Source organism: Pristis pectinata, chromosome 7 (assembly GCF_009764475.1).
Source record: "Pristis pectinata isolate sPriPec2 chromosome 7, sPriPec2.1.pri, whole genome shotgun sequence".
Taxonomy (NCBI): domain Eukaryota; kingdom Metazoa; phylum Chordata; class Chondrichthyes; order Rhinopristiformes; family Pristidae; genus Pristis; species Pristis pectinata.
The window spans coordinates 77054082-77504163 of NC_067411.1; the positions used below are offsets into that span (position 1 = coordinate 77054082).

Below are 450082 nucleotides of genomic sequence, written 5' to 3' on the forward strand. Positions count from 1 at the left end.
GTGCAGAAAGTCACTATTCCCATTAGCAACCAGATGCTAAAATAGACATCAGAAGGTACTTAAATGCACTTTTATTATCTGTATTTTAGCTACATGACACTCAGATATACTTATATCAATCATTTTAAGTTAGTCAAGTATGTATATTTACTTTGTACAAAATCAAAAAGCCTATAATTTTTAAATGTTAACATCTAACCAACCAAACATTGTTAGGACTTTTTATTATTGTGAAGTGTTTCATTGGTTAATAATTAATTCAAATGTACTTTGAAAAATTATTTCATACTTGATAATGCTGCTGTTTTAATCTGAAATTAAACACAAATTTGGTTCTTATGTTTCATATCATACTGTTTTCTTGCTAGAAAGACTAGGATTAATGTTGCCATAATATTGTATATCAGCTATGAGTCATGCCCATGAAATGAATTTATTTATTTACTTAATATTCATTTGTGGTGTTGCAACTGCCAAAACAGTAAAAAATTTTGCTTTCTGTTCAGTTTATCCAGTAGTGTTACTGTGGGGCAAAAAAAAAGTTAACATTCCATTCCAGAACTTCAGGGGGGTAAAACATTTCTAAAAGTAAGCATATTTTTCCACGGTTACATCAGACAACATACTAAAACCAAGGATCCAATGTGCAGCTTTGAATTTTGTAACTTGAGCACTGAATCAGAATGTATACTTAGCAAGAACAAACTGAAAACTTTCAGGTCACTAACTTGAAGCAAGATTATTTACTTGCTGCTGGTTAGTAAATAAGTTTTAGGCAGCCCATTTATAACCTCTGGTTAGGTTATAGCAAGAATTTACAGTAGATTGTGATGTGTTTTACTTTTGGACTTATGCAGAGAATATTTTTTTGAATTATCATCAAATTTGGGCCTTCCATGCTATGGTAAAGGTTATAAGGAAAGCCTATTCTTAAGTTTTTTTTTCTGCTGACATCCTCTCCTGAGGAATTAACTGTTCCTATAAGAGAAGTTGCATTTGGTGATGTTTTGGGATCATATAAAAATCCTTAAATAATTCATTATGCTTGTGTCAGGATCAGCTCCTGCAATAACTTTGCCTGCATGTCAGAGGTGCAATTATCTGAACTTTGCTGCTGGTCAATAATGTGGTGAATAAAAAATAAATTCTTCTGAGGCTTGATATTCAAACCTGAGAAAGTAAGTTAATGCTGCTGGGTACAATAAAAAGACCTGATACAATCAAAACTGAACACTCTGCTTGAACCTTGACTCCTGATGATCCTTGTTAACTTACGAAAACTTGGCTTTTACTTGTAAGTGGCAGTGCAGGTTCCCCATAGTGCCAGATGTTTTTCTCCATGAGCAGATAAATTACTGTGCAATTTACTTGCCATTGTACATAGTCTGTGAGTTCCCAGTCATTCCTATCCAAGGACAAATTGAGGTTCCAGTTCTCTTCCTGCAATGATCTTTAACCCAATGGAATATATGGTACGGTATGAATTAACAAACCAAAAAAAAAAGTGAATCAAGTTTTACTTTTCTTGGGAAATGTGATTGAATACATAAATAACAACTGAGCAGGCCTGCCAATATCTAAAGAGAAACAACATTTCAAGTTCTCTGCAAAGATACTGCCTCAGCAACAGTATATTTCCAATATTTTTGTGTTTTTAATCTCACTTCAACTATTTGCAATCTTTGCTTTTAATTTGCAGAATTTAGAATTTCTCCTAAATACAAGCAACAGCAAGAGCATGTCCTTTACATGCTATTCAGGTAAGAGACATGAATTTATAGTTGCAGAGTTCCTTTTCTACATTGCATTGTACTGACCATTTCTCTTTATTAATAGATTATAAAGTAGCTTCTGTTTCTTTCAGGCAAACAGATTTTGCATGCAATTAACAAACTGTTCTGCATGTTTAGATCAGTCAAGTAACACTGCAACCAAATCACTGAGACACAGCTACACACACTTGTTCGGAGTGTTCAAGGAATTTTTTTTTTATTGAAATACACTCAAGGCAGTATTTAGGCTACAAAGAAAAGCATTCCCAAAGAATGGGGTGGGTTGAATATTTTGGCCTGGGTTCTCCAACTCATTCATTGTCAAAATCCACAGAAAACCAGGAAAGATCATGTGAAAGCATTTACACTTCTGTGCCTGGGCATTATATGCTTATAAGTAAGTTATTTGGATGCAGTGAAGCTTGTAATTCTGAGGAAAAACTGTCCCTTACAGTTAAAGTTTTAATAGTTTAATGTCTACAACATTACTGCTTTGTCCAATATTCAGTCAGCTTTGCATTACTGGTGAGAAACGCTATGAATAATGCAGACTACAGTGCAGTACACTTACAATGTACATTAGTAAATTTCATTATTTCCTGTTGCTCAAAGGCACCCATGGTGCAGTATAATGTTTAAAAAAAAACACCAATTAATACAAGAGGCCGCTCTGAAACATAATAAATCATGACTGAATTCTCTAACTTAGCCATTGTTTAATAGAAACAGTTGTTGGAAGAATACATGTCTATTGAGCTGTCATAATGCAAATGATATACATTAATTTCTACACCTGCATTAATTTTAATACACTTAATGGGAGAGTGAATTTGAGGAGTTTGATTTTTTTTCTGCAGCAGATTGCACAGGACGAAGAAAAATATCAACTAGTCTTCTTTGTGGTTACAGAATTTGCAAAGGAAGACTTTGCTAATTGAGACTTAAGTTCTCAGGATCCAACAATTTTTAAGCTGGGAGAGTAGATTTTACATTATTTTGTTCCTACATCTAACTCTCTGGCCCTAAGGCCTCATTGCATGATTTTGAACTTGCAGGTGCATGGAAGTAGCTGCTACAAAAGACATTTTCACTTTTCCCTATTTCTTAGTAAGAAGCACAAGCAGGGACTCGTATCCCACCATTGAGGTTTGGTGCCCGTATAGCAACATCCTCCGAACTTCTCTATGGAAGTTACAAATATACCAACTTTGCCACTTACTTCATTAGTAATTATTCAAAACCTTGTGTGGATTGATTTCATCTAAATCCATGAATGGCTATCTACTTTTAAAGAGACAATCAGGTTGAGGGTGACAAAGCCAGCATTTATTCCTCATTGCCTTTGAAATTCAATCAAGTTGACCAAACAGTTGTGGTTCTGAAGTTCCATTTAGGCCAAATTAATTAAGAACAACATATTGCCCTACCCTAAAAGACCTTGGGAAATTAGATGTGTTTTTATAATATGCTGGTTTCATGGGCAATATGATGATAGCTTCTTTCTCAACTAAATGAATTTAAATTCCCCATGTGTTATGTTGGAATTTGAAACTCATGATTATGACAATTAGATCACACCACTGTATAGCATGAACCTGTCCTCCCAGTCTACAAACACTTTGCAAACTGAACAATACAATCTATAGGAATTAAAATTTAAGCTTTAATGTAAATACAATGTTATTATCAAAATAGCCACTTCACTGCACATGCCAGTCAATATTAAAAAGGATGCATGATAATGCTGGTACCATATTTCTGTTTGGGTAGGCTTAACTTACTGATGATCAAGACATGACAACATGTAAAACTTGTAACTCTGATTTCAAGCAAAATGGAAAACAATTCTTGAAAAAAGTGTGAAATTCTTGAAAGGGTACAATTGTGCAGTTATAAATGTTACTGATACTAGTAACCTATACTTCATCATTTTACTGCTGTTGGGTTTATTTTGTGAAAAAAAATACTGCCTTGGGACAACAGAAAAAGCACAAAAAAAATCTTATTAGCAACATTTTTCCCCAAACAAGAGAGTGCATCTACAAAATGAAAATTGTAGAAAATTGCATATTCTATTATTTAATAAGACAATTTAAAACCAGTTAAGCATGATTATGCTTTAAAAACAAAACTTGAATAAATGAGTAAGTGTGATTTGCAAAGGTATCTAAGATCAAATTCAAATAAAAGTGCTATTTTCTTATATACATTTCTGGATGGATTTAACATTGAAAAGATGGAGATAGACAAATTGGAGCACATGAGGCATTCTGGAATTAATACAAAAGATTTTCTGGAAAACAACAGTTGACAAAATCTTTCAAAGTATTGATTTTTTTCAATGCATTAGGGATTCTATTATACTGAGTAGATTAAGCATAGAAAGAAAGTGTTTGTCCAGATCAGCTGGATTTTTCACTATCAAGTTGGTTTTGATTGCAGTTAAAACTTAAGTGCAATACAGCCTTTAAGAGTATTTACTAAGGAGTATGATTAAGTATTTACAAGAATACATCAGGTAATTGTGTGCCAATCTATGATGCATGATCTGTATATAGATCTACTAAAAGGCAATGGAAATCAGAGGGCATTGTGATTTAATTGATAAATAATTAAGTTGTTTTACTAATTCTTCCCAGCTTTGCAAAAAAAAATATTCTTGAAATTTACTTGTTTACTGTTTCAAAATATGGTAATGCATATTTTCCTTACAAGCAAGTTCAGTTTAATTTTTAAAGTAGGTGTCAAATATCTGGATTCCTCTAGTTACTTTGTAATATGAAATTGAGTCACTGAATATAGCCCAACTATGACGAAAATGTTGGCACATTTGTTATAAAGTGACACTCTATCAGTAAAGGCTTTATTAGCCATGGCAAATACAGTCGGTGCCTGCAAGTTATTTAGTTGAAAATGCTTCAATTCTCTTTGGAAGAATCCAAAATAATTTATGCTTTAGCATCCAGAACTGATGAATATTAACTAAATAAAAAAATTACAATAGTAGTTATCATACAGTTGAAGGTTTTAAATTCCCATTAGAATTTGCTGAACAACAATGGAGGGACTAAAATATACATGATTACAAATCCCCATATTGCTGTTTACAAGGTTCTGTTCAATTAGTAAATAAAATTCTAGATAATACACAATTGTTATGAAATTTGCAACACTTATTCATGTCTTTGGATGCTGATCATGCGGTCCATTTTCTCTCACTTCTTGCAGTTTTTCCAGAATCCACTGAGGGGGATAAAGAATGTTAAGTTTTTGATATAAAAATTAGATATTTATTTCAATTAATGTGAGTTTGTGGTTTTAATTATGTTAGAAGGAGTAACAGAATAACCATTTCTGAATAGTCAAATAGGTTGAAGGATGCTTTTGTAATTGGAAGCCAGTGATCAGTGGTGTAGTGCAGAGATCAGTGCTGGGACCCTTGTTGTTTATGATCTATATTAATGACTTGATTAGTATATTTGCAGATGACATGAAAGTTGGTGGTAACACAAGAGACTGCAGATGTGGAATCTGAAGCAACAAACTGTCTGCTGGAGGTAAAGGAGGGGATACAAAGGAGAGGCGGAGCGGTGAGTGAGTCTGAAGTGATTGGTGGACTGAGGAGAGGTGAAGGTGGATTCCAACACATAGCCTTTGTATTCCTGCTTATCAGCTGTCTCCATCTCGCTCCATAAGTCTCTCCTTTTTTCTCTCTGCCTCCATCCATCATCTACCTGCCCGTTTCCCAACTCCAACCACCCCCTTTTCTACCTACCTCAACCTGCTTGTCATCCTTCACCACTCCCCTTTATACTGGCCATCTCACCTCTCCACTCCCAGTCTCGATGCAGGGTTTTGATCTAAATTCAACAACTCTTTCCCACACCCACTGCAAGCACTGGTGCTGCTCAACTTGCTGAGTTCCTCCAGCAGATTGTTGAAAGTTAGTGGTGGTGTGGATAGCAAGGAAGGTTACAGCACAATATAAATCAGATGGAAAGTTGGTGGCATGTTGTCAGATGGAATTTAATCCTGACAAGTGTGAGGTGATGTAATATGGGAAGTCATAACAGGAGGACTTATCTGGTAAATGGTAGGGTGCTAAAGAAAGTTGATGAATAGAGGGACCCTGGGGATTGAGTCCATTGTTCCCTGAAAGTGGCAACACATGTCAGGGCATAGATTATAAAAGTTGGGATGTTGTGACTTTACAAAACACTGGTTAGACCACACTTAGAGAGCATTGTGTGTAGTTCTAGTCAGTATACTATAGGAAAGATGTGTTTGCACTGGAAGGAGTAAAGAAGAGATGTTGCCTGGATTGCAAGACATTAGTTATGGGGAGAGATAGGCTTAGGTTGTTTTCCCTGGAGCTAAAGGGTGACCTGTTAAAGGAATATAAAATTTTAAGAGGCACAGATAGAATAGATGGTTAGAATTTTTTTCCCCATGGTAGGATCATGGAAAAAAAAAGGAGGCACATTAAGGTGAAAGGAAGGAATTTAAAATGGGGATTTGATTTTTGTTTTTACACACACAAAGTGGTAGATATCTGGAACTCTCTCCAGAGGAGGTGGAGACAGAGACATTTAGACAGGCACAATGTAGAAGGAAATGGAGCTAATGCAGGAAATCTCACCATGAAAACTCACCATGAAAAAGGTATCTTCAATTATGTTTAAATCCCTCTGATCTTTGCATTCCTCCAAGTCTGGTCACTTGAGCATCCCTAATTTCTTTTGTCTCACCTATGGCCCATTTTGAACTTGTTTATTTAGAGAGTAAAACTCCAATAATCTGCTATCCGACCATTCAGAAATCCTCTGGCTCACCAGATAATGTTTGCTGTGCGCCCCAGTTGATCTGCCCACTTAGTAGGGCTTCAGTTCCCACACTCTCTTTGGTTGGCTGTGCTCCTTTGAAACTTACCTGGTTCTGCTGTTTCCTGTGCTCCATTGAAACTTACTAGTTAACAATACAACAACTTTTAAAAAAGTCAGTTTGCATTGTATTTGAGTTAAGACCTGCAATCCTGCCCTCTGGTCTGACAAATGTTGCATCTGTTCACATTACTCGTTCAACAAAGACACCCACCCACACCCTCCTTAACTTCAGTCTCAACAGCTCAAGGTCTGACTGTAGGTAGGATCTTAGAATCTAATCAAACATAATACAAATGAAGGCAGGCAAGTCACCTGGGAAAAGGTGGGAAGGGAGGGGCATGCAGGTCAAAACGAGGGCAAATCTGAATCTAATAATTAATGAACTTATAAATCACCTAATACAATTCACCCCTGGAAGTTTCAATGGGTCTTGCTGACAATACAGTTTAAAAAAAAAAGCAATACCTTTGCATCAGCTTCAGATCTGAAATTTACAATTTTTCCATATTCTTTTGCATGAAAGACAGACTTGACCCGTTCCTTTAAGAAAATAGGGAAGATGTTAGACTGAAATAAATAACCCAAACAAAGCAATGTTTGTTGCCTGTAAAATATGACCTGCATAACTTAAAAACTGTATTTATATACCTCCTTTAATGTATTAAAACATCACAAGGTGTCACGAGTCTAAGAAAGAACCAATAGCTGGAATCAAAGAGGGAGCAGCACTTTCAAAGAGATAGCGAGGCACTGAGATTTAGGAAGTGAATTCCAGAATACGAGGCCAATACAATTTGCAGAATTTTGCAACTACAAGAGCTTACATAGATGGTGAGGGAAGAGGCCATAGACGGCTGGGAATCTAAAATTGCAGTGTTACTGGTTAGTGAGCAGAGGCTATGGGTAGCAGAGTTTTGGATGAATATAAATTACTGCAGAGTAGGAAATGGAAGGCAAGCAAAGTATTGGAATAGTCAAGTCTGGAAGCAAAATTATTGTAGATAATGTGTGTTTAAGCATGATACAGATTAGAAAGTTGAGAAGGCCAAGGATGATCCTTCAGGATAAGATGCATGGTAGCAGGATAAGAAGCCATTGCAGGGTATTCTTTGGTTATAGTTAAATAGGTAAGGATAAGATGAAGTTCATATACTGGCCTAGGAAGGAGAGGCTTTGCAATAATATGCTATACTCAGCTATTTGCAAGCTTTAAGCAGCTCAACGAGAAATAAGATAATACATCACACTGTCATAACCGTGGCAATGTGGCTTTAGTTAGGGTAATTTCAGCAGTACAGCAGGGGTAGTAACCTAATTGGAAAGATGCAAACTGAGAAAGAACAGCACAGATTTGCAAGGTGATAAATTGAAGGATTGGAGAGGGGAGGGGTAGTAGTTTGCTTAAAAAAAAAGGGCAACAAGGACTAGAACAGCAGCACCTGATCTGTAGTGAAGAGTGCACAGCAGCAAAGAGAAGGACACCATTAACCATCTCAGTTCAACTAGATTAGAAGACAGGCAATAAGGGATGAGATTAGAGGGAGATGGGGACAAAAATACTTGAAGATACAGATTCAGTCAGTGAGTTTGGAGAAGAGGGAAATCGTGCAAAGGCCTGAAACTTGGTGATAAAGCAGTTGGATGAGAGAGTGGGGAAAAAGGAGAGGATGGTAGTGTAGCATACAAAATGAGCTTTATCTTTGCACATCAGATGATTCTGGAATAGCAAATAGATTTGAATGTAGATAGCAGAGTACAAGTGCTGCTGGGTGTGATGTGGCTGAATAAAGCAACTGTTAGACAGATCCACGTTTCTCAGCTTAAAGTAGCAAAGACTGGGTTTACCAAGATGAATAAGCACCGAGTGCAATGAGGTGTTTACCAGGGACAAGTGTATTAACATTTGATATAGTAGTGTTAATAGACAACTTGGTAGCTACAGCCATATTGAAGAAGTTGTAAGCCATTTGAGGAAGAGTTTATGCAAGCTACAGTAGGAATAATATTCTAATACTTAGTGATTAATTTAAATGAATACGCCCTTTTCAACTGCACTATCGCTGCCATTAGTTCTGAGTTAAAACATACTAAGAGCTATGATCTAGAGCTGGATAAAATATCTAAAGTAAGCAAGGCAAGGCTCCTGTATGAGAGTGACAGTCAAAGATGGGTTTGAATGAATTGTTGCAACTTCCTGACAACATCTGTATACATATACATGAAATCAACATGATAAAATGCAGTCTTTTATAATACTCCAAGCAAAATCAAGTATTCTCTTACTTTGGCTTCAATGCGCAACCTCCTTCCATCAACGATGAAAGGCTCCTTGGTGAATTCTTCAAAGCTGTACTGCCATTCACAAGTCAACTGGCCGAATGTTCCTTGTGTTACAAAAAAAACACCACTGGAAAAAATAAATTTTGATGGAATCAGATTAACAAAAGGCACACAAAAACATTAATGGTAAATAGCATTCAGTACACTTTATAAACATGAACTGGCAGCATGTAATTTATAATAACTGAATTGATCTCATTGGGCAAATGTATTAATGAATATCCAGGCTGGCTCATGCTTTAGCTTTCCACTATAAGTAGACTCAATTTGGCCTATAATTAGGAAATAGCCAGGAAAAATAGGAATAAAAACCCCACAAATTTTGTGCATCTCCAGTGTCTTGCTCAGAGTACCCAGATTAATAAGCAAAATTATGTATTTGGCAATGTGACAAATGGGAATCTTATGCATTTAAAGTGCAGCATGAAACAGTGTGGGATAGTTAGGTCAAAAATCCATACAATTTTGAAATCTGCCGTCTTAGGATGTGTTCCATGGTAAAACGGTTATAATTTTAACTTTTTCTATTCACCTACTTTCATTGATTTCGGTGTCACTGATCACTCTTATGGGACCTTATTCCCTGTGCACCAGAGTATACTTTTCTCTGAATAAAATCGTCAAGATACAGGAAGTGAATAACAATCATCCTCCATTTCCAAAGATCACATGCAACCCAATGCTTAATGATCTCAACTTCAACAGCTGGAAGAGTAATAATCTCTCTCAAGGTGGTCTGAACGATAAGCAAGTTTATTTAAACAGCATGTTCCTTGGAACTACAATTTGCTTTAGAATCTTAATACAAGAAAGATGCATTGCTTGATCCATAATAAAAGCTTTCCTATATTGAATCACTGACTTGGTTTACTGTCATTTATTTCTACATAACTAAAAGAAGAAATCCAGTATACACAAAATACAACCTCAAATTCTAAATTTCCATTTTGTTCAGAATATCTAATGTGAAGATCATTGGAACAGAATTTTGGAAACTACAATGCACAGTTGCTACTACATACCTACATTTGGTACAAGCCAAAGACAAACTTCTTTTACTTAGCCGTACAAGCTGGAAATAGTATCTGCATTTCCACTACTGTTGCCAATTTCAGCCTAATGCAATTATACTGTTCAAGTGTCTGTCTGTACCTAAATTTCCATGATGATCAAGTTGAATGTAGCAAGACCAAAGCAGCAAGAGATCAACTAATGGTTCAACTTTCATTATGTACATTACAAAATACATGGAAAAGATTTTTCCCCTCTTTGTGACATACAGTCAATCTTAAATCTCTCAAGAAATAACTTGAAATTATGTAGCACTTTCAATATAATAAATCTTCCCAAGGTGCTAATCAAAACAGAAATAATTATCAAATAAAATTTTACACAGAGTAAATATGGCAAATCAGAGAGAATAATGAAGCAAGAGAGGTAATTCCACACCCCAAGGCCTGGTGTGCAAATGTGAAGGAAAGAAAAGTGGGGTTGCACAATGGCCAGAAATGGAGGATTGTGAAGGGACGTAAAAGTTAGCAATGGCAAAAGACCAAGGCTAAGGAAAAGAGAGCAATTCAGTTGAAGGAAAATGTGGTCAGAAACTTCGTGAGGTTAAACAGAAAATTTAGCCTACAAACACTGAACACTTGTGTAAACCAGCATTGCCTTGAAACCTTCCTGCAGAGAGTAAGCTGGCTCTGGGGCACAAGTTTACACTTCCACATCATGATTTACAGTTTGGTGCTTTCTGTAGATGGCATGTGCTGCCCAATAAAAGTGGTGCAACAAGCTGACTCAGTAGCCAACATAAGGAATTCTCATGGATAGACAATATGGAAATAAAAAGGACTTCTTTCTTATCATCTTTTAAACTATTTTACAGAAATTAAAACAAACATAAGGCTGTGTATATGGGGTTAAGAGCTTTTTTTGTGCTCTGACAGCAGAGGGCCAGACTGGAGGGCTTCAAATGTGGAGTGCAGGAGTAATGATTGAAGGCAGTACACAAGGACTTGAAAAGAGGGAACCTGCAAGACAGGGAGGAACAAAACTTTTTTTTTTGAAGCCAGAAATTGATGATGGCCTATTTGAAGGGGACAGGGAGATTGTCTTAAGAGAGGGACCAATTTAACAGTACCAGTCAACATGGGAGCTATAGTGGATTTTGATTGGTCAGCTTTTTGGTACGAATAAGGTGGAGTAGGAAGCTGGGTCTCAGGTAGAGGATATTGGGGGGGGGGGGTTGTTGGCAGTGGGTGAGGAGAGAAACTAGGGAAATATCTGAGTTCAGGGCTTGAATCCTGTAGAAAAGTTAAAACCATGGGCTAGGAGAAGAGAAAGCAGCAAAGCCATTTTGAATGGATGATCGGATCAAAATCTAATCCAGGCGGAGATACAAGGACGTAAGAAAGTAAAGGTTCTGATGGAACTGGGGGTGGAGCTGAAGGTGTGAATGACCAGAGCAGAAGCTGCAGAAATGCTCTGGTATATTATGGCTTCCAACTGGACAGCTGATAATTTGAGAAGGCGTCATAATTAGCCTGGAGTGAGTATTTCCAGCAGCAGGCATAAAAGGGTGACATTAGGAGAGAGGAGAGGGATGCAAATAAATTAACAGACATGGCCCACGGCTGACAAAATAGAAGTGGAAAATCCAGGCGAGATACGAGGTTGATTTGGGACCAGTGAGCTCAGAAACTACCTTGGTTGAGAAGCCTTATGTTGGAGACATTGAGGGAGGAGACCAATGAAAATATCTCAAGAATGAGGACCTTGGTGATGCATTAAGGAATGAGGATTTTTATTTACAAAGGGGTGAGAGGAATGGAATAAGTTGAGAATTCTCAGAGAGTCAGAGTCATACAGCATGGATACAGGCCTTTCGGCCAATGAGTCCATGCTGACCACGGCACCCACACATCGAATCCCAATTTCCTGTGTTCGGCCCATATCCCTCTAAGCCCCGTCCCTCCACGTACCTATCCAAGTGCTTCTTAAATGATACTATTGTACCTGCCTGAACCAGTTCCTCTGCCAGCTAATTCCATAGATGCTCACCACCCTCTGCATGAAAAAGTTGCCCCTCAGGTCACTTTTAAATCTTTCCCCTCTCATCTTAAATCTATGCCCCCTAGTTTTGGACTCGCCTACCCTGGGGAAAAGACTTGCTACCATCCAGATGTGGGGAATATACTAAAAAAAAATAAGGGGAGAAGCTAAGGTGCAATATGTTAAATGTGTCAAAAATTTACTGGTCTGGGAGGGGCAACTGTTGCGAACTTTAAAGGAAAGGTGTCACCATCAGCCAAGTATCCATCAAATATGTGATATCAATGCAATCCTCCAGGGAATGGAAATTCTGGAGAGAGATGCTATGATCACACAAACAGCTAACGTGAAAACCAAATCATCAGGACCATTGCTGGAAAACTCACAATTCAAGATTTTACACTTAGCCACAAAAGTAAATATTATGAAAATAATACTTATGGTGGATAAGAACAAAAGCTTGGTTAAATTATGAAGTCTTAAGATGGGTCTTAAAAAGTGAGAGAAATAGAGGCATAGAAATTATGCAGCTTGGAGTTAAGATATCTGGAGCCTTGCCAATGATGGAGGTGAAAAAAAGGGAAATTCATGAGGCCAGAAATTGAGCAGTGCAGAAATCCTGGAGGATTGTATGGAGACTGGAAGAGGCAAGCAAGAAGAGATTTTAAAATGTTAAGAATTTAAAGAACATTAAAAAGCTCAATGGGAGCCAGTAACGATCAAATGAGCAGAGGGGTAATGAGTGAATGGGACTTGGTGTGTGTTAGGATGAAGGCAGCAGAGTATTGGAAGACTGAAATTATGCAGCATAGAAAATGGAAAACCAGTCAAAGTGGTATTGGAATAGTCTATAAAAACTTTGTTATCCAAGATTGATTTAGTAGCTTAATTCTGTTGTATCACTGCAGATGAAATGCCTTCTACATTGCATCTTCTTGTTATGAAATTCATGAGCATAGGCTACACTAAGTTATATTCTTACCTTAATTCCTGCCACACAACTGTCCTATGCTTACAAGTTATCACTCCTCGTCCCACAAACTATGGCTGAGATAAGAAATCTATTTCCAATCAGCAGTATTTTGGGATACTAGGGTATATTTCAGTTTATATTAGTGTAGTTTTCTCACATTAAATATGAACACCTACTTAGAGCACCCAACAGTACCAGACAAATACAAAGCAATTAAAATTATCACCTTAGCTGAATTCTGAAAACTCATTACATAATAAAAATTGAAATTACAGTTATGAATCTCTGCCTTAGACATTTAGAAATACAAACGGCTTGTGAAGATAGGAAACATGATCAATTACTACTGAACACAAGAGAAACAGAAATAGACTATTTAGATCCTCTTATCTGCTCTACCATTTGATAAAATCATAGCTAATTTTTAACCTCACACTACTTTCTTGTACTAAACACATATCTCTCAATTCCCTCAATATCTAAGAATTTATTGATGACTCCCTTGAATATTCTCAGTTTCTGAGCCAACTGAGCCCAGTTGAGCAGATAATTCCAACGATTCAAGACCATCTGGGTGCAGAAATATCTTTATTATCTCAGTCCTGAATGGCTGACCCCTTATTTTGGCACTATAACCCCTGGGTCAAGACATTTGAGCCAGAGAAAGCATCAACTCTAAGTTCACGAAAGAATTTAAGTTCCAATGAGAACACCTTTCATTTTGAGAGAGCATATGCCCAATGTGTTTAGCCTCCTGTTAAGAATCATCCCACAAATCAATTTGGTGAACCTTTGTTGAAGACCCTCTATAATACAAGGTCGACCAAATCTTTGCCCAATATTCCAGGTACATTCTCACTGAGGCTCTATAACTGTATTTGTTTTTTGCTCACCAGACTGCACACAGAGTTGCCATTAGTATGCGGGGGGGCCTTTCAAAACTGCCTAAAACATGCATTTTGGCAAGGGATGAAAAAAATTGCTTTGAATTTATCTATAGAAACAATTCAGACATCTTTTGGTTTAGCATTAATTATATTCAAAGTTCGGCAGATTAGTCAAATAGAGATGCATGTTGAGAGCATATTTTGTAACTGACTGTGAATTCCTGTTAGTCTAATGCAATTATGAGATGCTTACATGACTAATTCTCATTCTCAAGAAAAATGTATGCCATGTGAAATAGCAAGTCTTAGTGTGATATATCCACATGTAGTCAAGATTAGGAACATTTTATAAACTACTAAGGGATGCCCAAAAATGGAAAGGAGAAAACAGTTGATAGAAGTAAACTGGCAAGAAAAATAAAAGCATTAAAAGCAAGGCAGGAAAAGAACAGCTGAGGTGAATGTTGGTCCTTTAAAGGATGAGAATGGAGAATTCATGAGGAAATAAGGAAATGGCAGTCTTGTATCTGTCTTCATTCTAGAATACACAAAAGGCATCCAAATAATAGAACTCACCAGGCAAAAGGGAGGGTGGATCAAAACGATGATTATTGGAGGAAAATGACTAATAGAACAAAAGATTGACAAGTATGGTCTATGTCCCAAGATTTTGAAAGAAGATCCAGAGATAATGGATGTATTGCTTGCTAGCCACCAAAATAATCTAGATTCTGAAAAAGATCCCAGTAGATAGGAACACTAAATACTCAAGAAAAGGAGGAGAAAGAACACAGAGAACCATATGGCCAATTAGTCTAATATCTGCCTTTGGGAAAATACTGCAGATCATTACTAAGGAAATAATGGCATGACATTCAGAAAATCATCATATAATTTAAGGGAATAAACCTGGCATGTTTGGCAATTCGTTATTTGAGGAAGTAACTAGCAGGTGGAAAAAGGGGAACCAGTAAACGTAGTGTATTTAGGTTTCCAAAAGGTGCCACAAAGGGTTACTGCACAAGAGGCCTTGACGTGGGAATAATAGATTGGCATGGATAGACAACTGACTAACTAACAGAAAACAGAGTTGGGATAAATTGATAATTTTCAGAGTTTTGCAGGGGTCAGTGCTGGGACCTTAATTACTTTCAATCTATATTAATAATTTAGATGAAGGGACTGAGTATTCTAAGCAAATTTTCTAATGATACAAAGATAGGTGTGAAGGCAACGGGATGGAATATAACGTGGGAAAGCCAGGTATGCAAGTACAGCAAATACTTAGGGAGACCAAATGGAAAAGCTGTCTAGCTATAATTGTCTAGTTCCTTGGTCAAACATACCTAGAATACTACATATGCTTTTGTTCTAAGTATGCCTCGAGGCAATTCAAGGAAATTTCACTTGATTGATTCCTGAACTGAAGAGGTCACCTTACAAGGCACAGTTGAACTTATGCTTATTGGAGTGGATGGGTAGTGATCTTATTGAAATACAAGATTTGAGGAAGTTTTATAGGATAGCCACTGAGAGGATGATTAACTTATGGGAAAATCTAGAACAAGGGGACATAGTTTCAAAAAGAGGCACCATTTAAGATAGAAAAGAATTTCTCTTAAAAGGCTATGAATCTTTGACTGTAATTCAGTTGTTGATCATTGAATAGATTTATGAGTGAGACAGATAAATTTTTGGAGTATTGTGGTATTCAAGAGTTGTAGGCATCAGGCAAGAAAGGTCATATCAGCCATGATTTTATTGATTGCAGAGCAAGATCAAGGGATATCATTCTGTTTTGTAAGATAATCTCCTTCTTCTTGTTGGGCAGTCCTTTGGGATCAAGGATGACTTGTTTTCACACTTGTGGGTTCTGAGATGGTCAATGAGACCAGTGTGGGAACTGCAAACTCTTCCACAGGTGGGATAGGAAATCCCTGAAGGGAAGTGAGCTTTTCTGCTTCAACAATCAATTTTAAGTTGGGCTAGTGCAGTAGAAATTTTTATTTTGATATTGCAAGTATTATTGCACAGTTCATAATTATTGCACATATACCATTTGTATCAAACAGGAGTTATTTATTTGATAAATGTTAAATACATGTGCCTTACTGATTTATAGCCATCGTCAGTTCAACGGTGTGTACATTCTTCTGCAGTATGTTGCAGATGATTGACTACTGTAAAGTGGAATGCAATGCCAAGGGATCTCTGTTCAATTCCTGCATCTTACAATGTTTACATAAATTTGGACAGATAAAAGGCGATCTTTGTTTTGGATGAGAGAGGCAGTCCACTTATGGGACAGGTCATTTAGTTTGATACTAAATAGCATTCCCATCTCATATAACAATCTAAGAATATGAACTCTCTCTTGCACCACTTGCACGTTGATAGTCAATGTGGGAAATGTGTGTTTTCTCTTTTTTCAGCAGTTTGAATATGTACCAGAAGGTTTTTAAGTTAAAGTGCTAAATGTGGGTTAAAAACTAACCACAGTTTTCAAAGCAGATTTTCCAAACTCTTCTAATGCTTAAAATCTTACCTTTTTGTGATCATAAACAAGTCAGAGTCATTTATCATTTTATGGGAAAAGTACTTCAATTTGGCAAATCTCCCATTTTCAATTTTCTAGGGGAAAAAAAAAACAGGTGGTAAAATAAACGGCAGTCTTTTCATTTTGGATGCATCACAAAATAATGGAAATATGAGTGCAGTAAAGGATTAACTATATAAACTTGCTAATACAGCAACAGTTAACAATTAATTTGTTCCACAAGAAAAGAGTTGTATATTTTTTTTTAAATCAACAGTTACCAACAATAATGATCATTGTACTAATAACCAGACAGAAAAGACTGAAGCCTTGGTTGACAATCCTTGCAATCCTTCATTAAATCTCAGACAAGCTCCTGGAGGGACCACTTTTTGGTTTAAAAAATTCCAAGTCCAGGGAGAAATTGACAGTAAATAATTATCTCAATTACAAAAAGCCCAGTCATACCCTTGCTATAGGCCAAGAACAGAGTTACATTTTTAAATAAAGTGGGGGAGGGACTAAGGCATACAAGTTTAAGAAATAAAAGTTTACAAGGAAGATAATGATCATAATATTTGGATGTCAGTGGCAAGGCCAACTTATAATGCACCCCCCCCAATTTTCTTTCAGAAGGTGATGATGTCTTCTTGAACAACTAAAGACCTTGTGGAGGATGTACTCCCACAGTACTGTTAGATGGGGAGTTCCAGGAGCTTAACCCAGCAATATTAACACATTTTTTCAAAGATGCTGTGAGATTTAACAGAATCACATAAGATTTAGGTCGCTGGAGCCATTCATGCTGCTCAAAAAGAGCAATCCAAACTAATCGCACCTTTCAGCACTTGAACCACAGCTCAGTTGATTGTGGTAACTCAAATAATCTCCAGACACTTCTTAAATCATGGTGAGACTTTCCACCTCTGCCTCCATTCCAGTCCACAATTTCCAGACCCCGATCACTGTCTAGGTTTTATATACATTTGCCTCATCTTCTGTTACTTTAAAACTAGCGCCCTTGTTTTTGGCCCCTTGGCTAAGGGAAATAGTTCCTTCCTATTTATATAGATCCTTCCTGCACCTGAATTAAGCTCCAAGGTCCCTCTGTTCCTTGACACTTATCATTATCCCACTATTTATTATATATTCTCTTATCTTGTAGCATCCTGAATGCTTCACTGGATTAAATTCTATTTGGCACTTTATTGCTTAAAATCAAAAACTGTCTTCTTTCCTGTCAACCACTGGACTTGAAGGGGTACTTTCAGAAATTGTTCCCATGCACCTCTTCCCTTACCTGATGGTAGGAGTTGTAGGCTTGTTGAAGAAACTTGGTGACTTGCTGGACAGCTATGGTATGCCTGTTGTGATGGGACTAAATGGTGGTTGGGAGCTAATCAAGAGCACTGCTTTCTCCTGGATATTATTGAGCTGTTTGAGTATGATGGTGGAGTTGTGTCAAGAAGAGGGAACAGCAGGAATATAGCATTTGGCCCCTTGAGCTTGCTCTACCATTCATAAGATAGTGGTTGACCTTTAATGTCCGCACCACATTTCTGTACTAACCCCATAAGCCCACGATTTTCTCGTTATCGAAAAATCTATTGTTCATCCAGGCAAGCGAAGAGTCTTTCACGCACTCCTAGACTTGTGGCTTTTGGGTTGTGGAAAGGTATTGAAAAGGCAAAGGCCTACCCAGTCTAGGTGACCCTGCAAGGTCTTCCTCTCATATAACTGGAGGTGGGCTAAATTGGGAGAAATGTCTCATAGTTTAGTCAAGCAAAGCCTAACTCATGGAATTATATTTTTCTGCTCACGTCCCAGACTCTAAGTTTATACCTGATGAAATTTTTTTCTAACCAGAGGACAGATGTACCAGGGATGGTAACATAGTGGCAGACATTAAAGGAATTATGGCCCTAGGAGTCCTTAAATTTTGACACTGGACCCCATGAGGTCTCATGGAATTAGATTACATACAAGGAAGGAAAACATATTTGATTAACATCTATAGCCCTTCCTTGCCCACTGAACACTATATGGAAGAAACAATAAGAAATAAGGGCATGGAATATACAAGAGGCTTGGTAGTACCAGCATTAGTTGAATTGGTCCAATCAAGAAAGATATCTCTTAGTAGACATTCAGCAGCTGGTGAGAGAACCAACACAAGAGGCAAACCAACTTGATCTTATCCTCTCCAGTCCAACCACTGTAGATACGTTTGCTAATAACATCATTAGTAGAGCAAAGGCATCCTCCACTGTATCAATTAGGATAGGTTCAGAACAAATCTAAGAGATTGAAACTCAATATTCATGAGGAATTGCGGGCTATTAGCATCTCAATTCCAGCTGCTGTCTATAAGGAGCTTGTACGTTCTCCCTGTGACCGCATGGGTTTCCTCTGGATGCTCTGGTTTCCTCCCACATTCCAAAGACGTACGCGTTAGGAAGTTGTGGGCATGCTATGTTGGCGCCGGAAAGGTGATTAAATTTGCGGGCTGCCCCCAGCACATTCTACACAAAGATGCATTTCACTGTTTCGATGTACATGTGACTAATAAAGAAATCTTATGCTGACGGTTTGATAAAGAAGCAAAAAGCACATAGTCGGTATAGAGCACTGAAAATGGGAGAGGCCCCTCTGACATGTAGGGAGGGCAGGGGGTTGTTTAAAGAAAGAAGTCACAAAGGGAAAGAGCAGCCAAGTAGGACTCTGGAAAATCCCAAGGCATTTTAGAAGTGTATTGAGAGCAAGAGGACAACCAAGGAAAGAGTGGGGCCCGTCCAGAATTGGAAGTTTCATTTAGAACAGTGAATTTCTAGAGCCAGTTAAAATTAAAGGAGTATTAGATGTCTTAGCAGATATACAGGTGAACAAATCCCCAAGAGTCTGATGAAATGTATCGTGGGCTTCTACAGGCAGCAAGGGAGAAGATTGCTGGGGTCCTGATGGAGATATTTAAATCTTGGCTGGTCAAGTTGAGGTGCCAGATGATTGGAAAACAGCAAATATGGTATCTTTATTCATGAAGGTCAGCAGGGATAAACAGGGCAATTATAGGGAGTTTGTCTAATGTCAGTGTGGCGAAATAATTGGAAAAAATCTGAAGGGTAGGATTAATGTACACTTGGAAAAGCAGAGATTCATCAGGGATAGTCAGCATAGATTTGTTGATGGGTGATCCTGTCTAACTAATTAAATTGAGTTTATTTTGAAGAGGTAACTAAATATATTGATGAGGGCACTGCGGTTGATGTGGTCTACATGGACTCCAATGAGGTCTTTGACAAAGTTCCACATAGAACGCTAGCTCAAAAGGTTAGAGCCAATGGGATCCAAGGCAATTTGGCAAATTGGATCCAACAACTGACTTGGTAATAGGAGATAGAGGGTAATGGTGGAGGGTTGCTTTTGTGACTGGAAACCTATGATCAGTGGTGTACCACAGAAATCAGTGCAGGGACCCTTGCTGTTGTTATTTATATTGACGATTTAGATGTGAATGCAGGAGGTATGATTAATAAGTTTGCAGATGACATGAAAATTGGTGTTGTTGATAGTGAGGATATTCTAAGGCTCAGAATGATATTGATCACTTGGAAAGCTGGGCAGGGCAATGGCAGATAGAATTTAATCCCAATGTGCATGATGTGATGTTTTTGTGAGGTCTAATAAGGGTAAGATAAATACCATTAATGATAAGGCTCTAGAGAGCATTGAGGAACAAAGTGACCTTGGTGTACAAGTCCAAAGATCCCTGAAAGTGGTGATATGGGTAGATAGATTGGTGAAAAAGGCATACAGAATGCTTGCTTTCATTAGCTAGGGCACAAAGTAAATGAGCAGGGAGGTTGTGATACAATCTTTAAAGGTATTTGTTAGGCCACAGCTGGAATATTGTGCACAGTTCTGGTTACCAGAGTAATGGGAAGGATGTGACTACATTGGAGAAGGTTCAGAGGAGATTCACCAGGATATTGCCTGGGAATATCGGCCTCCTCAGCTCCGAGATTTGTTTTCCTTGGAGCCGAGGGGAAACCCAAGAGAGGTATACAAAATTTTGCTTTAGCCAGAGCTAAGTAATGCAACCAGTGAATCAAGTCAAAGTAGTCCTTCCACATCCAATTATAAATGGTGACAAACAATTGAATAAGCTCCAGGAGAAGGTGGCTCCATCGTCAGCTTCAGCCTCAATGAAGTCAGAAGCTAACAAGTGAGTGCAGAAGACAAATCTCAATAGATTATAACTATTTTCAGTCAGCTTTTTTCAGCTCAGCCTTCTCCTGAGCTCTCCATCCTCATGAGATAAGATATCTTTATTAGTCACATGTACATCGAAACACACAGTGAACTGCATCTTTTGCGAAGAGTGTTCTGGGGGCAGCCCGCAAGTGTCGCCATGCTTCCAGTGCCAACATAGCACGCCCACAACTTCCTAACCCGTACGTCTTTGGAATGTGGGACGAAACCAGAGCACCTGGAGGAAACACATGCAGACACGGGGAGAACATACAAACTCCTTACAGACAGCAGTGGGAATTGAACCCGGGTTGCTGGCGCTGTATTAGATTCATGGTCCTGGACAAACCATGCCTTTAGCCAAGTGTTACAGTACCACTACAATGTTACATTGGCCTGGCAAAGTAAAAACAAAACACGTAGGAATGCCATATCCAGAAAAAGGAGAAAACAAATCAGTTAACCGTGTCTACTTTCAATCTAAGGAAAGTGTCAGGACTGTACTTCTATTGTAGCACTTACTCCCTAACAAAATGCTTACTGATGCAGAGTTTGGTTTTCACTTGGAAGATCTGGCTCTGGAACTCATTACGGCTTTGCTTCAAATATAGACAAAAGAGTGGAATTCCAGAAGTCAGATGGAATTCCCTGACCTCCAAGCAGCATTTAATGGTGTGGTCTCAAGGAAATCTAGTTTAAAATAAAAGGCAGTTAAGGGGAAATTCTCTATTGGCTGGTGTTATAACTATTACAAAGGAAGATGGTTACAGTTGTTGGACTGCTAAATCACTCACCTACATCCTTGACATCACCACTGACCATAAACTTAACTGGATCAGCCACATAAATACTGCCATGTAATTCATGTTCCAAAAGTCCAAGAATAATAGGTTTACCTCATTTAAATATTTAAAGAAATAAATGCAAGCAGCACAAGTATAAATCCATGATAGATAATCAGCTCATTCAAATACGAGGCTCAGAGCTAGCAGAACAGAAATTGACTATTATTGTTCAACAGTTAGTTTTGTTTGGACAATGAAATGAAATGCTTTATTTTGATGAGATTTTCCATCTGTGAGAAAAGGAAAATGCTAACAAAGTTTAGTTAGCCAGTTAAAACTTTTTAAATTGTTTTAAACTATCGCTATCTGAAGTGATATCTGCTTCTTCACATACATGTGAATATATTCAGATATTCTTCTGTGTCATAACAACTCTATGATTCAGTCACTGGAATACCTGGCATGAAGAACGTACACCTAGTTCTGTCAGACAGATGCTAAATTTATTGTGATTATTTTAATACTGATGCATATTTAATTAAGATATTATATGTGAAGTACATTGACTTGAAATTGATTCTGTTTTAGCTAAACTAATTGCTCAAGATTTGAGGAAAGCAAATGTAGATGATGAGTGATCTTATGAGTTCTTTAAGGAACTGCAAAGGCAATCTCAATCAAAACATTGAAAAAAGCAGACACGTGAAATAAGCATTGAGAATGTGTACATACATCAGTTAAGCTACTTAGAAAAAATGGCAGAAAAAAAATTAGTAGGGACAAAGAAATGCATCTGAAGAGAAAAATAAAATCACACAAGAATTTAACCTTTTGAAGCAATAACCTGGATTCTGTGACAATAAAGTATCCTTTTTGATTGTGCATGGCTGGATATCCCAAGAGCTGATTTCTAATAAGCTAGGTTGAACTAGAAATGGGAAAGAAGGTCCTATAATCAATGTCAAATATTATATTTTACACACTATTTTCTATATTTCTTCATCTGAACTATTTCTAAGCATGATTCCCTTTAGTCCTTCTGTTTAAAGTAAATCTCAGTTTATTCAATGAGGATAACAGTATCTATTTTATATACAGTGGTAGAATTCAGAACTAAAATTACAACTGGTAATTTAACTCTATATGATGTTTCATTAACCTGTGTTGTCTAATTACACATTGATGTTTGGGATAATCCCAATGCAACCAGCAACATATTTTCTATAACTATTATATATAGAATCTTGAGATGAAGTGCCTATTAACAGAATGGATTTGAGTCAGGCACCAGTGATGGTTTTACAATTGGGGATGAAACCATTAGTTCTGTCCTCTCTTGGATGTTTGTTCTGATGATGTCTCCAAAGATAGCAAATTTCAGTTGGGACAATGGGAGCTTGTACTAAAATTATTCAGTTAAATTCTACATAAAGGTTATTCTTATTTCAAAAGGACATCTGTTTTGAAATTAATGGCAATCGACCTGTAGTTATTGCTGTTTTCGGGTAATAGCCAGGTCTTTGTGCCCAGTTTTTTCTCCAAGAACTTGGAATTTCCAAGTAAAATGACAGGTGTACCACTTAATTGTAAGCATATTAAAAGTGTCATTCTTGACTGAGTGGTAGTATTTTGTCTCACAACGTTATTAGTTCAAGTCTCACCCAAAAGATACAGTGGCATGCAAAAGTTTGGGCACCCCGGTCAAAATTTCTGTTACTGTTAATAGTTAAGTGAATAGAAGATGAACTGATCTCCAAAAGTCATAAAGTTAAAGATGAAACATTATTTTCAACATTTTAAGCAAGATTTTTGTTATTAGAGTGGAAAAAACGAAAGGAGCACCATGCAAAAATTTGGACACCCCAAGAGATTTGAGCTCTCAGATAACTTTTACCAAGGTCTCAGCCCTTCATTAGCTTGTTAGGGCTATGGCTTGTCCACAGTTATTGTTAGGAAAGGTCAGGTGATGCAAATTTCAAAGCTTTATAAATACCCTGACTCCTCAAACCTTGTCCCAACAATCAGCAGCCATGGGTTCCTCTAAGCAGCTGCCTAGCACTCTGAAAATTAAAATAAATGATGCCCACAAAGCAGGAGAAGGCTATAAGAAGATAGCAAAGCGTTTTCAGGTAGCCGTTTCCTCAGTTCGTAATGTAATTAAGAAAAGGCAGTTAACAGGAACGGTGGAGGTCAAGTTGAGGTCTGGAAGGCGAGAAAACTTTCTGAGAGAACTGCTCGTAGGATTGCTAGAAAGGCAAATCAAAACCCCCGTTTGATTGCAAAAGACCTTCAGGAAGATTTAGCAGACTCTGGAGTGGTGGTGCACTGTTCTACTGTGCAGCAACACCTGCACAAATATGACCTTCATGGAAGAGTCACCAGAAGAAAATCTTTCCTGCATCCTCACCACAAAATTCAGCATCAGAAGTTTGCAAAAGGGACATCTAAACAAGCCTGATGCATTTTGGAAACAAGTCCTGTGGACCGATGAAGTTAAAATAGAACATTTTGGCCGCAATGAACAAAAGTATGTTTGGAGAAAAAAGGGTTCAGAATTTCATGAAAAGAACACCTCTCCAACTGTTAAGCACAGGGGTGGATCGATCATGCTTTGGGCTTGAGTTGCAGCCAGTGGCACGGGGAACATTTCACTGGTGGAGGGAAGAATGAATTCAATTAAATACCAGCAAATTCTGGAAGCAAACATCACACCATCTGTAAAAAAGCTGAAGCTGAAAAGAGGATGGCTTCTACAACAGGATAATGATCCTAAACACATCTATGGTTTTATGTTCTATGGTTCACACCTCAAAATCCACAATGGACTTCTTCAAGAGGCACAATCTGAAGGTTTTGCCATGGCCCTCACAGTCCCCTGACCTAAACATTATTGAAGATCTGTGGATAGACCTCAAAAGAGCAGTGCATGCAAGACAGCCCAAGAATCTCACAGAACTAGAAGCCTTTTGCAAGGAATAATGGGCGAAAATCCCCCAAACAAGAATTGAAAGACTCTTAGCTGGCTACAGAAAGCGTTTATGAGCTGTGATACTTGCCAAAGGGGGTGTTACAAAGTACTGACCATGCAGGGTGCCCAAACTTTTGCTTTGGGACCTCTTTTTTTTGTTATTTTGAAACTGTAAAAGATGGAAATAAAAAAGTAATCTTGCTTAAAATATTAAAGAAATGTGTCATCTTTAACTTTATGCCTTTTGGAAATCAGGTCATCTTTTACTCGCTTAGCTATTCACAGTAACAGAAATTTTGACCAGTGTTGCCCAAACTTTGGCATGCCACTGTACATGCACATCATCAGTGCTGACATTTCATAACATTGCTGAAATGAAGTTTCAATAATGTAATCTTTGTGAAGACATATTAAAATGAGTTCTCAGTTGTTCCCTTATATATATATAATAATTGATAAATAAAATTGGCCTGACCAACATTTATACTTCAGCAATCATGTTACTCTAAAACAAATTATCTGGCATCACATTGTCCTACAAATCTGTAATTTCCTCCAAACTTGTTACCCCTGGGTATTTTTGCTTGCCTGAGCAACTCCAGTTTTAGTTGCTTCATCAAAGACAGCTGTGCCATTAGTTGTCATATTTTTAAGAACTGGAATTCATTCATTGAATATGTTCAACTCTCCATCTCCTTTGCCTCCTTTAAGGTATTTAAAATTAAAACTTTAACTAAGATCTAAATCACCTGCCATAATTTATTCTTTGCGGTGTGGTGTCAAGTTTTATTTGTCAAGATTTCTGTGAAGCTTTGATATGTTAAAGAGGCTATATAAAATGCAAGTTGTTATTATAGTTTGAATTTTAGAGTTTCAGAATACATCACATAAATGAATGGCTTTTTATATCCAAACTCTTGGATTAGATTACAAGAGAAAAAATCCCAAGTCTAATTCTAAATGGTCTATTGCTTCTTTGTTTTGCCTGGTTAGATGAATTGATGTTCTAGAGCTTTGGAACATTATTTCTTGATTTTAGTTTGTGCATTTTACATTGGTTTAGTTAATCCCCCAAATGAGTAGTAATTAAGATTTTTCTTTTTTTCTTTTAAGACCTCTGGTCCATACCTCCATTTGTCAAGATTACTTTTCTGACATCCAGTGTTGAGTGAAAAGAAGTTTACTCCAACTACATTTTGGGAATCATTTTTTGGGTCTCCAGCTCAAGCTCTGCTTCCTAGTAACTGAGCCTCACTTTCTTTGTGTAATTTGTCTGAAATTGAACCATATTTTAAAACCTTGGCATATTAGAGATGAAGTTTGAATCATATAGCTGCCTCATCTCTATGATCCCATTTCTTTCCACCTCTGCTAGACTCCACCCCATCTCAGCATGCTGCTACTGAAACCCTCATTTTTGCATTCATTAACTCTTTTGCGGACTATTCCACCATACTTCTGGTTGCCCTTCCTTTTTCTATCATCAAACCTGTCACCAAAAACACAGCTCACCAGCTGTGACTTTCACCAAGTCCCACTCATCCATCACCCCTGTAATTGCTGAGTGACTCTGACTCCCCATTAAACCTGGCTCATCACTCAGCACTTTTCAGACCTTTAAACTTCTGGGATATCTGCGCTCCTCCAATTCTTTCCTACTGGCCATCTCAAAATTTAATTCTGAGCCATTGACATGTACCATGATCCCAAGCCCGGCAAATCTTTCCCAAGTATCTGTGCTTCTCTTTCCACTTCTAAGATGTACTTTAAAAACTCTCTCTTTGACCAAGATTTTTATGTCAATAATCTGGCTTGTTCTTACCAAATTCAATCTGATTACCCCAGCAATGAAACCCAAAGTGATGCTCTGCTTCGAGCAGCCAAATTATTCCACCATTTTGCCTTGTTAAACTACCTTCTTCCCATGTGAAACTTCACTGATTCTACTTTAAAATCTCATCTACTACTTGGACCTCTATCCATATTATCCACTGTAGCATGCTTTTTGCTTTCTGTAATAGTGACGTGAGAAAGTGAAGATTAGCTGTTTATGGGGAAATTAAACAGACTGACCAAAATTTGCCCCGTTTTGACTGGAAGGAATTATCCAACAAGCCCAGGTCACTACTTACTCTGTACAGGCAACACATTTTTGTGCAAGCTAAACACATTATAATTTTAATCTAATTTTAATAGAGTGGCTGGTGCAAATCCTCACATCCAAGGAAAACATGTCCTGGCTCCCCTCATGCTTTTAAATGTGAAGAAATTATTATATGTATATTTTGTATATTCATATAGCATGGTACTTCATAAAATCATTTGCTGAAAGACCGTCATTAATACATTAATACTTTAAGAACACAGTAATAGCAAGCATAGGACATCAGATTATTTGAGGTCTGCCCTGACAAATTAGCAAGATCATGGCCAACTTTCTGTTTCAATAAAAAAATTTCCTGCATGATCCCCATATCCCTCAGTGACTAGAAATCTATCACTCTTTGTTTTGGGTGAACTCAATGACTGAGATGCCAAAAATTTACTACCTACTGCGTGAAGAAATTTCTTATCATCTCAGGCCAACTCCTTATTCTGAGACTATTTGTTCTTGACTCATCTGCTTGGAAAAACTGGAGACCGCAGATGCTGGAATACAGAGCAACACAAAAACTGCTGGAGGAATTCAGCAGGTCAGGCAGCATCTATGGAGGAAAATGGACAGTCGACGTTTTGGGTTGAGACGCTTCATCTGGAATCCAGATGCAGCCTGACCCACTGAGTTCCTCCAGTGCTTTTTGTGCTGCTTGGGGAACATTTTCAATGCATTCCCCCCATCAAGCCATGTAAGAATTAAGTTTTAATGAGATTGCTCATTTGAAATTCTGGAGAATACAGGCCTAGTCTACTGTATCACTCTCTGTTTAGCAAACCTGCCATCCCAGAAAGCAGTCTGGTGGATCTTCACTGCACTAACTCTACAGTATGTACATCCTTTTTGGGCAAGGAGTTCAAAATTATACACAATTGTCCGGGTTGAGTCTCATCAATGCCCAATATAATTATAGTACGACATCTTTACTGTAGTACTTACTTCCTCTCAAACTAAAGGCCAGCATACCATCTGCTTTCCCAGTTGTTTGCTGCACCTGCATATAGGCTTTCACTGACATTTATAAAGATACTAGATCCTTTGAACAGCAATAAGGCCCATTCTCTCACCATTTAAATAATATTCTGCTTTTCTGGTTCTGATTCACATTTATCCACATTATATTGCATCTACCATGTTTCTGCCCATTCAATCAGCATGTCCATGTTCCCTTGAACTCTGTTTACATCCTCCTCCCTGCTCACAATGCCATCTAGCTTTGCATCATTAGTAAATTTGGAAATATGAGATTTGGTCCTTTCTGCAAATTGTTGAAAAAGGTGGCAAATAGCCGGGGCCCACACAACAATCTCTGCAATACCCCACTAGTCACGGCCTGCCAACCTGAGAAAGATCTGTTTATTCCTATTTTCCTTTTTCTCTGATAATCAATTTTCACCCCATGTCAATATATCATCCCAGCTCCTTGCGCTCTAATTGTTAATGACCTCTTGTGTGAAGCATTATTGAAAGCCTTTGAAAAATTCAAATACACTATATCCATTGGCTCCCACTTACATACCCTACCAATCACATCCTCAAAGCCTTTCATAAATGCATGTAGAACTCTGCTCAATCTTATTTTTCTTTTCAAGATGTTCTGTTGTTACATCCTTCATTGTAGATTCTAGCATCTTCCCTACAACTGTTATTGGCCATTTTCTCTCTCCCTCCTTTCTTATATAGCAGGATTATATTTACTATCCTCCAGACAACAGGAATAATTTCAGAATCTGCAGAATTTTGGAATCAGAGCTTTACCATTGTCTAAACTCTGGGATGTAGATCATTGGGTCATTGGAATTTATCTACTTTTGGTCTCACCAACTTGTCCCATACTTTTTTTTAAACGAATACTTATTTCCTTCACTTCCCCATTCTTTTAGACCCCTGGTTCTATGGTATTTCTGGCAGATATTTTCTGCTTTCTTCTGTGAAAACAGGCACAAAATATTTGTCCAGTTCCTCTGCCCTTTCTCTATACCTCATGATAAATTCTCCTGTCTGTCTGTAAGGGACCTATATATGGCCTTGCTCATCTTTTTCATTTTACATGCCAACAGGAAGTTCCTAGAATCTATTTTTATGTTTCCTGCCAGTTCACCCTCATATTCTATCTTATTATCTTTATCAATGTTCTGGTCCACTTTTACCAACTCTTAAAATGGCCCCATTCCTCAGGCCTACTATTATTTCTAACAACTTGACTAGCATGTTCCTTAGAATTAGCAATATCTTTAATTTCTTTTGTCAGCCATGGATGGAACACTTTTCCTGATGTTTTTGTGCCTTAAAGAAATGTACTTTTTTGGCAAATTATGTACTATTTCTTTAAATTTTAATGTTTAAGCTATTTTCCTTGCAAGTGGATTTACTACCATAAGTGCTATTTGGCAAAGTCCATGACTGATTTTAACTTGGTCAGGCGCTCAATCCCAATTTTCCTTGCATAAAATATGTGTAAGGCATGAAAATGATCATATATGCAATTTTATACCACAACAACTCAATATACCAATAGCAATGGCCTTGAATACTGGGATACACCATAAACTATCTGCATTAAAGTGCCCAACCCTAAATGGGCAACTGCCAGAAAACTAGTTGTGAGACTCCCTAAGGATAAGTTCAAGGTAAATTCCTGTTTTACCTTCTTTGGAGCAATTCCATCCAACCCTTAAACACCAGTCCATCCCTTCCATTTCCATCAAGTACCTGTTCCAATGATCTATTCTCTGGTACTCCCAAATTTTTTCCCTGATTCTTTGAACTCCTTCCCAACATTTTCCTTAGCCCCCTTTCTGTTCTCTTCCTTGAAATTTTTGATCCTCTTCCTAGCACCTTCTTCCATCACCCAAACATCTCTCTATTCAATGTCCAACAGCCACATCTACCAATCCCCCATACCCACCCACCCCAACCCCATGATAAAATTCCACAAATAGCTGACTCCTCCGATTATTTTCCCCATTTAGCTGTTTGCAACCTCTCTCCACAATTTCTGCCATGGTGAGAAAACATGTAGGCCTTTGTACCTGATTGTATTGTAAGGTTATTTTACAATGCATTATGCAATGGCTGTTCAATGCACCCTTACAGCTTAGCAAGAAACTATTTTGCTCCTGTCCTGTATAGTGCCTTTTAAAAGAGTAGAAATCTACAACTGATTAAAAATGAAATCTAGCCTCATTTCTTTTACCGTATTTTTATTTTCTTCCTTTGATTTTCCTTTCCCGAAAATGGTGACTCAGGTTGGAGATGGATCCACCAGCTGCTGTATCCTTCTCTCCTTGTTCATTGTTAGCAGACTGTTTACATGGAAGTAATCCCAGTTCAATCTGATCTAGTCACATCTGGTGTCTACTTACATACTTCTGGCAAAAATCTTTGGATGGAAAGCTTAAGTGGGTACAGTGGCCAATTTTCTTTTTTCTAGCCTTGGATTGCAATGGATATACTGAAAATAGGGAAAAATGATTACTGAAAATTACATTTGGAATTTTGTGTGGTCATACCTGAGTGCATCTAGAAGAACAGAACTCACTTTAAAAGAATATCCAAGACTAGTATAGTTTGCCAATTTGAACAAAACTGATGAAAAATCAGAACAAACAGGAAAAAAAGTCTGTACTTAATCAATTCAGTATTGAAGAACTTGGCACATTCAAGTCTTGGATGAGGATGGGTTTGTTCCTTTAAATATTTTAATGGTGTTATTCAAAATCTATACTGTTTGTAATGCAAAATATTTTGTTTTATTGTTTTCAACATTAGCTGATTAGAAAGGTAACCACCCCTCAATTTTTCCACTTGTGTACTAAACTCTTGCACATATTATTGCAGTAAATGCTACAACTTTTACAGAAGTGATGTCTCGTTTGATTTTTACTAAACATTAAAGATTTTTTTTAGTAATACATATATTTTAGGATACCTGAATTTTTGTCAGTGTCATGGTGCAACCTGATTTTTTGGCACAAAGAAAAACTTTTTTTTGAAAAATACGTGCTAACAAACCAGTTGAATTTGACTCAAGTGGGGAATTTTGCCCAAATGTCAAAAAAAAAACTTCCCACTTCCTGGTGACACAGAATTTTATAATAGTAAAGATGAGGAGAATCTGAATGCACAACAGTTGCGAAAGCACAACAGGCAAAATAAGTCCTGTTTCTGGTTTTCATATGAATTTCCTTATTGCACCTCCCTCTCCAATTTCCATTGTACAATCAATCTATCTCCCACTCATTCCTTAAAACTGTAAAACACCTGGCTGTCAAGTTGATTTTTTTATTTTAAAAACAAAGTGCTTCACAAGATCACAAGACAAAGCAGAAGTAGGCCATTCGGCCCATCGAGTCTGCTCCATGAGCTAAACTAATTCCTATCTAGCCCCAATTTCCGGCCTTATCCCCATATCCCTTGATACCTTGACTAATTAGATACCTATCAATCTCCTCCTTAAATGCCCCCAATGATTGGGCCTCCACAGCTGTACGTGGCAAAGAATTCCATAATTTCACTGCCCTGTGGCTAAAGAAATTTCTCCTCATTTCTGTTTTAAACCGGTACCCTCTAATTCTAAGATTGTGCCCTCTAGTCCTGGACTCACCCACCAGGGGAAACAGCTTAACCACATCTACTCTGTCCAGTCCTTTCAACATTGTAAATGTTTCTATGAGGTCCCTTCTCATTCTTCTGTACTCCAATGAATACAGTCCAAGAGCCAACAAACGCTCATCCCTTTCATTTAGGGAATCATCCTCTTAAATCTTTTCTGAACCCTCTCCAACATCAGTGCATCCTTCCTACAATACGGGGCCCAAAACTGCGCACAGTACTCCAAATGAGGCCTCACCAGTGCCCCATAGAGCCTCATCAACACTTCCTTACTTTTATACTTTATACCTCTCGAAATGAATGCTAACATAGCATTCGCGTTCTTTACCGCCGATCTGACCTGGTGGTTAACCTTTAGGGTATCCTGCACGAGTACCCCCAAGTCCCTCTGTATTTCTGTACTTTGAATTTTCTCCCCATCTCGATAATAATCTGCCCATTTATTTCTTTTTCCAAAGTGTACAACAGCACATTTCTCAACATTGAATCTCATCTGCTGTTTCTTTGTCCATTCTCCTAAACTATCTAAGTCTTTCTGCAACCTTCCTATTTCTTCAATACTCTCTACTTCTCCACCTATCTTGGTGTCCTCTGCAAACTTAGCCACAAAACCATTTATCCATAATCCAAATCATTAACGTACAAAGTAAAAAGAAGCGGCCCAAGCACCGACCCCTGTGGAACACCACTAGTAACCGGTAGCCAACTAGAACAGGATCCCTTTATTCCCACCCTTTGCTTTCTGCCTACCAGCCAATGCTCCACCCATTCTACTATCCTACCTGTAATTCCATGAGCTCTCATCTTATTAATCAACCCCTTGTGCGGCACCTTGTCGAAAGCCTTTTGAAAGTCTAAATACACAACATCCACAGCTTCTCCCTTATCCACCCTACCTGAGCTTTCCTCAAAAAACTCCAGTAGGTTGGTCAGGCAGGATCTTCCCTTCACGAAACCATGCTGGCTTGGGCCTATCTTGCCTTGCACCTCTAGGTATTCCATAACCTTATCCTTGAGGATCAATTCCAATAACTTTCCCACCACCGATGTTAGACTTATAGGTCTGTAATTTCCTTTATGCTGTCTCCCACCCTTCTTATACAGCGGAACTACATCTGCGACCCTCCAGTCCTCCGGAACCATGCCGGAGTCTATTGATTCCTGGAAAATTATCACCAATGCCTCCGCAATCTCTGAAGCCACCTCCTTCAGAATCCGGGGGTGCACCTCATCCGGTCCAGGAGACTTATCTGTCTTTAGTCCATTTAGCTTCCTGAGCACCTTCTCTCTTGTAACCTTATCTGAATTCAATTCTATCCCCGAGACCCCTGACTATCCGGTATATTGCTGATGTCCTCCACAGTGAAGACTGATGCAAAATACTCATTTAGTTCCTCTGCCATCTCTTCATTATCCATTATAATCTCTCCTACACTGTTTTCAATTGATCCTATATCAACCAGTGTCCCTCTTTTACTCTTCATATATTTAAAAAAAAACTCTTGGTATCTGTTTGAATGTTATCTGCCAACTTCCTTTCATAATTCATCTTTTCTTTCCTAATGGCCTTCTTAGTTTCTTTAAGTTTTTAAAAAGTTTCCCAGTCTTCTGTTTTCCCACTAATTTTTGCTTCCTTGTATGCCCTCCCTTTTGCTTTTATTTTAGCATTGTTCCAAAATTATTTTGCAATTTATTGCCTATTTTGTTATATTAAATTTGACAATAATCCTTAATCTTGGTAACTCCTAAACAAAATTTCAAGACAAGCGTGTCCATAATAAAGCAGAAATTATCAAGGTTAACCACCACAGATTCTACTCAGGCTTGAATGGAATACGAAATAGTGCTCTTCAATATCATGCAAGATGGAAGGCTGAGTGAATTCAATTCGTCCAGATTTCTCAGGCAACTTCAGGAGCAAGGTTCACTTACATGACCCAGAAAGGATGCTTCCACAGAGTATTTGGAAGTTGCACATAGCATATAGATGCGGTTTTTGGGATATGTCCTGCTGTCACAAAGGCCTAGGTTGAGATGACCAAGGACCACGATCCCATGGAGGAAATGTTTCAATAACTTGACTAGACTAGATTAGGAAATGCTTGTACACAACTCACTCTGTTTATCTTCTGTAACATATATTCTTCAATTCCATCCTCCGCCCTCACCTGCCCTCCATCATTCATCTTTCTTCATTTCATATCATTTTCTTCACCAGTTAAGTATACATTACATCATCAGGTTATTGTCTTGCTCCCTTTCAATGCTACTGATAATACCATCCCATTTTATATCTTCTAAGCTATTCAGCAAGGCAGGTTCAGTGCTCATCTTCCAAAAGCAAAACACTGCAAATGCTGCAAAACTCCAGTAAGACCAAACAAAATACTCAGCATTAATAGAGACAGAAAAACAAAGAACATTTTAGATCTTTCATGAGAGGTGGTTTTGATGAAAGGCCGTCATTTGAAGCATTAATTCTTCCCTTCTCCACAAATGCTGCCTGACCAGAGTATTTCCAGTATTTTCTGTTCAGTTCAACGTCAGGTTCATTGGGCTAGAATTTTGTACTAAAAGGACAACAGTGCAAATTATTGCCACCATTTCCCCAGAACATGTGACAACAGATGTGGGACTTTTGCTCATGAGTGCAGAAATGCACAAGCCCTGAACATGGTACGTGCTGCTTATTGGAAATTCTCCAATTGCACTTCAATGCTGGACCTCAAAGTCCTACCATGGAGGGTACAGTTACAGTTGCATAAAGACCCCAGCACTTACACTGGGAAATCTGCTCAAAGAAATGGAGATAGAATGGACCTGCCACATGGCAGTTCTCCTACACGGATTCCAATGATGAACAGCTACAAGGAATTGGCCGTTAGTACTTTGAGTTTTTAAAAAAATGTTTGTTTTAAAGTGAGGGTTTTATTCAGTATCTTTTTTTTAATATTTTACTTAAAATAGTTTCAATTTTTATGCTTGATTAGTTTTTTTTTAAAACAGCTTGTAATGTTTAAAAACTAAGCGTCAGAAATATTCAAATATTCACTGTGCGTTGACAGTGAACAACCAGCCAAGCCAACCCCTTCTGGCTCAAAGATTCTCTTCCACCACCCCCAGCAGTTTCAGGTGGGGCTTGCTCTGGCAAACCCTCCATCACCACCACCATTCCCAACCCAGGAGACCAGATTCAAGAGTAGGATGTCCTGGTGCAGTACAGAATCTTGTCACAATGATTGACATGTGATTTTTGCAGTGAGAAGTTGCCGTGAGATTAGGCGAAATTCTGTGCCAAGATCTTGAATCTCAGGACAACCATGCACCATGCATCCTAGAATTCTCTTCCCACTGAGCATGTGCTACCATATTCTCTTCTTTTCTTCATCAGGAGAGGTTTTCCCTCTGTTTCTCATCTTCTTTGATGACTGACAAGAATGCGGCACGTTACAGGGCATAATTATTCTTGTTGCTTTGGCTCAGGAATATTTTTGGGAGCTTCTGGTTCCTATCAAGAAACCTAAAACTTGACTACCACAATGGTCTTTCTGTGAGTAGGCTTGGGGTGGCTGATACTTACCTGTTCTATTATAGAAGAGTGGAGCTTCAAAGAGATGTCAGCCATGGTTTATGCAGGTGTTCCTTTTGCCCAAGCAGTTGTCCTCAAATGCTGGTGCCACCTGTAAACACTGGAGCCAGGGTGAGAGATGAAGACGTCATGGCAGCTTCCAAAGTACCAGGCATATCTTTGCAAAACCTCTTGTAGTTGCATACAATGTGGACAATGCACTTTATCATACTGCCCTTGTCAGTTGGAAACTTGATATATTGCCTGACTCAGGCATATTAACTTTTTCATTTCATTCATTTTTGGGTAGAGGCAACAGCTATCAAGGCTGGTATTTATTGCCTATCCCCAAATGCTACTGGGGAAAAGGGTGCTGGGCCACCTCCTTGAACCACTGCAGCCTGTGTGGCAAAAGTGTGGTTGGGAAGAGTTCCAGTACTTAGTCCAAGCAGTGATGAAAGAACAATGATGCATTTTCAAGCAATTACGTTATTTGGATCTTGCAGGTGGTACAATTGTCATGAGTCTTCTATCTTGCCCTCCGTGGCGGAAAAGGTTGTGGATTTGGAAGGTGCTGCCAAAGCAGCTTTGATACGTCATTACAGTGTATTTTGTAGATAGTAAACACTGCAACCACAGTGCAGTGCTGGAGGGAGAGAATCCTTAGAGTGAAAAACTGGGCGTCAAGTGAACTACTTTGACCTTCGTAGTGTCCAATGGAATTGCACCCACCTAGACAAGTAGAAAATATTCCCCCAAACTCCTACCTTCGACGTTGATTGCTTTATAGCATCAAGGAGATCAGACTGCAGGACACCAAGTATCTAATCTGTTCTTGTAACCACAGTATTTAGGGGCTACTTTAATTGTTTTTAGTCAATGGTCTGGGATCTAAATTCAAGGAGACTATACAGATCTGTCACAACCCAAAACAATACTCCTCAGATAGGCTAAGGAAGCCTCTTGTCTGCAGAAAATTAGGTAGGCAAGGCCTTCTGCAAGTATTCACCTACAGTACATTCCTTATGCCCCCCTTGCATCTTCCTCATTATTATGCCTTTATTGCTGCTACTCCTCTTTGATCCATACTCACTTTCACTGGCTTATTTGGAACAGTTTGCCAACCTGAAAGGGAAAAACCTAAAAGATTACAGAATGGAGTGGAATAGCATCTGGGAATATTGGAGTTTAATTCTATGACCTCTTTATGTTCAGCATTGTAATCCCTTTGTGTATATGCCAACTCGCATGAAATGGTGCTTCAAAAATTTTAAATCACATTGTTACCCTAACTACTAAGATCCCAATTTACATGTACTCTTGAGCTTGTTTGCAACAAGGATTTACCAGCTATGTCATAGAGTGATACAGCACAGAAACAGGCCCTTCTGCCCAACTCGTCCACACCGACCAACTCCACTGAGAATGTTGTGGCTTGTTTTGGGAATGGGAATAGGGGAAGAAGGAAGCAGGAAATTGGCTCTCTCAGTAATTCAGCCGCTCTTTTAGTTACTTTCCTGCAGGGTGGGAAGGGGCTTGCACTGACATCAATGGTAACTCCACAAAAACTGATTCAAATAATCACAAATATGTTAAATATGGAAACAGTAAACTACTAATATGATGCTAAATCTTGGCAATCTATCCTAACATATCCCAATCTATCCCCAGATTAAGATCACTGAACAGCTATTCAATATTTAACATAATGAATGGTTTTCAGATATTTCAGTTCCCTTCAGCATTCTTGCAGCTAGTGCTTTGAGGTGCAGCAGTGAGCCAGTTCTACATGAAACATTTTTCTTAATATCTCATCTTTGTGTGACAAAGCAGAGATGGCCAGGTGGCATTCTCCCCAAATGAAGGGACTTAATGGTTAAGACTGATTATATCCCATCTGAGATTCAAACACACTTTCACTAGAGACTGTCGAACAAGGAATCAAAAAAACTTGATCAACCTTCCACTAAATGTTTCCAGTGAAGAGCACATTCACAACTTGCACTTGCATGTCATCTTCAATGCCTCACAGTACTACGAGATGACAAAACTTAAAACTGAGGAGATGTATTGCGATTGTGGATACATTTTAAAGAGAGGCTTATAAAAGAGCAAGGTGGCAAAATGTAAAGTTTATGTCCTGATGGCACAAGACACGGCTGTTAATGGCTAGTTAAAGGGAGCATGAGATACACAAGGGACCAGAGTTAGAAGAATGTAGAGTTTAAAGGTTGGAAAGCTGTTGGAGATGACACATAAAGCAGTTGTTAGTATGGAAAGAGTTGATTACAAAGATGGGACTTATAAAATTGGGTGAAATTGGAGTCAGTGAGCACTGAGTGAAAGTTGAATGGTGCGCCAGAGACCAAGACCAAATCTAGATCTCATAACATTATTCCAAATTGTGTTCAAATTGAAAATCAAACTTTTTAGAACTATTATCAGTCAGCTACTCATTGTGTTGAACCACTGGGGAAATACTGTTTGATTAAAATGGGTATGCAATTTTGTTACAAATTATTTCATAGAAATTTCTTGGTATTCTTTGAAAAATCTCAAAAAAATTTTTGCAATAGCTGGAAAACTTGCTGGCATTACAACTGCATTCACTTGACCAGATGCATGAGGGAAAAAAAATTTTGTTCCCCTGATTTCAATGCCCAGCCAGCACCAAGTGTCCAAAGGGACATAGGTAGGCTCAGTGAATGAACAAAGATCTGTCAAATGGAGTGTAAAGTCGGAAAATGTCAAATTGCTCACTTTGGCAAAAAGAAAGCATATTATCCAAATGGTGAGAAGTTGCAGAGTTCTGAAATGCCAAAGGATTTGCATGTCCTGCTAATTTGCAAAAGGCTGGTGTATGCAAATACAGCAAATGAAGTGAACAGGATGTTATTGTTTAATCCTCAAGGAAATGAATAACAAACCAGGGAGGTTGTGCTTCAGTTACGTAGGGCATTGGTGAGACTACATCTACTGTGTACATTATTGGTCTCCCTATTTAAGAAAGGGCATTAATGTAGAAACAGTTCAGAGGTGGTTCACTAGCTGAAATAGAGCGATTGTCTTATGAGGAAATGTTGGACAGGCTGGAGTTTTTAAAAAGAGTGAAAGGGGACTTGATTGAAATAGAAAATCTTGAGAAGTCCTGACAGGCTGGATGTGGAAAGGGAATTTCCTCTTAGTGGAAAATCTAGAGCTCAAGGTCACTTTTACAAACCAAGGGTTGCCCATTTAAAAAAGAAATGAGGGAATATTTTTTCTCTCAGAAGGCCATGTATCTTTGAAATTGTCTTCTCAAAGGGCAGTGGAAGCAGTCTTTGAAATAATTTAATTTAGAAGTAAAGTTCCTGAAAAGCAAAGGGGTGATAGGTTACTGCGGGTTGATGGGAATGTACAGTTCAGGTTATAATCAGCACAGCCATGATCTTATTAAATGGTAGAAGAGGAGGAGCCAGCTAATCTGCACACCTTCTCCTGTTTCTGAAGTTCATATGTAAATCACCCTTTTGCTGGCTTCAGTACACATCCACTGGATCCAACTTCACGAGCATCAAGCAGTTGATTGAAGCCATGCCTGCAGATCTTCAAGAGAGATGTTTTGTAGCTCCCTCCAGTGTGAAAATCATTTCATGGATTTGGGAAGCTTTCTGGAATCATGGAAAATTGTAAACAAGAATGGGAACCATATTTTTGGACATTGCTATGGAAGCCTTGTTTAATGGGATGGCCATGTTTGCAACCCATAGACCCTCCTGGCAAACAATAAAGCAACAGTGGGAGAAGGTTGTAAGAATGGTTAACATCAGGAGTGAGGATTCTAGAAGATGAATACAGTACTATAATAAGTTTAATGACTTTACAAACATGGTCAAGGTCTGGATAACCAAACAACCCAACTTCAACCATCTGCACCTCTCATTTCGTACATTCATTCACATAATACTCCTTTGTTACTTAACTAATAATAATTTTCATCATTCACAACTCCAAAATAACATACACCTTCTCATACTTAACACTAATCTCTATTTCAGGTACTGCTAATTACTCAACCACATTGGGCACATCATGCAGATGGTTTACAAGACTGTCACCAATTCATTGTCCACTCTGGCAAAAGTTAGCACTCAACAAGTGCTAGAAGAGCAAGGTTCCATTGGTTCACTACCCATGACACAATATTGGCTATCATTGGAGATGCTATCATAGAGTCCTTGCTCAGTAGTGGCAGGAAGATTGCTGAAAATATCTGTACGTTCATACCTCATCCTTATTCCCATATCCCTCATGTACAATCTTTTGATTTACAAGCAACTGTGCATGTAAGGACACACCCTCTAAAATGCTTTTTCTTCTTACCATGACCTTACCCTCGTGCCAGTCTTCTTTGAGATAATCACAAACACTTGGTTATTTGGTGGCAGTAACTGCACAAGACAGTGATGGTGGCAGCAACTGCACAAGACAGTGATGGTGGCAGCATCCTGTTATTTCTGGGATAAACCTGTGCAAAACATCAAGGAGCACTGAGAATGCCACCTTTAGCATTGCATGTGGCTTTGCATCAGACCTGAAACCTATAATTTCCAACTATATTTTAGCACTTGCAGAACTGATTTTCATACAGCAGCAGATGGTCAATGTCTCACCACTACAGCTAAAATTGAAGCTATGCTATAACTAAGTGGAATGGAATGGAAGGTTAGCTATCATCTTTCACCATTGGTCTGGATAATGGCATTGAAAGGGTCTGTGAGTGTGCCATCTTCATCTAACAATGTGTTCCAACAGGTTACAAAGATTCAATACTGGAGAAGTGGCAATGTTTCTGAAGAATAAATGAACTGTCCTCTTTCAAGATGATAACACCTAAGAACTGACCTTGCCACTTCATCAGTGCTCCTCTGTTGTTCGTTAGGCATTTGTCATGAATTGCCAACAGTTTAATCTAAGACAATACAGTCCAAAGGTGGTCCATCTAAGTCCAGAACTATTCTGAGATCATCATGAAAGGCCTCCTCACTGCAAGTCAATAACTATGGAGACCATGACCTAGAAGCAGGGGAACAGACAAAAGCTCAGAAGATGGATATTAATGGTATGCATGAGCATGTTTTGTTAATGTTTTGAGTGTTTTTTTTTTAAAATGTATTTGGCAAATCAAGTATGATTTAGACTTCTAAAGTGGGTTCTCATATTCTGATTTCTTTCAAGAAGGCACTTTCAAGAAAGTAAGATGGGAACTGCAGTGAATGGAAACAAAAAAAAAATCAGGAATGATGTCTATTGAAATTGCAATCATTTTAGACCTCTTCATCGATCAGCCAAAAGGGGCCACTGCAACTGTTTCCTCCCTTCTCTTACTACAGTGACTGAGACTGCGATGAGAGACCAAGAGTGCAGACAAGGCACCTTCAGAATGGTACAGGCAGTAATGCACCATACAAAGATACCAATGGTCTACTATGTTACAGCTAGCAGTATCTCTCTCATTGTAGATGTGTTCTTCTGTGCATAGACACTGTCATGGTTACAGGTGCCAAATGAATAGACCTTTCTCATGTAGGTGTGGTACAAATTGAGATAACATTGCTGAAGTGTGCAGCACCCACCTAGTGTCCAGAAGTAAAGAAATTCAATCACCTTAATCACTAGCAAAGCAGTCTGTTTGACTGTAGCTGTAATTGCAGTTGCAACATATGGTGGATCTTGGGCAGCATCTGAGCATCCACATACACTGCTTCTTAAGTGCACCTGGATTTGCTCCTATGAATACCTATCATGGATCTTTGCGAAGTCATTCCTTCCCATCATCCAAGTGGCAGGTTATCCTGCTTTGTGGGCTCTTTCATTATTGCCCCTGTCATGTTGGAAGGCTCAGAGGCAGAGTTAAGAATATATCCTTTCCACATCAGATGAGGATGTATGGCTGAAGTTAATAAATAAGGATAGAATCCAAAATTAGCCACAGTATTCTACGAAGACTTTAGAAAAGCTGAGAACTCCTGCAAATAATAATCAAACTTCTGGGCAGCCACTATATCTTTGACCAATCAAACATACATCGAAGAGGATCTATTTAAATGTACAGGTAGGTAAGGTTTGTTCCTCTGTTGAAGTCAAGTTTCTCTGCTGAAGTCCAGTTTCCTTGTGTGCTTAACACAGAGCCCAATTTAATAGTAAGCGTCAAATCAGTGCTGCTCATATACTGACCTGATCTGCAAATGCTTTGAAAGTGAGATGTTTGCACAACAACTCAGATCAATTTGCTAGAGGTTCTGAAACATAAAAAATGCAGTTGCAATTCTTGTAGTATATTGGGAACAAATCAGTACCACAAGCACTGAAACAATGGGTGCCACAGAGCCCAATTACACAATTAACATTAGACTTCCATTAACATATTAACACGACGTAGGAGTCACAATGGACACTATTTATTGCTGGATACTACACTACTTAGTTTATTATTAGTGCCATGGGCTGTGATGCATCAGCTTCAGTAACCAATCCTATAGTCCAAAGGATCATGTGAAATTTTCCTTTGCTGACTTCCAAACCAAAAAATTTACATAGGTTACGAACTGCCCATTAACACCGTCCCTGGGTGAACCCAAAAGTACTTGTGCTTATAGACATTTTATAAGATTTTATTCACAATTCTTTGTCTCACATCTTTTTGATCAAACTTGAGAAATTCATGACACACCTCAATATTATGAAACTCTGTGCAATTGTTCACACAGCAAACCTGCACATGTAAGATTCTGGCCTGGTATTTTCCAAAATCGTGTACACCACATCGGAATCCACAATGGATGTTAAGTACAGAATCCCTCGATAGCTGTAAAGAAATTACCCTAATAGAAGACAATTAATTAAGAAAACCTTCTGATCTCTCAGCTGCAGCCCAGGGAGGGGGCACTGTCTAAGGAAATTAACTGCAAAATCCTGAGTAACCGCCATTATTCTGACAGAGAATAGCCTCAAAAACCTGAGATTACAAGGAAATGAAGGCAGCAAATATCTTAAGGCGGATAAAGGTTGATTTGAAAGTGAAGCCACAGTCAATTTTATTAAACTTTGAATTCCACCATAGATCTAGAGAAGGCCTATTCAAGTTATCAACAAAGAATATTAATTACACAATAAACCACAACTTTCTTGGATGGATCAATAACGTAAAACAAGCCTTCCAGGTGTTGATATCCCTATCTTCCAAAGGAAGCAAACTCTACTCAATCTTTAAGGAGAAAATTGTCGGAAACGTATGCCACATTCTTGAAGGGTGGGAACATCTAAATCAAAACATCCTAGGACACCGAAATACCTTTGTGCCTCAGATTATATTTTGCAGATAGAATCTATATATTGGTAAAAGGGACAAGATAACAATCATGCCTTTAGTTGGTTTTAGTTTAGTTGTAGCACAATAAGTAGTGCAAGCTATCTACCCATGATTTCCCATGTGGCATAGAGCTGGTCAGGATTGCAGATGGGCAGGGGATGAGATTTTAGAAGGGAAAGTTCAGCTGGTCATAAAATCTGGAACAGGAAGGCTGCCTTGGCACAAACCAGCTTTGATATTCAATGACTAGTGGTCTAAGTCATGAGTGCAGTGTATCACCTGCATTCTATACTGCAAATGTAGGATACCTCACTTACATTTAGCTCTGCAAGCCAAGACCAATGCTGCAACCAACTTGTACTAAACTGAACATGACAGTGCAGCAGTTTCATTAGCATCTGGACAGTACAGACACCTACTGTACGTTAGACTATTGTTTATTGATTACAGCTCCACCTTCAATACTATAATTCCAAGCAAAAACATCTCCAAACTCCTGGACCAAGGACTCAACACCTCCACTTGCAACTGGGTCCTTGGCTTCCTAACAGTCCGTAGTCAGTAACAACAAGTAGCAACACCTCCACACAATTATCCTCAATACTAGTGTCCCACAAGGCTGCATCCTCAGCTGCCAACTCTACTCCCTATACACTCACAACTGCGTGGCCAGATTCTGCTCTAACTCTATCTATAAGTTTGCAGATAACACCACCGTAGTAGACTGAATCTCAAATACGTCAGAGTAGAGGAAGTAGATATAGAACCTAGGGGCATGGTGTCATGATAACAACCTTTCCGTCAATGTCAGCTAAACAAAAGAGCTGGTCATTGACTTCAGGAAGGAGGGCGGTGCACACACTCCTGTTTACATCAATGGCGCCGAGGTCAAGAGGGTTGAGAGCTTCAAGTTCCGAGGAGTGAACATCATCAATAGCCTGTCCTGGTCCAACCATGTAGATGCCATGGCCAAGAAAGCGCACTAGCACCTCTACTTCCTCAGGAGGCTAAAGAAATTTGGTATGTCCCCTCAACTCTCGCCAATTTTTAATCGATGCACCATGGAAAGCATCCCATCCAGATGCATCACGGCTTGGTACAGCAACTGATCTGTCCAAGACAACAAAAACTGCAGAGAAATGTGGACACAGCTTGCAGACCATGGGAACCAGCTTCCCCTCCATGGACTCTGTCTATACTTCTCATTGCTTCGGTAAAGAAGGCAACATAATGAAAGACCCCATGCACACTGGATATTCTCTCTTTTCCCCTCTCCCATCGGGCAGAAGATACAAAAGCCTGAAAGCACATACCACCCGACTCAAAGACAGCTTTTATCCCACTGTTATAAGACTATTGAATGGTCCCCTAATACGATAAAATGGATTCTTGACCTCACAATCTACCTCATTATGGCCTTGCCTTATTGTCTAACTGCACTTTCTCTGTAACTGTAACACTTTATTCCGCATACTGTTATTGCTTTCCCTTGTACTACCTCAATGCACAGATATGATGAAATGATCTGCATGGATGGCATGCAAAACAAAGCTTTTCAATGTACCTCAGTACATAACAATAATAATAAATTAATTTAATAAACCAAGTGTAGACCATTGCACAGGCAGCTCTGTAAAAATGATACACCTACAGAGAATGCATCACTACCCTGCCTTAAGGATTCTCTGCTTTAAGTAACCAAAAAGTGATAACTGACTTTATGAAGGATGGTGGGTGAGGGGTGGGGGTGGGAGCTAGTGATGACTACATCCCTATTATGATGGCCATCATAATGATGAACTCATCTCATTTCTAGAACTCTATTGCATTATTGTCTACATTAGCTTTCTGAGAAAGTCTCATAACTGGTTCAGGTCCAAACCTTTGAAGGTGCAGGAAAGGTTAACAAAGATGTTTATTAATTAGTATTGACCCTTTGAGTGGTAGCAAGAAGTTGCCCCTAAAATAAAGGGCAGGAAGAAACTCCAGTAACTCATGAAACAAGCTAACAAATTTTGGGTATGTGAGCTGTTAAAGTTCCTTGCCAATGATCAACCTAAAGCACATGGGTCTGATCCTGGAACTCCCTAACTAATAACATTGTAGAAGTATTTTTAAACATACTGACTGCATTACTGCAAGGTGGCTGATTACAAATTTTCTTGAGCCAGTTAGTGATAGACAATATATGATAATTATCACCAAAATGGCAATAAAATGATCATCCCAAATAAACGTATAATTGAGTCCAGGATGAAGGCCATTTGACATATATAGGGAAAAAGTAGGCAGTGTGCATTACACCCACATTATGATCAAAGTTAATAAAAGCAAATATTATTGCCACCTGGGATGCTATAGCAGGGAGCATTAATTGCAAATATTTTGTTGGTACAAGTGGATTACATATTTCATTTCCAGAAGTAATCTTGACCACAAAAATTCAATTTTCAAGTTTTGTTTTGAAATTGAATCTGCCTTTTTATTTGTATTTTTCCATAAAAATAAACTTAAAGTCGTTCTCAAACATCTAAAGCAAGCATCAATCGATTGAAGTGATATATAATGCATTGCCATTCATTCTTACTTCAGTCATGCTTCACCCGTGAGTTAGAACCATAGAACAATACAGCAGAATACAGGCCCTTCGGCCCACCATGTTGTGTCAACCTTCAAACCACTCCTAAGACTACCCAACCCCTTCCTCCCACATATCCCTCTACCTTAAGTTCCTCCATATGCTTATCTAACAATCTCTTGTACTTGACCAACAATATCAGCCTCCACCACCACCCCAGGCAGCGCATTCCATGCACTAACCACTCTCTGGGTGGAAAAACCTCCCTCTGACATCTCCCCTGAACTCCTCCCCTCCCTCCCCCCCCACATTACCTTAAAGCCATGCCCTCTTGTATTGAGCATTGGTGCCCTGGGAAAGAGGCACTGGCTGTCTACTCTATCTATTTCTCTTAATATTTTGTATACCTCTATCATGTCTCCCCTCATCCTCCTTCTCTCCAATGAGTAAAGCCTTAGCTCCTTTAGTCTCTCCTCATAATCCATACTCTCTAATCCAGACAGCATCCTGGTAAATCTCCTCTGCACCCTTTCCAACGCCTCCACATCCTTCCTATAATGAGGCAACCAGAACTGGACACAGTACTCTAAGTGTGGTCTAACCAGAGTTTTGAAAAGCTGCATCATTACTTTGCGGCTCTTAAACTCAATCCCACTATTTATGAAAGCTAACATCCCATAAGCTTTCCTAACTAGCCTATCCACCTGTGTGGCAACTTTCAGTGATTGTGGATATGAACCCCCAGGTCCCTTTGCTCCTCTACGCTGCCCAGAATCCTGCCTTTTACCTGTATTCCGCCTTGGAGTTTGTCCTTCTAAAGAGTACCACCTCACACTTCTCCGGATTGAACTCCATCTGCCACTTGTCAGCCCAGCTCTGCATCCTATCAATATCCCTCTAAAAGCTTCGACAGCCCTCCACACTATGCACAACACCACCGATCTTTGTGTCATCTGCAAACTTGCTAACCCACCCTTACATCCCCTCATCTAAGTCATTAATAAATATCACAAAAAGTAGAGGTCCCAGAACCAATCCTTGTGGGACACCACTAGTCACAACCCTCCAATCCGAATGCACTCCCTCCACCACAACCCTCTGCTTTCTACAGGCAAGCCAATTTTGAATCCACACAGCCAAGCCTCCCTGAATCCCTTGGCCTCTGACCTTCTGAAGAAGCCTACCATGCGGAACCTTGTCAAACGTTGGTACAACTACAGACTTAGGGTGAGGCATGAAGGACAATGCAAATGGTTTTGTTAAAATCACTATAAACAAAATATTTTATGATAATGCTTCAACAAAGAAAATAAAAGCCTTTATCAGATTTGAATTTACAAAATATATTAACTTTTACCAGAAATATCTTAAAGTGAATTCATTATATGCAAGGTGCATTCAGGTCAATGAAATTGTTATGTTTACAACAAAAGCATTCCTGAATAATAAGATCTGCAAACATTAACAAGGTAAATGAGCAGGTTTAAAACTGGAAGAATTTCTCCATCCGTTATAATGCCATGCCATTTAACATTTACCTGTACTAACTGAGATATAAAGCCTAATAGATCAGCACCTAGGATAGTGCAACTCTCCTGTCCAGCATTGAACTACCTCATCCTTGCAGTACTCCAAACTCAATTTGCATGCTCATACCTTAGAGGAGCTTGATTTTTCAATTTACTGAGTAATCCAAGATGACAATTTAAAAAATAATTACATCTATTGTCTGGAGAAAGTTGTCTTTTAATACAACTATAGACTTTGTTGTACTAAACAAAATATCATTCATAAATTAATTACTCATTATCTATCACTAATTATAGTATTAGCATCTTAATGAAGATATTTACATAAATTATATATATTACCACCTCCCTTATAATTTAATAATTGGCCTGATCATATCAGCAAAATCACTTAAAATTACATTTGCATTTCATTATAGGTAGAGGTTGGAAGACCCTTTGTAATACAGTATGTATTCCAGTGGCAACTTTATAATGCCATTAATTTACTTAGGAACTTGATGGATAAAAACAACCTCATTAACTAAAAGTTTAATCACTGAACTTTTAAAAATCCATCAGCAGTGATTTCTGCTAGTTTGAATGCAATGAAATTGTTTCAATTAACTTTTTAATCTAATGCCTACAAATAACATCTGTCAAGGTGTTTACTATTAAATTACAAAATATTTCCTCATGTTTATTTGAAACTAATGAAAAGGTTTAGAAGGATATAGGCCAAAGCAGGCAAATGGAAGGGAGCTTGGATGGGTATCTTTATCGGTATGGATGAATTGGGCCAAGGGGCCTGTTTCCGTGCTGTATTACTCAATGACTGAAATGTAGTTCAGAACACAACTGAAGATACTCACATGCCTCAGCTGAAACAAGATATACAAGAACTGCAGACAACATTATCAATACATATACTGTTGATTAGCTTTTCATAAGATGAAAGGCAGTTTTGTGAAAATGTGATCTCTACTGCATATTACAAGAATCTATGACAAATTGATAACCCTAATATTCATTTTCCAAATGTGTGAACTGAATCAGTAAACACAAAATGAGATTTTATATTTAACTAAAAAAATACTTCAATCAAATTGTATCATCGTGGTTTTAAACATTATAAAACAGCCCAAAGCAAATAAAAGAATGTCAATAATTGTCATTTGAAATAATAAGATTTCAATAATCCAAGTCTGAGAATCAATTCAAATGCATTTATTTAATGAAACAACTGAAATGATAATAAATTGGTACTAATAAAGTCTTGTTTATTAGGTTAATGCCCAGGAGAAATTTTGAGAGATTGAATTTTAAGAAAAAGCCAAAACACCTTTTTGAATTTCAGAGCTAGGAGTCATGTATCTTCAAAATTGTTCACAATTGTTTGCTTAAAGTAATTGTTTTAATTCTCAATATAGAAATGTAGACTGGTACAGCACAGGAAGTAGTTATTTGTCTCACTTAATTTGCTCCAGTTCTTTTAAAGACCAATCCAGATACAGCAGTTCCCTCATTCCACATATATTACAATTTTTCGCCCTTACATACTTAACTAATTTTCCTTTGAATTCCATATTGAAATTGCACCTACCATTCTATCAAGTAGTGCTTTATAAAATATAACTACCCATTCATGATGCTTTTGCTAAATATCTAAAATCAGTGCTCTCTGCTCATTTAGTCATAGGAAAGAGAACTGTTTACTTGAACAAACCCCTTTAACACTCAAAAAAAAATTAGCCTTCAGTTTTTTTCAACTCAAACCAGTCCAAATTTTATAGACTTTCTAAGTAACTAATGCCTCATCCTGAGAACCATCTGAGGAACATCTGGATAACAAAGTCTCCTGTCAGACTCCTGTTTAATCGCTACAGCTCCGCCTTCCATACCATAATTCCAAGCAAACTCATCTCCAAACTCCTAGACCTAGGACTCAGCATCACCTTTTGCAACTGGATCCTTGACTTACTGACTAACAGACCACAAACAGTAAAGATAGGCAGCAACACCTTCACCATGATTATCCTCAGCACCGGTGCCCCACAAGGCTGTTTCCTCAGCCCCTTACTTTACTCCCTATACACTCATGACTGTGTGGCCAGATTCTACTCTAACCCCATCTACAAGTTCCTGGATGACTGTAGTGGGCTGGTTCTCAAATAACAAGGCAAAGGAGATAGAGAGCCTGGTTTCAAGACAACTTTTCCCTCAATGTCAGCAAAACAAAAGAACTGGTCATTGACTTCAGGAAGTGGGGTGGAGCACATGCTCCTGTATGTATCAAGGGTACAGAGGTGGAGATGATTGAGAGCTTCAAGTTCCAGGGTGTAAAGATCACCAATAGCCTGTCCTGGGTCAACCACACGGACACTATGGCTTTGAAAACACACCAATGCCTCTACTTCTTCAGAAGGCTAAGGAAATTTGGCGTGTCCCATTGACCCTCAACCATTTTTATAGATGTACCATAGAAAGCATCCTTTCCAGATGCACCGCAGGTTGGTATGGCACCTGCTCTGCCCAAGACTGCAAAAACTGCAGAGGGTTGTGGACAGCTCAGTCCATCACGAAAACCAACCTCCCCTTCATGGACTCTGTCTACACTTCCCGCTGCCTTGGAAAAGCAGCCAACATAATCAAAGACTCCTCCCACCCCAGACACACTCTCTTCTTCCCCTTTCCATTGGGCAGAAGATACAAAAAGCTTGAAAATATGCACCACCATGCTCAAGGACAGCTTCTATCCCACTGTTATAAGAATATTGAACAGACCTCTTGACCTCAATCTACCTTGTCATGGCCCTTGCACCTTATTGTCTACCTGCACTGCACTTTCTCTGTAATTGTAACACTATATTCTATTATTGCTTTTCCTTTTTTAAACTATCTCAATATACCTATGTTTTGAAATGATTTGTTTGGATGGCATGCAAAACAGTTTTTCCACTGTATCTTGGTACATGTGAATAATAAACCAATTACCAATAATCTCACATCCTGATTAGTGTCGGTCCCAAACTTCCATCCTCTCAACATAAAACATCTTTGCTGTCACCATAGATACTGATCTCGCTGTTCACCAAAACCATTTACATTGGCAAAGAATTTTTGGAGAAACATCAGCACTTAGTGTAACTGCTAACATTTCTCCATGTAAGCATGCACATCAGAATATCCTCCAGAATTCCAAAAGTTTGCCACTGCTTTTCTGAATGCACACATGGAAGCCAAATTGGTAGCAGCTCTCCATCACTTATGGTGGGGAATTCACACGAATATTATGCACCGAGATGAAGTATTCACTTGAAACAATGTACAGCATTGAAGCAAAGCAGCTATTGTGCCTGTGTTGGCTCAATCTTCCTTTTTCTCGTTTACTTTGGATTTTTCTTCTTTTTGGGTATATATTGAAAACTCTTGAAAATTACTCATGTATTCTTATACCACACAGGGAATTCCAGAATTAAAACTAAAATAATATAAATGTTAATAATAGTCACGTCCTGGATAAATCATCTTTAAACACAACAAATCTCCCAAGTCATGTTATTACAAAATTTCATTTCTACTACCTACTGTGATTAATAGTATAATACATACATAATAACATATTAACTATTAAATACCATATTGAAAACTAACTTGCTTAAAATGTCAGTGAAGAAACAAGTTAATAATATTTTAAAAATGTGGCTTTGATAATTGGGAAAGTACCAGAGTTCGTTATTGAATTTCCCCCTTAAAAAAAACCTTTGGACAATTTTTCTAATTTTTTTTTCATAGAATGAGAATACAATGTTTTAATCAATGGACTGGGATATCGTCTTCAGCCACTGCAGTGCTGTTAATGACTCCCATCTGTTCTTTTCACCCCATACAAGTCTATTTCTGTAGCTCCTGGGTGAGCTAAACTTATTGCAATAGAATCAGGCAGCACAAATTCGCTCGACAACTACCTCGGAGCTCATGGGTCATTGGAAAAAGCACTTATCCCAGGGATTATTACTCAAGACTAGTTTCATGCCAATCTGAAGTTGCAGTTCATTTTATCACTGCACACCTCGCATAATAATTCTTGGTTAGAATGATGAAATAGTCAAAATTTAAAACATGCCATGTTTACATTAAGCTAATGAATTTGTAATTAAGTGCTAGAACTTTGGAGTAGGAAAAAATGTTACAGGTTCATAACTCCTTATAGCCTAAGTAGAAACTATAAAGCCATTTTTGTACATTTTATTTTATTAAATGTAGTACTATTGTGAATTAAAAAGCAACAAGACTGGAGTTAAACAGGGAAAATTGAAACAGTGTGATGAGTGACATGAATAGAACTATAGAAATTGGACAAAGCTTTTATTACAACAACTTCACAATTGTACAGTTACCTGAAATTCTTATTTCATAAATACAAACTACAACACTTAATAAATTAAAAACAGTAATAGAAGACAGGAGCATTAGCCAAATTAAAGCTGCAAACGTGGAAGTAAACAAACACTACGAGAACAAAATAATGTCCTACACTAAGAATATTTTCTGCAATATTCTCTTCTCAGCCTTCTTTGAATTGTGTAACTTGCATGCATTTTAGTTGAAAATGTTCTAGAACACAGGTACGCTGTCCGTTTCTCTGTCTATCCCTATGTATTTTCCAGTTTGCACTTTTTCAACTAAAAACAAAACCATAAAAGAGTAAAAATACTAACAGGACCACAAATGGTTATGGCTGTAGACAACTGGACTGTTATGAATGCATGCATTGATGGTATACAGCAATTTAATCAGATTAATCATCAGTATGGTCATTGTCAACCTATTCCATTCTTTGCACGCCTTTCCTTTCTGCAAGCATGGTAAAGAGGGAAAGAAGTAAAATAACTAGTTAGTTTTTCTGCAGTTTTCTGTGCCTTTTTTGGATAAATACATGAAGACAAAGCATGTAGCCACCAATATACTAGTTACACAGAGCACATATTTTATAAAACATCAACTTATCCTGAAACATACAAGCATGTCTTGCATAGTGTATGTAAATGGAATTTAGAAATTCAAGGTGGTTTTATTTTCAGTATTAAAAATACCCTTACACAGTAAATATAGACAAATAATTACAATTAATTACCTGAAGGATCTGCATGCCAACCGCTTCTCTCAGCCTGTATGGTCGAATTACTCCATCTTCATGAATAAATCGAGGTGGTCGAAGGCTCTCAACTTCCTCTGTTGATTCTGTTGCTCTATCATATTGAAAAAGTATGCAAGTTAAAAATTTGTAAAATACAATTTTGTAGCTTGAACTAGAATAACCAGCAACATTTTTACGTCTATCTGATACTTCTAAGTCAATAGTGTTAAGATGAATATTACCTACATGTAAACACCAAGGGCACTAACCAAAATAAATCCTAAAAATTGAATTGCACCTAAATAGGAACGGAACACTAATTTGCATTTCACAGTTAACACATGCCTATTCATGCTAGGGCATTCTGGACATGAGATTCGGTCATGATCCCAAAGAAAATATCAGCACATTTCGCAGTTCCTAATGCTGCTATAATGGTCATCTCCAAAGTTCCAACTGGTATCCTTGCAATACTGCACATCTGCCAGTCCATTCCTGAAGTAATTATATCAGTGCTCCAGCTTTTAAAAGGCTTTCAGTAAGCCACAGCACAGCTGGAAGTCACAAGGGAAAAAAAGCTATACCTATTGTAAATCTGAAATTAAACCAGAAAGTGCTGAAAAAACTCAGCAGACCACGCAACATCTGAGAAAAGTGAGTTAATGTTTCAGGTCGATGAATCCTTCTTTAGATTTTCAAGTTCCAGTCAAGTGGGAGTGGAATATCTGTGGCAGGATAGAAAACAAGACACTGAATGAGACAAATAGTGATGGTATTGGCTAAGGGAGGGTGGTGAAGGCTTGTTAATTGCAGCTAATATGTCTAAAGATTTAAACTGACAGATGAATGAGGATAAGTGAGGAAGAAAAACAAGCTAGAACCGAGAAATACCAAACACTACAGTTGCTGGAAATGTGAAATAAAGTGAATGCTTCTGACACCCCCAAAGGACACTTCTGTCATCAGGAAGGACCACTGGAGAGTGTGAGTTGATTGTCTGCATTGATATGGGTCTGGTGGCTTTGGCTGCAACTGAATATTCCATCACAGTAGGTACACAACCCATTTGTGCTCTGCCATTGGCACTGTAGATCTTAAAACTGCATCTTTGCTCAGGATTTTGGCAATTCTCCCATGTGTTTCCCCACAGCCAGTTCCCCCCTCTCCCTAATGTACAGAAACTTCAACCACCAGCCACCCCTTCAAGGACTAGAGTTGCTTATAGTCATCCATCATACCCAGTTGCAGCCCATTCAGCTTCCCATTTACCTGGCTGCAGCTACATTGCTCGACACTGCATAGTAGTTGTAGGCCAAGCAAACCAAATTGGAAGAACCTCAAAAGAGAAAACACTTTGTTATTAGGTACCGTCAATGTTTTTGTGACAGAAGTTTCTATTTTCAATATCAGACTGATGCTATTGTTCATTAAAAAATATTGTTTTAAAGCATTCCAGTTTCCAAAAGAGGTGCAAATGATTTATTTAGGGAAATTTCCAAAAGATAGAACCAATGTGTGCTGCAGATGGCTTCACCAGTTTTCTTTATTAGTCATCTATATTCTGTATGCACTTTAAAGTAGACAAATTGGGAAGGTAACCCTTTGTTTCAAAATGACTAAATTCCTAAAGACTTTGGAACTTTTCCAAAGTAAGTGGGGGGGGGGGGGGGGGATGGGGGCATCTGGCAGTTATGTGAAAAGTGATCAGTTTCAGTACTCAAATTATGTGGTTTTGAGCATTTATTGAATTTTCTCCTATGCTGCATTCTTTTATGGCAGATTTCCTTGTAGCTCTCAGAGGAGCTACATTCTACATGGCCCTGTATCTAAAAAGTCAACAACAAGAAAAACAAATCAGCCAAAAGTGAAGGTATTTGCAGATGATTCAGTGCCAAATTTAACCACTTTGGAATAACTATCAATAAAACAAACCGATTGCCAACTTGGTGTTAAAATATTGTAAGGAATGAATGACTGAGGAGCAGATAGATGAATCACTTACATGCATTTCAAAAAAAATACACATACTTAAATGAAGTTAGAAACCCTACGATCTTTAACTGTAAATTGATGTAAACGTCAATTAGTAATCCAGATTTAAATATACTAAACCATCCCTGGGTGGGTTTAAGTTTGTCAGTAGTTGTAGTTGACACAATCTAAAATAAGGTTGCTCTTGACTGGTATCCAATCTCCCACCCTCAGCATTCACTCTCTAAATCAAACAATGCAAACTGTATCCATGGTAAATCTATCTACAAAACACACTGCAGCAATTTGCCAAGGTTTCTCTGACAGCACTTCCTAACAAACTTTACATCCAAAGAGGACAGGTAAAACAGATATATTCAAATGTCAACACTTGCATGTTATCATCATAACATGAGCTAGACTTGGAAACTCTACATATCCTCATCGGATTTGGATCTAAATACTAGAAATTCCTATTCAACTGCAGTATGGAACTAGCTTCATTACAAGGACTGCAGTGGTTCAAGATGGCAACTCATCACCTAACTCTCACGGCCATTTGAAGATGGGGAAGAACTATCATAAGAAATTAGTTAAGGTACATTATCACTACGTTGTGAAGTTCTGCATATTCCATTGTAGAAAGGATGTAGCAATAATGGCAGAAACATTCACTAAATTTGTAAGACAGATGAGTGTATATGGATATTGTCAAAAATTAGGGAAAACTAAAGCAGTTTTCATTAGAACACAAGAGATTGTGGAAAATGAGAAGTATTTTAAAAGAATAAACAATGAGTAAGCACTTCAACTTGTGGCTGAATTAGTAATGGGGGAGAAAGGGTGGTGTATAAACATCAGATCTAGGCAAGAAATGAAAAGAAGAAATGGCTTCATTTGATGCTAAACTTGCAATGATTTTATTAAACCAGCAGATTACAAGTCATAAAAAGTCACTTTAGTCAGATCACACCTCAACTCACTAGGAAAGATGCCATTATTTCAGATACCTGTAAAAAAAAACTTATGTTTAGCACAAGAAAATAAAAAAGTAGATGCTGGAACTCTGAAATAAAACAGAAAATATTGGAAACAATCAGATCATGCAGCATCTGCAGAAACAGAAACAGATTAATTCTTCAGGTTGAAGATCCTTTGTTCATCCAACCTGCATTATGGTAGCCCCCTCACCACAGGAACTGCTGCTGTTCAATAAGGTAGTTTGCTGTCACTTACTCAATTAGTAGGCATTAAATGTTGATCATGCCAGTGATACATGCATACCATAAGAAGATTAATAAAGAAAATAAAGTTTAACTTGGAAAATTCTCCCCATATACCATTACCATCCAGTTGATTCAATATGATTTTTATCACCCATTCAATTCAATCAGGCTGTCCACAACTTTAGTATCTTGCGTCTAACACATCCCGGATGACAGAGGTACCCAGAGGTACAACAACTGTACCATGCTGTGGTCTGAATGGATATTGGGTTGTCCAGATGTGGTGGTATAAACTTGTAAAACATTTCAGTAGATAGACTGTAAACTACTTCAGTGAGGGAAAGCCAAATGATAATTGCCCTGTTGTTTTACTTTACAGGAAATAACAGTAATAACAGTAAACGTGAAATTCAGTTCCATCCAGTTTTCTTTTTGATCTCTTTGAGAAGTGAGAGAACATAAATAAAACACATCCATTCTCAAATAGAGATCAAAAATACAAAAATTTCACTGTTGTTTTAGATACGTAGAAAATTCAAAGGTGTCCTTTAAAGCAGAGCAATATACTCGATAAGTTCCGAACATACTTTACCTTTTTATCCCTTGAAAAGTGCTGCTGGCCAGGTCTATAATGCCTCCAGCTGGTCTTGCCACTGCTCCAATCAGGCCTTTGCCAATTCCTTTAAAAAAACCAGCTGCACCTTCCTTCTGTGCACCTACAAAATAACATTTACAATTTCATTTTACTATAACTATCAATATTTTAAATTGAAGTTACCACAATACTCTTTTTATTACCTTTGATTGGCTTTGTCACTATTCCAGTGATTCCACTCACAAAACCCTAATAAGATAAAATAAAATTACTGTCAGCCCTTTCTGAACATATTTCTCATTGTGAATATTACAGCATTATACTAAAGTATGGATGAAAGTCAATAACTTTGAACTATTGCTATGCAAAGTAACAAACAGCCAAGAGAAACCATAAAAGAATTGTAAGAATATGTGAGGTCCAGTGAAGTGCTCACATTGCTAGAGTAATGATTCAGAGGTATGGAATAATAGTAATAATAATTCAATGAACACAGTTTAAATCCAACCACTGAAAATCTGAAGCCCATTTTCAAACTCTTGATCTAAAAAAAAAATCACCTGGCAACGGTAAAACAAATGATGAAACTGTCACTCTGCTGTACAAACTCAACTGACTATTTAAGCCACCTTATTCTACCATCCACTGCGATTGACTCTTAACTTCCCTGCTAAAGTGGCCTAACAACCCATTTAGTTGTATAAAACTTCCAAAAAGAACAGGATTAAACCTAGATGTACAACTCAACTGTGATCTGGACACCCGAGTTAGGGTGCAACCAAGGTATGCCCTTCATAGTCTGACTGACTTTGTCTAATATTTATGAATTATTGTCAAGGCCAGGATAATTGTCTTCTGGACTAGTTTAGTACATACGCAGAATCATACCTCTTGACCAACATCACAGTAGCAGGATAAAACCAGCACCCAAGGTGCACTGTAGATCAAGTCAAATTGTGGGGTTCAAGATATTGCATTTCATGGGTTGGAAAGGTGGCAAAGCAACCCTGGGAGTCAGATAGTGAATCAGTGGTTCATTTTGTTTACCAGCTGAAGAAATGGATTAAACAATTTTAATCAATTGATGATTAGTTAACTTACAATTGAGACCACTAGTAAAATAAAGATTAGAACAATAAATTTAACAGAGGTACAGAGAATTGATGGAACTGTACACAGTACAAGTTAGGTGAGAGCTAGCATAATGTGTATAGTTCTGATTATCAGAGAAAGAATCATGATATTTAGAGGTAATTTATGAGGACATTACCAGAGAATCATATGTACGAGGCTGACTGAACAGGGATTATTTTCTTTGGAACAAAAGACTGAGGGGATGTTTAACAAATTATGAGGAAACAAGAACAACCCATTTCTCTTGGTGGAGAGATTGATAACTAGAGGCCATAGATTTAAGTTACTTGGTAGAAGAATTAAAGAGGAAAACGACATCCAGAGATGAGCAGGAATCAGGAATTTACTGCCTCAAAGGGTTGAGGAGAACAAATCTTCATCACATTTCAAACAAACTTAGTAAATTCTTCATTTGGTGGTAAAGATATGGTAAAGATGGGAGGAGAAAGCTGCAAGGGAACGCCAACATTAATTGAAGGAATAAAACAAATGAAGTGCTACGAGGGGGCATGAGAAACTACTTATCTACTTCCTAAATGAAAGGAAATTAGAACTGATGGAAGAGTACAGTTATTTAGGGGACCAATGAAAAACAAGTTAATGGATCAGAACAATAATAATGAAGCTAATGGAGCGTTGCCCCTTTATTTCAAGAGGGCTGAAATACAAATAAATGGAACTTATGGTATAGTTTTACATACCTCTGGTCAGAATTCATTGAGAGCATTCTGTTCAATTCTGCACATTGCACTTGAGGGGGGCTTATTATGGCATATTAGTCATTGTAGAATTAGTTCTCCAGAATAATAACAGGACAAAAAACATTAAATGATGAGGACATGGTGCATTGATAAAATGTGCATTTTCTTAAGTGGGAAAGTTATATAACCAAGCTAAGTGGGGAGGTAATATAACTGAGAGTATAAAATGGTTAATGATTTTAAAAGGTAGAGAGAGAAACAATTTTCTTGATAGGCAAGTCTGGAACAAGGTGGACATACACAACCTTAAAATTATAGCTTACTGGTTGAGGAGTGGTATCAGAAGCAATTATTTACAAAAACCCAAGAGGAAATCTGCAAAGTTGAGCCTCAAAAAATGATTGATAAGGAAATTGAAAGACTTTATTGTAGCATCAGATATTTAAAGTTACCAAGAAATTAATGGAGGAAAGCTATAGATCAATCATGATCTAACTGGAAGGCATAACATACTAGGGGACTGAATTACCTTTTCATATAGAAAGGTGTAATTTGGTTCTTTGCAGACATTGTACATTTATCAGAAGAATACATCCACACCAAGGGTTAAATTACAAGGACAGATTGCACAAACTGGTCTTGTATTCCCTAGAATCTGAAGCATTTAGCAATGATTTGATTACAATTTGAAATATTCAAAGGAACTGATCAGGTAAATTGAGGGAAACTATCCCTGCTGATTCAGGACATAACTAATAGTCATTGGCAGGCATTATACCTGAAGACCAATACACCAAAAGTGCAAAAGATGCTTAAAATAATTGTATTACATCTGAAATTAAAGTATTAAGGGATATGGGGCAAGGCAGAGCTTTACTTTATGGACTTGCACAATGAGTTTGAGGGAATAAACAGCCTGTTCCCCAGCTTAGGTACCCACTTCCATCAGACACTGTTAGAAAAATTAAGTAAGCAAATCCTACCGATACCAAGCCTTTTCCTCCACGTGTAATTCCTTCTTTAATTCCACTTGGCTGCTTATTCATGGCCTCTCTACGTCTTTGCTGGTATTCTTCATCCATTGTTATAGCAGCTACTCCTTTTGCCATTGCACCAGTTATCCTAGATGCAGCACCTGCAATACCACCTGCAGGGAGAATTTAGAATTAGTATAATAAAGTTCTTCAATATCTTTGAATTTTCTCTACTTGGACAAATCTTGCACATTGATTATTTCCATTGAACTGGAATACAAGAAATCAAGTGTTTCCAAATTGAGGTTCAAAAGTTCTAAACCTCAAGAGCAATAAACTGATCACTAACTCAGCAAATAATAAAAAAAACATACGTTATGATCACACTTTTTTTTTTAGAAAGACAGTTTACTTTTTGATACAGTGGTGGGGAAAATTGTGTTTTAAATTTATTCACTCATGAAAAGTGGATGCTATTGGGAATGCTGACCTTTATTATCCACTTTTTCCAATGAAATGGACTGCATTCAGTGCCTTTGACACTAGAGAAACCAAATGCAAACTGGGTGATTGCTTAGTGAAGGAACTGTGTTCAGTCTGAAGGAATGACCCCAAGCTTCCTGTTGACTGCCACTTTAATACTCCATTCCCACTCTGACCTTTTTGTCTGTGGCCTCCTGCACTGTTACAACAATGCCCAATGCAAGCTTGAGGACCAGCACCTCAACATCGTTCTAGGCACGTTGCAGCCTTCCAGAATAAATATCAAATATTCCATTTTATGTAACTCATTCTTTCTTTGTTTATCAGAACTAGCTATTTCTGATAAATCACTTTGGTTCAGTTTTCCCAACTCTATTTGTATAGTTTAGACTTCTAGGCACGTCTCATAGTCTCGCCTTTAACAACACATTACAGAGACAAAGCAGCTTAATATGCTTGTAACTGTACTCATTAACCCGTTTAGACTCACCCTATCAGGGATATTACCTTTGTTTTTTCGATTGCTCCCGCATCTTCTCTACTATTGGAAACTAATGTGTTTTTCCCTCTCAGTTCTGACCAAGAGTCCCAGACCTGAAATGTTAACTGTTTCTCTTCCCATAGATGCTGCCCTATTTGCTGAATGTTTGCAGCATTTTCCATTTTTATGCCATGGAGAAATTTGAACTTGTGTCCCTGGATTAATGATTCAGAACTCTGATTGCTACTCCACGAATTTAACCACTATGCTCCCATAACACTAATAAATGGCAACAACATCTTAAACACATGGATATCAAGATTCAGCACAGAATGCCGGATCTGGCCTTGCTTTCAGCAATCTTTCCAGGTGTTCAATAACTATGACTTCACAAAACATACTGGACTATTAGTGTACAGAGTAATGGTAACCTTAATTCTCTTGCACATGTGCAAGACCTGGGTTATCTACAGAAAGCTCTGAAAAAATCCAAAACACTGTGCCACATTCTTCAGAAGTTCCTCAACATAAACCATGAGATCTTTGCACCACAGTTACTGTCCTTACAGAGGCCAATATCTTACTTGTTGAGGGCTGGATTACCCAACATTAATTGGAGGTACAGTTGTCACTGTGTACACCTGATTCTACCTACCAAAACAACTGACATACAGTCAACTCATCAATGCAGAAATGGAACAAGGAGACCAAAAGGAACATTTCAAAGACACTTTCATGACAAAATCCATGAGGTGTGCATTGAAATCAAATATTAGGAGAAATAGCTCTTCTTTCCCCTGGTCACTGAACAGTTTCATTGTGATGGTGGACAAGCCTTGCCTCCCAATACCACCTGTAATATCAGTCAAAATATTTGGGATCAGACATTGCAATCACCCATAAAAGATAACTGTAAGAGGGATCATCTTCGAACCTGAGGCATCACCACTGCTAACAAGTTCATATGTCTAAAATCTGACTGTACAATAGCATGATGCGAAAATGTAGCAATGATATCCCACTGTGAATTGGAACAGATATTGACATGTTTTACATGCAGAAAATGTGGGCCCTTGACTTGTAATAGCGATATTAAAAATAAAGAAATTCATTGGCATCAATTTATACAATGGAAGAAGAGGTCGATTTACTGGAGATTCTAATTAAATAATATTGGATTAGGGACACAAAATAATGAATCTTCAGGATCAGATAGGTTCCATCTCATGATTTTGAAAGGAAGTAACTAAGAACATTGCATATGCCAAATTCTCTTGGTTTCAGAATCATTCCTTTAGATAGGAAAATTGCACATTTAAGAGAGAGGAACTTTGGACCTCAAAGTATCAGAGCACTTTCTAACTAGTGAAAAGCAAGTAGAGATCCAAAAGAGATCTACAGATTAAAATAACATAGACAGTCACACAAAGTAATCAAAAAGGCTAGTGGGATGCTGAAATAAAAGATAAATTGAATGCTGAGGTTTTTTTAAGCTACAGAGTCAAAGTTATGCTACTACCATAAAAGGACATTTTCAATTTTTTTCCCCAAATTCTATGGCAGGATTTGAACACAATCCAATTAGGAATCTGGAGAATTCTGGATTACAGTCCCCTACCATTTCTAACTGCTACAATTCTGTCAATACAATCATTCAACTTAAATTGCAGCTTGAGTAAGCAAAAGATGATTTAAATGAATGAAAGAAATCAAGAAGTGATAGGAGCATCAAGGAATATGGAACAAAGGCAAATTAGGTCAAAGCTCACACATGGGCTAATTGATCCACCCAAGTTTCTAACTCCAGAAATTGCTCAAATATTTCTGAAGAATCATGAAAACATCTGGTAAGACAGAACCAGATTACTGCTACTACTGACACAAAAATGACACCAGCAATTACAATAATATCCATTAGCAAAGTACTTTTAACTTTGAATAATTTCTCAATATGCTTATGGTATTTTTTTTAAATGAAGTTTACACACTGATCAAGAATTGAACATGCATAGGATAATCTATACCACCTTTCATATAATACCTTTCTAACATTGAATATTAAAAATGCAATCCCATTAAGTGGCTTACAGGCAATCAAGAGTCAACTATGTTGGTGTGGGGCTGGAGTCACATAAAGATCAGACCAAGTAAGGATAATCTTATGATGTAAACATTTTGCAAGACTAGAAGGAAATCTTTATCAAGGGAACCACTTTGAGAAACTAGTCAATTTACATATACATACCAACAGCACCTCCTACTAATGCCTTTACACCCAAGGCCATTCCTTCCATGAATTCTTCAGGGCCTTGAATTGCTCCCTATGGAAAAAGGAATAGGGATGATTTAAAAGCTCCAACTTAATAGCCTAGATTATGTACTATGAGTCACAGTAAGACCTCAGTGTCATAGTCGAACTTATACAGGACAGAGACAAGTTCTTCAGCCCAATTCATCCATGCTGGCCAAGTTGCCTATCTGAGCTAGTCCCAGTTGCTTGTGTTTGTCCCATTCCCTCTAAACTTTTCCTATCCATGAACCTGTCCAAATGTCTTTTGAACATTGTACTTGTATCAGTCAGGCACCTGGTTTCACATACCCACCCCCCTGTGAGATAAAAATTGTCACTCTTTCCCTTCTCACCTTAAATCTATATCATCTGGTTTTAGACTCTCCTACTCCAAGGGAGAGGACTGTAGCCATTCACCTTATCTATGCCCCTCATGATTTTATATACCTCTATAAGGTCACCCCTCAGCTTCCTACACTCTAGGGAAAAAAGCCCCAGCCTATCCAGTCTCTCCTTATGACTCAAGCCCTCTAGTTCCAGTAACATCCTAGTGTATCACTTCTGCACCCTTTCCAGCTTAATGACCTCCTTCCTATAGCTAGATGACCAGAACTGCACACAACATTCTAAGTGTGGTCTCACCAATGCACAGTTGTAACAGGACATCCCAACTCTTGTACTCAATGTCGTGTCTACTGGTGTTACCACTTTCAGGAAACTATGTACTTTTACCCCTAGGTCTCTCTGTTCTACAGCAATCTCCAGGGCCCTGCCATTTACTGTACAAGTCCTGCCCTGGTTTAACTTCCCAAAATACAACACCTCAGACTGTCAGAGTTAAATTCCATCTGCCATTCTTTGGCCCACTTTCCCACTTGATCCTGGTTGTAACCTTCTTCACTGTCCACTATACTACTGAGTTTGGTGTTATTCGCAGACTTACTAACCATGCCAACTACATTCTCATCCAAATCATTAATATAGATGACGAACAAAAGTGGACACAGCACTGAGGCGCACTGCTGGTCACAGGCCTGCAATCTGAGAAACAACCCTCCACAACCACCACCTGACTCCTTCCATCAAGCCAATTTTGTATCCAATTAGCTAGCTCACACTGGATCCCACGTGATCTAACCTTACGGGCTAGCTGTTCCTGGTTATTTGTGAGTAAACCAAACTGCAACTGCACTAACAAACAAACTACCATCTGCACACGTGCAGATAAACACTGATATTAGGAAGCTACAGTGAAGTTGACCTGTTTCTTCACAGCTTCATGGAAAGAATCAACATTAGAAGGATGAGACATTGCATGTATTGCATGTGCACTTGAGAAAATGAGGGCTGGGGAGGTGAGAGGGACACATTCAGATATAATCAAAGTTTAAACTGCACATTAAATCTTATGACCAAAGAACTTAGCTGAAAATTACTTTTAGTACCATGGGGTCTCATTTCTTCATATATTAATTACTGTTAGACATATTAGTCTGTGTGTCAATCTCACATAACTTGGGCTGTAGATAGGGCTTTAAACTGCAAAACTAGGGCTGTACACCAAATAGTAGAGGTTGGAAAAGCATGGATAAAGTAAAAGGGAAGGAGTGTGCAGGAGTGGTAACGGAAGTCTCCAGAATAAAGAATAAGACAGAAAGTTTAGAAAGGGATACAAATTTAACTTCAGGCAACATGGAGACAAATTTGAGAAGAAGGGTGGTGAATACAGGATTGAAGGTGTTACATTTGAATGCATGCAGTATACAAAGTAGATGAGCTCATAGCACAGTTAGAAGTTGGCAGATATGACGTTGCAGGCATCACAGAGTCATGGTTGAAAGAAGATCACAGCTGGGAGCTAAACATCCAAGGATACACACCCTATTGATGAGACAGGCAGATGGGTTGGGGTGGCTCTGTTGGTAAAAAATGAAATTAAATTCTTAGCAAAAAGTGACATAGGATCAGAAGATTTAGAATCTTTGTGGGTAGAGTTAAGAAACAGTAAGGGTAAAAAGCCCCATATGGGAATTATATACAGACCTCCAAATAGTAGCCAGGACGTGAGGTACAAATTACAACGGGAGACAGAAAAGGCATGTAAAAAGGGCAATGTTACAGTAGTTATGGGGGATTTCAATATGTAGGTAGATTGGGAAAATCAGGTTGGTACTGGATCCCAAGAGAAGGAATTTGTAGAATGCCTAAGAGATGGCTTTTTAGTGCAGCTTGTGGTCGAGCCCACTAGGGGAAAGGCAATTCTGGATTTGCTGTTGTGCAATGATTAGGGAGCTTAAGGTAAAGGAACTCTTGGAAGGCAGTGATTATAATATGATAGAATTCACCCTGCAGCTTGAGAGGGAGAAGCCAAAATTGGATGTATCAGTATTACACTTGAGTAAAGGTAACTATAGAGGCATAAGAGAGGAGCTGGCCAAAGTTGATTGGAAGGGGACCCTAGCAGGGATGACGGTAAAGCAGCAATGGCAGGAGTTTCTGGAAGTAATTCGGAAGATGCAGGATCAGTTCATCCCAAAAAAGCAGCAGCATTCTAAAAGGGAGGATGAGGCAACCATGGCTGACAAAGGAAGTCAAAGATAGTATAAACGCAAAAGAGAGGGCATTCAATATTGCAAAAGTTAGTGGGAAGTTTTTAAAAACAAACAGAAGGCAACTAAAAAAGCGGTTTGAGAGAATGGACAAAGAAGTGGCAGATGGAATACAGTGTAGGGAAGTGTATGGTCATGCACTTTGGTGGAAGGAATAAAGGGCATAGACTATTTTCTAAATGGGGAGAGAATTCAGAAATTGAAGGTGCAAAGGGACTTGGAAGTCCTCTTACAGGATTCCCTAAAGGTTAACTTGCAGGTAGAGTCGTTAGTAAGGAAGGCAAATGCAATGTTAGCATTTATTTCAAGAGGACTGGAATATAAAAGCAAGGATGTAATGCTGAGGCTTTATAAGGCATTGGTCAAACCACATTTGGAGCATTGTGAGCAGTTTTGGGCCCCATATCTAAGGAATGATGTGCACCTCAGTTGTGAAAGACAACCCAGTCTTTAAACCAGGTCCCCTCATTCACGATTCTCCCATTAGTGAAAGCATCTCGACCTCATCTGCCCTGTCCTATCCCTGTGGATTTTTTATACATTTTAATAAGATCATCCCACATTCTTCTAAACTCAAAAGAATATAGATCTAATTTCTTTAGCTCCTCATGATACGACAGCCCTCTCATCCCAGGAATTAGCAAAATGAATCTCTTTGGACTGCTTCTTACCCCAGTATATCTTTCCTTAAATAAAAGAACCAAAAAATGTGTAGTATTCCAGATGTGGCCTATTGTAAAAATACCTTCCTATTTCTAAATTCCAAACATCTTGCGATAAAGGCTGATGTACCATTTACCTTCTTAACATTTACTGCACCCATCTAATTTTTCATGAATTGTGGACAAGAATACACAAATTCCTTTGTACTTTGCTCATCTGCAATCTTGCTACTTTTAGACAATAATGCTTCAGATGCTTTTACTCAAGTCCATGACCTCACACATTCCCACGTTAAACTCCATTTGCTAACTGTACCAGTGTGGTATTGCTCTGACTCTGTGACTCTTTTGCTAATTCACTCAACCTATCCATATCCAGTTGCAGAGTTCTAATTTCCTCATCACAACATGTCCTCCCACCTGTTTTTATGCTATTGGAATGCCTTGCACTCTGCCTCCTCCTCAAGTCATTGAATGAAATTGTGAATAATTGAGGGCCAAGAATTGATTTTGGTGGGGCACTCCACTAGTTACATCCTTTCAGCCTAAAAAAACTTGTTTATTCAACTCTGTCTTCCATGCCATAACCAATCATTTTGGATGTTTGTGTTATGCAAAACCATTAAATCGCCTTGACAGCTTTGACAGTAAGGTTAAGGCAGGGCTCAACCACCTCTCAAACTAGCTCTGGGGAGCAGCCTGTCAGTTTTGATTAGCGAAACTCTACCATGTACCTTATCGATCAGTTGGCAGTTAGTTCCCCAAAGGAAGACTGTGCTTGGAGTTCTGCTCTAAGGAGCAACAGCTCCATGGGCATAATCAGCAGCTTGGCAGTCAGTGGAAGATCCAAGCATTGAACAAGTGAATGAGAAATATTTTTCAGCACAAAACAGCCCAGTCACTGCTGCCTCACTGTTCACCTTAAACTTCATTCCTGTCCAATATCAAAGCACCATCATCAAATGGATGGTAGCAACTAATCAAATCCTCAACTGGAAATACAAGGCATATGTCACTTGGGTATGTTAACTTTCAAGATGGACTCCAAGTCAGAACAAATCCTCACTTGGAAATTTATTTTCCCCTCTCCTGTGTGTTGAAGCTGTACTTTGCTGTCCCTCACTACAAGCATTGCAACGAGCCAGGAAAGTAGCTTTTAACCACCTACAACAGCATACAGGCATGATCCAGAAATGAAGACATGCCAACGATGTTTTTACTTGTGGGTGTGGCAGAGAACAATTGTCTCCATAGAGACAACTGCCACGTTATCATTCCTTTGTCATTAATCATCTCAGTACTTCCATCAACTTTTGACCAAAACTGTTTCAAAAATTGTCTGATAGCCAATAACACTCGTTATAGCTTTGACAGCTTCCAATTTGTCAAATAAAATTAATGCATAAAATTTTCAACAAAGCTTTTTCCCCAAAAATTAGAATTGGGTCAAAAGAAGAACAGCTAACACATTACAAAAGTATGCAAGGACTACTGCTAGAACATTGGATCATCTTGCAGCAAAGTGAATGTCACTAAAAAGTTAGCAGCCCACTGTTAAATAACTCAGTAACATTTCAGATATTAACACTAGCAGTCATTACTAATAAAGTTAATTTGAGAGCAACATAATTTGCAAATTTTTTTTGTTTGCATTTAAATTTCCTGCCTAAGAGTACATTAATTACACAATTTGAAGAATACATGTTAAATAGTTGAATAGTTTGAAAAATGCAATCTGACCTGATAAGGTTCATAGAAAAATGCTCCTACACCTTCTGATAAATCTCTGATTAACCCAAAAGGATTGCCCAAGACATCGAGTCCAAGAACAAGGACATATAGTTGTTTAATTGCCTGGAGGGAGGAAAGAGAATAATTTAAAGACTTCATTTCAGTGGAGGAAAGGAGCTTGTTTAGTAATAGTACAATGGGTTATTCAAAACAAATATTGAAAATTACATATCAAATATAGAACACACCTGCTTAGAATAATGTCGGATGACCTCCCACTGAAGCTGTTGTGTAGTGTAAAACTGATGGCTGATTTCAAAAAATGCAAGCCTGCAAAGAGCACCATAATTTAATACAAGGGTACAGATTCTGTGCGTCTTTCATCAAAGAACATTTTAATTAAATACATTAAAATGTATTTAAATTAAATACATTAAAATAATCAAATATATTTAATTTGTCAGTCATCATTTTTTCAGTGCTACTTTCTTATAAAAGTTAGGTAACACAAATGCATGGAGAGTTGAAACTTGAGAACTTTTCCCAATTTCTTCAGGCTTTGTATATTAAATACCCTTGAAGATTTTAAATCCCAGGATACTTGGCCTTAAATAGCTAAAGCTACTAAGAAAAAAAAATCAAACATACTTTACTGTGTACCACTTAGAGGCCTGGCTGATGACCCTGCAGTGATGGAAGATAATAACATTGTGCCTGATAATTATATCTATCAGCTCAAATCCTGGCATTTAATGGGCAGACAAGTATAATTTAGAGGCAGGATTTGCCAGTAATGAATCACCAGGCATGATAAGACTGCAGTTTGTAATTATAGCTTACCATATCAAATAAAAATAAAGTATTTTTCAGGGGTCTTAATGAGATCAGTTTGTGAATACCTGAAGCTTTAGAAGATTATACTTGAGAAGGTTGCAAAACATCATACCTTGTGGAGGAGGTTAATTACAGTCAACAGCTTTCAGGGTTTTGCCATATGTAACATCACTTGTGCATACTCAAGAAGCTGCTTTCAGTTTTACTGTGTGAAGGGGAACACTGACCTCTTCACCATCAATACAATTGCAAAATCTAAGACACTGCAAGAGATTACTCTACAAAGGAAAACTCACTACGATAAATAGAGAAAGTGTGCTTGCTGAAAATCATATTGAATGCCTGCTTATGTTACAATAGGACAATCAAGGGTATTTTTGTCAAAACCAAATACTGAAATGTCACCAGGTCAGGTTTCGATTCACGATGAAACAAGACTTCTCAGTGGTTAGATTTTTCCCCAATGAGAGGAAAGAGACAAAGGTCCAGCAAAGACTAATTCAACTTGCTCTGTACTTTCTTGATGGCCTGCTTCCATCTTCCTGCTGTGCTGCAACCAGGCACAAGAAAATAACTTTCATTGTGGAGTCTGTCTATAATTAGGTTTAATTCCAAAACATTCTTTATGTTATTTAGTGGTGGACCTGACAGCTGTGTCCAAAAACTCAAGTTAGTGTACAGTAGTCCACCTTTCAAACCTGCTCCTCCATTCAAGAAGATCTTGGTTGATTCAGTGCCTCAAATTTGCTTTTGTGCCTGGTCCCAAATTCCTTTGATTCTTGTAGTGTCTGAAAATCTATCCGTAACAATTTTAAATATATTCAATGAATATCCAAAGACTTCCAAGAAAAAGAGTTCTAAAATCTTACAACTTTGAGGCAAACAAATTTCTTGTCCGTTCAAAATGGCCATCATTTTATCCTGAGACTATCCTTTATTCTGGATTGCCCAGCTAAAACAAAATATGAACAAGGCTTAAGTGCCCCAGATTTCAACTCCTCTTCTGTGCAAAGGATGATTTAAAAATAGAGAAAATAGAGCATGAGAATAAGCTTGCAAAACACAGTAAAGACAGTAGCAAGGGAACTAGGGAATTAAGTGGAACTAAAGAAATGGCAGAGAATTAAGAAATATTTTGTATCTGCTTTCATGCAAGAAGACACCAATATTGAAAACCCTTCACACGACACTTCCCCATGCAACATAGGAGATATAACATCTGGTCTTTTACTTCCTTCTTTCCTAGCATCCAGGGAGCTAAACATCCTCTCCTGGTGAAGGGGCAATTGTTTGTACTACTTAAAATTTGGAGTACTTCATTTGGTGTTCACAGTGGAGACACTTTCACAGAGAAAAGTAAACATCAATTCAGCAAGTGCTTGCAGAATACCTCTTCATTTCATAAGCTTCTAATGGCTGAAGTTTAATTTTCCATCCAACTCTCACTCCTTTGTCTTTGTTCTCCTACTCTGTTCTAAAAAAGCTCAATGCAAGCCTGAGAAATAGCATGCCATCTTCCTACTAAGCACATTACGGTCCACAGGACACAATGATTATTGGAACAATTTATCATAATTGACCATTAATGTTCTGTATCTCACATTTCTAGCAGTTTTCTCTTTGATGGTATTTCAGTTTTAATGGGTCTGCTGCTTACATTTTTTCCACACGTACTCTATCAACAATTTCAGCCAATGACCTACCATTTGTGTTAGTTGTTCACCATCACATCACAGACCTTCCCTTTTGTTCTCTGTCTTTCCCCCCTTTCTCTGCACTTAAAATCTTGCTTAATTTTTAATCTTTTCCCTGGTTTGGTGAAGGGTCTTCAACCTGAAACATTATCTCAGTTTCTTTCTCCACAGATGCTGCCTGACCGGCTGACTATTTCCAGCATTTCCTGTTTTGGCTTTCCAGTTCAGAAATAAGGGAATTTTGTACTGTTGAATATAGTAAATAAAGGTTTCATTTGACTTTTTAATGTTTCAGATGGGTGATTCTGAAAATATCTCAGACACTTTGTCACTATTAATAGCACAAAAAATATGCTGTTCCTCTGACTGATATTTCTGGATTGTTGTTTGATACCATATGGCTATTATGTTTACCTGAATATCATTTATATAACTTCACATCGTACATGCATAATGCATACCCATTTTGGATGCATCATGGTGTTTTATAAATGCATGCCTTTCTCCTATTAATGAAATATGTATTGAAAAAAATATTTGCATACTGCATGCACATGGAAAAACGTATGAAGGCATCTAATACTATAAATTAGAATAAACTTGGAGAAAGTATTCCATGAATTTTTGTTTCACAATAAATAAATTAGCAAGAATAATAGATATCTGTACAAGCTGCAGAACAACTAATTCTCATTAACATATAATGCACAAATAGAATATTTAATATAATTTAAACTTATTTATTTTAGGCAAAGTGCAAATATGGAGAAAGGCAGAAACGTAAAATATGCTAAACCATGAGAATCACGCACCAATATAGAGACAGTGGAAAAGACAATGAAATGTAGCTAAGATAGTTATAATTGTGGAAGGTGCAACACAGAAAACTCAAAAGCAGGGTAAACTCAACAATTCGGTAATTGAACACACGCATTCATGGGTAGACTTAAGGATGCAAAATAGTACAAGAATGAGATATTTTTCTTCTTAAAAAGTTAGACTACTCCCAACACAATCAAGTTATCAACAAAAGTTACAAATCTGATCAACTTGAATGAGATTTTGTAAAGAAAACAGGTTGTATTCATTGCTTTGTCATTTAATATAAATCACTCGACTTGAGTGTTTTAAACACATTTGAATTACGATGATGAATGACCTTGGACAACTGTTCAACAGTTTTATATTAAATGACAAAGCAATGAATACAACTTGTTTATTCTCTATGGCCCAATGAACCATTAGCCATCAACAAAACCATGGAAAATCTGCTATGCTCAACCACAACAAATAAACTTAAAACATAAGGTAAATATGAATTTAAGAACATATCAAGCCACTTCCATAAAAAAAATTTAAATTTAATAACAGTAGCAAATTTGCACCCACAACAAATCTAAACACAACAGTTTAATTAATCTTTTACAAAGCTTTTTGGTAGTTAGCTGCAGAGAGATCAGGGCCCAAAATTCTCCATCCTTTATTTAATAGTGCTACTGACCTTTCATATCCACATTAACAGGTGGTGGGCTTCAGTATTATCTTTATTTTTAAAGACTGCACCTCTAGCTTTGAGGTGTCCCTTAGATATACACTAAAACACCAACCTGGATTAGTTGCTTAAGCATTAAAGGTTGCAGCTTGATTTCATAACCAAATGAATTAGCGAAGATTTCTCAAAGACCAAAGTTAAAACAATTTTTTGCTTTCATAAAGCAATCCTCAGAAGGTATGCTGCTATTGAATTAATTAAACTTTTTTATTTAAAAGTAAAAGAAATAATACACATACTTGAAGACAACATCTTGTACATCAGTGAGAGTTGCTCCAATGCTTTTTAACAAAAGATTCAGAGACTGCATTGTGACCAATTCAGTTTCTTGCTGTTTATTACTTTCTTCGCCTCCAGAACTGATAGAAAAACTCAGATGTAGCTACAAAAACAGATTAGATCAATCCAGTGATAATCAAAGTTACTTTTGGACAACAGAGTAATAAAAAAATACTGAAAATATCAGGCACATAGCAGCTGAGGCAAGAGAAACAGAGTTAATGTGTTGAATTATGCTGATAGCTACACAGTGGTTCCATAGGTGACTGTTAGCTTGCTGCAGCGTACATGACTGTGTTGTGGACTTCAGTGCCTGTGCACTGTAGCATGGAACTACAGAATATGCTGGAGCTCAGATACAGCTACATCATATGGATACCTTTCATATCTGTTCTCTCAGCTTAGTGTCTACCATGGACCCATTCATCTGAATGGGTTGGCTAACTATTAAAAAGGTAAGTTTCACTATGTTTCTCTGCACATTAGTTTTCAATTCATTAACAATAGTTTAATGTGATTTTTTAAAAACCTCATTTTTTTAAAATATCAATTTCAACTGTTCTTAAATGTTTACTCATCATCAGGACATTTTAAAAAAAAAGTTGAACCAATCACTGGGCATGGCTCTGGATACTTTATCTACAGGGCTTTCGACACTCATGACCGATTATGCTTGCAGGACGGTCCATAGAATTGAAGCCTCAAGGAGACTGGCAGCTACATGGTTGCAATGGTTGGTGCAGCAATGGCTTGAGCAGATGTTAAGTATGGGCAACAGGTCAGACTGAGATCAGTCAACAAGTTTCTGTTATAACGTTAATACATAGGATAAGTTATTAAAATAAGTCTTTACAGTAAATGATAACCAACTTTAGATGACCTACAGATAGTTAAATTAATAATGCAATGACATTGGGATCAATTCATGTTGTATAATCTTGTGTGCCTAACTGATACCCAGCACCAAGAAATCCGGGCTCCAATAAACAAAATTCCAATATTTTTCCATTATTTTGCTGGGTAGAGGCCCCTTTAGTCTGCCACAGAAATTTTAATGTCAATACAGATGGAAATTCAGGCAGAGAAATGGCAGATGGAGTTTAATCTGGACAAGTGCAGGTGAAGTGTTTTAGGTCAAAATGCAAGAAGAAAGTATACAATATAGGTAGGACCCTTAGGAGCACTGATCTACAGAGAGATCTTGGGTGTGCAAGTCCATAGCACCCTGAAAGTGGCCGAACACAAGTGCATAGGGTGGTAAAGAAGGCATATGACATGCCTGCCTTCATCCGTCAGGACATTAAGTATAAAAGCTGTGAAGTCATATTGCAGCTGTGTCTACTTAGGCCACATTTGGAGTATTGTCTGTAGTTCTGGTTGCCACACTACAGGAAGGATGTGGAGGCTTTGGAGAGGGTGCAGAAGGGGTTCACCAGATGTTGCCTGGATTGGAATGTATTTGCTATAAGGAGAGAAAGGACAAACTTGGATTGTTTTACTGGAGTGCAGGAGGCTGAGGGCAATCTGATAGAAGTATATAAAATTATGAGAGGCATAGATAGGGTAAATAGTCCTTTCGCCCATCGTAGAATTGTCAAATACTATAGGGCATTGGTTTAATGTGAGAGGGTGAAAGTTAAAGTAGATGTGCGAGGCAAGTTTTTTTTTTAAAAACAGAAGTAGTAATCACTTGAGTACATGCTGTCAGAGAGGTGATAGAAGCAGAAACATATACATAGCAACAGTTACACGTGAACAGGCAGGAAGTAGAGGGATATGGTACCATATACAGGCAGGAATGGGATTAATTAGATTGGCATGATAGGTTGGTGTAGACATAGTGCACCAAATGGCTTGTTCAGGTACTGTTCTATATTCCTATAGTGACTTGATGGGTTTGATCTGAAACCTTTTCTACAAAGATTCTTCCCAGATATGGAATAAATGATGTGCCCAAGGTCAACTATGTAACTATAATCTTAACATAACCTAGGAGATGCAATTTTACTGTTATCTGCATGTACAAAAAAACACTAGCATAATATAGCAATTGTAAACATGTAGCAAATGGATCAATAAAACTTCAGAATCAGGTTTATTATCACGACTTGTGTATAATTTAGTAACTGTAAACACTTCTTGGTGTTCCATGTACTATACTAAATTAGTTTACATGAAAAGTCTTAAATAAGTCCAGTGTTAGTATTGCTCTGCAAAAAATTGTTCAGCAAAATGTAAATGAAAGATAGTTTCAGACCAAACATTGTATTACGGTAAAAATATAAAATTAAAATGATCAAATAATATATATTAATTTTCTAGTAAGCAGTTAAAACATACTTACTTTGATAGGAGAAATATGGAAATTATTCATAACAGACTGATAGGTGAAGTGTCAGTGGCAGATTCAGTCAACAGCTCTGTTTGAATGTACTCGAGGTCTTTTTTGAATAGCTCCAGCTTAATAAAACACAATTCAAACAAGTCTCAATTCTGAACACACAAATTAAAATTGAACTATTTTATCAGTTGGCTAATTCCAAAATCTCTGAATAATGTAGCAGTTTTTCTTTCTTCTATATTCCAATAGGATATTTAAATTTTCAGGATTTGACAGCCCATTATTTCAAATGCATTCGGTGGCAATACCAACAATCCACAGTTGGCAGATGACAGTCCTATTGGACTCAAAATTGTAAAATTTCGAAAAACTAACTCCTTGGGTGGCAATCAAGATGCAGGGGCCCAGTAATTCTCAGGGGATTGGTTGCTGAAATCTTTTATAGAAAGCTGCATATCACCATTTTAATTTCTACCTTCTGCTACCCCGAATATTCACTGGCCTCAGAAAATTCAGCAAGTCAGAGATCAGAAGGACAAAAAGGAGGAATAATGCAAGCAGAGTAATTCTAGCAGTTTACAGAGTGCAAGCATCCAAAGAGCAGTGTATTTACAGTTTAGCCCATATTTTCCAGTGAACCCAGTGAGTTTAAACAGAGCATGGAAAAACGGGTCTTTTTTTGGAATGCTACAATTTAATCTGTCTCCAGCACTACCACTGGCAGTGCATTCCATGAAATAAATTCCCAATCCACTTTTGGCTCCTTTGTTACTTTGCCAGTCACCTTTATTCTGTGTTCCATAGTCTGTGACGTATCTTCAAATAGGAACAGTTTCTTGTAATCCACTCAGCATAAAATCTATGACTTTATTTCTATAAGACCCCCTTGTAGCCTTCGCAATTCCAAGGAGAACAACCTCTGCCTCTGCAGTCTATTCACATAACTGAAGTCCTCATCTCTGGAATCATTTTCTTCTGCATCCCCTATAAAGGCTTTACATCCTACCTAAAGAGTGGTACTCAGAACTGGACACAATACTTGAGCTGTAGCTGGACTGATGGTTTATAAAAGGATTAAATAAATATGAAATACAAACCTAGTATTAGAAACAATGACCATAAAGCTACAATTTTGTCAGAACAACTCTTAAGGCTTCCTCAAGAATAGAAATCAGCTATCTTTCTCTAATCTGGACTAAATGTGGCTCTAGAGCCACAGCAATATGACTGACTCTTAACCGCCCTCTGACAAGGCCTAAAAAGTAACACTCAGGGCCTTGACAACTAGGGATGGGCAATAAATGTTAGCTAGCCAGCTATACCCACATCATGAAAAATGAAAATAAGGACTTGAGTGTATCAACAGACAGATCAATGAAACCAGCAGTGTAATATGCCACAGCATTAAGGGAAACTTGTTTGGAAGTATGGCTATAGGAATAGATCTTAAATACTAAAAGATAACAATAATCTTGAACAAAATTATGGTTGGATTATGACACTTAAATCTCATTATTATTTGTACCAAGAATACCCAGGCGTTGGAGTTAGTGCAAAGGGCAATCAAACTGACTTATGCAATCTAAGCAATGAAGAAAAGTTACAGAATCTGAAATTGTTTGTTAAAGAGGGATCTTCAGTTAGTGCATTCGCTATTCTAATAAATTAGGCTAATATGCCAGGTTTTCCACATTCTAACCAAAGTACAAAAGTTTAAACAACAGACTGTTTAGATTCCAAGAAGAGAGTGGGGAATATGGGGAACAGATGTCATAGAAAGTCGATAAAGCCAAATAGTGCTGGAAAACATAAGGAACATTAATTTTGAGGACAGTCAGATGGACTGAGGCCTGCCCACCTCACTCTTTTAAACATGCAACCACAAATTCATTCTCCATTAATCTGTAGGAATATGGGATAAGTAAAAAGGACACGAAAGTGAATATTACTCATTCCATTTGTTTTATTCTTAGTTTGGAGGTTATATATGGTGTTTTACCTTTTGATCAGCAAGAACAGTATCTGTTGATTGGGTGAAGAGTTCCATCAAGGCATAAAGAAAACCAAGATCCAACTTTAGATCCATTTCTTGAATTAAGACCATAAAATACCTGTTGCAAATATGTAATTGAGAAAAATGAATTCAGATTAATTGCCAGTTAAAATCATTGCAGCCATTGTAATAATTATTAAAAAATACTTCAATCAAACATTGGGTATATATAACGGCAAAAGGTAAAAATAAATGATTGAAAGATATGACCCATTTTATACTTCTGTCTGGCACTCCAGTCAGTGAACTCTTTTTCTATTTCCCTCAATAGCTTTTTTCAATTACTGAAAACATTTACTTATTGTGTTATAATGCAAGTCCCTCTCATTTCCTGTCTCCCCTCCTCATATGTTTTTTTCCCCAGAGGGGAAATCTGGTATTAGGGATAAAAGGATTTTATCCTGGTGCTGAGAGGAAAATTAAAAAGATCAAATGGCAATCTACTTGTGAATGCAAGACCTATCCAGATTGTTTTAGTTGATAATGGAACCAAATTAAAAGGCGAAAGGTTCAAATCTTGACCCATGACTTGAATATGTAATTTAGGATGACAAGGGAAATCAGCTGAAATGAGCACAGAACTATCATTTAGAAACAATTTTATGCTGAGGCTCCGCTCATCTGCGATAATGTAAGAAAATGTGAGACATGAACAGTTTTTCTTCAAACAGATCACCATTTTCAGCCCAAGGAGCCTTATTACAACGTAATAAACCAGCAGTAGCTTGAAAACAATTTAGAGATTGTGAAATGAACAAAGATTCTTTAAGTATGTGATAATGTGCAATACAGAGGAAAAATTATCTTTGTAAAAATTAGGGACTGTTACTTCAGTGAGTAGCATCTAAGTTTCAGCAACAATAAAGGAAAGGAGTAAACATAATATTTTTGGGGACAAAAAAAAATCACATGGAGGATAAACATACAAGTCACCACCTGAATTCTATCAGTCACATAACATAGCTATTTCGTCAAATGCTGCCTTGATCTCAAAGGCAGACACATTTCCTTCACCTCATGAATTTGCTCTGTGGACCATGAAAAACTCCATTGCCCTGTTTGATATACACAATGAAAATTGTTTTCTACATTTTTTTTTCCCATTTTATTTAAGATTAAAGGACATATCAGTGTTATTCTTTATATTAAATTTGAAGGGCATGTAAAATAACCACACTAATTTTGAATAAAAAACTTATGAAAATGAATTTTGAAAATATTTCTCTCTGAAAGCACAAGGAAATTCTGTGTTCATGATACACTATTTTAAGTCACTTTATTTTCTTTGTTTTAAACACTCAGCAGGTCAGCTTCCATGGAGAGAGAAACACAAGTTAGTATTTCAGGTCAACGAAATTTCATCACATCGTCGACCTGAAACGCTAATTGTCTCCTCACACCAATTGCCTGACCTGCTGAGTATTTCCAGCATTGTTTCTGTTTCAGATTTCCAGCAAACACAGTTTTTTTGTTTGCTTTTCAATTATTTACTTTAATTCATTGTTTCTATGTACAATTTGCTCAAAGTAAATAGTGACCAGCTTGTTTCACTTAATTCAACCCTGTCTCCTTTAGGCACAAGACAGAATATTCTGCTAAAGGTGAATTCAGCAGCCAGTTCATGTTTTTTTATACTCTGGGATATATAATACTAAAATGTACATGTTTCTACTTTTCATTTTGTTGGAACAAAGTCTTAACTGATTTATTTAAATTATGTGTGCAAAAAGAATTGAGCTCGGTACAAAGGATAAAACTGCCAATAGTTTGCTCGACAATTTCTTTTTTTAAATACCATAAAATAGTCAAGAAGATTTATTTCATGTTTCTAACTCACCTGAAACGAGATATTTCAGACTGCCCTGCAGATCTTGTGATGATACTAACATCAGCAAAAGGTTTTGGTGCTATTAAGGAAAAACAAAATTACAGACCATAGAAGCACATAATTAAAGAAAAAATTAGTTTTCAATTTGAAATCTCAAATGTCCAAATATTTTGATCTAAAGTGGACATTTCATTCTTTCATAACCTTTAGGAAGGAGATAAAAAGAAATGCTGTAAATCTTAAATTCATCAATGCAGAAGTACATTTGGACTTGAAGGTGAAGGATTCTCAGATTGGGTCTGCAAGAAATCTAAAATTGCAGTTAAAAAGTAAAATTAAACCTAAACTTTTCCCAAAACGTTTCCTTTGCAACAGTTGTTGGCAGAATCTCAGATGGTGATGAGGAGGCATACAGGAGTGAGATAGATTGGCTGGTTGAGTAGTGTCGCAACAACAACCTCGCACTCAATGTCAGCAAGACCAAGGAATTGATTGTGGACTTCAGGAAGGGGAAGTCAGGAGAACACAAACCAGTCTTCATTGAGGGGACAGTGGTGGAAAGGGTGAACAGCTTCAAGTTCCTGGGCGTCAACATCTCAGAGGATCTATCCTGGGCTCAATACGTTGACGTAATCACGAAGGTGGCACACCAGTGTCTCTGCTTTATTAGGAGTTTGAGGAGATTCGGTACATCACCAAAGACTTGCAAATTTCTACAGATGTATGGTGGAGAGCATTCTGACTGATGGCATCACTGCCTGGTATGGAGGCTCCAATGTGCAGGATTGAAAGAAGCTGCAGAGGGTTGTAGACTCAGCCAGCTCCATTATGGGCACAACCCTCCCCACCATCGAGGACATCTTCAAAGAGGCAGTGTCTCAAGAAGGCAGCATCCATCATTAAGGACCCTCACCACCTGGGACATGAACTCTTCATATTACTACCATTGGGGAGGAGGTACAGGAACCTGAAGACCCACACTCAATGTTTCAGGAACAGCTTCTTCCCCTCCGCCATCAGATTTCTGAACTATCCATGAACACTACCTTGTTATTTCCTTCTGCACTATTTATTTTTGTAACTTATAGTAATTTTTATGTCTTGCACTGTACTGCTGCCACAAAACAACAAATTTCATGACATATGTCAGTGATAATAAACCCAATTCTGATAAATTCAATTGCACTTCCCAGCACATTGTTGGACTCTTAAAAGGCAGGTCCTGGATACCGTTCATTCACTGGCTGCCCAACACTCCAATCTTATCCCCATCCCCCAGAGGCCTTGATCCTCTGACCACCCACTTACCCAAGGCCTCCAAAAGAGGCATCCATTTCCAAGATCAAACCCTTGTTGCACTCTTAATTCATCCGCAACTTGATCCCTCTCCCCTCCCCCACCCAGTATTTCAATCACACCTCTCCCCCCCCCCCCCCCCCCCAATACACTTCTTTCCCAATCAAGGGGCAAATCCATCAGTTTCTCTGCATTCACCCCAGTCACAGCACTGGACACTGATACCCATCCCCCCACCACTCCCAACCCTGGCCATAGCACTAGCCTAAGCTTCATGCCTCAGATGAAACTGAAGTTTGCATTGAGGTTAATGGCAGAAATTACCTTTGCCCCTGCCGATTCCAATGCCAGTCTAGCTCAAACTATGACTGTACTTGAATTTCCAAGGCAAGTTCCTATAACTTTGGCTTACATTATATGATAATCCATTTTAAACTGCAAGAATCTTAATCATTTAACAGAATTATAAATTGCAATCAATTATCAAAATTAATCTTCCCAAACAAATATCACATTTAAACAGTGTCTTCATTACCAACCAACCTGAATCCATGGTGATGGACTTGGGAGGAGTAGTAGGATAAAATGGAAAAGGAAAGATGGCTCCAGAAAGCTGGTTTTGAATCTGAAATTTAAATAAAATCATTAAACCACAATTTGGAAAATAAGTATTTTATCCAAAAAATATTGCATTCACGATGAAACTCAGTTTTACGATGAAAATCTCTTCCACCATCCCAAACTTGCCAAATTAAATTTCCAAGATAAAACACTATGTTTGGTTATTGTATCTTATGGCAATCAAAAGGTAATTGCCAGTAAAGGAGAAGAGACAAAATCAACAATTAGAAGAGACTGGAGGTAGATGGTGGAATCCTCAACCTCAGCTTACTCACCCTTTCGAGCAAGAAGCGTTGAAGAGCTTGGAGGAGAAAAAGGCTGGATTTGTTACAGTGAATCATACCACAAGACCTTCATTTGGTCATCTTTGGTGATGGGCCATGCAAGTTCCAGTTTAATAAAGCTTGAAGTATATTACTTCCAGGTGTATCACAGAAATACTAACATGAAAAATAATTCAGAAACAACAGCAGCTGAAAGTACCCTTTATTTCCCCAAGTGCCATGACAAAGATCCAGCATAAAAAAGTTGCATTGTGAAGACACAGTGTATGAGAAGAAGCTTGCAGTGGTGACACAAACAAATAAAGATTTTTTAATCAGAATGAGTGTCTGAGATTCTGCGATTCACAGGCCCAGCATTGGAAAAGAACAAACTGGTTATGCAGGTGCTAGGTAAAGTTGCTGGACAATCTATGGCTTATGTGAAGTTTTCTTCTCTTCCCCAATTGGGGATAATTTGCTTGCACTCCAGTTCTGTGACGACCGGTTAGACTAACAGGGGATCTGTAGACTCTGCTACAGATGGATGGGAAGTGATGTGCTCCTTTCACCATTTTCGTTGAGCTTCGTATGAAGAGTCCCAGGGTTCTCAGACCATCTTAAATGCTCCTTCATTTGATCAGTCCTTTGACAAGACCATACCTGGAATACTCCACAGATTGTTTTGATCTCTTTATTTTGAGGGACATATTTGCATTGGAAGTTTAGAAAAGCTTCACTTAATTGATTCCTGGATGAAGGGGTTGCCTTGGGAAGAACAATCGGAGGCCTATAGTCACTGGAGCTCTGCCCTCAAGAATAGTGGAGGTGGAATCACCAAATATACCCAAGGCTGGAGTAGATACATTTTTGGACTACAGGGAAACAAGGATTATGGGGATTGGGCAAGAAAATCGAGTGGAGGCCCAGTTCAGTTCAGGTGTGAACCTGCTGAAAGCAGAGCAGACTTCAAAAGGCTCCCATAGCCTACTGTTGCTCTATTTCCTATGTCGAGGTCTCCATAGTTAGTCAATGCAATACTATTGTAACATTCAAACACCAATTCAGCAGTGAGGGAATTACTTAGTTCATATTTTTGGTACCAATAATTAATAAAACGTTACCCAACTTTGCAAGTACTTAAGGAGACCCAATGCACAAACTTATTTTATACAATATTTACAGTTTTCTTAAAGCATTGATTCATCAAGAAATGGCAAAAATCCTTATTTTTCCATTAAAACTAAATAAATGACATCTGTTAATTTTTTTTAAAAAAATTGCTATCAAACTGGATCAGCAAATTTGCGGATGACACCAAGGTTGAGGGCGAAGTGGACAGCGAGGAAGGCTATCAAAGCTTGCAAAGTGATCTGGACCAGCTGGGAAAATGGGTTGAAAAATGGCAGATGGAATTTAATGCAGACAAGTGTGAGATGATGCATTTTGGAATGACAAACCAGGGTAAGACTTGTACAGTGAATGGTAGAACACTGAGGTGTGCAGTAGAACAAAGGGACCTGGGGATACAGATCCATAATTCCTTGAAAGTGGCATCACAGGTAGACAGGGTCATAAAGAGAGCTTTTGGCACTCAGGGCATTGAGTACAGGAGTTGGGATGTTATGTTGAAGTTGCACAAGATGTTGGTGAGGCCAAATTTGGAATAGTGTATGCAGTTCTGGTCACCTAAATATAGGAAAGATATCAATAAGCTTGAAAAAATGCAGAGAAAATTTACACAGTTGTTGCTGGGACTTGACAACCCAAGTTAGAGGGAAAGATTGAACAAGTGAGGACTTTATTCCCTGGAGCACAGGAGAATGGAGCACAGGAGTCTTATAGAAGTATACAAAATTATGAGGGGTATAGATAGGGTGAATGCATGCAGTCTTTCTCCCCTCAGGTTGGGTGAGACTAGAGCTAGAGGTCATAGGTTTAGGGTGAAAGTTGGAATACAAGGGGAATCTGAGGGGAAACTACTTCACTCCGAGGGTGTGAGTGTGGAATGAGCTGTGGAAGTGGTTGATATGGGTTCAATTGTAACATTTAAGAGAAGTTTGGATAGGTGCATGGATGAGAGAGGTATGGTTGGCTATGTTCTGGGTGCAGGTAGATGGGACTAGGCAGAAAACCAGGCTGGCATGGACTAGATGGGCCAAAGGGCCTGTTTCTGTGCTGTGGTGCTCTATGACTTTAAAATAAGAAGTTTGTTCTCAGTAGGTGTTAAGTATATAGCAATAGGGAGAGGTGCAATTTCCCCCCCCCCCCCAAACTTTGTAGTAATAGAGACTCCCCTAATCCAAGGCCTTAGCATTTCACTTTTCTTCAAAATGACTATTCCTACTGTCTCTCCACCGCTTACACATTCCGTTACCCCTAACCCTGTCTACCTTCTTGCAGCAAGTTTCCATGTTTCCAGCATTTTGTTACTTAGTCCATGCCTATGCTCGACATCCTAGTATTTATCTAGAACCAGCACATTTTTTCTTCCAGTTCCATCTCAAAATCCAGTATTATCAGAAATAAGTGAAGCAACAAAAGTAAACAACCATTTCTGATACAACTCTAATTAAACAAATCCGTACAATAATGATTTGAAATATAAATATCACATCTCTCTCTCAAATACTGATTGATTTTTTAAAATATTTTCAGCATTACCAAATCTATTTTGGATCATCTGCATGTGCATTTACATTGTTTAATTCAATCTTTTTCTAAATGTGCTGATCATTATTACTGAACCTGGTGGCATTTACAACCAATTCAGACTGCATCATTTCTAATAACAACTGTGCTGTATGCTACCAGCATGCAACCTACCTGGATCTTGAAAATCTGGATTCTGAGAGACCTTTGATGAGCTGAGATGGTGTATTCTATTTTTATAGCTGGCTGATAATTTCTCCTTATTGGCACTTCAGAAGGTTGTACAAGTTTCATGTCTACGCCACTGGGAGTTAGAAGAGCCTTTTTGTGACATAAAAGATATAATGAACTTTCTTCCCCTCAAAAAGAAATCATATCTGCATTGTCATTTGCAATTTCTTTTAGCCACCATGGGTAAGTAAATCAAAAAGGGAAATCTGCTATCCTCTCCTGGGGTACTTCACATATCTGAAATCTCAGTTCAATGCTAGCTGGCGTGGGCAGCAAAAGCTGAACCTACCAGTGACAAATATATCCTGGGAATGAATTTAAAAAGTCTATGTATAGCTCTCTACCTTTAGGGCACCCCTCCACTTCGATATGAAAAAAAAAACCAGGCATATTCTGAAATATTTTGCCACAGAGCCACTATATAACATATTGATAAAGAATAACTATATTGTAAGTGATTCATTTCAATGAACTCAAAAGTTTGGTGTGGGTGAGTGGTAAACCAGAGATGCCCAAACCAGGAAAGTTCTCCACTAGTAAGAATGCATCTCTTTTTTTTGGTAACATTACATAATAAAATACTAATTTTCCATTCCCCACTATTCTCTACTGAGTCAAGACAGGAACCACCAGGTTATGTATCACTCTGCACATTTGTACACATATGGGAAGAGCTGGTTTCACAGGTTCTGCCGGCTATAATATTAAATTTATGCTTGGGCTAATCAATAGAAAAGGCATTTATGAAGCTGGGGCAATTTGTCTGAAATCAGTAAATGTTTCATATTCCAGGTTAGGGTAAATATAATTATCAATATACCTTAATATCACAGGGAAGATCAGCAATGTAGCTTTCATGAGGTGAAGTCTCCATGTAGTCTTTATAAACTTTCTCCAACTGAGCTGTTTGCTTTCTACTCATTGGTTTCCAGCGCAATTTGACCTTAGGTTTACTTTCCCAAATAATATCAGAGCTGAGGTAGAAACAGTAACAAATAAGTAAGGTCCATTAAATTAATACCACAGAAGTGGCTTCATGTTTTATACTTGCCCTCATTTTTAAATAGCTGCTGTATTTAACACAAAGATTACTGTAATATTTTCAACCTGTTTAGAAATGACCTCTGATAAAAACAAAGTAAATGCAGTTTTAGAAACTTTGTGAAATCTGATGGTTAGGCTCAGTAACAAATTGTATTTGACAATATTTTGGCAAAAACATTCACCTTGTTATACCAATGTAGATCACTTCCTGTTTTGCTGAATTATTAACCAATGAAATTCCTAAGTTCTGTAGGGATAGGATGATTTCCTGTTCCGCTATTTCAGCTTTCTCACTTTCTCGAGCCAATCTAAATGTTCTCTCATCATCCGTGAACAGAATGATTCTCTGCAGACCCTCGAAGAAGGATGCTACGTAAAAAGCCCCTTTATCACTTGCAAATTCATTGAATTCATCCTGAAAGTAAAAGGGAAGACCCAAGTATTTTATTTCCTTTGCAAACAGGAAAAATATATAGGTTATTATTATAATAATGAAGACACTTCAATGGGCTAAACTAAGTGCAGAGATAGCAAATGAGGGGAAGGCAAACATGCACTGAAAACAATAAATTGGTAAAAACAGGGAAGATCAACTAAAATATTAAAAATTAAACAGTAAATTTAAATAACGAAGATATGTAGAAACAAGGTGAAAGCCTGACACCCTAAACTTCTCAGCCTGGGTTATTCCGGGTGGCAGCAGTGGCTAATGTGTACCACATGATCACTGATGCAATTTTCAAGTCACTGATGGTCTCTAGTCAAGGAAAAAAGTACTGTGTCTCTTTTTTTGATTAGAAACTGGCAGACTTTACAGGTACATGAATGAGGACTATAAGTTTCCTGAAGCTTTAGAAAGTGAAAGGCAGGACTCGTGTAATGTGAACCCAAGGCCTTTGCAATTCATGTTGAGATAACACTTACAAACATTTACCCGTTCTGCAACAATATGAAATTGCTCATGGTTAATCTGGTTTCTGGGAAGTTTGTATGGTTTTTTTTCCTCAGATAGTCTATACGTCTACATAATCTCAACTGTTGCACAGAATGGAGTGCTGTATCTTAAGGTACAGAAGTATTCACTCCCTCCAGAGCTCCACAACTCTCTCGAGATTCAGTTAAAGAGAAGCAAAAGATTTGTTAAAAATTGTTACGTTAAAGCCAGTGATCCCATTCAAATGAAGGGGCTGCGCTAGGCACACCAGCTCTGACTGTCGTAAAGCAGAGAGGCCAGATATAAAGTGAAGCCAGCTCCTCAGCTCAGCTACTTAAGGAATATCCAGACTCCAAATGCAGCGACAAACTGCAAGATTGACTGTACATGCATCTGCTCTGCAGAGACTTCCTGACTTCTGCACTACAATATACAGTACGCAACTCCCTAAGATACTGACATATGCTCTGCAGCTAGTGGCACTCTTTATAGACCTTGCAACTAGATATTCACGTTTGGACCTGTTTTAAGATTTTATTATCTCAACCTTTAAATAGGACAGGTACACAATGCATGATGATAAGAGAATGAAAATGGAACTGAAGTGAGGAGACATAAATGAAATTTTTATGTAAAAGTATTATACATTCTTACCTTTACTGTGTTTAGCTCTCCATCTATATCCTCACATTGACAACCCCACTTCAGCAGCCTTGACCCTGTTGGCTCTTCCCAGGTATAATAAGATGCTTTACCTGGCTCCAATTCATACATCTTTCCAGTTGAATTGCTGGTAACAAATTATGAATTTGTAATGTAATGAACTAAGTTTGAGGCACAGCTTCATATTACATTTAAGTTATCATAGAGAAGCTTTATCACCAAGTAAATACATTTTAACTATGAGACTATGCAGCCAATAATTAAAAAATAGAATATTGCTGACTTTATTAAAAATTCATGCAATTCTTTCAAATGCAATTCCAGAAACATAGAAAACCTACAGCACAATTCAGGCCCCTTGGCCCAAAAAGCTGTGCCAAACATGTCTCTACCTTAGAAGTTACTAGGCTTACCCATAGCCCTCTTTTTCTCAACCCCACATACCTATTCAAAAGTCTCTTAAAAGACCTTATCGTATCCGCCTCCACCACCGTTGCCGGCGGCCCATTCTGTGCACTCACCAAACTTAGCCCTGACATCTCCTCTATACCTACTCCCCAGCACCTTAAACCTACGTCCTCTTGTGGCAACCATTTCAGCCCTGGGAAGAAGCCTCTGACTATCTATCCGATCAGTGCCTCTCATCATCTTATACACCTCTATCAGGTCCCCCCTCATCCTCCGTCGCTCCAAGGAGAAAAGGCCGAGTTCCCTCAACCTGCTTTCATAAGGCATGCTCTGCAATCCAGGCAGCATCCTTGTAAATCTCCTCTGCACCCTTTCTATGGCTTCCACATCCTTCCTGTAGTGAGGTGACCAGAACTGAGCACAGTATTCCAAAGTGGGGTCTGACCAGGGTCCTGTATAGCTGCAACAATACCTCTCGGCTCCTAAATTCAATTCCACGATTGATGAAGGACAATACACCATATGCCTTCTTAACCACAGAGTCAACCTGTGCAGCTGCTTTGAGTGTCCTATGGACTCGGATCCCAAGATCCCTCTGATCCTCCACACTGCCAAGAGTCCTACCATTAATACTATACTCTGCCATCATATTTCACCTACCAAAATGAACCTCTTCACACTTATCTGGGTTGAACTCCATCTGCCACTTCTCAGCCCAGCTTTGTATCCTATCTATGTTCCGCTGTAAACTCTGACAGCCCTCCATACTATCCACAACACCTCAAACCTTTTTGTCATCTGCAAACTTACTAACCCATCCCTCCACTTCCTCATCCAGGTCGTTGATAAAAATCACAAAGAGTAAGGGTCCCAGAACAGATCCCTGAGGTACACCGCTGGTCACCAACCTCCATGCAGAATATGACCCTTCAACAACCACCCTTTGCCTTCTGTGGGTCAGCCAGTTCTGAATCCACAATGCAAGGTCTCCTTGGATCCCATGCTTCCCTACTTCTTTCTTTCTAATTCTTTCTAAATATCAATGATATTCAATAAAAATGACTGCCACTCAAATTCTCAATATACATAAAAAGGTACCTCTGATGATATTCAATTGTGCTTGTGCCTGTGTGGTTAATAATGAGGAATGGAGCAGCCCCTTCATGGTAATCCTTAAAAGTAACCAAGGTAGAATGTTCTGCTAAGTGTACTTCCACAATGATGCCTCCAAACTGTAACATATAGAAATCAATCAGAAACAATAATAACGTTGTGATACATTTTAAATTCATTTAAATGCACAATTCAAAACAAATCCATTATCTGAATACACCGAGTATTGAAATGGAGATCTGGATCTTACATCTAGATTTTATTTGATTAGGAGGATAGCTGTTAATGAAACACATCAAACAACCTACACTAACAATATTTGAATCAAAAGATCAGTTTTTAATAGTCTTCTAAAGATGAGTAAACAACTGGGAAACAGGTCTGTATAGCAGCTGTTTCTCTGGCGACTGTGAATATAAATAGCAGAATTAGGCCAATTTTGCCCATTGAATCTGCCCTGTCATTCAACAAGATTGTGGCTGATCTACCATCTCAAACACCAATTTCCTGCCCTGTCCCAATATCACTGGATTTTTAAAAAAAATATCCGTAACATCAGTGTCCAGTAAGACCCATGGAGGTGGTTTGTGCGTTTATATAAACGACGAATGGTGCAATAACGCTGTGCTGGTATTGAAGCACTGTTCGCCACCAGTGGAGTTTGCCATAGTTAAATGCCAGCCATACTATCTGCCGAGGGAGTTCACATCCATTGTTATTATGGCTGTGTACATCCCCCCAGGTGCTAATGCCAGGGAAGTACTGTGTGAACTTTACGGTGCGATAAGTGAACTTTACGGAGCCATAAGCGAACTTCAAATGGCTCACCCCGACGGCTGTTTCATTGTCGCTGGGGATCTTAACCATGCTAACTTAAAAATTGGTGCTTCCAAATTTTTTCCAACATGTTAACTTTGCAACCCGGGGAGAGAATACATTGGATCTGATATTCACAAATATCAAGAATGTATACAGACCTGTCCCCCGCCCCCACCTTAGCTACTCAGACCACATCTCTGTTATGCTGATCCTGACATACAAACCACTGGTTAGACGCTACAAACTGTTTCAGAAGCAGATAAGAATGTGGCTTGTGAATGTAACGTCAGCCTTACAGGACTGCTTTGAAAACACAGACTGGAGTACGTTTAGAGAAGCAGTCACCTATGATCATGCCATCAATTTGGAGGAGTATGCAGCTATGGTGACTGGCTACGTCAACAAGTGCATTGACGATGTCACTATCATCAAAACCATCACCACACGCGCCAACCAGAAGCCATGGCTGACAGCAGAGATACATGAACTGTTGAAAACCCGAGACGCGGCCTTCAGGTCAGGTGATGTGGCAGCCCTCAGGACAGCAATGGCCAACCTGCCCCGCAGCATCAGGGAAGCAAAGAGGAGTTATGCCCAGAAGATCCAGGGCTACTTCTCTGATACCAAGGACACATCTGTGGCAGGGCATCCAGGCTATCACAGACTACAAGCCCCCACCTGGCACTTGCGACAATGGCGCCCTCCTCCCAGATGCGCTGAACGACTTTTATGCTCGGTTTGATGCACTTAACAACGAACCTGCGAGCAAGACGCCTCCACCGCTCAATGACCAGGTACTTTGTCTGTCCTCAGCTAGTGTGAGAAAGATATTATCCAGGGTTGACCTTCGGAAATCAGCGGGACCTGATAACATACCTGGCTGTGTGCTCAGGGACTGCGCAGACCAGCTGGCAGATGTATTCACCAACATCTTTAACGTCTCTTTGAGCCGAGCAGTTGTCCCCTTATGTTTCAAATCTACCACCACCATACCAGTGCCTAAAAAGACGCCTGTAACCTGTCTAAATGACTACCGCCCCGTGGCACTGACACCAATCATGAAGTGCTTCAAGAGGTTAGTCTTGCAACACATCAAATCCATTCTCCCTCCCTCACTAGACCCCCTTTAGTTTGCATACCGCCCCAATCGGTCAACCGAAGGTGCAGTGTCCTTTGCCCTCCACCTGGCCTTGTCTCACCTAGATCAAAAGGACACTTATGTTAGGATGCTCTTCATAGACTTCAGCTCTGCCATTAACACTATCATCCCACAGAACCTCATAAGGAAGCTACACCTACTGGGCCTTAGCACCTCCACCTGCAACTGGATTCTGGACTTCCTCTCTAAAAGGCCACAGTCAGATTGCATTGGAAATACCATCTCAAACATCACCAGGCTGAGCACTGGAGCCCCCCAGGACTGCATGCTCAGTCCACTGCTGTTCACGCTGCTGACTCATGACTGTTCTGCCAACTCAAGCTCCAACCATATCATCAAGTTTGCTGGTGATACGACAGTGGCAGGCCTCATCAGCAGGAACGATGAAACAGCTTACAGAGAGGTGACGGCGAGGCTGGTGGATTGGTGCTCAGTCAACAATCTATCCTTGAACGTGGACAAAACAAGGGAGATGATTGTGGATTTTAGAAAGGCCCAGGCTGACCACTCACCCCTGTGCATCAATGGCATCATTATACAGAGAGTCAGCTGTTATAAGTTCTTGGGAATACACATAGCAGATGACCTGCCTTGGTCAACCAACATCTCCTCTCTCGCCAAGGGGGGACAGCAGCATCTCCATTTTTTTTTTTACAGCAGCTGAAGAGAGCAAACCTGCCGTCCCCCACCCCCACCGCATTCTACAGGGGTACCATTGAGAGTGTCCTGACCAGCTGCATCTCTGCCTGGTACAGTAATTGTAACATCTCTGACCGTAACTCTTTGCAGAGAATTGCGAGTAAAGCTGGAAAGACCATTGGACAACCTCTTCCCTCCATCCTGGATATCTACAACACACAATGCACACTCAAGGTCTGCAGAATCATAGATGACCCTTCTCATCCCTCCCACGACCTACATATCCCACTGCTGTCTGGCAAGCGGTACCGGAGCATCCAGGCCAGAACTACTAGACTGTACAACAGTTTTTTCCCCCAGGCTGTCAGGCTCCTGAATACCCTGGAGACAGTTTCAGACAAATGCCACAGCAAAAGCCCTGGTTTGCACAAATGCATATAAGAACCTTGGCTGCTGCTGAACATGTTTATACAATTAGTGTAATATACTGAGTTCCGTATTTTCTTTGTCTAACTCGGTTTTGCACTAACTCTGCACTAAATTATATTCTGTATATACCGTTTTTTGCACTATTTGTACTTGCACAAATTTTTTTGTTTGCATTTATTGTATGTCTTCTGTTTTATGTATGTCCTCTGTTGTGAGAGTCTGGGGGAAACGACATTTCATTCCTCCATGTGTTTTTATAGCATATGGGTGAATGACAATAAAGTAACTTGAACTTGAATGCAATCAGTGACTGAATCACCGCAGCTCTCCAGGGATTTCCAAAAGATTCACCACTGTCAGTGAAGAAATTACTCATTTCAATACTACCATGGCCTACTCCTTCTTTGAAGTTTAAGACTCCCCAGTTCCACATGGCTTTGCCAGGTGAAATATCCTCTCTGTACCTGTACTATCAATCCCTCTAACAATTTTGTACGTTTCAATGAGCTTACCTCTCATTCTTTGAAAGTCTCCAGAATGGAGGGTTCTCATCATATAACAGACCCCATCCTGGGACCAGTTTCACACTGCAGGAGCAAGAGGGATTTAAAACAGCAAGTCTCATTGTTGGTGAGTTTCACTTTGCAGGAGCAAGGGAGGGGGCAGGATTTAAAAGAGCAAGCCTCATTGATTAGCTAATTGGGCAGCAGCTGCCAGTAAAAGGAAGGTAAGCTCAAGTGGAACAGCCTTTGTTGGAGTGGCCCAGTGTAAGAGTGGGACTTTGACTCGAGAGGCTTCAGAGAGGACCAGGTAAGACCCTTAAACCTTTCCTCTTTAAATTACTCAGATGGACTAATTGCTCAGTAGGCTTGTAGTTGAGACTAAATGAGGTTACTGACAACATAGTAATTAAATAAAAAGACACCAAATTACAACTAATTAAATAAAATAGGGATACAGGATCAGGTGATGTGTTGTAGATGCATGGTGTGGGAGCTGGTGGACCCATTATGGTTCCTGGTGACCACATCTGCAGCAAGTGTTGGTTGCTCAAGAAACTTGGGTTCAAAGTTGATGACCTGGAATCTGAGCTTCAAACACTGACACATCAGGGAGGGGAGAGTTACCTGGATGCTGTGCTTCATGGGGCAGTCACACCCATTTGATTAACTGCTTCAAATTCAGTCTGTAGTCAGGGACAAGAGGGTGTGACTGCGAGTGAGGCAGGTAGGGGGATCCAAGAGATAGTGCCACAGGAGCCTCAGCCCTTGAGCTTGTCCAACAGGTCTGACAGTCTTGCTCCCTCTGCAGGCGAGAGTGGGGGCTGTAAGAAGGATGAGCAACCAAACCATGGCACTGTGGTTCAGGGAGCCATTCAAAAGGTGGAAAGAGAAGAGAAATGTAGTAGTAATTGGGGATAGTATAGTCAGGGGAATAGACAATTCCCTGTCACAAGGATCGAGAATCCCAAAGGCTGTGTTGCTTGCCCTGTGCCCAGGATTGGGAGATCTCATCTGACCTGCAGAGGGAGGGGAAAAACCCAGTTGTTGGGGTCCATGTGGGTACCAATGATGTAGGTAGAACCAGGAAAGAGGTTTGCTGAGGGAATATGAACAACTAAGGACCAAATTAAAAAGCAGAACAAAAAAGGTAATCATCTCTGGATTGCTACCTGAGCCATGTGAAAATTGGCGTATGGTCAATAAGAGAGTTAAATGCATAGCTCAAAGATTGGTGTGGGAGAAGCGGGTTTGAATTGGTGGGACACTGGCACCAGCATTGGGGAAGGAGGGAGCTATTCCAATGGGGTAGGCTCCACCTGAACCATGCTGGGACCAGGATACTGACAAATTGCATAACTAGGGCTGTGGATAGGGGATTCAACAGATTGGAAAAGTATGGATAAGTAAAAGGGTAGGAGAGTGCAGGAGAGATTATGCAAGTCTCCAGAATAAAAAAAATGAGAGAGTTTAGAAAGGGTTAAGAATCTAACTTCCAGCAACATGGAGACAAATTTGAGAAGAAAGGTGATGAATATAGGACTGAAGGTGTTACATTTGAATGCATGCAGTATATGAAACAAGGTAGATGAGCTTATAGCACAGTGAGACATTGGCAGGTATGACGTTGTGGGCATCATAGAGTCGTGGCTGAAAGAAGATCATAGCTGGACCTAAATATCCAAGGATGTACATCCTATTGAAAAGACAGGCAGGTGAGCAGAGGGGTGGGGTGGCTCTACTTGTAAAAAAAAATGAAATCAAATCCTCAGTGAGAAGTGACATGGGATCAGAAGATGCAGAATCCTTGTGGGTAGAGTAAAGAAATGGCAAGGGTAAAAAGATCCTAGTGGGAGTTATATACAGGCCTCCTAATAGTAGCCAGGGTACAAGTTACAACAGGAGATAGAAAAGGCATGCAAGAGAGACAATGTGACAGCGGTCATGTGGGACTTCAATTTCCAGGGAGACTGGGGAAAACCAGGTTGGTGCTGGATCTTAAGAGAAGGAATTTGTAGAAAGCCTACGAGATGGCTTTTTAGAGCAGCCTATGGTTGAACCCACTAAGGGAAAGGCAGTTCTGGATTTGGTGTTATGCAATGAACCAGATTTGATTAGGGAGCTTGAGGTAAAAGAACCCTTAGGCAGTTATCATAATATGATAGAATTTATCCTGCAGTTTGAGAGGGAGAAGCCAAAATCAGATGTATTGGTATTACAGTTGAGTAAAGGTAATTATAGAGGCACGAGAGAGCAGCTGGCCAAAGTTGATTGGAAGGGGACCCTGGCAGGGATGATGGTAGAGCAGCAATGGCAGGAGTTCCTGGGAGTAATGTGGAAGACGCAGGATCATTTCATGCCAAAGCAGCAGCAGCATTCTAAAGGGAAGATGAGGCAACTGTGGCTGACAAGGGAAGTTGAAGACAGCAGAAAAGCAAAAGAGAGGGCATACAATATTGCAAAAACCAGTGGGTAGCTGGAGGATAGGGAAGCTTTTAAAATCCAACAGCAGGCAACTAAAAAAGCAACAAGGGGATATAAGATGAAATATGAAGTTAGTTAAAAATATAAGAGGATACTAAAAGTGTTTTCAGATATAAAAAGTAAGAGACGCAAGAGTGGACAATGGACCGCTGGCAAATGATGCAGTAGAAGTAGTAACGGGGAACAAAGAAAAGGCAGACAAACTGACTAAATACTTTGCATCAGTCTTCACAATGGAAGACACCAGCAATATGCCAGGATTTCAAGAGAGTCGGGTGGGGGGGGGGGGGTGGGGGGGGGCAGAAGTGAGTGTAGTCACTATTACTAAGGTGGTGGTGCTTGGGAAGCTGAAAGGTTTGAAAGTGGATATGTCTCCTGGACCAGATAGACTACGCTGCAGGATTTTGAAAGAGGTAGCTGAAGAGATTGTGGAGGCATTAGACGTGATATTTCAAGAATCACTCGAGTCAGAAATGGTCCCACAGGACTGGAAAATCACAAATGTCACTCCACTCTTTAAGAAGGGAGGGAGGTAAAAGATAGAAAATTATAGGCAGGTTAGCCTGACTTCAGTAGTTAGTAAGATTTTGGCATTCATTATTAAGGATGAAGTTTTGGGTACTTGGGAGCACATGATAAAATAGGTCGACATTAGCATGGTTTCCTTTAGGGGAGATCTTGCCTAACAAATCTGTTGTAATTCTTTGAGGAAGTGATAAGCAGGACAGAAAACAGTGGATGTTATTTACTCGGATATTCAGAAGGCCTTTGACAAAGTGCCGCACACGAGGCTGCTAAACAAGACAGGAGACCATGGTATTACAGGAAAGGTACTAATATGGATAGAAGATTGGCTGACTGGCAGAAGGCAAAGAGTGGGAAATAAAGGGGGCCTTTTCTGGGTGGCTGCCGGTGATTAGTGGTGTTCCTCAGGGGTCAGTGTTGGGTCTGCTACTTTTTTCATTCTATGTCAATGATCGGTATGACAGAATTGATGGCTTTGTGGCCAAGTTTGTGGGTGATATAAAGTTAGCTGGAGGGGCAGATATTGTTGAGGAAGCAGGGAGTCTGCAGGAGGACTTGGACAGGTGGGGAGAATGGGCAAGGAAGTGGCAGATGGAATGCAGCATAGGGAAGTGTATCGTCATGCACTTTGGTAGAAGGAATAAAGGCAGACTATTTTCTAAATGGGGAGTGAATTCAGAAATCAGAGGTGCATAGGGACTTGGAAGTCCTAGTGCACGATTCCCTAAAGGTTAACTTGCAGGTTGAGTTGGTAGTAAAGGAAGGCAAATACAATGTTAGCATTCATTTCCAGAAGACTAGAATATAACAGCAAGGATGTAATGTTGAGGCTTTGTAAGGCATCGGTCAGAGCACATTTGGAGTATTGTGAGCAGTTCTGGGCCCCACATCTAAGGAAGGATCTGCTGGCATTGGAGAGGGTCCAGAGGTGGTTTACAAGAATGATCCTGGGATGAAAGGGCTAACATACGAGGAGTGTTTGATGGCTCTGACCCTATACTCGCTGGAGTTTAGAAGGATGAGGGGGATCTCATTAAAACCTACCGAATATTGAAAGGGTTGGATAGAGTGGATGTGGAGAGGGTGTTTCCAGTAGTGGGAGAGTCTAGGACCAGAGGACACAGCCTCAGAACAGAAGGAAGTCCCTGTAGAACAGAGATGAGGAGAAATTTCTTTGACCAGAGGGTGGTGAATCTGTGGAATTCATTGCCATAAACTGTTGTGGAAGCCAAGTCATTGGGAACATTTAAAGTGGAGGTTGATAGGTTCTTGATTAGTAAGGGCATCAAAGGTTACAGAGAGAAGGCAGGAGGATGGGGTTGAGAGGGAATAATAAATCAGCCATGATCGAATGGTGGAGCAGAGTCGATGGGCTGTATGGCTTAATTCTGCTCCTTTGTCTTATGGTCAGTCAGATGAATCTCCACAGCACTCGCTCTATAGCAATTATATCCTTTGTTATGCAAGGGGAACAAAAATGTACACAATACGCCATGCGTGGTCTCTTCAAGGCCCTTTATAATTATAGTAAGATATCTTTGCTCTTACATTCAAATCAATAAATGTACTATGACATGAACTATTAAGGTTTCAAATACTACAGACTAGATGCTCAAGTCTAGATGTGCAATACTTAAAACATTAACAAAATACAAATAATTACTGGCTTTTAATCAAACTGATGCAAGTGTTTTAATCCTCTAGAAATGCAAATGTTTTTTGATGTTCTTCACAGAGTTAAGTTTGATGCTGCTAGCATTTGAAAAAAAAAGAAACATGGGCACCACCTGTCAACAAAGAAAGCAACCTTCCTGAACCTAGGGACACTTGTTCCTCCTGACCCAAACTTAAACATGTATCTGATCCCTAATCAGATTCAGATGAGTCACCAAGCTTCTTACTAGCAGCCCAGCACCCACTCACCCCACTGACACCCCCCCTCCTTACTTACCAACTTCTCCCGATCTGCAAATCTAACGTTACCTTCTCTCCTGTCTTCATCTCCTAAATCTCAATTTCAATCAAGATTCTAGATGTAGGCTCACTGCCAATCCCTGATCCAGAAGCTCTTCTTGATTTCCACTGGAAAATTACTGCATCCTCTGACTAATGGCTTCCCTATGCTTTTCCAAGATCTTTGAAATTAGTTCTAAGTTACAATGTCTGGACAGCACTAGATCTCACCATTCACAATGTGATGTAAACTTCACCCTCTAAGCCTAAAAATGGTCAGTCATTGGGTGAGAGGTGTCACCAAGGTTAGGAAGTACCAGATATGAACCTGTTGTTCAAGTTCACTCCAAACTATTTCCAGAACTAGAGCAATTAAACTTGATTTTGATTTTTTCCACTTCTTTTTTCCTCATTGCAATCTCCATACAACCACCATAACCACTTCCTATCATCTATCAGGCGAAATGAACTTCTTGTGGTGGATGAGAATGTATATTGCTAATGTTGTTTTGCAAAAGGCGTTGAATAGGTTTCTGCACAAGAACCTGACAGCAAAAATGTGAATTTATTAATTGAAGGTGAATTTAAGACATGCATTGATAAAAGGTTAGGAGTCAGGAGAACAAGTGGGTTTAAGAGGAAGTGTACGCTTCATCCCTTCCCTACCCGCTCTGCAACTTAAAACTATTTTGTTTCCTCTCTTTGCTAGTTCTGATGCAGGGTCTTCAAGCTATCATGTTGACTGTGTCTTTCTGCACATGCTGCCTGACCTGCCGAGTGTTTCCAGTATTTTCTGTTTTATTTCAGATTTCCAGCATCTGCAGTATTTTGCTACTGAATTAAGATTCATTGGTTTTAGGGAATGCTATTACCCTCAACTACAAATGGTATGCAGGATAAGATGAGCATATGCAATTGACAGCAGTGGCTCTGTTGGTACAAGACAGAAGTGGTGGAGAAAAGGTTGAAGTCACTTCAACAGCATTCAAGAGACTATCGTAGTATGATCCCTCTGTGTAGTTTTCCACTGCATCTAGTCCTAAAATTGCAAAGGAAGAGAAGTAAACAATGAAGGAAAAATCCTATAGCCAAGAACATGGCAATGCAATATAAAATGTGGAAAATGTAAAGTTATTAATTTTGGTGTACAAAACAGAATTGCAGCGCATTTTTCTTTTAATGGTGCAATGCTGGGGATTGTTTATGTTTAAATGATCCTGTGTGCCTTATAGATGTCACTAAAAGCTAATGTGGTGGTGCTGCAAGTGATAAGGAAAGCAAAGAGTGTTCATCTTTGTTATGGGAAGATTTGAGTACGTGAATAAAGATGTCTTACTGCAATTATGAAGGGCTTTGGTTTGCTGTCTGAGGAGAGATTGAGTAGATAAAGCCTGTATTTTCCATAATTTAGAAGAATGATCTTATTGAAACTTAAGGAATTCTTAAGATGGCTCAACAGTTTGGATGAAGAGTTTGCTCTAGCTGAGTCGTAGAGAACCAGGAATCAATCTCAGAATAAAGTGTAGGCTGTTTAGAACTGAGATGAAGAGAAATTTCACCATACAGGGTGGTGAATTTTGGAACTCACTACCCCAGAGGGCTGTGGAGGTTCAGTTATTGAGTTGATTCAAAACAGAGGTTAATGCATTTATGGATGTTAAGGAAATAAAGAAATATGGGAACTGAAATAAAATGTGGAGATAGATCATCTATGATCTTGATGAGGCAGCAGGCTCAAAGGGCAAATGGCCAAATATTCTTAAGTTCTTTTTAGAAAGAAGTCAAATAAAATCATGGACAATCAAGAAACAGTATGGAAAAAAACAGGTGTTATTAATATTGCAAAGACAATACACATGGGCAAAATGTTAATGCATCACTTGACTAACTTTGGGCAATACTAAAGGAATTTGTTGGCATAACCAGTATTAATTCAAGGAAACCAGAATGAGATGATTAATTATGTTTTTAACGAACAACATTACTACTAAACAGACTTTTATTTACACAGGTAATAATTAATATTTTGTAACACTTTACTTATTATCCAGAGGAAGTAAAAGGCAATTTTCTTGTTTGTTGAAGTAAAAACTTTTGTTGTTGTGTACTGCATCCTTCAATTCGAACTACTAGTTTTTCAGAACCCCTGCAGGCCAGAATGGGATGCACTAATTGAAACAAAGCAAAAGGGATACAAATGTTTCAAATGTTGATACATAGGTAAAATGTTTATGCTTCCTCATCTCCCCTTTTCACTAGGCTATACTTTCCATACAATCAATGGGACTACTTTCTTTGCATAATTTGAACTATTGATGCAACTAAATTAACATGGAAGAATTAAATCTATTAAAGTAAATGCTATTTAATAAACGAAAACTGGAAAAACAAATATAAAAGAGCTACATGATCCTCTGTCAACATTAACATGGCAGAATTGTCACCTGAAAATATTTGTGATAAGATTAGTCCAAACATAAAAAAAACAGCAAGGTAAGCTCTCCTTAATGAATTATCATATTTTGTAAAATTGTTCAATCAAAACACAACTATAGATAAGAAGCCTATTTCTCCAACATAGTTCATTCATCCAATCCCTTATTACAAATTTCAACTGTACCAAAAAGCAGCATATAATAGTTTTTTTTTTCCCCAATGCATTAAATTGTTTTAATACGCAGTACACAATATAGACATATATCAGAGCCTGGGAAAAGGAAATTTGCCAAACTAAGTTTGTTTTATCTCCATGAAGTACCCTAATTTTCCACTTTAGTTTGCTCATGTCCTGCAAAAGTCATCTTTTCCAAGCAACTAATTGCCCTCTAAATATTCACAACATTGATTTAACAAGAGCCAAGTTACCTGGTTTGAATCAATACTTTGCCACTTTGCCTCACACTCTTCAGTCACTTCTATTTGTACCTTGTTCGATTGATGAGCATGTGAAATGGTGTGAAGGTAACAATTCTTGTTAGGTTAAAGCTGCTGGTATCTATTCTCACTCCAACCTAGAAAAAAATCCTTCTGATTAAAATTAATTTGCTCATGATTACAAAAGGATAAACAAAATTGATTTACGGCAGAGGTTGCTGACAAGTTTACTTCCTTATGATTTCTTGCTTCCATGTAGTCCCACTTTCCAATCGATCAGGAAATGCTCATTTCACAATTCTAGAATTAGGGCAACGGATGTCACTGCAGCTTTCCTCAAGTGCAGTTCCAAACTGACAAAAAGCTAGATTTCAAGTTTTGAAGTTTAAATTTGCAGAAGGTTAGGTTCCTGTGGACAAGTGACTTTTCCTTTGACTCTGCAAAGCCTTCCACCATCTACAGACAGCAGTCAGGAGTGTGATAGAATACTCTCTACTTACACGGAGTCCTTCCATCACTAGCAGATTTTAGCTATAGTTCGTACAAGCTACGAAATACACTGCACAGCACCTCCCTAATTGGCACCGAACAGGATGAAGTCTGCAGGCACACAGAAACACTATTGCTTGCTGTTTCCTTTTCAACATCATATCTTCTGCCTTGGAAAAACAACCTCAATCCTGGAACTCTTTACCCCAGTAGTACCATGGAAGTACCTTCAGCAGAGGACTGCAGTAATTTAATGCAACAACTCATTGCATTATGGGAATAAGACCTCAACCTATGAAAGAGATTCCTAATTTGATTCTCATGCAATTTAAATAATGCTAATTAACAGCCCAGGGGGAAAATTTCCTTCTTGACCAAATAATTTTCCCAAACTGCATGCCTTTGCTGTCGTTTACCCAAAGGCCTAAAACTTACTGCAGAAAAATGAAATGTTGAAAATATTCGGCAGATCAGGTGGTATTATGCAGGGAGAAACAGAGTTAATATTTCAGTGACCAAAGTTCTAAAGAAAGATCACACTGATCTGAAATTTTAACTTAATTTCACTCTCTGCAGACATCATCTGACCCACTGTGCATTTCCATGATTTTTAGGTTTCATCCTGAAAACTTAATTTCAGTTTCAATCTGAAACATTAAATCATACATCATCTTAAAAACAACTGGTGAAACTAGGCACAGAAGCCCCAAGAGAGAATGGAATTTTGCATTTAAATAATGGATTAATATGGTCGATCCAGACGTATGAACACATATAAAACAGTCACAGGTCAGAGCTTTAAGTGGATTCTCTTACCTGATACTCCTTTTTTGGTCCTTTGCATTTAACAGAGCCATGACTGCCCACAGTGTCCAGAGAAAATGAATCTGACAATTGGCTGTCAGTTATTTTAAGTTGAACCTGTTATTAAAGTATATTATTAAACAGATACAACTTTGTTGTCCTTTATTTAGCTATAGTGTAACCAACACTAATTGATTTTGTTAAAAGCATCCGTCACATTTCCCTACAACAATGAACTAACTGCCAAATTACTTCATAAATGCACATGGGGGTACCATACAAATGCAAGTTCTTTCCAACAAGGCGATAAAATAAGGCAACATTTTGTATATATTTGTGAGCTTTAACAATAGGTAACCTTACTCTTAAAAAATTTGAAATCTTAATATCCATGTACTAGATGAATAATTTAAAACTAAGTTATAAAATATAATCCAAATAGGAGAAAACAAACCTTCATGAAGTTATGCAAGTATGATACACAAGGTTTGCAAAGTTTATAGGGGTAAAACCAAGTCAAGAAAATGGCTAATGAAAAAAAAATTCTTCACGTCTACATCCGGATTGCTAGAAATGCCAGGAATTTGATGATTTAACAGTTAATTGGAGTTTAATTATTTTTATGATGTTAAATGCCAAACATAAAATGAGATTTCTGCACGCCTAGTTGGGCCATTTCATTCCAAATTGCTGTTCAATGACAGATTTGAAGTAGTTATTAAGCATATGGTATTTCACTTTGTAAAATTAATTAACCATTATAATTCAATGCTTTACTGAAGTATTGTTGAAATACTTCATAACTAATCACTTATTCTGTAAGTAGGCTGCAGGAGATGAATGTTCCCTATGGAATGGCAGGTGTCTGGAGCTCAGTGGGTGAAAGGGCAGTGGAGGCAGAACCTCTCTCCACCATTAAAGCACTGCAGGAGTTGGAGCCATCAAGGTAACGAACTAAATGGAATTGGCCTGAATCCCATTGTTGGCTGCCATAGATGGGCAGGCCGAATGGTCTCCTGCAGCATCTACGTATCTATGATTTTGTGGCGACTCACCGTTTAGTCGGGCGAACCGGCTTGGCAGTCGGGTCACACGGCGTCGGAGCGACGAGGCCCAAGATGGCGGCGGGCCTCGTCTTTCCCGAGCAACGAGGAGAACCCGCGTGCGGGAAAGTCTTGATGACATAGTACTTACGTCATTGCCGGTTGCTTTGGGCGGGAACAGTCTCCCTTAAAGGGCCCACGCAAGGCGGGAAAATAAACCACTACTTGTTCGACAATCCTCCGACTAGCGTCTTGTTTTATTTTGCGGTAGCAACCGCTACAATTTTATCATTCTTTAATTCATTGGACATCGAGACTATTACCTTTGGAATTTCTAACCTAATTTGACTAAGATATCCTCAATACCAGAGGTTAAATATCCAAATTCTTCAGGCACTCTTTCTAGGCATGCATAAAAGACACAGGAGATGGCAGCAATTTCTACCAAATGGTTGAGTTATTACTTGCTCTGAAGGTATTACAGGATTGAAAATTTCTACAACGTTACCCCATGAACAGCAAGGAATGGGCTACTCATTTGCAGGCAGGAAACCCAGAAATGCAGTAGGTTGGCTGTGACTTTTTAAATAAATCACTTCATTATCATTTTACTTCCTGGATACCCATCTAATTAGCTCTACTGGATAGGAATACACCCTTCATCACATAACCTCAATTCTGATATTCAAATAAACTCTCCAATCTGAAAAGTTCAAGGAGTTTGGTGCTGCAATAAATTGCCACAAACAGTTAATACAACCAAAGGAATTCTCACACTTCATTATCCTCTCCCAATGTGCTATCAGGGAGTGCAAGGACCTCGTGGAGTAACTGTTCCCTCATCATGTGATCAAGTCATCAGTTGAGACAGAAGGAATGGGTGGAGAACGTCAGTATCAGCAGTATGGTGCTGTGCCTCTCGATCCAAATAATTGATTAACATTTAACAATAAACAATGCAACTCTACTGAAGGGACTGGATGAAATGGAAATTCAGAGGGTGGGAGCCAGCTTTCTGACAAGGATGCACTTTTGTCACAGTTAGTCTCCCACGTCTGTGCTCCTCCAACTTAAAATTCCTCTGATAACATGCATTATCTATGTAGGATGTCATTTTACTATTTTTAATCATAATTATGGAAGTAAAGACAAATCAGAATTAAACCTTCCTGAGATGAAGCAGAAGGGGCAGCCTACCTTGTTCTTTTGGAAAAAGCATTTGGATCCAAAAGAAAACAGCAAAGGCTTTTTGTAGTCCAAAGGATGTTTACGGTGAACATCATCAGCTTTATACTGAAGCAGCCGCCCAGTTTTATTTATCATCCAATATGGGCTATACAATGTCAACAAAGTGTGTCCAACATTGTTTGCCACAAGGATTGCGATGTCCATTTCACTCTCTTCATCATCAATGTGTGTTTTAAATTTGATTAATTCAATGTCAGTTTGGTTGCTTTTGATGCTATATTCTCCTGTCCAATTATGGTCCAAATAATCAATAGTGAGGATCAATTTAGACTTGTCTAATACAGCATCATGAAGTTGGGCAGAATTTCCTTCATCGAGCTTCAAGGTTCGTTCTACACTTTCCTGCAATAAAGCAGATTTTTTTTTGTAAAAATAATCCTTAATTTTATTTACCACATTTCTATTAAATTTACACGACATGTATGTTCAAATAAGGAAAAACAATGAAAAAAGACAAAAAAAATTATTCTGAAATGGTGCCAGGATCATAATGGATTATACCAGAAGAATTAAAATACTATTTCTTAAAAACACCTCGATCTAAGTTTGAAAATAAAGTCTTTGTATTCCAGCGAGAAAGATCAATTTGTATTGATATTAGATTAAATCATTCTTCTTCCATTATCATACAAGCAATTAAATATGACTTCTTTTTTTTAAAAAAGAATGACTCAAGAGACTGCAGATGCTGGAATCTGGAGCAAAAAAAACAAACTGCTGGAGGAACTCAGCAGGTCAAGTAGCACCTGTGGAGGAAAATGGACAGCTGACATTTCGGATTGAGACTCTTCATCTGGTCCATGCTGCTTGACCTGCTGAATTTCTCCAGCAGACGGTTTTTTTTTGCTTTTTTATTTTCAAAAAAACCTGATTTTGCATGATTTTTTTCAGTGTCTTTCCTTATTCTTTTTTAAGGCAGCTTTTGGCTTCACAGCTCTTAAGCAAAATTATTAGACCAACATTCTGAACTGTTCCAAAAATAATATTAATCCAAAATTAATAAATATGATGTGCGGGAACACAACTATATGTAACTGATCAGGTGAGCACTGAAATGCAGAAAAAAATAATAATTGTTGTCAGATCGATGCAACCCACAAACCAGTATGATTTGGTTTTACCAATCCTAATTGCTCAAAGTTCAAAAGTTTTTCTTTAAATGTTTGCTGTTATAGATTACTTCTCAAAAATTATATGTTGGTTACATGGGAATAGCTACCTATATGTAAGAAATATTAAGGTTATTAATTTGTCAGTTAAATAGATAAATGAAGCACACATTATAAAGATGATACAAAATTTACTCACTTTAGACAGGTGACAGTAGTGTTTTTTTCAATTCACTTTTGAGACTGACGATCACTGGCCAGACCAGTACATATTGCTCAAACCTAACTGTCCTTGAGAAAGTGGTGAACCGACACAAAACATTGACTGTTTCACTTTCCACAGATGCTGCCTGATCTGCTGAGCTCTTCTAGATTTTGTTTTTGCACTTTAAATTTATGTGCCTTGAGTTATGGGTACCGCAGTCAAAATCAAGAGGTAGTTGTGATGTGGCAAGTGCGAGCCAATAACCATTGGGACCTAAGTACATTTTTGTTTTATTAAAGAGAGTTGACTATTTGAGCAGCATAGTTGCCAAATAACTTAAGGATACATCTTCATGGGACTCTTCGATGGAGCATCCACGAGACACACAGGGGCACAATTAATTTCACTTTCCTTTAAATATTAGGAAACCATTGGCCTATTAACTTTCAGATAGCATTAGCAAGCAATGAAATAAAGCTAGTACAATAAAGTTACCACCATTAGTGTCAATCCAATTTTAAGTACATTCATTTTAAATCAATGCTTTAAACAAAGTAAATTAAAGCCAGAAATGACACTGGTTAAAGAATTTTAACATAAAATTAACAACTTCTAAATTGCAACTTACTTTGCAACATAAAATTTTACCCGGAATTGATTAGAGTCATAGAGCAATATAGCATGGATGCAGGCCCTTCGGCCCAATGAGTCAATACCAAACATGTTGTCCACCTAGCTAGTCCCAATTTCCTGCATTCAGCCCATGTCCCTCCAGGCCCCCCCCCCCAATATACTTATCCAAGAGCTTCTTAAATTATACTATTATTCCTGCGTCAACCACTTCTTCTGGCAGCTAGTTCCATATACTCACCACCCTCTGCCGTGAAAAATTGCCCCTCAGGTCCCTTTTAAATATTTCCCCTCTCACCCTAAATCTATGCCCCCTAGTTTTGGACTCCCCTAACCCTGGGAAAGAGACTGTTACCATCCACCTTATTCTATGCCTCTCATAATTGTTAAACACTGCTAATAAGGTCGCCCCTCATTCTCCTACATTCCAAGGAATAAAGACCTAGCCTGGCCAACCCTCTCCTACAACTCAGCCCTCTAGTCCTGGCAATATCCTCAAATCTTTTCTGCACTCTTTCCAGTTTAACCACATCTTTTCTATAACGGGGTGACCAAAACTATACACAGTACTCCAACTGCACTTCACCAACAACTTGTCAACTGCAACAATGTCCCAACTCCTATACTCAATGCCCTGACAAAGGCCAGCGTGTTAAACACCTTTTTCACCAGCTTGTCTACCTGCAACTACTCCGCTTTCAACAAACCTATGCACTTGTACTCTTAGGTCCCTCTGTTCCATTACACTCCCTAGTACCCTACCATTCATAGTACAAGTCCTACGTTGGTTTGACTTTCCAAAATGCATCACCTCACACTTAACTGTATTGAAATCCATTTGCCATGCCTCGGTCCACTTCCCTAACTGATCAAGATTCCCCTATAACCTACGATAACCTTCTTCACTATCAACACCACCTCCTAATTTTGTGTCATCTGCAAACTTGCTGATCAAACCCTGTGCATTTCATTTAAATCATTTATATAAATAACGAGTAACAAAGGTCCCAATACCGACCCCTGCGGCACACCACTAGTCACCGGTCTCCATTCCGAGAAACAACCTTCAACCACCACCCCCTGCTTCCTATCTCTGAGCCAATTTTGAATCCACCTGACTAGCTCTCCCTGGATTCCATGGGACCTAACCTTCCAGACCAGCCTGCCATGTGAGATCTTGTCGAAGGCCTTGCTGAAGTCCAAACAGACAACATCTACTGCCCTACCCTCATCTACCCTTTTGAGTTCTTTGAAGAGGTAAACAAAGATTTGTCAAACACGACTTCCTATGCACAAAGCTATGCTGACTCTTCCTAATCGGACAGTATACCCAAATGGTGGTAGGTCCTGTCCCTCAGAATTCCCTCCAGTAACTTCCCCACCACTGATATCAGGCTAACCAGCCTGTAGTTCCCCGACTTGTCTTTATTACTCTTGTTAAATAACGGAACAACATTAACCACCTTCCAGTCTTCAGGAACTTCACCAGTGGCTAACGATGAAGCAAATATCTCCACAATTGCCTCCATAATTTCTTCTCTAGCCTCCCATAAATTCCGAGGATGTACTTGGTCAGGCCCTGGGGATTTATCCACCTTAATGCGCCATAAGGCTGCAAATACCTCCTCTCTGGTAAAGTGAATGTTCTTCAAAACATCTCCACTTGTTTCCCTTATCTCTTGAGGAACCATGATTTTTTCCACTATGGAGAAATAACTGTTAACAGTCCCACCGAACTCCTGTGGCTTGAGGCATAGGCAGCCCAGCTGATCCCCGAGGGGACCTACCCTCTCCCAAGCCACCTTTTTACTCTTAATCTATAGAATCTCTTGGGATTTTCCTTAACCTCACCTGCCAGATCCATCTCATACGCTCTTTTTACCCTCCTGACTTCCCTCTTAAGTGTATTCTTAATCTTTTTATAGTCATTAAGGGATTCACTAGTCTCTGACCTCCTAAACCCAATGTATGCTTCCTTCTTAAGGTTCCCTAAACTTGCCAGGTTTATCCTTCACCCTAACAGGAACATACTGCCCCTGGACTCTTGATATCACATTCTTAAAAGCCTCCCACTTACCATTTGTTCCTTTCCCTTCAAACAGTCTCTCCCAGACCTCTGCTAGAGCCTGTCTAATTCCCTCAAAATTAGCCCTGCTCCAGTTTAGAACCCTAACCTGTGAACTTGTCCTATACTTCTCCATCACTATCTTAAAACTAATAGAATTATGGTCGCTAGAGCCAAAGTGCTCCCTGACTGCCACCTCAGTTACTTGCCCTGCCTCACTCCCCATGAGGAGGTCCAGTATTGCACCATCCCAAGTCCTTCCATATATCGACTCAGGAAACTTTCCTGGACATATTTCAGGCCCTTAACACTGTGGCCCAGTCAATACTGGGGAAATTAAAATCTCCCATTAATACAGCCCTGTTATTCTTACAACTGTGAGCAATTTTTCTGCACACCTGCTTCTCAAGGTCCTGCTGATTATTGGCGGGGGGTCTATAATACAACCCCACGAGAGTGACTCTCTCTTTGTTCCTAAGTTCTAACTATATGGCCTCACTGGACAATCCTCCAAGAATAACATCTCTAAGCACAGCTGTTACATCCTCCGTTATTAAAAAGGCAACACCCCCTCCTCGCTTACCTGTACCTCTGTCATGCCTGTAGCATCTGTATCCTGGAACATTGAGTTGTCAGTCCTGCCCTTCTCTCAGCCACGTTTCTGTTCTGGCTATAACATTCCAGTCCCCAGAGCCAATCCATGCTCCGAGTTCATCCGCCTTACCTGTTAATCTTCGTGCATTGAAATAAATGCAGTTTAAGTGAGTATTTCTTTCCCTCCCCTTACTGTGCCCCTGCTATCCTGATTACTAAATTTGCTCTCGCTGGCTACTGCTTTATCCAATGAGTTTCTCCTGCTCAGAGGCCCACCCTCCTGCCCATCTAGTTTAAACAGAGAAAATGACAAAATTGTTAGCTTTACTAAATAATTACATTGAGATCAATGCACAACAAGAAAAGTCTGACAATTTCAAGAATAATAACTAAATATGGAGACAGGTTAAAAAAAAGTGAGATGTGAGCATCAAAGACAAGAACCTGCAAATTTATACTTGACCATAAACCTAACAAATTCTTAAATAAAATGTTGAAATAAAGGGACATTACACCCAGTTTCCTTCCTGTGATGTGAGGATCTTTACAGATGCGCAGCAAAAAAAAATTTGACCACGATCACAGGTAAATAGATAAAACATTCAAGTAAATTTACCTCTGTTAAGCATACACCAACTGTACAAGGCAAAAGGTTTTGAAGAATTGCAATAGGCCACAAATGGAGCACATAAGCATTCTTATTTTCATCAGGATTGTCAGATGTCAGTGTGTCATGCACTGCAACTATATTGATCATCATCGAGTCCTGCTCATTGGCCCCAGGAAAATGGCATTTGCGATGAAATACAACTTTGCTGTTTGTATTTACATGACCAAAAGTGATTGTCTCACAGGGAGCATACGGTTCCTTGTCCTTCATTATCAATTGTAAACGGAGATCTGATCTAAAAACAAAAATAAACAGAAATTGTATTTTAAAATAATTCAATATTTATGCTTTATCAGACAATTAGCAAATGTAGTCAGACATCAATTCTGCCTCAAAACTAAAAGGCAAATACAATTTGCACGTATGATGTTTTTAAACATACAATAATATTCCAAGGCACTTGACAGCAGAAATATATAAAAGCCACCAAGCCAAAACAGTAGACTCCAAGGCAACAAACAAGATGCTGGAGGAACTCAGGTCAGTCAGCACCTGTGGAGGGAATTAATAGTCAACGTTTTGGGTTGAGACCCTTTACTTGGACACTTAGTAAGGCAACCAAAAGCAGTTTTAAACAAACGGTAGTTTCATTCACCAGCAGAATCCTTGAACAGCAAAAGCTATTGGACTTTTGAGTCAGTGTTGTAATGCTGAAAATGCTTGCCTTACTGATAAGATTTTCTGCCTGGAGGTTGGTGACTAGTGGTGTTCTGCGGGGATCTGTTCTGGGACCCCTGCTCTTTGGGATTTTTATAAATGACTTGGATGAGAAAATGGCAGGATGGGTTAGTAAGTTTGCAGATGACACGAAGGTTGGAGTTGTTGTGGAACGTATAGAAGGTTGTCGTAGGTTAAAACGAGATACAGACAGGATGCAGAGTCGGGCAGAGAAGTGGCAGATGGAGTTCAATCCGGTAAAGTGTGAAGTGATACACTTTGGAAGAACAAACCTAAGGCAGAGTACAAGGTTAATGGCAGGATTCTTAGCAGTGTGGAGGAACAGAGTGATCTTGGGGTTCAAGTCCATAGATTCCTCAAAGTTGCCATGCAAGCTGATAAGGTGGTTAAGAAGGTATATGATGTGCTGGTCTTCATTAGTCAAGGGATTGAGTTCAAGAGCTGTGAGGTAATGTTGCAGCTCTATAAAACTCTAGTTAGACCATAGAGTATTGTGTTCAGTTCTGCTCACCTCATTATAAGGAGGATGTGGAAGCTTTAGAGAGGGTGATGAGGAGATTTAGCAGGATGCTGCCTGGATTAGAGAACATGTCTCATGAGGAAAGGCTGAGCAAGCTAGGGCTTTTCTCTTTGGAGCAACACAGAATGAGAGGTGCCTTGATAGAGGTGTATAAGATTATGTGGGGCATAGATAGAATGGACAGCCAGCACCTTTTCCCCAGGGCAGCAATGGCCAATACCAGAGGACATCAGTTTAAGTCAGAGGAGGAAAGTTTAGGGGAGGAATCAGAGGTAGTTTTTTTTTAAATACAGAGTGGTGGGTGCCTGGAATGCACTGCCGAGGGTGGTGGTAGAGGCTGATACAATAGGGACATTTAAGGGCTGTGTGGGCGGGAAAGGTTAGATTGATCAGTGAGTAGGTGTTTACTTAGGCTGGCACAACATCGTGGGCCAAAGCGTCCATACTGTTCCATGTTAAATACAAAAGATCCCACGGCACTATTTTGAAGAAAAGGTGAGCTATCCCTTAAGGGATAACTACACTGCTGCAATAGTGATTATATTTCAAAAATACACAATGTAAAGTGCTCTAGGAAAGACAGTATATAAATTCCTCTTATGAAAGACAGTAGATAAACAATTTTTTCTTTGTTTAAAAAAATTAAACCACAGCAAACAAGGTGCCCATCATGCCCAGGTGGCATTCAAAGGGCTGTACAACCACTCAAACACTTTGGAAGTGCTGTCAGCTACGTTAGGTAGAAAATGCAATAACCAACATGCATGCACTAAGCTGCCAGGCATGGTCAGATGATAATTACTAGACTAACTTCTTTTAATGATCTTGATTCAATGCTAAGTTTTGGCCATGACACTCAGGACAACCCTCCTGCTCTTTGTCAAACTGGCACCATGGAACCTTTACATCCATTTTAGGGGGCTAGCTGTTACAGCAACTCTTGTTTGCAGAGGCAGGTTAGTCTTCCTTAACTTAAGTAACTTTCTCTTACTTTCACATGATCTATCTCAGACTTTCCCTTTCACTCAACTTTTCTACTTTCATCTTAATATTCACTGCAAGCCCACAACTCCAGCTGCTATTTTGACTTCACCTCCTCTCACTCTGCTCCCTGGAAAAGCTCCATCCCATTCTCCAATTTCTTTGGCACTGTCATATCTGTTCTGATGTTGACATCCTTCCACATCAGATGCACTCCTTTTCCTTAACCATGGTTTCACCTCCACTGTAGTTGACTCGGCTCTCAACAATGTTGGTTCCTTTTCCTGCACTCTGGCTCTCACCACCTCTCCTTCCATTCAGGGCAAAGATAGGGTTCCCCTTCTGATCATTTCCCATTCCACCAGAATCAAAGTATCCTCCATAATTTCCACCACCTTCAACAGACACATCTTCCCCTCCCCTACAGCATTCTGAAGGGGACTATTTCCTCTGCAGTTCCCTGGCTCATTCTTCCATCTTCAATACCCACTCCCCTTCTCATGGTACCTTTCTATGCAAACACAGGAGACGAAACATCCTTACTTCAACATTAACTCTGTTTCTCTCACCACAGATACTGATCTACAGAACACTTCCAATATTTTTGGTTCATATACCATCTCTAAGCACACTTCTGAATTATGTCAGTTTTTAGTCACATTCCAGTGCAGGACTTGCGCAGTAAAATCTTTATTTATAAAGGTATCCTTACTTGCAGTTATAACTTCAGCAATCTGTTACACAATACTCTGGTAGCTTCTATTTAGCTGTACTGCCTTTTGAATACTTCAAACATCCTTTCATTGGATTTGAGTCTGGCACTAAAATTGGTTGCTGATAACTTGGAGCCGCAAACAGACTACACAGGCCAGAATGGAGATACTAAATGAGGAGGGGCATTAAGCGCTAATGCTTGTAAACCATATCCACAATTTATGCAGGGACCTATGTTCCTAATTTGACCTCAGTGAGGAGTAACGCTTCAGGAAACTAAGGTTTATTAAATCAGTCATCACCAAGAGTTAGGGGCAGTACAGCAGGTAGAACTGTTGCTTCACAGCTTTAGCACCCCAGGTTCCTAATCTTTTTCTCAGCATCTGCAAGATACATCAATAAAGGTGATGACATACCTTCCATATTCAGTGCAGTTCTAAAACAAAAACATTGAAGCAGGTTGATTTTATCCAGACCACTTGAATGACATTCTAAAAATCTAAACTTTCATTACATTTATCACAAATGCACTGTTGTTGCAGTGTGTACCATCTCCAAAGTGCACAGAATCTCCTAAATCTACAAACTCTACCACCTGGAGGGATAAGGCAAATCTGCAGTTGGCAACACCTGCAAGATTCCATTCAAACAGCATGCCACCCAATTTCACAAGCATTACATCAGCTGAAGGTGACTCACCACACACTAAAGAGCCAGTAGGCATGAGTATTAAAAACTAGTCTCGTCAATGCCACCCACATTCCACGTGAATTAATTAAAAAGTACAAATTAAAAATCGCAAACAGTAACTTACTATGTATTAATTACTAGCCCAATTTTCTATATTACCAGTGACTGCATTTAAAAAGTATTTCACTGACTTTAAGTTGCGTTAGCATACAAAAGGCATTAAAAGAGCTTTATAAATCTAAGTTCCTTCCTATTTGGGCAAAACATTCTAGTTATGACTTTAGCATTGGAAAATCATTTAAGTATTAGTTATATAAAAAATCATGCAGGCTGGTGGTTGGTTCTAAATAAACTACATACATCATAATTTGAAAACAGCATTGGTATATCCCAAATCAGTACCTGTAACATATCCTCCATTTAGAGATACTGAATTACAAGTAATTTCAAAGCACCTGATACAGCTAGCACATTTCTGAATTGTGATACTGTTACTCATGTATAGTACGTTAAGCCAACAGGCAGATATGATTATGAAGATGCACAAAAAAGTTAACTTGAGCAAAAAGGTGGAAGTGAAGTCCGACAGTAGAGACAGGAGAAGTTAAAACTGGGAATAATGTAGCATGAGCACTAAACAAATATTTTATATCCATGTTCACAGTAGAAGACAAAAGGTTAGGGAACCAAGCATCTATGGAAAGTGTGGAACTTAGAGAAGGAAGTTATAAAATTAAGGGGACCAAAAGCTGGTGAATACTCTGGATCTTACAGATGTACCTACCTGAGTGTTTTCAGAAGAGGTTCCTGCATAGAAAATAGATCCCAAAGTACTGATTTTTTTTAAAATTTCCAGAGATTCTGAAACAGTCCCAGTAGGCTGGAAGTTAGAAAATGTAAGACCACTGCTCAAGAATACAGCAGGAAAACAAACAGGAAATTGTAGACCAATTAATGTGTTGTCAATTATCAGGAAAATGCTGGAATGCAGTATAAAAAGGTATGACGAGAGATATGATTAAGCAGAGTCAACTAGGTTTTGTCAAAGGGAGATCATATATAGCAAATCTAAACTTAAGAGGATGCAACCACATGGATAGATAAAGGGAATCAGTGATTCATATAGACTTCCAAAAGGTATTCGAAAGGTACCTTTACAAAAAATAGGTTGTAACGTGAAATAAGGGCCCATGCAGTTATTTTCTTACTCCTTATGATCAAGGATTAACTTGCTTCCACTCCAGTTTGTGGATTCTGAGCTGACTGATGAGACCAATGTGGAAATTGCAAACTCTTTCATAAATAAGGCTTTATGTACACGATGGGGTGGGCAGTTTGTAAGGTGGTGCATTCCTTCCATACTTGAGCACAGCCTTGAGATTGGTAATATTAATCTTGAATGCTCCTTCTCCACATTGAGCAGTCATGAGTCAGAAATTCAAAGGAGTTAATGGGGGTGTTAACTTCCTTCAAGGAGGTCTTGAGCACATCCTTGAATCTATTCCTCTGTCCACCTGACAATCTTTTCCAATGACAGAGAGGCACATAAAGGCAAAGATCAGACTACAGGGAAATTAGTGAAGGCATGGGACTGATGTGAATGCTCTGAGAAGTACAAAGACTCAAATGGCCAAATCACCTCCTTTTATATCTGAAGAAAATATGAGAAAAAGAGGAAAAAATCCACAACATGACCTTGGAATACAAATCTCTATTGATAAGAGACTTCAGAAAGTTCTTAAGAAATTCAGTTTACAAAACACAAGATGTCCTGTGGGAGAGTTTTATGATAGTAATTGGGATGCAAATTGACACATGTTAGGGCAAACTTGTAGAAGAACAAAGAATATCTAGCTTTTCTAGGATGCATTCAATCATGTTGACTGTCAGCCATCCAAAAGTAAAGAAAAGGCACTGTGATGGCTATCACATTATTAGACGAAATTGACTATTGTGGGATATGCAGAATGACTGTCAAAAATTACAAAGAAACACAACAGAAGAATATGGGAACATCATGGGAAAAATATTCCAGTGCTTGGAAGTCAAGCATTCCGACCTGAGCACATCACAATACGTGCTGTGAATTCTTGGTGTTTTGTATTCAAAGAGGCATCACTGCAGTGTCTCTTTAGGGCAGTGTTCTCTGTCCGATCATGTTCAGTTGCTTTATCATTAACCTTCCTTCCAAAGGTCAGAAATGGGGATGTTCACAAATGAATGTATAATTTTCAATTCCATTTGCAACTCCTCAGTTAATTGAGCAACTTACAGTAAGACCTAATAACACATGTGCCACAGAAGAGCCTGCAATGACCATCTTCAAAAAGAGACCATCTAACCTGTTAGCCATGACATTGAATGGCATTACCATCACTGAGTTCCTTACCATTGACATGCATTCACTAAAATCTCAGCTGGATCAATCTCGTAAATACCAGGCCATGAATGGATGTGAGCTTAGTTTCCTGTTGTGAATGATTCATCACTTGACACCACAAAGGTTTTCTACCATCTGGTTGGAAGTGTGGTGGAACATCCTCTTGCTGTCTGGATGAGTGGCATCCCAGCAACTTACAAAAAGCTTGACACCATCCAGGAAAAAGCAACCCACTTTATTGATACCCTGTACACCACCATAAATGTTCATTTCCTGCACTACTATTGTTGGGGTTTAAGTCCTAGAACTTACAACACAACAGTATTATGGCAGTATCTTCACCAGGATTGCCACAGCTCCTAAATTCAGTTCACCACCAGCTTAATAAGGGCAATTATGGATAATTAACATCACTGACTCCCAGCTGCCCAAAAATGAATAAATTGAAAAGGTTAATCATGTAAATAAATTAAGACAAGAACTATATTGGCCTTTATTACAAGGTTCTGCCTTATGTTGAGAGATGGAGTAGGATTAGCCTACATTTTCTAGAGTTTAAGAATGAGAGGTGATCTTATTGAAATACGTATGGTTCTAAAAAGGACTGAAGGAATGAATGCTAAAGAGACAGTTTCCTATGAATAGAAGACTTAAAACTAGTGGGAATTTACCTCAGAATAAAGGGTATGCTATTTAGGACCAAGAGGAAGATGTTTCTTCACCCAGTGTATTGTGATTTTTTTTGGAAATTTCGACTTAAGATCTTTGGATATGTGGTGGATGAGGATACTCACGGTTGTGATCAATTTGATTTTTATTCAATAAAGGAATCAAGGGTCGTGGAAATAAGGAAGGAAAGAAAATGAAGCAGAGGGTCAGTCTTGAGCTACTTGAATAGCAGAGCAGGGTTGAATCACTGTATGGTCTACTTCTAATTCATCTGCTTTTATCCTGGGCTTCGAATTTGACAAAGAAATCTTCTGTTTTAAAACTTCCATCTGTGTATTCAAATCTATCTATTTGCCTTCTCCTGCTTGTGCTTTCTAGAATGACAGTTCTTCAAAACCCTTGGACTCCTCCAGCTCTGGTCTTTTTTATATCCCCTATTTTCACCACTCCAGCAGTGGCATCCGTGCCTGCAACTGTTAAGGTCTGAGACTCTGGAAAGCCTGAAACCTTTCTGCATCTCCATGTCTCTTTTTCTGTCTCACATTCTCTCTTCCTGGCAGTATCAAAATTCTACGTACAGGTCCTCCCCAGGTTAGGGCACAGTTCCATTCCTGTGAACTGTTCATAAACCGGATAGTTTGCAAATTGGAAATGCAGTCGTGAACTGAGTCCCCAGGCAGCAGAAGATGCCTGCAGCTCCACAGCAGCCGGCAAATCCATCCTGCCGGTCTCTCAAGCCCTCATTCGTATGTACAGGCTGTATACAAGTCAGGCATTCATAACCTGAAGAGGACCTATAATGTTATTCATTGAGAAATAATGGGTAAAATCCAATTTACTATAGTCAGAGAAAACTAAAAATGAATTCCACTGCATTATACTACTTAAACTGTAACGAACAATATATTACAAATTGTTCTGTTCTGTGAAGAACCTTGAATTACTTTATAAATTAAACCGACAATGCTAGGGATTGCCTCTGATTTTGCAATTCCATTATGGTTCATCTTAACATGCTTAATATTTGTTAACTTTTTTTTGCTTCTCAAGGAATCTTATGGAAATGCTTATTGCTGGAAGATAAACTTACACCTTCTGAAACTGAGATTGGCTCACCCGGGCTCAAAGGAGAACCTTACTTGAAACATTCATAGAGTACTACAGCACAGAAACAGGCCCTTTGACCTATCTAGTCCATACTGCTTGATTTCTGCCTAGTCCCATATACCTGCACCCAGACCATATCCCTCCAAACCCCTTCCATCCATGTACCTATCCAAACCTCTCTTAAATGTTACAATTGAACCCACATCTGCCACTTCCTCTGGCAGCTCATTCGACACTCCAATGACTCTGAGGGAAGAACTTCCCCTCAGATTCCCCTTATATATTTCACCTTTCACCCTAAACCTATGTCCTCTAGTTCTAGTCTCACCCAATCTTGGGGGAAAAGCCTGCATGCATTCACCCTATCTATACCTCTCAATTTTGTATCTCTATAAGATCTCCCCTCATTCTCCTCTGCTGAAGGAAATAAAGTCAACTGTTCCCAATAACTCAGGTCCTCAAGTCCTGGCAGCATCCTTGTAAATTTTCTCTGCACTCTTTCAAGCTTATTAATATCTTTCCCTGTAGGTAGGTGACCAGAACTGCACACAATACTCTAAATTCAGCCTCACCGACATCTTGTACAACTTTAACATAACATCCCAACTCCTGTACTCAATGCCCTGATTTATGAAGGCCAAAGTGCCAAAAGCTCTCTTTATGACCCTATCTACCTGTGATGCCACTTTCAAGGACTATGAATCTATATTCCCAGGTCCCTTTGTTCTACTGCACACCTCAGAGCCCTACCATTCACTGTGTAAGTCTTACCCTGGTTTGTCCTCCCAAAGTGCAATACCTCACACTTGTCCGCATTAAATTCCATCTGCCAATTTCAGCCCATTTTCCCATCTGGTTAAGATCACGCTGCAAGCTTTGATAGCCTTCCTCGCTGTCGACTATGCCCCCAATCTTGATGTCATCTGCAAATTTGCTAATCCAGTTTACCACATTATCATCTCAATCATTAATATAGATGATAAACATCCCTGCAGCACATCACTAGAAACAGGCCTCCAGTCAGAGAGACAAGCATCTACCACCACTCTCTGGCTTCTCCCGCTAAGCCAATGTTGAATCCAATTGACTACTTCTTCATTTCTTGCATAAAAACAGGAAGTGGTGTAAATGCACAGCACTTTCATTAGCATCAGAAAAGAAAAGGAGACAGATTACAGTTTTGGTCAACTGCCCTTCATTTCAACAAAAAAGAATCAAAGAAACCCGAGAACTATAGACCAGTGAGCCTAATATTAGTAGAGTCTATTATAAAAGTATGTGATAACAGGACACAAAATTATCAACAGGATTAGGCAAAGTCAACACAGACTTATTAAAGGGAAATAGTGTTTGACAAATGAAATGGATTTCTTTCTCAGGATTTAACTGGTAGAATAGATAACAGCTAACTAATGGATGTTGTATGGTTGGATTTTTAGAAAGTCTTTGATGAAGTCCCAAATAGGATGATAGTATGCAAAATTACAGCACATGGGATTGGGGTGATAAATCTGGCTGGTTGACAGACTGAAAACAAAATAGGAATAAATCAGTGATGACTATTGGGTTACTGCATTGATTGGCCTTCATCTGTTTATAACATACATTATTGATTTGGATGAGCAAAACAGATTCAGATCTTTATTAGTCACAAGTACATCGAGAAACACAGTGAAATGCATCTTTTGCATAGAGTGTTCTGGGGCTAGCCTGCAAGAGCCGCCATGCTTCCAGCACCAACATAGCATGCCCATAATTTCCTAACCCATAAGTCTTTGGAATGTGGGATGAAACTGGAGCACCAGGAGGAAACCCACGCAGTCATGGGGAGAACATACAAACTCCTTACAGACAGTGGCTGGAATTGAACCCGGGTCGCTGGCACTGTAATAGCATTACACTAACCGCTACACTACCAAATGTCTTATTTGTTAGTCTGCTGACAACACAAACTTGGATGGGACTACAAGTTATGAGGAGGATGCAAAGAGGCTAAAAGGCAATTTAGAAAAGTGGGCAAATGTATGGCAAGCATTGTATAACATGGATAACAGTGAAGGTATCCACTTCAATAAGCAAAATAGCAAGGTAGGGTGTTATTTATATGGCAATAGATTGGGAAATGTTGATATACAAAGAATCCTGGGAGTCCTTATACACCAGTCACTTAAAGCAATCCTGCAGTTAGGATGGAAAATAGTGTTATACAAGAGCAGGGATGTCTCGATAAAATTACACAAGGCTTTGACATGTCATCTATACTGTAACAATACAAAGCAAATTGTTCCATGCAAAATTAAGATACTTAGGACAATATTATTTAACTCAAATACCTGTAAGAAAGCAGAGGCACATTAAAATCTTCATTTGGCTGAATTGTACCCAGCATTTTCAAATCTGATTCCACATCTTCAAAGACATTGAAAGGCAACGAAAAGTGATTTTTTATCTGCAAGTAACAAGGTTAATTTAAGTGAATTCCATGAGGGACAATATTATATATTCAAAACAAACTCCAATGTTTGCATTATCTATTTTCACTTTTGGTAGTTGATATACAGAAAGATATGGAGAGATTAAAAAAAAAATGACTTTCCTATTTGAAATTCCTTGTATTAGACTACCTTTTGATACCCCAGAGTATAATAAAAGGAGCAGGATTCATGTGACTGCATTACAATTCAAAACATTGGTGCAGGGCTTCCACCATGGTCTGCAAAGGAATAATTTAAAGGCTGCCAGATGCTGAATAGGAATTGCAATCTATATTTGATACTGCAAATATATACAAGAATAATAATTCCATTATCCATTAAACCCTATTACACCCAAGCAGAACATGAACCACCTAGCGTGAAAAATGAAACCATTGGAAATACCTCAGATGATCCAAACATCAGTTCTATGAAAGGATTTGATTCAAAATAGATGAGTTATTACAGCTTTGTTGATGGTTTACATGACTCATGCATTCATAATATTCCTACTCCACAATTTTTAAAAAATAAACAATGGTTTATCTGGTGAGCATACTGTAGTGTGGTTAGGCACATTTCCATTTTTAGATCACAGTATCTGGAAAATACATAGCTGCCCAAAGCAGGAAAATTGAAAAAGTAATCTGTTAATAAAGGTTAGCATATTTAAGTGACAATATTAAGTGCAGTGGCTGAAATGAATTGTATACCTGAACAGGAGAACGAATTGTTATTCTCTTGCTTCCTTGCACAGCATCAATCTGACATACAATGGCTCGCTCAACAATTGATTCCTCATGTGTAATGGTGTACAGACGGCGACCTAACTTAATTAGTGGAATTTTGTCAGCTGCAGTGTGGCCCTGAGGAGCTGCATGAAATTTAAGGACAATGTCTTATTGATCAAGAATGATATTTCAAAGTGACATACATTACTAAGTCCCCAAATGAATACATTGAATTCTATAGACGATTCAGAGATTTAAAAACATTGTGCTCATAGAAACAATTGACACATTTATTTGCCTTCACGATAAATAATTAGACATTTGCTTCTATTTTAATCAAAACTAAAATGGAATTTTCTTTTCTTTGTTTGTGGTCAGGATTTGAACACCCTTGGCAAGGACAACACTTACTACCTTTCCATTTTTTGTTACTGAGCATGTGTGTTAGCTTATGGCAAATTGCCTTTCTGAACTGTTCCTTCAGGTGCTTATAGGATATCAGTTCCAGCATTTTCAACTCAGTGACAAAGAATTACTGACATGGTGTCAACTTTTTTTTTACCCTAAAACACTGGGGCAGCTCTCACCCAGGCAAGAGCATATTAATCCACCACTCCTGATTTGTCTTTGGAGTCAGGTGGTGATTCACTTTCCAATGACTATCCACCTTTGACCTGCTCTTGAAGCTACAGTAGTATAGGGGCTGATCCAGTGATTTCAGGATAGTATGGTATGTGATTAGGCAATGGTGATGCTACTGAATGCCAAGAGGAGGCAGTTAAGATGCTCTTGATAGAGATGGTTATTGGTTGGCAATGTGGCAGAAATGTTACTTGCCACTTAACTCTGAGCATTGTTCAGACCATGCCTCATGTGGGCACAAGCTGTCACCATGAGGAACTGAGAGTGGAACTGAGTACTCCTACTTAGACAGTCCCTTGGGGCTGATGATGACATGCTTCCATTCTGGTTTGGAGGGCTCTGAAGACTCGAGAATTAACTGTTAACAAAGTTCACGCTTTGACTGCTAATAAGGTCAATGTAGGAACTGTAGTCTCTTCCAGAGATGGGGCAGGACAGGGGACACAGGTGGGTAACTTGTGAGGTGGTGCCTATATATTTATATAGGGCTCCTATGTCCCAATACATAGCCTGGAGGTACACAATATCATCACAAACGCCCCTCCTTTGTTTTGAGCAGTCATGGGCCTGTGGTTACCATGAATTGGTAAGAAAATTACACTTGAAGGAAGAATTGAGCACATACTTCAATCTTTCTTTGTCTGTCATGGGAAGAGATTACTAGGCAGAGTCATAAGGCATAAAAGCATGCTTTCTGCCAATCATGTGCATGCCAACCAGAGTACCCATCTATACTAATTCCATTTTCCAGCATTTACCTGTGGCTTTCTATGCCTTGGCAATTTCAAGTGCTCATCTAGATATTTCAATGCTTTGGGAGACTGCCTCGACCATCTCTCAAGTAATTCATTTCAGATTTTAACCGCTCTCTGGGTGGAAAGAATTCTTCGGCGTCATTTGGAATGCCTTCCAAAAAAATCTTCCCTACTCAATATGCATCCCATGACAGCCTGATATACATGTCATGAGGCCCTTGTGATTTATCCAACTTTAATCCTGCTAAGACATAACACTTACTCCTTTTCAATGATAACTTGTTTAGAATTTCACCACCTGCATTCCCAAATTTTCCAACAATGAGGTCCTTCTCTTTAGTGGAAATTGATTAAACTATTCATTTAAGCTCATAATAGGATTGTCAGTTTCAGGAATCTGGTGAGGAGCATGCAAATGACATGGTCTGCCCAACAGTCTACAGAACTTGTGTAGGGCCTCAATGAGGGACATGTTGATTTCGCTTCTCTTTCCAGCGCATTTGGAGGATTTTGCAAAGACAGTATTGGCGTTAATTAATTCATTACCTTGTGGAAAGGTCCAGATCTCAGAATTCTAGAGTGGGGGTGGGGATGGGGGCAGGGATCACCACTGCCTGGTAGACATGACTTTTGTCCAGGACTTGTATCTGATCTTCAAATAGCCTTTTCCACAGTTCACTAAAGGCTGTGCTGGCACATTGAAAGCAGCAGTGAACTTCATCAGTGAACTTCATCAGTGTCTGCCTTTGCTGAGAACTGGCTCCGGAGACATGGAAAGTGGTTCTTATTTTCCAGGGTCTTGTTAGAGGTCAATGTAGTTGGTGGACAGGTTGTCAAGGATCTTGGTCTTGCACATGTTGAGTACAAGGCCATCCCCTTGCATCCTTTGGTGAATGAATCATCAGCATCTTGGAGCTTAGCTTCTGATAGTGCACAAGTGCAAGTTTCATTTGCACAGTACAACTCAATCTTTGAGGTCTGGATGAACTTGGTTCTAGAATGGATTCACCAAAAGGTTGAACAGTTTCCCATTAGTTTTGAAGACTAGTTCTGTTCACATGAGAAGTTTGTTAGAATTGAGAAGTGACGAGAAAAACTGACAAAAGTATTGGGGTAATGACACAGATCTGACAAAGGGTCTCTGGCATTAAATGTTAACTCAGTTTCTCTTCCCACAGTTGCTGCCTGACCTGCTGAGTGTTTCCAGCATCTTCTGTTTGTATTTCAGATTTCAAGCAGTTTTTATTTTACTTTGAGAATGACAAGGAAACTGAGGAGCTAATCAACCACAAGGATTGAAATGAGAGCTCCAGATTTATTCAAAAGTTCTGTAGGCAACTGAAGGCAGTGAAAACGAAGAATGGGGGTGAACTCATCAGGACAGAGAAACAAGCAACATCCACAGGAAGAATAATTTGAAAATTGCTTCAACTGTAACTCCGATCTTTGTCTCACAGCAATATATACAGGCCTGTCAACCCTGACAGACAAGTCATGGAGAAGGTCCTATCCCAGCTCAAAAAAATAACAAGACCTCAGAAGAAAGGTGACTTGCCCACTAAAATGTTAAAACTTGGTGGTAAAGAAGTTCAGTCACAAATTTACTACCTCTGGGAAAAGGAAGATCTATCAGAGGACAGAGAAGCCATAATCATGACCATTTTCAATAAAGGAGACAAATCTGACTGTGGTAACTGAGAGATGTCTCACTACTGTCTCTCACTGGGAAAGTCAGCACCAAGGTCCTCAACTGTACCTTGAATCACTGTATAGATTCCATGAAGATTTTGGGGTCAAGAACATCACATAGAGGAACTTTTGCAGTAATATTTCTGCAATGGAGCTGGACAGATTGAAAAGCAATGCTGAACACATCATGGAAGTGGTGAACTAATCCAAGGTGCTCTGTTTTCTCAACCAAATGCATTTTAGAGACATGCCAAACAGTTTGATATGCTTGAAGACAAGATAATAAACCAACATTTATTCCTTTAATAGTTCTCTTCCAGAAAAAGGAATATACTTACTCAGTGAAATATAAAACAATTTGCTGCTTGCATTAGTCAGGTTTGATAGAAGCTCCTGTTCATTTGTTGTCCGTTGGTAATCCATATCAAGAACTTCTCCATTTTTAAGTTCATAACTGTTTTTTAGCCTTGTTTTATTGATGACAACAAATGAATCACTAGGATAAATTGTAACATCAAGTCCAAGGGAATTCTTTATTGCAAAAGGTGCTTGGTCTTTCTGAAAAACGTCACTTGTTTTACCAGCAGCTTCAGCAAATGCCTAGAAAGTAAAACACGCAATATAAGTCACCATTCATCCAATCAAATTCTTAAAAATATGACAATTATATCTAAAAACCTCTAATTTATTGTCTTGCATACATTACTGAAGAATACAGCTATCCAGTTAATTTACAGTAATTTTTTTGGAGAGAGGAACAGCGTTAACTCAAATGCTTTGCCAAGGCGGATAGGTTGCCTACTTCGTAAGGTCTTTTTTTTATTCGACCAAGGACTATTAACCACAAACATCTGATTACATTAGTTGGCAAATATAACAAAGGGGGAGAGAATGGCCACTGATGCCTAAATTTAAATTGCTCCACTTTAAACAAGTACACTGTCCACTGCCAAGGCCCTAATGTCTGGAACACCCTCTCAAAACATCATAACTTTTCATCTCTTTCCTTCAAAAAGCTGCTTAGAAGTTTGCTCTTTGACAAAGCTTTTGCTTATCTACTCCAATCTTCCCTTACTTGGTTCAACTGTGTCTTTGAAAATACTCCTGCGAGAGAATTGTAAATTAAAATCAAAAATCTGCAAATGCTAGGAATATGAAATAAAAATTGACAGATGATGGAAACACCTAGTAGATAAGGAAGCATTTGTGGAAAGAGAAACAGAGCTATTGTTTAGGTTGAAGATTGTGTTACTAAACTGAAACAGCTTAGGATGTTTTTGTGACACAAAATGGGAGTTGCACAGTGGTTGTGCAATTTATTAAAAGTGATTCTGCTCTGTGCTTTCACTAGGAGATCAAGATTAATCTTCGGAATCAATTCCATTTGGTCTGAACTTCCAAGTGTGTTCATAAATGTGGTTATTAACCACAATTAAAACATCAGCACTTCATAGAACAATAATTAACAGTAAAAGTCATTTTCATCAACAATACTGATGCTACCTCTGCTGAAAACTACAAATATACAAAAGCAAAATACTGGAAACCTGAAATAACAACAGAATACTATGGAAATACACTGTGGGTCAAACAGCATTTTGGAAAAAAGGGTTAATGGACGAAAGCGTGTCAATTTTCAGGCTGTGAATCTGTAGAGAACTGCCAGTGGCTGCCATATACAATTCTGTACATCAGCACATTCTGGATTTTCACCTCTGTACACTGCAATGGCATTGGACTTCCCACTCCCCATACTGTCCTAGCTGTAGTTCCTCATTGTACTGAGCTGAAAGGTCAGGCACACTTCGTAACTGGACTATACCTAGTTCAGCAAATTCATTTGAATGGGGCTGAAGAGCTTCCTTTAAGTATAGTTAAGCCTCCTTTGAAGTTTTTTTTGTAATGAATGTGTGAGGGAAAAGCAAATTTTTTTTAAAAAGTCTTTCATACTTTAAAAAAATTATTTAATTCTTGCCATCAGCGACAAATCCAGATGCAGCAGTGGCACATCCAAGACATTGGGTTGGTATGGCATGGGAGTCCCACAGAAGGCAAATATGAGATTAGTCCTGATCAGTTTGAGCCAGCCCATTGCTTCACAACTTTGACCCTTCATCAGGATTGGGGAAAATTAGAGATAAAAAGTTTCAAGTTGTTGAGAAAGGAAAAGCAGCAGAGAGAACAAAAAGGAAGGTCAGTGACAAAGTAGAGGGTAGAAGCAATTAAATAACATATGTGGTGGTGCCAGTTGAAAGTGGGTAGCACAGGCTAATGAATAATGCATGTATGGAATTGGTGTAAATTGGAAATGCACGAAATGTGAAATTACCAGAATAGGGGGAAAAGAAAGCTGAATTCTGGGAAAGAGATAAAAGACTGGAATCTGAAACTGTGGGTCCTAAAGGTTGTAATGTGTGTTTGGTTTTCCCCAATATATGAGAGACCACATTGTAACCACCAACTTCAGGTCATGACTACTTCTTTGGCAGTCTTTAGGTTCTGAATTTATTATAAATCTCAATTTAACATTAATAAATTCCTTAAGTCTGCCATTAGTAAGTAAAACACACCTTGTTTTAAAATTTAAACTTAAAAACGCCAACTTTAATTCTTCAGAGCTACTGGGAACAATGCATTATAGAATTAGAATAATGTCTCAAATTCCATCACTGAGTGGTTCTTTCCACCAATATCAAGTTGAGAGAGCCATCTCCAGATTATCAAAAGATCAGACTCAAGTACAGTTACAGAATCCTATCAATAAAACAGTATCTTAAACAAGTTCATCATTATGCCTGTGTCATGGGCCAATGAGATGCGTGAGCCATGGCAGTACACAATTGAGAGGTTGTGAACTTGGCAGTCCTGAACTCCAGACTTAAAGTTGAATGATACAGAACCTTCTACATGCGAGCTGTGACCATTCAAACATAATGCTGCTTTAGCTGATGTATCAGTGCGTCCTGTTACATGTAACTGAGGCAAACAAGAGGAAAGAATGTACTCTTCATAAAGGATTCCAATGTCTGCTAACAGAAGTGATTCAATAGTACCCTAAAGTCTTTCTGAAGGACAATAGCCAGACTTGGCTTGCATCAGCCATTGAGGAAACTAATGGGGTATGACACAAACGTGTCAAGAAAGGTCTGAATATCTACCTCACATGATACTTTGAGCATTGCTTGCTGAGGTATATTGCATCACAGAACAAGGAGCTTCCATGCAGTGCTGCCTTAAACATTAAGCATGCTATCATTTCTAGTTTCCAATTGTATCATAACACCTGTAACTTTATAGACATATTTTTTCCCCCCAAAGGAACCCATTTATTATTCCCCTGGAAGATGGGGCAGGGTGGAGAAGAGCAGGGAGGAAAATTGTGAATGTAATTTTTTTTTTTGCAGACGTTCAGGTAAGATTACATCCATGAAGAAATAAATAAAGTTAGCTTTTCAGGTCAAAAAGCAAAAAAAAAGTGGAAATCTAAAAAAAGCAGACAATGCTAGATCCTCAGCAAGTTAGACTGCATCTGTGAAGGAAGGAATTGTTTAATGTTTCAGGTTGATTACCTTTTAACAGAACAAGGAAAAATTAGAAATCAAACACGTTTTAAGTTGCAGAGATACAAGGAAGGGGCAAAAAACAAAAGAATGCATTGTGATAAGCTAGAAACCAACTAACAACTGACAAATGACAGCGGATAGAAGATGGTGAATGTTTGTTAATGACAGGTTGTGTGTCTGCAGGAAATGCAAACTAAGGGACATACAGTAAATGAGAATAGAAGAGACAAATAAAAATACTAGAACCATGATACACAAAACACTGCAATTGTTGGTAATCTGAAATAAGACAATGCTGGAAATACTCAGCAAGTCATGAATGTTTTCTATCTACAAGGCACAAACATTGAGTTTGATGGGATATTTAATGTAGGTTGAACAAAACAGGGGTTTTGGTGCCATCCAGGAAGAAAATCAGCCACCTTGATTAGAGCACCATCCATTTTCATAAACATTTGGTTTCTCCATCTCTCAAACATTGTGGCTACAAAGTGTACTATCTACAAAATACACTGCAAATAGTTACTTGTTAAGGTTACCCTAACAACACCTCACAAACCTGCAAATTCTGCCACCAAAAACAAGGGTTTCAAATGCATGGGATCACTCAACTACCTGCTTATTTTCCAAATTACACATCACATAGACTTGGAAATACATGAGAATTCCTTCAGGACTTCAGGGTCTACTTCCTGGAACTTCCTCCATCATTGTTGTAGTACCTTTAGCAGAAAGAATGCAACATCTCAAGGTGGCACCTCACCACCACCTTCATGAGGTGGGGCAGGGGGACAATAAATATTGGAGTCAACGATGCCTGATCCCAAAAAATAGATAGTTTAAAAAAACGTGTGAATTACTAGAAGCTACTATCTGCCTAAAGAGCACTCAAATGCAATGAAGTTCAGTTACAGTACCCATTAATAGATTATAATCTTAACTCCAAAAAAAACAAATTGCTCACAGATACCAGTTAAAAATTTTCAGAAACACCATGCATCAAAATATTCTTGGCATGTTGGCCTCCAAACAAGAATTAAATGCTTCATGATATAATCCTAGAAACTTGATGGGATTGTAATTAGTATGCTATCTCTGCCACAATTTCTGGGATTATTTTGATGCTAACGTTGGGTCTGGACTCAGTTCCAGCATTTCAATTCTGAGCCCTTAAAGAAGTCAATCACCTAAATATATTCCCTTAAAAGAATATTAAACTTTCTGTAAAGTTAATTTCATAAAACAGTGCATCAACCAATGTGTCAGTGAAATACTACTGGAAAACCTACAAGCTTTTAAAAACTGATATCTTACCATAGCTAAATTATTGAGCATGGTTAAACCACATTTTGACATGGTAATATTGAGTTGGTCTTTTGAAGAGACATGAATAACTGTTTTAAATGCAGGAGTATGGAGATTTTCCTCTTCATTTTCTGCATTATTCCTTGCTTTGATAGCCTTCTTCTTTATCTGGTGAGAAATATGCCAGTCATTTATTAGTACAGATAAATATTTAGGGTATTTTGTAGATGAGATTCATGTTGAAGTGTTCAAGTTGATGAAAGGATTAATGGGAGAAAGGGCTTTCACTAAGCAGTTGCTCCAAATGTTGTAGATTCATCCAACTGAAATACTAAAATACCATAGAACAATACAGCACAATACAGGCCCTTCAGCCCACCATGTTGTGCCGACCTTTAAACCACGCCTAAGGCTAACTAAACCCTTCCTCCCACATATCCCCCCATTTTAAATTCCTCCATAAGCTTATCTAACAATCTCTTGAACTTGACCAACGTATCAACCTCCACAACCACCCCAGGCAGCGCATTCCATGCACCAACCACTCTCTGGGTGAAAAACCTCCCTCCGACATCTCCCTTGAACTTCCCACCCATTACTTTAAAGCCATGCCCTCTTGTATTGAGCATTGGTGCCCTGGGAAAGAGGCGCTGGCTGTCTACTCTATTCATTCCTCTTAATATTTTGTATACCTCTATCATGTCTCCTCTCATCCTCCTCCTCTCCAATGAATAAAGCCCTAGCTCCCTTAGTCTCTCCTCATAATGCATACTCTCTAATCCAGGCAGCATCCTGGTAAATCTCCTCTGCACCCTTTCCAACTCTTACACATCCTTCCTATAATGAGGCGACCAGAATTGGACACAGTACTCCAAGTGTGGTCTAACCAGAGTTTTGAAGAGCTGCATCATTACCTCGTGGCTCTTAAACTCGATCCCACGACTTATGGAAGCTAACATCCCATAAGCTACCCTATCCACCTGAGAGGCAATTTTCAGTGATCTGTGGATATGAACCCCCAGATCCCGCTGCTCCTCCACACTCCCCAGAATCCTACCATTAACCTTGTACTCCGCCTTGGAATACTAGCTCACATTTAGTCAAAACTCTCTGAACCAGTTTCAAAACAGCTGAGGTTTCTTTAGTGTTATCACCTTTGTCTTCCTCAATATTGATCCATGCCCAATTTTCACAAAAGTTACTCAGAAGTTTCAAAATCCACCCTTTCCTAGCATTTTCTCTACCCCATTACACTGACTTCCATGTCCAAATCCATCCTAGCCTCAAAACTCCCAAATACCTGGTTTCTCAGATTCCACAAATACTTACAAATACACAAAAATAAAATTTGCAAGGTCATGCCAAAAGAGCAGGACTAATTCATTACTTGTTCTTACTTGTTCAGAAAGCAGAATACCAGAATGAACTGCCAAATGGCTGGTGTGTGTATTGTGTGTGCATGCATGTGCTTTTCAATGATTTGTCCCTATCCCTAAACTTGTAGCTTCTTTTGGATTTGATCCTGGCAAGTATTTATCCTAACTTTATTAACTTAGTACTGTGGGATCTTTTGTATTCAGCCAAATGAGCCTCTGATCACGGCCTGGCATTTACCTCTTGAAAGACTGCACCTTACTTTAGTATTAGAATGTTAACTAGGAGTAATACTGACATATCTGCACCAAGACATGAATATAATCAAAGTGAGTGAGTGAAGTATCATCAAATCACAGTAAACAGGATGACTGTAGTACAGTGGTTATGACTGGCTCACTGGTTATCAGATGAGTAATTCAGGTGCCTTTGCTAACAATCTAGAGAAGCAAGTTCAAATCCCATTGTGGAATTTAAATGTGTGGATTTTGGAAAAATAATTAATAATTACTAATGCAATCTTACTAATAATAGCTGCAAAAACAATAAGATTATTGCAAAAATCATCTAGTTCATTAATGTCCTTTAGGCATCCTTACCCGGTAGGGCCTATGTGTGGCTCTTAAGTACTCTCTGTCATACAATTACACTGTAAAACCCCAATAATAAGGCATGCTTGGGACATCTGTGATGCAGTACTGTCAGATTTTCCTAGACAATGGATGTTATTCTATTAATACTCCAATACATTTAATTCCTTTCTTTATAACGTTATAGTGAACCCAGCGAGGTAGAAGGGAGTGTGGGAAACAGGGCCCCAGAAATGTGGAAAGGAGTGTGGGAATCAAGGGTTCCAGTGATGATGTATGATCTAATAGCTATTAAGATAATATGATTGCAGACAACTTGGATGGTGCTCAACATTCCACATTGTACAAGTGTTACAGAATAGGCCAAAAGGGAGGCAGGGTAATGCTTTTCATCAAGGAAGGTACTTTTGGCCGTTATTTCTTCTATAATGAGATCTCATTAATAAGAAAGGCAAAAGAATACTTATAACTCAAGTTCAAAACAGGCTATAAAATAAATGCTATAAGATGACAGGAAAGGGGTTAGTAGAAAAAATGTGGTGAAATAATGTCAGGTGACCAACTATCTTGGCTTTAATATTAGATTAACAAAGCAATTTTCAGTGTTATATTACAAACATTAAAACATCACAGAAATTTAAGTGAACACAAACATGAGTAGGATGAGCACTGCTGTTAGTGACCATTTTGGTTGTGATCCCCACCCCCTCCACCAATGCAAATTTCAGGTGTTACTAAAGGGGAGTTAAAATTTCCCAAAATGTAAAATGTGCCATCCTCGACCAAAGTTGGGTCTGTGGGAGGGTGGCTGATGGAACGAGTATCAGATGCTGGAGGGCCATGATTGGGGCAAGGTTGTCAAGAACTGGCCAGAATGGTATGGTCATCAAGAAGAATCAGGGCTAATGTTCAGCCAAGTAGCTGGGAGAATGGGAGGGAGGAGGGCTGTGATGAAGATTGAGGACCTGGGATATCAATGGGTCAGGAGCATTACATGGCTGGAAAGTATTCTGGGGAATTGACACAGAGTGTTGAGGAAAAAAAAATCAGATTTATGAGCTGGGTGGTTGGGGGCCTTGGGTGGAGAAGTCCCGAGGTTCAAAGTACAGTGGTCTGTGAATAAAACATTGTGCTCTGAAAGGAGCATTGCAATGAGAATGATGTTACTCTGTACACAAAGGCACAAATTTTGTCAGTTCCACAAGGGTGATGGGACTTATTCTGGGTGGGATTCCGTGATTAGTGCTGTTCCACTAGGATCTGTATCGTGACCTCTACTATTTGTGATATATACACAAGTGACCTGGATGAAAATGTGGATGGGTGGGTTAGTAAGTTCACGGATCATAAGATTGGTCGTGTTTTGAATAATGTAGAAAATTGCCAAAGGATACAGTAGAATATAGATCAGTTGCAGATATGGGCGGAGAAATGGCAGATTGAGTTTAATCTAGCCAAATGTGAGACGGGAGATCAAATATAAAGGGACAGTACACTGTTAGTGGCAGGACCCTTACGGTTTTGATGTACAAAGGGATCTTGGAGTCCAAGTCCATTGCTCCCTGAAAGTGGCTACACAGGTTGATAGGGTGATAGAGATGGAGTATGGCATGCTTGCCCTTATTAGCTGAGGCATTGAGTTAAACAGTCAGGAAGTTGCATTGCAGCTTTATAAAACTCTGGTTAGGCCGCATCTGGATTATTGTATTCAATTCTAGTCGCCTCATTTTAGGGAGGATGTGGAGGCTTTGGAGAGGATGCAAAAGAGGTTACTAGGATGCTGCCTGGATTAGAGGGCATGTACTATAAAGGAGAGGTTGGACAAACTTGGGTTCTTTCTCTGGAGTAGCTGAGGGGAGACTGGATAGAAGTTTATAAGATTGTGAGAGGCATTGACAGAGTAGACAGTCGGTATCTTTTTCCTTCAGGGTCAAAATGTCTAATACTAGAGGGCATTCAATTAAGGTGAAAGGTGGAAAGTTCGAAGCAGATGTGCAGGGCAAATTTTTTTTAAATAAAGAGTGGTGGGTGCCTGGAATGTGCTGCCAGGGGTGGTAGTGGAGGTAAGTATGATAGAGGCATTTAAGAGGCTCTTAAATATGCACATGAATGTACAGAGAATGGAGGGATATGAACATTGTGTAGGCAGAAGGGATTAGTTTAGTCAGGCATTTAATTACTACTTTAATTAGTTCGGCACAACATCATGGGCTGAGGGGCCTGTTCCTAATCTGTATTGTTCTATGTTGACGCCTGCATGGAAGTGTCCATTTGAATTTCTGGGTTGATTTGTAACAATGTTAGCATGTTTGCTTCCGGGGAGAGAAAACCTCAGTTGCATATTGTGGAAACACAAAATATTGTTATGCAATTAAATTGAGTTTCAAACCCAACCACGTTAACATGTCAGAATGTTAACTTCTCTTTCTCAGCCTAACTTGGGATGGTAGAATAAAGGTTAAATTAGTGGACTAGCAATCAATGTATTAATCTGGAAACACGTGCTTGAATCCCACCCTGGCGGCTGGGGGATTTTAAAACACAAATAATTAATTAAATCCCGACCTACTTGCTTTTTTAAAAAAAAAGCTATTCTCAGTAGCAGTAACTATGAAACTACCAGATTGGTGTACAACTTCTAGTTCACTTCAGGAAAGGAAGTCTGCCATCTTTACATGGTCTAATCTTCACACAACTCTTGACCAGCTAAGTGATTCACTCTTAAATTCAAGGACAATTAAGGATGCATAATTAATGATAGCATTGCCCTTATCCTAACCAGTGAACAATTTAAAATATCTTGATTAAGGCATTTTGAACAAACTGCACTTCTTATCATTAAATGCATTCTTGATTTATTTTGTTTCTGTAACTATCTGAATCAATATATTCTAGACACATGATTATATTGAACAAACATACCTTGATCCCAAGCTCCCAAGGTCTAAATTCATCACTGTTTTCTATCTCTAATGGTTCAAGTAGTGGTTCCCATACAGCAAGTACTTCATTGTAGTAATGCACCTAGTGAATAAAATATAGTCTCATTATCTTTAATACATTTTACAACTCCATTACAGTTTTACTTAGACATTTATTATTCTGTTCTGCTGGCAAAACAGGAGAATAATAGTCTTGCAAATCTATCCATCTCTAGAAATGGTCCTCGATGGCCCAAACTGCAGTTCAATGTTTGAGCTGATCAGAGTCCACGGGTGGCAAAAAAAATCTATAAGCACATCATGAAAAGGTAGGAAAACAGAACCCATAATTCCACTGATCAATACTCTACAAATTCATTAAGATTAAACAAGTAATTCTTCATGGGTCTTTTAATCAAAAGTGCCAAATGGATGATCCTTATGTCCTGATTGTGATTCAGTCAGTTTTGTTCACCCACATGACATTAAGATGGAGTGAAATGGGCACAATAAACGATGAAGCCACATCTTAATTGAAGACGCAGCCACCAGAATTAAGCTCTCTAGCTGGTTGTTCCACCACATCTACTAAAGTGGCATTAAAAACATGCATATAAACTCTAAGGAGTAAGCCATTTGGACCCATGAGCCTGCTCCAACTTTAAATTAGTTCATGTCTACCTGTTATGATCTTTCATCCCCCCAGTGTACCAGAGATATATCTACATCTCCCCAAAAACACTGCTTCCACCACCATTGATAAAGTATTCCAAAGGCTCATGATGCTCAGGGAAAAAAAAAGTTAAATCCCATTTATCTTAAAAGGCCAACCCCTTATTTTTGAACAATGACCACTAGTTGAAGTTTCTGCCACACTTAACATCCTCACCACACCACAACCACCAAGATCAGTCAGGATCTTTTATGATTCAGTCATGCTCTCACTCTAAGCTACACAGGATACAAACCTAGCCTGTTCAAGCTTTCCTCAGAAGATAACATGCTAATTTTAAACATTAGTCTAGAAAACCTCTGAACTGCTTCCAATGCATATACATAAAGATGACTAGTGTTACGGACTCAGTGAAAGTCCCTTTAAGATAGAGAGTGTGTGTATGTGTGTGTGGGGCATGCTTACATCAATAGAAGATAAAGGACGTAATGACGTTGTTGAAGAAGTCAGAAGAAGAAGAAGGAGAGAGAGAGAAGGGAGAGAGACACCAGCCTGCTTGTTTTCTCTATCGATGGATGAGAAACAATAACTGTGTTTGCCACTGAAATCCATGTATGGAAGTTGGAAGTAATCCAGTGGAGTTCACTTTGTTGCTGACCTGTAGAAGGAAACAGGTATTTGTGTGTGGACGACCACGGTTCGGATGCTTTTCGGGGTGAGGAAGTCACTACCGAGTAAACACTGAAGTGTCGTTTGGGTTCCATCGTGGAACATTTGGATTTCGTATGTACTCTCTCTCTATGTTTTTCTACATCTACATCTTATCTTCAGACAACGGTGGTTGTTGAAGAAGCCCTTGCTCATGTTTCACCTTATGGCTTGCGGAACTGAACTTTAAGAACCATTCAGGAACTGGGAGTTTTGGACTTTGTCACACACGCACACGAAGAGTTTAGTTTTGGGGTTAACGTTCGAGGTTTAACATTTTTGAATTCTAACATACTAACATTTTTACTTTTATTTTACGTATTATCATAAGTAGTGATTAATAAAATAGTTTTTAACACTGAATCATGCTCAGTGTGTTTCTTTTGTTGCTGGTTCGTGACAAAATTGGGGGCTCGTCCGGGATCGTTCCCAAGGTTAACAAGATTCCGTCCGGGATAGTTCCCAAGGTTAACGAGTGTCGTCTGGGATTGTACCCCAGATTGACAAGATTTGTTCGGGATTCAATCCAAAGATTTTTGAGGGAGGTCTGATAAATTCTTTTTAATTGGCTTGTGTGTGTGGAAACCAGCAGCAATGGATATTAAGGCATTTTTGGAGTCACCAAGCCAAAAGGGATTGGAGGTGGCGAAAAAGGATGATTTGATAAAGATTGCTACAAGGCTAAACCTTACAGAAGTAAAGCAGTCTATGAGGAAGGCAGATATTCAGAGACTGATAGCTGGCCATTATGTGGAAAAGAAGGTGTTTGAGAAGGAAGTGTTAAAACAGTTTCCTGGCAGTGAAATAGCAATTTCTGAGGCACAGGTGCAGCTGGCAAAGTTAGAGGCTGAACGAGAACAAAATAAATTAGAAGCTGAACGAGAACAAAAGAGATTAGAGGCCGAACGAGAGCAAACCCAGTTAAAGATAGAGGCCTAGCGAGAGAAATTAGAGGCCGAACAAAAGATAACTCAGATGAAGATAGAGGCTGATCTAGCAATGAAGCAGATGGAATTGAAGAGGATGGAGCTGGATAGTGAGGAGAAGGAGAAACAGAGGCAGCATGAGTTACAAATGAAGCGTAGGAGTTCGGAATCTGATTCTGATGATGGTTTTTCAGCCAGTAGGGAGGTTCGATTAGTCCCTCCGTTTGAAGAAGATCAGGTTGATCAGTATTTCCAACATTTTGAAAAGGTTGCTGTGAGTTCAAACTAACCAAGGAAAGGATGGGCTCTTATGGTACAGAGTGTGATTAAAGGTAAAGCTAAAAAAGCTTATTCTGCTTTGTCTGCTGAGGATGCAGCTGATTATACCAAGGTAAAACAAGCTATTTTGAAGGCCTATGAATTGGTCCCTGAGGCTTACAGACAAAAATTCAGAGACTTGAGGAAATCTGCAGATCAGACTTATATGGAATTTGTCAATGGAAAGAGAATATGTTTTGAACGATGGTACATGGCTAAAAATGTAGATGGGGATTTTGATAAATTGACAGAATTGATACTAGTGGAAGACTTTAAAAGATGTGTTCCAGCTGAATTAACAACATATTTAAATGAAAAGGCAGTGGAAACTTTACAAGAAACTGCTAGGTTGGCAGATGATTATGCTTTAACCCATAAATCCAAATGGGGACAACCTAAAACCTTTCAAAAGAGTTACAAGGACAATCCAGGTAAACCAGAGATTAAATTGGGAGGTAATCAAAAAGGAAAAGATGAAAAGAAGCCAGGGCTGGAGAAACCTGTTGAGCGTACTTGTTATTACTGTAGGAATCCTGGCCACGTGATATCTAATTGTGCCCTTTTGAAGAAAAAGAAGGAAGCTGGGCCCAATGCTTGCTTTCAGGCAATTAAAAATCAAAAAGGTTTAGGAGATGCTGTTAAAGGTCAGTCCTTGCAAGAGGGAAAAGCGGAAAAGTTGGAGGAGGTGAGAAAAGAATTCCGTTCTTATGTATCAGAGGGTTTTGTTTCACTGACTGATGAGTCACCCCAGGTGCCAGTGAAAATTCTTAGAGATACTGGGGCTAGTCAATCTCTCTTGCTGGACAGTGTTTTAAATTTTGGTGAAGAAAGTGACACCGGTGAAGTAAATCTAGTACGAGGCGTTACAGGTGAGACCATGTCTGTCCCTTTTCACAGGGTGATTTTAAAGTCAAAGTTCGTAGAAGGACCAGTCGAGATAGGGATAAGACCTAGTTTGCCAGTGGAAGGAGTTTCTTTGTTATTGGGAAATGACCTTGCAGATGGAGAAAGTGATCCTGTGGTATGGTTAACAACCAAACCAAGGATTGATGAGTCTGAGAATGATCCAGATGTTTACCCATCATGTGCGGTGACTCGAGCTAGAGCTAGAGAATTAGCCAAGACAGACAGTCCGGTGCAGTCTGATGTAGTTCCTTGTTACAGTCCTAAACAGGAAGAAAATTATGATGCCTTATCTGAGACTTTTCTGTCTTCACTGGAGGATCAACATCCTTATAGTGAGCCTGAATTTAAAGATTTGTCTTTGTCAAGGAAGGATTTTATGGTGGAACAGACAAAGGACCCTGAATTGACAGAATTGAAAGAAAAAGCACTCTCATGTGAGGAGATTGAAAAGGTGCCAACTGGATACTATGTCAAAAATGGAGTGTTAAGGAGGAAATGGAGACCTCCCCATGTCCAAAAAAATTTAAAACTCGGTTGGAAAGAGTCTGCCAGCTAGCGAGAGAGAATTTGAAAACAAGCCAGATAAGAATGAAGACATATTTTGATAGACGTGCTCGGCCTAGGACATTTGCAGTGGGGCAAAAGGTGTTGGTATTTTTCCCTAGCCAAAATAATCCCTTGCAAGCTCGTTTTTCTGGACCCTATGTTATTGAATCTCGAGTGACTGATCTAACATATATAATCAAAACACCAGATAGACGCAAGAAAACACAACTCTGTCATGTAAACATGCTAAAACCTTATTATGAGAGGGATTCAGTTGTGGCCTTGGTGGATGGTGTAAAGGTTGTTTCTAGAATGCCTGATGTTGATGTTGAGGAAGGCCAATTTAGACCAAATATTGTTCCATCGAAACTAAAAAACCAAAATATCATGGAGAACCTTGAAACGAAGTTGGACCATTTACAAGTTTCACAAAAACAACAGATGAGAGAATTAATTTTAAAATTTAAAAATCTGTTCCCAGATGTTCCAAACAGAACATCGATAATTACCCATGATGTTGATGTTGGGGATGCAAAACCAATCAAACAACACCCATATCGAATGAATGTGGAAAAAAGTAAACTTGTTGATCAGGAAATAAAGTACATGTTGGAAAATGATATTATTAGACATTCTACTTCAAATTGGAGTTCGCCCTGTGTTATTGTACCTAAACCTGATGGAACTGTTAGATTTTGCACAGATTACAGGAAAGTGAATGCTGTAACTAAGTCAGATGCTTAACCTATTCCTAGGGTGGATGATTGCATAGATAGAGTGGGAAAGGCAAAATTTCTTACAAAGATTGACCTATTAAAAGGGTACTGGTGTGTCCCATTAACAGATAGAGGAAGGGAGATTTCAACCTTTGTAACCCCTTCTGGATTGTATGAATACAATGTTTTGCCATTTGGAATGAAAAATGCTCCGGCAACGTTTCAAAGAATGATTAATTCAGTGATTCATGGGTTAAAACATACAGATGCCTACATTGACGACTTAGTGACTGGGAATGATACTTGGGAAGATCACATCTCTGCGTTAGAAAGGTTGTTTGAAAGACTTTCCAAGGCTAACCTTACAGTTAACTTGGCTAAAAGTGAATTTGGCCATGCCACTGTGACGTATCTTGGTTATGTTGTAGGTCAAGGCAAGCAAGCTCCTGTTCAGGCAAAAGTTCAAGCAATATCTGAGTTCCCTATTCCCACAGGTACGAGGACTGTTAGAAGATTTTTGGGAATGGTTGGATATTATCGAAAATTTTGTAAAAAATTTTGCTGATATTGCTCTTCCCCTAACTAATCTTCTGAAGAGGGGAGTAAAGTTTGTTTGGACAGATTCTTGTCAAGAAGCATTTAAGAAGCTGAAAGCCATTTTATGCTACCATCCTGTGCTCAGAACACCTGACTTTGAAAAGCCATTTTTATTAGCAGTAGATGCCAGTGATGAAGCTGCAGGAGCTGTGTTGTTGCAGAAGGGTGACCTTGATGATATTGACCATCCTTGTAGCTTACTTTTCAAAGAAATTTAATGAGCATCAAAAGAATTATTCCACCATAGAGAAAGAATTACTGTCGCTTGTTTTAGCCTTGCAACATTTCAGTGTATATGTTTGCACCGCTCAGAAACCATTGACTGTGTATACAGATCATAACCCATTGGTGTTTCTGAGCCGAGTCAAAAACAAGAACAGAAGGCTGTTAAACTGGAGTTTAATTTTGCAAGAGTTTGATCTTATGATAACTCACATTAAAGGCAAAGATAATGTGATTGCTGATTGTCTTTCTCGATGTTAAATGGGAAACATGTATCTGTACTAATCTGATATTCTGTAGTTGTGTAGCATGATAATTATTAACATTACTAACTATGTGCGGTTAAAATTTTTCTTGGGAAAATTTTTTTTTTAGGTGGGAGGTGTTACGGACTCAGTGAAAGTCCCTTTAAGATAGAGAGTGTGTGTATGTGTGTGTGGGGCATGCTTACGTCAATAGAAGATAAAGGACGTAATGACGTTGTTGAAGAAGTCAGAAGAAGAAGAAGGAGAGAGAGAGAAGGGAGAGAGACACCAGCCTGCTTGTTTTCTCTATCGATGGATGAGAAACAATAACTGTGTTTGCCACTGAAATCCATGTATGGAAGTTGGAAGTAATCCGGTGGAGTTCACTTTGTTGCTGACCTGTAGAAGGAAACAGGTATTTGTGTGTGGACGACCACGGTTCGGATGCTTTTCGGGGTGAGGAAGTCACTACCGAGTAAACACTGAAGTGTCGTTTGGGTTCCATCGTGGAACATTTGGATTTCGTATGTACTCTCTCTCTATGTTTTTCTACATCTACATCTTATCTTCAGACAACGGTGGTTGTTGAAGAAGCCCTTGCTCATGTTTCACCTTATGGCTTGCGGAACTGAACTTTAAGAACCATTCAGGAACTGGGAGTTTTGGACTTTGTCACACACGCACACGAAGAGTTTAGTTTTGGGGTTAACGTTCGAGGTTTAACATTTTTGAATTCTAACATACTAACATTTTTACTTTTATTTTACGTATTATCATAAGTAGTGATTAATAAAATAGTTTTTAACACTGAATCATGCTCAGTGTGTTTCTTTTGTTGCTGGTTCGTGACACTAGTACTGTACACAGTACTTCAGATGTGGTCTAAATGAATTATAGCTCTCTGCCCCCTCCAACCCCCATTACCAAACATATACGAAATAAATTTTTGCTACAACGATGGGTTTAACTTAATGATTTGTTGCTTAATGAAGGTTTTGCTCACTACAGCAAAATGTTGGGAATGCATTTGGAGATAGTCTTTTAAAGACTGGTCCATAAAACACATCAACATTTAAGTCTTTTCAAATTGGGCTAATGGAAAGGAATCTGTTTAAAAATCAAGCTATTTAAAATGAAAAAGAAATGACCTCCTGTGCTCTTCCCTCTGACAATAATGGCCATTTCATGAATGACTTGTGTCTCAGCTTGTATGTTGCAGCTGGTCAAAACAAGTGTGGTTTGCTTTTGATTTACTACATCCTTACAGGGAGGAGTTGGAGTAGCTTCTTTCATCACAGGCAGTTGGTCTCCCCCAGAAAGGGTTTTATGTACTGCCTACCATAAGAATTTTTGCATAACAGTGCGTTCTTGAGGAAACTAACCATATAGTTAACTAAAGAAGAGCTGTACATGCAACCACATAACCTCTGCTTTTGTAATCAATTCTCCTCACAATAAATGATAAGATTCTGATATCTTTCCTAGTAATTTGCTAATCTTGCATATTGGCCTTTTATGAATCAGAAGTCTGTTTTCTGTCACCATTTAGATAATAAGCTCTGTTTCTATCTTTCTTTCCAAAATGAACAATTTCTCATTTTTCCACATTATAGTCCAAGGTACCCTCCTTAGCCGATCTATATTTCTTCATGGCCTCCTGATGTCCTCTTCACACTTTCCATCCTAGTTTATGTCATCAGCAAATTTGGCAATCATATGATATCACTGTCTTCATCCAAGTCATTTATATAAATCCAAAATCATGCAGAGGAATGCCTTATCCATTAGAGACATGGCTACCTGCTCTGTATCCCAAAATAATAAAACCAGCAATCAATAATGGCATTAACCAGCTCCTATTCAACAATAAGCTATTCATCAGCATAACATCAAAACTAATAGTGGTGCAGCTTGTAAACTGTTGCCTCACAGCTCCAGTGGCCCAGGCTCAATCCTGGCCTATAGGGATGTGCAGATTTTACACATTTTCTCTGTGACTGTGTGCATTTCTGCCAGGTAATCCTGCTTCTCTAACATCCCAAAGATGTGCAGATTGGGAACTTTGGTAGTAAGTTGCCCCTTGTGTATGTAGGTGTGAGGCAGAATATGCAGGGGGCGGGGGTGGGAGAGAAAAGTGTTGAGAAGAATGTGGGAGAAGTGGGATTAATGCAAGTGGGTACTTGATGGCCGGCGTGGACTTGGTAGGCCATAGGCCAAAGGATTTGTTTCGATGCTCTATGACTCGATGTTTACTTTTGGCTCCATACTTGAAAGTCTCCCTCAAGTTACTGATGCAAGAGCTGGAGACTGCAGGAGAGGTTTGGGCACCCATCCTGGCATTCCATCGTAGAGTAATTAAAGCAAGATATCTCCAGTCACTAGACTCCAATCCAAAATCCTTATAAATGATGTTATTGAAGGTTGGTTCATGGACTCAGCTACCATGGTACTGAGACTTGTGTACTATTTACAGCAACTTAACCACAACCATAACCGGTCAAAAGCCACAATAGATTTCTGACTATCACAACTCTAAGTCACACCACATAATGGACTTGCACAGATTTCTACTTCATGATTATTGCAAAAATCCTGCAATCCCTAACTAAGCATCACGGGACAACCATTACCACAAGGATTACAGAGATTAATTTTCTTGATAGAGGTGGGGATTAGTAATAAACGTGGCTTTGCTTGTGGTGTTCATTCTCACCCCTCTCCCGATCAACAATTTCTTTTGGAAAAATTGTGAAAGTTACATTGACACAATGTTACTGCAAAGATGGATTTTTCTTCATTGAATAAAAGGCACCTCCACACACACTTAAAGTGTGATCCATTTTAAGTTGTGAGGAAATGAGAGTAAAGAAAATGCCACTACAGTTATTTGAACATTGCACCCATGCATAGTTCTGATTCCTGTATTCATTCTAGTCTGAAAATGTACAAAATTAATTTGCAAATCTAAGCCCTGCAAGGTCTGCAGTGACAGATTGTGTTTGGGGGATGCATTCCATCTGAATGAAAATATCCTGGGAAAGTACATAATTCATCTATCCATATACATTCAAGGAATTCTATCACAGTAAAACATGTGGATTTAGGATGGTGTATGATCAAAATGCCAAATACACTGCATCAAGAAAGATATATATGGCACAGCAATACATGATTTTAAACCAAGAACCATAAAATGAATGACACGAAATGTAGCTAACCTACTTAATTAAGAGTAGTTCAACTTCAAATCATTTCAGTTTTCTGTCAGAAATTGCATTACTTGATGTGCAATGGGAATCAATGCATCAATCAACTAATGAAAACAAAAACCCCTGTTGTAATGATTGATAACCTCAAAAGTCATTTGTACTAAAATGGCAATATATGGATAACCTGGTCCAAAGTGTTTGGGTGTCTCTTGTTGAAGATTTTGTCACAATAACTTAAATACTTAAATCGGTGAAAACAGCACATTTGGTTTGTGTCAAGTTAAAATCTACCATGGAAAGTCTTTTCCCTGCTTGAAGCACTCAGAACAAATGTGCTGCATCAGACATGGGAGGGTCTCAAATACAGACCCAAAATCTTTCTAGATAGATCAACACAAGAATAGGCCAGAGGAATCAGAATCACACCCAGTGCAATGATGAACCATTAATGGGAGAGGCCCAGGGGCAGCAGACCCATATTATCTTGCTCCAGTAAAACAAGAACTTTATGATGTAACAACCAATCTGTTAATGTGCAGGTTTGTTGCTCAAGACTCATCCATTTCTGTCATCACTTCTCCACCACTGCAATGCTGTTAATTGTTAACAGATGAAACCATCCTAATCATAGAGCCCTATAGTTATACAGCATGGGAACAGGCCCCTGGGGTGCCTATCTGAGCGAGTTCCATTTCCACATGCTTGGCCCATAACCCCTCTAAAATCTTTCCTATCCATGTACCTGTGCAAATGTCTTTTAAATCTTGTATATATTCCTTCCTCTAGCAGCTCTTTTCATATACCCACCACAATGCATGTGGGAAAAACTTACCCCTCAGGTCCCCTTCAAATCTTTCCCCTCTCACCTTAAACCTATGCCCTCTATTTTCAGACTCGCCTACCTGGAAAAAGACTAACCATCCACCTTATGCCCCTCATGATTTTGTAAACCTCAAGAAGGTCACTCCTTACTCTCCTTCACTTCAGGGAAAACAGTCCCAGCTTATCAAGTCTCTCCTCATAACTCAAGACATCCAGTCCCAACAACGTACTTGTGAATATTTTCTGCACCCTCTCTGGTTTAATCACATCTTTAAATCTAGCATGGCAACTAAAACTGCATACAATACTCCAAGTGCAGTCTCACCGATGTCTTGCACAGCTATAACACAATGTTCCAGCTCTTGAACTCAATGCCCCAATCCATGAAGGCAAGCATGCCACACATCTTCTTCACCACCCTGTCAACCTGCGTCATCTCTTTCATGGAACTATGTACTTGTATCCAGTGGTCTCTGTTCTACAACACTCCCCAGGGCCCTGTCATTCACTGTGTATGCCCTACACTGGTTTAACTTCCTAGTTAAATTCCATCTTCCATTCCTTGGCCCACTCTCCCAATTGATCGAGATCCTATTGTAACCGTAGGCAATCTTAATGTCCACCACATCACCAATTTTGGTGTCATTTCCAAACTTATTAATCATGCCACACATATTCGCATCCAAATCGTGAATAAATATGACACACACTGATCACTGCAGCACACCACTGGTACCAGGCCTCCAATCTGAAAAGCAACCTTCCATTACCACCCTCTGACTCCTTCCACCATCAATATTGTATCCAGTTGGCTCGCTCATCCTGGATCCCATGTGATTTAACCTTCCACGCTAGCCTACCATGCAAAACCTTGTCCAAGGCCTTGCTAAAGTTCAAGCAGACAACATTTATCACCCTGCCCGCATCAATCCATGGATTTAAACAAGGCGGGCTCAAGTGCTCCAATTCTACGCTGACTAGAATCACCACCCGGTTGACAAAAGGAACTTCTTTTGAGATGCATGCACAAGTGAATTTACCCTTAAGTTTCTAATCAGTAATACTGTTCCTCTTGCATCTGTTTCCATTTTGTTGAAATTGATCTTTTTCTAATAGACTATTTTTCACCTAGAAATGGTCTATATACTTTCACTTGACTATTCTAAAGCCTTATGACATTGTTTCCTCGACGTTTCCCCACTGATGCTTGCTCCATTTTGCCTGGCTCATTTTTGGGTCAGAAACATACTGATCAAGAAATTTCACCTGAACTGACTTCAGATACTCTTCTTTGCTTTTGTTATTGCTATTCCTATTTATATTTGATTAATTGAAGTTCCTTATCGACACTACTCTTTCCTTTAGTTGGCAAGTCTGTAGAATAATCAGTGGTGCAATTATTTCTTTACTGTTTCTCAATTCTCAACTAATAGATTCTGTCAAATGTTCCAAGATGTACTCTCTCCCTCCAGCACTGCAATATTCTATCAAGCAATACTGCCATTCCACCTTCTTTCCTCCCTTCCCCCTTTCCTGAACACCTTGTATCCAGCAATATTTAGAACCTATTCCTGCCGTTTATGTCATGACGTTATAATCCCATACTGGTGAACTGTAGATGCAGTTAACAATGTTATTTAACATTCTTCCTGTACATCTGTACATACACACTTTAAACCTACCTTAGATCATTTTATGCTTTCTCATCTACTTCTTGTCTATTTTGTTTCATTGCTATCTGCAGGGGTACTGCTATCATACTTCCATATTATGTGCAATTTCACTACTAAAATCACTCTGCTACTGTTGAAGTGATTTGAAATGTCACCAGGGTATCAAAGATGATTTACAACATACACACACACCATAACTGTATACATTACATATAAAGAATCTTTCGTGTTGTTTGGATATTTTTAAGAACTTTAACAATTACCTATTTTCTAAGTGGAAGTGTCAGCCACAAGTGTTAATGTAAGTAAAAGTAGTTGATCAGTGACTAACCTTTATTTTGATACTTGAAGTAAATGTGGACTTCAGATCAACCCTGTTCCTCTTTGAAGAGCATAATTGGATCTTTTCAGCCCTCTTTAATGTGTCATGGAGCAATAGTTTAAATTATTTATCTGCAAGACTACACTCCCAACAATGCAATATTTCCTTACTCTTTTCCAATAACTCCAAGACTAGCAATGCAGCATCTCTTAAATTAACACCATACACAAAACACAGATCTCCTCACCTTCACATAGATTTAAACCCTATTTAAGCCTGTAAAAATTATGAACCATCGCAACATCATAAAATCCAAACTAAATTAATACATTCAAGAACAACAGATGCTTTATTATGTAGTAGATTTTCAAAACAACTTTCCTACCTCTAAATTAAGATGACACTTAAGGTTAATGAGTGTGCTCCAGTTTTCCACATCTCCTTTAAAAGTTGACTTTGCCAAGAGCATTGGAACAGTTCTGTGTCCTACACCCGCTTCCAGAGTCAGGCAAACATATTCAATTGTCATTCTTAGGCTCTCCCCTGTTGTATCCAATTGTTTTTTTGGGCCATCCTTATTTTCATTATTACTTTCATGTTCCAAAAAACAGAGTCTTAAATTTTTCACATCCTTCTTAATCCACAAGTCAGGTGGAATTTCACTGCCCTTTTCTTGTGGATTATCAGCAGCTGGAGGCAAGGCAGACGTAATTGTAATCACCGTGTTAATAATAACAGGTGACACCTAGGAAATGAGCATGCATAAAACATCTCATCTTGTTGAACAATGCATTTTGAAATTAATGACACACTGACAAAACATCATTTCCTTACTTTCAGCATCAGCGATTTCATGGCCAACTCCACGTCAATGGGACCAGAAGCAGGTTGTACACTTCGGAAGAACAAATTGCAAGGTTGGAGGACCTAAGTATTTTAATTGGAAATATAATTATCCAGGCCAGACTGGGCTTTAGTAAATACAGCGATTCCAGAAAACTACATTTAGATTGAACCATGCTATAGTAAAATGCAACTAAAGTGGCTCTGCATATTCTAAAACAGGATTTATGAACAATTTTCAAAGTAGACCTGAAAAGTTGCACAACACAGGCTAATAGCAAATTTAATGTTATGAAAACAAATTTAAATTTCCATATACCGTGGTAACTTGATTTTTTCTTTTTTCTTTTAGAAATGGGCAAACCACTACTTTTAGATCTTTAACAGCTGCAGTAATCTTCTGACTTTCTGAATCATTATTAATATCAGCCTCACACTGAGCTGTCACCACTAGTGATGGGGCGTCTGCTCTTGTCAAATCTGCTACAAAGATTATCTCTGGATTCTGAACATGAACAATGAATTCCATTTTTGATGTAGTTTGTGATGACACTGAAAGATAAAAACGAGAATGTGAGTGCCTACACTTTTACAAACTTAAAGAAATGCAAGTATCCTTATGTTTTCCAAACCTTTTTCTTTAGTCTGTGTTACTGTTGGTTTGTTCATCTGGACTGCAGAGACTTGATTATTTGCTTGCACAAAGAAGTCAACCACTGTGAGCAGAAATTCCATACTTGCACAAACATAGATATCACGTACAATTGCATCTAGAAACATGCCATCTCTTCCATGTTTGTAACTGAAATCGATCATTGCATTCTTCTCATTTGTTAGTTTCATTTCCACCATTCTGGGGAGAGTGGGGGGGGGGGGTGCAGAAGAATCACAATTAGTATGCACTTATAAGAAATAATGATATTACAAAGGAAATGTATACCTGCAGATAATACCCATGTGCATTTTCTTCCCTGAGCCAGATTGGTGCCTGACGTCAAGCCTGTTTTCTATTTTTAAGAGTTTGAAATCTAAGCTGTGGAATAATATCAATTATGCAAGAATTTCTATTTTCTTAATCTTTGCTCCTGTAGAAGAGTCAAATCATATGTTCTCAAATGCACAAAGGTCTGTAGTTATAAATCTAAGCAGCTACAATGCAGGTAAGCTTACAACTACTGGGCCACTAGGAATACCGTTTGGCAGATTTATCTTGCTAAATGGGAACAACTTCCCACAACAGCCCTGTTCTTGCTGACACCAAAGGAGTCATTCAGCCTCTTATTCAAACAAAAGCTTCTGAAGTCCTGTCCCCAGTTGGTGGTTATTGGATTGTTGCTCAAGGAGGCAGATTATTTGAGGATAAAAATAAAATCCAATACCAGACCGAAGTATCCAGTGGTCTAGACTTCCAATCCCCAATTTCATATGACGTTCCGGCACTGGCAAAAGGTAATAACAAACTAATTTCTAGCAATTCAGTTGCCACACAAAAAGGCAGCGACAAGGAGACAAGCATGCGACAAAGGTAGGAGGAGGAGGAGGAGGACAAGGAGGACGAGGTCCTTAATCTCACGTTACCAGTGAGCTTCAGAGGGGAGCCAATGATAACCCAGAGTTCCACACTACCATTCCTCATAAGAATGGAAAGTCAAATGGCAATCTTCAACTAGACCCTATGGGGAAACATTATGCCAAGCAAAACAAGTGCATCAATGCCAGGTGACCTCCTGGGTGTTGAAATCTAGACTTTAAAATCAATGTGCTGATTAACACATGTTCAAAGTGATAATTAATCTTGTCCTCAACAAGACTTACCAGTAGGTTCCCCACCACTGACATTAGATTTATCTACCTTAGATTCCACGATTTATTCTCTCTCGTTTCTGAGCAACAATGTAACATCTGTAGTACCTCAAACCTCTGATATCACTCCATTGTCCATGATGACAAAAAAAAGTCAGTCAGAGTTTATTATTTCCATTCTAGATGCCCTCAATATTGTATGATGTTTCTTAGCAGGACTGCCCTCTTCATGTTACTACCATCGAAGAGGAGGTACAGGAGCCTGAAGACCCACACTCAACGTTTCAGGAACAGTTTCTTTCCCTCCACATCAGATTTCTGAACAGGTCTATGAACACTACCTCACCTCATTAATCCTCTTTTGCACTTTTTATTTATTTTTGTAACTAATAGTAATTTTTGTCTTGCACTGTACTGCTGCTGCAAAACAACAAATTTCGTGACATATTTCAGTGATAACAAACCTGATTCTGATGCAAGATTCTCTCTCATAAAGTCAAATGTTCAGTTCATTCCATTCCTCTATCTGGCCCAATCCCCCATATTTTGTTTTACTTTTCATCATCCCCACCATGCATGTCTGTGCAAGAAATCTTGTGTTTCCCAGATAACCTTGCTTCCTCAGCTATTTTCCCTTCCTCCAATCCACCTTTGCCAGACCTCTCCTCAGTCATTGAAACCTAATCTCTTCCAATCAGGTTATTTTCACCATAGATTTTTCAACATTTTATAATATCTCCTTAAACTTAATTATATCACAAACACTTAAGAACATATTCTCGTATTAAATTATATTCTATTTGGCATACTTCATTCCCACGAACAAGATCCTCTGGGGTAGACATATTAACTTCCCAATGGATGTTTTCAAGAACGCTTCATTTTTCATGCTTTTGAAGTTATTTGAGTCTTTGAAGTTCTCGATTATTTGCTTTCACACTTCTCCAATATCTGCTACTTAATCTTCTACGTGTTAATTGGAGTTTATGGAAAAAATTCATTTTCTTCAAAGTTAAACAACGTGGTTAGACTTTGAACCATTGCATCAAGTGTAAAGGTAGTAGGAAACCTTGGCTTCATGGACAAAGGGAAAGAATAAGCAGCAGAGATGGATTCAATTTTAGTGGCAGAAGTTCATTGGTTATGTGTTTTCGTAGAGGATGAGGGGGGCAAGAGAAATCTGCGTAGCAGGGAAAATAAGTCTGGGTTATCTATATTCTCCAGGATATCCTGGAGTAATGTGCAATTTGCACAAAGGTCACCCATATCTGGCAATGCATGGCTAAATCATTTAGGCAAAATCATCAATTAAACAGCTGGTGACAATAACCTGGTAATATAGATGACTTTCAAAGAGATAAAATATGGTTTATATAAGAACTGGAGTAACTAAATTAAAAGAACAAAATTCTGTTGATAGCCTATTATCCAATTAGCTCACAGTAATGACAAGGCCAATACTATTGAAATGAAAGTGAAATACAAATTAGGTGTACTCAACATAAAGTGTCCTGACTGAACCATACTTCATCATGTGGCAGAAACTGACCATAAGATATCATTGAGCAAGCTATAAATGTGTGCAGATGCAACTATTTTTCTACAATGTAGATATACAAATTACTAGTTATTCTTCCTAAGAAAGCCAATCAACAAAATAGAAATTTTAAAAAAATCACTGGCTTTCTGCATTAATCTCTGTTCATCTCAAACTCAACATTTTGCCCAAAAGAAAATAAAAAAATAAATGTCAAGTCACTATGCCCTTCACCCATACTCTCCAGAAACAGATGATTAAATTTATTGAAACATGCTTCAAATTGACACATGAATGAGTGAAGTTTTTCCTTGCATTCTCCAGGCACTTACACCAGGTCTTGAGTTTCCTAACCCTCTGTACTGAAAGGAGGCCAGAAATCTTTGATAGTTGAACAACAGTACAGCCAGGAGGAACATAAATGTAAAGTAACAATTATAATATTGCTTTGATAAATTATTTGAGATGCAATAAACAAATGATTTAGTACATATAAATAATAAAAGCACCTTGATGTGGCTTTCTCTATTGCCATTCGTTTGTCATCCAGCATACAGTTATTAAGTTTCACATCAACTTTCATGGAGCCATCAGATAACATCTTGACAGAAGTGGAAAATGTGTGTAATTTGAACTCTGCTAGTTTGTCCTGCTCAGATCTCTGCTCTTTTGCAAAATTCATCTGGTTTAATAGAGGAAAAAGTATTAGATTTACTTCATCATTTATTTCAGATAGTTTAAGAGATTTTTCCCCCCCAAAAGTTGGGCATGTTTGAATCTCATTGCCTGAAGAAATACAGTCATAGTAATAAATAGCATTTATTTTGTTTAAATTAAAATTAATGGCCCAAATGATGTTGAAATACATATCAGTCATGTCAATTCAAAATTTTAAACTTTAGTTTTTGGCTGGATTTATTTTCCTGTCTGTAAAATGTCAGAACATTTATCACACATTACAAGCTGAAGTGGACAACATAAGAGGCAAAAGTGGGAGTCAGGATGATGTGTCTGACAGCTGGAAGCTCAAAATCACTGTTACAGATGGAACTGAAGTGTTTACAAAGTGGTCGCACAATCTGTTCAATTTCACCAATGTTGAGACAACCACATTGTGGGCACTGAATAGAGTTCACTAAATGGAAAGGAGTACAAAGGAGGGCTTCACTCAAAAGGGTTTAGGTCCCTGTATGATAGGAAGGAAAGAAAAGGGGTAATAGAGCATGTGCTGCATTTGCTGTCGTTGCATGGGGCAAACACCGCAAAGGGAGTGGATGTTGATGGAGATGGAAAAGTAAACATCGGAATCGACAATAACCGGTTTCCACTCTGGTTTGGAGGTTCCTAAGATGGCTTTTGAGACCAAAGTGGCAACTGCAGATTCTTTCACAGATGGTGGCTATCAGGGTGTGCAGGTGGATAGTTTGAGAGCTGATCTGCTCCTTACACTGGGCACTTAAAGCATAGCCTTAGTACAACCACAAAAGCTCCTTCTTCACTCTCTGAGCTGTCATAGGCCAGAAACTCCCAGCAACCAAAGGGAATATTGCACTTCAAGGTGGCTTTGAGCATATCCTTGAATCTTTTCTTCTGTCCACCTGCTAATCTGTTCTGAGCTATGTTACAGGAAGTGAGTGTCTGTTTCAGAAGTCTGCTACCAGGCATGCAAAAGATGTGGCCTGCCTTATGTAAGAGTAACTAGGACAAAAACAGAAAATGCTGGAAATAGAAATATAGAATACTACAGCACAGGAACAGGTCTTTTGGCCCACAACGTCATGTGCCAATCCAACTAATCCTATCTGCCCACTCATGGTTAATATCCATCCATTCCCTGCCTGATCACGTGCCTATCTGAATGCATCTTAAATACTGCTACTATATCTGCTTCCATTACTTACCCTGGCAGTACATTCCAGACACCAAACACTAAGTAAAAAAAAGAACTTGCCTTGTAAATATCCTTAAAACTTTCCCCTTCTCACCTTAAAGCTATGCCCTCTAGTATTTGACATTTCTACCCTGAGAAAGACTATCAACCGTATCTATGCCTCTCATAAATTTATATACTTCTATCATGTCATTCCTCAGACTCTGATGCACCAGAGAAAATAAGCCCAGTTTGTCTAACCTCTCCTTATAGCTAATACTCTCTAATCCAAGCAACATCCTGGTGAACTTCTTATGCACCCTCTCCAAATCGCCACATCCTTCCTATAAAATGGGGGCCACACAATACTAATCAAAGTATTATGTAACTTCCTTACTTTTGTACACAACACCCTGACTGATGAAGGCAAGTATGCCGTATGCCTTCTTAACCACCCATCTACTTATATCGTCACTTTCAGGAAGACTCTTTTCATCAATGGTCCTAAAGGGTTCTGCCATTTACTGTATAATACTTGGGTCAGGCCACATCTGTGGGAAGAGAAACAGTTAACGTTCCAGGTTAGAGACCCCTCCTCAGAACTGAAAAGACAAGATGGAGGAGGGGAATGTCTCTGTGTAAAACTGGGTTGACCTTGGAGATGCGCTGTAAACAAGGCTATCTGATCAGTGAATGGGAGCAGTTAGAGGGCAGGAACATAGACAAAAGAACAAGTGTGTGGGGCCTCGATGCTGGCCTGAGAGAGGAGACATACAACGATTCACTTATCCTTCCAGTGAATTGGGAGGATCCTGGAGGCAGCATTGATGGTATTTTTACTGTGCCTTGAGATAACTGCTGCAGGTAGTCCAGGATGTAGTAGCATATAGGCCAGGGATCACTGCTGGCTGGTAGAAAGAATTGTGTGTGCCACTTGAGGCTTTGATCTTAAAATACTCTTTTCCTCAAATCAACCAAAGGCTGTGGTGGCAAATTTCATCATCAATTTCTGCCACTGCCTACAAGTGGCTCCTAAGATATGGGAAGAGGACCACATTTTCCAGGATCTTGCCATGAACCTTTATTGTCAGAGGGCAGTGTGGTGCAGCAGGGCCAGGTTGTTAGTGGCCTTTTGCATCGATGATGGCTTGGAGCTCAGCCTCCAAGTGTGTGCAAAAGTATCACCTGCATACTGCAGTTTAACCAAGTTTTGGGTAACCTCAGCTTTGGAATGTAACCACTGTAGGACGAACAGCTTCTCATTAGTTCTGAACATTAGCTTCAATCTTGTTGGAGATGGAATTTTGAGGCAAGAAAGATTGAGAGAAAAGTTGAGATGATGCTGCTGCCTTGAATGACACTGGTCATCACTGAGAATGGTTCTGCTATAGACCAGTTGGTTAATATCATGGCCAGCACGTCATGGAAGAGCAAGAATAAACTGGAGACAAATTTTTGTGGATAGCTAAATTTGTGATGGGTGTTCCATGGTGCCTCCTGAATGATGCAGTCGAAGGCTTTAATGAGGTCAAGAAAGGCCATATCTTGTGGCAGGTACTGCTCCCTGCAATTTACAGGGAGTTGTCACAGAGTGATGATCATGACTGACATGCTTCAAGCTGGAAGGATCACAATGTGATCTGGGAAGCTGTTCTTCACCACTGGGAGTGAAACCACAGTTAAGGAAAAAGGAAGAGACCTTGAAAGAGCTGGTGTGGACAGTATCATCATCAGAACAGATATGAAAGAGCTGGAGAAATGGGGAGAATGAAGTGGGCTCCAAGCACAAAGCTGGTGGGAGAAGGTGTAGTCAAGATAATTGTGAGAGTCTGTGAGCTTGTGAAGACCATCAGTTGAAAAGTGATTTTGAGATGGAGGTAGAGACTTGAGAAAAGCGATGTGTCAAAATGGACCACGCAAAATTGAGAGCAGGGGAAAATGTTAGGAAAGGTGATGAAAATTGCATGTTTTCCCTCCAGAGTAGAAGCAGCACCAATTGTCTTTAATGTTCCAGAAAAAAAAAGGCAAGGAAGACCAGAGTAGGACTGAAGCTTGAGCTTGGCTTCCTTGCAGCACTGAAGAGAGGGCAAATTTGATAAACATATACATGATATTGACCATTTTAAATGTTGCAAATAGAGGGAAACTGGATTAAAGGCAGAGTTGCAGGTTTAAAATTTGAAGCAAAAAGATACTTGTGGGATGCAAGGATTTTTTTTCTTATGCACGAAGGGTAATTGTGATCTGGAACTTGCCATCTGCAAGGGTGTGGAATCACAATCTGGACTCAGATAAGGCATTTAAGGAAAAACCATTTGCAAGGCTATGGGGAAAGGTAGGAGATTAAGACTGACAAAGAGCCTGCAGAGATTTTGTGGGCCAAAAAAGCTTCCTTCAGTGCTGTAACAATAATTGGGTAAAAACCAAGAGCAAGAAGAAGAGCAGCTTTTCAAACTTGCTTTGCCATTTAATAAGGTCATGGTTGACCTGCTCCCTAGCCTCTAGTCAACTTCTCAGTGCAATCCTCATAACCCTCAATTTCCCTTGGTCCAAGAGACTCAGCTTTGAAAGTGTTTGGTAACTCAGCTTGCACAGCTCCCTGGGGTACAGAAATCAAAAAGATTCACAACCCTCAAATTTGTTTACATTACACTTAGATTACAAAAAGCCAAGGCCAATGCAGACTCCTGATTCATCCCACTCTTAACTTGCCAATTTGAAAATGACTTATTTGTTCCTCCACTATTAACTAATTCTTAGCCACAGTAATCTTAACATTGAACTTTTGAGTCCCAATCCTGTGTAGTAATCTTTCTCACCTGTTTGTCTTTTGGAAATCCCAATATCCACTACCTCGCTTTTATTAGATTTGTTACATTCTCAAAAAAATTGTCGAGCATGATTTCCCTTTCCTTTGCTGACTTTAAAAAATATATATATTGCCACACCACTATTCTCCTATAACTTTTTAAAAATTATTCTTCCTGGTCATCTGGTTGTCAATTGTATTAAATTCCAATTCTCCATTTTTCAACCCTAGTCTCTATTGCCACTTCCTTATAATCCAATCTATCAATTTGTATCTATGGATCAACAAGGTTTTAGAAACTGAGATAGCTCTGTGGAGATATAAACAAAGTTAAAATTTAAGACATGCCCTTTCATCAAAAGGACCCCAAATGTTAATTCTTCACAGATGCTACCTGACTTGCTGAGAATTTCCAACATTCTGGATTTCCTATTAAACTTCTACTAAGGAGATCGGTCTGAGCTTGGTTCAGATTTAACCCATTCACCTTGAACAGGTTCTTCCTGTGCTAGAACTAATTACAGATCCAGAAATCTGAAACATTCTGCATCATTTCTCTAAAACCGCAATAACTTCTATCCTTTTATTCCTACACTCAACAGGGTATGGGGATAGAAATAATTCAGGCCACTTTCAGTTATAATCCTAGCTCCTAAAACACCCAAATTATTTTTAAAAACAATGATCTGGAATTTGATGCCGATAAGGATGGTGGAAGCACGGCTTTCAAAGGGAATTAGGTCGGTTTTGATTTTTCAGAACTACAGTTAAAAAACATGAGAATAGTAGTGAACAAGTTTCTCAGGGAATTAGCATGGATTTGAAAAGACCTAATGACTCTTTCTGTGCTGTAACAATTTTTACTGCACAACTTTACCTTATGCTATTCGTTCTCACTTCCGACTTCCCGAAACCTCAAAATGCACCACATTCTCTCAAGTGTAATTTAATCTGACATCAGGGAGGCAAAATCATGACAGCATTGGACATAAATGCCCAACTATCCCCAGCTACTGAATTCCACCTGACTAATGTGTTTCAATCCTTAGCTATATATCACCTACTAATTTTTCCAACCTACCCCCACAGTCATTTAGCACATATGGTTGCATGCATGTTCCGGACAGTTCCCTAATCTCAATGTACTGAAAACTAGTCCATGTGTGACACTCCTCGAAGACTCTAGCATTGCTTGGCTCTTGTTTGCTGCCTGATGGCCATTTACTTACTACCCACCTTTAATTTCTATAGCTATGAGCACTGCTATCTCATGCATTAAAGTGAAGTACGAGTAAATGAAAGTGCTTACTGCACACAATGCTAAGCAAGACACATGAAGTTGATTGGTTCCACATACCAAAGGAACTGTAAGCAATGGACCTCAAATTGCACTTCATTTTCCAAAGGAAAAATAGTCCCATTATATCTATACAATTGCATATATTTAACATTCCCTTGGATTTTAAGTCCTTTGCACCTCCTTCCCCTTACACCTTACTATCCTGTGCATCGCTGATATACAAAACTGTAGGAGGGCCTATTCTGTGAAATGCGTGGACTGAGGAGAAATAAAGGGAATGGAAATTTCACGGAGCAGGGCCAAACAGAAATTCATGGAAGGCAGGGGAAGGAAACCAGTGGGTTAGAGAGATGAATCAGGTGTCCTCAAAATCATTGTGGTTAAGAACAACATAGATGATTGGCCATGCTAGGATGGGTCAAAAATTGTGGGGCATGAAAAGCATTGAAAGAGGATAGGAACTACATAAGAGAGTGCGGAGTGGTTTCTTTTAAGAGATAACAAGTTATCTCCAGGAACAGCAACATAATCAGAAACATTCTTTCCTGCTGGACTTGTTAGCAGCAATCCAGATAAAGTCCTTTAATACCTTATGCTAATTACGTGATCCTTATTTAAAATGTGCTTCTGCATTTAAGATCCACACCATTTGTAAACCATGTATTTGTGGCAGAAAAATCAGTCAACATCAAATCATTTTGTACAGTGCCCAACGTTATGGTAGATGCACAGCAGCTTCCATGAATGTGTGCAAAATATGCATGGGAGGACATCTGTGCACAAGACATCTGTTTAGTGATTGAGTCCAGATGTAAATCCTTATTTTTACCTGCAGTGCAATAAAAGTGCACCGCAGGTAAAAACCAGGATTTACATCTGGATCTAGATTTTACTTTTAATATATTCATTTTTCCCCCCAAGAGCAGGTCATCACTGGCAAGACTAACATTTATTGCTTATCCCCAATTGCCCTTGATGTGGTAGTGAACTGCTATCTTGAGCTGCCGTAATCCTTCTGCTGCAGGGCTGTCATCCATGATCTCCACTCCCACAAATCTTATCTCAGCAAACTAAGACAGGCCAATCTTACTTGCTCTGGTGCTGGTGTTGAATGAGGTGTTGAACAGCTTAATGGAGTAATGTGGGTATTCCAGAATAGTCCCACCTATAATAATGTTGAGGGGTGTGAAGCCAGAAGATATTAAGTCACTTTAAGGAAAAATATATCCAGAAACTTTTTCCTGCTGGACTCTCCAGCACAAGCCCAGGCAGGGGCAAGCACTTTAAGACTTGTTTCTCATTTATTCAATCCTTATTAAAAATGTACTCCTGCATTCAAGGTCCACATGATGTGTAAACCAGGCATCCTTGATAGAAACAGAGACACAAGAAATTCTGCAGATGCTGGAATCTGGAGCAATACACAAAAAGTGTTGGAGGAACTCAGCAGGTCAGGAAGTACCTATGGAGGGAAATAAACAGTCAACGTTTTGGGCAGAGACCCTTCATCGGGACTGGAAAGGAAGAGAGCAGAAGCCAGGGGGAGGAGCACATGAAGACAGATGATAGGTGAGCCCAGGTGAGATGGGGGGAGAGATGTAATAAGCTGAGAGATGATAGGTAGAAGAAGCGAAGGAGGAGGAATCTGGTAGGTGAGGGCAGTGGACCATGGAATAAAGGGTGGAGGAAGGGAGGAGAGGAGATGGGCACGTCATCAAGGCAGGGGAAGGGAGCCACAGGAATAAGGGAAGGCAAAAGGAGTTTTGGGGGGGGGGGGGCTGGTGAGGGGAAGATGTACCTGATGGTAGAATCCCGTTGGAGGTGGTGGAAGTTGTGGAGAATGAGGTGTTGGATGTGGAGCCTCGTGGGGTGGTAGTTGAGGACAAGGGAAACCCTGTCCCTGTTATGTCGGTGGAGGGAGGTGGTGAGATGTGCGGGAGGTGGAGGAGATGACAGTAAGAGCAGCATTGATGGTGATGGAAGGGAAACCCCGGTTACTGAAAAAGGGCAACATCCTCGATAGAAATCTTTGATAGCTGGCAAGCTGCACCCCTAGCTTTTCCAGTTGTCAAAGGTGTCAAGGCTTCTCCATGTTTCTGATATCAAAAAAAGAACTTAAAATTTTTTATTTAAAACTTGCTGAAGTTAATTTATACTATCAACTCAAAGCACTAAATAATTAAACACATCAAAAAGGCCACACATTAAAGAAAACTGAACTTAGCTTATTTTTTTCTGCAGCCCTGCAATCCCTCTAAGGGTGTTGAAGCTTAACACCAGCTACACCAAAAAAATCTGAATAGTTGGCACTTACCTGCAAAATTCAGCACTGTGCGACGTTAAAGAATGTCCAGCACCAGATGCTGAAGGTTTAATTGTTACACAGTGATCACAACAAATGAAATCTATAACAACACAACTCCCAAGTAACTATTTAACAGGAGACGTAAAACAGTCACTTTGCAACTGATAAAATAATTCAAAAACTAATCTTTATATTGCCTCTAAAAATGATGTATTTTGTTTTAGTTCCAGGACGATGATAGCACCTATACCGAGTTTCCTTATTTGTCAAGGCTGTTCATTTATTGTCATACCATTAAGGAGATACAAAATGAAAATATTAATTTTCATAAATATTCTGCAACCCAATTGGAAACACAAGTTCTAGTCTCATGGTAACTGTATTTAAACTCATCCATTTCAGACTTTATTGGAATTACATTGTCACTGAATTTAGCTTCAAACATTGGCTTACTATAAATGTAACTATTTTCAAGAATAAAATATTAAACTGGAAATTAAAACGTGATTTTTTAAAATCAGATTTTTACTATGTTATTGACCTTTTCAGGTACCCTCCGTGATTTACAAATCTACTTTTCACTAATGAATGGTGAAATATATATATTACATATACTGAACTGAAATACCCTTAATGCATTTTGCTCAACAAGATGTCTTCCACAACTGCAACCATTTTGTAAATTCAGTAATACCTGTACTGATTAAAAAATGTTTTCTGCAGACGTTACATTTCCAAGAAAAAAAATTGCAGTACCGGGTTTACGGGTTGACTGTAGAGCATTAAAGACAGCTCATCCAAATTAAAATCCAACTTCAGTGTTGTCTTAAGTTTTACAGGTTTGTGTGTTTCTACAACAGCAGCAGTTATGACAGTTCTTCCTAAAAGAAAAATAATTGTGGCATCAGAAATTTTTTTGGATTTCCATGACAGTCTGAGAGCTCTAATTAGATAAAAGGTGATGGCAGGGCTCACAAGAGAAAGCAGAGGTGCTTAGCAATTATGGCTAAATATTGCAAATTCATCAGCCTTGTCTGCAGTATATATTTGCTGAGCCTTGCCATCTTTGAGGACAGTGATATTCTTAGAGCAGTCTCCTCTCAAGTTATTTAAGTGTCCTTCACACTTAGCCACCACATGTGGCAGGATTCTAGAGCTCAGATCTCAACTATTGGCTGTGAGAGTAATTAGCTCTATTGGCTACATGCTGTTTCAGCTGATCAGAATTCATATAATCCAACATTTTCACATTTGCCCTATTGGTTAAAAAACATCTGGTTCTTTACACTGAAAAGGAAGGAAGGGTCCAACTGACAACAATCCAAATGGAAAACTTGGTTATAGTTTATAGCCATGGTGTAGGTCATTTTGATAATCTAACAACTAAGAGCATTGCTCTTTGAAAGAGTCCCAAAAACACACAGATAAACATAACAGAAAATAATGTAAAAATGTAAGAGATCCATCAGCAAGGGTTAGTCATAAGTAATGATCTGTAAATGTTATTCAGTCACCGATTAATTAGGGATATCCTTTGCATTGGTTATGGTTTGGAATCGGAGGAACATGACTTTTTTTTTAAAAAGGTTGATCCATTTTAGTACATTATTTGCAATTTAACTGAGTGAAATCATGTCTTTTTATCTCAAGCAGGTTGTTTAATCCAATAGGAACTTGGTCTATCAGCACACAAGCTCATGGTAGGGGGAAAGTTCAAGGAGAAAACATTAAAATCTCATGGGACAAAGATCACATGGAATAAAGACAAGTGTGGCGATTCATTAAAAAAAACTTTACAGACTTTTCTATTACAGATGCTAAATTATTAATTATGCCTGGTGTTTGGTAAACACCTGTAGAAAATGACAGCAATTCTATCCATGGGTTCCAATCAAGGTTTGATCAATTATTTCAGCAGCAACACAATAATAAATAACAAACCTGCAGAATTTTGTGAAGGACTTGCTTTCTCATTGCCTGAATAATCCCTCTTTATATCATCTTGTACAGCCACAGAGTCAGAGTCAACTGAATTATCACCCAAATTTTCATTGAGAGTTTTCAGTATAATTATCAGATCATCTTGGCTGAGTACAACCTATGAAAATATAAAATATATTTATTGTTTGAAATTTGTCAATATACGATGTTATTTATAAAGGGCAAATAAGCTAAAAATATTGGTAAAACACATTCCTTCCACGCAAAGACAATCCTCATACCTCGTTTACTTTCAGAATATAATTAGTAGAGTGATATTTTGTTTTAAAACATATTACCAATTTTCATTGAGAACATAAAATGTGCATCTCATTCAATGGTAGGCCAAATATATTTGATATGTTGAGATATTTATGAAGTACAACAAATGCTGTAAAATGATAGCTTTCTTTAAATGATTATTCTTTTAAAAATAAAATCATTGAAAAGGCTGCACCATGCTCCATTCTCCAAAAATAAAGCTACATGGAAAACATTAGTGATGCTACTTAGAAACAAATTACAGAAGGGCATGAAAGGAAAGAGGAACAAAGAAAATATTTAACTATGCATTAGATAATTAAGTAAATAATTTAAATTTGAAATGTATTCATATTTTGAGACAGTTGGTGACTTGTGTTACATTATGAAATCTAACTAAAATTTTGAAAATGAATCTACTTACATGCAGAGGTTTCAGGGTTCCAAGAATTTTAATATCTGGAATTTCATGGTACCAAATTGCAGCCAAGTTGCGTTCAACAACAACTTCCAGATTAACAGGCTGAAGCAATAAAATTTCAGAGAGAAAAGTCCCATCCACAAATATTGACCTGATAAATTTGGCATGTTCAGAAAGAGAAACCAATCTGCTCTTAAAATTATGTAACAGAATACATGTACAATAGTTCTACTTCAATGGGTAATTTAAACAACTTGATGTACTTCACCCACAATGGTTAAACATTAGTTTGATTTGGTTTTGTAGCTAATAAGAAAAATGTGGTTATCATCATCAAGATTATTTTGGGCTTATATAGTCAAAATATTGGTTATTAAAAAGCACAACTAACAACAAATATAATTATAATAGAGAAAGCTAAAATATGAATACCATGCAGTTATCTTTACATTTCCTGCACATTAAGACTTTCCATGACAGAGGAATTAACCCACTTGATCACAACTTCAATCAAGGCAAGCCACAGCAACATTACCTGCTCCTAAAGAATGTTGTTTCAATTAAAATTGTGCTATTCAGGGACAAAGGCATAAGTAACTTTCCACACAAAGGTTGGAAGGGGCAGTAGTTAGTGCAGAATGGGGGTTTAGAAATGTGGAATTATTTTCTGCCAGTGGGCCATGGATGCTACAACAACTAGAGACTTCAATGCAATCCTAATCATCTTAAGGTAGCATCTAAGGTACAGTGAGGCTCACCTTCAAACTTATGACACTCAACCTAAAATTGCTTTCAACATTTTCTACAAAATTGAAGCATGTCTTTTCCAAAATCTTGCCAATTACAAGTTGCAGAAAAAAACCAGAAAGATAAAATTTAAGTTCCATATTTCTTAGTCACAAGCACAAATATTTGTTTAAACCTAAAATTGGGTTGTGTTCTTTTATTTTACAGCACATACTGCCAAGGTTGCAGAATCAATAAATGTAATCACAATATCTATGTAGGTGTTAAACTACCAGGTGTCATGCTGCATCTCATGGGTAGCTCTTTTGATTAAGTCTCAGAAGTTCTGGGTTCAAGTTCCACTCCAGATACTGGAGCACAGAATTATGATAACTTTTCATTTGTGAAGACTGTTATTGGAATTCTTCAACATGCTCAAACATGTTGAACCAACTGGTTTAACTGAGGCAGTGATATTCAATTATATGTGAAGTTCAAGGTTTAATGTGCAGTTGATTAGGCCTTAAAATTTTAAACCTACACAAAGGCTTTTCTGCAGCAATCTTCGCCATTGCAGAGTGGAGATCACAGAGGAAATGTGAACAAGTGAGAGTCTAAGAGCAAGAGTGTACCAAATAAAATGTCACAGTAGAAGTTTCTATAATTATTTACAAAAAACATGGTTGAACTGAGCATTGGCCCTATAGAAAAAACATAGAACGTGCAGCAGTACAGCACAGGAACAGGCCCTTCGCCCACTATGTCGGCATTAGCCATGATGCCAATCTAACCCCATCTACCTGCATGTGGTCAGTGTCCCTCTATTGAGAGTCTGAAGAATTAATGATGGAAAATAAGGAGATGGAAGACAAGTTAAACAGGCATTTTCCATCCGTCTTCACTATAAAGGATATAAATAACACAAATAGCTGGAAATCCAGAACTGGAAAAGGGATGAAAATCAGGAAAACAATTATCACCAAGCAGTACTAAGCAAATTGTTGGAACTGCGAGCTGACAAGTCCCTAGATCCTGATGAACTTCATTCTCTGGTCTCAGAAGTGGCTAGTGAGATACCTGATGCATTGGTTTTAATTTTCCAAAATTGCCTGATTTGGGGAAGATTTTATTGGATAGGACAAATTTAGCTCCTTTATTCAAAAAAGGGGGAAAAAAAAGTGAAAACTACAGGCCAGTTAGCTTAACAGCTCTTGTAGAGAAAATGTTACAACCCATGACAACAGATGTTATAACATCACACCTCAAAAATTATAGATAAATCAGGCAAAGTCAGCTGGTTTCGTGGAACAAAAATCATGTTTATCTTACTGAAATTCTTTGAAGTAGTAACATGTGCTGTGAAGAAAAGAGAACCTGGGGGGTGTACAATATTTAGAAGGTACTTGACAAGGTGCCACATCAAAGATCATTGTGGAAAATAAAAGATCAGTTTCAAGGTAACATATTGACATTGATCAGCTTACACAACAATAGGCAGAAACACATCTTTCCAAGCAGGAAGAAAGAGCGGTACACCACAGTGATTGGTGATGGGGCCTCAACATTATACAATTTATAGAAATGGCTTGGATGAAAGTACTGAAGGTATGATTGCTAAATTTGATGATAGATAGGAAAGAAAGTTGGAAAGAGGATCAAAGGAGGCTATAAAAAGGGATATAGATAGGTTAAGTGAGTGGGCAAAAATCTAGCAAATATAACATATAAAAATGTAAAATTGCCCAGTTTGGCAGAAGAATAGAAGGTGTATTATCTTACTGGTGAGAGAGTTAGAGGTCTGTGATGCAGAAGAGTCTGGGTATCCTGGTGTATGATTCACAAAAGCAGGTGCAATAAATGAGAAACCTAACAGAATGCTTCTGCTCATTGCAATACAAAAGTAGGGAGGTTATATAGGGATTGGAGAGACCATATCTTGAGAACTAGTCTCCTTATACAAGGAAGGGTGTAAAATGGATTGAAAATAATCCACAGCAGGTTTATTAGACTGATGCTTGGAATGGGCAGGGTGTGTTGTGACAAAGGATTGAACAGGCTAGACTTGCATCTGGCAGAGTTTAGAAGAGTGGGAGGGGACAGGATTGAAACATAAAATGGGGTCTTGACAATATTGCAAGATTCTAATATTGCAACAGTGATGATAATTCAAAAATGTTTCATTGGTTGTAAACAATTGTCTCTCTCAAAGCAATGTAAACACAAATGCAATTTCCTTTTTACTTTAATCTTGAATTAATTGTAATGTTGTGAATTGATTTTTTGGATATTGAAGTACATTTCAGTAAGACAACGAAAGTTATCATAATGCTGTACATCTGGAAACAGATTTATCAATTTCAGCACATTTTCCACATATAAAAATTCTGGACCTCCATTTAGAAAGAAATACTAATGAATGATTGCTTATTTGATGCAGAAGAGAACTTACAAGTTTTGGAACAAAAGGAGAAATGACAAATGAGAAATTATGATCTGGAATTATGAGAGGGAGGTAGTGAATGCATGCTATATCTTTTTATATTGTTTATGAATATTCTATACCTGTACAATTTCAGCTCACGTAGCCAGATTTTCATGGAATCAATAACCGGTGGCACATTATTGTAATCTTTTTGTTTAATCATTGAGAAATTGTTCTGTATAATGATAACACCAAAATCTGCAACAACAACATTTTCAGAAGTAGGAGATTGAGGAACAACAACTACAGGTGCATTGATTTGAATATCCAGCGACATTCTGGTGCTCCGTTCTGCAAGATCCTTCACTCCAGAAGCTGCTTGGGCAGTTGCCTCAGTCACAGCTTCTCTGGCAGTTTGGAAAGTATTTATGAAAGCCTTTTCAAATAAAAATACAATATATTGTTACCAGCAGAAACAACATGCAAGGTATGAAAAAAGAACACAAATACAAATAGTGCACACTTGCAATGAAAACAAGACTTGGTTCAAAGCTATGAAAAATGTTGTACAACAGGAGTTCTATATAGCTTTTAATTAACACAGAATTTCCTTACCAATAATGAAGATACAAATTTTTTCACAAAGATGACTTGAATACAGCCAACAGTCAATCTAATAGAACTATCAACAACATTCAGATCAGTATAGGCAGCACCTTCTGTAGCATCCACATAAGTTGTCATTTTAAAGCTGAAAACCTCTTTTCCAGTAAGGGATACAACCTTAAAATAGAAAAAAATTGAATTAAAAGTAAATGCTTTTTAAAAAATATTTGCAGCATTAAGCAGAGGGCGAGTGTCAAAATAGCCAAAATAGTTAAGACCCCAAATATTGCACATCCTATTTTTTTAAAAACATCTGATCCAATGGTCAAAATGGATGAACTCATACATTTTAACATAGCTCCCAGATATTTCAATAACACAGAGTGAATTAGTGTACTTTAAAACAGAACATTAAGAAATACCTCCTTGTAGGCTGCATCTTCTTCAGCATCCAAAACTACAATATTCTTCAGTTTTGTGGTTACTTCAGTAGATGTCTTCCTCAAAACCACCACAGCATCAAGACCTAACCAAATGTATTTAACATTTTGTAAGATTCAGTAAACATTATAAATTATCGTTAGCACAATAGTCACACTCACTAACATCAGGGAATGTGAGAAGAATAAAATGGATTAGGGTAAGATTCTTGTAATGAGGCTTGATGGTTGGCATGGACTTGGTAGGCTGAAGGTCCCGTTTCCCTGCTGTATCTTTCTGACAGAATGGGAAACAGGCAGATTATAAATACTTCACAGGGGGAGTTAAAGAGGAAATGAGAGTATTAAAAAACCATGGCAGCAAACACAAAAGGGAATCCAATAACGTTCTACAGGACTGTGAAGGGGAAGTCATTCACTGAGGCTAAGGGCATGTCTGAGGTACTAAATGAGTACTTTTCCATCAGTCTTCACCAGAAAAAGATGTTCTCAGCAAAGGTAAATATAACCCAAGGAAAAAAAGGTGTAGTCCATTCAGCCCCTCGAGCCTGCTCCACCACCAAATACAATCATGACTGACAATTTATCTCAATATTGTACTTCCTCTCCTCATCCAGTCTGTTCAACTCAGTCAGACCTGTGCAAGTTTCAATTACAGCACCCCTCATTCTTCTAAATTCTAGTGGTTCAAATCTTGTAGCTTTTCCCCTCCTTTTTTTTCTACCATGTGCATTACCTCAGGAAAAGCATGTTTGGGCATGCTTAATTAAACCCATGAATAGCAATGACACACAGCACAAAACTGACAAATTGGCAGGCAAAGGTGAATTTTAAATTAGTAATTTGTTTTGTAGATGGAACCAGAAGTAATACTCATCTCTTCCAATGTCAAATTACTGAAATTTCACAACAAAAATCATTGACCTGAAACGTTAATTGTCTCTCTCTCTCCGCAGATGTTATCAGAGCTGCTGAGTATTTTTAGCATTTTCTGTTTTATGGCTTAATACAAAGATGGCCATAAAATGGATGAAAAACAGTCAAAATAGTTAAGAACCAAGGAAAGCACCAAACTTATGAAAATTCAGTTCAATTGATGCAATTACTATACACAAGATGCAAGAACATTTAAGCAGGGGAAATTCAGTTTTTAACATGACATATTGAATCCATGGAAGTGCAGAACAGGAAACTTAAAGATTTTGTGATAGCAATTTATAAAAAAAAGAAAAAAATTACAATAAACTACCAGAAAAAAGAGATCTCAGTGTATCTGAAAATCTAGTCACAATTCAAAAAAATCTTCGCAAGCAAAAAGGAATCTTATCTATGAAAGCACAAGGCAGAGTACAGATGCTGGAAATCCAGAGCAACACAAAGTACTGGAGGAACTCAGCGGGTCAGGCAGCATCTATGGAGGGAAATGGACAATCGACATATCGGGCCAAGACCCTTCCTCAGTACAGGAAAGAAAGAGGGGAGGCAGCCAGTATAAAAGAGTGAGGTGGGAGGAAGGGATGTAGCAAGAGCTGGCAGGTGATAGGTGAATCCAGGTGAAGGGGGGAAGATAGGCAGGTGGAGGAGTGGGAATGATGTAAGCTGGGAAGTGATAGGTGGAAGAGACGAAGGGATGAAGAAGATGGAATCTAATAGGAGAGGACAGTGGACCATGGAATAAAAGGAACCGGAGGGAGGAAACGTGTGGGTGATGGGCAGATCGAGAGGCCAGGGGGGGCAAAGGGGAGTGGTTACTAGAAGCCAGAAAAGTCTCCTTGGTTGTAGACTACCAAGGCAGAAAATGAGGTGCTGTTCCTCTGATCTGTGTCTAGCCTCAAACTTGGCAGTAGAGGCAGCCATGGACAGATAAGACAAGATATCTTTATTAGTCACATGTACATCAAAACACAGTGAAATGCATCTTTTGCGTAGTGTTCTGGGGGCAGTCCACAAGTGTCGCCGCACTTCCAGCGCCAACCACAACCTCCTAACCCATACGTCTTTGGAATGTGGGAGGAAACTGGAGCACCCAGAGGAAACCCCCGCAGACACGGGGAGAACGTACAAACTCCTTACAGGCAGCGGTCAGAATTAAACCCGGGTCACTGGCACTGTAATAGTGTTACGCTAACCACTACACCACCATGCCAGACTTGTCAGTGCAGGAATGGGAAGTAGAATTAAAATGGCTGGCCACCGGCAGATCCTGGCTGTTACAGTGGATGGAGCGAAGATGCTACACAAGACGCTACAGAGAGTGGTGGACTCAGCCAGTTGAATTACTTCCCACCATTAAGAACGCCTGCAAGAGACAATGTCACAGGAAAGCGACATCCATCATTAAGGATCCCCACCATCCAGGCCATGCCTTTTTCTCATTGCTGCCATTAGGCAGGAGATACAAGATCCTGAAGACCCACACCTCAAGGATCAACAATAGATTCTTCCCCAGTGCCATCAGGTTCTTAAACCAACCTGAAAAATCATAATACTACCTTGGACAATATTTCCTTTTTCTCTCCCTCATCTTGCACTAATATCATTATGTTTATTTTGTTGTGCAAGTTATGTACAAGTTTGTTAATTTATGTTTGTCATGTGTATAATGTACTGTGCTGCAAAAAGCTAATTTTCATGACATTTATACCCTGGATATGACAATTAACTAGAACTTGAATTAGTGAATAACTTGCTCTCAGAATAAGGCATTAAAAAAGGCAATTTGAATGCATGAATGCCACAATTCAAAAGTAGACAGCAAACTAATAGAAGAAAACATTGACATTTGTCAGAGAAAGCTGGTTTAAAGCACATTTTGAAGCACTTTAGATCGCTTTATTTAAACCCTTGACCTTTGCTATATCTAATCTGGAAATCTCTGCACCTGATGAATGGAAACAGCAGAAAAATCATTAATTTCCCTCTGTGGCCGTCTTTGTTCTCACATTTCATTCACCCTCATTAAAGTCCCCTAAAAAAAAACTCAAATTTTTAAAATATTCTTCTCAGCTTGCTGCTGGATATCAATATCCAAAACCTACAAGTGAATCTTAAATTAGATTTCTAAACCACTAAATATGGTAAATAAAGTTGCAACATAAAATATTATGGACTTTGCATTGATCCTCTGAGAAAATCTGATTTACATCATGCAGTTTTAAAAATGTCTGTATTTATCATAAAAATGTTATCATAGTTACTTACCTTCAATGCTTACTTCTGCAATTCTTTTGTTTTGATCACTGATGAAAATTTTCAGAAGTGCCAATTCTGCATAACTATGAATGTTGATCAGATCATCCATACTCGATTTTTTAGAAGCTGCAAGGAAGCAGAAGAACATGACCAGCTGAATATGATATAAGTAAATAAAAGCTATTCAAAGCAAAAAATAAAAGACATAACCTAACGACAACTTGGGTACACTGACACAATATATGGAGAATGAGATTAGCAGATTGACAGATGAAGATACAGGCTGAAGGACAACTGTCGTGATCTGTAATCTCACATGGAGGGTGGAATGTCATGAGGAGGTACATCTGTCAAAGTTGGGAGATGAGATCTTGGGAGACACAACATAATTTTTACACACGTACGTCTTCAGTGTGTGGATGTGGCTTCTCGGAACATATAATTTTGGAAACGCAACCAAAGCAAAGGATAGCAAAAGAATATTCTTTTCTCTTTAAGATGCTTTCTGGAGTAGGCAGTTAGTGAGAATAAAATACACACAACATAATCATTCAAAATGAGCCAAATTATAATGCAATCACAAGTACTTTCCATTTTTCCTCATGCTCTTGGATTAAATTATAGCAAGGCACATTTTTAGCTGACAACTCATTTATGGCTGTTAGCTGGTAAACAAACAAATTTATAACTGTCAATATCTCAATACCACTTATCTTTATTATGAATGCTCTCATTGGCTCGAAAGGTCCCAGACTAACTTTGGACAAGCCTTATCTCCAACCTTCATTTGTCCCCATGTCAATGGATCACAAATTCATTGAAAATTGTTTTCAAGCTTCCGGCTTGAACCTAGTTTTATCAGGTTTCCACATCTGTTGCACCAATGCAGTGCAACAACACCTCCTTCACATGGTTAACTACCGTATCCTCCACCAACAGTTCACTTCCTTTGATAGCTTAATAGGATTGGTTTTACTTGTCTCAACTACAGCCTTAACTCCCTGAAAAGCATCAATTCCATCCTAGCATCTTCTGAGTTCCCAAGGATCAGTTCTTGGAAGTATAGCTTTCTTGCTGTTTTTGTGTTTTATTTTACCCTTATGTTCTCTATTATAAATATCACCTCCATACCACTGTCCACATCAGTCCATCCACTATTGAAATGTTCACTACTTTCTCATATCCAAATTTGACGATTTCAATGTTGGTGGCTAGTCTGTCATCCTCCACCCTCAAATTGTTAGCTCATCTAAAAACTGCCACTTTCCTATACTGCAACAACTCCTGCGTATATATTCACTCTAAATACACAACTGCTCCCATTCTTGTTGGCCAGCAGTTAAATGAGCCAAACTATAATGCTGGTCAATAAGACAAGATGTGCCTTGCTATAATTTAATCAAAGAGCACGAGGAAAATTGGAAGTTACTTGTAATTGCATTATAGCTTGGTTCCCTCATATCCTCTCTAAATTTCTTCTCCCTTACCCTAAAGCCCTCTAGTTTTATGAGGGACACCACCTTCATCCAGAGTGGAGATAAGTACCTGGAATGCGTGGCCTGATATAGTGCTTGCAGCTGGGTTGCTAACAGCATTTAAGTGTCCAGATGAGCACTTGAATCACTCTGGCATAGAGGGTTATGGACCAAGTGCCAGATGAAGGGATTAATACAGAAGGGTGCACTCTGGTCTGAACGAATTCGGCCGAATGGTCTGTTTCCATGCTGTATGATTCTCTGTGATATTATCTTACAACCAGCTAGCAGTTACTTGTTTCCAATATTTAAAAGTAACCCCAATAGCCTCTTGAAAATGTGGATATATTTCAGCCTAGAAATTGTCATTATAGGTATGCTATGTAATCAATGCACTGACAATCCTTTTGGTTGTGGATCACGTGCTGCAAACTTCATGAGTGCCACTGAATTATGTTAAGAATTGTTTGATGTGGGACATCCTTTAGAAGTTATAGAGCTGGCACATAGTATTACAAAGATCTAGTCTTCAAATTATTCATGTGCAATTACTGCAGTAATCAAGCAGGAACTGCCACGCGCAAAGATCAGAGGCTACCAGCTCACAGCAGGAGAGAGGTGTTTTGGAAATTAACATGACAATCTATTCTATTGACTGTTGTACAAAGATACTTTCTTAAATAATATAGCATACATCAATACTTGAGGGCACCTGAAACCAGCCATCAGGTGTGGGGCACCTGAGTTTTGTACCATTGTAAATCACAAAAAGGAAACAATGGATCAATGTGTATGTTAATCAGACTACATTGAAACACCCAGAATGAGATCAGGGAAGCGGTTCACACTTGCTATCCTGTCACTTAACACATAGTCATTAACGTATTTTGTGCTGTCAATCAATATTTCAGGTGTCTATGTGTATCAGAGAACTATTCCCAAATACAGTGGTAAAAGAAGTCTATTTTGGGTACCTGGATTCCCAAAGGTGTTTGGATATTCAGAGGTGTCTTGTCAGTTGAGATGTGCTCCCAGTGTAAACATGTCATTCTTTGGAACAACATGTCTATGCCCAAAAATATTGAAGTAAACTATATAACTGAAGCTCTAATTACCTGCTGTGTCTACCTGGAGCATAAAACCTCAATGTACTTTGAGTTCAGAGATTTTTATGAGAGATTCTTTCAACAGATTTCTTCCTGAATGTCTGCTTATGCTGAAGCAAAACCTATTACATCTACATCTGTTTCCCGTGTGGCTCATTCAAAGTCACAACATTTACTTTTGAAAATTTGCCAATCGGAACAGAGGTCATATGCCTTACAACAAATTTGCGAACCTGTCTCATGGTGGGAGGTGCCTGGCTGAATTTTCATTTGGTTGTTATCATATTACATTTGGTACAAACTACATTTTCAATTGCATAACATTGAAAATAAACAAGGCATGCTATCCAATTTCCAGACTTGTATCTGCAGCAATACTCTAATATACTGTCCTCTCTTCAAAGGATGAGATTGTTCAAGCAAGACATACTTTTTTTTTGAGTTTATATCAAATATAGCATATTATATATTTTGTGTACAAATTAAGTTCAGCCAAACTGCCTACGTGAATGTTGACTTGCATAGTCCCTGAATGGAAATTAGATGGCACCTTCCTGAACGTCAACTGTCAACTCTAATTTCAGATTGAGGATGATGGTAAAAGTTTCAATCAGCAGTGGATGAACAGCACTCACCATTCATTTATGCTTACTGCTGCAGTGCCTTATTGAGAGATTTTGTGCAGCAAAGTCTATGCAACACAGCACCCTCTGCTGGGGATCTAGAGTGCTACAGATTTCATTTGATTGCATACTAGCTCTATGATTTAATGCATTCAGGAGCATCCAATGCAACTTAGAAATGACTGCAAAAAGAGCCGACTTCGAAGAGAAGCTATTGTAGATTACTTTTGGGTATTTTGGTCAAATGTTTGGAATTCAGAAGTGGGATGCACCATGAAAAATCTGATTATAACATTCTCCAGTTTATACAAGTTAGTTGCAAGGCAGTGTTACTAAAGTGAAGAGAAGCAACCACTTCGCCACAACATTACAGAAACAGTGCACCTAGAAACCAGGATACCCTTGTACTAAACTCCATAATGTCATAGCGCTACTAAAGAAACAAAAATGCCTTTACTGCTAAAAGAATTGGTGGTATTAAGACACATGGACAATGAAATATCAAGTAGAATCATTCATCAAGTCCAAGATAACTTATTGAGACCAATTACTGCAGCTCCAATATTTTATTAAACAAAAGAAAGACTTTTCTAATGCTTCACTACTTCCGATCACAAGCTGAAAACATTAATAGACACAATCAGGAGCGAACTGGACTTGCTCGTTATGTCAATTCTAGTTGAACCTATTGTCATTCAATCTGAAATATACAAAATAATTGCGAGCTACTGGCACACTTGATAATGCAACCCAAGTGCAAACAGTTTCAAACAGAAAGTGGAATTTGAAACAAAAATACAGGTACTTTCTTCAGCAAAAAGTGAAAAACAGGGATAAGTTTTTCTTACATGATTTTTTCTTTGCAAAGACCTCTTTCTTCTCCTCAATGGCAGGGACTTGTTCATCTAAACTGGCCTTGCTTTCAGAATGTGGGATAAGACTCTTCAGGAAATGAATGGAATTCAGCAGAGTTTCAGTGTGTAAATGGACATCCAGAGAAGAAATGTTTGCCTAAAATAAAACATAATAACAAAGGACAATTCTGAGATTAAATTCTCAAAGTCCGATCCACTATGTAGAGAGAAAAAAGCGGTAACTTTAAAACATGAACCATCCATGAGCAAACTCAATTTAGACAATATTCATTGATTCAGTTCTAACACAACTGATCTTATTTATGCCTCTTAACAATAAATTTACACAGCCATTTCCTTCTCAACTGCCTGTATATCAAAGTTTGTATTTCTGCATTCCACTAAATATTGGAAAAATATAAAATACATCATATTGCTAAGCAGATACTCCATTTCATATCATCACTAAAATAAATTACTCAAATTGCCATCTGTGCATGGGGAAACTATTTCACCATAAAATATGGTATAGAAAAGTTAATCCAAGATGCACCCTTTACGGGAGCAGAGATCAAATGTAGGCTTCAGAAGAAGCTCTTCAATAACTAGCCAAATGAAGTCGGATTCATGTTTTAGTCATTCTCTCCCTTTCGCATGCCAACTTGGAGCAACCATTATATATCCAGCTTAGCACTTTCCAAATATTGATTGGCACCTACTTAGTGCCAAAGGTTTAGATGGGGCGGAGTTTGTTAAGTGTGTCCAGGACAGATTCCTGACACAGTATGTTGACAGGCTGACTAGAGGGAATGCCATATTAGATCTAGTTTTAGGTAATGAACCGGGACAGATAACAGATCTATCAGTGGGTGAGCATTTGGGGACAGTGACCATTGCTCCATAACCTTTAGAACTGTCATGGACAGGGATAGGAGCAAAGAGGGCGGGAAGATATTTAATTGGGGAAAGGCGAATTATGAGGCTATAAGGCGAGAACTTGGGACTGTAAATTGGGATGACATTTTTGAAGGGAAATGTACTATGGAGATGTGGCAGACAAGGAATGGCAGGGTGAAGGAACCGTGGGTGACAAGAGAGGTGGAACAACTAGTTAGGAAGAAGGCGGCAGCATAAGGTGTAAGCAGCAAGGATCAGACAGGACTCATGAGGAATATAGAGTAGCAAGGAGGGAACTTAAGAAGGGGCTGAGGAGAGCAAGAAGGGGACATGAAAAGGCTTTGACGAGTAGGGTTAAGGAGAATCCCAAGGCTTTTTACTTGTACGTGAAGAGCAGAAGCATGGCTAGAGTAAAGGTGGGTCCGATTAAAGACAAAGGTGGGAAGATGTGCCTGGAAGCTGTGGAAGTGGGTGAGGTTCTCAATGAATACTTCTCTTCAGTATTCACCAAGGAGAGGAGTCTTAAGGACACTGAGGACAGTGTTGCTAAGGGTAATGTTCTAGAGCATGTAGACATCAAGAGAGAGGATGTGTTGGAGCTGTTAGAAAATATTAGGACAGATAAGTCCCCGGGGCCTGATGGAATATTCCCCAGGCTGCTTCGAGAGGCGAGGGAGGAGATTGCTGAACTGTTGGCTAGGACCTTTTGAGTCCTCGTTGTCCACGGGGATGGTAGCAGAGATTTGGAGGGTGGCGAATGTTGTCCCCTTATTCAGAAAAGGTAGTATGGGCAGTCCATGGAATTACAGACCAGTAAGCCTTACGTCTGTGGTGGGTAAGCTCTTAGAAAGGATTCTAAGAGATAGGATCTATGAGCATTTAGAGAATCATGGACTAATTAGGGACAGCCAGCATGGCTTTGTGAAGGGAAGATCTTGCCTCTCAAGCCTGATAGGGTTCTTTGAGGAGGTGACCAGGAAGATTGATGAGGGTTGTGCAGTGGATGTGGTCTACATGGATTTTAGTAAGGCATTTGATAAGGTTCCGCATGGTAGGCTTCTTCAGAAGGTCAGAGGCCAAGGGATCCAGGCAGGCTTGCCTGTAGAAAGCAGAGAGTTGTGGTGGAGGTAGTGCATCTGGATTGGAGGGCTGCGACTAGTGGTGTCCCACAGGGATCGGTGCTGGGACCTCTACTTTTTGTGATATTTATTAATGACTTAGATGAGGGGGTGGAAGGGTGGGTTAGCAAGTTTGCAGATGACACAAAGATCAGTGGTGTTGTGGATAGTGTGGAGGGCTGTCGAAGCTTTTAGAGGGATATTGATAGGATGCAGAGCTGGGCTGACAAGTGGCAGATGGAGTTCAATCCGGAGAAGTGTGAGGTGGTACACTTTGGAAGGACAAATTCCAAGGCGGAATATAAGGTAAAAGGCAGGATTCTGGGGAGTGTAGAGGAGCAGAAGGATCTGGGGGTTCATATCTACAGATCACTGAAAGTCGCCACACAGCTAGATAGGGTAGTTAAGAAAGCTTATGGGATGTTAGTTTTCATAAGTCATGGGATCGAGTTTAAGAGCCGCAAAGTAATGATGCAGCTTTACAAAACTCTGGTTAGGCCACACTTGGAGTACTGTGTCCAGTTCTGGTCGCCTCATTATAGGAAGGATGTGGAGGTGTTGGAGAGGGGGCAGAGGAAATTTACCAGGATGCTGCCTGGATTATGAGGAGAGACTAAAGGAGCTAGGGCTTTACTCATTGGACAGGAGGAGGATGAGAGGAGACATGATAGAGGTATACAAAATATTAAGAGGAATAGATAGAGTGGACAGCCAGCGCCTCTTTCGCAGGGCACCAATGCTCAAAACAAGAGGACATGGCTTTAAGGTAATGGGTGGGAAGTTCAAGGGAGATGTCAAAGGAAGGTTTTTCACCCAGAGAGTGGTTGGTGCATGGAATGCGCTGCCTGGGGTGGTGGTGGAGGCTGATACATTGGTCAAGTTCAAGAGATTGTTAGATAAGCATATGGAGGAATTTAAGACAGGGATATGTGGGAGGAAGGGGTTAGGTAGTCTCAGGTGTGGTTTGAAGGGCGGCACAACATGGTGGGCTGAAGGGCCTGTATTCTTCTATGGTTCTATGGTTTAGTTCACCAGCCTAATGTTCCTAGAGCAGGAGCATCTCTATAATTTCACTGTCAAATCTTTTGAGGGCTGAGTGTAGCTATATGGTCTATAGTTTGATTAGAATTGTCAGTAACATTTTGCAGACCTCCTAGTATCATGTAGCTGTAGCAACCATGCCCCATACACCCCCAATTTGGACCCCTCTATATTTTATGCTACAGATCAAAACCACAACTTCAATTTACAAATTTATTTCTTGCTGTAACAAATAGCCTACCATTCTCTGCCCAGAGGAATACAATGTACCAAAATATCCAAAATGCATTCTGCACAGGTTAATGGCTGAATACTTATCATTCTTACCACTTGTGTCGCATGAATATTATTTGCAACTCATCATGTGATCTTTGTCTTGTTGCAAGAAAGCATGTACTGGTTCATTAACAGAACATTGACATTTTGACTCAGACTTTTCACTGAAACCCCCAAGATAGTTTGTCTCACTGACTGCACCACCAGAAAAAGCCTGCCTTCACTTCTTTCCTAGCTTCTCATTCTCCTCTGCTGCTGGCAAGGGCAGTGCAAATGGTCACCAGGCTATGAAGGATGAACATGCAACCATGTAGAAAAAAAACCTCATTAGGATGTATATTTAATTTGAAAATGTAATCCAAATTCTAACACCAGCAATCCCTAGGGATGAGAGAATCCCATCTCCTCATGTATTGCAGTTTTTTCCCCTCAATGAGCTCCTCCAAATCAAATTACCAAACAGACCTGCAAGTGGCTGAGGATCCATTTTTGAGGATATGGGGGAAGGGGGCATAGGGAGGAAACTCCCTGTAATTCTGCAGCACACTATACATACATCATATTTTACATGCACCGTAAACATACCTTAATTCATCTCACACATGCCAACCAGAGACAATAACATTAAAAACATGTACATTAAACTAGTGATTAATACACAACCTACAATATTCAAAAACAAAAGTTCTAGTCCATTTTGTCATCCAAGGTCTTGGCTTGTAGCAGGAATGACCATAATATTTACCAATGGAGAGAAAAGATGTAGAGGTGGCATCCTCACCTTCCAGCATGTTTCATGACAGTTCTTACTCTCTACATGGTTTTTCTGTCCATTCAAAAATCCTTGCTACCTCTTAAAGTAGTTACCAATTTTTTTTAAAAACTAGAATGAAAACTATTTCCAGACACCATTAGCACTAACGCAAAAACAAGCTGCACAAAAGCTGTTTTGTGCATTTCGTTCTTTAGCTGTCTCAAAAATAAGTAATCATACAGTCCCAGAACCAGTAGAACCCTGCAAGATTCAATACATTTCAGAATACAAAACTGATACACGAGAGAGAGATATTATTCAAAGCACTTGGAGTATTGCATGCAGTTCTGGTTGCCCCATTACAGAAAGGATATGGAGGCTTTGGAGAGGGTGAAGAAGAGGTTTAACAGGATGCTGCCTGGATTAGAGGGTATTAGCTACAAGGAAAGGTTGGACAAACTTGGATTGTTTTCTCTACAACGGAGGCTGAAGGGAGACCTGATGGAAGTTTATAAAATTATGAGAGGTATAGATATGATAGACAGGCAGAATTTTTTCCCAGGATAGAAATGTTGAATACTAGTGGGCATAGATATGTAGTAAGAGGGGGAAGTTTAAAGGCGATGTGCAGGGAAATTTTTTTTTTATTTATAAACACAGAGTGGTAGGTACCTAGAACGCACCTCTAGGGGTGGTAGTGGAACAAAATAAGATAGTGGCGTTTAAGAGGCTCTTTGATAGGCCCATGAATATGTATGGACTGGAGGGATATGGATCACGTGCAGGCAGAAAGAATCAGTTTAATTTGGCATCATGCTCAGCACAGACATTGTGGGGCCTGTTCCTGTGCTGTACTGTTCTATGTTGTATGTTCAAATCTAATATGGTCCATCCAAAGATGAAGAAGTTACTAAAAAGAACAGACAACACAAGAAATGTCTTTCAAAGTCTTGATGCAAAAATCAAATGGCAATCATCTCTACTCTCCAAGGTAACTTCCCAGGTTTTTAAGTTGGCAGCTCAAAGCAATTAACGCTCCAAAAGCACTCCATCTGTTCCAGGTAACAGTGATCATGGACATTCAATGGTTCCGTGGAAAGTTTACCTTGATGAGTTGCTCCGTATTGTTGTAGCTGGTTGCGAACTCTGGTCCATTTCGGTCAGCCTGAAAAATCCATGTTAATCATTTTTATTTATATTTGAAGTGCCACAATACAACTCCAAGACATGAATTAGATATGATAAAGGAATGGGTTTCACACATTGTTAATGCAGAAAGAAGCTATCATTGACATCTTCTTAAAATGCAAACCAGAGATCAAGTTCTTAAAAATCTGTTAATGCCATGTTAGTTTAATAAATGGGGCAGAACTTGTCAGAGTGAACCACCCACATCACCACTGAACTGTGCCACATACTTGGCTTTTGCAGATCTGCCAGTATCGCCTTGACAATGTAATTACAACCCTAAATGGCATGGAGAATGGGGAGGGAAGGAAGGGGGGGGGGGGGGGGGAGAAAGGGTTAGAACACAAGAAAATAGGAGTAACAATAAGCGATTTGGCCCTCATTCATTATCATGGCTGATCTGTCTGCCCCAGGCTTCAACTCCTCTTCTGTGCTGATTGCTCATAACTCTCAATTCCCTTATCTTTCAAACTCCATAAATATTTCCAATGATCTGGCCTCCACAACTCTCAAGGGTGGAGAATTTGAGAAACTCAATGACATCAGCAAGAAGAAACACCTACACACCTGTTTTAAATCATCACCCTCTCATCTTGTAATTTTGCCCCCTTGATCAAGACTCGGCCATGAGTAGAGTCATCTCAACATCCATCCTGTCATATCCCCTTCGATTCTTAGGTTTCAATTAAGTCATCTTTTATTTTTCGAAATTCGAAAGAATACAAATCCAACTGTATTAGCCACTTGTGAAAGGACAACCCTCTCATCCCAGGAATTAGTCAAGTGAATCCCTTTTAGTCTGCCTCCATTCTGAGTAAGTCCTTCCCTAAAGGAGGGGACCAAAACTGTGTAGATTACTCAAATTACGGCCTCGCTTGCAACAAAGAGGTGGGGTTATGGTTAACGGGCAAGTAGGAAGGAACATGAGCACTTGAGTTTTGCACAAGCAGTTTCACAGAAAGTCAGGTTCTAAAACCCAGGCAGGGCACTGTTAGAACAGCTGAATTTGGAGAAGACAAAAGCACTAAGGCTTAGTAGCAGGTGGGCTGACAATAATATGGAGCTGTGTGCCATCATAAACATACTTCATCTTTATGGCAGACATCATAAGAGTCAAAAGCTCAGTGTGACAAAATGAAATGTTGAACTGTCTTCCACTGTAGTCACTATTGAGGAGACCACAAAATAAGTTGCTAATTCACTGTCACTTTATTGCATCACCCCATATCTGTTTGTGCAGCTACTGTTGTGGTCATATGCACTCCATTGTCCTTTGTCACTTCTCCCCCCCCCCCCCCACCCCCTTGTTTAAAAATTCAATTACTACAGAAACTTCATTTCAAATTGCAACTATGAATTTTTCCACTTTTTTCCCCCCAGATATCACGAACTATCATAACTAACAATCTAGTGATACCTTAAGTCTCAGTTGGTTTGATTATTGGTTGCAATTTGAAATGAGATGTCTCCATTAACAGAACTTCAATATCTTAAGTTTCTGTGGAACATGAAAAAGAAAAAAATGAGACTGGGAATATTTGAGGGTACAGCACACAAACAACGGGCTCAACAAGTCCGGGCCAGTGCTTATGCTCCATATAAGCATTCCCCCACCAGTTAATCCATCAATATATCCTACTATTCATAAGCTTATCTAACTTTTCCTTAAATGCATCTATTCTGTTGTGTCAACTACTCTTTGGGATAATAGAGTCAGAGTCATAGAGGGACATCGTATGGAAACTGCCCTTCGGCCCGCCAAGTCCACGGTGACATCAACCACCTATTTATCGCTAAACCTACAATAGTCCATTTTTATTTTCTCAACATTCTCATCAACTCCTCCCAGATTCAGCCACTCACCTACATACCAAGGACAATTTAAAATGGCTAATTAACCTACCAACCTGCATGTCTTTGGGGCATGGGAGGAAACCGGAGCACCCAGAAAAACTCATGCATTCACAGTGAGAACATGTAAAGTCAGACACAATATTATACGTCAGATTGAACCTGGATCTCTGGCATTGTGTGGTAGCGGCTCTACTAGCTGCACCACTGTGCTACACCAAATACATTTTATATGTTTCACCTTCCACTCTTTTGGTAAATGCAATTTCCCTGAATTCCCCACCGGGTTTATTAGTTTAACAATCTTCATGACCTCTAGTTTTAGATTTCATACAGGTGGAAACATTTTCTCTGCATCTACCCTATCAAGCCATTCTCACTGTCAGTACCAGTGTGGGGGGAAAAAAGGGTTCAATTCATAGGGTAGCTTACTGTCAGAGGAAGAGCTCCGATTTTTTGAGAGCCATGTTTCAGGGCTCCTCAATACACACCAAAAGAGCTGAAGGTCTTAGCAGCATGCTCCGCAATATATTTAATTTAAATTAGTTGCATTTTGCCATATCTCCATCTCCAAGCTTACAAGGAAACAGAGGAGATCTAATCACCTTGATGGGAAAAGACAGAAAATGTCTACTTCTCATTGTAGTGTGGTCAAAAGTAAGAGCACAAATTTAAAGTAATTGGGAGGATAAGAGGCGAGCTGTTTTCATTAAGTGGTGGGGTCTGAAACTCACTACTACCTGAAAGACTGAAGGAATAATAAAAGCTCAATACATTTGGGAATTACCTGGATGATAATTTGAAGTGGGTTTAATCTGAATTATTATTTCTGGCTACCGTGAAGAAGATGGGCTAAATGGTCTCCTTCTCTGAATTGTAGAAAGAATCCTCAGAAATTTACACAAGAGTCTGGTAAAGGACCAGGTCTACTGGCTTCCTGAGTAATCGCACTGCTCTACATAAGAGTAGTGCAGGAATGCAGAGGGTACTTCACTCCTATTCTCTCTTCTGGACTTTGCACTTAAGGTATTGAACCCCAGAATCTCTAATGTCCCTAAAAAGGTGGAGAACCAGGTCTGTGGCTGTGAATCGCACTGAAAAGCTCAGAAAGCTAGTCAGTTGCTTCGTCTGCTTGAAAAACACCGATGCTGGAGGAACTCAGCAGGCCAGGCAACATCCGTGGAGAAAAGCAGGCAGTCGACGTTTTGGGTCAGGACTGAAGATAGGAAAAGGGGAAGCCCAATATCTTGGACAGGAAAGCAGAGCATTGATAGGTGGACAAAAGAAGGAAGGAGGGATGGGCACAGGGAGGTGATAGATACATGCAGGTAAGAGATAGTGATAGGCAGGTGTGGGGAAGGGGAGAGCAGATCCACCGGGGGATGGGTCAAAGGTAAGAAGAGAGAAGGAAAAAAAGGGGCTAGGAAAGGGAAGAAGAGAAGTAGCGTGGTGGGAGGGTGGAGGATTTGCGGGGATTACGTAAAGTGGGAGAATTCAATATTCATGCCGTTAGGCTGCAAGGTTCCAAGACGGAAAATGAGGTGCTGTTCCTCCAGCTTGCGTTTGGAATGCTCCTGGCAGTGGAGGCCGATGACTGTCAATCATATCAGTGATAGCATGGGAGGGGGGGGAGTTGAAGTGACTGGCAATGGGGAGATGCAGGTCGCAGTTATGGACAGAGCTCAGGTGTTCTGTGAAACGGGTCACCTAGTGTGCGTTTGGTCTCACCAATGTAGAGCAGGCCACACTTGGAGCACTGAATGCAGATGATATTAAGGGAGGTGCCTGGATGGAGGTGGTATAGGGGCAGGTGTTGCACCTATGGCGGGGGCAGTGGAAAGTTCCTGGGGTGGAAGCGAGACGGGGGGGGGGGGGGGGGGGGGGGGGGGGGGGGGGGGGGGGGGGGGGGGGGGGGGGGGGGGGGGTGTGGCGACTAGATGACTGTTTCGCAGAACACCTGCGCTCTGTCCGTAACTGCGACCTGCATACAGTCCTCAGCCTCCTCCACTGCCAGGAGGATTCCAAGTGCAAACTGGAGGAACAGCACCTCATTTTCCATCTTGGAACCTTGCAGCCTAACAGCATGAACACTGAATTCTCCCATTTTAGGTAATCCCTCCCCACCACCGTGCTTCTTCTATTCTTCCCTTTCCTAGTCCCTTTTTTTCCCCCCTCCCTCTTCTTACCTTTTATCCATCCCCTGGTGGAGCTGCTCTCCCCTCCCCTGCACCTGCCTATCACTATGTCTTACCTACATCTACCTATCACCTCCCTGTGCCCAATCCACCTCCCCTCTTTGTCCACTGATCACTGCTCTGCTTCTCCCTCCTAAATATTGGGCTTCCCCTTTTCAATCCTGAAGAAGGGTCCTCACCCAAAACGTTGACTGCTTTTCTCCATGGATGCTGCCTGGCCTGCTGAGTTCCTCCACTGTTTTTCATCCAGATCCCAGCATTTGCAGTGCTTTGTTTCTCTGCTTTGTCTGCTTGATGGTCTTGATATAACACACAAAGATGCATACGGGATAGAGTTGGACAATTCCAAACTCACCAACAGTGCACAAACAGCCTTGTGTATTAACAGACTGTCACTATTCCTGACATGTATGGACTTGCAACATTTCCATTTGTCCATTATTTCTGCATTGAGAGATCTCTCTTTAGCACTTAGCTGTCTGGACTATCCAGTCCCCCTGCCGTCATCTGATAAAACAACTACAAGCATCTCTCTCTCAACTACACTAAACATTGAACATTTTTGCTTTTAACTGGCAAGTCTAAGGCCAACTGATATTCTGCCCTGCTGACCTTCTGTTGTCTTCAGTTTTCTGAAATTAGCTACAATATGTTCCATTCTAGGTATCAAAGATAAAATTCAAACAAACTGAGGAGAGAAAATGTGGCCTCAGACATTAGAATAGCCTCTTTCACCCATTGAACCATACCTTCACCCCCACTACCTCACAAGTAAAGATCCCTGGTATTGGACAACTGCGTCAATGTTTACAAACAGTAAGCAAGGGTGTAAGATTCATGATTTGCTTTGCTTTTCAAACCTTCCAATATGGGCAGAAAGCTTTCCCATACTGTGTATTGCTTACAAAGTGAGCATAGAATTATAGAACATAGAAACAGGACATTTGGCACAACTTGTCCAAACCGACAGTGAGCACTATTCTTTATTATTGCCCAGCAGTTGGTCCATAGCCCTCCATGCCCAAGTGATTCAAGTGCCCACCTAAACACTTACAGCCAGAAATCCAGCTTCAGCCACAATATCAGGTAGTGCATTGGTTTGGCGATAGATGGAGGGTGATGATAGAAGGTTGTTTGTTTTGACTGAATGCCTGTGACTTGTGGTGTCCCACAACGATCAGTGTTGGGACCCTTGTACTTTGTAATATACATGAATAATTTGGGTCTGGATGTGGGAGGCAAGATTGCGATGTTTGTGGATGACACAAAGAGTAGAGGAGTTATTGATAGTGTGGAGGGTAGCCTGAAGCTGAAGAAAGATATCAATGTGTTTGTGAAATGGGCTACAAAATGGCAGAGGAAGTTTAATCCAGTCAAATGTGAGGTGATGCATTTTGGGAGCACTTATGAGGCTAGGACATACACCATGAATGGTAGGGTCTTGAGGAGTATCAAGGAACAGCAGGATCTTGGAATACAAGTCCCTAGATCCTTAAAGGTGGCAACACAGGTAGATAATGTGATTAGGAAGTCCTATGGGATAATAGCCTTCATTAGTCCGTGCACGGGATACAGAAGTAGGGAGGTTATGCTCCAACTTCATAAAACCTTGGTCAGACCTCAACTGGAGTACTCAGTGCAATTCTGGTCACCAGCCAAGCCAATTTTGGATCAAGTTTGCTAACTTATTATGGATCCTGTGGGCCCAAACCTTTTGAATCAGTCTCCCACGAAGGACCTTGTCAAAGGCCTTAGTAAAGTCCATGTAAATCACATCTGCTGCCCTGCCCTCATTAATATACTTCATTACTTCTTCAAAAGAATTCAACCTAATTGTTCAGGCAGGATCTTCTCTTGACAAAGACATGTTGGCTGTCTCTGATTAGTCCCTGCTCTTTCCAAGTGATCATTAATCCTCCTCCTTGAGGGGGTGGGGCGGGGTGGGCGAGGTGGAGAGAGGAACCACTTTTGCTGTACTCCAGACATCTGGTATCTCACTTGCATCCAGTGAAGATTTAAAAATCTCAGCCAGAGCCCCAGCAAATTTCTTCCTTTGCCTCTTGTAGCAGTCTATGATAAATCCCATCTGGATTTATCAAAGGGGATCTCTTGACCGTTAAGCTCACCAAGACATTGAGTACTTCCTCTTTATTAATGGAGACTTTCACCTATTCCTTCACGGAATTATCCAACTACAAAGTCTGTTTCTTTTATAAATACCACTGAAAAGTATTTAGGACATCACTTGTACCTCTGGCTCCATGCATAGATTGCCTGTTGTCCCTAATGAGCTCTACTTCTTCCCTGTTTACTCTTTTACCCTTAATATATTTATAGAACACCTTCAGATTTACCTTAATCCTGTCTGCCAGTGATTTCTTGTGACCCCCTCTTAGCCTTCCTAATTTCCTTTCTAAGTGCCTTCCTTACCTCTCCAACCCATGTCAGGCCTCGTCCATCATTAGTTCCCTATACCTGTCAGACGCTTCCTTTATTCACTTTATCCAACTCTCAATATCCCTGTCCACCATGCAACCTTCCCCCTTTATTTCCCTTCTCTAGTGTATCTCCCTCTCAAGTTATCTAGATGAGAGTAGTAACTCTTTCACATGTGAAATCAGGGACTAGCTATGGATTATCACAGGAGGTTAATATTCCAGTCAAGAAGAGTAGGCCAGACTATGTGAAAGAAAATTTTATGTACAATGATTTATTTTGTTGAATGTTTAAAATAGGTAACAATTGGCAAATCTTCTGGGCCGTAAGTCACATTGTGCACACGTTAGTCATCTTTTGGGCACTCCAACAACAGGAAACTGCAACTGTTTGCTCCAGACTTTTCCTGCTGAAATATATTTGGAGAAACACCTGAAATTGTGGTAAAAGGTTGTGCATCACTGGGAAATAAATTAGGTATAATGAAAAAGAAAAACTATGTGAAAAAGTTAAGAACATGGATTTATGTTACAATCCATAACCAGAAAAAGAGCATATGTCTAAATTATTCCATACCTTAATATATTCTATTGTAAGGAGATCATCTTCATTGTTATCCAGTGTGGTGATAATATAAATGGGTTTATTGTCAGCATCTAAAAGACATTTTAAAAATCAGGTAATTATGGACCACCGATACATTTTCTGCAAATCAATTAGATTTCACCAGCAATTACAAACAAGTTTTCCCAAGCTATATCTTTTGTCCTTCACTGGTATGTTTTTAAAAACCTGATATATTTGCTCCATTTGTATGGCTCCAAATTTGCCTCCCCTTTAAACAAAGAAAACTCAGGACATGCTTTCCCCACCTTGATGCTTAAGCTTTTGTAAGCTTCAACCCATGCTCTCACTCACATTAAAACTTGCTAATCCATTTTCATCAAGTTCTACTGCTTCCTAATGACCCAGCAATTAGAATGCATTTCCAGTACAGCCATTTTAGGCTGTCCCTCAGGATTAAGGATAACTTGCTCGGCACTCCAGTTCAGTGAGTCCCGAGTTGACTGATGAGAACAGTGCAAGAACCCTGGCGGGAGTTGTTTAATGTGATGGGTGGGTGGGTAGGTAGGTGAGATGGTGCACCCCTTCCCCCATTGTGTTTCCAATGCATGGATCCATGTTCTTATAACTATTCTGAATACTCCTCTTCCACCCGAGCAGTCAAGGATTCCCATAAGTCAGTAGAAAAGTTGCATATTTTCCCGCCCAGAGGCTTTGAGGGCATTCTTGAAATGTTTTCCTGTCTGGCTGCTATTCTCTACCCATGACAGAGGTCAGAATAGTGAGTTTTCTGAGTCTTGTGTCAGGATGCAAACAGTGTGGCCAATGCTGAATTTGGATCCCTCATCATTCCAACAAATGTGGAGGATTTTTATAGAGACAGCACTTGTGGTATCTTTCCAATGCCTTGAGAAGACTGTTATATGTAGTCCAGGTCTCTGAAGATCGGTAGAGAAATTGCTGTAGCCCAGTAGATTGAGTTTTATATCAAATCTAAGGCATTGATTTTCAGATACCCTTCTTCTCAATCAATATCTCAGTTCGTACTTCACTTTAACGTAGGGATCCTTTGATCCCTCAGATTGTAACAGATCCTGCACTCCTTTAGTTTTGAAATTCTCATTGCACCTTCAATATTTTCATCTCCTTGCTTAGTTGCTACAACTTGCAATCTATATTTTCAAAGTCCTTCTCCCTAACTGAGCAGTTTCTCTTTCATGACCAGATCATTTTAAAACATTTCATGATCAATTAAATAATTTAAGTAATGTCACCACTCTAATACAAGTAAACGCAGCCTAATGTTTGCACCAAGTACCACGATGTACCACAATGAATAAAGGATGGGCTACAAATTCATTCTCACCCAAATACAAACTCCCCACCAATGATCAGGTAACATGCATCCATTCATGACAGTGCATCTGGAATGTTGCATTCTATGTAACCCTAGTGAAATTGCATATGCACATATTTAGCATTCAATGCTTGTTTCCCTTGTTAATGCATGGTTAACAATGCCATACACCTGCAACTCCACTTATGCACCCGATGATATTTGGGTCCTGACAATTGTTGTTTCTAAATGGCTACAACATATACATTGCCTAGCCCTGGTGGAGCCAAGGGTGTAATGAGCAAGGTACGCATGTAGTTTATAAATTGGGCATGTTAACTTCCTCATGGCAATGAATAAGCATGACAGCCTTCTTCTGGGCATTCCTCTTAATAACTTCATACTCTGTCTTTATCCAGCAGCATTCTCCACCTACAACCCCCCATAATCAGGATAATTGAGTGGACAACACCTTCTCACTGAAATACACAACGAAGCATCAGCTTTGAAGCTGGCGCTGAGAAGTTTGAATAGCCTAAATTAAAAGAATGCAATTCATATGCTAAGAAATCTGGCACTATTGAACTACAGTTAGACCAGAGAGGCAGAAAAGTTAGTGTGACATGTCCCACAGGGTAAATTGGTAAATTGCTTTACTATTGTCACATGTACCAAGGTACAGTGAAAAACTGTTTTGCATGCCATCCATACAGATCATTTCATTGAGGTGGTACAAGGGAAAGGAGTAACAGAATGCAGAATAAAGTGTTACAGTTGCAGTGAAAGTACAGAGCAGGCAGACAATAAAGTGCAAGGTCATAACGAGGTAGATTGAGGTCAAGAGTCCATCCTATCATATTGGGGACCGTTCAATAGTCTTATAACAGTGGGATAGGAGCTGGCCTTGAGCCTCATTGTACGCACTTTCAGGCTTTTGAATCAAAGGTGATAATAAAAACATCACAGAAGCAGCTGCAAATATACATTGAAAAGCTTGGCACATTTTCTGGCCTGACAGACACCCTGTAAGACATGTTATGGAGCATGAGAGAGTCCATCCATAATCCTTTGCAGGATTTTTTGCAAAGCCCAGAACCTATTCTTCCTAGTTGGGAAGGAGGCCATATCTCAGTGCCTTTAGCTTCCAGCACTCCCAGGACCAGCAATTGAAACATCAGCTTTCTACTTCAATTGATGGCAATCTACACACCTTGGAGGAGTCTCATTCCTCCCAATCAGAACTCTACCTGCTGCCTCCAAAGAGCAAACTGCAGATCTCAAAAAGCAGAGTGATACCGATTAGAGGTACACTTTTGCCAACAAGAAGCAGATTGTCACCACCAGAGTGTTGATCATCTGTTCGTGCTAACAGCTGTCTCTTCTTAGCCATGTGAGAAGGCACTCCAACTTCATGCCTCACGAGAAGCTAACATCTTCAAGAAGCGGTGTCAAGGCAGCATCCATCACTAAGGACCCTCAACATCTGGGAAATGCCCTCTTCTCATTACTACCATCAGGGAGGAGGTACAGGAGCCTGAAGACCCACATTCAACGATTTAGGAACAGCTTCTTCCCCTCCACCATTAGATTTCTGAATGGTCCATGAACACTACATCTTTATTCCTTTCTTTTCACACTATTTATTTTGTAATTTATAGTAATTTCATGTCTTTGCACTGTACTGCTGCTGCAAAACAACAAATTTCACAACATATAGTCAGTGGTAATAAACCTGATTTTGATTCTGGAGAAGGTGGATAGGGTAGTGAAGAAGGCATTCAGTATGCTTGCTTTCATAGCTCAAGGCACTGAGTCAAAGAATTGGGATGTGATATTGCAGCTGTACAACACTTGGAGTAGTGTGTACTGTTCTGACATGACAGGAATGATGTGGTAACATTAGAAAGAGTGCAGAAGAGATTCACCAGGATGTTGCATGGAGAGATTGGATAGGCTCGGTTTATTCTCACTGGAACACTGGAGGTTGAAGGGTGACCTTTTAGAGGTTTATAAAACTGTGAAGGGCATAGATAGGATAGATGGATAGATTCTTTTTCCTATAAGTGGGGGAGTTCATAATTAGAGGACATAGGTTTAAGATGAGAGGGGAGAATTTAAAGGAGATCTGAGAGGGAGAAGCTTTTTTTTGTTTTTACACAAGAGTGGTGGTTTTTTTTTTGAAACAAGCTACCAGAGGTGGTGGTAGAGGCAGATACAATTACAGTGTTTAAAAGGCATTTGGACTGGTACTTGGATAGGAAAGGAGTTGAAGGACCCATGTCTAATGCAGTCAAATGGGACTAATATAGATAGGCATCACAATCAGCATGGATGAGATGGGCTGAAAGGCCATTTCTGTGCCATACAAGTCCATGACTTTGCTTAAAGTGCTATACTTTGTCAAGATGCAAGAATCATTCCTGTGTTTTGTTCCTCTGACAATATCCTTGCGGTACCCCTACAGCCAGATATCCACACTGCTTCTCCTGAATCCAAGGTGGTACAGAGTCTAAGGACTGCTTGTGGACATCCATCACTGCCATTTGTCAAAACAATGACTGGAAAGAAGTTGCTTTCATGGAAGCGGCACTGTGTGGTACTAACTAGCCAAGAGTGTAAAGCAGCTGCTAAAAGGAAACAAGAATGAACAATATGAACAATTTATATTATTGTTAAATTTAAAATCACTGGTCAAAATGTATGCAAATTAAATTTGTTTCCAGCATTTTGTTCTTTCCCAGCTACTTCAACAGAATGCAGAGAAGGGATGATGAGAAGTCAGAGCACTGCATGGTGCAATGGACACTTTAAGGGTCAGCATTATCCTTTAATACACATAGGTTCCCAAGAATCACCACATAATTAAGCTGACTGTTCTGTGTATTTTCTGCAACTGCAGAAAGACCTTTGGAATTATCCTTCCACAATGAGATGGATCTGGTGCAGGTTAAAGGGGAGTTTCTAAATGTGATTAACGTACCCCAGAGTAGTACATTTTAAAAGTGTCAGGACATTTGTATTGTCAGCTCACTTCGTAGTAATTGTTCCAACTGTCATTGAAGTTAGCTTTGTACCCTTCTGAGGAATCTTGTATTACAATGTTTTCACTAGGAACAGAATTGTTGTCAACTCACATTTGATCAATAATGCCATGGTGATGAAGGCATCTTGACAATAATTTTCTCAGTAAATAATTCAAATTATCAATGCAATTTAAATGGGTAGAGCAAGCTACTGCCTTGCCCATATTCTAAGGAAACATTTCTACTGCCTTCTCAGTAAACGTTTCAACCCAGTCATACAAGGTCACTGCAAGTACTGAAGTGCCACCACTAGTCATACAAGCAACACATGCACATTGACATTTGAAATGAAATTTCACATTGCAAATTCCAAATTTAGATTTTGTCATTGTCTTCAAATTGACAACATGAACATCGATTTCTCTAACTTCCGGTAACCACTCTCCTCTGTTCTTTCCGCCCCCACCCCCACTTTGTTTTCCCCTACCTCTCCGGCCTCAACACCCCTTCTCCTTCCCCTCCCATCTTCTCGATCTGCCCATCACCTACACATTCCTCCCTCCAGTTCCCCTTTTCACTTCCGCCCCTTTATTCCATGGTCCACTGTACTCCTATCAGATTCCATCTTCTTCAGCCCTTTGTCACTTCCACGTATCACCTCCCAGCTTTTTGCATCATTCCCATTCCCTCCCTCACCTGGATCCACCTATCACCCGCCAAGCTCTTGCTCCACCCCTTCCCCTCCCACCTTTTTATACTGGCTATCTCCCCTTTCCAGTCCTGATGAAGGGTCTTGACCTGAAACACTGACTGTCCATTTCCCTCCATAGATGCTGCCTGACCCACTGAGTTCCTCCAGTATTTTGTGTTGCTACCTAATCTTCTAATCATTTTACACAATGAACAGTGTTTAAATTATCAAGTGTGGAATCTACTTCTTTTTCCTGTCCCTGCCATTTGAGAAAAATAAGATCAGTTAGGCAGACAAGTTGGATCTACTATTGCAAAGCAATATGGAAGTCCAGAATTTAAGAGAATAAGGATTTATAAAGTTAAACTTAAAAGCACAAGGTTCAACTGAAAAAAGATAAAATAGAACTGAAGTAATGTGAGAAGAAGCACTTTTGTAGAGTGGACTAGACAGATCAGGATAACACTGACACTAAGTTTCTCTGTAACTGTAACACTTTATTCTGCATTCTGTTATTGTTTTACCTCAATAAACTGTGATAATGAAATGACTTGTATGGATGGTGTGCAAGACTAGTTTTTCCACTGTACCTCGGCACATGCGACAATAAACCAATTTACATTAGCAGGACAAGGTGCATAAACTTGGCTTGTATTCCCTTGAATTTAGAAGCTGTGATCTAACAGAAGGTGCATAAAAAGGTAGAGATGGTGTAAAGTCTCCACACAAAGTATTTCCTGTGGTGAAGGAATATAGAACAAGAGATCATAACCTCAAAATCAAGGGGAGCGAACCAATAAACACTTACACAAAGCATAGTAGAAAATTTGTAACTCACTCTACTTTATGTCTGTTCCTTTGGTCTACATCATTTGGCTAATGATCATCTTTTGACTGGACTTGGGACTGGCACAATGAATAGAAGTTCTTATTCACTAACAACAGTACACAAAGACACTAGCATGGATACGTGAAGCGAGTATTTAAGAAAATAACAGTACCAAGGAGAAGTGAAAGAAGAGGAAGACTGAAGAGATGTAATGGAGGAATGGAAGGTATGTATGATCAGAGCCAGTAGAGGGCTGTGATCCACAACCCCAGTCTTGTTTTCATAGAAAAAGGAAAGGAAGAAACAGTAGCAATACTGTACATTTTTGCATACTGAATCAACCGAGACCAAGAGTCACAGTTGTGTTTTGGATAAGATTAAACTAATCCAGGAGCAAAGCTGGGTAAACTGAGATACAGATCAGCCAGGACTTATGAATGGTCCTCACCCATTTCTACTTACAGTTGCCTTAAATTTTGCCAAGACTTGTTAACTATGAAGCACAATGTTCGTGCTTATCACATTGTTAGGATCATTCATTTTGCCTTGTGAACTTTTGAAAACAGAATTTCCCCCTATTGAATGCAACTTTAATGCTATTAAAAAATTTGAGGGCCATTTTCACATAGTGTCATTACAGTATGTTAGATTTTTAAAATGTTGTTGCTGATTACACTAGCCTAACTTGGAGAAGTAACATCTGAGTGCACACAGTTCATTGCTTTTCTTTTCTACTTTACCTAAATGGTAACACTGTTTCTCTTGCCACAGCTGCAGCCTAACCTGCTGATTTCTTCTAGCAATTTGCTTAATTAAGATATGGCAGCATCTGTAGTTTTTTTTTATTAACAATGCTGTTCACATCCTCTTGAAAGTAAAACATCCTGATGAACTGTTAATGAGTTCATCACAAGAACACTTCTTTACCAGTGAGTCAAACTACACCTGATGATAATTTTACTTTGCAATCTTCAGAGCTACAAAGTCTGGAAGGATTTCCTAGTCTCCTTGGAGAGAGTAGATCACATATACATAACACTTCTTATCTTCATAACAAAGTTTTGTCACAAGGTGTTGGAGGAAGATATTAATGGCAATTTTTTCCTCAGGTTTCTGGTTCTCTCAATTTGTCAATTACAATCCTCATAAGATGACTAGGACAGAGGATCTGGATTTTCAGAGGCTCAATACTAGAGAAGGTATGTTTCATATTAAAATTTGCCTCTGGAGCTTTCACTGACATCTGTGCAGAAGCTTTGTTCATGTATCATACATTGAGTAACTTAACTCACTCTAATTTGGAAGATCAGCAATGGAATATTTCTTTGTTTCTCCAAAGGCAGTGCAATCTGGAAAATAGTTACTCCGATTGCATAATTAGCATATTATGGCCCAAAGTTGCAGGTTTGATGATCCTACTTCTTCAAAAGACAGTCCTTGAGATCAAACTACTTTAATTGCTAGAAACTCAGAGAGAACATTTGCAATTTGATTACTGATTATGTCATAATGTAGATTCACCAACTTGAACAGGTAAAAAAAAACTCAGATTCCGATCATATGTATATATCCTTGTTCTACCACAGTATATATTAACTGATAAACAAGTTTTGATGTATTCCAATTGATGATTCATGGATCCTTCAACAGACTTGCCGACTTAGCACAAGCCTGTTAATAATTCACACATATGTTAAGCTTTTAAAATGGAATAAAAACTGAGTCAGCAAGTGAAAGTGTTCCTATTCATAAACTACACAATCATTTATCGATAGAGAGAACTTCAAATGCATAAATACAACTTTAATCTTGGAAAATTGAAAAGGTCTTTCTTCTTACCTGTTTGTTCTGGACATTTTAAGCTGACTTCTTTTAGATATGTATGCGAAGTCATATCGTATGTTCTCAATTTCAGCTCTGTACCAAGTCCTAATATTTCCAACTCCAATACAAGATTTTCAGTACCTTCTACATGACGAAAAATTCCAAGTAGCATCTATGATAAATTAAATCAAAAATTTTCAAATAATCTAAATAATTTCTTTTGAATTTAAAAATCAAGTGATTAATCCCACTATACTACCTCCTTTTTCAAGTTGTATTGCATTTTTACTTCATAGCATTCTGCAGCTATTCAATTATTAAGATATTGATACAATAAACATCAAAGAGAAAACAAGAGGTGGTGGATGTTTGCTCCCCTCAGTTTCCTGAGCAGGGAAGCCAATCGCTTGCTTAATAAATGACTAGGTACTACTTACAAGACATTTACTATTCCTAAATGTATTAAGACATGAAGGGAGTTGCTTTACCTCTATAATGACAGTGGCTTTGATACAAGGCTTTTCAAAATTTAACAGTTTTGGCAATGGAGGAAAAATAACTTTTAGCTCAGTCGTGGATTGTAACTGACAAATACTGGTACAGCCTGGAGAGGGTAAAAGTTATTGACCAGGGAAACATACTCATGACTGAAATGTGGCCATCGTCACCAGGCTTAATCTGACAAACTTGTATAGAAGATAACATACTAATGTGCAACCACAAAACAACTATAGAAGAGTGTTTAAAAATCAGCATTTCTTAAAAAAATCTGGAATATAGATTCAGTAGCATTTTAAAGATATACACTTTAGAGTGGCATAAATACCACTGTGGAGGAGTGAGGGATACTGGCATGGTTACCCACTTTCATTTGTACCATAGGATTTAGTGATTTAAAAGCCATATAAAATCCAATTTTAGTCATGAAAGGTTTTGTCCCACAGCCTGATCTGCCATTCAAAGATTGCTGCTGATGTGAGTAAGTCTTCATTTATTCAGATTTTCATTAAAATGTTTTCAGAAAAAACTTGTATTTATACAGTTCCTTTGAAATATTAAAATATTCCAAGGATTTTCACAGAGAATCAAGGAAAATTTGACAAATGCCAAAGAAGAAGATATTATGGGAGCTTATTCTAATTGTGTGTTCAAATAAATAGGTAATAAAATTCTGATTTAGAAACAATTCAACAATTTCTTATACAAGTCGCTGGAACATACTTTCATCTTCCCAAGTTTATCCTCAGTAGATATCAATCACAGTAAATATCTTTTTTGACTGTACCCTTTTCTATTACAAAAAAATTCTGTTTACAAGTAAAAAAGTATTATGTCAATATAAAGTAACAGTTTAAAAAAAAGATTTTGGGGACAAATAGTATTCACAACTAACAATATTCTCTCACTATCTCTTTTGTTCTTTATACATACACTCTTGTCCTTTCTACAAGAAAGTTGGCTGAGCAGGTAAAGAAAATAAGTTTAACAATGAAATGATGAGAACCTTTGGACAAGGCAGAAAAGGAACTAAAACTACCTTTGTTATTTCAAACTCCATTTGGAATTCAGTCATATTTTTCATAGATTCTTGCTTTTTCAACTGTTTCTGGCGTAATGATTCTGATCTTTTCAATGAATTCTCTCTTGGTAAGTCTATTGGTATATTATCCATTGGAGAGCTTAGAGCATCATAGAATTCATCATCGGAATCTGTGAAAGGTAAATATGGTTAAGCATATGGGGAATTTTCATGTACACCATTACATATATGAATGCACATTACTTTCCTTTAAAGTTTCTTGAATTAATTCTGAGTCAAAGAAAGACCATCCTTATCACTTAATTTCATCAGTTTAAGATGTCCCTGCCCACCCTCATATCCCCTTCCATACATGCATTCTGTTTTTTGAAGCATGTACTACCTAAATACCATCTTATTATTTACCCTCGTAAGTAGCTACAACTTACAATATTCGGATACGATTAATTCCAAACACTAAGTAATGCTGCAATTTGTCAATAATATCAAATCACACAGCCACATAGTAAGAAAATATCTGTAATAATTAACAGGGTTAATTTTGACTTTGGTAGACAGGTCACAGCAGATGATACTGTATTACTTATTTTGACAAAAATGATAGGTTGTAATGTCGAATGCAAGGGAATAAAAATCATTAGATTGGGGGATAGTTCGAGAATATTTTGACATTAAAACAAAGCATGTTTATGGTATTGCCACAGGCTTCCTACATGAATAAATCATCTGTTTCTTAACACGAATTTGATTTTAAGGTATTTCACTCTGAATTATGTAGAATTTTTGGAAAACTAACCAAAAATAATCAAAGATAATTGTGGGTGGATATGAAAAAAAGACCAACTTGCAATCAATAATCTGAAACCAGAACTAAAAACTAACGCAGTGCTTGCTTGACAGTGGAAAGAGTAGTTTGGGTTTTCAGTAGAAGAGTTTCCCACCCCTCAATAAATACCATATAGAATTCCATCTGCCACAAAACTCTGGTGTTGTCACATGAAGAACTCTAAAGGCATGGAATGGCCCTCAAAATTCAGTCAACTCCACAGCTTTGTTAAATTTTGGGCAACTACTTGAGAGTTTCTGATCAGGTCAGCTGCAATCAAGTGAAATGGCACATGTGCAAATATGTGATTATTACAGCAAGCCAAAAATAATGGCATAAGTTTGATTGACCAGTGGGCTCATTACCATTGCCCAAATATTAAGATCAAAGAAATTATACAGAAACCACCAAAAAAGCATGGAGAAATTAGGTAAATATGCAGGACAATGAAAGATGCAGTTTAATTCACGGAAGAATTAATATGTGTTTTGGACACAAGAACTGCAGTTGGAATACAATTCATAGCTGGAAGAGGGAAAACTGAAACAAAGGATTAACCCATCATCAAATAGCAGCAACATCTATTTTTAGTTAAATTTACAGAGGTGTGAGGACCTATCAAGGATTGAAGATACAGGGCTTACAAGTTCAAGGAACAATGTACTCCACAGTAAGGCACTGGATAACGCATCAAGTGAGATATTGTAGCTCTATACAAGAATGCATCTAGAGATAAACGGACCAGTGCCAGAGCAGTTTGTATAGTAAGGAAGTTCCAAGGTGTCCTCCAAGGATGCCTCCAAAAATAATTAGGGGTCTGATTAGAACAGCCACAGAGTTACTGGTAATGAGGTCTGATCATGAAACCAGAGTAAGGGGGTCTTAGCATGAGCTGATGTCATACGTAACTGACCATACATTCATCTGCACCCATTTGGTTCAGCCCTGATAACTGAGCGTATTCACATTGGGTGAAGATTCTGTACCTCATTTCCAAATGTGTGTAAGAATGCCATGTATTGTACAATCGAAGAGAGTGTGTGGATTGCGCCTTGCAAGGTGAATGGGCCCTGCAATGCAAAATTGATTGAATTTAAAATGCTCTGTCTGACCCGAGAACAGATGAGTGCAGATGATTCTTTGCTTCGCAACAGAAGCATGGAGTAGGTCAGAAGAGAAGCACAGGATGAAGATGAACAAATAATGGGCAAAATGAACTTGGTCCATTAACCAAATGAATGGCATAAGTAATCAAAAGATATTCAAGTTATAGAATGTAATTCATAATGCTGCAATTAAATAAGATACATTATGCTTCGTGCAGAATACTGGGTACTGTGTTTAAAGTACCCATCTAAGTAAGGTTATGCTGAAGTGTGAGGGTTCATTAGTAAGCTAACTATAACCAAATCTGTTTTGGACAGGTAGGAGAGAATTATAAAGTGTACCATAATCCTTATAGACGAGGATATAACTGGGCAATCTTATTGGAGTGCCCAAAGTGAAGTAACCGACCTTGAGAGTGCAAGTAAATTTAGTACAGATTTCACCATGCCTTGAAGGTCAGAATACGGAATGCACCATGCTAGAAGATTATAGGCATTGAAGTAATTGAGATGAAAAAAGATACTAGGAAATAAGGATGTTTAAAGGCTTTAAGGATACAGCCAGTTTGATATCCACTTATGCAGTAAAATAATTATTTCCCCACACACCCCCCCCTTCCCCCCAACCAAGTATTGTAGCAAATCTCACCTGTCATACTGAGAACAGAAGAGTAGAGATCCTTATGCAGTGCTCTTTTTTGCACAGATTGTGGTGTCATATCAGGCGATAGTTTCTGTGTTTAAATGGATTATATGCAGAGAAAATTAACCAGGCATGAATTATATTCATTAAAATGCCAGGCAAATCTTGGGGAAAAAAACTGCTCCTGTGGATATTAATTTCTTTTCCCCCAGATCATTCACCAAAGAATGTTATTTTACAATTACTATGAATAACATACAAAAACTCGTAACAGAATACCACGTTTCATGAACAAACTGTATTTTCTTCATTAAAGGTCACCACTAGTTTTCAGCAATTCACAGAACTTCAACTCCGTCTACAATAATTTAAGCCTACCTGTCTGGATTTTGAAGTTGTCTGTGGCGGTAGCGAACGACTTTCTGGTGTAGGAATGCTATCAATCAACCCTAAAACTCCTCTAAGTTTTTGGTCTGAGATGCGAACAGAAAGTAACGCAAGCCCACCATAAACTTTAAATCTGTTTGAAGAAAAGAAACAATGCATTAGCACTATGTAGAGCGTGTAAAGCAATTCTGGGAAAAACAGTTTAAAAATGACTTTAGTTTTATGTTTCAAAAATCTTGCTGAGTTTTCTATCTGAAAGATCAAAAGTCATTTATATAGTTTAGCTTTGGCTGAAAGTAGTTAAAAATAAAAGATAAGGTTACCATAGAATTCTAAAAATTAAGTTAAAAATTGTGTAAAACTTTGGTTAGGCTGCATTTGGAGTATTGTGTGCAGTTCTGGTCAATTAACATAATGGCAACTGAGGAATACACAAATGAAATGAGAACACAACCAGAACCAAAGAACATTCTGCAAGATTGTTTCTCTATTTTCTATGGCAGACTGTTTCTTGCACCACTAAGTCAGAATGTTGTAGCTTTCAGTCCTCAAGCTCAAATTTCTTGGCTGATACTCCAGTACACGAGAGATAATACATTTAATTCATCCTGCTTCTGTTTTCTAAATCTACGTACAATATTGATGGAGTGCTACACTCCCATCAGTGTAGTCATGTAGGACCCATCTTTTCTCCAAGTTTCCTTGGCACTACTTCAAAGCAGAGCATGAGAATTGTCCCACTCTCCAATACTGGTCCTTCAATTAACATTACAGAAAAGGGTTCTGGTCATTGTCACACAATTATCTTTGGGACACTTGGACCAAATTGGATGCAGTGTTCCCTATAATTCAGTGACTTTAATTAAAAATACTTCATCCCACTATCAAGTGCTTTGGATTTTCATGAAAAGGGATATGCTATATAAATGCAAGTTTTTTTTCCCCTTCAATAGTTTCAAACTAGATGTACACAAAACAAAAAGAAAAAAAAATCCAGTTCTGCAAAACACAATCTCAAATTTAAAATTACAGCATCCAATTCTGTAAGTGTACAAATAAGAAAAAAAAATGCATATTTTAGATTTGTAATTATCATACAATCCAGCAGTGGTATTTCCAAGCAACTCAATTACATCAACTTGTATTTATTAAGCACCTATACTGGTGAAGTATTGCCATGAGAAACTACACAAAGCTATTAACAAAAGCTATAATGACCCAAGTAGCAAGCTTTAAGGAGAGTCTTAAAAGGTGATGAGGTAGAGATGCAAAGAATTCCAGAAATTAGAGCCTGGTTAGGTGAAGGCATAACTGCCAACAGTGCAGCAAATAAAATTAGGGATACATGGGAAGCAGAATAGGGTGGACAGAGACCTCAAAGTTACAAAATAAAGATGAGCAAAGTCAAGGAGAGATCTGAAAGCAAAGATCAGATTTTAAATAGGCTTCCTAGAACAACAGCATTTTAGGTCAGTAAGCACAAGAACAGTAGATAAATGCATATTAAGATAGGGACAGAGTTTTGGACAAGTTCACCACTCAGCAGGTCAGGCAGCATCTGTGGAAAGAAAAAGGGAACTTTTCAGATGCATGACCTTTTGTCAAGACTGGGAAACAGAGAAAACAAGGTTGTTTTCAGTAGCAAAGGTGGGGGTGGATTGGTTGAACAAAGGGAATAGCTCTGAGAGGATATGACATGATCTCATGTAGCAACTGGGAGCCCATTGTGCTTCTTTGTCTGTGTGGTGTGTGTTTCTGTGGGACATGCCTGGCAGGCCACACACCACACTAAAAGAAAGAGTAAAAACTGAACCAAAATGATGACACCAAAAATGGCTAGTTTAGGTTTAGACAGAAAGACAGTTACCTAACTCAACATCGAGTCTTCAGTGTACTTAGAAGATGAGATATTGTTCCTCAAGGGATATTGGGCCTTCTAACAGTGCAGGAGGCCATAGACAGATAGGTCAGAGTGGGAGTGGAATGGGGAATTAAAGTGGCAGGTAACAGGAAGCTCAGGGTCACCCCTGTGGACTGAACAAAGATGCACCACAAAGCAATCACTCAATCTGCTTTTGTTTACTCCAACGTAGAAGAAACCGCAATGTGAACAGCAAATGCAATTGCAAGTGCAAATTAATTGCTGCTTCACCTGAAAAGACTGTTTGGGTCCCTGTATGGTGGCATGGGAGGAGGTGAAAGTAGTGTTGCATCTCTCAGGATTGCTTGGGCAAGTGCCATAAGACATCTGTTGTTCATCTTTCACCCATAAAAGAGAAAAGACATACGTACTTTGGCATTCTTGCATCAGAGACCACCATTGCTCTACAAAATTCAAGTTTTAAATCCATGGGCTGCAAGATGTGCTGAGAGGATTGTTTTGTTTTGCGAGCAGCTTTCCAGTCCTCTTCTAAATCAAAACAACACATTTCATAAGTTCATTCTTTCACCTCAATAATTGTTGGATAAATTCCTTTTCCTTGCCAGTGAAATTCCAAATTTATCAAACTTGATAATAACCAGTTTAAAATTAACAAAAGACTATTGCAGCTAATTATCAAAAACTCAATATACGTAACAATTTCAGAAATAATTCCACTTGTTACAAAAATAATTATCAGGTAATCATTTTGCAGCCTTTATACATTTAAGCAAATACATACTTGGCTCAGCATAGAGTAGTTGAACACTACTCAGCCGTACATCAAAACAGTCATAGGCTCTGGCCATGATATCCTCCAAGGTGCTTTCCCCAGCCGTGATTTGTGGCAGATTTGCACGACTTTTACTGATCATCTTAGAAAGACAAAAATTATGAATGTGACATTTTTAAATAAGACCAAGAATTATCCTATCTGGATTTAAGGAAAAACAAATAATAAAAAGCATTCAGCTAAGTTCAGTGAAAGTGCTTTAATATGTAAATGATATGAAATAAAACCACAACTTTTATTGGCTCAGAATTTACAGTTGAAGCTGATGCAACACTGCTCACCTCTGACCTTGAGTCTCCCCAAAACTATCTAACCATTTCAGTGGCAAGAGCTTACACTTATCCAACTCTATCTGTTACTTCAAATGGGTATCTGCCTTCAGCAAATGCAAGTTCATTAAACTGGCTGAACAGTCGGTCATGAAATAGAATACTCAGAAATAGAGAATGAGAGACTGAAAAGCACAAATTTTACTTTACGTTTTAAACATTAAGAAGAGTGCTGAATAAAGACTAAATATCTAAATATGATTACGGCAGAAACTGAAATATCATGAATATTAAAAATAAAATCCCTTGGCCTAAGAAATATAACACACTTAAAAACAAATGTCAAAGAGATACTATGATAGTTTGTGCAAGGCCCCAGATTCTGACAGAACAACAAGAGGTAAGTCTCTAGAATGATATCCTTAAAATAGTAAGAGAATTCCCAGAATCTGACTTCAGGTTACTCAGTCATAAAGCATGGCCTAATAGAAAAAAATTAATATTAAAAATTTGAAAAAATTGAAAAATATTGGAAATATACAGCAAGGCCATCGTCAGCTATAAAACAAAAAGATAATACTTTAAGGGGATAATTCTAGGCCCACTTCTATCACCTTCACAACTTACAACAAAGCAGCTTGCACGAAATGGTGCAACACCAGCACGACATGATATGATCGTTTAGATAGGCAGGGTACTGTTCATACACATAGTATTTAAGCAAGGATCACTTCCAGGTCACTAAGGGAACTGCTCAATACACTAAGAGTTCATCTCTTTCAAGTGCTAGAAACCCTAACCAAACAAATGACTTATCACATAGTTACCACAATAAGGGAATACAGTGTTTTCTGTCAGCCAGCAGAGACTTCAACAACTAGAATAATCCCACTGATGTGTAATAGCAATGGAATGTATCATGTGTAATAGCAATGGAAAAATTGCATCATGACTTTGCACACTTCTGCAAATATAATTTTAACAATTGAATCAAAATCCAAGTCATGAATAGTTAAATCAGTCTCCTCTGAAAATCCATATATACTACAGGGTAGAAATTTATCAATTGCCATATTGTCTTGTAATGGTTGTAAAACAGACAATACAGCCATTACTGAAGCAAACATTTTAATGCAAACAATTGGAGACACATTTGTACACATAACCGGAGCATTCCTTTAAACAGCCAAACTGGTTACCTAATGCAAAGAAAATTACACATTCAAGTCATTTCATTTTTAAACCAGCATGTCATCAATTTGCAATCAAACCAAATTAGTCCATTGAAATGGAATCCACAGACAGTGAGTAGCTTCTTTTTGAGCAAAGGCTCCCCTGCTGTTCCCTGGCAATGCTTAGCATCCAAGGAGAATCGAAAAACAGCCAAAGCTTCTGCCATTCCTCTTCCCACCACAACTCCCCACCAACTATTGCTAAATTCCTCAATCATCTAAGGGAAATAACGAAAGTCTGATGAATTAATCACCCTTTGATCAAATGACTATTTTTTAAAACCCAGCACCAACCCTCATGATGACAAACTTAATTCTCTATACATGGATTTTCTTTTGATATCTTTCTAATCTTGCACTGAGAAAATTATCATAAACAACTATTGTAGAGCCACTGCCTCACAATGTCAGAAATCCAGGTTTTCCCTGTGACTGTGTGGATTTCCTCTGGGTGCTCTGGTTTCTTCCCACATCCTAAAGATGTGCAGGTTGGTAGATTAAACGGCCACTGTAAATTGCCCTTAACGTGTGGGTGAGTGATAGAATCTGGAAAAGTTTATGAGAATGTGGGGAGGACAAATCGGATTAGTGAAGGATTGATGCAAATGGGTGGCTGAGAGGCAGCATGGACTGCATGGGCTGAAGGGCCCATTTTCGTGCTGGATCTTTCTGTGACTTTAACATTATGATTGCACTTATTTCCCCATCTTTCCAATTATTCCTGAAAATATTAAAATGTTAAGGGAAAGGAATTTTAACTCAGTGACATTGATAAAATGTTTCCACTTTTACAAACTTACCCTTAAATTACCAAGATCAAGAACTAGTAAACTGGCAGATTTATCAAGAAAACCATTCTGTGGAACAATAATATAAGAAGCCATGAAGTTTATTTTCAAGTCCAGGACCTTCTGTGTCTCAATAATGTACATCAAACCTATAAACAACAGAAAATGAAGAGACCAGAGAAAATATTAAGTAATTATGAATTCTTGACTGAGAAGCTCATTCTAGCAAGTACCATACCCTAAACCCAAGAATTTTTATCCAGACAGAACGGTGAATATACTATTCTCCTGCGGTGTGAAATTTCTTGTTACATTGACTGTGCAACACTCAATCGCGTTGGTTTAAACTTAGCCCACTTACTCCAACCATAGCTGCCCAAAATTATCAGGCAACGAAACCAGCAAAGAAAGATTTGATTACTGCTAGGATGTGGATTATCTTTCAGGCAAGTACATCAGATTTGGAAAATAGGAGGCGCACAGACCAGAAACAGCATGATTCAGGCTGGGGATAGGAAGAGAGGAGAGAGTGGAGACTTAAAGTCAAGTTGGTCATAACCAGGGTAAACAAATGAGACCAGGCAAGGGAAATAAGAAGGGAATCTCGGAAGCAGCAGAGCTTTTCTTTTTCGTAAAAGGGGCTATAATGAGCTCCATGTTCAGTTAAATAAATTTCAAAAGCTTAATTTTTTAGTAACACTGGTCTCCTATGCATAATTAAATTTTATCATATATGGACTTCAACAGGCATTGGGCTCCTTATTTGCCTCTGCAAAGTGCTTGATACAAAGCAAAATAACAGGGAACACACCTTCCGTGTTGCTTCCTACTTCCATAAGGGCGCTTGGTAGACCAATTAAACCCCCCAAAAATGTCATGACTGAATTCATAACCCAATGAGTTTACGTTCATAAGATCTCCAACTGTTTGAAACAATAATAATTCACATATCATATAATATGTGGATGCCTATTTCATCTGCATCTTTGCCCTTCTGAATGTTACTCTCTTTAATTACTATATTTCTAGCTTCATGCCATCTGCAGTCTCTAAAATGTTGATACGCATACCAAAGTCCAGGTCAGAACACAGAACAATAGCTCCCCTCCTCCTACTTTTTGTTTCCCCAATTTTTATGCAATACTCCAAATTCTGTATTTTTTTTGTGATTACAAGCACTTTCTTCTTGCACACCAAAACTACTTCAATCAAGTTTCCTCAGCAAAATGTAAGCCAGATGAAAAAAATTATTGACACTTACCCGTCGCAGTTTTATCACGGAATTCCTCAAGCTTCATCAAAGTAGCTGACGTTAGCTCCTCCAGCTGCACATCACTGGGTGGTCGAAAAAAATCCACCAAACTGTTCACAGTTCTCTGTTGGAATGAATATATTAACTACAGTTATCCAAACACTTTTCTATTGAATTTAGAAGTAACGATAACATACCTGCTAGAATTGCAACAAGTATCTAATATAAACAAAAATCGCTGGAAACCTTCAACAAGTCAGGCAGCATCTGTGGAAAGAAAAACAAAGCTAACATTTAAAGTCAAAGACCTTTCGTTAACTCCATTTCTCTTTCCACAGATGCTGCCCAACTTGCTGAATGTTTCCAGCATTTCCCGTTTAATTTCAGATTTCCAGCATGGCTTTGATCAAATAATTACTCCAGGGAGTCAACACAGACACCATAAGCCAATAGACTCCTATTTCATTCCGTGTTTCCACTCCAGGATCACTTCTTTTCCCTAAACTAATCAGAAACTAAATGGTTTGCACAATTTACATAAATATTTTAAAATTATACTGTTCACTTTACTCACTGCATCATATACAATTTCGAGAGGACGTGACTCCACCCTCAGGCGCTGATCAGCTCTTTCATCCAATGGATTTGTTTCAAACATGATCTGGAGCAGAATATCTTCATTTTCAGTCATAACATTTCTTGAAGAAAGTAGTAATGGTCTGCGCATTTCCCGAGGCAGTCCTGTCACTTCGAGTGTACTTATTATTGCTTCAAATCTACAAAATCAAAGTGGCTCACAATGATAATATAACACAACTCTCACATTCACTGTCACCTCACAGTGCAACCTGTAACCATTAAAGCAACAGGAAACATTACAGCATTCACTTAATCTACAACTGTAATAATGTCAGTAACGAATAACTTCCTTATGTTTGTTAAGGGAGAATCTGCAAGATAGTTGCAAATGAAATGCACATTTATTTAGTTTTTGGACAGTAATATTAATTGGAAAAAAATACCAATCAGAACTTCAAAAGTTTCTTCGAGAGCAAGAGTTTCAGACAAACAATGCTGCAATGATTCTGATCAAAGTGACCAATGACATCCTGTATGATGTGACACAGGTAATCCACACTTCCTCAGTCTGTAAGCTCTATCACAAATGACTACATATCCCTCTTTAATAGCTTTCTACCATGAGAACACAGATAGTACCATAGATTAGAACTGAACTAAGTGACTATCTCATTGAGGCAAGATAAGCAATATTTATAGTTTCACTGGAATGTGGTGAACCCCAAATATCAATTCTACTATTTCTATTTATTATGCTTGGCAAAATTTCTTAAAATGACACAGCATTAGTTTCCACGTCTGTGAACAACATTTGACCCTTCCAACGTCTCCAAATTGTTGGACTGCTTGTCTACTTGTGTCATCACTTTCAGGAAACTATGTACTTGTACCCCTAGATCTACAACACTCTCCAGGGCTCCACCATTTATTGTGCAAGTCCTGCCCTGGTTTAACTTCCCAAAATGCAATAGCTTGCACTTGCCCAAGTTAAATTCCATCTGGCATTCCTTGGCCCATTTTCACCAGTTGATCTAGATCCAGTTGTAATGTTAGATAACCTTTTTCACTGTCCACTCTACCACTCATTTTGGTGTTATCTGCAAACTTACTAACCATGCCCACTACATTCTCATCCAGATCATTAATATAAATGACAAACAGTGGACCCAGCACTGATCCCTGCAGCACATCACTTGTCACAGGTCTCCAATCAGAAAAACTCTCCATGACCACCCTCTGCCTCCTACCACCAAGCCAATGACACGTGCAAGAGGCAGTGCCATTGCCGTTGTTGATGTAGCACAGAAAGAGTTGGGGAGTGGTGCCAGAGTAGGTTTGGAACAAGGACTGTTCCATGCAGCCATGAAAAGACAGGCTTAGCAAGGACCCATGACTACACTTTTGATTTGTAGAAAGTGAGAGGAATCAAAAGAGAAGTTGTACAGGACTGTTCTGTGGAACACCTGCACTCTGTTCACAACTTCTGGTTGCATATCACTTCAACTCCCCTTCCCATTACTTCACTGTCCTTGGCCTTTCCACTGCCAAGCTGAGGCCAAATGCAGACTAGAACAACACCTCATCTTCCACCTGGGTAGTCTACAATCCAATGACATGAACATTGAATTTTCCAACTTCAGGTAACCCACGCTCCTTGTGCTCCTTCCTCTCTCTTGATCCAACCAGGTCTCCCCCCACAACCCCCCCCCCCCCCAACCTGGTTCCATCTGCCTATCTCACACACATAGTTAACCTACTGGGTCTCCTATCCTCTCCCCCAGCTGGTTTCATCTACCCATCAACCCACACCCTCCTTATCTGGTACCACATGAGATTTCCTCCCTACTTATCAGATTCCTCTTGGGTCTTTACTTATCACTTTCCAGCCTCCATCTCCAGCCCCCTCCTCCCTGGCTCCATCTGCCCCTTCTTTACTTGTTCTTTTTATCTGTCTCTACCCATCATCCACCAGCTGCTGTCTCAAAACCACTCCCTCATCTGTGCGTCATCTTCTCCCCCTCCCCTCAACATGGTTCCACCCATCACCTGCCTCATCCCCTTATACTGGCCATTTCCCCTCTACAAACAGAGTCCTGATTGTCTTGACCAAAAGCATCGATTATTTCTTTCCCTCCGCAAATGCTGTGCAACAAATGCCGTTCCTCCAAGTTTGTTTTTTGATACAAAGCCATGTGGTTGAATTCTATTAAAATATTATGTAGAATCTAATGTTAAGCTTTTGTAACAGATGTGATAACCTACCCAGAATCTGAATGAAATGTTGCACGACAACATATTTAATATGTGAGCCATGAAAGCAGGATCTATCAAGAGGTTACTTTTGCATGGCTAAGATAGAAGCTATTGTCCTAAACAGTATATTATTCCACATTTTTTGTTTCAATTGTAGAGGAAAAAGCATGGAACTGTAACATTAACTGTTTGTCTCCATTACACTGCCTGAATTTAACTCCAGCACTTTTTTGCTTCCATTCAAATATTGAAACAACTTCAAATGAAAGGAAGTTATAAAAGTTGCAAAACTTACTTTATTGCTTGTGCTCCTGGCCTCTGGGTTACCTTTGTACTTAAGTCAATCACAGAAAATTTCATGATCTCTGGCTTGTCCTGCTCTTCTTTGATGGAAATGGACATACTCACTAGCTTCACAGAAAGTTTCACTGCTTCATACTGTGCAATTAATAAAAATCAGGAAAAAAGTTACTTACTGTACAACATAATTTCCAATTTCCAAACATTTAATTATAATAATGTATTTCATGGCACCTTTAGCTACAAGGCATATCACCACATTACAAAATGTTCAAATGGGCAAGGTTTTGAGGAGGATCCTAAAAGGGGTAGAGGAGGTTCATGAGGAATTCCAGAGCTTCAGGGCCAAGGGAGTGGTGGAAAATTAAAATTAAGGACAACAAAAGGCCAGAACATGTTATGCATAGATCTCGGAAGGTTGTGAGAATAGAGGAACTCAGAGACAAATGCTAGGCTTATGGATGGATTTGAAAACAAAGCTGAGAATGTTAAAAGTATGTTGCTAGACTCAGAACCAATATAATTCATAAGCGTGAGAATGATGGGTGAATTGGACAGTATAGAATAGGATAAGGGCAGCAGAGTATTATTCTATAAACAGCAAGGTGTATGTTGCCTTCTGCTGGGTTCAAGCTTACCATTCACAGTCATCTTCAAACGTGGAAAATATCTGCAACTCTCCCATATTTTCTTATGGCCTAAGAGGAGACCATTCAGCCCTTAGAGTCTCGGCCAGATCTCAGACCATCAATCCAATTCCCCAACTTATTTCCCCGCAAGCTATTCTCTCCCACATGCCTATCAACGTCCACCCTGATTCTTCTCTCACCCACCTAGGAGTAATTTGCAGTAGCCAATTAATCTACCAAGCAGCACATCTTTGGGATGCAAGGAAACCAGAGCACCTAAGGGGCACATGCAAACTCCATGGTGACAAAGAGGTCAGAATCAAATCAAAGTTGGTGGAGCTGCACAGTAGCATCACTACCAGTTGTGCCAAAGTGCCACCTAAAAAGGTAATTGGACATACTTGGCCTAATTTGCAAGGTTATGGAGTAAAGAATGAAATGTGAGAATAAACTGGACAGCTCTTCTTTAAAGCCAATACATCCAAGACAAGCTAACTGGCATCCCCTTCTGCTGTATAATCTGTCTCAAGAGGCCAAATGGATCCTTTTATTGGAGCTACAAAATGCCCGAATGTGAAGTGATTTCAAGAATCTCAAACTTTTGCACTGCTACCAAGATATTGTCCAGAAGATCACTATGTCTATTAGTCAATGCATCCCAAGCTCTTCAAAGAGTTTGCAATGGAGATAGCACCGTTAATTATTTTCCAAAAATTTCTTAGATTCTCAAACAGTTCCCACAGATTGGAAAAACGCACATGTAACCTCACAATTTAAGACAGGAAGGAAAATAACAAAATACAGACCATTTTAGCCTGATATCATTTGTAGGGAAAATACCACAATCTAAAAGGGCACTTAGAATAATAAGATTGGGCAGTCAATATGGATTTATGAGAAGGAAACCATATTTGACAAATCTATTAGAGTTTTCTAAAGTTGTAACTGGCAGCACAGATAAGGGGAACCTAGTGGATTGGTATATTTCTTCTTCAACAAGGAGCATATTTGTTCATCCATAAAAAGAGCACATGAAATGAAGCTGAGGATAATACAATGCTGTGGACTGAGAATTGATCAACGCAGAATAAATACTTTGGGAGGCTGCGAAGATGTTTGCAATCTATTTCAATAGGTTCAATGAGGGGATCAAGGGCAATATATTCAGGTTTCCTCATAATGGGCATTTACTATCGAAGGCAAGTTGAAGCAAAGATTATGGTGATTTAGCTTTGCCTCCATGACCAGGGGTGGGAGGAAAAGGAGCCATCCTTCACCAAGGAGATTAGAAAGGCAGGAGGAGGAGGATCTGTTCTCTCATATAGCAATCTCTTTGGCCACCGAGCCTCAGAATCTTACCTTCCAGATACACTGTTTCTTGGCTAGATTGAAGAGTTATTATACAAGTTAAAGTATTGCTACATTTGACTAACTGGCCCTCCTGAGCAGCCTCCTCCTTCTTCTCTAATCTTTGTGAAAGATGACTCCTGGTCATAGAGGCCAAGTCAAGCATTGCTTCATCACCCATGTCTTTGAGGAAAAAATATAGAAGACTTTACCTTAGTAGACCCAAAAAAATCCATTCCACGTCACTGTAGCTCTCAATTGACCCAAATGATTTATTCTCCAAGTGAATCTCTAATGAACTATTAATAATCCCATTCAAAAAGATAGGTGTGAGCTTTCTCCTGCTGCTGAGGCACAGTGCAGAATCACACCAGCATGGACTAGCTTGATAGGACATGTCAAATGTTCATTATACCACAACTAATATCACCCCACATATATGCCTGAAGCTAGGTGATTGGAAGATTCAATGCAATCTATTTGCTGTTTAGAAAACACATCAATTGCGACCAGCTGCACTTAAGTACAAATGTAGAACATCAACAAATTTCTAGGCTGAGATGTTTTTATTAAAATACAAAAACTTAGATTGTAGTTAGGCAAATGTACTTCTTTTGTGTGATGTCCCAAAAATCATATTCAATCCCAGCACCGAAGTTACATGTTGTGGCAACTCACCGTTTAGTCGGGCGAACCGGCTCGGCAGTCGGGTCGCGCGGCGTCGGAGCGACAAGGCCCAAGATGGCGGCGGGCCTCGTCTTTCCGAGCGACGGGGAGAACCCGCGTGCAGGGAAGTCTTGATGACGTAGGACTTACGTCATTGCTGGTTTCAGTGGGCGGGAACAGTCTCCCTTAAAGGGCCCGTGCAAGGCGGGAAAATAAACCACTTCTGTTTGACAATCCTCCGACTAGCGTCTTGTTTTATTTCGCGGTAGCAACCGCTACATTGGTGACCCCGACGGTCCAAACGGATTTTGGACCCGCGCAATGGCCGACAGCACAGCAGCCAACGCAGTGGCCCTCAAGCTGCCCACCTTTTGGTCACTTCAGCCCGGTGTCTGGTTTGACCAGGCCGAAGCACAATTCCACCTTCGGCAGATCACCTCCGACTCCACGAAGTACTACCATGTGGTTAGCTCTCTGGACCAAGAGACAGCTGCCCAGGTTGGAGACTTCATCCACTCGCCTCCGGAGGAAGATAAGTACCCAGCTTTCAAAGACCTTTTGATTCGGACCTTCGGCCTCTCCCGTCGTGAGCGTGCCGCCCGCCTGCTTCATCTGGACGGCCTGGGGGACAGATCCCCATCCACCCTAATGAATGAGATGCTGGCATTGGCCGAGGGACACAAGCTATGCCTGATGTTCGAACAGGCCTTCCTCGAACAGCTCCCCGATGACATCCACCTGTTGTTAGCTGACGCCGACTTCAGCAACCCCCGTGAGGTGGCTGCCCGGGTAGATGTCCTGTGGAGGGACAAGCGCGAGAGCGGCTCGTCCATCAGTCAAATCACCAGGCCGCGAGCCCAACGCCCACCTCGCCCGGCCCCAGCAACAGAGCAACCACACCCCAGGAACGCAGACGACGACACGGGTGACCAGCTGTGCTTCTACCATCAGAGGTGGGGTGCGGAGGCCCGTTGATGCCACCCACCCTGCAAGTTTCAGGGAAACGCCAGGGCCAGCCGCCGCTGATGGCTACAGCGGCTGGCCGCCGACAGAGCCTCCTCTTCGTTCAGGACAAGAAATCTGGACAGCATTTCCTCATTGATACTGGAGCGGAGGTCAATATTTTGCCCCCGACCGGCCGCGACACTCGTAACAGGCCACCCGGTCCTCTACTCAATGCCGCCAACGGTACAACGATACGGTCTTTTGGCACCCATACACTTCAATTACAATTTGGCGGCAGCCGTTTTACCTGGACCTTTACCCTTACCACGGTCGCCCGACCACTCCTAGGAGCTGATTTCTTTTGGGCCCACAACCTGTTAGTTGACCTGCGAGGGAAGCGGTTAGTCCACTCTAGCACCTTCCAGACCTATCCCCTGGGAGAAATCAGCACACCAGCCCCGCGCCTGGACTCCATTTCCCTTCCTGGCGATGATTTCGCCAAGCTCCTAGCCGAATTCCCATCAATTTTGGCACCTTCGTTTACGAATTCTAGGCCCAAACACAGGGTACGACACCACATCATTACTACAGGGCCACCCCTTCAGACCCGAGCACGACGATTACCTCCAGACAAGCTCCGCCTGGCAAAGGAAGAGTTCCGTCACATGGAGGAGCTGGGGATTGTTCGCAGGTCAGACAGCCCCTGGGCCTCCCCCCTGCACATGGTCCCCAAAGCCACCGGAGGGTGGAGGCCCTGCGGCGACTACCGCAGGCTGAATGACGCTACCACCCCAGACCGCTATCCCATCCCTCACATCCAGGACTTCGCAGCGAACTTACACGGGGCCCGCATCTTTTCCAAAGTGGACCTCGTTCGGGGATACCACCAAATCCCGGTCCATCCGGATGACGTCCCCAAGACTGCGATTATCACTCCATTCGGCCTGTTCGAATTCCTTCGGATGCCGTTCGGCCTTAAGAACGCCGCGCAGACCTTCCAGCGGCTGATGGATGCGGTAGGCCGAGACCTGGACTTCGTGTTCATTTACTTAGACAACATACTGATTGCCAGCCATAACCGCCAGGAACACCTTTCCCACCTCCGCCAGCTGTATTCCCGCCTCCGCGATTTCGGCCTCACGATCAACCCGACCAAGTGCCAATTCGGACTTGACTCTATCGATTTCCTCGGCCACAAAATCACCAGCGACGGGGCAACACCCCTACCCGCCAAGGTGGACGCTATCCGCCATTTTGCCTGCCCCGACACAGTCAAAGGCCTACAGGAATTCCTTGGGATGGTCAACTTTTACCATCGATTCATCCCTGCAGCAGCCCGTATCATGCACCCTCTGTTCTCGCTGCTGGCTGGTAAGGGCAAGGACATCACCTGGACTGACGAGGCTGCGGCTGCTTTCGTTAAGGCCAAAGACGCCCTGGCAGACGCCACGATGCTTGTACACCCCAGGACTGACGTCCCGACTGCCCTCACAGTAGATGCGTCCAACACCGCGGTGGGTGGGGTACTGGAACAGCTACTCGAAGGCCGCTGGCAACCCTTGGCATTTTTCAGCAAGCACCTTAGACCGCCCGAACTGAAGTACAGTGCTTTTGATCAGGAACTTCTAGCGCTGTATCTGGCGGTCCGGCATTTCCGATACTTTCTAGAAGGCAGGCCTTTCACCGCTTTCACCGATCATAAGCCTCTGTCCTTTGCCTTCTCCAAAGTCTCCGATCCCTGGTCAGCTCGTCAGCAGAGACATTTATCCTACATTTCCGAATTCACAACTGACATCCAACATGTCTCCAGAAAGGATAATGTCGTTGCTGATGCACTTTCCAGACCAACCATCCACAACCTATCCTTGGGTGTCGACTACACGGCCCTAGCTGACGCACAGCAAGCCGACGACGAACTGCCCAGCTACAGAACCGCAGTCTCGGGTCTGCAGCTCCGAGATTTCTTGGTTGGTCCAGGTCAGCGGACCCTACTTTGCGACGTTGCGACTGGTCAGCCCCGCCCTATAGTCCCTGCAGCCTGGCGGAGACACGTTTTTGACTCGGTACATGGGTTGACGCACCCGTCCATCAGATCTACTGTCCGACTGGTCGCCAGCAAGTTTGTCTGGCATGGCCTGCGCAAACAGGTCAGTGAGTGGGCCAGGACTTGTCCACACTGCCAGACGTCAAAAATCCAGCGACACACCAAGGTCCCACCACAGCAGTTCGAGCCTACCCGTAGGAGGTTCGACCACATACACGTCGACCTCGTGGGCCCTCTGCCGGTTTCAAGAGGAGCCCGGTACCTCCTTACCATCGTGGACCGGTTCACGAGGTGGCCTGAGGCAACCCCCCTCACTGACATCACAACTGATTCCTGCGCCCGGGCGCTGCTCACAACTTGGGTCTCACGTTTTGGTGTTCCGGCCCACATCACTTCAGACAGAGGCACCCAATTCACTTCCAGTTTCTGGGCTGCATTAGCGAACCTGCTAGGGACGCAGCTGCACACCACCACGGCCTACCATCCTCAATCAAACTGGTTGGTGGAACGTTTTCACCGCCATCTGAAATCAGCCTTGATGGCCCGCCTGAAGGGTCCTAACTGGGTTGACGAGCTGCCTTGGGTCCTGCTTGGCATACGCACTGCCCCCAAAGAAGACCTCCGCACTTCGTCAGCTGAGCTTGTGTACGGGGCGCCCATAGTTGTCCCCGGGGATTTCATACCTGCCCTTCGGGACCAAGGGGAACAACCCCCAGCAGTCCTACAAAGACTGCGCGAGAAGCTTGGCGACTTGGCCCCGATTCCCACCTCACGGCACGGTCAAGCCCCATCCTGCCAGCCCAAGGAACTACGGGACTGTAAGTTTGTTTTCGTTCACAGGGGCACACCTCGGGCGCCATTGCAACGACAATATGAGGGACCGTTCCGAGTCGTACGGAATAACGGATCCACCTTTATTTTGGACATTGGAGGCAGGGAACAGGTTTTCACGGTGGACCGCCTCAAACCGGCCCATTTGGATCTGCAACAACCTGTCGAGGTTGCAACGCCGCGACGCAGAGGCCGGCCCCGAGCGGCAGCTGGCACAGCCCACTGACCTTGGGGACTGTATCGCCGGTTCTGGGGGGGGTTGTGTGGCGACTCACCGTTTAGTCGGGTGAACCGGCTCGGCAGTCGGGTTGCGCAGCGTCGGAGCGACGAGGCCCAAGATGGCGGCGGGCCTCGTCTTTCCGAACGACGGGGAGAACCCGCGCATGGGAAAGTCTTGATGACGTAGGACTTATGTCATTGCCGGTTGTTTTGGGCGGGAACAGTCTCCCTTAAAGGGCCCGCGCAAGGCGGGAAAATAAACCACTTCTGTTCGACAATCCTCCGACTAGCGTCTTGTTTTATTTCGCGGTAGCAACCGCTACAATGTCATCATTTTCTCCATCATTGCATTAGCGGAATAGTCAAAGTTAAAGCAAACAAAAGGAGTTTTGTTTTACACCTTCTTTAAATAACCTTGTGAGAAAAGAGCAGGATATATTATAGGAAAATGTACAATTATCAAGTAAAAGGCCAATTGTGTTTTACGAAAGGTTCCTAAATCTGCAGTGATTGGGTAATTTCAGTATTATTTCTTTAAGTACCCCTTAGTTTCAGGAACTTTAGGAACTTGAATTCCTAACTATTATACATACTCTTTTTGGCATCGTAGGATCCACTGCAGCTTCGCTGTATCCAATTGCTGTATAGAGTTTAGACTTCTCTTCAGGTGTCATCAATAAATCAATTCCTGAGAATAAACATTTGAAAGAGTTATAAACACTGCATCATGTTATAAAATTGCTATTTCAGTAAAACAGGAATAAAGACTACACAATTTGACAGTTCTACTCTTCAATATATCAGTTCCATTCATGTCCTGAGGATTTCTGTGCATGCTTGCAGAAAAGGCCCGGATAACACTCAGATGTGGGCTGAGAAGTGACAAATAACACCAAAGAACAAGGTAATATCAATCTCTATAAACAAATTCCAGACACCTACCTTTGCCATTCAATGGTATCTTTTATATTACAGCTGCATTAGTGAAAATCTGCACTCCAGAAATAGGTGTCCCACATACCAAGCTGATCCATAGTACAATTAAAATGCTATGTAAAATTGCACTGGTGTATTATCTACACAAAAAGAGCAGGGCAAATTCAATTTGGTGAATTAACACCCAGTCTATTCTCAAAGTCACAAAAGGTAGTATCAAGTGTTATCAAGCAGAACTTATTCTCCAATAACCTGATCATCAGTGACCAGTTTATTGAGTTTCACCAGAACTACCTTGGTCCAGACCTCATCACACACTTGATCCAAACATTACCAAAAAGCTAAATTCCAGAGGTGAGAGTGACTGGCCTTGATGTCAAGGCAGCATTTGACAGGATGACATTTAGGAACCCTGGTAAAACTGAAATTAATGGGCATCAAGTGAAAACACTCCGATGGCTGGAGACATTTCACACAGATGATGGCTTTTATCATTGTTGGTTAATCATCCCAGCCCCAAGACATAATTGAAGAAGTGTCCTTGGCCCAACCATCTTCAACTACTTCAATAATTTTGCTTTGTTCACGGGGTCACAAATGAATATGTTCACTGATAATTGCACAATGCTGAATTCCATTTGCACCTCCTCAGCAAATGAAGCAACCTATGTTTGCAATTCAGAAAGGCAACATTCAGATGCATGGTTAAGATGCACGGTTAAGATGCACGAGGTCCACAGTAACTTGGTAGTTTGTGTTCAGAATTAGCTTGCCCATAGAAGACAGAGGGTAGTGGTGGAAAGGTATTATTCTGGCTGGAGGTCTGTGACCAGTGGTGTTCTGCAGGGATCAGTGCTGGGCCTCTATTGTTTGTGATATATATATATATATAAAAATGACTTGGATGAAAATGTAGATGGGTGGGTTAGTAAGTTGGCACAAAAATTTGTGGAGTTGTGTATGGTGTAGAGGGCTGTCCTAGAATACAGCAGAATATAGATCAGTTACAGATGTGGATGGAGAAATGGCAGATGGAGTTCAAAGTGTGAGGTGTTGCATTTTGGGAGGTCAATAGCAAGAACAAAATATACAGTTAATGGAAGGACCCTTAATGTACAGAGGGATCTTGGGGCCCAAGTCCATAGCCCCCTGAAATTTGTGGAGTTGTGTATGGTGTAGAGGGCTGTCCTAGAATACAGCAGAATATAGATCAGTTACAGATGTGGATGGAGAAATGGCAGATGGAGTTCAAAGTGTGAGGTGTTGCATTTTGGGAGGTCAATAGCAAGAACAAAATATACAGTTAATGGAAGGACCCTTAATGTACAGAGGGATCTTGGGGCCCAAGTCCATAGCCCCCTGAAAGTGGCCACACAAGTAGATCGGCTGGTAAAGGCAGCATATGGCACACTTGCCTTCATTGGTCAGGGCACTGAGTACAAGAGCCAGGAAGTAATGTTGAAGTCATATGAAACTTTGGTTAGGCTACACTTAAGAGTATTGTGTACAATTCTTACTGCCCCATTACAGGAAGGATGTGGAGGCTTTGGAAAGGGTGCAGAAGAGGTTTACCAGGATGCTGCCTGGATTAGAGGGTATGAGCTATAAGGAGATGTTAGAAAAACTTGGGATGTTTTCCTTGAAGCGTCAGAGACTGAGGGGAGACCTGATAGAAATTTTATAAAATGATGACAGGCATAGATAGGGAAGACTGTCAGAATCTCTTTCCCAGGATAGAAAAGTCAATTACTGGAGGATATGCATTTAAGGTGATGGGGAGAAGTTTAAAGGAGAGGTGCAGGGCAAGTTTTTTTTAAAACAGCGTAGTAGGTTCTTGTAACAGGCTACCAAGGGTAGTGGTGGAAGCAGATACAATAGTGGCATTTAAGAGGCTATTAGACACACAAATATGCACGGAATGGAGGGATATAGATCACGTATAGGTAGAAGAGACTTAGTTTACTTCGGCATTGTGTTCCACACAGGCATTGTGGGCCTAAGGGCCTGTTATGCTGTACTGTTCTATGTTCTATTCAGGAATAGGCTTGTAAGTGGCAAGTAAAATTTGCACCATAGAAGTGCCAGCAATGACCATCTCCATCAAGATAGTCTAACCACCTCCCCTCGACATTTAATTGAATTACAATCACCAAGTCCACCACCAATATCCTGGGGGTTATCATTGATCAGAAACTCAAATGGACTAATGAAACAAATACCATGGCTACAACATTAAGTCAATGGCTGGGTTTCTGCAAGAACAACTTGCCTAACATCAAAAGCTTTTTCACCATCTTTAATCATGAGCCTGATGTAATACTCTTCCCTTGAATAGGTACAGCTCCAACAATACTCAAAACCTCAACACCATTCAGAACAAAGCAGACCAGTTGAATGGCACCATCAAATTACCATAAACATGCTTTCTTTACACTACCAGCACACAATGGCTACATTGTGTAACATCTACAAAATTCAATGCAATTACTCACCTAAGCCATTCAGACATCACCTCCCAAGCCTATGAAACCTAACTACCAAGAACATGAGCAGCAGGCACAAGGGAATACCAATGCCTGCAAAGTCCCCTCCAAGTGGCACACTATTTATTTGAAATTATTTTGCAGGTCCTTCATCATCACTGGATCTAAATTTTGTATTACCTACCCAACAGCACGAGTACCTTCATCATATTTCAAAAGTAGTTTCTCCATGTTGGAAGATGACTCAACATGAGGGGACTAGACTGGCTCTTCTGCAGCCATAGAAACCATAGAAAAACTACAGCACAGAAAACAGGCCATTCGGCCCTTCTAGTCTGTGCCGAAACATTATTCAGCTAGTCTCATTTACCTGCCCCCAGCCCATACCCTTCCAGACCTCTCTTGTCCATGTATCTATCCAACTTACTCTTAAAAGCTAAGAGCGAGCCCACATTTACCACATCAGATGGCAGCCCATTCCACACTCCCATAGACACAAATCCAGAGTATTGTGCTGCCTCGCCAGTGCCAGGGGCAAGGTATCACAGAACAATTGTAGGGTGTTCTGATGTAATGGGGGCTGGATAAATAGCCAAAGGTCATGCTTCATATTTGTATTAATAACATACAGTAGGTTAAAAAAGAGAGGATGACATCCTACAGACACAAGACTGCAGATGCTGGAATCTGGAGCAACAAACTATCTGCTGGAGGAACTCAGCAGATTGAGGTCTGTCTCTCTGTGTCTAGGAAAGAGGAGTAACTGTCAATATTTCAGGTCAAAACTCATCCTGCAAATTGAATTTAGGGAGCTAGGCAGGAGATTAAGGAGCAAAAACTGTAAGACTGTAAACTCTATGATGCTAGTGCATATGGAAAAAGAGGATAAGTGACTTATGAAAAAGAGGATAAGTGTGGCTTAAAGGGATGGTGAAGGAAAGAAGAAGGAGAAGGAGGTGGAGAAGGCATAGATACAGGTCGTATACAGAAAGAAAACTAAATCAGTCCAGAAATTGATGTGATAAAGCACAAGGAAGGAAGGAACGCAAGACTAAATTGCACCTACTTTAATGCAGATTCTGAATAGTAAGGCATCTGATTTTTGATCAGCATGTGGGATTATGATATTGTGCTATCACAGAAACATGGCTGAAAGGAGAGCAGGAATAGCAATTCATCTTTCTCAGTACAGAATCTCCAGTCATGACAGCGGGAATGTAAAAGAGGTGGTAGCATAGCAATACTGATGAAAGCGTCCACCACTACAGTAATAAGGAGAATATCCTTGAAAGCTTTTAAATGAGGCCACCTGCATAGAGCTTAAAAAGCCAAAAGATTTGCTGTTGGAATACTGTGCGTCTCCAACTAGGCAGGAGATAGAGCAAATAATGCAGACAAATCACAATGAGAGACAAAAGTAACAGGATTATATTGGTATAAACTAACTGGGAATGCCTTTGAGTGAAAAGACTTAGCAGAATTGAAATTTTTGAAGTGCATCCAAGAGAGCATTTTGAACCACTATTACAGAAGGGCAGTACTGAACCTAATCTTAAAGAATATGGTGGGCATGTTATTGAGGTGGCAGCATTTTGGAGATAGCACTCAAGTGTTATGGGAGTTGTGGAAAAGAATTTCAGGACCATCCTTATTAAAGTCCTGCATTAAGGGAAGGCAGATTACAATATCCTAAAACAGGACCTGGCAAAAATAGATTGGGAGCAGCTTCTTTCAGACAAATCTATACCAAAGAAGTGGGAATCATCTCAAAGTGAAAAATTTTGAAGGCCAATGTGTTCCTGTAAGGGTGAAAATTAAGGACAACAAGTACAAAGAACAGAGGGTTGGATAAAAGAAGCACATGTCAGGTAGAGAGAAATGAAAACAGCTAGGCCCTTCGGGATTATTGAAAGTGTGTTTTTGGAAGGGGAGGGGTGGGGACAAAGAAATTAGGGGGACAAAGAAATTAGGGGGACAAGTCACCATTTACAAAAAAAAAAGTTGGCGATATTAGATGTCTTGGTGGCTTAATGTTGGATTATTCTCCAGTGTGATGAGATCTTCCCAGGCTGCCATGGAAGGTAAGGGAACAATATGCTGGAGGTCAGACAGATTTTTAAATCTTCACTGGCCACAGGTGAGGTGCCAGATAACTGAAGGACAGCAAATGAGATGCCTTAATTTATGGATAATCCAGGTAATTACAGGCATGCTAATCTAATGTTAATGCTAGGGATTTTCTTTCCAAAAACTTTCAAGGGACGAGATTAACGTACACTTGGAAACGTAGGGATTAATCAAAGATAGGCATGGTGCTGTTATGGGGGAATCCCGCCTGACCAATTTGAATGACTTTTTGTTTGAAGAAGTAATAAAATTCATTGCAAAAGGCAGTAGAGTTGATGTAGTTGACATGAACTTTACTAAAGCCTTTAAATAAGGTCCCTCATGGGTGACCGATCCAGAAGATTAGAGTTCATGGAATCCAAGTAAAGTTGGATCCAAATTGGCTTAGTAATAGGAGACAGAGGGCAATGATGGAGGGTTACTTTTATGATTAGAAACCTCTGACCAGTGTTGTACCACAGGGATCAGTGCTAGGACTCTGTTTGTTATATATAATAATGATTTTGATGTGAATGTAGGAGGTATGATTAGTAAGTCTGCAGATGACACAAAAATCAGTGAGTTTGTTGATAGGAAGATAGTCTGGGTTACAGAAATGCTTCTGATCAGTTGGTAAAATGAGCAGATGGAATTTAATCCTGACGAGTCAGAGGTGATGCACTTTGGAAGGACTAATAAGGATGGGACATGCACAATGAATGGTTGGGCCCAAGGGAGTATTGAGGGACAAAGGGATCAGTGTACCTGTCCAAGGATCCCTGACATGGCAATACGGGAAGATGAGGTGAAGGTGGCATACAGGATACTTGCCTTCATTAGCCAGGGCCTAGAGCTGGGAGGTTACGATGCAACATTATAACACACTGGTTATGCCACAGCTGAAATACTGTGACCAATTCTGGTTGCCACACAATGGAAAGGATGTGATTGTATTGGAGAGGGTGCAGAGGAGATACACCAGGGTAATGCCTGGGATACAGCATTTCAGTTATGAGACAACACTGAATAAATTGGGTTTGTTTTCCTTGGAGTGGAGAAGGATGAAGGAGGGACTTGGATAAGTGCAAAATTATGAGAGCTACAGACAGGATAGATTCCAAGAAATGTTTCCCCTTAGCAGGGGTGTTCAAAATCAGAAGGCCCAGGTAAGGGGTTTAGAGGGAATCAGAGAAACTTTTTCATCTAGACAGTGGTTGGAATCTGGAATACTGCCTAAAGTGGTGGAGAGAGCAGGTAATCTCACAATATTCAAGTATCTAAATCACTTGGATCATCAAGATACGGAAGACTATGGACCAGATGTTGGTAAATGGGATTACGCGGGTGGGTACCTGAGAGTTGGCATGGACATGGGTGGACCAATAGGCCAGTTTATGTGCTGTATGACTATGACTGCAGTGGTTCGAGGCAGCAGATTATCACCATTTTCTTGTGGGTGATTAGGAATGAATAATCAAAGCTGGCCATACCAGCAATAATGCCCAGAACCCAAAAAAATGACCAACTTTTTGTTTTAATGGGATTATCACCAATATCCAGGAAGTTCACCATTAATCAGAAAACCAAAAATCAGACACAAAGCTGGTAATCTGAAATAAGAACAGGAGATGCTGAAATACTTAGGAGATCAGACAGGATTTGTGGAAGGAGTAACATACTTAATGTTTTAGGTTGAAAACCCTTCAGAATTGGGAAGAGATAAAAATTCTTTAGTTTTAAGTTTTAGAAGTGTGGGGAGCGATGGACAGCACAACAGGAAAGAGGGTTTATGGAGGCAGTTAGATGGTGATTATGCTTTTTTATCTGTACTAATGGGAAAAAAAACTGAGCCAGTATCACAGATGGATGATTTATAGCAGAAATGGTCTGTTCTGATCCAGAGAGAGGAGGCAGGCTACCAACATTTTCTGTTCTTGTGCCACTAATCAGAAAGTCAGCTGGTCCAGTGGTTATATGGGCCCGTCAGAGGGTGGGTATCCTACATCGTGAATCATCTGCCTATATCCAAAGTCTTTCTACCACTACAAGACAAGTCCACAGCATGATGAAATATGCTTTATTTGCCTTCATGAGTGCAGTCCTAAAAAAGTCATGGAGCAACTGAATGATTGATATCCACTCTACAAGTAGCACAGTGGCTTCAGGTTGTTATATCTATCAAATGCACAGCATTCACCCACCTCAGCTACTCAAACAGTACCTCTGAAACCCATAACCTCTGCCACCAAGGACAAGGGCAGCAGGCATATAGGAAGACCACCAGCTGTAGGTTTCTCTGAAGGTTACATACCCAATAGCATTAGCAGACTACCTTGAGAAAGGACTTCAGCAGTTCGAGCTGACTTACTACCATTTTCTGAAGTACAAGACTACTGCCTTTGCAAGTGATAATCCACATCCAGAAATTCAATAATGCTCACAGAAATTAAAGTTCTGTAGGTGTACATTATACATGAAGTAAACCACAGTGCAAACAATTTTAAAATCAAGCAAGCAAAAATACAAATTTAATTGCTGACAATGGGGGCTATTTCAATAGCCTTGCTAATTATCCTGATCTAGGATTAAACTATCATTGGGCCCATGGAATTCAGTTTTCTAAAGACATATTAGCACAATGTGATACCTTTGACACTTTCCAGGGTATTTGACCTGGACACAGGCAGTATAGCATGGGTGGATATTATTTACTTGACCCCAAACTGAAGCTTTGACAACCATTAACAGCAGGCTGTTTGATTATAGTATTGAATGGATAGACTTTCCCTCCAGTCCCTCAGCTTTAGAAATGTCGTGGTTTGCTTAAGAGCAACCTATTCATTTTAACTTAGTTGTGTGCTATAATAACTTATGTGCTATGATAATTTGATAATTATTTTATAAAAATTATTTCAAAACAGCAAGGTATTGCTGGGTGGGGCAATGGGCTGTGTTCTGGAGCTTGGTTTATTCTCACAACCCATGTTGTCTTGCAGATGGGCCACAAAGTGGAGGCTTCCAGCATGGCCCTTTCCATGTGTAGCACCAGAATCAAGGGTAGGCATAGGTTTAGCACAGGAGCTTACTAATAGGTAGCAGGTCAATTTAAACATAATTTAACCTAATAAGAACTCCAATTGTGTGGCATTGCTCGTGAAGCTGAATTCAACTATGAAAAAGCCATCAGTCTGGCATTCCTCAACAGACTGCAACATTATTGTTCAAGATTAATTAAGAGCTAACTGTACTTGTGATACATCATCACGTCAGCAGATCAGAGTTTTAACTGCCTTTGTAAGCTACATGTTTCAGAAGTCTTCTTCACCCTCATCATGCTCAACATTTCCACATGCTTAATGGGTTTTCTCAGTGATGCAAGACAAGGCAAGCAGAAGCATTTCCTTTCCATCCCTATTCACAGATGAGTATGTATGGCATGATCAACAACAATTTTGTTTTTTTTTAAATATATAACTTATCATACACTCCAGTCCCAAGAAAGGTTTAAAATGTTTATGTTCTTCTCGCAATTTTGGAAGGATGTTCAATTTTCTTAAGCATATCACCTTCACAGTGAACATTATTAAGCTATAAAAAAAAGACAAAGATGTCCAAAGATGTTCTAGGGTCCAGGAGGCAAATAGATGGGTGACTGTGAGGGGAGAGAAAGAGAAAGGGAACAGGTAGACAGAGCAGAGGACCCCAGAGGCTGTTCCACTCAAAAACAGGTATTCCACTATGGTTGCTGTTGAGGGGGATGACCTGCAGGGATCAAGCGGCAGTTGCCAGGTCTCTGGCACTGGGACTGGTCCTGCTGCTCAGAAGGGAAGGGAGGAGAAGAGGAGGGCAATAATGATAGGGGACTCGATAGTCAGGGGAACAGACAGGAGGTTCTGTGGACGTGAGTGAGAATCCCAGATGGTATGTTGCCTCCCAGGTGCCAGGGTCCAGGATGTCTCTGATCAGGTCCACAGCATTCTTGTGCGGGAGGGAAAGCAGCCAGAAGTCATGGTACATGTTGGTACCAATGACATAGGTAGAAAGAGGGATGAGGTCCTGAAAAGTGAGTTTAGGGAGCTAGGCAGAAGGCTGAAGAACAGGACCTCAAAAAGGTAGCAATCTCAGGATTGCTGCCACGTGATAGTGAAGGTAAGAATAAAAGGAGATGGCAGATGAATGCGCGGCTGAGGAGTTGGTGAGGGGGCAAGGTCTTAGATTTTTTGGATCATTGGGATCTCTTCTGGGGAAGGTGGGACCTGTACAGATTGGATTACACCTGAACTTGAGGGGGACCAATATCCTTGCAGGCAGGTTTGCTAGTGTGGTTCGGCAGGGTTTAAACTAGTTTTCAAGGGGGATGGGAACCAGAGGGATAGGTCAGTGGAAGAAGTCCATGGAGTAAAGCCAGATCTAACATATAGAGAGGCTTTGAGGAAGGAGGAGCAGAGTATAAGGTATAAAAGTAGTAAGGTGGATGGGCTAAATTACATTTACTTAAATACAAGAAGCATCAGGAATAAGGGTGATGAACTGAGAGCTTGGATAAATACATGGAACTATGATATTGTGGTTCCTGCAGAGACTTGGCTGTCACCAGGGCAGGAATGGACACTAAATATTCCCAGATTTCAGTGTTTTAAGGGATGGGGGGGGGGGGGGGGAGGAGGGGTGGTGTTACTGGTCAGGGATACTATTACAGTTGCAGAAAGGGTGGATAATGTAGCAGGATCCTCTCTAGAGTCAGTATGGGTGGAAGTTAGGAACAAGAAATGAGCAGTTAACTCTACTGGGAGTATTCTTATAGGCCCCCTGGTAGCAGCAAGGATACTGAGGAGCAGCTCAGGAGGCAGATTTTGGAAAGGTGCAAAAATAACAGGGTTGTTATCATGGGAGACTTCAACTTCCCAAATATTGATTGGCACCTGCTTAGTACCAAAAGTTTAGACGGGGCAGAGTTTGTTAAATGTGTCCAGGACGGATTCCTGTCACAGTATGTTGACAGGCCAACTAGAGGGAATGCCATATTAGATCTAGTATTAGGTAACGAACCTGGTCAGGTGACAGATCTCTCAGTGGGGGAGCATTTGGGGGACAGCGACCACCACTCCCTAACCTTTAGCATTGTCATGGACAAGGATAGGAGCAGAGAGGACAGGAAAATATTTAATCGGGGAAGAGCAAATTATCAGGCTATAATGCTAGAACTTGCGAGTGTGAATTGGGATGACATTTTTGAAGGGAAATGTACTATGGAGATGTGGTTGTTGTTCAGGGATCTCTTGCAGGATGTTAGGGATAAATTTGTCCTGGTGAGACAAAGAAAGAAAGAATGGCAGGGTGAAGGAACCATGGTTGACAAGAGAGGTGGAACATCTAGTTAGGAGGAAGAAGGCAGCATACATAAGGTTTAGGCAGCAAGGATCAGATAGGTCTCTTGAGGAATATAGGGTAGCAAGAAAGGAACTTAAGAAGGGGCTGAGGAGAGCAAAAAGGTGACATGAAAAAGCCTTGGCGAGTAGGGTTAAGGAAAACCCCAAGGCATTTTTCACTTATGTGAAGAGCAGATGTGACAGGAGTAAATGTAGGACCGATTAGGGATAAAGATGGGAAGATGTGCCTGGAAGGTGTGGAAGTGGGTGAGGTCCTCAATGAATACTTCTCTTCAGTCTTCACCAAGGAGAAGGGCCTTGATGACGCTGAGGACAGTGTTGGTAAGGTTAATGTTCTAGAGCATGTTGATATCAAGAGAGGATGTGTTGGAGCTGTTAGAAAATATTAGGACAAATAAGTCCCCGGGGCCTGATGGAATATTCCCCAGGCTGCTCCACGAGGTGAGGGAGGAGATTGCTGAGCCTTTGGCTAGGATCTTTGAGTCCTCGTTGTCCACGGGAATGGTACCGGAGGATTGGAGGGTGGCAAATGTTGTCCCCTTATTCAAAAAAGGTAGTACGAATAGTCCAGGGAATTACAGACCAGTGAGCCTTACGTCTGTGGTGGGCAAGCTGTTGGAAAGGATCTTAGAGATAGGAGCTATGGGCATTTAGAGAATCATGGTCTGATCAGAGACAGCCAGCATGGCTTTGTGAAGGGCAGATCATGCCTCACAAGCCTGATAGTGTTCTTTGAGGAGGTGACCAGACAGATTTGTGAGGGTAATGCAGTAGATGTGGTCTACATGGATTTTAGTAAAGCATTTGATAAGGTTCCACGTGGTAGGCTTCTTCAGACAGTCAGAAGGCATGGGATCCAGGGAGGCTTGGCTGTGTGGATTCAGAATTGGCTTGCCTGTAGAAAGCAGAGGATTGTGGTGGAGGGACTGCATTCAGATTGGAGGGCTGTGACCCACAAGGATCAGTTCTGGGACCTCTGCTTTTCGTGATTTTTGTTAATGACTTGGATGAAGGGGTAGAAGGGTGGGTTGGCAAGTTTACAGATGACACAAAGGTTGGTAGTGTTGTGGATGGTGTAGAGGATTGTCAAAGATTGCAGAGGGACATTGACAGGATGCAGAGCTGGGCTGAGAAGTGGCAGATGGAGTTCAATCCGGAGAAGTGCGAGGTGGTACACTTTGGAAGGACAAACTCCAAGGCAGAGTAGAAAGTTAATGGCAGGATTGTTGGTAGTGTGGAGGAGCAGAGGGATCTGGGGGTCCATATCCACAGATCCCTGAAAGTGGCCTCACAGGTGGATAGGGTAGTTAAGAAAGCTTATGGGGTGTTAGCTTTCATAAGTCGACGGATCAAGTTTCAGGGCCGCAAGGTAATGATGCAGCTCTATAAAACTCTGGTTAGACCACACTTGGAGTACTGTGTCCAGTTCTGGTCGCCTCATTATAGGAAGGATGTGGAAGCGTTGGAAAGGGTGCAGAGGAAATTTACCAGGATGCTGCCTGGTTAAGAGAGTATGCATTATGAGGAGAGACTAAGGGAGCTAGGGATTTACTCTTTGGAGAGAAGGAGGATGAGAGGAGACATGATAGAGGTGTGCAAAATATTAAGAGTGGACAGCCAGCACCTCTTTCCCAGGGCTCCAATGCTCAACACAAGAGGGCATGGCTTTGAAGTAATGGATGGGAAGTTCAAGGGAGATATCAGAGGAAGGTTTTTTTTTTACCCAGAGAGTGGTTGGTGCATGGAATGCGCTGCCTGGGGCGGTGGTGGAGGCAGGTACATTGGTCAAATTCAAGAGATTACCAGATAAGCATATGGCGGAATCTAAAATAGAGGGATACGTGGGAGGAAGGGGTTAGACAGTCTTAGGCAAGGTTTAAAGGTCGGCACAACACTGTGGGCCGAAGGGCCTGTAATGTGCTGTACTGTTCTATGATTCTATGTTCTATGTATTTAAAGAAACAAAATCATATCAAAGAGAATGACAAAAAACAAACTATTATGGATGCTGTAATTCAAAAATAAAAAATTCCAGAAATAATTGCAGGTAAGATAACATCTGCTAAGTTAGAAATAAGTAATATTTAAGGATGATGAACCTTTAGCAGAACTGGGAGTTTTTAACTTTATGAACAAGTAAGGAAATAAGCAGAAAAGGTCAGGGAAGAGGAAGAACAAAGGTTTGATGAAATAAATCGAGAAACCAAGATGCTATCCTTGAAAATCTAAAAAACTGCAATACTGGAAATCTAAAGAAAAACAGAAAACGTTGGACGAAGGTCTCCGACGATGAAACTGCATTATGAACTCTGAATACAGCAGATCAAATTGAATGATGTACAAGTAAATTGCTGTTTCACCTGGCAAGATCATTAATATGTGCAAGGAGAGGAAATGTTAGGACCATAATTCTATCACCTACAGTTGCATTAAAAAAATGAACAGGCGTTATTTGTGGCACAAGAAAGGACTGGATCATCCCTTCAAAATACTGAAATGGAGAGCAGCTGGTAGGTTTGTTCTTTACTCAAGGTGGCATAGGATATGAAAAGTAGTAGGATACAAGGCGAGGTTAAGGGAGGCTTTATATTTTGGGAGGAAGGAGGAGAGAATGAGCAGAAACACAAGAAAAAGGACACACGATCTTGGGCACCATTAACCACTGAGATGGAGAATCAACCACTAACTTCATAGGCAAAGATGCAATAGACAAAATAATCAAAGAGGATACTCATATTAAAAGAACATTCATATCAGAAGTATATGCCTTACACCCCACCCAACACTTTTCATGCCCTTCACCCACTGCTCCCAGGCTTTCTTGCCTCACCTCTTAGCTCAGACTTCTACAGAGTTCAACATCTCACAAAACCAACAAATCCATTTACCATCAGCATTTTTATATATCACATTTAAATTAAGAATGCTTTGAACAAGGAAAATTAAAATTTTGTACCAGATTTTGAATCACGTGGTTTCTCTTCTTTGCCTCCTGCCCAGCTCCAAGCCCAAGCAAACCATCCTCCAGAGTTATCTTCCTCAACCTTTGCACCAGGTCTGTAAATCTTATACCCTGCTTTCATTGCCTAGAAAATTTAATAACTTTTATTTAAAATTGCTGTACACAAAGCAGCAAGTTTTACACTTATCGATACTGCTTTGCTGATCAACTATGCAAAGCAGATTTAATAATATTTTTTAAAAAGTGAAACAATTACATTTCTATATTTAAATGTATAATTTATTAAATTACTTTTCTCTTATCAAAAAGAGAACCATTTTTCATATTGGAGATCAATTTAGATCTCAAATACCTCCACTTCTGCCTGTTGTCTTGCGAGTGTAATATTGAACAAATCAAGCTCCCTTTCAAGTTCCTGTAAGGAAAAATATTGCAGCAGTTCAGGATATTAACATTAGGTTTTTCATGATAAACACAACAATCTACAGACTTCTTATAGCTTAGGGGCACAAAAAAAAAAGCTGCTGGAGGAACTCAGCAGGTCAGGCAGCATCTGTAGAGGGAAATGGACAGTTGGCGTTTTGGGTCTTGTGTCTCCATATCTTGTGGCTTATTTACTGATGGCTTCAAAAGTAATTATGATAAAAAAAAATCCCAATTCCTCTAACACATTCAACAGTCGCAAATCAGGACATGGTGTAAATATGCTGGGTCCCGGCAAGAAACATACCCGAACTCTATCCAAAACAGTACTAGAAGAGTATATGTACTTACACCAATTATCATTTGCAAGAATGATGAAAATAGATTCAATAAGAACTTCAGGAAGCTAATAAATAAATGGAAGGGGGAAAACAAAAAAACCATGGGTTAAGGGTAGTCCTCAAAAAGCCAGCACAGGTACAATGTGCCAAATGGCTTTCAGTGTTCTCACATTCTATATACAATCAAGCATCAAAGCCAATGTTCCTAGAAGTGCATGTGTATAAGGACATTAATTCAGAAGTGCACTGGGCTCAAATGCAATACTATATTCAAACAACCTGTTATAATAGTTGTCAAAGCTTCACTTTTGGGTCAAATAAATAATATCACAGCATAATTAATGTGGGCATAGATGGGTTTATCTGAACACTTACAATGGGTGCTCAGACTGTATATTTCCTGATCCACAGATTTCAGTTGGAAAACAAAAGAGAATCATGTTTGTGTTGATTTACTGTAATGTGCCATATCCAAATTCAACCTAATAAACTTATTTTCTAAGAATATTAAATATCAACAGTCACACAACCTCAAGTGTGCTGATAAGTTCTTCATCTGGTTTCTTGGATGTAATTCTTGATTTATAGAGCTTTCTGTAGTTTTTGATTTTTTGCCTGTGCATTTGAATGTGCTTCCATGACCACCCTTCAAGTCGAGGCTTTATGTTCTCTTTCAATATGCTATTTATAGCATATGCCCACCTAAGAAAGACAAAAGCAATACAAGAATAAACATTTTAAAAAAATAAAAGGAAGCTGGCATCTCTTCTGTACCACCATGTTAAATTTCAGATTATATCTCAAAAAATTACACCATAACAAAGATATTCCAAGACAACTAAACAGCATTGATAATACTAATATTTTATGTACGTTGTCTCTCGAGCAAAGATATTTGCCGAGAATTTAGACTGCCAAGCAAATATTTTTGTGCATTGAGAGACACAATTTCTTTTAATAAGGAATTTTAAAATGAAAATCAGTAACTTGGAACATAATTGCAAAGTCAACAATTGTCATTTTGGTTCCCTGCTGTACGAAGGACCCCAATGTGTGGAGTTATATCCAATAGTGTATAACAAACTTATGGATACCACTTATAGGATCTGCCTCCAGAAGAAACAAGCTTGCACAGCAGCTTGTGACAGCTTTAATACAATTTAGAGATGAGCTCCCAGGAGCAGGATTCAAAGCCAGTAATGGGAACATCAGTTTTAATGGCTCCTTCAAGCCCCAACCCTGCCATCCAAATCCCCAGGGTCACAATCCCAACCCACCAAATTCAACCCTCATCCAAACAGACATTAATCTCCCCCTCCACCACATTTGATCTGCTGCCCATTGATTACTCAAGCAGACAACCCGAACTATCAAACTCCCAGCCAGTACTGCAGGCCATCCACTCCTTTTCTTTTCTCTTCTGCCACCAATACCAATCACCCATTTTCCCACCATCACTGATCAGCAGCAATTGACAATTAAACTAAAGCAGCCCATAATCCTCCAGTTCTCCCCATGCCAGCTGCTGGTCCCAGAGCACCAGATTTCCTTGAATGATCTATATGGCACAGCATACAAATGGAAGGCCTTCAACTAACATCGCACCCCACCCCAACCTAACCTAATGCCCTCTCACCACCTTACCCCAACCAGCAAGAAAAGATAGTTTTATTGGTGCCATATGCTAAGGCCTTGGGCATCACTAACATTTCAGAAGGCAAGCCCATGGTAGAAAAGATTGCTGACAATACTGTGCAGCAACCCTTCAATGTGTCTCTGCAGGCATCAAAAAAAAACTTTAGGCAATTAAAACATGGAATTTTATGGATTCATTCTTATTTCCAGTGCTTTGAGAGGCAGGAGTATAAGTGGGCATCCGGGTATAGTTGTAAACTTGCTTTGCACTATGTTTTTTTAACCATTAAAATTCTGTGCTGGAAACAAATTTACAAATGCCCATCCTTCTATTCAACTTGTCTGTAATTCTTTTAAGCCAGTATTTAAAAATCCATAGGAATAAGCTAAGGTGGGTGGTGGAGGGAAGGAAAATGAGAATACACACAGGGACATGTCAAATCTGGAAAATGCAAAAACATAGGACCATGCCAATAGAGACAATAAAACTGAATTTATGTTATAGATCAATAAACAGTTCTGCTAAACTGTCTAGAGAAAAAGTGAATGATTTGAAGTTGAATTTGATATAGGGTCTAGCTGGCTTCCACTTGTCCAAATGGAAGACGAGATACTGTTCCTCAAACTTACATTAGACTTTTCTTTGGAGCAGTGCTGTGGCCATAGATTGTTACGTTAAAACACAAGCGGGTAGAAGATTGAATGTGAGGTAAATGGAAGCACAGGGTTGCCCCTTTGGACTGAATGAAGGTGTTCAGCACAGCAGTCTGCATTTGTTTTTTCCAATGTAGAGGGGACCACTTTGTGAGCACTGAATGCAGTATACTAGACTGGAAGAAATGCAAGAGAAACACTGCTTCACCTGGGAGGTCTGCTTGGGTCAATGGATGATGAAAGTAGAGAAAAGGACAGATGTTACATGTCCTGTGATTACACAGTAAAGTGCTGTGAAAAGGGGGAGCAGTTGGAGATGGAGACAAGGAGTCATGAAGGGAATGATCCTTTGGAATACTGAAAGGGTATCGTTAGGGAAGTTGTGTCTGATTGACATCTTAGTGGTTAGTCATTAGTGATTCATTCAGAATCATGACAGCAAAAAAGCAAATAATACACATGACAATTAGACCTTCATGGACCACTTTGTCAGAGGTAAATGGTGTTATTTTGCCATTGAGCTCAAAATTCAGATCAATGTGGTTAATCCTCAATACAAGGGCAGAATTTTTAGTCTTTACGCTAAATTTAATTCCTTGCATTTAATGAGCAATATCCAATTTTCAAATATTATTTTACTTCTCATTCTATTTTTACATTTAATTTAGTAAAGACATCAAAATGCAAACCTAAAGATCACCCATAATTAGCAGTTAAGGTGACCATCCAGTTAACAATTAGTATGATTATCTGCAGTTATTTCTTGCAGACTTTAGTCATTATCAAACAGAGCAATGCATTTAACAGAAAAATGCTCTCTCCAAAAATATTTTTTTTAAATTACCTAGCTCCCAAAAAATGAATAAAAATGTTTACCATGCGCTGGGATTATTGAGACAAGGGACATTTGGTTTGTATTTTCTGTACGGTAGGTTTCGTGTCATCATATCAATAGATCCAAGCAGCTCCATGATGCTAAGATACTGTTCAAATATTAAAAAATAAAATTTTTAATGAAAATACCATACATATTCAGCTAAACAGTGATTGTTGTACAATTGTACTCCATCCAATATTTTAACAGTGGTGGCAATCCATTTGAAAGCATTTAAAACAGCAAGCTATAGATAAATTCTTCCTACCTATGACTTTCACCAATATAATTTCTAGTTAAGCTAAGATTTTTTTCATCCTTTATTTTTGTTACTCAGTACTTACTCATTGTTCATCTTAAAAGGATATTCCAATACTAAAGACAGACCCATGCATTTATGGAGAGGAAGGAGCTTGCTCATAGTCATCAACAAAATTATACAAAATTCAAGACACAGGAGGCCATTTAGCACATTGTCTGTGCCTGTTGAAAAAGCCAAATTTTCCAGCTGTAGACCTGTAGTCCCGCAAAATCACAAGCAGTCTGTTCCAATATGTCTGAGGGAAAAATGATATTCTCATTTCACCTCTAATTCTTAAACCAAGAACAAAAGAAACTGAACCTGGAGAATGCAATACAGCCCCTAACATCTGCTCTGTCATTCAAAATCATGGATGATCTTTTCCCACAGCACCACTCTCCTCTTCTAACCCCATATCCATCGATTCCCCCATATTCAGCCTTGAATAATAATGACCACCTGATCCTCCACAGCCACCTTGGGTAGATGTATCCAAAGATTCGTAACCCTCTGGTGAAGAAATTTCTTCTGCTGTGTCCGTTTTAAAGATGTGACTACTGGCTCTGGATGGCCTATCCAGTGGAAGTATTAGTACTGTATCCACCCTCTCAACTCGTTAAAATGTCGTATGTTTCACTGAGATCACTCTCATTCTTCCAAATTCAAGGACCAAATGAAGATCAAAACATGGACAAAAATTTGAAAACATGTCATAGAGTCATACAGCATGCAAACAGGCCCTTGAGCTCAACTAGTCCACGCCAACCAAGGTGACTTCTTGAGCCGATCTCATTTGCCTGCATTTGGTCCACATCCCTCTAAACTTTTCCTATCCATGAACCTTCCCAAATGTCTTTTAGATGTTGCAAACGTACCTGCTTCTATCATTTCCTCAGGCAGCTCGTTCTAAATACCCACCACCCCGTGTGAAAAACCTGCCCCTCAGGTCCCCTTTAAATCATTCCCCTCTCACCTTAAACCTATGCCCTCTAGTTTTAGATTCTTTTTCCTGTGGTAGGAGAAAGTGGCCACCCACCTCATTTCTGACTCTCATGATTTAAACCTCCATAGCCCTCAGCCGCCTCCACTCCAGGGAAAACAGTTGCAAAAGGCCAAACTACACAACTATACACAGACTTTACAACATTCACAGCACATTATGTATAGGAGCTTAACTGCCCTTAACTGTCAATTTTTTTTTTAACCTGTAAGTGAAATTGCTTTTGTTCCACCCACTGTTCTCCCACCAACTTCTCTAATACCTACCAACTCATTTTCTCTTTTAGTTCTGATGAAGGCCTCAGACACAAAACACTGTTTCCCTATCCACAGATGCTGTCTGACCTGCTAAATTTATCCAGCATTTTCTGCTTTTATTAGTTTAGTTCCAGTCTGCTTAACTCACTACCCAATTATCTTAAATCTTTGCCCACTGAATTTTGACCTCTCTGCTGAGGGAAATCACCTCCTAATGACTGCATCAATATTCTTCAATTTTGCTCCAATAAGAGAAGGCACTAGTGTGATCACATTGAGGATACTGTACACATCTTGTCTTCATGTGGACGGTTATAACTGCGATAGATGGAATGCAATGAAATTTTACCAGGTTGTTTCTTGGGATGACAAGTTTGTTATAAAGAGATTGCCTACTCCTGCTTCTATTTCTTATGTTGTGTTTTGTATAACTCTTAAGTCTCTGTTCGGCTCCAATGATCAAAAAGAAAAGTCGCTGGCTTATACAAACTTTCCTCATTGCCAACATTCTCCATTCCAGCCAATGTATCCCCAAATTTCCTCTGTACTCTCTCCAGTTGTAACCACATGGTGTTGTGATGTGGTGACCAGAATAGCACATAATACTCAGGTTTACCCAAAAAATGTTTGCTTTATTAAAGTAAAATGTACATTAAAATTTTAACTCTATATTTTTCCAAAATTTTCACACCTTTTTAAATGAAATGTTAACAACAGAACTGGAGCCAGTTATCTTTTTGGTTTTCAGCCAAATTCTGTAACTGACCAGAGTTCAAAAGGTACATGCAGATTTCACCAATTTTCTGAATCTTGCAAGCCAAAAAATGTGTACAGGAATCAAGATAGCCACATAAAAGAAAACAAATTCTGCAACTGGTAATCAGCATCTCGTACCTGAGGTCTCTTGAGTTCAATGGTTATATCTTGAAGATTTACTTCCAAGTTTACCTTTGGTGTCACAAAGTCAACTTCTGCTCGGGGATTCATTTCAAGTCTGGCTTTTGCAGATATTGGCTGAAAAACTAAGATATTAAAAAAGGTAGAGCTCATAAATCACAGAAAATTTGTCTGTCAAATTAAATTATCCTAAAGCAAGATAAACTGATGTCAACAGGAGACAGAATAGATTATGGCTACTGTAACCTGGAGCACAAAAACAAACTGCTGTTACGAACACAGCAGGTCAGGCTGCATCCGTGGAGGCAGAGGGATGGTCAACATTTCGGGTCAACCCAAAACAGCGACCATCCCTCTACTGCCCAACCCAATAAGTTAATGTCAGTTTGTTTACACAAGAGTCTCCCACATTCTCTAAAGGATATAGATCAGTTATAGATATAGGTGAAGAAATGGCAGATGGAGTTTAATTCTGCCAAGTGTGAGGTGGTGTGCTTCAGGCGTCAAACGTAAGGGGAAAGTATACAGTTAATGGCAGGACCTTTAATAGCATTGAGGAGCAGAGGGATCTTGGGATCCAAGCCCAGAGCTCCCCGAATAGGGCATGCTTGCATTCATTGGTCAAGACACTGAGTATAAGAGTCAGGAAAGTCATGCTGCAGCTGTATAAAACTTTGATTAGGCTGCAGTTGTAGTATGCTTGCAGTTCTGGTTGCCCCATTAATGGAAGGATGCTGAGGCTTTGGAAAAGGTGCAGGATGCTGCCTGGATTAGAGGGTACTAGCTGTAAGGAGAGGTTGTACACACTTGGATTGTTTTCTCTGAAGCATCAGAGGCTGAGGGGAGATCTGATTGAAGTTTATAAAATTATGAGAGGCATAGATAGGGTAGAGTCAAAATCTTTTTCCCAGTGTAGAAATTTCAAATATTAGAGGGCACAGCTTTAAGGTGAGAGGGGACAGGGTGCAGCTTTAAAGCAAGAGTGGGAAAGTTTAAAGGAGATGTGCGGGGAACTTTTTTTAAATATATCAATATATATAACAGAGTGGTAGGTGCCTGGAATTTGCTGCCAGGGGTGACGGTAAAAGCGGATTTAGATGGGACATTCTTTTAAATTCCCTGAATCTAACAAACTATTTAATCTGGTCGATTCTCTACATCACGCATTTCATCCCATTCATTACCTATTTCCCACTCACAGGTCCTTCACATTCAAGTGCAGAAAAAAAAGTACCTGGCCTTTTAACTTTTGCCTTCTTACCTTCCAGGAGACAGATACAGGTCCTGTTACTGGCCACCAGTAACTAATAGCAGGAGAACAGGATCTCTTTGGAACCTATATACAAATTACATACAGCTGCTTTGGATATTAAATACATAACTATTTCAAATGTGTGCAACTTACTGAACTGATATTCCCCTGGAATGAAGTTACTTGTTGAAACTCCACCCTTCAAGAGTTCCTGAAAAGTAATTTAAAAATTACAGTTCTGAACAAAGATAGTTGTTGGATGCTACTGTCATCAGAAGAAAATAATATTATTTATAAGCCTGAGCTAAGTAAATTGGACCCTTCTTTCAGAAAAATACAGGATCATAAGTGCTAAATAATATTTTCACTGGTTTAATTGGTCTGAATTGGGGATAAAACAAGTAACATGGACCCAGACTTTTTTTTAAAAATCACTGGTCTGACCATCCTCTCGCCCATGTAGCTTACCAAAATAAATTGATAGCCGATTTAGAAATATGCTCTTTGTTTTGCCTCCTTTTTCTTTCTGCAGAACGTAACAATTCAAATTTCTCAGCACTACATTTCACCTGCAACCTACCTACACATTCAATTAGACTGTCTTTTAGTCCCTTGACATCATTTACTATCCTCACTATACCTCAAGGTTTTCAGTCATCTGTAAATTTGGAAGTTGTGTCCTCCAAAACCAAACTCAAGTCATGAATATAGATCAACAAAAGCAGTGATCCTAATACTGACCCTGGGAAAGTACTGTTATGCTTTCCTCCAGTTTGAGAAACCAACTTCCAACAAGATTGTTTTGTTACTTAGCAGTTTTTCTATCCATGCTGATATAGCTCCTTTCATTCTATGAACTTCTTCATAATGATAAGCTTATTATAGGGCACTTTCAGAATTTAAGAAATAGGAGTATAAGTCAGTCACCTGACTTTTTGAACCTGCTCCACAATTCATCAAGATCATGGCTGATCTCCTTCCATAGTGCCATTTACCTACACCACCCCTCAATTCCCTTAATATTCAAAAATCTATTAATCTCATTGATCTGAATGAATTCCATGACGGAGTCTCTACAGCCCTCCTGGATGGAGAATTACAAGGGTTCACTCCCGAGTGGAGCAATTTCTCATCGCATCCTAAACTGCCTACTCCTTATTCTCAAGCTGTACCATCGTCATAGACCCATCAGTCAGGGGAACCATCATCCCTGCACCCAGCCTAACAAACTATTTGAATAATTTTGTAAATTTCCATCAGATTTCCTTGCAACCTTCTGAACTCAAAAGAATACAGGCCTAATCAACTCAATCTTTCCTCAAGCAGCAAACCAACTGCTTCTAGAACAAGTCTAGTAAATTTTTGCTTCACTCTCTCCAAGGCAAGTAAATCTTTTCTTAAATAAAGGGACCAAACCTATACATAATATCCAGGTACAGTCTTACCAAGGACCTAGACAAGTCCAATAAGATTTGGTCGCTCCTGTAATCAAACCTCTTCATGCAATTTGTCTTGAGTGACTTGTGTGCAAGCACAGGCAAGTCAATTTGAACATCAACACAACCCTATCCCTCAGTTCATACCACAACAACTACTCTTCCCTCATCAACACTTACTTCAGCAAAAAACTTAAATTAGCTAAATGCACTTTGCTTTTAAGAAATCCATACTAGCTTTCTCCAATTAATCCAAACTTTTCCAAACAGCTGCTAATTTTGACCTGATCATTTCTAGCACTTTCTCCACCACCAGTCTATAGTTACTACATTTATCCCTACATGCATTTTTGAACAAGCATCTAACATTTGCACCTTTCTAGTCCTCAGGCACCAATCCTGAATCTATAGATTCAGGACTTCTGCAATTTCCTTCCTTTGTTTCACTTCCCTCAGGAACTGGATATGGATTGGAATCTCAATTATATTTTCCTTTCTTGAGACTCCAGAATGTAGTCTTCTTTGGTAAAAACTGACGTGAACTCACGGTGCTTCATCCATGCTCATCTACATCAGGTTTGTTAACAATTTCTGTGTGACTATTTTTTGGTGTGTAATTGGAAACTGAAGGGGAAAGCAGTGGTCTCTCTGGGTTAGCAAAATAGAATAAAGGTCAATGATGGCATGGTTTTAAAATAAAAACTGGCCCGAAGACAGGAAGTAATCATAGTAAATGGTTCTTTTTATGAAGGAAGATTAGTAGACAGTGGTATACTCCAGCAGTCAATGCCAGTACCACTGCTTTTGTTGATATTTAAAAAAAACAGATATAAAATCATTGAGCTACGTTTCAATATTTACAAATGCCAGCAATCTTGAAGGGGTAAGTAGCCAGAATAGTAATAAATGGCAAAAGGACATAGACTGATTGAGCTAAAGTGACAAAATAACTATGTAGCAAAATTGTGAAGTGATATACTGGCAGAAAGAATGAACAGAGATAGAGGCTAAATTTCACAGTTCTGAAAGATGACCAAGAACAAGGAGGCCAAGGTGTATGTGCATATTTTTTTGAAGTGGCAAGGCTTGTTGAGCAATCAATTACTAAAGTATATGAATTCCTGGACTTCATAATTAGAGGAAAACTGTACAAAAGCAGGGAGGTTATGTGGAACCTTTATATAACACTCGAGTTAAGACAGAGGTATTACATTCAGTTCTACTCATCTAATTTTACGAAGGATGTGAAGATCATGCAAACATTTACTAGAATGGGATTCTCCTTGGAGCAAAGGAGGTTAAAGGAATTGACGGGTGTACAAGATCAGGATAGAAATAGATAATCTGTGACATAATGTTATCTGCTAATTGTAACTCAAGGACCAAGCCACACAGATTCAAAGTACTCAGTGAGGCAAGGAGTGCGAGGGTGCATGCAGAGTAGCTATGATCCAAAACTCAGTGATAGTCAACTAAGGCTTTTAGCAGGCAACTGAATAAGCACAAGGGAAGGTAATTTGTAGGATTGCAGGGGAAATGCAAGGGAAGGGGACTGAACCAATTGCTCCACAAGAAGGCTATATGAGCTCAATGGCAAAAATAACAGCTTCTTGTGGTGTAAGGATTCTATAATATTAAGTATATTAGTAAGATTAAGATTCTATAATATCTGTAATAAGAAGTGCTTGAGAAATGTTAAAATACTGGAAACAATTATTCTGCATATTCAAAATATATTCATCCGTTTTGGCCAGAAAAGACTGATTTCCATATATATTTAAATGTGCCCAGTTTTATTCAAATGTTGAGGACAAAGACGCAGTTAAATCTTAATAGAACTGTGACAAGCATGTCAAACTTCGGCTTAATGCCAAGTTTACTCTCCAGATTAAGGAGAGTTAAAGATTGGATAAATGTGCTTAAAATTGTAAATAATTTTGATAGAATAAACAAGAAACTGTTCCCAGCTTCAGAAAGGCAATAACCAGAAGAGACACATTCAGGGTGACTATCAAAATAATCGGGAGTATAATAAGCATTTTCTTTAAAAAAAATCATGTTACGACCTGATATGGACTTTCTAAAGAGGTGACAGCAGAGATTTTATAACCATTTTTCAGAAGGAAATTAAACAAATCCCTGAAGGGAAGCTAACTGAATGGGGTCCATATCAAAGTGCCAGCTCAGGCAAAGTGAGCCAAGTGGGCTTCTCCTGTCCTTCATTATTCTATATCAGAAAAGGTATGTACGTCAATATGTTCTGTACCACGAACAATCATATTGGGAGGGGAGCAGGAACATGAGAGAGAGCCAGTTCAAGACAGAAAGCAAGCCTCAGAAGAACAAGGAATTAATATAATTGATTTAATAAATATTCTAAGTCAGCTTACCAAGGCCTCAGTCTGACTGGTATAAGAATACATTTTGGTGTTGACATTCCAATATGCACAGAGGTAGTCTAATCGGACAAGCTGGAAATAGAAAGAAAAACATGCAATTACTTAAAAACACACATGAAAATACAATTACTTGTTACAAATCAACTACTCTTACCTTATTAAAGACGTGCTCACATTGATCATGTAAACATGGATTCCATTTTTCATCTGTTGTCTGTTATGTAAAATTAAAATAATGTTTAGAACAGAAAACACTAAATTAATAAATGCCCTAACTTCTATTTCATATTTATTCAGAAACACAGATCTAGTTGTTCAGAAGGGACTAAAGCAATTTTATAGTATTTTCAAAATTTGGTACAAGACACTAAACTAAATCATTTCTGCTAGTAACTACAGTAAAATAACATTACAAATTTAATAGTTTAGCTTTGTGTTCGTTAATGACTATTTATTCTTTGGGGTGTGTGAACCATAAGGGAGCATGCTTAGCTGTGCTGCTGACATTTTATTAAATTTTGCCTTTCACAGACTCCTTCAGACACTTTATAAAATACCAATGGAGGAAATTGCAAGGAAACCAAGCCAAGGAAACCAATTTTATGCGACTGTAACCATATTTAAGGCAATATTACATGCTCTCTTTTATTATTATCGTTGAAGAATTGTGCCCGGCACAAGAAGAAATCATGCTGGTTCATTGGGGGGTGGAAAGAAGGTTTTAAATTGAACCAATATTTACCTTCCTGCTTTTTCTCATAATCCCAAGTCATGACAAAATTAAATGGAAAAACTTGACCAAAGGTAAAAATGATGAAATTCCATTTTACATATAATTAATAAAGTGTAGCGACTCACTGTCCGAGCAAGCGAACCGGCTCGGCAGTCAGGTCGCGGGTCGTCGAAGTGGCGAGGCCCAAGATGGCATTGGGTCTTCGTCTTCCCCGAGTGACAGGGAGAACCCGCACGCGGGAAAGGTTTGATGATGTAGCGTATACGTCATTTCTGTTTTCGGTGGGCAGGAACAGTCTTTCTTAAAAGGCCCGTGCAAGGTGGGAAAATAAACCAGTTCTTGCTCGGAAACCCATCGACTAGTGTCTTGTTTTCACATCGTGGTAGCAGCCGCCACATTGGTGACCCTGACAGTCCAAACTGATTTTGGACCTGCACAATGGATGACAGCGCAGCAGCCAATGCAGTGGCATTCAAGCTGCCCACCTTTTGGACGCTTCATCCCAGCGTCTGGTTCGACCAGGCCGAAGCACAATTCTACCTTCGGCAGACCACCTCCAACGCCACAAAGTACTACCATGTGGTCAGCTCTCAGGACCAGGAGACAGCCGCCCAGGTCGGAGACTTCATCCAGTCTCCTCCAGAGGAGGATAAGTACCCAGCTTTCAAAGACCTTCTGATTCAGACCTTCAGCCTCTCCCGTCGCGAGCACGCCGCCCGCCTGCTTCATCTCGACGGCCTGGGGGACAGATCCCCATCCGCCCTAATGAATGAGATGCTGGCATTGGCTGAGGGACACAAGCCCTGCCTAATGTTCGAACAGGCCTTCCTCGAACAACTACCCAATGACGTTCACCTGCTGTTGGCCGACGCCGATTTCAGCAACCCACGTGAGGTAGCTGCCTGGGCAGATGTCCTGTGGAAGGTCAAACGCGAGAACGGTTCGTCCATCGGCCAAATCGCCAGGCCGCGAACCCAACGCCTGCCTAAACCAGTCCCAGCAACCGAGCGACCACACCCCAAAAACACAGAGGACGACACTGACAACCAGCTGTGTTTCTACCATCAGAGGTGGGGCGCGGAAGCCCGTCGATGCCGCCCACCCTGGAAGGTTTCAGGGAAACGCCAGGGCCAGCCACCACTGACGGCTACAACGGCTGGCCGCCGACACAGCCTCCTATTCGTTTGGGACAAGCAGTCCTGGCGGCGTTTCCTCGTCAATACTGGAGCAGAGGTCAGTATTTTGCCCCTGACCGGCCGCGACACTCATAACAGGCAACAAGGTCCTGTACTCAGTGCCGCAAACGGCACAACGATATGGACTTCCGGTACCCATACACTTCAGTGACAACCATTTTACCTGGACCTTTACCCTTGCCACCATTGCCCGACCACTCCTAGGAGCCGATTTCCTTTGGGCCCACAACCTGTTAGTCGACCTGCGAGGGAAGTGGCTAGTCCACTCCAGAACTTTCCAAACCTACCCCCTGGGAGAAGCCAGCCTACCAGCCCCGCGCCTGGACTCTGTTTCCTTGTCTGGCAATGAGTTCACCAAGCTTCTAGCCGAGTTCCCATCAGTTTTGGCACCTCAGTTCTCAAATTCTATGCCCAAACACGGGGTGCGGCACCACATCATTACCACAGGGCCACCCCTTCATGCCTGAGCACGACGACTACCTCCAGACAAGCTCTGCCTGGCAAAGGAAGAGTTCCGTCACATGGAGGAGCTGGGGATCGTTCGCAAGTCAGACAGCCCCGGGCCTCCCCCCTACACATGGTCCCCAAAGCCATCGGCGGGTGGAGGCCCTGTGGTGACTACTGCAGGCTGAATGACACCACCACCCCGGACCGCTACCCCATCCCTCACATCCAGGACTTCGCAGCAAACCTATGTGGGGCCCACATCTTCTCCAAGGTGGACCTCGTTCGGGGATACCACCAAATCCCGGTCCACCCTGATGACGTCCCCAAAACTGCGATTATCACCCCATTCGGCCTGTTCGAATTCCTTCGAATGCCATTCGGCCTTAAGAACGCCGCGCAGACTTTCCACCGGCTGATGGACGCGGTAGGCGGAGACCTGGACTTAGTGTTCATTTACTTAGATGACATACTAATCGCCAGCCATGACCGCCAAGAATACCTTTCCCACCTCCACCAACTGTATTCCTGTCTCCGTGATTTCGGCCTCACGATCAACCTGGCCAAGTGCCAATTTGGACTTGACTCTATCGATTTCCTCAGCCACAAAATCACCAGCGACGGAGCAACACCCCTACCCGCCAAGGTAGACGCTATCCACCATTTTGCCCGTCCCAACACGGTCAAAGGCCTGCAAGAATTCCTGGGGATGGTCAACTTTTACCATCGGTTCATCCCTGCAGCAGCCCGCATCATGCGCCCTTTGTTCTCGCTGATGGCTGGTAAGGGCAAGGACATCGCCTGGAACAACGAGGCTGCGGCTGCCTTCATTAAGGCCAAGGACGCCCTGGCAGACGCCACAATACTTGTACACCCTAGGACAAACGTCCTAACCGCCCTCACGGTGGATGCATCCAACACCGCGGTTGGAGGAGTACTGGAACAACTAATCGAAGGCCGTTGGCAACCCTTGGCATTTTTCAGCAGGCACCTTAGACCACCCAAACTGAAATACAGCGCTTTTGATCGGGAACTTCTAGCGCTGTACCTGGCAGTCCGGCATTTCCGGTACTTTTTAAGAAGGCAGGCCTTTCACCGCTTTCACTGACCATAAGCCTTTGTCCTTCTCCAAAGTCTCCGATCCCTGGTCAGCTCGTCAGCAGAGACATTTGTGCTACATTTCCCAATTCACAACGGATATCCAACATGTCTCCGGAAAGGACAATGTCGTTGCTGACGCACTTTCCAGACTGACCATCCACAGCCTGTCCCTGGGTGTCAACTACATGGTCCTGGCTGACACACAGCAAGCCGATGACGAGCTGCCCAGCTACAGAACCACAATCTCGGGCCTGCAGCTCCAAGATTTCTTAGTCGGTCCAGGTCAGCAGACCCTCCTTTGCGACATCGCAACAGGTCAGCCTGGCGGAAACGCGTTTTCGACTCGATACATGGGTTGGCGCACCTGTCCATCAGATCAACTGTCCGACTAGTCGTCAGCAAGTTTGTCTGGCATGGCCTGCGCAAACAGGTCAGTGAGTAGGCCAGGACTTGTCTGCACTGCCAGACATCAAAAATCCAACGACACACCAAGGTCCCGCCACAGCAGTTTGAGCCTACCCGTAGAAGGTTCGACCACATCCACGTCGACCTCATTGGTCCTCTGCCAGTTTCAAGAGGAGCCCGGTACCTCCTTACCATCGTGGACCGGTTCACGAGGTGGCCAGAGGCAACCCCTCTATCTGACATCACGACTGATTCCTGCACCCGGGCGCTGCTCACAGCTTGGATCTCACGTTTTGGTGTTCCGGCCCACATCACTTCAGACAGGGGCACCCAGTTTACCTCCAGCCTCTGGTCTACATTAGCGAACATGCTGGGGACACCACCACGGCCTACCACCCTCAATCAAACAGGTTAGTGGAACGTTTCCACTGTCATCTAAAATCAGCCTTGATGGCCCGCCTGAAGGGTCCTAACTGGGTCGACGAACTGCCTTGGGTCCTGCTCAGCACATGCACTGCCCCCAAGAAAGACATCCACGCTTCGTCAGCTGAACTCGTGTACGGGGCGCCCCTGGTCGTCCTAGGGGATTTCATACCCGCCCTTCAGGGCCAAGAGGAACAACCCACGGCAGTCCTGCAAAGACTGCGCGAGAGGCTCGGCAACTTGGCACCGATTCCCACTTCGCGGCATGGTCAAGCCCCATCCTGTGAGTCCAAGGAACTACGAGATTGTAAGTTCATTTTTGTTCGCAGGGGCACACCTCGGGCACTGTTGCAACGACCATACGAGGGGCCGTTCCGGGTCATCAGGAATAATGGGTCCACCTTTATTTTGGACACTGGGGGCAAGGAAGAGGTCTTCACGACAGACCGCCTCAAACCGGCCCACTTAGATCTACAACAACCAGTCAAGGTTCCAGCACTGCGACACAGAGGCCGACTTCCTAAGCAACGGCTAACACAGCCCACGGACCTTGGGGACCGTATTGCCGGTTCTTGGGGGGGGGGGGGGGTTGTGTAGCGACTCACCATCCGAGCAAGCAAACCGGCTCGGCGGTCAGGTCGCATGTCGTCGGAGCAGCAAGGCCCAAGATGGCGTTGGGCCTTCGTCTTCCCCAAGCGATAGGGAGAACCCGCGCGCAGGGAAGGTTTGATGACGTAGTGTATATGTCATTTCCGTTTTCGGTGGGCGGGAACAGTCTTCCTTAAAAGGCCCGCGCAAGGCGGGAAAATAAACCAGTTCTTGCTTGGAAACCCATCAACTAGTGTCTTGTTTTCACATCACGGTAGCAGCCGCTACAAAAGGATTATTTTTAATCTCACCTTTTTTTTTTAAGAAAAATGGTGAAAAGAGACAGGATATGCTTTGGGGAATTGATTTTCTGCTCAACGAAAATTGACCTTTACCAAGTCTTCATTTTGTAAAGTTTAATTCCTTTAACCACTGTACTTGAGCATTTTGAATGGCTTGCTACAATATTTGTAATGGATAGAAATAAAATTGAGATGAGATCAAGCTGATTTTAATAAAATTTTAGATGTTTATTAACAATCTAAAATACTTACTACTTCCTAGCAAAGAATTTGTTCAAAAATTCTGTATATTACAAAAATGTAGGACATTGCATTGATTAAAAGGTAATTCAAACGGCTGCATATTTCTACATGTTGGTTCAGTATCTTTGTACAAACATTTTCAAATATTACAAGTTCAAATATTGAAAGTATATTTGTTCAGAAGTAAACTAATATTCCAATTCTTCCAAGAACATTAAAAACTACTTAAAATGATTATTGAGTTAATTATTCTACCCAATATTTTAGTTAAATCAGAATCAATTTCATTAAGATCAGTTGAATGACAAGGTAAAGACAGATGGCTTTAATACAGTGCAACTAAATTCAAAAGATACATCTAAAAATAATTGCAAGTTAATTCCCAAGAGAATTCAGGAGAATTATTTGACCTACTAAGCAGCAAGAATGTGAAAGTGTGACCATAAGTGGTTCCTGAGGCAAAAAGTATTGATGCATTTGAGAAGCTAGATACCCTTGCTTATGTCAGACAGATGAAAAGGGAGAGGAAAGCATAAAACATGCAGTTAATTATTAGCTTGGCAGTGAATCAAGACTCCTGATAGCTACCCTTCACAAGCTTTTGCAATGAAACAAAACAAAAAACAATTGTTAGGACTATATTTGCTTTCATTATCTTTTCAACAGGGAAAACAAAAGAAAAAAAAATCACAGCTCGGCAAGTAGATTCTTTGCTGGGGTTTTGAGATGTTCAAAAAGGCAATCAAACAAATCAGCTGTACAGGGGCTATGCAAGATCAAGAAACAGATTTCAGAATGAAATTAGGAATATAGATTCAAAAACCTACAAGTTCTCCTGTAATGGGTGCAGCTGATAAGAAGGGATGTTTCAAAGACTAAAGTCAAAGAAGGAAAGACCGTGCAAGTCAAGAAAGTTGGAGGCATGACTTCAGGAGCATTACAGGAAATCAGTATACAGCAATAATAAAAATCAAGGTCAAGCAGGTCAGGTTTAGCCTGAGAGTTCAAAATGATTACTAGAGCATGCAAGTCAAGTGACTGATTCGGCATAGGTTAATTACCAGCTAATGAAGACATGGGTTTGGCAATAGTGAAGGTCAGGTTAGGCAGGTGATGTTACAAAAGTGCAAATAGAGATGGGCTTTGCAACAGATAGTACATGGTATTGGAAGCTCATTTCTGGAGTAACCAGCAGAATGATGTCTTAAAGCAGAGGAGTGAGAAGAAGCATACACACATGAAAGTGAGGACAAGGCAGCATAGGCAAGAATCAGTCATCATGCACTAGCATTCACAAGCTCAGGATATCACAAGGTTCTGCATCCAATGTAGCATTTCTGCGCCCAATTTAGCACTTCTGAAATGTATACAACTGAAATTCAAAATTTTAAAAATCAACATTACCTCAAGACTTAAATTCTGAAGTGAAATTCCAAATGACAATGGAAAATTGTGATTTGTGATCTGCAAATATAAATAGAATTACAAGCATATTAAGTAGGAAAAGGATACTCAAAACTGGATTCAAGTTGATGACTATTATTAAAATGACAAGGAAAAAAAAGTGCCACTTATAATGAAACCAAGTGTTTTGAAGTTTTTTTTTTAAAAAGGCTGATTTATAAACTACTTGCAATGCCTCTTCTTAGATACAGCCAGACACTTTGACAGAGAAGGCCAGACTGAAGTACTGGCAGCATTTCTAGACAAAAATATCCCCAAATTTGAGATTTTTGAACGACTGTGGAGATTCCAAACATGCCAGTTGCATTTTACCAGTGATTCACCAACTGAACAAAGACGACGGGAGTCTAGCATGAGTCAGCAGCAAAGGAGCACAAATTTATGGCAAACAAATAACAAGAAAATCTGCAGAAAGGTGTAAGCTAAACTATAAAACAGAAGATTCTGGAAATACTCAGCAAGTCAGGCATCTGTGGGAGGAGAAACAATTAACGTTTCAGGTCAAGTCTCCCCCCTAGTTTTGACAAAGGGTCTTCTATCTGAAATGTTAACTCTGTTTCTCTTCCCACTGATGTGGTCTGACCTAGTGAGCACTTCCAGTATTTTCTGTTTTTATTATGGCAGGAAAGTATGCCTGCTGGACATGTGCCAGATTAGATAAGGCAAAGGAAAAGAAAATCCATTTATTTGAATGGAGAAAATGGCTGCAAGGAATCTATTGTACATAATGATTTTTTATTAATTAGTAACAGCTTGAAAATTTGGTTTTCAGAGCCATTTGGATGTATTAAAAATGCCTGACAGGCTCAAGAGGTAGCTAAGTTGTAAGCAACTGTCAAGATTTTTTTTCTGATCATAGTTAATTTTGAAAAGTCCCAAAAAAAAGGCAGAATCTGGAAATCTAAAATGAAAACAGAACAGTTCCGATTAAGCATCTTTAACTGAAATTTTAATTGGTTCTATTCGCACAGTTACAGCATGACTAACTGAGTATTTCCTGCATTTATTCATTTTACCATAGGTTGGTTTGTCTGTTCAGTACTTAATAAGATTACATCGACCATGGCCTTCCCATCACACAAGGTCTTGCCAGTTTGGATTGGCCAGCTTCAAAGTGCAAGTTGACACCAATTAATCCTGAAAAGCAATATCCTTTGTTTCCAAAGATACACTAATTTTAATATTGAAACAATGTGCTCCTGCTATAGTCTTGGCAACAAATAGACCTTTTTTAGACAGGGTCTTAAGAAAAATCTTCTGATCTTAAAAGCATAAAATTCAAATTAAACAAAAATACTCACGTCATCTTCATAACGGATATGGATGTTGGTAATTTTCACCTGCAAATTCTTAATAACCTGAGTAATTAACTTTTCTATGAATGTGTCTTGCTTTTCTTCTTTAGGATTTTCTGTTAAAGAAGTTCAACATTAGTGACAGTAGATAGCATAACACTATTTCGCTTTTGCATCAGGTGCACATTAAAACTATCTCAACTTTCTGCAGGTGTGCTGGGGGGGGGAAGGAAACTCAATCATGCATGTGAAAATTGTAAGAAATGAAAATAATTTCAAATATAAAGCAAGGATCATTATTCATGACAAGTACATATTTAGAAAATCAGTATTTGAAGTAAACTACTTTAGTCTCTGATTAAAATCTAAAAAGCCAAGAGCTATAATATCTAGAAACAATTAGAGTTTTAACATATGCTGTACTTCTTAACCATCACATTTTTTTCTTACTCTCTATAGATAACAGACATTGGAATATATATTATTCTACAGAAAAAATATTACTTTATCAAAGTTTTACATTAACTATCAAAACATTACAGCATCCGTGAAATGTCACAGACTTTTACACTTTTAAAACCAGATTTCCAAAACTGATATTGGTGAGTTCCGGTCCTCATTGTAAAAGAAATAAGAATTCTGCAGAATGAATCATTGACACATAGTAAGAGAATTGATCTCAGCTAGGTCGACACAAGAAATAAATTAGTCACAAAGTGTTTTCCACCAATTGCTTCCTTCGTGGTGTTGGGTGGTTAAAAACAATATCACCAAATCAATATGATTTGTGTCATTTTATCCAACAGAAAAAAAGCTTGCATCCTCAGGCATACTGTTTAAAGCACTGGAGTAAAAAGCCAATTTAACTAGTAAAAATAATCAAGAATGCAAATTATGAACATCTAAAACAATAAACAAGTTAAAGCAAATTAATTACGGTGGACACTCAATTTTAAACAGTTGGGAAATGAGTCATCATTTAATGCAAGGCAGTTCAATTCTAAAATGATTTTCCTTCCTCTTTGTCTCCCAAAGATTTTGTACATGAACACTATGAATCCAAGAATTACACAAGTGAAGATGAATGGACGATGGATAGATGAATGATGCACCACAATTCCCTTTACCTTTGTCAGCAACCTTTTGCTTAGCTTCCTCAATTCTTTGCAATTCCCTCTGTTTGACTTCCTGAAGCTGTAATTCTTCTTTTTCGGCATCATATTCAATACCTATGAGAGACATTTTAAAAATGTGACTTACAAATACAAGGAAACAATTTATCAGACCAACTACCACACAAAGCTTGAATTCTACAGTATATACAAAAACACAAATTCATTAAATTTTACTTCAGTTGAAAAAGTGCATGATTTTCATACATTTTGACTTGTGATAACAATAGACAACAGATTTCATTTGAACTATTACAATGGTTGCTTACTGGCACATGGAACAACCAACAAATAGACTCCATCTAATGTAGCATCTACTGCTTGTGTGTACAGGTTCTTCCATGGTATCTTCAGTTCAAGTTTACCTAAGAAAACAAAACATTCAAAATACATTGAGGTGCATTCAATGTGATGAAATATTGACTTATTTTTGGACATACCATCTGACATATCATGAATTCTTAACAACCACTCTGCACTCAAAAACATTTGCTAATAACAGAATCGATGGACTAGTAGTAGGAAATTTCTATTGAGTAACTGACCAAGAATCCCATATAAATATGTTTACTGTGTTTTATTTGGAGATGGATTTATTGAATGAAATTTAGATATACAACTCACATCTTCTATAATTTTAAATAATTATAGTTATTGCTTGTCTTCTGCTCTGTCACATTTATAAATCTTAAAACACTTGATACCTATATTCAAGAAATGCAAGAAATTTGCAAGTATATGCAAGAAATTAAGTACTTGAACACAGGGACAAATGAAAGATATATCCACACACATTGTTAGAGTCATACAGCACAGAAACAGGCCCTCAGTTTTCAGAAAGCATTGGTTTACCCTGGCTTTAAAAATTATCAGTTGCATAGTACAATGTAATCTAGCATGAATAGAAAATCAAATACAAAACAGTAAAGTGAAAGTAAACAAGAACTATGTGAATTGAAGAATTAGAAGTGCAATACCTCACTGATGCATGCTGGTCCACTTTGCTTTCAGTATTTAAAATTGGACATGGCATAGGAGCAAATTCTGAGATTTAGTTTCAACACAAAATCACAGGCACTGGAAAACAGCAAAGACCCAGGCAGATATACATGCTAGCAAAGAGAAAAAGGCTGGTAGATGCAATTTACATTAGAATGGTGCAATGCAATTTGGCATGAAAAACAAGAAATAGGCTTATCCGCAACAGAACAAGGAACAGAATGCTATGGACCAGGTGCCGGTGAATGGGATTAGCACAGATGGGCACTTGAAGGTCAGCATGGATAGGGTGGACTGAAGGGCCTGTGTCTGTGCTGTATGACTCTAACAATGAGTGTGAATACATTTTTCATTTGTCCTCTATGTTCAAGTGCTTAATTTCTTGTATATACATAAATGCAGATATAAAGTCTTTTAAACTCTATAAACGGGACAGAGAAGACAACGAATTTCCTCAGTCAATATATGGAGCGCGATACTGGATTTTCTCTTAGGGAATGAGACAGGTGACAAAAGTGAGTGTAGGGGAACACTTTGGATCTAGTGATTATAATTCCATTAGCTTCAAGATAACTATAGAGAAGGATAGGACTGTAAATTGGAGTAAGGCCAATATTGATGGCATCAGAAGGGATCTGGCAAGCATGGATTGGTATAGAGAAACAAAGGACTGCAGATGCTGGAATCTAGATGAAAAACACTGATGCTGGAGGAACTCAGCAGGCCAGGCAACATCCGTGGAGAAAAGCAGGCAGTCAATGTTTCAGGTCAGGACCTTTCTTCAGGACTGAAGATAGGAAAAGGGGAAGCCCAATATACAGGAGGGCAAAGCAGAGCAATGATAGGTGGACAAAAGAGGGGAAGCAGGCTGGGCACAAGGTGGTGATAGGTAGATGGAGGTAAGAGACAGTGATAGGCAGGTGCAGGGGAGGAGGGGAGAGCAGATCCACCGGGGGATGGGTCAAAGGGTTTTTGTTCTCTCCTTACCTTTCACCCATCCCCCAGTGGATCTGCTCTCCCCTCCTCCCCCTATCACTGCAATGGCCAGTAGCAGTGACCACCTATCACTGCTCTGCTTCTCCCTCCTATACATTGGGCTTCCCCTTTTCCCATCCACAGCTCCGAAGAAAGATCCTGACCCAAAATGTTAACTGCCTGCTTTTCTTCACGGATGCTGCCTGGCCTGCTGAGTTCTTCCAGCATCATAGTGTTTTGCATCTAGACTTTGTTTCTCTGGTATTACTGCTCCACTGTGAAGTCTCTTCAAGGATGCCCACTTTGAAGAAGTTTCCTTCCTCTCTTTGATGGGAGCTTCTTGAGTCCCTCTCTCACTGCTCCACCTCAGTGATCTCCTCTGTTCTCTGGTTCCTTGACGATGTGCTCACTCAGACTCTGGTCCATAGCCATGTGACCTTCCTCACTCTGTGTCTATGCCGCCATCTTGTTCCACATGGATTCCAGGTCCATTTCCAGGCCTGCCAGTTCGGCTCCAGTGTGGATCTCTGGTACATTCACTCTGTCAATTGTTGCACTCTCTGGTTCTCCCTCTGCTCTACGCTGACACCTTCTGGCTCTCTCTTTTTCTCTTTCACAGCTCCGGGACTCGCTCTCCAAGATGTGCCTGGGGCTGTTATTTTTCGTTGTTCTCCGCCGTATCCACGGTCTCAATAGACGATTCTTCACCTTCCTCACCGCCATCTAAGATCGCAAGATCACCTGCCTCGAGATTCCCGCTGCCGCACGGTCCTCTGGCCCCCACTTGTCCAGAGTTGGAGATTCCTGCCATTGCCTGGTTCTCCAGCCCCCGCCCGCCCAGAGCCAGAGCTTCCTGCTGCCACACGGTTCTCCGGCCTCCCGTCCCCTGCCCACCCGGTTACCCCTGCCCTACATCACACTCTGCTCCTCCCACCCACTTCCTCACCAGGGCCTCCCTCTCTCCAGGCTTCGCCTTCCATTGCCTCTGCTGTTTCTTCCCCCATCTACTTCGAATTCTGCATTCCACCTTGCACCTCTTCCAGCCCCCCTTATCCCTCCCCCTACTCTGACCTCTCCTCCTGCTACCCCTCTTGTTCCGTCCCCTACATCCACCTCCTCTCCTACATGGCACTCTTCACCCTTTTACCACTCCCAACCCCTCTCACCCCAGCCCCCACACCCCCACCCTTCCTCTTCTAGCCCCAACTCTAATCCCTGCTGAGTCTTTACCATCTCCTCTGACCTCCCCCTGAGGCGGAGCGGTCTGTTCTCAGCAAAGGCCTCACCTTCGTATCTCTACATCCCCACCTCAATGAATTCCGAGCCCGGCACGATGCCAAACTCTTTTGCCGCCACCTCCACGCCTTCTTCGGTAAGGAGTCCTCTCCCCCTTCTGATGACCTGTTCTCCCAACCACCCCCCCCCCGCCCCACCCCCTTCTTCCACCTGGACTCCCCCACCGGGCCTGTTACTTTCCCTGGACCTATTCATAGCTGACTGTTGGTGCAACATCAACAGTCTTGACTTTTCTGCCCCCCTCACCTACTCAAACCTTGCCCCTTCTGAATGCTCTGCTCTCCACTCCCTCCGCAGCAACCCTGACATCGTCATCAAACCACCCGACAAAGGTGCTACTGTTGTAGTCTGGCGTACTGAGCTCTACCTTGCAGAGGCCAGACGTCAACTCTCAGACACTTCCTCCTACCTACCCCGAACCATGACCCCACTGAGGACTACCAGGACATTATCTCCCGCATCATCACTGACTTCATCACCTCAATAGATCTCCCCTCCACGGCTACCAACATGATAGTCCCACAACCTAGGACTGCCCACTTCTATCTCCTCCCCAAAGTCCACAAGGAGGACTGTCCCGGCAGACCTATTGTCTCCGCACGCTTTTGCCCCACGGAACTCGTATCCTCGTACCTGGACACTATCCTGTTCCCCTGGTCCAATCCCTTCCCACCTACATCCGTGACACATCACATGTTCTCCAACTCTTCCATAGTTTAAGTTCTCTGGCACACACAACCTCATCGTCACCATGGATGTCCAGTCCCTATATACCTCCAGAACCAGTCCCCTTCCACTAACACTCTCCTCTGCCTGGCTGAACTTGTCCTCGCCCTAGACAACATCACTTTCAATTCCTCTCACTTTCTACAGACCAAGGATGTAGCTATGGTCACCCACATGGGCCCCAGCTATGCCTTCCTCTTTGTTGGCTACGTTGAACAGTCTCTGTTCCAAGCCTACTCCAGCCCCATTCAACTCTTTCTCCGCTATATCGATGACTGCATTGGTGCCACCTCTTGTACCCACGACGAACTTGACAGTTTCATAAATTTCGTCACAAATTTTCATCCTGCTCTCCAATTCACTTGGACTATCTCTGACACCTCTCTCTCCTTCCTCAATCTTTCCATCCCCATCTCAGGAGATTCCTCATCCACCGACATCTTCTACAAACCTACTGACATCCACAGCTACCTCGATTACAGCTCCTCCCACCCTGTCTCTTGCAAGGATGCTATCCCTTTTTCTCAATTTCTCCGCCTCCGCCACATCTGCTCCATGACAAGGCTTTCCACTCCAGGACATCTGAGATGTCCAATTTCTTTTCTAACCAGGGCTTCCCTCCGACTGTGATCGAGAGAGCTCGCACCCGTATCTCCGCCACCTCCGCTCTCACCCCTACCCCTCCCAGACCCAACAGGGATAGGGTCCCCCTTGTCCTCGCATTTCATCCCACCAGCCTACATACCCAACACATCATTCTCCACCACTTCTGCCATCTCCAACAGGACCCCACTACCAAGCATAGCTTCCCCTCCCTACCCCTTTCTGCCTTTTGCAGGGACCACTCTCTCCACGACTCCTCAGTTCACTCCTAGTCGCTCACCCATTCCACTCCCACCCCCAGTACTTTCCACTGCCCCTGCCAATAGGTGCAACACCTGCCCCTACACCACCTCCATCCAGGGACCCAAACAATCCTTTCAGGTGAGAGAGAGATTCACCTGCACCTCCCTTAATATCATCTACTGCATTCAGTGCTCCAAGTGTGGCTTCCTCTCTATTGGTGAGACCAAATGCAGGCTAGGTGACAGTTTCACAGAACACCTGCACTCTGTCTGCAACTGCAATCTGCATCTCCCCGGTGCCAGTCACTTCAACTCCCCCTCCCACACTATCAATGATATGTCAGTCCTCAGCCTCCTCCACTGCCAGGAGAATTCCAAGTGCAAACTGGAGGAACAGGACCTCGTTTTTCGTCTTGGAACCTTGCAGCCTAACGGCATGAATATTGAATTCTCCCACTTTAGGTAATCCCCACACCACCACCCCCCCACCAAACTTCCACACCATGCTTCTTCCCTTTCTTGGCCTCTGCTTTTCCTCCCTTTTCTTCTTTCCCTTCTCTTCCTGCCTTTGACCCATCCCTCGGTGGGTCTGCCCTCCCCTCCTCCCTCACACCTGCCTATCACTATCTCTTACCCCCAACTACCTATCACCACCTTGTGCCTACCCCAACTCCCCTCTTTTGTCCACCTATCACTGCTCTGCTTTTCCCTCTTATATATTGGGCTTCTGCTTTCCCTATCCTCAGTCCTGAAGAAGGGTCCTAACCCAAAACGTTGACTGCCTACTTTTCTCCACAGATGCTGTGGATCTGTATTGCTCCAGCATCATCATTTAGCTGAAACAGGGATTAGCTGTTTTCTGGCAAAGAGATGCTTGGTAAGTGGGAGGCTTTCAAAAGTGAAATATTGAGAGTACAGGATATGTATGTTCCTGTTAGAATAAAAGGCAAGGCTAACAGGTTTAGGGAACCCTGGTTATCGAGGAAAATTGAGGCCCTAGTAAAGAAAAAGGAGGTGCATATCAGGGATAGGCAGTTAGGATCAAATCTGGCGCTTGAGTATAAGAAATGCAAGAGAACACTTAAGAGAAATCAGGAGGGCAACAAGAGAACACGAGGTTGCTCTGGCAGACAGGGTGAAAGAGAATCCCAAGGGTTTCTATGGCTATATTAAGAACAAGAGGGACAAAACTGGTCCTCTTGAAAATCAGCGTGGTCATCTATGTGTGGAGCCGAAAGATATGGGGGAGATCTTAAATGAATTTTTTGCATCCGTATTTACTCTAGAGACAGACACAGAGACTATAGAACTGAGGCAAAAGAGTAGTGAAGTCATGGACCATATCCAGATTACGGAAGAGGTGGTGCTGGCTGTCTTGAGGCGAATGAAGGTGGATAAATCCCCAGGGCCAGACAAGATGTCCCTTCAGACCTTGTGGAAGGCTAGTGCAGAAATTGCAGAGGCACTGGCATAGATATTTAAAACTTCCTTAGCCATGGGTGAGGTGCTGGAGGACAGCTAATGTTGTTCTGTCGTTCAAGAAAGGCTTTAAGAATAAGCTAGGAAATTATAGGCCAGTGAGCCTGATATCAGTCGTGGGCTGCAAGGAAGACTATCGAAGCTTGCAGCATGATCTTGACCAGCTTGGAAAATGGGCTGAAAAATGGCAGAAGGAATTTAATGCAGACAAGTGTGAGGTGTTGCATTTTGGGAGGACAAACCAGGGTAAGACTTATACAGTGAATGGTAGGGCTCCGAGGTATGCAGTCAAACAAAGGGACTTGGGAATACAGATCCACATTCCCTGAAAGTGGCATCACAGGTAGATAAAGTCATAAAGAGAGCTTTTGGCACATTGGCCTTCGTAAATCAGGGTATTAGGTGCAGGAGTTGGGATGTTATGTTGAAGTTGTACAAGACATTGAAGCTGAATTTGGAGAATTGTCTGCAGTTCTGGTCACCTACCTACAGGAATGATATCAATAAGCTTGAAAGAGTGCAGAGAAAATTTACAAGGACGTTGCTGGGACTTGAGGACCTGAGTTATAGGGAAAGGTTGAATAGGTTAGGACTTTATTCTCTGGAGCACAGGAGATCTTATAGAGGTATACAAAATTATGAAGGGTATAGATAGGGTGAATGCATGCAGACTTTTCCCCCTCAAGTTGGATGAGACTCGAACTTGAGGACATAGGTTTAGCGTGAAAGGAGAAATATACAAGGGGAATCTGAGGGGGAACTTCTTTACTCAGAGGGTGGTGCGAGTGTGGAACGAGCTGCCAGCGGAAGTGGTAGATGCGGGTTCAATTGTAACAGTTAAGAGATGTTTGGATAAGTACATGGATGGGAGGGGTTTGGAGGGATATGGTCCGGGTGCAGGCAGATAGGACAAGGCAGAAGATCAGGTTGGCATGGACTAGATGGGCCAAAGGACCTCCCCCCCCCCAAGGGCAACATCTATCATCAAAGATCCCCACCATCCATGCCATCTTTTTGCAGTTACCATCAGGCAGGAGGTATAGAAGCACGAAGTCACACACCACCAGGTTCAAGAACAGCAACTTCCCTTCAATCATTCATTTCTTGAAACAACCTGCACAACCCAAATCCAGTATACGACTGTATCCAGTATATAACTCCCTCTAGTAGAGCAACACTATGATCACTTTGACCACCTTGTACTACAATGGACTTTGTTCTAATTGTGTTCTTCCTTGTAAAAATTGTGTACAATGTTTAATTTATGTTCTTCTATGCTGTGTGCCTGTGATGCTGCTACAAGTAGGTTTTTCATTGCACAAGTGTATACATGTACTTGTGCATATGACAATAAACTCAACTTTGACAATTAACAGACATAATTATGTAAAATTATAGAAGATGCGAGTTGTGTTGTGGTTCAGCATAATGTCTGCAACATTAGGTAGCTTGCTCTTGAAAACCATGTTAAAGGCAGACAGTACCAAAATCATAGATGTCACCAGGGTTCCCACACATCTGCTCTCACCATCTTCCCGAGCAGAACATAGTACTCACCTTAAACCCACCAGCCCCTGCATTCAATGCATTATCCTTCGCAATTTCGACCAACTCTAACTTGATCCTGCCACCAGTTACATCTTCCCTTCTCTTCTCCTTTCTTCATGACTCCTTTCCTGTCCTCACCCAGCACTCCCCATCCCCCAGCATCATTTCATGCAACTGGAGTTGCTACATCTTCACTTCTTCCCTTGCTAACATCCAGGGACTCAAGCAATCATTCCAGGTGAAGCAGTGATTCACTTGCACTTCTTCCAAAATAGTCTACTGCATTTGGTTTTCCAAACATGGCTTCCTCTACACTGGAGAAATTTGTGATCACTTCATGGAACACCTGTGCTCAATCTGTAGGGATGATCCTGAGCTTCCTGTTGCATTCCACTTTAATTCTCAATCCCACTCCCTTTCCAACCTGTGTCTGCAGCCTCTTCTACTGCAGTAGTGAGGCCCAACATAAACTACAAGAATATCTTGTCTTCCACCGAGGCACGTAGCAAACTTCTATAATGAATGCCAAATTCCTCAAATTCAGGTTAACTGCTCTCCCATCACCTCCCATTATCATGCTCATGGCCTTTCCTCACCCTGTTTTCTTTAAATACCTTGGTAATGACCAGTACTCATTCATCTCATCTCCATATGATCTTGTGTCTTACACTTCACTCCTCCTCCCAGCTCTGCTATGAAAACTGTAAACTCTCCACTCTTCCACCAGCTCTGAGGAAGAGTTGCAGACTCAAAACTTTAACTGGTTTCTCTTTCCACAATTGCTTCTTGACTCACTGAGTTCTTCCAGCATTTGTTTTCTTTTTGCTCCTTTTGGATTATTTCTAAATCACCTCTTCCTGAACTGCTTCCTGGTTACAACACAAAAGGCACTAGAGGAACTCAGTGGGTCAGGCAGCATCTCTAAGGGAAATGGACAGTTGACAACTTGGGTCGAGATCCTTCATCTGGACTGGAAAGAAAGGGGAAATAGCCAGGTGGAGGGAAAGAATAAAGCATGAGCTAGTAGGTGATAGGTGGATGAGGGCGGGAATGATGTTCAGATGAGGGGGTGACATTAGGATGACCACTTGACTCATTGTTCATGCTATACATTGAAAGTGAAAGTGGCTGAAGCATCTTTTATTGTGGTCATGAAGAACTGAGAAGCAGATTGAGAGAGGCAGAGGTTGGCAGAGGATAAACTACAAGCAAGCAAGAATATTTAATTGACAAAACAATGTGGCACCTATTAGGCATATGATCAAATACATTCATCTAATAGGTTGGTACCCACTGGCATTATAAATGGAAATACAACCTTGGATGAATGAATCAAAAGATTACTTACTAATATGCCCAGCTTTAACTTGGAATGGAACTTGCAGCTCGCACTGGGGGGAAAAAAAGTTTTTTGAAACATTGCAATTAAACAACTGAACAGCAACACATTAATCATGAAAATACTGAGGTCAAGTTAATATTATTTTTCTTATAAATTAAATTTTAGTGATAGTGACATTAACCAAGCAAACTTATTCTCCATTTATGAATGTAAGTTCTTATACGATATTTAATCATATGCTTAACCTCTGAACAAGTCTAAACAATCAGCCAGTCTTAAATAGCAACTCTAAGTACACCCTGCCTATTAATATGAATACCACAAAAAGACCCAAGTTGGTGTTTGACTGATGGAAATTCTGCTCATGTAAATACATTATTAAATAATGACGCAAACATTCAGGTGACAGCATCTGTAGAGAATGAAATGCATGAGCTCTCTATGGGAACATTAAATAATCTGAATGGACTCTAATAAAACATGATTACTGTAGCGGTTGCTACCGCGGAATAAAACAAGACGCTAGTCGGAGGATTGCCGAACAAGAACTGGTTTATTTTCCCACCTTGCGCGGGCCCTTTAAGGGAGACTGTTCCCGCCCAATAAAACCGGCAATGACGTAAGTATTACGTCATCAAGACTTTCCCGCGCGCGGGTTCTCCCCGTCGCTCGGAAAGACAAGGCCCGCCGCCATCTTGGGCCTTGTCGCTCCAACGCCGCGCGACCCGACTAAACGGTGCGTCGCCACATTACAATCATTTTGCAAATGCTTAACCTTTTTATATGACAACATTTTCTAGCAATGAGAGTCTTAATATTTACTTAAGCTTAACCAGCACAACTGAATTTCACTGGTTTGCTGACTAAGATTTTAAAATAGTTAATTCTTAAGATCCATGCTAGTAGAGAGATGCTATGCATTTGGATGGGGGAATGGAGATGGTGACTAGGGCATGCAGAGGACCATCAAGAGCTCCCAGCAGGAGAGGATAGAGGTTGAAATGCTAATACCCAGCAGTGATGGAGGAGGACGAGGTGGAGCATAAAAACAATAACCTCATAAGATGCCTCAAGACTTATAGCTTTTACCTTTATACATCTTAACCTCACCTAGCTACAGCATCACTCTCCAAATTCTACAGCATGTGTCACAGACAGGAGTTTCAGGGAATCAGGGAGCTGGTCACACAAAGGTTCAGACAGATGGATCCGTGACTGCCAGGAGAGGGATGGGGTGGGGTGGGGGTGGGGGGGTGGGAAAAGAGGGGGGCCAGTAGCCTCTCAGGGGAAAACAACAGCAGTAGCCAGATTAGTGGCACCACGACTGGCTCTGTTGTACAGCAGGGTAGGACAATGTCTAGGTGGGCAATTGTGATAGGGGATTCTTTAGTCAGTGGCACAGACAGGCATGTCTGCGGCCACAAGCAACACTCCAGAAAGGAGTGTTGCCTCCCTGGTGCCAGGATCAAGTATGTCTCAGAGCAGGCACAGAACATTCTAAAAGGGGATGGTGAGCAGCCAGAGGTCACGGTGCATATCAGTACTAACGATATAGGCATGAAGAGAGAGGACCACCTGCAATGAGAATTTAGGGAGTTAGGTGGAAAGTTAGAAAACAGGAACTCTTGGGTGTTAATCTCAGGATTACTCCCCAAGCCTCATGCTAGCAAGGCAAGAAATCGAAAGATAGTACAGTTGAATGCGTGGCTATGGAGCTGGTGCAGGCAAGAGGGTTTCAGGATCATTGAGCTCTCTTCCAAGAAAGATAGGTTGCACCCAAACTGGAGGGGCACCAATACCAACAATAGCTTCGAGGCTCGCTAGCGTCACTCAGGAGGGTTTAAACTGGTGGCGGAATGGGAACCAGAACAGCAGCTCAGTATGTGGAGAGATTGAGGGGAAGGTAGGCGTTAGGCTAAGTACATCTGATAGAAAGGATAGGCAGGGCCAGGTTAATGAGCATAGTGGGGCTGATGGGCTGAAGTGTGTTTATTTCAATGCAATGAGTATAACGGGTAAGGCAGATGAACTTAGTTCCATGCAATAATCCACTATCTATGATGGTGTGCCCACTACAGACACTTGACTGGGGGGGGGGGGGCAGGGCTGGCTGCTCAACATGTTTCAGAATGATAGAGAGGGATATAAAAGAGGTGGAGGAGTTGAGGAGTTGCATTACTATTCAGTTGCACTTAGAGAGGACATACTAAAAGGGCTCATCCACTGAGGCGGTATGGGTAGAGATCAGAAAAAGAATGGTGCTATCACCGTCAAGGTGTTATACTGTATGCCTCCCAATAGCCAGCAGGAGATAGGGAAACAGACAGGTAGGCAGAATATAGAAAAATGTAAAATCAACTGGATTGTGGTAGTGGATGACTTTAATTTCCCCAATATTGACTGGGACTTGCTTCATGCAAAAGGCTTAGATGGGATAGAATTTGTTAGGTACATCCAACAGGGTTTCTTGAAACAGCATATAAATAGTCCAACCAGGGAAGGGGCTATACAAGACCTTGTAATGTGAAATTAGCCTAGCCAGATGATTCTGTTTCAGTGGGAGAGCATTTTGGGAACAGTAATCACATCTCCTTGGTGGGAATCATTTGAAGACCAGCTGATCAGAATTTAGAACTGACCTGTTCCAGTGAGGATGGCAACCTTAGATGACAAAAGGTTTTGTAAATTTAGTCAAAAAAAAAGGAAGCATATGAAAGGTTCAAGAAACTGAAATCAGGGCCCTTAAGGAATCTAAAGAAAGCAGGAAAAGAATAAACAGGGAATCAGGAGGGCCAAATGGGGCCATGAAATGTCCTTAGCAAGTAGGATTAAGAAAAATCACAAGGCATTTTATACATACATTAAAAACAAAAGGGTGGTTAGGGAGAGGGTAAAACCACTCAACAAAAAAAGAGGGAATTTATGCCCAGAAACAGTGTAACTGGGTAAAGTACTAAATGAGTACTTTGCATCAGTATTCTATCCCAGATTATTGAGAGAGGTTACAGGCAATTGTTCCAGAGGACTGGAGAATAACGAATGTTGTTCCTTTATTTAAGAAGGGCAATAGGGACTTTCCAGCAAATTACAGGCCGGTGAGCCTTGTATCACTACCAGGAAAATATCAGAGAGGATTTTTAGGGATAGGATTTACTCGCATTTGCGAAAGCATGGGCTTATTCAGAATACTCAGCGTGGATTTGTGTCTCTCAAACTTAATTGAGTTTTTTTGAGGAGATAATGAAGATGACTGATGAGAGTAGAAGAGTGTATATTATCTACATGGACTTTAGTAAAGCATTTGACAAGGTAGGTTGTTCTAGAAGATTAAGACACATGGGATCCACGGTAGATTGGGTTCAAAATTGGCTTGGCCACAGAAGGGTAGTGGTAGAGGAATGTTTCTGTGACGGGAGATCAGTGACCAGTTGTGTTCTGCAGGGATCAGAACTGGGACCTCTGTTCTTTGTTATACACATGAAGAAAAATGCAGATGAGCTGATTAATAAGTTTACAGATAACATAAAAATTGGGAGTTTTGGATTGGATAGTGAAGAAGGTTGTCAAATGATACAGCAGGATATCGATCAGCTACAGATATGGGTGGAGAAATGGCAGATGGAGTTTAATTCATACAAGTGTGATGCGTTGCACTATGGGAGGTCAAATGGAAGAGGAAGGTATACAGTAAATGGCAGGACCCTTAGGAGCATTGATGTACAGGAGGGATTTTGGAGTGCAAGTCCATAGCTCCCTGAAAGTGAAAACAGAAGTGGATAGGGTGGTAAAGGTGGTGTACAGCATGCTTGCTTTCATTAGTTGGAGCATTAAGTTTTAAAGTTGGAAAATCATGTTGTAGCTGCATAAAACTTTGGTTAGACCACCTATGGAGTATTGTGTACATTGTGCATGCTACATTACAGGAAGGATGTAGTGACTTTGGGGAGGGTGCAGAAGTCCACCAGGATGTTGCCTGGATTAGAGAGTATTAACTATAAAGAAAGGTGGACAAACTTCGATTGTTTTCTTTGGACCAGAGGAGGCAGAGCAGAGACCTGATAAAAGTTCATAAAATGAGAGGCATAGGTCAGGTATATAGTCAGTCTTTTTCCCAGGGTGGAAATGTCAAATACTAGAGGGCATGGCTTCAAGGTGAGAATTGGAAAGTTCAAAAAGGAGATGCATGCGCAAGGCAAGTTTTTTTTGAAAACTCTTTGTTTTTATATATATATATATATAAAAACACACACACACACACACAGTGTTAGGTGCCTGGAACACATTGCCAGGGAGGGGTGTTGGAAGCAGATATGATATTAATGTTTAAGAGGTAAATGAACATGCAGGGATATGGATCATGCACAAGCAGATCTAATGTTTATTTAGAGTAACATAAAATGCATTTGCAAAAAGATTACACCTTTGTTCTTTTTATTCCATTGTGGCATGGCCAAAATGATAACTGCTGCATTCTTGCCACCTTTGCACAATCTGGCATATAGGTGACTCCAGGCCACCAATACAGTTAACACTTAAATGCAGCCTCACTTTAGGACAAAACAAAAGCCTACATTGCCAACAATGTCCATATCCCAGAGTAAATGTATAAAGAAAGTTACAAAGTAACATCCCCGAAGGACACACTCTCCAGTCACTGAGATGTTTCCTTTCAACAAATGATTGCTTGGGAAAGATTTTTGAAGATACTTAAGCAGCAAGATCTTGTGCCATCTCCTCACAACCTACCATATTTTCCACTCTATGATCACTGTCAAGCTAGGGGATCAACCTCGGTTCAATAAGTGCCATCCAAATGGCAGAAATGGCTCCAGGCATATTTATAAATGAGGATCCAACCTGGCAAAGCTGCAACATAAGATTACTAAATAGCAAAATCAACATAAAATAGACAGGACTAAGGGATCTTGTAATCCTCCAAAACTACCGATTCTGGAGCAGTGCAAGGAATTAAGTAGTAATGTAATACCCTTATTCAAAAAAGGTGGGTGGCAAAAAGCAGATAACTGTGGGCTGGTTAAGCTATTATTCATTATTTCAATAATGAATTATGGAATTTTTCCAATAATAGCATAAAATTTGTAAAGTATCAATCTGATCAAGCAGAGAAAAATTGGCTTTATGAAGGAGACATTGTATCTGACAAATCTCAGCCAGAGTAGAACTGGTAGATGTAATATTTGAACTTTCAAAAGGTGCTCAATAAGGTACCATCCAAAAAGTAACAATGCACGTGAAGATCTCATGATGTTAGAGGTAATGTAATGTATTAGCATGGACAGAGGACTGGCTAATCAGCAAGCAGCACTGAGTAGGAATAAAAGGCACCAAGTTCAAGTTGGTAACACATGAATCAATGCTGGAACTACAGCTATTTACTACACAGATTAGTGACTTGAAGAATGGAAGGAAATGCCAGATTTGCAGACGATACAGATGCAGGTGGAAAGCCAAGCTGAGAAAGGTACAAACAATTTATAGGCAGACATTGATAGGTTACATGAGTGAGCAAAACATTGGCCAATGAAGCATAATGTGGGAAAAAATGAAGTTCACTTTGGAAGAAAGAATGATAAAACCAATTATTATTTAAATGGCGGAAGACTACAGGAAGCTGAAGTGCCAGAGAGATTTGGGGGCCCCTCAAACATGAAACATAGAAAGCCAACATACAGGTGCAGCAGGCAATTACAGAAGCTAATGGAATGCTGGCTATTACTTCAAGGAGGCTAGAGAATAAAAGTAGGGAAGCCTTACTACAACTGTACAAGTCACATCTAGAGTACTGAACAGTTCAGCACTCTAGATGTAAAGAAAGATCATTGCAGGGAGTTCAAAGAACGATTACAAGTACAATCCTTGGTATGGATTGTCCGAAGAGTAAAGGTTGAACAGGTTACAAGTGCACTCAGTTTTTCTTTTTAGAACAATGGAGAGGTGATCCTATTGAAATATACAAGATTTCTAGGACAGGAATGCCTGTCCTCATAGGAGAGTCTAGGATCAGAGAGCAGTCTCAGAACAAGGGAGAATGAGATGAGGAAGGTGGCGGAAGAGTTGCAAATCTTTAGAATTCCTTGGCCCAAAAGGCATCCTTGAATATTTTCAAAGCTGGGGTACAGATTTTTTTATTAAAAATCAGTAAAGCAATTGAATGTTATGTGGAGAGGGTGGAAAAATTGAATTCAAAGGAAGTTGCATGATCTTATTGAATGGTGAAGCAGGCTCAAGGGGCCAAATGACAAAGTCCTGTTCCTATTTCTCATGGTCTTGATAACCTCACAAACAGCTCAGAATAAAGCTCCGCAGTACTATTACATCTAGTTGTGAATGATGGTGGACAATTAAACAGCAAAGGGAAGAGGTTGCTCCAAAAAAATCCTCAACAATGGCTGGACCCAGCACTTCATTGCTGAAGGCAAGGCATTCACCCAGAAGTGGCGAGCAGATGATGCATCCCTGCTTCCTCCCACAATCATACAAGCTCAACTTCCGCCAATTCCATGTGATAGCAAGAAACACCAAGAGCACTGGATACAGCAAAGGCCATGAAATCAGAAAGCATCCCAACTGTGGTACTGAAGAATGATGTTCTAGCATACCTCTAGCCAAGAAAGTTCAGAATGGTTTCAACACTACAACTTACTGAACAATGAGGAAAATTGTCCAGTTGTGCCCCAGTCACAAAACACAGGACAAATTCAATCTGGTTAATTACTCTTCATTCCACTCTCAATCACAAGGAAAGAGACGAAAGGTGTCATTGACTGGGCTATCAAGTGGCAGCTGCTCACTAATGCCCAGTTTGCATTTTTCCAGGATCACCCTGCTCTAGACTTCACTAAAGCCTTGGTCCATGTGTGAACCAAACAGCTAAATTCCAGAAGTGACTGTCCCCAACAGCAAGGCAACATTTGACCAAGAGTGATATCGAAGAGTTCTGGTAAAACTGAAGTCAAAGGACATGATGAGCAAAACACTCCCATGGATAAAATCATATCTTACATAAAGGATTGTGGCTGTTATTACTGGTCATGAATTATCCCAACCTTAGAGCATTATTGCAGGAGTTCCTCAGGCAAGCGTCCTGGACCCAACAACCTTCACCTTCCTGCCATCATGAGGTCAGAAGTGGAAATGTTCACTGATGATTGCACAATATTCTATTCCACTCAAATCCTCAATGAACTTGCATGCATCATGAACCCACATCAACTTCATCACCATCAACATAATGGAGACCATCACTGATCAGAAACTTAACTGGATCAGCCATTAGAGAGGGTGCATGGAAGTTCCACCAAGAATTTGCCTGGGATGGAGCATTTCAGCTAAGACCATAGTATAGTTTGGGTGCTTGTTTCTTGGAACAGAGAAGTCCAAGAATGGACCCGAGTATAAAATAATGAGCAGGATGAGTGCAGTTCTAACAACATTCAAGAATCTCAACACCATACAGAATAAAAGGAGCCCACTTCACTGATACACCTTCCAGCACCCAAAACCTTGATTCCCTTCAACATCAGTGCAGTGTGGCTGAAAAATGTACTGCAGTTATCTGCCTAGATCACTGTGACAACAATGCTAAATTGGTGACATCTGCAAAGGAAGACAAGGTGCATGGGAACATCACCACCTGCAGGTTATCTTCCAAGTCACACATATTCTGACTTGGAAATATATCACCATTCCTCAATCAATACTGGATCTAAATGATGAAACTTCCTCCCAACAACACCATGGGCTTACCCTCACTAGAAACTGTTGAAGGTGGCTGCTCAGTACCACCTTCGCATGGGAAATAAAGGGTTGTCAGTAAAGGATGGCCTTCCCGATGAAACCCAGATATCAAAAAATGAATCAAGTTTTTAAAAAAAAAAGAATAGGTCAATTTTATCATTTAAGAAGTTATGTACAGTAGCAATTCCTAGCCAGTGTGGAGGGGAAAACTCTGAAACTGCTCATCTCAATATCTCATGCCCTAATGGAGAAGAGTCAAGTGTTAGTTCCAGTTGCATGGTCCCTTAAAAATAAGCACTATGCAATACAATTTCTAAACACATTTCAGCTGCTCAACTATTAAGTCAAACTGGGAAAAATATACATAATCCCTTTTCTAAGATCTGTTTAAGGAACAAAAATAAATCACTGAGGGTACTTGATGGCAAGTCAGCCTCAGAACAATGCAAAGTCTTCAGGAAGAGATAATGAGAATTCAGACCAAATTCAGATCTGGACAGTAAAGACACCTGCGTTAGACTATTTTTTCATTGACTATGGCTCCACCTTCAATACTATAATTCCAAGCACACTTATCACCAAACTCCAAGACCTGGGACTCAACACCTCCCTCTGCAACTGGATCCTTGACTTTTTGACCAACAGACTGCAATCAGTGAGGATAGGCAGCAACACCTCCAGCACGATTATTCTTAACGCTGGTGGCCCACAAGGCTGAGTCCTCAGCCCTCTACTCTACTCCCTATATATTCATGACTGCATGGCCAGATTCTGCTCTAACTCCAGCTACAAGTTTGCAGATGATACCACCATAGTAGGCCGCATCTCAAATAACGATGAGTCGGAGTACAGGAAGGAGATAGAAAGCCTAGTGACATGACGTCACGACAACAACCTTTCCCTCAATGTCAGCAAAGTAAAAGAGCCGGTCATTGACTTCAGGAAAGGGGGCAGTGTACATGCTCCTGTCTATATCAATGATGCTGAGGTCGAGAGGGTTAAGAGGCTTCAAGTTCCTTGAAGTGAACATCACCAATAGCCTGTCCTGGTCCAACCACATAGACACCATGGCCAAGAAAGCTCACCAGCGCCGCTATCTTCCTCAGGAAACTAAAGAAATTTGGCATGTCCCCTTTGACACTCACCAAGCTTTATCAATGCACCATTGAAAGCATCCTATCTGGATGCATCATGGCTTGGTATGGCAACTGCTCTGCCTGGGTCCACAAGAAACTGCAGAGTCGTGTACACAGCCCAGCACATCATGGGAACCAGCCTCCCCTCCATGGAAGCAGCCAGCATAATCAAAGACCCCACCCAAGTCATTCACTCTTCTCCCCTCTCCCATCAGGCAGAAGATACAGGAGCCTGAAGGCACATACCGCCAGGCTCAAGGACAACTTCTACCCCACGGTGATAAGACTATTGAACGGTTCCCTTATACGATGAGACGGACTCTTGACCTCACAATCTACCTTGTTACGACCTTGCACCTTGTCTACCTGCAATGCACTTCCCTGTAGTGGTGACACTTTACTCTGTATTCTGTTATTGTTTTTACCCTGTACTACCTCAATGCACTCTGTAATGAATTGATCTGTACGAACCGTATGCAAGGCAAGTTTTTCACTGTACCTCAGTACAAGTGACAATAATAAACCAATACCAAACAGGCTCCCAGAAAGTGTACGTGGGGGAAGGAGATGTCTTTAACAAACCCAAATCAATGCTCATTAACTAGGGAGCAAAAAAGAGCAGGAAGAGGGAGGGAAAAAAAAACAAAGCATATATTCTAACAAGAGCTCAACACTGCAGAGAGCCCAGAAGTATCGAGGAGTGAAATTAAAAAGGAAATTAGGAAAGGAAGAGTGTGCATGAAAAGAAACACAGGTAAAGTTAATACAAAACCCAAAATGCATAAAGGGAAGGAGGATTACAGAAAGAAAATGTAGGACCTATTGGTAACAAAATGGAACCCCAAGAGTGGAGCCAGGATACATGATTACTCATCCAAATATTTGAGATCATCTTTAAAGAGGATGACACCAATACTGTCATTAAGCAGTAGGTGAGCAAAATACTGGATAGGATAAACAGAGGAGGGATAACACAACTAGAACCATATAAAATTGCATCCCGGGTTCTGAAATGAGAAGAAATAGCGAAGGCTTTGGCCATTGCTATTCTAATGGAGTCTTTAGAACCAGAGGTCACAGTCTCAGAATAAATGGGCCATTCATGACTCAAGGTGGAAAGGAATTTCTTTATCCAGTAGATAGCAAGTCTTTGAAATTTTCTATCCCAAAAGGCCAAAGAAGTCTCAGTTCCAGAGTACCTCTAGGAGGCAGCACACTAACACAGCTGGTAGAGCTGCTCCCTCACAGCATTAGTGACCCAGGTTCAATCCTGACCTTGGGTCTTGTCTGTGAAGTTTGCACGTTGTCCCTGGTTCCTCCAGGTACTCAGGTTTCCTCCCATATCCCAGGTTAATTGGCCACTATAAATTGCCCCAAGTGCAAGTTGTAAAACTTCAAGAGTTCGTGCTAGTTGATGGGAACGTGGGTGAGAGGAAGTAGTGCAATTAATGTAGGATGGGTGGTTAATGGTTGGCACAGATTCAGTGGGACAAAGGACTTATTTCTGTGCTGTGTTTGTTCTCTCTCTCTCTACACACACATATATATATATATACACACACACACATACACAAATATATATTGTATATATTATATATATTGTGTGTGTGTATATATGTATATAATATGACTTAAACAGAAATGTAGATGGGTTGGTTAGTGAGCTTGCAGATGACAAAAATTGGAGGAGTTGCGGACAGTAAAGAAAGTCAAAGGACACAGCAGAATATAGATCAGTTAGAGATATGGATGGAGAAATGGCAGAGCTCAATGAGGTTTTGCACTTTGGGAGGTCAAATGCAAGGGGAAAGTAATGGCAGAACCCTTAGCAGCATTAATGTAAAGAGGGGTCTTGGGGCCCAAGTCCATACCTCCCTGAAAGTGGCAACTCAAGTAGAATAAGGTGGCATATGGCATGCTTGCCTTCATCACCAGGGGCATAGAGTATAAGAGTTAGGAAGCCATCCATACTTCAGGCAATTTACAGTAGTCTATTAACCTACCAGCACTTCTGGGATACCGGAGGAAAGATCATCTAGGGGAACACACACAGTCTCAGGAAGAATATGCAAACTCCACACATATAACGCTCTGGGTTAGAATAGAAGCTGGGTCACTGGAGTTCTGTGGCAGCAGCACTGAGTGCTGTGTCATTGTGTCACCCACAACTTACTGGAGTCAATTCGAAATGCAACAATTTCCTATTGTTCCAAAACTGATACTAATGAATTTTGAGGCATCCACACACTGCATCATTCAACAAACACAGCCATTGAAAATTAATTACACTAACCATTCATCATAAGTTTGTGGTCAATCTAAATAATAAAACAAGGCAAATCAAACAGTTGACCAATACATGTGAGAGATAGTTAACTTCAAGTCCAAGGACATTTTTACACTGTTTATGATTGGCGAGGTCTTATTTGACATATCTGGGAACAAATATCAGAAGGATATTCTTGTGCTGCTTGGCTGAAGGATGACATCTTGAGTAAAAATAGGATGGATGTATGCTCTTCAATTTTCACTACTACATTTGAAAAAAATCAGAAGAATATAGGCACACCTTTCACACAAAAGTGCAAGTTCCTACAAAATAGGAATATACTGATTGTGTGCGGAAGAAAAAGACCTAGCAGTACAAATGGCCTTGTTCTGTATTTGTAGCTCCACATCTGACCATGAGCCATAACCAGGAAAAGATAAGACCAATCACAGCCAATATTTCTGGCAGACAACAGAACACACAACCAAGTTCGTTTTCCTATACTAACCACCCTCTAATCATGCAGATTAAATTTGGAGTCTTACATTTTTACTTTCAATACAATAAATAGTTACTTATTACACAGATTAATATTTAAAGGGCAACTTACGAATGCATTTTCTTTTACTTCCAGATTATTGAGTACCACGTCACCTACAAAAAAAAGCCAACTTTCAATACAACCAAAACATTTCATGTTAAGTGCAAAGTAAATTGACATAAAAAGAAAAATAAATTAATTCATAAGTTATATCTCAATACATGGCATTTGCAACAATCACAAAAGATGGTTCCATAGCAAGGAAATCCTTTAGCATAGTGCAATGCATTATCATGGAATATCATTTTTCACTACAATATGTGATGACTTGCACAGAGAGGCCACTGAGCACACACAGCAACAACAACATACAATGCTAATTTTTTAATGTCATTTGCATAAAGTTTTAACACATGCTTATTGAACAGTGTGGACCTTTCAGTGAAGGGGGTCTGAACCATGTATCTGCATGTGGCAGATGTGGCATGTACAATGTAGGTACCTGCAAATGGCCTATTGTACCTTGCACAGGGCTTTGTCCATGGCACAATACCTTAGCCTGGGATCCTTAGATAAGACTAGTGCAGCAGCCTTACACGCATTACTAATTCCATCTCATTAAATTTAAACTCAAGTTGATAGCAAATCCTATACAATTAGTTTCTAATTGGGCTATGCACAGTAAGGAACATGTATTGTTTTATAGGGACAAGAGCATAAACACAAATTCAAAACAAACATTGGTTATGCAAGAGATCCCTAGATATAGCATTCAAAGAAAAACAGCTTATGGACTTGCAATTCCTGTACAAAGCACAAAAGAACAAAGGTGGCTGAACAGCATGACTCTCATCTCCAAAATCTACTAATTTTGGTCATTTCAAAGAAGTGACAGCATTTGGCCATCTTTAGGATAGGAACTCCTTCACTGAGCAGCTTCAAGACGACAAATGAAGCCATTTAGTCAGGATGCTCTGAATAAGCTAGGGCTAGCTATCAAGCACCCATTTACACCAATCCTTTACTAATCATATTTTTACTTTCCCCTTATTCCCATCAGCTCTCTGTAGGTTCTTCCATTTATCTACAGACGAGGGGCAACTTATAGTGGTTAATTAACCTACCAGCCTGCACACTTCTGGAACATGGCAGGAAACCAGAGCATCCAGAAGAAACCCACGCACTTACAGCATTAAAGTGCAAAGATCACACGGACTGCTCTGGAGGTCAGGATTCAACCCAGGTCAGTGAACCTGTGAGGCAGCAGCTCTACTGGTTGTACCACAGAGCTCCAGTCAGAAATAGTTATTGGTGTTTAGTGTCTGGTAGCATTGTTTTCACTCTTCCATTGAAGAGATTGAGTGACATTTGTCTCCTTTATAAAATGTGTTGCATACATTGCCAATGAAAACTTCCTCCTTACAAGTTCTCATTTGTTCCTCTATAAAAATTAGAATCTGTCTTGGGTTTTCTACTATGAGTAATTCTATCATTAATTTTCAAAAATACTTCCTTAGTTGGTAATAACTACCTGAATCTCATAACTTGACGTTTCAGTTCCAATCTCATAACAGTTTCAGTTTCAACTGAATCCAATACTCACTGCAACGTGACCACTCATTGTCCCCTTTAATTCTCAGAGGAAAATTGTGCCTTTCATACAGTACATTCGTCTTTGGATGGGAAATAAAGCAATATCTCCTTTAGTATTTAGCATGTTCACCTTTGTAAAGAAGAATTCCTGCAATGTGAAATAAAACATTCTTCTGTTCCCTGGTGACTACTTAGTTCAGTATAACTAACTCTAATCCACCCTTCAGTCAATTATCTGTGGTGATAGAGGCAAGGGAGGGAATGGGGAGGGTGCTTGCTGGTGAAGAGGAGTGTCCTCTTTTATATTAACATGGGAGCTTATGCCATTTCAACAAAATGACCCACTTTCCACAAGTTAAATCGTTGCCTCGCCTCAAACTGGACACATTAACATTTCTCAAGGGAAAGTGAATATTAAAACCATTCTTTAAAAAAAAAGTTACTTCAAAGCAAACTAAAAAAAATACAGAATTCAGATTTTCACCTTGTTTTCTTTAAAGTTTTTTTGTCAGTACAATGTTATTTAGAAAAAGGTTTACAATGCTGGTTTATAGTAGGACAAACAAAAAACATAATCAACGTCGACATACAGTGGCATGCAAAAGTTTGGGCATCCTGGTCAAAATTTCTGTTACTGTGAATAGTTAAGCGAGTAAAAGATGACCTGATTTCCAAGAGGCATAAAGTTAAAGATTACACATTTTTTTAATATTTTAAGCGAGATTACTTTTTTTATTTCCATCTTTTACAGTTTCAAAATAACAAAAAAGGAAAAGGGCCCAAAGCAAAAGTTTGGGCACCCTGCATGGTCAGTACTTAGTAACACCCCCTTTGGCAAGTATCACTGCTTGTAAATGCTTTCTGTAGCCAGCCAAGAGTCTTTCAATTCTTGTTTGAGGGATTTTCACCCATTCTTCCTTGCAAAAGGCTCCTAGTTCTGTGAGATTCTTGGGCCATCTTGCATGCACTGCTCTTTTGAGGCTATCCATGGATTTTCGATGATGTTTAGGTCGGGGGACTGCGAGGGCCATGGCAAAACCTTCAGCTTGTGCCTCTTGAGGTAGTCCATTGTGGACTTTGAGGTGTGTTTAGGATCGTTATCCTGTTGTAAAAGCCATCCTCTTTTCATCTTCAGCTTTTTTTTATTACAGACAGCGTGATGTTTGCTTCCAGAATTTGCTGGTATTTAATTGAATTCATTCTTCCCTCCACCAGTGAAATGTTCCCTGTGCCACTGGCTGCAATACAAGCCCAAAGCATGATCGATCCACCCACGTGCTTAACAGTTGGAGAGGTGTTCTTTTCATGAAATTCTGCACCCTTTTTTCTCCAAACATACCTTTGCTCGTTGCAGCCAAAGAGTTCTATTTTTAACTTCATCAGTCCACAGGACTTGTTTCCAAAATGCAACAGACTTGTTAGATGTTCCTTTGCAAACTTCTGACACTGAATTTTGTGGTGAGGACGCAGGAAAGGTTTTCTTCTGATGACTCTTCCACGAAGGTCATATTTGTGCAGGTGTCGCTGCACAGTAGAACAGTGCACCACCACTCCGGAGTCTGCTAAATCTTCCTGAAGGTCTTTTGCAGTCAAATGGGGGTTTTGATTTGCCCTTCTAGCAATCCTACGAGCAGTTCTCTAGGAAAGTTTTCTTGTCTTCCAGACCTCAACTTGACCTCGACCGTTCCTGTTAACTGCCATTTCTTAATTACATTACGAACTGAGGAAACGGCTACCTGAAAACACTTTGCTATCTTCTTATAGCCTTCTCCTGCTTTGTGGGCATCATTTATTTTAATTTTCAGAGTGCTAGGCAGCTGCTTAGAGGAGCCCATGGCTGCTGATTGTTGGGACAAGGTTTGAGGAGTCAGGGTATCTATAAAGCTTTGAAATTTACATCACCTGGCCTTTCCTAATGACAACTGTAAACAAGCCATAGCCCTAACAAGCTAATGAAGGTCTGAGACCTTGGTAAAAGTTATCTGAGAGCTCAAATCTCTTGGGGTGCCCAAACTTTTGCATAGTGCTCCTTTCGTTTTTTCCACTCTAAAATTGTACAAAACAAAAATAATATACTAATCTTGCTTAAAATGTTGAAAAGAATGTTTCATCTTCAACTTAATAACTTTTGGAGATCAGTTCATCTCCTACTCACTTCACTATTCACAGTAACAGAAATTTTGACCGGGGAGCCCAAACTTTTGCATGCCATTGTATGTGGCATACAATAAGGCAAACAGCTGACAAAATTTTTTGCTGGATGAGCACAGATCATTCAATGCCTAATAAGGTCAACACCACCCAGCCCATTTGATCAGTGCCTCATTAAATCAGCAGGAACATCATTTAATAGTTTGAACATTATCCAAATATCATTTAGTTTGAAAATTTACTATATGCACATATCTTGATTATTTAAGCTCACCTAACACTCCAATCACAGTTCATCATAATTTATTCCTCCGCTATGAGAAATCAGTCTTGTGCTTGCTTACTTACGACAGATTCCTACCTGTAAATGTTCCAATTTTAAAATTCTTATCTTGCCGTTCTGTAAACTTCAATACCTTTCAAACTTCAGTTCTTATATGGATGCACATTGAAGAAATATTTCTTCACTCAACCATGGCAGTTGAGCACACAGACATTCTTCAAAACCAATATTTTTTTTTAAAAACTCATTTGCCCTATAACTCCATGGCTCAATGTCAAATTTTGTTTGATATCACTCATGTAAAGCAACTTGAGGCATTTTATAATAGCAAGAATTGTTGAGCAACTAGTTTTTGCTGCATCTTGCATTAGATGAGAAACATGAAAATTTCACAATACAGAAAATTCTAGAAATATCAGCAAGTCCGACAGCATCTGGGAAGGCAGAGTTAATGTTACAGGTCGATGACTTTTCATCAGAATTAGGAAAAAAGTTGGAAAACAAGTACAAGCGACCTCTGTAATGATTATTCAGGTTACTGAAATTCAACCTTACAGAATTCACATATCACCACCCAAATATTTGAAATATGGAATAAAATTCGCTCACGGAATTGTGTGGAAAGCAAAAGTGAATAAATCACAGAATTTTTCAACTCAAATTAATGCATGCATGGGTGATACGGCTTTACGTTACAGAAAACAACAATATGGCCCATTTTTAAGGAATGCAACCACCCAAGCCCATAACATGGGAATTGTCTATTTGTTTTAAGTTGTAGAGGAAGAGGAGGAATGCAGAGATCACAGAAAATGTCTGTGCTAGGGTGGAGACCAAGAGAGACTGAATCAGAATCAGCTTTACTGTCACTGACATATGTTGGGAAATTTGTTGTTTTGCAGCAGTAGTACAGTGCAAGACAAAGATATAAAAATTACTATATTACAAAAATAAATAGTGCTAAAGAGGAATAATGAGGTAGTGTTCATGGACCATTCAGAAACCTGATGGCGTAGGGGAAGAAGCTGTTACTAAAACATTAAGTGTGGGTCTTAAGGCTCCTGTAGCTCCTCCACGATGGTAGTAAGAGGGCATGTCCCATGTGGTGAGGGTCCTTAATGATGGATGCTGCCTTCTTGAGGCACCACCTCTTAAAAATGTCCTCGATGGCGGGAAGGATTGTGCCCATGATGGAGTTGGCTGAATCTACAACACTTTGCAGCCTCTTTTGATACCAGGCCAGCAGTGATGTAACCAGTCAGAATAGTCTCCGCCATACATCTGTAGAAATTTGCAAGTCTTTGATGACATACCAAATCTACTCAAACTCTGAATAAAGTAGATCTGCTGGCGTGCCTTCTTTGTGATTGCATCAATGTGTTGGGTCCAAGATAGATCTTCTGAGATGTTGGCACCCAGGAACCTGAAGCTACTCACCCTTTCCACCGCTGACCTCGCTGACGTTGAGTGCGAAGTTGTTGTTGCGACACCACTCAACCAGCCAATTTATCTCACTCCTGTACACCTCTTCATCACCATCTGAGATTCTGCCAACAACAGTGGTGTCATCGGCAAATTTGTAGATGCGCTTGAGCTGTGCCCAGCCACATCATCATGAGTGTAGAGAGTAGAGCAATGGGCTAAGCATGCATGCTTGAGGTGCACCTATGTTGATTGTCAACAAGAGGAGATGTTACTACTGATCCGCACTGACTGTAGTCTCCCGATAAGAAAGTTGAGGATCCAGTTGCAGAGGGAGGTAGAGATGCCCAGGTTTTGAAGCTTGTTGATTAGTACTGAGGGAATAGTGGTGTTGAACACTGAGCTGTAATTGATAAACAGCAGCCCAATGTATGTTTTGCTGTTTTCCAGGTGCTCCAAAGCTGAGTGGAGAGCCTGTGAGATTGCACCCGTTGTAGACCTGTTGTGCCAGTAGGCAAACTGCAGCAAGTCCAGGTCCTTGCTCAGGCAGGAATTAATTCTAGCCATGACCAACCTCTCACAGCACTTCAAAGTAGATGTGAGTGCTACCAGGCGAAAGTCGTTGAGGCAGCTCACCCTGCTCTTCTTGGGCACCAGTACGATTGATGCCCTTTTGAAAGCAAGTGGGAACCTCTGACTGCAGAAATGAGAGGTTGAAGATGTCCTTAAAAACTCCAGCCAGTTGGTCGGCACAGATTTTCAGCATGTTGCGAGGGTTCACCCTCTTGAAGGATGTTCCGACGTCGGCCTCAGACAGATCACGGGGTCGCCTGATGTGGGGATTCGCACAAGTGTAGTGTTATTCTCCCTTTCAAAGTGTGCATAAAAGGCATCGAGCTCATCAGGGAGTGAGGCATCACTGCCATTTATGCTGTTTGGTTTTGTCCTATGGGAAATAATGGCATGCAAATCCTGCCACAGCTGTCGTGCATTTGATTGTCTCTCTAACTTCACACGCAATTGCCTTTTTCGCTCTCACGATGGCCTTCCGTAGGTCGCACCTGGACTTCTTGTAAGGGTTCTGGATTGCCAGTTTTGAACATCACAGATTTAGCCCTCAGCAGACTGTGAATCTCCTGGTTCATCTTGGGCTTCTGGGTTGGGAAAACTCAGTATGTTCTCGACGTCACATACTCATCCACGCAGGTCTTGAAGTCGGTGACGGCTGTGGCATTTTCAATCAGATCCGATGATGAACCTCCGACTATGGTCCGATCCACTGATTCAAAGCAGTCCTGTAAACGCTCCTCCACCTCCCTTGACCATACCTTCGCGATCCTCACCACAGGTGCTGCATCCTCAGTCTCTGCCTATATGATGGGAAATAGGTGATTGGACTTGCCAAAATGTAGGCGCGGGATGGCATGGTAAGTGTTGTTAATAGTAGTGTAGCAGTGATCAAGTGTGCTGGCTCCTCTGGTTCCGCAGGTGATATGTTGGTGGTAGTTTGTCAGAGACCTCTTCAAGTTGGCCTGGCTGAAGTCCCCCTTGACGATCGGGAAGGCATCAGGGTGCGCTGTCTTGTGACTCTTTATCACGGTGCTCAGCTCCTCCAGTGCCAGCTTGACATTTGCCAGGGGTGGAATGTACATCACTACAAGGGTGACGGCAGAGAACTCCCTCAGCAGATAAAACAGATGACACTTGACCACCAGATGTTCCAGACTCTTATGCCAGTGGTAGTGGTACCAGCTGAGAGAGGGCAGTAAAGACTTGTTAACTGCAAGTGATGTGTCTAGAGATGCAAATTCAAGGAGACAAATGAGAACTGATGAAAAAACAATTCTGAAACAGAAAAAAATGTAGCAATTGCTGGAAATCCAAAATAAAAGATAATGCTGGAAGTACCCATCTGGAAAGAATAAAACTGAGTTAATGTTACAGGTTGATCGCCCTTTATCAGGCCTCCAGTTCAGACACAAACTGGAAGAGTAGGTTATCTGAAATTGTTGAATTAAATAGTCCCGAGTGCTGTAATGTGTTTAGCAGCAAGTTCAGATGTTGCTCCTGGAGCTTATGCTGTTATCACAAAGCCCAATGTAACAAGCCAAAGCCATAAATCAGAGTGGGAGCAAGATGGAGAAGTAACAGGCAACCAGAAGTTTCGAGTCATCCATGTGGATTGAACAAAGCAATCACTCATTGTGTTTAATGTTTCCAATGTAGAAGAGATCACTTTTTGAGTGGAAGCACAAGTGATTCCTACTTGGAATGAGTGTTTGGATCCCTAGATGGTAGATAGGGAAAAGAGAAAAGTGCAGGTGCTGCATCTCCTGTTGGTAGAGATGGAAGAGTGAAGTCAAGAGTCCATCCAGAATGTGTCTGGTGTTAGAATCTTGAAGGTAATAGAGGATGATCCATTTTGAATGTGGAAGCTGATAGGATGGAAGGCATCACCATCTGTGTAGAGAGGAGGTGAGAGCAGAAACAGAACAAACAGCTTTGTCAATTATGATGAAAGGGAAGCTAATGTTAAGAGAAAAGGAAGACATCCAGCAAGCATTGGTGTGGAAAGTGCCTTTAATCAGAACAGATACTGAAGAGCCAAAGAAACAGGGAGAATGGAATGGAAACAGAGAAGAGTTGTAACCCAAATAGTTCTGTAGCCTGTGGGCTTGTAATAAATATTGGTTGCTAACCTATCCACAAGACAGAGATAGTGGTCAAGAAAGAGAGTCAAATGGACTGGCGGAATGTGAGAGCAAAGTGGAAATGGGTAGGTAGCGATGAAATTTGAGTTCTGCATGAAGGCATGAAGCTGTACCAATGCAGTCATTAACGGACAGAAAAAAGGGATAAAGGGAGAAGCTGAAGTTGAAACAAGGACTGCTCCACGTATTCTACAAAGAAAGAAATATCTTCTGTTCTAGGGAGGGGTCCTGACCCAGGGCGCTGACCACCTGCTTTTCTCCACAGATGCTGCCTGGCCTGCTGAGTTCCTCCAGCATCATTGTGTTTTTCATCTAAATTCCAGCATCTGTAGACCTTTGTTTCTCTTAGATAGGCATATGAATGTGCCGAGAATGGAGGAATATGGACATTGTGGAGGTAGAAGGAATTAGTTCAGTTAAGCATTTAATTACTAGTTTAATTAGTTCGACACAACATCGTGGGCCGAAGGGCCTATTCCTGTGCTGCACTGTTCTATATTGGACCTGGTGAATTCCCATCAGTACACCTTTGATTCAGAGAAAGTCAGTGAAGCTAAAGGAGAAGTTTCTCAATGTTAGAATGAGTTCAGCTCAGCCAAGAAGGGATGATGGTGAAAATTTCATCTGTTTTGTTGGCATTGTCTTTCACGACTGTTACTATGTTTTTCTTCCTAGGTGCTGGTACATTACTGAAGTTCCACAGGCTGAACCCAAATCCAATCAAATGTCTAGTTCACTTCAGTATTGAGTGTGGTATTTCAACTACACCCAATACTGTACATACAATTCATCCAATCTAAAGATGAGCTGACCTTCCACACTCTTTGCCAATTTTGAGTACTTCAAATCTGCTGCCCCCCCACCAATCCTTTCAGTTAATGATGACATTTTTATATTCACAGGGATGGACATCGGTGACATGAATAATATCTATTGCCCACACTTAACAGCCCTTTAAAAAGTTGGTGATCAGCTGCTTTCTGAAAAACACCAGTCCTTGTGGTTAAGGAACTATAGGGCAGTAAGAACAAGAATTTTATTGTGAAAGGAAAATGCATTTCATGTTGGGATGGTGTAGGTATTGAAGGTGGCAGTCAAAGTACCAGTTGCCCGTAACCTTCAGGGCGGCAAAGTTGCATCTTGCTGTCAAAGAATGCTGAACTACCACAATACACATAATTAGAGATAATACACACAAGCCACCGCAAGTTGGTACAGAAGGAGTGGAAAGTTAAGTCTGTGGCTATGGCACCAATCAAACAAGCTACTTTATGCACGATGGCATCAAGTTTCCTCAGCATTGTTGGAACTGCACTCATCCAACAACAGAATTCTCCCAACTTGTGATTTGTAAATGACAGAAATACTTTGAGTCAGGAGAAAAGTACTCCACAAAAATCACAGAATTGTTTCAAAATGGATGGAGGTCATTTAGCCCATTGAATCAATACCAGCTTTTTTCAGGACTGATCCAAATAGTCCCACTCCCACAAAGCCCTGCAAAGTCCTTTTTTAAAAATAAATACTTATTCAGCTGCTTTGAATACAATTGAATCTATTTCCACTACCCTCCAGTCCCAGCGCACCATGTAATCATTTCACTAAATCTCTTCTGCATCCTCTCCAAAGTCTTCATCTTTTCTAAAGTGTGTCACTTACATCTGGTCATGATAATCCTGCTGTAGTTGAACCAACATTTTATAGAGGTTCATAGTGACTTCCTTGTTCTTGCATTCTGTGCCTCAGTTGACAAAGTCCAGAATCCTGTATGCATCATGAACTACTTTCTCAACCTGCTCTGCTGCTTTCAACAAACTGAGGGCATGCATCCCATAGCCTGTGCACTCCACGGTACATTTTTCTTCAGATTTCTCAGCACTGCATTTCATCTGCCACTTACTTGCCCATTCCATTAGCCTATGTCTATCACCCTTAAATCAATGCCTAATCTCCTCAGATTCGCAACCTGGAAATGGTGGCCTGCACGCCCATATCATTAATATACAGATAACTGCAACAACGCTAGTACAATCTGGAGGAATTGCACTTTCTAATCCCTTCCAATTCGAAAAAAAACTCACTACTGTTCTGTTTCCTGCTTTTTAGCCGATTTTCTATCCTCTAATGCGTCTTTAACTTCATAGCCTCCAATCTTGATAACAAACCTATAATGTGGTACTTGATCAAATGCCTTTTGGAAGTCCACATCCACTACCAACTGCAATTTTCCCATCAGATCAGATTCAGCAGATCAGTCTCTGTGGAAAGAGAACGTATACCAGAGCTGGGGAAAAGTGATTACAAGGATAATTTATAATTACAGAGAAGGATAAATAGGACAAAGGATCTAGGATGTCTCCCCAGCAATACAGGCTCTTTTAATGGAAAAATAAAAACCAAGCTAATATCATAGATGATTTCAGCAGAAATGGCCATGCCTGATAACAAAGCAAGTTATCCAAAGTTGGAGAATTTGATAAGAAGTTTGTAAGTTTGCAAGATGCCAACACAAAAAATGAGATTTAGTTCTTCAAGCTTGTGTTGAACCTCATTGTGGTAGTGCAGGAGGCCACAGATGGCTAGGTCAGAGTGGGGTAGAATGGAGAACTGAAGTGGCATGTAACAAGCAGTTCAGAGTTGCTCATGCAGACTGCACACAGATGTTCTGCAAAATGATCACTGAATCAGTGTTTGCTTTCTCCACTGTGGAGTGGGCCACACTGTGAATACCAAATGCAGTACACTAGATTTGAAGAAGTGCAAGTGAATTGCTGCTTCACCTGGAAAGACCGTTCAGGTACCTGGATGTTGGAAAGGGAAGAGATGAAAGGGCAAGTATTGCATCTCCAGTGGTTGCGTGGGAAAGGCCATAAGATGAGCAGGTAGTGGGGATGGAAGGGTAGACTAGGGATTCGCGAAGAGGTTCGTAATTGTGTGGGAGATAATAGCCTGATGTTTAGTGGTGAGGTCATGGTCAAGAGGAAGCTATGATGACATGTCTTTGGCCTGAGATCAGATCACCAGAGAAAAATATCACCACCCTTGTCAATCAAAATTCTACCCTTCCCAAGATCACATCATGTTCAAACTATCCAGGTGTTTCCCAAGCCACTGTTCTCTTCATATCGTGAAATGCACACTTTATGCGGTGCCCACAGTTCTACTCTATTCTCTGCTACATTTAGTGCTAAAACAGGCAACTTATTCTTCCTTTCCGACAAAGATCAAAAATGTCAACAATATTCCAACCTCAATTTTTCTACCCCTTCACTCTTCTCTGACCCCATCTCTCCTCCCTGTTCCACCCCCTGCTATGCGTTCACAATCCCTTCTGATCTTCCCCTCTCATCCTGAACAATCCTCAGCCCTTCCCTCACCCACACTAATCTTCCCCCTTTTGAACTTGCAGCACTCTGTTCATTAACTAATCCTGCTATTCTCATCCAACCTGCCATCAAGGGCAGTGCTGTTATAGTCCAGTGAACTAACCAATATTTTTGGTGAGGCCAAACATATCCTCAGACCTCCCTTTTACACCATGACCACACCACTGAACATCAGACCATTGTCTCCTATAGAGTCATGGACTTCATTTCCTTAGGAGAAATTCCCTCCAAAACTTCCAAACTTGTAGGATCCCAGCCCTTGCACAGCCTGCTTCTACCTTCTGCCCAAAAACCACAAGCAAGGCTGTCCAGACAAACCTACCATTTCAGCCTATTCTTACCCCAAACTTATTTCTTTCTACTTTGATTACAGCTTTCTCCCCAGTTCATTCCCTTCCCACTTATATTTCAGATGCCATCCACTGCTTCAAAAGTTTCCAATTTCCTGGTCCCAACCAATTCATTTTTACTGTGGACATGCAATTTTTCCAGACATTCATCCCACATCAGCAAGTCTGAGGGCCCTCAGTTTCTTCTCTGATCAGAGGCCCAACCAATCTCCTCCACCAACACATTCATTCACCTAGCTGAACCTTGTTCTCACATCGAACAACTTCTGCTTCAACTCTATTCACTTTCTCCAGATCAAAAAGATGCAGCTATAGAAACACACATGGGTCCAAGCTACACCTGTCTTTTTGTGGGAAGCATCAAAGTCTTTATTTCAGACCTGCTCAGGGATACCTCCCTCAATTCTTTTTCCAGAACACTGATGACTGCATTGGTGCAATTTCCAACACTCATAGAGAACTTGAAAATTTTGTGACTTTTACTACCAATTTCCACCTTGCTCTTACCTTCACATGGTCCATTTCTGACTCTTCCCTTTCTGGATCTCAGGGGATGGTTGACCACATACATTCATTACAAGCCGACAAGCTCCTAGAGTTACCTTGTTTATACTTCCTCCTATGCTACATCTTGTATGGATTCCATTCTGTTTTCCCAGTTCGCCCATCTCTGATGGAGGAGCTCTGATAATGAAACTTCTTGCACAAGTATGACTGAACAGTTTTCCATCTTCCAGAACCATGGCTTCCCCTCTACCACTGAATCTCATCTACTTTCTGCATCTCTACCCTCACTTCCTCTCCTCTTGCAGTTCCTCTGGTCTTCACTGACCCCACCAGCCTCTGCATTCAACAGATCATTCTTAACCAGCTTCAATAAGATTTCAACACTTGACACATCTTCCTCTCCCTTCCAGCCTTTCAAAAGGACTGCTCCCTCATGACTTGCTGGTCTGCTATTCTGTCTCCATCAACCACTCCCAGAATTATGGCATTTTCCCAAACCACAGGAGATGCAACAACTATACTTTCACCTCTTCCCTTTCCACCATCCAGGTACACAAATAGTCTTGAGGTGAAACAACCATTCACTCATATTTCTTCCAATCTTGCATACTGCAATGAATGTTCACAATGTGGTCTCCTCAACATCGGAGAAACCAAAAGCAGATTGCACGATCACTTTTCAGAGTACCTGCATTCAATCCGCAAGAGCGACTCCAAATTTTCTGTTGCTTACCACTTTAATTCTCCATTCCACTGACCTATAAAATCCAGCACTGCCTCAAGACCCAAAGTAAGCTTGAAGAACACCACCTTTTATTCCAAATGGACACACTGCAGCCTTCTGGACTCAAATATCAAATTCAACAATTCTGGGTAATTTGCTTCTCTTTGTATCAGAACTAGCCACTTCTACTGAAGTCATCCATCTGTGATTTGGATCAGTTTTTCCACACTCCGTTAGCACAGCCTGACCTGCTGGGCACATCCAATAGACCTGCTATTAGCAAAAGATAACACAAAGGATAATCATGCTCTAATTTCACCATTAGCTCATTTAACAATCTCACATCATCACAAATATTCTGTTTGTCCCATCTATGCCTCCCATACCCTTCTTTTTCCCAGTTCTGACAAAGGATCTTCAACATGAAACGTTAACCATTTCTCTTTTCACACACGATGCCTGACCTGCTGAGTGTTTCCAGCATTCTATCCCTGTTTCTAGGACTTTCCAGAAAAGGTCAATTTTTTTTTTTGAACAAGGATATGACAACATTTGCAATTTTCCTGTCCTCAAACATCACCCTTATCAATAGCTGTTTCAAAGATTATGGGCAGGGCTTTTGCAAATTCCTCCCATACTTCCCTCAGCAACCAAGGATAAATCTCCTTTGGACTAGGTGATTTGTCCACAAAGCACAACCAGCCTTTATAGTTACTTAATTTTTTGCTCATCCAGGATTTCAATCTGCCTTTACTGAAACTCCAGCAGCAGCTTACATAATTCTTTGCCAAGAAAAGTACTCAATGAACAGTTCAAACTATGCCCATCTCCAATCCTAGATTTCGCTTTCTGTTTTTGCCCACCCTCTTACATTCTTCCCACTTCAGAATGAGGTTTATTGTCACTGACACGTCATGAAATTTGTTGTCTTGCGACAGCAGTACAGTGCAAGACATAAAATTATTATAAGTTGCAAAAATAAATAAATAGTGCAAAAATGGAATAATGAGCTAGTGTTCATGGACCATTTAGAAATCTGCAGGTGGAGGGGAAAAGCTGTTCCTGAAACGTTGAGTGTGGGTCTTCAGGCTCCTGTACCTCCTCCCTGATGGTAGTAACGTGAAGAGGGCATATTCCAGATGGTAAGGGTCCTTAATGATGGATGTTGCCATCTTGATGCACCGCCTCTTGAAGATGTCCTGATGGCGGGGAAGGTTATGCCCATGATGGAGCTGGCCTAGTCTACAACCTTCTGTAGCCTCTTTCAATCTTGCACATTAGAGCCTCCATACTAGGCAGTGATGCAACCATTCAGAATGCTCTCCACCGTACATCTGTAGAAATTTGCAAGAGTCTTTGGTGACATACCAAATCTACTCATACTCCTAATGAAGTAGAGCCGCTGGTGTGCCTTCTTTTTGATTGCGTCAATGTGTTGGGTCCAAGATAGACCCTCTGAGATGTTGATGCCCAGGAACTTGAAGCTGTTCACCCTTTCCACTGCTGACCCCTCAATGAAGACTGGTGGGCGTTCTCTTGACTTCCCTTCCTGAAGACCACAATCAATTCCTTGGTCTTGCTGACATTGAGTGCGAGGTAGACTTTCACACATGTATAGAAAATTTTGCAGTCCCTTTTACTTTCCTTGCCAGTCTTTTCTCATGACCTCTCATTTTTTAACTTCCCATTTAACATCCTGTAATTAGCCTGTTTCAACAACAACCTGGCATGTAATATTTCCTCTTTTCATGTGCTCTATCTCACTATCATTTGGTATTTAAATTACCCAAGACTACATGATACAAGAGGATGAGTTGCACCTAAACTGAAGGGAAACCAATATCCTTGCAGAGAGGTTTGCTAGTGCTCCAAGATATTGATCAATATACAAGATGGGTGGAGTATTCTTGCATAATACAAGGATCCCTCAAGGTGACATACAGACAGATAAAGTGGTGAAGGAGGCATATGGTTTACTTGCCTTCATTAGCCAAGGCAAAGAATACAAGAGCAGGAGGTTCACTGTCTACAATTTATGAAAATCATAAGACAAGTAGTATACAACTTTAAAATATAATATGTATTTGAGTTTATTGCAGCACGTTCCTGCAATTCTCGATGTCCAAATCCGGACTTCAAAACAGTAATGGAGTAATCAAATAGAATACTGAAATATACAGCCAGGAGAGCAGACTGCAAGCCTGCTTAAGCAGAAACATTTCATCACTAATTGCTCAATTCCCCAACTTAGCTCCTTCCACCTGCAGCTCCTTATACATCAGAGGTGGACACTAACCACTTTCATCTTCCCAAAAGCTGTTCTTGTTACGAACTACAACATCAACTGCATCCCACAGGACTTAACATCTACATTAGACTTGCTTAATAGGTAAATGAAAGTGAAAATGAAAGTAAATATTTTAGAAGCAATTGGATATTGTGATAGTGTTTTGATTGGTTTTTGTAGATGAATAAATGTTAATAAAAGTTAATGGTTTTATATTATTTTACACATTTGTTGATCAAAATATTAATCACTAAATTACAAAGGAATTTCACATCTATTTGGATTTATTACCATGCAGCAACCAGATAGCACATCTATAGGATCAACATTAAAGTTGTCAACAACCACATCAAGTGAAAGAGATAACAAAAAAGAAAACAACTTCTATTTATATATCAGACCTACAATCTCAGTACATGCCAAAGCAACGTGCAATTAATCATAGGAAAATAATAAATTTTCAGATGTTAAGGGAATCAAGGATTATGGATTTAGTGAAGGGAAGCAGCACGTAGGTAAAAGGTCAGCAGTAATTGAGGGCTTGGATAAGTATGGGGGACTCTGATATCGTGGCTATTACTGAGACGTGGCTGACGTCAGGAGAGGAGTGGATATTGAATATTCCTGGTTTTCGGTGTTTTAAGAGGGATAGGGAAGGGGGGAGAAGAGGTGGAGGGGTGGCAATACTGGTCAGGGACACTGTTACGGCTGTGGAAAAGATGGATGTTGTAGAAGGATCATCTCTAGAGTCCGTATGGGTGGAGTTAAGGAACAAGAAAGGAGCAGTTACTCTACTAGGAGTATTCTATAGGCCCCCCGGTAGCAGTAGAGATATAGAGGAGCAGATTGGCAGGCAGTATTTGGAGAGAAGCAGAAATAACAGGGTTGTTATAATGGGAGACTTCAACTTCCCAAATATAGACTGGAACCTGCTTAGTGCCAAAGGTTTAGATGGGACAGAATTTGTTAAATGTGTCCAGGAGGGATTCCTGACGCAGTATGTTGACGGGCCGACTAGAGGGAATGCCATGTTAGATCTAGTTTTAGGAAATGAACCGGGACAGGTGAAGGATCTATTGGTGGGTGAGCATTTGGGGGACAGTGACCATTGCTCCATAACCTTTAAAATTGTCATGGACAGGGACAGGTGCAGAGAGGACAAGAGGTTTTTCAATTGGGGAAGGGCTAACTACGAGGCTATAAGGAGAGAACTTGGGAGTGTAAATTGGGATGTCCTTTTTGAAGGAAAATGTACCATGGGGATGTGGTCGATATTCAGGGATCTTATGCAGGATGTTAAGGATAAATATGTCCCGGTGAGGCAGAGAAGGAATGGCAGGGTGAAGGAACCGTGGGTGACGAGAGAGGTGGAACGACTTGTTAGGGAGAAGAAGGTAACATACGTGAGGTATAAGCAGCAAGGTTCAGACAGGGCCCGTGAGGAATATAGGGTAGCGAGGAAGGAACTTAAGAAAGGGCTGAGGAGAGCTAGAAGGGGACATGAAAAGGCTTTGGCTAGTAGGGTTAAGGAAAATCCCAAGGCCTTTTTCAAGTACGTGAAGGGTAGGAGGATGGCTAGGGTGAAGGTAGGTCCGATTAAGGACAAAGGTGGGAGAATTTGCCTGGAGGCGGCAGAAGTGGGAGAAGTTCTCAATGAGTACTTCTCTTCGGTATTCACCAGGGAGAGGGGTCTTGATGATGCGGAAGGGAGTGCTGGTAGGGGTAATGTTCTCGAGGTTGTTGATATCAAGAGAGAGGATGTGTTGAAGTTGTTAAATAATATTAAGACAGATAAATCTCCGGGGCCTGACGGGATTTTCCCCAGGCTGCTTCGAGAGGCTAGGGAGGAGATTGCTGAACCGCTGGTAAGGATCTTTGAGTCCTCGTTGTCTACGGGGGTGGTGCCAGAGGATTGGAGGGTTGCGAATGTGGTCACCTTGTTCAAAAAAGGTAATAGGGATAGGCCAGGGAATTATAGACCGGTGAGTCTCACGTCTGTGGTGGGTAAGCTGTTAGAAAGGATTCTAAGGGATAGGATTTATGAACACCTTGAGAATCATGGACTGATTAGGGACAGCCAGCATGGCTTTGTGAAGGGAAGATCTTGCCTCACAAGCCTGATAGGGTTCTTTGAGGAGGTGACCAGGAAGATTGATGAGGGCAGTGTGGTGGATGTGGTTTACATGGATTTTAGTAAGGCGTTTGATAAGGTTCCTCATGGTAGGCTTCTTCAGAAGGTCAGAGGCCGAGGGATCCAAGGAAGCTTGGCTGTGTGGATTAGGAATTGGCTTGCATGTAGAAAGCAGAGGGTTGTGATGGAGGGAGTGCCCTCAGATTGGAAGGCAGTGACTAGTGGTGTCCCGCAGGGATCGGTTCTGGGACCTCTACTTTTTGTGATATTTATAGATGACTTAGATGAGGGGGTGGAGGGCTGGGTTAGTAAGTTTGCGGACGACACTAAGATAGGCGGTGTTGTGGATAGTGTGGAGGGCTGTCGGAGCTTACAGAGGGATATTGATAGGATGCAGAGCTGGGCTGACAAGTGGCAGATGGAATTCAATCCGGAGAAGTGTGAGGTGGTACACTTTGGAAGGACAAACTCCAGGGCAGAGTACAGGGTAAATGGCAAGGTACTTGGCAGTGTGGAGGAGCAGAGGGATCTGGGGGTTCATATTCACAGTTCGTTGAAAGTTGCCTCACAGGTGGAAAGAGCAGTTAAGAAGGCCAATGGGATGTTGGCTTTCATAAGTCGTGGGATTGAGTTTAAGAGCCGCGAGGTTATGATGCAGCTTTACAAAACTCTAGTTAGGCCACATTTAGAGTACTGTGTTCAGTTCTGGTCGCCTTATTATAGGAAGGATGTGGAGGTGTTGGAGGGGGTGCAGAGGAGATTTACCAGGATGCTGCCTGGATTGGAGAGTATTGAATATGAGGAGAGGCTTAAGGTGCTAGGGCTTTATTCACTGGAAAGGAGGAGGATGAGAGGAGACATGATAGAGGTATATAAAATGTTGAGAGGAATAGATAGAGTAGACAGTCAGCGCCTCCTTCCCAGGGCACCAATGCTCAAGACGAGAGGTCATGGCTTTAAGGTTATGGGTGGGAGGTTCAGGGGAGATGTCAGAGGGAGGTCTTTCACCCAGAGTGTGGTTGGTGCATGGAATGCACTGCCTAGGGTGGTGGTGGAGGCAGATACATTGAACAGGTTCAAGAGCTTGTTGGATAGGCATATGGAGGAACGTGAGATAGAGGGATATGCGGGAGGAAGGGGTTAGGTAGTGTGAGGGTGGTCTGATGGACGGCACGACACGGTGGCCGAAGGGCCTGTTTTGTGCTGTATGGTTCTATGGTTCTAATTTTATTGAATGGTGAAGCAAGCACAATTTCCTGAATGGCTTATTCCAGTTCATTTTCTTATATTCTAAGTAATTTTGTTGTGCCATTATTGATATAAGATAGGAATGGATGCAATCTTCATGACTCAAAGCAAAATATACCATAAACCGGAATCATTCAGAACTCCACTGTTCATCTCTCTAGGCATACAAGGGTCCATTTACTCACCACCCTTGCACTTGCTGATCTACACTGACACCCAGTCAAGTAAAAATGAATTTTCAAATTCTCATCCTCCTTTTCAATTCTTTTCGTACCCACATCCCCCAACATCTGCAATATCCTTCTGTCTTCCAATGTTCAGATACCCACATCTCCAACCTGGATTCTATCCCCGAATGCAAATGATACTTCAGTGTTTAAGAGCTGAAATTCTGGAATTCCCTCCCTAAAACTCTATCATACCACCTCATTTCTGATCAAACTTCTGACCATTATTACCTTCTGCAACTTGGCCAAATTTTGTTTGATAATATTCCTGTGAAACGTAATGCTATGGGCCATTTTGCTATACGAAACACAAGATAAAATTCTCTTGCTTCCCTCCACTCCATACAAGAGTTTTGCACAATGTGCAATGTTACCTGGACAGATTTGACTTCTTTGCACTTACTAGCCACCTGGATGCCCGAGCCATTCATTCTTGAAAATAAAAACAAACCAATGCCCCATCACAGGGCTCAGGCAAACCATATATGGTTTAATGTGACCTCGAACAATAATCTTATACTATGCCAGGTATGCTTAAGTTCTACATATACAATTGCTTGGCAACAGCTTGTGAGGGCCATTATCTTGAGGTCTGGAACAAGCAATTAAAGATAGTGATGCTGTAAATGTTAAATTAATTGATCAATACTGAATTAATCTATAACCTAAATTATATGCAATTCTTTGTCAGCTAATGTTTTCCTCATATACCACAAGCCCCAATAACAAGACTATCTTGACCCAAGTCAGTTTTCATTTAAATTCAGTTTTGAAATGTAACTGTATGGTAGAGCACTTATGATAGTTAGTGCACTTGCAATCTCCTCTCATACTAGCTTATAAATTGATTACCATTTATATAGATTACAACTCCCAGTTATTTTGTCACAATATTTAATTTCTGACTAAACCCTCCAATGTACACACTCGGGGCTGGGCTACAGTATTTTAAACAAAAGTCCATAAGCATATACTTAACAGTAGTAAACATTTTATGTTGGCACATGAGGGAATTATTATAAATGAGAAATCCTTGGCTTTACCAGACATAAAACATCGAAAATCGGTGACGGGGTACATCCTGATTTAAATAAAATTCAGTTATGATTGCCACTCCATTCAGAAGATATGCAAAACTTAATTTTCTAATTACCTCCAGTTATCTGAAACAGGATCACTACAAGGCCAATCCACGAAATAATGACAATAACACGTTATTATACACAAAATAAAGCACAACTTAAGGCACCGGAAAAGCTGAAAAAAAATGAGATGTTAAACTACATGAAACCTGGACGAAGTCTGATCATTGGATAAACCAATCTTTCACAATTCACCATATTTCAACTTCCTAGCTTTTTTGTAATAAAATGCTTATGCATACTTGTCTTTTTAAAATTATTTTCCATCTCGAACTTAATTCCACGTTCGCCTTTTAAGGAATCAAGTACATAACCACGTACGTTTAAATTGACAACTCGTACCCATCTGGGAGGCACAATCAAAGGGAATGTAGATATCATGAAGGGCTGCTACATAATGTACGGGCCACACATTATAACACATTTTGCTAGGTATTAGACCTGTATCTAATTTAATAAAGGAAACTAGTACAAAATATTTAACTTCAATCAAATGTAGTACCTAGAAGTGAAAACAATCTAAATAAAACGCTGTGCGGTATTAGAATATCATTTGCACAAACAGCTGCACGCAGACTTGCAAAAAAAAATTAAATATTGTAATGCTGTTTACAGAAAAGAAGTTGGCATTTCTCGGAATTGGCTACTCATAACCCAATTATTTAGAGGAAACAAAATTGCTTGGGTTGGTGCAATTTACTGCAGGATTCTGGTGGGTCACTCCCACCTCAGGGAGCCCGGATCCATATCACTTATCAGCTGTTCACGCAGGTGAACTCCCAGACCATTCCCACTGACAAACACAATACGTCAAAACAAAAATGAACTTTACCTCCCCAGATTCCTAACTGCAACTGCGAGGAGTCCAAGTTCACAACGTAATCTCCCAGGAAACGATTCAAAACCTCGACCACTAAAGACTCGAACACCATCTTCGCCCGATCACCATCCCAGGCCCTTGCTCGAGCCGCCGCCTCTCCTCAACGCGGGCGCGAGCGACGCGCAGAACCAAACTTAATTATTCAAAAAAAAACGACCACCCACCGAGCCAGAACGAGTTTGTGCTGCGTCACCTCCGCGCTCATCACGCCAGCCGCAGAAGTCGGCCGATTAGTGGGTTTGGAAGAGGGAGAGGGGAGGGGCGGGGCTGTGCGTGCGCGTTCGTGACTGACGCAGCACTGGGCCACTGCCCTTTGGCTCGCTCGTACCCGCGCAGGCGTGGGAATGTCTGAGAGGCCGATAGTCGGGAGTTGGAGGTCCACGCTTGTTAGACAAGGTATCTTCGTCGAGGAGAGGCGTGTTTCTAAAACATTAATTATGGCAGTTCATCATCACTGAGAAGAGTTATCTTAATGAGAATACTTTCTAACGACACAGAAGAAAGCTTTTCAGTCCATACCCCTGCAATTTTATTCTCTCAGATATGTTTATCAACTCCTTTGATTCTATATTGCCATTAATGTATACTAAGCTGGAATTTACAGCTTCCAGTTAACCTATTCGCACACCTTTGGCATATGGGCAGAAACTGGACCGTCCTGAGTGAACCTACGTGGTCAGAGGGAGAAGATATAAACTTCATACAGGCAACACCAGAGGTCAGAATTGAACCCAAATTGTGAGGCAGCAGCACTCATTGATATGCTTTCTTAAGTAGCCTTTGATAGTGAACTGATGTGAATTAATAGGGTTGGAGATACATGACTGGTCAACTGGAACTCCAAGGGCAGACTTTTCCCAAGTTCAGAAGGGTTTATTTTTATTTTTACGTCAAGAACAGCACTGTTAAACTCCCTTTGCCAAAAGGGCTGTGGTAGTTTGCCAGCACATTCTCCTGGATAATTAGGGATGGGCAATAAATGGGTTATGCCCAAACTGCAGGAAAAAAAAGTTATTTGTTGAAGTTGGGAAGTGTAGTACAGGACACCTTTGAAAATACAATGTGCTGATTACTGTCCAAGTGAATCAGTTGTTGCTTTATGTCTTTCTTTGCCATGAAACATTTAATCTGGCCTTATGAAGGCTTTTAGACCTGCCTTTCTTAAAAAAAAATCATGGTGTGCTCAGACAAGAAGTACCAGTATTCTAAATCGTTACAGCCCCTGAATTAATCTAAGCTTATTTTGAGCAAATACAGGCATCCCCAGAATTTTAGCTTCATTGCTTACAGAAGAAAGCAAACACTACAACTGGGAAAATATCAAAAGCTGGAACTAAACAACTAGGCCAGAACAAATCTCTTGTTTGAATCCATTTAGAAAGGTTTCTGCCTCTGGAAACAATTCTGAAACAGTGCTTATCAAAATCAATATAGCATCCTATACAAGTGTAACAAAGGTATTGGAGAATTATTACAGCACTGACAAAGGCCATTCAGCCCATCGTGCTAGGGCCAGCTTCCTACCAGACCAACTCGCTTATTCCACCCCTTCGACTCTATTTCTGTAGCTCTGCCAATTTTTGTTCATTATTAGCATTGAAGATCACAATGAAACCTGCCTCCACCTCAACTTCAGGCTGTACGTTCTGGATTCCAACCATATGTTGCATTTTTCAAAATATGGGTTCCCTGTGTTGCTCTTCTTTATTTTGACCCCTCCACTAAAGGGAAGAGAACGCCATTATCCACTCTGTCCAGAACCCCTGTCATTTTATACACTGAGATTGAATCTGCCCTCAGCCTTAAATTTAGAAAACAATACTAGTCTAATCCTTGTAACTATAGTAGTTCAGCCCAGGAACCATTCTTGTAAATCTTTCTTGGACCCTCTCTGACATCTAAGCATCCTTCCCATAATATGGCAACCAGAATTAAACACAGTACTCCAGCTGATGCCAGTCCAATGCTTTATAAAAGGTTTGAATGACTTCCTCGTTTTTCAACCCTTCTGCCTCTCTTGAGGGGGCTCAAAATTTTGTACACCTTGTTAACTGTTTTCTTAACCTACAATGCCGCTTTCAATGATTGTACACACATATCTCCATATCCTCTGCTCCCGCACTCACTCTAGAACAGTATCCTTTATTCCATGTTGTCTTTCCTCATTTTTCCTACCAGAATGCATCACCTCACATTTCTCCACATTAAATGTCATTTGCGATGTGCCTACCCATTCTATCAGCCATGCTATTGCCTGCTGCAATAATCACTATTTTTGCAAATTTTTCTTCTGGTAATGGTCCTGCTTAGAATGAAATTCTTGTTACTGACAATGGATCATGATAAAGATCAGTAAGGCTATTCAAAACATTAAATATTGGCTCACTTAAAATCTAAATGTCTCTGATTTGGATACTTTGGCACAGAGGGTTGAACCTCGAAAAGATTCGAAGCTCCAGCTTTTGCAAGGCTCATCCTGTCTACCTCTTCTCCAATCATGAGCTATTGTTCTAAGGTATTTGTTTAATTATGCTGACAATATAATGGCTGGCAAGAATGACATTAATTGCTCATCCAAATGTCACCTATGAATCAGTGGATAGAGTATTGCCTCTGCAACAGAAGATTATGTATTCAAGTCCCACTCCAGAGACGTGATGACACACCATGAAGTTTTGAAGCAGTAGTGCCTTGTGGCAAACCCCATCTTTCAGATGAGATATTAAACTGTTCTCTGAGATGTGCATAGAAGTGCTTGTGGCCCTGTTTCAAAGAGGATCAGTGGATTATTCTTGATGCCCTCCCTCACCTCACTAAAGTAGATGATTTGATTTTTACCACATTGCTGCTTGTGGGAGCCTATGTGCAAATTAGCTGCCATGCTTCCTACATCACATCAGTGACTACATTTAAATTCTTTTTCATCGGCTGTACAGTACTTTGGGGTTACATGAATGAATCTTTCTTTAGTTCTACTTGATTTTAAGAAACTGCTAGTGGACCTCTTGAATTGCTGCAGTGTAAGTGGCAACGAATCCCCACATGCTGTTATGTAGGAGATGACCTTGCACCAGTTGCCTCTTGAGCTAATGTACCTTCCAAGCACACTGTGCTCCCTCCTACTCCCTATGCACTGCATATTCGGTGGTGTGTTTAAATATCGAAAGAATAGGCATGCACTAGCTTGGGAGATATTTTCCAAAATGATCATTTGTGATTGGACTTGTGTCTGCACAGTAATTTGTGGAGACCACATTTCATTGCACCAAGTTTGCTGGGCTAGGTTTCTTATCACAAGGGCTCTAGTTTTACATTGGCCATTGTCTGATATTTTCTGGATGAGATATTTCACTGATGTTTCACTTTTTGGAATATAACCCAAGTACCATGGGAAGGTCCAAAGAACAGCAGAGCCAATTTCTGCAGTAGAGAAAGGCGACCTGTGTTGATAGCAACAGCAGAGAAATACCAACCATAAAGGAGCATTGCAGGAAAGACAGCAAGAGCTGGACCAACGTGTCACAAAAGAAAGTTAATAACCTCTCACACTTGGGGACTTAGAGGGACATGATGTTTTGTGGAAAGAATGTTATTTGCAGCAGGCATGAATAATAGTGTGGATAATTTTTAAGAAGTTTACTATTGCAAGATCTGGATTGACTCTCCGCAACCCGTCACTTAATAGAGGATAAGCAGGGCTGATTTTTTTAAGTCGTAACAACGACGTCACCATTCTACCAGTGGGAGAGAAAGGGTGGGTGGGTAAATGGAATGTGGAAAGATTTTCTTAATGAAGCAAAATTGGCAATTAACAATACCAGCTGATCTATTCTACTGAAGGTGTGTACATAAAATGTCCCAGTAGCTCTCTAATCTTTTTGCTTGCAGAGGCAATGATAATCAAAAACAAAATAATAAAGTCAGAAGCATACAGTACATTAATCTCTATTTATGAATTAGATAGTCAGTTGATGTTTTAGGATGAGTCATCTTCAAATCTAAGTAGGAAGAAACAGACACATTAATTATAGCCAGAAAAGTTGAATGTATGTTTCTATAAAAAAAACTCAGCCCATGAATCACCTTTGTCCCTTTTATACTTCCTGTGTCAATTTTTAAAGTGCATTTTGAAGATGTAATCTTTTCTCACCAATTATCTAGCTGTTGTTCCACCAACTTTAGATCAGCTTTCTGATCTGCCATTGCCATTTGGCTAGCCTTAATTATTTTTAAAGATTTTTTTTTGTTGTTGTTTTCCACTGGCAGGTTAATTCTACTGCTTCATTCTGTCTAATTCACTTTAAATTCCCATAATTTGTATTTCATAGTTTTAAAATATTATTTTTGAGTTGTTATATTACATTCATATTTATTTTCCTCCACGACACTGCGAAGTCCTTTCCTGGCCACAAAGATATTTAACAGCAATTTTAAAAGTAATTAATGTGCAAACACAACAGTATGATGAAACTCACAAGGAAGTGAACTTTTTCAGTTCGCTGTGGACTGCTATCCTTACAACAAAGCAGAAATGTGTGGTGAAATGCAGTTTATGAGGTATTGCTTCATTGCAGTCATTGGTGGACAATTTGTTCATTAATAATATTTCAATTAAATGCACTATTTACATTGTTACAAATTCTGGGCCAATGGCTTTGGTCTCTTCAATTATTAACATAAAGATTTATTGTAAAAGTACAGAATTTGAAGTAATCAACTCAATGCTGCATGCATTTAAGTTACAAGGTTAATTTAAATTTTTTAAAATAGGCAACATTATTTTGTCAATCTGTCATATAAAACTGAATGACATCACATTCGTCAGGGGCTTTAATATCTGTTTAGCAAGTAAGGTGTCAACATATTAAAATCATTTTCATAATTATGAAACTAATTATAGTTATGAAACTAATGAAACTACATAACCATACCTTTATTTGCTTTTGAATATAGTACAAAATGCCTCAGTTCTATAAATAACCTAATAATCTAATACACTGTCATATTCCAGTGGTCTAAGTATACAATATAAATTTATTTTTGACTGTTATGTGATCCCCACCTTGTGGTGATGTTTGGTAAGTTAATTTTAAGCTCTGAAATATGATAACTGGAGCTAATGTATTGCATCTGAACTTCCTTTTGGAGGAATGTATGTAGCTTGTGGTTGGGCTTTCTGTGGAACTGGGCCAACTTTTCCCACTCAGCAGTAACAAAACTTTTAAAAGCATCAATAATCTCAATTAACATTCAATTTCTATTTCTAGAATTCATTTACAAACAAAAATCCATGGTAGGGGTAGGTGGTATTACACCACTAAAATGGTATTTTATTTCCAAAGTACAATGCCGTTCCATGGTATTTAGTAAGATGCTTAAAATAAGCAATTGTATCACATGTCAGGCTTTAGCCCAATGAAAGATGAGTTCTTCATTGCTATATTGCAAATACCAGCTTAAACTGTCAGGCCAAACACCCTGTTTCTATTTTCATTTGTTTTCATTTGTCATCAGCAATAACAGGGAGACCATAAATTATTACTTTCAGTCATGTATCCCATCTCTCTGGAGTACCTGCTTGTCAATTGCCAAAGTATAGGCAAATAAGAAATGAAATGCCTATAAAATTTCAGAGCCAGTGACATGTCAATGCTTCAATAGGTAATGTTTATAATCTTGTATTTTACCCAAATGACCATCGTTCCCTGAATAATGTGGCCATGAAAATTTACAGTTCTTTTAGCTACATATTCATGTCCACTTTGGCCTGGATTGAAAAATTAATTGAAATTATTTCACATTGGACATTTGTGTCTTTCACACAGAAGGTAGATGATTTGTTTTTATCATTTTTAATACAATTGAAAACCTATTAATGCTTAAATTTCTGAAGAATTGCAACATAAGTACAGTATTAATTATTCAGTAATTTGCTAAATGAATTTCTTTAATTGGTATTAGGTAGTTTGAATAAACAATTTATTTGATTGAGTGAGAATGTGCACAGCTCCATAGAGAAATGAATTGTCCTTAAAACACTTCATCAGCTCTGCATTATGAACTATAAAACTTGAAGATCCCAAAGAGGACTGCAAAATCATAATAAAATTAAGTTCCAGAAGGATAATATTGATGGTTAGGAAAAGCAAATGTAGAGCAAAAAAAAGAGTTAGGTGGTGCAAGGAAGGAAAATTGCCACAAGCATGAGTAACCAGCTCTTCAGTCAATGAAAATAAACTCATTTTTATAACTGCCTGACCACTATTGAAATAAATCCTGAAATAATGGAAAATCGTTAATAAATGTAAAGCAAAAAAATACTATACACAGCAGAATAAAAACGGGAAATGCTGGAAATGCTCTGCAGGTTAGGCAACATCTGTGAAAAGTGAAGCAGAGTTAATGTTTCATATTAATGATTTTCTACCGGAAGATGCTGAAAAACAAGCAGGTTTTAAGTTGAGGTGAAGGTGGAGGGGCGGAGAATCTATGATAGAGTAGTAACCAAGAGAAACTGAATGACACAAGTAGTTTTGGTGTTGGCTGAGCACAGCAAAGCTGGCTAATTACAGCTAATCTGTCTGGTGGAGGTGAAAGTAGAGGAAGATGAACGAGAGAAAAACAATGTTGGCACTATGAGATACAGAACACAACAGTTGCTGGAAATCTGAAATAAAAGGGAGTACTTGAAATACTAGCAGGTCAGGCAGCATCTGTAGATTGGGAAAAACTAAGTTAACATTATGGGTTGATGACCTTGCTTCCAAACTGGACAATTCTGACACAAACTGGAAAGGCTCATTATTTGAAATTGTTGAATTCAGTGTTAAGTCCCAAGGGCTGTAATATGCCTCAATGGAAGATGAGATCCTGTTATATGAACTTAGCAAATTATTAGTTTGCTTTTGTACTTAGAGCAAAAAGGTGGCTTTGATCCATCTGGGTTAAGAGGTGATAAGACTCCATTTTTTCTAAAAAAGACTTTTCTCATAAAGTTCACACACAAGCTCACTTGGTCTCTAACGTAGGCATCAGAAACAAAAGTTTCTGTTAAAAGTTGATAACAAAATTTTAAAATTCTGTTCAATAATTTAGGAATCTATCTGTTCAGCTTGGAAAATATTATTTTAGAATTGTTGAATTAAGTCAGTTACTCTATTTTCTTTCCCTGCATGATAAATTGACTTTGTATGCAAGCATGTTTCTCAACTTTTCTGATCCCATTTTGTAGCTATATTTTTAAAAATTTCTCACTTCTATTCATTCTTTATGATAGATTGACTTGTGCTTTGCAATCATAACAATGCAGATGAAATGGCATTAATTCACAATTTAATTTTCAAAATGAACCATGAAAAATTAGTAGCTAGAAATAAGTTATTTAGAATGCATCAATAGTAACTGTTGAATAACTCATTAAATACATTAGTCAACACAGCTTTGAAATGTAGCTAAACTCATAAATAAACGTCTCTTTCTTTCACCAATTTAATTTCATTGACCTCTTGGAGGGAACTAAATCAAACTGTAAATATCAATTTGCTCACATGAATGCACTGCCACATTGAAACCATTCCACTTACAAAATTATTTATAATTCACTTTTTATTGCAATGTCACTTGAATTATGGGACATTTTGTCACCTAATAACATTTCAGTCAACAACATAAATAACCCGTTTTGTCATTCCTGGTAGTATTCAATGATCCCTGCAGAACATTGCACTTTGTTGGATATTTACCACAATCATTCTAGGGTTACAAGTGGGTAATTTATTGGAGTGCTGTTAATTTTTTGGGATTATACTTCACCATAATGTGCTTTCTTCAACAGAGGTGCCCAATATTAAAAATATTGTTGGGCCATGAACTATTGCAGATAAATCCATTCCATACTTAGTAGAGAGGTTTTGTCACGAAGACAGCCATTGCCAATCAGTTTTCTTCAATGTTCCCTCATAAACATTGATTCACTATTTTCCTTTGGCTGGCAGCTCCCATTCTGCTCCACTAAATATCCAAGCTGGTTCCCACTTAAACAATGACTGCAAGTTTTTGATCCTCTCCACACCACTTTGGCAAGACTCCACAGATTCCTGTCATCTTCCTTTTCATTCTTCTAAACTCCTGTAGATACAAGTCTAGGTTTTCCAAGCTTTCCTTATAAGACAACCTTTCCATTAATGGTACTGGTCATGTAAGCCTTCTCTGAACAGCTTCCAATGCATTAATGTATTTCCTTAAGTACGAAAACCAATACTGCACATGGTATTCTAGATGTGGTTTCATCACAGCCTATATATCTGAAGATGGTCTCAACACATCTCATGGCTGTCAGCAGGTTGCTGAGCCTCCTTCATTGTTTCCATCCACTACCTGTTCTATAAGTCATGGGTTTACTACTGGACCTCCACCTGCAAGAGCTGTTTCCTTACCTTTGAGGAATGGTTGAATCCAGCAATGCCTTAGTTGGCTCCATTCTTGTTAAACCAGTTCTTGTTCTTCTTGGAAGAGAAACCAAATGTCTCTTCACAGTTCCCAATTTTGGTGGACTTCAGGGCAGCTCATTCACTGTGGACACTCTTCAGCTCCTGTTATTTGAGAGTTGACAGGTTGTCTGTGAGGTGAGAACAGCTACCTTTGTGGAGTCCTTGAGTGTTTCATTGATGTTCTTGCAGCAACTTTTCTGTTAATCCTGATATTTTAGGGTCAGTTTGATGGAGATAATAGAGCTAATTAAGAATTGATCAGTCCAGTACCTGTCATGTTACAGGTATTACAAGCATCCCCAAGCAGACACACTATTCTGAGCTCTATCACAGAAAGAGATTAACACTCGAACAAAGGAACATATTAAAAAATGTGTTCAAATCCTACTTGAAGAAATACAGTATTCCCACTAGCTCTTGGAAATCTGTAGATTATGACCACCCATGTTTTTTGAAGAGGTAACCAAAAGGGTAGATGAGAGTAGGGCAGTGGATGTTGCCTATTTGGACTTCAGTAATGCCTTCAACAAGGTCCCACATGATAGGCTGGTCTCGAAGATTAGGTCCCATGGAATGCAAGGAGAGCTAGTTAGGTGGATTCAAAATTGGCTTGGAGGTAGGAAGCAGAGGGTGGTGGTTGGAGGTTATTTCTCAGAATGGAGGCCGGTGACTAGTGGTGTGCCACAGGGGTCGGTGTTAGGACCTTTGTTGTTCGTCATTTATGTAAATTTGGATGCGAATGCACAAGGCTTCATTCGTAAATTTGTGGATGACACGAAATTAGGAGGTGTTACTGATAGTGTACAAGGTTATTGTAGATTACAGGGGGATCTTGATCAGTTATGGAAGTGGGCTAAGGTGTGGCAAATGGATTTCAATACACACAAGTGTGAGGTAATACATTTTGGAAAGTCAAACCAGAGTAGGACTTGTACTATGAATGGTAGGGAACTAGGGAGTGTAATGGAACAGAGGAACCTAGGAGTACAAGTGCATAGCTCGTTGAAAGCGGCATCACAGATAGGGTGGTGAAAAAGGCATTTATCATACTGGCCTTCATCAGTCAGGGCAATGAGTACAGGAGTTGGGACATTATGTTGCAATTGTATAAATCATTGGTGAGGCCACACTTGGAGTACTGTATACAGTTTTGATCGCCCTTTTATAGAAAAGACATGGTTAAACTGGAAAGAGTGAAAATATTTATGAGGATATTGCCAGGACTAGAGTGCTTGAATGATCGGGACAGGTTGGCCAGGCAAGGTCTTTATTCCTTGGAATATAGGAGAATGATGGGAGACCTTATAGAAGTGTACAAAATTATGAGAGGCATACATAAGGTGGATGGTAACAGTCTTTTCCCCAGGGTAGGGGAGTCCAAATCTAGAGGACGTAGGTTTAGGGTGAGAGGGGAAAGGTGAAAAAATGCCCCTCAGGTCCCTTTTAAATGCAGAGAGCGGTGAGTATGTGGAATGAGCTGCCAGAGAAAATGGTTGAGGCAAGTGCAATAGTATCAGTTAAGAAGCACTCGGATAGGTACATGGAGGGGCGGGACTTGAAGGGACATGGCCGAACGCAGGAAATTGGGACTAGCTGGGTGGGCACCGTGGTTGGCATGGACTCATTGGGCTGAAGGGCCTATATCCATGTAGTACTGCTCTATGAGCAATATGTGTATTCAACAGGTATTGAGAAGCTTAAGACCATGTATTGGGAGCACGTTGAAGCTCTGAACAAATGGCATGGAGAGAAAATTGACTGGCTAACAGGAAACAATAATTGGTTGTTTTCTGATTGGCAAGATGTAACACCTCACAAAATCAGAGACCGTCAGCCCCAGTTATGGAAAAATCTATTGTTCCCACATTGGCCTCTTTCTTCATTTCAGAATCCACAAAACCAGAATGGAAGAAAGCCATGCTCGATCCCAAGGGATTATCTAAGAAGATGATAATGGAAGCATATCCTCCCTGCTTTTGTATTAATTCCCCTAGTAGTAAGCAATAATATTCTGTCAGCTTTCCTAATTAGTTGCTGAACTTGCTACTAGCCTTTTATAACCATGCACCAGGGCACTCAGATCTCTCTGCATCTCAGAACTCTGCAATCTCTCACCATTTAGAGCTCCAATGTACAGGATCAAAAGAGGCTGCAGAAGGTTGTAGACTCAGCCAGCTCCATCACGGGCACATCCCTCCCTGCCATCTAGGATGTCTTCAAGAGGCGGTGCCTCAAGAAGGCAGCATCCATCATTAAGGACTCTGACCACCCGGGACATGCCCTCTTCATGCTATTACCATCAGGGAGGAGGTACAGGAACCTGAAGACTCACACTCAACGTTTCAGGAACAGCTTCTTCCCCTCCGCCATCAGATTTCTGAATGGCCCATGAACACCACCTCATTATTCCTCTTTTGCACTATTTATTTATTTTTGTAACTTATAGTAATTTTTATGTTCCTCTTTTGCACTATTTATTTATTTTTGTAACTTATAGTAATTTTTATGTCTTTATGTCTTGCACTGTATTGCTGCCGCAAAACAACACATTTCACAACATATGTCAGTGATAATAAACCTGATTCTGATTTTAAATTTTCCTGCCAAAATAGACAATTTCACGTTTTCCCACAAGATACTCCATTTGCCAGATTTTTGCCCCAATCACTTAACCTATTATCTCACTCTAACCTCCTCATGGCCTCTTCCGAACTTACTTTCCTGTCTGCCATTATATGATCAGAAAATTTAGGAACCATAGGTGTCTTCATCAAAGTAATTTATATAAATTGTAAAAAAGAAGAGGCTGAGCACCAGTACCTGTGGTGCACCACTTATTACATCTTGCCAACCAGATAAAAAAGATCCACTTATGCTTACTCTGTTTCCTGTTAGCCACCCAATTTTCTATCAATGCCTTTTGTGCAGTGCTTTATCCACTGACATGTTACTTCCTTAAAGAAGTAGAGTCATAAAGTCATACAGCACAGAAACGGGTCCTTCAGCCTACTACATTCATGCCAACCTTTTTACACATCTACACTAATCCCATTTGCCTGCATTACCACCATGCACTTCTATGCCTTGCCTATTTAAGTGTCTTGTCTAAATTCCTCTTAAATTTAGTAATTGTAACCAGTTCCACCACCTCCTCTGGTAGCACGTTCCAGATGTCAACCATACTCTTTGTAAAGAAAAATCTTACCCCTCAGATCCCCTTTAAGACTCCTTCCTCTCAGCTTATGCCTATGCCCTCTTGTTTTTGGTACCCCTACCATGGGGGAAAGAGTTTTTGATATCTATCCTATCTATACCTCTTATAATTTTACAAACCTCTATCAGGTCAACCCTCAATCTAAGCTCTGGGGAATGGAAGCCCAGCCTATCCAAACTCTTACCATAACTAAAGTCCTCCAATCCAGACAACGTCCTGGTGAATCTCCTCTACAATCTTTCCAGTGCAACCACATCCTTCCTATGATGTGGTGATCAAACTACAATAAGTCGGACAAACATTTTTTTTCATAAGGCCAGGATGACCTTGCCTGACTATTCTAAATTTTTTAAGTGCGTTGCTTTAATGTTATTAATATCTGCTCCTAACATTCTCCCTATGACAGATGTTAAACTGACAGGCCTATAGTTTCTTGCTTTCTGCCTCTTCCCCCATTCTCCACCCCCCCCCCCGTCCCCACCCCATTTTTTTGAATAAAAGCATTGCATTTGCTATTTTCCAATCTGATAGAACCATACCCAAATTTAAGGAATTTTGGAACATGAAAGCCAACGCATCGGCTATCTCACTAGCCACTTCTTTCAAGACTGTAGGATGAAGTCCATCAGGTCTGCAGCTCCGACAATTTGGTCAGTGCCACTTCTCTGGTGATTGTAATTTATCTGTGTTCCTCCCTTGCACTTCTTGACTTGTAGCTATTTCTGGGATATTATTTATAAGTAGCTATGGTGAAGCCTGATGCAAAATACTTGTTAAATTCATTTGCCATTTCATTGTTTTCCTTTATTAAATTCCCAGACTCACTTTCAGCAGAACCTCCATTTACTTTACTAATTTTTTTAACATCTGTGGAAACTATTATCTGTTTTCGGATTTCTGGCTAGTCTTATCCTTAACTTGTTCATCCTTTATTCATTCATTGGTAGTTTTTATATTCTGTCCAATCTTTTGACCTGACTCTTTGCACAATTATTTGCTTTTTCTTTATGTTTGACATTATCTGTAACTTTTTATAGTTAACCACAGATAGTGGATCATCACCTTGGAATTTTTCCTTCTCATTGGAATGTATCTATTTTGAAGATTCCCTTTAAATGTCTGCCAGTGCATCTTGACCGACATAGAAGAATAAACGGTGTCTTTTGACTATACTGGGGTTGATGGGATACTTGACATTGTATTATGCTTGCAGCCAACAGTAAATCTGGGCTTGGAGCCAGCAGGTCTGCAGAAGTCTGCTGAAACCAGACTTTGAAATAAAACAGAATGTGAGTTCAGCCTTGAGCGCGCTGATAAGAGGAACTGGTTGGTTTTGTTTTATTTTAATCTATGTAACACATTGATTAAATTCTTAAGTATGTAACAACTGTAACTGAACTAGTCACGTGATATAGCTGTTGTTTTAACATATAAATTGAGCTTGCAGCCTTCTGTATGTTAGAGTCTGGATGAAGGTGGAGATCGCTGCCCACTCTCATGGTGGTGGTGGCATCCGTTAGTCTCGCAAGATCATGGATCTGTGCATGGAGAGTTTTGCTTCAGTCGGTACTGGTAGAGCAGCGTCTGTTGTGACTGTAGAGGCCTACACAGGAGTGACAGTCTTGGCTGCAGCGACTGCACTTGAAGGTGCTGTCCTCCTGTGTTACTTTGGTGCTGTTTTTCCGGCGAGTGCGTTTTTCTTCAGCAGCTAACCTCAGCTTCTCTTCTCCTCATTTCAGACTCCTGTGTATTTCCAGCCTCCAGCGAGAGCGATCATTTGCAATTTCTTCTCACCTCTCGACGTTCATGTTCAGTGACTTCATGTTTCTCTTGCAGACATCTTTGAAGCGAAGATGGGGCCGTCCTTGCGCTCTCTTGCCGGAGTCCAACTCCCCGTACAGCAGGTCTTACGGGATCCTTCCATCTGGCATGCGATGTACGTGGCCCAGCCAGCGGAGACAGCGTTGTTGAAGCAGGGTGAAGAGGCTACGTATCTGAGCATGGGTCAGGAACCCGTTGTCGGTGACTCTGTCAGTCCACTTGATGTCCAGGATGCGTCTCAGGCTACAAAGGTGGAAGGCATTAAGACGCCGCTCCTGTCTGGAGTAGAGGCTCCAGGTCTCGCTGCCGTAAAGCAGCGTGCTGAGGACGCAGGCCCTGTGGACTGCAACCTTTGTGCGTGTTGTCAGCTTTCTGTTCTCCCAGACTTGCTTTGCCAACCTGGCAAATGTTGAGGCTGCTCGTCCAAACCGTCTTTTGATCTCGGAGTCTAGGGAGAGAATATCTGTGATGGTGAAGCCAAGGTATGTGAACTCGTGGACTACCTCCAGCTCGTAGTTGTTGATGGTAATGGCAGGGGGGGTGCTCAACACCTTGACCCAAAACATTCATCTTCTTCAGGCTGATGGTCAACCTAAAATCCTGGCAGGCTCTTGAAAAGCTGTCCATGAGGCTTTGCAGTTGCTCTTCAGAGTGTGTTGCCAGTGCCGTGTCGTCTGCAAACAACATGTCCCTGATGAGTACTTCGCGAACCTTGGTTCTCGCCCTTAGCCAGGACAGACTGAACAGCTTCCCGTCCGATCTGGTGTGGAGATAGACACCATCTGTTGATTTTCCAAAGGCGTGCTTCAGCATGACTGCGAAGAAGATGCCGAACAGGGTGGGGGCAAGCACACAGCCCTGCTTCACACCGCTGCGGATGTTGAAGGCCTCCAAAGAAGAGCCGTCAAACTGAACGACGCCTTTCATATCTGTGTGGAATGACTGAACTATCCTGAGGAGCCTCAAGGGACAACCAATCCTGGTGAGGATTCTGAACAGGCCGTCTCTACTCACAAGGTCGAAGGCCTTCGTGAGGTCAATGAAAGCAATGTAGAGTGGTTGTCTTTGCTCTCTGCATTTCTCTTGTAGCTGTCGAAGGGAAAAGATCATGTCGATTGTAGAGCGTTCTGACCTGAAGCCACACTGAGATTCAGGATATACCCTTTTGGCGATTTTCTGCAGTCTGTTCAGGACCACACGGGCGAAAACTTTCCCGACGATGCTCAGCAAAGAGATCCCCCTGTAGTTGTTACAGTCACTTCTGTCCCATTTGTTCTTATATAGGGTGACAATGTTGCAGTCTCTCTTGTCCTGCGGCACTGCTCCCTCTTTCCAGCACTGGCAGCGTAGTTCGTGCAGGTGGTTTAGTAGGACACCCTTTGCGCACTTGATGGCCTCTGGTGGAATGCCGTCCAATCCAGGTGCCTTCCCAGTGGGCAGGCTGTTGATGGCTTTACTCAGCTCTTCGGCAGTCGGCAGTGCATCCAGTTCCTCCATGTTAGGCAGGCAATCCACGGCATCTAGCGTGCTGTCCGAGATGCTCTTTTCCCTGGAGTAGAGTTCGGAGTAATGCTCCACCCATCTCTCCATCTGCTTGCCTTTATCTTTGATGGTCTCGCCTGTTTTGGTTTTCAGTGGTACTGACTTGCTCTGGGTTGGACCAATGGCTTTCTTGATTCCCTCGTACATTCCACGGATGCTGCCTGTGTCAAATGATGACTGGATGCTTTCGAAGAGTTGTAGCCAGTAGTCATTTGCACAGTGTCTGGCTGTTTTCTGAGCCCTGCTTCTTGCTATCCTTAGCGCTTGCATTGTTGCCTGGGTGGGGTGGCGTTTGCGCTCTAGTAGTGCAACATGCTTTGCCTCGATGACAGTGGTGAGCTTACTTGAGCTCGCTTCGAACCAGTCCTGTGTTTTGCCCCGTTTCTTCCCAAAGGCCTTGAGTGCAGTGCTGTGGATAGTGTCCCTGAGAGATTCCCATCTCTGCCGAGCATCCCCTTCAGGTGGGTCTGCAAGGAGAGCATCCTCCAGTGATTTGATGAACTCCGCCGCTTTGTCTGGGTGTTGGGTCTTACTAGCGTTGATGCGCTGCCTGCCTGGAGGCTTGGCATGGTGCATCTTCTTTGGCTGAAGTCTGATCTTGCAGCAAACCAGAGAGTGGTCCGTGTTGCAGTCAGCACTCTGAAAGGAGCATGTCATGAGCACGCTTCTCAGGTGGCGGCGTCTTGTGATTATCAGGTCTAGCTGATGCCAATATTTCGAGCGGAGATGTCTCCAAGACACTTTATGCTGAGCTTTGGTCTGGAAGTAGGTGTTAGTGACACACAATTTGTGGAGCATGCAAAGCTCGAGCAGTCGTTGCCTGTTATCGTTCATGTTGCCAAACCCGTACCACCCCAGGCAGCTTGGCCAGGAGTTGTGGTCGGCGCCCACTCTGGCGTTGAAGTCGCCAAGTAGCAACAACTGTTCCTGACTTAGGATTTCCTGTATTGTCATTGAGAGCTGATCATAGAACTCGTCCTTCGCGTCTTGTGTAGAGTAGAGGGTTGGGGCATAGACGCTGACAAGTTTGATAGGCCCGTTGGATGTGTGGAGTTGTAGTGAGAAAATCTGCTCCGTCCCTTTCTCTCTAGGCTCCACCATCTTCAGCAGCGAGTTCTTCACTGCAAAGCCGACACCATGCTCTCTGGTCTTATCTGAGCCCTTGCCCTGCCAGAAGAAGGTATAGTCTCTCTCACATAGGGTTCCCGATTCTGTGAGACATGTCTCTTGGAGCGTTGCGATGTCCACTTGGAGTCTCAGCAGTTCGTTGTTAATCACTGCTGTCTTGCGTGAGTCGCTGATCTCCCGAAGGTCATCTGATATACCAGTGGTCATGATCCATACATTCCAGCATCCTAGTCTGAGTGCTGGCTTCTTTTTTTGTCTTCTTGTTGTGCCTAGTGCAGTGTTTGCAGTCCGCAGTTTGGGATACTTGTATCCCTAAGCCCCACGCACCCAGTGGAGTGGGCGGACTGTGGCAGGACAGCACCTAATTGGCTGGGGGCTGCCCAGCTTAAGGCGGGTGGTAGCTGTCCAGTGAGACGCAATGGTCTCTCCCTCCGTCAAAAGCAACCCCTGGCGCCTTGCTCTATGCCAATCGAGCGCAGGCTTATAACCGGTAATCTGCTGCTTTCCGTGTTGTGCCGTCATGGTGAGGCAACGCTGGAGTGTCCTCTCCAGGGCGCAGGCCTGGGCAAGGTTGTATGGAAGACCAGCAGTTGCCCATGCAGCAGGTCTCCCTTCTCCACGCCACCAATGTTGCCCAAGGGAAAGGCAAAAAGCCAGTACAGCTTGGCACCAATGTCATCACAGGAGTTGCCAGAACAAGGTTGAAGACAACTTCGAACTACCTTAGGAACTCCAGCTCCAGATTTGTCCTCAGGGTTTACTCCCGTAGCCTTTCCCATGAGTGGGTATGACCGCAAGGCAGTGGAGGTTTGAAATCAGAGTTTTCCCTCTCTTAGATGGAATGCCTTCCCAGGCTGACGAGTTCCATCTACCCGACATCCATCCGCCGGAGCGAGAGCGCGCCAGCCGTCCCCCTGTGATGGCCATCGGCTGCTGCGCCTAGTCCAACTGATGAATCACTTTTTATATTTAAAAAAGATGCTTGAAAAAGACATAAAAATACTAAAAAAGATGCTAAAAAGATGATACATAAAAAAGACGCTAAATGCAGCCGCTGCAGTGGAATGAGCGAGAGCCGTGGTCAGGCAGTGGTTTATCTCTGCTGTAGGCCGAGTTGGCAGCCGACCAGGCCATGTTGTTGGCGGCATTGTTGCCACTGAGCGGGATTTCTCCAACAAACTCTGTGCAGACCGTCCCAGTGGCGACTTTGACTGTAACAGGCAGGAATTCGCTGGCTTCCCACGCTCGGCCAGCCGTCCGTCTGTCCACCGGCTTTTTTAAATTATTAGTAGTTTTTCGAACCCTCGCTTCCTCCCAGGTGACTAATGTGGGAAGCCAGTGAAGTTTCCCAACTGTGGGGTCAGTTGTAGGGCCACAAGTGTTCGCAGGGACACTGTCGCCAGGGGTGTTTACCACCTCCAGCACCTGTGGAACGGATCAACTAACGGGATCAGCACCTGTGGAGGGCTGGGAACAGAAGCCTCACACATGGCCGGCTGGTGGATGGGAGCGCCTTGTACCGCAGCTCTGGGCAAATCACAGGCCGGTGTCCAATCGTGCACTCTCATGGTACCATGTATAAATACGGGCTTGGAACAAAACTCAGAGTTATCATCTCTTATTGTAGATTAAGTTAGAGTTTCCATGACAAATTGGCATAGTTGGCAGGATCCCTAGTTAAAAACGGGATCTGAACTAAAAAAAAATTATTAGTAGTAAGAAAAAGTGAAACCAGAGATTGTTCTAGCTGAAATGTGGACAATCCCAAAGCCAAGATGCCAGGAAGGCTGAGACAGATTACGACAGCCTGAGTAACCCGGCCAGTGACTCAGTCCAAGAAAGCAAGGCGCTTCCTTCCCTCAGAGAAAGGGAAGGCGAAAGGCCAAGATGCCAGTATTGGAAAAGCTAGGGTCAAATAGTGAGGACTGGGAAGAGTAAAATAGGTGCTGAAAATAGGATAGAATAGAGATAAGTAAGAGAAACGAGGCCTAACTCTGAGAGTCGCAAAGAGGCAACACCGGTGAGCGCTCATTGTATATAAGGTAGAGTTAAGCCGCGGATGATTCTACTGTTGTATAATAACTTATGATTACAGAAACCAAGATGGGAACCCGAAGCAGTCGACCGGGTGTTACACGCCCTGGTCCTGCTCGGCAAGAAACTTGTTCCAAGGTAAAAAGTAAACCAGGAGAGGATGGCCAGCTTCATGTGAGTAAAAAAGTAGATAAGCCAATAAAAAGAATTATAAGATCAAGACAAAAAGTGGGAGATCCGCTAGTTCCACCCAGATCCCTAGCGAACACTGTTATCAGGGAAACTGGAGATGGTCGGTATGTGGTAACATTCAGTAGTAATTTATACGGATGGTCCCATTGTGAATGGCCATATGGGGGGAGCTTTAATTTAAAGTTAATTGCCGCTTGAGAGGATAGTGTAAGAAGAGGGACTGGAGACTCCACCTGGGATAAGGACTACATGCTGAAATGTTTCCAAAAGAGGTAGCCAAACATCACCAACCTCCCAAGAAGAAGCCTGATAGGGAATGACCTAAAATGGGCTCTTATCCTAGACTCCCTGCCCCTGCAAGCGTCCCTTTGGCCCCTAATAGTGAGATAGATGATTTGATATTAATAACTGCCACTCTGCCGCGCCCCACACCAGAGAATAACCCACCGCACCTGGATCCAAACAGGCAGTCCCCTCCGTATCAGCAACAACCCGGCCCACCAGGACCTGGGGGAGAAGCAGCAGAATCTGGGGGCTAGCAGAGAACAGTAGGGAGAAGGGGAGACAAGTATAATCTAAGAGAAAGGGCGAAAAGAGGGGAGGATCCTGGTAGCACCACGGATCCTGAAAATCTTAAAGGACCTAAAAAACAACTGCCCTGTATAATAATTGGAGAAATCCCAGTGTTAAGACCCTGGACGCCCGCTGAAGCTAGGGCTATGGTTGCCGAGGCACCTGACTCGCTAAAAAAGCCGATGGCCTTCCATAATTGGCTAGTACAAATATGCACCATTTACTTGCCTCTTCCCAGGGATGTGCTGACATTATTAAAATGTACCTATGGGTCCTCCTGGCCCTCTTTAAAAAATGGGTTTGCAGTCCCCCCTGGGGAAAATGGGGATTGGAGGCAAGACAATGTGCAACAGCCCCAAGGAAGCAAATCCTTGACTTATTGGTTGGGAAGTAGAGGAAAAGAGGCTATCCTGAAGGGAGCCCGAAAGCATAGTGATATAGGGGAGGTTACACGATGCCTGCAAAAGAAGGGGGAACCTATACCAGATTATATCATGCATTATAAGAGGAAATGGGAAGAACACGCAGGAATACCTCTAGAGGAGAACGAACCATTAGCAATACAGACATTACTTAACTGTATGTTGCCTCAGCAGGCACAGGTATTTAAATTGGCAAATTTAACCTGGCAGCAGCAAGGCTGGGCGGATGCTGTCACCACTCTGATGAATATAGAAAGGGCGAAAGTAGGCCCAAAATGACAGGACAGTTCTACCAAAAGAGAGGGGGAGTCTCCCAAAGGGGAGGTAGAGGCTGAGGACGGTGCCAGTACCCGTAAAGGGATCAGTGCAAGAATTGTAGGGAGAGAGGGCATTGAGCTAGAGACTGCCGATTTGTATATTCTCCCGAGCGAAGCTGGGATTGGCAGTGACCAGGTAGAGGAAGAGGGGACCTTAGTGTAAGAGGGGGCCACCAAAATGGCCCGAACCTTCTCATTTAGTCATCCCAATCCATCTGATCAGGGGTGCCGTGGAGAAAAGGTGGTGCAGGCAGCACTGATCAGGCTGGCTGGTAATATGAAAGAGGAGCCCATGACTGCAGTGAAGATAGGTAACAGTTACCTGGATTGCCTGATCGATACTGGTGCCACTATGTCCTCTGTACCCCCTTCTGCGGATATCCCTGCCAGCGACCTAACGGTTGTGACCATTGGAATAGCCGGTATTTCCATGAACTAGCTTGTTTCTGTCCCCTCCCCTTTACAAATGGAAAATCAGAAACTAACTGATATGTTTACCATATCCAAAACGGCTCCCCTACCTGTTTTGGGTCGACAAACACTATGTAAATTGGGCGTTATTTTGCACTGCACGGCTGAAGGCATGTACATGGAGCTCCCTCAAATTAGAGTGCCAAAAATGTTGAAATTAATGGGAAATTTGGAGTAAGAGTGGTTGACACCCACTTTGTACTGTTGGCAGTTGAATGGTAATCCATATGCATGGATAGTGTAGCAGTTGCATGCAATTTTTTAAAAAAAAGGACAGACACCCCTTAACAAGTAATCTCTGGTATCTTATTGATACCAGCAAAGAAAAGAACACCCTCCATTGCACAGCATACTATACTAGACCTTCAGACAACGAGTATGAAAAAGGGGTGCGCCCATACTTAGACAGACTGAAAGAGATTGAAGGCAGGTGTCTGTACTTTGGATCCCAGGGTCTAGGAATTAGAGTCCAGCTAATGTCACGACAGGAGAATTGGTTCCGGATGTAGAGTTCAGTGCCTCACTTAACAGTGGCAGTCAAACCCCCTGTGAAGCCCAAGGAAGTTGGAACTATGATAACCAGACTTTTGTCCGAGACCCTACCTGTATACAGTTTTACAGCACATCTATTAGGTCGAGAGGTGAGGGCTGAGTTCTTTAACCAGCAAGAGGGGAGAGTGGTACTCGAACCTCAACTCTGGCCCACAAAGTTTGAAGGACAGCATCCACCAAGGGAAGATTTCTTTCTCCTCCCAGGGGTATTAGCAAGGATACCCGAGAACTTATGCGCACAACATAAGAACACAAAGTGACCCTCAAGAAAGGTGTCCCACTCCTGTGCATAAAACAATACCGCACAGCACCACAGGCAGAGGAAGGTATCGCTCCCATAATTGATTCCCTATTGCGACAAGGTGTGCTTATTCTGACACAGTCCTTGCAATACTCCTATTCTACCTATTCCCAAGATTGGCTGAAAAAATAAGTGGCGATTTGTGCAAGATCTGCGAGCTATCAATAAAATCGTCATTCCAATAGCTCCATTGGTCCCTGATATCAATATAATACTTACCTCCATCCCGGCAGAGGCTAGCACATTTACAGTAGTGGATCTATGTTCGGCTTTCTTTTCCATACCTTTGCATAGAGACAGTCAGTACCTCTTTGCCTTCACATACAAAATACAGCAATACACCTGGACCTGCCTGCCTCAGGGCTACACAGAAAGTCCCGTGGTTTATGCGGCTGCTGTAAAAAATGACCTAGACGAGTGCCAGCTCTCTGAAGGATCCACTCTAATACAATATGCTGATGATATTCTAATAGATTCAACAACTGGGCCCCAGTGTTTGACAGACTCTCTAACACTGTTTGAACATCTGGTGAGCCGAGGTCATCGTGTGTCCCTGGAACAGATACAGATTTGTCAGGAAACAGTCCAGTATCTGGGATTCCAGCTTAGCCAAGGCAGACGAAAACTGGGGGAAGACTGAATAAAAGCAATCAACCAGGTCCCAATCCCCAGGGCAAAAGAGGACATTTTCTCCTTTCTGGGAATGATAGGATACTGTCGGCAGTGGATCTCTGAATACTGGGAAAAAGATGCAGTGCTGCAATTGACAACATTGCAGTCTGAACCACCTATCATTGAATGGACACCCAGAAGGGAGAAGGCCTTTAATGCTTTAAAGCAGGCTCTGATCAGAGCACCCGCACCTACATTTTAGGAGCAGGCAAAACCACCAACATCTATACTGACTCTTGTTATGCCTTTGGGGTGGTCCATGACTTTGGTCAATTATGGGAAAAATAGAGGTTTTATTAGCTCCTCAGGAAAAATCATTAAGCATACCTCTCTGATCCTTAATTTATTAGATGCCATTCACTCCCACAGGTTTTGGCTATCAGCAAACGTGAGGCTCATACCTCAACTGATGATGAAGTATCTAAAGGCAACAGATTTGCCGAAATAGTAGCTAGGAGTGTTGCTATTGAACAAAGCCCTATATTGCAGACGGCTCGCACCGAATCGGGGGAACAGGGTCTCCACGAATGTATCAGTATCGAGTAGTTGCAATCAGCCCAAATCGGGCTACCCAGCAGGAAAAACACCCGCCAAATTTGACCACTTGCCTCAACTCAAGATGCCGTTTGAAAACCTGCAGATAGACTTTGTGCATATGCCTCCAGAAAAAGGATTTAAGTACGTATATACTTGTAACAGTGGATATGTTCTCTAAAATGGGTAGAAGCATACCCCACAAGGAGGGACGACGCCAGGACAGTAGTAAATACATTGATGAAGGAAATTATCCCTAGATTTGGAATTCCTTTGGGAATGAACCGTGATAGGGGAACCCATTTTGTAAACAAATTAGTAATAGGATTAACAGAGGTTTTAGGGTTCCAGTGGAAATTACACATCCCCTACCAACCCCAATCATCAGGAATGGTACAGCGAGTAAATGGTGAAGTAAAAGCAGCTTTGGAAAAGGTTTGACAACAAAATGGGTTAGGGTGGCCTGAGGCGCTACCTCTTGTAATGTATACCTTGCACAACCGAAAGAATAGAAATACTGGATTGACCCTCCATGAGATTTTAATGGGAAGGCCCATGACAACAGCTACCAAGCCCCCCATGACCCCAGAAAAAGTAGCCTTAATCTGGAACGACGAAAAAACGCTGAAATATGCTCAATCCCTGTGCAAGGAAGTAGGTAAGCTACACAAAGGAGTACAACAGGCCCAGGCCCCGCTGACGGAAGATAATATGCATCCGTTTAAGCTGGGAGACAAAATATATGTAAGAACTATGAACAAGAATTCTTTCTCTCCTAGATGGAAAGGCCCTTACCTAGTACTGCTAATGACTCGAACAGCTGTCAAAGTGAAGGAGAAGCCTGATTGGATACACGCAGTCTTTTGGTGGTGCTGTATGGAGTAAGTCGTATCTTGGCTTTGCTCCACTTTTAACTCCTTATGCACCACCCTTTACTAAGACTTTTATAATACTTTTACAAAATTGATTTTGACTTCTAAGTGTCGGAATGAATACCAGAGCTAAGGCTGGAGCTGATAGCAAGGGTAATGGAGACCCTCAACTCACTTTGGAAGCTATCTCTAAACTGGATAAAAAGCTTGACCAGAGATTTGCCACTTTGGACACATTGTTAAAAGATATGGAAGACAGGCAGACCACACTTATACAGGAGAGTGTTAAACAACAGCAATTAATTGCTGAACTGGATCAAGCTGTCAAAGAGAGAGATTGCAGGCTGGATTTGCTAGAAAAAGATTTTATGGTGACCAAACAAAAACTGGAGCAGCAAAGTCAGAGGATTATTGATTTAGAAAGCCACAGTCGGAGGAATAACGTGAGAATTATTGGTCTCTCCGAGAACACCAAATCCGGTAGTCCCATTGAATTCTTTTCTAAACTTCTGAAGAATATGTTTGGCCCTGAAGTTTTTTCTACAAGCCCTATACTGGCTCGTGCCCACCGAGTGTTAAGACCAAAACCTCCGGCAGAACAAGAACCACTACCAGTAATATTGAGATTTCATTATGTCAGCACCAAAGAGCATTTGATTCAAATGGCTGGTCATCGAGGAATGATTCATTATAAAGAATGGAAGTTTTGTCTAGTTGAAGATTACACCCCAGAAGTTGTGAAAGAGAGACTGCTTTACAAACGGATTATGTCACAGCTTTATCAAGAGAATTACCAACCTGCATTACTGTTTCCAGCCCGTTTGAGAATCTCACTTCCTGACAAATCACGCCGGTACTTTAATTCCATTAAAGAAGCCGAAGATTTCCTTAGAGGTTAACTTTTTGTTTCCAGATGGTCAAGAAATGTGCTTTTCTTTGACTTTATACTTAATTGGTCTACTAAGCAATGTTTACCTTACAGGTTTAAACGCTTTTTATGCCCGGAGATATTTTCCTGTCCTTTGTTAATTTTTTCATGCTTGGTTCTGGAACATGGATACTTACCATGTTTTTAATTTAATTTTTTTTCTCTCTTTATTATTTTACTTTAACATTTTTAATGTTCTGTTTGGGTAATAGTTAAGTATTTAGCTGAGTGACTGATTGCCTTTTTCTCTTTGGAATTAAAATAAGACTGTATTTTTTGCAAGTCTGTTTACAATTTGGAAAATTATTTTGGCTAATCTGTCTTCTGTATAGTCTATAGATGGTGTCTTGCATTATTTTAAATTTGGAGACATGCCACCAAAAGGTCGGGGTTAAACAATAGAGGGTAGCATTCTGGCTGTCTATTGGCCAGTTTTCGGGCTTTGTTGGGTGGGGGGTGGGGCTGCTTTTAGGTTAGTTGTTTTTTTCCTCTGGACTGATAAACTACAAACACGTCTGAACTGTCGTCATACCGGCTCCTCTTTGAACTTTTTTTCCTCTTCCTGTTAATGAATCTTCCACAAATTATTCCTGATGACCAGACAGGATTCATTAAGAATTGTTATTTGCATTTTAATATTAGGAGGTTAATGAATATTATATATACTCCTTCATCTGTAATTCCAGAATGTGTCATTTCGTTGGATGCCGAGAAGGTGTTTGATAGAGTCAAATGGGAATATTTATTTAACACCCTTGAGAAATTTAATTTTAGTTCAAATTTCATATCCGTGATCAAATTGATTTACCACACACCTATGGCTTCAATACTTCACAAGATCACAAGACAAGGGAGCAGAAGCAGGCCATTCGGCCCATCGAGTCTGCTCCAAGGAAAAGGGAAAAAGAAATGGGGTGGGAAAAAAAAACTATTCTAATCCCATTTTCCAGCCTTATCCCCATATCCCTTGATACCCTGACTATTTAGATATCTGTCTATCTCCTCCTTGAACACCCCCACTGATCTGGCCTCCACTGCTGTGCGTGGCAAGGAGTTCCACAATTTCACCACCCTCTGGGTAAAGAAATTTCTCCTCATCTCTGTCTTGAAACTGTACCCTCTAATTCTAAGATTGTGCCCTCTGGTCCTGGACTCGCCCACCAAGGGAAACAGCCTAGCCACATGTACTCTATCCTTTCCTGTCAACATTTTAAATGTCGCTACGAGGTCCCCTCTCATCCTTCTGTACTCCAGTGAGTACAGTCCAAGAGCCGACAAACGCTCATCATACGTAAGCCCTTTCATTCCCGGAATCATTCTCGTAAATCTCCTCTGAACCCTCTCCAACGTCAGCACATCCTTCCTAAGATGTGGGGCCCAAAACTGCGCACAGTATTCCAAATGAGGCCTCACTAGTGCCCCGTAGAGCCTCATCAACACTTCCTTACTTTTATACACTATACCTCTCGAGATGAATGCCAACATAGCATTCGCTTTCTTAACCACCGATCCAACCTGGTGGTTAACTTTTAAGGTATCTTGTACGAGTACCCCCAAGTCCCTTTGTACTACCGTACTTTCAATCTTCTCTCCTTCTAGATAATAATCTACCTGCTTATTTCTGCTTCCAAAGTGTACAACTGCACATTTCTCAACATTGAATCTCATCTGCCATTTCCTTGCCCATTCTCCTAAACTGTCTAGGTCCCTCTGCATCCTTTCTATTTCCTCTATGCTCCCTACTCCTCCACTTATCTTGGTGTCATCAGCAAAATTAGCCACACAACCATTTATTCCATCATCCAAATCATTGATGTACAAGGTAAAAAGGAGCGGCCCCAACACCGACCCCTGCGGCACACCACTAGTAACCGGTAACCAACCAGAACGAGATCCTTTTATTTCCACCCTTTGCTTCCTGCCAACCAGCCACTGCTCCACCCATTCTGCTATCCTACCCATAATTCCATGACCTCTCATCTTATTAATCAGTCTCTTGTGAGGCACCTTATCGAAGGCCTTTTGAAAGTCTAAATACACAACGTCTACCGCCTCTCCCTTATCCACCCTACCTGTGATTTCTTCAAAAAACTCCAATAGGTTGGTCAGACAGGACCTCCCTTTCACAAAACCATGTTGACTAGGTCCAATCTTGCCTTGCGCCTCTAGGTATTCGGTAACCTCCTCTTTGATGATAGATTCCAATAATTTTCCCACCACTGACGTCAGACTAATAGGTCTGTAATTTCCTTTGTGCTGCCTCCCACCTTTCTTATACAACGGAACTACATTCGCTACCCTCTAGTCCTCCGGAACCATGCCAGAATCTATCGATTCCTGGAAAATAATCGCCAATGCCTCCGCTATCTCTACAGCCACCTCCTTCAGAACCCGGGGATGCACCTCATCCGGTCCGGGAGACTTATTGGTCTTAAGCCCCTTTAGTTTTCCTAGCACCTTCTCCCTAGTAATCTCAAGTGAACTCAGTTCCAATTCGTGAGACTCCTGACTAACCGGCACATTGCTTATGTCCTCCACGGTGAAGACTGATGCAAAATATTCATTCAATTCCCTTGCCATCTCACTATCGTCCATTATAATACCTCCTGCACCGTTATCAATTGGTCCTATGTCAACCCGTGTCTCTCTTTTATTCCTTATGTATTTAAAAAAGCTCTTAGAATCCTTCCGAATGTTGTCCGCCAGCTTCCTTTCATAACTCATCTTTGCTTTCCTAATGACCTTCTTAGTTTCTCTCTGCAGATTTTTAAAAACTTTCCAATCTTCTGTTTTCCCACTAATTTTTGCTACTTTGTACGCTGCCCCTTTTGCTTTTATTTTATCCTTCACCTCCCTCGTTATCCACATCTGTGCCTTTTTTCCATTCAAAACCTTTTTTCTTGGAATATATCTATCCTGCATTTTCCTTATTTTCTGTAGAAATTTCTTCCATTTCTCCTCCGCCGTCCCTCCAGCTAACTTACTCCTCCAATCAATTTGGGCCAACTCTTTTCTCATACCTTTGTAATTTCCCTTATTCCACTGAAATATCGATAAACCAGTTATCAGCTTCTCCTTCTCAAACTTGAAACTAAACTCAACCATATTGTGATCACTTGTTCCCAGTGGTTCCTTTACCTTTAGTTCCCTAATCACCTCGGGTTCACTACACAGCACCCAATCCAAAACAGCCGATCCCCTGGTGGGCTCCTCAATAAGTTGCTCCAGAAAAACATCCCTTAGACATTCCACAAACTCACTCTCCTGAGTTCTACCGCCTTGCTGGATTTCCCAGTCCACCTTCATGTTAAAATCCCCCATAATTATCTTCACATTGTCACTCTGGCACGCTTTTTCTATCTCAATCTGCAACTTATGGTCCACTTCCTGACTGCTGTTAGGGGGCCTATATATGATTTCTACTATTGTCCTTTTACCCTTGCTATTTCTTAGCTCCACCCATAAGGATTCCACTTCCTCTGACCCAATGTCCTTCCTTTCTATTGATTTTATATCACTACTAACCATCATGGCCACACCTCCCCCTCTGCCTACCCGCCTGTCCTTCCTATACACTGTGTACCCCTTGACATTCAGTTCCCAATCACATCCATCATGAAGCCACGACTCAGTGATTGCAACGATGTCATATTTATTAACCTGTAGTTGTGCCACTAGGTCATCTACTTTATTCCTGATGCTACGTGCATTTAAATATAGTACGTTTAGACTGGTATCTGCTATTGATTTTATTGTACTTCTATTGTTCAGCAGATTATCCTGACTTTCTACCTGTCCATCCTTCTTACTATCTTCGCTACCTATCTTAGACATGTTCCTGTAGACCTCATCCCCTATCCTAACATTCGGTATCCTAACATCCTCATCCCCGATCCTAACATTCTGTATCCTAACATCTTGATTTGTTGTACTTCTATTATTCAGTAAATTATCCTGACTTATCACCTGCCTGTCCTTCTTGCCATCCTCATTGGATTCGTTTCTATACACTTCCTCCCTCACCTTAGCATCTTGTAACCTAGCATCCTGGTTACCATCCCCCTGCCAGATCAGTTTAAACCCTCCCCTACAACTAAATTAAACATTTCCACCAGGATATTGGACCCTTTGGAGTTTAGGTGCAACCCATCCTTAGCAAATAGGTCTTGCCTCCCCCAAAAAAGGTCCCAGGTATCCAAGAATCTGAAGCCCTGCCCCTTGCACCAGTCACTCAGCCACACATTCAACTGCCAGAGCTTTCTATTCTTCCTGTCATTGACACGTGGCATGGGTAGTAGTCCTGAGATTACTACCCTTGAGGTCCTACTTCTCAACCTTCTCCCTAATGCCTTGTATTCCTCCTTCAGGACCTCTTCTCTTTTTCTACCTACATCATTGGTACCTACATGTACCAAGACTTCTGGCTGCTCACCCTCCCCTCTCAGAATATTCTCGACACGGTCCGTGATATCCCGTACCCTGGCACCAGGGAGGCAACACACCATCCGAGACTCATTGTCGGTATCGCAGAATCTGCTATCAGTACCCCTTACTATCGAATCCCCAATAACCACTGCATTTCGCTTCCTCTGCTGGACCACAGTACCAGACACGGTGCCAAGGTCCTGGCTGCTGAGGTCTTCCTCTATGAAGTCATCCTCTCCAACCGAATCTAAAATGAGATATCGGTTTTTGAGGGGGACCGCCACTGAGGTGCTGTCTACATATTCTTTATAACTCCTGTTTATCTCCTGCTCGCTCTCCCTAACCAACCGAAGGTCATCCAGCTGCTGATCCAGACTCTCAATCTGTTCCTTGAGGAGCCGCATCTCGGTGCACTTTGCGCAGATGTAGTTATCAGGGAGTCTGGTCGTCTCCCAGGGGCCCCACATCTGACACTCCAAACACAACACTAATCCCAGATGCATACTGCTGAATATCACTGAACTCAACAACTAAACTAAACTAATAACTTACCCCCTCTCTATAATCTTGCCTCTTTCCCGCTCTCGCCGAAGCCCGTTGAGCCAAAGCCTAACCCACTCTGCTCCCTCACACTCCGCTGCCCGCTCCGACGCTGCCCGCTGGATATGCTCGTCTGCTTTTTAAATCGCCCACGCGCTTCCGAGTGACGTCACGCGCCTGCGCAGTCACTCGCCGCTGTCCCGAACACTAGAAAGAGAAAAAAAACTCGCTCGTTATTTTCCGGCACTCTGCGCTCTCTCGTCGCTGGAAAGAAAACTGAAGGTGAACCTCCGACTTTTAAATCGCCCGCGCGCTTCCGAGTGACGTCACGCGCCTGCGCAGTCACTTGCCGCTGTCCCGAACCCTAGAAAGAGAAAAAAAAACTCGCTCGTTATTTTCTGGCACTCTGCGCTATCTCGTCGCTGGAAAGAAAACTGAAGGCGAACCTCCGACTTTTAAATCGCCCGCGCGCTTCCGAGTGATGTCACGCGCCTGCGCAGTCAAAAGCCACTGTCCCGAACGCTAGAAAGAGAAAAAAAAACTCGCTTGTTTTTTTCCGGCGCTCTCCGCTTTCTCGTCGCTGGAAAGAAAACTGAAGGCGAACCTCTGACTTTTAAATCGCCCGCGCGCTTACGAGTGACATCACGCGCCTGCGCAGTTACTCGCCGCTGTCCCGAACGCTAGAAAGAGAAAAAAAAAACTCACTCGTTATTTTCCGGCACTCTCCGCTCTCTCGTCGCTGGAATCAGAGAGCCCCCTTCTTCAGGCTTTTTCAAGGTACTAGACAAGGTTGCCCTTTGAGTCCTTTATTATTTAATATTGCTTTGGAACCTTTGGCAATTGCCACTTGGGATTCTTCTAACATATTTGGTATTACTCGTGGAAAGGGGACTCATAAGATATCTCTTTATGCAGATGACCTGTTACTTTATATCTCTAACCTGGATAAATCTATTCCAGCAGTATTATCACTGCTTGCTCAGTTTAGTGTTTTCTCTGGCTATAGGTTAAATCTTAATAAGAGTGAATTTTTCCCATTAAACATGCAAGTCCCAGTTTATAGGCAAGTACCATTTAGATTAGTGACTGATTATTTAAAGTGAACTTTTTACCTTTAATTAATTACGTTAAACAATTATTCATTCTCTTTATCATTGATTGGCCGAATTAATGCAGTTAAGATGAATATTTTACCAAAATTTTTGAATCTATTTCAGGTGATTCCAACCTTTATTTCAAAATCCTTTTTCGACACTATTGATTCCAAAATTCTTTCATATATATGGCAGAATAAAAACCCAAGGTTAAGTAAGAAATATTTACAAAGATCAAAAAAGGATAGTGGTTATAGCTTTGCCTAATTTTAGATTTTGCTATTGGGCAATTAATATTAGATACTTAATTTTCTGGGCACAAGATTTAGGTGCAACTCATTGTCCCTGTTGGGTACACCTTGAGTGTGAATCAGTGCAAGGATTTTCATTAGTTTCTATTTTAGGAGCTTCATTCCCTTTTGCACTTACTAAATTGAGTAAACAAGTGACTAATCCAATAGTTAAACATACAATACGGATATGGTTTCAATTTTGTAAATTCTTTGGATTCAATAAATTTAATTTATCAAGTCCTATTCAATATAATTTTTCTTTCAAGCATCTAGAATTGACTCAGCTTTTTCCTTATGGAAAATGAAGGGTATAACATGTTTTCGAGACTTATTCATTGACAACGGTTTTTTATCTTTTGAACAGTTGTCTAATAAACACAATCTGCCTAGATCACATTTTTTTCAATATTTACAGATTAGAAATTTTTTAAAAGTTACTTTTCCTTCCTTTCCGACACCATATAAAATTGAAATTACGGAAAAAATTTAGGTTTTAGCTCTTATCAGAAGGGCCTGACAGCAATAATTTATGATCGGATTATGAAAGTACGTTCAGAGGAACTTGATAAAATTAAGAATGAATGGGAAAGAGAACTTCAGATACTTTTACCTACAGAGACATGGAAGAAAATTCTTCAATTAGTTAATACATCTTCTATGTGTGCTAGACACCCTTTGATACAGTTTAAGGTGGTTCACAGGACCCATATGTCCAAGGACAAGTTAGCCCGTTTTTATCATCATATAAATCCTATATGTGACAGACGTAGTTCGAAGGTGGCTTCCCTGAAACATATGTTTTGGTCCTGTCCCCTTTTGGAAAAATATTGGAAAGATATTTTTAACATTATTTCATCAGTATTGAATATTGATTTACAACCTCATCCTATTACTGCAATTTTTGGGTTACCAGCGATGGAATTCTGCCATTTGTCTGCTTCTGCTTGTCGTATGATCGCCTTTGTCACATTAATGGCCAAGTGATCCGTTTTGTTCAAATGGAAGGATCCAATGCCTCCCACCACTTTTCAGTGGTTTTCTCAAACTATAGCATGTTTAAACTTAGAAAAAATTAGGAGTGGTACTGTTGATCCTTCGCTTAAATTTGAGGAAGTTTGGAGTCCATTTATTCAATATTTCCATACGATATAAGCTGACCTTTTTCATATTCCTCTCAATAACCCTTGAATGCAGAGGAGCGGAGTTGACGACATAGTAATGTTTCCTTTTCTTTTTAATTGAAGAAATATCAGTCCAGTTTTTTTCGAAGTTTTTGTTTTTTTTGGTTTATTATCAATATTTTTTTGATTTGGGGGTTCTTCTTTCATATAATTAAATTTCATTTCTTTTCAATCTTTCCTTTTGTATTTGTTCACTTAATAAGAGAATGGGAGGTCTAGACTACATTTTTTTACTCCTTGTGATTATATATTTTAACTGTTATGATTGCTATCCTGATCTCTTAGCACCATATGTATAATTACTAATGTTATATATATTATTTTGTACTAATTTGAAAATTAATACAAAGATTGAAAAAGAAAGGAAGGATACATGCTACACGTGTAAACCACACCACAAATCAGAAGAATAGCTAACATGGGATCCTTGTACTAACTATAGTTATTCCACAATGATTGGCTATGAATACCTTGTGGGAGCTGGTGGCAGACCCTGATACATTATGGTATAATCCTGATTATTGTAGTTATCTGCATAGTGGCTGTGTGATTTCTGTGTGTTCTGTTGCCCTCCACTGGAAGGGACAGGCCTGTGTACATGTATCCAAAGTTTGAAGCTTGTGAGAGAGACGATGATAGTTATGATGAGGAGGAATGTTTGAAGATGCAACCATACCCCGTGGGGTATGAACCTCCTTTTCAGCAGAGGAGGAAGAGTGTCGATTCAGAGGGATTGTAGAAGAATAAATGGTGTCTTTTGACTATACTAGGGCTGATGGGGTACTTGACATTGTATAAGAGAACTATGCTTGCAGCCAACAGTAAATCTGGGTTGGAGACAGCAGGTCTGCAGAAGTCTGCTGAAACCAGACTTTGACATGAAACAGAATGCGAGTTCAGCCTTGAGTGTGCTGATATGAGGAACTGGTTGGTTTTGTTTTATTTTAATCTATGTAACACATTGATTGAATTCTTAAGTATGTAACAACTGTAACTGAACTAGTCACGTGATATAGCTGTTGTTTTAACATATAAATTGAGCTTGCAACCTTCTGTATGTTAGAATCTGGGTAGCAGTGGAGATCACTGCCCACTCTCCATGGTACAATGATTCAATAAAGCCTTGGAACGAAACTTGGAGTTATCTTTTCTTATTGTAGATTAAATTGGAGTTTCCATGACACCAATTAAACTCTTAACATAATTTGCCAGTTCACTTTAACTGGCACTCTTTTCGTGCTCTCATTGTCACATCTATTTGAGTTCAAAATTCTAGTCTTGGACCTATTTTCCCATTCCTTAAACTGAATGTAAAATCAATTATGTTATGATCACTGCTGTATAAGTGTGCCTTCTCAATGAAGTTATGAATTAATCCTATCTTGTTGCACAATGCCATGCCTTCATTCTGGTTAACTCTAGAATGTGTTGTTCTAAGAAGCTATCCCCAAAAAAACTCCTCATTTAGCTGTTGTGATTATCACTGTATCTTTCTCACAAATTCCCATTATTTCTTTCTTTATATTCTGTTCCACCATGTGGTTACTGTTAGAAAGACAGTACATCACTTCCACAAGTGACTTTTTGCACTTATTATTTCTCTTCTCCGTCCAAACTATTTCTGCATCCTGAATTCCTGAACTTGGGTCATCCTTCTCTATTGTGTTAAGATGATTATCATTTACTCATTACATTTTCTAAATACTGGGGCATAATAGTCCCTGTTACATAATTGGTATCCTTATTTACGAGAGTATTTGTCTAAAAGGGAAATAAATTGTAGTGAAATTTAACTTTTTTTTATATCCACTAGATGGCAGCAAGTAAAGATGTTAATATTCTTGGAACAAGTAAGTTTGGCATCCCTGAAAGAAAATACTGCTTTTCATTCTGCTTGTATGTCTTGATTTACTTGCAAACAAAAGGTAACAGACTATTCCGTTATCACAAACAAAGCAAACTGGCATTCTTAATGTACGTTCTTAGTTCCCCACAAAAGGTTTTAATAAAGTGATCTAAATATTTACTAAATATAAAACACAGAATATATGCAATCATAAGGTTAAAAGTAAAGAGAAGCACATTGTATGACCATAGTCTTTAAGAAACAATCCCAAGTGATAGTAAATTTGTGCAACTTTCTCATATAAATTACTTTTTAACATGAATACATCTATGATCTCAAAATGTATTACATAATTAAAGTTCAATGTTACCAGTTTCAACACAATGAAGAGTTTATAGGGTGCCACATAGGTCCAAGGCAGTTTCAAGCACATATTTTAGTGTAATGCTTACAATAATTATTGAACATGTCCAAAATTAGTTGATAAAAACTTCATTAAAAAGGAAACATCAATTTGTCAGAATATTGTAGAATAGGATTTAAAATTATCTTTTTTAATATGTTGCCTAGATACAAGCATTTGTTTGAAATGTCTTATGTCTGCAGTTTTATTATTTTTAAATTAAATCGATTAATTTCTTCATTAAAATAGTAAACATTCATTTCAAAAATTAAGCAGGTATGATTTGATCAATTATTCTAAAACTGTGAAGCATAGCATGAAGTGGGTGGACGTGGTTTTAAATACATGAATGGCATGGCAATTTATAACTTACAGGTAATGCTAAAAAACAAATTCAATTATGAGGAAAGGTAGTTGTCTCTGTTATTCTCTTCAAATGCTAAATATTTCCACCAGTTTTCTATTTTTTAGTGAAATACCACCTGTAAACAAAAAAATGAGAACTTCATTAGTAGAAATACTATGTTTTGTATGGTAAGGTGTAATGTTATCCTTGTCTATTGAGTAAATAACTACAGATTGGAGTGAATTACAATGCATGCAGTAATATACTAAGTCAAAGAATTAGTATTTAGTGCCTATAGAGTAACAGTTTGCTGGTCAGAAGCCAGTACAAGGGATGAATAGGACATAAACTATGAAAGTAAAACTGAAGCACATGATCAGTGCCATTTGAACAAGGTGTGTATTGCATTTTACTCTAATTTGCATTATTCCGTCACAATAGTCAATTTACCATGGCAATTTACATCTTAGCTCTGAGAATATGGTCACCGCCTTAGATATCTTACTATTGCTAATTCTTTATGCTTTTCTAAACATTTCTCTCTCTCTCTCTCTCTCTCTCTCTCTCTCTCTCTGTCTCTCTCTCTCTCTCTCTCTCTCTCTCTCTCTCTCCCTCTCTCTCCCTCTCTCTCCCTCTCTCTCCCTCTCTGTTGTTAGTTTATCCTTGACATTTTTTTTCCTTTGTCATCACTTCTTTCCTTCCAGATCGGAAATGGTGCAAGCAATAAAAGAAGGCACTAAAACTTGCAGGGCGATTTAGGGTGGGAAATGGTTGGAAAATATGCCCCTCAGCTCCTCTCGTTTCCTCCCCTTATCAATTATTCATGCATTGCCTGGCCACTACTCCCATTGTGTCCCATTTATTTTTCCACTTCCCCTTCCCTTCATAGCAGCCCTCTTATCCTAATGTCACCTATGTTTTACTCAAATGATCTGTTTAATCCATGTATCTCATATTTCGCTTACTCCACTATCATGCGCACTTCTTTAATCCTCTCTCCATTCTTATGGCTCCCTGCAAGAGCAGGTACTGAGCAACAAGAAATGCTCTTTCACTGGAGAATTTTTCATTCTCTTCCATTTCTTTCTGCAATCTGCTCTGTTCGGGTTTTTGCTTCAGGTTTAAAACTTGATTTGGTGATCGGGGATGACTATCTTGAATGTGTGGGTGCAAAATTCCTTTGAACTCTTGATTTCCCTAATATATGACACAAAAATATTTTGGGTGTGACGTACTGGTGTTTCATAACACTTTGGCTATGATGGCAACAGGGATTCACACAGCTGAAGGTCATCTGTACATCTATCCAAGTTTTTACTCACATCCCAAGTAATAGTTTTTAAACATCTTAAAATGCTGTATGCTGGTGATTGTATTGCCCCTTTGTGCTTAATGCAATTGTGCAGGAAAATTTCTTAGCTGGAAATTATTTATTTATTTATTTACATAAAATGTTTACTGAGTTCGTTTTATGAATGACCATATTCATAAAGAATATGGTCATTCATATGACCTCTGTCTTTGCTATATCATATGATCTGGCAAATTCTACAATTTCTAATATATTTAATTTCACACCACACAATTGCATTATTACATTCTTCTTTTAATTCTATTAATTATTCAATGTGACTGGAATTAATATCACTAATAAAAGATACAAGGCATGAAATTGTTACTTGCAGACTTCATATTTATTAATGGAATCAGTCAATAACAATTTTGTAAGTGTCTTAAAATGAATTATTTTGTGCTATCCTCAAAAACTAAGGTTATATCTATCAAAAAAAAAGAACCCCCAGTAAACCTCAAGGGAAAAGTATTAAAGACCCTATGTGGCAAACCTGTTAAGGAATTGGAAGCATTTATGAGTTAAAAGTAGGATAAGTGTGGAAGATGCCTAGTTACCAGTGAGTGATACAGTGAGCAATTTTGGTACCATGTTTTGGCACAAATATACAGTTTAATTTGAACTTCAAGAGTCCAAATAGAGATGTTAAAGCAATTCAATTGACTCTTCAAACAAAAAGTACTTTTTCTGCATCTGAAATATTAAAATGCTTATGGATTCCAGAAGAGATAATATATTTTTAATATAATACATTTGCAAATGGATGACATTCAATTTTACAGAATAAAATGAGAATAAAATATGGACCACATGAATATGCATCTGGTTGTACTGTATGAAGTAAAGATTTCTTAGCATGTTTATAATTTTTAACCAAAAGCTCAGAGAATATTTTAATTTTTCTAACATTAAATTTTTGTAGCTGAGTATCTTATGTTGAGCGCAATTGAATCAAACACGAGTTGAATTATTTGGGTGGAACAAAAATAATGGTGAAGTTTAATAGGAATTGCTGTAAAACAATTCATGTTAAGCAAAAACCACAAAATATAGTTTCTGTTGGCATTGCTGTTGAATAAAAATATTCTATATGTGATTATCCATCACATATTAAAACATATAATCAATGTGAGACTATTTTAGAAGATGAAGTAATTGCTTCAATGGATCTCAAAGACACAGGGTTATAAATTTAAGACGAACAACTCCAAATAATTAATTGATGAAAGTTTTCGCCTGACATGTGAAAGGTCCCTGGTAGGAGCAGGCACGGTAGTGTAGCAGTTAGTGTAACGCTATTGCAGCGCGAGCAACCCAGGTTCAATTCTGGCCACTGTATGTAAGGAGTTTGTATGTTCTCCCCGTGACAGCGTGGGTTTCCTCTGGGTGATCCAGTTTCCTCCCACATTCCAAAGACGTATAGGTTAGGAAGTTTGGGTATGCTATGTTGGCGCCGGAAGCATGGCGACACTTGCAGGTCACCCCCCCAGAACATTCCACACAAAAGATGCATTTCACTGTGTGTTTCGATGTACATGTGACTAATAAAGCTATCTTTTGCTCATCCTGAAGCCAAGGATCTTGAAACCTTCCAGGAGGTACCTCTGTAAATCCCTGAGGTTGTACTGGAAAAGCTCTAAAATATGAGTTATACCAACATATTATAAATGATTCCATAAAGGATTGGAAATGATACAATTGCCACTAGCTCTTTAGAACATAGAGCCAGCAAGAACATGGTCAGTTGTTAGGGCATCTGAAGATCCTTTTGTTCCAAATCCCTAGTCATTAGAGAATCATGGAGTAGGATGAGTAGGGTTAGCCAATGACACCAGGAATATTAGTCTGTTGAAGCACATTCTTATGAATCAGACTGTGTTTTAATGTCTGGACCTCCAAAGAAACAAAAATTATGTTGCTCATCTGCACTATTGCTGATAATGCAGGTCCGTTTGTTCTCAGTGTGCTTATCTTCCAAAAGACTGTAATAAGATGTTTTAGTGCCCAATGTACTTCCAACTTGCAACATACAAGAAAAAATTTTGCAAGTTCACAGCCCTACTTGATGATCAAATGAGGCTCATGACCCCACATGATTTTCAATTTGATAACATTAATCTTTGCTCTCAGTACATTTGTTTGCTGGTTTGCCAAACTCCAACCCAGCTTAATGTTGAGGAGCAAAATATGTATTGGTGCAATTGGTAAAATTGGATTGTCTTGCAGCTAGTCGCACCTGATACCAGAACCAGTATTTGTGAGCAAATTGTTCTGTTTTCTCTTTGTGAGATAACGCCATTGTGGGTGCATTGAGGTAATAAATGTTCAATGGCTTTGGACCACATGAGTAAAATGACAGAAGCAGAAAAGGATGTTTTGATATAATCCTGCAATGAATTTAATTTCTTGATGGAAGTAATCAAAGTTAGGATCTGTGCTCTGCATCTCAACCCATCCACATCCGAAGAACCCTAGAAAAGGTGTGCTCATTCTTCTCTTAACATTTTGCAGTAAAACTGATTTGTATATCCTGTCACTTATTAGAGATGAAGGGGCATGTTTTTTTTTCTTTTCACTGTGATTTTGGCGTAATCTTACTAAGTAGAGAAGGAAAATTGCGTAACCTCAAGCAGCGTCACCTCACTCATGGGATTTGGACTACTTGTTGAGGAGAGCACCAGTACAAATTAATGGAAACTGCAGTGGCTGGAAATCTTAAGCAAAAGCAAAAAAAGGTGGAAATACTCAGCAGGTCAGTCATCATCACTGGAAACAGTTAATGTTTCAAGTCAAGACCTTCTCAGAAGATGCAACACTTGTCCTTTTAACTCTTCCGTTCCCACTATCCAGGCAGCCAAACAATCCTACTATCTGAAGCAGTATACTGCATTAGGTTCCCCCCTCTCCTCTTTTTACAGGCCTTTCCACTCTCAGTCCTGATGCAGGGTCTCAACTCAAAACATCAACATTTCCTTCTCCTACCACAAATGCTGCTGGACCCATTGAGTTCCTCCAGCAGATTGTTTGTTGCTCCTGATTCCAGCTCTTGTGATTCTGTACTGTGTTATGTATTCACAATCTGATCTCCTCTTCACTGGAGATACCAAAAGCAGATTAAGACACTGAGTTTCCAGTTGCTTGCTACTTCAATTCACCATTCCAATTGCATTCAGACCTTTCTGTATGTGGCCTCCTACAACGTTATAATAAGACCCAACATAAGCTTGAAGAACATCTTCAGTATGGGCATGTGCTGCCTTCTGGACTGTATCAAATTTAACAACTTCAGGTAACTCACTTTCTCATTTTGTATTAGAACTAGCTAATTTTTCTCTAGGTCATCTATCTGTGAACTTACATATTTCCCCAGTTTTGATGAAGGGTCTTTGACCTGAAACTTTTTGTGTACGCTGGTGTAAAAATAAAGTGAAACCCTCACACTGACCAGATCAGGAGAGAACAAGATTCTCTTCTTGTCAAAACAAAGCAAGTGATATGACCAAAATTGTCAAAACTAGGTAATAAGGCAAGCAAAATCCCTTAACCTAAAGAGTGTATGCCTCTAGAATTATCCCATCAGTACACATCTAAATCATGTCTTAACCTTTAACCCAAGGTGATCAACTAGGAATGATGCTGTACAAATCTCAATCCGCAGCTACTGCTGATGGCATTTGAGAATACTTGAGAACTTTGTTGTGTCCTGAGTGAAGACAGGGGGATACTTTTTCATCACTGTGCAGAAAGTAAATAATGTCCTTCAAAGTGGTCCTGGAGTCTGATGGATTCTCAGTGCAGTAAAACTGAAATCTGGTATCAGAAGCGTTCTTTCCCTATCTGAGATGCTCTGAAACATAGCTTGTAATAGCATATTCCCAAATTCTTATCACAAAGTGAATATTTTAGTTGTCCAAGTCAATTTGTCAATAATGTGCTGGAGTGTAAACACTTACTAATTAGTACAAGTTCCAATCTTTCTACTGTGGAAAACATATAGTTTTCATATTGTCTTAAAATATAGATTTGGGTCCATGTCATTTTCCAGAGTAATAACCTCAACCCCATACCCCCACTTATTTTCCTGTTATGTATCTCCTTCACATGCCTGCTAACTCCCCTCTGATTCTCCTTCTATCTACCTACAGTCGGGATGATTTACAGGAGACAATTAACCTACCAGCCAGCATGTCATTGGGATGTGTGAAGAAATTGAATCATGCAGGGCAAACCCACACAGTCACAGGTGCAAACTGCACACAACATCAAAGGTCAGGATGGAATCCAGGTCACTGAAGCTGCAAGGCAGCTGCACTACCTACTGCTTCATTTTGCTGCCAATATTGCTTTATCGTATATCCTACACTTCGTCCCATTTCAAATGATCTCATAAAATTATAGTGTACAGGCAGGAAGTGAAATTACGGCCAAGGCTGGATCAGCCATGATCCTATTGAATGGTGGAGCAGGCTCATGGGGTCAGGTGGCCTACCCTTGCTCCCAGTTTTTATGGTCTTAAAACTCGATGGGCAGTCTTCATTGAGTTAACTTAAAAATATCAGAATCACCTGAAAGGACAAGAAACCAAATTCAATATCAGGAAACTTTATGTACTCAAAGAACAAGTTTTAAAAAATGCTGGTGAAAGTACCAGGCAACAGAAATTCTGTTAATGTTAGGTAGTTATGGAACAAAATAGCTACCTATCCCTTACAATACTCTTCATTTTATTTCATTTAAAAATATTTATTGTAACAAAGGGAATTATTTTCTCCTAACTAAGCTTGAAAATAGAAGACATGAGATAGTCAGAAAATGATTAAGATAAAGGGGCTGATAGTTCTTCAATTCCAATTGTAAATGATCTTGACAAAATGCAAAAAAGAGGTTTTTGCTGCATCCTGCTCTGACATTCAGTCTCAGGGACTGTGGCTTGCACCCCTGCCCAACCACATCCCGAGTATTCAAAAATAGTAGCATTCAAGCTCTGTGATTGTTCCTTTCAACTCTATATCTCACCAGTCTGACTATTAACCTCACAAACTACTTAACAGACCATTTCTCACCACCCATTGACTACAATGGTATCAATTAATCTAACACATTCAACCACCAGCTCAGAATCTAATTTTATAGAAGAGTCAGCTTGGAAACGTGATCTACATATGGTGAGTCATTGGATATGTGTGTCCTACATCTCTGTGAGGGCATAAGGTTAGTCCATGTAGATATTTGCTATTTTATGTTTTTGTTGTGCTATGTCAGTACATTTCATTTTTAAGAACACTGTTCATATGTACTCTTTAGAACTGTTTGCAGTTCTGAGCATGTCCAATATCTCAGGTGTGCCAGTAAAGAAAGCAGCCATGCTCAGCTTTCTGTATAATGAATCACATATACAAAGTCCAGATCATCACTGTTTACACTGGCAACGAAGGTAAATGTCCTGGAAGTGCAGTTGATATTATTTTAAACATTTTGTGCTTGTGACTATTGCCCACAAATATTGTTTGCTGTTGATTTTTGATCCAGTATGTAGGATTTCTTCCAGCTGTGTCTTTAACTGAGTCAACCTGCTTTTTAACTCAGCAGCTGCCAAGAAGAAAATAATTTCTTACTCCTTAATCTAATTTATGTGAATTTGTGCGTGTTAACTGACTTCAAAAATATGTTTAAATAAAAAGCAATGCCCAGTTTGTTCAGGGCACTTATGCTGTATTTGCATGCTGTTCAGGTGATGTAGAAAGATCATAAGATACTGCTGTGAATAGAATCAGAGTGGGAAATAAAAATCAGGGCAGAATTTTACATTCATCACTGCAAATAGAGAGCAATTATTAGCATCAGTGAGATAAGCAGAATTCAAAATGGAATGTCCTGCAAAGGGAAAACACAGTAAGTTGTGTGGAAAGTGCAAAGATTTTGCAAAAGTCTTCTCATCAGAATATCCAGTGCATCAAAACTCATCAAAGCTAAATAGCACATGTTGAAGCTAATGTAAAACTTAACTACAGTTTTGATTGTCTTGTATATTTAGTTAATATTTATCACACTCATTAAGAAACCCAAATCACGAATAGAAGCAAACATTTGCAACTCACAAATCAATATTCATTCATAGATGCAGCCACCTCTTTCTGTTAATATGAGTAAACAAACCTTCAACAACATTCACTGTCATCCTACTCAAACTCAGCAAGCAAGTGCCAGATTATTTCTTTACAGATGTATTGCACCTTTCAAAGATATTTGTTGCAAGTAACATTCAAATCTAAGAGTATTAACCATATAATCTCAGGTATCTGTGAGGTACCTTGAGTTAAGTTTGCAATCTACTAAGTTTTGCACATCATAAGATCACATCTTGCTGGCCATATGCAAATGGTGCAGTGGAAACTTTTGTGTAAGCACTAAAGAAAATTGTGAAATCAAGAACTTTATCATTTATTATGAAACTACAAATGGCACTGCATTTAATGACAGGAATACCACCAGCTACACTCATTTTTGCATAACCTGCATAGACTCATCTTCCAAAGGTACCCATGAGACAAATAATCAGCAGCAACGTGAACATGACAAAGCCAGGAGGAGCAGCTTGAAAGCAAATGTAGATCAATGCCATTACAGCCTGCATAAAATAAATCATGTTATTCTTTAAAGCATTCAATAGACCACTGTCAGTGAATTCAAAAAGGATAATTGAAGACCAGAGAAGAAACTGAGCAATCCCATATGACAAAATTACCATTGCACTCACATCCAGAAATTACCAAACATTATTCGTTGCATGAATGTAACTATCCCTCATCTTGGAAAGACTTTCAACAAAGTGATATCAAGGCAAAGAAAATCAGAATGGCTCTTTTAATGAACATGGGCACACATGTAGTGTTGTCATGTAATCCGCATGTTATATCAGAACATTTTTTTAAGAACTCTGGCCAAGATATCGAATCCTGTCATGTTATTGTTTCCAAAGCTTCGACTTTTTTTGTTGTGTTTAACACAGTGATGGAAATTTAATCATAAACTTGCAGTTGTGTTTCACCCTTATGCTGATCATATGATAGATGTATTTTGGCAACATCATTTCATATACAGCTTTCTTTTTGTAATGTAACACAGGAAATTGAATTACATTGTTCTGGGAGCAAGCTTCAGTAAATAGTCGGTAGTCAGTCCTGGAATAACCATGTTTTATTAGTACTATGTTGGAAAAGACTGCCATACAAGATGAATCTGTCAACCTAACTTCATAACTGGACCAACTTACTTATGCAACTGATACAGCTATGGGCCAAGGGATGGTGGGAACCCCCCAATGACTTCCGATAAACCTCTGACTTGCTCTGACTCTCGATCCACACCCCTCCTCTTGGCCCATGATCACATCCCTGAACCACCTAGATCCAAAGTCTAATCTGTATCTCATTCCTTGAGGAGAAACCTTCATGTCTCCCTCCATCCCCCAGCCTATGATTTCTAGCCTGAGGCTCTGATCATTCAACTGGACCTATTGCTCCAGCACACCCCATTGACAAGCCTTCAAGAAAACCTATGTGTAATAGTAGCAGTGTTGCCCTCTCTAAAGCTGACAACATTTTAAATCCAATCACCGTTACTCTATCAGCAGTCTTGCTGTTACTTGTCAATGAGAAAACTCTGCTGCTATTCATGTCAAAAATCTGCAGTCCAAAAGTGCACAAGGATAATTAGTGTGGTATTTGGCTTATTTTCATTTATAAATTTTGTTTGGAATGTTGCTTTTTGTCATTGTGGTCAAGAGGTTGCAGTTAATGCAAGACGGGGACTTGCTAAATTTTTATTTGCTGGATAGTAGGATAAGCAGGAACAATACAACCCCACTGAAATGGATTCTCTAGGTTGCTCTCCTCCTCCTCCTACTTCTCCTCCACCTCCATCGTCACAACATTGCTGATGGTAAGGGCTGAGTGAGGGTGTGCAGCCTACATCAGGCCAGTAAAAGTCTTGACATTCAGTCTGCTTGTACAGTAGCTCTCCTCCAGAGTGGTCCAGGCTGCAGTCATCTTATGGTCAATGGTCTTCTCTATCATATCACTTGATCAATGTGACATGAATTGTATACACATTGTCCACTATGTGGGGGCTGTGCAGCAGTGAGAAACTGATACTGAGAAAGTGGAATCTTTTCTAGTTGCAGAATATCTTCAAGTTTTCAAATGGCACACAAAGCAATGCACATGTGATCAACAGTACCCTGCACCATTGGGAAGCCTGCAGTCCTTATGAGGCCATGTGCTTGCTCTGACTGTTGTTCTTTGGTAAGATGGAAGGAAATGTTTTAACACTCTAGGAATAGAATTCATCAATGACCTCACATATAAAGCAGCCAACAGTAAACAGTGCTAGGTTGAAGGTATCTCCAGCTTGGTCCAGAAAGACTTTGACATGTATAAATTAATGGCCATAGTAATCTTGGCAAGCAACAGCAATTGAGTCATTTGTGCTTTGGGTTTGAAGCTGCAGTTGCAGCATGTGGCATATTTCAGTCAGGACATCCTTATTGAATTATGGATGCCTAATGCACTGAGCCTCTCTGAAGTTTGTGTCAGTAATTGCTTCGGTGTGTATAGCTCCAGATATAAACCTTTCTCTCCCTATTCCTCCTCCAGAGCTTGTTCTATATTGTGTTTCCACTGCTCAGTTTCAATGTAATGCAGCATTCCAACTAATGCACCTTTGTCTGGGAGCAAATGGTTATTACAGAAATCTTGTGGTAAGATAAGATAGGGAAATGGTAAGCCTTGATAGGAAAATTTGTTGCTTTTGATGTTGATTGAGGTCATTGAAGCAAATGCCCCTTCTATATTCTAAAGGGTTTTCTTAATACAAGAGTCTAACAGTTTAATATGCCAGTTATTTACTATTATGTCCTGACCTTAATAAAAATGAAAGAAAGAAGTAGTCCCAATTCCAAGGAAGTGACTCGTTCGCTTCCAACAATCCTCTTCAAAAGTTCTGTTTTATTAAAAATAAAGTAATTCAATTGAAGGCTGCCACTTATTGATTCAAAATTACAGAAAAGGTTATACAACTGATTTCAACAATCCATTGCTGTTGCCTATTTCTATATATTATTTACAGTGAATAAACTCAGATTATTAATTTAGTTTATTACAAAAAAATATTTAGCATGATTAACCATAGTTGGTCTCTGGAATGAGGCAAGCATTTAGAAAATGTTACACTATACAGATTACTTCTTGCACAAAGTTTCACTTCATTCATAAAAATCAAGCAGGGCTTTTGTATGAGCACAATAAAAAGTACCTGAAGAAACCTGACTCTTAATACATACCTTCCACAATTTAGAATCAAAGCTTCACACTTGGCTAAAATGAAAATGAAAATCTTGATGTCTTTTTGACCAGGCATTGAGAAATTAATTTTCCTTTAACAGGCATGTTCAATATTTATTTTTGTCTAAACATGACAATGTTAGACAGGAATGATTTGGCACAATGACAATAATATGTGTTTTTTTTCTATTTCTTGGTTAATGGAATTTCACTGGACAAAATACACTAAAATTTTCAAAAATATGTCAATTTATAGTATTTCAAGAACATGTGAAAATCTGTTCCTTACAGTGATGACTACATCCTGGTATTATTGAGGCCACTGTAGCAAACACTGGAGGAGAAGTATACAAAATGTTCAAATTATTCAAACAAAACAGTAAGAAATATTATGGTAGTTACAGATAATGTATTTGTTTCTAGTGAAATTCAGTTTTATTTTAAATAAGGCACATTGTCAGAAAGCCACCTGAGTTCTCATTGGTAACCAGTTTCCAACATTTCTTTTTTAAATGTTTGCAAAATAAAATGCAAAAATGTAAATCTTTGAAATAAAATATCAGGAAAGACTAGAAACTCCTTTTCTAAATAAAGAACCGAAGGTGAGGGTCAAGGTTCTAGCTTGTCATAGCCTGTGGCTTCTGTCAAAAATAATTTAATGCCTGGTGCTTTGTTGGCTGTCCTAGGGTTTCTTAAATAGGGTGCAAGCCACTTGCACTATTATAATGCCTGGTGTTCATTCATTTTCCAAAGGCATTTCATAATAATGTTAAGTGAAGGGGAGAAATGTGAACCTTACAATAAAGAATGAATGTCAAGTAGTGTCAAGATCCCTTTATTCATAAAACTGATCTCTCCCTGTGCAACTGTATTTTTCTCCTTTCAGCCACATTCAACTTGGTTTGCTTTCCATGTTCAGAGAAGGATATATGACTCCAGGTACTGCCTAAGGCATTTTAAATGATTTTGTATTTGTTTCCAATGATTACTGCTTACCTAAGCTAATAATAGGTGAGGAGAGAAGCTCTCATTAGCCTGACAAGTAAATATTTTCTCAGTAAGGTGTGTCACCAAAGAATAAAATGTTGAAGATAGGAATAATTAAAATTAACCAATCATCTCTACATACTTTGTGTAAGCCTGTCAAAAAATGGACCTTCTCCCATGATCCCAGTTGCATTGTGTTGCTAAAGTCTATGACCTCATTTTACCTTCGTGGTGTTCAATTACTTCACCTTCTGATACATTGATTGTTAGCTTAAGATAGGAACAAGTATTCGAATTTAATTGTTATTTGGAATCTAACTTGTGTTATCTTGCAGTTCTTTGCATTATTTGGGGAAATATATGTAATACAGGGCTTATTATTTGTTTTAATTATTCATGTGTTTCAGATACGTACTTTGGGATCATAGTGTTCATGATTTTAGGGAAGTGACCAAGTTGATAGAGAATTAAGGATGGCAGGTTCAGATTCTTTTCGAACTCTGATTCTTACTTTGATGTTCTGACATGGTGTGTATGGTTTCTCTTAGCATTGCTGACTTCAGAATTGTGTTAAGTTTTACTTTTTATTGAGCTGTACCATGCAGTTTATTTGTTTGAAATATGATGTGGTGATGTCTTAAGTAGTAAGGGAGGTTCAAACAGGATCATATGATCGTTGCTGAATGCCTTGGGGATTGGGGCAATATGACAATATTCATTGTTGATTTAATGTTTACAGTTGATCACATTGTATTGCATTATACATTATACAGGAAAGGAAGTGATATTGGTACCTAAATGTAATAATTTGGACTTCAGTTACTGAATGAAAAGATTTCTTTTTACTGAAGTATTAGTTTGCTCATTACAAGATATTGCATTACTAATTGATGATTGTTCTTCTCCTGCTCCAAAGAAGACATTTTCAACATTGGATAGCAGTAAACTTTAGTAAAGACAGGCTTGTCTGGATTGGAGGGATGAGTTGACAATAGGTAACTCATGTCCTCAGACTCGCAACTACTGTTTCTTAGATCAGTAAGGTTCAAAGTGGGGTAAACAATCATTGCTGCCTTTATTTAAACCCTTTAAGTAAATTAATCTCCAACACAACTAAGCACACCAGTAAGGGACAACTTATAATGGAGGAAATCACTATCTACGTAACTAATGTTGTGGAAAAGCATTCACTCTTATATGTGTTTTAATTATATTTCCTCTGGTTTCATTGAATGGATTGGCATTGCCTGATTTTGTTCTGTCAAGTTTGATTTCCTTTACTTTGTTGCTAAACTTTTCATTCAGGATATTAAAATTACTGTTGCTTTAAATTCTGTTATTAGATGGTTTTATATCCACATAACAAGTGCCATTCCTCTAGAATCTTGATAGTAAACCGTGAATTGTATTTATGTGGCTAATATTATACCGTTTTGGACATGCTCGGTTTTAAAGATCCATACTTGAAGTTTATTTAATATTGTTAAATAACAATATCATTTAAAAATATGGAACAATAATTACATAATTGTGGAGTTTTTTGGAATTCTGGTTATGTTACTCAAGCTACTGGAATTGTTATGAAAGCCTACCTGGTTCATTGGAGTCATAAGAGTCATACAGCATGGAATCAGGCCCAACTGGTCCATCCCAACCAAGATTCCCATCTAAGCTAGTCCCATTAGCCCACATTTCGCTGCATCCCTCTAAACCTTTTCTATCCATGTACCTGTCCAAGTTCCAATTAAATGTTGTTAATGTACCTGCCTCAACCACTTCCTCTGGCAACCTATTCCGTATACTGACCACTCTCTGGGTGAAAAGGTTGCCCCTCAGGTTCCTAATAAATCTCTCCTCTCTCACCTAAAACCTGTGGCCTCTCGTTCTTGATTCCCTAACCATGGGAAAAAGACTATGCGCCTTCACCCTATCTATGCCCCTCATGATTTTATACACCTCTATAAGATCATCCCTCATTCTCCTATGCTCCAATCAATAAAGTGCTAACCTGCTCAACCTCTCTCCATAACTCAGTCCCTCGAGTCCTGACAACATCCTTGTAAATCTCCTCTACACTCTTTCCAGCTTAGTGGCATCCTGTAGCAGGATGACCAAAACAGAACACAATATTCCAAATGCAGCCTCACCAACATTTTGTACAACTGCAACATAACATCCCAATTCTATACTCAGTGCCCTGACTGATGAAGGGCAGCATGCCAAAAGCCTTCTTCACAACCCTGCCTAGCTGAAATGCCACTTTCAGGGAAACATGTACTTTACTCCTCGGTCCCTCTGTTCTACAACACTCCCCAGGGCTGTACCGTTCACTGTGAAAGTCCTACCCTCTTTGCCTTCTCAAAATGCAAGACTTCACACTTATCCAAATTAAACTCCATTTGCCATTCCTCGGCCCACTTACCCAGCTGATCAAGATCCCTCTGTAAATCCTGATAACCACCTTCATGGACTACAACACCACCTACTTTAATATCATCTGCAAACTTACTAACCTTGCCTTGTATATGCTCATCCAAATCATTGATATAGATGACAAATAGCAATGGGCCTAGCACCAACCCCTGGGGAACACTATTAGTTATGGGCTTCCAGTCCAAAAAGTAACCTTCCACCATCACCCTCCGATTCCTACCATCAAGCCAGTGTGTATCCAATCAGCTAGCTCTCCCTGGATCCCATGCGATCTCACTTTCTATAGCGGGTTACCACGTGGAACCTTATCAAAGGCCTTACTGAAGTCCATATAGACTATGTATACCGCCCTGCCCTCATCGACTTCCTTGGTTACTTTTTCAAAAAGCTCAATCAAATTTGTGATACATGATCTCCCACACACAAAGCCATGCTGACTATTCCTAATCAAACTCTGTCTTTCCAATTGATTGTATATCTTATCCCTCAGAATCCCCTCTAGTAACGTACCTACTACAGATATATCTTGAGGATAGTCTGTAATGCAGACTATCCCCAAGACATCCCCATTAACTATCTCAAGTTCTGAAGTTTTCATGTCTTTCTCCGCAGTAAAAACAGAGGAGAAATATTCATTGAGGACCTCACCAATCTCCTGAGGCTCCACACGAGGACGTCCACTTTGGTCTTTGAGGGGCCCTATTCTTTCACTAGTTACTCTTTTTCCCTTAATATACTTATAAAATCTCTTTGGATTCTCCTTAATCTTCTCTGCCAAAGCTATTTCATGCCCCCTTTTTGCCCTTCTGATTTACTTCTTAAGTATATTTCTGCATCCCCTATATTCCTCCAGAGATTCACTTGATCTCAGCTGCCTGTACCTGACCCATGCCCCCTTCTTTTTCCCAATCAGAGCCTCAATATCCCTCATCATGCAGGGTTCCCTACTCCTGCTAGTCTTGCCCTTCACTTTAACAGGAACATGCAGACGTTGAACTCCCGTTATCTCTCTTTTAAAAACCTCCCACTCGCCAGACATCCCTTTGCCAGCAAACAACCTATTCTAATCAACTTTTGCAAGTTCTTGTTTAATACCATCAAAATTTGCCTTTCACAAATTTAGAACTTTAATTTGTGGACCAGATCTGTCCCTTTCAATACTAATTTAAAACTAATAGAACTATGGTTACAAAGTGCTCCCCTACTTGTCACTTGTCCTGCCCTATTTTCCAAGAGAAGGTCAAGCTTTGCCCTCTTCCTAGTAGGATCTTGTATATTTTGCCTAAGATAACTTTACTGAACACACTTAACAAATTCGACCCCATCTTAGCTATTAGCACTAAGTTAAAATCCCCTCCTAAGAGAACACTATTTATTCTAGCAACTTTCTGCAATTTCTCTGCTTATTTGTTCCTCTAATTCCTGTTGACTATTAGGAGGCCTATATTACAATGCCAACAAGGTGATCATCCCCTTCTTATTTCACAGCTCCACCCGCAAAGCCTCACTGGCCCATCCTTCAGTAATTTCATTTCGAACTACTATCATGACGGTCTCCTTAATCAGAAATGCAAATACCCTTCCTTGTTCCTCCACCTCTATCCCGCCTATGGCACCTGCACCCTGGAACATTTTGCTGCTAGTCCTGTCCCTCCATTAGCCTTGTTTCTGTAACAGCCATAATATCCAGTCCAACGTTGCAATCCATGCCCTGAGTTCATCTGCCTCGCCTGTCAAGCCTCTTGCATTGAAATGAATACGATTTAATCCATCTGTCTTTCCTCGCTCCCTGCCATGCTGCTGCCTGTCTTAAAGTCAGCAAATAAAAACAATGCCAAAATCCAACCGAAATGTGACAACAGATCCCTAACAGTGCAGTTGATTCTTAACCTTCTGACAAGCCACACTGTTCAAATACAATTAGAAATGGCCACACGATACTGGCCTTGGCAGTATACTCACATCTTGTGAATGAATAAAATGAAGTGCTAATAGACTCTACTGTGCAGAATAGAGAGATGACAAAGCATCTAGGGATACTGAGCAGGTAATTTAAAAAATCAGTCTTTAAAAATTTTAAAGTTTTTAAACAATTTAAAAAATCGTATTTAAAAAACAGTAATTTAAAAAATCTTGCAAGAACAGCTGCAACTTAAACCTTTGATAATATATTTGATTCTACCACAACTACAGAATCATTAAAGTAGATGAAGTATTTATCACCTTTTAGGTGAAATTTTAAATTATTTTTCATTGAATTATATTTTTCTTCCTGTCCTTCTGATCTGATGTACCTTGAAATATTTTACATATTTCTTATTGACATAATTTAACACTTTAAATATTCAGATATAGCTTTGACCTTTAATTCCTTTCTTCCTTAGAACTCAAGTTTCTATAATCATTCGTCACATCATAGCCTTAATACTTGGCATTGCTGACAATGTTCTTTGCATTGACTCAAAATATGTTTGTTACCTTTGAAGTGTGGTGACCAGTGGTTGAAATGAAATCTGTCTGGTTCATTATAAAGCCCCAGCAAGATCTTTGTACCCCTAACTATGACAGCCCTCTAAACCATCTGCTTCCTTTTTTTAGTTGCCTTAACAACTTAATTGACAATTCTCTCACGTCCTTAAATTTATATTTATCGTATACCCATGTCATTTGTTTTTTTCTCTCTCTCCTGATAAGCATTTATATATAATAGTCATTGTTAAATTTTATTTACTATTTTATTCTTCCTTGTTACTTACTTATAACTTGTTTACTCTTAACATCACATAAAGAGGCCACTCGGCACATCAAGTGCATGCCGGCCCCCAGCAGACCAAGCCCATTCATCCCTTTCCCCATCTCCTTATTTTCATTTACATCTGCAACATTTTCTCTTTCACATGCCCTTTTGATATTTTGTCAATTACCTATATTAAGGGATAAATTTTGGAATATAGAACAATACAGGCCCTTCAGTCCATGGTATCTGTGCCAACCATGATGCCAAACTAATCCCATCTATCTGCACATGGTCTATATCTCTCCATTCCTTGCCTGTTCATGTGCGTGTCTAAATGCCTCTTAAATGTTGCGATTGTATCTGTTTCGACCACTTCCGCTGGCAGCGCATTCCAGGCACCTACCACTCACTGTGTTGGGGGAAAATGACTTGCCTTGTAAATCTCCTTTAAATTTTCCCCCTCTCACGTTAAAGCTATGCGCTCTTGTATTTGACATTTCTACCCTGGGGAGAAAGACTCTGATTACCTACCCTATCTAACCTCTCATAATTTTATATACCTCTCTCAGGTCACCCCTCAGCCTTTGAAGCTCCAGAGAAAACAATCCAAGTTCTCCTTGTAGCTAATACTCTCTAATCCAGGAAACATCTTGGTGAACCTCTTTGCACCCTCTCCAAAACCTCCACGTCCTTCCTGTAATGTGTCAACCAGAACACTCCAAATGTGGCCGAACGAGAGTTTTATGCAGCTGCAACACAACTTCTTGACCGATGAAAGCAAGTATGCTGTACACCTTCTTTACTACCCTGTTGCCACTTTCAGGGAGCAATGGACTTGTGCTCAGATCCTTCCGTACATCAATACTTCTAAGGGCCTTGCCATTTACTGCATACTTGCCCCTTACATTTGACCTCCCAAGGGCAACACCTCACACTTGTCCAGATTAAACTCCATCTGCTATTTCTCTGCCCACATTTCCAGCTGGCCAATACCCTGCTGAATCCTTTGACAATGTTCCTCACTATCCACAACTCTGTCAATTTTTGCGTCATCTGCAAACTTACTGATCAGTCCACTTACGTTTTCATCCCAATCATTTAAATATATCTCAAACAATAGAGGTTCCAGCACTGATCCTTGAGGAACATCATTGGTCAAATTCCAGCAAGAATAACACCCTCCACCACTACCTCTGCCTTCTATGGCCAAGGAAATTTTGAATCCAGTCTACCAAGTCTCCATGGATCCCTTGTACCTTAATCTTCTGGATCAGCCTACCATGAGGGACCTTGTCAAAGGCTTTACTAAGGTCCATGTATACAGCATCAACTGCCCTACCCTCAATGATCATCACCTCCTCAAAATAAATCTATCAAGTTTGTAAGGCATGACGTCTCCCACACAAAGCCATGCTGACTATTCCTCATTGGTCCATTCTTTTCCAGATGTGAGTAGATCCTATCCTTAAGGATCTTCTCCAATAATTTCCCTATCACTGATGTAAGGCTCACTGGCCTATAATTTCCTGGTTTGTCTCTACTGCCCTTCATAAACAGATTAACCCATCAATGTCTTTGTGAAGTGGGGGGAAACTGAAGCACCCAGTAGAAGCCTGTGCCGTCACAGTGAGTATGTGCAAACTCCATACAGACAGCACTGGAGATCAGGATTGAACTTAGGTCCCTGTGAGATAATTGCCTTAGTGATCTAAGTCATTGTGCAAATTGTTGTTGCAATAATCTACTTTAATACAAGAAAATAATTTTCATTTATATAATGCCTTTACCAGTAAAATTATCTCAAGGCTTTTAACAGGAGCATTAGATAAAAAATTTATACCCAGCCACATGAGGTGATGTCAGAGAAGATGAGCAAAGGTTCAGTCAAAGGGGCAGGTTTTAAGGAGTGACTTAAAAGAAAGGGAGATAGAGAGGTAGAGCAGTTTCAGGAGCGGTCCAGAGTTTAGTACCTGAAAGAACAGGTAACAATGGTGAAGCAGTTAAATACAGGAATGGCCAAGAGATCAGAATTGAAATAATGCAAATATCTCAGAAGACGGAAGGTCTGGAGGTGATTATAGTGACAGGAATGGCCATTATATTAGAGGAGTTTGAAAGCAAAGATGAATATTTTAAAACTGGGACATTGCTTAAACTGGCAATTAGTGTAGATCAGCAAGCTGAGGGGCCAATTCAGCAACGTGACACATGGAAGCAGAATTTTGAATGACCTCACGTTTATGGTGCGTGTGTTGAGGATATGAGAGAGGCCAGTTAGCAGTGCATTGAAAAAGTCAATTGCAGATGTAATAAAGACATGAATAAAGTTTCAGCGGCAGATGGACTTTGGCAAGACCAGAATAGGGGAATGTTACAGAGATGGGAATAGGTGGTCTTAGTGACAGCATGGATATGAAATCTTATAGAGACCAAGGATGATAACTTTTCCTTTCCAATATTTATTTCAAGAAAATCTCTTGCTTATTCAGATCTGGATGTTGATCACTTAGTCTGATAATTTGAAGGGTTAAGGGGGATTCAAGAATGGTGGTGGAGGGTATACAAGTGGTCACTGATGCTGTTTTGAAAGAGCAGCATATAGAAAGTATTAGGAGAAAGTCAAGAATAGATGCTTTGGGAGATAAAATTGTGGGCATGGAAAGATGAGAAATCATAGGAAATTCTCTGGCTATGACTGAATAGGTAGGAATGGAGCCAGAGGAGTACAATCCCAACCAGTTAAATTGCAGCAGAGAGTCTGCAGTCTCAGTGTACCCTGTCTGATCTTCATTCCCCCAACCAACAACAACATAATCTCCCCTTCCATCGGGCAGAAGATACAAAAGCCTGAAAGCACGTACCACCAGGCTTGAGGACAGCTTCTATCGTGCTGTTGCTAGGACTCTTGAATGGTCCCCTAGTAAAATAAGATGGACTCTTGACTTCACAATCTATCTCATTGTGGCTTTGCAACTTATTGTCTGCCTACACTGCCCTTTCTCTGTAACTGTAACACTTTATTTGTTTATTGTTTTCCCTTGTACTACCTCAATGCACTGTTGTAATAAAATTATCCGTATGGATGGCATACAAAACAAAGTTTTTCACTGTACCTTGGTACATGTGACAATAATAAACCAATTCCAATTCTAAATGTATTCACTGCTAATTCATCACACTTGGTTGTGGGATGTTGCTCTGTGTAAAATTACTCTAACTTATAATCACATCAGTAACTGCACAATGTAGTTCATTACATTTCAAGTGCTTTCAGGGGTTTTGCTGAGGGATGTGTTAAGGTACCATATAAGGCCACTCATTCTTTCTTCTACGTGTTATTTAATGTTGCCAGTGCATTTCGCAAGCTATCAATCATTTACAGCATTTGGTTTTTACCTAACATCTGGTTTTTACCTAACAAACAACATGAATCTGATCCAGGACCTATGATAATATTTAGTTGAATTAAGAAGTAATTTCTTAAAAACAGGATGAGCTTCCATTGTCATTGTAAATGACCACAAAATTTCATCTCACAGTATGTGGATTCCTTAGGTCTGGGAATAACTATGCCAGTTTTATTTATCAGAAAGAATGTGTCATTTATCCAGTGAGGTGATACTTCACAAAGATATGAGACATAGAACTTCTAGTTTATAATTGGAAACAAGATCATTAAAGTGCATATAATGGAGACTCCACAGTAACATTTATTCCATTTACATTTATATATGACACACATGCACACCCACGTTTACATTTTCCAGATGTTTCTACTGTGAAAATAACAGCTTCACATCTCTTTTAATGCTTTGTGTTTGCATGGAAGAAATTGCAATAATATGAAAAGCACATTAGATCAGTTTCAACACTTGAATTGATTTTTGAGCAGTATACAATGTGATGGAAAAACATGGAAATAATTTGAAGTCAAAAAGAGGCCAGGTGAAAAGTGGAAGATTTTTGATCCCAAAAGTTGTTTGAAACCCATTGAGCATGAACTCAACTACTGCCTAATCCAGTCAAGATAATGAACAAGAGACAAATGGTCCCAAAGGGGTCTCCTCTGGGAATGCTACGAACATGTTGTGAAGTAGGTTTATTATCTTCAGATCTTCTGCTATGAACTAAACATAATACTTTATTAAAAATTAAAGTGACTGCACTATCACTAAAATAATATAATAATTAATGTGAATAAATAAGGAAACATTTTTGCTATCATTAAAAGTATTTTTTAATATTCAATGAACACCACATGCTAATTCTTCTAACTTTACCCTTAAAAAAAATTGGTACATGTAAGGTGCAAGCCCATCAGGTATGGTCACTGGTTTCCCATACCAATATTATGACGATGTCTTCCATTAATGTACACCTGCACTGATGCTTTAATTACTAGTCTGTTCAGAGAGGAGACCTCTGATGTTAGCCTGATCACAAGATAATGGATCTGCCTGCAGCTATAAACGGCAATATCCATTTGAAACATGTCTAGACCTCTCTTTAATGTGATAAATGATTAAATCTTTATTGCAAAGGTAGACTTCGGGAATGTGTGGATGACCCACTGTGACCATCAGTGATGTTCAAACATACCAGTCTCAGAAGGCAAACAAATCAGAATTTGGTTACAATAAGATTTGTATTTGAAATTAACACCTTGATGAAATGACCAGCGCTGTGAAAGTTTGTTGAATCAAAACTCTGCATCTAAATATTATTCTTCTGTTTGATAGCTTTAGTTTTTAACTGAACCTCTCAAAATCAAACTTAATTTGACTGAAATAAATTCTAAAGGTTTATTTTGGAAGATTAAAATGAATTACCATTTTCTGCCACTAGATGATGCTAAATACACTACAATTTTGAAGTGCTTTTACGAAATTTACAGGAGATATCTTGTGCTAATGTTAAACAGCTGCAGGAGTCTTTCCCCAATTTTTCTGGCTTTATGAGGATTAAGTGCCTTTTTAAAGCTCTGCTGGTCCTGGAAAGTTACCCCCACCTTGCAATTGACCACAGCTTGAGATTTGGAAAAGGTTTCTGCTGTGCATGTTTGGTGAGCACTATTCTGTCAAACTTGTGCTGGGCAGTTAATTGCATTTCATTTTTATTGCTTATTGGACGTTCTTGGACAACAGTGGAGAAGAGTTGGAAGAATGAAAATTACTAATCAGTAGCCACCACAGAGTTCCCACCATCAATATCCAGAGACTCAGTATTGAATAAGAACTCATATCAACCAACCGCATAAATATGATGACTACAAGAACAGGTTAGAGGCTGGACAACCTGTAGTGAATGACTTGCTTCCATACCATCAACACCCACCCCCCCGCCCCTCCACCATCTGCAAGGCACAGATTGGCAGTACTCAACCCTTGCCTGGAACAGTGCAACTCTAATAACACTAAAGAAGCTCAACACCATTCAGGACAAGGCTGTTTGACTGATACTCCATCTAGAACATGAAACATTAATTACCTTCACCATTAGCACGCTACAGTTGCATTTTTATCGCTACTAATGCATTTTAGTTGCTCACTTTGGCTACTTCCACAACACCTCCCAAACACCTGACCTCTGTCATCAAGGACAATGGCCCCAAGCACAAGAAAGCAGCTCAAAATCACCTTCTCAAGGACAATTAAGGATAAATGGCCACTTTGTCAATGATGCCTGGAGCCAGATTTTTATAGTGGAGGGGTGTGAAACATTTTTACAAACTACTGGGAAAAATTTATGTAGGATTCTCCTAATTTCCTGCTGTGATCTTAGGAAAAATTCACAGTAGATCAGTTAGAAGATGATTATCAGTCAGCAAAATGAATTCTGCCAGTCAACTCTGTGGCTGTTAAGAACAGCTTTTTTTTGATTTCCAGTTTCACTTGGCCTCACAAGATCTTGCCAGGGCCAAAGAGACCTTCACTGATTTCTCCGAAACCTTGAGCTCCATTAGCTGCCTGTTTCTGTTTCTGATAGAGTGCAGCTTGAGCTCTGCTCTTTTTTGGGGGAATATGTAATAACAAATATATCTTAACAGATGTTTGGGCTGGGAACTCTCACAGCACTTATAAGTTTGGTCTGTTTGGGGAAAATTGAATGTAATGAGTAAAAGTGGCTAAGATTTTTTGGCCTTACTTTATTATTACTCATGGAAATTAAAACAGATGGAAAACTTTAAAAAAAAAGTTTGTAGCGTCGTTTGCTGCCTGTATTTCTGCTGAACTCATTTATCTGCCATGTCAAAACAGCACTGGTTTCCACTAATGATCTGTGCATTCAATCTGCACCCATTGCTTTTTAAAAGCATTTAGAGGATTGTTAATGATTCCTCATTATAACAAGTACAGTTTTCTTTTGGGAAAATATCAATATTATTATCTTGTACTGCACTCAGAAGGTAGCCAGGGACTTTTATTTTTACCAAAACAGTTTGATAGTGAACTGACTGCTCAAATTTGTGATGGATTCAAGGGATATGCGAGCATTTCAAGTTTGACATTGCCAAACAAGTATTAATCCTACTTATCTCAATTCAAAAGAAAATAAAGAGTATTTCATCCTAGATATAATGTTCTTTGAAGACAATGTGTTGACTTACAGAATGGTGAGGTACATTAATTAAAAAGTATAATTTTGAGTAAGCATATCGATTATTGATTGGGGAGCAGAGGAATGGCCAATATTTCTCCTTCAACCAACATCATAGATGATCTAACTATTATCTGTTTTATAAGAGCAGAAAATACTATAAACACTCAGTAGGCTAGGCATCATTCATGAAAGAGAGAAATTGAGTCAATGTTTCACATCAATCACTGTGGAAAAGTGAGAAGACAAGCATGTTTTAAGTTGCCGAGAAGGAAGAGGTGGAGGGAACAAAGTACTGACTGTTTCGACCCTTTTCCGCTTTTATTTCAGATTTACAGCATCTACATTTTGTTTTGCTTTTAGAGATCAGGCTGTAGTTTTTGGGACCTTGTTGTGTGCAGCTTACTTATTTGTTTCCTGTATGACTATAGTCACCACTTTTCAAAAGCACCTCCTGGACTTTGAGACATACCGAGGCAGTGAAAGACATTACATTAATGCCAAACTTCCTCTTGCTTTTGTTATGCTATTAGCACTTCATCAAATATCCCTGTTCAATAAGCTGGCAAGGGTATAGTTGCACAATTAATTTAAAAATTACTCACATGCAGCCAATGGCAATTATACTACATTTGTAAATGTAATTTGGTGCAAGAATTTTTCCATTGGAAAATTAGGTTGATGGATAATGAAACAAAGCAGATATGTTTCAAAAGTGTTTAATACCAGTTTTCTAAAAATAGAGAAAAAATGGTTGTTGGTTCTTTTAATGAATATATCAATATTTATGGTATCACATTCAACCTTTCCAATGGCACCAGTGAAAGGTAGTGAAGTCAGATGACCAATAAACAATTCATAATATCAATGATGTTTTCCTTAACTCCTTTGTTATTTATAGCCCCAAATCATTTAATTATGGTCTTATCTATAACCTACTTAAATTTCACAACTGAATATGTATATCCTTAAATGCATTTTGTATTAACATGGCTGGCAAAATTGTAGATATGAAATGCATGAGTTGCGAGTATGCACAAATAACACAACAATGAAGAACTTCATTGACATAGTGTTAATTCTAAATGTATTACATGAGAAATTCCTCATAGCTTATTGCAGGAAACGATGTCCTTAAATTGAACTTACAAATGGTAATGTTACAATTTTGCAAGTAATGAGGTTCACTTCTTCATTTGTTCTTGTCAGTGGAGCAGCTAATCCAAATGTATCTCTGAATCTCCACAGCCTTTCAAAATGGGGTGGGGGGTAGGAGGCAGATAGAGAGATAGAGATAGAGAGATAGAGATAGAAAGAGAGAGAGAGAGAGAGAGAGAGAGATGGGAGCATTAGAATCAAAGACAACAGCAACAATGTGAAACATATAAAGATAATTTTATAATCTTTAATCATATGTGTTTCATTATCTCCATTATTTCATTCATTAATTTTGCATTTGTAGGATATTGGATAAGAAATTACACGTAAGGGCAGTGCATTCAGTATAGATCAGCATTTAAATAAGATCTACTTTAAAGGAATAATGGATTGTTAGTGAGGATGTCCACCAAGCTATCTGGAGAAGCTGTGTGATATCAACTCCTTCTGATTTCAATAGTAGGCCCATGGAAAAGCATAGTGCAGCTTCAAGTAGCAAAGGTATTCTGTCAACTAATGACATTATTTGTTTTGAAATTCCTACATAACAGCAGCTTAACTGATATGGCCACCAAACTCGCAGAAAATGATGAATAGATGTGTCACAGCAGATAATGTAACGTATATTAATAAAGTCTCAAATGAAAGCACATTTTATGAGAGTACTTCAAGAGGATATTATGGACTGGAGAAAAAAATAAATCAGAAGTTTTATTTCAAATGGATTGTTTTTCAGGTTCTGGTAAATATTCTTTTGTACTTTGCTTTCTATGCAACATTTGAAAATGCTCCTGATTTTATAATTACCCAAATATATTTAATAGCCTTCCTGAGAATTCAGTCCCCCTTCTACTTCAAACAATTTACAGTTCAGAGTGAACTGTTTTTCACTGCCAAATAATATCAAGAGAAAATTATATCTGGGAGTTAAAAGTAATGCAATGAATCATCTCATTGCAAGATATCTTAGATTATTTTGAAGACAGCAGAATGCTAAATGTATTGCTCTCTTCTAAGTATTTTGAGGATATCTTGCAATAACATATTGCTTTGCTCTACTTTCAATTTCTAGATATCATTTTTTCCTCTTGTTACTTCTCAATGACTTATTAGACATCAATGCAATTGAAGGGTCAGAACGTGAATCAAAATTCAATAGCTTCTTTGATTCAGGATTAAATTAGTGTCTCGATTTTATTATTAACTATATTCATTTTATTATATTTAAGGTAGTGAAATGCCTTTATAATGTTTTTATCATTGTTGCAATTCTGTTACTTATTTGTCTTCAATTAATGCAGTGGTTTTGAAAAATTACTGAGGAAGAATGTTTCTGAGGTTAAAGATTAGTATAAAGAATGGGCTAATTTCCTGGGGCAATTCTGTGATGCATTCTTTCCTATAGCGCCATTGTTGCCAAACTATTGCTTCTGATTTCCAGCCTTCAAAATGACTGCCATAAAAAAACATTTTGTCCCTCAAATATGCTGATCAGATCCTTATATCTTAGAATTCAGCAAAAGCTGGATGAACCAAATACAAAATGTTTTCCAATCCTTTATTCTGGAATTCTGAAATTCCTACATAACAGCAGCATAACAAGTTCCCCTTAAAAACGTGTTAACTTTCCTTTCAGTTAATATTATGTGGAGCCAAGAGCAGTTACACTTCTTGGGACCTCCTTTCTCCACTAGTTTACCTCTCCTCTTCTGGAGGCAAACTGCACATCAGCAATTTTCTCGCAACCTTGACTGAGACACTCCACTTGGCCACCTTATTGATAGCCACACCTTGCCTCAGGTACAACTTCTACCTGATTCATGCCGATGTCTTCAGATGTACGTTCCCCTTGCAGTGCCCATTTTACTTTACTTTCTTGTGCTGTTCTAATTCCTTGGTCATTAAATGTATGAAGAAGGATCCAGAGGAATATTAGATGGACAAAGATTCTAATAGTAGCACCAAGTTACATTGTATCCAGTGCAGCTCTACTACATTTCAGATACTGCAGCTCAACTTTAAATAAAGCAACCATTTTTTGCTTTTTTTTTCTAAACACATAAAGATTCAAAATTTTATTAACAATATTCAATCTATAGAAAAACAATTATCCTCTTACTAACCTTGGTATATTTCTAAAAGGATTTGGTTTCTAATTGACTAAAGGATGCCCCAATTCATGGCTGAATGTTGTTCTTAAGGGGATGGGTCAGTTATATATAGTTTTATATTATATTAGAAATTATTTAATGTAATGCTATATATAATACGTGATAGCTTAAGCACTCGTATTATATATCATGCTACATAAAATTCACTGATGTATATCAAAATTAAATTATTCAAATAGAATTGCTTAAGACAGCTAAAATTGAATAATTAGTACTCACAGTATAGTCATTTGCAAGTAATTTAGCATAAAAGTGCTGACAGCAGACTGCAATGCAAGTTTCACTGGATAAAATCATTCAGGGTAAATTCTGGTGTAAAAGTAGAATAATGAGAGGGAGAATTATTCTTGAAGCATGCCCCGAGTAGACTGTACCAAAAGTACTCATGCGAGTGGATTATTGATGTTTACAGTAAAGTAACTGTTATTACTGGAGTTGGGACTCCATGTTTACATGTAGAAATCAATTTTGTATTAAACTACATTACAATTTAAATCTAGATGTGATGATGTACTAGATTCAGCTAAATTAAATTTTGCTACTACTTATCAACAATTGAACTGTGACCTGGAGCTAACTGTACCCATCAATGCAGATGTAAATTCAGAAGGGTTAAAGAAAACAACTGGATAATCAAATGGTTTGAATCCATTAGTCATTCGCCAATATGATTATTGAAATAGTGGCATTTTTCCTCCCAGGCAATTATATTTTAGCAATGGCAGAGGTGTCTCTAATTTCATTTTACTGTAGAATGTGCTATTGATAAACTATTGTATACCCATTCTGCTTTAATATCCATCATCTTTCACAGCCTTTCAAGTACAAAATGGAAACAACTTCTGAGAGTCCATGACTAATGGATTTTCATCTTGTTGCAGTAGATAGATTCCAAGCTTGGTATAATTAATGTACAAGTTTACACAAAGAGCCCAGATACTACACTGTAGACAAGAATGGTCTAAGATGGTAAGGAAAAGACAGACTGCGTATGTTGGGAGACTCAGAGCTTCTATGAAGATGCTGAAAGAATCCAGTACTTACTTGGAACACATGCTGCACTTCATAACTTAGTCTTTCATCCACTCCTTGCGTCCCTTGAACTGTATGTGACCAGCATTCTACATGAATATTTCTGAATTTTCTGGTTTCATTGTCTGGATATTTCTTGGCTCCTTTTACCACAATGACTTCTCCCAGATCCCACTTGGGTATCCATGAGGTCTAAGTATCTGTCCCTTGCCACCTCCTTAAAACTGTCTTCCTTTCTGTTCCATCTAGACATGTCGTCTTTGACTTCATTTCCTCTCCCAAAACATGCAGCAAAGGAAGGAGCCCAGGTAACAGAAGACAAAAAAATTGAGAAACATTGTTTGACAAGGATCTTCCATACTCAAATACTCAGGATCATCTCAAAGAGATTTTTGTAGATATGATTAGCGTCAGAATTCCTGTTGCTCATGTTAGCTCAAAAGCGCAAGTTTTTGTATATATTGTTTTTGAAAGCAAAAAGGCTGCAGCAGCGGCTTTGAAACAAACAGAACACTGAGTTGCTGACATCACTGACAACCAAACGCCATTCAATTTAAAGTGGGCAACAAAATGATACAGGTCCATTTCTTATGGATTAAACAACGTACCAGTTTAGCTCTGAAAATACCTCTTTAGAATATTTTTGATATTGCTTGTGGATGAAAATAGCAAGACCAGATGACCAAAGGACTCTGCAGTTTTATAGTGATATGCATTTTGATAGAGAATTGTGGAACTAGCATTCTTCTGTTGAAGACAAAGAAGTGGCAATGAATCCAGTCACACGGAAGCTAATTTTGATCTTTCTACCAACATGCTAACAAAGCTCAAAAGGAAAATGTTAAAGAAAATGAGAGAAGGAGAAGCTAGTCCAATAAGAATGCCAGAAATGAGACAGGAAGCAAGATAGACAAGGGCATCAAAGGTGAGACAGACAAAAGCACCAAAGCCAAGACAGACAACAAAACCAGAACCAAGACAAATAAAGAGTCCAAAAACTTGCAGGACTTTGGCTTTGAGCACTTTCCATCTGAAAAGATGCAAAATTAGTCAACATAAGGATTGAGAATATAGAACTTCATGAAGGCAAAACTTCTCTCAACAGTGCTCATTCACAAAATGAGTAGATATCAGCATTGGAAAGGGACACATCACCATTTGCTCAGGAAAATGGTGGATGCAGATGCCTTTACTTGTTTTTTCATCTGGACATCAGACTTTAATTTTGAGTTTGACATTGGTTGTGAAGGCTAAACTTGGACAATTATTTCAAAATAATGAGAGAAAAATAGGGGAATGATGGGCCCAGCTATAATTCTGAAAATTTGCTTTAAAGAGTTTATTATTGTAGAACATGAAGAAATGAGAAATTGGAACTAAGAGAGCTTAAGAGAAATAATGGTGAATTTTGAACAGAAAGACTGGTTAACATCCAAGGGAGAAACAAATATGAGTTAATTCATACCAGTACTGTTATGGGAGGCTGAGCGAGTGAAACTTGTAAAATGGCTAAATCTAAAATTGTGTTTTACATGTAAGTAATGTTCTTTTGCCTTTCCTTTTTAAAAGGGGGAGTGATGTAATGTATTCAGCATTGTCTGTCAATTAGTGATTGTTAGTGAAGGCTGCTACCTCAGTAGGTATTGTCATGTGATTAACTGGTCTCTGTTTTGTACCAAAAATAAGCTGCTGTAGCATGCAAGACGATGGGTCCTACACTCAATGCAATGTATTTTCCTCATTAAGCTCCTTGTTAATTTCTCAAAGAATTCAATCAAGTTACACAGATATTAAGGAACACCATTAAGTACTCATATGTCCTTTCTTACTCCTGAAGGAGTGCATACACAATGATTCTGCTGAGAGGTTACTTTACACAACTAGATGCGAGTTTACATGTTTTGGGGGTTCAAAGGACTGATCTGTACTTTGATGCACTGATCTATCAGTTCAGCATAGGTACTACTTTGGACCTGAGATAAGGGCAAGGAAGGCCAGAAGAAGGAGATGATTGGTGATGTTCCTTAATATCTTTGTAGCTTGATTGAATTCTTTGAGGAGTTAACAGCTGAGATAAGGGCAAGGAGAACCAGAAGAAGGAGCACCAGGACTTGCACCAGCAGGCAACATTTAATATAATAGACCAATCATAAATTGAGGAATAAGGCCCAGGAGTTGTGCAATAAATGGGATACAACCATTCAAAAAGCTATTGGCATGCAGACGATTAAATTTCAGGTTCCTGGTCAGAACTGCGGGCTCTCTTCAGTAAGCATCATCCAGTGTTTCACATTGTTACAGTCAACTGTGCTTTGCACAAAACTGGAGCTGACATTCTTTGGATAAACAAGGAGAAAACAGAAGAAAAGAAGGACTGCAAGAAGTAGGTCAAGGAGAAGTAGGTGATATGTGAGGCAGGCAAATTAATACCAGGAACACACATTGTTGATTAGGATGCTCACTATTACGAGGTTGACCTGAACTGGTGCATAAGCAGACACAGCCATTAGGATATGAGGCAATGTATGTGTTATTAACTGAGATGGTGAAGCTAGAGGGCAGCCAATGTGCCACTGAAGAATATTGGGATGAATTTTTGATTTCATGTCCCCTTTCACTGTCACCCTTCTTGTGGTCCGGAAGCACTTTACTGGAACTGGAGAACATTGCTACAGATCTCTGCAGTGATGAATGCCCAGGGTAAGGGTAGCTGTCATGTTATTTGATGATGGCCATCACAGTGTACAGACCATTGATGATGACCTTCCCACACTTGTGTAATTGCCAAGATTGATGCACCATGTAGGTGGTCTTTCATTCCACGAATGAAGACATCATGCTGCCCATGATTGTGACACCCTCCTCTAAGATCATTGCATGTGTGCACAGCTGGAACATCTGTCCAATCATCCTATATCCTCTGCTGATGCTCCAAATGTATCCTGTATGTCATTTGGGCCACATAGTACAGTTTATGCATTCAGTTGAGCACAGCTTGGACTATCCAATGGGCTCTTATGTGGATTCTCTATCAAATTTTCACTTTCCACTGTCTTCACCTGCTCACTTCTAATATTTGAGTCACTGGTGAAAATCCAAACATCTGCCTCAGTGGTTCCACCAAAGAGAGACTATCTGAGCTAGTGCATGGTCAGCATGAGTTGCTTGGGAATGCACTCTCAGCAGGAGTGTCCGCCTTTGAGTTGTTGTGTTCAGTCATGCCCTGGACCACTTTCTCTAGGAAGCATGAATACCCTATGGAAGGTAAATAACATGAATAATTTCTGAAGGTGTGGGAATGTTTGAAACCATACACGAAATCATTTTTGAATTGTTGTTGATACTAAATTGACAAGACTGAATCTGGAATAAGACCACCATAAAATATAGGAGCAGAATTAGGCCATTCAGCCCATCAGCCCATAGCAGGAGTTCTATGTATTCCTCCATTATTTAATTTCATCACCCCTTATCTGAAGACCAAGCATGCCAAAAGTTCACTGATTTCTATTCCCTGCACTTGTTTGCTGTGGGATGGTTGGAGGGAGACCTCCATTACTCTTGATCTCTTACTTTACAGGAAGGGAAAGAGACCTGTGAGTGAGAGTAATATCATGCACTGTTTGGATAAGTGGAGAATATTTGTTGAGATATACTACAAATGGGAGATGTGGCATTGCATAATGATGAGGGTGAGTATCGGTGGCATATTGCCAGATGGGGATATGAGGAAGCTCATGAACTGAAAAAGATGATTGCACTTGCAAGGTAAGTTGATGTGAGGACTAATATACTGGAGAGGATGTGAGAAGGCAAATCCAGAGGGTTAGGGTGAAGGGTGGTATGTGTATCTGGATGTAGTTGAATGTACAATTTCTCTCTCTTTGCCACTTTTTGCATTGTACCGACGACCGTGGCATTTGGCTCCTGCTGCTAAACAAGCGTCACGTCCAAACATGCATTCTTCTTGTCCCCTCCTGGATTTTTGCTCTCTTGCTGGGGTATAATAGAATTCTCCAAGTGCTCATAGCCCTGGGCAACACAGTGGGAGATGCCACTGTCATTCTGTATTTTTGAAGTGCCCTGTTAAATAGTGGAATTTAAATCATTTCATGTCTACTGATGTTAATTGCTTGGGAAACTTTGAAATTATAGAACAAGCAGTGGCTGGGTTGAAAAATCACTGGAAGTCAAGCTGCCCTGTCAAGTTTTCCACACATTACTGGATTCTTCAACCCATTCTCAGTGCACTGCATGCTTAAAATGCAATCCTAGGTAAAACAAGTTTTTGAAGTAAAAGTCATAATATGTAGAGCAGTGAAAGAAGCTACATGTGGACCCGATTGTGTTAGTTGTAAAAATGCATGATTGAAATGAATATTGTATTGCTGATATTAATTATTTTGCATTGTTAATTAATGAAGGCTAAATATCTAAACTGAACACTATATTGTATTCAATTAGTAGCAATTATTGATCTATTAGTTATTTCTGAATTCAATTAAATCAGTTTTAAACATTTAAAAATAATATTAAAAAAGCTAATAGCATGGTTATGCAATGGCTCAGTAAGTAATGTTATTACCTATGTTGTACTGAGTCATTGATGCGTCTTTTCTGGAAGAGGGATAGCAGCAGTGCATATGGCTTCAATGGCATTGATCTAGTAAAGGAAGAAATATTAGGTTTAATTCCTGTTTCAAGTCTTTCTATTCCCTAGCCCAATTTGCAAAATGGTTTGACAGAGCTGGCTTGGCTTTGACAACTTCCTACTCTGTGCTCACACATGATGATGTAGTTGAGAGTTGCTACTGCCAATGTAACTGTAAGAAATTGAGAACTAATTGGAAAACAATGCCTGCCAACTTAATGGTTGCCATAGTAAAGTGTCATCTGGTCATAAAAATGTTTGTTATCCTTTTTGGTGACAGTTGCAACAACTTCCAAGTAATAATGAATGCTGAGTGTTGCAATTAGAACCAAGGTGCGAAGGCATGAGGTCTGGCACTGTGCATATGTGACTTCTGTGATCATTTTATCAACCATTTGTTCTTGTCGATTTTATGATTGTTCAGCACAATTGGTAACCAAACAAAAACTGTCACTGCCTAGTCATGCGCTTGACATAGTTACATCTACAGCAGCTACAAAAGAAAATGGATTTGTCCAGTTTCAACTATAATTTAAGTTTCTATACATGGCTCTAACAATGTCTTTTTTAAAGTTATTAAGTGCATTGACTGAAATTAAACCTATTTTATGGATGAAACATGAAGATCATGAATAGTATTGAGGCCTTAAACCATCTTGCATTTCCACAAAGGAAATGCAGTGATGTATGTGAAGCACAAGGGTAAATATACTGATATGCATGCTGACAAGTCATCACTGAAGTATAGTCTGGGGAATTAATCCATGAATATATCCGAGTGATTATACTTTGAACAATTTATCTAGTCTTGAACACGATATTTATTATCAATTGGGAAATTTGCAAATGAAGATGGGACTAAACCTAAACTTACAAGATGGACTTTTCTCTAATGAGGGAATTAATGAATTAAGCATTTCATTATGAAGAACCATTTTCATGGCTGTTAGGTAGCATGTAGTATTTGTCATCGTAGACCTGTCATATGAACTCTAATTATGATTAATATCTCATCTCTGATTCAGTCTTCATTCACATCTCAGGAGCAAATGCAAGTTCTATTATGTGTTCAGGGTTCAGTAGTACATTGTGATCTGCTCATGGCCTCATATTTTATTCATGATCACACTCATACTTAACAGATTTTCAGGAAAATAACAAAAATCTTTGTCATTGCAATGCTTTATCAAATTTTGGTTGTGAACCCACCGTAAAATATTAGGCAGAACACTTTCAACATGCTTTATTCTGCACTAGTGATTAATCACCCAAAATCTTGTCAGTGAAGTAAACATTGTTTATCCAGGATCATCAATCCTTTGTTTATTATGATAATTTCAGTTTTATTGTAGTTGCATTTGTTAGTACTTAATCAAAAGAAAGCAACTTCTCTATGTTATAATTCCAATGAATAAAACCGAATTTTTTAAGTAATTCATTTTAGTTACATCATATTTATACATTATATCAATGCTTCTGTAGACAATGGTTAATTATATAATTTTTTATATTAAAATTACTTGTGGAACAGTTTATTGTGATCTATAAACTTGCAACAAGAAAACAATGATTACAGAACCAAAACGTCAGTGAAACTTGGAATAAAACTTTTGGAAAAGAATTCATAACCATAGATATGGAAAACATTCAAACTTAAGGATAAGGTTGCATTCAATAATAAGTTAACTTTTTTGTAGTGCAGTGTAGTGATGATGTTTTGTTTTTAATTTGGCAATACTGAGTGACTTCCCAACTAATTGTATTTTAAGACCAATGATATGTGTCTCAATAGGTTTATTAGTTCACCGATGAGTAAATTTGACTGCGTTATGGAATAAAATGGGTGACAGTGACGGGATAGTGTGTTATTCAAGGTTATCTTTTTATCATTGTCTTTAATTGAAATAAGTAATAAGCAAGATTTATAATAAACTGCCATTTTGCTTTTGCTCATTTTATGTCCTCACAAAGTCAAAATAATCCTATTGTGTAATATTTAATGTTTTTTTCTTAATTCCTAATTGAGTTGATAAAGATAAAATAAAATTTGGTTAGATGCCAATAAAATGTAAATGTTAGCTACTGTGTAAATGGGAAAAATGTACTTAGGTGAAAGGTTGATGAAATATAGCTCTTGAACACGGGTGTAATAGCCCTGTATTATCTGTCTCAGACTCCTGATGCTTCTCACCCAACCTTTAATCTCACCTCTGCTATTATGAAAATAAAGACAATCTGTATTTTCAAAATGCATAGCCAGACAGGCAATAAACAGCTCATTTATCACATCCCAGCAATTTCTTCTTTGGACTTCATCATCTTAAGGGGATACTTCCTTTGGAAGGTAAAGCTTGTAAGTCCCTGGTGTCAGAAACTATTTATGAATTCATAGAGTTGATGATGAACACTCCGACAATAAGAACATCAGGAACTTCCAGTAAGTGGCCGAGCACATGCCAAGTGTATGCTAATCTGGGCAAAGAACCCTCTCCTGAGACTGAACAAATCACTCATTTATCAATGTAATTAGCTGCTTGCCCATTCCCCACCTAGTAAAAGATCTCAAATTCCATTTATTTCATCTCTAGCCAGACATACTTTAAAACCATGGAATATTTTGATGACATTCAGTTTTTTTAAATGTTGAAGTGTTAATAAGTGCTTGAAACACACAAGAATAATTTACAAATAGTTTTAACAATATCTGAACAGTTAGAGATTTCCTTTAGTTTTAATCTTTTTTTAATATGATAAAGCATATGGATGTACTTGGAACCCTGATATCGTTGCTTAAAAGTTATTATCACCTTACCAAATAAAACAATAATTTCTGTCAACCTTTACCTAATTTTTAAAAATTCAGGTTTTGTTCACTTTGACAAATACTCGTGTATAGTTGAAGCAGAGTTACTAATACAAGGTGTGTTGAAGTTGTATTGCTAATAGAGTTTTTAAGTGGGCTTAATTGTGTGCCATCATTATACCTAGCCAGACCCACAGTGACAGCTCCATCCATCATGGCTGACAGCCAAGAGGGCTTTAAAAAGAGAAAGCTGAAGCCTTCCAAAAATAATTAAACAAAATATAAGTGTTTAGCATAATGGTTCACAATGCCACTCTTTTCTATTATCAGGTAAAATTTTGCTCTGCAATTTTGTCACTTTTTTGAGTAGAAAATGTGGCACCATATTAATGACTTCATCCAATATAATATGATCAAATACAAAACATTAAAGATTGAACATTTTTAACAAAAGTGCCAAAGAAAATATCTAACACCTTCAACCCATTGTTATCTTGATATAATGGTAAATAGCTGATTCTACTGTTCAGTTAGTGAGTCTGTAAACATGCACAAGATGAATTATTATCAAATGTTACTTGCACATGAAGATTTTGTTTTCCAATGATTCATTTTTTGCCATTGGCAGTATTTTAGATGTTTTACTTTTCTTCATCTGGCCTCCCTGCTCTATAAAACAGCAACTGATCTGATCCAAGTTTCCCACAAATTTGAAATATGATCTGCTTTTTGTTCTATGCCTTTCTCTTCATTTGACTTCCAGTCAGAAAAATGGAGAGCCTAGCATTTTGCAAATGCAAATCCTATTGGTGCAAGGCAATATGAAGAGGGCACTTCAATCGATTGGCACACCAATGATCCACGACAAAGTGCTCAACAATTTATTGCTAGTAGGGAAAGGTAGGAGGGCCATGAAAGAGATGTTGATGAGAGGGGACATGACAGTGGGAGCTCCAATCAAAGTGTTTCCTCTTCTCATTTGTTGACCCTCCACCATCATAACCATCATACATACCTCCTCCCACAAAGCCATTACTCCACATGCTGCCTCCTGTGCCAAGTCTGCCCGTCTATAGATCCAAGAGAAGTGGTTAATGGCCAACATCCCAAATACTTTGGAGCCTGAGAGAATCATCTCAGAAAGAGAGCGTGAACAAAGGAACATAAAAACCACAAAATCAGGGAAACATAAACGGTGCAAAATGTAAACTTGAGGAACAACACTCATCTTCCTTCTGGGCATGTTGCAGCATTCCAGATTTGATATCGAATTCATGAATTTTAGGTAACTTGCTTTCCCTGTTATAGGTCATCCATTTATAATGTTGGTATAGTTCTTCTCTATCCACTGGCATGGCCTGACCTGGTGGGTATTTTCTATGGCTCTGCAATTTGCAACTTTTACTGTTGTTAGTTTGTGTTCTCTCTCCCTGACTGCCCTCATAACATCATTTTTATGTTCCTTTATTCATGCACTCTCTCTAACTTCCCTCCTTAACCATTCAACTGGATGATTCCACCTATTGCTTATCCCCATGGCAACTCTGGGCTCACCCCATGTGAGAAATTCCCTTAGTCCTATCCATCCCTCTCCCACCATCTCTGCACCTTAAATTTGTTTATTCTCTTTCCCAGTTCTGATGAACAGTCCTTGATCTGAAACATTAAGTCTGTTTCTCTTTCCATTATTGCTGCCTGTCCTGCTTTGCGTTGCCAGCATTTTCTGTTTTTATTTTAGATTTCCATCATCTGCAGTTTTTTTTGATTTTCATGTTATATGTATGTTCAGTTCAGTTTTTTGAGTCACATAAATATTATTTTAGTACCACATTCCTGGTTTGGAATATTTGTTTAGTGAGGAATGACATTTTAGCTTTTGTGGGGTTGTGGTTATCGATGGCAGAGGTTTCTTTAAGAGATGTGATTCCATTGTTATCAGGTCCCTCTAGTGGTCTAATGATGACACAAAATAAAAGCACTTTGCACATACTTTGGCTAAACTGTTAAACATGAATGTTGTTTTCACTCAATGCTTTTGCTCACTGAATGGTACCACAATGATAATTGGCAATAAGGATGTAAAAACGTTAATGAGATTCTTCTTTATCCCTCTCGAACTGTGGAATAGCCTGCTTTACTGACACTGAGTCAGATTTCACTAATTTGGCTTTTGTGCTTGCATTAGTGTGTTGAGACATGGTACAAGTCAAGATAACAACAATTAGTAGTATTTGGTTTCTTTCAATAGTTTAATTAAACCGTTGGTTGAATATTTGGAAAGGATGGCACATATTTTTGTTTCAAATCGCATTGCAGAAGGGAATAAATTCCATTTTGCTCGTGTCACCAGTTGGTATGCAGGTTGATTAAAAGGTTTTCTGGCTTCAGCCAATCAGGACACAAGAGAGTTGAAGAACTGGCTAAAAAGAGCTTGCTATACGGCTTGTGCCCTATCCCAAGTCTCAGAGTGCAGTGGTACAAGTTTAGCAGTTGGAATCAGTAGCAAGTAAAATTGTTGCAAACTTTGTAGCTGTTTTAAGGTGAATTGCTGAACACTGCCAATGTGGTACAAATTTGAAAGAGCTGCTGTAAGATCAGACATTGTGGAATCTGAGATGTGCATACGCAAAGAAAGCTACTCAGTGAAAAGGAACTGAATTTGAAGCAGAGATTTCATGTTGTGCAGACATTATACCAAACACAGGATTTGCAATAACTCAGCAAGGTCTCAGAGCACTAGCAAGAAAAGACTTAGCTCTTCAGTATAGAGTCATAGAGTACTACAGCACAGAAATAGGCCCTTCGACCCATCTAGTCCATTCTGACTTGATCTTCTGCCTAGTTCGATCTAGCTGCACCTGGACCATATCCCTCCAAACCCCTCCCATCCATGCACCAATCCAAACCTCTCTTAAATGTTACAATTGAACCTGCATCTACCACTTTGCTGGCAGCTCACCACCCTCTGTGTAAAGAAGTTCCCCCTCAGATTCCCCTGAAATATTTCACCTTTCACCCTAAACCTATGTCCTCTAGTTCTAGTCCCACCCAACCTTAGGGGAAACAGCCTGTATGCATTCAACCTATCTATACCCCTCATAATCTTGTATACGTCTATAAGATCTCCCCTCATTCTCCTGCACTCCAGGGAATAAAGTTCTAACCTATTCAACCTTTCTCTAAAACTCAGGTCCTCAAATCCTGGCAACATCCTTGTAAATTTTCTCTGCACTCTTTCAAGCTGATTGATATCTTTCCTGTAGGTAGGTGACCAGAACTGCACACAATACTCCAAATTCGGCCTCACCAGCATATTGTACAACTTCGACATGACATCCCAACTCATGTACTCAGTGGCCTGATTTATGAAGGCCAAAGTGCCAAAAGCTCTCTTTACGACCCTATCTACCTGTGACGCCACTTTCAAGGAACTATGGATCAGTATTCCCAGGTCCCTTTGTTCTACTGCACACCTCAGAGCACTACCATTCACTGTATAAGTCTTACCTTGGTTTGTCCTCCCAAAGTGCAACACCTCACACTGTCTGCATTAAATTCCATCTGCTATTTTTCAGCCCATTTTCTAGCATTCTTCAGAAAAAGATAGAACTTCTTGAAAGGGAGATGTTACCGTTGTAACAGCATGGAACATTGGACCAACAAGTGCAGAGTCTGATTGCCATAATTGTGGTATCAAAGGATATCTGGAAACAGATTTGTTATAAGCAAAGAAAGACCATAGCAAACTCCAGCAGTGCCAAGCCTGTAGGGAGGTATAACATGCATTAGGTGAAGAAAGTGGTGATCTAAATGGGATAAAGATTGAGGTGATGGGGTATGAAGTGATAAGAGTGAGAATCCCTGAATGTGAATCAAAGCTCACCCTACTAATTGTTCCAGGGTAAGAATCAAAGTTAATAGGTTGGAACTGCTTATCAGAGATAAAGATAGTTTAGTGAGAGATCAAGAAGATAAAGAAACTGCCTATTTCAGCCAAATTTGACAATAACTCTGAGGTTTTTCCGAATGAACTTGGCTTTCCTACCTTTGCTGCTTCCAAGGTATAGGACTGTAAGGTAAAGGTAATGCTTTGAAGAACCTGTTCAGGCTGCATCACATCAGTATTATTCTAGAGTCCCTGACTAGCACGTGCTGAAAGGCAATACACCTGAATTACATCTTCATCATCCCTGTGGCCTTCTGAAAGTGATTTTCTGATTGTCATATGACCTTTGTTATACAAGTCTTGGACTTTATTGCTTAAGTTCCTCTTGGGAAACATGAAGTTGCCAAATGATATGTAGAAGTAAAGGGACCTTTGAGAGCTGACAACAGCCATCAAATTATTGACCTGTGACCATGCCAATACCTGATTGAAATCTGAGCGCTTATTTCAAAAATATAGGGCCCAAGTGAGACCACATCTGTTATCAAATAATTATATGCTTGTGATAGAGGGAGTGCAGCAAAGGTTCACTATTTGGTTCCTGGGATGGCAGGTTTGTCAAGTGAGGAGTGGTTAGGTAGACTGGGCCTTAACTCTCTTGAGTTTAGAAGAATGAGAGGTGATTGCACTGAATTGTACAAAATTCTTCAGGAGCTTGACAGGATGGATACAGAGTTGATGTTTCCCCAGCTGTGGTGTCTGGAACCAGCGGTCACAGTCTCAGAATTTGGCCATTCAGGACAGAGGTGAGAAGAAATTACTTACTCCAAGGGTAGTGAAGCTTTGGAATTCTCTATTCAAAATGAGAGTCGTTTCTTGGACTGGAGACCTGTGTCTTAGTGGTGTGGCACAGAGGTTGGTGCTGGGACCTTTGTTGTTTGTAATTTATATAAACAATTTGGATGTGAATGTACAAGGCATGGCTACTAAATTTGTGGATGATACTAAAATAGGTGATGTTGTAGATAGTGTAGAGGGTTATGAAAATATACAGGGGGATCTTGACCAGCAAGGTATGTGGGGTGAGGGTTGGCAAATGGCTTTCAATCCAGATAAATGAGAGGTATTGCATTTTGGGAGACCAAACCAGGATAGGACTTGTACAGTGAATGGTAGGGCCTGGGGAGTGTTGCGGAACAGAGGGACTTAGGAGTGCAAGTGCATAGTTCACTGAAAGTGGCTGTACAGGTAGATAGGATGGTGAAGAAAGCATTTGGCACATAGGCCTTCATCAGTCAGGGCACTGAGTGTAGGAGTTGGGAAGTTATGTTGCAGTTATGTAAGACATTGGTGAGGCCTCACTTGGAGTATTGTGTACAGTTTTTGTCACCCTGTTATAGGAAAAATGTTACTAAACTAGAAAGAGTGCAGAAAAGATTTAATAGGATGTTGCCTGGATTTGGGGGCCTGAGTTACAAGGAGAGGTTGCATAGACTTGGACATTATTCCCTGGAACATAGGAAATTGAGACGTGACCTGATAAGAAGTCTATAAGATCATGAGGGGCATAGACAGGGTGAAAGCACATAGTCTTTTTCTCAGGGAGGGGTTGCTAAAAACAAGAGGGCATAGGTTTAAGATCAGAGGTGAGAGATTTAAAAGGGACATCAGGGGCAGCTTCTTCATGTAAAGGGTGGTGCGCATTGGGAATAAGCTGCCAGAAATAATGGTTGAGGTGGTCATATTAGCAACATTTATAAGCCATCTAGAGAAGTACATGGGTAGGAGAGGTCTAGAGGGCTATGGGACAAACATGGGCAGATGGGACTAGCTCATTGGTCAACACAGTCGGCATGGGCAAGTTGAGCCAAAGGGCCTGTTTCCATGCTGTATAACTCTATGACTATTGATTTGGAGGATTTTGCAGAGTCAGTGTTGGTGGTGTTTTGAGATGTGAGTAGTCTATATCCCTAAATCACACATGAAAGTGGGAATCATTGCTGGACAGGAGACCATGAGTTTTTTTTGCCAGTTCTGAGGTCTTGATATTCCAACACACTTTTCCTTAGATGACCAGAGGCTGTGTTGGGGCACTGAAGGTATTAGCAAATATCATCATTGAATTTAGCCTTTGGTGAGATGTGAATCCCAAAATGTGGAAAGTGGTCCATGTTTTCTAGATTCTTATCATAAATCTTTAATTGTTCCACTCCATCAGGAAACTTCTTGGTGGTGAAGTTAAATTGACAAAAGCATGAAAGGACATTGGTGCTGAAATGTTTATGTTTTTGATCCCACATTAGGCTAGAAACAGAAAATTGAATTTAAAATTGTTAATACAGGAGAATAATATCCACTTTAAAAACCATTATACTTATAACGCATGAAAAGAACCCACGTTCTTAAAGAAAGCTGTGTCATTATTGAATCTTTCCATCTATAAAAATCTTGATTTCAAAGGTTTATGCCTATTTCCTTGATAAAGTTTTCCAGATCATCTCTGTTAGCTTTGATTTACAATCATATCTCATTATGGCATTGAGACACCTGCTAATCCCAAATGATATTTCTCACAAGGTCAACTAAAATAACAGAAATACATTCACATTAGTACTCCAAAAGAATTTGTAAGGCACTATTTCTTATATTCAATTGCAAAGTCACAATGCATCATTAATATGGTGATTTTGTCAATGTGAAAAATAGAGTGAAACCCAAAAGGGATGAGAGTATTTCTTGTAAAGTGGGAAAAGAGTTGAGTCCAAATCGTTATCAATAGAATATGCATGAAACCAAGTCAAGTCCTTTACCGTCTAGAGGAAAGCCTGCCTTGTATTGATGTGATACTTTTAAGATAAACTTGACAGCTATAATGGCAAAAGTTGATTGTTCATTGTTTTATAAATGAACTGATTTTAAGCACACCTGTACCTGATCAACATTATACAAGTGAATAATGAGCAGCACTGGTGGTGGTGGAAATGTTCAGAGCTGTGGAGAAATTCTGTAGGCACAACAAGAGAAAAATGCCACACAGATCCAGTAATCTGGGCTTGATCCACACCCTCCATGGCTGTCTATGTTGAATTGACACATTCTTCCTGTGACTGTGTGACTTTCTGTTGGGTGCTCCAGTTTTGTCCCACATCCAAGGATATGCTAGCAGGCTAGATGGCAATATAAATTATTTCAGTGGAGGTAAATGGGTGGCAAAGGATGTTATGCTGGGGTGAGGGAGTGAAATTGATTGGCATCCAAAAGGAATTTGGGTGATGGAACTGATAGGATTTCTCTGTAAACTGGCATAGATTTGATGGGCTGTATGGGCTCCTCCTTCATATGTGAAATATTTTCTCTCTTGGCCTCTGCCTTGGTATGAGGATGACTTGTTTCCACTCCAGCTCTGACATGGCTGACGAGGCAATCTTGGACCTGTAAGGTCTGCCACAGGTGGGACAGGACTTTAATACAGTCGTAAATCCAATTACAATTTCAGTCACTTTTTCCAACAAGGCAAAATGTGATACCACTGGGCGCAAAGTGAACCGACAATTCTAGTAATCGAAGATGCCAGGAACTCAAAAGTACAATTGGATACGTTTGATTTAGACTATTTTTATTGGGCTACATAGATTAAAAGCAATCACAACAAACAGGAAATGCACCAATATACCTTCCTGACGTACTAAATAACAGTTTCAGCTTCATCTAAATAAATAGCCTTCTTTTCCTGCAATTTGTGGTATTTGTTGGTATTATTAATTCACAATTTTTCAGATTTCCACAAATTTGGCATTCTTAAAGTCTTTATTGAAATTGCAAAGCTCCCCAAATATTATAGCAGAGCAATCAGCAACTGTGTGTTCAGAAAGAAAGAAAAAACTTAGTAATACACGCTCTTATTTTCTTGCTCAGGATATACCCAAAAGTGATTTTAAATGCTGTGACTATTGTTATATGAACACACCTAAGTTCCCTTTAGTTTTCATTTTAAATACAATGTTCAATGTTTTTCTAAAACCAGATATAGAAGCTTAAGGTATTAGCTTTGTACAACAATAACACTATGTCAGTTTAGCTCAATGGTGGCTCTTTTGCCTTTAGGTCAGAAGCTCATATGCTCAAATTGCATTTCAGTGCTTCAGTGCATAATCTCAATGGAGACTTCACTGGAGCACTGTGGGCTGCTGCATAATCTTTCACATAAGACATTAGACAAAACAATTACTTCTATCATTTTGGATCCAAAAGATTGAACACAAGGTTTTAAAACTCAGGGAATCAAAAAATTTACAACTTTTATCTTGGATATACTGGCTGGAATTTTCTGAGGTCATATGTAACTGTCAGGAAGTTCAGGATTCCCACACAAGCTTGTGTAAATGCAGAGTTCCCAAACTTCTGATGAATATGTATTGCTGCTCGAGTGTTGGACTTCTAATGGAGTCCAATTGTGGAGCAGCAATTTTCTGCAGTTTTACGTCCATTTCACTGGGAAATCTGAATGTTGTACCTGGATAGCTTGGATCCTTTCACAGCTTCAAAGGCTCTCGTTCGTTTCAGTGGAGCTTAATGCCTCCAAGGCAGGGAAATGTTTAGCTAATTTACATTTTCTTGATACTCTGTATGGATGGCATGCAAAAAAAAGGTTTTTCACTGTACCTCAATACATGTGACAATAATAAACCAATTTACCAATGTAATTGGGTTAATCTAAATGTACTTAATTTTTAAAGAGTTTTAATTTTTTTAACTTCTTAATAATGTTCTAAAAACTTTTAAAATGTCAATAATATGTTTAATTCTTAACAACTGTTTGACAACTTTGACTGATGATTTGGTCATTGGCATCAATGGAACTGAATTTCAGAATCAAAATACAAACACTGAATGAGTTATAGTTTGGTACTTCCTGCCAAGTATGAATTTCTGGGCAGTAACTTTCACTATCCTTCTGATAGAATAAATAAAGATCATTTGAAGACTGCAAATGTTAAACCAAAAGTGTGAAGCTGAGTTTGTGCAAATTGGTATACAATCTGTAATGGTAATTATACACTTAAGTCCAGTGATTCCAATTCTATTTCCCAGAATGTGCTATGTTGTCTGATTTCAATCACTACAGCAGTGGAAGTTCTAAATTGGCCTTTGTTGTCCAGGATTACAGAGAGTTATAATCATTTAGTGTTCTCATGCATTATCACTCAACAGTGGTCTCAGCTGGAAAGGATGCAGATAGAGTTGTCACAGGATCAGGATTCTACAACAAGCAGGCTACCACACACACTGCTAGTAGGACCCAAGCATGAAAAGTGTGCCATGTAACAGCTTTTCAGAAATAGCTTTGGTCCCTGTAGAACAGAAAGAAAACTGCTGCTTATCTTGTAGAGGTAAGAAAGACATTATGTAATAATTAACTAAGTGAATAAAATAACACATAAAGCACACAAAGGTCAGATTTCCTGAGACTATACTACAAAAACAAATCTATGCAAGTGTACATGTAGACCACTATATAAGTGATTTTCTGCAGGTTGTTTTAGAGACTACACTGTATGATATAAACATTTTGCAAAAAAGTTCAAGTCATGTATAGTACTTTACAGCTAATTTATTCCCTGTAAGATTGCATTTTAATAATCACAAAGAATACGGATGAAAAATCTCATTTGCCACATCAGTCTCATCTCGCTATCAAAGGGAACCAAGGCCATGAGAGTGAAGCTGAAGTTTTCCCTATACATACGATAGTTCCAGGTATTAATCAACCTTCACATGAAATAGTGCTTCCAAGATCCGTTATAAACTAACCCAGTACTAGTTTACTCCTTTCTTCTACAGTATGCTACTTAACATGAAATAGCTTTCGATTAACCACTTTCATTCTCCAAAAAAATTATATACCTACATGTTTTGTCTTCATTCAAAGCTTCAGTATCTAAGGCAGTTTGTATCAATTTTGTGGTCAATAAATATGGAACAATGTTTTTTCCGTACATCTTGTTGAATTTAATAGCACAATATCATTAACATTTTTTAAATTTCCATATGTGACTACAGCTGGTCAGATTGAGATGTTGGTTCGCTGTGACTGTTGACGTGGTGGCATTCACCAACAGGTTACAGTGAGTAAGCAGAAGGGAGGGAGGAAGGAAATGGAAAGAGTGGTGTTGTGGGGGGAGGGGCAGATGAGTTGTAGGAAGGGAAATCAGGAGATTTAGGGAGAGATAATCAGAGGCCTGCATTGAAGGAGTCTGGAAGTCAAATTGGGTGAGGTTGTGGTGAAGACTGAAGTCCAGTGGGAGGGATTGTAGATTGGAATCTGGGGGGAACAAATCAGAGGGTCAGGGAAGATTAGAGGCGATAATTGGGGCAAGGGATCATGAATACGGGCAGAGAAGGAGATAAGGGGTTCTTAGCTCAGATTGGGGGTCTGAGTGTGAGGAGGAACAACAGATAGTAATGTGGGAACAAGCAACTTGTTGGCCTGTAGAGGGCAGGGTAGGCTGATCCTGCCTCTTTGGCTCACAATCAGTCTGAAAGGCACATCTCTTCCACACAGGAGTCATCACCTTATTTTCAAATCCCTCAATCGTTTTCTATCCCTGTAATTGCCTCCAGCCCTATAAAGAAATCCAAAGTATCTGTGCCACTTTGGTTCTGGGCCTTCTGTGTATCCTCTGTTTTAATCATTCCAATAATGGTGGCTGTGCTTTAAACTGTGTTGGGCTTAAGCAAATTAAGCAGCTGAATTCCATCCCTAAACCACCATGTTTGCCAAGCCTCTGATTGTGCCTTTGAGTCACTCCTTAAAACCAACCTCTTTGACCATCAGCCCAAATAGCTCCTTAAATGGCCCATAGTCAAATTTGTTTGATAGCATTTCTTGTGAACCATTTGATTGTATTTCAGTGCATTGGAGGTATTTTATAAATACAAGTTGTTACTTGTTGTTTGTGGGTTTGTGTCATCCAAGTCATCAATGGGCACTTGAATCTGGACCTAGCATGTGTTGTGGCTTAATTTACTTTCATGCTGTTTCATGTTTCTAGCCAGAACTCTTAGGTTGCCTAAGGCTGGACAGTACTAGTTTGCCTCATATCTACAATGATAATGACTTGACACCTTCTGAAATTCAGAACCATTGGCCCAGCTTATCACATCACTGACTTCCCCCCTCCCCAGTCTTCAAATATCTCCATGGCACCACGAGTTTAATACCTCTGCCATTTTTCTTTCATCTGCCTTGCTTTTCCTCCCATCACAAGCTTTAAAAGGCCATCGTGAGCCTCAATGATAGTGCAGTAATGGATGGTAGGAAAAGTGTAAGATTAGATACCTGAAATAGCTGAAAGGCATCATCTGGAATCCCCGCTGGGCAACAAGGCTTAGGAATGCTTTTATTGATCATCTCAATCAAGGATGATATTTTAGTTGGTCTTCATGGACCAAGTAAAGTCTGTAAACTTAATCACTTAATAGTCCAAAAGTTTTTAGAGGTAACTTTCCCCTCTTTGCACAGGCTCAGTCTGGGTGTAATTAAGAATAAGTTGTTTAATATTTGGGGAAACAGTTTTGCGTTTGCTATCAATGATGTATGATGTTAGGGTTGATGCTACTGGTGCCAACAGTTAATTCTACCAAAAGTTTTGAATAATACACCTAACATATCTCACTTACATGACAAATTCCTGTTCCCAGTTCCAAAGCTTCTTCAGAAAAATGTATCTTAAAGTTAATTATTTACTGTCGGTTACTAACTACAACATAGGGTGTGATGGAATAATGGTTAAGCCTCCTTGATAAAAATGAATCATCCCCACTGACTTCTGGAATTCCTGATCTGTTATAGCTCAAAATAGAAAATGCAATGAGAACATTGAGTCCATGCATCAGGAGCACACAAAAGCCGAATATAAATGGTAGGAGTGTTCCACCTCACAAACTACTCACCCATCCACCCCATCAGGCACCTTCTGCCCCATCTGAGGATCAGGCTGCTGTTCCCATCTTAGTCTCATTAGTTGCCTCTGAACCCACAGAACTGGAGTGGAAGTAAGTCGTCTTCAGTCCTGAGGGACTACCTAGGATGATGAAGGAAAAGAAGAATAATGAGTAGGAACAGTTCCTCATGAGTCCTGGATCATGATGAATTATTTCTCCAGATATGCCAACCCCATCATTATATTGGTCTTCTGAAGGAATGACAGGTGAAAAACAGAAATTAAGAAAACAAGATAGACTACTCAGCTACATTAACTACAGAGCTAGTGAACTGCTGGAAGTTCTGGAGTTAGAAAGCTTCTGCTTCTCTAATGCACCGAAGACCGGTAGCCATTAGAAACTGGAAATTCCAGTTAAGGGCACTATTCTATTGGTTTTGCCGCCTTTTGTGTTTTAGAAGGGGGAAATGTAACAGCTTTCTATGCTTTCCCCCCTATTATAGGATATCCCTGTAACTGTTCCTTTGGTGTGAAAATTTTGCATTGATATGTGTTATCTCAGCTCCTGCATTACTTGAGGCCCACATTCTTACACCTAACAATCTCCACCAGGCTCTGAGGAAATTCAGGTCTAATGGTTTGTAGCTTCACTAATGGCCAAGCTGTTATGTTAGCTTGTGATGGATTTATAAGTTTCTGCAGGTATACTAGAGTTCCAAAGAATGATTTCCTAGTATTATGAATATTGAGACATATTATAAATTTAGATTTGTCAACTTACTTGGCATATTGGCCAACATTCTGGAATAATTTGTTTCATATTGAAATATTTTAAACTGTTTGTGGTTCTCATTTAGGTTTATTGAAAGCAATGGGCACTTCCTGTACTGTGTGTAAATATAAAGTAAATAACCAAAACAACAACACAGCATGTAAGATGCATTGTGGTATAAAACTGTGCATGTTCTATGACTGCACACTCATCCCCACAATTTCCTGCTGTTGCACATAAAATGAGATCCCACACCATTCCCTGTAGTAATGAGCCTATTCCCATCAGGCAACTGATGATGTACTGAATCCCAGTGAATGCTTAGGATACACTGATAATTGGAAATTTAAGAAAAAAAATTTGAAGTTCTTGGCACTAGCTGTATGTGCCATTGGTGAAAGGGAATTTTGCATTTCAAATCATGGTGTACTTAAAATTCTGGAAACTATTATTAAGGAAGTGGTAAAATGATAGAAAATAATAGGAATAATATAAGATTAAATAAGATTTCTTTATTAGTCACATGTACATCGAAACACACAGTGAAATGCATCTTTGTGTAGAGTATTCTGGGGGCAGCCCACAAGCGTCGCCATGTTTCCAGCGCCAACATAGCATGCCCTCAACTTCCTAGCCTATACGTCTTTGGAATGTGGGAGGAAACTGGAGCACCCAGAGGAAACCCACGCAGACATGGGGAGAACGTACAAATTCCTTACAGATAGCGGCTGGAACTGAACCCAGGTCGTTGGCATTGTAATAGCGTTACACTAACCACTACACTACCATGCCTGAATGGGCAAAGTCAACATGGACTTATGTAAAGGAAACATCTCTGACAGATTTTATTGAATTTTTTGAGGTGGTAATTGGCCAAATAGACAAAGGTGAACCAATCGATCCAGTGTTTTTGATCCTTCAGAAGACTTTTGTTAAGGCGCCACCTAGGAGGTTATAAAACAAAATTAGAGTGCATTAGATTTCAAGTAATGTATTGACATGGATTGAGGTTTGGATAATGGCAGCAAACAAAATAAGAATAAATGGGTCATTTTTGTGCTGAGTATCTGCATCTAATGGGTTGCTGCACATATTGGTGTTGGAGACCCCATTAATCACAATCTATCGCAATGATTTGCGTGAAGGAACCAAAGGTAATATATCTAGGTTTGCTGATGACACAAATCTGGGTGGCAGTGTGAAGTGTGTGGCAGATGTCAAGAGGCATCAAGGGCATATAAACACGGTATGTTCACGGGAGAAGACATGGCAGATGAATTATAATGCAGTATTAAAGGTAGAAAAGCACAGCAATTTTTAAATGGTGAGAGATTGAAAAATGTTGATATTCAAAGGGAACTGGTATCCTTGCACGTGAATCACTGGAAGTAAATATCCAGATGCAGCAAGGAGTTAGAATGGCAAATGGAATTGTATTGTTAACTCAGTTTTTCACTCTGCAGATGCTGCCTGATGTGGATATTCCAGCTTTCTTTTTGGTTCAGCTTTCCAGCACAGCCACTCCTGTGTTCTACCTCTCAAATTTCTCTCTCTCTAACTGGCCTCATTCATCTATTAATTAGAAGGCTCTGAAAGCACTGTACCTCCTGGCCAACCTTGGTCTCCACCCTATCAGAGACAATTCCTTTATTCTCTCCACTCCTCCCCTTCTCTGTAACTTGTTTCCTACTTTTCCAATTCTGATGATTTTAATTGAAGGATTCTCTCTCTCTGTAGATACTGCCTGAATATTTGTAGCATTTCCTGCTTGTAAAGCAAATAGTATGTTGGCCTGAGCATGTTGGCCTGAACATTGGGATCAGTAGTTGGCCATCTGGCCCATCGAGCCTGTTCTCCCATTTATCAAGATCGTGACTGATCTTCTATCTCAACTCCATTTCCTGCACTGTTGTCATATTGCCTTATTTCTTTCACATACAAAAATCAATGAACTTTTGTTCTGAGTGAACTCAATGATTGCGTCTCCATGGCTCCTGGGATAGAGAAATCCAAAGACACAAATGCTTCGGTAGTTCGATTCCTGAGCGAGGGGAAATGTCCTTCCTGCATCAATCCTGTCAAGTCCTGTAAGAATTTTATAAGTTTCAATGATGTCACCTCTAATTGTTCTAAACTCTAGAAAATAGAAGCCTAGCCTACTCGATATCTCCTTGTATGACAAGCCCATCTTCACAGGAACCTGTCTATTGAACCCTCATTGCACTCCCTCTATGGCAAGTAGAGATTAGTAGATGAAAACTGGACACAATACTCCAGACATGGTCTCACCACAGCTCCATGTTTTTGCAGTAAGACATCTTTACTCCTGTACTCAAATGTTATCTTAGTGAAGGCCTACATACCAATTGTCTTCTTAATTGCTTGCTGCAACTGCATGCTAGCTTTCAGTGACTTGTGTACAAGGGCACCTAAGTCCTTTGAATATCAAAATTTCCCAGTCTCTAACCATTTAAAAATATTCTGCTTTTCTGTTTTATGCACTGAAGCGACCTCACATTTTACAATTTCTATTCCATCTGCCATGTTCTCTCCCATTCAAATCCCACCTGGTTTTGCAGCATCAGCAAACTTGCAAACATGATGTTTGGTCCCCTCAGCCTCTGACATCTTCATATCTAGAATTCAATTAGATCATGGCAGATTTATCTACCAATTCCATTTTCTTGCTTTTATCTAAGATTGCAAAGTGGAAGAAGAACTGAATAAGAGCAAAAATGGTGAATGGTCGATCTAAAAAAAGGAAGAACACTTATAAATGCAAAAAAAAGGAATGAAACTGAGATGTTTTCCTGTTCCGCTGTGCTGTATTTCATGTCCACTTGTTGACTTGTATCTGGTGCACTGACAGATTATATGTTTCACAATTAAGATAAGATTTCATTTATTAGTCACATGTACATCGAAACACGCAGTGAAATGCATCTTTTGCGTAGGGTGTTCTGGGGGCAGCCCACAAGTGTCGCCACACTTCTGGCACCAACATAGCATGCCCACAACTTCCTAAAATTGTGGAGAAACCAGAGCACCCGGAGGAAACCCACGCAGACGTGGGGAGAACGTACAAACTCCCTACAGACAGTGGCTGGAATTGAACCCAGTCGCTGGCTCTGTAATAGCGTTACATGAAAATTATAAAATTCAATAAACAATACCTTCTGATCACTGCACAATTACAATTAAAAACTCTCCTGTAGCAGCCATTAATCTGTTTCATGCAGATATTCAATGAAACATATACAGTGTCTTTACCTTTTGCTAACCAATTTCAGAAAAACCAGTAATGCAGTGTCTGTCAATGTTATGCTTTTCAGGAAGTTTTAAAAATTCAAATGAGATGTACAAGGTCTATATTTGCTGAGTGGGAGTTCTATAGAAGAAGTTGCCAGTTAATGTATTCTTTGTATATTGTAGCTTACCTCATTTGTTGCTACTGAAATGAGTGCAAAATAAATACTTCTCCAGCAGGTCAACAAGGAAGAGCATGAACTATTAATAATATAATTAGGAATATGTATGACCTAACACCTCCATCCCTGACATTGTTTAACCATACCCCACAACTTGTGCATTTCAATTATTTGCTCAGGCGGCCATTGATAATTGCCTGATGTAAGCCAGCCTTTGCAATGCAAAGTAGAAGACAATAAAAATGCTACATTGGCGAATTAGAACAGCGACACTTAAACGTATAAATTAACTGGGCCCCTTTCACAGCTTTCCCTTTCTATTCGGGGAGGCTTCAGTTTGGCAACATCAAAGCAGGATTATCTGAAAAGAAAAAAAACTTGATCTAATGTTCCTTGTTTGAAGTCGTGAAATTCTCCCTCTCTCCCAAACAGAATAGCCCTCCTTACGTTACAAAAGCTAAGGTCCAGGTGCAGGATTGGGGGTGGACTGCAAGGGAATAGTAAAGGGTGATGGGGGGGGGACTGGTGGTGGACAGGGAGGGGGAAAGAATGATTTTAGGTGAAAGCATATTAAAACCAAAGAAAGATTTGCAGATAATCTATTTGTCAAAAACATGAAGAGAATTTGTGTTTTCTGTAAATTGATTTATTATCACAATTATTTTCACTTAAAACAATTGCTTAAATGGAGAATTAGATCTACTTGCATATTGTAATGAACTGTTTAAGTTACAATTTCGTATTAACATTCTATTTTGCATTGGGTACATTTTGACTGTATATATTAATTAGTTTGTGTACTTTTAACAAAATGCATCATATTCTTCTAAATTTCTGCCACAAAATATATCTGCAAAGGAGATGCAACAATTGATAGGGCAGCTTTGTGCCTTGCTTTCAGGGATTTCATACTGGCTGGCACACATAACAGCCACTTATTTGTAAAGGTATGCACATGTAATTTTTTAGTCCTAGTTTTACTTTATCATAATGTTTTAATTAGTTTATATCACTTAAATGTATTTCTAAGGAAATGTGTTACTTTATATATTTTTCAATAACATCAGAAGCCAGCAGCCAGGACTAGCTCTGAGGTATGGTCTTATCACGTTTAGCACAGCTTGTTTCTTAGTGAATGTAGTGACAAATTGACAACCAATGGCTTGATGAGAAACTCTGTTCTAAGCAAATGAAGAATGCACTTGGCCCACATTTGGGAGCCCAGACCGAGATCCTACCTGAAACCTATATACAGCTATAAGACATATATAATGGTCAGAAACATGCTTGCCTTTCTCTAGTGCTTCTATTGACAACAGTTGGTGAGGTGCTCTTTGCAGGTCAGCCCATCTCTGACTTCTGCACCTGTGCATTGAAATGCAGAAGTCAGAGACAACTGGAGGTCAGATGCCAATGCATTTGACCTCCAGCTAACTAGCAGAAAGTACTGGACTCTCAAACCAGTATAATCTCCTCACCAAAAACCAGAAAATCATCTGACCAGCTGGAGATGCAGGCCTCCTTAAACCATTGACATCAACTAATAAGCAAGATTTACTGAAAATTTTAATCCTTTCTCAATCACTGAACTCAAATTCCACTCTGTTAGTGCTTTGCAGGTTAATATTTATGAACTAGGATGGCTATAAAAAGAACCATGAACTAAACTCTTCACCACATAATACCTCTATGACTCTCATCAACCAAAATGAGAAAAAAACATTTAAAACTTGTAATTGTTGATTATTATTGGTGTCATGGTAGCATATTACAGAATATGCATTGCAGCAGGATATTTTGTTAACTCTCAATGATAACAATGCAGAAATTGACAAAATGTGAAGCTTCCACTTGCCTTGTCAAAATTTAAATATGACAATCTCATTTACAAAGTCAACGTAAGTTGTTTAATAGAGCAAATATTCCCAGATTTCTTATGATTTTTATGTGCAGGTCAATCTTTGAATGTCCTTTGGACATAATTGTATGTTTTAACATATACACTGCCTAAACATACTGTATGTCTTTGTATCTATTCTTCGATGACCATAGATCATTTATCAGTAAATAATATGACAGGGATAAGTATTCAGATTTAATTGTTAATACATTGTGTACGAAACGGCACAGTTCTGGAAAGTGGAAAAGGGGTGTGTGATTCAAAATTAACTTCTGCCTGCTTGGTGCACTGCAGTTGGCAAACAAAACATGTGCTGCTTGTAATTTTATTGATTTCAATGTCCATTCAGTAATAACTGTGCTTCTCAGCAGGCGGCTGAATTTTGTAACTGACTAGCACCTGTTAAAACTAGTCTTTAGTACTTAAACCTAGACTGCTGCACTTAAAGGTGGGTTGCACTGTAGCTGCAGCAGGGGGTGGAAGTCATTCTGGAGGCGATTGCAGCCTGCTGCAAGACTTGGCACAAAATGGGAGAGAATGACCCCATCTGACATCTTCTGTTGCCTTGAAATCACTGGCTGCCTGTCCCTAGGCTATGCTGTTTGTTCCAGTGTGGCCTCGGAAATAATCTTCTGTTCGGAGCCTGGTTTCTTGCACTTCTGCCTGCCTGAGTACATTGTAGAAGCTGTTTCAGCTCAGATGGCTTGTTGCACTCACAGAACAACTTTGAAGGCCGTTGAATACCTGCCACCAGTGTCAGGACATATGCAAACATTCAGTAGCACAGGGAACCTGTTAAAAATTATTAATAAAAAAACATAAGATGTTAAAAAACACATTTGCACACTTAAAAACCACTTAAAAATGTTGAAAGTAACTCAAATAATAGAACATAATTCCATTTGCTTTTCTCTTGGCAACTGATTCCTCCCATTCATTTGAATGGTTTTACTGTGCTGTTATGTTTAAACGGATGCAGGCTCAGCAGGCAGGCTTCCCACTTTGAGGCTGGGAAGCCTGCAGAGGTTTACACTGACCTTTTGGACTCCATGAGGAATCCACTGATGCATAGTAAGAAGAGCTAGCAGCCCTTTGGCAAGGCAGTAAATACTGGCACCGGTATAACTTAGGCCCAGCACTGAAAACTGGGACTTATCTGGGGAAATGTGGTTCATTTCAGGCTATTGCATTGGTTTCGGGGCAGAAGATCACCCCCCTCCCCCACCCTCCTCCCCCACAATATTCCAATGAGCACTGGAGACCTTGATCTCTTTTCTGCGCAGAGGACAAGCATTTCAGAGAGTTATGTGGCATGGAAACAGGCCCTTCAGCCCAACTCACCCATGCCAGTCAATTTCCTCAAGACTTATGCTGGAAAAGGTAGTGGGAGGAGAGAGCTGTGGAAGGGAACACAAGAATTTCAGCTACAAAGCCCCGGACAAAATGCTGAAAAGATTCCTTGATCTCCCATGTGTGGTCAAGGTCAGTATTTACATTAAATGACACATCTCACTGCTCACACATACTGTCACCAGTTCACCATCATTGGCACATTACTCAGAGATGTTGCATGATACCACTACACTTTCCTCACTCCTTCAGGAGTGTTGCATAGCCAGCAACAAACAAGAGGTGGGGGAAGGTGCAGCTACACCAACTTATCCCTTTAAAGGAAAGCATGCTTATCATAATTAGAAGACTTATGACAGTGAAGATCAATGATTGAACTGATGTCATTGAAGAAGAATACTGTATATACCACAAAAACATTTTTTCCATTTTACAAGCTCTGGTTGGTGTAGGCATACGCTGCTTCTTTTACCTCTTTTCCTTTATCACATCCTTCACCTTATCTCTCTCTTCTTTCAGATACGGCTGTTTTTTTTACATTTCTGTTTAATTCTGACTTCCAAGATCACAATGTTGGGGAACTTGTCAATAATGGTGCTGTTGAAGGTTAAATGACGTATTACTAGATTATTATCTTGTTAAAGATGGTAATGACCTAGAACTTGGGCAGGACAGATGTTACCTGGCAATTATCAGACAAAACTTGGTTTTCAGGTCAGCTGTAGGTTGGCATTATTATTGGGTGGTTAAGAGTGAAGCTGAACAATGGAATTATCAGTGGACAGCCCATCCCTGATAGCCCCTTCATGGCAAAAGGAAGGTCACTGAGCTGGTAACATTGCTCTGGGGAGCTCCTAAGGTTGTGACAATTAACTTTCATAACCATTGTCACTATTATAGGTCAAGTCGTAGAGTTTATTGTCATGCGCACAAATACAGTTAGGTAGAGTATAATGAAAAATTTGCCAGCAGCAGCATCACAGGCATGTAGGTATAGACATAACACAGAATATAAATTATACATAATATTTTACCATACAATAAAAAAAGACTGCAAAAACAAAGATACAATCGAAGGCAAGTCCATGCTAGTAGTGTTCCATTGCTGAGATAGGGTTAGAGTTGTGTAAAAATGAATTAGGTATGTAACTAGGGTTAGGTATGACTGAAGGGTGCCCTTTGACCACAATTAATCATTGTTTTGGCAGAGATCCATTTTCAGTCCAATGTTGCTGATATCTTGAGGACAGCTAACCTCTCCTCCAACTTAGTGTTCGGTTTCTGTGAGCCATGTCTGAAGCAAAGCAGTAAGGAGGTGTGGAGTTAAAGGAACTCAAAATGGAGCTGTTTCTTGCTTGATCATCTGCAATACTTCTGGCAGAAAATTCTTCTGTCTCTTTACTGATCAGTAGAAATGCGTTGAAGTGAATAGAAATGGCAGGCATGGTAGTGTAGCGGTTAGTATAAGGCTTTACAGCGCCAGGGACCTGGGTTCAATTCTGGCCACTGTCTGTAAGGAGTTTGTATGTTCTCCCCATGTCTGCGTGGGTTTTCTCCTCCGGGTGCTCCGGTTTCCTCCCACATTCCAAAGACGTACAGGTTAGGAAGTTGTGGGCATGCTATGTTGGCGCCAGGAGCGTGGCGACACTTGCGGGCTGCCACCAGAACACTCTATGCAAAAGATGCATTTCACTGTGTGTTTCGATGTACATGTGACTAATAAAGATCTTATCTTGATAAGGCATCTTTATATAATGTTACTACCTAGGTCTAATGCTATCCCCAGGGAATGAGAATGATTTGTTTCCATTGGCTCTGTTGGTTCTGAGATGATTAATGAAACACATGTGGGACCCGCAGACTTTATGACAGATGGGGTCGGAGATACCTGATGGAGCATGCAGGTGAGTTGTTAGTTTCTGAGATGATGCACTCCTTCCATCATTTATGCAGGGCATCCATATGTTCTTCATACATGGACTCAACATTCTCATTTCCTTCTCTGCATTGAATGGTCATTGGCCAGGGATTCCCTGGAGTCAACAGGCTTGTTGCATGTTCTCAAGGAGGCATTGAATACACCCTTGAATATTTTCCTCCATACAGTTGGTACTCTTCCCATCACAAAGCTTGGAATAGAGTGTCTTTTTTAGGCATGCAAATGATGTGGCCTGCCCAATGTAACTGATTGAGCGTGACTAGAGCCTCAAAGGAGGGAGCAGGAATTGACATTGGTTTGCTATAGATTTGGAAGACTTTACATTGACAATTTTGATCATATCTCTACTGTAGGTAATCCAAATCTCATATAAATTGGTAAATTAGTTTATTATTGTCACATGTACTGAGGTACAGTGAAGAACTTGTCTTGCATACTGTCCATACAGATCAATTCATTACAACAGTACATTGAGGTAGAACAAGGTAAAACAATAACAGAGTGCAGAATGAAGTGTTACAGTACAGAGAAAGTGCAGTGCAGGTACAAGGTAGATTATGAGGTCAAGAGTCCATCTCATCATACTAGGGATCCATTCGATAGTCTTATATAGAAGCTGTCCTTGAGCTTTTGTATCTTCTGCCCAATTGGATGTGGTAAAAGAGAATGTCTGGGGAGGGTGGGATTTTTGATTATGCTGGCTGCTTTACCAAGGCAGTGAAAAGTGTGGACAGTGTCCATGGAGGGGATTCTGGTTTCCCTGATGTGCTGAGCTGTGTCCACAACTCTCTGCAGTTTCTTGTGGTCATGGGCAGAGCAGTTGCCATACCAAGCTGTGATGCATCTGGATAGGATGCTTTCTATGGTGCATTGGTGAGGGTCAAAGGGGACATGCCAACTTTGTTTAACCTCCTGAGGAAGTAGAGGCGCTGGTGAGCTTTCTTGGCTGTGGCCTCAATGTAGTTGGACCAGGACAGGCTATTGGTGATGTTCGCTCCTAGGAACTCGAAACTCTCAACCTCTCGGCCGCAGCACCATTGATATAAACAAGGGCATATTCACTGCCCCCCTTCCTGAAGTTAATGACCAGCTCTTTTGTTTTGCTGACATTGAGGGAAAGGTTGTTGTCATGACACCATGTCACTAGGCTCTCTATCTCCCTCTTGTACTCCGACTCATCATTATTTGAGATATGGCCCACTACAGTGGTATCATGTGCAGACTTGTAGATGGAGTTGGAGCAGAATCTGGCTACGCAGTCATGAGTGTATAGGGAGTAGAGTAGGGGGCTGAGGACGCAGCCTTGTGAGCCACCAGTGTTGAGAATAATGGTGATGGACGTATTGCTGCCTATCCTTACTGATTGCAGTCTGTTGGTTAGGGGGGGGCCCTTTGTGCCAAGTTTGATCTTGATCCTCATACATCTGTCTCCTTGATTGTTGTGCTGGTGTAGTTAGCCCACTATGTCCATGTCGACCATCTATAGAGTCATAGAGTCATACAACATGGAAACAAGCTTTTTGGCCCAACTTGTACATGCTAACCAAGATCTCTATCCATGCTAGCCCCATTTGCCATTTGGCCCATATCCTTCTAAACCTTTTCCATCCATGTACATGATGAAAAGTCTTTTAGACATCGTAATTGTACTTGCCTCTGCAGCTCCTTCTGGCAACATGTTCCATTCACTCACCACCCTAAGTGTGAAAAGGTTGCCCTGCAGGTTCCTTTTAATTCTTTCCACTCTCACCTTAAATCTATGTCCTCTAGTTTTATACACCCCTATCCTGGGAAAATGACTGTGACCATCCACTTTATCTACGCCTCTCATGATTTTATATACCCCTATAAGGTCACTGCTCAGCCTCCTATGCTGTAGGGGACAAAAGTCCCATCTAACCTTTCCAGATTAGCCTACCATGAGGAACCTTGCCAAAGGCTTTGTGGACAACTTCTACCATCCTGCCCTTGTCAATCTTTTTTGTTACCTCCTCAAAAAAGCTCAATCAAATTTGTGAGACTCGATTTCCCACCCACAAAGCCATGCTGACTATGCTTGATCAGTCTTTGCCTTTCTAAATGCTGTTAAATTCTATCTCTCAGAATCCCCGTCAATAACTTTCCCACCACTGATGTTAGGCTCATCAGCCTGTAGTTCCCTGGCTTGTGCTTGCAGCATTTCTTAAATAGAAGCATAACATTAGTCGCCCTCCAGTCTTCTCATATTAATCCTATTTTCCAGTTCTTGGCCCATAGCTTTTTATGACTTAGTTTGGATAATCTTCTTATCCAGTCCTGTTCTGTTTAGGCCTACATCTTATTAAATAGATACAGTATATGGCGATCAAAAGACTTCACCAGGTCACTAAGTAATCAACCATGTCAATATATATGTGCCTAAGGCATGCGCAAGAATTCCAGTTTGATTCAGCATCAATAGACTATTGTCATGTGTTATGGATGATACAATGGAAAAGATCTCAAAAACAAGCATGTGACATCCAATGGTGTCAATAAAACCTTTGGTCAAATGTAATTAACTATTATTCTAAGATAAATATTTTTTAAAAATTATATCAATGCTTTTTATTGCGTTTGAAAAAGAATAAAAAGCAATATTCATATCACTAAATGCCTTGTTTGGTGATATTGTTTCTTAGAGTAGTCTTGTCCTAGAAGTTTATTTGTATAAACACAATTTAGGGTGGAAATGAAGATCTTTGAGGTACTCGTTGTTTGACATATCAGTTCTCTTTTGTAGTGAACTTCAGCATCTTGGTTGGTGTGGGTGAGAGCTAGAAAATACTTTATGAAAGATATATAGAAGTATTTGTGACTATTCTGTTAAATTAGTTAGTTTTTGGATGGAATTGTGGTTAAATACTTCACATTAAGCTTGATTTTGTCAAACATCTGAAGCACTACTGTTCTGTCATGATTTGTACATTCATGTTTGAAGAAGGCAAGAGGAAAGAAATGATGACACCTGTATTAAGCAGTGAAAAGACTATCTACATAACAAAAGCTCACTGGGGATTTGTGCATTTGTTGTATTAAAGTGGGGGATCACAGCAATGTGGTCACAGGCCATTTGTGTTCCATTCAGACTTTGTTATTCTCTGTGTGAAGTCCGATTGTGATTTCCTCTCTTTTGTGAAAAATGACTGGTTTCCTTTTCCTGCTGCTAAGTGCATCATTTTCTTAACTTTCTCTACACTTACCCTCTTGCTAATGTGTTGTATAGCTTACAATTTTCTCCTGACACTCAGCACTTTCGATTTATAACATTTGTGGCTTTTTGTTAGACATTTGTCAGCAATTGTGTTTTTTATTGTTGTTTTTGTATTTTCACCCTTGACAAATTAAGATGTTTGCACAAACTCAACATCTGGAGAAAGTAAGTGAAACTTCTTTTATTTTAAACTTAGGATAAAATTATAAGAAATACATAATTGTTTTATATTCTGCAATTTTCCAACCTTTCATCAGTTTATATTTGACAAGAGATATTATTGAAAATTAGGTAAGGTAAAGTGGTGATAAATAGATACATAGGGCATTGAAGTATGAAATACTGAGTGAATCCAAAGTGACAGTAGGAGTTGGTCTGCGTATTCAGAATATTTGTTTTGAACAGCCCCCTGACTACTACATTCTAAATGTTCATGGAATTCCTGTGTATATCAACAATTACTTTTTGTTAATTTGATGTACACATGAAAAGTAAAAACACTATTCAATTTCTAATTTAATACTAATATTTTAGAAATGTTATTTGATGAGAAGCTTGCACTACAGAGACCATGGCTGAAAGATACTCTTAATACTCAACAACTGAGGCTTTTTTTTTGTTTCTCAAGGACGTAGATTTTAAACATCATGTAAGTATGATCAGGTGGCATACAACACAAAGTGCAATATAAGAAACAAATTTATACCCGACTACGTTCTTGAAGAAATTGCAAGCTTTTTTCCCCTTATAAATGGATAATATACCTCTGTTCTATTGGTTATGCACTAACTTTGTTACATTTCTCTTGCATTAAATTCTGACCTCTGCCAGTTGATATTTTTGGCATTGGGGAGGGGTCCATGTAAAGCAATTTTGGCCAATAAATGGGTGATCAATATTTCCATTGAAGCAGATGACAGTTGGTGTCCTAAACTGTATCCTCACTGTAATTTTAAGATGCAAATGACACATACTGCCCATTTGTTCCAAGCATTGGATAGTCTAATTAATAATACTTAGTGGAGGAAGCTTGGGAGTTGTTTTTATTTGTGGAGCCAAGAGGTGCAGAAGTCTCATCATTTGTTGTAAATCAAAAAAAACTGCAGTGGTTGGAAAGTGGAAATAAAAACAGAAAATACTGGAAACTCTCAACATCTGTGGAAATGGAAATAGTTGGATGATGAAAGAAAAGTCACTTATGAACCAGCTGAAGATGTTATATTTGATCTCAAATGTAATGCTCTTGGACGTTTTCCTGTATATGTATACAGTATACTGGAAAAGTTGACCCTTTTAAAGGGAATGAATATTTCACATTGATAATGGAGCAAGGCAACCAAATAAAGTAAACCAAAATTCTCCAATAGATTTTTTGTAACAAACAAATGATAGACTCTAAGAGTCTTGGAATGAAATTGGGTTTAGTAATGGCTGTATATTGAATGCTGAAAGAGCCCCTAAGAGTTCAGGAAGCAAGCTGTGCTGTACATACATGCCTGTTTCTGATGGAACTGCATTAGATGTCATATTTATAAAGTGGTTATTTGGTGTGATTCTAATGTCTGCTATCTGCATGCAGGGCATAATGTCATACATTGTACAAAGGCGATTTGCCATTGTGAGCTACACAATCTAGCCTGCACCCTCAACCTGACACCATTGACAAACAAAGCAGCAGGAAAGATTCCTATTGGCGCTATTTCAGAAGGTTTTTAATACTGGCCATGCAGTATCAGTGGGGAGAGAAATGGCTAACACTTTGGGTTGACTTTTCATCAGAACTAGGAGAAATTAGAAATCAAATATGTATTAAGTTGCAGAGAAAGGAGAAAGGCGGAGGGAAATGAACACCTGTGATAGGATAGAGCTCTAATGAGACTGAATGACACAAGTAGTTGTGGTACCAGTTGAGAGAGGATAGTGAAGGTTTGTTAACTGCCGCTTTCTAGCTGTAGGAGATGAAAGGAAACAGAGAAAGAGAGAGAAAAAACAATTCTTGAACTGTGAGATGGAAAAAAACTGCAGATGCTGGAAATCTGAAATAAAAGGGAATGGTGGAAATAACCAGCAGATCAGACTGTAAAGAGATAAAAACAGAATTAACATTACACATCAATAACCTTTCCTCAAAGTTGGCATGTTCTAATACAAAATAGGAAGGCTTGTCATAAATTGTTGAAGTTAATATTGAGGGCCATAATATGTTTTGTCAGAGGGGAGATGTGGTTCCTCTAGCTTAAATTGGATTTTGTTGAAATAGAAAAAAGGCCAAAGACGGAGAGGGATGGAGAACTAAAGTGACAGGCTACTGGAAGCTCAGATCGCTTATGTATATTGAATGGAGATATTCTGCAAAGCAGGCACCGAATCTATGTTTGGTTTCTCTAAAGTAAAAGAGACCACATTGCGATCTCTAAATCCAGTACACTGAATTGCTAGAAGTGCAAGTGAAGCATTGCTTTGTCTGGCAGGAGTTTTTGGGTGGCTGGATCGTGGGAAGAGAAGGGTAGGTATTGCATCTCCTGCCGTTGAATGGGAAAATGCAACGAGAAGTGTGATAAGTATTGTTGGAGATGGAGGAGTGAACCAGAGAATAATAGAGGGAATGTTCCTTTTGGAATGCTGAAAGGAGAGGGAAGGAAAAGATTTGCCTGGTGGTACCATCACATTGAAGGTAGCAGAAATTCAGAGGCTGATGGAATGGAAGATAAGGACAAGGAGAAACATGTCCTTTCTCTGGGTAAGTGGAGAGAGGGAGAGAGGCAGAAGTATTGAAATTGGATCAGCTGTGGTTGAGAGCCCTGCCAAGTATGATAAAAGGGAAACCATGGTTAAGGAAAAAGGAGGACCTCCTCAGAAGCTTGGTGTGGGAAAGGTCATCATTGGAACAGATATGGCAGAGACGAAGAATGGAATAGAGCCCCTGCAGGTGTAAAGCTGTGTGTTCAAGGTAGTTGTAGGAATCTATGGGTATGTAATGGAGTTTGGTGTCTAAGCTATCTCTTGATGTGGAGATTGAAGGTCAAGAGAGGGAAGAGCAGATCTAGTCCAGCTAAAAGTGAGAGCAGCAAGGTAATGAAACTTTCAAGTACTCTATGAGAGAAGGAAGAAACACCATTAGAGTCGTGTATGTAACTGGGAAAAATGGTGAGATAGGGGGCTGAAGTAGGTCTGAAACAGGACTGTTCCACATATCCCACATGGAAACAGACATGGCTTCAAGCCATGTTGGCTCCCATATCTACACCTTTGATTTGGAGGAAATGAATGGAGTCAAAGAAGGAACTGTTCAATACAACAATGAATTCAGTCAGGTGAAGTAGGGTGATGAAGGAAGGTGACTGTCTGGACCTCTGTTCAAGCAAGAATCAAAGGGCCCTCAGGTCATTCTGGAGTAGGATGGCATGCAGAGAAATTGAATGGACATCCTTGATGAAAATGAGCTGGTTGAGATCAGAAGATGGGATCCTGCCAAAGCAGTGAGGGCATCACAAATGTAATTGTGAAGAATTGACAAGAGGAGAACAAAACGAGTCAGGCTAGGAAGAAATAAGTTCTGCAGGACAAGAACAGGTTGAAAAATTTGGTCTGTCAAGGTAGCTCTGCTGGTGGACCTTAGGAGGAGGTAAAAGAAGGAAAATATAAGGCTATGGGTGGTGGACGGAAGATTGCCAGAGGAAATTAGGTTACTATCGAGGAGATATTGGGCTGATGCTCTGTGTTGAGATCTTGGCCCAGACACAGATATAAGGAGGCATTAGAGCGCTGGTTTTCAGCCTCTGAGGCAGAGATCAGTTTGCCAAACATATTTGTCTCTAGATTTGAGAACAGTGTTGAGGCCGTCATTTGTGAGTGTAGTACTTACAGGTTCAGAGTGGTGTAAATTAAAGCATGTAGGGCCATGCAAAGACTGATGTGGCCAACACCATGTTAGCAATTAACAATGAATAGATGAATTGAGAGTTGGAGGCCCAAAGGTGGGTACAAGTGGGTTGGAAATTCCAAAGACTGGCAAAAGGGTCTATTATAGGGGGGTGAAGACAAAGTATTAGCACAGAGATGAAGAAGAGCTCAAATGATTGAGATAAGGATTTGGGGATAAAGCTGAGGCCTCTGCTGAGATCAGAATCATGCAGGATCAGAGAGGGGAAGATGAGAAAGAATAATGAAAACATGGCAAAAGGTAAGATTTGGAGGGAGGGATGGGGTAAGAAGAAAGTGAAAGTAAGAAGATTCAGTGGAGTTTTATAATGTATTGACAATTCCCATCTTTGATGCCTGAATTGAAGAACAAAAGGAGTTTTTAGTTGAAGCACTGAATATGGTGAAGGATGAAGTAGTACTGCTAATCAGGATACTTTGTGTTAGAGTGAGTGGTGATGTTGGAGAGACAGGTTAAGAGCATGCATGTGCCAATGCATAGCATTAAATGTGAATCTTAAGATGTGACGAGATCAGTGATGCAGGAAACAATGAATATCTTGAATGTACTTTAATCGTGGAGGAATCTGAATGTGAAGGGTGTAATTTCAACTCAAATTTATCTGGAACAATGAGATTTGGAGACATTTTTATTTACAGATTGTTCCTGGTTTAATTCTTCTGACTCATTCTGCTACTCTGTCAAATTTGCATGTTTTCCACAGTTGTTTAAAGTTTTCAGTGGTATACAGGCAGCGTGCAGCTAGTGCTAAAGTATTGAGTTACTGACTTAAAAGCTTTGCCCAGACCAGTTTCATCAGAATCAGGTTTATTATCACTGACATATGTTCATGAAATTTGTTGTTTTGTGGCAGCAGTACAGTGCAAGACCTAAAAATTACTCTAAGTTACTAAATAAATAAATAGTGCAAAAGAGGAATAACAAGGTAGTGTTCATGGTTCATGGACTGTTCAGAAATCTGATGGCAGAGGGGAAGAAGCTGTTCCTAAAACATTTAGTATGGATCTTCAGGCTCCTGTACCTCCTCCCTAATGGTAGTAAGAGGGTATGTCCCATTTGGTGAGGGTCCTTAATGATGGATCCTGCCTTCTGAGGCACCACCTCTTGAAGATGTCCTCAGTGGCAGGGAGGGTTGTGCCTGTGATGAGCTGGCTGAGTCTACAACCCTCTGCATCCACTTTTGATCCTGTGCATTGAAGGCCTCCATACCAGACGTTGATTCAACCAGTCAGAATGCTCTCCACCATACATCTGTAGAAATTTGCAAGAGTCTTTGGTGACATACCAAATCTCCTCAAACTCCTAATAAAGTAGAGCTGCTGGCATGCCTTCTCATGATTGCATCAGTGTGTTGGGCCCAAGATAGATCCACTGAGATGTTGATGCCCAGGAACCTGAAGCTGCTCCCCTTTCCACTGGTGACCTCTCAATGAAGACTGGTGTATGTTCTCCCGACTTCCCTTCTTGAAGTTACAATCAATTCATTGGTCTTGCTGACGTTGAGTGCGAGGTTATTGTTGCAACACCACTCAACCAGTTGATCTATCTCACTCCTGTATGCCTCCTCATCGTCATCTGAGATTCTGCCAACAACAGTGGTGTCATCGATGAATTTATAGATAGTGTTTGATCTGTGCTTAGCCACACAGTCATGAGTATAGAGAGAGTAGAGCAGTGGGCTAAGCACGCATCTTTGAGGTGCACCTGTGTTGATTGTCAGTGAGGAGGAGATGTTACTACCGATCCGCACTAACCGTGATCTCCCAATAAGGAAGTCAAGGAGCCAGTTGCAAAGGGAGGTACAGAGGCCCAGGTTTTGAAGCTTGTTGATTAGTACTGAGGGCATAATGGTGTTGAACACTGAGCTGTAATTGATAAACAGATAAGATAATTTGTTTATTTTGTCACATGTACATCGAAACACACAGTGAAATGCATCTTTTTGCATTACTGAGAATGTTCTGCGGGTAGCCCACAAGTGTTGCCACTCTTCCGGCGCCAACATAGCATGCCCACAGCTCCTAACCTGCACACCTTTGGAATGTAGGAGGAAACCGAAGCATCCAGAGGAAACACACACGATCATGGGGAGAACATACAAACTCCTTACAGACAGCGATGGAATTGAACCCGGGTCTCTGGCACTGCAATAGCGTTATGCTAACTGCTACACTACCGTGCCACCGTATGTTTTGCTGTTGTCCAGGTATTCCAAATCTGAGTGGAGAGCCGGGTGAGATTGCAATCCGCTGTAGACCTGTTGTGGCGGTAGGCAAATTACAGCGGGTCCAGGTCCTTGCTCAGGCAGAAGTTAATTCTAGCCATGACCAACCTCTCAAAGCACTTCATCACAGTAGATGTGAGTGCTACTGGGCGACTGTCGTTGAGGCAGCTCACCTGCTCTTCTGGGCACCGGTATGATTGATACCATTTTGAAGCAGGTGGGAACCTCTGACTGCAGTACTGAGAGCTTGAAGATGTCCTTGAACACTCCAGCCAGTTAATCGGCACAGATCTTCAGTACCCTAGCCAGGTACACCATCAGGGCCTGACGCCTTGCGAGGGTTCACCTCTTGAAGGCTGTTCTGACATTGACTTCCGATACAGAGATCACAGGGTTGCCAGATGCTGTGGGAATTTGCATAGGTGTAGTGTTATTCTTCCTTTCAAGCATGCATAAAAGGTGTTGAGCTCATCAGAGATTGAAGTATTGCTGCCATTTATGCTGTTAGTTTTCACCTTATAGTGTCACAAACCAGCAACAAAAGAAACACACTGAGCAGGATTCAGTGTTAAAAACTATTTTATTAATCACTACTATTGATAATACGTAAAATAAAAGTAAAAAATGTTAGTATGTTAGAATTCAAGAATGTTAAACCTCGAACGTTAACCCCAAAACTAAACTCTTCGTGTGTGTGTGTGACAAAGTCCAAAACTCCCAGTTCCTGAATGGTTCTTAAAGTTCAGTTCCGCAAGCCATAAGGTGAAACATGAGCAAGGGCTTCTTCAACAACCACCGTTGTCTGAAGATAAGATGTAGATGTAGAAAACATAGAGAGAGTACTACGAAATCCAAATGTTCCACGATGGAACCCAAACGACACTTCAGTGTTTACTCGGTAGTGACTTCCTCACCCGAAAAGCATCCGAACCGGTGGTCGTCCACACACAAATACCTGTTTCCTTCTACAGGTCAGCAACAAAGTGAACTCCACCGGATTACTTCAACCTTCCATACATGGATTTCAGTGGCAAACACAGTTATTGTTTCTCATCCATCGATAGAGAAAACAAGCAGGCTGGTGTCTCTCTCCCTTCTCTCTCTCTCTTCTTCTTCTTCTTCTTACTTCTTCAACAACGTCATTACGTCCTTTATCTTCTATTGACGTAAGCACGCCCCACACACACATACACACACCCTCACCCCGAAAAGCATCCGAACCGTGGTCGTCCACACACAAATACCTGTTTCCTTCTACAGGTCAGCAACAAAGTGAACTCCACCGGATTACTTCCAACTTCCATACATGGATTTCAGTGGCAAACACAGTTATTGTTTCTCATCCATCGATAGAGAAACCAAGCAGGCTGGTGTCCTCTCTCCCTTCTCTCTCTCTCTTCTTCTTCTTCTTCTTACTTCTTCAACAACGTCATTACGTCCTTTATCTTCTATGACGTAAGCACGCCTCACCCACACATACACACACACTCTCTATCTTAAGGGACTTTCACTGAGTCCATAACAATAGGAAGTAATCGCATGAAAACCCTGCCACAGTTGTTGTGCATCAGATCGTGTCTCTAACTTCACACAGAACTGCCTTTTCACTCTCACAATGACCTTCCACAGGTCATACCTGGATTTCTTATACGGTTACTGGATCACTGATCTTGAACACCACAGATCTAGCCCTCAGCAGGCTACGAATCTTCTGGTTCATCCAGGGCTTCTGAGTTGGGAAGACTCGGAATGTTCTCGACGGCAGACACTCATCCACACAGTTCTTGATGAGTCAGTGACGGCGGTGGCGTATTCATTCAGATCTGAAGATGAATCCCTGAATATTATCCCTGGACATTTCCTCTTTGGATCGAGCATTTCTGGGAGAATGAAGAAATTGGAGAATTCAATGGTCATACTGTCAGGTTGTAAAGTATGCATGTGAAGTATAAGGTGCTGTTCTCCCTCTGTCCCTTTCTCTCTCCTCCTGGGCTCAATGTGTTTTATTCTGTTCAAGGTTTTGCTTAAACCCTACATGTACTCATTTGATTGCTGCGTTTGGCTGCTTCGACACAGCCAATCTTTCCCACGACAAAGACATCACTGGAAAGGCCTGTGACATTATGTTGCTCTTGCTTGAAACAAGCTTCTCCATTCTCTCTGCATGCAATGTGGAGCTGGGATGCCTTCGGTCCTTTGAACATTATTGCTGCTGCTCCAATAGTAACCTATTCATGTACAACCTTTGCAGAGCAGCATTTACACCAACTGTGCAGGTTTTGGACAATTCTGAGCCTCCAATGCTTACTTTCTACTGTTCCACTACCCCTGCCTCCACTACTTGCTCTTGTTCTCTTGCAGCAGATGGCACCAGGTGAAGTGGAACCATCTTTCTCTTGCTGGACCCATAAAGTTCTGAATATCTAAGCTAATGCAATTTAGGTATGAGTCCTATGACAGCGCGCTCTGAGAGTGAATGACCTCCATTTCTGAGGAGAAGTCATTACCAATTTGCTGCATGCCCTGGAGAACCGGTAAAAGCCTTGTAAGATATTAAAGACATAATTAAAATTGTCAACATAAGAATGTTTAAGATTATCATTACAGGCATGAGCATTTTTCCACCTGTTGCTGACTTCAAATCCACACAAGTGAGTACTTATGCAGGATGGCTGGATGAGAGCATAGAATTATACAGCATGGAAAAAGGTCCTTCAGCCCCACTCATCCATGCTGACCAAGATGTTTATCCGAGCTAGTCCCACTTGCCTACATTTGGCCTATATTCCTTGAAATCTTTTCTATCCATGTACCTGTCTAAATGTCTTTTAAACATTGTAATTGTACCTGTGTCTACAGCATCCCCTGGCAGCTTGTTCCATATACCCACCACCCTCTGTGTGGTTAAACATTCCCCTCAGGTCCCTTTTAAAATCTTCCCCCTCTCAGCTTAAATCTATATACTCCAGTCTTAGACTCCCTAACCTGAGAAGAAGACTATGACCATCCACCTTACCTACACCCCTCATGATTTTATGTACCTTTATAAGGTCACCCCTCAGCCTCCTACAGGGTAAAAGCTCCCAGCCTATCTAGCCTCTCCTTGGAACTCAAGCCTTCCAGTCCTGGTAACATCTTTGTGAATCTTTTCTGCACCCATTCATTTTAATGACATCCTTACTGTAGCTAGGCAACCAGAAGTGAGTGTAATACTCCCAAGTGTGGCCTTACCAATGAGTTGTGCATTTGCAACATGATGTCCCAACTCCAGCCCCAACCGATGAAGGCAAGCATGTCAAATGCCTTTTTCACCACCCTGTTTACCTGTGTTGTCACTTTCAGGGAACTATGTACCCTAGGTCTCCTTGTTCTACAAAAATCTCCAAGGCCTTACTGTTTACTGTGTAAGTCCTACTCTGGTTTAACTGACCAAAGTGCAATACCTCGCATTTGTCCAAGTTAAATTCCATCTGTCATTCGTTGGCCCGCTTCCCCAGTTCATCTAGATCCTGTTGTAATCTTAGATAATCTTCTTCACTGTCCACTACACCACTAGTTTTGGTGTCATCCACAAACTTACTATGTTAATGACATTCTCATCCAAATCATTAATATAGATGACAAACAGCAGCGGACCCAGCACTTATCCCTGTGGCCCACCACTGGTCACAGGCCTCCAATCTGAATAACAACCCTCCACTATAACCCTGTGTTTCCTTCCACCATGGCAATTTTGTATCCAATTGGCTAGCTCCTCTGGATCTTTTGTCATCTAACCTTCCAGACTAGCCTACCATGCAGGACCTTGTCAAAGGCCTTGCTAAAGTCCACATCAACAACATCTACTGTCCTGCCCTCATCAATCTTCTTCATTACCATCTCAAAGGTACTACCTTTGTACGTTCTCCCCGTGTCTGTGTGGGTTTCCTCTGGGTGTTCCGGTTTCCTCCCACATTCCAAAGATGCACAGGTTAGGAAGTTATGGGCATGCTATGTTGGCGCCGGAAGCATGGCGACACTTGCGGGCTGCCCCCCAAAATCACTACGCAAAAGATGTATTTCACTGTGTGTTTCGATGTACATGTGACTAATAAAGATCTTATCTATCTTATCTATAAAACACCATCAAATTGGTGAGGCATGATTTCCCATGCAGAAAACCATGCTGATTATCACTTATCAGTCCCTGTCTTTCCAAATACTAGTAGATCCTGTCCATTGGGATCCCCTCCAGTAACTTGTTCACCACTGATGTTGGGGTCACAGGCCTGTAGTTTCCCTGGCTTGTCCTTGCAGGCCTTCTTAAATAAAGGTACAAAATTCGCCATCCTTCAGTTTTCCATTAACTTACCCATGGGTAAAGGTGATGTAAATATTTCTGCCAGGGCCCCTTTGATTTCTTCTCTAGTTTCCTGCAATGTTATAGGTTACATTTGATCAGACCTCAGGGACCTATCCACCTTAATATGCCTTAAGATTGCCAGCACTTCCTCTGTTATAGTGTGGATGGGTTACAACATATCACTACTTATTTCCCTTAATTCCTTAACTTCCATGCCCTTCTCCACTGTAAATACAGATGAGAAGTATTCATTTAATACCTCTCCCATTTCCTGTGGCTCCACACATAGATGACCACATAGCTCCTTAAGGGGATGCATTATTTCCCTAGTTACCCTTTTGCTCTTAATATACTGAAAGGATCTCTTATGATTCTCCTTTACCTTATGTGCCAAAGCTATCTCATGTACTCTTTTTGCCCTCCTGATTTCCCTCTTAATTTCTTTTACTCCTCAGGGATTCATTTGATCCCAGCTGCCTATACCTGACATATGCCTCCTTTTCCCTGACCAGTGCCTCAATATCCGTAATCAGCCAGGGTTCCCTAATCCTGACAGCCTTGCCCTTCACTCCAACAGGAACATTTTTGTTGGGGGCTAAGGACAGGTTTGCTGATGTACCAAGACTGACCCAAGGTTCAGTGACTTTTCAAAGTACGTCACATTGCTGTCTGTAAAGCACTGCATGGTTTTCGTATTTCTAACTGAGAGTAAGAAGAACTCTCCCATCTCACTTTTAAAAGCCTCCCACTTGACAGACAACCTGCAAACAGCCTCTCCCATCAGCCTTCGCAAGTTCTGTCTAATGCCTTCAAAATATGCCTTGCTCCAATTCAGGATTTTATTTGTGGACCAGTGAATTCAGAATGAATTCATATTGCCAGGTGGCTGTGAAACCCCCTCACCCTACCTCCGATTGCTGCGCATTTTGTCATGCTGGATGTTTCCACAGCAGCGTCTTCTGAAAATGTGTGCTCTGAGAATGCAGGAGGTTCTTTGGTTCTTTTCCTCTCTGTGGTGTTTTGTAGACTCTATGATGAAGACGGAATGAAGAGACCGATGGCCGGGAGTAATGGCCAATGCTGAACAGATCAATGGAAAACTAGTTAATAGTGAGTCTGAGAAATAGTATTGTATAAAGATGAAAGTTGAATGCAGCTTATTGCTGGGAAAATGAGGATGTGGAGAACTATATGGATAGAGAGAGATTTATGCACCTGGAATGCACATCTGAATGTAGGTCAGTGTATCACTGCATACTTTTCCTGACCTGATGAGGTCTTGAAACTAGTTGTGGCACCGAATCCAGAAACAGAGACCAACAGTTCTTCTCACTTCCATCACAACTGCAAGTCCTACCATCCTTGTCTTGACGAAAGAGTTCTTCCTACTCTCAGTTGGGAATATGAAAACCATGCAGTGCTTTAGAGACCCCACCATGACTTATTTACTTTGAGGAATCACTGAATCTTGGGTCAGTCTTGGTACGTTAGCAATCCTTTCCTTAGCCCCAACAAAAATGTTGCAGCAAGTATCTGCTGCCCACTTGTGCCAAAACTTTATCTCCAACCTCCGCCCCACTATCTGCTCCTCTGTACAGGAAGTTTAAATTCAGTCCAAAATTGCTGACTTCCTATTACTACTCCAACAAAAGAGTTCCAATTTTTGGGGTCTATTATATGCTTAACGCATATTTTAACAGTTCTCCGTACCTTTTGTGACTTGACTGTGGCCTTTCCTTAATGTTTGCTCCAAAATCTTTAGTTAGGTCAATAGCTAGTCTCTCATCTTCTCTCATTCACTAAGAAACGGGAGGATAGTTGTTTATTTAAACTAACAATAAAGGCGATAACAATAAACAACAAAAACACTTAAAGAAAGGTCAACTTGTATTTATTCACTGTGTACTTATTTTACAAAGGCAGTTTCTTGCAAGTTATAAAACAATATACAAAACACAGGGAAACATGTTACTGGTTCTTAATGAGTGCACTCTTACTATTACACTAGTTGCAATATTACAGCTTGGTCCTTACCTAATTTCATTCAATGGTTTGAACACTTAGATTTACTTTCTGTCTTTCTGTGCTGCCTAATACATAGTTGACAGCAACTAAATATTGGCTTCACGTCTTGATGGATTCATTGTCTACTATTGATGTAAATCCACCTTGGTTGCTATTATCCCATTAATCTTATAATCCTCATGCTTATTTTGTATCTTTAATGTCCAACTTTACACTTACCTAGATTAAGTTGCAACTGTCAATTGACCACCCATCTCTCCAAGCAGGACAAGACCCAGCTTGATTGTGATTCCCACCACTGTTAAATAGTCTACTATCTATAGTGTTTTTGACTTAAACATTGGAATGACAATTGGAAACAAGGTGACAAAAGACTGCTGGGTCCTTTGGAATCATAACCAGTTGGTACCATTGGGGAAATGGGGAAAAAGGTCTAGGAAACAAACAAAACAGATAAAGACTACATCAATGAATCATGATTTTTCATATTAATCAAATGCCCCTCTAATAAGAAATCTTTTACAATTGCATTATCAGCTGTGACTCACATCCATCATCCTGTCTGTTTAGAAATCTTAGAGTTGCTTTGGTTCATCAGCCCTAAGGTATGGACTAAATCTCTCAGATTGCTTGTAAAGATTTGCAAATATTTTGCTTCTTCATTGCACGTTGGACACTGATAACAGGTGTGAGTCGTCTGAAAAGAAAATTATCTCCTTGACACCTTTCATTGTGTCTGTAAACCACAAGTATTTCACCTGGGGTGGATTCCATCTTGTTCTATCTTGGCCCAGGTGTAAACGTTTTGTAGCTGCAAACACTAAAAAGAATGTAGTCAAAAGTAATATCACGTTCAGCAATAAAATATTCTCTGTGTTAGTTTTAACAGAGAATTTGATCTGAATCGAACAAGAATAGTAGAAAGCCTTAAAAACAAAATCTTGCCACTATTCTGAAACTTGCCCATGGCTGTAAATAAACTAAGGATGAAAGTTATATATTGATACTTACGGGGTTCTTGTATGATGCCTTGCCTAAGAATAACCAGAACTGGAAAGATAATCTAGAACTGCTTGTTATGTTGAGGTAAGTCATATGAAGCAAATTTCATATAAAAAAAATAAAGAAAAAATCAAGTTTTCATTGTTCTTGTGTAAGTATGAGGCCAACTCCTCAATATTTTTTTCAAGTTGCATAGAATACCAGCAACCAAACCTTCATGGTTCTTATTCTTGTGAAGCATTAGCATTCCTTTAATACATTTAAAGAACACTGTACCTTGTTATTAATACTGACTGTTTATATTGGTGGTCTCCAGAGGTTTTGTTGTTTAGCTCATTAGGTAAATCATGACTACTGTATTGCTGCTGAAATTTGGAACAGATTTGTGGGGCATTACGCCTGTGTGAAGCAGCTATCAGGAACTGGCCAGGAATTCCAAAAAATTGTCTGATCCAATATCTTCCTATGTGACTTTTGGACTTTACGTCATGTGTATTGGATTGGTGGTGCATAGCCCTATAAGATAACTGCTTTCTCACTCCATGTTTTCCCCGAGAAATGTGCAAAGTCGTATCTGCCCTGAAAGTACAAAGTGAGATTCTTAAAAATGTTTTGTGGCTGCAAAGATCTCAACTCATTGACAAAATGGCTGTCCACATAGAAAGTCACAGCAATTAATGCATACCTCATGTTTGCTTGATCTTCAATGTCTTCTAGATCCGACATGTAGCAAATTCAATATTTTCATCTTTATATTTAAAGCCTTTCATGACTTCATCATTTCTTATGGCAATGATCTCCTTCACCTTCCAAAAGTGAATGCCTTCAGCTCCAGCCTTGTGCACAATCTCCCTTCCTATTTCCTGATCACTGCCAGAAGGACCTTCAATTGTATAGGCTTAGATGCTGAAATTCGCTTACATTGAGAAATCTTGCCATTCTTCTGCCTGCTGCCCACAAAAAGAGCTAGCACAGCCCTCTTGCACTTTTTCAGGCCATTGGGATGTAAAAATGTTCTTCATACAATGTATGAAAGTTGCAAAGGAGTTCTGGAAAAAGGTAGGAAGGACAAAAACCTGGAACTGATTTAAGAAACATGAATTGTGATTTTTTGAAATCCTTTGATGAATTAAAATAAAAATTTCTCATCCAAATTTACTTTGTAATTCTTTAGACTAACCATGTTCAGCCTAAACCACTGAGTAAATGTACCACATCCACTTTCTTCTCAGATCCCATATTGCAGAAGCCAGCCTTCAGTCAATTTCATTCAATCCATCTGAGAATGTTGGATAAGGCAAAGGCCATGGGGTCAGGCACCATTCTGCCCATAGATTTGTGGTCCAGAGCTAGTCACATCCCTGTTCAAATATAGTTATAACATTGACATCTATCTGACAATGTGGAAGAGTGCATGACAGACCTGATGTGGGGAAGAGGTATCTCCTAACTTTTCAGAATAAGGAGTAGGCTGTTTAGAACTGAGATGAAGAGAAGTTTCGTCATTCAGAGGGTGGTGGACATGTGGAATTCTCTATCTCAAAAGTTGTAGTTGCTCAACATTGTATTCAATCAAAATTGAATTGCTTTACTATTGTCACATGTACCGAGGTACAGTGAGAAACTTGCCTTACATACTGTTGATACAGATCAATTCATTACACAGTGCATCGAGGTAGTACAAGGTAAAACAATAACAGAATGCAGAATAAAGTGTTACAGTTACAGAGAAAGTGCAGTGCAGGTAGACAATAAGGTGCAAGGTCATAACAAGGTAGATTGTGACGTCAAGAGTACATCTTATCGTACTAGGGAACTGTTCAATAGTCTTATAACAGCAGGATAGAAGCAGTCCTTGAGCCTTCAGGCTGCATATAGTAGGTAACTGGATTTCTAGACAATAAGGGAATTGTGGGATATAGGAATAGTGCCAGAAAATGGCATTCAGGTAGGAGATCAACCATGATCTTGATGGATGTCAGAGGAGACTCAAAAGCCCAGATGACCTTCTCCTGTTCCCATTTTTATGTTTTTTATGAAAGTAAAGCAGTCCATGTCTGCATGCAGCAAAACTTGGACATCATTCAGGCATGGACTGATAAGGGACAAGTAACATTCATGACATTGAAGTCCCAAATGGTGAACACCTATTTACCCATCTATTTATCCTTGACATTCAATGGCATTACCATTGCTGAATTCTCCATTAACATCCTGAGGTTGTCATTGAACAGGAGCTCATCTGGACCAGCCACATAAATGCTGTGGCTGCCATAGCAGGCAAGACAATAGATATAACATCAAGAGTAACTCACTTCCTCACACCCAAAAGCTTTACCATTAATTACAAGCTAAGGGCGGAATATTTTCCATTTGCCTGGATGAGTGCCGATTCAATAACATTCAAGAAGAGACCATACAACACAAGGCAGCTTCCTTGACTGACACACCATCCACCATCCACCAGCTACTTTGTGTATGACATACAAAATACACCAAAGCTACTCACCTTGATAGCACCTTCCATATTTGCAAACACTACCACCAAAAAGGACAATAGAAATAGGTGCATGGTCCAAATCTCACATATCTTTGGTTTGGAAATATATTGCTATTGCTTTATCAATGCTGGGTCTAAATTCTGGAGTCAGCTAGCCAGCAATGTTGTGAGAACATCTTCACCATGTTGAGTATAGTGGTTCAAGGCAAAGGCTTGGCACTGTCTACTTAAGGACAATTAGATTTGAGGAACAAACCCTGGCTTGCCAGTGATACTTCTTTCTGTATGGTGAATTTTTTTTCCAGCAGCCACAGAAATTTCCTATTATAAAAAATAGCATTTATAAGAATTGGGGTAATGTTTGAATGAATATGGTGGATACTGTTATATCAGTGAAAGATTTTGATACTATAAGTTTATTTTCACAAACATAATTTACGTTAAAAAATAATTCCTGCCTGTTAGATCTGGTTTAGACTGTCTGGAGTCTCATTAAGTCTTTTGAATTTATTGTGAAACATCTGATTGTTCCTTTCAATCTGCAGGCAGTTTCATTTACATTACACGTAACTCCAAAACAGCAGGGAATTTAAAATTGTTTTTAGTAGACTGACTGTTTGGTGGGAATAATTGATTTTAAATGTACCTCTTTGATTTAGACAGTAGGTCGATCTGGATGTTATTGATGGTTTGGAGCAGAAGATAAAACTACAGATTTTAAATTAAATTTGTTTGGAAATGAATGTTTTTGCTAGCATTCTTTGACACATGCTAATGCTGAATGTTTTCAGACATGCAGAGTATATATCATAACAATGTAGTAGGCATTTGCAAAGTGAACTCATCAGAGAGCTTTGAATATTTATCCTGAAATGGGGATTTCCATATATGATCCCTATTTGGGATCATGTATTGAAATAGAATCATTTTTACTATTGCTCAGTTGATGTCTTTATTTATTGTTGGTTTCTGTGTTTTTTTAAAGGTAAAATTTTGACTAGGAAATCTGACAATTGTTGTATATAAATTATGCATGTTGTAACTTTGTTGTTAATAGAGAGCTTTGGCAATCTGCAAGTCCAGTTGTTTTGCCAGAACAAAGTAGTGAATCTGTGGAATTCATTGCCACAGAGGGCAGTGGAGGCCAAGTCACTGGGCGTATTTAAAGGCAAAGATTGATAGGTTCCTGATTGGTAAAGAGGTTAAGGGCTACAGGGATAAGGTGGGAGAATAGGGTTTAAAAAAAATCAGCCATGATTGAATGGTGGAGCAGAGTTGATGGGCCAAATGGCCTAATTCTGCTCCTATCACTTATGGTCTTATGGTCTCTGTGTAACTGAATCATTACTTCCTCACTTTTTAATTCCAGATGTTTGATATATAGTTCATCATTCCATATGTTATTTTTGGTTGTATCTTTGTGCCTTCAACAATATCATTAATGGTGCGCGCATGAACCCTTAAATCTCTTTGTTTTTCTGCAGTTTGTAGTCTATCTCCATTAAGAGTATCTCAACTTATCTTTTGCAGATCTAAAGTAGATGGCCTAACATTAGTCCAAATTGAACTTTGGCTGCCTGCATTGAACTAATGCTTTGGTTCTACAAAGTTTTGGAGTTCCATATTCAGATTAAAACACCAAATATCAAGTAAGATTTTGACTTTGACGAGCATACACAGCAGATTCACAAGAATGATTATGAATTTATAGTACTGTTATGAAGATGGATTATTTAAATTTGGCTTTGAGCTTGGAAAGTTGAAGAGTGGTCTAATTAATATTTTTAAAATGATGAAGATATGTGATATAGTAGATACATAGATGGTGGTTCCTATGATGAAGCTACTCAGAATAAAAGAAAACTACTTTAAAATTTGAACTAGGCAATTTAGACATGAAATGAAGAAATATTTTTTCACATTAAGGTAGTTCCACCTACAGTTTTCATGGGCTTTTTGTTTGCTTTCAAAATGTAACCTTTTTAAAATGAAAATCAAATTATCTCACTGCATAATTCTGAATTTGTTCCAATTAATGACATTATTAGGATAAATGATTTGCATCAAACTTTGCTAACTGTTGGGTGGAGATAATAAGTTGGTTTCAAAATTATACCTTGCTCTGTTTTCCCTTCTGTCTCACTTTAATTGCTCCTGCACCCTTTGTTCCACCCCCTCAATTTAATTTTATTGTTAAAGTTGAAATCAAACAAACAAACTCAACAACTATATATTCAGTGCTCCTTAACTTTCTGTCTCTCCAAATGCAGACATCCACCCATTAACATTTGTCTTAAAGAAAGTCTGATTATATTCCAGTCCAAATTTAGCTCATGCAGTGACCCCTGTGGGAAATTATGTTAAATTCAATCTCAAACTTTTGCCATCCTGAATAAAATTTAAGAAAACAATAATTTATGGAAATGGCATTTCAGCTGAGAAGATTAATCATGATATTCTAACATAGGTAAAATTTGATTTACAAACTTTCATTAAATTTGACATTGGTAAAGCCAGTTACTCAAAAAAAGCCCAAAGGCATTTTCATCAATGCCGATGGCCAGATTCTTCAATATATAATTCACCAAAAAATAGCAGTTATGATGAGTTGCACAATGTCAGAAACTTAATCTTAAAAATACTTATCGCATTACTACCTAATGAGGTAACAATTACTCTAAGCACTAATAATGAGATTTCATTGTAAGGCTCCTCAAGCACAAAGCAAACCATATTTGGAGAAATAAATTTTAGTTGGAACTACCTTGAGAGAGAGGAAAATAGCTTTTATGCCCCAAACAAAAACAAGTGAAAAATTATTTTATTTAGTGCACTGATATTTGGTTTATATTGATGATACAGCTGCATAAATATGATATTAACTGGATCAGAATACAAACATCAAAATATAAAAATGAGTGGAATCTAACGATGGCCTTTCTATCAAATAAATGATTATTTATAGTTCCTAAGGGATAAGATTTCTGACGTTGCACATGTTCCTGGAAGTGCAATGTAGGCAAGAACTTGATCTTGTGAAGAACCATAGAAGTATTTTCATTGTGGAGGTTTAAAGCCTGACAAAAGAAGTTTAAATCTTCTAACTCAATGATGAAACCATTTTGCATATGCCCATATTTTAATTTACTGTAAAATTAACCTCGTTTGAAAGAAAAATTAGTCACATTAACATTTGTGTTAATTTAGTGGATAACATTGTAATTCAACGCAATTAACTATAACATTGCGTTAACTTTTGGATTGTTTCGATAAAGAATGTTTCTAGTTCGAAAATCATGATTACAGTTTTGAGTGCCACATCGTATGGTACAGTAACCCCAGACTCTTTCAAAGTTTAATTTTCTGTTATCATGGATTTATTCCGTGAATTGCATAGGGAAGAGGAAAAAGAAACACAATATGAAGTCGACATTAATTTTATTTTATATATTTAGTTTTGAAGAGGAAGGCGAAATCTGATTTCTTTTTAGCATTTCGGGCTATGTACTTTGCAATACAAGTTACCATCAATCCTTCATCGGCACCTTTAGGGGTGGGAGCCCGGAGGAATGCAATTAATATTGTTACATCTGTGTGAAATGAACTTCATTTGTAACTATGAATGAGACGAGTTTAACAAATAAGCCACACTGGTGTTTATATTTTACTACTCAAGAACACACATAGGCCAAATTGAGTAATTGTCCCAAAGATAACTTCGAGCAAGCTGAAAAGAAGATTTATGAAAATATGGAACCAACATTGGAATTCCATCCGCGTCAATTTCCACCGGACTTTCAAATCAGTTCACTGCGTCCAAGGTTTTTGACCTAGACTTCCTTCACAGTTAGACGGCTGATGTGCTCTATCGATTTCAACTACGATTGTGATACAGCCAGGTTAAGGTTTTACTATTTATCGACGATTATGGGTTTTATTTAACCATCTAATCTGGCTACTTCAAAAATAAAGCATTCATCATTCTAGCATATTAGGTAACCTTCACATTATTTATTTAAATAGTTGACGATCTAGAGTTTACTATTGCACAGAACTTAAAATTAAGCGATTGTGCGTTCAGTTTTGAGTTTATAATAGTACATTGCTGCCTACTTTTCTTATATGGAGACATACGTTTTAAATGTCATCAATAGTTTTGCATTTGAATGTGTTAACTTTAAAAATAGCAACTATCTATAACTGTGTTAAATATCAGCTAGTTTTCGATATATACTGCAGCCAGAAATTTGAATATTGGTGGAACCCGTCGAATTATACAGATGCGTTAAAAGATGCTAAAAGTCAAACGGCCAGCCCATCGTACGCACTTTTTATATGACCGATATAGCAATGACCGTGACTGATATTAATTAAATGCGGTGACTATTACTGATTAAATGACTTCATTCAGAAAACTTTCGTTGAGTACTGAAACGCCAAGCTTCCATGTTAATTATGCAAATCGTATCGAAGAAGAGATTTCGAGCAGTATAAGAGAAAGGTGTGTTTGTGTAAAAGCACACATATGGAAGTTAAAATATCCAAACATGTCACTATCCAGTCCATTGATCTATATTTTCAACCGCGGAAGCGAATATTCCTCCCGCCATTTACCAGACACCCCCATATCCTCTCCCTGATCTCCCTCCACACACCTTCATACCATATAATTTTCACAATATATGGTATAATCTCCAATTTAACGTTTACATAATTTACTCCCAATCTAGGAGTGAACTTAATTGCCTCGCTATTCTATGTAAACTTCTTTCCGCTCTCACTTCCTTCTTTATATATATAATCTTCCACCTCAGGTCGATGCTCCTCCACCCAAATGAAAATAACCTGCTTCTGACGATCCTATACATCCTTTCAATATTTTGTCAAATTGCCCACCAGTGAAAGATTCTGACCCACCGCTATTTTGAAGTCTTTCATTGTATTTGTTATACCCCACTATTGACAGCGAATTCACTACCTTGAATAGAGCCTCAATATCTTCGTATTACAATGCCTAGAAGACTATAACGGGGGCCTTATCAAGCTATAATTAACAGTAGCAAAAACTTTGAGACATGCAACAAGCAACTATAATTTGCTGCCTGTAACGCAAAAATACCCCGAGGCGCGTCACCAAGAGTGGTCAAATAAAATTTGACACCAAACAATGAGATATTTGAGCGTTTGACCAAACATACGAGAAATGGTGAGGGAAATGATCAAATAACTTAGAAATGTTATGGTAGGTCTTAATAGAGGAAGAAGAGATAGACCAAGTAGCCAAAAGACTTGGGAGGATATTCTGGAATTTAAGATCTTGATCACCAAGGACACGGCCTTCAGCAAAGTTGGATAAGATTGCAGAGAAAGGGAGAGAAGTTACCATATAATTTAGAAAGGAGGCTGAAAATTGTGAGGTTCAGGTGTTGCTTTATCAGGGCCGATGTCAAACAGCACAGAAGAAGATTGCTGAATTGGATTTGATGCCAATTCGGATACCTTCAGCAGAACTTTGGGTTACCTGAGATTTACAGAGGAGAGAACGAAGCAGAATGAACAAAGTACGACATCAGTGTACGTATTAAGTATATCACAACGGAGAGGTTCAGAGTATTGAGGGTAGGGGGGGCAAAGACTGTGCAAAAAGATTGTCTATTTGACGCATTTAAATCGCTTTTTAACCGTTTAATGTTTCAACGTATTTAGATTTGGACCGTTACTGAAGAGGCGAGACCAGAGCTGCACTTCTCTACAACCCTCCCATTATCCGCTGCATGCCAGTTACTTTAATTTTTGTCAAAGTATTACTCAAGAGAACAGGTTTCGGGCAGTTCCTACATTAAATATTGAATAGTTAATCAAATAGATAATCAGAAATGTCAGTTCAGTAATAGAGGGATATTTTGAAGATACACTTGCTATAGTAACACTTGATCTTCTTTTCAGATACCGGATTGTATCTGCCAGATGTAGTTTACTGTAGAGGCTCGAAAGAGTGTTGTCGTTATACAGCAAAGTACGTTTAAGGCTACCGCTGCACGTTGTGATCGAATTGTCAGCAATACATTTATCGGTTTTGTCAGATGTATAATCATGGCAAATAGAAGTACCTTGTCCTCCGTCCTTAGAGAAACTCATCATCAAGGCATGAAAAATAAAATGACACATTTATTTCAAGTGCCGATTATCTTTATATTTTACTAATTTTGCCTGTTTTGGTTTACATTTGAGTTATGGAATAGATCCTCGTGCATAATATATCAAAGCACTTACAATACGGAACGCGATTAAAAGTGTTAATTTGAAAACGTTTGACATTTTAGTCTGACCATGCTGGAGATAATGCTCTTCAAATTCTCGAAGGCAAATGTTCTGGTATAAGTCGGTGCTGGATATGATGCCTGTGTATTTCACTACAATCCAAATATGTTCGACTAAATGTCACAAGGATAGAACCCGCGGCGGAACTTGACTATATTACGTTCAAAGAAACTATACACATTTTATTTATTGTACCACAAACAATACCAGTGGTATGATAAGTAGTTCAGTTTAGTGTGAAGCAGCAACAGGTTAATGACTCAGAGACTAATATGAGACAGGGAGGTTGCGCGGACCACCATGCTCCCAATGTGTTTCGCCCTTAGAACCTGGGTTTCATTAAAAAAAGACACGTAATGCTGCAATTCGTTTTAAAATAAACGATTCGCTTTTCATCTTGCCATCACTTTTGAGCGCCATTCTCTATACACTCCATCGGTTATTTTCGAAGTTCTAAAACAAGAGTGAGAACATTGAAATACATGAAAAATAAACAGTAAAGGAATGCCAGCCGCCCGTAACATCGGAGTACCGAATCCTCGTAAGTGGGGAATTTGCTAAAGTTCCGTTTAAAAGAGAAAACAAATCTATTTAGTTGTATTTTTCTACTTTCATTTTTTTTCGAATGAAGGATTAAGGACGTATCAATAAATATGTGACCATCATTAGCACTCTTTCCATAGTTAAAAGCGAACTCACCTTTTCAACGCCTTTTTGTTTTGGTCAAATGTGTTATTGCATTTTACACATAACACATGAAACAGAATGATATTTAAATAGTTTGATACGGGTGAAAGATCACTTTCCCTTTCGTCTGTTGAATTCGGAATCCGAATTATATAGTCATATGTTTTTGGAGAAGTTGCCGTGAGGAAGATGACAATCCCTCCGAAATTTCGGCTGGCCAGTTGCGTTGGAGACTGTGCTCCAAATTATAACCCCGAAAACGGGCAACAGCGAAAACAAAGTTGATAATTGATGGCAAGGAGCGAATAACTCGGAAAGGACGCGTTACTGTTCCTGTACATTTTAGGGTTCTGTGTAAACTGAAGTGTTGGACTGGATTGAGCTGAAAGGTACTTTGGGGCATTCTCAGTGCCAGGCACAATTTAACCAACACTTAATTATTTATTTTTTTAGAATAACATATTAAACACATAATTGACGGGAAATATTTAATAACATTTGTTTCTGATAAAAGATCCCGTGTACATAAAGTATTCTGAACAATTATTCACAAATGAAATATTTAATACGAATATATACAAAACGAACAAAAGTTGGAACCACTGAGAGTTTACTATACATCTATATTCACAATCCAGCAATTCCATTCAGTGTTTGCTCGTAAAGTGCTATTACGTTGTCCGTTCGGATTTTGATCGCACCATATTTAACATCACAATAAAACTAAACTGCATGTGAAAGGAAAAGCGACGAGGACAAAACCTGAAATTTCTACGGACTAAGAAAATGATGTACAAAGCAGATTATTTTTTTCTCTCTCACGTAAACTAAACTTGAGTAACTGCCAGGAATCATGATTTATCCCTTTCCTACCCTTGTGTTATAGGCTAACTTGACTTCGCCACTGTGTGGAAACTATTGGACAGCACCCTAACCTGTCCACTTTAGATGAAGAGTGAAAGTTTACATGTCCCTTTTCCTTGAAGTACAGACTTTTAAAGAGATTGCTCTCGAAATCCGCGGAGGGTTTAATACAAATTCTGTTCAAAATCTGAGCTCGGATATAATTTGCAAAACGAGGAACTTTTTCTTAAATCCCTGTGACTGAAAGGCATACGATGAAGTAATTTGGTCGTACAAAGGAACGTGTACAAAATATGTTTCAATTCCGCTAATTCAGCTTTTGTTCGGACAGTTTAAATGATTCATTGTGTCTTTTTAAGCACAACGTACGTTGAAGAACTACGCAGGTATCTAAATCTGGAACAACATATAGGAGTTCGACCAATATCATTTTTTATTCTGCTAAGCATAAATCTGTACTTTTAGAATGAATCTTCAGTATTCTAATCGACGCGAATCAGATGTTTGCATGCTGCAAAATAGATCAACTTCATTTCATTTGTACAACTTGTGGAAGTAAGAAAAAGATATCACCACTATTTAAGAATAGTCTCTGAGCTGTGATAATCAGAGTTTTAAAGCTACAGTGAAAGCATCTCTTTCAAAATTTGCTAACTTCAACAATTTGTAATGAATAGCTTAAAAATATTTTAGCTTCAAACATTTTTGACCTGACTTGAAATACCCAATGTGCTGGCAAACTAGTAAGCTCAATTGTCATCAAATTCCTGCTGAGTGTTTTTTTCTCTCTCGGCTCTTTCATTGTGAGTCAGTATTATTTCTTGTTCGGACCTGTTTCTCTTCACAGGTTTCCATTTTAAAGACCGCGTGTCTTTTTTTAAAACCGTCGTTCTTGTTTAACGATGCCCAGGCCTCGAAATCAGCAGAATGATCGGAATCAGCTGATTGTTGGTCCTATTTAATGAATTTTTAACATTTCAAAAGTGACAAAAAGACTGATGTATATAACGTGCAGCTATAAATACCGACAAATAATGTATCTCGAATACTGAAGAAAATAGTTTTTTTTCTCATATCGGATTTATTCCGGGTAGATACGGCTTTCTATTTGTTGTGTATTTTTAGTTTACTGTCGACTCACTTACAGAAAGTAAATCCTCTTACCTGAAAAGTCCCTTTAACATATTTTCCCGATTTATGTCTAAATACCAGTGATTTATGAATCTTTAATGAAGCAAACATTTTCTGCCACAATTAACCTCTTCATATCATCTTTAATCAATTTGTCCACCTATTAAAACTGATTTGCACTTTTGCCAACTCGCCCTCAGGAATGAACGAGCACAGAGTGTAAGGTGTTAGTTTTGCCTTCGGTGGAAGCTGATCGTGTCTGATCTAGATGCAAGGAAGATGAAGAAGATGACGGGCAGATCTGCGTGGGACTGCCTGGCAGGGCTCCTGGGGCTGGCAATGTGGAGATAGACGCCAGGGACACTGTAGGTTTGATGGGCACAGGGACGGCTGGCATTGTCTGGGTGCCAGGGTGACAAATCGTCTTCATGGGCACCCCAAACGGGCTGTAATCTGGCGAGACTGGCATGGGAGCCATGGAGTCCAGGACACCAACGTGGGGCCACATGGATCCCACCATGTTACTGAGCTGGTTGGGAACAGGGTAACCAAGATGGTGCATTACAGAGGCTAAAGGAAGCCCGCTGGCCATCATGCTTTTATAGTCCCTTCCAATGATGTTCTCGATGGCGAATGGATGCTTAAATCCAGTGGATTGGGGCCCGTTGAGTCCGTATGGCTGGAACTGGGGCAAGCGCCCCATAGCTGGGGCTGTCTCCGGTGAGGCCAGTCCCAACTTTGCTTGTTGCTGATGGTGGTGGTGCTGGAAATAATTGGATCATCTGTGAATTTTTGGCGCTAAAGTGTTCCGACCGGTGCACCTTAAACCTCTTACGGCGGCGGAGGAAGCTGCCATTCTCGAACATGTCTCCACAGTCGGGATGAAGAGCCCAGAAACTGCCTTTGCCTGGCTGGTCAGGTCTGCGCGGGATCTTAATGAAGCAGTCGTTAAAGGAGAGGTTGTGGCGGAGAGAATTCTGCCACCGCTGTGTGTTTTCTCTGTAATAAGGAAACCTGTCCATGATAAATTTGTAAATCTCACTCAAGGGAAGCATCTTCTCCGCGGAACTCTGGATGGCCATGGCGGTCAATGAGATGTATGAGTAAGGAGGCTTTTGGTCACTGTAGGAATTTTTCCCCGGACGAGGCATTTTTTTGGCAATATTGGGAAAACAATAATCACAAGTACAACATTCACCAAAGGACCTCGCCCAGGAAGCGAAGCGAGGGGTCTGACGATGATCGAGTTGCCCAAGATTCCATAAAACCTCGGAATGCCAAGGTGCTGCACGATTACAGTTGCTGGTTTACTGCGCTGCTGAAAGATGCCGGAGTTGTTGATGCGGGTTAAAAAGCTTCGCGCTGTCTCACCAGGAGATAAAGAGGCCGAGAAGTGCACACTTGCGTTGTGTGAGCTAACGAGGCTTGTTGTGATCACAGATGCACAGACCCCTGCAGCTCCCTTCAGCGCTTTGTTGCTCTTCATTATCACATGACAACCGCTCAGGGACAAGAGGAGAGAGAGGAAAAAATCCTACACGAATCTTGTTTCACTTACACCTTTTAAGGAGGACTGTTCCGGCCAATAGAACGTACTTCTATTTTTGAACGCAGTGTGGGGTCGGGCTGAGGGATTGAGGAAATGCGAGTGGACAGTAGCAAGGTATGCAGTTGGCTCAAGTTGTTCAACCTCTAACCAAACTTTAATATTGATCGTTACAAAATGCCCTGCTAATTTCACTTTAACTCATTAACTTAACTCATTGTTTCCCAACACTGCCTTGACAATAAACATCCCGCGAGGCACTACCGTACCCACACTCTGCACAGCTGATTGAATAGAGGTTATATTTCTTCAACGTTCCCAGGGCCGAAATGGTTGCCACAAGAGGACATAGGTTTAAGGTGCTGGGGAGTAGGTACAGAGGATATGTCAGGGGTAAGCTTTTTACTCAGAGGGTGGTGAGTGCGTGGAATGGGCTGCCGGCAACGGTGGTGGAGGTGGATACGATAGGGTCTTTTAAGAGACTTTTGGATCGGTACATGGAGCTGAGAAAAACGGAGGGCTATAGATAAACCTAGTAATTTCTAAGGTAGGGACATGTTCGACACAACTTTGTGGGCCGAAGGGCCTGAATTGTGCTGTAGGTTTTCAATGTTTCTATGTTCGCCTTTAAACTTTACTTTAACGGAGCTGGGAAACTTATTTTTCCTAACGGAAGTCATTTTGGTTTGTCTCGGACCGCCAGTTACCATCTACATAAAAAAATGAAAACCTCGAAATTACGCTGTACGAGGATCATCCAATCAAATTAACGATGTTAAAGTATTAATTACTGGTCAGTTATGGGTTTATGACAATTAAATATATAAATGGTGCTCAAATGTCATGTGCGCATTTGATTTGCAAATGGATGCGCAATAGGCACTTCACCTAACTTCCCTGTTACCATCTTTGGGGTTTTTATTTGCTAATAACCAGGTTCAAAAGGAAGTCAAGAGAAACGAGTCTCAGCTCCAGATCAGAGATCAAGCGTTCTTTCCAGCGTAAAAAGAACACACCAAAGAGAATAAACAGAAACGAGGAAAAACAGGTCGAGAGAAGGAAATAGCAATGAAAAATATTTCGGGAGAAAAAAAGGGAAAATAAAGCAAAAATATGTCACTTTTCCTGAAAATGGACGTAAAATTCAAGCGCTGCTCTTAGCAGGTATGGGGGTCATACGGCTAACTACGGCTCAAGGGGAAATCAATAGTTATGGTGCACAAACAATCCATTACAACTAAAGGGCAAACTGTGAGTAATGTCATTTTTACGGGTTGTCTATTTATGTTAATCTCCTATCACCGCGTCTTTCTTCAGTGGACAGCAAGAATGTTAACAACCCGTCGAGTGCTGATGACGGATCAAGTAAGAGGAAGCTATCGATACGGCATCTCCCCACTTTGCATTTGCAAGGCTCGGATGGTAGTGAACTGTACTGTCATGATAAATGTTTATAGATATTTCAGTCTCGCCTATAAGACATTCCACTACAAAGTGAATAAAAACGCACATATTTAACTTTGAAATTGACAAAGCCTGCGGATGCTGAAGGTTATGGTATGCGGCATCTGGGAATGGCAATGCTTATTAGATGGTAAGAGGGTGTTGATCAGTTCTGCCTGAGACAGTCAAATAATTTGGTTACACGAATCGATTATAAGCGTGATACGGCCTATCGCTGGAACACGTTTAAATCAGAGTCCGAATTCACCTCCAACATGAACAACATTTAAATTTATAAACTTTCTGGGTATCAATTTGTAGCTACGAAAAGAATGGGGGCTTTAAACTTAATGGCACTGTGGTTGGTTTTCTCCCCCAAGGTTCAGCATGTAACAGAGACATAAGTGCAAAGCGTGGGTCTCAATAACTTCCACAGACACTTATTCGAACGAGTCTCAGGAGTGAGATTCTACGGAGGGATGCCTCCATTCAACTAAGGTCGCATCTTAAGTGACGAAGTACAAATCAGTTGAAATTAAGATTTTTTTCACAGCTGCGGGGTGGAAAACTAGACTACAACAGCACTGTGTATAATGTCAGTGCTGAGGAGAAAAGTCAAACAGTATCCAGCAAGTTATATTATGAAATTTCAGTAGAGATAAACAATACAACAAATGATTACATTAACTGAAATCCAATAGATCACAGATTTAGGATTCGGATTCTTGATTTGACTCGCAAATATGTTGTAGACTTTTTACAATTGTTACCCCGTTTTGCACTTCACAGGTTAATGCGGAATAACTTGGTCTGACCGGTGCTAAACTAATCTGATTATTTTATTGGCAAAGTACAAACCAAAGTTCAAATGTCACACCATTCAGGATGGTGGAAATTTAGGATCACACTTTCGCGAATCCAGAATTAACAGCCGGTGGCGGCGAGGGACGGTTTATCCCTGCTGATTCATCGGGAGCTTTCAAAACGAAATCTACTTTACCACAGTTACCCAGGAAACGCACGATTAGCAGAAAACAGCGGGATTACGAGAAGCACTGCGTTGTAAAATCTGAAAAAAGATGAAAATAGCGCCAAATAATTGAGGCAATTGCAGTTGGGATCCTAAGTGAAGGGTAGATTTGGAATAATGCTTAATAGCCCGATTCCCGTTTTAGCTGCTCTGCTTCTGGTTGTATACTTGCAGTTTTCACTTCTTAAATGATGTTAATTTCCATGTTCTGACATCATTGCGAAGCGGGTTAGCGGCAACCAACATAGCCCGACATACCTTAGAGCCACATTGCTGCCCCTCGACCATTATCAATTAACTTTAAAACGGGCGCAAGATATTTTGCAAGGATGAGGGTTGGAAAGCTCATAATGCACGAGCTCACAACCCTCAGACCCAGGTTGATTCTAGTTGCAACAAGTTCCCGTGTCATTCAGGCTTTCGGTCACCCTTTTGCCACTTCTGCAACTGTCAGTTGTTCCTCCACTTAAACTATTCTGTGCACTGTCCTACGACTGGGTTTTGGACTTTTACGCTCATGTACATGGCACATACTCCATTATCTTTCACAGTGATCTTGAGGCAAACAGAGCGCACACCTCATTGGCCTCATCCTCCGTCCCATAACGTGTTCTTTCCCTAAATCGCTCAGCAACAGGAACCTCCACTTAATTATCACTTTTAATGGGCTGGAGATGTCCCAAGGTATTTCACAAATTAGCAGCATGTATTGCATGGCAAGAGTATTGACCCCAAACACGATAAAATAGCAGCAGGAGAAGGTCACTTGGCCCTTTAAGCCTGTCCGGCCATTCAGTAGGATCCTGGCTGGTCCGCACTGGCTTCAACTCCGGTGCCAGTTCCATATGGCCCTCAATTTCAAACGTTTATATATCTCCACTTTAACTACCTCCAGTGATCGAGCTTCTACAATCTTTTAGGGTCGTGAATTCTAGAGATGCGCCATCCTTTGTGAGAAGAAATTCCAAAGCGTTTCAGTTTTAAATGGCCACCCCCTTTCAACCATCACCTCCTATTCGAGATTCACTCTCTAATAGAAACATCTTAACATTAACCATGTTGTGTCACCTTTGGATCTTATATGCTTCAGTGAGATCGATCCCCACTCTTCTCATCAAAGGTTTTGTTTTAGCCATTTGTGATAGGACAATCCTCACATGACAGGAATTAGTATTGTTAGTCTTTTCTGTACGGCCTCCAATGCTGGTTTATCCTTAAATAAGAGGACCAGAACGGCACACAGTACTCCAGGTGTGGCCTCACCATCAGTCTGCACAGTTGTAACAATACTCTTTTTATACTCCAACCACAAAGCAATTAAAACCAAATGCCACTTGCCTTCTTAATTACCTGCTGTACTTTTATATTTCTTGCACAATTAACACCCTAGATTGTTCTATATTCCACTCACTTACAGTCTCTCTATTTAGATGATAATCTGCCTTTTGATTCCTCCTATGGAAATGCGTCACTTCACACTTTCCTACATTAAACTCTAATTGCCAAGTTTTTGCCCACTCACTGAAGCCTTCCATATCCAGTTGCAGAGTCCAAATATCCTCATCACAGTATGCCCTTCAATTTATTTTCATGCTGTCAGCAACTCTGCCTTATACTCTGCCCCTCCTCCAAGTCATTAATATAAATAGTAAATAATTGAGGGCCAATAAGTGCTCCAATAGGTACATCTTTCCAGTCTGAAAAAGCCTCATTTATTCTGACTGCAAGTCTTCAATCTAAGTTTACACACTTCCCTCTTTCTTTTTCAATCTTTTTATTAATTTTCAAATTAGTACAAAATAATATATATAACATTAGTAATTTTACATATGGTGCAAAGAGATTGGGATAACAATCATAACAGTTAATATATACACACTTCCCTCAAACCGTGAGATCTTATCACGTGCAGCAGCCTTTTATGTAGCACCTTGTCAAATTCAAATACACTACACCTACAGTTTTACCTCTATTGACCCCACTTGTTATATCCTCAGAGAATCACAGCAATGTTGTCAGACACACTTCTTTCATTAAGCCGTGTTGACTTGTTTAATTGGATTATGCTTCTTTACATGACTAGGTACTACTTCCTTGATTAGAGACTACAGTATCCTCCTAACAACAGATGTTCATCTAACTGACCTGTTGTTTCTCACTTTTTGTCTTCCTCCCTTCTTGAACAAGGAAGTCACATTTGTGATTTTCCAACCACTGGTACCTTCCTGGAACTCACTGAATTTTGAAAAACTTCAGCAAATGGTTTCATTTTTTCTGCAGTCACTTCCTTAAAGACTCATTGGGTCCCGATGACATATCTGCCTTTAGTCCCATTAGTTTTTCCAGTACTTTGCGCCTCATGGTAGTGATTGTTACAAGTTCTTCCATGCTATTTGGAACCAGCCCATTAGTAAACTTGGGATATTTGCAATGCATTCCAATATGAAAAATGATGCAAAGTATTGGTTTAAATTATCTACCATTTCATTGTTTCCCATTCTTAATTCCCCAGTCTCACTCTCCGTGGGTCCCACACTGATCTTAGTGACTCTTTTTTATATACCATGGAAGCTCTTGCTGTTTGTTTTGATATTAAATGGTAGTTTACTCTCATGATCAATTTTCTCTGACCTTATTAGCTTCTTAATCTCTCACTGCTGGCTCTTGAAAAATTCCTAATCTTCTGATCAATCACTAGCTTTTGGCACTTTGTTCTAGTTTTTGAGTTATTGTTTTCTTTGCCCTTCTTTGTTATCTATGGATGGCTCACCTTTGTCACTGAGTGCATGTTTCTAATGGAAGAAATTTCTGATGAGTGTAATGAAAGAGCTGGTTTCCACTGCTATTCCTTATTTCCACCCACATCGATTCCATGTAATGCTCCACTGTGTCTATATCACTGCTCACCACTGCTCATCTATTGACCCTTCCTTTGCCTATTTTCCCAGTCCTCTCTAGACCGTGCTTACTTCATACTTCTGTGAGTGCCCTTATTTAAGTTGAGGACCTTGGTTTTGGACCGAGATGTTTGCCCTCAAACTGTACCTGGAATTCTACCATGTTGTGATCACTATTCTCTAGAAGACCCTTAACCAGAAGATCTCTTATTAATCCGACCTCATTGCGCATGACCAAATCTAAAATAGACTGTTCCTGGATAGGTTCTAAAACATATTGCTCTAACAAATAATCTTTGATGGACTCCACAAATTCCTCTTCCAGGGTATCTTTGCCAGTTTGATTAGTCCAATCAATTTCCAGATTCAAATCACCAATTGCAGTTCCCTTCTTACATGCCTTTGATATTTCCCTATTTATACTTTGTCCTATAATGAGGTAACACTTTGGGGTGCTATAGCCTACCATGATCTGTGTCTTCTTTCCACTGCTATTCCTTATTTCCACCCAGGTCAATTCCACATAATGATCAACTGCATCTATATCACTGCTCACCAATGTACTGATACCTTCCTTGATTATCTCATGTCCTTTCCCTTTTTGTCTCTTCTTTTGGAACTTGGAATAGCCAAGTGGTTAAAGATGCCAGAAGTGATGCCAGAGTCGGATGGTCAAAGTATTCAAGATCAGATATATAGCTAGGAGAGATTATAAAGATTAGAAGGTTATTGACTAAACCAATGCAGATCACTATAGGTGGCATCCCAGATTAAGAACATTAAGAACACATTTATGTTATATTCATTCAGTCTCTAATTGTGTGCTTTAATCATGGTTCAGCTTCAGGTATTCAATTACACTCTATTCTGAGCTCTGTCATGGGAAGAATTTACAAGGTGAACAAAGGAAAAGATTTAAGGATGTTCTTAAAATCTGTCTGAAAATTTACAGCATCACCATTGACTCATGAGACTCCCTGGCGCATGACCACTCAGAGTAGAAGAGTATTTGGGAAAATATTGAGTCCATGCATGAGGAGCCCACAGAAGACAAGTGCAAACAGTGAAGGGAGTGCACCACCCAATAAACTACCCACCCATCCCATTATATACCTCCTGCCCCACCTGCAGAAGAATTTGTGGTTTCCATGTTGGCCTCATCTACCACCTCAGAACCCACAGAACTGGAGTGGGTGCAGGTCCTTCTCAATCTTGAGGGACAACTTTGGAAGAAGAAGGAGCATGAAGAATCATTAACAGTGCCACCAGGTGACGATTATGCTATGGCTACTTCACTTCCAGCTAGCAAAAATCTATTCCAGGCATTGCTGCAGCCTTGATCAAGACACTTGGCTTAAGAACCGTGCTTCTGATGTGAAGCAAGAGTGGCAGTCCTTGCTGTTGGCAGGATTTGACAAAGTTTTGCAAGATGGAACCTTGGAGAAGCCACGATAATTGGATGTCAAGTGAAGAGCTTCCAGTGGCCGGAATCACAGCTAGAAATAAGAATGATTGTTGAGTCCCATTTTCTGCTTTCCTGGGGAACCTCTTCCAGGACTGAATAGTAAATAACTACAGATGCGATTTGATCAACTAGATATTTCCAACATTCTTTATTTCCATTACATAGCTGCATGAGTTTCCAAAATAGCTAATTTTTGGGAAACTATCTGAACTGTTTCATTCAATATGTTCCATCTGTCACATGACAGATAGAAGTCTAGCTCCATTCCCATCTCCTCCAGTAATGAAGAAGGCAATGTCAGCATGAGGGTAACATCCAAACTTCTGCCATCAGGAAGCAGATAAAGTTCATGCTAGAAATGACCTTCAAATAATGTCTGAATACCTTAGTACCATTATTATTGAGCTTGCTGATCAACAACATTCTGAGAGTTTCTACTAAGCTGGGAGTTACTTGGACTAGGTAAAACAACATGGTTCCGAACGCTAGGCGGAGGTTGGGTAGTCTGTTATTAGTAGATTACCTTCTGAACCTTCAAAGCTTGTGCAGTGTGCAAGGCTCAGGCTAGAAATAGGCTGTTTCAAACTTGCCTGGATGGGTGCAGCTCAACCCCTTTCTAGAACCTGTGAACTACCTGGAACAAAGTAATCCAATTTGTTTGATCTCTACTTCATTGAACTCAATGTTCATTACCAAACATGGTGTACTGTATTTGCACAATATCTCACTGATCTTATTCACTGCAATGGTTCACCAAATTTCCTCCAACAATGCCTCCAAGCTCCACAGCCTTTACAGCAAGAAGACCAAGAGCTGCACGATCATGGGAACATCATCAATGTAAAAGTCCACTTGTCATGGATCTTCTTAACTTGGAGATGGATTTATAGATAATGGCATTCTGTGATCATACCAGGCTTCTTCTTTATTGTCATTGAATCAAAATGGTGGGAACACCGTCGTAACAGGTCAATAATTGAAGTAAGATACCAATATTAGCTTGTCATGGCAACTTAGAACATCAGGTTCATCCATGTTCTAAGAAGAAAGAAAACATATTAAGATGAATGCATCAACAGAATTTTGATCCTTGTGCATTTTTGTTTTTATTTTTATCATCCATCATTATCTCAGCAGTGAACTTTTTATGATAGAATCATATGAAGATTATCACTCATGTCTGTAAAATTCTTACAATTCTGGGTAGAGATAGTTACATGTTGATGCTCTTAAAGTTGCCTGATATTATTGCTCTTGCACTTACTCCACTTCGCAAAGCTGTGAAAGTGAGCTTACACTAAAGCATATTACCTTAATTACCACTTCTAATCCACTGTCACTCAGATTTTGTTATTGCATCAGTGCACAAACTTGGAGGCTTTTTTTTAAATTTGTGGAAACCAGAATACTAGTGAGTTGTCCACTTCACCTTGGCACACATGTATTCCATGTTTGTTGGTATTCATACCACAGAATGCAATGAGAGGAAGGCCAGCTTGCTGTGCTAACTCGGCTATGCTTGGTCAATTTATAACTTGTTTCCTCTGGCTAGTACATTGGAATTTGAACAATGCTAATTTATATTATATTTTAGATTCCAGGAAAGAAAGATATTTTGATATTATGCAGCCAATTCTTACAGTGTGCTGTAACAGGTAATGTGATTATTCTAGCATTTCAGAATGTTCCACGTTTCCTTTCCATCCATCAAGAAATCTGGGACAGAGACTGATGTGAGCTGCAGAAGAAATATAAAAACAGAAGAGCATTAGGAAAAGGAGCAGGAGTATGCCAGTCATCTCCATGAGTTAACAAAATTATGGCTGATCTCCTCCCTCAACACCATTAACCTGCCGCTATCCCAACATCCCTAGATTTCTTTAATATCCAGAGATCTATCAATCTCAGTTTTGAATGACTGAGTTGCCACAGCCCTCTGGGATATATATTTGGTGAAAGGAAGAAGAGTGTATTCAGAGACGTCTACAATCTCTGACATGATATACTGTTGCATCAATCAGTGACTGACCCTCCACAACCCTTCTCAACTTCTGAATGGCTGACCCCCAGAGAAGTGGAACATCAAATGCATATTTACACTGCCAAGCCCCTAAAGAATGAAATGACTGCTCATTCTTATAAACTCCAGAGAGAATAAGCCCAGTCTGCTTAATATCTCATCATAGGATAAATCTCTCATGCCCTCATGTCAAGAATGAATCAGATGAACCTTTGCTGTAGTTCATCTATCACAAGTACATCCTACCTTGGATAGGGATACAAGACCTTTACACAGTATCCAGACTTGGTCTCACTCGGACTCTATATAATTTGAGTAATGCATCTCCACTGCTGTACCCAAATACTTTTGAAATTGAGGTCAATTGCTAGCTGCACCTTTACATTATCTTTCAGTGATACATGTACAAGGGCTCCCATGACTCACTGAAGACTAGCATCTTTCAATTTCTTGCTATTTAAAAATACTCAACTTTTTAATGAAAATTGATGACATCACATTTTTGCACATCATGTTTCATCTGCCATGCCCTTGTTCGTTCACCTAGTCTGTCTATATCTACCTGAGGTCGCTCTGCATCCTCCTCAGAGCCCAAACTGCCATTTCATTTTTGCAAACTACATTTATATTGCATCACAAAGTTCAATTTTGGCATTGTTTTAACAGCTACATGAATGAGATTGAGTTTTTCTTTAGGATATTGAGAATGGTACTTACTAACTTCTGAACAGCAGTAATTTTTTTAAATAACAACAGTCTTTTATGTTGCCTCACTACCTTTGTATATTTTCTGCTTTTTGATGCTCAATCAATGCCTGGATATTTCTAAAATATTGTACTTAAAATCTCTGGGAACTTAGGAAATAAAATGTAATCTTTACTGTTGCATAAAACAGCAATAACAAATTAGCAGTCTGCTTTGCACATGAAGAAGATTGAGAGAAGTGTAAACTGGCCCTACTGATACACTATCAGTTGCTCTATGCCACCACTTAAAACAAATTTCATCCTTTTAACCTCTGTCCCTCTACAGGCCATCCCCAGGTATCAAACAGGTTCCATTTTTACAGACATCCATAAGTCAATTTTGTCCATAACTCAGAAAGTACACAAAAATCACTCGATATGGTACCAAGACCTCCACAGTATTGTAATGAATGGCTTCAAAAGCAAATAAGACTGATAAGAAAGAACAATTACTAACAGTGGAGAGAGAGAGGAAACTAGATCTGCTGTTCATAGGAATGAATGAATGTATGTACATCAAAATATTGAATTTAATAATATTATGGGAGCTTGTTCATATGTAAGGGGTGTCCATACGTCAGGTGTTGTTAACCCAGGGACAACCTGAACACAGATTACAATGGATGTACTGATATTTAGATTAATTGAGGTACATAGTCAAAGGTATTTTACAGAAGCAGTTTACAAATTTGCATATTTATGTATACAACTTAAAGCTTGCTCTGCAATACTTTAAAACTGCTTTATATAATCTATTTACTTATACTATGAGCAGCCTTTAAAATTATATTATCAGAATGCTTAAAAACCTTAAGGTGTTTCGTAATCTAATCATGATAAAGCAGATGACACTGTTTCTATTGACAAACTTTGGCATTGCAATTATGATATTGTGGGTTAAAAATGGTGAAATTAAAGATCTTAAAAAATGGGAAATGCAACTCTAACCTGCCTATCACCAGTTTTATCTAGGGCCAGTCTTTGGATGTTGGGAAAGTGCCAAAAAGTTGGAAATAGATTAATGTGGTGCCCACATACAAACAGAGGATAAAAAGATAGCAACATAGAGATTTACCATTCTCACTCTCAACCCTTATAAAATAATTGAATTAATTGTCAGGATTAAAATATTCACCTCATAAATTGTAGCCAAAAGAGATTCATAAGTAAGGAGATTTTATCCAATGAACCTCATTGTCATATGTATAAGTGGACATTTCAAATGAAATGTGAAAAGGTGTACAATGTAATGTACCTCAACTTCCAAAAGTTATTTGACAAAATTCCACATAAAAGATTAATTACTTAAACTCAAAGGTGTGGGAATTCAGAATAAAACTAAGAATCAATAAAGGGTACAGAAGGATAAATGCTCATTATAAGAATTATTTTGGACAGGGAGTAAATTGACTTGAATGTAGAGTTCTCATTTCAGAATATAATTTATATAAATGACCTGGATTCATAAATTTAATACAAAGTTGTCAAATTTTCTCATAACGCCAGCCTGACTGGAGCTGTGCATTTGAAGGAATTTACAGTGTGAGTTGGATAGAACATGAATTTGGCAAGTTCATTGGCAGCTGAAAGTTATTGCAAACTAGAACCTAGTACTGGACCAAAAAAGGAAAATAAATGACCTAAACACTCCAATGCAATGAAATAAATAAGGATGAAAACAAGGGGTTCTTGGTAGACGTTATTCAATTTCACCTACTGCAGAGGAGTAATCAAAGGGGGGGGGGGGGGGGCGAGCGAATTACCTTACAAGGAATCATGAAGCAATAGCTGATTTGTCACAGATGGTTGAAAGTTGATGCAAATCTCCACTGAATGATAACGCACTAATATTGTACGGTATCTAGAGTCAGTTATTTACAAGACCATACAGACTTGTACTAATGCAGGGAGCTACCCTAATGCTGGAGCTGGTAGATTGCATGCATGTAAATTTAAAAGCATGCAGACAAATAAGTGAAAGCGATGGAAGAAAGCAACATCTTTACAATGTTTGCATCCTTTGGAAGGTTTAAATGTCTTTTAACTCATTGTCAACTTTTGACAAGGCTCAAAAGGAGAATAGTAAGAACTAAAAGGACAAAGTAAAAGGAAGGGTATGCAGCCAAGTGACTGAGAACCATTTTATGGCAATTTAAGTGAGTTGATGCAGCATGAGGTGACAATGTTTGTCACTTGCCATGTTGCTATGATATGTCAGCTTCATATTATTTAGTGCTAGCAAGCAGATAGCAACAGGTAACATTGTTCTGAGATTATGAAGATCTGGATCCTGTGTTGTCCTTAATAGATGTTTCAAATAGTTACCTATTGTATGACTGTGAGTGACTCTTGTATTTACTTGGCATGACCTCATTCATAACATACAGTAATTGGGAGTACATTCAAAACAACAATGCAGCTTTTTTGTTTGATAGATCTTTCCATATCTTGGCTATTACCATACACTGAGGGAGCTGGATCTTCTCCTGGCTCATGTTTTCAGCAATGAGGCATAATCCACTCTTATTGCAGACATGGAAGTGGTGATGGGCAAAGCACAGAAAAGTCTTTCACATTGTGTCCTTTTGTTGATCTTCCACAAATCTCAGAAAGTTGGGAATCCTTATTGAGTAACTGATCATTAATGGAATTACATAATTAAAAAAGAGCTCCAGCACAATTTTATGAAAGGCTGATGATAAACAGAGAAAAAAAAAACAGCTTTAAAACTGACCATTGAATCATTTTAAAAGTCATTTTAATTTGCTTGTGGATTCACTCTCCATTTAAGAACATAAAATCCATACTGGCTTTTTATACAGTATTGCACGAATACAGCATTGTTAGAAGTCCCTTTTTACAAATGACATGTTTAACTTTCATCTACCTATTTGGATAGATGCAAATGATCCTTTTCTAGAAGAAAAAGGAGTAGGGAGGAGGATTTAAAGAGGCTTCAAGGGAATAAAGAAATAAATATACGGGAAATGTTGATGTTCAAAGGGATCTAGATGTCCCTCTACATGCCACAGAATACTAACACACGGGCAGCAAGAAGTTAGGAAGGAAAATGGTATGTTGACCTTTAGTAATGAAAAGATTTGACTGGAGGTTAAATTGTCTCACTTTAATTATCTTTGTGAGACAGCATGTGGAATTCTATGTATAGTTTTGGTCTCTTTATCTAAAAAAAGGATATACTTGGCATTGAGGGAATGCAACAAAAAGCCACTAGATGGTTACTGGGATGACTGATTTGCTGCATGAGGAGAGATTGAGTAGATCATGCCAGTATTCTGTAGAGTTTGTAAGAATGAGAGGTGATCTCACTTAAGCTAAAAAAATACTCCTACAGGACTCAATAAGGTAGATACATGGAAGATGTTTTCCCTGGCAGAGGAGTCTAGAATTAGGGGTCACAGTCTCAAAATAAGAGGTAGCATATTTAAGATTGAAATGAGGAGACATTTCTTTACATAAAGAGTGGTGAATCTTGGAATTCTCTACCTTGGAGGGTGGTGGAGACTCAATGATTTTGAGTTCATTCAAAACAGAAATTGATTGATCTTTGGATATAAAGGAAATCAAGGGGTATGAGGGTGTGTGGAAAAGTGGCACTAAGATGGGAGAAGAGCCATGAGCTTGATGAATAGTGGTTCAGGCTTGAGGGGCCAACTGGATTTCTCCTTCTCTTAATTTTTATGTTGTTATATTCCTTAAGAAAAGGGAACTCCCACGGTGCTATAGCCAATCCTCAAACACCAGTGTCACTGATAGAATAACTGATTTTTTTTTTGCTGGTTTTGCAATCCTACTGTTCAACTTGTCTGCCATGTTTGCATTCACTATGACTCCATTTCAGAAATGATTAATTGGGTGTGATGTCTTTTGAAGAATTTAAAGGTGCTGTATATGTAAATTCCTTCCTTTTATAATAGATTTAATGGTCTAAATGCATGCAAGTTACACACCCATAGTGATAGACATTCTTGAAATATAATATTTCAAATGTTTTCCCAATTTATGTGAACCAATAATCCTAAATAAAAATCATTAAACAGGAGTAAGCTCCAAAGTAACACAAAGATCAAAATAATGCCACCCCACCCATTTATGAAAGAACAATGTGGCAGTCATCAAGGGAACATCATCACATTCATCTTTCTCGTTGGCTGGTGCAGAAGTGCACCAGTAATGGGATAATTTATGTGTGATTTGCAGATATGAATATAAATATTTCTTTTGCTTTATGTAAAGCATTGTAATCAGCAAGCAACAACCATTATTCCTAGGTCTCATTTGGTGGTAGCAAGAAAATCATTTAAGTACGCTCTCTGATTTCTGTTGTGGTATCACTCAGCCCTTGCAGAGCTCATCCAATCAGGTAAGCCAAATGTTATTTCTGATTTGCACGGTTTGGCACTGACTGATCAGCATTTCAAGTCTATAAACCATGCCCATAAGATGCTGGAGGGTGTTTTCTATTTTCTACAAAATGATAATGTAATTTTTCTGCATTATTGTAGACTTTCAGAATAGTTATTTACACAATGAGATGATACTATTGTATAGCATTAGGCAACATGATTGGGCTCAGTAAATGGAGGAGCCTTTTTATTTATGAGCCTTCCCAACAGACTTTATGAAACTCCAACAGGGTTACTGCATACTGCAAGAGGATATTCAGTTTCCTGGCCTTTCCCTCTGCTCAAGAGTCAATACTAATTTTTTTCTGGCTGTAATGTCCTTTCCAATCTTAAGTAGCTTCTATCATAAAGCTCTTAAGAGTGATCAGTGTGTTGCAAAATAAATTTGCCAAATAATAAACATTAAAAAATGTCCATACATTTATGAGATGTAGATACTGCAAGCAAAGCCAGCATTTATTGTCCATCCCTTATTGCCCCTGAACTGAGGGAACAATTAGGAGTCAACTGCATTGGTGGTCTGGATTTATGTGTAGGCCACTCTGGGTAAGGTTGGAAGCCTTCCTTCCCTGAATGGAATTAGTGAACTAGATGAGCTGCATCTGTCTGGTAGTTTCATGGCTACTATTACCAACACTAGTTTCTTTTAATATACTCTAAATTTTGTTTAATTACCTACATTTATATTTGTGAAATGCCATGGTAGGATTCAAATGTGTCTTTTGGTCACAAGTCCAGAACTACATCTACTGTATTAAAAACAGAATGCTGGGAACCTTCAACAGGTCAGGCAGTATCTGTGGAGAGAGAGAGAGAAACAGAGTTAATATTTTGGGATGACGACCTTCCATCAGAATTTATCATCAATATTTTTTATTTTAGATTTCTAAGATTTGCAGTTTTATTCTCTTTTCAAACTTCAGCTGCTGGAACAGTAACTTTAAGCCCAATATAATTAGGTACTGCCATTGGACTCAACACATAGTCCAGTAAAGGAGTAGATTAGCAGATGTGCTTGCATCAGCTGGTCTATGAGAGTCAGGGTCTTACTTACCTGTGAAGATTGAACACTTTGCCCACTGCCAGCATGATTCATGCCAACATGTCTGAGTGTAAATGGTGTTTTTTAAAAAAATTTAATTGAGAAAGCAGTAGCACTTTTACTTTGAAGTACTAAATTCTCTCCAATTATGATGTTGCTGTATGAGGGAAGTAATTTTACAAGCTCATATTGAGATGCTGAGGCACTTCGTCTGCAAGATTTTCTGTCTCTTACCCTTAGTTTAGAAAACTTTTGCTCTTACCATTAATTGACTGAACAAATGATATTTAATTCATTTTCCAGCAGCCAGTCAGATTTTTGATGTGGCTGATGCCTCCAAAATTATCAATGGTACTAAGGAGGAGAAAAATGATATTATAGATGTAGAACTTTTTTATTCATTCAAGGGATGTGGGCTTCGCAGGCTGAGCCAGCATTTAATTGCCCATTCCTAATTGCCCATGAGAAGGTGATGGTGAGCTGCCTTCTTGAACCGCAGCAGTCCTTAGGGTGTGGGTATACCCACAATGCTGTAACATTAGGGAGGGAGTTCCAGAATTTTGACCCAGAGACAGTGAAGAAACAACAATGCCTCCATTGTCAGGATGGTGTGTGGCTTGGGAGGCAACTTCCGCGCGGTGGTGTTCACGTGCCTTTGCTGCCCTTGTCCTTCTCGTTGGTAGATGTCATGGGTTTGGAAGGTGCTAAGAGTTTTGGTGAGTTGCTGCAGTGCATCCTGTACAGACAGAGACTGAAGAGTGCAACACTGATGAAGAGGACTATGAAGAGCTGGAAGAGCAAATTCGGGGTTGCTTCGAGTTGGTAGATTGGACCATGTTCAAGGATTCATCAGCAGACTTAAATGAGTATGCCACAGTCAACGCTGACTTCATAAGCACGTGTAGATGAGTGTAAAAACTCAAATTTTCTGAGTCTTCCCCAACCAGAAGTCCTGGATGAACCAGGAAGTTTGTAATCTGCTGGGGGCTAGATCTGTTGTGTTTTGGACTGGCAATCCAGAGTCATATGGAAGTCCAGGTATGACGTGACCTCTGAAAGGCCACTTAATGTGCAAGAGGCATTTTCAAACTAAACTGAAATCAAAGAGGAATACTCAACAGCTGTGGCAGGGCTTGCACAATATTACCACCTACAAGGCAAGATCAGGTAGCATAAGTGACAATGACCCATCACTCCCAGATGAGCTCAGTGCCTTTTATGCACTCTTTGAAGGGGAGGACTAGGACACACCCACACAAGCCCCCACATCTCTGGATGATCCTGTAATCTCAGTCTCTGAGGCAAACATCTGGGCACCATTCAAGAGGGTGAACCCACGAAAGGCACCTGGTCCAGACAGCATACCTGGCTGAGTACTAAAGATCTGTGTGGACCAACTGGCTGGAGTATTTACAGACATATTCAACCTCTCACTTCTGCAGTCTGATGTTCCCACCTGCATCAAAGGACATCCCTCCCTACCATCAAAAGTATCTACATAAGGCGCTGCCTCAAAAAAGCAGCATCTATCATCAAAAACTCCACTATCCGGGCCATGCCATCTTTGCATAGCTACTATCGGGCAGGAGGTACAGAAGACTGAAGTCCCACACCACCAGGTTCAAGAACAGCTACTTCCCTTCAACCATTCGGTTCTTGAATCAACCTGCACAACCCCGATCACTACCTCAGTACAGTAACACTATGACCACTTTGATTACATTACACTACAATGAACTTAGTTTATTTTTTGGTTCTAATTGTGTTCTTTCTTGTACACTTCTTGTATATTTTATGTTCATCTTCTGTATGTTGTGCCCCTAATGCTATGTGCCTGTAATGCTGCTACAAGTTTTTCATTGCACCTGTTCATACACATAATTGTACATATGACAATAAACTTGACTTGCAGATAGTACAAACTGCAGCTGCTGTGCATCAGTGGTGGACTGAGCGAATGGCTGTGTATGGAGTGCCCAAGTGAGCTGCTATGTCTTGTATGGTGGGTCAAGCTTCTTGAGTATTGTTGAAGTTGCATTCATCCAGGCAAATGGCGAGTATTCTATCACTCCTGACTTGAGCTTTGTACATAGTGGACAGACTTTGGGGAGCAAGAGGCAAGTTATTAGTCACAGGATTCCTAGCCTCTGACCTGCTCTTGTAGCCACATTGTGCATACGTATGACTACTGCAGTTCGGCTTCAGGTCAATGGTAATCCCCAGGATATTGATAGTGTGGTATTCAGTGATGACAATACCATTGAATGTCAGGGGGTGATAACTAAATTTTCTCTTGTTGGATATTGTCATTGCCTGGCACATGTGTGATGTGAATGTTACTTGCTACCAAACAGCACAGGCCTGAATATTTTCCAGGTCTTGCTCCATTTGAATGTGCACTGCTTCATTATCTGAGGAGTTGTGAATGGTGCTAACAATGTGCAATCATCAGTGAACATCCCTAAGTCTGACCTTATGATTGAAGGAATATCACTTAGCTCCTGATCTCATGACAGTCTTGGTCTAAACATGGACAAAAGTGCTGGACTTCAGAGGTGAAGTGAATGAGAGTAACTGCCCTTGACATGGCGTCAAGAAGCCCTGGCTAAATGGGAGTCAATGGGAATCTGGGGAAAACCCTCCACTGGTTGCAAAGAAAGAATAGTTCAAATAGAATAGAGTTAGATTTTTTTTTAAACACATGGTTAAACTAATATATTTTACGTAAAATACTTTGACAAGTTATGACAATTATGTTAGTTGCTTTATAAATGCAAACCCTTGGTGTTATGTGATGAGAACAGAAATAAAAAATGGAACAATAAGAGAAATTGAGGAGTGAGTATTAAAAGATAAAAATAAAATAGATATTTTAAAGCAAAATCTTTGTATTATCTTTGGTAACATTTGTCACATGGGACAATGATGCAATAGAAGCCATAACTAGCTCTATATGTTTCCATGATACTAATATTTGTACTGTGATACTAAAATTCCTTGATACTAAAATAAGAACTGTGTACTTGTATAACTATGTGCAAGCTTGGAACTCCCATAACTGTGGTGAGAAGTCATATACTTTTAATAACTTAAGTCTTTTTTTTCAATTTTTAAAGCACAAAATTTACAATAGTATGCACAGACTATTGCTTGGTTGTGTCCATTGAAATAGCATCGAATGTGACATTACCAAAATAATATGTCCATGTGGACCATACCAACAATCCTGCCAGGCTTCACTTCCATCACAAATATGATATCAACACTTACCACATTTAGCATCTTATATCTACCACACAGGAATTCATATAGTGCAGGTTCGAAAAGCATCTTAAAATGTATGTCATTTACACCTTTCTACAACTAACAAGTTAGGACAATGTTTTGGATGCATTCACACTAATGCGTGGGGGACGGTGTGGAAAGTTGGAACCTGGCCAGGAAAGCATTAAAATCTAATGTTAATTAAGGCATGGAAGAGGATTTCATTACCAGACAAGCTTAGTCAGTGATGTAGTTGGACAATGTTACAGAACTAGTCTTGGTGACATCAGATATGTACGCAGAAATTCTCCTAGGATAAAACAGGAGGCCACATTGTAAACATTTTGGTCCACTATCAGTTACTGGGGTTAATAGGTTAGGAACTGACTTTCTGATCATAGACAATGGCTTTGGTATTCCCATAATTTTGTTGGAGGCAAGCTATAATTTATTCTGCTTGTAGTAAGTATTTGAAGATACAAAATTATTGTTCAATAAAAAAAACTGCTTTAGAAATTCTGTTGAGAAACTTTTCTGATGGTGGATTCATCCACAATTCAGGCATTTTCAGAAAATAGTGAATTTTAAATGCTTTCCTAAGCCTTTTCCTATTTTCTCCCACACTTCAATAATGGGCCAAATGGTTGGATGGGTCTTCAGCTTTGATGCTCCTGCTGATAATGTACTTGATCTAGCTGATGATAATTGTTCAAACACAATCTGGAGAATCATGGTGACTAATATCCCAAATTTATCAGGTTACAATAAGAAATTCACCATGTTGATAAAGAAACAACTTTCATATTCATCCACCTTGCAGAATGGCATTATTATTCCAAAACTTCTCTTTCACATATCTTAAAAAAGAATCATTTTTATCCACCCCATTTGTTAGTTTTACATATACAGGCAGGAATGATTCTGGGAAAGCAATGGAGAAAGGGCTTTGACATAATCATTTTTTAAAAAGTAAAATATGTTGTTTGATTCAAATATGTTGGGGTTCACCATACAAGGAATAATCCTAATCCAATGGGCCAAACTCTTATCTAGATCCCATTATCCTTATGCCCATTCAATCCCTATCTAACATATTTTTGAATGTTGGCATGATCTTTTGTTCTATCACTCTGGTAGTGCATTCTATGGCCCAACAGATCTATGTGTTAAAAGAAATTAGCTTTTGCTTTGAAATCTATTAAATTCAATCTTAATAACATTTTTCTTGCTTATAGACACTGAATCAGAAACAGTTTCTATCTACCTACCCCATCTCTTTAAAATTTTATACACCTTCATCAAATCATTCCATTGTCTCCAATTATCTTTTTATTTTTAATTTTCACATCAGGCAGCATTCTAATGAATCACTCTATTTTCTCAACATCTTTTTCCTACTGGGTGCAGAACCCAAGAATTCACATGGCAACCATGGAGGTTCTGTTCAGAATCACCATTTTTATATTTTATGTTCTTGTCACAATATTTCATCATTTATTTGGGAAGTGCTGATGTTCAAACAACAATTATTTGATCACTGCATTAAAGAGCTGCTTTTAATTAATTGCAAAACTGAATCCCAAATCTCTTGCAATGTAATGTCATCAGCTTTGATAAGAACAATAACATATCAGCCCCTCCTCCATTTACAGACATGAACTTCATTTGTCATTTTGCTGCCCATTCTACCATCTTAACATGTCCTTGAATTACTCCTCAAATTATTTATTATGCCTCCTATTTTAGTACCATCTATAAATTTAAACACAACACCCTCCAGCCCTATGTCTAAATAATTGATTTACAGTGATCCTAGAAAAGAACACTGTGGGACTTGGCTACCTGATTCCAACTACTTTGAGAAACTGCTTTACACTCCCCATTTCCTCACATACAAACAATGTCTGTTTCTGTTTTCTGCTCTTCCCCTAACTTGATCTCCTTCATAGTGTTTCTGTGTGATCCTTCAACAAATCTGAAATCTTCATAAATGCCACACAAAGTCAATGAATAATTAGAAGAGATTGATAATGGGAGATGATTCAAGATTGCTTGTTTTACACTACTGACAAAATTTAAATTACGCACAATGAATTTACATCTTATTTGCTTCTTTCATTGGTTTTGACGTAGCCACCTTTGTCCAATAATGTTCACCTTTTCTTAGAGCGGATGCCAAAAGCTCAAAACTGAAATCCTTTTCCTGCTACATTACCTTTTGATCATAAGAAAATAAGAGCAGGAGGTGACTATGCCATTCAGTGTGACCAGCCATTTCCCCGTTTCCATAATTAGTTCCCCATCCTCGCTTTCTAGGTTACCACACTTATTCTAACTTTCCTCTTCTTTTTATATCCATAGATGCCAATGCTGTCTGTTATGATGTTACATGCCAGTTTACTCCAATCAATTTTCTCCCACCTTATTAACTTTTAAGTCTCTCACTACTGGTTCTTGTAAAAATTCTAGTTTTCTGGTGAATGTTGTATTGCCATATTGTATGCTCTAATCTTTGATTTAATATTTTCCTTGGCATCCTTTGTTGACCTTGGATGGCTTATCTTTCTTTTGAGATCCCTCTTTCTAATTGGGATAAGTTTCTGCTGAGTGCAATGAACTAGCTGCTTAAGTATCTGCTATTGCTAATCTACTGACCTGTCTCTTTGCCTTTTTACCCAGTGAACTCCAGAAAACTCTACCTTCACACCATTGTTATTGCCCTTATTTAATTTAAGAACATAGGTATGGACCACAGGTGTTCACCCTCGAATTGTATCTGGAGTTCTACAATGTTGTGAACACTACTCCCCAGGGGATCCTTAACCAGAGCATCTTTTATCAATCCCACCTCATTACACATGACCAAATCTAAAAAAATCTGACATACTCCACAAATTCCTCTTTCACAGTATCCTTGCCAGTCTGATTAGTCCAATCAATCTGTAGCTTAAATCACCCATGATAATTGCAGTTCCCTTCTTACATGCTTTTGATTTTTCCCCATATATACTTTGTCATATCAAGAAGCAACACCTTGGCAACCTATAGACTACTTCCAACAATATCTTTTCCCTTGTTATTCATTCTTTACACCCAAACTAATTCCACATTACTATCTGTAGTATCTACATGACCATTCAGCATTACATAGATTCCTTCTTTGATTAACAAAGATATCCAACGTCATTTCCCTTTTATCCTATTCTTTGGAATCCTGAATAACCTGGAAAATTGAAATCCCAGTCCTGGTCAACCCTCAACCATGTCTCTGTAACAGCTATTAGATCATACACATGTTACAGTTTGTGCCATCAACTCAGCTATCTTGTTATAAATACTCTTTGCATTCAGATAAAGAGCCTTAAATGTCCATATTTACTTACTGCCACACAACTTTACTTACATTTTCTGTCCCTTCCTGTCATGCTTTAATTTTCATTATCCCCTCAATATTCTGTACGACAACTCTCATTTCTTTTCAATTCATTGAACTTCCCATCAATGGAACCCTCCCTACCTCTTCCTAAAATCCTATTAATGTGATTCATCAGGATACTGGTCCCAGTATGGTTCAGATAAAGTCTGTCCCAACAGAACTTCCCTTCCCCCATACCTGGAGATTATCACCCTTGTAGTTCTACTTTTCCCAAAGATTTTCTCCCAAGATGTTCATAATCCCTTAGAGAACTTTCTTCCTAGTCCTACCTATGTCCTTCTTACCTACAAGGACCATGATGACTGGATCCACTCTCTCCTACTCCAAGTTCTTCTCCAGTCTAGAAGAGACCTTCTTAACTCTGGCACCAAACAGGAAATATAGTGTCTGGGACTCTTTGCTGCAGAGAACAGCATCTGCTCCCCCTATGTCCAATGACCAATATATTACTCTTTTCTCCTCCACTTCAATGGCTTCCTGTACCATAGACAACCTGCACGTCCTCCCTGCTATCCCCGCGCTCGTCCAAACAGGGAGCAGAAACCTTGTACCTGTGGAACAAGGGCAAGGACTGAGACTCTTCCAGGAATACTCTTTGGATCCCTCTATCAGCTTCTTTTGCAGACATACCCCCCTTTCCCTGACCAATGACCAAATTTATGGAAATCATTCTAAAGGATGCAAGTGCCTCCTGGAACAGTGTCCAAGTAACATTCCCTATCCCGGATGCATGTAGTGTCTGAACCTTGGACTCCAATTCATTGACTCCAAGCCAAAGTTCCTTGAAAAGCTGACGCTTGCCTCAGATGTCATCTCTGTGATCCGTAACTGGGTCCACCAGTTCCCACATTTGATGATATACTGAGACCCCCGATTTTCTTCCTTTTCCTCCATGTTACTGAGAACGTAAGAACACAAGAAATAGGAGCAGGAGTAGGCCATCTGGCCCGTCAAGCCTGCTCCGCCATTCAATAAGATCATGGCTGATCTGGCCGCGGACGCAAATCCACCTACCTGCCTTTTCCCCATAACCCTTAATTCCCTTAGTATGCAAAAATCTACCTTGTCTTAAATATATTTAATGAGGTAGCCTATACTGCTTCCCTGGGCAGAGAATTCCACAAATTCACTACTCTGGGAAAAGCAATTTCTCATCTCCAACCTAAATCTATTCCCCCAAATCTTGAGGCTATGACCCCTAGTTCTAGTCTCACCTACCAGTGGAAACAACTTTCCTGTCTCTATCTTATCTATCCCTTTCATAAGATCCCCTCTCATTCTTCTGAATCCTAGTGAGTATAGTTGCAGGTGACTCACTTTCTCATAGGCTAACCCCCTCATCTCCAGAATCAACCTGGTGAACTTCCTCTGCACTGCCTCCAAAGCCAGTATATCTTTCCTCAAGTAAGGAGCCCAGTACTGCACACAGTACTCCAGGTACTCACTAGTACCCTGTACAGTTGCAGCATAACCTCTCTGCTCTTAAATTCAATCCCTCCAGCAATGAAGGCCTACTTGATAACCTGTTGCACCTGCAAACCAACCTTTTGCGATTCATGCACAAGCATTCCCAAGTCCCTCTGTAGAACAACATGCTGCAATGTTTCAATTTCATTTAAATAATAATCTGATTTTCTATTTTTCCTTCCAAACTGATGACCTCACATTTACCAACATTGTACTCCATCTGCCAGACCCTTGCCCACTCATTTAACCTATCTACATCTCTCTGCATACACTCTGCATCCTCTGCACAATTTACTTTTCCACTCAATTTAGTGTCACCAGCAAAGTTAGATACACTACACTCGGTCCCCTATTCCAAATCGTTAATGTATATCGTGAACAGTTGTGGACCCAGCAGCGACACCTGTGGCACCCCACTGACCACTGATTGCCAACCAGAGAAACACCCATTTACCCCAACTCTCTGTCTTCTATTGGTTAACCTATCCATGCTAATACCTTACCCCCAAGTCCATGCATCCTTGTCTTATGGATAAGTCTTATGTGGCATGTGTAGCTTTAGGCCCACTAGTTTTCTCATCACTACCTCTTTAGTGACAGCAATTGTATTGAGGTCCTCACCTCCTGTCACATCCATAACATCTCCCTTTGGCATGTTGGACGTGTCCCTCACCATGAAGACTGACACAAAATAGTTGTTCAAGGCCTCGGCCAATTCCACATTACCAATATTAATTACCCCTTCTCATCTTCCAAGGACCTACATTCACTTTAGCCACCCTTTTCCGCTTTATATAATTATAGAAACTTTAACTACCTGTTTTTATATTTTGTGCTAGTTTACTTTCAATTTAAATACTTCATATTTTGTGCTATCTTCCCTTTCCTTATTGCTTGCTTAGTGGTTCTTTGTTGCTTTTTAAAATTTTCCCAATCTTCCAGTTTCCCGCTACTCTTGGTGACATTGTTTGCATGAGCTTTTAGCTTGAGCCTTCTTTTATTTCCCTTAGTTATCCAAGGCTGGCTCTCCTCACCCTTATTGACCTTGCTTTTATCTAGAATATACTTTTGTGAGCACTGAAAATCTCCTTGAAAGTCTTCCACTGTTCCTCAACTGTCCCACCACATAGCCTGTGTTCCCAGTCTACACTCACCAAATCCTCCCTCATTACATTGTAGTCTCCCTTGTTTAGGCATAATACACTGGTTTTAGATCAAACTATTGCACCCTCCATTTGTATGAGAAATTCAATCATACTATGATCACTCTTTCCAAGAGGATCCCTAACTACAAGATCATTAATTTTACCTGTCTCATTGCACAGGACCAGATCTAAGATAGCATTTTCCCTTGTAGGTTCACTAACATGCTGTTCAAGAAAGCTATCATGGATGCATTCTATGAAGTCCTCCTCGAGATTGCCTCGACCAATTTGATTTGTCCAATCTATGTGGAAGTTAAAGTCCCCCATGACAACTGCCATTCCATTTTTACATGCATTAAATATTTCTTGGTTTAATCGCCTGTGCCACTGTAATGTTATTATTTGATGGCCTATAGACAACTCCCACCAGTGATTTTTTCCCTTTACTATTCCTAATCACTACGCAGATGGACTCAACATTCTGCTCCTTAGATCTTATATTGTCTCACACTATCGTTCTGAACTCATCCTTAATTAAGAGTGCTACCGCACCTCCCTTACCTTCCTGCCTATCCTTCTATAGTACCTGATGCCCTTGGATATTTAATTCCCACTCATCTCCACCCTGCAACCATGTTTCTGTAATGGCCACTAAATCATACCCCTTTGCACTGATTTGTGCCACAAGTTCACTTACCTTGTTTGGAATACTACAGGCATTCAGATAAAGTACCTTTACACTCATTGTCCTTTTAGAATCTAATAACCTTTGTGTCTTTTGTGTTTGACTTTTCTGTACTCCACTCTTACTTTTCTCTTTTCTAACCTTTCCTCTGGTCTGTTTTGCTTCCCTCTGTCTTTCTGTATGGATTCCCATCCCCCTGCCATATTAGCTTAAATCCTCCCCAACAACACTAGCAAACAATTCCCCTAGGACATTGATCCCAGTCCTGCCCAGGTGTAGACCATCTGGTTTGTACTGGTCCCACCTCCCCCAGAACCTGTTCCAATGTCCCAGGAATCTGAAACCCTCCCTCCTGCACCACTGCTCAAGCTACATGTTCATCCTAACTGTGCTGCTATTCCTATTCTGACTAGTATGTGGCACAGGTAGTAATCCTGAGATTGTTAGCTTTGAGGTCCCACTTTTTAATCTATCTCCTAGCTCCCTAAATTCAGCTTGTAGGACCTCACTCCACTTTTTTCCTATATCGTTGGTGCCTACATGCATCACGACAACTGGCTGTTCACTCTCCCCTTCCAGAATACTCTGCTGCCGCTCTGAGACATCCCTGACCCTTGCACCTGGGAAGCAACACACCAACCAGGAGTCCTGTTTGCAGCCACAGAAGCTCCTGTGTATTCCCCTTACCATGGAATCCCCTACCACTATAGCTCTGCCACTCTTTTTCCTGTCCTCCTGTGCAGCAAAGCCACTCATGGTGCAATGATCCTGGCTACTGCTGCCTTCCCCTGATGAGCCATCTCCCCCAACAGTATCCAAAGTGGTATATCTGTTTTGGAGGGGGATGATCACAGGGGACTCATGCACTAACTCTCTGCTACTGCACTACCTGTTGGTCACTCATTCCCTAGGCCTTTAAACTGTGGTGTTACCAACTCACTAAATGTGCTATCCACAACATTCTCAGTATCGCAGATACTCCAAGGTGAATCCATGCGCTGCTCCAGTACCATCATGCAGTCTGTCAAGAGCTGCAGCTGGACACACTTCCTGCACATGTAGTCATCAGGGACACTGGCAGCCTCCCTGAGTTCCCACATTGCACAGGAGGAGCACAACACAGGTCTGAGTTCACCTGCCATGACTAAAAAGCTTTGAGGGAAAATAAAGAGACAAAAAATGAATAGGAACCTACCCTCACCGTACCTTAGTGTTGCTCGACCTCCTCATTGAAGCCCGGTATTCACAGGTTGGTATTCACTCTCAAAATGGCCATTCCAAAATGGTCACTCTGCTTGCCCCTAACTTTTTATTAGCTGCTGATAATGAGCTAATTATCCAAGCACCTCTTAACTAACAATTAGCTGGCTTACCTCTTAATTTCCTGCAAGTGAAACTCACAAGCAAGGAAGGAGACTCATTTCTTTTCAAGTCTCCTGCTCTCACTCCAAGTCACCAACTCCTTAGCCTCTGCCTCTTCTCATCAAAGTCTCAACTCGCCACTCTCATACTAGCCCACTCACACAATGGCTGCTCTAAAATAACCACTTCACTTGCCCCTTACTTCTTTTTATTGGCTGCTGTTAACTAGCCAATGAGCCAATCAACTATTAACAACTTGCAAGTATGCCTCTTTTAGACTCCTGCAAGGTGAAACTCCTAAGTACAATTACAGAGACTCACGTCTTTTCAAATCTCCCGCTCCAAATCTCACTCCAACTCCTGCAAGATGAAACTCTGAAGCACATGCACAGAGATTCACCTCTTTTCAAATCTCCTGCTCCAAAATGAAGGAACAATTTATCCATAGCCAGTTCCACCTGCTAATATATAAAGCCCCTTTATATGAATTCATACATTTTCTTTCCAAAGCTGGAGGCTTTCATTGTGGACAATAATGATTAGTTATTCTCCTTTCCTTCTGTTAGATGTTTACAATCACCCTGAAATCCTTCTTACCCCAACAAATGGGATGATTCAAAGTATTTAAAATACAAATGACAGATTCCATTCTTCGATCAAGCAAAACAATATTTAAGATGTTGGACCTCTAAAGATTAAAACAGAAAATGGTAAAAACATACAACAATTCATGCAGATCTAGAAAGTGCTGCAAGCAAAGTGTTACAGCTGCTGGAACTCTGCTATAAAATCAGAAGATGCTGGAAATGCTCCATTGGCCAGGCAACATCATGGAGATAGAATTATTTCATTGATGTAGGAAAAGTTGGAAATGAAACAACTGTTGAATTACAGAGGAGGGGAATTACAGATGGAGAGCCAGCGAGAACAAAAGTGAAGGTCTGTGATAAGGTCCAGGAGAGATTGAACAATATAATCAATGGTGAATGAATGTGGCAAAGGAATGTGTGGAGGAGGTTTCAATAGGAAGAGAAAAATTAAATCTAAAACACAAGAGAGAAAAAATGTATGGTGTTATGAGTTACAAGATTATAATGGCTGACTTTCTTAAATTTGGTCTTGAATCCAAAAGGCTATAATGTTCCTGGTCAGAAGCTTGAAATGTTCCTTGAATGCATATAGGATTTGTTGGAACAATGCAGAAGGTCAAAGATAGGCAAGTCACAGAGTGGGATGGAAAATTGAAGGAACTGGAAGTTCAGGGCCATCCTTGTGAACTACATGGAAGGATTTCACTAAGGACTCACCAGGTCTACAGGCACAAGAGACTGCAGATGCTGAAGTCTGGAGTAACACACAATCTGATGGAGGAACTCAGTGGGTCAAGCAGCATCTTTGAGGGGGAAAGGAATTGTTGATGTTTTGGATCGAAACCCTGTATGCATTTTGTTTCCCCAACATAGAGGAGACCATATTGTGAGCACTGAATGCGATACACTAAATTGGAAGTACCACCAGTAAATTGTTGCTTTACCTGAAAGGAATGTTTGGGCCCTTGGATAATAAGATGGGAAGAGATAAAAGGGCAGTTGTTGCATGGGAAGGTGACAAGAGGAGATAAATTTGAGCTATTTGATCTTTCATCTTCCTCATAGAAAAACAAAGCTAAAAAGGGTAACGTTTGTTCCTGGATATTCCACCTGAGTAAATTGATCCTCATTTTTCTTGAAATAGAACACCATTTCTTGCTTCACTACCATTCCCATATTCTGTGGAATATATTTAACCTCATGCACCCAAGACTTTCATCCATTCTTAACGGAATGGGAGCCATTTCAAGTTCTGAAATCATACACTGATCTAAGTAACTGAGTAACTTTAGGTGGAGATACTTCCTGGAACTTGATTTTCCAAGACAGCATCAACTAGCTAGAATTCTCAAATCCTGCTGGAGGCATCCACTGCATTCCCTTCCCTGACTGTCAATCTTGTTCATAAATCATAGACTAAAATTTTGCAAGCAGTGCTCTCACTCTTTTTTACCAGCTCACTGTAGATGTAAAAAGTCCAGTTTAAGTATTGATGCTTTGCAATCCAGATAGCATACAACAGAAGGCATACAACAAATCCGGAGTTTAAAATTTACAGTAGAATATTGATTTTGTTATTGGGTAGTATTTTGATAAATGTGCAAGTTCAAAAAAGCACAAAATATTTACTGTATTAAAGAAATTTGAAGTGTTTGGATTATTTCAATGACATTCAATTCAATTAATCTGTCATGATGATGCAGGCTTAATTGATACAGATTATATCAGAATATATTGGGTTGGATTTTACTTTAAATGGCAGTATGATTTAAGGCACTGGCTATTATTTGAGTAAACATTGCAGCAAATTCAGTGAAGGGAGGATAGTCAAATTTATTGCCTGATGTGACATCTTAACATCTATCTCACATTGAATGGAGTTTTTCTGCCATAGACACAAATGAAACTCACCAAAGTCTTCTGGATTTTACAATGTGTTAACTGCTTTATTGCCAGTGAAGTTGTCTGGCACTGAAAATTCATTACTACAAGCATGAAGGTTCATGCCTTTAAGTTATCATACTTAATGGAAGTATTTAAAAAAGAGAATTTTAAATGTGTTTCTTTTTATACTTTTTTTCCAACTCCATTTTCCCTTTCTTAATCCTGCCTTTAATTCCTTCTCTCTTTGGATCTGATTTGACATTGAATTCACCCACTTGACTGTACATGAATAGACCTTCCACTTTTAATTTCACAATCCTTCAATCTGATTAGTTAAGGAGATACAGAGTTGATTATCATGTTCACTCAGGTCCCAGATGCCCATTGTCTCTCACAGTACCACTATAAGCTTGTAGATGCCAGACAAAAAATTTAAACACAAAACATACAAGGAGATGTCTAATTAATGGCAGAAGCCACTAGGTGCCCTGCCACAGTGAATTATGACCCAATATTATTTTAGTTTTTGATGTAAGTACATCTGCTTTCATTGGACTGCAGCACCAAGATTCATTTTATTCAGATTTCCTCATATTTATTGTTTTATAAACAATTTATGAATTCATTTGGACATAATCTTAGCAATCTGTGACATCACTGTTGCTATAGAATTGTGTGCTAGTTGATACATTCAAATGCTAATGGGGTGAAATTGCATTAAGCAATATTAATATACAAACACATTAATGCATCATATGAAATTCCTCTGGCTGCTATTTTAACAAAGATGTTAATGCTTCTGTATGCTAATACTGCATGATACATCACCATGTAAAATGAAGAAGTGTAGTGGTTGCCTGCCCCCTACCTTTACTCTGTTCCAAAAAAAACACAACTGCATTAATTTATTGTGCTGATAAGGAAATGGCTGACAAATAGTATGAAAGACATAATTCAACTCAACATTTAGGGTCATTAAATGTAACACTTGTATCTGAACACATTTTGTCAATATGTAATGCTTTAATAGAAGGAGACACAAAGTAATGACAGTTATGATAGATGGCAAAATCTAGCTGATACAGGCAGCAGTAATGGTGATATGAGTGAGGCAGTTGCAAAAAAACAGTAACGATGATAAAAAGGTGCTGATGATCATGACTGTGTCAGTGATGGTGATGATGGCAGAACTGTGATTAATTGCCACTGTGTGTGTTTTGGGATGTTAAAGCCAAAAATAAAATATAGAATACTCTTGTGACAAAAAATGAACTCCATTATCTAACACAGAATTACATTAACATGGAAAACATACCTATATTCCACTGATACAATCAAAAACTCTTACATTACACAGTAGCAACGGCTTTAAAAGAAATTAATCATGTTCAAATTTTTAGTCCCTCTCAGCATTTTTGAGGTTCCTGTTATTCAATATGAGATGGTAATTTCTGATATTGTATGCTATTAAACCATCAATATTGCTTTCCAAAGGAATTAAATATGAAGAATTTTACTTTCTAAATGCAGAACAACTTCTTAAATTGGACATTCTCCAACACTGTGTAACTTTTTAAGATTATCTTGACTTTAAATGACATCCAGCTAATGTTGAAAAGGTTTACAATTTTTAAACAGTTGATCATGAAAGTCCAAACTCTAACTCAGTCAAAAATAAAAATTTGAAACAATTACTGAAATGGTTTTGTTTTAATAAGCACATTAATCTTTATACATTCAGCATGATTGGTTCGTAATAATTTCCTACAGAATTTTAATGGAGAAGACTTCCAATAGATTCAAACTAAACATGGAAAACATGTATAATCAACAATACAAAGCTGTGTCTTTCCTTCTTTTTAAATTATGGCATTGGTTAAAATAGGTCAAAGGTCTTATGTTTCAATGATCACTGAGTGGCATTAACATTCATAACATTAAAGCAAGTTAATTATAAATCTTTATTTAAAGAAAACAGTAACTGTAAAATGGTAGCTTTTATTCACAGGACATTTTGAATTAACATTAGAAAGCATCGCACAGCAATTCTTATGTGTACTCCTGTCCTTCTTAATGACATAAGTAGGAAGAACCGTTATTTTTGGAGTGAAATATGACTGTGATAATTTACAGGTAGAATCATGCACTCCAGAATTTTGACCTGGAAGTTCCAATCACGAGTTGCACTTGTGTGAATAATGTGATTTTTGCTTTAGATGCATGTGGAATGATATAATTCCTGTATAAGATTCCTTTACAGCTTTGAATAGGAAATTAGGTCACGTTGTTCTGAAGAGCACTTGATGTTTGGCACATGCAGAACAGCCATATTACAATAGCATTGCTACTTGAGCATCTGGCAGCCTGGGACCGGAAACCCACTCAGGGGACCACAAACTCCTCCTTCTCTCTTTTGGTCTCCTCCCAAAAACACCAACTGACTACACCCATCCAATGATCTCACCCTAACTTTTTAATTGTTCTCAACTTTGTTCCCCTGATACCCCAGCTAACCATCCTCTTCCTCCGCCCTGACTCAGGTCCCATCCTGATACCTCTCTAACCATCTGTCCTCTCTCCCTATGACCCACAATTCCAGACCAACGTGATGCTTCCCTTTGTGTGTTCTGCAATGATACGACTCATAAAGGAATACTCATAAAAAGCCATTCAGTAGCGCTGATGCCTTCGGTCTTAGGTGCTGTTCAAACTTGCTGCAGCTGATCTGTGATAAATGCAGTCATTGGTGCACCAGAAGCACTCCTTTAGCATGTCTCTCCAGGTGCCTTTATGTCCCTATTGTTCCTAGAAAGTCAGAGTCATTAATAGACATAAGGTCTACCTTTCTGATAGACCACTCTCTTTGGCTGTAAGAATCCTATTGAAATGAATTTGATGGGCTTCAATGGGCACCAAGTTAGTAAATTCACTGAGAGGATGAAATAGTAGATAAATGAAAATGTTACTCTGAGGCAATATGCCATCTTGTTGTGAAGCTGCTACAGAGTACAATGTGCAAATTGCATTGATTGAAACTGACTATGATTAAGCAAAATTGTCCTGAAGCAAAGATTCTCCACAACCAAAATTCCCACCCCCCACAAAGAAATGCAAAAAAAAAATCACAAAGCCTAAACCACCATAAAATCTAATTTAAAAGCAAAAGAACAGGAAATATGAAATTAAGAAAAATGCTGGAAATACTCAGCAAGACAGAGATCATTTGTGGATAATGAAACAAAATTAATGGTCTGAAATGTTAACTCTGTTTCTCTCTCCACAAATGCTGCCTGACCTGCTGAGTATTTCTAACATTTTCTATTTTTGTTTTAAGTATGAATCTATACATCTGTACAGCATTCATTATTTTAGGTAAGACTCAGATCTTTAAAATATTTATGCTTGGAATTTACATTAATTTAGCATCTATATAACCAGCAATTGTTTCATGAGTCGATGGTATAGAATATTATTTCAGTCCACAAAAAATGGAAATTTCTTCTGACATTGCTCTCAGGCAAATTTCAAATTGGCTTTGAAATAATCCAGATGCGAAAATTTTCAACTCTGAGAGAAACTGAAAATATTTTAAACATTTGGACAATTTGTGGACCATTAAACACTTAACAAAATAGTACTACATTGAAGGAAAACTGAGCCACCAAGCTGATTAGCACCAAATCCACATTTAACAATAAAAGTGACACAATTATTTTTATTCAAAAGATGTTTGCATGCCAATTTGGTAAAATTCACAGGTGCAAATTTTGTGAAAGAATATTCTTGAATGTATATTTTGCTCTTAATTTACATTTCTATATAATTTATATAATCTACTGTACCTAACTCTCCCATGCTGACAGCAATACAATTCTCCTCTATGTTTTGCAATTGCACAGGGGAGCTAAATTGTATCTTGTTTTCATCCCTGGCCAACTGCCATATTCACAGAAAAACACTATTTTTTCCTCTAATGAAGGGTTGGATTTATTGCAATAAAAATTCCTATGTGTGTCACAGAGAAAACAGTGATAATCGAGAAACTTTACATTAATTTAGAAAGCAAAATTAAAAATGTGTACCTGAAGGTCTAGCATGCAACGGATGTATTATGTTAGAGAATAATTACAATGACAGAGCAGGAACTTAAGAAAATCTTTTAAGAGAAATGTTGCAAAAATAAGTAATTTTACTTTGCTTTGACCTCCCTTTTTACAGAGGAGGCAGCTCCCTATAATTGTTGTGGTAGGGCTTTCCAGGGTACAGAGCTTTGCTAATATTAATGCTTTGTCATGCATCTCACAGATAATAGTCTGTCTCTTCCACATTACAGAGTGGTTGGAACATACAGGAATGCAGCTGAAAGCAGGGGAAATGAAATATCTCTTTGTTAATTATTACCCTATATAATATGCTGGCATCTGCAACATCACACAATAGAAAGTGGCATATTGATTCAAAGATAATATAAAATCATGAAATAAAAGAGATTAAACTACATCAAGGCTGGCTCAAACAAAATTAAACCTATATGCTGAAATGCAGTTCAGGCAACATCTGGTAACTGACAGCAATGAAGATACAGAGAATAGGAAATATAATCACATTTCAATTATGTCCTCCGAAATGTAAATTAAAATAATGCTAAATTTATTTATAGATTTGACCCACTATCTTTTTCCTGAAAGTCAGGCTATTCAGATTTGCCTTCAAAAATGGATACAAGGGAAAAGGCAGGAACTAGAAAACAATCACAAAATTCAAAGACTTGAGTATTATTTTGCTGTATGTAAAAATTAAAATGTTAAAAAAGAAAATTTCTCAAGACAGATAAAAATGGATTTATCTGCAGACCCTTTTATCTAAGCCTTCTACCATTTCACAAAGTCCTGAAAGGATGGCATGCCTCCCAATAAAATAACATGGAATAAAAGAATACAGAATGATTCCTGATACTAGAAGAGCAAAATATAGTGATGTTGTTAATAAAAAGGTTCTCTCACTTTCTGAAGCAGCTCCCTGGGATTGAGGATGACTTCCTTCCACTCTGGTTCTGTGGGTTCTGAGGTGACTGATGAAGTTAATGTGAAAGCCACAGTGTCTGCCACAACTAGTGAGAATAGATGGGTGCTTTGGAAGGTGGTGGTGCTTCTCCAGTCATTTAAGGTGGCCTCCGATGAATGGATCTGACGCATGTGTATTTGGACCACGGGTAGTATCACAAATCAGATTTCTGATAGTGTTGAGTAACACTGTAGTGACAGCACTACAGAAACTGACTAAATCCCAAATGAACAAATATAATTCATTAGACATAAGTCAGAAGAACTTGCAAAGGCAAAGACAGAGTAGTACAATGTTAGCACAAGGGGAAGAAATAAACTAGCAAGTGAGAATTTCTAACTTTTTTAAAAAGAGTACCTGATTAAACTGAATGCCAATCTACAGATTTCTTCATCTCATTCCCTAGCATCCAAATTTTTATGCTATTCAGAGCAATTAAACAAAACAAGACCAAAGAGCTGGTTTTAATTTCTCAGGTAGAAGTTAATGTTTCCATAGTCTGGAGGGTCCTGTCTGGAAATTCCTTCCTCCCCATCGTCACCATATCACTAGCTGGGCTCCTCCAAAGAATCTTGAATCTTTGCAGTCACTAAATTGCTTGAAATGGCTGATTGGCTCACAATCACTGTGGAAATGAAGAATAACCATTCACACTCATTGGAACTTGGAAATTCCCAGTTCTGACCACCTAGCCTACCAGAATAGCTCAGACAGAAAGGCAGATTTGCTTGACAATAAAAATAATTATCTTTTCACTGTATTTTCCCTTAGTCAGCACAATTCTCTGAAACAATATCACCACAAATTGTGGACCATCTGAAATAATTCCACATTATGAAATGCTGGTAAGCAATTTTAAGCTTTGGTTTATGATGCATTTGCAAAATAATACATATTTGTTTAGACTGTGAGCAGCCCAAGTATCTGTCAAACAACATGATGCAGAGAAAAATGAGTAATCTGTAAACAATTTACTCAGGAGGATAAAATGTTCAAATTTAGGACTTCTAATATATTCTTCCAATGCCAAGTGAAAACAGTTCTGCATAACATGCATTATTTAAGAACAACAATGAAAACCTAATTCAATATTGTCCCTTTGGGAAAGGAAATTTTTTGAACTTACCAATTTGGCCTCGAGGTCCTAGAATTCTGGTTGATACTCACCTGCCCCCTGAAATAGCCTGGAAAGTTGATCAAGCATATCTAACAACTAAATACTTAAGGAAATAGGAGCAGGAGTAGGACACTTGGCCCCTCAAGCCTGTCCCACCATCCAATATGATCATTGATGACTTACCCCACATTTCACCTCCTCTTCTGTGCCAGTTCCGTACAGCCATCAATTCCCTGATCTTTCAAAAATCTACCTACTTCCTCTTTAACTATCCCCAATGATCTGGGCCCCACAACCCTCTGCAGTAGAGAATTCAAAATATTCGCCATCCTCTGCAAGAAAAATTCACCACTTGCTGCAAAAGGAAAACACAGCAAAACAAAATGAAAAGATCAGCCTTGGCAATGGACATGGTTACAACCACCATTGATTCTTTAAAGATCCTACTAATACCTGGGAACAGGTTCTAAAACTGGGGGAGTTGGCCCACAGTCTAGTCAAGCTGCACATAATCATAACTATGGAATTATATCTTTTAATTAGCATTCCAGACTCTTTTAGTTCAATCCATGGCTAGGTTCCATACCACAGTCTAGACAAATACAAAAGAAGTAGCAGCACGTCTTCTTTCTGAGATCTTTAATTCAATGTGATATTAAAGCACATTGGATACAGGAAATGTTATAGGACTAGACAACATCCTGAATGTAGTACTGAAGCTCTAAAACTATGTGTGCCTCTTGCCAAGCTGTGCCAGGACAGTTACAACACCGGCATCTATCCAACGATATGGAAATTGACCAAATATGTCTTGTGCATAAAAAACAGGACAAGTGTAATCCTGTTAATTACCATCTGGTCTAGTCTCAATCATCAATAAAGTTACAAGAGTGTCATTGACAGTGCTATCAAATACCGCTGACTTTCTAATAAACTGCCCATTTAATAAATGCCCATTTTTACCAGGAACACTCAGCACCAGGCCTCATCACAGCCCTGGGCCAAACATAGACCAAAGAACTGAGACTCTGAGATGAAGTGAGAGTGGGAGCTCTCTGCATCAAAGATGTACTTGACTGCATATGGGGTCATGGAGCCCTGGTAAAACTGAAGCTAATGCGCACCAAGGAAAAAATAGTGCAAAGATCGAAGTCATTTCCTGTATAAAGTATAGTGGTTGCAGTTGTTAATCAATCATCCCAGCCTAAGGACATTGTTGTAGGACTTCCTCATCTTCAGTTGTTCCATCAATGACCTTCCCTTCATCATAGTCAGAAGTGGGGGTGCCTGCTGTTGATTGAATAATGCTCAATTCCATTTGCAACTCTTTAACAAATGAAGCAGTCTGCGACTACATGCAGCGAGACCTAGACAAGTTGTCAATAGGTGAATGGCAAGTAACAACTGCACCAACAAAAATGCCAGGCAACAACTTTCTCTAACAAGAGAGTCCATCCAGCAACCATCCCCAAGTCTCTCATTATCAACATTCTGCGTGGTTACCATTAGTCAGAAATTGGACCAGCCACACAAGTACTGTGATTACGAGAGCAGGTCAAAGGCTGGGTACTTTCAGGCAAGTGACTAACCTCATGGTACCCTAAACAAAACTTTTCCATCATCAAGAAGGCACAAGTTAGGAGACATGTGGAATACTCTCCAATTGCTTGGATAAATGCCGCTCCAGCAATACTCAAGAAGTTTAATAGCATCAAACACAAACAGACTGCTTGACTTATATGTTATCCACTACCCTAAATATTTATTCCCTCCATTATCAACACTCAGTATTTGCAATGTATACCATCTACAAAATGCACTGCAGTTACTCTGAAAATACCTGCCGAAACTGTGACCTCTTAACCAAGGGTGGTTGGTCCATTTAAACACCACAAGCTGCAGGTTCCCCTCGAAGTTACATACCACCCAGACTTCCAGATATACTGCTGTTCCTATATTGTCACTGTGTCTAAGTGTTGCAATCATCTGCCTGACATCATTGAGGAGGACCTTCACCAGAAAATGTGCAATGGTTCAAGAAAGTGCATCACCAGCAGCCACTCCAGAAAAATTAGGAACAGGCAATAAATATTGGCCTTGCCGGTGACTTCCACACCCTGAACAATTAATATTAGAAAAGAATATACACTACAGGATAGTACTGATAGTTTTCAACATGTGACCCAGAGTCCATCAGATTTCATGGCATTAGGCTGATTATGGGCAATGAAGCCACATTCTGATGCAGCAATAATACATCCCTTTTGAATATCACTTGAAGGAAGCATCGAGGATGACAATGACACAGTAATTACTCTACCTGTGAATAGTCAATGACCACCACAAAACAACTCTTAGTACCACCATAACTAACTGAGGCCTGAAGGGTGTGGATGCCTAATTGGATTTTTGGAAGGTGACAATGGAACCAACATGAGGGATGAATCTAGATAACCTTATCCTTATCACAGTGTACACCTGTACAGATGCATCTGTTCATGAAGGAATTGATAGAAGTAACAACTGCATGGTCCCTACGGAGAGAAAGTCGAGTTTAATCTTTATTGAGCAAACCTTCCATTGTATTGGGTAATACTACCTCAGTGCTAAATTCAGAACAGATCTAGGATGTCAAAACTGGATAAGCATTAGCAGCAGAATTACATTCCACACAGCCTCCAAATTCATCATCCAGGAATCACCCGGATGAACGAAGATTGAAGAATGATGAAGCCGGTACCAGAGGCAGCACTAGATAATCTTAAAAATGAGGTGTAACTTATTGAAGACACCACACAGGATCGTTTGGATGTTAAAGTTAAGTACTCCTTCAACTAATGGATCAGAAGAAAGACTGCTGCAGTCTGTTAGCTTGGGAGTTCTGGGATTTAGACCCAGTGGCAATGAAGGGTGACAATATACTTCCATACCGGATGGTAGAAAAGTTGATGGAGACTTGGAGACCAACTATCTCAGCCCCAGGACATCACATGTGCTCATCAAATTCAATCCAACTTTGAGCACACTTCTTTTCCCTTAACTACGAGATTACTAACTAAGGCATTCTGATTGCACAATGCTAGATCTAAAGTCCTTTGTTTCCTTATTGGTTCCTCAACATTTTTTTCTATGAAAACTATTTCATGCACACTTCATGAATTTAGCCTCCATACAATGCCTGCTAATTTGGCTCATCAGCCCATATTACGCTGAAGTGGACTCATGTTTATTGTATTACCTTTGTTACATTCACCTCTAATACCCTGATTTACACTATGCCCTGCATTATAACAGCTGTTTGGGGGCTGATGTACAAATCCCATTATTGTTTTATCCCCCTTGTTTCTTAGTTCGATCCAAGCTGATTTTCCACGCTGAGATCATTTTTGTCCATGGCCTTTATAGAATTCAGCTTTGAAGGCCAACTTTTATTGTTTGTTCTCAATTGTCCTTTTAGAAGTTGAGTCACCACCATGATCGATGATGTTCTATTTGTTGAAAATGCACTCACAATGAATTCCAGGATTTTGCTGCAAGGATGATGGAAGAACAGCACAGTATTTTCAAAGCACGATGTGTACGACTTGGAGAAGAAGTTGGAATTAGCGATTTTCCCATATTTCAGCTACCCTTGACCTTCAAGCTGGCAGACATAAGATAACATAACATTGTAGTTTTGGGAGGTGCTGGTAAAGAAGCTTTGAAAAGTTGCTGCAATGAATCATGTGTACAGTACATGCAGCATACTAGTGGTGAAAGGATGATTGTTTAAAATGTTTTTAAAATTTTTAAATATGTTTTTATGTTCTATCTTGTTATGAACAATGCATGAGTTCAGATAAAGATCTTTCAGTTTTGTCTTTTGACCATTCTGTTATGCTTTGATTCTAACCAGTGGTATACAGTAATGTTTGTATGCTCTGTCCCTTCCTGATACATTTTGGTATCATTACATATCTTGCTACCCTGGACTATCAGTTTTAATTTATTACATTTTCCCTCATCAAAACCTTTTCACCACTGCTTAGTTTATGGGCTTATCAATAGCCCTAGGTTTTTGATTCACCAGGTCACCAGTCCAAACTCAATTCAAGTGAAACCCAACCCAACGGAACAATACCCTTTTCCCCCACTTCTGGTGGTGCTAGTACCTCATATATTTAAATCTATTCCTCCTGCACCAATCATTGAACTATATTTTCAACCCTCTGATCTTACTGACCCTGCACCAATTTGTACAGGTAATAATCCAGAAATTCTAACCTTTGTGATTATAATTTGAACCAATGGAGCTCAAAATTCTTCATCTGAACCTTCTTCTTTGTCCTAGCTATGTCATTGATTCACGCATGGGTGACAGAGGATCTTTCCTCTCCCATTCAATTCATCTCCAGCCCCAGAGGGATATCCATGGGCAAGCAATGCAGTCTTCAGTGTCCATACCCATGGCTGCAGAGCACAGTATCTATCCCAATCACTCTTTCATCCCTTATCACTGCTATATTCTTTTTCATTCCACCAACTTAAATGGCCCCCATTACAATTGCACTGACCTTGCCTCCATCGTTACAATCAAATAGTTAAAGTTTACTGATGATGGCACAATTCCAGGCACAGTTCCTCAGTAAAAAGCTGGCAATGTCCATGTGTCTTTACATGGATATCAATCAAGGTTGAGTTGGACTAAACAAATGCAAGGAAATAAGCATCTCTAACAAGAAAGAGCTTATCCACCAATGCTTGATTTTTAAATGGCACTAACCTTGTCAATGTCATCTTTGTTAACTGGAAACCTAACCGGATCAACCACAAACTAAAAGAACCAAGTGTCATGAGGGATATGTTATTTTTATGAAGTGAGTGATTAGGATTGAGAATACTCTGCCACAGAGAATAGTGAAGGCAGATCCAGTTATAGTGTTCAAAGGGAACAGGACAACTACTTGAAAGAAAAAAAATCACAAGGTTACAGGGAAAAGAAGTGGATTGGCACGAGCTGGATTTCTCTTGTTGAGAAGCAGCTTTGGCTTCTGGGGCCTAATTGTCTGCTTCCATGTTGTAAATTGCATTTCTGGGATTATGAAAATCTGTGGTTACAAGATAAGATCAGAGATCAGGTATCCTGTGGCAAGTGGTTCATCTCCCTAATCTCTGAAGAGTTTCTGTCAAGGTACAAGTGAGGAAACTGATGGAATTCTCTCTACTTGACTGAATGAGTAAACAACAAAAAGAATGCTCACTAGTCTCCAGGATAAAGTGCCTTATTCATCACCTTAAAACAATCATCCTTCCACCACTAGTTTGCTGCATGTACTGTACACATGATTCATTGCAGCAACTTTTCAAAGCTTCTTTAACAGCACCTCCCAAAACTACAATGTCTGCCACCTTGAAAGTCAAGGATAGCTGAAATATGGGAAAATCACTAATTCCAATTTCTTCTCCAAGTTGTACGTATCCTGCTTTGAAAATACTGTGCTGTTCTTTCATCATCCTTGCAGCAAAATTCTGGAATTCATTGTGAGTGCATTTTCAACAAATAGAACATCATCGATCATGGTGGTGACTCAACTTCTAAAAGGACAATTGAGAATAAACAATAAAAGCTGGCCTTTTCTTCAAAGCCAAATTCTGTGAATATCTAAAGAAAATGTAGTATTAGCTAAACTAAAGCAAACTCACCATTTCTCCCAAGCTATAGAATGGAAATATATTTGTACCAGTACAAAAATTTGCATTACTTCAAATACAATAATTTATACTGTTGTGATACCTGAAATTTATTTGTAATATTCCATGAAATGCCATAGTTCTACATACACTTATAAGGGACAAGTAATTGTGGAATGAAGCTTTAATAACATCCTTGTTAATTGGTAGCTTGCATCTCCCCCCATTTTTCCACAAATTTTGCTTTTCCCTGGTATTACAGTGATTCATCCCTGTCACCCCTCTCCTTTGTCTCTTAGCGATATCAGCATAGCATCAAAGGTTTCCACATGTGTGTTGATGACATCCAACTCCATCTCACCATCTCTTCACCCACATCAGGCTCTTTCTCTGACATACTAAATACAGGTACTCGATGAGAAGGACTTTTCTTCAATTAATCATTGTAATGACTGAAGCCATTGTCTTCAATACCCATTACAGTTTCTTGACCACTAAGTTTATCCCTCTTGACAGCTCTCTGAAAGTGAACCTGAAGGTATAACATTAGTTATGTTGGGCTCATATCTGACCTGATCCTGATCATATTACTCTACCATCATTAAGACCATCTATTTCCACTTCCATTGCGTTGCCTAATCTGTCCCTGCCTCAGCTCTTCTACCTCTGAAACCCTCATCTATGCCATGTTGTATTTAGACTTGCTACATTCTCTATAAACTAAGATTCACCTCACTATTTGTGCTTGAACTTGCACCACTACCCATTTGCCCAACAGCCCTGTGCTTGTTTACCTTCAATGGCTCAAGGCCTGACTTTAAAACTCTCACCCTTGTTTTCAAATCATCTATGGTCTCATATCTCCTTATTTTAGTCATCTGTCCTTCAAATTTTAAAATGTGACTCCCATATGTCCAAAAAATTTCCTGAGTTTTTATAAAGTAAGGTCAGAGTCAACTTGAGTCATTTGTTCCAGTCAGATAAATGAATTACACAGCAAACTGAGTTCTGCCAATGAAATCTGCTGTCCAATATAAATTTTGTTTGATGTGCCTATGAAATATCCTGGCATACTTTGCTACATTGAAGGTACTATGTTAATGGCACTTAGTACTGAATAAATTCATACTGTTGTGGAGTGAAAGGTATGCTCCTGATTGACTAGCTATTTCTAGAACCTGCTTCATCTGCTATTGTGAGAAGAAAGTGGATTTCCGATTGCAAATTATGTTAATCAGCCTGATGGAACTGGAATATTCAAATATAGCATATATATATCCCTGTTAAATGATCTTAAAGCCCTTCTGGATTTGTATTCACTTTTGCAACAGGTTACAATAAGCATAACTCTTATATCAAACAATGTCATGTGGAATTTTCTGCAGGCAGGCAATCTACTTGCCATAACAAAATCTTCCCCTCTGATAACACCAAGTCTTCTGAAGGAAGATAAGGATAGAAGCAACTTATAGCAATTCACATTATTGCCACACATCTACTATTGTGAAGTAAGGAATTTCTCCCTGATGATTACAATACATTATAATTTATATCATTTTTTAAGGATCCAACTTAGATATTCTAAGAAAGTCACAAATATATTTTATTTTGACCAGTGTTTAATTCTTTTCAGGCAGCCTCTGGGATCGACAATGACTTTCACTCTGGTTCTGTGAGTTCTAAGGTGGCTAAGAAGGCCAATGTTGGAACCAATGTTGTCACGCAGTGAAGATTGCATCCACAGTGCCTTTTGACGGTAGGAATACACACTGTGGTTCAGAAAGCAGCTCTGCTCAGAAAACAGAAGGAGGCAGTTGAGGAGGACTCTGGTGATGACTTTGCTTGGGAGGGACAGAAAGGAGACCTGTCAGTATTTACCAGAGTTGGATGTCTCCTTTCTTGAAGATGGCCATGATTACAGCATTTCTCAGTTCTCTGGGAATATCCTTCACTTTTCAGATCTGGTTGATGAGTGGGTGGATTTGTGACAGAAGCTCTTCAGCATTGATTTTTATAATTTCAGCATCTGCTCCCTAGGCTTAGTTAGTTTTGAGATGGATATGACCTTCTCAATTTCTCGTTGGTCAGCAGTGGCGGGAAGGCTGGCCCAGATAAACTGCTGTGGGATGGAATCAGCTGCACTCACATCAAGATAGAGTCATGGTTGAGGAGGTCTTCAAAGTGTTCCTTCCAGCAGGTGTTGACTGCCTCTCTGTCCCTGGTATATTCTCCTATGTCCTTGGTTTACTGTGGGGTGGGGCCTAGGAGGTTTGGGCCATGGATGACTTTTACAGTGTGAAAGAAATTGCATCAAAGCAGTCCTAGTTCTTCATTTTAGAGAAACAAAGCACCTCTTCACAGGTGTCCATTATTGCCAGAACACTTCTCTCGATTTTCCTTGATGTTGGAGGTGAGATGAAATAGAGTAATCTTCAGAACAAATAGAAAGCTGTTCAACCCATGGTGACTATGTTACAGAACCAAACTTCGGTTGTCAAGCTGCATTATGGGGATGATGCTTGTGTTTGTGCATGCTTAGTGCTTAATATTTAATTATAGTTATACTGGCTATCGTATTTCATTGGCCAACTTAGTCTGCTGCACTTGACTGACATAAATAATGCATTTAGATGATGAATATTATCCTTTACTTATAACAACATAGAAGGAAGCCACTTAGCCCATCAGATCGAAGCAGGCTCCCACAGAAGCAGTCCCATTATTCTCCTTCCTGCGCTCTCATTTCCCTGTACCAATGCAGCCTATTCTCTCTCACACATGATCATCAACTCCCCCAGGATTCCTTTTTGCCAACTGCCTTCTCTAAAGGGTAATTTACAGTAATTAACCTACCAGCATATCTTTGGGACATGAGAGGAACCACAGCACCCAAAGGAAACCCGTGCAGTCATGGGGAGAACATGCAACTCCACATGGAGAGCAACTGAGGCCAGGACTGAACCCAGGTTCTTGGAGCCACAATACTAAGTGCTGTGCCACTGTGCCTGTCACTTCCATTGGACATGTCCAAAATAAACATGACTCCAGGCCTTTAAAGAGTTATCTTTACGGGATTGAGTGCAAC

General features: G+C 39.8%; 2 protein-coding genes and 1 long non-coding RNA gene across 3 annotated transcripts; 1 reads left to right on the plus strand and 2 right to left on the minus strand.

The window, feature by feature from the left end:
• Positions 1-2468: 2468 nt before the first annotated feature.
• On the minus strand, positions 2469-285976 carry vps13a (vacuolar protein sorting 13 homolog A). The gene is given in 74 exon segments (XM_052020712.1): positions 2469-5015; positions 7121-7195; positions 8939-9062; positions 16452-16537; positions 51355-51469; positions 55147-55270; positions 55353-55398; positions 57968-58131; positions 61168-61243; positions 66224-66337; positions 66463-66544; positions 70534-70676; positions 72918-72947; positions 72950-73033; positions 74914-75025; positions 76805-76874; positions 78635-78716; positions 81799-81945; positions 82676-82829; positions 83082-83314; positions 84488-84623; positions 86003-86136; positions 96559-96693; positions 97391-97446; positions 97449-97536; positions 98705-98809; positions 100933-101325; positions 106203-106491; positions 116329-116444; positions 117183-117343; positions 120625-120886; positions 125164-125322; positions 130041-130142; positions 142308-142667; positions 142757-142849; positions 143085-143317; positions 143398-143618; positions 146615-146787; positions 155146-155270; positions 156331-156487; positions 157055-157202; positions 160340-160635; positions 160815-160982; positions 161228-161331; positions 164447-164563; positions 168490-168652; positions 173687-173746; positions 180828-180907; positions 188534-188690; positions 190056-190228; positions 192640-192724; positions 193012-193153; positions 195313-195430; positions 195684-195816; positions 198036-198172; positions 199285-199399; positions 199850-200051; positions 202403-202545; positions 209682-209776; positions 222960-223089; positions 223318-223380; positions 224260-224431; positions 226895-227001; positions 229345-229472; positions 230753-230810; positions 234426-234506; positions 234589-234648; positions 241274-241333; positions 242635-242744; positions 243756-243857; positions 244070-244165; positions 253017-253059; positions 264784-264827; positions 285709-285976. Coding segments are annotated over 74 exon segments (9615 nt in total). The 5' UTR covers positions 285809-285976; the 3' UTR covers positions 2469-4949.
• Positions 232551-235739, plus strand: LOC127572975 (uncharacterized). Its single transcript, XR_007956721.1, has 3 exons — positions 232551-232611; positions 234156-234276; positions 234966-235739. It is a non-coding gene; the product is annotated as an uncharacterized LOC127572975 (long non-coding RNA).
• A 118916-nt stretch (positions 285977-404892) lies between the features above and the next one.
• On the minus strand, positions 404893-405847 carry foxb2 (forkhead box B2). The gene is given in 2 exon segments (XM_052020232.1): positions 404893-405471; positions 405473-405847. Coding segments are annotated over 2 exon segments (954 nt in total).
• Between the last annotated feature and the right edge of the window lie 44235 nt (positions 405848-450082).